General features: G+C 39.3%; 41 protein-coding genes and 1 long non-coding RNA gene across 66 annotated transcripts; 18 read left to right on the top strand and 24 right to left on the bottom strand.

Annotated features, from left to right (window-relative positions):
- Positions 1 to 4,824: 4,824 nt before the first annotated feature.
- On the top strand, positions 4,825 to 18,103 carry LOC6560470 (feline leukemia virus subgroup C receptor-related protein 2). 4 transcript variants are annotated; one of them, XM_032734776.1, is made up of 11 exons: positions 4,825 to 4,917; positions 7,384 to 7,664; positions 9,212 to 9,323; positions 9,509 to 9,611; positions 9,714 to 9,842; positions 9,903 to 9,998; positions 15,985 to 16,126; positions 16,189 to 16,385; positions 16,468 to 16,592; positions 17,374 to 17,484; positions 17,544 to 18,103. In XM_032734776.1, exons 2-11 carry the CDS (start codon positions 7,538 to 7,540, stop codon positions 17,833 to 17,835), a joined length of 1,434 nt encoding a protein of 477 aa, XP_032590667.1. In that variant the 5' UTR covers positions 4,825 to 4,917; positions 7,384 to 7,537; the 3' UTR covers positions 17,836 to 18,103. The 4 variants fall into 4 exon arrangements, with proteins under 4 accessions (XP_032590667.1, XP_032590666.1, XP_001987352.1 ...); XM_032734775.1 differs by having other exon boundaries at positions 7,365 to 7,664; XM_001987316.2 differs by having other exon boundaries at positions 4,825 to 5,095.
- Positions 18,104 to 19,804: 1,701 nt separating this feature from the next.
- Positions 19,805 to 25,274, bottom strand: LOC6560920 (anillin). Its single transcript, XM_032735112.1, has 11 exons — positions 25,249 to 25,274; positions 24,812 to 25,150; positions 23,361 to 24,324; positions 22,964 to 23,305; positions 22,733 to 22,901; positions 22,365 to 22,545; positions 22,128 to 22,304; positions 21,680 to 21,919; positions 21,243 to 21,621; positions 20,872 to 21,170; positions 19,805 to 20,807 (listed from the first exon to the last, which is right to left on the bottom strand). Exons 1-11 carry the CDS (start codon positions 25,264 to 25,266, stop codon positions 20,088 to 20,090), a joined length of 3,828 nt encoding a protein of 1,275 aa, XP_032591003.1. The 5' UTR covers positions 25,267 to 25,274; the 3' UTR covers positions 19,805 to 20,087.
- Positions 25,275 to 25,794: 520 nt separating this feature from the next.
- On the top strand, positions 25,795 to 27,109 carry LOC6560919. The gene is made up of 4 exons (XM_001987314.3): positions 25,795 to 25,954; positions 26,076 to 26,185; positions 26,251 to 26,521; positions 26,589 to 27,109. Exons 2-4 carry the CDS (start codon positions 26,091 to 26,093, stop codon positions 27,072 to 27,074), a joined length of 852 nt encoding a protein of 283 aa, XP_001987350.1. The 5' UTR covers positions 25,795 to 25,954; positions 26,076 to 26,090; the 3' UTR covers positions 27,075 to 27,109.
- Positions 27,110 to 28,346: 1,237 nt separating this feature from the next.
- LOC6560990 lies at positions 28,347 to 36,145 on the top strand. Its single transcript, XM_032734150.2, has 5 exons — positions 28,347 to 28,604; positions 31,053 to 31,332; positions 33,850 to 33,975; positions 34,054 to 34,236; positions 34,337 to 36,145. Exons 2-5 carry the CDS (start codon positions 31,278 to 31,280, stop codon positions 35,980 to 35,982), a joined length of 2,010 nt encoding a protein of 669 aa, XP_032590041.1. The 5' UTR covers positions 28,347 to 28,604; positions 31,053 to 31,277; the 3' UTR covers positions 35,983 to 36,145.
- On the bottom strand, positions 36,107 to 52,480 carry LOC6560989 (vacuolar protein sorting-associated protein 13). Its single transcript, XM_001987312.3, has 30 exons — positions 52,433 to 52,480; positions 51,705 to 52,021; positions 48,390 to 48,476; positions 48,121 to 48,318; positions 47,696 to 48,055; positions 47,408 to 47,629; positions 47,200 to 47,336; positions 46,897 to 47,131; positions 45,290 to 46,838; positions 44,603 to 45,224; positions 44,389 to 44,544; positions 43,965 to 44,307; positions 43,745 to 43,890; positions 43,438 to 43,684; positions 43,102 to 43,368; positions 42,866 to 43,033; positions 42,680 to 42,795; positions 42,011 to 42,598; positions 41,379 to 41,939; positions 41,150 to 41,308; positions 40,478 to 41,080; positions 40,276 to 40,403; positions 39,342 to 40,184; positions 38,909 to 39,281; positions 38,015 to 38,836; positions 37,847 to 37,947; positions 37,640 to 37,778; positions 37,283 to 37,566; positions 36,666 to 36,804; positions 36,107 to 36,589 (listed from the first exon to the last, which is right to left on the bottom strand). Exons 2-30 carry the CDS (start codon positions 51,802 to 51,804, stop codon positions 36,350 to 36,352), a joined length of 9,933 nt encoding a protein of 3,310 aa, XP_001987348.1. The 5' UTR covers positions 51,805 to 52,021; positions 52,433 to 52,480; the 3' UTR covers positions 36,107 to 36,349.
- A 232-nt stretch (positions 52,481 to 52,712) lies between these two features.
- Positions 52,713 to 53,600, top strand: LOC6560988 (LDLR chaperone boca). The gene is made up of 2 exons (XM_043216421.1): positions 52,713 to 53,059; positions 53,122 to 53,600. The coding sequence occupies exons 1-2, from the start codon at positions 52,910 to 52,912 to the stop codon at positions 53,509 to 53,511; spliced, it is 540 nt and encodes a 179-aa protein (XP_043072356.1). The 5' UTR covers positions 52,713 to 52,909; the 3' UTR covers positions 53,512 to 53,600.
- A 49-nt stretch (positions 53,601 to 53,649) lies between these two features.
- LOC6559851 (ribulose-phosphate 3-epimerase) lies at positions 53,650 to 54,737 on the top strand. The gene is made up of 3 exons (XM_001987310.3): positions 53,650 to 53,981; positions 54,048 to 54,230; positions 54,306 to 54,737. The coding sequence occupies exons 1-3, from the start codon at positions 53,796 to 53,798 to the stop codon at positions 54,600 to 54,602; spliced, it is 666 nt and encodes a 221-aa protein (XP_001987346.1). The 5' UTR covers positions 53,650 to 53,795; the 3' UTR covers positions 54,603 to 54,737.
- A 3,958-nt stretch (positions 54,738 to 58,695) lies between these two features.
- LOC6559850 lies at positions 58,696 to 91,399 on the bottom strand. Of its 2 annotated transcripts, none has more exons than XM_032734627.1 (13): positions 91,201 to 91,399; positions 66,172 to 66,285; positions 65,882 to 66,107; positions 62,556 to 64,175; positions 61,503 to 61,832; positions 61,349 to 61,446; positions 60,864 to 61,264; positions 60,207 to 60,533; positions 59,955 to 60,138; positions 59,738 to 59,897; positions 59,542 to 59,668; positions 59,335 to 59,480; positions 58,696 to 59,261 (listed from the first exon to the last, which is right to left on the bottom strand). In XM_032734627.1, the coding sequence occupies exons 2-13, from the start codon at positions 66,252 to 66,254 to the stop codon at positions 58,926 to 58,928; spliced, it is 4,038 nt and encodes a 1,345-aa protein (XP_032590518.1). In that variant the 5' UTR covers positions 66,255 to 66,285; positions 91,201 to 91,399; the 3' UTR covers positions 58,696 to 58,925. The 2 variants fall into 2 exon arrangements, with proteins under 2 accessions (XP_032590518.1, XP_001987345.1); XM_001987309.2 differs by lacking the exon at positions 91,201 to 91,399 and adding an exon at positions 82,611 to 82,774.
- LOC6559849 (mitotic spindle assembly checkpoint protein MAD1) lies at positions 87,697 to 91,145 on the top strand. The gene is made up of 4 exons (XM_001987308.2): positions 87,697 to 87,883; positions 87,954 to 89,590; positions 89,661 to 89,938; positions 90,839 to 91,145. The coding sequence occupies exons 1-4, from the start codon at positions 87,757 to 87,759 to the stop codon at positions 91,044 to 91,046; spliced, it is 2,250 nt and encodes a 749-aa protein (XP_001987344.1). The 5' UTR covers positions 87,697 to 87,756; the 3' UTR covers positions 91,047 to 91,145.
- A 1,348-nt stretch (positions 91,400 to 92,747) lies between the features above and the next one.
- LOC6559037 (conserved oligomeric Golgi complex subunit 6) lies at positions 92,748 to 95,303 on the bottom strand. The gene is made up of 2 exons (XM_001987307.2): positions 94,312 to 95,303; positions 92,748 to 94,254 (listed from the first exon to the last, which is right to left on the bottom strand). The coding sequence occupies exons 1-2, from the start codon at positions 95,243 to 95,245 to the stop codon at positions 93,311 to 93,313; spliced, it is 1,878 nt and encodes a 625-aa protein (XP_001987343.1). The 5' UTR covers positions 95,246 to 95,303; the 3' UTR covers positions 92,748 to 93,310.
- Positions 95,304 to 95,555: 252 nt separating this feature from the next.
- On the top strand, positions 95,556 to 96,820 carry LOC6559036 (SAP30-binding protein). Its single transcript, XM_001987306.3, has 3 exons — positions 95,556 to 95,773; positions 95,832 to 96,580; positions 96,656 to 96,820. Exons 1-3 carry the CDS (start codon positions 95,675 to 95,677, stop codon positions 96,777 to 96,779), a joined length of 972 nt encoding a protein of 323 aa, XP_001987342.1. The 5' UTR covers positions 95,556 to 95,674; the 3' UTR covers positions 96,780 to 96,820.
- Positions 96,821 to 98,819: 1,999 nt separating this feature from the next.
- LOC6560622 (serine/threonine-protein kinase N) lies at positions 98,820 to 141,386 on the top strand. 13 transcript variants are annotated; one of them, XM_032735327.2, is made up of 12 exons: positions 98,820 to 98,892; positions 114,752 to 114,784; positions 120,854 to 121,175; positions 123,953 to 124,515; positions 132,320 to 133,645; positions 135,383 to 136,003; positions 137,793 to 137,978; positions 138,114 to 138,737; positions 138,807 to 139,178; positions 139,236 to 139,343; positions 139,423 to 139,563; positions 139,637 to 141,380. In XM_032735327.2, the coding sequence occupies exons 1-12, from the start codon at positions 98,872 to 98,874 to the stop codon at positions 139,778 to 139,780; spliced, it is 4,461 nt and encodes a 1,486-aa protein (XP_032591218.1). In that variant the 5' UTR covers positions 98,820 to 98,871; the 3' UTR covers positions 139,781 to 141,380. The 13 variants fall into 13 exon arrangements, with proteins under 13 accessions (XP_032591218.1, XP_032591217.1, XP_032591220.1 ...); XM_032735326.2 differs by lacking the exon at positions 98,820 to 98,892 and having other exon boundaries at positions 114,562 to 114,784; XM_032735324.2 differs by lacking the exons at positions 98,820 to 98,892; positions 114,752 to 114,784 and adding an exon at positions 120,360 to 120,746 and having other exon boundaries at positions 139,637 to 141,386.
- On the top strand, positions 127,509 to 131,509 carry LOC116805118 (protein bunched, class 2/F/G isoform). Its single transcript, XM_032735337.1, has 3 exons — positions 127,509 to 127,976; positions 128,840 to 129,286; positions 129,354 to 131,509. Exons 1-3 carry the CDS (start codon positions 127,758 to 127,760, stop codon positions 131,043 to 131,045), a joined length of 2,358 nt encoding a protein of 785 aa, XP_032591228.1. The 5' UTR covers positions 127,509 to 127,757; the 3' UTR covers positions 131,046 to 131,509.
- Positions 141,387 to 141,933: 547 nt separating the features above from the next.
- On the bottom strand, positions 141,934 to 142,483 carry LOC6560621. The gene is made up of 3 exons (XM_001987303.2): positions 142,416 to 142,483; positions 142,278 to 142,356; positions 141,934 to 142,204 (listed from the first exon to the last, which is right to left on the bottom strand). The coding sequence occupies exons 1-3, from the start codon at positions 142,416 to 142,418 to the stop codon at positions 141,960 to 141,962; spliced, it is 327 nt and encodes a 108-aa protein (XP_001987339.2). The 5' UTR covers positions 142,419 to 142,483; the 3' UTR covers positions 141,934 to 141,959.
- Positions 142,484 to 149,082: 6,599 nt separating this feature from the next.
- On the top strand, positions 149,083 to 177,402 carry LOC6560320 (locomotion-related protein Hikaru genki). 2 transcript variants are annotated; one of them, XM_001987301.2, is made up of 9 exons: positions 149,083 to 151,059; positions 167,662 to 168,795; positions 170,726 to 170,950; positions 171,676 to 171,773; positions 172,354 to 172,428; positions 173,848 to 174,184; positions 174,817 to 175,305; positions 176,159 to 176,341; positions 176,651 to 177,402. In XM_001987301.2, the coding sequence occupies exons 1-9, from the start codon at positions 150,924 to 150,926 to the stop codon at positions 176,875 to 176,877; spliced, it is 2,904 nt and encodes a 967-aa protein (XP_001987337.1). In that variant the 5' UTR covers positions 149,083 to 150,923; the 3' UTR covers positions 176,878 to 177,402. The 2 variants fall into 2 exon arrangements, with proteins under 2 accessions (XP_001987337.1, XP_032590250.1); XM_032734359.2 differs by lacking the exon at positions 172,354 to 172,428 and having other exon boundaries at positions 150,353 to 151,059.
- On the bottom strand, positions 154,718 to 162,167 carry LOC6560620. Its single transcript, XM_043214257.1, has 17 exons — positions 161,929 to 162,167; positions 161,663 to 161,863; positions 161,516 to 161,597; positions 161,355 to 161,455; positions 161,031 to 161,301; positions 160,746 to 160,966; positions 160,377 to 160,691; positions 160,167 to 160,319; positions 156,861 to 156,877; positions 156,525 to 156,738; positions 156,264 to 156,464; positions 156,129 to 156,210; positions 155,968 to 156,068; positions 155,644 to 155,914; positions 155,359 to 155,579; positions 154,988 to 155,302; positions 154,718 to 154,930 (listed from the first exon to the last, which is right to left on the bottom strand). The coding sequence occupies exons 1-17, from the start codon at positions 162,128 to 162,130 to the stop codon at positions 154,770 to 154,772; spliced, it is 3,129 nt and encodes a 1,042-aa protein (XP_043070192.1). The 5' UTR covers positions 162,131 to 162,167; the 3' UTR covers positions 154,718 to 154,769.
- On the bottom strand, positions 163,522 to 165,823 carry LOC116804986 (cytochrome P450 4p1-like). Its single transcript, XM_032734361.1, has 8 exons — positions 165,590 to 165,823; positions 165,324 to 165,524; positions 165,182 to 165,263; positions 165,021 to 165,121; positions 164,697 to 164,967; positions 164,412 to 164,632; positions 164,041 to 164,355; positions 163,522 to 163,983 (listed from the first exon to the last, which is right to left on the bottom strand). The coding sequence occupies exons 1-8, from the start codon at positions 165,789 to 165,791 to the stop codon at positions 163,826 to 163,828; spliced, it is 1,551 nt and encodes a 516-aa protein (XP_032590252.1). The 5' UTR covers positions 165,792 to 165,823; the 3' UTR covers positions 163,522 to 163,825.
- A 16,950-nt stretch (positions 177,403 to 194,352) lies between the features above and the next one.
- LOC6560319 lies at positions 194,353 to 194,845 on the bottom strand. The gene has a single exon (XM_001987300.2). It carries the CDS (start codon positions 194,843 to 194,845, stop codon positions 194,372 to 194,374), a length of 474 nt encoding a protein of 157 aa, XP_001987336.1. The 3' UTR covers positions 194,353 to 194,371.
- Positions 194,846 to 195,680: 835 nt separating this feature from the next.
- On the bottom strand, positions 195,681 to 196,151 carry LOC6560318. Its single transcript, XM_001987299.2, has one exon. The coding sequence runs from the start codon at positions 196,143 to 196,145 to the stop codon at positions 195,681 to 195,683; it is 465 nt and encodes a 154-aa protein (XP_001987335.1). The 5' UTR covers positions 196,146 to 196,151.
- Positions 196,152 to 205,571: 9,420 nt separating this feature from the next.
- LOC6560317 (V-type proton ATPase subunit S1) lies at positions 205,572 to 208,366 on the bottom strand. Its single transcript, XM_001987298.3, has 5 exons — positions 208,233 to 208,366; positions 208,037 to 208,151; positions 207,866 to 207,968; positions 207,469 to 207,733; positions 205,572 to 207,032 (listed from the first exon to the last, which is right to left on the bottom strand). The coding sequence occupies exons 2-5, from the start codon at positions 208,120 to 208,122 to the stop codon at positions 206,338 to 206,340; spliced, it is 1,149 nt and encodes a 382-aa protein (XP_001987334.1). The 5' UTR covers positions 208,123 to 208,151; positions 208,233 to 208,366; the 3' UTR covers positions 205,572 to 206,337.
- A 333-nt stretch (positions 208,367 to 208,699) lies between these two features.
- LOC6560760 (N-acetylglucosamine-1-phosphotransferase subunits alpha/beta) lies at positions 208,700 to 211,130 on the top strand. Its single transcript, XM_001987297.2, has 2 exons — positions 208,700 to 210,325; positions 210,388 to 211,130. The coding sequence occupies exons 1-2, from the start codon at positions 208,790 to 208,792 to the stop codon at positions 210,874 to 210,876; spliced, it is 2,025 nt and encodes a 674-aa protein (XP_001987333.1). The 5' UTR covers positions 208,700 to 208,789; the 3' UTR covers positions 210,877 to 211,130.
- A 27-nt stretch (positions 211,131 to 211,157) lies between these two features.
- Positions 211,158 to 215,103, bottom strand: LOC6560759 (glucose-6-phosphate exchanger SLC37A2). 3 transcript variants are annotated; one of them, XM_032734272.1, is made up of 8 exons: positions 214,503 to 215,103; positions 214,312 to 214,436; positions 213,631 to 213,788; positions 212,961 to 213,538; positions 212,816 to 212,851; positions 212,418 to 212,628; positions 212,006 to 212,154; positions 211,158 to 211,943 (listed from the first exon to the last, which is right to left on the bottom strand). In XM_032734272.1, exons 2-8 carry the CDS (start codon positions 214,434 to 214,436, stop codon positions 211,572 to 211,574), a joined length of 1,629 nt encoding a protein of 542 aa, XP_032590163.1. In that variant the 5' UTR covers positions 214,503 to 215,103; the 3' UTR covers positions 211,158 to 211,571. The 3 variants fall into 3 exon arrangements, with proteins under 3 accessions (XP_032590163.1, XP_032590164.1, XP_001987332.1); XM_032734273.2 differs by having other exon boundaries at positions 211,159 to 211,943; positions 214,492 to 215,102; XM_001987296.3 differs by lacking the exon at positions 212,816 to 212,851 and having other exon boundaries at positions 211,159 to 211,943; positions 214,492 to 215,099.
- Positions 215,104 to 216,031: 928 nt separating this feature from the next.
- LOC6560758 lies at positions 216,032 to 217,153 on the top strand. The gene is made up of 2 exons (XM_032734660.2): positions 216,032 to 216,122; positions 216,180 to 217,153. Exons 1-2 carry the CDS (start codon positions 216,108 to 216,110, stop codon positions 216,501 to 216,503), a joined length of 339 nt encoding a protein of 112 aa, XP_032590551.1. The 5' UTR covers positions 216,032 to 216,107; the 3' UTR covers positions 216,504 to 217,153.
- Positions 217,154 to 217,350: 197 nt separating this feature from the next.
- On the bottom strand, positions 217,351 to 252,820 carry LOC6560529 (GTP-binding protein RAD). Of its 2 annotated transcripts, XM_032734659.1 has the most exons (10): positions 252,572 to 252,820; positions 237,057 to 237,477; positions 229,821 to 229,965; positions 228,520 to 228,636; positions 223,425 to 223,739; positions 223,251 to 223,339; positions 219,367 to 219,547; positions 219,157 to 219,290; positions 218,753 to 218,875; positions 217,351 to 217,899 (listed from the first exon to the last, which is right to left on the bottom strand). In XM_032734659.1, the coding sequence occupies exons 2-10, from the start codon at positions 237,261 to 237,263 to the stop codon at positions 217,753 to 217,755; spliced, it is 1,458 nt and encodes a 485-aa protein (XP_032590550.1). In that variant the 5' UTR covers positions 237,264 to 237,477; positions 252,572 to 252,820; the 3' UTR covers positions 217,351 to 217,752. The 2 variants fall into 2 exon arrangements, with proteins under 2 accessions (XP_032590550.1, XP_001987330.2); XM_001987294.2 differs by lacking the exon at positions 218,753 to 218,875.
- LOC6560527 lies at positions 231,498 to 235,403 on the top strand. The gene is made up of 2 exons (XM_001987292.3): positions 231,498 to 231,528; positions 234,263 to 235,403. Exons 1-2 carry the CDS (start codon positions 231,513 to 231,515, stop codon positions 235,270 to 235,272), a joined length of 1,026 nt encoding a protein of 341 aa, XP_001987328.3. The 5' UTR covers positions 231,498 to 231,512; the 3' UTR covers positions 235,273 to 235,403.
- Positions 252,821 to 280,664: 27,844 nt separating the features above from the next.
- On the top strand, positions 280,665 to 304,732 carry LOC6559524 (apoptosis-stimulating of p53 protein 2). The gene is made up of 9 exons (XM_032734611.1): positions 280,665 to 280,861; positions 296,663 to 297,030; positions 298,275 to 298,542; positions 299,649 to 299,869; positions 300,705 to 300,943; positions 301,031 to 302,977; positions 303,041 to 303,258; positions 303,420 to 303,622; positions 303,691 to 304,732. The coding sequence occupies exons 2-9, from the start codon at positions 296,848 to 296,850 to the stop codon at positions 303,733 to 303,735; spliced, it is 3,324 nt and encodes a 1,107-aa protein (XP_032590502.1). The 5' UTR covers positions 280,665 to 280,861; positions 296,663 to 296,847; the 3' UTR covers positions 303,736 to 304,732.
- A 1,364-nt stretch (positions 304,733 to 306,096) lies between these two features.
- LOC116806428 (UDP-glycosyltransferase UGT4) lies at positions 306,097 to 308,363 on the top strand. The gene is made up of 6 exons (XM_043214355.1): positions 306,097 to 306,316; positions 306,373 to 306,531; positions 306,588 to 307,049; positions 307,115 to 307,318; positions 307,394 to 307,668; positions 307,727 to 308,363. Exons 1-6 carry the CDS (start codon positions 306,208 to 306,210, stop codon positions 308,114 to 308,116), a joined length of 1,599 nt encoding a protein of 532 aa, XP_043070290.1. The 5' UTR covers positions 306,097 to 306,207; the 3' UTR covers positions 308,117 to 308,363.
- A 1,146-nt stretch (positions 308,364 to 309,509) lies between these two features.
- LOC122322373 (UDP-glycosyltransferase UGT5-like) lies at positions 309,510 to 311,948 on the top strand (the record flags this gene model as incomplete). The annotated part of the gene is made up of 3 exons (XM_043214275.1): positions 309,510 to 309,780; positions 309,841 to 310,506; positions 310,563 to 311,948. Coding segments are annotated over 3 exons (1,602 nt in total), but the record flags the coding sequence as incomplete, so codon positions are not given.
- Positions 311,445 to 313,829, top strand: LOC6559522 (UDP-glycosyltransferase UGT5). The gene is made up of 4 exons (XM_001987288.3): positions 311,445 to 311,500; positions 312,030 to 312,288; positions 312,353 to 313,018; positions 313,075 to 313,829. Exons 1-4 carry the CDS (start codon positions 311,498 to 311,500, stop codon positions 313,737 to 313,739), a joined length of 1,593 nt encoding a protein of 530 aa, XP_001987324.2. The 5' UTR covers positions 311,445 to 311,497; the 3' UTR covers positions 313,740 to 313,829.
- A 24-nt stretch (positions 313,830 to 313,853) lies between these two features.
- On the bottom strand, positions 313,854 to 315,712 carry LOC116804951. Of its 2 annotated transcripts, XR_004364952.2 has the most exons (4): positions 315,425 to 315,705; positions 315,173 to 315,366; positions 314,660 to 315,108; positions 313,854 to 314,602 (listed from the first exon to the last, which is right to left on the bottom strand). It is a non-coding gene; the product is annotated as an uncharacterized LOC116804951 (long non-coding RNA). The 2 variants fall into 2 exon arrangements; XR_004364951.1 differs by having other exon boundaries at positions 315,173 to 315,712.
- Positions 315,713 to 317,050: 1,338 nt separating this feature from the next.
- On the top strand, positions 317,051 to 319,696 carry LOC6559521 (UDP-glycosyltransferase UGT5). Its single transcript, XM_032734057.1, has 4 exons — positions 317,051 to 317,068; positions 317,904 to 318,162; positions 318,223 to 318,888; positions 318,945 to 319,696. Exons 1-4 carry the CDS (start codon positions 317,066 to 317,068, stop codon positions 319,607 to 319,609), a joined length of 1,593 nt encoding a protein of 530 aa, XP_032589948.1. The 5' UTR covers positions 317,051 to 317,065; the 3' UTR covers positions 319,610 to 319,696.
- Positions 319,628 to 333,647, bottom strand: LOC6559196. Of its 2 annotated transcripts, XM_032734059.2 has the most exons (3): positions 333,368 to 333,647; positions 320,148 to 321,374; positions 319,628 to 320,080 (listed from the first exon to the last, which is right to left on the bottom strand). In XM_032734059.2, the coding sequence occupies exons 1-3, from the start codon at positions 333,372 to 333,374 to the stop codon at positions 320,013 to 320,015; spliced, it is 1,302 nt and encodes a 433-aa protein (XP_032589950.1). In that variant the 5' UTR covers positions 333,375 to 333,647; the 3' UTR covers positions 319,628 to 320,012. The 2 variants fall into 2 exon arrangements, with proteins under 2 accessions (XP_032589950.1, XP_043070291.1); XM_043214356.1 differs by lacking the exon at positions 333,368 to 333,647 and having other exon boundaries at positions 320,148 to 321,913.
- Positions 323,335 to 329,987, bottom strand: LOC6559195 (glycogenin-1). Of its 2 annotated transcripts, XM_043214357.1 has the most exons (6): positions 329,973 to 329,987; positions 328,017 to 328,327; positions 327,661 to 327,950; positions 326,846 to 327,026; positions 325,011 to 325,619; positions 323,335 to 323,880 (listed from the first exon to the last, which is right to left on the bottom strand). In XM_043214357.1, exons 2-6 carry the CDS (start codon positions 328,221 to 328,223, stop codon positions 323,662 to 323,664), a joined length of 1,506 nt encoding a protein of 501 aa, XP_043070292.1. In that variant the 5' UTR covers positions 328,224 to 328,327; positions 329,973 to 329,987; the 3' UTR covers positions 323,335 to 323,661. The 2 variants fall into 2 exon arrangements, with proteins under 2 accessions (XP_043070292.1, XP_043070293.1); XM_043214358.1 differs by lacking the exons at positions 325,011 to 325,619; positions 329,973 to 329,987.
- A 1,141-nt stretch (positions 333,648 to 334,788) lies between the features above and the next one.
- On the bottom strand, positions 334,789 to 343,429 carry LOC6560378 (leucine-rich repeat-containing protein 4B). Its single transcript, XM_001987284.3, has 7 exons — positions 343,116 to 343,429; positions 337,423 to 337,609; positions 336,198 to 336,341; positions 335,904 to 336,114; positions 335,647 to 335,832; positions 335,392 to 335,547; positions 334,789 to 335,325 (listed from the first exon to the last, which is right to left on the bottom strand). The coding sequence occupies exons 2-7, from the start codon at positions 337,606 to 337,608 to the stop codon at positions 335,168 to 335,170; spliced, it is 1,041 nt and encodes a 346-aa protein (XP_001987320.1). The 5' UTR covers position 337,609; positions 343,116 to 343,429; the 3' UTR covers positions 334,789 to 335,167.
- Positions 343,430 to 344,298: 869 nt separating this feature from the next.
- LOC6560377 (maternal protein tudor) lies at positions 344,299 to 356,146 on the bottom strand. The gene is made up of 9 exons (XM_032734413.1): positions 355,533 to 356,146; positions 354,480 to 354,899; positions 353,819 to 354,394; positions 352,252 to 353,157; positions 351,096 to 352,186; positions 349,715 to 350,598; positions 349,413 to 349,644; positions 349,144 to 349,343; positions 344,299 to 349,024 (listed from the first exon to the last, which is right to left on the bottom strand). The coding sequence occupies exons 2-9, from the start codon at positions 354,879 to 354,881 to the stop codon at positions 345,393 to 345,395; spliced, it is 7,923 nt and encodes a 2,640-aa protein (XP_032590304.1). The 5' UTR covers positions 354,882 to 354,899; positions 355,533 to 356,146; the 3' UTR covers positions 344,299 to 345,392.
- A 394-nt stretch (positions 356,147 to 356,540) lies between these two features.
- LOC6560376 (protein N-terminal asparagine amidohydrolase) lies at positions 356,541 to 382,314 on the bottom strand. 2 transcript variants are annotated; one of them, XM_032734736.1, is made up of 7 exons: positions 382,156 to 382,314; positions 358,189 to 358,600; positions 357,902 to 358,084; positions 357,611 to 357,819; positions 357,374 to 357,535; positions 357,192 to 357,305; positions 356,541 to 356,719 (listed from the first exon to the last, which is right to left on the bottom strand). In XM_032734736.1, exons 2-7 carry the CDS (start codon positions 358,439 to 358,441, stop codon positions 356,708 to 356,710), a joined length of 933 nt encoding a protein of 310 aa, XP_032590627.1. In that variant the 5' UTR covers positions 358,442 to 358,600; positions 382,156 to 382,314; the 3' UTR covers positions 356,541 to 356,707. The 2 variants fall into 2 exon arrangements, with proteins under 2 accessions (XP_032590627.1, XP_001987318.2); XM_001987282.2 differs by lacking the exon at positions 382,156 to 382,314 and adding an exon at positions 374,513 to 374,824 and having other exon boundaries at positions 356,581 to 356,719.
- A 300-nt stretch (positions 382,315 to 382,614) lies between these two features.
- Positions 382,615 to 384,223, bottom strand: LOC6560375 (UBX domain-containing protein 6). Its single transcript, XM_032734712.2, has 4 exons — positions 384,162 to 384,223; positions 383,083 to 384,102; positions 382,870 to 383,018; positions 382,615 to 382,803 (listed from the first exon to the last, which is right to left on the bottom strand). The coding sequence occupies exons 1-4, from the start codon at positions 384,213 to 384,215 to the stop codon at positions 382,692 to 382,694; spliced, it is 1,335 nt and encodes a 444-aa protein (XP_032590603.1). The 5' UTR covers positions 384,216 to 384,223; the 3' UTR covers positions 382,615 to 382,691.
- On the bottom strand, positions 384,218 to 384,718 carry LOC116805029. The gene is made up of 2 exons (XM_032734713.2): positions 384,369 to 384,718; positions 384,218 to 384,297 (listed from the first exon to the last, which is right to left on the bottom strand). The coding sequence occupies exons 1-2, from the start codon at positions 384,649 to 384,651 to the stop codon at positions 384,218 to 384,220; spliced, it is 363 nt and encodes a 120-aa protein (XP_032590604.1). The 5' UTR covers positions 384,652 to 384,718.
- A 9,894-nt stretch (positions 384,719 to 394,612) lies between these two features.
- Positions 394,613 to 404,080, bottom strand: LOC6560333 (ETS homologous factor). Its single transcript, XM_001987280.2, has 2 exons — positions 403,195 to 404,080; positions 394,613 to 395,462 (listed from the first exon to the last, which is right to left on the bottom strand). Exon 2 carries the CDS (start codon positions 395,436 to 395,438, stop codon positions 394,929 to 394,931), a length of 510 nt encoding a protein of 169 aa, XP_001987316.1. The 5' UTR covers positions 395,439 to 395,462; positions 403,195 to 404,080; the 3' UTR covers positions 394,613 to 394,928.
- Positions 404,081 to 412,091: 8,011 nt separating this feature from the next.
- LOC6560332 (putative uncharacterized protein DDB_G0282133) lies at positions 412,092 to 415,539 on the bottom strand. The gene is made up of 6 exons (XM_032735193.1): positions 414,032 to 415,539; positions 413,879 to 413,971; positions 413,674 to 413,819; positions 413,536 to 413,598; positions 413,364 to 413,474; positions 412,092 to 413,261 (listed from the first exon to the last, which is right to left on the bottom strand). The coding sequence occupies exons 1-6, from the start codon at positions 414,655 to 414,657 to the stop codon at positions 412,291 to 412,293; spliced, it is 2,010 nt and encodes a 669-aa protein (XP_032591084.1). The 5' UTR covers positions 414,658 to 415,539; the 3' UTR covers positions 412,092 to 412,290.
- LOC122322383 (serine/arginine repetitive matrix protein 1-like) lies at positions 414,756 to 418,542 on the bottom strand. The gene is made up of 4 exons (XM_043214330.1): positions 416,961 to 418,542; positions 416,841 to 416,903; positions 415,836 to 415,892; positions 414,756 to 415,775 (listed from the first exon to the last, which is right to left on the bottom strand). The coding sequence occupies exons 1-4, from the start codon at positions 418,485 to 418,487 to the stop codon at positions 414,756 to 414,758; spliced, it is 2,667 nt and encodes an 888-aa protein (XP_043070265.1). The 5' UTR covers positions 418,488 to 418,542.
- Positions 418,543 to 418,958: 416 nt separating this feature from the next.
- Positions 418,959 to 420,584, bottom strand: LOC6560331 (putative uncharacterized protein DDB_G0271606). Its single transcript, XM_001987278.1, has one exon. The coding sequence runs from the start codon at positions 420,582 to 420,584 to the stop codon at positions 418,959 to 418,961; it is 1,626 nt and encodes a 541-aa protein (XP_001987314.1).
- Between the last annotated feature and the right edge of the window lie 4,312 nt (positions 420,585 to 424,896).

The raw sequence follows: 424,896 nt of genomic DNA, 5'->3' as shown, positions 1-424,896 counted from the left end.
CACCCACCCACATACACCTCCTGAATCCACCCCTCCACCCCCCTAGGGCCATTAATGAGGCGTCTCATTCACAAGTGTGCGAAGATGAGAGAGACGAGGTGTCTGCCTGGCCTTGTAAACTAATGCCCTCGAAGAAACTCAAAGAAGCCAAAGTCAAAAGTGTTTGCTTGATTCAAATGCAAAACCCTATAAGCATAGGCAAAGCTACAAAATTATTTAATTTCAGATTGAGTCTGCTTATTTTGGAAGAAGCCAACTGGTATCAAGTATATTTACCTCCTACTTTTTAGGTTCTTTGAAACAACTCAATTCATATACGATTTGTATGATGAATATGCATTGCTTAAGAAAAACTAAAGCAAAAATTAGAGCACACAGATTATTTACTCTTGTGTTATTTATATTATTATTAAACATTATTTTCTTAACATTTTTCGTTTATATTTGATGCAGTTCTTAAATTTATATATCTTAGACAGCAGTTAAACTCTAGCATACAAGTAAAGAAAGCAATTTTTATTATCATTACTTTGTGAATTTCGGGAATTTTAATTTTTGTAAAAAGAATGGTTTGAATTTCTATTTTTTAAAAAATATTTTCTTTTATAAAAAATAGATAACTGAATAATTTTAAAAATCCTTTCTAATCTTAAGAATTTGTGTTCGTATTTTTAGAAATTCTAGTTTTCACTTTTGGGCGATTTTCGAAAGTTCAAACTGATTTTCTTCTGTGTTGATGTTGTGCAGAGATTATAAGGATCGAGGATGTCTCCTTCTGCTTACTTCTCTTTTAGCCACAGGGTATACAAAAAAAAAAAGAAGCAACATATAGCGTTCCACATTTATATATAAGAAATATATTTATATCTATATGAACGTCCTGTTCGGTTTTTTCATTTAATGGCGCCATAAAATATTCATTTAACTTTTGGCCCAAGGCGCCGGCTGAAACGTGGTTTGATTTAATACGCAGCTAAGAGTTGTAGAAGTAATACTTGTGATGGGCTTTTAGCCAAATGATTAAATGGCCACAAGCATGTAAAGAATGAGGTGGCAAGAGCCATTTTATAAATTGTTTGCAATAATATCTGAGCTGCAGTTTAATTCCTTTGGGCAGCACCAGCTGCTGATTTTGGCTACTGGCGAGTCCTGCTTAATTGGACGCATACTATTCCAAAGGATAATCCTCGTCCGAGTGCGAGTCCTCATCTGTGTCCAAATACTCGTGAATAATTGCCTGGCAGGCATTCGCAGTGACAAATTGCATTTGGAATTCATGTGAAACTTAAAGCAAGACAATGCGCTGCAAACTCTCGACAATTGGCAACTGCCGAGCAGAAAGTGGCAACTGCATGAGAAATGCGGCAATCAGGAATCGGGCTGTGTTTGGCTCCTTAGCACGCCTAACGAGCTTTGTTGCATGCACACATTCAAAGGACCAAACTATAATTGCCACACATTACACAAGTCCCTTAGGGACACTGCCAATAAACCGCATCAATAACTGATTAGACTTTCCAACTGAGAACTGTTAAATATGATTGCTTTTGAATATTGGTTAAGTGTTCAAAACATGTGGTTGTAGAATATTTTGGGGCATCTCAAAATTTCATAAATGCAGTATTCATTTAGACCATGATAAAACAAAATATGTCACTTTGAAATCGATTTAGGTTATGGCATTGAAAAGTTTTTACTAAGATGTGGCTGTTGAATGTTTTAAGCCAATCTTCATTACGACTGATGGATTCTATAATTTGGGAACCGCATATATCGAATATATACCCAATCTGTCAGGCAGACATTTTTAGAAAAGTGAAAATCTGATTATAATAGTCTGAATTCTTTTAACTAACCTCATTATTCAGAAAGTAAATTTCTCAAAAAGGTTGTGTCTTTCAAAAAACCAGAGTTTTTCTTTTCTTACTTCCAGAGTACATTCTTCTAAAATGTAGAGAAAAATATGCGTAATTTCCAGGCGATTTTTTATTATATGTCCACACAGGACTCTGGCGTTAGCTTTTTAGTTACTTATATTATTATTAAATATTGCTATTTTAAGATTTCATGTATTCTGACATTTTAGACAAATTAATAATTTTATTTAACGTTTTAGAAAATTAGAAATAAGAAATCTCGAAAATCGTCGAGAAAAACACTCGACTTAATCGGATAATTCTCTGGCTTCTCAGCCATAGTCAGATAGACTAACGAACATTTACGATATTAACTTTGCGCGACGTGCCGAATAAGGCCAAAATTACTTCTAACTGTTAGACACGTTTTCACATTATTTGCAACAACAGCACACGTTTGCACCATATCAGAGATTAGTCTTAAAGTTGTTATTTACACACGGAATACTTCTACACATGTAACAAAAGTTTGCCTTTCATTTTCAACCGTTTGCGACAGAGTCTAAAAATAAGTTATAGAAGACTTAGTATAAATGCTAATTTCTATAATTCCCCTTGCAAGCCGAGGTGCAACTCTTTGTGTCGTTCAATAATAGCTGAAACCTATGGCAAAATCTATATGCATAAGCGATTTGCATGCCAATTGCCCTTTCACTGGTTGGGATAATTATGGGATTATTGCTTGACAGGTTAAGGTAGTTATCTTTTAATTAGGGGCGAGAACAGGTGAATTATAATGTGTGTATTTTATTTAAATGCCCATATGCTTTTAGCAAACGTGATTGATTTAAGTGGAATCGCTGATGGAGGGGATTTACGCTTGCCTGGCTACTAATAATGCGATACTTATACTAATAAAGTAATACACGTCTGTCACATCGATGATGATGTCGCAAATAGTTGGCAAGTCGTATGTTATGGGGCTAATCAGTACTCGAACAGCGATTTTATTATCTTTTGAGAGAGAAATATTCGCATGTCGTCGATTAGCCTCTCTTGGGTTGATAAGCATGCCAAACTCAATGCTGTCGGAAGGGGAAAGGGGAAAGGCAGACGAGATAAGCAACATACCATCATAGTATACATATATAGTACAATGTAGTGAAAGATACCTTTAGCTCCCGCGACGTCTCTGTCAATATTTATATTACAAGTAATACTAAAAAAAATAAATAATAATTCGCCTTAATCGAATAATGACCCCCCACACGAAAAATACTCACACTTTGGACTTGAAACCTTGTGTCTGGGTACTCGGTACGATTCCCGAATCAACGCAACACAACGAGGAAGTTCCCGCCGGCAAATTATTCAATAAAACAAAATGACGAGAAAGCAGACCGTATGCAAATTGATGATTGTGTTTAGCGACGGAGAAGCGATGTGAAATGCATAAGGAGAGGAGAGGAGAGGAGAGGAGAGGAGAGGAGAGGAGAGGAGAGAAGAGAAGAGGAGAAAAGAGGAGAGAAGAGCTCGTAGCGAGCGAAGAGAGGCTCAAAACAAAAATGGTGGTGAAGTTGTTGATAAAGAAAACGAGCGATGAATTTGGCTTTATAGTACTGAGAACGGAAAGAATTACAAATGTGTGACTAAACTGATGTTTTTATATTGGAGTGTGAATCAGCCGGACATATGTGGGATACAGTGAGCACTCGTTTGTGATGGATTCTGGTATACTGTTTCACTGTACGGTGTATTCACTGTGGGCGCAAATAAGAACGTGTTTTTGACGGGGGTTCCAACAGTTAAACCACATTTAACATGCACATCTACATCTGTATATATAAATATATATTATAAGTACATATGTATACAAGTGGCCAAGTGGCCAAGTGCATATATTGTTGTACGGTGTGTGCAAAAAGTATGCGGGCAACCTGTATGCCGTAAAATTGTGTAAATGAGCACGTTGCACGTCGCAACATTTAATATATTGTTGGTGTGCAATTGATTGCACTTGAAGCTCACCAAATTGAATACCCTCCGAGGTGCTGTAAAGCGAGCTTTAAGCTTTAGTTGTTATTAATTGTCTTGTTTATTGCAGCCTTAAAGCTTCAATAAATTTCTCTTTGCAGTCAATATCATTAATAGCGTAAGCAGAGACTTAAGACTTATTAATTGTGTTGTTTATTAAAGCTAAAAGTTTGAAAAACTGTCAAGCTTTCAGCATTAAGTGCAATCAATTACCTTGCAATAAAAATGCACTTTTCCGAGTTGTCAGACGAACTAATTTTCTCTTAAATGGTTAATTTCTGTATCCTCAAAGAAATTCTATATTGCTAAAATAAAATGAAATAAACAAAAGTAATTTGCTTCATTGCAACTCTGTAAATTAACTCAACGTCCGAAAAAGAAGAAATGTTAAGCAAAATAATATTCTTTATCTGCACGAAAAATAACATTAAGGAATTCTAGTAATGAAATCAAGATAAAAAGTGTTCAAACAGAAGTTGAGTCCTTTCGGTATGCTCAAAGAATTGCTGTTGGTAAATAAAATGAAAATAAACAAATTTAATTGGCTTAATTGCTTATCTGTTATTTAAATCAACTTATCAAAGAATTTGTAAGCAAAATATTATTCTTAATCTGCACGATAAATAACTTTAATGAATTCTAGTAATGAAATCAACATAAAAAGTTGTTTTGAAGTTTTAATTAGTTGTTTACCTTGTTGACTGTGCCCACTGTGAAATCAAGTGTACGAGTGTGTGTGTACGAGTGTGTGTGTCTGTGTAGTTAGTATGCCTGCTCAAAGAATCAGCTGCTTACAACAATAATAATAATAATAATAACAATAATAACAACAACAACGACCAGTGCACATTTTGCAAAGTTGATTTTATGTCAGGCGCTGAGCGACGTTTTTCGGATTTAGTTTCAGTTTCAGTTCGCCCGTCGGCGCTCTCAAAACGTCACCGATTTCGCTCGTTCTCGAGAATTTCGCGAATGTGTTCCATTTGGAATCGATAGGCGCGTTTTGGATGTTTTGGTCTACCTTAAGGTTTTTTTATTACATTTTATTTTGGGTTTTTTAACTCGCGACTCAACCCCGAACTGAAATAAAATACGTGCGTTGCTCTCACAATGAGACGAAAAACAACTTCTTGATGAGTTTTTAGCTGGCAGCAGACAGAACTCCCCCACATAGTAAAAATAAAATCTACCAAGTCGCGCGCGTGGTGAGTGCTGGTCTTGTGTACAACATATAAATACATATGTATGCCTTATATTTTTTGATTATTGTTGGGAAAGCGTGCTGCCGATGTGATATTTTGGTTGTTCTTTGCCTCTGGCTGTTATCGCTCGTTTGCCTCAACGACTGCTTGTTGCTTTGTGCCGTCTTCTTTGTCTCTTGCTTGCTCTCTGTTTATTTTCGTGTATTAATCATCTACATTCAGCCGTCTTACTTCAGACACAGACAGCTGTTTAACACTTTATCTGCGTGCTTAACAAAAATGATGCCAGACAGCGTGTTATGGGAGTTATTTCAATGATAATATAGTATCTCTAAATGGTAGTTAGCCCCCCAATTCCCCAATTCAAATCACAATCAAATTGCTGGCATGCATAAGCAAACAATGCTGCAACATTTCCACCTCATTAGAGGCGATTTACGCAGCCCACAAAAAAAATAAAAATAAATTGTGCATTTTGGCAGGCAAATTGATTTAAGTGCAGTCATTAACAAAGTTAAATCAATTAGGGACTGCGGCGGTTTTCATTTGGCACGCGACTTTGCCAGCGATTTAATTGCGCTTTAGGGTGAAGCTGAAACAAAACTTGTGGGCACTTTATGCAGTTCCATGCAATTTTTCACATAGCTAAAATGATGCGATGAACAACATTGATTCGACTCTGACGAATCCGTTCCCAGAGGCACTCGAGCTGAAATTTGTGTGGCTCATAAAAGTCAGGCAGTTGATTGTTTTTTGGGCGCAACAAGTATGCATGCTGTATCCCAAAATCCCCCAATCCCATCTCTACCCCCACCCTTCCCATATTCCCTACAAACATATTTGGAATGCCAATTCTATTGCAATCGCAGTCGCAAATCCCCAGCCAAATCCCTGGCTCTGATTTGATTCAATGAGTTCATTTATGTTGCCTGCGCTCGCAATTTCAATGTCAAAGTACGTAAGACCACAAGAACAACGGTGAATGATTGTTTGTTTAAATGTGAATTTAAGCACGAATGCAAATGAATACTTTACTGTAATAGCTTAATGAATGTGCACAAAACCAAACAAAACAAATACCGGGCTTAATCAATCTTTGTAAATCATTTCGTATGCAAAAGCATTTTTTGTAATGGCTAAAACTATTACAATCACACATTGAATTATTAAAGGGAGAGCGGGAAAATTATGCTTGACTATTATATGTCCTGCAATATTTTGATTTATTGATTGGATGTTATTGGGGATAACTGTAACTAAGAGCAGTATAATTTCATAGGTTTGGTTTGTCATTCTTGAGAGTATTTCAAATTTGCAACTCATTGAAAGAGAATAAATGGAGTATATATGTTCATTATCAGCATCACTAGTCAAGTCTAGATTGCTATGTCCATCTATCAGTTTTAAATATCCTTTTTAAATATCCGTCTTTTTGCTGAAGACAGTACATAGTTTGAAGATAACTAGATTGGATACACTGGTAACAATGAATTGATAGATGATATTTAGGTGACATCTACACCATTTATTAAAAAAGAACTGTTACCTCAGACACGCCGTGGAATAAATACCCTTTCAGGTCGGAGTTAATATGCTGACAGCAAAATTTATGATGAGAATTCTTTCTTGTTTAGATTTTAGTTTCAACTAAAATTGACATTGAAATAATAATCACTAGTATAGGAATAATGAATTATCAATTCGATATCGCTTGAATAAAAACCGTGTGTATAAATTCTTAAGTGACTCAAGACTATCTGTACAAGGGTTTAAGTCAACAGAATTTGCTGCCTCCTAATTGGAATTAATTATCTAAGCGCAATATATCTTTCCAGCTCAAGGCATATAAAGCCAAACAATAATTTTATATATATAGTTAGAAAAGAACGGCGGCTAAATAATCCACCAGCAGCTGTGGTTTCAAGGGGGTGTGGTTGGGAGCATGCCATAATGTCTGCTTGTATTATGTTGGCTTTTGTGGGCATACAAGAAATGTTTATGCCAGTTGTTAAAACCATCGTATACGAGTACGAGCACGTATGTGCCTGGATACATATGTACATATATATATATATATAAATGTACATATATATAAATACGAGTGTGTGTGTTTATTGCTGTTACAAAGTTTTTACAATTTCAAAACCACAAAGCCTTATCAAATACGCAGCAGTTGAAAGTAATATGTAAAAAATGTGTTGCCTATTTTTAGGCGGCGCCATTAAATAACTGAACTGATTTGTGTCTGCATGTTCTTTTATCTATTTGACAGCAATTTTTAACAATTTCAGCTACCAAATAAACTGCCCAACTCAAGTACAGTAAATAAACAACGACACCACCGAAGCAACAGCGAGCCAAAGCACACACACAACCGCCCATAAAAAGAGAATATAAACGAAGTGAATTTATATATAATAACAAATATTTATATATATTTAGTAAATGGATCTGAAACATAGCGCCACCAGCGTCGTTGAGAGCGCCGATTCGTATATAGCAACGAGTAAATCAACAGACATGATCACGCACAAGGACAAGGAGAGCAAAGCGCCCAATGCTCCACCCGAAGGTTAGTCTTATAAATAATAGCTCAAATTGTAATCGGATATTTATTTAGGCTTTATCCGCACAGTTAACATGCATGTCACATGACACACAAATCTTTTAGGCATTAGCTATGCTCAATAGATGTATGCTCATATGTTCATGTGTAACTAAACATTTGCATGCAAAACACTTTAAGTACACACTCACACACTGACACACTCCCACACACACGCACGCTCACACTCACACATACGCACGGACACAAAGCGGCCATTTTGACTTAACTGCACCTCAAGGTATGCAATAGTTTTGTTTGCTTTCAGTGATTTGCGTGCACCGCATCACAAATGTACTTTCGCAGCTGTATGTGTGTATACATATATATACACATGTGTGTGTGTGTGTCAACTAAAAATAACAAATATCAAAGCTGTCCTTCTGCATTTTCAATGCCATGCAACTAAACTAAAATAAACTAAACTAAACTAGGAAAACGTGAAAAAATTGCTTAAGTTGGAATTATACGAAGAGAAGTTATCCTGTACAGAGTTTTAAACACATTTAACCAGTGCTTAATAATTAATTAATAAATAAATAAATAATGTTGTTTATTGCACTCGCGAATAGGCACTTGTGTTTATAACTAATATTAAATAATTAATAAACTCGGTTGTTTAATAGACTCTTTTACTCTGCCATAGTGTTTATAAATATTATTTCTTAGTTAAAGAACTAAAGATAAGATATACAATTGCATAATAAATATGATTGAATTATAAAGATAGGGTATACGCGATTGCTTACAAAACGCGCTGATTGCAGCATTTGAGACTGACTTTAAGTGGATATTAAGAATACTATTTTAATATATACTAGAGCATATGATAAAACATGCCAGACATACTAATTAAATGCCGTCGGAACTATAATACTCCACTCTATTTACTGGCTACAGAGTATACAAATATAAGCTGTTGTCTAGCATAGTGACGAGGATTTTCAATTGAAACAAGAGCTGTAATAGAAATGGTTAAAATTAAAACAAAAAGAATAGTTTGCCGCAGATTGAATGCCCTTATAATACTGTCTAAAATATGTCGGCTGCACTCAGAAAATGTTAAGCTATATTCTAGAATAAATAAAGGGACTAATTTCCTTTTGATTGTAAGTGATTTCATAGTATTTTGTAAGCAAGTTAGCATAACATCCTCGGGATATTTGAGCTTTCAGTCAGAGTGAGCAATCAGACAAAAGGATTTCAAATGCACAATGCATATACATATATATATATATATATATATATATACACACAAATCTGATATGCCAGTCAGATTTGCAAGTAACCTGGCCACTAGTACAGTTAATCTGATGCGTCTGCTTCTGGCTGTAGCCTTGTAAGTGCAACAACTAAAAACCCATTCAGTTGCACATCAAGTGGCTTTTACCTGTATTAATATATAGCTGGATGTGTGTGTGCGTGTGCGTCTGTGTGTGTGTGTGTGTGTGTGTGTGTTGAGTGTATGTATGTTGAGTGTATGTAATATGTCTAGTTTGTTGTATTTTTTTCAGGGTATAAGGTCTATGCAAGACGCTGGGCGGTGCTCATACTCTTTGTATTCTATTCAGCATCCAATGCCATGCAATGGATACAATACACCATTATCAACAATATAATAACACGGTAAGTGGTTACTGTGGTGCAGGTGGTGCTATACAATTCACCGAGCTTTGGGGACTTGATTTAAAATCAACGTTTCGGCACATTCAATTAAAACTTTCCTCCAAGCTCATTAAAGTGGAGCACAGTGGGGCACAAAGTTGAAACTGCAACTGTCAGAAAGTTTATTTTGATGTTGTTTGTTGCAGTTACTATGGCATCAGTGACAAGTGGGTCGACTGGACGTCTATGATTTATATGATATTGTATATACCGCTCATATTTCCAGGCAGTTGGTTTCTCGACAAAGTGGTGAGTGATGCATGCAGCTTAACAATTGTTTTGCGTTTTCCTTTTTTTTTTATGGTTTATTGTTAGTGGGATTGATTGGGTTTCTGGTTGATTTTCCATCAGGGATTGCGCATTACGGCGCTGGTTGGCATTGTGGGCACTTGTTTGGGCGCTTGGATCAAGGTCTTCTCGGTGGACCCATCTTTGTTCTATGTCAGCTTCATTGGACAGGCAATTGTCGCGCTTGCACAGGTAATCCCGTTAACCCTCATCTCTTAATTTAAGCCCACTTTCAGCTGCATTTCTCATCAGGTCTGCATTTTGTCGCTGCCCGCACGTCTGGCAGCCGTTTGGTTTGGACCCGATCAGGTATCCTCGGCCACCAGTGTTGGCGTCTTTGGCAATCAGGTAAGCAAAAGCTGCAACAGGAATTTAAATTAAAAGGCGTAAATTACGCATTCGTCCCGCTGTTCTGGATTAAGTTTTTTTGTAAGCGCTTTTCATTACATAACTTTTCGAGGATGTTCGGCTAAAATTTGCATAGACAAGAAAAGGGTTGAACTGCAGCAGTGTTTTGGCCAGATTGATGCGAAAGGCTTAGCTGACATGCCAAAATGACATTGCAGCGTTTTTTGCGCTAACTATTTTACATCTTGTGTGGGGCAGACCCATTTCCGGCCAGCGGAAATGGCTATTTGCAGCCCCATTTCTCTCACTTCTGTATTACATGATGCGACCATTTACCAAAATTGCCAAGCCCCAAGAAAAAAAGAAAAATAGTTAGGATTAACGACTAAGAGATTTCCTTTAAATGAGAAATAATCGAGCATAAATTATATAATAATCGAGCATAAATTAGAAAAGACAAAAATGGAAACGGAAGTCCTTTGTCAAAAACGAAAAAGAAATGGAAAAGGAAATCACTATTTAAATGTTTTGAATATATTCTTCATTTTATGTTGCTCACTGATCGGAGTTGTATTTTTTAGCTATTACATTTGCACACAAAAACTCCTTTGACCCATTTAAGAGGGCTGCAAGGGTTGCCAAACGGCAACTCGAGATTGATACAGAAATGACTTGAACAAAACTAAGCAAACTGATTGCACAGCTCATTGCATCAGACACGAATGCAAATAGGGCTGGCAGGTAAAGCAAAAAATAAAGTCTTTGCAGAGCATTTTCAATTTATTCGACTGTGAAAACAAACGAATGGAATTGACCTATTCAGAGTGTCAGAGTTCCAGAGTGTCAGAGTGGCAGAGCGTCAGAGTGTGTGCTGTCCACAAATGAAAATGTCACTTAAAGGTTGCAACTGGCAATCCTTAACTCGTGCAACTGCATAACTTAATTGAGACGACGCCTTGAGCTGACCACTGTTGAGGATTCATTTTGAAACCGGAACTCAGTGGGACATGCCTCAGTTAATTGTGGTACGCAAGTGTTGTCGGACTAAAATGCAATTAGATTTTGGCTTAAATGCTAAAAGCCATTTAATGCCAACACTCTTGCAGCTGCAGCATACGCCTAATTACATCAATAATGAATGCAACAAACTTGCAACCAATTAACGCAACACTTTGTGGCGCAGTTAACACTTTAACGTTAGCGAAATAAAATTTAAGCACACTTTGAAGTGCACTTTTTGCAGACAGCTTTTCTTATAAGTGAAATTTTTCCATATTCTACTTGAATTATTTCTTAAAGTCTTTAAACGAAATGATTCATGTATTTTATAGGTGAGAATTATACTTTCATTATTTTTTCAATTAATTGTAATAATATTTTGTGATCAAATAGTTCTATATATACTATAAAATGCATAAGCCTATCTTGATCCCAAAACTCATCTTTCGACGGATTGTTTTAATGAAGATTTGTAGTTTCAAAACTGAGGGGAAAGATGGACGGAAATGGTTAAATTGACTCAGCTTTTGATGCTGATAAAGAATAAGCAGATATACTCGTATATATATATATACTTTATGGGATTGGATACCATATCCTTCAATGCTTTACAAGCTTCACGACAAAATTTAAAATTCTCTGCATTGGTATAAAAAAGATGCAGAAAAACGCAGACCTCTAAATAAAAGATATAGTTGATATAGATTATATAAATAATCAATAGTTTACGAACTCTGATATCATGTTCCACCCAGTTCTCAAAAAGTTTTTCGACAGTTCTTTTCGAAGATAAGATACTTGAATATTTAACAAAATATTAGCTACGGCATCTGTTATGACTTTCGACATTTTGCTGTTGCTTTGCTTGTTGCAAATGTCAAACTACAAAACATTACATATTTTTTTAATGCACACAGAAAAAAAATCGCTATACTTTTTGCACCAAGGACAACTCCCTTTATAATTCCGAAAGTATATTTCTAAAAGGGAAAGTTGAGCTTTTCTAAAAACCAGGGCTTGTTTTTCTCAAGTTCAGGGAAAATTGTTTTAAAACTTAGAAGAATAATGTATAATTTCCAGGGTATTGTTTTTATATGTGTACATATAACTTTACATAAACTTTTTTATTATTTATATTATTATTATAAGCAAAGCAAAGAAAATTTCATTATTATTTTCTGAATATCATAGATGATTTTTTATAAAAATAAGAATTGGCATTTCTACTTTTTAGAAATATTTTGTATTATTCAGAAATATACTTCTAAAAAAGATTTAAAAAAGCTCTTCCACTTTGAGGAAATTAATTCTAAAAACAAGAGCAAGTTTTTTTAGTTTTCAAGTCTATTATCACAATGTCTGCTCAATTTTTTCTGAGTGTTTTCACAAACCTTCGCTGCTTACCCCTTTGTAGTCATAACTTTTCCAATGTTTTTGCTAACCTTTGCGCAATGATACGGCTACTTTGATATTTTGGCATTTATTCCCTGACATTTGGCTGATTAACAATCCTCCTGACAGGATATGAACGCATTACAAAGCAAAACAATTAGTGCAGCTTGCATTTGCCATTAGGCTGTAAGGCTAAATGGTGATTAAGGGTTCGGGAGAAGGGGATTCAGCATTAATGGTGACTTACGAGCAAATAATGTACTCACTTGCAACGTGTTGCAGCTGTGCCATAATGAGGACAGCAAGACCAGCTTACCTGCTTGGATGAACTTGCAAATAAGCAGCACAAACATTGAAATAGTTGACTGACATGCTGACTCACATACATGGCTAAATGCGTGTTTGCTTGTGTGTATGTGTGAGCCTGTCTGTCTGTCTGTCTGTCTGTCTGTGTGTGTGCACTGTCATATTTACCATACGCTTCAGCGCCACTGAAAAGGCTTATAATTTCCGCTTGTTGTTCAGACCCGACTCGCCTCGGCAGGAAGTCTCAATGGGATGTTCATGTCACAATATGAGGTCGCCTCTCATTGTATTATGTGTGTGTCTGTGTGGGTGTTTTCACTGTACACTGCCGTCGAACGTCATCGTCAACATCAACACTCCACCTGCTTGTCGCTGCATTGGTTGAGGTCAAGTAGCTGCTCAATGGATAAAGCCAAAATGCAAATGTTGCCTTTAAAAAGTCGTCGCAAGTCGAACTTGTGCCCCAAAGGCGCTGAGTGCCAAAGAGCATACAAAATTCAAATAAGCAACCCGAGCTACGACTGCGTAATATTCTGTTCTCAGATAAGCAGATGGACAAGATTGGACCACCTGATTATGAAGCTAAAGCAGTGATTTATGTCAATTAAAAGACACAAGCTTTGGGGATAATAAACTCTAGCTGTGAGTCTGTTGGAAATTGTTCTGTATACTTGGAAAATATATTTAGAAAAATACAATTAGTACAATATATATCCCTGAGCTTAGTAAATAGAAAGAACTAATTTGTATTTTTTAAAAGTAGGGATCCCATTTCTAATTTATATTGTGGAAAAAGTCCTATAAAAATTGAACTTTTACTCTTTAGATATGCTTCTCAAAAATATAAATTAATTCTAACAAATTTAAATATGTAATATTTATTTTAAAGAAAAACGTTTCTAGCTGTATTATTACATTACTTATTTTGCCAACGTGGAAATTATTTAAATAAATAAAAAATTCTCTCCCATTTCCAAGAATAAATCTGGTGTGCAGTAAACCAAAATATATTCACATTTTCATATCTAAAAAATATTGCCCACATCCGGACAGCAACACGGATATTGCAAAAAATCCATATACTCTAAAAAAAAAATAATAATCAAAAGTAAAAATTCAAATAGCGGGCGGCACTTGTTAGTTGCATAGTTTGGCATTGAACGCCAGTGAACACGCGTGGCCAGGGTTGTCAGCGTTTCAGGGTTTGGCGCCTTATCTGGCAAGGACAACGCCATGGGCGCACTTGCCACTTTCTACCGAAAGCCGACAAGCGGATTTTGCCAGTGGAACAAGCTTTGAGCATGGGTTTTGGTTTTAGATATAGCCACAGCTATGTCTTTGGCTTTTTGCCTCGTGACGCTTTGCCCAAGTGCTGAACAAACCTAGTTTTTCCTTTTCTTGATTTTTTGTTTTTTTTGTTGTTTTTTTTTGGTATTTTTGTTAGCTGTTAGAACAACAACAGCAACAAGAGCAAGCTGTGTTGGCTCATACGCATTTGTAAACATGCCAGGAAACGAATTCCTCTGCATTCAGCTGCCTGATGCTCCCCGTTTCCGCCCCACATCCTTGTGCTCATCGCTAACATCCTGTGTTTGTCTTTTTTATTGCTGTGAACCCCCAATCGCTGTTAAAATGCTCTCTAGTGGGCATTACTATACATTTCTCTAGTTGAGCACAGCGCTCAATTGGGGCTGCATTTTCAATTTGCTGGCTGGCATTCTCAAGCTGCTGCTCAGGCTCATATGTGTACTTTGGATGCGAGTGCACCTTGCGAACCACACACCCACACCACGCACCCACACCCACAAACACACCCAACCACTTACCCTTAGGCAACTTATTCAAATGCTGCTCTTAATATAATTTATGTAAATTGTTGCATTGACAATACCCAGGAATATTGAGAGGGCATTTGCATGGCATAAATCTAAAATGGCAAATTTAATGCAGTGGGCCCAAGTTCGTCGAAGTTTTTGTTCGTTTGATTTTCTTTTGACATAGCGAAAGAAGTCCCAAGGCAATAGTCGATTAACCTTACTGAACATTAGATTAGTTTTGGCTTGTTTTGGTTGTTGCCATAAGGCAAAGAGAAATAAATTGAATTTATTATTATATTTTACTATTAAATTCTCGTTGCCTTAAGCCTTAGGCTTTGACCAAAACAAACTAAAACCTATTTAATATAAGAATGCTGCCGTTAAGCCAAATCGAATTAAATAAAAATAAATTTAAGGCAGCCATAAATTTATTAAATTCTCTTACACTCAAACTAGATTGGCTCAGTTAAATGACTTTGATAAAATGTATTTAACTTAGTAGTGTAAATAAGAAATGACTTTCAAGAAATGGAAGTTAACAATAAAATTGTAATCGCATTGATATAATAAATAATTAAAATTCAATTTAAATTGCACTCAGTTTGCAATCGGCCGTCAAAGTTATTTGCCTTAATCGCTAAATACGATTTATAGGCTAAATTCAATTTCCCATAAACAACAGAAAGCTGAATACCAAACAACTATGCTCCGCTTCTAACTGATTGACTAGTAGATACCCTGTTCTTGGCCCTTAAAGTGTTGAAGATTGTTATTGTTGTTATTAAGAAGATAACTGAGGACAAAGCAAAATCAACTGGACGATACAGTTTATAAATAAGGAATATATTTAATTTAATAAGACAGGAAAAGTAAAGTGTCTCTTAAGCAGAAAAACAATTTCCTTCTGAAAAAGGACGGGGGATTCCAGCTTTAATTTGGTTATAATTAATCTACATAGATTATATAACTTTTCTAATCTAAAATTCCTTTTCCAAAAAATGGCCCAATATGAAAATCGTCTCTTGGTCGTAACAATTTTGACCGCTTCATAATACCCTTCTATTTGGCCACTTTCGAAGGGCACAGCGCATAAATAAGAAATAAAGAGAAACTCTGCACACAACACTCAAAATTGCGAAACTGAAAATAAAAGGAAAAATGGGGCAGAAATGGGGCATGTGGGCAAGTTTTGCCACAGCACAGCTGCGGCTAGTGAAATGTTTTTTAGCCCTGAAATGTTATTTGCCATGAAATTGCGGGGCAAACTTTGACGAAAAAGAAAAGTGCAACAACAGCAGTGGCGGCAACTGTCATGTGGCAGGGCAGGGCACACACACATAAATCAATTTTATAAACGACTAACGCCAACATAAATAAGACACGACACCGAACGGACACAACAGCCGGAAACGGATGCGCTTCTACCATCCAAAGCTCTAATGCAAATAACAAATGATGAAATACTTTTACAGCTGGGCGTGGCTGTTGGATTTGTGTTGCCACCGATGCTGGTGCCCAACTCGGATGATCTGAATCAAGTGGGCAGCGATCTGCAATTGATGTTCTATCTGGTCGCCGGACTCACCAGCATACTGCTCGTCCTCATGGCCATTTGTAAGCGGCATCCTTAAAGAATTCAATTTCAGTTATACGATTAACTGTTATTCACTTGATAGTCTTCCAGGATAAGCCGCCGACGCCACCATCGGCTGCCCAGGAAGCTGCACAGCGTCTGGAGGGCATTGCCGAGGAGCAGGTCAGCTTTTTCCAATCGCTCAAGAATCTGATGACCAATCGCAATTTCATCTTTCTGCTGCTCTCCTATGGCATCAACGTGGGCGTTTTCTATGCCATCTCGACGCTACTCAATCCGGTACAGTGCAGCCTCACTTCTGCTGACTCACTAGCTAACGCAGCTTCTCTTTTTTCTTCATTTTTCTCTATTTTTGTTGCAGGTGGTGCTTAAGTATTATCCAGGTCATGAGGTCGACACGGGTCGCATTGGTCTGAGCATTGTGCTGGCCGGCATGCTGGGCTCGGTTGTATCCGGCATTGTTCTGGATAAGACGCACAAGTTCAAGTAAGTGCCAAGCAATTTGTTTCAACGAGTCCCTGATTACACATACGCCGTGTACGCCATGCAAACGTACGCAAATGCAAAAACTTTAAGTGCATTTTAAATGCCCTTGCTGTGAGTATATGCATTTTTGTGACTGGGAGACATTCAGAAATGAATTGAGATTAATGATGTTGTTTTGAACAGCTTAAGATGAGTCTATATTTGTGTCTGTAACTCCTAGTTGTCAAGTTGTCCTCATAAAGTGGGTCAAAGAGTTACCTAAAATCAGAGTACGATAAGAATACTACAAGTGTAACTCACGTGTCTATCCAAAAAACAGGGTTTTTTTAATTCCGGGTTAAATTTGTCTAAAATGTAGAAGAAAAAAAATAATTTCCAGGGTATTTTTTTTACATGTGCATGAGTTTTATTACCTTTTGCGTAGCTTCCGAATGAATAATTTCTAAAAAAAAATAAAACAACCGTTTCAATTTCTACTTTTATTACAGTTATGAAATTGTTTTCTATATTTAGAAATAATTTAATTTAGTAATTTAATTTCGTTTATTGTTTGAGGACCTCTTTTTCATAATTGAAATATGTTCTCTAAAATAAAAGAACAGTTGAGCTGAAGACAGTGAAAACCATATTTTTAGAAATTATTGCTAGAAAGTAGAAAGACTCATTTTAAAGCAATTTTCTAAAAGTTAGTGTGATTTTGTGCATTTGCATGCGAGTAACTAACCCGAAAAAGACTTCTCACTCCTTAACTAAAATGAGCTGCATGTTTGTGTTGTTGCAGGGAGACAACGCTAGCCGTGTATGCGCTCTCCATGGTGGGCATGTGGATATTCACCTTTACACTGGACACTGGACATATCGCAGTCGTCTATCTGACGGCCTCGCTCCTTGGGTAAGTTGGTGGCAGGCAATAAATTATCGCTTTAAGCACTCAGACTAACAGGAATGCAGTTTTTTCATGACTGGCTATCTGCCGGTGGGCTTTGAATTTGGCGCGGAGTTAACGTTTCCCGAGCCGGAGGGAACTTCATCGGGGCTGCTGAATGCCTCGGCGCAGACCTTTGGCATTTGCTTTACACTCTTCTACTCGGAGCTCTTCTACTCGTACGGAGATGTGCCCGCCAACGTGGCGATGGCTGTGATGCTGATTGTCGGCACTGCGATCACGGCGGCCACCAGATCCGATTTGCGGCGACAGAATGCTCAAGTGGTGCAACCCAGTGGTCAAGCTGTTAATCCGTAAACAAACCAATACACACACACATACAGACACACCACAAAAACGGATACACCCACACCCACACACACACACATACACACACACAGGGTCGCCCTTTACAAATTTGATGATAGTATTTGTAATGCATATCGATTTAAAATTATTGTTTTTTAATTTATTGCATTTGTTTGTTAAACGTGCTCGTTTGTGTTGGTAGCTTTAAGTGAAATGTGTTGAATTTTACAATTGTTTATTAAAAATTGCATAGCAACATTTGAAACACAAAAACACACACATACATTTTTATATACATATAAATACGTACATATATTTGTGAGGTTAGCTTAGGCAATTATTTTTTCATATTTTTATATATATTGGCCAAGCAAACTTTTGTGGTTTAGTGCGTAAGTTAATGGAATATTTGAATAATTGCAATATCAAAAGACTTGTGATGAAAATTTAGCTTTATCTCTATTCTTTCGCGACTTCAACAACTAAAACAAAAAAACAACAATAACAAAACAACAAAAGAACAAAAGAACCCTAACACTTGTCAAGCAAAAATATATATGTTTAAGTAGTTGAACTTTGCTTAAGCCCCATATTGTTGGGGGGCATATTGTATAATCCTCAAATGTTATAGCCAACCATATAATATGTGTATGTTTATATAGCCAATTGTTATAAAGCACAATGCGTCTTCATTTCCATTAACAAACTGAGTTCTACCCGCAATTTGCAAGCCCAGTTCAATTTTCTGAGTGTCTAATATTTACTAAATTTAACACTAAAAAAAATAAAACATTCCAGTAACAGTTAACACAGTCGAGCTACTCTGCAACGATCTGAAATAGATATAGGAAAGATTTTTTTAAGACAAAAGTTTTGGTTCCTTAAAACGTTGATTAATTAAGGAAAAGGTACGCAAAGTGTTTAAGCATCAACCAAGAAACCGAAAAGATACGAAAAGAAACAGAAATTGAGAGTTTGTGGAATATTTCTATGAGCTATAGGAGAAAAAATATTCATGAAAGCATTTTAGAGAAGTTCGACTGGACTGCCAATAATAAACGACGAGTTTGAGTCAGCAAACAGACGGGGGAAACAGTTGGACGCTTTATGAATGCCCAGTTTAAACTACATTCCAGTTATACAATAGCTAACAAAACAATATCTAAACATAAATATACTAAATATTTGCTCAAATAACATAGAAACTCAAATATACAGATAAATGTGTATATTTCGAACACAATTTAGAACTAACCAACTGTATCCTGTTCACAGCCTGTTCCAATTTGTATATATACACTTATATACACACACCTTTACACACACACACCCACACACACACACAAAGGCAGTTAAATACTTGCAAATCATATCGGAGGTGTGTTAACGTTGATTTTGAAGTATTTACAATTAAAGTCAAAGTCAAATCTAAATGATATACATTTGTTGTGACATAGATGAATTAACTAACATTAAATGCAAGTAAATAAAATTGCACACTTTTAAATGCAGTACATAAATTGTATTCAATTTTGTAGATAGCCTTTAGGCCAATTGCCAGTATTATACATATATACAGATACATATATATATATATATATATATATACCTAATACCTAATCGTATAACTCATAAAACTAGAGTCAATTGTTTAGATACTACCTAACAAAATATATATATATATATATATAAAACATACAACAAAAACAACAACCACCTAACAAATTCAGGACACAAATAAAATATTAAAAAAAAAGTATATAACACTTGTTGGTAGTAAAAGTAAACAATATGTGGTGTGCATAACGGTATCCCTTCACACACACACCACACAAACACACACACACATAGTCAAAATATATAAAATTCAAAAGAGAACAAAATATATATATATGTGTATAGTGAAAATGTATTCAATAAAAACTTAATCAACGGAAGAAAAACATGTTTGAATTGGGTTTTTTGCTTTACATATATTTTGTGAGACTGGTTTAAATGTATTTTAAGTATAAATATGTTTAGAAAACGGAATTTCAACAATACTTTTCACAATACTTATTCCATCTGAACATTCATCAGAACATTACAGTTACACGGTACTAGATATAAATGCTAACATAAAGCACCGCGAAGCAAAAAAAGAAGCGCAAATATAAAGATCAACTAAAATATATATAAGAATGAAAACATAAAAAAACGCTCAGGATAATCCCGACCCAAATTGCCGCTGCTGCTGCTGCTGTTTCTTTTCCGTGTCCTTATTAATGCGTTGTACCCCAAGCGCGCAGCAGCGTCAGCGCCTTATTCAGATAGGCAGACCATTCCTCGCGCTCCTCCTTCGTATCAGCGGAGAGCAGATGACGCACTGTTGTGGTGCGTCCATTGGGCACAATAATCAACGATTCCTGATCGGTGTCCAGCGCCGGTCGCTGGCACTCCAGCAGCATGGTGTTCAACCGGGCGCAGATGTCACGCGGCGCTGTGCTGACTTTTTGGGAGCAGCATGCATTCAGATCGATGCTGCCCATGGGCGCCTTCTTCTTCTCATCGTCGGGATACTTCCAGTAGCTGAGCACCGAGCCATTTAGATGGCACCAGCGACGATGCCAGGCACCAAAGCCAGAGATGTCCTCGAACATGGTGAGGAAACCCTTGTACTCCACGCTCACCGACAGCTCACAGTTGACCTTCATGTGAACGGTGCCATCGAGCGGACTGACGCCCAGCACTTGCGTCAGCGTCCAACTGGTGCGCTGAATCTCACGCAGCGAGAAGATGGCAAAACCATATTGCACAAGCTGAGGCGTTCGCACCACATGTGGTCCAGCCGGACTCTGGACGGGCGGCATGACCAAACGATTCTCGCCGCCCTTCTTCTTGGGCGTCTTAATGCCGCCCTTCTTGTTCACATTGATGTGATACTTGAGCTCGTGCGGCAGCTGATCCCGCTGAGCCAGCATGCCATAAATCTCCAGTGTAATCTGCAAATCGAATACAATTGAAAACAAATGCTCAAAGAAGATAATAACCGGATTATCGACTTACGCGAAAATCAGCATAGACATTATTCAGTTGCAGCACATCGGGAAATTTGACAGAGAGCAATCCGGGCATCGTTGGCACCGTTTTAGTGGCCAGCACGTGCTCATTGTACTTGAGCAGGCAGACCAAATGATGACCATTGATGTTGCCCGTGGCCATTTTACGCACATACTCCTGCCGCAACGGTATTGTGATATCCTTGACGGTCAGCAGACCCTTCTCCTTGGGTGCGCCGACGGGACGAACGCTGTTCTCCACGCGCAGCCGCTGCACCTCATCCAAGCACGCCTGCCGACGATGCGCTGTGTAATTAATATTAAATTATATTATTAATTATTATATTATATATATAAGTTTAGACATTTGCCACTTACTGGCTAGCAACAAATAGCGTTCGCCCTCAACGGATTCGGTGGAGCCGGAGAACTCAACGGTGGCAGCGCACAGATTGAGCGCCTGACTGGCCTGGCCAATCACCTGCTGCTGTTTGCACACCTCACTGAGCAGCTTCTTAATCTTGTCCTGCGCCTGAGACGACTCATTTGAAACGCGTGCATTCTGCAGCTCCTCGTCATCCTCCTCGCTGCAGTCATCAATGCTGACCGGCGCAGCACTGGCAGCAGCTGCAGCCATTTCGCCATGCTGCGGTGAATCATATTCCAGCTTGTGCTTGGCATGGCAATCGCTGGCGAGCGCTGAGCGCATAACTTGCTGCTCCCGACATATCTTGCGCACAGGCGTCGAGTTGGAGCTCTACGGAAAATGGTTTACGATTAGATTTGTTTTGCTTCAGCAATAGTTAATTTCTTACATTGGCGCTCTGCTGGCGACGATAGAAGCTGACGGTGTGCACCAGCGTCACCAAATTGTCATTGTCCTGATTGACGCTCAGCTCGGACTTGACGGGCTGTGCCCCATTCGGCAATGGCGTCTGCACATCCATGGCCTCGTCATGCTGCTCCTCAATGGTCCGACAGGCAGCAGACTCGGCGGCAACAGCAGCCGGAGTCTTGCGATACGAGAAACTGTTGGATGCAGTGGTGCCCTTGCTCTGTAAATGTTTAAAATACTGTTCGATTTAGATCGGGTTGATATTGGACTGAGGAAATAAACATTGGAATGCTTTCGTTTTAGAGGTGCAAATGCATCTAATTAAATAAAAAGGGAATCTTGGAAAAGAAAAAGGTTAAAAGGATGCAACTAGTATGCCACATTTTGAGGCAACTACTTTACTTTCAGCTACCCATTGCAATACTCACGCCGAGCGACAGATGACTGGCATTGTTCTCATCCTCGCTGTCGTCCTCCTGGGTGCTGCCATAGTCGCCGACCAGCGCCTCGTCCAGATAATCATCAATGCCCGTTGAGATTTGTGAAGAGTTCATTGAGCTGTCGCCATCATGGCTGAAATAATGATCCTGCTCGGCATAGTGTACCTGAATAATGAGAGCTCTTTTAACCACCCGCTGTGCATTGAATTTGCTACCTGAACTCACCTTTTTGCCCAATTGTTGTTGTTGTTGCCTTTGTTTCTGTTGCATTGCGGCCTCGTTGCGTTGCACGGTGTTCAAAATCTCGCGACCCAGGCTGCCATTGCACATGCCAGCGCTGCTGTCCTCAGTCTGTGACTGATCCTCTGCCTCCGCCTCGTTCAAGGACTCTTCATCATCCATGCAACTACAGAATCAAAGAGCACAGAGATTAGCGATTAGTTGTGTATATATGTATATATTTATTTATGATTTGTTAAAGCTATGAGTGTCTAGTGTCTACTCTAAAATGGGTCAGTCTCTAAATTGGTAAATTGGGCTGCTACTCAATGCAGAGCAGGAATAGCAGGCAGGAGTAGCATTTGTCGGCGCACCTGTCAATCTCCTCCTCCTCATCCTCCTCGGTCTCATCATTGATCGAGGCCGTTGCCGTTGCACAGCAATTGTCACCGCTGGAGTCAAGATCCGATAAGGCGGGATACAAGCGATCCGCATTCGCTTTGCGTGCCCGCTTCGATTCCTCGTCAATGACAGCATCGCCAGCTGTGAATGCAAAGAGTGAAATTGAAGAGTTTGCGGCTAGTTTATGTTCCGTCGAGTCTTACGTGAACGCCGCTTGCTGCTGGCATTTGCCATGGGTGGAGGTGGTGGCGGCGGCATCGGACGCACCACTTTGCCAGGAGCAGCATCCGCAGCAGCGGGAGTTGTAGTTGCTGATGCTGCTACTGCTGTCGAAATGATTTCCTTTTGCTTGTTAAAGCGATTCGCGATAATTTGCATGTCCTCTTGCCGCTGACGATCAATGTCTTTGATGCGATTCTCGGCACTGGTCTGAGCCGAGGCCACCAAGGCGGCCACCTTGTCGCGCAGCTTGCTCTCTGGCTTCGGTTGCGGCTTGGACGGTGGTTGAGCGGCTGCTGTTACCGGATGCACGGCCACCGAGTGTGCTGCATGAGGACAGAGTGTTAGTATTGACTGCGAGTGCTTAGAGCTACGGATTACCTTTTGGTTCGTCTGCGCGTATCTGACTGATGCTGGGCGCTGTGCCAATGGGCGCCTTGGGCAGCATAGCCTTGGAGTTGCCCGTCTCGAAGAGTTTCATGCGCTCCTTCAGCGACAGCTCGCAGGGATCTTTTTGATTACGCAGTGCCGCCTGCGACAGGACGCCACCGCTGGCCTTTTCGAAGATTGCAGCACGGCCAGAGACCAAACCCGCTTTGACAGTTGCTGCAGGCGCTGGAGCGGCTTTGGCGGGAGCGGGTGCGGGCGGTGCTGCTGCAGTCGCCTTTGCAAATGTTTTGGCCACTTGGCTGACCGTCGTCGATTTCTGTGGCAAAGGCGGCTTTGGAGCTGTCGTCGCAGCCGCCGCAGCAGCCGTTTCTTCCGGCTTGGCATAGTCATAGGTATGCTTAATTGTGGACGATTCGCGTCGCTGGAAACCCTGAGCCTCTAAAGAGCTCAACACCTTGGCATCCCATTTCAATTGTTTGGTTTTGCTGCCCTCATCCACCGCATCACATGTAGGTGGTGGAGGCGCCCTGGCTTTGGCTTTGGCGGCCTTGTCGCGACTGGGCAAATCCGGTTTCGGCGGCGGCACTGCATCCAGCAGCGGTCGATGGATCTCATGATGCGACACGTCATCCTCCCACTGATTTATCGTGTCCGCCAGTGCAGCCAGCTTGCCCAGCCGCTGTTTACCCCGACGCGGACTGCGCCGGTTTTCGTTTTCATCATCATCGCCGGCATGGAACTGCGCCTCGGTGCGATGTATTGGCGAGGACAGATCATCCGCATTCGAATAGAGTGCGCCCATGCGCTGCAGTCGATTGCGAGAGGTATCCCGTAGTCGAGCCAGGGGCTGATTGACCGGCGCCGTTGCAGCACTTGAAATTAGAGCTGTTTGCTCCTCGTCCCCTTCCCCATCCTCGTCACTGGTCATATCCTGCTCCTGAATCTCAACTTGCACCTAAGCAACAAAAAAATGTTAGCACAAGCGAAGCAGAAACAACAAAAATGAAGACAGACAAGAATGCAAAAGAAAATGAAACAAAATAGATAAACGAAAGATTAGTCAACGTTTAAATACCCTTGCATTTGACGGCTTTTTGGTGTTTAATCGAAGTACATTGTTATGGGAGCTGTGTTATATAGTAGTCTGATAATTAGACATTTCAGTCATATTTTTAATAATATATTTTAAAAGTAATAATTATTTTGTATATTTATTAAGCTAGGAAATTTGTTGATTAAATAAAGTCGAATTATTTGTAGTTATATATATATATATATTTTTTTTTTTTCTTTACACATTTCATAAGAAAATGCATCTACCCGCAGCAAGCGTATAAAAACACCACAAAAAAGCAGCAAAAGTAAAAAGCGGAAAATACAAATGCAAAAACAAAGCGTCATGCATAAAAAAGGGAAGTAAGAAGAAGCGGGCGAAAACTTACCCCAATTGGCTGTGCGGTGGTAATATTTATCTCGATGCCCATTTCCATGTTCTCCTTGTTGACGGCGGCATAATGACGCAGCGGCTTTGTGGGCGATGCCTCCAGCGTTGCCTTCTCGAGGATAACAATTTTTCCAGAGTTGCTGCTGTTGCTTGTAGCAGGCGTCGATGCAGATGCAGATGCTGACGCTGTTGTCGCTTTGCTGACGACGGCTGACGTTGTCTCAGCTGCTGCTGTTGCTGCTGCTGGCGTCGCCAGAGTGCATTCGGCTAGTGGAAATTTGCTGGCATTGGTTATGCCGAGGGCGCGACTGCGCTGTTCGGCCTTTTCGAGCATGCGCTGCAACAAATTACAAATTACACAAAATTATAGATTGTATTCGCAAATTGCAGTTAGACAATGCATTTTCAGTTTGCTTTTTCTTAGTAATCTTGTACCTGAGTGAAGGGGTCCATTGTTGTTTTTGTTGTTGTTGCAAATGCTTGTGAAAAATGCAAATTGCGCGCACACTGCTTATATTTATATTTTGTAACACTTGCACTTGTGTTTAATATTTGTTTTAGTTGGCTACTATTTAGTTGTATTCACTTTATAAACGATTTCTTATTTTTTTTTTGCATTAATGCTCGTCATTCGAAATAAAGCGCGTCGCTTCTTTTTCTCGCTTGTTCGCGACGTTGAAATTTTAAATGGGCAAGCGTCGGTATGCCTCTACCATCGATAGAGTTGCCATAGCGCACAAAGTCAGCAGTTATCGATCAGTTTATGTTAACATTTGTATAACTTAACATTTTGCTGAATTGTTATTAACAGTGTGTGCTGAAATATTATTAAAAAATTATTATCTCGTTTGAATAACTGTGCAAGTATTTAAGAGTGTCACCATCTGGCTTCTAGTCTGTGAGCAAACTTTTAACAGAGATTCAATTTTAAATTTAACAGTAATAATTAACAGCGCCAACATTATTAGGAACTATCGATACATTTAAACCAGCTACATCCGATAATTTTCAGGTGGCATCACCAATCTGGCAGCACCAAAACAAACAGCCGTCAATGTGAGGGCATCAAAAGAATGTGCAATTCAAATAAAAACTGAATAATAATAAAAGTAAACAGCAAAGAGCTAATTGGGCTAAGGAAGTATGTAAACATGACTTAGATGTTGCTTATGTGTTATGTTCAACGTTAGCTTTTAATAGTGCTGTCAGTTTTATTTTCAATGTGTGTCATAAATAGCTAAAGGAGTATTTATTATTTTCAGAGGTCCTCGATTATAATGTCTGAAGAGAAGACAGTAAATCTGCTGTGGAACTGCGCCAAAGAGCTGACCACTCAAACACACGCCGAACGCCTGCTAAAATCCTACTACATGTGAGAATAACAGAATAACACAATGAGTATTGTTTTTTTTATATAATCCTCTGTGCATTGTTTAGAAATACGTGTCGCAAGGTGGCCAGGCACAATGTTCAACTGCCCGAGGAGATCGTTGGCCCGGCTCGCATGTGCGCCCGTTGCGGCAATCAGTGGTGCGACGGCAACTATCGACTCCAGCTGCGACCCCAGCGCCTGGCGAACAATGCGAAGAGGCGTCGGCAGATCGCCCAACTGGATGCGGCCAATGCCAAGCGTGAGGAGAGGGGCACACTGAGCAGGGGGGCGCGCAAACGGGCCAAATGGCTGAAGAAGCGCATGGTCAGCAATATGGTAAGCGGCTTATAGACAGATTTTTATTATTTTTTGTTTTATTTATCTATTTGTGTTGTTTTTATAGGCACTGAACTGTGAGTTTTGCGGGCATAAAACAATGTTGCCGTTGGAAAAGCCTAAAATACGCGCCAAAAACGATAGCACACAAAAAACAATGGCAGCAGCACATACAACAACAATAACAATAGCTAAAGCAGCGCCAGCGACGAGCAAGCGCAAAAAAAAGAATAAAAATAAAGACATCAATGCTGGGCTCAAACTACAACAACAAGAACAACAAAGTAAAAAAGCGCCGACAGCGCCCACAAAAAATACAGCAACAACAACAAAGACGTCGCAAACACAAAGCAACAAACAAAAGAAGCAGAAATCGAAAGCAGCGACGCCAACGCCCGCTGCGAGCAGCAAGGCAACCGCATCCAGCAAAAAAATGCAATCGAAAACACAAAAGCAAAACGCGCTGCTTCAGCTGGCAGCTCAGCTGAAAACGCACGCGTCGAAAAACGCCAGCAAAACGGCACAGAATCGCCTGCAAGCGTTTCTCAAGTAAAAATAATAAAGTAACATTTGTTTGTTTAACTTAAATTAAATGACTTGTTGTTCTTGCACCATAATTAAGCAAAGCACAAAGACCTCCACACAAAGCAGCCATTTGGCGGCCCATGAATCAGCATCATTGATCATTGTGGCAAACGTGCTAAAAATATGCTCCGCTTTTGCTCTTGCCTGATAAAAACGCACGCTGCGCGAACCTGTTGGCCCCGTTGGTTTTTTCTCTTTTTGCCCAGTGCACGCAGAGGTAGTCACGCAATGGCTGAGTGTTTAGTTATCACGCTGGAGCTTCAGCTCCAGCTCCAAGCTCAAGGTTACCAAGGTTCCACTGTGCACTGTGCACAGTGAACTGAATTCTTAATTTATTTCAGCGTAGCGCAACATTCAATTAAAATTGAGCTGTTTGCTGTGCAACCAGCCAGCACGTCCTTCAACCCAAAAAAAAAAAGCAAACTGACTCTCTACCTTTATACCCTGTATTTATGATAAATTGTTATGTTGAGTGCATACAAATTTATGCAGCAGGCAGCAAAAGGGCGTTTGATATTTAATAGACAATGCTGCGTACAGGTTATCTTTTAGTCGTTCTCCTCTCACCTAAATTACGCTCGTTTATATGTATGTGTGTGTATGTGTGTATGTGTGTATGTGTGTATGTGTGTATGTGTGTGTGTGTTAGCTTATCTACAGCTAAAAAAAAAGAGCACACGCAACAGTTGCTTATGTGTCTGTGGAGGGAGACAGGAGCTGGACAGACATCGCCTGAGGAATTGAGTTTTAAACAAGGCTCGGATTTCTAAGTTGCAGCAACATCTGCCACTATTGTGTTGTTGCTGTGTGTCTCTCTTCTGCTGCCGGCAACTTTCTTGCTGACTGAGTGCTGCGCAGATTAGAAGATTTCTGGTTTCTGTTTTGGTTTTGGCTTATTGCGAGTTGGCGAGCCTGTTTTAACCCAAATTGGCAAAGACGTCTAACGACTGCCACAAATTGTATTGCCAAAAGCTTGCATTTTAAATTTACATTTTCGTATTTCGCATTTTCGGTTTTATGCAATGTTGTTTCCCCAAAAACAAATTAACGTTCTGCAAAGAAAGCCAACTGCTTCGTGTCTTCATTTGCCTGTCTGCGCCTGCCTTCGTGCATGCGTGCTCGGCTTCGACTTCGGCTTCGGCTCCCCCACGAACATGGGAAGCCAACAGACAGCGGCTGCGGCTGTTCTAGTCTCTGGCTGAGACCATTGCTGCCTTGTCAGTTGCGTTCGTGTGATTCACGGTCGCGCACATAAAGTCGCGCTTAAAAAAAATCGCTCAGTGCGCGCGTACTCTCTCTCCCTCTCTCTCGCTCTCAGTAGCTCGGTAGCTCTCTTCGGCTTCGTATTCGCAATGAAAAGCGTCTGCGTCTGCGTTCGCATTGGTTCTTTAGAGGAGAGCGCAGTAACTGAAAAGCTGTCGTTAAGCTTAAGCAGAAAAGGTGTCAACGTCAACGCAAACAACAACAACAATAATAGCAACAGCAACGAACGCAAAGTGTATGAGTAAAAACAAAGGCAAACACACACACAAAGTGGCAAAGAAAGAGGTGAAAAACCGGATGCAAAATTAAAAGCATAAATAAAAAAAATAACATACAAAAAAAGAATTCAATTGAATCGAATGTTTAAGTTTCGAGACTCGCTGCGTCGCAGGAAATCGTTGTGTTTGAAAATGACCGGAAATGCACACAGATAGAAAATGCAGACAGACGGGCAGACTGAGAGACAGACAGACAGACAGACACGCCTGCGCTTTGGAAATACACCGTTCAAAATCGAATGAAAATGCTGTGCAAAGCGATAACAAAGCTGCACAACATATGTTCACTTAAAATATCTTTAACACAGAACTGGCCAAGTGCAATAAACAGAAATTTGATATGTGCTAATTGTGAATAGATATTGTTTATTTTATTTTTTATTATTTTTTTTTATAGAAAAAAAAGAAACACATTTAACGTCGCCAGCGATGCGAATTACATTTCTCGTTTTGCACTCTTTTTCTTTTTATGTGCCAGCGATAAAAAGTAAAAGTTCTATAAGCCAACTTCCCTCTCTGTCTCTCTTTCTCTTTGTTAAGCTGCCCCCAAAGCGTAGTGATTTTCATTTTTATATTTCTTTACCATTTGATTTGCATGAGCCGCAGTTTTTTATGGCCAATGACACGCGTCGCCTTTTGCCGGATGACTCACAATCAAAAAGGCTTGGCAAGAGGCCAGCTCCAGCTCCAGCTCCAGCTCCAAAAACATTGCTAGGGCTTGCTTAGCAGCAGTCACTAGCCCCAACTTCCATATAGGTGTGGGTGTGTGTGTGTGTGTGTGTGTGTTTGAGTGTGTGTTTTTTAACCACACAAAAAAAAACGAGGCAAACAAATAAACCGCAAATGCGACAGAACTGACAAACAGACAGACAAGCTTAGAGGCTGCCGCACATAAGCAAACAAACACATTTATTTGTATATATATATATATATATATCTATATTATATATACATATATCTATAGAGAGATTTTCTGCAACCCCAAAACAGGCCCCAGAGCCAGACAAGTGCAAAGCGGGCGCTGCATAAACTAAGTATCGCATTATGAAAATCGGCTCCAAAGCCATTTCGTAATCACACTTAATGACACATACATAAGTGCATAAGTGTACATAGCTTATACATACACACACACACACACATACATACACACACACTTGTTGCATACACATGTACCTGTGTATGTTAACTGCAAGAGAGTAGTACATAAATAATACATGTTAAATCGTATATAGCGAATGATGAACAGTAACAGCAAAAGCAACAACAAGCATAACGTCATCAACGACGCCGCCGATTTTCCATGAGCGCCAAACGAAGCGTGCAACCAAATAAACAGCAATAGCAGCGGCAACAACAACAACAAAACAGACAAAATAAAATTCAAAAATTTCAGCATGCTGCAAGCGAGCATTTGCAGCCAACAGATATCCACTAAAGAACGCTCTGGCAACGATATGAAATATGAAATATGATATGAAAAAATTTAAGAAATGCTTAAAATTTAATATAGTTTATAATGATAGCAGTTATCAGATTGGCCTTTGGCATTTCCGGCTTTCCTCAAGTAGGGACTTTCAGTCTAAACCAACCTCAGTCATTAGCTTGAAATATTTGTTACTCTTATTACAAAGTTGCTCATCTTTTTTCATTTTTTACACTGATTAAATGTAATTCAAATATCAGAAACTAATTTCGAAGTTAATAATTGAAATTCTATGCTTTGTTCTTTATTGTTCTGAATTATTTCTCGATATTATTTTTAAAATAGACTTTCAATTGTGTCCATAAAAGCAAAAGTTATACAACCGATTGATTTCCGATTTATGTTTTACTGAGGAAGTACTTAGTACTTAGTTTTCATCAATAATTGTTAAAGTCATTGAACCTCATGTGCTGGATATTCAAATGTTTGTTTAAAAATCAGTAGGCATAGATACAGTAAACCACATATGGTAAGAAGCGCTTCCATTGTCTTGAGCAATGAATGAATCTTACATAAAGCATATACAATTTGTGTGTGTAGATCCCCCATAATCGCCACTGCTTATGAACGAGGTATTGATTTGAAGCCAGAATTGAGCACAATACGAATTTAGTATTGTATTTCGACTGCGTATCTACAGTTCTAATAACAACAGCGGCGGCAGCAACACCAACTCAAATTCATCTATTAATAATCACTACTTTAAACAGACCATGGCGCGGATTGATTTCGGTCTGGTTTCGTTTTCGGCTCGCTCTGTGGGAGAGAAATGTTTTCCATTTTCTTCGGGTGTCTTTAGCAGAAAGTAGTTGTATTTTTTCCACATTGTTGCCTTGTCGTTGACCAATTGTAACGAGTGTATAATGTGCCACAAATGGTTTATAATATTACGGCTAAGTTTTATTTACTGCATTTATAGTCAGCAGCGAAGTGCATGTGATATTATTATAGAATGTGCTACTTTATTTTGACACTCAGCTGCTAATTGCCAGCAATAACATTGTGTGCGACTAAATCATGTCAGCAGCAACAAAAACAAAATACAATAATCGCAAATAGCAAATAAATCGAAAAGCAAAGCGATCTACAAAAAGCCATATAAATAAACACTAGCACTGAAAGCTTCAAATTAACGCTTTTTAACATGGATATGGACATTAAGGTGCCTAAACGCTCCGAAATTGAACAATTTCTATTGGGTAAGTTAACAGCAACTACACAAAAAAATAAACTATATTGTAATTATTAACAAGTGTTACTTAGCAACAGTGCTCCGCCCTTAGATACCCTGTAAACTGAACTCAAGAGATAAATTACTCAGTTGTGGTCGGTATGAGGAATGATTCATTTAAATTCACAATAAATGGACATATTTTCCTGGAAAGAAAAAAACTGAAAAATGTGCAATTGAAATATGCGTAATAAATGAGTTCATTATTAGGGACAAGATATGGCTCACTTGAAATAATAATTCAATTATGAATCTTGAAAATGTGTGAGCTCAGAAGTTGAGTAAATTTATGAAGAATTTAAAACAGTTTGATGAATAAAACAAGAGTTTATATTCGTTTGAAGAATGCTCGTTTACTTAAGAAACTAAAAGTATGTTAATTCTTATTTATGGTTTCGTCTTTTTTATACACACTTAATAATTTACTGGGTAAATGAATAAAAAGCAAAACCAACAGCATTAAACAATTAAGTTCGCAGCCAAAACAGAAATTAAAGTAGCTACGCATCTGTGAGTATGTATTTAGATAATTTAAAAGGCATTGTTCACTTAACCTGCAGATTGAGCAACTGTTAGCACAATCATTATTAAAAAAGAAAAACATATATACATATATATATATACATATATATATATACATATATATATATATATATATATATTTACAAACAAACTACTTGTATAAATTCATGGTGCCTGGTTGGCCTGCGGGTGTATAATTTTCCCTTGTACAGCAACATTAATAACCACAGACACAATATATTATTGACTCATGCGATCTGAAGCTGAAGCTGAAGCTAAGGTTCAAGCCGTGCCTGAAACCGCCAAGTTAACTTGGCTGACTTTAATGCGCTTTGTTCTTCTCATTCTCGTGTATATGGTATATGTTATATGGTGTACATTTTATTGAATCCATTTTTCAGGTTTTCGTCTCTTTGTTTTTGTTTTGGCCAACGTTGCTACATGTGTTTTGTTTTTATTTTTATTTTTATTTTCTTGGCGCATATAGTATAGACGATTGGACATGCCGCCAAAATATGGCCAAAACGCTTGTCTTAACCCCTTCTCTTAAAACGTCGGCATTGAAGCTTTCAATCAGTCGAAAGAGTATTACTCTTGAGGCAAACAATTTGTTTTCATTCAGTTAAGATATCGATTTATTATTTAATTATATACAATTTGTTTTTGCTATTAAATTGGAGATATATTTAATAAGTTTTCATCTAGGTTAGCCACTTTTGCTTGTCTAAATTTAGTTTTTCCTTTTCAAAATAAAATTTTATTTCGGCAACATTTTTAAAAATGTGTTGGTGGAAGTTGTGGAGTAGTAATTAATAAATATACATATTTATTGATAGTGTGCCAAAGAGTATTTCGAGTTCGTTGCAGTTGTGTTTCTCCAGTTTCTTGTACTAATTACGTAGTGGTCAAATAATTGTCTGGAAAGCGCTCTGCGTGTTGAAATTTTAACAAGATTTCTTGCAAATTTCTGTGGCTTTACTTTTGTAATGCCTTACATTTTTATTGCGTTTGTGTTTGTGTTTGTGCTTGTTCGTATTTACAGTTAAATCTACTAAAACAGCCGGAAGACGGAGAGAGGGTCTGTGGCAGTGGCAGTGGCAGTGGCTGGGGCCAACTGAAAACTGGACTGTTTTGCTGCTCAGTGAAATTGCTTTTAATTGCTGCGGTCAATTTGCAGTTGACTCTTGCGAGTTCTTTTTATGAGGTCATAAGTAGTTCGGTGGCTGGCTGCCTGACTGGCATACTAACTAAAATGACAGTCCAATGACTCATCCGAGTCCAGTGAAGACAGAAAACAGAGAAACAGAGCACAGTGTCAGCCAATTGCCCACTCCTCATTATTCATCTCTATCTCTCTCTCTCTCTATCTCACTCTGCCTATATGCCTCTCTTTCTCTCGCCCTCGGGGCAGTTATGGAAATTGCTCAACAGACAGCATAGCCTGGAGCCATTAAGTCCAATGAGGCGTTTCAAAATTAATGGGCAATAGACTTAAACAACGCTGCTGTTCTCCATATTTAGCCATAAGTGCACATTAGAATTGCTGCTTAAACTTACACTGAAAAGAACCAATTAATTAATAATTATAGAAACCAGAAACAATCCTGTAATTATTAAATGTAGTATTTATTAAGCCTTACCTTAAGCATGCCACTTAAATTATTGCACATAAAATAGGTTTGGTTCTACTCTCATATTTTACTTCGCACTTGTTCTTAATTCTACTTGAATAACTGATGTTTTTGGCTGAGTTTTAGAATTGTTCGAATTTATAAGTTGACGTTTTTCTTATTAGTTTTATTAGACTTTTGCACTTGATACGTTTTTCATATCTCTTATAAATTAAAATTTAAATAGTATTTGAATTTCTAAAATATTACTTCTGTTTTTTACTTATTTGAAGTTAGAAATTTTTGGCCGTGTACTATATGACTTGTATTGCTTGCTCCTCCTCTATTTGTAGATGTGCGTGCGCATTTTCGAGAATCGCTGACGACATCGGAGTATGAGAACACTTCGAATCTGTTTCACGTCACCGCCGCCGAGCAAACACAGGCGCTTCTCGAGCGTTGCGATCTGCTGCTGGCTGGCTATGCAGACGATAAGGCGGCAAAAACAACAGCAGCAGCAACTGGAACAGCAGCCGCTGTAGCAACAGCAACAGCAGCAGCAGCAGCAACAACAGATAGTGTTGGCCAAGTTGCAGTCATTAAATTGAATGGCTGCATCAAAAGCAACAACAGCAGCAGCAGCAGCGACTGCTTCGATAGCAAAGTGGGCGCCGAGACCGGTTGCTATCTGGAGATGCTGTCCTCGTCAGCAGCGACATCTTCGTCGTCGAGGAACTCGCGTGAGTCGCCAGAGCCTGGCCAATACATGCATACATGCATATTTGTATTTATGTATGCTGGTTATTTAGAGAGGCATGTAGTAATTGTCTTTAATTGCAGTGTCCGCCTCGCGGGAGTATATCGATCTGAGCAGCAATCCAGCGCTGAATGTTGATAAAGCCCCGCAACAGCCAGAGCCAGTGGAGCTGCCCGAGTCCGAGCAGCAGCTCTATGACATTTGCCAGCATCAAGCGGAGGATGAGACGCAGCAGGTTTTCGCACACGAGCTGTTTATCAATTGCCCCTATGCTGATCTGCCGGCTGGTCATTTGGCGCTGCAGCGTTCCACCAAATACGGCCAGTTGCAGCGCATCGAAAAGCGTTTGTTTTTCGATCAGAGCAAGAAATGCTATTGCGGCATACTGAACGATTGGATGCTCTGCTATGCGGATGGTCCCACCTCCTGTCGGCCGAGCAGCAGTCTCTATCTGAAGAGCTCGGCAATTGAGATCGAGCACTTTGGCGAGGGTAAACGTCGTGAGATTTGCTTTCAAATCACCACCGCCGATCCGGGCAAGAAGTTCGTGTATCAGGCAAACAATGAGGTCGATGCCAAAGAGTGGATCCATGCCATTGAGGCGGCCATACGCGGCGATGCCATTGCGCAGGCAACGTTGAAAACGCTACGCAAACTGCCCACGCCGCCGACGGTGAGGAAGTGCAGCTATTTGCCAACGCCAACAAATTGCGATAGCATCTACGAGGAGCCCTCACCCATCTACAACTTTGGGGAGGCTGTGACGCCACCACGCCTGCCCGACAAAGCCAACAGTCCGAGTGCGCTGGCCAGACGTTTCGAATATGATATACCAAAGTGTCCACCACAGCCGCTATCCGCCGAGGATGAGCCCAGCCCTGGCGATGTGGAAACTGCTGAGCTGCTCAATGGTGTTGGTAGTAGTGGTGGTGGTGCTGCTGCTGCTACTATTGTTGAGCTGAAGCCACAGCCGCAAGCATCCAGTTTGCACGGCCACCTAACGCTTGACTTTCAGGCCAAAGTGAAGACGGTGCACAGTGAGCTCTCTAGTCAGCTGACGAGTCCGGAGCGCCTGAAGAAGGCCGTGAAGAAGAGCTACTCGTGCGGCAACAGTGAACCGGAAATGCTCTCACTTACCAATTCGCCGCCAGCTCCAGCCACACTCAAAGAGCAGAAGAAACAGCGCAAATCGCAAACACCGCAAACGAGTCCACAGAAGACGCCCAGCAAAGATTGTGATAAGCTGGCACGCAATTGGTTTCTCAGTCGCCTCAACAAATCCAGCACCGGTCAGAGCACACGTTCAACTGGCAGCGGCAGCGGCAGCGGGACCAGCAGCAGCATTAGCGGCAACAGCAGCATTATTAGCAGCGGCAATGCGACAGGCACGCCAACCAATGCAAAGTGCAAACAGAGCGAAAAAGAGAATCTGCTCAATGGACTCGATCTCTGCGATGGCAACTACGATCCGACGCTGAACGAACAACAGCCGAGCAGTAATCCCACATCGCCGTGCCTGAAGGGTGGCGACTCCAACAAGAGCAAAGTGAACATGATTATCAATCAGTTTGAGAGCAGCGGCCATCTATCCACCATGTTCAGCGTGGAGGCATTGGCCGCCAATGCACTCGCCTCGCTCACCTCCTTCTGTGAGAGCGACAATTGCAACAACTATGAGCCCATCATGCCACTTGCAACTCCGCCGACCAGCTTTCTCAAAAAGGTGTAGAGCTGCTATTTCTCTCTCTCTCTCTCTCTGTCTCTCCCACTATCTCACTATCTCTATTTAACCTATATACCTATACATATATGCATAGTTTTTAGGCTAGTGACAAATTCGCACACACATTTTTTTCATGTTTATCCTCAACATTGACATAAAATTTTTAATATCAAAACATAGTTTGTTAATAATATACATGAGTGGGGTGGGGTGTGAGAGTTGTCTGTGTGTAGTGTGTGTATGCTTGAAACGCTTGAGAGATTGATTACGAGCGAGGTAGTTTTTGCCATGCTGTTGTGTAAGCGTTGCGTAAGCACTGCGATTATGATATAGGGGATTATTAATATTATACACTTATTGTCTACAGATTCATTTATGAGTAACGTAAACCGGGTAAACGGCATATGGAACTATCCTTCCGTTGAGATTCCATTATTTCCACGAGTGCATTGCGTTTACGCTCATCGGCCAGTACCACCAACTTGCATGGTGATTCTTTTGAGGAGAATAGGCCCAGGACACGTTTGCCCTCGGGGCGTTTTACCATAAATTGCACGCCACGCGCCGTGGCGGCAATATTATGAATCTCATCCCATTGATAGGACCACATGGACTAAAAAACAAAAATAAGACACATTTAATTGAAGAAGAGTTTGCGCTGATGCAATGAGGCAAATTAAGCCACTTACCACCCAAATGCCAAACATATCGTTGCGCTGTGCGTAGAGTAGGCGGTGATTGGTGACTATCAGATACTCTGCCTTTTGCACAATCTCCTCGCAATGTAAAAAGCTGTCGGTGCTCGCAAATTTACCCTTGTCCAGCTCCCTGCAAAAGCAAAAAGTAATTATTAATCATATTATACGTGGATATTGTGGGTTAAGTTTTTTCCCCTTATCACAGTTGTAAATTTCAAACAAGCGGATAGCGCCCAACTGATAACATTAAAGGTTTATCGATATGTAAAAGGCCAGCAGCTGATTGGCGACAGCTGTCTTCTTTTGATGTTATGTAAGCCAGTAAATAATAATACTAAAAACATATAAAATTGAAACATAGGGGCCGCTAGGCGAACAAACTTAAGACTTTCACGCATGGTAAAAATGTGATATTTCAATTTGTGGACTCACTGGTCAGCAGTGTTGCCAATAGTGCTCAACTTCTAACTGGTGGATCGTTAAATAGACATCGCGAAAATCAAAATATTAAACAATGCCTTGTAGTTTATGTGTTGTTAGTAATATATATATATAAGCTATTTAATAAGTAAGTATGTGCAGTGGAGTATTTGTTTTTGGACACCTACTTTAGCATCTTGTTGCCGAGGGCCTCGCTTTGGCAATAGGGTCGCAGCACATTGTCGTAATGCTGGAAGCGTGGCGGACGTAATCGTTTCTCATCTTCGCTGCCTTCGGTGGCACGTTTGACAGCCTCAAAGCTGCCGCTGGCAAAGTCGACAACACCGGCAGTGGGGCGTGCCACCAGACCAATGGCGCCCTTGCCCAGACCCTTGAAAAAGCCCTCAAAGCCCTCCTCGCGAGCGCCACTCACGGGCTTGGTAACAACGCCCGTGACGCCATCCACAAAGCCCTGCGTAAATGTTGAGTATGAATACTGGGTACTAAGCGATGTTGGATTAGAAGCAGCCCACTGCTGTACTTACCATGACCAGACCCTTGCCACTGCGCGCGATACCTTCGTGGAAGTTCTTTGGCTTGTTGTGAATGCCCTGGCGGCGCTTTCGCTGATAATCATCGTCAAAGGTCAAAGCAGCCAGGCCCTTGCCCATGGCGCCAGTGATTCTAATGAAAGAAACAATGACAATTTAATTCAGCTTGCTTTCATTTCCAAGAGTTCAAAAAAAACTTACTTGGACATGGCGCCAGCAGCGCCGCCCACAGTGTGGCCAAAGAGCGACTTGACGCCGAGCACGAGACCCTCAGCAAATTCGCCAGGTCCTTGAATGGCGCCCTGTGTTAAGCAACAAATAATACAGTTTATAATGCAGGAAGAGTGGCTGTTTTGACTGACAACTTACCTGGAATGGTTCGTAGAACAAATCCTCGACGCCCTTCTTAAGGCCCACCACCAGGCCATACGGATTGCCGAGCACATCGAGACCCAAAGCTAGCACATATAGCTGCTTGAGCGCCTGGCCCGTGTAGTGTGATTGGACCTCATTGATGAGCTGCTGCTGAGTAAAGAACTGATACTCGCGCTCGAAGAAGGCCAAACGAAAGACGACATCGTTAACATCGGTTAGCGTAACGCCAACGCCTTGGACAAGGGAACCAAGGAAGCCAGGCAGCGCTGTCGTATCGGATCCTGCCATCGAGAAGCTAACATGTATCTTCAGTGGGCCCAAATGCAGTTTATCATAGAAATTCTTTTGCTCCTGTTGCGAGTGCTGCTCGAAGAAAGCGGACAGAGGCAGTTGAATGGACTCCACATCGCCGCGGAACAATTTGGCCGCCTGTTCATCGTCCACTTCATTGGCGAACATCTCCGCAATGGCGGTTAGGAACAGTATGTCCACCTTAAAGTGGAACTCCTGTATCAGTATTGTCGCATACTTATACTGCTTCACATCCGAATTGGGCATGACGCGCTGCACCATGCTGCATTCGATGAAGGGCTTCAGCGTTGTGGAACTGGCCACGCTCTTCGGCGGTGCTATTGGGGCCAATACAACGGGGAATATGGGATCGGGGCATTGATTGTCCACCTGTATACGATTAATTTTCACATGCAGTTGATTTTGGAACGGTGATGAATTCATCGACACCCAAATAGCCGGATTGAAGCTACGCTGTATACGTCGATCCACATTCTTTGTCAGCGTCATTGTATCAAAGTTTATCTGCAAGCAATTAATAAAAAATGAATGTATATTTATATATATAAATAAATCAAAGAATCGCTATGCACTTACCGGATATTTGTTATTCAGAGTATAGGTTTGCACATCTTTGATCGCTTTGTGTGCAAGATAGCGTTGATATTCAGCCTCAAGGAGCTCCGAGTCCTGTATAGTCATTTCCTTGAAGCGCTTCTTGGTCGGCTTACGCCCCTCCCATATAACGCCCGAACTGGTGATGCCCACATAGAGTATATCTAGGGCCGTCTCATTGTTTACCACAGAGATACCGATGCCATGTATATGCAGATCAATGCTACGAGTGATCGTCTGCAGCCCGGCAGTGCTCTCTGTGCGCTCGGCAATCGATTTGATTTCGGTGAAGAGCAGCACACGCTGTGGACCATCCAGGAAGGATACCCAGTAGGCTGTGCTGCCATTATCCAAGCTGTACAAATCAATTATCATTAACATTAACAATTATCTGCAATATTCACTTAAGACTCACATAAGATTATCGATCTGATCGCGTTTCAGATCGGTTTCCTGCTTATTCTTGCCGAAGACCAAAAGCTTTGGACCCGTTGGATCGCACCAGGCATAGAGAATGCTATGCTTGGGCTTCAAAACATGCTCGATTTTCGTGTTCTTCTCGTAGTAGACAATGTCCCTGCTGGTGTGATTGATTAACAGTCCAGGCGCTGCCGATGGCTGGTACTCGGTGAAGATGATATAAACGCCGCCCTCAGTGGTCTGCACTTCCACATTGACGCCGCCGTAACGAATGTCGTCCAGCTTTAGCAGTGTACACGTAACCTCCGTGTAATCAAATGCCGGCGTTATTTTGTTCTCCACACGCACGATCAGTTTGTGTGCGGAATCGTTTTTGGGCCAGAGTGGTTGGTACTCCTGCGGCTCGAGTGCTAGCCAGTGATCACCAGGACGATTCTGCTCCTGCAGTTCGATCTTGAAGTTACACTTGTTATGCACTATGTAGAAGGGTATGAATGTGATCTGTTTGGTCAGCGAATTCTGCGTCAAATGATTGTGCACGCCAATCTGATAGCTCTGATCGTTCGAATTGCAGGTGACGGCACCAATCGAACCGGCCACATCGAGTGGGATCTTCTCGCTCCACTCGCCACTGTCGACGCGAATGGAGGCCTTCTTCTTGTCGAAGAACATTTTGTCGCGGAAGGTGAACAGTATGGGGCCGGAGTACTCGGGCGGATGATATAGCACCTCTACGGATGACATATCCGTTTTGTAGGTGAGCATCAGACCCGTCTTGTTAATCATCCAGAAGGGGCTGAAGAGCGTCAGCATAGTGCTGCCATAGCGATTATCGGTCCTGTGAATTCAAATCGGAATTGTCAGAGTTTAATATAAGATTTTCCAATTAATCTCGTCTAATTATTTTTCAGAACAAAACTGAATCTTACCGCACATAAAGATCCATGTCCATTTTTATTTCAGAATCATATGAGGAAAACTTCCAGATGGAAACTTCGCTATCGCCATCGGAAATCTCTGTGGTATAGGACCAATCCTTCTCCAGATATTGTATTAGCTGGACATGAGTAGAGCACGCAGAGTATAAGTTTACAAATTGAGATTAATAATAGGGATTTTTGTTCAACTTACGCGCACGACAAGCACACTTCTCGATTCATTGCCTTTTTGGAACATACGCACTGTGGGCAGATGCAGCACATGACCGGGATTAACTTCCTTTTCGCCATAGTCGAGGAAGTCCTCTTTCTGGTATCGCTCTACCCCTAACCCATCCGGTGACGTGCGCTTTTCAGGATCCATCTGGCTTTCATGGCCCGAGCAGCCAGCCACCGAGACCTTAATATCAATGGGCAACGAATTGCGCAGATAGAGCGGTGGTCGGAGGTGAATGGTGTAGAAGGCGCTCTGCAGCCGATACTTGTTGCTATTCTCAAAGTAAATCTCATGCTTGCGACGTCTGATGTTGATATAGAGCGCTTCAAATGTATCGATTGGATCACATTGCAGCTGCTGTGAATAGTTCAAATCGGATGGACTCGTATTCCAGCAGATGCCCTGAACCGATGTATTGTAACCCTTGAGCGAAAAGTAGAGATCTTTGCACTCTGCATAGATGGCGTGCAGGGGCACATGGAAAATTTCACCAGGTTGCGCGTACCCAACAAGTATATCGCTGTTATCGGCCAGCCTGCGACGATGCACACGGATGGGTGTCGTGAAATGATTGGTAATCTGTGAGCGAAACAACAGCAAATTAGAGAAGATGGAACAAATCAAACATACAATTTATATGTTACGTACGCTAAGAACGCCATGAATGTTAATTTTGGTTGTGCCATATTCCTGTTTGACCTCGGATACAATAGCCCACTGCTCCTGCTGGGCAATGCGCGTTAGCGGGAAGTAGCGCGTATCAGCCTTGCTGACGGGCAGGACGACCTCATCGTTAATGCCACTTATCTGAAAATATGTGCACCACTTCAGAACTCGAAAACTCGAAGAAATGGTAAATGCGAGGGGAATGAACTACCTTCACATAGAGATTGTAATCCTCGGCCTGTTCCTCTGAGATTGTGCTCATATCCTTGGTTTGCAGGTAGGCGCGTCCGCCTGCCGAAATAGTGCAGTCCTGTATGTCGTCGGGATTGACCAGTTGCTCATCTTGCTGGGAGTGCATCACAATGGAACTGTTGATCGCACTGCCGCCGCGATGCACTTCGTGGAGCGTGAAGATGCCACTGCGCAGATTCAGTGTGATGTCGAAGCCCGTGTCGTTCTCCACGACGTAGGGGGCGACAACATCTGGTTTGGCGAGGCCCTTGCTATCGATGGCCTGCGAGAAGGCCTCGCCCAGTTCGCCGAGCAGTTTGACGCACGTTTTGCTCAAGGTTATCTCCAGATTCTCCTTGGAATGTATGCGTATATTCATTTTTTGATCCTCGGCTTGTTCATCGAAATCGCTTTGCACTTTCTCCAGCTCCAGATCGAACTGCAGCTCCCAGGGTATATATTCGTTGCCACCATTGCGGCCGACCACCTCGTTTAGTTCAATGATGGGTTCCCACTCGGCCAGGAATTGATTGTAGTAGTTCTGTAAGAATCAATATTAGCAAACCATTTAATTCACATTCAGAGAGAGTGTTGAGAATGTGGTGAGCCTACCATGTTGAGCGTAAGGGAACCGTGTGCGCTGAGATTGCCGCTCCAGTTGTTAAAGACCGCCGTCATGCGTGTGTCCATCGAGATGAGCGGCTTTGTGTAGTACCCCACGCCCGACTCAATGACAACTGTTATGTTTGGCACCTCAATGACGCACTTTTCCGTCTTAGTACTGCGTACTACCGGATGTTCCGGAGCAAGCACATCGACGGCCGTATCCACTTTGGTGAACCAATAGGTGCGTGAATTGAACGATTTTGAATGCCAGATTTTTGTATAATCCACTGGCTCCTTTCCGATGGCCGCTTTCTCAGCAGCACCGGCAGTAACACTCATCAATGCCTTGTTCAGCAGCTCAATTGTGGCCGGCGACACATTGATGATAATATCACTGAGTTTCAAGCTGATGTGCATGCCCTCCTCCTCGGGCGTGGAGCCTTGCAGACTGATAACAGACGGATGTAGGATATAGTGACGGGTCGATTCGCGACGCTCGGGCAAAAAGGCACACATAAATATCTTCAGCGCATCAATTTCGCCATTGATAATTTGCTTCTCCCCAATCGAGCGATAATTAAGATGTGCTTGGGCCTGAAAATACAAACAACAAATATAAATAGATTTTGAAGAACTGCTGAGCAATCAGAGCGATGAATGGCAAAGAGGTCTTACATTGAAGATAATGGCATTGGTATTCAGATCATCCAGACTTTCAACCAATATAATGTCCGGCTGATCAATGTGGAGTATCAAATTCATTTTATTATTTGTTTCTACTGCGCCTTGAACTGCAACAATAATTGTGAAAGTTAAATTAGTTGTCGTCACAGAAACACAACTGAATCAATTAATGCTTACCTGAAACACGATCCGTAAAATGTCCGGGTTCGCGTGCAGCTGATTCCACTACTGGGGCAACCTTTGGCACCTCTTTGGGATCAGTTTCGGGCAGTGACAGGAACATTGTCAGCTTAAGCAGAAAATCAATGCACACAATCAAATCGAAGCTACGCACATGCACCTCAGCTGAAATTTGTAAAATATATATTCATATTCAATATAAATCACGACAATTTCCGACTTATTCACATTACCAAAGATATCATTCGGTTTTACAATGGCCGTCACTTCAACCATAAAGTTGGTGTCCTTGCGACATGCATCGAGGACTGTATCCTTTGATTGCTCCTCCCAATTTTTGCAGCTGAGATACTGACGGATTTTGCTATTATTCGATGGGCGCGTGTCATCCAATTGAATGTTGCAGAGGACAATGGAAACGCTCAGGGTGCCGTTGTTCAGCTGGGTGCCCTTCACAGACAGAAAGTAAATGCCAAAGCAAGCCAAACCGCTTTTCTCGCCTAATTGGTATGATAATTAATGTTAGTATTAGAATTTAATGATTAACTTTAATGGAGTTCAAGACTTACCCTCCATGAGATTGATGATGACGCCATCGAATTGAACATTAAACTTGAGCGACTCGTAAATCTTTTCAGTCGGCAAAACTGTAGTAGTGGGACTGGTTCGTGTGCGTCGTTGCTCCGAGACTGCAGGCTGTGAAGGCTTTGCGGGTTGTGGGGCGGCGGGTGGCGGTGGAAACTCTTTCTGGCCTTCGCTCAGATTACGATTCAAGATGGACATAACCAGTGCATAGTCATCCATAAACAGTGTTAGCTGCAATCATAATTTCAATAAATTACAATTTGTCACAACAACTGGAACTCCACGCATTACCTCAACGGACTTCAGGTGACCCGACAGATTGAGCTCTGGTACATGCTTACACCAACTGCTCGATAAATTGCGTGTAACGGAGAGCGTAAAACTGATCGGATTCATCATATTCAGCGTGGACTTCATTCCAAAGACCGCATCCACTTCTAAACAACAAATAATAAGAAGATACAATTGTATTCGTGGTGACAAAACACTCCAATTGGAACAGCTTGCTCACCATCGAAAGACGTCTCGTTGCCATCTAGAATGGTCACCTTGGTGATCTTGACATCGTTTAGCTGCAGCTTGATCTCATCAATGATGGCTTTCTCGTCCCTGTCTGGCACTGACAGCTCACTGGTGTTGTTTGTCATCTCCAGCAAACCCAAATCAATGGCCAGAGCATTTCTGCTCTGCGAATCCACAGGCACAACTATAATGGGCGCCTTGATGCGCACATTTAGCTTCATGCGTGTCGCTTTCTCATATGCCTCCAATGTGGCCTGACGAGCGGATTCAGCGGCAGCTGCACTGGCATTACTTAGCGCCTGCTGAGCTGCCTGGAAGTTGTTCAGGAAGTTCTGCAAAAAAAAAGAAATATATATATATATAGTGAAACAATATAAATCACTGCAGACTGGCAGTTGGAGAGTGAAACGTACGAGAACTCCGGTGACAAACCAGTTAAGGAATATAATCTTCATGCAGCCAATGTCGACAGTTATTTTCATATCATCCGAGTTGTAGTCGTGTGTGTACTCCTTGTTGAAGAGCACCAACTGGCAATTAAAAGCATCCTGGCCAACCATGCTTAAAATCTGCAATGTCGGTTTTTAAATTATTCCAAACTGGACAGCAAAATATTTAAATACTTACATTACTGTGTATTGTTTCGGTATTTAGATCGTTAACCATAATGTCCTTGAGGCAAACGTTCACCTCGGTGTAGGAGCTCTTCAGCGTAACATTTGCCACAAAGTCCTTCATGTGCATGGACGCCAGGGGTCGACGCTTTGTGGATAGCTTGAGACTAATCTCATTCACATTTGCAACCATTCGCATTTTCACGCTCTCCACGACGGTGTTCCGAGGTTGGAATTTGGTGTTATTCTGTGAAATTGGTTTGCTGATTATGGTTTCGGCATCCTCCATAATGACGTGCAGCTTATGCTTGAGTCCATCTCCGTCGCCGGCATAATTATAGTGATCGCGTGGCTTTAAATTGCTCAATATCACGTCGAGACGGCGCTGAAAATCGTTGGACGTATTCAGCAGACGCAGTAGACACTCCTGATGCAGCACAATGTCCAGAATCTCAAAATTGGCCACCACCAGCTGCTCGGTAGAGTTGTATTTGGTGTTGAATTCCGGTGATGTTTTGTCAGCCAGCGTATAATTAACTGTCAGCAGATATTTCGAATCCTTGGCATAGCTGGGCGTATCAATGATGTCCAGCACATGCTCCCCTTCAGTGTCTTTAATATTAATGCTGCCCAATCTGGAATAGAGACAGTAATTGATTACTTTTAGCTAACAGAAAAATGAACTCCAAAAGCAACTCACTTGACGGAGGCGACGGTTTCGTAGGTGCGCTGTGCCATGTACGCCTCCAGCTGCAGTATCTGCAGGGAGAGTATATGCTTGGAGGCTCTAGATAAATCGCTCAGCAGCACGTCACTATTCAATCCACTGCTATCCATTGCTGTGGATGATTCTTGCGCGATAGACATATTTTCCTGCTCAGGTGTTACGAACGGCGTTTCCGCGCCAGAAGCTGCATCTGTCCCGGTGATATTGCTCGACGACTGGTACAGTGTAATCGAGAGTTGGTTGAGCGAGAAGTTCACCTCGACATTGGTGTACTGAATGAGCTCCTCGTCGAGCACCGTCCTGGCGGACGATGTGTTGGTGCGCCTCTTGAGTTCGCGATTAATTAAATTCGATATGGAGCTGCGTGATCGTGTCAAAATAGGTTGCTGTGCTTCGAGAGGGCTGTTGCTTTCTGGCAGCGGTATGCTGGTGACAACTCCGATTGCTTCCAGCACACGATCCTCGGTGATGTTCACCTGCACTGCTGGCAGCATGATATCCACCTTAATCTTGGGCAAGCGGGGATCGTTATCGAACACACAGAGTGCGGCAGTTAGTCGCAGTGATGTCGGCCGCAGCACATGCATATCTGTGGAGATGGCCATGTTGAGGGCACGATGCCATTCTTCGTGTGGACGGACCACCAGCATTTGTATATCGTTTATGCTGACAACGAACTTATCGTACGCATTCCCCATAACTGTTTTCAATATGTCGTCGTGCTCCTGGCCCTTACTGACAAGCGTTTGAATCTGATCTGTGGAGCGCTGGTGCGGCGTGGTTGTCACATGCACCTGACCCAAGCTAATCACAATCAGCGATTTCATATCCTCGACAAAGAGTCCGCCGTGGGGCACCACTATAATGTTGGGCATTAGCAGTATGTCGGCATCTAGCACCGATTTCTGATCAATCACATACTGCATGCCGGTGGCGGAGCGCTCTTTGATGCCAACAAGCTTGGTGGCAGCCGTTTCCTCGATTTTCGATAAATTCACATCGGTCGGCGGTTGGAAGATCTTGAGGAGACTCAGTATGGTCTCAGCATCGTATACGATTTGCAATGGTCGAGCGACGACTTTGACACGCTGATTGCATAACTTGTCAATGGGATTCGTTTCGAAGAATATGTCCAGCAAATTGAATTCATCGGTGATTATCGATTCGATCAGCATGGGAGTGTAATCCTCCCGCGTTTGACCCGTCATCTTTAGCGATTTCATGCCAGCTGTTATGCTAATGGCCTCGGCAGCAGGTCGTTGGGTTATCGCCGCCGTGGCCATAGAGAAACTCAACAGCATTATTGATGGCAGACCGGAAATTTCGTTGGTGATGCTGGCATTCGATCGTTCATTGTTCAGCTCTTGGTACAGGCCAACTTCGAGAGCGATCAGTTTGAAATTCATGATAATTGCCACATAGGTTTCGGGCACATCCTGCGGCTTGACGTTCTCCTCATAGCCAATGGCTTTGTACAGCTTGGCCTTCTCCTCCGGCGTCATTGCAGCCTCAAATTTGCGCACTGCAACAAAAGATTGGTTAACAAATCAAACGCAACACGTTTGAGAGCAATCTATTACCAATATTATCATCGGTCTCGGCAGCTGATCGTTGGGTGTTAGAACCACCGCCCCACCAACCACTAAACCAGCCTCCACTCTGTGCCGGCTCCGCTTCACGCGATTTGGCTATCTCCATGTTAACGCGTTGTCGTATTAGCAGCAAATTGAAGACATCCAGCTCCTGCTCCAACATATTACACGTCTCTACGAGCATTTGAGGCGGCTTCTTACTCTGCTCGCGCTCCTTGTATTTCTGTGTTCGAATTCATATTGGAGGAATATTAATTTGCTTAACCGATCTGTTTGCTGTAGAAACCTTACCTCTGCATAGGTATTGCAGCGTTCACGATGCTGTTTGATATACTCCCAGTTCCAAGTGCGACGCGAACGACGTACATCAACCTCGAGCACAGAAGTTATCGCAAAGTGCCACCACTCTCGGTAGTGACCCTTGTAAGCTGTGTGGTAAAGTAGATAACAAAAATATTGAATTATAATCAATATACGACTTTTTAGCTGAGACACTTACGTATATTGAAGGGTCTATATTGGCGATAGGGTAGACCCAGTTGCATGCGATTCATGGAATCGCCCAGTTGCATGATATTTTGGAACTGTGTGTTAGTTAAACCGACGTTTAGCGTTTCCATTTCCAAACACAAATCAATCTTTGGCTTTTCATAAGCCGGTATATCCAGTTCCGGATTCATGTTTAGCTTCAGCTTGGCATTACACGAAATGGGACCCAGAACTGAAACAGGCAAACACAATATTAGATACAGAATTTTATGCAAAATCTTTCATCTCAGCCATTTACCATAGCAATACTTTGAAGGTCTGAAGTCCTTGCGTGCTATATTAGACTTGAACAGTTCGGGAAGTGTGCTGGGATCCTTCTGCGCAAAGAGGGTTGCCTTGCAGTTCATGTAGGCCGACAGGCACGAGAGATTCGCAATTTTAAAGACCTGCGGCGCACGCTCCGTCATATAGCACTTGTCCCAGTTGTTGTCCGTCGTGTAGAGCTCCAGCTCGTGCAGGGTTATGCCAAAGGCAAACGGACTCCCTGTCGTTGTGCTATCCTCGTATCGCAAGTGAACATTGCCGATTTTCACCTGCAAATTGTTGACGATTTGGACGGTGAGCTTCTCGGCGAAACCAGCATCTACTTGGGCCGTCGCTGCAAGAAAGAAAAACGACACTTTTAATATTGACTATGTGACTATAATCGAAATAGGTGTTTACCCTTCTCAAGCTCCTTTTTGCGCGCTGCCTCCAGAGCATCGAGAGCTGCCATTTTAGCTGCACTCGCATATTTGGCCTCCTTTTCGGCATTGTAGACCACATTGTTGTTGGGCGTGACAAGCGCATAGAGATCCTCAATATCAACAATAACAGGCTGGCTGTACAAATTCTTCCAGGGTATTTTCAGCACCAGTTTATCTACAATTTCAAAGTTTAATTAGTTAAAGTTGTTGCGTGTATCGTGTTTTTTAGATAGGTTTCCAACTCACCCAAGTAGCCATAGACAAGTTGCACGGGCAGATCCAAATCATCTAGCGCATTGCCACGTATCTTGAGGTTCTTCAAAACGACATCGCCTTATTTAATAGTAAAACATACATTAACATTAATTAACAATTATGTACAGTATTCATTTATGCAATTAGCGAATTGATTAATTACGACAAAATGCGTGGAGAATTTTGCGTGCAAGCAAACGCCGGTAAAATTTAGCGGTAAAAATATAAGAAATGAATATCTATAAACGTATGTATGTATATCTATAAATGTGAGTCTTATGCGAACACAGATGGCTTTTAAAGGCTACCATTTGGGCGTGTCTGGCATTCCAAATGTTTGTTATGCCTGGCATGCCAAAAAAAAATAAATAAAATAAGATTTGATATGCGGAGCTAACCCCAAGCAGTGAATATTTATTGATTTACTTATATAGGTCAATTTGTTTAACGATCAACAAAGCTACCCCTCTATAAATCAACGGCAATCGATTGCTTAGACTCAATTGAATTACTTCGTATTATCAGTGACATAATTGCGCCGACAAGGCAGAGGGTAGAGGTGAAGATTCCATTTGAAACTATTAACTGATTGCAAAATAATTTGATATTCATTTTGTACATTCGATTTAAAGTTCAGATATCTAAGTGGGAGCTTTAGTTGTCAAATTCAAATAGCCTAATTTAGTTAATAATACATTTTCTTGAGGCCAAAATATATGTGGGATGAAGTAGAGTAATCATTATACACTGCTAAAGATAATCATTTAATACAAAAATCAATAATAATATACTAAAATTAACTACAAAAGTTCTCTAGTCTTATGAGGCACAATTATGATGAGTGTTTTTCTTTGAAATCTTTTGAACTGGTTTCGCCAGCGATTGGCGCTTATCAGTTAACCACCTAAATATTTACAGATTCCCACAATGGCGTTATGAATCAGAATCAGTATATATACATATACATACATATGTATACATATACAGGGTATATGTATGTGTTTATACAGCGCCGCTAAACTGAATAAATTTAAGCAATTATCTTTGTATTATGTTATATATACCAGAATATGTTGTACTTTGGCTTGGTTTTTAGGCACCGCAAATAAAATATTAATGTATTTTTGAAACTTATATTCGCTGAAAGTCCATTTATTGCTCATCTGATTAGATTTCTTATGATGGAACGAGGTTAGTTCTTTTACTATTTCTCAATCAAAATAATTACCGTAGTTTTTTATTGTTTTGTTTTAGGGATCGCTGATAGTCATTGAACGACTTTGGTCTAAGCCAGAGCGAAATCGTTGATTAAATGCAATTTTTAAAGAGAATGCACTTAAATGCCATGAAAAATTAATACAAATAAATACAACCTCTCAATTTTGCCTGTTAAGCTACAATGCGAGGAACGATGAGTGTCTTTCAATGGATTTAATTATTACAAAAATAATTTGTAAATGAAGAAATGTTATTTAACTTGCCGCCACACTTGTACATATGATGTAATGATGAGATTCGTTTCATCAAAAATTAATTTGAATGTATAGAAAAATGTACTCCAATAAACTTTTTTTTTCAGATATTTTTGGACGAATTCCATGTAAATTGCAGGCAGTAAAACAGTGGACCAAATTGTGCTCAAGCAGTCGCCATACTCCCCGGAATTATATATTATTAAAAACGTTTGGTGACTGTTGTCCCGTTAAATTGATAAGGAAGGTAGGCAATTTAAAGATTTTAAGACCCTGATTGACTCCATATTGACTCTATTATCGCTGGTAATCAATGAAATATATGGCATGCCCTTGCAAAACCGAATTCAGAAATTAATTTTATTTATATTATTCTACTATAAACTTAACGTAATTATTATAAACCTAACCATACCTACTACTATAAACCTAACCTACTAATATAAGTGCAACTCAAGTACTTATGCCATATTTATTTATTATTATTTTTTCAGTTACATGTATAAGTGTGTATATGTGTACATATTTGCACGAACATTCACATCTGGATTTGATCATCATGGATTTGATCATCGTAAAGTGATTCCCCGGCAAATGTTAATAAAAAATAAATTAATTTAAAAACTATAAATTATTCTTCGAAGATGTGGGCGTTTCTTCTAAGAGAAGCACTTAACAAATTTCAAATGTCAAAATTGTTGTGCATTAAGCATGCCCTTCGACCAGACCAGAACAAACTTGCTTACAGTGCGTACTAAAAGTAAATTGATGCTACAAGCTGAACACGAATACAACAGCTCTGAATATATTTATTCTTATGCTTTTTTTTCGGGCATTTTCATATAATAAAGAGCTGTTTTCGACAAAGAAATTATTCATGACAAACGTATTATGTCATCAAGTTCAAGTTCAAAATAGGCTTGGTTTTCATTGGAACTTGTAGAGACGAAACAAACCAGTTTATTTGTTATATACATGTCACATGGCCTTTTTAATAACTTACAATTTTTGGATGGTTCAAAAGGTGGCTCAAAATGTGCTCGACTATGTTAAATGTTTGTTTGGAGTACACAATCTTTACCTACAATCTGTACTTATACCTATTTGGAGAATGTTCGAAAATGCGTTTCACGAAAGTGTCAACGTTCCAGTTGTATATGGTGTAATTTGCGCAACTTGCTGATAAATATTCTGTTTTGCAATATAAATATATTTATATGCGTATGCATGCATGTGTGTGTGTGTGCATGTGTGTGTGTGTGCATGTGTGTGTGTGTGCATGTGTGTGTGTGTGCATGTGTGTGTGCATGTGTGTGTGCATGTGTGTGTGCATGTGTTTGTGTGTGTGTGCATGTGTGTGTGTGTGCATGTGTGTGTGTGTAGTCAAGAGTAATACAACACTGCTGCAGATAATAAGAAATAAAATATAACCGCAAAGAGCTGAAGCCACTTCTGTTGTTGTTGTTATTGTTCTTGCTCTTCAGATGCCACAATCGCAACATTTGTTGGGATAAGGGAAGGGGTGAGGCTGGTCGGTGTACACAAAAACATTTGCGGCGGAAGCAACAGTTCAACAGAGACGCATTCACACAGTCTCAAACGGACATGGGAGAGTGATTTGTGATGCGACTCTCTGCCTCCCAAGCGAATTTAATTTGCCACTCTTTCGGAATTGGGTCACTGTGCAAAAAAGCACAAAATGTTTTGAAGGATAAGGCCAGACGAACGAACAAAATGTGATGCGTGCTGGGAATTGGCACAAATTGCGTGCCATTTGTAATTGTGTCATTTTGATACGTATACGAAAAGAATGGAATTAGGGTTGAACACTCACCTCCCCAGATGCCAATTTTCAGTTGCTTGTGATCTAAATTCTCAATGTAATCGCCCAGCACCTTGTTGAGGACATCGGCCACCACGGCCTCGAATACCATCCTGGAGCCGTCGTCGTCGCCGTCGTCTTCGCTTTTGCCGGCGTTGTACTTGTGCCGTTCTCAAATGTCCCAAAAAAAAAACCAGCTGTTGGCAGCCAAAAGACGGCTGCTTATTGATTTTTAATTCTTCGTTGTTTATTACTGCTTAACCTTGCTTGTGTGTGGATTATGGTGGTCGTTTTATTAAACACTCTCGTTGTAGGAATTTAGCCGATTTCTAAACATTTGAACAAAATGAAATTGGAATTGAGAGACAGAATTTACCTCAGTGCTGATGATGATGATGATGTCATCGCCATCAGCCATCAGTGGAAACAACTAAAAACATTCTAACAGAATAGGCAGACAATGTTATTCAGTGTTTCGTCAAGCATTTTAGCAACACAAAAAAATTCACGCAGATCACTTTGTTTATAAATATTTTGTTAATTCATAACAAGCAGTTTCCATATGTGGGTGTGTGTTTGTGTGTATTACGTGTTTGTGTGGATATAAGACTGTATTCAACCATGAATTATTCCGTATTCTTTCACACTTCAGCTATTCACATAGCCATTCAATTGCCATGTATATGCAAACTTTATCTTAATTACACACAGTAGTAGTAAACACAACAGCAAAAAATTACCTTGCCAACTATGGCATTTTCAATGCGCAATTAGAAGAACACGCGCGCCACTGAAGAGCTCTCGGTAAAAACTGAATTCTCATTGGCAACAGCTGTGCCGTGTGCCGTTCCCATGAGAATGTCACGAGAGTTGCCCAATAAGTACAACACCCAGTGAGCAGTGCTCTCCATCCCTTATGCTCACTCACCTTCTCTCTATTTATTTTTCGTTGATATTACAAACAAATTTCAGTCAGCGCTCTGAGCGGATGTAGTGTTTTTTTACCTTCGTTTTCTTTGTGTACAACACTTATCTACTATATTATGGTATTTGAAAAATAGGGGCACACTTAAATATAAGCAAATTCTTTGTTTTGTTCGCGCTTGCCAGCGAATGTCATATTTTTTTTGCGACAACGCGTTGTGAATACCAATTTGTCGGCGAGCCAGAAAACTGCCAAAGCTGACGTGTAGACTGTAAAGAAAATTGCATTTAACATGAAACAAACAATAATATTGCTTATGTTGGCCCTTGTGCCCGTTGTACTATCCAAGAAATACAAGGACGGAGATAAACCGGATTGGGCAAAGAAGGATATACGCGATTACAGCGAAGCGGACTTGGAGCGACTGCTGGACCAGTGGGATGTCTGTTAAAATTAAAATTAACTAATAATAAATAATAAACAATGATAAATTGACTTTGGCAGGAAGATGAGGAGCCGCTTGAGCCCGATGAGCTGCCTGAACATTTGCGACCACAGCCTAAGATAGATCTTTCCAATTTGGACAGTAAGAATCCTGAAGATCTGCTCAAAGTGTCGAAAAAAGGTCGCACTTTGATGACATTTGTGTCGGTCAGCGGAAATCCGACTCGCGATGAAGGCGACTCTATAACGAAACTCTGGCAGACCAGTTTGTGGAATAATCATATACAGGCTGAACGCTATATGGTCGACGATAATCGTGCAATATTCCTCTTCAAGGATGGTGCACAGGCCTGGGAGGCAAAAGACTTTCTGGTTGAACAACAGCGCTGCAAGGGTGTTACCATCGAGAACAAGGAATATCCAGGCGAATATGCCAGAGACGAACTATAGTTGTATTAATAGAAACTAAGCACTCTTATCTACATTCTCATGTAACGTTTTTATAAGCGAAAAACAAAAATGAACAAATTGAAGTCGGAGCTGAAATGTACAATTGCTTGGCCATTCGCGTGTTAACGTTTCCAGATTTGTGCTGCCCTCGTTTGACTTGTTTACGTTCTAAACCGTCAAAATATCAAGACGCCGCTCCCCTCAATTTGACCTTAGCCAAATTAGACACAACGGCTTTGCCCAACTGCCAAACGACGCGCTGCGTCTGTAAAAACTCTGGCAACATGTCGATTCAAGCGAAAATCGGTCCGTCTATACTTAATGCCGATCTAGCCAATTTGGCAGAGGAGTCACAAAAGCTGCTGGACAATGGTGCCGATTATTTACATCTGGATGTGATGGACGGCACTTTTGTGCCGAATCTAACTTTTGGACATCCCATGGTCAAGTGTTTGCGTAACAAAATCAAGGTGAGCTTGTGGCTTAAGGTGATACTACCATAAGTGTATTAATAAATACTCTTGATTAATATATAGGAAGCGTTCTTTGAAACGCACATGATGGTGCAGAATCCGGAGCAATGGATAGCACCCATGTCGGATGCAGGCGTCAATCTGTACACATTTCATATTGAGCCCGTCGAGGATGTGTGCAAGGTCACCCGACTGATACAGGAGGCTGGCATGAAAGTGGGCCTAGCCATTAAGCCGGGCACAAGTGTAAGTTGAGGTTAGGTCTGAATGCACGCTGAGAAACTAATAACGAAGAAACACATGTTTTGTAAATTTTCTCAGGTGAAAGACATTGAGAAATATGTAGAGCTGGCGGATCTGGTGCTGGTCATGACAGTGGAGCCTGGCTTTGGTGGTCAATCGTTCATGGCCGACATGATGCCAAAAGTTGAGTGGCTGCGCAACAACTACCCAAATCTGGATATTGAAGTCGACGGTGGCGTCGGTCCAAAAACCATTGACTGCTGTGCCAAGGCGGGCGCCAACTGGATTGTCTCCGGCACAGCTGTAGTCGGTGCAGCCGATCAGCGCCAGGTCATCGGTGATATGCGCAATGTTGTAAAGAGTTACCTCAAATGAAAAATGTGAATTTTTCATAGAATTTATTCATTAAGTCTAAAGTTTTAAAAGACAAACACTATGCGAAACAAAATTACCTGTTAAAAAAATAAAACCCTCTTTTTCTACGATTTATAAAGACAAATAGATAAATAACAGCAGTGTTTGCATTTTTATAGTTTTATACATTTATTTTTCAACATTTATATATGTAAGTATATAGTATGTATATATGTATGACATTTTGCTTATAGCATTTAGTTGGTTATAAGAGTGTATTTCTTTTCATTGTGTATGTGTGTAATTTAATTGGTTTATGCACATTCTTAGTTATTGTATGGCATTTGCCTTTTCATCTCTTGCCAAAAAAAGAAGTCAACAATTTTCCGCTGCATATTCTCTATTCAACAAATTCAAATGTAAAACGTTTCATAAATTCTCAATGTCATTTCTGAACAGCTGACGAAAAAAAGAACATAAAAAATCAGTTGCAATTTTATTGTCAAGGTTTCATTTCTATATGTATGTAAATTCTTTAAAAAGTTCTCGTATTTTTCATTCTGTGCATAATTAACAAGTGCGTTTCACCAACATGATCATCCTTAACCATATACATATGTATATGTATGCATGTATATTCTGATATCATATGTAAATTCAACTAGTTTTTTAGTCAGCTTCTGGTTGTTAGTTTTATGTTTTTTTTTGTCTTCATTTTGCATTTTTGCTACATTTACATTTAACATTTCGCTACATTATTATATTGTCTCTGTTTGCTCTTTGGTTTTTTTTTTACTTCTTTTGTTTGTTAATATTTTATTATTTTTTTAGTATTTACGTTCTCAAGCACATTGAAATTGAACATCTGGCTAGGCCCATTTCATTTTTAAGCATAGCAATTTATTAACTAGTATATGGTATTTACGGTTCATGCAGTTGTTATATGTGTGTGCGTGTGTGTGTGTGAGTGTTCAGACCAATTGTCTATATAGTTATATGTACGCAGGTGTGTCTGTGTGTTTGTGTTTTATCTCAATAATCGTAGGCTAATGTAAGTATACTTCTTGAGTTTCACATATGTATGTATGTTTTATGTATATAACTTATTTCACTTGCCAATGCTAAGCATTATTACATCTATATATATATACATATATATGTGTGTATATATATATATATATATATTTATTTATTTATATATATGTATTTGTTTTAGACTAAATATACATAAAGCTAAGCGTTGGTTTTTGATAGTAGCCTGGAGCATAGGTATAAAAATAGCTCACCCTTAACATGATTATAAATGCACAAAGAAATCGGGAAATAAGTGTGTCAAACTCAACTGAAAACCCAATGAAAATGGAAAACTTGTCAAAGGCAACAACAGGAAATGAAAAGCTCTCTGTAAGTAGAGTCACATGCAGACATACATAAATAGCTACGTAGAATGCGTTAATATGTATATATAAATGTCATTGTCCTTCTATATATGTTTGTATGTTGTTAATATGTGTACCGCGCGATATATTGAACATAGCATTTGTCATTTTTTAACACAAGCATAATTATGTTTTGTATTGTATTGTCCTGTCCTGTCCTGTCTAGTCCTGTCCAGTCCAATGAGTCTAATATAATTAGGCGTCCCCCAAGTTGTAATTCTGCACGACGGCTGGTTCATGAACTTATAGAAATGTATAGAAACAGCCCACTGTTTCACACATATGTATATATATGCATGTATATGTATATATACTCCATGTATTTATGTACTTATGTACTCATATATGTATAAACACTTGATTTTGTCACTTGAATATGCATGTATAAATTTAGACACCATCACATCTGCTTAAAGCTACAGCTACTTGATATATACTATATATTGTATATGTATATTCTTTCGATATATGTATATTTCTTGTATATTTCACGTACATCGTTTTTATACTCTTTTTTTATATTTAATTTTTATTTAATTTTATTTTTTTTTTGCCTTAAGCTTACACTAATAAAATGTTTTGTCGTGTGCCTTGTGTAATATGCGCTTCATTTGTCGCTTACAAATAAAATGTATACACATACATATAGTATACGTATTTATATAATAATATATAAGACTAATAATACATTAATCCACTTGCTTTTTTTTGGGTTTTTGTAAACTGATTGTACAAAACATGTATATACTGAAAGTATATATGTACCAGCTAATGCTAATTGTTATAGATTATACACATACACACATCATTTGTTTTTTTTTTTTTTTTGTTTGTCTGTAGGTATTTATTTTACTTGAATATACGTATATATACTCGTAATATTCGTAATACTCATCTAAAGCATTTCAACAAGTTTAGCTAGAAACGATAGAAAACGTAAATCATATTTAAAGATGTTTTTTATTTGTTTTTTTTTTTTATTTTTACACATTCTTCTTTAGTGTTTGGTTTTCTTCTTCTTCGTTTTTTTTTTTGTTAAGCCTGAAACAACCAATTTTGAGTCTTTAGTTACGCAATTTCTTCATTAACTTCGCTTTTTTGTTTTTGTTTTTGTTTTTATTTGCAAAATAGTTGTAAAAATTGTAGCACTCTAGCAGTAGATGGCCCTAGTATATACTAGTTGGCATAGGCATAGGTAAGTGCGGAATGTACTGGATCAGCGCCTAAGCGAAACATATATAAACATAATATTGTAAATGTATGACTTGATTTTAGTCGAGCATAACTAAAAACTGGTAACTATTTGTATTTTATTTACTATTATTTAGTTGTTGGCGTCCAGTCTAATGCGCATGCTAAACAAGTACATAACTTTAGTTGTATATAGCTATAAATATTAGTTATCGTTACATTTAAAAAGCATGTATACAATTTAATTATCATTGGTTGACTCCATTTTGTAAATAGTACATCAATTTAGCCTCAATATATGCATGTATAATACATATATGTACGTTATTATTTTACGCTACATTTTCTGTACGTTTTCCATGTTCAAGTTTTTGTTTTTTTTATTTAAAGCTGAAACCCACGCATTGTAGTTAAGTATTTTCATGACTTTGCTATAACTAAATTTGTTTGCCTTAAAAAGACATTATTGTTTTTTTTCTTTTCTTTTTTTTAAATAACAGCTACAATTTCACTTAGATTTTATTTTATTTATTTATTTATTTTTTCATTTTTTTTGGAAAAATTGTTGTGCATATTTATTGTCAGTTGCACGTTTCATTTGAGTTGCAAAATCAGTTATGTTTTCATTATTTGTGAAATTTCTGCGATATTGAAATATGTACTCATCAAATGCTTTAGATCAGCAATTTTTTCCGTTTTTCTTTCATTTTTTTTCTTAGACTTTTATTATTGTCTATAAATGTTTGCTTTTTCTAATTTCTAGTTGCATACACAGTTTAACACATAATAGTTTATAACTATAAATACTTTTTTCTTTTAAATTACGTTTGCTATTTAGTTTTTTAGTTGTGCTCAGTTTTATACTGATTTTATTTAGCGGTAATTTGTATTTATTTTTTGGATTTTTTTTTTATTTTTTTATTTTGTTGGCGGCAATCATACATTTTTGTCTTAAGTTCATCTTTATAGTCACATATACAGACACCAAGCTATTTAGTGTTGATTCTTTTAAGTTTCTTTTACATTTATCTTATTCTCTATGTGTTGTGATTTTCGGGATTTTTTCTGTATTTTTTTGTCTAACAAAAAATTTCGCTTGTTATTGTCCACGTTTCACGATAAATATTTATTTTGGGTTTAGACACAGGGATTATGTATGGCTTTCTATATGTATATATATATTTGTTGTGTTTTTTTTTCGTTTGATACGTATACAATACTATATATATGAATGTATGCACATTGTTTATGCAATATATATTGACATTAGGTTTTGATTTTGTGGTTTCGGTTCATAGAAATCTCTTTGTAAAAAAATTGACAAATAAATTCGGCAAATTGACATACGATTATGTTGCCCAGATTTTGTTTGTTTTATTTTATTTTTATTTTTTGGTGTGTGTGTTTTGTACTGGCTCAAAACCAGCAATATCCCAAGTTCAGTAGCAAAATATATACATAAATATATATTTATATATATCGTATATTATTATCAATGGTTGTGTGTGTGTGTGTTTCTTGTGTGTATTGAGTACAACAACAGTATTGCTTTGTACTTTGTGCAAACGTTTCAAGGATATGCTGTATTCAAATTTGATCATTCGTCATTTGTTCACTATATAAGCTAGTTATACATACATACATCTGAATCTGTATGTAGGATTACATTTACGGGGAGGGGATGGAGGAGTGCCTGGCCTATATAGACGGCAGCTTACTTACGCTCCTCACTGTCGTAGAAGTCAATGCCCTTGGGCTTGCCATTATGATAATTATAGGGCTTACGCTTTCTCACCGGTCCGGCGGACATTTTCGATAGTATATCGGGCCCGCCCGGATGTAGATCGTATTTGGGCACTGGTTCCTCGTAAGCGGGTCGCGAATGTTTTTGGATTTGCTCATGGATCCAGGGCACATACTTGATGACATTGGCATAGACACCAGGCAGCTTGGGATGAGCGCACATAATGCCCCACGAGACAATGCCGCCGACAAACCAACGATCCTTCTCGCCCGGATACGGACAGAGCAAAGGTCCACCCGAATCGCCCTGCAAAAAATAACAAATCCTTAAGTAGTGGACAGATATACTATCTATGTATGTATATATGTGGTGCACCTACCTGACAGGCATCCTTGCCGCCATCGTCGAAGCCCGCACAGACCATGCCCTCGGATATAGTCAAGTTTTCCAGCCATTGGTCACATTGGCTTCGTGTTATAATCGGCACCTGCACCTCATTCACGATAAACTCATACGGTGTTCTGGCTATAAATTGAACTTATATATAATGCCTAGGATATCTTGATGAATTGTGGAGATCACTTACGATCCTTATTCTCGCGCTTGCCCCAGCCAATGACAGTGCAGAGCTGCTCGGCTCGCAGACTCTTGATGCTCGGCGGTGGCAGACATACGGGCAGCAGATGCTCGTGGAATGCAACACGCTGGGCAAGCTACAAGTATAAAAATAGATTACGATTCTAATATCGTGTTTTAAGAAGTAGACCTAGCAGAATACCTACCTGAAAGAGTGCTATATCATTGTCGTGCGCAATGGCCGTATTATATTGGGCATGTGGAATGACCGTCTTGACTTTGACCTTCTGACCCGAATAGGTAAACGAATTGCGACGCGTAACACCCAGTTGTATGGTCCAATCCTCCAGATTGATAATCGTATGACTGTATAGAGTATCATATAAGTAAGTGGATTGGGAAAATAGTTCAGCGGCAACTTACTTGCCCACACAGTGGGAGGCGGTGAGTACCCATTGATCGGATATTAGAACACCAGCACAATAGAATATCTTCTCGGGTCCACCTAAGATCGCTGCCAGGAATGGCCAATTGCCGGGATTTGCCTGAGAGCCGCCAATGATGCGTCTGGAGGGCTTGTGCCGGCCACGCTTCACCTTGCCGCACTCTAAGCAAATCAAGTTGGGATTGAGTTAATCATTAAGGCAAGTCACAATTGGCAGGTTTAGAGCTCACCGAAATTGGAGCAGGTTAGCTCCGCAATGGGATAATCCTCCGACTGCCTACAATTGGCGAACTCCTGCATCAGCGTGGATCGTCGCTTTGCATATAACTTCCAAATATCTGTGGAGACATTAACCGATGCGAGCAGTGGACGATGTGTGCGCTGAGTAACCACACTGGTGGCATTCACCGCCGAGTAACCCAGAATGGAACAAACGGCACTGGGCGAAACGGCACGATCCCAATTCTTCACACAGGCGGGCATCCATTGATGCTTATTGATGCGATACACTTCCAAGACACCAGAGCCAACATCGCCATTGCGTTCGCTTAGACGCACTGCAGCAAACCAATACAAAATTGTTAAAGACATGTTTAGATAAGTGAAAGTGATCTAGTTGAGTTTAAAAATAAATTGGATCGGTGTAGATATCCCAAAAATGCATTTGAAGTTGTATTTGGTAAAGGAAATCATTCATTTTATATTCTAAACCTCGATTCTCTTATTAATTTCAAGATATGCTCAAGTAGTACGATACATAAACAGATAAATTTATACCATGAACCATTCAAACATAGGTGAAATGGGTATAATGGTTTTGTGCATAAGTATGTAACAGGCAGAAGAAAGCATGTCCAACACCAAATATCTATAAAATGGACACTTACAACAATTGCGCTCATCCTGGCCGTAGGGGCAATCGATGACACCATCGCAGGCGCGTTCGTTGCTAAAGCAACGATCGTCGCCACAGTAAATCTCGCCCTCCTGGCAGCGTGGACAGTTGAGCTCGTCCTTGTGATCTATGCAATCCAAATGGCCATCGCAGACATATTCTCTGGGGAGGCAGCGATTCGTGTCGCATTGGAAGCCATCGCATTTGGGATTCGCCGATGAAATCATGACATCACGCACCTCATCCAAACCCACACAGTCCTCGGCGCTGGCAGAGTCCTGGAAGAGCTTGCAGTTCAAATACTCGGGCAGACTCAAGCCAAAAACATCAAAGAAGAAGCCACAACGACGCATCGTCTCCGTGCAGAGCGTTTTACAGGGCGGTATCGAATGGCTGCAAATCGGTCGATTATATGGCGTGAAAGGTGAATAATTAAATCAAATGACTGACTTTATATACTGAAAATCAATTACTCACCCAGTTTTACTGCACTTCGGCACAAAGAGCGAGCAAAGGAAGAGTGAGACTAGCTCATAGCAGCGTACTTCCACCAGTGCCTCAAAGGGTTCGAGATCCTGTCAATGGGAATGTGTTAATGCACTTAAATTGCAGCTTGTCTTCTGATATTTACCACTTGCACATCCTGCTGCCGAAAGTGCCCAATGTAGGTGGGCACTGTCGTATAGTTGTAGGGTATCTGCGGCCCTTGGCATAACTTGACAATGATGGGCAGACAGTTGCCCGGTGACGGATTCTTGCCATCGCTCGATGTATCCTCCACATGGATGGTATTGATAATTGTCTTGTTCACATACTTAACGGTCGGATAGGCATTAAAATACGCAGCCAAGCCGCCAGCAATGGCCAGCAAGGCAAACGCATTGATCAGTATCTGAAACAGTCGAAACTTCAAGCGGCCATTGGTAATGTACGGATTGGAGCTCTTGCGACGATTGATGTTCTGTGTGGAGGAGAAAGCACATAATGCGATTAAAAACCACTCAAAATTCAGCGAAATCCGTAGAAGATATATACGCCCTGACACACCAAAATCTCCGCGCTCAGATTTAAGGTTATTGAGTTAAACAGCTCGAATTTGTAACATTAAAAAATGTGATATAGTAATTAAATGTTGATAATTTTAGAGGAAAACTTCGTATTTTGCATAAGGGAACTCCATGGGTGGTAAAATGACAAGCTTTTGCTTGAATAGATAAAGATAAACGGACATATAGGAATATATTTATGTTATGTACTCTGGGGTTATCTTCTATTCCTTATAGTGTAAAGTACATAAAAAGTATAATTTTAACATGAATAACTAGACAGAATTTCAACTTTCGATGTAGTAATATTATAGAGGTGAATAATAATATAATTAATTATAATTAATTAATAATTAAAAAGCCATGATTATTTGAAATTTCAATCACTTTTGACAAAGTTACGGCTGTGGAAGTGTGAACCGATCCTGGAAGCACTTTTTGAGAGTATAAATTTAACATGAAAATCAAGCGTGGCCAACTTTGAATATAGCATTAAACTAGAGGTCAAACCATAACCGAAAAGCCCTGATTTGAAAATCGGCTCAGTTTTAACAAATTGCTGTGGAATATGTTTAGACATGGCTATAAAACTTGTAGCAGAAGAAGCAAAGATAGTTTTGATGGGATTAGTAGCTTACCTGATGCTGCAAGTACATGGTGTGTGGTGCTCCATTCTGGAAGCGCACAATTGTTTGTAGGCTGCTGGGCGTGGCACTTGAGCACTTGTTCATCGGCGACAGCGTCGGCGTCGGTTCCAGTTCCTCGATAGGCTCTGGGAGCACACCCTGCCGACAGACAATCGGCGCTGGAGCGCTGCACAGCCGCTTGGCGGACAATGCGGGCAGCAGAGGTGCTTCCATCAGCTTAGAATTGTAGCCGGGACTGGAGGTCTGACTGAAGCTATCGCTGGATATGTTCGAGTCCTGGCGAAAGTTCAACTTGCTGCGCAACGGCATCGCCTGATTACCGCCAAATCTCTGCGGTGCCAAGTCCATCAATGGCTGCCGCTGCTGCACCACCACGCTGGATGACTGGGTCTTGCGTGTGGCTTGCGTGGATGCCAAAAGCGGTGTCTCCATCAGCTTGGAATTGTAGCCAGGACTGGAACTGATGGAGTAGCTATCGCTGGATAGGGTCGAATCCTGACGTTGCTGCAACTTGGGATAGACAATGGGCGGCGGCTTGTTGCGTTGCAACTTATTGCGCACGGTCAACGGTGGTGGCAGTGGTGCAGCTGCCACTGTGCTATGCACCTTGGCCACATTGTCCATGCACTCAAACGAGCTGAGTTGATTGCGCATTGGCGGCTCTGGCGGTCCTGGACGTTTCAGCGATGTCGAACTGGATGAGATGATGGCACTGGAAATGGTGCTCGAGCCACTATCAGCCGACGATGTGGAAGCGGAGGCAGAGACACTGCTGCTGCTGCTTGGCTCCTTGCTACTCTCGCTGGAATTGGACGAGTTGCTTTTGGTTGGCGGCGGCAGCTTCGATGGCACCGTGGGCAACTTGCGTGCCGGCACCGTGGGCAATTTATTGTTATTATTGTTGTGTATGTTGATGTTGTTGTTGGTGCTGGCATAGAGATTGTTATTTAGCTTGTGCATTACATCGTTCAAGGCCGCACGCTCCAATCGGCAATTGTCCTTCGGGGAATCAATGGAGCTGCCGAGCAGAGGTTTATCGTCCAGCGATGATTGTGTGTCCACCGAGGAGAAGCGACTGCGAAAATCAACACTGGTCGAGCTGCTGCTGGCAAAGCGTTCGCTATGCCCGCCACTGTAGTATGCCGAGTCTACGGTGCTGTTGGAGGAGCGCTGGGCACGCTTGGCCACCTGGCCAGCCATGGCATAGCGGGCGGCGGCGGCAGCGGCGCTGGCGACCTTGACGGGCGTCGAGGTCAGTGACTCATCGAAAACGGAATTCTCCAAACTCATGCGGTCGTCATCCGATATGCCATCGGCATCCGCATATGTGGAACGTGCAGCCAAATCAACAAGCAGCGCCGATTGGCCCCCATGATTGACCTCCATGCTCAGGGTGGTGCTGCCCGGTTGCGGATAAACAAACACACTGCCAGAGACGACACCCTCGTGACCCATGATGTCTGGACTATTCTGCCAGGCGCGATTAGTCCGCATCAGGCGACGTGGTATTGGTGGCGGTGGCGTCACTGGCGTGTCCACACGCACCAGCTGCGGATGCTTGGCTCCCGACAGTGCACCTGACTTGCAATATTTCTGATCCGCCATGTTTACCTGTCATAACACACACACAAACACACGAAGAAGAAATAAACAAATCAAAATCACAAGGCTAAACACGTTGAATGCGCATTTAAAACGACTGCGCCATACCCTGTTATTAGAGCTGTGAAAACTATTGGAAAACAGACTTTTTGATTATAATGCGAGTGTTATTTAAAACTGTTGTGGAAGTCGTTTTTAACTTGATTTTGTAGGAGTTTATTATTTGTCTACCTTCAAAATATTCTTGAGATAATTGCCCTAAAATTATTGCAGTTTTTTCAGTTACAAAATATATATAAGTTTCCTAGAAATTAACTCAAAACTTTTTCTATAATTAAAATGGCTTACGATTAACCCAAAATTATCTGATGTTAACCATTAAACAGTTGACACGAAACACTTTCTAGCGAAGTGCTGTACATGCCCCAAAAGAAACCTGCATTCTACTTATTTTTGGGAAATGCTTTAATATAGGAGCAAACAAATAAACTGCTAGATATTCGCTTTATATATATATGTATGTATATACCCTTTATTTTTGTTTGAAAACAGAGTATAAAACCACATAAAAATGGAAAGCCAAAAGTAGAAAGTCAAATGGCAATTCGGTCGGGCAAAGAGTCAGTTAAAGCCGCCGTTAAGCTCTACTGCAAAATCTGACATAGCTCTCGCTCTCTCGCTCTCTCTCTCTCTTTCTCTGTATATGACTTTTTATGTCTATCTCTCTCTAGCACCGAGTGAAATAAAGTTCCAAAATACCTGCGAGTGCTGGGGCCTGAAAGCCGTTTGCCAGCAGAATTTGCGAGCGTGGCACACAAAATATTTTTCATGCTGATGCGGCCTGCGTTTAAGCCACAGAATGTTGGTTAGTATTGTTCAATGTCGGTTAGGGCAGGAGTCGCAGCAAAGAGAGGCGTACAGTTATGTACAGTTATGCACAGCCAACAAAATAGTACAAATACTGATCTACCGATATCACAAAGAAATCGCCCTTAAAATTCGTCTAACTCTTAGAGCCAAGGATAACTCCCTTGCCTTTCGGTGTTTGTGTCTTTCTGAGATTCATAATTTTAATTTGCTCAATTCCAGGGTACATTTTCTAAAATTTAAAAATTTTTGTTTGTACCTAGGGTTTTATACATGTTTATTGAACTTTTACATTCTATTTTTAAGAAATAAATATCTTAAAAATTAAAAAAAAAAGTCTTTTTTTATTAAAATTTCATTTTTTTTAATATCTAAAAATGATTTCTGAGAACAGGTATTTGTGGCAATTTTCATTTATATTTTCTGAATGTGGGCTGAATAGGTAAATATTGCTTGACAACATGAAAAGCCTATAGGTCTATAAAAAGAATATATAAATTGAAAACAGATATAGCTAAAGTACCCCAAGTTAACGACCTATCTATAAGCTTAAGCTTTTTTAAGGAAAAAATTTAATAAATAAATTAAATACATAATGCTGCTTACATATATTAGAATAAACTATAAAGAAACCATTTTTACTATTCTAAAAGGCTCTACTCAAGTAAATCAACTGGAAACAATAAGGTTTTAGATAAAATACGAAGCCTTAAACTATAATTTAAAAAAACTCTCGCTGGAATACAGCAATTCAAGTCTCTTCACAACATACCATTATTCAAGAAGATTTTCAACTTGACTTTGATTTCAACAGGTTGTCAACGTAGAGTTTGAACGAGTTTACTTACCAGCAATTCGGTTGCAACTTGTTGGGGCAACTGTGTTGGCTTCTGCTTATCCTCGAGCATGGGATAATAGTGGGATGAGTGACGACGCACAATGCTGCTGGGGCTGCTGCTGCTGTTGCAACTGGGCAGGGGCAGCAAAGTAACCGATTTGCATTGCTCCTGTTGCTTGTCGTAAAAGTCTAGCAGTGAGTTGAGTGGCAGAGCCAAACTAGAGGCACGTTCCGAGCTACAGGGCACTCAAATAAACTTACAGTTAAGTGGAGAGGTCGAAGGGCTCAAACTAAACTTACCGTGTTCGATTGCGCAGGGCATCGCTCGAGTGCGGATCCTGTGAGACGCTCAGAAATTGCTTATTCATATCGAGTGCGTTCATGTTTTAATCAGCGTCATTAAGCGAAATCGAACTGCAAATAAGTATGTGGGGAAAAACTTGCTTAGAAAAGTTATAAGTTGAAAAAATAAAATAAAAAAAAAACTTTTGGCAACATTTTATACACTTATCACACGCACACACCACTCAAGCGCTGCGCATGCTGTGCATAACAAATTTGAACTATGACCCACACACAGTAAGACACATGCAAATCGCTGTGGGCCACATGAATAAAAATCAATTATGCAATGGATCACACTTTGCCTGAAGCGTGACAATAGCAGTGACGACCAGCCAGAAGTGCAGAAATTACTCAACACATACACTTACACCAAGCTAATGTATGTGTGTGTGTGTGTGAGTGCTAGGATGCCATTGAACGGCAAACGGAAACGTTGCCATGCCACGCAATTTGGCCTTTTGTGTCTAATGGATATGCCATTAGCCGGGCACATAACAAAACACAGCACAGACAATGACATTGGCCTCTGTTGGTTGGTTGAGCGGGTGGAATGGCTGGGAGAGACCAATATTTTGATATTGGCATTGGTATTATTACTATGAAAATGGTTAAAGAGATGTGCACATGTCGTGACACAATCATTGACAGTTACCAGCAAGGAAATCTTTATATTACATGTTATATGTCATTTTGTTTAATGATTTTTCTGTTTGAGAACACAAGTGCACCAGAAAATACTATAAGGAAATCTGCATTTTTACATTGGAATGGACCTTTTTTTTCCAAATTTATGCAATAATTACAACTAATTTATGTATTATATTTATATTTTCATTTTGTTCAAAATAATTTTTAACACATTTATTTTACTATTATGTTTGTTTGGGCTTATTCAATTTTCGTTGTTGTTTTTGTATGTAAGAATTCTTTTAATATACGTAAATCTGAATTCAGAAAAAAAAACGAAAGGTTGTGTCTCACTACAGGACCTTGGAATTATCCAGATAGAAGATAAAAAGAGGTTTCCAGTATGTTTCTATTTGTGTACACAGAGTTCTTAGAAAAGTTACTTATATGGTTATTGAACTTTAATAATTTCAGGCTTCACATATTCGAACAGTGAATAATTTATTAATGCATATAATGTTTTTAAAGTTTTTTAATTCACTTCCCACTGAGCCTTTAAAGCGAGAGCTCAAAATTTCTTTACTATTTTCCGAAATATATTTCAGAAACATATAAAAAAACGCCTTTCTAAAGTTAAGAAAATGATTTCTGTGTATTTAAAAGTTATTTTCACAAATCGTAACATTTTTTTAGTCTTCAGGGAGTTTGTCATTTTAGGGCGAGTTTTTCAGGGAATAAAAAGAAGATGTTTCCAGGAGTCTCACTTTCAAAACGTGTCTGATATAATTAATAATTAGTAAATATTAATTAATAATTAATAATAGCAAATATTGATTAATTATTAATTAATAATATCGCCATTTCATGAACACACGAAATCCACACATTGTTAACATGAATCATTCGCTTACAAAAAAACTATTATACACATGTTAAAAAGTTAAATTGTAATTTTTAAGTCAGCAACTCTACTTACTGTCTGTGGAGGGCACACGGCAAATTAAACACGGAAAACCCCAAGCTTTTAGTGGAACCGAAGTTTCACTGAGATCTGAGCTGAGATTGTCACGTGCGCATCGCGTGCTAAATATGCGAGTAGGTCAGGCCTGGGTGTCGCATAGTTTTAGTTCATTATTGCAATATTCTGTATGTGTGTGTGCATGTGTGTGTGTGTGTGTGTGTATGTGCTGGTAAGTATCTGTGCTTTATTGTCAGCCACTTTCATATTGCCCAATATTCATTTGTTGACACTTTCGTCCAGCCCCCGCCAAAACCCGCCCGCACACAATTTGCGGCCTACGGAAAAACTGTGTCAGCAGCTGGGCCTTAAAGCTGTCAGCATATAATACACAATATTATGATGGCTCCATTTGCCTTTGACATTGCTGACTAAAGCCGCTTTAAGTTATTGTTGGTGTTGTGGCTGCTGTTGTTGCTGCTGTTGTTTGGCAGATGGCAGCGCAAAATAACTGAACAATTTATGACTTACGCGCAATGAAGATGATTGAGCAGCAGCAGAAGGAGGCCTTGAAGGCTGCACATCAATAAAAGACGCGAGTCAATAAACCTGATAATCTTACAGTATATATATAAATATATATATGTTTTACAAATATATATATTGCCGTGGAGTAATTACCTCTTGTGCACTTACTGTCAAAAGCATATTTCTGCCTCAGTTGAGTTTCTGAGTACTTCTTGTGAAGCCATCAAATTACATTCATGATAAATAAAACTTCCACAAAGAAACCCATTTATACCACTCGATTTAATAAAAAAAAAACAAGAGAGAACTTTCCAGTCGAGCGAAGCCAACTGCAAAATGCTCTGATACCAATAAGTCAAACCATCTGATAACAGGTGCCACAGAACAAGGTGAGTGTAGCCAAGAAATACGGATCTTTGAAGGGGGTTCCTTGCCTTTAAAATAGCGGTAAATTTAGACTTTTGTGAATTTTGGGGACGGGCTGAAAAAATATGCTCTAGGAGCTTCCTTCCAAGGTTTGGTAACTGTAGCTCTTAAATTACGAGTGAAATGGGCTTTTGGGAAAAATAATATTAGAGGAGGTTCCTAGTAACCTTCCTTCCAAATTTTGTAATTGTAGCTATTAAATTCCGGGAGATATCGCCATTTGAGAAGTTTGAGGGCGTGATTTTATTTCCGTATCTTAGAAGGTTGTTACTAACAATATACCTTTAAAATTTGGTGACGGTAGCCTTAAAATTGTGGGCGATATGAGGCTTTATCGATCTGCGATTATTAATGTTATCGAATTTTTACACTTAGACGCGACCACAGACCAATATATGTTCCAAGTTTCAAGTCTCTGTCTCTAAGGGTGTCGAAGAACGTTGCGTTCTTACAGATGGACTGACAGCAAGACGGACCTTGCACAAAATCAATATACTCAGATATCGAAGGTATAATAAAAATTAAATGTAAGCAACAATTTTAAAAAACATATTTTTTTATTAAAAAAAATGAAAGTCTACTAATATTGTAATACTTATAAGTTCCTTTCAATTCCTTTCATGCCCGAATTAAACTCTATGCCTTTAAATACCTTTTGAAAGAAGTGAAAGCAAAAGTGAAGCACTTGAGTAAGAAAATATCAGAATATCTGAATATCAATATTTTTGTCAAAAGCATATTTCTGCGTTAGTTAAATTAATACGTTATTTATTTACCTTTTATTAAAATTCACTCATTCTTTCTGTGATTTTCTAAAGTTCAAACCGATTTTTATTCTGAGTCTAAGCGTAAATTTAAAAAAAAAAATTTTTTTTTTTCTAATACTCAAGTCAGAAAATCATTAGCAGCTGATGCTTGTGCTGAATTAAACGCGATGACTTTAATTAACTTTGGAGGGAAGTGAAAGCAAAAGTGAAGCACTTGAATCAAAGAAAATCAGAGCAACTGTGTAATAAATAAAGCCCCAATGACGACCCAGATAAAGCACTGAGCTATTGCACAGTTTTCCAGGTCTACACATTCCCAATGTAATGCATGACACAACCCATACCATTGCGAGGCAGGTGCAACAGGTGAAAGTGAAATGCATTGTCCACGAGGAAGGGAGGAAACCAGGACAATGCGTACACCCACACAGACAGCAAAACCAGCCCACTCCCCTCCAATCCCCCCTCAGACACAGCGAGAGTGCAAAGAGGAAAAAGAAAGCATGGCTGCTCTCTAACATGTCAAGGACGAAGATTGACACTAATAGGATTCAATCAACTTTGACAAGTGCACACAACAACATAATGCATATATATATATATATGTGTCTGTCTTTCTGTGTGTGTGTGTGTACAAATTTGTGTTGAAATTCCAGGAATTTCAGTTTAAATTTCTAAACTGCATGAATTGTTTGAGTTGCTCAAAAGCATTCTAACTTTTATTGTCGAAAATTGGACTGTACACTTTGCACTTTGTTAAACGATAAGTCAGCAAATGGATTCGTTAGCATAATTACCAAAAATGTTGTTGCTACGTCCTTGGAAACGAGTAACCATAGTTTAAAGTCAAATAGATGAAGGATGTACGTATTAAAAGGGATTTAAAGCATCAGAATAATGCAAATAGCTAACAAACATATTATAAGCTTTTATGATTGGGGAGCATTTGAATTTAAAGCTGCGAAGTCTGCCATATTCTCTACTCAGCTTATAGTCTTATAATTTGTATAATATTTTCAGTGAAAAAATCTCGAAATGCGTTCTATTTATAATCTCTTAATTTCATTGCATTTAACATGTTTTTCTTATATTAATTTGATTCCGAAAAAACAATCGTTTTATTTAAGAAATCGATTTTTCGTCTTCTTCTTTGATTTGAACTACCTGTTTACTTTTAAATCAGGAATAAATTGTAGATTTAATATTTATTTTTTTTATCAGTGGATACCTTAATTATTATTGTTATTGGGAAGGCCTATGACATTTTTTTTTATGCAAACTTACGCCTGTCTTCAAGGGAATAGACTTCATTATTTTCTTTTAACATTATTTCATCTATTTGGAAGAAAAACATTCAGAGCATTTTATCATTGGCAAATATTTATGGACAACAGTTTGGAGTAAAGGCCCGCATTTCGTTGTTGAGCACACAAATAACTTGCTGATTAACTTGAAATTCCGTTTGCCATTTCCATATCCCGAATGTAATTTACTGCGCTAACTTTGTGCAAATATTTTTGCACAATAGCCGAAGCAGAAGGAAGAAGCTACAGCAGCAGTATCATTTACAGCTAGAGGTATACTTAATATTGTTTGCTAAAGCAATCAGACAGCAAGTTTGCTTGGAATTTAAGCCTTTTCAATCTCAACTTGGCAACAATTTGTATTTTGTCTGCGTGTGTGAGGGTGTGTGCTCTGTGTGATTTGTAATTTGCAATTTGTTTTGCATTGGATAAGTTTTGAGAAATTGACACTTGTCACATGCGAGACACAAAGAAATGGGACGATGACCTCAGTAGAACTGCAAGTTCAGATTGGGGCCAGCAGTAGAGACATAAGTATTTATCCTCTGTTTATCTTGGACTGTTGGAACAGATACTGTTTCAGTAGCTGAGACTCGTAATACAATTTGAAGTTTCACACACCTCCACCCCCAAGCCCCACTTAACAAACTCGTTTTGGCCACATGAGAGCAACTCTTGAGGCCACACCAACAAATGCAAACAGTTTATGGTTCATATGAGCTTGGAATTGGCATTAAGCATACAAATGGCAAGCAAATATAATTAGGGTGTGTGTATTTTGAGAGTGTACACACATTCATAGGAAATTTCCCTTGCATTTTTAATACTAATTTGCTTAAGAGAGACAGGAAGCGAGTATGTACCTAGGAAATGGAAGGCAAAATAAACTTTAGATTATCAGTTATATACGAGAACGCTTACTAGTAAGTGAAAAAAACTTAGTATACTCAGAAAATAAGTATGCTAAAAATACGCATTTCCAGATATACTCATTATAAATATTTTCTATTATTAATTTAGTTAAGACACCAGTGAGCATTCTAATTCCCATGGATATTACTTAATAATTGGGGAACATAAATTAGTAGATTAAAAAGATAAATTATGAGGAATTTTATATAAATATAAATAAAATGCAATACTAATCTAAAAGCCAAAACATAAGGTAATTGGCGTTGCTTAAAAAGAAACCAAAAATTTATTTTTAATAGTTGCTCAGTTGACAAATCCAACATTATCGAATAAACGATGACAGACGAGGATAGTCCAAAATGCAATGTCGAGTTACGTAGACGCCGCATCATTAAAATGCCAACACATGAGTTTTTTTTTGGTATTATTTATTTGTATTTTTTATTGTTTGTGAGTTATGCAAGGCGGGCAGAGTTGGGCCAATTACGAAAATGCCCTGTCAAATTGCTTTGGGCTATTGCTTAATTTGTCTTGGCAGCATCCTGCTGGCAGTTAGTTGGACCGTTGCCGGGACAGCTGGACAAGGCCTGGGGCCAAGGCCATAGCATCAGCAATCACTGCCTGACATGGGTGCGACTTCAACGGACGTGTGTCCTAATAATGTTAGCCATATGGGTTGCTCAGTTCAAACAAAACAACAACAACAAAAAAGCCCTAACCTCACTCCTTTTATGCATGCAGGATCACCGTGCAAATTCAAGTTATGTAAGTATGTGTATGTGTGTTTTATTTTTATTTTTTTCTCATATATGCTTGTGGTCCGAGTTTCTTGGAATTTCATTACACTCAGCTACGCCTGTTTGCCTGTCAGCCCCTGTGTACGTCCCTCCCTTTGAACATGGGCGTACACGTGGACACGGCGCTGGCCAAGGCAGACAAACAGAAAGGAATAAATCAAAAAAAAAAATATATATATATATAACTAGAAATAGAGAGGGAGAGATACAGAGAGAAAGAGAGAGTAAGAGAATAAGAGAATCATGAAAAATTTGAACAACGTGTGCGAGTGCCAGTCGCAGTCTCCAGTGTGAGTGTGTCCCAATGTGAGTGCAGTTATGCGAAAAATTTCAAGCTCAACATTTTTTTTCCCCCTATTTTGCACGCACTTTTTATTTGCTTTTCAAGTGCTGACCTCGGAGAGCTAGCAAAATTTGAATTTATGACCCGCTGTTAGTTATATATTATATTTTTTTCTAATTTCTTTTGCCCATAAATTATGTCTGCGCATCTAATTAGTTTGTGCAACAAAACAGGCGACAGGTAAATTGCAATCAAAATTTGTGGGATTGGACGCTGTCGGCAGGATTAGATGTACATAAGCTAACACTCAGGGAAAAGATCGCCCTTTTTTTATACTTCACAAAAATATTTTTTAACAAAATAAAATATTTATAAAAAGGGAGATAATACAAATATATAATTCAAATTCTTATTGTTAGATAAATCCCTTTTGAAATAAATTTATAAAGTCACTAAACAAATTAAATTATGTTAATTTATGAACTAACTGAAATACTAAAGTTCGTTAAATAATTATGTTTAATAATTAATAATTTAATAATATCAGTTGTAAAAAAAACAAGAGAACATTGCAGTTGGGCGTAACTGTCTGCGAAACCAATCTAATTTGGTGACTGTAGCCCTACTTGAGGCAGATATGTGTCTTTATCGATTTGCGATGATTGATTTAATCGATATCTTAGCCACCTAGTGGACGTAGCACTTCAATTTTTACACCCTATCTGAAGCGGGATACCTTCGATATCAGAGTATGAAAATGTTAACAAAAAAAACCCAAGTTGTTAGAAAGATACAACATTCCGTTTTAGAAATATACTTTCTGTGTTGCCCTTAGAACCAAATTTACTAAAATTGAGGTAAATGTGATACTATTTCATTAAACATTATAAATTCAAACATCAAGCAGAAAGCACTGTAATAATTTCTGGGATATTTTAATATTACAGATATAGTAATATAAATGTAGATATAGATAAAGATATAGAGAGATTGAGAGATCGATAGCATATAAATGGAAAACTTATAGAGAAATCGAGTGCGTATGTGAAGTGTAAAGTGAGAAATATGAAGAGTGTGACGGTCAGTTATGTCAGAGAGAAAGAGAGAGGGGGGAGAGAGAGAGGGAGAGAGAGAAAGAGAAAATATAGTTGATATGGTATAAGCTGCAGTTGAGACTACTCTTTAATCTTTTAAGCAAAACTATATTCATTACCAAGAATTTATATTTAAGCCTTTCAGTGAAGCATTTGTGGATATGTGAGTTTCCCAGGAAAAATGTACTAGTTTATGGCATGTGTAGTTCATTTTCTTGCTACTACTCCATTTTTTTACTTTCAGATGAAAAGACTACCGAGCAGGCTCACTGCTGCAAGCAATTCCAAGAACTTGCGCTTTCAATGCAAGCTCTGACAATAAGTGCCCACTTGCGAGGGAAAAGTAAAAGTTTAAGAAAAAATGCTGTTAATCTGTGAGTGATATCAGCAGCAATAAAAAGTTGCACTTAGAAAAGTTCAAAATATGCTTACGAGCATCTGCAAATGTAGATTCAGCTACATGTACCAACACTGCTAGAGTTTTACGTAACCAATAAATACACACACACACACACACACACACACGCGCATACGCACACATACAGCAGCACACCCACAATGGGTACCCCCATGCAATTAACAAACAAAATATTGGGTAAACTCAACAACAATGCCTCCGATTCCATTGTAAGCAATTGTGCAATCAGGATTCCGCTGGTGTGCGACATAATGTGATTGTATGATTGTGTGGCCCCCAAGCACCCAACCTGTAAGCCTGATTGTCTATTATACATACACTCAGCATAAAAGGAAAATCGCCATTATATTGGCGCCTTTTTTTTTGGTAACTCACCCAATTATTCAGTATATTTCTAGAACGTTAGCTTTAGTCTTTTTAAAATACATGTTTCTTTTTCATTTATTATTCCCAAGTATATTTGTATTAAATTGAGAAAAACATGTCTAATTTTCAGGATTTATTGTTACTTACGTTAGTATTAAAAATTAGTATTTTAAAATTCCACATCTAGCAAATTTGATTACACTTTTCTGAACTTTAAAAAGTATTTTTTTTTTTTTTTTAAATAACATTTTGCATTTATATTTTTTAGAAATGTTTTCTGCTTTTTTTTTCGAATGTACACACATATACGTATGTGTGTTATACAAATGTGCTTGTGTGAGTGTCTTTCTTTGCCGCTCTCCTTCTGCTACCAGCTCATTTTTATTTTGCGCGTGTGCTACAAATGTCGCCAATGAAAATTTAACTATGCTGAACTCGGCTCGCTTTCAAATCTCAGGCAAATTGTTAAAAATTCTCAAAAATATTATACTTGTCTGCATGAGAGTGTGAGTGTGTGTGCCAGGAATGGTATTATTTGGTTTTTACAGGTGTGGGTGACACCCGCAGCTGGCCACTTTAACATTTATTGTACACAAAATTCAATGTTGCCTACATCCGTTGGATGATTTGATTATACCCTCGAAGTAGCACAGCTGTAATTGGGTACATTACCACGTATCTTGGACAAGTATTGAAAAGTTTAAGTTCATGGGAAAGAAAAATATCAATAAATAAAAATAAAATCAAGAATGTTTTAACAGTTTTTCTTCTCAAACAACTGAAAAAATGAAAAGCTTCTCCGTATTCAACTTATTGCTGAAAATGTATATAATATCTTAAATAAATAATAACAATAATAATAATGTGAATAATCTCAAAATAAAATGTCCAATTAAAAGCAAAGAGTTTTAAAAAAGTCATTCACTTTCAGCAATTATTATTTAATAAATTATTAAAATAAGTTATTGATTTATTGTATTTTTAAACTGGTTATTTACTAAAGTATTAATAATCAGAGTATAAGGTATTTTAATATGCGTATGATATTCAAAGAATGTAAATATCTTCAAGAAAAATATTCCCATGAAAACCAAAAAGTTTTTCTTCGAAAGTTGAAACAAAATATCAAATTAGTTATTTTCAACATGGCTAACTGCTATAGTACTCTCATAATAAAAAAGGGTATCGGAAAATTCGCATACACTATCCACAATTCGCAGCAATTCAACTTGTTTTCATTTTCATTTTACAGTCAATAGGCGTGTCAATGAGTGACAATCATCGTCATTGTCATCATCATCATCATCAATAACAGCCACCAGTCACCAGTTTAAGCCAACAACACACAACTTTTTATTTTTATTTTTGGGCCGCACTTTCATTTTGTCTCATTTCCGTCGACTGCAATCGGTAACAGAGATGTATGTCTGTGTGTGTGTGTGTATGTGAGCTTATGAAATTGAATGCCGTTAAATGGTCTGCCCCGACTCTCTGACTAAGGTTCTGACTCTGACTATGGTCCTGGTTCTAGTCGTGGTCCTGGTCCTGGTCCTGCTTCCCATACTGCCAATGTTTGTCTGCCACTCAGCTGTCATGTTTGATTTGCACATGAGTGAAATGCAGAAAATTGTTCGCACAAATGGGCGGCAATTGGGCGTTACTGAGTTGCCACACAGTTTGTACACAGAAAAAAATAACAACTAGGATGAATGAAAGTTCTTTATTACAATGTTTTCAAAGTGGTTCATATACAAAAAAAAAAAAAAACGAATAAGATAAATGTAAATTATTTGTTACTCTTGTGTAAAAGTCGATCTTTCAAGCTACAAGTTTTATTTATTTCAGATTTTTATTAACAGAAAAAAGTCATTGATGCGAGCATCGTTTCATAATTTTAATTAAGTGCCAAACAAAAGTCTTAAAAGCTTCAGGTGCGATTCATTCCAAACTTTTATTAAAATAAGTATATAATTTTGAAACCAGTAAAAACTAATTGATTCGAATATGAAATCATAGTTTTATTTAAGTGACAAACAAAAAGTTAATGTATGGAAGCTTTAATGAAGTATTGGTTCATTATAACAAATTTTAATTCTTTTTAAAAAGCTTTAAGTACGATTAATTATACATATATTTATATAGAAAGATTCATTCTAGATTTTTGTTGATAGTAGTTTAAAATCACGAAAAAGTGATTAATTCCAGCATAAATTAATATTTTAAAGTTTTGAAACTGCAATGAAGTAAAAAATCTTTCTGTCAAAGACAGCCTTTTAATATTTAGTCCTCTTTACTATTTATACTTAATATTTTGTCTAAAGTAAGCTAACATCGTCGATATAGACTTAAGACAAACTTGCAAATTTACGCATTGAATTTATAATTTAAGCTTGATAATAACGCATTTCAATTAAATTTTACTCTGATTTTCAGATTATTCTAATTTTATTTCTAACTCCGCTAGGCACCTAGTTTTGCACAGATTTCATGGTTTTTGATTACAGTGTACATTCTCATGCACACATTAATAACACTGGCTTCATGGGATGCCTGTATTTGGCCAACTTTATCCGCATGTGAATTGTACTTTGTCTACTTGGGGGGTAAATAGTGGCCGTTGTTCAAATCCGCCAGGATTTTTGCATTGTCATGTCCTAGTTATGTGTCTACATATATATGTGTGTGTTGTATGTGTGTGTGTGTTGTATGTGTGATTGTTGATAGTCTTGAGCCTTTGATGGCAAGTTTAGAGAGCAAGTTTCAGGCCATCAACAATTGCCACAAAATGTTAGTGCGGATTAGGACATCAATGCTTTGGCTCAATCCAAATCAGTCTGATAAGCCCAAATGTTCATAACCTTGAATATGGCCAATATAACCAAAAATTGAGGTAGGAGGGAAAGGCTTAAGGGACTATTTAGAGGAGAAATATAAAAATACGATCGTTGATACAAATCATCGATAAGTGTCGTTATATTTATCGATCATTTTGAGCACTGTTATTCCAATCTGTAACACAGATGTTGATTTGATTTTTTAACTAAGTCAAGTTGAAAACTCTGAACTTGAACTAAGTTGTTGTTTTTACACAACTTTTGTTTTAATCTAATGGATAAATATACACAGAAGCCCTATTACTGTAGGCTACATACTGTTGATAAAATTGAACTTTGTTCATTTGATTGATTTGGCCACTAAATGTCCTTCATTCTCAAAAACAAAAACGGGAGTAAACAAGCAAAAAAAAATCTATACAAATCCGCTACACACAGAAAAAAACATTGCACTGAATTAAAAAAAAATCGCTATCTTTTGGCGAAACTTATCTTGTGTTTGAGAAAATATATTTCTAAGAAAGGTTGGGTTTTTCTTAAAACCAGGGTTCTTCTTTTCTTAATTTACTTTGAATAATAGAAAAAAGCCTTAATAATTGGAAGACATTTCTTTTCGCATATTTATTATTACTTCTAAGAAAAGCATTTCCCTTATTTTCTGGGTGATTTTCATTTTACGGCGATTTCCTAATTTCGAGTGATTTTTTCCTCAGCTTATAAATTTCAAAATTAAATTGTTTTTGATGGGCTTTAATTTATAACGCGACAAGTTCATTTTTGTTTTTATAAACTTAGTTAGGTATCCTTCGCTTGTTGATTTAGTAGCCAATTTGCTGGGCACATGGGGCTATGCGTAGTTACTGTCAACAGTCAACAACATTTTAATTCTCATCATTTCGTGAGCGTTATCTTGTCGTGCTTAGTTTACATTTTGATCAGCAGAGCGAGGAGCAGGACCGGCAAAAGATGTTGACAATGACAGCGATGGCATTTCATTAGTCAAGGCGGCGATGACTAACTGACTACATGACCGAATGACGGACGAATGGGCAAACTGAACACAACTGATGTTGATGTTGATGCTGATGTTGAAGCTGCTGCTTTGTTTCTGACATTGTCGAGGCTCATTTGTGTGCCGCACGTGGCAGCGGTTTATGATGCCTGAACGAGCAATGAATCTAACTGTGTGTGTGTGTGTATGTGTGTGTGCGCGTGCGAGTGTGCGAGTGTATGTGTGTGTGAAGCGATAGGAGCAGAGAACAAGACAGGATGTCGAAATGTGCTGATAGATGTGGCTCTAGGCAAGTCGCGTGCTCGTCAGCTACACTGAGAAAAATATAGCTATAAATATATATGGACATATATAGACAGCTCTAGTTTCTTTCAAAAACTTTAAGGTCGACTTCCATAATATTTCCGTGTTATGTATAAGTCCATAAGATATAATTACTTTTAAAAAATACGTCAGTTTCTTAAAAAAATATTTTATAAGACATAAAGTTTTTATGAAATTGTTAACTCAACTTTTGTACTTTCGAAAAATATACTTTGTTTTAAACTATAAGAAATTCTGAATTGTTTGAGTGTTTAATGAAATTTGAAGTGTGTAATAAGACATTATTATTATTGTTAATTAAGTTTTGTAACTTTCAAAAGATCGACTTTGTAAATTTCAATATTATTTACTTGACTTTCTTAATATTTTCCAACTTTCATGCTATTTTATATTTACATTTAATAATATGGAAACTAATTAAGCAAAATGTCAAAGAAAAATAAACTATTTTTGGAATAGTTAACTCAAATAATCTACTTTATCAACTTTAATTTTTTTCTAGACTTTAAAAATTCTCAAACTCTTCTGGTATTTTAATTATAAGAAATATGAACTTTTAAAGAAATGGAAAGTTTTTAGATAAATGACAAGGCAGAAGGTATTTCTCAAATAATAAATTTTTAAAATTGTTTACTCAACTTTTCTACGTTCAAAAAGTGTATTTAATAAACTTTAATATGTTTTCTAGGCTTTGCTTTATTTCACTGTGTACGAGTTGATGGTCTGAATATCCCAAAAGAGATACTTTAACACGAGGCGTGTGCGCTGACCCGTTGACAGTCGGTTTGACAGTCCGTCAGGGAGTCAGTGAGCTAGTGAGTTCGAGTGAGTCTATTGTTTGGTCGCATGGCAGCCGGGACTGGTTACCCAGTTACATTTATCAGTTAGTCGCACAGACATGCAGCAAACCATTAAGCGCTTGTATTTCACTTTGCCACATTTCAATTTCATTCAGTTTGTGTTTTTAGCCCACCCATTCCCTTTGCAGCAACTACTGTTTTAACGGAAATTGATTTTTGTACTTGAACGCTTTTGCCACTTGTGCGCAGTCCTCGTAACATTCCTGTCCTGTCCTGTCCGTCCGTTTGTCTCTCTGTCTGTCTGGCTCGCAGACAGCGGCGTAATTTATTTGCTGCCAAGTTGGACCATAAATTTTGAGCTGGCGCGCATTTCAATTGCACCTCAGATTTTAATTAGATTTCAATTTGCACAATCGCCAATCGCATTTCAATGCAGGCTCCTTCATATATATAAATATATATATATATGTACAGATGTATACATTTTTTTTCATTGTGTCTGAGCTTATGAGCTCTCTCAGCTGGCCAAGTTGTGCCAAGGACATTTTTACTTATTGTGCTGCAGTCTGCGAGCCGAAAGCCAGCCACATTTTAATGCGGCTGCAGTAGACTGAAAATGTTGATGCTTTTTGTATGGCAGTGCGCAACTTACTGGCATTAAATTGTCTTGTTGTTCAGCCATTGTGTGTCTTTCTTTTCATTTAGTTAGCGTGTGTTCTCTGCTCTGACTTATCGCTGTGCTGCACACAAAGCGACCGGCGTTTTGCCTGTTGCCCTTGGTTGAAAATTCATTAAAATCGTATTAAAAGCATTTGCAAACTGAATTAAATCCAAGATTGCCAAGCAACACTCTACCCTAGTTACTAATGAGCTGCGTACAATATTCATTTGCATCAAACAACCATCAAAACTGTGCTTCTTTCAATTAAAGCAATCAACAGCCTGCTGTTAAAAAGCGTTGCTAACTAATGTGTATATTAAATCTGCTTAGATTTGATTGAATTTCAACTATAGTCACTTATTAGTTCATTTAGTTTGCTTTAAATACTTTCAACATAATTTCATCGCAAAACGTGTTATTAAACTGCTGTGAAAAGCAGTCATGCTAAAGCATATTTAATATGTTTCACACCCAAAAAGTGTAAGTTTATAAAAAGGGGTTCATTGAAATCAAATATACCCCGATTCAATAAAAAGTTCATGCACTTTGTACTTGAGATTCTGGGAATTTGTGTCTGGCGCAAAGCAGACACACTTAATTGATTTGGCATTAGAAAAGAAGCAAGACAACGAAAAAAGAGAAATAAATATAAACATAATTTAACAGCAATTAGTTGTTTAAACTATGCAAATTTCATGAAAAGGCCGGACTTAAATGCATGTTTTACCCTGATAAGGTCTGTGTGTGTACAATTGAAAGGGTTTGTGTGTGTGTGTGAGAAAAATGCAGAAATCGGCTTATAAATACGTTGTTGTTGCCTGATTGCTGAAATACACAAAAAGTGTACCAGCGGGCAATGGGAGTCTTTATGGCAGTTATTTTGTTTTTGCTACAGCATCACACAATCGATTTTCTTCTTGGTTATATTATGTAGCTGTGTAGCTCTGTGTGTGTGTGTGTGTGTATTTGTTGTGCTTTTGCCTGTCTGCGATGACGCTCGATAGCAGCCTAAATGCCAAATTGAGTTTACGGCGTCCGAGCAGCCAGCGCAAGTTGATAAAACTTGCGACCGTTTCAACGTTCAACGTGGCGTATAAGTGTTTTTCCTTGTAAGTCACAAGAACACATACACACACAGCGCACAGCGGCGTGTGTATTTGTTTTTATATTTATATTTGAATTTGTGTCTGTGTCTGTGTCTGTGTGTGTGTGAGTATCTTCCCTGTTTGTTTGCCACTTCATCTCCACGTCAGGGTTTACAGATTCTGTGTTGTCTTTCTCTGGCCCTCTCTGTATCTGTGTCTGTGTAGGTGTGTGTGTGTGTGTATTTGATAGGCTTAGCATTTCTTCCGCTCCTAAGTCAAATAATGCGCCAACACATCATTTCACACTTAAATGCTGTAAAAATATGCATAAGGCTTTTTCGCTCGAGAACCATTTTCATTTCCGGCCCTTTTTCTTCTTCAGAGTTATTCAACTCTTTTTAACAAACATGGTTAAAATTCCTTCGTTCCCGTAAATTGCAAATGACTTTCCGTAAAAAATTACAGCCCACAAAAGTATGCTAAATTACAAATTTATAAACTGAATTTTGCTGTTTAAAGAGACATCTATATAAAAAATAGCAGTTGTAAAATAAACGTGAGCAAATCACTTGTTTTAATTTATTTGCATTCACATCAATGTTTTAAAAGGGGTTTTGTAACGCAAAAAAAAACAATCTCGTAAGTACAACAAATTACAACAGAACATTTTCAAAAGCTTTTGCAGCTTGTAAACGTTTTTAATTATATCTACACACTTTTAACACTCTATTCGTAAAAATGTTCAGTTAAGAAATATTATAGCTGCAGCCGGAGGGTGTCTTTAAAGCATTTCCCTGTCTAAAAATATAAATAATATATGTAACAAAACGACAACAGTCATTTTTCTTTTGCCACATGCGAATGGGACGTTATTTTTGGCAGTCCACAAAAGTAGGCTCTACACATTTTTGTCATGCTCGAGAGCCATTTTTCTTGCCATCAAATCGACTGCAAATAAATATACCAAAAGAGTAGTACAAACGGAATTGTAGTTAAGCGACGCCCAAAATAAGTATGCTATAGAAAAAGTATTGGTGTGAATTTCTCTGTTGTTGTTGCCTACAGAATATGTCTCTTTTTCCCCCTTTACTTGTTGTATATATATATATATATATATATATATATATATATATATATATATATATGTGTGTGAGTGTGTGTGTGTATAAACATATTTTAATTTTTTTGTGTTACTTACATATCTCAATTGCTGTTTGAAAGGCGCTCGGCGGTTGTCGTTAGTTGTTGTTGTTGTTTTTGTTTCTTGGGTTTTTGTTGACTGGCAGCATCAATCTCTGTTCAGTTGAAGCGTTCTGAAGCATCTTACAGAGGCGACGTCTGTTTGCTTTATTCCTGTCGCGCCTCGTCTCCAAATACACCTTACTGGTTGTTGTTGTATATTCATATATATATATATAAATATATATATATTTATTTCGGTCCTTGCTCACAATATCCAAGCAGCAGACCCAGCAACAACAACTCCGCAAAGGGGCATCCTCCAAAAAGTATGAAGCGCACAATATATTTTTAGTTGACACACGTACACGTTTGTTTAGCAGCTGCGTGTGTGAGTGTGTGTGTGTGTGTGTGTGTGTGTGTGAGTGTGGTTGTGTGTATGTATTTGGTTTGATATTTTAAGTATCCTGTTTGCGTTTTGTGGGCTTCTTCGGCTAGCGTTTGCTGTTGTTGCTTCCTCCGTTTGTTATTCTTTATTCTTTGTTTAGTATTATTTGCGTAAATGGCATTTACGCTTTTCTCTTCTTTTCCCACAACTTTGTTGGCTTTACATTCCAATTCGATTTACCGAAAATGTCTGCATATGTATATATATAAATATATATATTTATATATAATTATAAATGAGATTAATTTTGATTTCACACTTAGTATTATTAAGTTATTGTCGCTGTTGCTTATTGTCAACGTTGTGAAAAAGTCATTTATTAGCTTAGTTTTAGCCAGGTGCAAATAACAATGTGCAAATTTGTTTGGTTCCTTAAGCTAATTTTATTGTCACACACACATTTTTAATACTGTCACATTTGTGGCTTAAAAAGTGTTATCTCAAATTTGTATTGTCTTCAAGTTTTTACATTGGCCTAAAATGCTTTTCGTTAATTGTTTCATTTAAAAACTCTAATCAAAATTGTGCCGTTTCATTTCCATATTCTGTATACTCTCTCTATTTAAGTGTCATCTTATTTTTCTCATTTGCTTTGCTTATCATTCTTCTTGCTATATTTGTTGTTGTTGTTTTTGTTGTTACTTCAGGTTTCAGCTGCTCCTTCTGCTGCTGCTGCGGTCGTTTGTCTGTGTTGTTGTTGTTACTGCTGCTGCTGCTGCCTGCTGGTGGAGGTGATGGTGGTGGATGGTGGCACCGTTGCACGCGCCGCACTCGTAGCACGTGCTATGGCCACGACGTCAGTCTACGACAACCGCCTACGCACTGCAAGCACGCCGTCGCGTCGCGGCCATTTCAATTACAAATTCATGGAAGAGCGCGCAGACTATCAAAGTAAATCCTTACTCAACATCTATCTCAACACACAACAAATCGACCATAATCACGAGTCGATAGACATCGTTTTTAAAAGCAAGCATTGAAAGAATGTTTGAAATATTTGGTTCTTATGCTTGTTTCTTATAAATATGCTTTACTTTTTAAATCGCATTCATGTCTTTTATTATCAAACATAATTCATTTAAAGATATTGTTTAAGTTTAGTTACGAAATCATCTTTACAAACAACCGCCAAAACAATCAGCCATGTATCGATTCAAACGATGATTTCAGGTACAGTCTATCGATAGGTGTGCTTAACGCTCTCTTAAGGTGGTGAGTTTCTAACCTTTTGGGCGCCTGTTGGCATGCACTGAGTTTTATACAGCAGGAACAGCACCTGCCGGGGCCGGCAATGGTAATTTGTATTGAAAGTGTGCCCAGAGAGAGCGTAGCACGCGTTGCTCTCTCGCAACGAAACTCACCATACTGGCTCACTCTTCAGGCTAGCAGCAGCCTCTTTGCTGCTAGCTTAAAAGTGAAAGCAAGATTCCTTTATTCTTTGCCCCGTAAAGATGTCTTTAAGGGTAGAATAACTGGCAGCAAAAAAGCAACATGGCTTTAATAATACGCTATTAAGTAATTATCAGCAATGTGTTTAATATACTTGCCAACGTAAATATATCTGCTTACGTGGAACGCCTGGAAGCGGAACACTGTTGTTCTTTGACAAGCCAAACAGAGAACAGGGTATGCACTAGTCGTGCTTTCAGCTAGTAATCAATAGGTCAAAGAGACACTCGGAAACTTGTCTAATGCATAATGCGCTTTATCTACGTGTGACTTTGTGTCTGTGTGTGTGTGCTTGCTTGTGTTTGTTTTGCTTGTGTAAAATGCTGTGCTTACAATTAGCTATTGTTGATTTTATTTATTGCTTGCACACACACACACACATACAGGATGTATGAGTGTCCTTGTACTTGGCTGCATAACACTTCTGGCACGCGTGCATCTAAAATGCAGCTTCCTCTTTGTGCCTCGGCGGCTATCGTTTTCCAGTGTTGAGCAAAAACAAAAGCCAAATGCAACGCAAGCTGCAGACAATGGCAACGGACAAGGATGTGTGGCAATGGAGGATCTGTGTGGCACTAGTTCCGTGCCTTGCGACAAACAAGGAAGTCATAAATTTTCCAAATGGTTAACAGGTGCATTTGAAGTGACCTCGCGCGAGGCAGAGAGAGCGAGAAGGATAGAGCTATCATATGTGTGTGTGTGTGAATTAGTGTAGTTTAGCTTTATACCGAGAATTTAAGATGGGCGCTATAACTGATTCACTATCTATATATGGATGCAGTGCAGCAGTGCCATAAGAATGGAAATCAATCATGATGTCAGCTGCTGTTGACCATCATCAGTCAACCAAATAGAGCTGCTCACTCTGCGTGTATTTGGCGTGACACGAATAAGCACGATTAATCAAGCAAGCACAAATTAAAATCAAATTAATGTTAGATAGTTTTAATAAATAATAAAAATAAAAACAGTCTTCATATTAGATCTGCAACTTTTTTCCATTTTAATTTTAGGCTTGTGGAAAAACTCACACAAAAATCTGCGATCACTTACCGCTACTTGAAGAAGAAGAAGAAGTTGATGTTGTTGAAGTGCTGCGAGTGCTGCGACTAAAGCGAACTGCAACAGCAAGAGAAATGAAATGGCTGCCAGCCAAACAGACAGCTAGAAGCCTGTGTGTGTGTGTTTGTAAGGACTTTTTTGCGGCGTTGCTCATGAAAATTCCATCAACTTGAAGTTGCCATCAAATTTTATGCAGATTTGTGGCCAACAGCGTTTGTGAGTCAGCGGAAATTCTACGAAGCGAACAACAAACCCCTCCAAAGAAAAAACTCAACTCACAAACGCCTGTTGCATGGCAATGCGTGTTTCTATATACACGTACACATACATATATTTGTAGCTATGTATAAGTGTGTATGCGCGCACGTACTTGTATTTCAAGGGGGGCACTCGAGCAATGTGGCGTTAATAAGTGCAATTTATGCGGAAAAAACCTCAACTGCCACACGCAAATAGAGTGTGACAAACAGGTAGACTCGTGGCGGGCTTATTCTTATGCTCAATTACCAATTGTTGAATTGAAAATTAAACTGTTTATATATATTTTTAACGATTAAAGTGCAATTTTAATGAAAATGTTAATCACAACTAGTACATTGCACAGCATATTTAACGGATAACAGTGCAGTTAAGCTTGGCTTACTGCTCAACTGAAATGTTAATTAGCATTAGCACAAGAAATAGCTTTGTGACATAATTAAACATAATATTGACATAATGATTAGTTTACAATAATTGATTACATTGCAATAATTGATTACAGAGGAACACTTCTGCACATTAAAATGGTAAATAGTCAAAAGTGCGAACTGCCGACGGCAGCAAGAAGCGCACTTAATACAAGTTTGCCACAGAGGGAGAGCAGGAGAGTGACACCTAATCGGCTTTAATTTAATTAGCTGCTCTTCTCAAAGGTAATAGACCAAGTGGCAAGCACTAAGCTGCAGCGGTGACATTCAAGTATACTCCACACAGTGGACAGACGACACGGATCGCAGCAGCAGTAACAAACAGCTGCCGATGAAAAAAAAAAATAAAAAAAAACAAAGCAAATGTCGAGAATAAAAAGCACTTTTATTACAAACACACACACACACATACATTGAAAAGAGTGCGTGTTTATCTCCTGTGCGTATGTTAAAAGAGAGAGAGAGAGAGAGAGTGAAGAAAAAAAAGAGAGAAAAGGCCGCATCTTTCATGGCAAATTGTCAGGTGCTAAGCTCTGATAAAGTGCTCAACGGGCAAAAAAGTTAAGACCACGCACCGCACACACTACACACCCACACACACACATACACGCCACATAAACTGCGCACTGAGTTGTTAGGAAACAAAACGAAGACACAAACATATTTATTCAATGTGCGCCTCAACTTTTGCTTTGTTTACACTTCGTTCGCTGCTGCGTTGCCACAGGTCAATTTGGGTTTTCTCTGCTTCTCGTTTGCAAGTTTCAATATGGAAAATTTGTTTTTGTTTTTTGTTTTTGGTGTAGGCGCAGGTAAGTGTAAAAGAGAAGCCTGTCGCCGATTTGAGGCATTTCATACATACATACACATACACATGTGTGTGTGTGTGTATGTGTGGGGTATTTTGTTTATGGAAAGTGTTATTGTTTGAGTTTGAACTTTGGCACTTGTTTGTCGTCCGTGCGTAAGTGGGAGAGAGAGAGTGAGGGAGGGAGGGAGAAGGAGCAGGAGCAATGAGTGTGTGTGCCTTGGACCAAAGTTGATGACAGGCCCTAACAATATCATAAAACTTAATGCGCTCGTTTTTCATGGGTTAACAGGGGCACACACACACGCCCAAGTCAAATAAATCATAAGCGCACAATTTTATTACTTAATTTTTGCTGCACGCTTATTTAGAATGATTGAAATGCAGCGTTTAGCAAAGGATTTGCCCAAAATTAATGTTACCCTGCTTTTATAAAGGCTGTTCGCAAGTATGCCAAATACTATATCAAAGTTTATATCAAGCATAGTAATGGGGTTTGTTTAAAGTTGCCGCCACATGTTACAGCAGTGCTGCCACTCTGCTAAGTCCGCTCGCTTTCCAACACTGCTTGCAGTTGTGATTACAATGACGCATCGCTACTGCTTATCGAATATTCGTCGAGCTACCACCACTAATACTGTCGGTCTTTACAAATTGTCAGGGAAATATTTACGGACGCAAAAGAAAATATTGATAAAAAAAAAGTATAATGGACGACATACGCAGCAGCTTAGACAACATCATGGAGCGCTTCAACGATAGCATAACACACTCGGCGCCAAAGAAGCTCAGCTTCGACCGGCTCTCCATGTCCTTCACCGAAGACTCCGTCAGAGGTAAGCCAAATAATAATAAGAAGAAAACACAATTTGCAAATTAGTAAAACTAAAATTGTATACCGAATAGTGCCCAAGAAGCGACGCATCGACAACAGCCTGGACAATAGTTCGCACAATGTCAGCTTCAATTTGAGTTGCACATCGCAGAACAACTCGTTCAATGATCCAATGGGTCCTTGGCAGACGCGCAAATTGCGCGCCGAATTAATTGAGACAAATGCGATAATTTCGCAGCTGCAGGAGCAACTCGGTCAGCAAACCAAGGAGCAACGTGCTCAGCTCGAGCTGGCCGAGAGTAAATCTGAGGCGTTGAAAAGACAATGCGATTACACAAGTGCCCGTCTGCTGGAGATGGAGCAGCAGCTGAAGGTGCTGCACAAGCGGGAACATACCGCCCGGCAGGAGGCGAATACTGCCTGTGCTGAGCTCGCCCAGCAGCGCACCAAATACGAGACGGCGCTGAACCGTGCGGAGCAGGAGAAACTGCAGCGCGAGGAGGATGCACGCCAAGTGCAGCATTGCATCAGCAACGAGCTGGGCGAATACAAGCGGATCAGCGAACGTGCCGAACTCCAATTGCAGGCCACCCAAACCGAACTGGAACGCATACGTGTGCGTCACGATGAGTACAAGGCGAGTGCCGCCAAATACGAACAACTCCACGCGGATTATCAGTTGCAGGAGCAGAGTCTCAGTACTGCAAATGCCCGCATCAAGGAGCTGGAATATGAAATCGAATCCTATGCCGACTGGAAAGAGGTAACCAAAACGTCGCAAGCTCGCCTGCTTAGCGTGCCCGAACTACAAGCGGAGGTGGATCGCCTGCGTACGCACAACAAGCACCTGAACACGCTGATTGGGGAAAAGCTGCTGCTCGAGGAGCAGGTGCACGACTACAAGACGCGGCTGGATCGAGAGGAGGGCGCCCGAGCCGAGGCGGCGGCGTTGCAGGTGAAGCTGACGCATGTGGAGCAAGAGCTCAAGGAGTGGGTGAAAGTCGCCCAGGATCATTGCCTGGCCAATACGCTGGTCAGCCCCATGGCGCTGCGCACACGCATCGAGCAACTGCTCCAGGCGGACATAATACGCGCCGCCGAAAAAGGCCACTCAGAATCGGAGGCAAAACAGCTGCAGTCGAAGCTGCGCGAGCTGGAGCAAAAGTGTGCCGTTTATCTGAAGAACTTTGATGACATGAACATCGTGCTGAAGCGCCACAAGAGTCTGCGGGAGCGTTTGCAGCGCAAGCTGATGATTGTCTGCAAGGAGCGTGATTTCTACAAACAGCTGCTGGAGAACTTTGACAAGGATCTGACGAATTCGACAAATGCCACGCACACAGCGGACATGACAAACGATATGCAGATACGCTATCGTGTTGAGGTGCTCGAGCGCACCCTGACCGGCTACAAGGAGATGTGCTCCACTCTGGAGCGTGAGATGCAAGCGATGCGTCAGCATGAATCGCTCAGCGATCCGACGCCGGGTGAGTTTGGCTACGAGAGCGTTAAAAAGGAGCTGGACACGCTGCGCATGGAGAACGAACGTTTGCGACGACGCAAGGATGAGCTCGAATTGGAGCTGGAGCATCGTTGTCTGCGCGGCGACTTCAACATGGGCAACTACAAGGTGCTGCATCTCACTGAGAATCCAGCGGCCGATGCATACGAGGCCACCAAGAACATTGTCGAGAAACTTCAAGCAGAGGTGAGCAAAATGAATGACTCCCTTACACAGGAGAGAAGTTTTTTAAATTGTTTTGGCGATCGTTTTACAGATTGAGCGATTGAAGCGTCGCAATCGGAAACTGGAGGAGGAGAGCAACGAGCAGACGCAGTCACGTTTCAATGAGACATGCAGCTCGGGTGGCGCCGGCGGTGGCATGACCATGAACTTCAAGGAGTTCAATCAGCTGCGCGCCGAACTGGAATCGGCCAATGGAAAAATGAAGAAGATGAAGGAGTGCTTCAAGGCGGCCAGCAAGGAGTTTCGCGATGTCTGCTATATGCTGCTCGGCTATAGAATCGATCGTGTCGGCCCCAACAGTCATTATCGGTGCGTATTTTAAACGGTGTATATATATATATAGATATATATATTATATGTAATCGCTTGTGGATATTAATTGCAAATTGCATTTAACCAGACAGCATTTTAAGATTACAAATATTATTTGAAATTGAAGGTTTGCATTTAAAACAATTCCTATTTCGGAGAACTGTTGCCAAAATTGTGAATATTAATTGCTGAAAGTTCTATTTTACTTGTCGTCATTTTAAGATTGCTTCTTATTTTAAGTTTAATACTTGCTAAAGATCTCATTTAATACAGTTTCCATTTTCTGAAACCTGTTTTGAATAATAATTGCTAGAAATTCTATTTTACACATATTTCAAATTTCATGTTTGCCAAAGAAAACTTTTGTATATAGTAGATATTAACTGCTGGAATTTTGATTTTAATGTTTAATTTCAATCAATCAATTTAAGACAATACCTTTTTCTAAATTTAGAACAGTTCAGTCACAAATTTTTATATTTTCAGGCAGTTTTAAATCGTTGAAATTAATTTTTAGTTTAAGCAATTTGTTGATTGAATGAAGAATGGAAACTGTAATATGCAAGCTAGAACTTTATATATCTATGAATAGTTAAGAATTTAGAACACTTTCAGAAATTCTTTCAAACACTTTAAAGATTCTGTAAAAAATCTATTAAACTGTACAATTCGTAGATTGAATAATAATTTCTATAATGATTTTGTGTAAAATGTTTTAAATTGCTGTTCACTTCACATTTCTGCAAACTTTAATATCCAAGCGAGCATTTTATCATATTATATATTTAATTTATATATATATATATATATATTCGTTATATATTTCGGGTATATTTAATTGTTTTTTTTTTGTGAGTCACCAAACTAATTGCGCATTGTATGTCTATAAATAAACAGGATTTCCAGCATGTATGCGGAGAGTCCCGATGACTATCTATCGATCAGTGTGAATGAGTCCAACTGTTTGGCTCTGTTGGAGTCGCCGTATTCGCAGACCCTCAAACCGGCCATCGATCAGCAGCTGGCAGCCAATAACTCATTTCCCGCTTTCTTTGCCGCACTCACATTGGAGCTCTTCCAGCGTGCCACAGTCACAATTACCTAAAAAAGCAGCAGCAACATTCACACACAAACACACTCAAGCATATTGTATACTTAATATTAATTTTCACACTTAGCTTATAGACACATAAATACATAGAAATAGCATTTAAATGATTTATTTATTTCTATATATTATGCTTTATATCTGAACTCACAGCTTCCGTACGTAGCGCGATAAGAAGACTTTGGCCGGCAGAATTCTTTGTGCCTCTCGAGACGCGAGACGGGAGGAGAGAGATAGAGAGAGAGAGAGAGGACCGTCTAGGACTTTGGCCAGTCGAGGGCGCACTGTCAGCGTTTTGGCCACAACATTTCTAATTACCAATTACTTTCGGCCGTTCCGATAAACGACGACGAAAAATTCTTTGACTAATGAAGTGCGCTCAAAAGATTTGCGTTATTTGTTGCTGGTTTTTTGTTGGTGTTAAATCGTCGCGATAAACACGAAAACCGCCCACACTTTTGTCATTTTACCGATGAGGTTTTATTTTTGTCGATTTTTGACTTTGTCTTTGGCTTTCTTTTATATTTAATTATTTTTAGGTTGGTTTGGCGTTTTGCTTTGTGTGATAAGCGCGCGATTTGCACAATTGGCGAGCCGCTCAAAAGGCAAACGAAGCGTTCTTCTATATAGAAGAAGAAGCAGGTTACTATATACTACTATATATTCATATATGTAGCACATAGCATATATATGTATGTGCGACTTAAAAAGCTATTGTGCATTTTGAATGGGCGCGAAAAATAAACAAACAACAGAATAATAAGTCGGGAATGGAAACTCAGCTGAAAGCGAAACATAAATACACTGGAAAAATAGACGAGCATCTGAAGTAGAGCTATGTAGTAAATGCTAGCAAGTATTTAAGCTGAACTGTAATTAGTAATAGTAAATTATTAGTATTATTAGTATATTCTTGCTAGCGTCAACTGTTCTTAATTTTATTTGAAAACTTTTGAAAATAACTAAAATAAAATCTAAAAGATTTACTTGATCTGCACTTAAACAATGTTTAATTATTAATCATTTCAGACATTTTAAATTATATATAGTAGCAACAACTCAAATAAAATATACTATATAACTTGAATCCAAGAATTGTTTATACAAGACTCAATCGATATTAATTAATTAAATAGAGTTAAGCAACAAGGAGTACATATTCATACTTTGTTTGAGTATGGCAAATTTATATTATTTTAACTTTAGGATGGTTTTTATAAGAGCACTGCATTGAGTGTCCACTGTACTTGTGCTGCTCAATTTCACAGTCAAATAAAGCTAATGCCACAGCTCAAACGCTTGCTAATGCGAACAGTGGATAATATCAGTTTTCAGAACATGGTATTATATATATAGGTTGGGTTAGGATGGGATAGGTTAGATTATATTGGGTTACGCATAAAAACCTACTCATTTACTCTCGTATTCGGATTCTAATTTCAGCAGAATGGAAAAGTTTACCCAGGAGCCGAAGAAGTGTTTTGAACATTCTTCTTCTTTGAGTCTATATTTCTACAGCATAGGAAATAAATGAAATCCAAATCGTATTTTTATATAACACTTATTTATTATTATAAATGTAACTCTTCTATATTTTCATATGAAAATTGCAATTTACTTTAAAATTCTTCTTAAAAATAAAAAGCTTTTTAGTTTTTGTAAATCTGAGCCTGCTTTGAAAATGAAATCGAAAAACTCTTTCGATCTTGCAAAATGTGTATTCAAAGCAAAAACCATTTTTTCTGCAAATTCTGGAGAAATCTTTTATGTAAGCATTCAGAGTATGCTTAACTTAATACATTTTTGTTTATTAATTATAAATAGTACTCTATTCAAATAAATATTACCAAACACTACACTTAAGCGCAAGAATTGTTTATATTAGACTCAAACAATTTTAGATAAACAGACCAATATAAGGAAATATGCAACATTTAAATGGTATCTATGTAATGAATATGTACTGTACTAACAGTAGTATCGAAAGATTGAGTACTGCTTATACTAAAGTTTGAAAATAATCAAAAAAGAAAACTGTTTTTGAATTTGACTTTAGTGCAAAAAGTTAGCATTTGGTTTTCATTAGACGACTGTATTGAATGCCCACTGTACTTGTACTTGTCTGCTTAATTTCACATTCAAAGAGAAGAGAAGAAATCCATACAACAATAAATTAAACAGATACATTTATATTGCATAGAAGATATATATATAGATATATTGGAATACGTATATTAAGCTGATGGATGTCCCGCTTCCAATTAGTTGGCCAAGATGCGAGCAACCTGATCGGGCGTCTTGTGGAGCAACGCCTCGGGCTGCTCAAAACCATTTGCGGGATCATGGACACGCTCATAGATCTGCTTGTAGATGGCCACGATGACATTGAAGGAGCGGCGCTGAACTGTGCTGCGATGCGAGCTGGACATGATCAGCTGGACCTGCGGCAGGAGCAGCACATCGGGCAGCTGTAGAAACGCATCCATTTTCGACATGAATATCTTCAACAGATTCGTCTCAATTTTGGTCTGATTGCTCTGCAATATGGTGTAGATCGGTCCCAGATTCAGATTGGCCACCAGCGAGGATGCCTGCTCGGAGGTGAGCGTGTCCAGCTGTGCATCCGACTGGGCCTGCAAGCGCTCCACCCGCTCATCCATATACTCAAAGACAGCCAGCGTGCTCTGCATGTGATAGAGACAATTGAGCAAATAGACAGCCATATCCACTGTGGGTAGGTGGGCGGCGCTCTCCTGCACCGACTGCAGCAGCGGATCAATCACGCACGTCACAATCTTCGTAATGTCCGCCTGGCGACCATCCACCATTGTTGCCACCGACAGGATCTCCTTGAGAATGTTGAGGAGTCGTGCCACACTCGGCGGCGGCACCAAATCACGTTGTGGCGGCTCCAGCGCCAGACTGCTGCCCGCTGGTCGCTGGAGGACGCTGCGCACCTGGCTGGCCAAGGCATTTAGATAGATCTGCTCACTGCTCTGCTGCAGCTCGATGAGGCACTGCTCGAGGCTGCCGCCTTGCACCACCTGTTTCATGATCTGCTGATAGAAGCGCAACAGATTCGAAATGGTGAACAATACGATGGTATCCGGCTCCGAGCTCAGTATCGTCTCCACGCGCACCTTGAGCGGATGACAGACGCCATCGGCTATATAGCTGAGCGCCTTTTGCATTTGCTCCGATATATCTGAGAAGGAGATTAGGGATAACAATTGACTAGAAATCGCTGATAGCATTTACTTACCGTGCTTATCGCACTTCTTGAAGAGCAGCGTCAGATTCTCCTTCTCGTTGGGTATGCTCTGGTGCAGCCAGGCGAACATGTCGCCAATGTAACGCTTGGGATCGTGGGCGTGCAGCTCAATAGGCTTGGGATTCCCGCCGGGACCACCTTCGGTCAAGGCCTCAATAAACTGGCGCACGAGCACAGCACGGCGTGCAATCGCATACTCATCGATGACATACTTGAAGAGCACCGGTCTGTCCTGCAATCGACTCATGGCCTCCACGATCAGGGGGCCAATTTCATTGTTCTCCAGATTGCGGCAGTGGTTCTGGGTCCAGCGATAGAGGCGCTCCAGTGCGCCCTCCTGATGCAGCGTCATCTCCTCCATGATGTCCAGAGCGGCCGTCTGATAGCCGCACTGCATAAGCAGCCGGCAATCTGAATGAATCGACTGCACCCGATCCAATACCTTGAAGAACTCCGGCACAATGGGCGCATCCTTGGCGCTGCCATACAGCAATTGGTGCTCCGGCACGCTGAGCTGAAAGCGTGTTAGAAATGCCTGCGCAATTTGCTGATGAATCTCCAAACGTTCCCGCTCCTCCTGCATTTTGTTTGTCTGCTCGATGAGATCTTTGGTCAGCGCTTTCGATGTCTCCAGATCAGTTTTCATCATTTGCACCGATGTGGCCATCGTGTCCAGATCCGTGCAGACAGCATCCAGCGTCAACTTCACCTCCCGAAATGCCTTCAAAAAGTTCTCGTTGATGCCAACGGATCGTTGCTCGATTTGACTCCGCAAATTTCGGCGATTCTGCAGCGTATTCTCTGTGAAGAAGCTGGACAGGCCATTCAGGGCATCCAATGTGTCCTTGTCCGTTTCGAGGCGCGTCTCCAATATTTTATTGACACGCTTCTGTATGCGGTCCTGATCCTCTTGGACGGCGCTCATTTTTACCTCTCAAATTGGCGACGTCAACAAAACAATCTAGACTCTCACACGTTTATACGTCACTTAATCGACGACTTATGTCACGAAAACGAGATGATAAAAGAGTGCGTTACTGTTATTGTAATTATCTATAATAAGCAAGTGTCGGATGGTCTATATGTATTACATATGTACATAAATAGCTTTTAAATAAAATATAAAGATATTGCGATTTACATTAGTTTGTGATTTGCTTCTCATGTAAACTTTGCAACAGCTGATACACGCAGCGCTGCCAACTTAGCGCATACCATAAATATACACGCTTCGCAGTGAATGGCTAAGCTGGAAAGAAAAAAAAAGCAAAAACTGCGTAAAATAAACACAAAAATTGCAATATTTAAACCAATTTGCCATTTATTTAAGTACGGATAACAAATAACAACTGCAATGAGCCACTCTGCCCTGGCCAGCTTGACGGCACAGTACACGGACTCGGACAACGAGAGCGACTCCAGTCCAGATTCACAAAACTCAACAGCGTCTCAGGTGGGAAATTTAACTTAATTTCTGAAATTAATAATTATAAACTTAAATATGCCAATAGGTAATTATACCAAAGCAGGCAACTCCGACGCCTTTGACGCCCGCTAAGCCGGATGCGGAGCCCGCTAAAAAATCTAAGAAAAAGAAGCCGTCAAATAAATTGAGGCGTCTAGTGAGCTACCAGGATGACACCTTAATCTCCGACGAAGAGGAGGATCATGCGCACGAGTCCAGCGAGGAGGAGGAGGGGGAATCGTCCTCGTCTAGCGATACTGCCAACTCGGAGGCGGAGACGCAGCACGAGGAGAAGAGTCGCGCCAAGGGAGGCGAAGGCGGCGCCGAGGCTCGCGTGGAACGCATGCACGATGAGGCTTCCAATACCTACAACGCCGAGGAGCGTTCGGCGGAGAGTTACGAGAAGGATCCCAAATATGCCAAATACAAATTTCAATTGCCGCCAGAGCCGAAGGGGAATCCGCCGCCAGAATTGGTGGCAAAGATCACGAAAATGTATACGAAAATGCGGCAGACGAATATGGACATGAATCGTGTCATTCAGGATCGCAAGGAGTTCCGCAATCCCAGCATATACGACAAGCTCATCAGTTTCTGCGACATCAACGAGTTCGGAACGAATTATCCGCCAGAGATTTATGATCCGCTGCAGTGGGGCGAGGAGAGCTTCTATGAGGCATTGTCTGCGGTGCAGAAAACGGAGATGGTCAAGCGACAGAAGGATCGCAAGGACATGGACAAGGTGGAGCAGGCAACGGCCCTGGCCCGTAAAGTGGAGGAGGAGGCCAAAAAGCGGTAAATAAATCAACACAAATTAAATAAATTCAATTGTTTTCACATCTCTAATTTGGACTTGTTTTGCATTTGCAGCAAATCTAAGTGGGACCAGCCGGCACCAAAAGCAACCCTTCCTGCGTTGACCACCACGGTGACGGGCACCAAGGGCACCGTTATATCAGCTTTCGGCTCACTGCCCAAGAAACCAGCTGTCTAATTTTCAACAACACAACTTCCGAATAAAAACTACTCATAAAATGCTTTTGTATTTTGAACTGCGAGCAAATATTCGTGCCGATCTCTGTGATCTCAAACGTTTGCCATCTCTAGCGTGCACATCGATAACACTAATATGCCATATGAGCAGTTTGTAAAAAACATCTTATATATGCGTATACAAATGCTTATGAAATAAATGGATTTGTTTCAACTGTTTTCAATGTTGTAAGTCATTTACAAATATGTTAAAAAACCGCGCAGCAGCGTATCTTTAAAAACATGGTATTTTCATTTTGGTATTTTTGTGCAAGAGGTTCTTCGACATTTTAGCGCTGTGTCAAGTGCGGTCACACTGGTTATATGCTCGAACGTCGTGTCGTCGCCGTTTTCTGTTTTTAACCATTTCACATTTTTTCGTTTTAAAAAAGTCAACAAAGTGTAAATTTTATTGCATGCAACCATTTAAAATAATAAAGACAACTCCAATCGTTATGATTTGAATAAAAAGTGTGCGTGAGATAAATATTCCATTTGTTGTTTTCACATTCCTCCAAAATACACAACAAGAAAAGAAAACGAAGCGAAATGTCGACAACGCAGCAGCAGCAAACGCAGACGGCAAAGAATTTGATCTGAGCAGCGCAATTTGTATGCTTGTGTGTGTGTCTGTGCGTGTGTGTGAGAGTGAGCGAGAGCGAGATTACAATTAAAAATGTACGAATACGAGTGAAATTTGTATAAGATAAAGAAGATGAGGAAGATAACCAAATACACTCACACACAACACACACACACATATGTAGTACCTATAAACAGAAGTATTGAAATAATGAAAAAGTAAAGCGATTTAAAATTTAAGTGTTTATATGCGTTGTGCGATTTTTTGTTTAGGCAATCTTGGCCGTGTTATTATTTCAAGGTGCCTGCCTCATTATTTAGACGCCATTACAATGCAACCGGTATTAAACTGCGTGCCTGTTGCGGTCTGTCTTTCTGTGTGTGTGTGTGTGTGTGAGCGACTGCGAATAAGTGGAGTGGAGCGAGTGCGACAGAGAAGGGCGGCGCAATAGCATATTTCCATTTAGCTGCGCGAGTAGCTTTTTTTTTACCGCCACTCTTCTGCTGTTGTTGCTTCGTGCTGATTACGATTGGTTCTCCTCTGTCCACTGCAGTCGTCCGTCTCGTTTGTCCATCAACAGCCGGTGCTTATTTATAAATTGATGCCGCTGCTGCTTGTTATGTGACTTGCAGTAAAATATCAGCAGCACGGATAGAGACAGAGATAGCAGCAGCAGCATCACTAAAAAAAAAAAAAAAAATTTTTTCAATTAAATCCGCAAAATGCTCAATTGAAGCTAATTTCTATGAAAGTTCCCCACACAGATTGTGTTTCTATTGTGAATTTCTCCTAGCAATTTATGCATATTGAGTTTTGCATGTAACAACAACAAAAAGGAAATTCACCGCGTCCTCCATTTTATCCGCAACAATTGTTAAGCGTTATTTCAATCCCTCTCTCGCTCTTGCATTCTTCTCGCTTGCTCCTGCGCCACCTGTTTGCGTGTTTGCTTTGCATTGTCGTCACATTTCCAGTGTTACCATAACAACAACAACAATAATAACAACTATTCTATTCAATATCGATAGCAAATATAGCAGAAAGAGAGCGCTCACTATAAAAGCACAGTTATTTTGGCGTCAGGTGTTAAAGTGTGAACAACATATATAAATTATTTGAGCTAAAGTAAACAAACCAAAAAAAAACCCACGAAACCTAAACCTAACGAAACGAATAAAAGAAAAGAAGCGCAAAGTGCGTTTGCTCGTCGGTCTCTCTCCCTCTTTGTGTATCGGTGTGTGTGTGTATGCGTGTGCGTGCGTATGCCGTATGCAGGTGAGTGTATGTATGTGTGTGTGTGTTTCTCTCTTGGCGACAAAAACAATAACAGCAAACTGATATACTAAAAGAGGAGCAGCAGCAATAACAACAACAACACACAACGAGTGATTCAACGGAGACAACAACAACAACTAGAACAGCACCAAGAACAACAACAAAAGCAACAAGAACAACAACTACAAACTAAAACATGTCGGATTCATATTATCAGGTGAGTCGACGCCACAGATAGGCCGCATTACATGGTCACTTGTGTTTTTTGTATTTTTATTAAGTATTTTTTTTTTTTTATATACATATATATTTTTTATCAGCTAACATTTAGTCCCGGCACACACCTGTTGCCAGCTACACACACTTAGTTGTTTGTGTGTGCACGGAAGCCAGGAATTTCCGGCTCAGCTGACGCACAGCAACTTGTGGCATATCCTTAATATGCCACTTTACGTTACATTTTCCCTCTGCCCCCCATCCCTTTCCTGTGCGCAACGAACTAGCAATAAATTGTAGTTGCCTGCTCCCAAAACAAGGTGTTAAACAAAAGTTATTCTCTCGAATATATAAAAGCTCGAGCCGATTTTTATGCGCTTTGACACCTAAAATGTTAAATTTAGCTGTGTGTTATCGGGTATATGCTTCATGCTAGACAAAACTGTAGTGTTTACCGTGGCTTATGCTATTTGCCATTATCGAATATTGATTATGAATTCGATTTCTTATCTTATTATACTCTGGACTGAATCCATTGAAAATACGAGGAATGTGTATAATGAAGTTGTGCTTAATATGCAGCAGTATTATATATATATTTATACACATTAAGTATATACATTCCTGACCAGTGTCAACCCTCGAGTCAAAAATGGCCTCGGTTTTAGATACTTTATTTGGTTTGTAAGGTCTCGTTTATCATTAACGATATAAATCGATTTGCGATTGTGAGAAAAGTCTTTAAAAATTGAATCAAAATCACATTGAAAATACGTAAGTTTCTCAAAGTATTTTCATATTGAATAAACTGCTTTTAACAGATGCAGGTAATTTCTCTGTGGGGTTGTGCAAGCAGAGAGCAGCATGATAACTGAATTGAGGTCAAATACGTAAATACAATTATTCTGCAACTAACCGAGACTTATGCGAGGGACAAGAGAGCTCTGTTTTAATAAATGCAATATATTCAACATTTACGTAGTGGGTATCCCCTAGTCGATCCAACCCACAATATGAAAAGACAAACATTTTTGGGTTCTGTCCCTGTCGGGATAGGGGGATTTCCCGCTCATGCCACCAATCGCCGCAACCTAAACTAACCTAACCCAGTCTCCTAGTTGATCTTTCTCGACTAGAGTATTTTTACTTGTTTATTTTTTCTCAGAGAGATTATTTTACAAGCAAGACTTATGCCAATAATAATAAATAATTTTAAAAGCGAACACACTAAAAAATTCCCAAATTTCTATTTTGCTTTCAATAACACATCTAATGAACATTTTTATTTGCTAAGCGCTAAGAATGATTTGCATTAGCCCAATTACTTTTGGACTTTTTGCACATGCTGTTCATCTACATACACATAGCAAATAGTACAATGTTATTATTGTTATTGTGGAGCGTTAACAAACGACAAATGACATCATTGGAATTTTTGTTGGTCATTTTTTTCTCGCATGCTTAAAAAAAATAAAAAGTGTGTCTGTTGCTTGTGCATAAAATGTCAATTGGTTTAAGTGCGTGCCCCACTGAGTAAGCATGTTTATTAATAGCACATACACACACAGTTGCAAGTTGCAAGTGTGTTTGTGTGTGTGCGTCCGCGTAATTAGACTGGTGTCAATTAAAGAGGCTGCCTTATCAGAGCTAATGCGCTTATCAGTAAACAACGGCGGTTGCTTGAACGGGATTTACAGCACGTTCGCATCGTTAAAATTGCACTAATTCAAATTTACTACTGCTGCTGCAAGTCATTTATTTACAGTTAAACAGGCAAGCAAGCACACATTAAAAGGTGGCAAGAGGGTTATGGGCTGGCGGAGGCAAGCCTTATGTCATTGGCCGTGATTTTCAAGGTGAAAATTCATAAGTCACAAAACGTATTTTGTTTTTTGTTTTTTTTTTTTGATTGCAAATTACAAATGTGACTGAGAAGACTTGAAAGGAGAATAAAAATTAAGAAAACCAGATTGTCATTTGCAGTAGCTGTTGGCCAGCTTTTTTTTTGTTTTTGAAATTCCCATTTTAGCCATTTTGTGTGGCCCGCGTGATGCACCTGAAAGCAACTGCAAGTGCAAGTTGCAAGTTGCAAGTTTTGCCTGCTCTTCTTGTCTGGATAACCGGTTCGTCTCCAGGTTTTTATTTATTTATTCTTTTTTTTGTATTTTAGTGGTGCACCAGAACAGGGTCAGGCCATTTTGAATGGGCATCATCGGCCTGGCTATCCATTCCTGAGGAAGGCGAATGCCATATAAAATAGCCCCATTGAGTAGTACTTTGTGGTCCTTAATTGCTATAGTTATTGTCTGTGCAGTTGTTTTAAAAATAGTTTATTGAATGCAATTTCTAAAATTAGTCCCAAGCTTTTAGTCGTAATGCAAACAGCTTAATAAAAAATACAAAAACGTTAATGATAGACTATTAAATTTTTAAAGCTGATTTTAGTACAAGAAAATGTTCGAATTTCATTTAAGGGAGAAACTGCTTGGAGGTGCAGTTTATTAGTTTTTAAACAATAAGAAGATTTTTCATCGATTCAAGGACTCTTTGCAACCCAGAAGGTGGGATCTACAACCAATCTTTCCGAACTATCGAAAAACTATCGAATATATTCTCTTCAGTATTTAGGTCAAAGGTCTAAAAGCAGCCCTTTTTAGAGAAGCATGCACAACAGGGCCTTGAAACACATATTATTTAAATAAATATTTCAAATATGAATCATTTTGCTTTTGTTTTTTACATACAAATGTTATTCAAAGTTTCTGAAAATTGTTTAACATAATTTGACTTTACAGCGCTGTCTACAAAAGTATTTCAGCGCTTCAGCAGCGTAGTTCAACATGAAATACACTCTGTTGTTAACAGCGCTGAAATACTAACAGCACTTCATTAGTTGCTTAAATAACTAAATTCTGTGCACTTCAATTGGCGAACATGGGAAAAGCTTCCTTTTTATATATTTAACCTTCAAGGCACTGGCAACAAAGCAATCAAATATGGAAAACAGGAATTATTAAAATAACCTCCATATAAACCCAGTGAGAAAACAGCTGATATAATATTCATAACATGAGTTTTTTGTATTATTGATGCATAATATGATGTTGCTGAAATAAAACACTTATACATCTTAGTAAGAATAAATGCTTTTAAATCCCAATTATTAAACCGCATATAATGTTATTAAAATGCAATTTTCTTGCTACCTTCCACGTCGTCTAAACTTGGCTATTTGCAATGCAACTACTAACTTGGTCGTCGGTTCTTTGAAACGTTAGCCAGCAATGTTAATTTGCTTAAGAAATTTGCAAATGGAAAATGCCTAGACAAATACTTGACCACCCATTGCCACAGAAATGTTGGCAAGCAACAAAAAAAAAATAAATAAATAAAAACCAACACACAAACAAACTGAAACGAGTCGTCAAGTGTCGCGTGTCCTGACTGCCTACTGACTGTCTACCTGTCTGTATGTCCAACTGTTTGTCTGTCTGTCTGTCTGTGTGCCTACGTCTTGGCCACTGACAGCCCGTCAGTGTAAATAAAAGGGCCCAGGGGCTGTCATTGAAGAGTCTTATCAAGAATGCATGCGGCAAGTGGCAAGTGGCCTAATGCGTTTTGTTAACTTTTTACCTGGTCAAGTACCAAACATTGAGTATATCAATTAAAGTTTCGTTTGTAGCTCGCTAATAATTTCCTTCTCAATTTTCTACTGTGTGTATCTGTTATGATTGCCACGCGTTTATCTAACAGTTGCAGCTGTGTGTATCTCGTGGGTTGTGTCTTGCATCTAGCGCGCTGATTAAAGTGCGGCGTCTCTTTGTGCCAGTTATGTTTTTGTTTTTGTTTTTCTTCTTCCACTTTACTTTAATTTCCTTGATTTCTTGATTTCCGCGCAAAAAACTTGCAATGCTTTCAATCAAATTCAATTGTATCTATTTATTTGTTGTTGTCGGTTTGTTGTTGGTTTGTTGTTTTTGGACACTGATAAGGTATCACAACAACTAAACAACTTGGTTACAGCACAGGCAACAGCAACAGTAACCATAATAATCATCACGATTTGTGTATGGAAATTTTTAGCTGCGCAAATGATAAACCTGTGACCAGTGTCCAACTAAAAGATACCCTCTAGTCAGATTGTTGTGACTTAAACATTATCTGATGAAATCGTCGAAAATGATTTTTTTTTTACGATTTGCAGCTAATAATTTGAAAGTTTATAAAATTACAAAATGATTACTGATTTTTATGAATTGTTGTGAAGCTGAAGAAAGTAGTCGAACCCACAAGCAATCTGTAACGAATATATCTATATAACATTGTTATCCATAAGTCATTCTCTTGATCGAGAATATATAATAAAGTGGAGTAAGGTCACAATTCTACACTACCTTCTCAGCACGTTTTGGCTATAGGGTATATAGCTCAAAAGTTCGCCCAAACAAACAAATTATGCATCATTTGTTGCACTGCATTTGTAGATTACTCGTTAGTCTATTCACATTATATTATATTTTATATTAATATATATATATATATATACATATATATAAATATATAGTCGTCTTGCCGTTATCGTCTTTGTAGAACTTTCTACTTTGCCAGCATTGGCGTTTAAATTTAGCTTCAACTTTTATTTTTTATATTATATATACTTAACTATATAATTCCAGAGGTTCAGAGATTTGCAAATAATTTTTATTTCCAGTCTCACTTTTGTCTCGCTCTTTCTCTTACCCTTCTCAACGTTTTATTTTCCTTATTACTAATCGATAAACGTTTAATAATTGTTACGTTTAATAATAACATTTAATTTAATTGTTTTTTCCCCAAATCCTTCCAATAATTGTAGAATAATTTGAATTTTTGACTTTTTAGAATTATTACATCCGTTATTTTATTTTCATTAGTTTTTCATTTTAAATTTGAATATAATTATTCACTTTTAATTTTAAATTTAATTAAAACTTAACTTAGTTGACATGAAATAAATAATAACAAATTAATAAATATATATACTTATATATATTAATATAGACGTCCACAGATTGGACTCTTCTCTTTTTTATTTTATTTCTTACTCTTATTATTTTTTTTTTTTTAATTTGAGTGCTGTTTTTAGTCCACATGAAATAAGTAAATCAATAATAAATTGAGCAATCAAAATGTGTGCAACATTCACAGCAGCATCTTGTTAGTGAAATTACGGATTTGAGCCTGCTTCATCCTGCAGCTGACCGCAGTCTGTGATTGAAATTGCTGTGTTTCTCCCCTCTTAACGGAAACTCATTTACAATGCAATAGATTTGTTTTGTTTTCCCAGTTGAGGCATTGTTCCTCTGTATACTGCTGCTACTGCTGCTGGCTGGGGGCCAAAGAAAGTAACGCGAGGTCGTCAGACATTGAAAATCATTTAATTAACTTTGCCGTTGTTGTTGTTTATTGCTTGTTGCAGTTGTTGTTGTGGTCGGTGTTATATCACATTCATCTCGATGCTGCCGTGTTTTTACTGCTTTCTGTTGGTTAATTCAAAATAGCAGAGAGACAGACCGATTGTCAGACCGACAGACGACAGGCCGCCTTCTGCCTTGGGCACATTTAATTGCTGCAATTGATGAGTTCAATTGCGCAAATTGCTGCGCTGACTTTTGCCGCGCTAAGCAACAATAACAATAACGACAACAACACCAACAGCCGCTGAACAATGGACACTAAGCTCTGCTCTGCTCGCTGGTTAGGTTAGGTGGGTGTTCAGGTAGCCATCTGTCAAAAGTCAACTGTCAAGTTGCGAGTATTTTGAGTACTGCATTTCCAAATTGAATCGGTTACTGTTTCGCCAAACAATACTTAAATTCTCACAAAATTAAGTACATGTATCAAATTGTATATGAAACACAGAGTATAAGAGAAAGACAGAGAGACAGACAGAATATCAGAAAGAGAGAGAGAGAGATAGAGAGAGAGAAAGAGAGAAGGCAAAGAGAAATAGAAAGCCAGATAGAGAAAATTCAGCAGAGACAGTCTTATAATAAGAGATGAAGAAGGGTTATGAAAGAGAGAGAGTGGGAGATAAACTGCAGGGAGTATACGATTTTTATTAAAAAGGGTATTAGAGAGAGAGAAAGAGAGAAAGACAGAGTGAGTGGAGCAAACCAAAATATTTTAATGTAAATGGCAGAAAGGGTATGAGAGAATGACAGCAGGAAAGACTGAATGAGAGAGGGAGAAGTCTGCAAGAGAGAGGCAGAACTTTAAAAAAAAGAGAGGTAACTCGGGGAAAAGAGGGAATCGAAGAGAGTCGCGGAATCAGTGTGAGAGAGAGACGGAGAAGAAGTTTGAAAGAGAGAGGTGAAAGAAGTTTGACAGATTGAGGAGTGTAAGAGGTCTGGACAAGGGAGGTGTATGAGACAGTCTTAAGAACTCTGAAAAATAGAGATATTAAAGAGAGAAAAAGAGAAAGACAAAACAGACACATAAGAGAGAGAGAGAGGCTTAAGGAGAGGCACAAGAGATAAAGATATGAAGAGAGGCAGAAACATCAACATTATTATCGGAAGAATCGATCGAAAGATTAGATTTAACTTGTTACCTTGGATCGAGATAGCCGTCGGTGAACCCAAAATATGTATTTATATAATTGTTGCAAAAAATAAAATATACTTCGAACCTCGGACTAAACTTTAAATGTCAACTGATCAACTCCTCCAATTAAGATATCCATTCGTTCGTAATTTGATTGGCATTTGTTTATGCTTGGAATGTTAGCTACCATCTCTAACAAATTCGATGCTGCTGTAATAAAAATAGTTGAGAATCGCATTTGTGACACCAAATTCAAATCAGTGAGCCCGAAAATGCAATGCAACTTGCAATTGCGTAGCTGGAAAATTGCGTTCCATTTCGAATGGCATTCTCATTCCCAATTCCATTCTCATTGGCATTCTCATTCCCAGCAACAACAACAACAAGAGTTGAGCTAGTTGCTGCTGCTTCCTTTTCTCAAATTTTGTTGTTGCTGCTGGTGTAGCAACTAGTTTTTGAATTTGGCACATGCAGGTGTCCCCAATTATGTGGCAGTCACGAAAATTGGGACAACGTTAGCTGCCCGTTTGCCAGTTGGTGTTGCAAATTGAATATGGGTGCCACAGAAACGAGTTGCGAAAGTAGAACTTGTCTAAACTTGGAATGCGACAAAAGCAAAAAAATAAAGTGCTGTTGGCCCAAAGTCAAGTGCATGGGTGCCAGTTGCAGTTGCAGGTAGGGTTAGGGAGTCGGAAAACTAAATTTTCTCTAATTGTGGCATCGCGCAAACTTGCAACAGTTGCGCACGTGCAGCTGCCGCTATTTCAGAGATTGTTATTGCTTTGTTTGTATGTTTTTTTTCTTGTTGTTTTGTTTGTTGGCTAATCAAGTCGGGTGTCCACCTTTTTCGTAAATCATTGCTGCTGCTGCGTAACATTGATTTCTATATAATTTAGCAATTTTCACTTTCACTCGAGAGTTCAAAACGGCCAAATAACGTTTGCTGCTGCTGTTGCCTGCATTAAAGTGCAACAACAACAACGACGACGACAGCACCAAGGGGGCAGCGCCATAAAACATTTTTCAATCAAACGAACAGCATGTTAATAGCATAACAGCGACACCATACGACTGGTGTTAATGAGAGAGTGTCAGAGAGTGACAGAAGGAGCAGGCAGAGAGTGAGAGAGAGGAACAGCGGGCTGAGAAGCGTGCCAAGCAGCAGCGCTTGCAATTGTTTGCCAAACGTCACCTGCTAAACAACAACAATAACAACAGCTTTAACAGCGACGGCGGAGTAACAGCGCAGGCAGCAGAGTAGCAGCGCAGGCAATAAAGTAACAGCAGTAGCAGAGCATAAGCAGCAGCAGCAGTGGACTAATAGCAACAGCAACAGCACAGCTTCCGCTACCTCAGCCTCTGTTGCTGTCTCTGTCGCTGCCTTGCACTCTCTATTTCTCTGTTAAAGTTTTGCTGCTGATGCTGCTGTGAACACTGCAGCAAGTGTTGTTGACCGCTGTTTGCTGCTCTCAAAATGCCGTTGCACATTGATTGAATTGCAACAACTATGGCAACAACAGCAGCAGCATCTATTTGTCTATGTGTGTGTATTTGTTTTTGTGTCTATGCCTAATCACATTACGTGTGTATCTAGCTGATTCTGTGGGAATTGCTCTGATTTTTGCTTTTGTTTTGAGTGCTATTTTTGCCTAGGCTAAGCTTTTACAGCTTTTAATGCAATTAGTTTTTGCAGCAGCAGCAGCAGCGACTATTCCCAGCTGAGCTGAGCTGCTGCAACTGCTTGCTTTCCCATCATCAGCAGCAACTGCAGCAGCGTCTGTTTAACTGTAATTGTATATGTATACATACCTACATATATACCGTTAGCTTTTATAAATTAATTAATCAACGCTTTTGCTGGTGTTAACAGGGCGTGCTGCTGTTGTTGCTGTTGCTGCTTCTTCTTTTTCTTCTTTAGTGCGCTTTAAAACTTGATCAGTGCTGCCAACCCTATGCAATGAGAAATGTCTTAAAAATGCAGAGGCAGCCAGTTGGAACGAAGAGGGGAGCGTGGTTGCTGGAGATGGCAACTTCTGCTACAATATTCTGTTGCAGCAGCAGCCATTGTTGCCTTTTTGCCATTGCGCCTTTTCATCTGCCTTTGCATTTGCCGCCTTGTCATTGTTGCTGCAAGACGCTGACTTCCCACAGATTCACACACAACACTGAAGACACAAGAGTTTCCCTTTCGTTACGTGACAGCGAGCCCAACCAACAAACAACAACAGCAACTCCGCAATAAAAGTACAATCACACATTGCATTAACTGTAACAGAGATGATATGCATGTGTGTGAGTGAGAGAGAGAGAGAGAGAGAGAGATGCCAACACCCAAACATAAAAACAAGTCAAGCTAAAAAATCAGCATATCGCCGCCAGGCAGAAAGAGATCTTAACTCTTGTTCCGCCGCATTGTTCTTACCCCGTTGCCACATATATATATATATATATATATATATATATATATATATGTATGTATGTATATGGTATACCTATATTTATGCATAATTGACAGGCGCTCATTTTCCGGCCCAATGCGGCGGTTTTCCCAAAAAGCAACCATTTTTTCTTTTTTATATTTATGCAATTTTTTTATGTTTTTTTTACGTAGTATTTGCACTTTTCCTTTTTAGGTGTAATTATGATGGAACTGGTACTCGTAAGCCTTTTTATTATGTGTTTTTTTTTGGCTTATTGCGTGGCGACATCGAGTTTGTCAACCTCAAAAGAGACGCGTGGGTCTTGGCGGCTAGTTGCATGACGCATCTGTGCCGGAAAAGACAATAACAACAACAACAGCAACAGCAACTGAAAACCTAGTCAATCAACAAAAAAAAAATGAAGAAAATTTTTATATATTTGCTGCGCTTTTGGCTTTTTGGCTTATCAGCTGCTGCTGCTGCTGCACTTGGCATTGGACAATCGTTTGTGTCTTGTGTGGCACATGCGACATCCGGTTTCGCTGTTGTTGGCTGTTTTTTTTACGTTTTCGGTTTGGCTCGTTGGCGATTTCCGTTTATTGACTCGTAAAAGACGCAGTAAAGCTTGTTAAATGTCACAGAGTACCGTTTTCTTGCAATTTAGTTTCCTTTATGAAGTTTTCCGTCTGTGTGTAATAACGAACAGCTTTTGTGTGTCATGCAAAAATCATAATGTAGCAGCTCGAAAATTCTAACGGTTATTTTGCAGCCTTGCAGCCTGTTCTTGTTCTTATTCATGTTAATGCTTATGTTATTATGTTCGTAATTCTGTTAATATATTGTTGAATATTTACTTGCGTGCAAAAAAGATAAGCAGGAAATGAATCCAGCTGTTTTGGGCCAAAGATAAGGTCTCGTCATGTTATATAACAGTAATAAATTATAGATTAGATACCACAATGGGGCAATGCAGATTTCACAACCTAAACTTGAGTCTATACGAATAATAGCCTTAGTACTTAGCCAACACCACTGGCCGACATATCCCATGGGGTCAGCATATGCGTCAGGGCTTTTAGCCATATTAAGTGTGGGGTGATGAAGCACCCATATCCCATATCTAATTAGCCAGACACTCGTCATTGGCATTTATGTGGCTTCGAGACTGTTGCCTAACAACCCCTTTTTGTCTGTTTATTTTATTCGAAGAAGGGTGTTTTTTCTTTGGGTATTTTAGTCAGTTAGTCTTTGGTTTTTTTTTTTATTTTATTATTTTTGTTGGTTCATCAGGTGACAGAGAAAGTCACGCTTTACGGATTGCTTCTAATCGAAGCGGCGCCATGCTGAGCCTTTTTTCGGCTTTTCATTTCTAGCCCGTTATGGCCGCTTTTGTGCTTATGCAAATGCCATTTGGCTTATCTCATCCAATATGGATGTGATAATAAACAAAAAGTTGAATGTAGTTGAATGTTGAATGCTGCTTAAATGTGTGACAGTTTCATAATAGCACCCAAAAAAACAAAAAGTTGCAGTGAGAAATGTTAACCCAAAAAAGCGAGTCAAAGAAAACACCAGAAACAAAACCAAAAAAAAAAGAAAAAGAAAAAAGAACAAGCGACGCTGTTTAACAGCGACCAAGAAATGTTAATCAAACATAGCTGTACAATTCTAGGAACTGGCACAATAAAAGCCACTCAGCAACAGCAGCCAAAGCGCAGCTTAGAAGCAGCATGCAAAAGAAAAACCAAAGAAAAAAAAATGTTATTATAATAACAACAACAAGAACACTAGTACAGAGAAGCTGGCGCACGCGCAGGCCAATTAACAAAGGCGGCTGAGCTTTGCTATGCTGGTAGCATTGTCGACGTCGACGTCAACGTCCAGTCATTCATTGAAGCATGCAGAGGGAGCGCTTTGACTTTGCTTTCTTTGATGCAGTTGCGCTCGCTCCACTTTCGCCTGTGTTTGTGTGTGTGTGCAAGCCACGCTCTTCTCTTGCTCTCCAACCAAGTTATGTTGCTCTCTCAAGCCATGCTATCGTTGTGAATGTATGTGAGTCGCGCTCCCAATACGTCGTTGCGCTCGCGCATGCTCAGCTCGCTCAGCTACTGCTGCGGGCTGCTGCCTCTGCTGCTGTCGTTTCGGGCTTTGGAGTTTCGTTTGTGTGCTTGGCGCTCAGTTCGGTTTTAGACGCGTTTGAAGCCGGTCGTCGTCCGCACTCCACTCAAGCGTACTGTAATCATTTGTTATGGTTTTTTTTTGCGTAGAGTCGCGTCGTGAAAGTCTGACAGCAATTGCATAAATTTCGAGGTGTCTCCCCGAATGCGCGCCTCTTTTTCTCGGTGACGCATAAGCGCTCGCCGTGAGCCACGTTTAAAGTGTGCGTGTGTGTGTGTGTGTGTGTGTGTGTGGACAGTGTCAATGTCCTTTATTTGGTGGAACAACGCCCCAACATCTTGAAACCCTTTGGGATTAGCCGCACAACCATATCATCATCAAATATTTTGTTGCCGTTTATTTTTTTGTGAAACGTAAGTTGCTAAACGCTTCGACTCGATTTGGGCCATTTATTTTACATCTTCTTCTTTAATAATTAAGACAAAAGCGTACAACAAGAGCAACAACAACAAACAGTTACAAACTAAAAAATACCGCTTGGGTGAAATTCCATTTCTCTTTTAGTTTTGTTTGGTGTTTTTTTTTATTATTATTTCTTTACCATCTTTGAACGTTTATAAAAAGTGAAAATCAAGTGACAATCAATTAAAATTCGAGACCAGGCACCAAAATAAAATATAAAAAAAAATAGGAGAGAAGCAGACAACGAAGCCAAACGACCAACAACAAAAAATCGATTTTCAATTTCAGGCACTCGCTTCAGTTTCTGTTCTAATTTTGTCACCATTTTTTTTTAAATTTTGCTACGTTCGCTTGTTTTATTTTTGTTTTCTTACGTTTACGTTTTTTTTTTTTACGTATTTTTTAGGTACTTACGCTGTGAGGCTTAACCTAAATTCATTTGTTGCATGTGCTGAATAAGCAAAAACAAAAGAATATGTATATAAAATGACAGAAACTAAAAAAAACTTGCACAGAATCGAAGAAAACTAAAAAACTTTTCGATGTACTTGCGTCGCGTTGCCTTTCTATGGCTTTGCCTTAATGCAACATGACTGGGGGACTGTGGCGGACTAGGTCACGCCCAAGGCCTGTTGCACGACCCACTTTGCCACCTTTCCAGACGGAGACCCCCAGCCATCCCTCTTCACCTGTTTTGATGGGGGATCTCCACTCAAATTACAAATGCGTCGATGACAGCTCAGTCGTCACTAACTAAAATTAAATGAATTCATCAACTGACAAAGAATAGCAACAACAACAACAACAGCAGCAGCAGCAGCAATAACACCCCATAATAGTCTTTGCCCATGGTCGGTAGAATCGCATAATCGTAAATTGATTATAAACGCATGAAAAACTTATTCTCGGTCTATTGAGTTGGATGCTCAGCATTTGTAATGCAAAAATTCACATTTGGTTAACATCATAATGAAATATAAAACAAGATTTTAACACTTTTCTTTTTGTTTGATTACCTGTTGCCGAATATGGAATACACTTTGCAACAGGCTGAATTTTTGGTGGGCAGAAGTTGAAGAGAAATATATATATAAATATTTTGGTGGGCAGCGTTGAAAATAAATGTATATATATAATTATTTTTAGTTTTATTACTTAATTAACTTTATTACTTAAAGAATTATCCTTTGGTGATTTGCGATTAACAAATATCGAATCGTATTTCTATGAATTTCTTATATAATGATTTTACTTAAATTTATAAATATAAATACTTAAATGGCTTCAATGTTTCACCTGACGTTACCTTAACTGCCACAAACAAAAAAATTGTATATATATGTATATGTATATATATACTATGTTGTGAAAACAAATTGCACAGAAATCAACAAAGTGTTTGTTTAGGCGTATTTTTTTGTTCGAGCTGACCAAAAAACTGAACAGTTTATTGTTGTTTTTGCTGTTCATAAATGGTCAGTTGCTCTGCTTTTTGTTTTAAGTAACATTTTTTTATTTGTTTTTTCTTGTTTTCTACACAAACATCAGATATATATTCGATTTGTGTGTGTGTAAAGTGTGAAAAACAAATCGCTACATTTGGATTTAGCTGCACGTAGCTTTAGCTTAGCCTATACACTCAGAAAAATATTCCACTGATGTTTTGAAAGTGTTCATATTTTTGGTGCCAAGGGTAGCTCAAATTATTGCGCAGAAAGTATATTTCTAAAATGGAAGGATTTCCTAAAATCCAGGCGTTTTTCTTTTCTTTCCTGGGTAGATTTAGATAAAATTTATTAAAAAAAAGATGTCTAATTTTTAGAGCTTGTTTTTGTAGCATAAAGTAAATAAAATGGATAAAATTTGCTTTTTTGGTATTTATATTATTATTAAACATTAGTTTGTTTATAAATGCATGTCATTTAATATCATGAAAACTTACTAGTTGGGATCTTAGTCACACAACATCTAAATTCGAGAGACAGCAAATTCTGAATTTTATGTTCGATTTTATATCAACAAAGTATTTGCATTTCAACTCTTAATCTATCAAGGCCCATTTAAAGCAAAAAACTATGTAGCTTTTATGTTTAGTTAATTTGAACATAATATAAACTAAAAAAATATAAATAAATAAAATCGAAAGAATAGTAGAATATATTTGAGCAATATTTAAAAATAGTCTCTTTAGTTTAAAGAGTTTTTCTCTCTTTGTTTAGAAATTACTTCAGAAAGCCAGAAATGTTCATTAGTGGCCAAGGCGATTTTCATTATAGTGCGATCTGTTTTCTGAGTGTAGCTATAGCTGTTAAAAATCCCGCACAAACACTTGATGCGATAGAGTCGCCGCTGATGCGTGGGCTGCGCCTCGTCGTTGTCGTCTTAATGGCCAAGGGTAGCCCCTCGGCTCGGTTGTAGTTGTGGCTGATACTTATTTTTATAAAACAACAACGACCTTGTTTTGATTTAAGTTTCATGTGCGTGTGCTCGCTCGCCGTGTTCCTGTAGTGTGAAATGAATAATGCGGCCGTAACTTAACTTAAAATGTGTTGGGGGGCAAACTCGGGCAAATGACCGATTAGAAATCGCAACACTTTCATGTGTTTGTTTGTCTCGCTGCTGCTGCTGCTGTTATTGTCTGTCTGTGCACTGGCAACATCAAAGCGGTCGCTAGCAATTAGATATTGCTTGTTATTAATTGCCAGGAAAAAGTCCAGTAGCCATCTGTAGTCAGCATCTGAATATTAATCATATTTTTACGAGGGTCTTTGAACCAATTACTTGTTTATGTTTTTCCAACATTTACAACTCTTATTAACATTATGCAGCTGCTATTAAGTGTTGTTAACATTACATTGAGTAAGTGCTTAACAGAGTGATGAAATGTTACTGTCTGATTTAACATATGTATGTAGAAATATACACCGGAGGACAAAAGGAACTGTTATTCTCTCTGGATTTTTTTATATATGTTTTAAGCATCTACTTAAGAACACAGTTGTATTTGTAAGTTTTTTGTTTAATGTAGTTTAAATAACAATAATATAAAAAGCATTTTTTTTGTTTGAATTCTGAATAGTTGCTTCGATTCTATAAAGTTTAAAGATGAGTAATATATAATGTTTTAATATCAGTTTTTGCTTGTATCAATTCTGAGTATTTGCTTCGATTTGATTATTAATATTTTTTTTGTTTAATATCTATTAGATAACCCTTGCTCATTTCATGATTCATTTATTATATGGAAACGAATGTTGTGACACGAAGTAGACTGTCATTCATTCCTAATCGAATGATTGGCAATTGAAACACACACATTTCATGTACACCTACTCTTACAATTAAATACTTTCCATACGCGTGAAGCAACCCTCGCTGCATGACTTTGACACATTCAACTAATGTTTGTATTCTTCTCTTTTCTCTTGCAGGTAAATGACAAGAAGTGCAAAAGCAACTTGAACGATTTTTATTTTTAATGTTTCTGTTTCTATAAGCATTTTCCGAAAACGAAATTGCGGCGACAACAAATGCTTCCAGTTGCGAGCGAAAGACTCGTGTATCTAAAAGATACAAACGTATCTATGAGATAAACACCCAAGCAATTAATATGTATATGTAGCGGCAGCTGTAGCTGTATTTGTATCTGTATCTGCAGCTGTATTTGTATCTGTGTCTTTGTGTGCGAATGTATCTGCTCTCACTGCATACCAAAACAAATTCGGAAAAAAACATGCAGTGAAAATTATTTGTTTTTCCGTAATTTTTTTGTGCGCAAAAATGAAAAGCTTTCTAATCGCTTGGCTGCCTCAGCGTTTTCCATTGCAGTTTGCGCCCTGGCAGCGCCTTGACATTTTCCAATTTCAATTCGTTCGCATATATAAGCAAATACTACACATACATACATATTTATATGTATGTTTGGAAGTGTCTCATATACTTATGTATATATATATATTTATATATATATATATATTTATATATATATATATATTTATATATATATATATATAAATATATAAAATATCGCACATTTGGCAGTTTGTCGCCGTGATTTTTGCGTTGCGCATTTCGCGTTTCGGAAAATGAATACATAAAAATACAAAGACCGAAAGAAATTCGCATATTTCTGTAGAAAAACTGTCGCCATTCGATTGGGCTAGCCATGGCGCGACTCAATCGATTGTAGGGTATAAACCGAAGTGTGTGTGTGTGTGTGTATATGTATTAAACATTTAAAGCATGGCACTCACTATGAATATGGTCTTCCTCAAGGATCTGCGCTCACGTCTCAAAGGATATTTACACGTATGTACTTTAGAATATATATCAATCAATATATCACTGTGGGAGTGTTAATCGCATTCCACTCGCCATTATTGTTGGCTAAGCATTTTATGTGTATTTCAATATGAATATGAGAACATGAATCGCACATAGCTCGCACGATATTTGCTTACTTGAGTCATGTCGGTGTGAATACCCTTTGCTTGAAGTCATCAGCCGGGTATATTATATTGCTACTCGCAAAAACAAATATATAAAATATAAAAAATGTATTCACGCCAAAGGTGACATTTCTTACAAAGTAAGATTTCACCTGCTGTCCTGTTAGCTGACATACCCTACTAAGATACCCAACATTCCTTACATTCACATTCTTAACATTTCGCGATTCTATTATGAGTTTCCGTTGTTGATTTATTATTTTAATTTGACATTGCACAATGTATAATCAAACATTAAACTTCTTTGCAAATAACCAAATAAATAAAAAAATAAATATAAAAATTAAAGGGATTTCACATCTTTCGAAATACTCGAATTTCTTACATTCTCAGCATAGTTTACGAATATGGAATGGATAGAATATGTAGTCCCTTATGGGAAAATGTAGAGGCAACATACTTTACATACTGTAGGCATTCGAGAATGTAAGAAATGTTGAGTGTGAAACCCGGCAATAAATTTATAATCTGACAAAGTTGGTAAAAAGAAAAAAAATAAACTTTTTCTTTTGAGCTGCTAGTGATGTTGATAAAGAATATATATAACGAAGATGTCTCCTTCAAAGCGAAGTACTTGCAAGATTAGAACAGTTCTTTACCTTTATAAATAAAGAATTTTCTTTAATTTGTAGGGTATTCTTTAATTCTATAGGGTATCTCGAGCAGTGGTTAAGCTTTGCTGCAATCGTTGATTAATTAAACGTGGGCTGCTTTTCGCAGACTCTCCCCCTACTTGGCATACTCCTCTGTGCTCCTCTTTCGCTCTCGGTCATCAGCCCACACACACGGGCAGAGAGAGAGCGAGAGAGAGATAGCGACTGCGTCAAAAGAAAGCCACAAAACGTAGCCATTTACTGACGTCGCGACATCAGCGCCGTCTCCCATTTCCTCCCTCTCTCCCCATGCAACTAGCGACACTTTTTTTCTTCTGCCACAACGCCTCCATTTCCATTTCCGTTTCATCTGTTCATGGTTACCTATACCGCGCCTGCCCCTTCCGCTTTTAGCCAGTCTCAGTTCTCAAATGTGCCTGCAACTTTTGCAACTTTCTCAGACTGTCATCATCGTCATCATGACCGCCCTACCGACTGGAACTTGGTCTGGGACTGGTAATGGAACTTTGACTGGGAGCATGCTTATTACATATACTTGTGCTCATATCTCTTTGTCTCTTTGTTGCACATCGCATATCGCTAGGCCGCATATAATGCTGATTATTCAAGTATTCGTATCTGCAGTGTTGTGTCAGTTTCTCTTGTTTTTTTTTTTTTGTTTTTGTTTTGTTTTTGCAAGTATTAACTTTGGCTTTCTGCAATTGCATTATGCAATTCCCGGCGCGTCCCCATTATCATCAAGATGTGTGTGTTTTTGTTTTTATATTAAAGAATGCGCCGTGCCGTCAGCGCTGGCTGAGAGCCGCTATAATTTCACATACATCTCAGGGAAATATTTCCCAGGAGATTTTTTCTTTGCCTTCGCAATCGGAATAGCAAAAGCTGACAAATTAAAGTAAAGTCGGTTATTGTGAGCGATGAAGTTAAGAGCGTTGTAAATGACTCTCTAAATTAACCATGCTCCGTAATACACAAGTTCAAATTGCATTTCTTTAATTTGAGTGCGAACTCCACTTACTAATCATCATTTTGTAGGTTTTCAATAGATTAACTAATTAGTTAGTTGCAAAAACCTTAACAAACGATTTATATATGATCTTAGCATAACTATCATTAGCATAAACATCTAAAGATTTGCTTCAGATTTTGATTATAAGATATTTGATTACGTATTGGGACCTTGTTTTTTATGATACGCTATTGTTACGTTACCGGTACGTAATGGTACAATATAAAAGTTTGAAAAAATATGTGAGAGCTGACTGAGGACTACTCTGATAGCAGTAGAATATTAGCTGATTGCACCTGACAGAGAACTTTCTTCCATTTGAATATCAGCACTAATAAATAAATCAGGTTAATAAGATTGTAATGAAATTGTGATGTCAATAGGCGGAGTGAGGACTGCAAGAATATGTTATTTTTGGTATGTTAAAGAGCTGCTCTTTTTTATGTATCTTGAATTTATTAAAACAAAATTAAAAGTGTATAATGGGTTTGTAAAAAAGTATGTTATGAAAGGAAGCATCTCCGACGCCCACAATGTATAAATATTCTTGATCAGCTGCTGATTCGATCTACCCATAACTGTCAATGTGGTTGAGCTAGCGTATCAAAGAGGCTATAAGAGCTTTGAACATAACTCCTCGTACACCACCAGCTTACACATACATACATCAAAGTATCGACCATTATGATGTTCTGAGATGATGTTTTGATTCATTGATTACAGTCATCAATATTTACATATGTTGTGCTTAGGGGTGAAAACTGCAACTGGAGCTAGATGAGTGGTATAACTTGATGAGAAAATTGGCAAGCATATCTATAAATATGTCTATACAAATATATATAGGAATCATGAGCGACTATTTTTTCATTAGTATTTTAGAAGTCTGAAAAGGGGACGAATAATTTTTGAGCGAATAAAAGTGCTTTTTGGGTTATAATTAATATGTTTACTTAAGTGGAATTTTCAAATTATTATGTTTACGATTCTTTATGCTAAAATTTAACACAATTATTGAAGAAAAAGAATTGTTTAAAAATAACTTTAAGACAAGTTATAGAAGAACACACTGGAAAGACATGAAGACGAATAATTATTGGTCTGTGTGTATGTAATTTCAAGCTTGATAATAAACTGGGCAATTAATGTGCAATAACAAAGCCATTAGTACGAGTAGCAATTTCATAATCCGCCAGATAGTTAACTCATCCATTTCAAGGCATTAAGGTATTGCTAGATAATTGAACGATATATATATTTTTTTATGGCTGCCCAGCAATCGATGTAATTGACAATGCCATAATCAACGTCTGTTGCGATGCGGTCGGTCAGCTGGGTTTTGTTATCAAAAGAGAGCCGAAACCAGTTGTAACCATCGTGAGTCATTTTTATGAGTGTGTGTGTGTGACTGTATGTGTGTGTGTGTAAGCCGACTTCGTGATAAATCGGGTAACATCGCCCACCCACGAGGTGTGTGTGAGTATGTGGCTGGGTTTGGTTCGGGTTCGACTGGCACATTTATTACCCTGGAGCATTAGCTTAACTTCACTCGAAGTTCGATAGTTGCGGCGTGCAGCGGGTAGCGGAAAGAAAAGCGTTTGCGACAAGTTGTGTGATTAAGCCAAATTGTGAAATATAAGATAAATGAAAATATATTTAGCAATATAATATAAATAAATATATACAAACATAGTCTCTCTATCTATTATATATTGAGCAAAGGCTAAGCATGTGATTAAGCACAAAATATTTTGCATTTCTAACATATCTTGGCTACAGTTCAATGTGTGTGTGTATTTGTGTGTGTCTGTGTGGATAAACAAACGAGTTGCTTGGAAAACTTGTTGTTGTTGTTGTTGTTATTGTTAGACTTGTTGGCCAGTCTTATCGCATATACACGGCCACATAAAAAGTGCTGATAAGAAAAGGTTGCGCAGTCTTTGCCGTCCCTGGCTGGAAGTGCTTGTTTTAGAAGTTCCGAATTTACTATATAAAAGGCAAATTTTGTATTTTATTTTTATATTTATTTATTTTATTTTCTGGTCTTTTTGTTTACTTCTGCTGACTATCAATCAGGAGGCTAGTATTCAATGCGACTTTTGACTCTTTCTTTTGGCTCTTAACGTGCACAGTTCGTTTTCGCTTTCTACATTAGGTCCGGGCGCTGTCTGTCTGTCTGTTTGGAGAAATTCTTATGCATATTCATGGCTCACAAATATGGCCAACTGACAGCTGCTGTGCGCTGTTGCCACCTTATTGGGCTAATTGGCATGATTCAAGTTTAGTTTGCAAAACACAAACACACACACACACATACACAGTTGCCATCTCGTAATGCAAATTCACCAGCAGGCAACGTATTCTATGGAATTTGGTCTACACTTGATAATAATAATACATACATAGCAAAATAACAATTGGGTTCGTTTTGTAAGTTTGCTTCATAACAAAACCAGAGTAAACAATAGCTAAATACTAAGTTTCCTGTGCGTATATATTTATGGTCTTTTTTTTGCTGTTCTTTGCACATTATATATTTGCTTTATCAGATATGCGTATGTATTTATGTTAGCAGCTTGTGCTAACTGTTGCCGTCAAGTGTTTGTGGTATAAACAAAATAGTTTTCGATTAGATACATTTCAAATAAAACCCAGCGTCAAATTTCATTGACGTTGTTATTAAAGTTTATGCTTATTTAAATACTTGATTCAGATTTCATTCATTTCCTGAAGCATTATTTGTGATTCAGATGAAGGACTTTTTCCAATAAGATTCTTAGAATTATCGATCCATTGCTACCGCCTTTCCTTGGTCCTTTGTTTATTTGTGATTTAGATGAGGAAACACTGTCAATTGAGCTTTTATAAGAGTTACCGATTAGATCCTTAAATCTTGTTCACTAAATAAATTTAAAATAAAGCTTATTTGCATTGCTACGCGTTGTTATTAAAGTTTGTGCTTATGTGCAAACTTTTTATATGTTAGACACTAAACAAGATAATTAAGTTCTGCTTACAGGATATCACCCAGTCGAGCTTTTTTTTATAGTCTTCATGATTCAGATAAAGGGATAAAAGGCTTTTTCTTTGAAATATCAATTTATTGCTACAGAAAATTAAATTCAATTAATTAATTTTATCGTACAAGTAAAATCGCCTTTCTTTGATCCTTTAGTTGGTTGTGATTCAGATTCACGTAACACTTTCGCTTAATTTTAGTGCTGATTTATCGATTACTATCTTAAGGGAAGCTCAGTTTTCCATTAGTTTAAAAACTGTTTCACTTTTTCAATTACGAATCCAATAATTGTTCTCCTCCAGCTTCTATGAATTAAATCTTTCACAAACTATTTTCAATGGCAATCAAATGAATGCCGTGAAAGTTGTGATAGAAATTGTTTGCCACTTGAAATTGATTAGAACTTTTCATTTGCATCATAATAGTTGGCAGCTTGTATAGATATCAGATCGGAAATGTTTAGAAAAGAGCACAGAAATGGTTGCTTTTTTCTTTTCTTTTTTTTATTTATCAACTTTGTTAACTTTCTCATATCGCTGCAATGCGACAATGACATGACAATCTAGAACCCGTCGCAACTAACTTGTTCTGATTGTTGTCGCTGTTGTTGTTGTGTTGTTATTGTTGTTGTTGCTGTTGCTGTTGCTATTGTTGTTAGTTGTTGATGTTTCCTCTCTCTTTTGAACAATCTCTTGTACTTTTTCTTGATAACTCGTCGCAGCTGTCGTCGTGAGTCGTGTGAAAAGACTCGGGTCTTCTAATTACCATGAACTGGTCACAAAATTGAACAAACCAAAACACACAGGAAAAAGCAGAACATTCAACACATGTTAAAGACATATCGTAATCAAATTCAAATCCAAACGAAAAAAGTCCCCTGAAAATGTCTAGTTTTCTGAAGAGAATACGCAGCATGTTGAATCCTCAACCGAAACGCGAGATCTCTAACGAGGAGGTCAGCTCTCCACGAGATGCCAACTCGCGCAAATTTAATACATTGCCCCGCAACTATGCCACAAAGTCCAGTTCCATACGGCGACGAGCGAGTGCCTCAAGATTGTGGAATCGTCTCGTATCGCATACTGAGCCACCCACGGAGGGGCTATTTTATACAGATACGGTAAATGCTTCCAAGCATGCAGGCAATTATCAAATCAAAAACTAATCGCAAATCCCAATTAAGCAATTTTTTAATCCATTTTATTTGAACTCTTTTGTTTTTTCCAGGGCGAATACATCAAGCATCCCGTTCTGTATGAGCTCAGCCATAAATATGGCTTCACAGAGAATCTGCCCGAGAGCTGTATGTCCATACGGCTCGAGGAGATCAAAGAGGCCATCCGACGTGAGATACGCAAGGAGCTGAAGATCAAAGAGGGCGCCGAGAAGTTGCGCGAAGTGGCCAAGGATCGTCGATCGCTCAGCGATGTCGCCGTCCTCGTCAAGAAGAGCAAAAGCAAATTGGCCGAACTGAAATCGGAGCTGCAGGAACTGGAGAGTCAAATACTGCTCACATCCGCCAACACGGCGGTCAATAGCAATGGTCAAGGTAAGCACCATGTTTTATTACTCAACTTAAGTTTGCCATAGGCCAACTATTTCAACTTTTTACCATTACCCCAAAAAAAAAAATATCTTTTACGAGCGCTTGTCACGCAAACCTGCCAACTGTCTTGTTATCCATCTATATCTATAGATAAATTTGTAACTATGCCTCTCTTTGCGTGTTCTTCAACATTAAAAGGCGCGAAATACTTGTGCGTTTATCTTTTATCGTTCACTCTCGTATCGCGTCACAAAACACTTGCCTTGTGCCAAGTTTTTACTTTGTATTTACAAATGAATGCCTATACACAGGGTATACCAAGAGCTTCTAAGAAAATATAGGCTTCGCCCTAAAAGGTTTAGGTTTTCTTGATATGGTTAAAGGCTGCTTAATCGGACTATCTCAGAGTGCCTTTGGGTTGGAGTAGCGTACTTTGAATTATGCATTTTTGTTGAAAATATACACAGATTGCTGTTATTATTGTTTTTTTTTTGCTATGTTCTCCAATAAACCTTAACCTTTGTATCTTTTCTTTGAAATCTGCTTGATACAACCAGCTTATCGTGTCTTTGACTTAGAGTAACTTGCTTTCAATTAAGTTAAATATTCGCAGAATATATTTTATTTATATGATGTTTATTTTTGCTATGCAATCCAATAAACCACAAAAATATATATTTGAAAGTGCAACATGCTATTAAAGAGTAGTTTAAATATATTCTATAAACTATCTACAGAGTATCTTCAAGTCGACCGCTTACAACGATAGAGTGAGAGAGAGACTTGTTTTGTTTTTTCTCTCAACTATTGACACAAGTGGCATGGAATATTTAGCTGAATGTGACTGCTCAACGTTTTAGGTATGTGCCACCGTTTCGTTATTCTATCTGCTTCCGTATTTGTTGCCACAGCGACCAGTTGCAGCCGTCAGCAACCATCTGACTGTTGATTCCGTCATCAACAACAACAACTACAACTCCATCATCATCATCATCAGCATGATGAAGATCTTCAGCATCTGCATTGTGTGCTGTGCTGAAAGCTTCACGAGCTCGTTCCCATGTGCTGAATTGATTGACATGTTTGGCAGCAGCTGCCAATGAAGTGCAACAAACATTTCATGACTGTTGTCTTTTTTCTATTTCGATAAAGTCTTATTCAAATTGTGTATATTCACTTGATAAATGGTGGTAAGCTCTGTGAACTGCTGCTAAGTTTTCTTGGCATTTTTCAAGTTTTATTTTTCCAGGTATAGTTTATTTCATAGACACGAGTTTTATTCAAAGAATACATGCACTAGGTAAAAAGATAAGCTCTGCGTACTTGTTTCTGAATTTTCTTGGGATTTTTCAAATTTGGTTTTTCAGTTGTCTCGATTTAATCACGTTTTACTTATGAATTTGATTAACCATCTGCTTACTCCAATTAATATAATCTTACTTTATGCGAAAAGAAACAAATGTACAAGCGTCTTAAGTTTTATTTCAAACTAGAAACAAATTTAATTCGGAATGGGATAATTGTATATTTTCTATGTAGAAAAATGTTGTATTTTATTTGTTATTCTTGATCTATATCTATATGTAGTCTATGCTTCTTTATTACATTTTACTTAATTAAATATAAAACGGATAAAATTCAATTTACAAGCAACAAGTTGTTGGCATAAATATGCATCATCATATAATCCAATAAAACTGCTCATCACAACTTGCCACAGCTGTTGCTTGATTGCAACCTCTAAATCAACCGCCCTTCACACAATTTGCTATAGTTAACTATGTGGGTGTGTGTGTGTGCTTGTGTGTTCAATCTGATTAAACTGTAAACAAAGCGTGTCAGAGGGCGGGCGTCACGTTGGTGTCAGCAGCTGTCGGCCAAGTGAAGCGACCTGTCGACGCTGGTCCGTGTTAATCACAATTATTATAGCCAGACTGACCCTTGACCTTTGACGGCAGGCGGCTAAATGTAGTTGCAGATTAAACCATGGGGTAGCACAAGTTAGCAGCTGTGTGAGCAGCTATTAAATGTAACTAAGTTCAGTGATTGCACTTAATTAGCAACAGTCAGTGCATGTCTAAGCAATAGGATACCCAGCAAAGTGGAAAGACAGGAAGTGTTATTTAACCCTCTACAGCCAGATAACTTCTTTAGACGGCCTAAATTTATTTTTGCACTTATTCACTCATCTTAATAATATCGTTAAAACTTTTTTTGCGCAACATAATTGTTTGGTCCGACTTTAACTAATTTTCAACCTTGCATGCGTGTGATAGCTAATGTTAGCATTAGGATATGTTGCAAACGACAGAAAATCCATTTTTAAGGTTACCCGATAACAAAAAAAGAAAAAAGAAAAAAAAAATGAGCTAAACGAAAATAAACTTGAGCCGTCTATAAAAGGTCTTGGACAAAATAGGTTTAAGCAATCACAAACTGGGATTTGTTTAAAAGGTCAATAATTTTTTCTATGGTTTCTTTTAGACTTTGTGCATGTGGAAACTTTGAAACCATTTCCAAGCGTAAAAGAATAGCGAATTTCGAATCAAAATACTATTTCCAAAATTTAAATGCAGTTTCATTCTAGATGCTAAACCAAGATACAAAAGTTATCAATGCCTTTGTAAATTGTTTTTAGCTTCGACGAAGTTATAGCAATGGGTATGCAATGTAAATTTGTTCCCAAGTTAATTTTTATCATTCTCTGTTGCACAAGCCAATCACAGGGTATACACTAGTCTATATGTGTGACGAAAACTAATTAGAAATTTTATTTACAGATTCGATTGCGTTCACCATTGATGGCAGCGGTGCTGCACAGTTCGCTGGCGGTTTGGGTGGCAACAATGCGATGGCTGGCGGTGGTGCACCGGCAACGCCCAATGATAAAGTGCTTGCCTCGCTGGAGAAGCAGCTGCAGATTGAGATGAAGGTGAAGGCGGGTGCCGAGAATATGATTCAATCGCTGGGCATTGGCTGCGACAAGAAGTTGCTCGCCGAGGCGCACCAGATGCTTGCGGACTCAAAGGCCAAAATCGAGTTTCTTCGCTTGCGCATCATCAAAGTCAAACAGAATCGCGAGCAGGCGGATCGCTTGAGGGCCGCCCGTCTCTTAACCGGCGATGAGCATGCTGTCCTCGGTGGCGTCGGCGGTGGCGGTGGTGTTGCAATTGGAGTGGGAGGTAACATGCAGCCGCAGAGCCTGGAGACGACGCTGGAGGAGCGCATTGAGGAGCTGCGTCATAGACTGCGCATCGAAGCCGCTGTTGTGGATGGTGCCAAGAATGTTATACGCACGTTGCAGACGGCGAATCGTGCGCCAGACAAAAAGGCGCTGCAAGAGGTGAGTTTTTCCGTCTCTTGTTTTTTATAATTTTGTTTACCTACTGCTACTTGGCGTTAATTAGATTAGCCTACTTACTTAGATCTGGCCGGTGGCCAGGTAAGCAAAAAACCGCGCGCGGGGGCGGGCCAAATCGCTTGGCCTGCCTCAAAAGAGAAAAAGAGAGAGCGAGAGAGCAAAAGAAAGAGTCGCCAGCAGCTTTTGCTGCTGCTGCTGCTGTTGCTGTTGCTTTGTGGCGTGTGCCACACGGCGTATGAATCATGTGCACATGCGTTGCGTTGAGTATACGCCACGTTCGCGTTGTGGCCAAGTGGCATACAAAACGAGGCCAATTACACGGCTGTTCAAAAATATTTCAATTTTATTTTGTGTCTTTTAAGTGCTAACTGTCGCCTCATTAATTTACTGGCGACTTCTTGCTAAAGATACTCGAAATATGCATAGTATTTCGAAATGGCTTTAGCCCGAAACAAAGCCCTATAATTGTGTATATTACAACAGGGTATATGCATTGTTGCAGTCTGTGTGATAAGGGCAACAAATTATGGACTTAAACGAAATTATTTAGATCGTGGAAGACTCGTGATATGAATGTAGTTGCTTAAATTTATTATATATTCCATTGATAACAATTCATTACTATTTTTATTGTTGTGTCAAAAGAATATTAAATTCAATTTATTTGATTCCTTCATCAATAAAATTGCTGATATAGTGTTATCTTTATTTTTGACTTGCTTTTTATTTATTGATTGTTAATATACTTTAGATAAAAATCTATGACTAGTTTGATTTGTTGTGTTTAAAGAATATTAAATTGAATTTATTTATGTTCTGAAAAAAGGTTTAATATAACTCTGCATTTAGTCATGAATACCACCTTATTTTTTATGTTATTAGTTTTTATTATTATTTATTTATTTTTAAAGAATTTAACTATTGAAAGTAGCTGCGACAACTTAAAAAATGCCTATTCGTTATTTCTACAATTTAAATGAGATCAATTTGTTAAAAATATGCTGTTTATTCAATTTAATATTCATAATTAACAGAATTTCGAGCGTATTCAAAGTGCAACCTGACATATCTCACTCGACTTCCTGTCACATGGGCAGACGATTGCCTTGTGATTTATATGTTCAACTGATGCCGCGGTTTATATTTCTCATATTTTCTTAAAAACAGTGCAAGGTGGGTCTCTGCATATGGAGTATAGTCATGGAGCCCGTCTCCTGTTCTATTACTGGACATATTTATTTGTTTAAAATACCACAGCCTGAATTTGGTGGTGGTTGTGGAGAAATGCTTTGCTGTTGTGCAGTTTTTCTTTCTTTACTTTTCTTTTCTATTTGTTTTTGACATAAACATATGCAGGCGACCAGCAGTCAACAGATGTTGTTATTTTAATGTTTTGGATTGGCTCAGTTGGTTTTTATTGGGCGATAAACAAAGGCAACAGCCAAATGCCCTTTGCTCATTTGTGTTTGCTAAACATTAATAGAACTATGCTGAGCAGCACGTACATATCCACATCTAGAGTTTCTACATCGATATATATATATATATATATATATTTATTTGTACATTTTGAGAAAGAGAGAGAGAGCAGCCAAATTTCTGCCTGCCTGCTTTTTGAAAACGGAAAATTGTTTCTCTAGCAAATTTTCACGCATTTCAGTTTGAGTTCTGTTGCCGTTTGGGCTACGTGCGCGCTTTATTTCCCCCGGGGGTTTTCTTTCGTTTAGTTTGCCGTGTGCCTTTTTTTTGTTTTGCTTAAATGAATTAATTTCTAGTTGAAATTTTTAATTATTTTTGTTGGTCTGCGGCGGTTTTTGTGTAATTTTTTGTTTTGTTTTTGGGGCTTAAACTTTATGCATACGTAATTAAAAGAGACATTCACACACGTACACACAAACACACACACACACCCATAAGCACAAACGACATCAGTTAAATCCCAGGCATAAAAAAACATTACGCATACGCAGCGTGTCTGCAGTTTTAGTTTTCTCTTCTTTTTAATACTTAGTTACAAAAAGAAAAAAAAAATTGCGTAATTTTGTATTTCATTTTAATATTTTTGTCTTGCTAGTTTTCGAGCTGCATTTTATTTTCGTGCGTGGTTTACTTGAATTGGCTTTTGGGGTCATCTTGCGATTTTTGAGTATTTTACAACAACAACAACCAGCAACAACAAAAAGTAGCAGCAACAATAAACGTCAAGAGAACTTAAAAATAAATGCACATAAAATTAGAAACACCATTTTACATGCCAAGTGAATAGAAAACTAAAAACGAAAGTGTTTTTGTGCGTGGCTGAATAAAGCTAAAAATACTATAAAAAAAGAAATAAATAATGGAAGATAGAAAAAAAAAAACAAAAAAATTATTAAGATTGAAACGAAAAGTATCAAAAGCCAACAAACCACCAAATAAATCGACCATCTAACGAGGGCGGCTTCAGAAAATATATTCAGTGCCTGCAATAGAAACTTATTTTGAATTAGTGATCAGTATTCGTAACGAATTGCAAAATCAATCATTTCAAATGGTTTCCTCAATTAATTTTGTTCCATTTTCTCTGTCATATTTTTCATTTATAATTAGCATATTTTTGGTGATTCAGATAAGAATACGTACGTCAGATTGAAGATTATTAGAAACGATATTTTATATTTGAAGTCACTTATGTAATTTATTTTTAGCCTTTGTCTGCACGTATTTTGGCTATAGATTTTAATTTGTGATCATAAATTAGCAAATAATTGCCTCATTTGATCATTGTACAAACAAATCGAGGGCTTCTTATAGACAGACGGTTCAATTTGTCAATTTCATTATTTTTCTTGGGGATTCTTTTGATCTTTTTGGTTTTTTTGGAAAAGTGGAACACTCGAGTATTGATTTATCAGTAAAAATGAAAGCTAATTAATTCGATGCAAATTAATTTGAAATGGTTTTATGGATTTCAAAATGCTCTCTACGATTTTAATTTCAAGCGCTGGAACATTTCTAGCTGCCCTCGCAATGTTTTTGTGTGTACGTTTGTGATTGCCAAACTAGTATCAAGAGCAACGTTTTGTGTGTGTGATATTTTTAGCATATAAAAACTATATGCCGCGTATCTGTGCAGATCGTGTGTTGTATATAAAAGCTATAAGATCGACGCCCACCCATCAAAGGCGGCACCTTGGGCAATCAACATGTGTGCCTAGAAAGGCAGCCGCATTCTCAGTCGCGTCATGAGCAGCAGCGGTAACAATAAGAAACCCACGGAGGCGGAACAAGTGCCGTTGCCTCATGAGCTGACCGCCGAGTGGACAGTGCGTGCCCAGCTGACATTCGCACGCGCCGGAGAGCCAGTGCAGCGTGAGTTTAGTGCACGGGAGCCACTGCATCCGGTGCGTGTGGTGTACAAATGGTGCACGCCCACAGAGGACCATGAAATAGAACCAGAGAAGGTAAGTGGCCAATGGCAAAAGTTCGTTTTCTCAATGACCACTTAAAGTTAACAACAACTGAAATGCATATATAAAGTGTAATTATATATATCTGCATATAAATATGTATATATAATATATATATATATATACATTCCCCCAAGGCTCAAGTTCTAAATATTCATTCTTATTGTGAATTCATACGTTCAAAGACTCAGAAAAAAGTCCACCTCAATTTAGGAAAATGCCCAGTTTTGGCGCCAAGTGTAACTTATCTTATTATTATTATTAATTATAGAATATTTCTAAAACGGAAGGTAGGGAAGAACTAAAGGTTTTTTTTCTCAAATATAGGAAAAACTTATTTAATTTCTTGGGTGTTTTATTTTGTATGTTTACACAGAACTCTTTGATTATCTTTTGTGTTTCGTATATAAATATTAAACATTTGTTTTTTCCAGTTTTCACATATGCAAGCATTTTAGATAGTTTATAAATTCATAGAATGCAGACAGCATTTAAAATTCTATAAAGCAGTCAATAGACCAAATTCCATTACTAATTCTGAATTGCAGAATGGATTCTTTCTAAAAATTAATCATTGCATTTCGACTTTTTCGAAATAAGTTCTAATATAAAGAAATATATTTTTGAAAAATAGGAAAGAGCCTTTCTAATTTCAAATATAAGAAAATTGTTCTACTTTTCAAAGCGATTTCCAAAATTCCGAAGCAACTTTTTCTGAGTGTATTTACGTTTGTAATTTCAAGATCACTAAAACTGGTCGCAAAAATTTAAAAAAAATGGAAGCATTGAGAAAACGATACTAAGGCAAATACATATCAAAAAGAGCAGCATACTTAAATTTAAAGCGTTTTCCACAGGCAACGGGTGCTACGAGTTTTCGCAGCACCAACTCGTCGGCAACTACCAATGCGGATTCCGCGTTTGGCAGTCCGCAAGCTTCACGGCATACACAACCAGGAGCAGTGGCTGGGGCAACGATAGCAACTGGTGAGACTGCAACTGCTGGCGGCGTTAGTGCTCAGCAATGCGGCACACGTTGCCGCAGCACCTGCAATATTGTTGTCTCTGCCGTTGCCGACTTTCTGCCCCAGCAGCAGCAGCAGCAGGAGTCAGTCAATGAGCCCTTTGTCTACCACAGCAAGGTGAGAGCGCAACAGCTGCGCGATGCCTGCTCGCAGACAAGCGATACGGAGGAGCGACAGAGACAGAGTCGTCGGCCCGCCTACGAGCATCGCCGGGCGACGACCGAGGCGCTCATGAGTTTTGCCAGCAGGCGGCAAGCGGAGGAGGCGAACAACTATGTGGTAAGTGACTCACTATATGATGGCATCTAAAAACCTTGACTAACTATGATTATTTATTTGTTTACAGCCCCCCTATTCGCCCACGCTGTCAGCGACCACGCCCATTACGCCCTCGTCCACATTTAAATCGGCATCGCTGCCGCGAATACCACCATTGTCCAACACTGGATCATCTCCTCGACTGCTGCCCAATCTGGGCGAGAAGAAGCCGCGCACCGTCCACATTGATGTCTATTGCACCGGCTCCGAGGGCGATGAACAGGATGAGCAGGCAGATGCGGAGGCCAGCAGCAGTAGCAGCAGCAGCAGCCACGATTCGGACAATAGCCATGAGCCGCAGTATCACTATGAGCTCGACTCGAATTCGACGCCACAAACGGTTCTTGACAATGAGCAGATGCTGTTGCGTCATCAGCGTATCTCGGGCGCCGCCTTGCCGCGCCGATTGGCAAACAAATCCCCGCAGCAACAGAAGCAGCAGCAACAGCATCAGCAGCAGCACCAACAACATCAGCAGCAGCAGCAGCATCAGTCGCAGAAGCTCAACTTGGGGCATGGCATCACCAAGTGCAGCACGGCCGAGGAGGTCAACGAGTCCAAGCAGCTGCTCTTTCGCAAACATATTGGCGATCAGCGTGCCGCCAAATTGGCCAATCTCCGCCAGAAATACATGCGACAGCCGAGCGATGAGACGCAGAGCAGCAGTGCATATCCAAATTCCTCACGCTCGACAATGCCACACGATGCGACGTGCAGCAGCATCTCCAGTGCCATAGCTGGCGATTGTGTGGACTCCTCGTGGAAGGATACGGATGAGCTGGATACGCCCAGCTTTGCACCATATGCACCGTTGACCAAATCCGATAGTTTTGACTATGAGAACTCGCTGGATCGTGTGCGCATTCGACAAATGGAGCGACTCTGGTCACGTCAGCACTCCACGGGTCAAATGCATCAGCATCATCTTCAGCAGCAGCCGCAGTATTCTTTGCCTGCTGCTGCCTCGACGTCGCCGAATCCACCACTGACAACCATAACGGAGGTGCAGTCGCAGCGCGGCTCTTTCCAACGCAGTGATACGCTGCCTTCCGAATCGGATGGTTTGTCCGAGTACAATGTGGGCTATAATACATATCCAGGACGTCAGTTGCAGCAGCAACACACGGTGGCACGCAATCGTCCGGGGTTTTTGCACTTTTTTGGTCCGTCCGCCAGTCCAGAGCCGCCACAATCAGCACCAGTTGTAACGGCTGTGTCTGGTGCCATCGGCGATCCCTTCAAGCGTCTGCACGCCGGCTATCGCTGGAAGAGTGAGGCTCGCGACAATCTCAGCGTACAGGCAGCGTCGGGTACACCCTCCTCGGAGCGCAGTTCGCCGGCTCTGCTCTCGGCGACCGGCACTGTGGTGCGCTGCGGCAGCGAGGCACCGCCCAGCACCACCTCGGCAACCACATTTGGCACAACGGTGACAGCGTCCTCTCCGTTGCCCGTGCGTCGCTTCGAAATATCGCGCGACAGTCCCAGTCTGGCCAGTGAGACGTCGACGATCGTTTCGGGCTACACGCTGGAGCATCTGGAGAAGGCGCGACGCTTTGGCAGTGTGGTTGCCATGCGAAAACCGGGCCATCATGTCGGACCCACCAAGAATCCCAACTGCCTCTGCGAGAGCTGCCAGCGCTGGATGGCCGAGCGTTTCCAGCTGCGCGGACGCGCCTTCTCTCTCGGCGAGCGTCCCGTGCTGCGACGACAGCTGCCTTAGTTGGTTTCTAGTTATAGGCTTGAGAATAATACACAACTACCAAAAATGCCATTGCAGACAGAGAAAGAGAGAGTTAGAGAGAGGGAGAATTAAGTTAATGTCCGTCTGTTTGCGTTTACTTCTCTCATTACATGTAAGAAAAGTAGTTTTATAATTTCAAATAGTTAAATAACAAAGTTGCAGATCAGACAAGTCAGATGAGGTCTAGTTTCTGAGACCGCATTTAGATGGGCTAAGTTTATTTTGCGTTCGGTATAAAGTATTCATTTCAAAATATTTTAAAAAATTTGAAATTGATCGAAATGAATATTATTGTCATGATGATTGCCAAAAAAAAAAATAAATTTTTGATGCACAAATAACTAGCGACAGACTTTCCTAAAGGCAAATATAGAGACTTAGTGAGAAGCGTACCATATAATATATTTTTAGGAATATGATTCTGGTCAGGCTCTCTTGATATTGATGATTATATTGATTTAATTTATTTGTATTATATATTATTATTTATTATTTTGTATTATTCTTTATTATTATTATTTTGTATTATTCTTTATTATTATTATTTACCAAATTCTCAAAATGAATTGCCATCAGAAATATAACAGTTTGTTTGTTGTTTCCCTTAAGCGCAAATTCCCTAAGTGTTGCAATTACATTAATACAATAATTAAATAATGTTTAAAAAAATAAAGTTAGGAGTTTTTATAGGCTTTCATTCGGTGTTTCTTTAAGTGAAAGTTTATCTTTTTAAAGTTTACGAATGTTTAGTTAATTCTCCAACATATTCCCACATGAATCATACTCTGCTAGTTCCTTTCATCCAATACTTATAAATGCCTAATAATTTTATTATAAATAAGCCTCTGACTCTGCAATGGTCTTTAAAGTTCGTTAATTAGCGAATTTAGTACTATCATGATTAGTTTCATAGGTCTGCATTTAACACTCTGCGTAAGTTGACACACCGATTAACCACCCAATATCCCAGTCTCAATCCTAATCCCAATCCTAATCCAATCGACCTCCCCTTACCCGTAGCTGTGCCCTGAACTACACGCATAAGTTTAAATATTGTTCTCAATGTTCCTCACACCAAATGTGCGCTGAATCAGTTTAATATTTAATAAACATGTAATAAACTTGTAATATTAATAAAGTAGCCTGTAAAACAAAACAAAACAAAACAACAGAAACAACTTGTTTTCATACTCAATAATTCTTAATTGAAAACATTTAATTATAATTTAACATTCTATGGGTTTTCTTTTTAGGCACACGGCCGTTTGTCGGAATCATCGCGTAAATTAGATCTCTTGCGCTACTCCTTGGAGCTGCGCCGCCAGGAGCTGCCCGCCGACTCGCCCACTGCCCAGCTGTTGAAGCAGGAGTTGCAAATAGTGCAGCAATCCACATCGCCGGCACCGGTTCATTACACATCGCTACAGAGCGGACCGGGTGGGCTGCTGGGTGGAAAGTCGTATCAATCAGTATCGTCGATGGGTCGTTGCGCCAGTGTCACCGGCAAGCTGGAGGTGCGTCTGATGGGCTGTCAGGATCTGTTGGAGGATGTGCCCGGACGTTCGCGTCGCGACAAGGACAACAGCTCCAGTCCCGGTGATTTGCGCAGCTTTGTCAAAGGCGTCACCTCGCGCAGCAGCTCCAAGAGTTATTCGGTTAAGGATGAGACCTCCATTGAGATTATGGCTGCCATTAAGCTGGACAACATTACGGTGGGCCAAACGTCGTGGAAGCCATGCTCACAGCAGGCCTGGGATCAGCGCTTCTCCATCGATCTAGATCGCTCTCGTGAGCTGGAGATTGGCGTCTATTGGCGCGACTGGCGCTCCCTGTGCGCCGTCAAGGTGCTCCGGCTCGAGGAGTTCATCGATGATGTGCGTCATGGTATGGCGCTACAGCTGGAGCCGCAGGGTCTGCTCTTTGCCGAGGTCAAGTTCTTCAATCCGATGATCTCGCAGAAGCCACGGCTGCGACGCCAGCGCATGATCTTTAATCGGCAGCAGGCCAAGAATATACCGCGTGCCAAACAGATGAACATCAATGTGGCGACCTGGGGTCGTCTGCTCAAGCGCAATGCACGCAATCATGTGCACCTGGGCGGCAACGGCAGCAATAATGCCACAACAGTTGCTGGTGCCACTGCCATGGGACGCGCCTCTTCACCACTGCCCAGCAGCGCCGCCTCCCGTGGCTCCGAGTCGCCCATTTCGCGAACACCCTCGTCAGATGCGCTGGCCATCGAACCGGAGCCGTATTCACCCGGCGAACAGGCCCAAAATATGGAATTCGATCCGGAGGCTGGACTGCATGATCATGTTGAGACGCCCGGCGAGTATGCCGATCCCGGCTCGAGCGGCTTGAGCGGTCTGCGTCCGCTCTCCCTGCATATGCAGGGTATCAGTGTGCTGCCACCGGAGACACCACCGCCGGCAAGCAGCGTTCAGCCCAGCGCGGCCAGACCAAATTCGCTCAGTCTGCAGATGGCTGGCAAGACGACAGTTGGACGCACTGCAGCACCAACCACAGCGCCGCCACCGCCGCCTGTGCTCAAGGCCGTGACGCCTATCCTGGATCAAGAGGTAAGCAAATTATCATATTCTACGCCTGGCAACTGTATAGCAACACACACTACTCTACCCTATACATAAATAAAAACTCCTCTCTAAATATATATACATATATATATATTATATATAAATCTATATAGCTGTATTCTCTGTAGCTGACTTGATCGTTGTGCCTCTGCCAGAGCTGCTCATTCTGTATCTCAATATATATATATATTTATTCACTCATCCCATTCTACAATATAGTCTGTATAGTCACACTTTACGCTTTGGTGTTGGTATTTTTTTTTGTTTTGGAACTGTAAATATTTTCATATATTGATTTGGTCATTTGAATAGCTACCCAAAACTCCATACAGAACAAACTCGACGTTGAGTGCTCCATTTGACTACTGCTATTTTCAAAATTGGTCAAAATACTGTTTTCGATTTGTATTGTGCATTTCATTATCTACTTGAAAGGTTTGCTCAGAAACACTCTGCAATATTACGGCGAACTAGTTGTTAAATACATTTAGCATTAGTAACATTTTGTTAGCTTTTTTAAAATCAGTTTTATTTATTGGTTGGCATAACTGCAATATTTTTGAGGAATACAATGGGTTTAAAGTACTTTCTACTACAGTTAGTTCAGCTGAATATATCTAAATATTCCATTCCTATGGCCTTACGAACATCCCTAGCCAATATTTTGATTATTTGTGGCTATAAGCGTAATTTTTTTTTTGGTCGGAGTTATTTTTTTTTTTTAATGAACTAAAATATCATTAGTTAAATTGATGCGTGCTATCAAGAAACCCTTCCGAAAATCAATTTATTTTTTAAACTTAATGTTATATTTGGAATGTTAATGATATTAGCTCGGAAATGCATACAAACCCTCAACCAGAAAAAATATTTGAATTCGTGCAAGAGGTCGGAAGGAGTACTATACAATTAAAAATAGTCTTAGGTGATAGTTAGTTTAGTAAGTATAATTATTAAAAATTTTATCAAAAGAGCAGAGTTCTAAAAACCAAACCTTTATTCAAGCCTGGCTAGGTTCAATTCGTGGTTCCTTATATCTGATTACTTAGTGAGCATTACAAAGAAAGAACGTCATAATTCTTAAAGCATATTTGTATATTCCGTCTGCTTAGCTCTCTATCTTCCTCTTCCTTCTCTTTCACTCTCTCGAGAGGCGTGTGTTCTTTACATTATATCACATTCATGTCTTCAACTCTTGACCTCATTTCTACTTTCGACTCTCATATGCATTCTCTCTTTGCTCTCTCAGTTTGCCTCTCTATCTTTCTCTACTCTTTCCCTCTATTTTCTCTCGAAATTCTCTGAAATCACGCGCATCTCTTCATTTCTACTCTCTATTTGCCCTCTCTCTCATTTGCCCTCTCTCTGAGATCTCTCTTTCTTTTTCTCTCTCTCTCTGTCTCTCTCTGAGATCTCTTTTTCTCTTTCTCCCTCTCTCTCTCTCTGAGATCTCTCTTTCTCTCTCTCTTTCTCTCACTCTCTTCACCTGTTCACATCCTCTGGAATATCTGTCGCCTTCATTGCACGCTTAAACTTCTTATCAACAGTTGTGTGCTTATCTCCCCCCATTTTTTCGTCTCTGTTCTCCTCTCTTCCACACTCTCCAATCTTCCCCCCTGCCTGCTGTTTGCTTTATGCTTTGTGTGTGCGGGTGTGGTGTGTGTGTGTGTGTATGTGCGTATCGTATGCGTGTTTTGTGATGATGCCGTTAAACGTCGACAGTTGCAGGATGCGTTGCATGAATTTGACTTCCTCTCCGAAATGGAGTCACATCCAAACACGCTGCGCCGCATGCTGCACACACAGCAGTCACCCGGCTGGTCCATGGAGCAGTTGCAACTGGAGCAGGAGCTGCTAGCGACACTGCAGCAGGAGCAACAGCAGCAAACGGATCAACAGCAGATGCAGCAGAACACCGCAAATCGAATGGCAGCGCTGCACGTAATGCAGATAGAGACCATTATGCCCTTGCAAGAATCGCCAGCAACGCCGACCCCTGAACCGCAACCTGAACTAACCAAGAGTCGCCAGCAAACTGATCAAAACCACCAGCACAGGCAACAAAGCGCTAGCGAGCTCACCTTATCAATACGCAACCCGTTTCAGTTCCAGCTGCCCCCAAGGCCAACGACATTGCCACCCCCAGTGCCCACATCGGCTGTGGAACAGCAGCTGCATCGTCCAGTGTTAACGCTGCCTCCGGTGGTGATCCTGGGTGGTGATCCTGACGAGCCGAAGCCAGCGTCGCCACTGGTTGAGTATCCCGAGGATGATGATGAGTATGTGTACAGCGGTGGTCTGCAGTCCAGTCACAGTTCCAGTGCCGATCGTTTCTGTGTGGAGGTTAGGAGGTTTTTTCTTTCATTTGATTATCTCTTTTTGTTAATTTGTTTTGTCGGGCAATGGTTTGGTTTTATTTGTCCTTTAATTGCGTTTGGACTGCCGTTTGCAGCCATTTATGTGTTTTTATCCTATTGGTGTTTTACTTATTGTTATTCAATGTCAATGTTATTGTTACATGATCCGCTTGGCTTCAGCCTTTAAGCTGTTGTTATATTTCCTGAATTCCTACTCCAAATTCCTTGTATGCTAACCATTAACTGTTAACAGTATGTACATAGAAGCAACTCACACACGCACACATATAGACACTCACTTTTACACTCTGTAAAATAACATAACAGCAAGAGCAACAGCAACCGCGCATTAACAGCACACGTAGTTCAGCTAACAGCCCGTGTTATTAACAGCATCACAATATGCACCTGTAGTTTACCTAACAGCAACTGTTATTTAAATGTTACAAGAAAGTATTGCCACTAATTAGGCGCCAGTTGAAGAGCGCAGCTTTAACTGTATAAATTTGTTAACTCTAGTTTATATTTCTTATATAAGTATTAGAACCAAACGAAAGCTCTGAATATTGTACATATTGCGAAATATTTACATTCTCACATTTCATTTAATAAATATGAAATGATGAAGTGATGAAGTAGATGTCAAGAGTTGAAGTGTTAACCCAATTGAATACGAGACTAGCAGATACCCTCTAGTCACTCTTTCACTTTCCCATTCACTTCATACAATCGCCAAAGTTTTCTAATGTCTGTTAATAGAATTTGTAATTTATACAAAGTTAAACTCATTTTTTTCATAGCAAAACATGCTTAATTTGACTTTGTAGTCAAAATCACTCACTTCGCTAATATGGTCTGCTCTTAAGCACTGGCATATATCAAAGTTTATGTCGTAAATATAAATTTTGACAATTTAAAAGCAACTACCGCGGCGACACTTCAAGCTAAATAACGTGGTCAAAATGAAATGCTTAATGAGACGATTTGAGTGCTCGAAATAGACAAGTTTATATTGAAGCAGAGGCAGGCCAACAGCAACAAAAATCACTTCACGTGCCAGCAATAATGGTCTTTTCATTCGATGTGCCACGAGTCACCCTGTATATGTACTATGTGTGTGTTTCACTCTCTCTTTCTCTCATTCTCCACATTCTGTTGCTCTCTCTCTCTCTATCGCTCTCTGTCCTGCCCCCGCACACGTTGCATCCAAGCGAAACGTCAGCGTTTTTGTCTGTTTTTGTTTTGTTTTCCTTTTTAATGCGATTTAACGTTGTTTAAATATATATATAGTGGCCATATATATATATATATATTTGAGCTAAGTACATTTGCGCTTTACGAGTGGATTCTTTTTTAGCCTACATTTTCTTGGCAATTTTTAGACCTCTTGGCCTTTTGGTCATGACTTTGTCAATTGGACGCCTTCAGTTGTTTTTAGCCAATCGATCTATTGGCAATGGTTTGTTAGCGCCATGCTATTGCCAACATTTCAGACATTTGCGCAGCTAGTGCGTCAAATCTGTGCGTTGCAACAGCAACATCAACAGCAACAACAACATCAGCAGCAACATTTTCATCCATTATTGGCCTTGGCCAGTCCCATGCAACAACTGTTGCTGCCAGCAACAGCAACAGCAACAGCAACGGTAACAGGAACAACATCAACCACTGCACCTGTATGTGTTTTGTGTGTGTATATTTCTATGTGTGATTCACAAACTAGTTGAAGCTGCCCCCCCAACCGCATTTTAAAGTACAAATAGAAACTCTTGCAGGCTAGAATCAATCTTGTACACATTACCATCGAACCCATTGAGACAACAACACCAACAAACAGCAGTCGCAGCAACAGCAACATCAGCAGCAGCAGCTGCATTGTTATTGAGGATTCTGCCAAGGAGACAATAGCTATTGAAAGTGTTTTCATAGAAACGGTTGAGTGCGTTAAACCACTCGATGAGGTAAACGACGAGCAACAAGAACAATTCAACAAATTCAGAGCTTTCCAGTTGCACACCAAAACAAACAAAACTAACACATCCCTTTTACAAACTGGGGTATTTATATTAATCTGAATCTTTACATTTTGCTATCAGGTCATACCGCAGCTGGGTAAGCTTTATGTGAGCACACAGCAGCAGCAACAGCAGCAACAGCAACAACAGCAGCAGCAACAATTGCCCTATGTGCAGTCCTCGCCCATCATCCAGGAGCCGGCCACACCTACCATTTATGGCAATAGCGCTGCTGCCGGCGCACCACAATTTCCGCAGCCCACACAGCGACAGGACAAGCCACAACAACAGCAACAACCCATATATGCCAATCAATACGAGCTGAATGTGGCCAAGGCCACGGCAGCTGGTACAGCAGCTGCGGCTGCCTCCACTAGCGGACGTCGGAATGTGGCACGTGGCTTGCAGTATCGCGAACCCGGCTACGATTCGCAGCGTGCTGGTCAAGCACCATCCAATGCCGGCATGCTGTCCATGGACAATTTCCGGCTATTGAGCGTGCTGGGACGCGGGCACTTTGGCAAAGTGATATTGTCGCAGCTGCGCAGCAACAATCAATACTATGCCATCAAGGCGCTCAAGAAGGGCGACATCATTGCGCGCGACGAGGTCGAATCGCTGCTCAGCGAGAAGCGCATCTTTGAGGTGGCCAATGCCATGCGTCATCCGTTCTTAGTCAATTTGTATTCGTGCTTCCAAACAGACGTGAGTAGTCTCGTAACTAAATTACTCAACTTGGATTATATAACCCAACTTATTGTTTGTTTAATTTAGCAACATGTCTGCTTTGTGATGGAATATGCTGCCGGCGGTGATCTGATGATGCACATCCACACCGATGTCTTCTTGGAGCCACGCGCTGTCTTCTATGCGGCGTGTGTGGTCCTGGGTCTGCAGTATCTGCACGAGAACAAGATCATCTATCGCGATTTGAAGCTGGACAACTTACTGCTCGATACGGATGGTTATGTGAAGATCGCCGATTTTGGTCTGTGCAAGGAGGGCATGGGCTTTGGCGATCGCACCGGCACCTTCTGCGGCACACCCGAATTCCTCGCGCCCGAGGTGCTAACCGAGACATCGTACACACGTGCCGTTGACTGGTGGGGACTCGGTGTGCTCATCTTTGAGATGCTCGTCGGCGAGGTAAGTGAATGATTGACTGCTGCATGAATTGCATGCTAATTGCCATGAGTTTTGCAGTCACCCTTTCCTGGCGACGATGAGGAGGAAGTCTTTGATTCAATTGTTAACGATGAGGTGCGCTATCCGCGTTTCCTCTCACTGGAGGCCATAGCCGTTATGCGTCGGGTAAGTTATTGGAATAAACAATTGAATTAATCCTAATTGAATTAATTAATATTTGTGGTTATTTTTCAATCACGTGCAGCTGCTGCGTAAGAATCCGGAGCGACGTCTGGGCTCATCGGAGCGCGATGCGGAGGATGTTAAGAAACAGGCATTCTTCCGTTCCATCGTTTGGGATGACCTGTTGCTGCGCAAGGTCAAGCCACCATTTGTACCCACAATTGTAAGTCTTGCAACCGACAGCTACAACAAATATAATTTATGGTAGCTAAACTCGTTTGATTTGCGTTTTGCAGAACCATTTGGAGGATGTCTCGAACTTTGATGAGGAGTTCACGTCGGAGAAGGCGCATCTGACGCCGCCAAAGGAGCCGCGACACCTGTCCGACGACGAACAGTTGCTCTTCCAGGACTTTTCATACACGGCCGAGTGGTGTTAATCCCGCTCATTATTCTTAATGGATCCCAGGGCCCTGGGCCTAGCTCAGTTAAATAAGTTGTATAATGCTTTTACACATGTGCAGCGATTTGTTTAGCCACATGAATCGAAGGATATACCCCGATACATATATACTATATATATTTGCAAACCGTGTGCATGTTTTGCTCAGAAGCATTAACCAAATTGCCTAGAATATTCTACATTCATGTAAAACTTGGATCATCAATCATACATACATCATATACAGTCAGTCATCATCGATTTTCCAGAGCTGCTAAAATTGATATATAGTACACACATTATCTCATTATCATTATCATTATCATTGTACAGCATATGAACATTTAAGAAAGTAGTATTTTATTTCGATTGCTTTATCCTAAATCAAATATTGAATAGTCTGACGAACCTTTGGAAAGCCTTAAACATAAATGTTGTAGATTTTTTGGACAGATTTTTTTCAGAAGCCCGGTTCTATATTTTATAGATGATTGTTGAAATATTGAAGAAAAAAGATAAGAACCATATTTATACACAGCTATTTTACAAGCGCCAGTAGATGAGTTTAAGGGCAATAACAGAAACATACATAAACAGAATAACAAATAGAAAAACACTTGCATATTTTCATATTAAACATACAAATCACATTCAAAATGTTGAGAGAACAAATGAAAAAAGTCATAATATTGTATGCACTCTAATAAATTATAGGTAGATACATATAGACATACATAAAATACATATAAGAACGATTAAACGAGCTCATACATACATACATTTATACATAACACACATACAATAACAACAACAACAAAAACAATAACAACAACAAAATATTTACAATTTTAAAACTGTATATTTTTTTCAAGTTCAGTCAACTCCTCAGCCCATTGCCCGAGTTGAAATATTATATTAGTTATAAATGCTTATACATTTGTTATTTATTATTGTACTTTAAAACAAAAACGAAAAGAAAACACAAACATAAAAACTGTATTGCTTTGAGCATTTTTTGAATTTTTTTAAACATTTTAATTCAATTTCTTATTGAAAATGATTGTTTGTATGCGGCGCACGCTTTAAAAAAAAAACAAAAACAAAACAAGAAAGAAAACATGAACCTCTGACAGGAGAAATGTATGAGAAATGCCCAACAAGAAAATTTATTAGTGGTATTCTCATCAATTGCATGCAATCAGATTGTTAATACACTTAAGATATATATTGTATATTTAGTGTTATTTTTAATTTTGTAGCTAAGTTATAGTATTCGATAATTGAAATTTAGGTATAAGTTACACAATAATGTCATGATAATTATATTACGATTATTGATTACAACTATGATTATAAATATGAATATGATTACGATTATAATTATGATTACGCACGCGCCCAATGCAGCGAGTTCTATTGTCATTTATTATGTGCATAGTCCTCAGGCAACACTTAGGATCGTTTGAAATTGTAGTTGATGAACATCGAGCAGCTAATTTGCCAACATGCTAAAGCATTGATTTGCCCAGCCTATGGGGCTATGCACATAATTGTTATTTATGCAACTATGATATGATTTTTTAATAAATGTATCTATCGCTATTAAATGAGTGGTGTTTTAATTAGTTTGGATTTTTTAAAAATGTTTTCTAGAGTTGCTTTGCTTACATTTATTTGTTTATTCAGTCATTGAATTTACTTCTTCATAGCAGTAAGAGCAATGACCGGCTATTTATTTAAATTTAAATGAAAAATAAAAATAAGAAATATAAGATTTCTGGGGGCAATGCAAAGTCGTTCAACATTTGTTGACTGGATTGGGTAAACCAGAAAAATAAAAATCAGACCAAAAAAAATTAGTATGAATTGGTAAAACCCCACAAGAAATGCATGAGACTTATTGCTACAGCTACGCGATCCTTAACTGAGCAAAACTAGAGTCAATAGCACAATAATGAAAAAATTCTCTTTCGCTCTGCTTTGCTCTCTCATTTGCAATAGCAATATCAATTAGTAGTATTGTCCTCTCTGTAGTATCAATAGCAGAAAGAACTGCTATTGCTATAGCAATCGCATATTCGTGTTGATCTTTTGTAGCAGTAGCAATAGCAAAGCGCAAAACAACAAAGTTTTGTAGCAATTTTAATCATTGCTTTATTCTATTTATTTTTTAAAAATTATTTTTCACAAAATCCTTCTGTTATTTGGTAGTACAATATATTGCCTGTATTATCAATAATTGCCACATAGATATGGCTGGGTCTCAGTTGCTGTTGCATCGTCTTAACCAGCTCAAAGTCGATGTCCTTGGAGTGTGGCAAGGGTATAAAAGCCACCGGCTGATCCTTGGCCTTTTGCGCGCTCAAATAAAGCACGCCGCAATTGTTCTCAAACTGTGGCTGAATGTTGCTGAGACGCTCATCTATTAAAATATAGATCACTTATAATTTCAGCATACATTTAAGATTTTTTATAATTATTTTTAGTTTATTTACCTTTTGATAAATCCTTGTAAACTAAATTGGCCACAGCGGTTGTCAAAGCACTCAAATTAGGGCAAATAGTTTCCAAATTCTGCAAATATTCCACAATTTCTGAGCATACTGTTTGAAAGCAACTGCCTTATGACTTACCATAGCTGCAAAACTTTGAACGTTGTTAAAGTTTTGCTAACATTCATGTTAGTTACAAATTTGTGTATAATTGACAAATATTTGTTGCATTTCGTACACAAAAAAGCCGCATCAGCTGAGCACAGAAGCAAATGAACAGCTGTTTTATGCGCTGTAGACGTCACAATTGACTAAACAACGTCAGTGTCAGTGCTGTATAACATTTAAGCTTTGCGGCATTTTCAAATCTTGAGTTTAGTCTTGTGGACTTTGAGATTTTAATTAGTCATAGCCATCGTATTCTGACGTAGATTAAAATTATATGCTCAAATATTATTTATTACTAAGCTAAATTATTGACCGATGGTTTTTATAGGAGCTATAAGACATAGTGCCAAACATATTACTATATAGAACATAGTCTTGTCGCATAGAAAATAAAATACCAAAGCGAAAATTGCTAAAACTTTATGTCGAATAAATATTTGATAGACATCGGATAGTGCTATAACTTTAAAACTGCTTAAAGCATTTCAATGGGGCAAATAAATTTCAATTGCTGTCTATAAAAAAGTTGAAAAACCAGACATAGTCTTTGTCTCAACTAACTGCGCATCTTGGCCACTTGACACTTGACTGCCCGCCTCCCACTCAAGGTAAAGGAAAAGCAACGCAGACGTTGCAGACAACAACAGCAACACGAAGAGGCAGCAGACAAGACAACAAATTATGCTAAATAGATGCAGTTAGCTCGAGAGAGAATGGGCCACGATATGCATGCAAAGCAGTTATGCCAAAGACAAAAAAAAAGAAGCAAAACCGAAGAAGAAGAAGAAGAAGAAAAGGACTGCCTTGATGTCCTTGTGTGTGTCCCGGGAGCTTGTGCATGTGATAAGGGTTTGGCAGCCAGCGATTTGCACATGTGCCCCAGCAGCATATTAATCTGAGTACGATGCGCGGGGGGTGGGGGGCGTCTCCGCCTTATCTGCACTTGTGTGTGACGATAAGTAAGTTTGTGGCACAGACAGGCAGACAGACAGGCAGGCTGGCAGGCAAGAATGCAAAGTCTATGCAGATTAGGGCTTCGAAGCTCACAACTGTCATAGAGTTAATGTGTCAGTGTAGCTGCAGCGTGCCGTGTTCCAGCTGGGAAGCTATTCAATTAGGCGCTCGACTACCTGCAACTGAAATTGAAACTAAAAGCCGGACCAAGACAAGGGACCAGGGCTAACTAAACCAAATGTTGCGGTCGATGGCCATTATTGAGCTTGTCAATAGCAGTGCAAGGAATTGGAGTCGAAGTGGTATTGGTCTCGGCAGTGGGAGTAGCGGGCACAGTCTGGCCAATTACTGTGGCAAACATGGCTGGCTTACGACAAACGATATAGAACAACAGTTATTACAATTACTCACACACACACAGCAGACCAGAGCAGAGCAGAGCAGAGAGTGCGTACGTGCGGTTACTTAATGCTGTTTGGCCAAGCAAGGCTGCTGCGTGTTGTCCTTAGTCGCTTCCTGAGCACATAACTGAGAGTAAGAGTCGAGAGCTGAGTCCGGTTCCTGGGCCGGGGACATGTGCGTGCGTGCAGTTAAGCATATTATTATTTGCACTTGCTGCTCGCTTATCCAACCACGCAGATACATATATATATATATATATATATATATATATACATATATATACACTGTATATAAGCACACACATAGCAAATTTGTGTTGGTCAGTTGGATGAACTCGTCGTCATAACCATTTCAGAAGCCAAAATGTGAACGTTTATGACTCTCTGTTGATTGTATGTGACTGTGTGTGTGTGTGTGTGTGCGTGTGTGTGTGTGTGTGTGTGTGTGTGTGTGTGTGTGTGTGTGTGTGTGTGTGTGCATGTGTGTGTGTGTGTGTGTGCGTGTTTGTGTGTGTCTGCAACATTCAATTACGTGGCAATGATACGAGCTGAAAGGCACAGACTAAGAGTGGAGTTGGCAAACGAAAAGCAAAAACTATTTGAAAGCTCTAAAAGTACATTAAAGCTTTTTAATTTGCACTTGTGAAAGAATCAATCACTTTGAGCTGCTAAAAACCTAAAGCTCATGTTTTATAATTATTCTTTCTCTATACGCTCTTAACTATTGTATTTTTGTTAATTGAAAATATTTCTATTTCCTTATTTATAAAATAGACGGTTAATAAGAAAATTTGAAAATTGCTAGTGCTAAATTATAAGAGCAAATTGAAATGTATTACTCTGTGCAAGGTGTAAATTGGAATTATTTGAGTAAATGCTATTTTAAGGGTATTGATCGAATTTAAGTTAAAATCATTGCTGAAGCTAAAGCTTTCAATGTTCTCAAAAACTAACAATTAAGTTCCAAGAATTCAAATAGTTTAAATCAGCTTTCAACGCCAGCTGCACACATAAATTAAATTAGAGTAACTAACTTAAAGCAACTGCAGCTATTAAAATTGATTCAATAAAGCTAACTCTATGCAAAACTGTAGCTAAGTGCGCCTAAAGCTACAAAAAATTGTACAATAAAAAAAAATGCAAATTTATATTACTCTACTTCTAAACGGACTTTCGACTCGTATCATTAGCATATTGTTTTCGTTTTTATGGATTTTTCTTTAATTAAAAATGCAGTGACTCAATAAACTTTAATGGCACGCTAATAACTGTGCTACACTTTTTGCCAGCGCCGCAATTCCACCTGTGCGAGCAAAGACAATAAGGGTCATTTGGCTGGTTAACTGTCTGCTGCTCCCATTGGAGCACATGGCACACATGGCCACTTAGCATATTTGCAGCCATTTGCCTCTCACACAAATAGTGGAATATTTGTATGTGTGTGTGTGTGTGTTGGTCTGTTGGTGGGTGAACAGTTGCAAGCTGACACGTGGTTTTGTTTTGGACACTGTGAGGCATGCCGCGGGGAGACTTTTAATTGAACTTTTTGCAACAACACCGCGGGGATCAATTGAGATTTATTGGCAGAACGTGTCACTGTGGCTCGGTTCCCATACCCTTCCAAGGGATCCTACAATTTTGTCATCAAGTTTGCAAGCGCATTGAAGGAGGCGTGTTCGACAAAACAATGTAAATATATTCTAGATCGGCATTACCAATCGCGTCGATATAGCCATCTGACCTGTGTCTATTTGTGTATAATTTATTTCATCAGTTTCACATTTATGTTGATAAAACTTGGAATATATCCGTCCTGTTTCTTATCGGTTCACAGCTTCCTCAGTAACAAACTCTAAAATATATGATTCAGAGATAAAAAGTCTTTTTTAGCAAGGTTTTCAGACCCAACTCACTTTATTCTTTTCTTGCAATTATTGTTTATAGTTTAAAACGCCCAGCTTTATTTATTTTTAATTTTTTTTATTAATTATTTATTTTTACATTATTTACTTTGAACTTTCATAATAAATATAGTCTTAAATTTGTATTTTTATAAACATTTTTAAACCTATTTTTAGTCCACATTAAATAAAATAAAAAATAAAACAAAAAATATTGAAATATGATTGTTATTAATTATTTGCTCTTATTGTTAAGTCCACAGGCGACCTGTAAGAGTATGTCGTCTTCGGTGTGCCCAGGATAGTTGTCCTTTCTTGATTTATTTTTATTTTTGCGCAGTGGCTGTGACTCCGAATGTGGTTCGCTGGCAAATTACGAGCAGTAAGCAAGCAATTAATGTTTTATTTAATTTACACACAACGACAGAACTTGACTGCGAACTCGTTAAGCATATGGCTAACACACACACACAAACACACACACAACTGTCTGAAAAATATAGCTTGCAAAATGTTTTAATGTCATTTGCAATTTAGAATTGCCTAATTTCGCCACAGCAGCTGCAGAAACTTTTTGCTGGCATATTTTGCGCTTGACTTGATGTGGCTGCTGCATTTAATGTGCCACACATTTGTATCGAGAGAAAGTTATTCAATTTGTACAACTAACGGCAGCAGCTCATGAAATTCCATTTCTACAACTTTAATGACAATTTAAGCGCCTCTAATGACTTAATGGCTTTTGGCTTTCGTCCTTGCCCGTTATCCGTTGTCCGTTGTCCTTTGTCCGTTGTCTGGCTGAGCGTCAAAATGATTTTGCCGCATCATTGGCAATGCAATTAACTATTCCACCAAGAGCTAGTCCAGTCGTCCTGGGTAATTAGAAGCCACCAGCAAGCCATTGACTCAGTTACTTGGCGGTTTCGACTTACGCGTTTTTGTCTACCTCCCATTTTTCAGTTGCTTTTGCGTTTAATGGATTTGTATGACTGTGCGCGAAATTTCATTAAAACTCGATAATTGCATGACACGACAGGATTTTTGGTGCCACATGCAACTTTTGCTTATCGAACTGTCAGTCAGTCAGTCAGACCCACAGTCAGACATTGTCTTTTGTCTCCCTTCAGTTGGGCGGATGAAGTCTGCAATTGATTTAATTATACGATTCCTCCCATTGCAAGTGATTTTAGTCGATTTCATTTCGGTTCGTTTCGATGCGTTTCAAATCGGCCCCAAGCAATTTATTTGGCTGCCAATGCCATTTTAATTACATTGCAAATGCGTTTCATTTTGAACCGAGTATTAATTATTATGTGATTATTTTGAGTTACTTGAGTGATGTAGAATGAAAACTTTATTGACTTTAAGTAACCAAATTTATGAACTGGAATGTTATTAAAAACTCATTGAAGATTTGTAAGATTCTTTTAATTGTAAGTGAATATATATTTTCTTTAATTTTGTTTTTTTTTTTTGTTTTTCATTAAAATTTTCTTAGATGGTGAAAAATTAAATGTGAGTAAATTGAAATATAAGATAGAAAACAATAAAAACAATATAAGAATGGATTGAATATGTATTTGTTATATTATATATTTGTTATCGGCCTTATTCAAAGTTAAAAATGAAATATATAAAATGCCATTTGAAATTTATTTACAGACAAGTTGCCAAAACATAATAAATTTAGCATTTTGTATTAAGCGATGGACATGAAATTTAATTAAGCATGTTTGACCATTTTTGTTGATTAAAGCAAATGTCATGCATATAATATGCATTTCTATGGAAAGTTGAGCTAATCCTTCAGAATTTTCACATTCATCCGTTTCAAAGAGATAATTCAGCTGAGTAATTGGATTGATTGTCATAATGTAAATGATTTCTACAGCAGATGCATCAGTTTTGTTTATTTGCAAAAGGCAAGTATAAATTGAAATGTGTATTTTGGGAAGATGCTATAATTATTAGCCTTATTGGTTTATTGACATTGCGCACTTTCGGCACCAAATCCTTGCAAATTGAATTTGTGTGTTGTGGCAAACATGTATAAACATGTTCATGTCCACGTGAATGCATGTGTGTGTGTGTGTGTGAGTGTGTGAGTGTCTGAGAAAATATTCAGCTTGAGTGCGTTGAAGCAAGCGACAGGAAAATGTATTCGTAGCAACAACAGCTGACAACAAAAATGTGGAGTATGCAACAAATTATACAGATAATGCGGCACAATTGAATTTACAGTATTTCAACGTTGCACAAATGCACAAGGCAAGCAGCGATAGCAGCATCAGCAGCAGCAGCAGCAGCAACAGTAACAACTATTGTCAATTGTAATAACAACAACACCGGCTTTCATTTTCCACTTGACTAGAGTTGAGCGCCCCTGTTTCAGCTGCACGTTTCGCATTTCAGCAAGTAGCAAGTAGCAAGTAGAAACAAGCAAGTAGAAACAAGCAAGTGGAAAGTGGAAGTGGCAAGTGGCAGACAAGAACTCAGCCAGACAGCATTATGTGTGCGGCATTCAATTGTTGTGTCCTGGGTGCCCGAATGTGTCCAGTGCAAAGCAAAAATTTATCAGGCACCCGGAAATGGTGCACGAAGCAGCCACAAGGCACGAGGGCTGCTGCCACTTGCCACAGAATTCATTTACGTAATTAGTGGCCAAGGATGTCAGGCCAAAGCCACCGGCGCTCGTTTATGTGGTGACCGCAATGCAAGTGCTCAAATCACCGCAATGCCTCTGCTGCTTCATCCTCATCCCCTCGTCCATTTTCTATTCCTGCACAATTTATTGCCTGCTTCTTGGGGCGCTGCGTCGAATGCAATACAGATTGATGCGGCTGCTTATGTAGCGCCACAATGACAGTGATCGAAATTGCAAACATATTTTGGCTTAATATCCTGCAGCTAATGTGAGCGAGAGAAGGATAGCTTCGAGCTTTTAATACCAAAGTATCTCGAGTGTTTTTTAATTATTTTTTAAAGTGAACAAAAAACCAAAAAAGGTTTTAAAAATATGTATTAATTAAAGTTACAAATCAAATTAAAATGTGAACAGAAAAATATAATAAAAATGGAAGCAAAAATCCCCGAAGGAAAGTAAAATCTTAAGGAATGGGAGAGACAACGAAACAGAGAAATATATATCTCACTTTCTCTATATAGAAAGAGTTATAGAGAAAATAATTAAAAATTGGCAAAATCTTTGAACCTGTGGCGTAAGATTTCCGGAAATGTTTTTTGCAACTGTTTGATGGATACGTTGTAGCAGGCCACTAGTGTAGTAAGTCTAAGACTGTAACATAACATCTGTAAATTAACTGCAACTTTGTATTTAACATAAAATATCGATATCGATCGATATCATTTGTCTGAAAGAAATATAGTTTAGTTTTGACTGCTACAATATGAAAAACAATAATTTACTTCTTCAATGGTAGATAAGATTGCACTTAAAACTGCTTAAAGTATTTTCTTACTGCCAAAAATAACAAATACAATTTTAATCTTTTTGAACTGTTTTGTAAGTCAACTAAAATTGGCAATGTATGCGAAAAAATACTTGTCTATAATTAGTATTAACATTTACTAACCAATCACTTTTTGACTGCGACTATATATGAAATTGGTGACTTTTAAGATCTATTTTTATCGTGTCGTATATTTTTTTATGGTTTACTGTATTGTGTATGCTGCAATTTGTTATTTGATTATGCTTAATATTAACAATTGCTAAACGATCAATCTTAGACTTTAACTATAAATGGACATTAAGCTTTAAAAGCGGCTTGTAATTTCTAAAATCTACTTTTACAGTTTCTCATGTATTAAATTTTATATTATTATATTTTATATTAAACTTAATGTTATTATTTTATTTCCGGCTAATGTCACTGTGGCTGCAACTGATTTGTATAAATAGGTTGTACATTATTCAGTCTTGTAATTTATTGATTAACTTGTTAAGTGCAATTTTGTGTTGTTTGCCTTGACTGCCGCAGATGTTGAGAAGATAACGTTGCATTGTCTAAGGATTCATTACACACGAACTGCACAAACATGCGTGGCTGTGAGTGATTGTGTACGTGTGTGTGTTCGTTTGTGTGTGTGCGTACGTGTGTGTGTGTGTTTATTGCGTAGCTGATCAAATGTGGCAGCCGCAAGCAAAGCAAACTTCATTTGTTGCGTTTGCCAAGAGGGAAAAACGAAATGCGCGCAATTTTGAGCGCTGCTACGTGCAAGCTACAAGGTTATGACACACACACACACACACACATACACAGGCACGCGCGCGCACACACACACACACAGAGGCATGGCGAAAAGCGAAAGCAGCAGCCAGCAGGAAAAACGCAGAAGCAAATCAAAACAAAAACACACGCGATTTACCGGCAAAATGCACGTGACAGCAGCAGCAGCAGAAGCAGAATCAGAAGCAGCAGCAGCAGGACCAGCATTAGGCAGACAGACAGATGGCCAGGGGAGCAGAGGGGCAGAGGAGCAGACACAGGCAGGCGACGAGCATCGTCAGAGCTCGTGTAATCACTTCGTTCAGTTGCCGATCTGCTGCGCCGAATCCAACGATGCTGGTCAAAGGACTATAAAAGGACGCATCGCATACGTAGCGACGCATTTTGTCAGCAGCCTCAGTTTCAAGCAGCAGTGGGAAAAATAAAACTCTTGAGCATTACACGAGCGAAAAATCTAAAGTGAAAACAAAAGTGGAAAACTTAAAGCACAAAGTGACTTGGCATATTGCCTAAAAATTCAGATACACAGATACACACGTGTGTGTGTGTGTGTGTGTGCTGCTGCAGTTGGCCATTGTGGATTTCTATTTTTGCGCCATTGTAGACAGCGTGTGAAGTGTTTGTCGTTGTGGTAATAAAATCACCATTACTGTTGTTGCTGTTATTGTTGCACGTAACTGTAGCTGGCATTGAGCGACGGCAACAACAGCGCAGCAAAACTTTAAACTGCAGCCTGTGTGTGGCTTAAAGTCGAAACCAGAAAACCAAAGCAAATATCGAGAAACGAAAAAATTAAACCAAACAAGTCCTTGCCACGAAGCACACGAAAGTTTCGAGTGTTTTTTGGCTCAATGTCAGTGAATTGATTGGCACACATTGATCGTGTTGTGCACGAGAGTGTGAGTGTGTGAGTGTGTTGGCTTATAACAAATAGTTAACAACATTGACACTTTTTTTTATCTTTTGGGGACCAACATGTGGTCCTTGCTACGTATGCGCCATAAGCCACTGTGGGCTTTAATATCCTTGACGATATTACTGCTGGTGTTGGATAAGAGCCAGGCCAACACAGAACCGCCAGCCGTCGAGACCACAACAACAACGGAGCCAGGTAAGTTAACAACTTGCATGACCTTCATTTGCTCAGGCTCAGCGGCGATGTTGTGCCATAATAAATATGGCCCAAAATGGCACTCGGCCCTTATGGCCTGTTAGAATGATAGCCGCGCTGGCTCAGTTATTGATGCTGAAGCGGAGCCGTCCACTTTGCTAAATGACTTTCGTGCTCTAAACCGATAATCACTCGCTCACACACACGCACACACACACACATACACACACACAGAGTAATAAACTTGCAATCACGCAATTCAATATAAAAAATGATCTTTTGTACATAACGAAGTCTAAATATCCTTATTGAATTGCAAACTTAATTTGTTTTATACAATATACTTATCAAATTTGGGATATATTTTCATTAGGTTGGCATCCGCATCAGTTAAAAGTTAAAGTTAAAAGGATATACGAAATAAATCTTTTATCTTTTTATCTTTTCTTATCGAAACGTTGGGTGGTCCTCCTGGTATCTGAATTCATATTAAACTATTTTTTCTGATCGGAATTTTGTTATTGACTTTATATCACCTTTGCTATAAATAGTAACCATTTTGATAAGAAAATTATTTCATATGTATTGTACATTGTACTTATTCACGAATGTTGAGAATTCCTCCTGCTATCCAGCATGTGAATTCATATAAAATTATTTTTTCTTATCAGAATTTTGTTATTGACTTTATATCACTTTTGCTATGGTTAGTATTTTGATAAGAAAATTATTTTATATGTATTGTGCATTGTACTTATTCAGATTGTAGTTCAGTTTATCAACAGTCTGATATAGTATTTTATTGTAGAGAGATTAGTGATTTTATTGTAGAAAGCTACGTAATATTTTGATTTTCTTTAATACCCACCAGGTCGATCCATTTAAACTTCCACATAACATACCAAACTAGACTGCACTATAAAGATTACTTGAAATTGAAAAAATGTATAGCACAAAGGACTTACTACTAAAAGCAAACTAACAAATTGAAAATACATTCTCTTATACAACGATTTTTTATTGCCAGCAAACTTTTGCGATTTTGTGCTACAAATATATTGACAAAGTAAAAATACCTGAAGCTTAATACAGTTAACCGAGTTATTTGAAAACAAAGCGAATGGAAACCAATGGCAAAGCGTTCAGCAAATAACTCGCAGTAAATGAAATATTTCACGTTATCAGCGTTGACTGTAGCTAACCACCCACTCAATACTCAATACACACACCCACCACACCCCAGCACACACACACACACTCACCTTCTCAATCACAGCAGCACAACGTTATGGCGCAAGGGCAATCAAAACGAGGCCTGCTGGCCAAACCTTAATCCCAATCAGAGTCAACACACAACACACAACACACACTCACAACGCAACAGCAAAAATAGAGAGAAAAAAGGTAGCGAGATTGAATGAAAGCATTTAATGAAGTATGGCAGCGACTGAGGGCTGCTTAATAGATATTAATAGCAGGCTGGGGTTGGTATAAACGCCAAATAAGGGGTTCAAGCTCTTTGAATGGTTTGAGTGCCAAAAATGCTCGGCATTGCGACTGCTGTCGCACGCAATTTGTTACGCAAAACCAGATGCGCATAAAGTAATTAATTTTTTACCCTGTTTTACCCACTCGAAATGGCTAAGACGGGCATGTTGAAGCTGTGCCAATGCCAATGTGTGCACACACACTGGAAAAAGGGGATACTTGACAAACAAATAAGCAGAGACAAAAGGAGATTTCTTTGACACCATTTGGCCATTTATAAGATAATCTGACACGTTATGAGATCTACAAAAATAATCTTTTGAGAGTCATCAAAATAAATACGAATGTTCTTAATCTCTCTATCTAATCACTTTTGGGATAACTTCTAGCACTCTCTGAACCGCTTGAATGCTGAGGGATAACAAATTTATTCTGAAGGAAAAATCTCGAGGAAAAATTGAGATGATGACTTGTAAAATAAAATTTGGTTAACCATCTGAACTGATCGCAGAGAAAAAATGCCTTCTGGAAGAAAATTAGAAATGTTTTATACTACTAACGAAAATGTTAGCTTAAGCAACGAAATTTTAAATCAGGATTATGATTTTAAAAATTTAATTGAATATCTTTATTTATTCTGGAGTCAATTGTATCTGGAAGGTTATCTGCTCCACTCTGTTTATTAATATTTATCTCTGTGTATTTGAAACAACGAATGCATGCTGTGGCTTGCTAATGGATATCTCCTAGTTGGTCACTCACGCGCACGAGCTCCCTTGTCTGTGTTTTTTTTCCTATCTGATGAGCTTGCCGAATGCTGTCGTTGATGATCTCATTCCCAAAAAAAAAAAGAAAAAAAAGATTGCGACGCAGTTGATTTTCGTTACGACGTAACGCGAAGCGGTCAATTGCGCAGTCTGTGCGATGCCATAAAATTGAGTTGAGTGTACATAGTTCTTTTTTGGCTGCATGTTGATACAGGTGTTGTTGCTGGGTTAGTTGACTTTTTGTGGCGGCAGCAGCTGCAGCAGTTGCAGCCAGCACTTTCCCTTTCGCCCATCCAAAGTATTTGTCCATCACAAATACAAGCGCCAATGCACACACATTGCAGTAGCAACTGGAATTTAATTTGCATGAAGGGCGCCCAACTCGAATCACATTGCCAAATGGCATTTTTGCCCCAGGGAGTCGGGAAAATGAAAGAAAAGCGCAGCTAGCTGGAATCTGCAATAAGCCAAATGGCAACTAAAAATGTCGTTCAATTTCTGTGCCATAAATCTTAAAGCAATTTTTGTTGTTGCCGCTTCCCCGTTGATGACGAAGAGGAGCATGTTGATAATCATAATGATGACGATGATGATGATGACAATGATGCTGTGTATTACATGCAGTGAAATCCAGCTGGTCTGCTTCTGGTCCTGCTGCCATCCTATTCCTGGCTGCCATGCATTACGCATGCAAGTGGTATAGCCGAGTAACGAACTGTCAAAATCAAAAGCGACAAATGCACAAAAAAAAAAATGAATAAATGGCTAAAAGTCGTCCAAGACAGAAAACCACCACTTCCCGCAAGCATCCTGCTGCTCAGTCCCTAGATTCTAAAGCCCGGCGTCAGTCCCTGGCATATTATGTGCAATGTATGCGTTAAAAGATAAAGATGACTACAATCCCTGCAGCGACTTGGCTTCAGTTCTCTATTTCCCTATTCCAGCTTCGACTCTGGCGTATTCGTGTTTTGCATAAAGACAGTGCCAGACTTGTTCATTGTGGCAAAACTGCTTTTGCTTCGCTGTGCATGAATGATTTATAGAACAACTGTGCTGCTCCCCAGCAGTGGGCCATTGCCAGCGTTTATCAGCCTAAAGTACTTTGTGCTGACTACAGACTGTTTAAAAGTTCTTCATCATACTGCCAACCTAAATATATACTGCCTTGAAATTTAACAAATTATTGTTAGATTTTCATAGAGTTACTATATCGAAGTCTGAGGTCTTTATACTCACACAAAATTTAATATTTGGAAGATGTAGCTTTTGACCTTGGAAATTCGAAACGGGAAATAGCCCGGAAATACCTTAGACTACACAGAACCAAATTAACTTTTGGAGCAAAGCAGACGGTAATTTACACGAAAACACAAAAAAAAAAAAAAAAAAAAAAAACCTTATTGTTCATTGGATGATTTGCAAAAATGTACTAAATTAATAAACTCAATTTAGTGACTAATTACGCTTAACTAGTTTCACTTTTATGTCGTTGCGAGAACGCAATGTGATGCCCACGTTGAAACCCAAATCCTTTGGATCGACAAGTGGCAATACTTTGAACTGCTTGAGGATCACAATCAGCAGTGTCTTCATTTCCAGCATGGCATACTTTTGACCTATAGATGATGTAAAATAAGTTAAAGTTGTCCAAATGATATGTTCGTAAACTTTACCTATGCAATTGCGTTGTCCAGCGCTGAAGGGAACATAGGCAAAGGGGTGACGATCCTTGCTGTTTTCGGGCAGAAATCGTTCGGGTTGAAACTCTTCGGGTGAAGTCCAGTATTTGGGATTACGATGCAGCGCAAAGATATGAACAGTGATGTTACAGCCAGCTGGTAGTATTAAGCCATTAGCCAGCTCCGTTTCCCGAACTGCTTTACGACTTATTATGGGAACCGAGGGAAACATGCGTAAAGTTTCCTTCACAAAGCACTCCAAATACTTCAGTTTCGATAGCTGATTAATATCCAAGTTGCTGAAGTCATCTGGAGAAATATAGGGTTTATATTGGTGGAAAGCTTTTGTCAATGATGACTCTTACCAGCTATATGTTCGTTTATCTCCTGATAGCAGAGCTCCTGTTTGTCCGCATATAAGGACATGTTCATAAGTCCGAATTTAAGACCGATGGATGTGGTATCGAATCCTGCAAACATGAGAGTGTCCACTTCCTCGCAAATGCCCTCATGGTCAATTAATCCATCTTTTTCTGCCAAGATGAGCGTATCCAGCATGGCAAAGCGTTGCTTCTTCTTAATGTAACTGAAGTTGAGCAGTTAATTTAGCTATCCATTCAGATATATAGTTTCTTATCAGTTTTACTTACATATCATCATCAGCATCTTGAACGTTTTTATTGTCCTTGAGCAGCTCTTCTAGCATTATACGGCGCTTGGCTATAATCTCACTAGAGAATTCATGCACTCCGTCGAGGAAGGGCGCATCCTTCCTGGCCCCAAACAGATTATAAAGCGTATCACTCCAAAAAATGGGATTACTCAGACGCCTGACAAATGTTTTCTCAATCATGCTAAAATTTACGCGATACGTATCACCTTTGGCAGCCATATCATCCAGTTTAACGCCCATGGCAGTCTCTGAGGGTTGATAAATTCAAGTTTACAGTCAACTCACAGTCTGACAGACTTACCACAAATACTGTTCAATGTGAATCTGGGAATGAGCTCACTTAGAGAGATAGAAATCTCAGATTGACCCTCAAACTGCTTCACAAACTTTAGACTTTCCACTCTATTAAACGAAGATAATTGAAATCTGTTTACATTTAATGTTAAAATATGAGCAACTCACTTGAAAATCTCTTCAAATTGTCCCAAGATATTAAAATGGAAAGTGGGCGTTAACATCTTGCGTCTCGTATGCCATATCTTATCTGTTATTTCAAAGTTATTTTTTTTTATATTTTTTATATATAGATCGATTTACCTGTCGATATCAACAGTCCAGTGCGTAAAGCTGGTTTTAGAAACTCATAGACCAGACCTTTGGTTATTAGATTCTGATCAGTTAAAATCAGTTCAGCGCTCTCCGCATCGATAATATTGTATGCGGCGATACCCATGGCATATTCCAAATAACTGCGTCCGATTTGTTTATTCTTGGCGAGCAATACATCAAATACATCAGCTATAGGAATACAATTTTACATTAAGTTATTTTTAGGAATAATAATTCGCTTTTACCCACCAATGCCTTTGCCATACATATCAAAGCTGTTTCCAAATATTGTGCGTCCCTTGGAAACCGCAGCAATGCTCTCTATGGGACGACCATCATTGGTGCGTATTCGCTTTGCAAAGAATGCCAAGACATAGTAATCCTTGTTGATTCTATATAGCCAGAAGATTAATGTGCCCAGACCGATTAACAGCAACAAACACAATCCCATTTTACGACCGCTCTATTCAACTGCTACTCAGAGACTAACCTATGAAATTATTATACAATTATTGGAGCGTATTTAGACTTTAACTGTAGCCATTATCAGAGACAAAAGATAAGATAGTACATGCGTGAGTATACTCTGCGTTGAAACCAGTCTAACAGAGATAAGCATTTATAAAATTATTTTGTTTATTTTTAAAAACTGTTGCTAATTAGATGTATTGATTGTTTAATTAACTGTTTATTATTTTTATTGTTCATTATTTTTTCACTTATGTTTCGTGAGTTAGTTTAGATTATACATCTTTTTATATTATTTTGAAAGTTGGCTTTATTTTAAATGATTTGTTGAAAAAAAGCAACGAAAAAATATATTTAAACAATTTATGAAAGCAGGTTGCAGGTTTCATGCGCAATTTTGAGTGTTGACCTCATTCGGATTTTATAGTCGGTCGGATAGTCGGACTAGGAGAAACGACTTGAGTACAGCCTGTAAAGCCACCAAAAAACGGCTGAAAGTTGTGGTGTAGCGCAGATGAATCAATTTGTCTCAAGAGTATGTCAGACGATTTGAAGAAATAATTTATCTGCAGAAATCCGCTCGAAACTGGGAGGGCAGTCGACAAATGCAGCAGTCTTTGAAATGTCGCGTGGTCTGCTAGGATCTTTGCTTTTTTTTTATTTATTTATTGTTATTTAATTAATTCATTATTTTATTTGCTTTTGATGAATGGTATTTCTTAATTTGTAGAATTAAATTTAGAAAAACGAACAATTAAACGCAGTTTCTGATTTTGGACTATCTTTATTATGCACGGGTGTGTCTTTACTTTGTTGCATTTGCAGACATATCGATAGGCAATTATCGTATACCACCACCAAAAGTGAAATTTAAAGGGCCACATTGCTGAAAAGGGGAAGCAAGTTGGCAGAGTCAGCAAGATCAGCGTTGCATGTAGCGGCATTTTTCGCAAGGTGGCGTGTTGTGGGTTATGGAGAATGAACACATGTGAAAAAAACGCAGTGAGGGCAGGTCATGTTCCGTAGCGCGTAGATTTTTATGCCGTGCAAGCAAAGGTTGAAGTACCTTTAGGAGTGCACTAACCCTCCGTTATTCTTTAGGCTTTGTGGAATCAAATTCGGCGTGGGCAAATCCACCATCTTCTAATATTGGCAGCGCGCATGCGCACTGACGGCGTATCTCTTCAGCTAGCGAGTGCGTTCCAGTATGGAATTAGTGCCATCAGGATAGGAAAAGCCTTCAGTAACGAAAGTCGCGTAGTTCGAGCGCAGTAAACTTAATCGAACCCAGAATTTATACTAAAACACAAAGTAAAAAAAGAAAAGAGAAACATATGTCAAAAAAATCAAATCCACGCCCTGTCGAGTGCAAGTCGACTGCGCGCATGTGATCAGTGCCAAACCCAAAATCAGCGCCCAGGGCGCAGTGCTCCAGCGCATCCATTCCTCCTTCAGTATATTTATGTAAATGTTGAATGTAGGCAATTATCTATGTATTTGAATGTTATGTTAAGCAAAATTGAAAAGCTATTCGTTATTTATGTTCATATATTTATCTATTCACGTATCTATTATTAATTTAAATTTCTAAGTACCGTGTTTTTCAACAAAATCCGGCGTCCGGATTTTTGCCAAATTGGGGAAACAATTTTTGCACGAAGCCCCCATACACCGAATACTTATATTGGAGCTCTAATAGGGTAGGATAGGGATTGAGGGCAAGATTCCCGATTTAAATTCAAAATTGAATAGCCGTTGCAGCATGCAACGCTACCTAGCGGCGTATTTTGTAATTACTATATTATACCATATAATGTTTGTTAATAAATTGTAAGGAAATAACGATGATCTGTGAGTAAGTTAAATAGAGGGGAGAATCGCCGGGAGCATGGAATAAATTAGTCGTCAACTCCAATTTAAGGGCGATGGGCAAAAAATGGCAGCGGCCCATTGCAGGAAGGGCGGGTCGCCTTTAGGAGGGGCGGGTACGTCGTGGCCATAAACACCAGGCCCGTCAGCTGTTTCGTTTGTTTTGTGTGTGCATGTAGGTCTTTATGTAGTGTTGTGTAGGTCGAGTTTTTTTTTGGAGTCTGTACCGTCCACGGACAGGTTTGGAGTTACCCACCTCTGGGAATAACTGAGCTAGCCGAGGTTGCCCACTGAAACACTGGATGTGTTACAACTTGTTGGAGAATTGAGAGTAACTTTTCTGAACTTAGGAAAATACAACGCAGAAACGTGTGACCAGATCTATACTAATCGATTTTTTAATTTTATTTAAAAATTATTTTTTTTTTTTTTATTTTAAATTTTTTTTTTTTTTTTTTTTAAATATTAATTTTTTAAAAAAAAAAAAAAAAAAAAAAATATTTTTTAAAAAAATATTTTTTTTTTTTTTTTTTTTTTTTTTTTTTTTTTTTTATTTTAAATTTGAAGTTTTTTTTTTAATCCCCGACTTGGTTTTCCTGGCCGGGGTTCGTGGTTGGTTTGGTTTTCCCCCCCCCTTCTTCTTCCCCTTTTTCGGTGGTTTGTAGGTTGTAGGGGGCCTCGCGCCCCCCCCGGCGGGGGTTACCCCTCCGGGGGTTTTGTTGTTCTTCTCCCGGGGGGGCCCCCTCCCTACGCTGCTGGGGGGGTCCCTCAACTCTGCAACGTAGTCGTCTTTGCCAATTTCTAATTTAATAATTATTTAACTGGGTGACTGCAAAAATTTTCTTTTATGGAATTTTTTTATAAACATTTTTTTGAGTTATTAAAATTTACGTTCTGCAATGTCAAGCAAAAAAAGAAAATCAATGTCAGTGGGATTAGCGCACAATGCAATTCATATTTTTTTTTTAAGACAGTAACAGAATCAAATAGACGGTAGGAAAACCCAAAGCGGAAACGCCCAAGAAAATAAACTTTCTTATAACTTGACTCATAGAGGACGTTGGCCAAAGCTCAGCTTCATCTAAAAAAAAAAAATAGCAAAGCTTATGGCATATAAATGCATTATTTTATTGGGTCAATCGCATTACATTAGATAACAGCAATTTGGTTTGTTATTGCTGTAATTATTTATGGAGTATGCTTTACATTGTATTTAATATGCAATAAAGTGCTGAATGACTAAAAATATACTCGTTGGCTTTGAAAACAGTCTCTGCCAGTAGACAAAACCTGTTCCCACTGCAGTTAATAGATCATTTACCTTATACTATAACTTATTAAAAATGGATCCGTCTGTCCCTCTGTCCATATGTATGAGCAAGTCGATCTCAGAGAACAAGTTACAGACCAATAACTATTCTCATATTGACAATCGTACTATCAGCATGAGCAAGCATTCTCTATTTATATAAATATGTATGTGCATATGTGAGAGTCGACATGAGCGAAAATATTTTTAAGTAGTTTCTTTTTTTCGATTTAGTGTCTATTTACGCTTAACTAATTTCACTTTAATATTGTTTTTGCAACTAAGTGTGATGCCGACGCTAAAAGCAAATTCCTTTTTATCGACAAGTGGCAATACTTTATACAGCTTGAGGATCACAATCAGCAGTGTCTTCATTTCCAGCATGGCATACTTTTGACCTATAGATAATGTAAAATAAGTTAAAGTTGTCCAAACGATATGTTCGTAAACTTTACCTATGCAATTGCGTTGTCCAGCGCTGAAGGGAACATAGGCAAAGGTGTGACGATCCTTGCTGTTTTCGGGAAGAAATCGTTCGGGTTGAAACTCTTCGGGTGAAGCCCAGTATTTGGGATTACGATGCAGCGCGAAGACATGAATCGTGATGTTGCAGCCAGCTGGTAGTATTAAGCCATTAGCCAGCTCCGTTTCTCGAATTGCTCTACGACCCATGAAGGGAACCGAGGGAAACATGCGTAAAGTTTCCTTCACAAAGCACTCCAAATACTTAAGTTTCGATAGCTGATTAATATCCAAGTTGCTGAAGTCATCTGGGGATATAGGGTTTATATTGGTAGAAAGCTTTTGTCAATGACGACTCTTACCAGCTATATGTTCGTTTATCTCCTGATAGCAGAGCTCCTGTTTGTCCGCATATAAGGACATGTTCATAAGTCCGAATATAAGACCGATGGATGTGGTATCGAAGCCCTCAAACATGAGAGTGTCCACTTCCTCGCAAATGCCCTCATGGTCAATTAATCCATCTTTTTCTGCCAAGATGAGCGTATCCAGCATGGCAAAGCGTTGCTTCTTCTTAATGTAACTGAAGTTGAGCAGTTAATTTAGTTATCCATTCAGATATATAGTTTCTTATCAGTTTCACTTACATATCATCATCAGCATTTTGAACGTTTTTATTGTCCTTGAGCAGCTCTTCTAGCATTATACGGCGCTTGGCTATAATCTCACTAGAGAATTCATGCACTCCGTCGAGGAAGGGCACATCCTTCCTGGCCCCAAACAGATTATAAAGCGTATTATTCCAAAAAATGGGATTGCTCAGACGCCTGACAAATGTTTTCTCAATCATGCTAATATTCACGCGATACGTATCACCTTTGGCAGCCATATCATCCAGTTTAACGCCCATGGCAGTCTCTGAGGGTTGATAAATTCAAGTTTACAGTCAACTCACAGTCTGACAGACTTACCACAAATACTGTTCAATGTGAATCTGGGAATGAGCTCACTTAGAGAGATAGAAATCTCAGCTTGACCCTCAAACTGCTTCACAAACTTTAGACTTTCCACTCTATTAAACGAAGATAATTGAAATCTGTTTACATTTAATGTTAAAATATGAGCAACTCACTTGAAAATCTCTTCAAATTGCGTCAAGATATTAAAATGGAAAGTGGGCGTTAACATCTTGCGTCTCGTATGCCATTTCTTATCTGCGATTCATAAACTCAATTTTAATATTATTTTTTCTTAAATTTTTATATACAGAACGTTTTACCTGTTGATGTTAGTAGACCAGTGCGTACAGCTGGATGTAAAAATTCATAGACCAGACTTTTGGATATTAGACTCGGATCATTTAAAATTAGTTCGACGTTCTCCGCATCGATAATGTTATATACGGTTACACCCATGGCATATGCCAGATAACTGCGACCTATTTGCTTAGCCCTATTGCTCATTACCTCAAATACCTCAGCTACAGGAAGAAAATTTAATATTTAGTTGTGTCTCTTTAACTGAAATTGATGCGATTTTACCCACCATCGCTTTTGCCAGACAGATCAAAGCTGTTCCCAAATATTGTGCGTCCCTTGGCAACCGGAGCAATGCTCTCTAAGGGACGACCATCATTGGTGCGTACTCGCCTTGCGAAGAATGCCAAGACATAGTAATCCTTGTTGATTCTATATAGCCAGAAGATTAATGTGCCCAGACCGATTAACAGCAACAAACACAATCCCATTTTACGACCGCTCTATTCAACGGCTCCTCAGAGACTGACCTATGAAATTATTATAAAATTATTGGAGCGTACTTAGAACTTAACACTTGACATTATCAGAAACAAACGAAACGATTGTACTCTGCGTTGCATCCAGTCTAACAGAGAGATAAGAATTTATAAAATTATAATCTCTCTATTTTTATAAACTGTGGCTTATTTGTTTTTTTAATTAACTGTTAATTATTTTTATTGTTCATTATTTTTTCACTTATTGTTCGCGGCTTTGCATAACACTGGTGGAACTTATTCACTTATGTTAACAATACTTGTAATTTAGTAAAACATCGATAGTTCACTATCGAATTAGCCCAAGTTGTAATAAGAACTAGAACAAGTAACGCGCGCGCCTTTGTGTAAGAAAAATAAAGTGTTAATTAAAATAGTTAAATACCGCCCAGACTTGAAACTTGGTTTTATTTTAAATGATTTGTTGGAAAAAAAGCAACGCAAAAATATATTTAAACAATTTATGAAAGCAGGTTGCTGGTTTCATGCGCAATTTTCAGTGTTGACCTCATTCGGATTTTATAGTCGGTCGGATAGTCGGATTAGGAGAAACGACTTGAGTGCAACCTGTAAGTTGCGGTGTAGTGGAGATGAATCAATTTGTCTCTGTTTATCATTTTATTTTTTTTATTTAATTAATTTATTATTTTAGTTGTTGCTGATGACTGGTTTATCGTATTTTGTAGAATTAATTGAATTAATAATTATTTAATTGGGTTGCTGCAAAATTTTCCTCTATGGAAAAACATTCTTTTTTTTTTTTTTGGAAATTTTTGTACATATTAAAATTGAAGTTCTCCATTCGTGCCACGAGGTCAAGCAAAAGAAAACAAAATCAATGTCAATGGGATTAGCGCAAAATGCAATTTTTTTTAAGACCTTGACTCATAGAGGACGTTGGCCAAAGCTCGGCGTTATCTAAAAAAAAAATAGCAAAGCTTGTGGCATATAAATAAATTAATTTATTGGGTCAATCGCATTACATTAGATAACAGCAATTTGGTTTGTTATTGCTGTAATTATTTATGGAGTATGCTTTACATATTATTTAATATGAAATAAAGTGCTGAAATACTAAGAAATATACTCGTTGGCTTTGAAAACAGTATCTGCCAGTAGACAAAACCTGTTCCCACCGCAGTTAATAGATCAGTTACCTTATACTATAACTTATTAAAAATGAATCTGTCTGTCCCTCTGTCCATATGTTTGAGCAAATCGATCTCAGAGAACAAGTTACAGTCCAATAAACATTCTCATATTGAGAATCGTACTATCAGCATGACCAAGCATTCTCTATTTATATAAATATGTGTATATGTGGGAGTCGAAGTGAGCGTAAGTATTTTTAAATATATATTTTTACTCTTCAAGACCTGTTTACAATTTAAATGCGTTTATAAAGATAAGTTTGGCAATAAAGATCACATATGTTTTAATCACTTTAATATACTTAACCCCTAGATTCAGACTAACTGGCTATAAGCTGTAATAAATTCCAAAACTATTTCTTAATAATTTATGTTTAAAAACATAAGCTTTACATTCACACACTTAGTATTAAGGCAACCTAATAGAGAACAATCGAGTTTGTTCCTAAGATTCCAAATTACTAACTTTGAGTTGCTGTTTTTATGGATTTATTGTCTAACGCTTAACTAGTTTCACTTTAATGTTGTTTTGACAACGCAATGTGATGCCCACGTTAAAGACCAAATCCTTTGGATCGACAAGTGGCAATACTTTATACAGCTTGAGGATCACAATCAGCAGTGTCTTCATTTCCAGCATGGCATACTTTTGACCTATAGATAATGTAAAATAAGTTAAAGTTGTCCAAACGATATGTTCGTAAACTTTACCTATGCAATTGCGTTGTCCAGCGCTGAAGGGAACATAGGCAAAGATGTGACGATCCTTGCTGTTTTCGGGCAGAAATCGTTCGGGTTGAAACTCTTCGGGTGAAGTCCAGTATTTGGGGTTGCGATGCAGATCAAAGATACGAAGAGTGATGTTGCAGCCAGCTGGCAGTATTAAGCCATTAGCCAGCTCCGTTTCTCGAACTGCTGTACGACCTATGGAGGGAACCGAGGGAAACATGCGTAAAGTTTCCTTCACAAAGCACTCCAAATACTTAAGTTTCGATATCTGATTACTATCCAAGTTGCTAAAGTCATCTGGAGAAATATAGGGTTTATATTGGTGGAAAGTTTTGGTTAATGATGACTCTTACCAGCTATATGTTCGTTTATCTCCTGATAGCAGAGCTCCTGTTTGTCCGCATATAAGGACATGTTCATAAGTCCGAATATAAGACCGATGGATGTGGTATCGAATCCTGCAAACATGAGAGAGTCCACTTCCTCGCAAATGCCCTCATGGTCAATTAATCCATCTTTTTCTGCCAAGATAAGCGTATCCAGCATGGCAAAGCGTTGCTTCTTCTTAATGTAACTGAAGTTGAGCAGTTAATTTAGTTATCCATTCAGATATATAGTTTCTTATCAGTTTCACTTACATATCATCATCAGCATCTTGAACGTTTTTATTGTCCTTGAGCAGCTCTTCTAGCATTATACGGCGCTTGGCTATAATCTCACTAGAGAATTCATGCACTCCGTCGAGGAAGGGCGCATCCTTCCTGGCCCCAAACAGATTGTAAAGCGTATTATTCCAAAAAATGGGATTACTCATACGCCTGATAAATGCTTTCTCAATCATGCTAAAATTTATGCGATACGTATCACCTTTGGCAGCCATATCATCCAGTTTAACGCCCATGGCAGTCTCTGAGGGTTGATAAATTCAAGTTTACAGTCAACTCTCTGTCTGACAGACTTACCACAAATACTGTTCAATGTGAATCTGGGAATGAGCTCACTTAGAGAGATAGAAATCTCAGATTGACCCTCAAACTGCTTCACAAACTTTAGACTTTCCACTCTATTAAAGGAAGATAATTGAAATCTGTTTACATTTAATGTTAAAATATGAGCAACTCACTTGAAAATCTCTTCAAATTGTCCCAAGATATTAAAATGGAAAGTGGGCGTTAACATCTTGCGTCTCGTATGCCATTTCTTATCTGCGATTCATAAACTCAATTTGAATTTTAGTTTTTCTTAAATTTTTAAATGCGGTTTACCTGTCGATGTCAGTAGACCAGTGCGTAAAGCTGGATGTACAAGCTCATAGACCAGACTTTTGGATATTAGACTGTGATCATTTAAAATCAGTTCAACGTTCTCCGCATCGATAATATTGTATATGGCCGTACCCATGAAATATGCCAGATAACTGCGACCTATTTGCTTAGCCCTATTGCTCATTACCTCAAATACCTCAGCTACAGGAAGAAAATTGAATATTTAGTTGTGTGTCTTTAACTGAAACTGATGCGATTTTACCCACCATCGCTTTTGCCATACAGATCAAAGCTGTTCCCAAATATTGTGCGTCCCTTGGCAACCGGAACAATGCTCTCTAAGGGACGACCATCATTGGTGCGTACTCGCCTTGCGAAGAATGCCAAGACATAGTAATCCTTGTTGATTCTATATAGCCAGAAGATTAATGTGCCCAGACCGATTAACAGCAACAAACACAATCCCATTTCACGACCGCTCTATTCAACTGCTACTCAGAGACTGGTCTATGAAATTATTACAGGATTCTTACGGCGCACTCATGGACTTTAGATCAAAATTTATATACCATATTAAGCAGGTTTTGTTGCACTCATAATAAAGTAGATTAGATATGTAATTACCGTACAGGGCAATTGCTTATACTATATACGTTGTAATATGAGCTGCAGTGCTGAAATATTACTAAAAAATCTGTAGCTTGTAAAACGCAATCTACAATCAGTTAGCAAATCTTATCGCGAAGTCGCTTTTTTACTTTGACTTCTTACATTTAAAATGTTTTATTGCGAAATAAAAGAAACATGCTCTCTAAGTTAATATTTTGTTCTATTTATCAGAACTTATAATCATGGGTATTTAATTTTCAAAATTTTTTTTAGCAGCAATAATAATACTCAGAAGAATAAGCAATATCAAATATCAATAAGTGATTCTGATTCGCTTGTCGCTTATCATTTATAAAGCGCAATTTAAGTTGCTGTATTTAATTTGAATAATTTTTTGTTTTATTTTATTACTACGCAGACTAGCTATTATTAAAAGCATTACAGTCATGTCTAATTAAGTGAGCTGCATTTAAGGGTTCGCACTTTGAGAGACTGTTGCTGACAACACTTTGCTTTGTTCTGCTTTGCGTTTGCATTTGCTTCTGGCTAATTGGCAATTGAATTACATAAATTAAGAGCGTCGAATGCAATTTATCCTCTTTACATTATAGTTGACCCACTTTTGTTAGTCTCGGACAGCGGAAAATAAATAAAGCCCTATAAAAAAACCAAATAATAATGATATAGTCGTGTATACTCGACTACGAGATACCCTGAACCCAGCTGTAGCTGTAAATTTTATAGTTTCATCCTTTTAAAAAGATTTGCACACTCAAATGTAAGCATGCGTGGAAGTACTCTCATTTCTTATGGTACTGAAGTGTAAGAAGAAACTAAGGCAACTAACTTAATCTAAGCGTGGTAAATGAGAACTTATATTCTAAATTTGAAGTCGCTAAACTGCAATTGGTAGTGTTTCACCTGCATTTTCCATATTGGCTGAGTAGATTAATAAGATAGTGATTACTATGCACTAGTTTATAAGTACGCTGTCGGATTAGAGCCTTAGAATCCTATGAATATGTCTATGTTTTATACATGTAGTGGTTTATAAGAAAATGCACATTCAATTTTATTTCCTGTATCATCTGGCATCAGGCAAGAGGTGCACATTGATAGTCTTTGCACTTTCAACTAGTATCATGAAATAATCACAAATGTCAACTGCAGAACTTAATTAGCCCAATTTTAGCACATTTCTCTGAGAGTCGGGTATACAAATATGCTTAAAGGGAAAATACTTTAATGCAGAGGAAGGCAATAATGTCACTTGGTGTAGTTGTTTCAACCTTCAACTCGACTTCTATAAAATGGGAAATGGAAAATAGAAAATGGAAAATGCTTACATGACTTTGCTCATTGAAAATTGCAAACTTGTGCGCTCGTGTGTGTTGTGTGTAATGTTGGTGTATGCGTGTGTGTGTGTGTGTGTGTGTGTGTGAATGTGAGTGTTTGTATGTGTGAGCACGCTATGCTTTGCGGAAATGCCAAATGCCAATGGATATTGGAAATTTGCAATTTCGATTGCACTTCAAAGTCAGTCAAAGTTGCCAAGTTATTAAATTAGATCATATATGAAATATTTATGGCAAAAGTTCCAGCTACTTCAAAAACACACTCTAACCCCCTCTTCTCCCCCCCTCTCTCGCTTTTTCTCTCTATCTCTTCCGGTCTATTAGTCACTTCTGACTCACTCTTTCTCGTTTGCTTTCTCATTTTTGTCGTGCAGATGCATCGCCTGGTTGCCGGGCGCCGGATGTTCGCTTCACCATTGTCAAACCGGAAATGACAACGGAGCAGCCGTATGCGAAGTTTGAGACAACACAGGTCTATCTACCGGAGGACTTTACCACCGCCGATGTGGAGTTTGTCGATAAAATGCATGCGGCCAAGGAGAATCATGCGGCCATTGTAAATCCCTATTCGGTTGACTTTGGCGATGATGACACCCATCATGGCCATGATCTGCATGCCGGAGATGCGGCTGCAAGTCTAGTGGACGACACAGATATTGATGATGAGCAGGACGAGCTGCATGGCGCCGAATTAGATGATGCAGCCCGCAAGCGTCTCAATGCCAATCGCAAACAGGGCAGAAAGCATCGCACCGGCTCCGGCCGTCGTCGTCGCCTGGAGAATGAGAATGGCCAGACAGGACGTGGGCGTGGCAGTCGCTATAAGCGTCATGCTATACTGCACGATGTGGATGCCTCCCCGGACACGGATCGCTGGGCTGGCAGCAAATTGGCCGCCGAGGGAGATGTTTACTATGTGCACATTGCGGACATACTGAAATCGAGGGAACCGAATCGCCAGCTGCGCGCCAAGCTGCATCGGCTGAAGCAGAAGGCACGCCTGAGCAAATGCCTTGTGGATGGCAGCAGCGAGAAGTGCATTAAGCTTTTGGCTAAGCTCAAGGCCAAGCAGGCGGAGCAGCAACATTTGGATAAGCAGCCAGCGCAGCATCTGGATGAGCAGCCAGAGAAGAAACTGGATATGGATTTGGAAGTGGAAGTGGAGCAGCAGCAGCAGCAGGATCATCATCGTCGACGCGGTGACAGTCACGCTGCTGAGCTCGACCAGCGTGACTTGGAACCGCGTCCCTGGCATCGACGTCGTCGCAGCAGCAGCAGCAGCAGCAATAACAGCAGCAGCAGCAGCAGCAACATTAGCATCAGCAACATCGATGCCAAAGGCGATGATGGCCAGCTTGAGGTGGATGCCAAAGTTGGCAATCAGTCGAGCAGTGCAGCAGTGGCCCTGCAACGTGTAAAGCGCAAGTCGGGCAAGACCACGGGTGCACTGAGCCGTCCAAAGGGTGGCGGCGATTCCAGCTCTAAGACCACCAGCCGCAAGGATAAGGGTAAGCATTTCAAGCATTTACATAGCGGCCAGACACTGGCATCGCCACAGTGCCCATGACAAATTATTGTATTGAATTGAAAGCCGCTGTCGCTGTCTCGTTGTCTGTCTGTCCGTCTGTGTTATGCTCTTCCACACACCCACAAAAGCAGACAAACACACACACACACACATACACACATACACACAAGACACCTGGAGTGTTGAGAGTGGAGTACACAGCAAAAGAAAAAAGAAAAAAAAAGGAGAAGAAAAAAAAAAAAGAAATACATAGTTGCATACATAAATCGTTAAAAGCTAATCACAGTGTGAAGTCCCATGGCTTCAACCTGGAGTCAGCCATAAATCGCCTCAATTCGCCCTCATGTTCAGCTCTCATTAACATGCTTCATGCTGGCACATCTATTGCTCTATCTTAACTCAAAACAGCACCACTGCATCACATTTCTCTCTACTACTCTAAAAAAAAAAACATCGTTCTTTGTCGTGGCTTGCTCTGTCCTCTGTTGGTTCCTGCCACTTTGGATAATATGATTTATTTGTTTCCCTTTTTATACCCTTGCAGAGGGCCTTACGCATTTCTTAAGAATTAAACTTGATCACCATTTACTACTAATACTAACTTCTTTTTATTTTTGTTCCGATTAGGTTTGTTCTGTGCTTGCCACACTCCATGCAACAAATGTCGGACACCCAGAAATCTTATAAAGTCTTCTTTTGTTTTTAATTGATATTTAAATATTAATGTTTTATTTGTTGCTTAGTAAATATAAATTTAAAAATAAATTTATGTTTATGTTTGAATATGTTTTCCAAAATGTTTCCTAATTTTTATTAATTTCTCATTACGTGCCTAGAATATATATAAACAAAATTTATATTTACATGCAAGGGAATTAAAACTTCGATAACACTCAGAAAGTGGCTTTCTTGTTTTTTATGCCTTTTCATTTCTTTATTTTTTTCTGCCTTTACTTTTTTTTTTTGGCGGACTGCTTCCTCTTTGTGCCGTCCTTTTGTTTACTTTGGTTCAGCTATTTTTGTCCGTTTGCGTTTTTCTATTAGCCTGGATGCTTGGGATCGGGGTCTGGGCACCGGACTCTGGGTTCTGGATTCAGGGTTCTGGCTTTGGTTACTTGGGCACTTGGGTCTATCACCGAGCTCGACTTGTGCTCGCATAATATTATCTTTCATGTTATCTTTTGCCTTTACACTTTGGTTTTTTTCTTGGTTATTTTTTTTTTGACGCCTCGTTCAGAAATGAAGTTGTATCCTGTTAAGTGGCCACCATCACCACCACTTGCCTATCCCTTACATATCTCTGTCTCCCTGTCTATCTGTGCTTGTCCCACTCCATTTCCGTGGTGCTTTTAATGCATATCTAACAACCTTAAGTTGGCCCATTGAAGTTCTAGCTGGCAGCACTTTTCGCACGTTTCGTGCGGCTCTGCGGTTTAATGTGTGTGCTCAAGAGTTGATGCTGCTTCTACGTCGTCGTCTTCTTCTTAGCCATCTTTTGCGGGACAGCTTTTAACGCACTGGCAGTTTTCTAAAGGCTTTGCCAAGATGTTGGCCACTTCAGCATTGAAAGCTCTTGGCATCTGATAACAGCAAGAAGTGGGTGGTTGTGGGGGTCCATAACTCGTTGACTCGTTGAGCATTCAAAGCTCATATACACGCGCATTCATTCATTCATTCACCTGTCTCTCGTCTCGTTCCTCAAATCGGTCATCACAACAACAGCTCATTAGTTGCTTGCTCTACTTGCTCTCTCTCTCTCTCTCTCTCTCTCTTTCACTATTCTCCCGTCTATCTCTCTCTCTCTCTCTCTCTATCTCACAGTCAAATCCCCTTTTCCTTTTTCTTAGCATTTTACATTTGCCCATTTCATAACGCCCTCACCTATTCTGTTCCGATTTCGCCCCAATTAGGCATCTATGATGAGGAGACCGGCTACTCACCAATGCACACCGACGACTCCGAATTCGACGAGGATGAGGAGGAGGATGAGGAGATTGATATATTGCAGCAGTTTACCGAAGTATCAGAGATACGTTTCCCAGGTGAAATTGGACCCATGGGCGATCGGCGACTCTGCAAGATACGTTGTGTCAAGGGCAAGTGGGTGGGGCCGCTGTGTGCCACCAATGAGGAGGGTAAGTGAGCCACCCTCGCAACATACAAGCAAACACCTACACAAATACACACACACACACATACACACACACACATCAATACGCACACAATGGAATGTTAATTATACAATAGCAATACGAATACAATATACGAATACGTAACATGTCATTACAGTAGAGACTCGTATAATAAAGACAACACAATCAGCACACTAAAATAGCAGCACCAGCAACAATCCAGTTGTTTCATTTCAACATCTTTCTCTCTTTCTTTTGGTATAACTATATGTGTGTCTATTACTGCGTTTATGCCACAGAATTCATGAAATCATTTTGCAGCATTAATAAATAATACAAACATTTAGAAATATACGCTAAATAATCTTTCATAATTAATTGCGAATTGCGAACAAATTAAATATTATTGTATTAAATTCAAAATGTTTCAAAATTGTTAAAGCGAGAAAATTCCCCAAAAGTACTCACAAAGTGTTTATTTTCTATTCACTGATTTAAATTATTCAAATCAATATTTTGTGCCACGCAGAAGCAAACAAGACGAGTTGTGCCGAAATTTAAGAATTTGTTCATTGAGTTTAAATAAAATGCATAAATTGCTTAAAATGGTGTTTCATGAATTAATTGTTGCAAAGATTTGTGCAAGCATAAATGCAGTATATGCCATGAAATGTAACATTTATCTGAGTGTGTAACAATGCTGATCTCTGTGACATCTTTATCTGTAGATGACAACGGCAACGTGAAGTTTCAGCCACTCTACAAGAGCTGCCATGTCAATCGCATTCCGACTCATCTGCTGCTCAGCTATCGCAACATCTCCGTGGTAAGTGATGACAGGCAGCAAAAGCCGTCAGCCGTGCCAGGAGCTGAAAACCACCACCACTACATGCAGCACCACACAGCGCGCACACACACACACAGCCCGCAAAAACACACAGCACACATACAAGGCACCCACTTAATACTCACCAACACTGGCACACACAGATATATACACACACACACACACGAACACACACAGCAATAACTCCATGCAAGCTATTGAAGGCATTGCCCTTGGCATAGCCAAATGTGAGTCCAACTCAATTTCGACTGCGTCCTGTCTCTGTCTCTCTTTCCCTGTCTCTCGCTCTCGCTCTTGCTCTATCTCTCTCTCTCTCTCTCTATATATATATATATATATGTATAAGTCTCTTGTCTCGCTCAATTTCTCCATCATCTTTTGTATCGATATCAGCCGCACAAACAACAACAATTTGCCCAGCGTCATCCTAGCAAAAAATAAAAATAAATAAATCAAATAAAAATAAAAATAAAACCAACTTTGCATCCTGCATCCGCATCTGCTCTGTGCAGCACAAGACTCTGTATTTTTGGTACTCTTTGATCTCTCTCTCTTGCAGACACCGATACCACCAAATCGCGGCTGGCGTAAAACGCGCTTATCCAAATCGACACTTGTCTCAAACACAGAAATTGTGAGTGGTCATCCTTGACGCTACGTAATCGTCATCGTCGTCGTCATACATATATACTTGTACCTCGTATCCGTATCTATGCATATTGCTCACATATGTAGTCAAACACAACATCTAGTCGAACAAAAGCACGCACACACACATACACACACACCACACTCAGAAAAATAATGAGTGTAATTTTATTGATAATATTATATCGTAGCAATCAAATAATATTAAATGAAAATTAATGACAAACTAGAAAAATGTTCAGGTCGTTAGAAAAATTTTCTAAATATACGGAAAATCTTTCTGCAAAGCCATTATTTTCAGAAAAAGGTTTATCTAGAATTCATAAATAAATTATAAATATTAATCTCTCGTTAGCAATGTTGAATTTTAAAACACTAAATGTTTAGAAAAATGTAACCTTTAAGAAAGGAACAAATTTGGTTTGTAGAAAGACACAGTTTTCTGTTGCATTATTTACTAAAATTCAAGGCGATTTACTTGCTGAGTGTAGCATATGAGTACTCATAACGAATCTCAATCCAGATCCCAAATATTTGTAAAGTGTTATATATATATACAGATTGAGTATTGTGTCTATCAGGAGATGTAGGTGGTCATTAAGGATACAAGATTGAGAAACCCAAAGAACACTTTGCTTTCTTGTAGAAAATTAGGTTGACAAACAAGCTTAATTTGGCTGTTAAGGAAGTACGAAAGATACAACAGAAACAATAATATTAGTAAGATTAATGTCCAACTACTTTTACTCAGCGTAAATACACGTAAGCACACACACGCACACAGTCACACCCACACACCCCCACACACACACACACACTTACAAAGTAGTTTCGGCCCAAGTAGTGGGTCAAATTATCGCTTTTCACAATGACAATTTTCTATGCACGACTTTAGCATTGACCACTGAGCAGCGTCAACGACACAAACAAACAAACACACATACGTACACACACACACACACACACAGACACACACACACACCTGCACGCATACACACACCGAATCGAAGGATACATTTACAGCTAATTACACCGATAACACCACAGACACTATGGAAACTGCACGTCCAGCACGCCCAGGCCACGCCCACGAGCAGAGAGTGCGCCTCGAACTTGTGTTAACAGCTTGTAATTAAGTCTAAACCGAATCTCTTTTGTACTTTCTCTCTCTCTCTCTCTCTCTCTCTCTCTCTCTTTAACCAACTTTATTTTGGTATTTCTCACGCACTGCACGCAAAAATAAAAATAAAAAATAAATAATACTTTAACTTCATTTCCAATGCCTGAAACTTTGCCACTCGCCTGTTACCCGTGGCCCTTTGCCCATTGCCCATTGCCTCATTGGCCCCAATCCAAAACACATTCCACATATTTCCACATTACTGCTGCCTGCTGCCTGCTGCAGAACGTCGGCTGGGATCTGCCGCATGGCCACTCGCTGCAGGCACGCTGCCAGGAGCTGGGCATCTACAAGCTGCTGGGTGAGTCGCGTGTACTATGCTCCAATGGCCTCTGGGCGCCACGCATGCCCAGCTGTGTGCCAACCACCGTGCTGACCAATTACTCGGAGGACAGTGCACCCTCCATACGCGTCAAGATCTTCAACGGTTCGCACTCCTTCGAGCCATCCGGCGTGATGGCTGTGCCGCCGCACAGCACTGTTCAAATGGATTGCATGTATCCGCGTGTCCGTGGCACTCCCGAATGGAGCTGGACCAGCTGGTATATGCAGTATACGACAGGTGAGATTCTTTTTCTTATATATGAAAGAAGGTGTCGAACTTTCAAGTTTGCATGTAGTATTAATATAGATGCCAGGAACTTGAAATTGGGCCAAACGTCGTCCAGACTCTGGCAATAAAGTAGATTCAGCTTAAAGCAGTCAAAAGACTAATTGGGACTTTCCTATTTAGTTTAAGCAGTATTCTACTTATTTATTACTATACTCTTGAAGTGGATGTTACAATTTAGTTTTGAAGTTTGCAATTGACGGAGATATGTCCAACCCCACAAAGTATATATGTTCTTGATCAGCATCACTTGACGAGTCGATATAGCCATATCAATCGGTCCAAACTTTGTAGTCTTCTCCCACAGTTTAAAAGCTATTTCGATGAATCTTGATATATATCCGTATTTTTGCTTATAAAACGAATATGAGAAAAAGAACATTTGTTTAAAACAAAAAGTCATATTCAACTTTAAAAGGTATGCAATTTTCGGTGTGCCTAAGACAGCCGTTCTATTATTTCTTTTTGTACTTATAAAGTAACTTTTTACTTCTAACAAGGAAAGCTAGTAGGACCATTTAAGTGGCTTAAGGAATAAATGTAAATTGTTTCTAACCATTTTCGTTTAACCTTTTCGCTTGCAGGATGGTCGCCTGCCGGCGAGGAGAAGGCTGTAAGATATCGCTTGAGCATCAAGAATATTGAGAACAATGATTCGGGCACCTTTACATGTACTTCGCCGCGCGGTTTGACGAACAGCATTGCAGTGGTGGTGGCCACTTCGACGTGCCCGCAGCTAACGGAACCGATGGCGCCGCTCAGGCTGCGGCTCGAGGGCAATAAGTTGGGCCAGCGAGCGCACTATGAGTGCCCCGAGGGCTTTAGGTTGGATGGCGCATGGAATGCCACCTGCCTGGCCTCCGGCAATTGGTCATCGCCGTCGCCAACATGCCATCCCATTCAGTGCCCACGACTCATTCTCGACGATCCGCATCTCAGTCTCATTGAGCTCAATACATCGGCATGGGGGCGGGCGGTGTTCAAATGCCAATGGGGCTTCAAGCTGACCGGACCGGCGCTGCTCGACTGTGAGCCGACGGGCGTCTGGAGTGGCCCAGTGCCACGCTGCAAAGGTGAGTGCCACAGAACAGAGAGCCACACAATTGCATCTAGCCAATAGCCATGGTTAATTGGCTAATTACACCTGAGTACCTCACTTGAGCCTTCCCGCAATACATTTCATTAATTCAACTCACAAGCTTATCAAGTCAAGTAGTATTTTAAAATAATTTATTATAAGTTATGCGGTCGCAAATTCTTATTCGACAAATTAAACGAATTAGTCGTTTAATTCGTTTCATTTCTTATTATTATTTTTAATGCAATTTGCAAAATGCAAAACATTATTAGAGTCAATTAATATACTAATAACATAGGGGATTTGTTGCAGTCATCTGAAAGAACATAAATTAGGTTAGCTAATTATTTTATTATTAAATTCTCTCTTGTGGCTGGACTTTTTAGGTATTCACCTCGAAGCAAGGCTTTTAGTTGGATATTTGGAAGACTAGTTGCACTTATCTTGTCTTATTATAAATATTTAATAATTATTTTGCTTGTCATTAATCTAGAGGCAACTTCTGTGGGCAACCAAATCATTCAAAACGCAAAACACAGTTATGATTTCAAGATATTCATTCTTAATTACACTTACACATATGCAAATACATAAATATTTTGACATATTTGAGTCTATTAATATATCTGAGTACGTTATTTCATTGAATACATTTATTATGATTACATTCAAGCCTGACGTATTCCACTTGAAGTTACTTCTACTGCCTATTTGTATATCTCATTACTTATTGAACTAGCTTGTTTATTCAACATGTGCTCAATTAAATCACGTTTATTCATCTTCTCTAAAAATAAAACATATAAATAAAATCACGTTTATTCATTTTCTCTGCGGATGTTTTCCAGTCATTCAGTGCGTGATGCCAGTGGCGCCACTAAATGGACGCGTTGGGGGTACCAGTTTGAGCCAGAGGCGTCTGACTGTTGGCGCTTTGGTCACATTTAGCTGCAACGATGGTCACACTCTGGTCGGCGAGTCGAGCATCATATGCACGGAGAACGGGTTCTGGTCGCACTCGCCACCATTTTGTAAGTAGACAACTGATAAATGCACATATAATGCACATGTACGCGGCGATTCCTTGCGTACTCTTCTCCAAAGTGGGCCCACTCACAATACCAATGAATTAATGTACTAACTTGTGTTGTATTTCCGCTGTATAACGATATAACGATCGAAAAAAAACGATACCGATACCGATACCCGATACCGAAACCGATACCCGATCATCACGATTCATCATCATCATGTACGATCATCTGCACATCATCTGCGATAACCTTGCATGCATCCAAATGATCCATCCATATGCATCAATGCTCCATCTCGCATCTCAGGCAAATCGCAGTGCCCCTATCCAGGCGACCCGCCCAACGGTCTGATCGCCCCGCTCAAATTCAACTACGATGCGGGCGACTATCTGAGCGTCCAGTGCCGGCCCGGCTTCATACAGATCCAGACGAACGAGGATCATACTACGGGGCCGCCCGAGCGGCCAAAATGCCAGCCAGATGGCAAGTGGTCAGGACCGTTACCCAAGTGCCGCAGCTACGAGGAGGTGTAGCTTGCCAACCGGTATTAAATCTAATTGGAATTGGATTTCGAGGCGGCAGTCCAGTTTGTCGTCTTTTCGACTTTTGCTCGAGTTGGCAGGCCGACATATAGTATTATGTATACAATTTTGAGGTAGAACCAAAAATTCCAAATTCAACAAGATAATATAAAAATGAACATGAACAAGAACAACAACCCGAGTGATATTTAGATTAACTTAGTGAGAGGTATCAAAATTAATTACCATAATTATTAAATAATTTTTCAAATATTGGCCCCAATTGAACTTGACTTTAAATCACTCGCTATCAACTCTTATCTTAACTTGAATATGAATACTTTACAGTTCTTTCTTTTTTATAATGCATCCAAACGCTCTTCTAGGCCCACTTAAATCTATATCAAGTATTTCATGAGAGAGATGTTAAGTGCTTAAGTGCTAAATGAAAGATATTACCCCAAAAAACATGACAAACCTGAGCAACTTTATGAAATGAATATGTAACATACAAAAATATAAACGTTAAAATGTTAATGAAAAAAATTGAAAAACTTATTCATTTTTTTTCTGATTTTCTAAAAAAAATCTTTATAAATAATATTCAAATTTTATGCTTGCATTTTATAAAAAGAAAATGTCAAAATCTAATAATCTATAATCAACAGTTAAATACAGGTATTCAAAACTTACCAACCGAATACATAGTTAAACTTCTTATAAACACATATAGTACATATATACTTGTATGTATAGCTTAATGGTATATAAGAGAGGTTGGCACAGTTATAAAAGTTGATTGATTGATTGAATAATTGATTGGTTAGTTAGTTAGGTGCGCGCAATTGCTGTGTGGAAACGAAAAGTCATATCCCTCTAATGAAATGCAAGTTAAGCAAGTAATACCTAAAATGTAACGAGTATATGTACGAGTCTGTAAGCAAGCTGCAAAGTGAGGTAACTAATTTTTAAATAAAAGGATATATAAATTATGTATATGTACAACTCAACGTATGATTGTTTTACTTTCGCTTCCCCCTTTCCTCTCACCAGGTACAGCTACACCTCGCAATCTGGCCAAAAGCGAGCAACTGAACGTTGGCCTTAATATTCGCCACCAAACTCAGTCGCGTCTCTTTCGCAGACTCAATTGCGAACACAAGCAATTTTGGATAACACACAAATGTGTGCCAAGGAAAAGCATATTTCATTTCCCAAAGCCAACAGTAATTTGAGTTTGGGCACCAAACATGCTTCAAACGCGGTGCAAAATGCCAACGAGCAGGCGGAAATAAGTTTGCAATGGGTAGCAGCAACCCACACTAAGAAAAAAAGTCGCTCTGAGTTTTAGATAATTGACATAGATGGCCAGGGTGACTCGTCTTATTATTCAGAAGGTATATTTCTAAATCTAATTTAGATTGTTTAATAAATCATCACTCAGCGACGTAATGGCTCAAGTAGACAGCAGCTAAACTCTAACAGATCAGTTGAGAGAAAAGTCTACTTGAAGTGTAGAAAATATTTATTTCTTAAAATAGCGTTTTGCATTTCTGCTTTTTAGAAATATTTTCCATTATTATACTCTGAAAAATCACATTTCAACAAATTGGTTTGCGTATATTTAGAAATTACTTTCTTGCTTTCTCTCTTTCTAGTTTTCAGGGCGATTTTCTTTTAAGGCGTTATTCAACATTTTGTGGTGATTTTTTTTTGTGTATACAAAATCAATTGTAACCGAAACTTGGGACTCAGCGAAGGAATTGCTTATTTTTGATTCAAATTGATGTTTCGCATTATATTCATTTACTGATTATAATATTTTATTTACATTTTTAGAATTTTTTGAGGTAATGATAATGATAAATAAAATTAACAAATGGACTTCTTTATGAGTTACTTAAGAAAAACATTTAGTATTAATGCCTATAGATTACTATTAGTAGAACGGTTTTGAACTAATGATTTGATTTAAAGACAATCAATGACAAAAAATCATCTATCAATATAAATTAATATTTTTATATCTAATAAATTCCTTTGAAGAGAAATTGAATTATTATTATCCATCGACTTTCTTCTTTGAAACAAGCACTGCTAACTTAAATCTGTCTAATCTCTTAAATATTGTAGTAGACTGCTTATGGCAAGACATCATTATGCATGCAAGCACGAGTCTTTTTCTAGATGCATTTGCAGTCTTTATGAAACTACTGGAATAAGCCCTGAAGGTCTGCAACAAACCATTTGCTTACACGCATCTGTGCACTCTGCCCAAGTCTGCGTTTGTGTGTGTTGTGCTGAGTGCGTAGCAATTGTGCTTCAGGCTTTGGCTATGTACATACTCATAAGCCCACGACACCTGTATAAATATATACACACACACATACACCCATTTACACATAGATATGGTCACACACCTGCGCAAAATTAATTTGTTTTGTTCTTTTACCTTTCGGCTGCCAGAAGCACTGCGCTTTAAATGAAACGATTGACGGTACCAGCTGCTCATTCATATATGGCAAACACACACACACGCACACACACACACACGCACACACACACACACGCACACACACACACTCGCATACACAAAGACACATGGCCACAAAAGCCATTGTCGTTTATTCATTTTGGCACTGGCACGCCCTTTTTGCCACATTTAATGGCAATTTTGTGCACAAGTGTGAGAGTGCGAGTGGTGTGTATTGTGTTTGGCCAGGGGTGTGGCAGAGGCGGTGTGGCGGGTGTGTGTGCCTCACAAAAAGGTGTCTAAATTGAGACGCCGTGTCGCAACATTAACTGCCATGTGCGTAATTAAAATTAACTGCCAGAGCAGAGATGCTGTTGGCACAGCTACCGTTACTGCTGTTGCAAATTGGTTTTGCTTGTTACAAACAAACAAAATCCCAAAAAATTAATACTCAAGCAGAGTTGTGCAACATAAAAAGCACATTTGGAAGCCGCACGCTGTAATTGCCTTAAAGTACTGCCAAAATGTTCACAGCACAACTAACTAATTAACCCAGCTCCTGTTAGGATTTTAAATAAATGAGAGTGTAAAGGTGGCCAGGTGGCCACGCCCACACACACAAACTCAACAAAGGATTTAGTATTGGAATGCATTTGCGTGGCTGAAGTCTAAGTTGCATCGCGTGATTTTCGCAAAAGTTGCGCAATATTCATTAGCACCTCAAAGCTTTGCACTTGCGACTGTGTTAAATGCGCAGGAATTAGCCACGCCCCCTCCACTACTGTTCTGCTAACTAAACCTTGCAGGTTAAGCATATCACAACTGCAATATTTTCTGGCCAATGCTCAGGCCAGGACCAATGAGCTATGCATGTCACGTAGCAGCGAATGCCGCTCAAAGCATCCACACACAAAAGCTAAACGCTCACATATATAAAATATGTATATATATATATATATATACATATGTATAACAAAGCAAAGCAATAGCTTTGAAGTTAAATGCAACCGACTGCGTGATATTCTGTTGCCTGTCTTAAAGCAGCTGAACGCTTTTGAAGTTCAGTTAATTCCACAATTAGGAAGAAAATCACCCTGCGCCCGTCTGGCGACAAGCATAACTCACATTCTTTGGAGAGCATATTTCTGAAAGCATTTTTGCTTTTCTTTTCTCAATTTCAAAGAACATTTTTCTAACTTTCAAGAGTTTTTTTTTACACGGAACGTTTTTATTACTTATATTATATTTTTATATATATAAATCATTTTTAATAGATTTTATTTACAGTTTTTTTCATATTCATCAAACAATTTAGATAGTTTGTAAATTCATTTGATTTAATTTGAAAAAAAGTATGGTCTTATGGCGATTCGAATCTGAGACCCTTCAATCGCGAGTTAAATGAGTTCCCACTTTTTTCTGCATTTTAGAGAGAATATTTCTTCGAATATCTAGAAACTATTTCGAAAACAAGAAAAACTTTCTAGTATTCAAAGCGATTTCATGTTATCTTTGAGAGTTTTCTGAGTGTATTGGATGTAAATTATTTTGAGCACTGTGATACCAGATAAGCAAGCACAGTAATCTTAAATTTTTTCATCACTTTCCTTTGAAGTAACGTTGATACATTTTTCATAACTTAGGTAATTTACTTACAATCAATCCCAAAGCATGTGCAACACAAGCGATTTATGTGTACACTGTAAATGGGCGCCATCAATTACGATGTCAACCAAAAAAAGAAGATCTGTGGATTGGTTTAAAACTGGTGATATGGCTCGCCCAGCATTCTCGATTTTTCCTTTGGCATCAGGGTACAAAATGGTAAGCTGCAATGGCATCACGAGTTTGGCCTGTGCCCCTGCGTCCAGGCACCCTTGCAGCTGATGTTAAATGCATGCCAAAGCCGAAGGCTAACTTCATCTGCCCCCTTGCAACGACCTCCACTTTTTCATTGTGTGTGTGTGTGTGTGTGTGTGTGTGTGTGCGTCATGCCAGTCTGATGGGTTAGACAAAGTGCAAAGTTAGCCATAAAGTTATCTATGGCATTTATTCGCACAATTCGCTTGCTTTAAAGTCGTGCGCATTATTCTAGACGCATAGTTGACAAATTTCCGTAGGCGACTTTATTGTGCATGTCATACATATATGTATATATAAATATGCATATATGGAATAGCACACCCATATTATTGCCGTGCACACAGTCAAAATTTGAGACATATGAATATGGTGTACGCGTGTAAATAACTAACTGCAACTAAATTGAAATTTGATGCCTGGGGACAATGTTGAGAAATGATGTGACGAGCGGTTTTATTATTGGAATTGGGTTTGAAAAATTTATAAAATGCGTAAACACCACTTAATAGATACTCTTTAAGAGTACAAATGTATGATATTCAAAATATAATGCTAGCCAGCTAAAGACGAATTAAAATGTATGATTTTAAGTGAGCAAAGAGTCATTTGAATGAGGATTATATTCTTTTATAAAGGCATTAATAACAATTCCAAGAATTTATTTCATCCTTTAAACTCATAAAGATAATAATTGATGTCCCAAAAATGTTTATCCCTACATTCAAAATAGCTCCAGCTTCAGTTAATGTTTTTAACCAACATCTTTGTCTCAACTACTTAAGTCAGTCATAAGGCAATTATATCCTTAATTTGCTAAGCTGACTCTATAACTAGCTAAAACACCCTTTTCCAACAATTCTAAAAGAAGTATATGGGGATTAAAATGGGGTGACAATTTTTTATGTGTACGCCAAACTCCAGAAACAATTACTCACTGAAATCGGTCGACCATTTGACACTTTCTGAATATTTTGCCATTGGCATTTCGTTGGAGTTGGTATCATCAATCAGTCTTGATACATATAAACAACAGCTGTAAACCGGAGTCATGCAGTTGCGTACCTTTTGGCCGAATTGTTCAATTGTTGAATTTCTATCAATAGTTTAGTACGGGGTTAAATAAAACATGACACGTCGAGAACCAATTATTAATGATACCGACTGGCGTTTCATATTTGATTAATGTGCCAAATGCTGCCTGGAGGCGTGCTCTCCTGATCATTCATGTTTAACATGCCCGAGCTTAACAGGCTCTAAAAGCAGGCAAATAAACTGTGCAACATGACGACGGCTGCACTTTATATCCTTAATACCTACATGGAAGGGTGCATGCCTGAATATCCTGTCTGCCTGCCTGCTTGCCTGTTCTGTTCTGTTCTGTTTGCTATTCGTTAGCGCAACTGCAAATGAAATTCGATGCAAGCTTTTGCCAATTTATTTCAATTTGTTGGTTCAAAGATTGGGCCCCAAAGAGAAACGCATTGCGAATGATCGCTTTAATTACGACTTATGAGCCATAAATGCAAAGTGCTTGACTGCCCACCACCACCATGTCATGTTGTCTGCCAGCTCATAATTGTTAAACTGATTGGTTGCTGATTGTCCTACCTACTATTGATGCAACACTGCGTATGCTTTATGCTTTAATATTTCATTGGCTGGAAGCGAGACTTTGTTGATTTAAAAATACTTACAACATTTGTGCATTTTATCTGTTGCTGCTTGTCGAAATACATAAATGTCTAAACTCAGCAAAATAGTTTAATATTTGGTGACCTCTTTTTACAATTAAAATATGTTTCCGCTGGCTCCGTGCCAAGCTTAATATTTTTTTTTATATATACTTCAATATATTTTAAGGGAGAACATTGCAGTCGGGCGTAAGCGACTGAAAATGTATATGTCGATCTTTGAAAAAGGTTACCAGCAAGTAACCTTTCACGTTTGGTGACTCTATCTTTAATATTGTGAGTGCTGGTGTGGGCGTGACTAAACATTTGTATCGATTCTTAAAGGCTTACTTATCAAATTTGAAGGTTCTAAGTCAAAAACTGCGGAAGATATAACCATTTAAAATTTGTAAGGGCGGGAGCCTTGGAATGACTGAGGTGCGCACGGCATATGCCGATCTTAGAAGGACATCGCTAGAAAACCTACCAACCAAAGCCTTAAAATTGTGGGAGATATGCGGATTTATCGATTTGAAATGATCGATTTTATCGATTTCCTAGCCTCCTTATGTTGCAGCAATCTCTATCTCTAAGGGTGTCGAGAAAAGTTGCATTCCTACAGACGGACAGACAGCACGATGGATATTGAACCAAAGCAATATACTATGATACATTATTAAAAAAATAAAACTTGAACAAGAGCCAGCGGAAAACATATTCAAGCTCTGCATAAATATATAAATTATGCTTATTATTTGATTTTGTGGTACTAAACGATTTCTAGGTTTCAGATTGATTTTAAATTGAAAATGATTTTTTATTTTTCCAGTGTATATTTTGTTATGTGTTTACTTAAAGCTGTCAAAGTTCAAGTTAACTCGCACCACAGAAGCTCTTGAACTTTAGCTGGCAATCGCTCCCCAAGGAGTATTTTGTTACGCAGCTCTACAATTAATTCACACACACACACACACACACATCTACATTCATATACAGGGCGAGAGCAAACGAATTCAATTTGTGGCATTACGCATACGCCACGTTTGCCGCCTGCGCTGCTTAACTGATTCATTTTGTGCGAATTAACATTTAGATTAAAACGCCACACTCGCACCAAAAAATTCAAAATGAAAGAAAGAAAATATATATGTATTTATGTATACATAAATGTATGTATGTATATTAAATAATTTTTCATAAATATTTATTGAAAGCGAAGGCTTGGAGACTTCAGCAACAGTTTCAACTGCAGCAATCTAACTTCTTATTTCTGACTGTGACCAGTAGAAACAGACAAAGAACTTTGCCATGAACCAAAACCCATCTATTGCCAAGTATTTTGCATTTTTGCACAATGTAATAAGAGATGAAAGCCAACAATAGCAGCAGCAGCAGCAGCAGCAGCAGCAGCAGCTAAAGAACGACTGTAAGCAGAAGCAGGAAGGACACCAACTGGCAACCGGACACATTTCTGGCACGCTGAGAATTCAAATGAAGAATAAAAAGAAAGGGGAGCAGCAGCTGCTTGAAGGAACACAATGTTATTATTGATATCAGTATGCACGAATAAGATTGCAGTATAAATGTTTAAGAAATTGGATACTGTACTGGACGACAGAGGTAAAGAGTTTGGAGGGCAGTGAAGCAATTATGAATAATAATCCAAGTCCGCAAGCTACTCATAAATAAATACGCAGCAATTTAATTTCACTAACTATTTTAGCAAAGGAATCTTCTGCTTTTAATTAATATTTGACATATAATAAAATATAGTTAAATTATCTTACATCAAAACCAATGCTTCTCCTTTCAGATCCCAACAGCCGTATTTTAAACATTATCTGAGATTCATTACTAAATAAAATAAGATACGTCAATCATGTATATTTTTAACATTTTAAATTGATGATTAAATTGAACACTCAACGAGATTAAGGTTAGCTTTGTAAAATAAATAGGTATATGAATAAATTGGATTTCAGCACCTGTGAGCCTAGCCAACAGCTGACCTTAAAGCTACATGCCGTAAGCAGTAAGAGATTGCGATTGCAGTAAGAAATAATAATGTGCGAGGATATTTTCATACACATAATTACAGTGAACACGAGTTTTAATGACAGCGCCAAAAATGTGATTCTTTTGCACATATTATATGTATGTCATGTCGCATACATGAATGAATAACCATATTTTATAAGCCAGCAGCGCATTGATATGCAAATTGTGCGTCTGTGTTGTTTTTCCTTAAAGTTGTATGCTGTATGTTTATTTATTTTCGCATGGCAAGTTAATTTAATTTGCAAAACTTGCAGCTGGTGAAATGTTTTCGTTGCACGTATTTGCATGCAAACATATGTGAGATAGGTGCTTACATCTATGTTTGCCGTAAATTTGCCATACGTTTCTTGCTCACCGCTCACTGAGTTTGAACAATAAAAAAAAAAATGAGACAACATGAAGAGCAAATAAATTGTAAAACTCGCAGTGCGCACTTCATAAAGTGGCAGCAGGCAAATCAAATTCCTTTACACCTTCGCCTGTAGCTCCTGCTGTGCCCGAGTAATATAAATAATAAGCATAACAGCAGGCGCAACAGCAACAACAGCAACGGAAACAACAACAATAGCAACAACATCTACAGCAAGAAAAGCAATAAAATCATAACAACTGCAGGGACCCAAAGACAAAGGCAAAGATAAAGGCGGCAAAAAAAAAAGTACAAACACAAATGACAATTGACACGACTTGCCAGCTTGGCAGAAGGCAAACAGCGGACTGTCACTGCAGGGGGGTGGGGGTGGGGGTTGGTGTAAGGGGAGAGAGCCAGGACTATAACTTTTGTTGGCACTTTGCGCAATTTATTTTATTGTTGTTTGGCAAACAAGTTTCATAAGTTTCCAGCTGTTCAACAAACGCCACTCAATTTCGGTCGCTATTTGAAAGAAAGTTGTCAACTTGAATTTGCCACGATTATTAGTCGGCTCAAGGGAGAGAGAGGTGAGCTTAGGTGAGCTTAGGTGAGGTGAGGTGGGGAGGGGGGTAGCATTGTTAGTACTTGCCAGGTTGCAAGATAAAATGTAAATTTGACATGCGTTGCCAATTTGCATGGCAAATCAGCTGACTTAAATGCATTAATTACGCACCATTCACTATTGCTGTGTGTGTGCTTTAGGGGTTGCATACGTTAAGTGAATCAATTCAAAGCCAAAAAGTCAATCAAATTGTCGAAATAAACGCAACTGCAACAACAGCACCAACAGCAACAACATCAACAACAAAAAAGACAAACCAGCAAACAAAACTGTGGCTCAAATCGTGGCCAAAAACAGCAGCCAAATGCTGCCGCCTGTAAAATCGCTGTCCATTTGCTGTGCGGTTGTCAGTGGTGTATGCTTGTGTATGTGTGTGTGTGTGTGTGTGTGCGTTAGTGTGTGTCGAACAATAAATAAAGTCTAGCCGACGGACCCTTGAAAAAACAATTATGCCTGCCAGCAGGATTCATTCGAACTGCAGCAGCAGCAGTTGCAGCAGCAATCGCCCATTTTTTGATGTTTGGGTGGGGATTTCAAATTGGTTAACCGACTGGCAAAAAAAAGTTTATACACTTGTTCATATATATAACAAATACGATTGTGTGAAAATAAAAAAGGCAAATGTTCTTGTTGTTGACATAAATAACATGCAAGACTGCAGCTGCGGTCAGTGAACGACTGAAGTCTACCTGGTATGGCACTGATTTATGGTGTGGTAACACTTTCTGTTCTTGTTTCTTACTCAAAGTGAGGATGAGTCGGGTGAGTAGGATGAGTGAGCCTCGGAGCCACAACACTCAAATATCCCAGAAAGCATTGGATATATAATACTCACAAATTAATTATTTTGGATTTAATGTTAAATCTATGTGTTTAGATTGATATTGAATTGATACAAACGAATCGAGGTTTTTTTGTTTTCTTAATTTTATTTCTTAAAATACTATTCTTATATGACTAACAGTATTCACTTATTCACATGATCTACGTTAGGGATGATTTTAGTGTATTAGCCTTCTTTTTTTTTAAATATGTACCATATGTTTCATCTCAAGAGGTATGTTGCAAGCAGTACCTGTTGAGGTTTCTTTGACATATAGCTAGGATATTTCAATACAAACAATTGTATTCATCCTTTAACATTGTTATATTGGCTGTGCCAACAGCTTTTTGCAATCTTGACTTTCATATTTAATTATTTTGTTTACTGTTAACTCATGCTCGAATAACTTTTTAAGTACTCAAAGTCAAAAAAAATCACAATTTGTAATTATTCTCTAGCTGTCACCAGAAAACACTGCGAGACTTTAAGCTACCCTTCCAATTTCTGGCTACAGAGTATTGCCTGAAAAATATAGCACGAAATTCTGACAAACGGAAGTGGAAGTGGAAGTGGCTGTGTATTTCCATGTTCCTGTGTGTGTGTGTGTGTGTGTGTCTGTGGGAGCCTTTCGGTCGAAAAACAATGGCAGTTCAGTGCTGTGCATAATTGTTAGCAACTGTTCATGGTGTTCGCTTGTTATTGGCAAGGCAAACATAAAATGGGCAAAAGGCAAGTGAAAAACATTAACCTAATCAAGCAGCTTACAAATAAAAAAGATAACAAATTAACAAGAGCAGCATAAAAGCTGTCAACAAGCTGCTTGCTAATGTCTCAAATGCTTGGAGTAGAGAGTCTTTTTTGGGGTAACGCGTGAATTAGTATAACCAAACAGCGCAGAGACTTTTGAATTTCGGCTTGTTTGTGAAATCAGATTCGAAACACATTTGCCTCAAAGCCAATTAAGGTTGCCTCGAAACGCCGTTGCTCACAAAAAAGGTTTCGCGCGCGTTATTTCTGCATAGGGGTTCAGGGGCGTCACAGGGGCTGTGGCAACGGTGCTTGGCAGCTGCCAGAGGACAATTCGCATCAGTGGAGTCTGGTGGGGAGGCGTGTGTGAATATGGTATTACTGTTTACCCCCTGCTTGGCTGCCACGAGCAACATACTGTCAATTTGCCCACAATTTAAAGTGCTTAGCTGTCGTTGCGGCAACTTAAATTCTATTGCCAATTGCAGTCGCTTGCGACATATGCAATTACCTCCGACTCCCCACCCTCCACAACTCTCTTCAATCACAAGCCATCCACTGCTGCAAATACGTCTCAGCTCTCCCTCTCTCCCTCATTTTTCTCTTTCTCTTTTTCTCGTTCTCGTTTACTCTGTGCATTCGCTATTTGGTATTGCGCTCGTAAATTGCCAGAGTGATATTAAATTACGTGTGACTTTTTACTTCCGCTGCTATGTAATCCATTTCCGGTTCGTTGGCTGGGTTACATTTACCGTTAATCTCGTGCTAAGCGCCTCAAATAAATTATTCGCAGACCCGTGAACCAACCTTTCACTCTTTGCCCGGCAAAATTTGCAATTAAAATGCATGCATCGTTGGTTAGACTTTGGTTGCCATTACGATTGCTTGCCCCGTTTTGCGGCTGCCGCTTGACCCACATTCACAGCATAAAACTTAAACAGCACTCGGTCAGCCTGCCCCATTGTAGCAGTAGCACCACCAGCAGCAGAAAGCGCAGTCCTTGGCATTTCCAGCCAACGCTTGTGTGTGGCAAGCGCGAAAACCATAGAAAAATAGAAAAAAAAAATAGATCTAGAGTATATATCCGAATTTCGTTTGGGTTTTGTGGCCAAATTTTGCTCTTGTCGCTGCGGCTCGTCTGGCGGTTTATCTTGCTAAACGCACCTAATGGATTAGCTAAACGACTCAGCGGCGCACTGGTTAACTGCATTTGCATTTCGGTTTTCCACTGCTGATACACCTCAAATGGCATTTAATTGCATTAAGTGCCGAAATGTATGCTTTGAAAATTGCACACCCACACACCCAATGCGTTGCATACACTGTGTTCCATAGCCATTTGGCAAATACGAGTTGTGGTGCAGCAATGAACATGGCACAGTGCAAAGTTTCCTAATAGATTTGAATGGGTTTTTTAGTTGTACGTTTGTATACAAATATTGCAGTGATATTTAAAAAGTTAATAAACTGAGGTGCTTACATTTTCTACTCGCTGTGTGTTCCTCCTGTTACCTTAATGTTTTTCTTGTTTTTACAATTAATTCCTAAGCGTAAAAACAACATTTAAAAATAAGAAATTCTTTTTTTATTTTGCGTGAGTATATCGATATCCATTTTTAACTCAATTTCTTTGATGTTTACAACCTCTCTTTCTCTTTTTTGGCACCTTTCTCTTTCCATCTAATATTATACTATTTACTTACCATAAAAAACACATAATACTGTTTGCAATTTGTGATATACTTGTAGAATTGAGATAATCGGTGAAAGTCGATCTAGACTAGCATCTTTCGAAGTATCTGCCGTTGGTTGTGATGTGGTGCACATCAAAGCCAAATGCACTTTATTGAGAGGCTGGCTAGCCTGGTTAGCTGGCCAGACAAAGAGCTGTCGGCAAGCTACGCATGGATACATATATTGTGTGGACTGGACACTTGGAGAGTCGTAAATCGCTCATCCATTAGCTCAATTATACAACCTCTCACCTCAATTAAATGATTAAATTTACCCCAAAAAAGAAAATAAGATGAAACCCTTGAGAGCCTTCTCATTTAGCTTAAATGTGTGTCATTTTGTGGCAAGGTCTGCGTTGGTCTGTTTTGGTTGGATTGCGTCCCAAGTGAGTTCATTGCATGTGCTCAGACTTTTTCAAGTGGCCTCAAATTGCCATCCAGCGTGGCTGCTGCAGCTCCTGCCGCTTCGGCAGGCACTCATATCCGCAACTATGTGGCTGTCGCCTGCTGCTGATTAACGCTGCTGAAATGTGAACATTTTTGCACTTTTATCGCTTTAATTGTTGCCAGTTGCTTCGTGCTCGTTATAGTTGCAGTTGCAGTTGCAGTTGCAGTCGCCATCTGACAACGTCGTTTCCTGTGCCACAGTTTTGCATCCGGTTTCCGGTTTGTGCTGCATGCTGACAACGCTACCGGGCAACGCCTACTCGAACAGACTGACAGCAAAGCAGGTCACTGAACACACACACACACACACACCCACACAAGCAAACAAACCAATACACACACACACACACACACACCGGCTCATCAATTATATTACGCATACGCAATGGCAACAAACAGAAGACATTGATTTCTGATCACAATAGTGTTGGTCCTGTTTAACTTACCTGGCTGGTAACCGTGAATTTAATTATGGTCCTTAATGCAACAAGGAACTGGAAACTGGAAACTGTTAACAAGAAACGACCACAACCATTAATTAAAAATGCCACTCTCATGCAGCTTTAAACATTGTAATTAATAGCGCTTATTAAATGTGAAAATTAATATTCTTCAGCATATAGCTTTGAGTGCATATTGGCTTATGTTAATCGAACTGATGCGACAGCGGACAATTTCTCCTCATCTGATACGTGACATGTTTGAATAATGCACAATTAAAATGTATATATTGCGTATATATACGTATGTATCCTCGCTTTAGTAATATGGAGTATCGAATTTCAAATTGTACGCTTCGATAAATGTGTAAGCAAAAAAACACAGTTCCGATTGTGCATTGATGAATTTCATATATGCAATCCAAACATTTTCGATATGCAATAAAAACAAAGCAAACTTATCTTTTGGCTATTGATTTATTAAATTTTATTTGACAACTCTCTTTTCAACTTAATAAACTTTAATTCAGTGTAACTTCTGAGTAGTCTGCCTACTATTACAGATTAAACTAACAAGCTTGTTGTTTTATCAATTATTTATTTATTAGAAAGATTTTTGTGAATATTGAATATTGATAATATATACATATTATCTCTCAGGCCAAATAATAGAGTTTTAGTTATACAATTCAATTTGCAGTTAAATTTAAAAGCTTGACCAATCCATTGCCATTTACAATTTTTCAGCCCTTAAAGCTAAATCCGGTCCAAAGAATGTAATCAAATGATACGCAGTGCCAACCACAAATTGTCTTTTAATGCATTCAAGCAATGCACATATGTAGATATATGCACATAAACAAATGCATATACATATGAAACGTAGACGCATTTGTTATGGAATGCTATTATTGGCTTACGCATTGCCTTGTCTCAGCTGCTCGATGGCTTTACAGTTAACTGTTAAACACTCTTATGGCCATAAATATGGCGTCGAGTAGTTTGGCTTGTAAATCACATTGCACATATGCCGCGTGGACTGTCTGCTCTTCTGTTCATGTGCATTAGCTTGAGCTGCATTTTAATACACACAGCGCTAATAATTCACACAATAAGCTGAAAGGCAGGCAGGCAGGCAATGCCAATGCCCATTATTCATGGGGCAGCCAAATAAGCAAAGAGCCGCAAGCAGCTTGCTGGGGAGTTTTGAAACCAAAAACACATGTCCCTGCGATACAAACCAGGTGGAAAACAATATTTGAGAGGATGGCACCAAAAATATGGCCAACTTTGGTGCGATAGAAAGCAGTGAGGAATAATGTATGGCAGGGGTAAGTGTTGGTTTTGGGGTACGAGCGGATTCAAAATGGGAGAGAGAGACATCCACAAAGACACAAAGACAGACAGACAGACACACCGACAGAAAGGGAGCTACATGTTTATAGCATTTGCGAATGCTACACTTGGAGTGCGCTTTTCACTTTTATTGTTCCACCTGCTGACATTGCACTGTGGAGCTGCTGCCCGTAAAAACGTTGCAACTATAAAAACATGATTGGTTTAAATGACTAAGAGATATAGCATATAAAATGGTCAAAAGTTGTTTATTTGTGGTACATCTATAAGGAACTTTATCCCCATTCAATTGTTGTCATTCACAATTGACTCTTCTTCACATTTTCAATATCAATATACGATATGTATCTCCTTTACGATAGAACATTTATCTTAGTCCACATTTTCAGAGATTATTATTGAATAACCTCCGATTTATTCCATCTTTTATTTTTATTATTTACATTTTTAATTTGAGTATTCTTTTAATTTGATTTAATTGCATTTGTAATTTTAATTTTATTTTTATTTAATTTAAAAATATTATTTTAAACAAATTGTGTGACGTTCTTTGACACTGAAGTGAAATATTCCCACTCTAAACAGGTATTTTAATATTAAACTATGTATTTATTTATATTAAGGAACTAATGTCTTATATGTAATAAATATATATTATGAAAATTTGTGAAGCTTCTGAATAGCAAATTTTAGTAAAATTAAATATTTGTAGAGTAATGATAAAAAGTATGTTTGATTTGTAAAAAATAAAATTGAATCTTAGAATCTTACTGACTCCCTAACTAATATACTTGCATTCGTTTAAGGACTATCTAAATTACTTATTCAATTAATAATATTTTTAGCATCTTAATTGGCCTAAAGCTTACCAAATTTGCAACGATAAAAGTTTGTTGAGCCCACTGTGCATTACTGTTGCTGCCACCTGATTGTTGGCAAAGTGTTTTGTACTTGTTGTAGCCTAACTATATATCTGTCTGGGCTCTTTGGCTGTTGGCAAACATGAGCTGCAGGTGCAGCAGCAGCTCCTTACATTTATGCGCTTTGGTTAACTGAGTTCTTCCAGTTTCCAGAGAGTTGCCTTTTGCTATAAGCATCTTTTTTTATGACAGCTTGTTTTGTTTTGAGCGCCAGGTTACAACATGTGTTTTCTGCTCGCCACATACACACTCACATAATTCAAATTGTATCTTCTTGTTTGAAGTTGCCGCTGGCTTTAGGGATTTTGTTTTTGCTTGCTGTCAAATCAATTAATTATGAGCAATTGCATTACAATTTGGGATCATCAACAATTGGCTGACCACACAATTTGGGCAACCAAAATAAAATGCCAATGAAATTTGCGACAGACAAATTTCGTTCGTTTGTGCTGAAATTTGTTTATTGTCAAAAACACACAAAAACAAATATGTATATCTATTTATTGTGTTTGTTTGACTGTGTGTGCATTTTGTTTGGTATTTTTCGATTTTATTGCTCAATGAATACAGTGACCGCAATCATGGGAAGCAAGGGGAGCAGACTTTTATAAATCCAGCCTGGATTGCATTTAAATGCCTTGCGACCACAAAACAAACCCAAAGCCAAAAAAAGGGACAGTCTGTATTTGCATGAAAAATCACAGAACATACACAGACACAAACACATTGGCAAAACAACATGAGTAGAGAGTAGAGCAGTTTGCACGACTCAAATATACCCACACCCTCTTAAAATTTAACTAATTTTTCACCAACAATTATTCCATTTTTAAGCTGGATTTATTATTATATTGTTTATAATTGAAGCATGCAATCAACTAAATTTATAGATACAATAAATATGACAGGATTAATTCTACTTCAGTGCGTCGACCAGTACAATAAAATTGTATATGTTACTAACTACTTTTAAACAGCTGCATGGCATTTATCCGTTCTAGCCAAGGACTTCGCTATATGGCAATAATTTATTTTCGAGGCTGATTTGATAGAATCTGTTTAGAATCTGAGCTCACTTTGCCATCAATTGCTGCCTTAGTTGTCTTAACAACAATTCAACGTTTTGCGTAATTATATTATTGTGAAGCTTTTAGTGTAGATATCTTGCCATATTTGCTCAGCTTTAACAGCAATATATTTAGACTATATTCCATCAGACCACACAAGCCCACTTCAGACATGGTAAAATGGATTAACTGTAGTTTCACTAAGTTGCTTATAAACTATTTGCATGACTTGTTATGGAAGAACTTTTTCATTTTATTAGCTAATTAGAGTGCTTAACATAAAAATAGGAAAACTACGTCAGATTTCATGCTCTAATTGACTTTGTTGCTAAATTTAATTTTTCATATTCAACTTTTAATCCAAACACTTAAAGTCAGTTACAAAGTCTGCTTAAAATACTCTGCTGGCCGTCGAGTGCGGGTATTGCAGTCAGTTTGAGTCAGAAATGGGAGCCAGGACCAGAGCAGGACCTAAGCAGATACATTTTGTTCACAATTCTGCTGCTGTTGGATACAGGCCCAAAAGCTGACGACAAACAACGCACAATTCTCATTGTTTGGCTTTTGTTGGCAGCAACTAAGCCCCAGCTTCATGTGTGTACATGTAAATGTGTGTATGTGTGTGTATGTGTGTGTGTGTGTGTGTGTGCTTCTCTAATGCATGTACTGTGAAATTTTGTGATTTATGACATTAAATGCACAAAAATGGGATTTTATACGAATTTAATGGGTTTTTAGTGGCTTTTAATGTGATCCATTTGCAAAATGTTGCAGATTTTCAAGTATTTGCCAACAACAAAAAAAACATTTACAACAAATGTGTTTTGAAGCTTTGATACATTGTATGCATATTTGTAATATTTGAAATTCGACAAATTTTATAGCCAATTCAAGTTAAATAATTCAATAGGGCTGGGATCTAGTGTAGTTAAGATTTACAAGGGTTGGCGTTCTGCATTGATGGATAATCGAAAGCCGCCCACCAATTTGTGATGTCTATAGAAACGCATGGTGCCCCGGAGTCCACCAATAGGCATTATATCCGGCCAGTTATCGGTGTTCATCAACATGTTCTTCACATAGTACGTGCCCTGCTCCAATGGACACTGTTGAGCCGTAAATGGTAGATTGGTATTTTCACCGTTTCGCAATGTTGGATTACCATAGGTTCTCACAAACATTCGCATTGCTGTGCAGACGTCCATCATGGGTATGGAGTTCAACATATTTCTCCATTGATTATTCCTCTTGGAATCGTGTTGAAAATGTACAGACATTTGAAAATTTTTGGCATCCATGTCCTCAAGAATTTGAGCAGTTCCATTAAGTGAGCGTTCTTTACCAACAACATGAATGTCACGGAAATCAATATAGAGCTTCTCCACGGTATCCAATGGCTCGAATCTCATAATTCTTGCAGTGAAGTTATAAGCAATCTTTTGGAATAAATAAGAAATAAATAATAGTTGATATTTAGTGTTCTTTAATACTTGCACCACTCCTTGCTAAGTTGGCTTTAAGCAGGATAACAACAAGAATAAGTGCAGCTGTCAATTTCATATTGCAATTTGTCAATTAAAATGGTTAAGTCTGTCTATTTATATTGCTATCCATTAAAAAGTGTTCATGTTCTGTTCATTATCTGATTCCATCATTTAAATGCTTAATTTGGGCAATTTTGTATTCACACGCAAACCCATTGCAATTTTATACTAATTAATAAGCCTAAGTGGTGCCAGTTTATCAAACTTGCTATTTCAATTGCAAATCTGTGGCATGAGTAATTAAATTGTTCTTTCTGCAACAACTTTGGGAACTGCCAAACTCTATAACTCCGTTATGTGGCTTTTATTTCAGACATTTCAATAGGAATTAAGAGTAGTTTCATTGCTCTAAATCGACTGTAATTTATATATTTAATGTATCGATGCATTAGTGACTTCATTTAATGTTAATTCTGTTTCATTGTGGTAATTAAATGTACCTCGTGACAAATAAATAATTGACTACTTATCGATTACATTGCTATTATTCATTTCAGCTTATGCCAGAAGCAATTTTTAAATGTGTTTTTTTTTCTGGCAATAAATTCGCAAAAATAAGATTAAGCGAGTATTTTCCATGCGATTTATGTGCAGAATTTTATGTATTTATAGAGCAGAAACTATTATTATTATTATTTATTTAAGCAGAAAAGAAAGTATGGGATTTTGGCAATAGTAGTTTATTGAAATCATATATTTATTAATGTTTCTTCTCAATATCGAGAATAAAACTTATTCCGCCTGCAAACTTGTAATTCTTGTAATATCGAAAATTAGCCTTTAGGGCACCATAGGGTATTATATCGGGCCACGAATCAGTGTTCACTAACAGATTCTTAACAAAGTACGAGCCCTTAGGCAGCGGACAAGTTTTACCATCCAATGGCAGATTTGTATTGACACCCAGTTGAATCGTCGATTTGCCATATTTTCCAATAAATAATCGTGTTACATGACAGATGTCCATGACGGGCACGCCGAACAGCATTTCCTTCCACTGACGATTGTTGTTGGGATCATTGTGAAAATCGATGGACATTTGATGTATTTTCGTATCCAAATCCTCAAGTAGAGAAACAGTGCCGTTAATTGAACGCTCACGTCCAATAATGCGAAGGTCGCGAAAATCAATAAGTAAATCCACCTCCGGTCTCAAAATTTCCATTTGCAAAATTTGAACGGTGTACGTATAGAAACGCTTAAAAAGTTTAATAAATGAGTTTGTTTTTTTATTGAGTTGATTTTCATTTCAGAGTTACCCAACATCTTGTTTGATAAATTATAAGCAGCAGCAACTGCAGGAGAAGTGCAGCGGACAACTTCATGTTGCAGTGTGGGCAATTGAATTGTTCAGTCTGGCATATTTATATTCTAATTAATTATACAGTTATGCGTATCTGATCGCAGAATTTAAAAGCTTAATTTGTGCAATATGGCAACTAATTGCAATTTGTTACAGCCTAAATGTTATTAGCTTATCTATAGAGTTATTAATAATGTAATGGTTGTGTTTCGGTGACTATCGAGAGAGAAATCATTAAATCATGCAAGTCATGTACACTCTTTAGACAACGTATATGTAACATATAACGTATACGCGAGCGTGGCCAGAGCGCACAACAGCCATATGCACTACCAATTTATGGCTTCAATAAACATAAAGTTCATAAACTCCCAAGGCGTCGTTGCTCATCATTTGCAGCGGATTGTCAGGGGTAACAGCAGCAACAGCAGCACCAGCAACAGCAGCAACAGCAACAGCAGCAGCAGCAGCAACGTTCTTCGGTCAAATAAATAATGAAAAAGAAAAGTGATGTCATAAAAATTTTATCTCTTAACTGGAATTGAGCAGCATGAACAAGCACAAGGAGCAGCAGCAACTGATGCACATCAGGAACAGCAGCAGCATTACACAACCATAGGGTTGAGCAAAATTGTTACTTCGCAGTCACAGTGACATATATCAGTAACTATAAATATTCCACCATGTTTAAAAAAGCGATAGTAACAAATCGACTTGTTAATTAATGAGCCTCATTCTAATAAACAAAATTGGTTGGACCAGAGGAAAAATGTAGTTGGTAATAGTATTAAGCCGTATAATCATTTATATATATTTAATTTATTCTTCTTTTATTGGGAAAAGTCGAAGTTGCGAAGTCACGCATATAAGAGAGAATATTTAAATACCTTAAAATAATAGATTTATCTATAAATATTGATAATCGGTCCCAGCTGTTGCCTGACATTTGTTACTCAGAGCTACAAAGCTGCTGCTCAGCTCTGCTCTACACACACACTCGAGCCCGAATATGATGCTTGGTCATTTTCATATAAAAATTGACAATGGCGTTGGCCATTTTACCTCGCTGTCTTATGTATGTGAGTGTATCTGTGTGTTGTATTGTTTGTAAGCAAGTGGAAAATGCGACAAAAGTGAGGCAGATACGGCGCAATAAGAGAAGCGAGTGCGACAGCAAAATTCACATGGCATTCGCTATACCAACCAAAGCCATATAATAACTGAGTGCAACAACATCAACAACAACAACAATACAATAGTCAAGAGTACTCGATTACGATATACCCTGAACCCAGCTGTAAACTACATATATTATTCTATCTGTATTGCCAAATTTCCATTTAAAAAGCTTTGTACACTCGTATGACACGAAGGCTATAAGAAACTAATGCAGCGTTTCACTTTCACTCTCAAGCCCGAACTGAAATCATCGTCTTGCAGTAAACGAGTGCATATTTATACATATCTATGTATTTACAGACACGAATAGAATGGTATCCATTTCTCACATGTACACAGGAAATCCAGGCGTCTATTGATGGGAATCAGTTCAATATGATACAATTTTGATGCAATTTTTAAAGTCTCTCAATAAAATGTCAAGTTAATTTTAAATATTTTTCGATTATATTAAAAAAAACTTGATCTGCGCGTGTTGTACAAGAATTTCTAAATTCAAAGCTCTTTTAGTATCTGAATATATATAGTTTATAAGTTCGGCGAGGCTTCATTCCACCTGTTACATACTTTTGCACAACTTCATTATACCCTTTATACCCATTTTTGTGGGTTCGGAATATAACAACATCTTTGTACAAAGCTGCCAGTGCAGTTGAGCTGCGATTTCTTTAGTCGCTTATACTGCTTTTGTTCTTGCTGCTATTTTTTTATTTCTAGAAATATTTGCAATATGTAACTCGATAGCAAAATACTAACACAAACTTCTTAGTTACGAGCACGAAAACGTCTTCAAAGCTTTCACCAAAATTATATACAAAATGCTGTAGCTGAAGCGCCAAAGATATTTACTTAAAATGATTTTTTTTTTTTTTAATTTTAGTTGTGACTATAAGATTTACTAATTTACTACTCTTCTTCATAATTCAAGTTATCGAACTTAAGGAAGTTTCTACAAAGCATGTCAGCATACTCTAAGAGAGCAAAAAGTTGGAAGGTAATAGCGATACCCATTTTGCTTGAATCTGCTAGAATGTTCATTGTTCTTAACGACTTTAATAATTCATAAATACCTCAAAGCCTCGCCAACTGTATTCAAAAATTTGAATACCTTCTTGCAGGGTGTACAAAAGAGAGTTTTTCAATGCATTTTCATAAGGCTCTTTTGTCAGATTTATGCACAATTTGGCCAGCAGTTGTTCAGCTTTGTATTCGGCTTTTCAACATGTAACCTATATAACTGTACAACTGTTTTTCCCATGAAAATTTCTAGCCTGCTGAAAGTCAAACAAGTGGAACCATGGATAAAATGAACCATAGTGCAAAATGCGGCCATTTTTGGATGGAGAGCAGTGTTCCGACAGGCAGCTATTTAAAATTTGTCTTATTTATATTATACTAAAAGGGAAAAATTTGTTAAAAGGCCATGCACTATGCAACTCTCACCTTTGGGCTCTTTCACCTTAGCAAAATGAGTAAAAATGAGAGGAACATTGAAGATTGTAAGAAAATGCGTGTGCCAGAACCCATTTCACAATTTGCTGGCATGAAACGCTTTTAATGTGAAAACTTTGCCCCCAAAACAATATTGTGTGCAGAAACAGGAAGGTGCCGGCTGTTGCCAGTTCCCAACAACAGATGGCTCTGGCACGTGGCGGCCTGGCTGGACGACAGTGTTACCAGTTTCACCACCCAACCTCTCCCTCCTCTGTACACTCCTCTTACGATGATTAAGTTGCAAAAGTTGGGGCAAATTTTTGGCAAACAACGCGCGCACATCTCTAAAAACAAGCAAAGTTTAAGTTTGGTAGGGCAAATGCAATCAAATGTAAGTACAACAACTGCAACAAGGTTCAAAGGGGGTGAAAAGAGCCGTGTACTAGGATTCTGTACACTGCGAAAATATAGCTGAGTCTATCACTATATCAAAAGCTGACATATTTTTAAAGTAAAATTTATAACTCATGCGTTTCGAAATGAAAACGAATATTTTACTAACAGTTAATAAGTACGAATCATCTTGTGCATCCAATTCTGGAATACGAATATTGTGAGTGGTCTCCACAATATCCGATTCACCAAAGCAGATTCGAAATCAATGCAAACAAATTCTTACCTTTTGCTCTTCGTCACTTTGACTGGGTTGTAATAGCTTCATACATCAAAAGATATCTTTGTATTTAGCTTCCCTTCATACCTTCCTGTTACTTCTATCCACTTTCTCTTAAACATTGTACAATTAATTATTCTTTGCATGAAGTTGGGCTACTCTGTAATCAATTCAGAGTCCTCTATTTCAATCCATCTTAAAAGTCTTTTCCCGGAAATAACATTTTGTGGTTGGGGCATCTTAACTAATTTATCCAAACTCTTTTTAATTTTGGATCAGATTGGATTTCTTCTGCCATATTAACAATCTATGTAAACAAATGTTGAACCAAATTTGCTATTAAATAAAGTTTAATATTAATTTGTTTATTAATTTAATTTATATCTTAATTCTAGTATTTTTCTGCAACAACCGATATTAGTCGACATTAACTAAATAAATAAAAACTGAAAACTGAAAATATAAATGTAATTTTCTCAGTGTAGAGTCGGCCGTGTGCGTCCGTAACAGACAAAATATTGAATATGATTTGCAAACACATGTGCCTTCTGCTTCAGTTCCTGTGTTTTTTGGCTCAATCTCAATCAATAACACATGACTGGTTGGAAGGGCTGGAGGGGGGATATGTTCGGTGTAGGCAGTCAAGCCACAGTTACAAGCATGTTTTCTGGTTTTGGGCTTGATAGCGACGTGATGTGGATGTCTCCATCTGTGCGAGTCTGTCAAGCCGTAAATGGAAAATGAAAAGCGAAAACAGGCAACGCGGAATCGAAAGGCAAAAGTCCTTAAATAGCATTCAGTGCCAGGACACAGAGCGACACAGTTGGGCACCCCAAAAACCAGGCTATGCAAATATGCTTGGTGTCGACTTTTTACGCATTTTCACTTTGCTCATACATACTTGTATATTTATATGTGTATGTGTATGTTTATGTGTGTATATGTAAATGGAGAGATACTTGCTATATTTACATAAAAATGCACTCGATCTGCCTGTGTGCCCGCATGTGTGTCAATATAAATATATGTATTTACATTACACACACACACACACACACACATGTCTCTATTTAGCCAAAGCAAGGCGATTTATTTGCACATTTGGCTTCACAATGTTTGCTCCACTCTCTCTCTCTCTCTTTCTAACTATCTGTGTCTCTATCTCTCTCCCTCGCTTGTTCTTACACTTCACACTTGTCTTGTCATACATGCTTAGCGGCTAATCGGCTTTTGGCTTGCTATTTTCGCTTTTTTGGTTTTTTTGGTTTTTCGTCTACTCAAACTTGCCATAAATTTCGGGTTTTAGCTTAATGCACTCAATGGCAAATATGCCACATCAAATACTTTGCCAGCTTAACAGACTCTCTTACTCTTACCACTCTATCTCTCTCTCTCTCTCTCTCTCTCTCTCTCTCTCTCCCTCACAGACTTTCAATTAGCTATGCAAGAAAGCCATTCTTGGCATTTACACTTATTTGGCCCGCAGCTCTGGCGTTGACAGCCTTTCATATGCAACTCCACATTACTTCGAGCTTATTATGCTGTTGTAAAGTCACTTTCAAGCCTCTTAACTAATTGACTCTCGTTGCCGCTGGCCATTCAACGCCTTGGCTTAGTTCACCCACTAATCCTGGGCTTTGTTTTCCCATTACCAAGAGCTTTTAATTTGCTTAGCTGTTGCCCGGCAACCTACGTAAATGCAAGTAATTGTGCAAATCCTTGTTCAGAATTACTCGTATTCAATGCTGAATGCAATGGTGAAATGCTTAACTGCCTTTATGGAAATCATAAAGCACATCAAAGGTTGTCATTAGATAAATACACTTAAAAATTCAGTCTTTAAGTTCGAATGTCAAACGATGACAAAAAAGGACTTGCAGTTGAAAATCTGATCAATTTGGTTAAAGCTATGTCTGTGGAAAATGTTCACGTATTTTACACGTGATTTTGTAGTTTTTTGCATTTGGGTTCGAGTTTTAAGCATTTAGAACCGATCCAATCCAGTGTACAAAGATTAGCGAATCTCGCGGCATTTGATACCCGTGAGAGTGAAGATGAGGTGCGTGGAAGGCGGACTGATTTCAGTTGGGACGCTGTATCGTATACGCAATCCGACTAATTGTCGGTAACTTTGACACAACATTCATTTGTACACATTTAGCTGGAGGCCAAGTAAAAAAGGAGAAGCAGGAAGAGGATGAGGTGAAAAGGGAGCAGAACAGCATCAATAATAAATGGCATTTGGCAAAAGTTGTAAACCTTTTTCGGCACTTATCTGTCACACGTCACACAGCGCCAACATCATTTGTCAGACTCTGCTGCTGCTTCTGCTGCACAACTCTCTGTTGCCAGGACACCATATCCAGAGCCTTGTGTGCCTTGTCACGCTCAATTGTTAAAAATGACAACTAATTAATTTATGTCCGCCTGAGCTGACCAATGTGCATGTAGATAGAGCAGCGATAGAGCGAGAGAGAGAGAGAGAGAGAGTAAACGACTCGGACTTGCCCTTTGGCTTAGTGGTTTGGGCCGCACTTTGAGCAGGGTTTGGCAACTTTTTGACCGTAGTGTGTACTACATTTTGAAAATCTGATAAAGCCAAATTTTGCAAAAAAAATAAATAAGATAGGCAAAAATTACAAGTCAACCAGAAGAGCCCATTTCACATTTCTCTCACGCTGGCAAAAAGCAATTTTAAATGAGTACTTGGAATAGCAAGCAATTTAATATCAGAAATATTACTATTGCCAGACTTTAATACTATTTGCAGAATACTTAGAATACATTCAATAACACATGACCAACAAATATTGAATTTCAAATTGATGAAATCTCTTTTGGAAAAAATAAAAATGGTCAGGTTGAAAAAAAATAAAAAAAGGTACAATTGAACTTTACTTTAGCTGCAAATTTAATTTTAATTAAATTTAACTAATCAATTTAGGAACTCAACCATATAGTAACATTCTTATACCCTTTTAGGGGGTATTTTAATTTGGTTTCCACTTTCAACGTGACACGACTTCGCACCCATAATGTATATATAAAACTGATCAGCTTCACAAAGCGATTTCAGCTTAAAAGCAATCTTAATGAAGCTGGATATATATCCATTGAAGGAAATAAAATATATAAAAATATGATAAAATAACAAACAAATTCGGCACATTAGCTCCGAAATAGAAGGGTAACTGACCTTCGGCGTCTGTAAAATATTCGATCTCTTCTCTCCTGTTTTTTTTTAAATAATTTTTTTCTATAATGTGAATCATTTTTCCTCCACGCTGCAAACATTTCAATCCACACAGGAAGCGGACTTAGGCTTAGTCCTAAGCACAAATGACTTCATTAGGCCACTGCCACGCCCACAACCACGCCCACTCGAACTTGCACTCGAACTCTATCTGTATCTGTGTATATTAGTTAAATATGGCGCGCATCCAAAGTCGGCCACAACCACTTAGCGCAGATAAGCAGCGCAGCTCTCAGCTGAGTGGTCTGCCATGCAGTGGGGCCTGGAGTGCAGCCACAATCAGGATTACGCTATAACAGAGATAGAATAACAGAGAGAGAGAGAGAGAGCGAGAGAGAAAAAGAAAGAGAGAAGAAGAGAGATAGAGGGAGAGAGTTGCGAGGCGCCTGCTGCACACAAATGCCATCATTAACTGAAGCTGCCTGCCGGCGATTTCACTGTTTAACTTTAGCTTTGGCAGTGCTAATGATTTGCCTTTGAATCCCCGTCCAATCCACCCCTTGACAGCAAGTCGGGCATGTGGTCAACTTAATGACAATTTGCAGCTCGCAAAAAGTTTTTTTTTTTTGGGAAACTGCATTTAGGTGCATTAAGCGCCAGTCGCATAAAACACATGTTCCGAACTGTTGACTTTTAGTTCGCAGTCCTCCTTCTGTCCTCCTCATCCCTGCTCAGAGTTCGCATTTCTAATGCTGCAATTTGTTGCCACGCTGTGCTTATTACCAGCCTGTGGCTGCGGCACAGCAGGTCATTTGTGGCAAGCTGCTTCAACTGTTATGCTGGTTACTTATGCGACGCATTCAAACAGTGCACACTCGCTAATTAAAACCTTGCTTATATAGCCTTTATTTCTATTATAAAGCAGACCACATTTAAAACTATAGTAAATATTTTGGTTTAATAAATGAAAACATTTATAAATATGTTTACTGGATTTGACCGTCAACCGTTGAGCGCCTTAATTATACAATTTTAAACTGATTTAGACGCGGATATTTAAGACTTTATATATGCAAAATATCAAAACTTTAGCCTTAAATGCTGAATAAATAAATCAGAATTTGAAATGAAATTATGTAAATGTAAAACTAATGCATAGACAATGACGACTCTAATTTCGAGAAGTTCTAATTTCGGAGCGGCCACTGTCTACATAGGTATATATATATATATATATATACATATATATATATATTTATATCTACATACTTACATAGTTTGCCAGTTGGCTTCTCTTTGGCTGGTGGCAAAACTTCGTAGCAAGTTTTCCTATTTTATTTTTTTTTTTCTTTGTATTTGCTGGCGATTTTGCAGTTGGTGACGTTTTCGGCAACCAAAAACTTTTGAACTTGGCGCGTAATGAAGCAACTGGATTTTGGGGCAGCTGCGTGCTGGGAGGGCAGAGTGCTCGTTTGGCTTTGAGTGGAGTTCATTACGAATGCCGCGATGCTGCGCCGCGTGTTGACTTATGCATAATTACTGTTTTTCATAGCCCAAGCATCCGGCAGCTGAAACTGAAGGAGTGCCCCAACTGAACTTTTGTTTGGGTGTCGCAAGTTCCTCGCACAAGTTGTTTTTGCTATCCAGCCAACTAACCAAGCCATATCCCAGCATGTCACAAGAGGAGAGGGTGACGCGTGCGGGTTTCATATGCTCATTTGGTGTGCATGACGCACTGACCTATTTCAACTGCAACAAACAAAAGGAAAAAAAAAAAACTATGGCTAAGCGGCAGTCGCTCGGTGCACTCAGGACAGGCACGAAGTGAACTGACGCAGTTGCAGCATACTTTTAAGCTTCCGTTGCACAGACGCTGAGCTCCAAATACCCAGCACATGTGGGGTATGCAAACATTATGCAAATTCATATATGCGGCAAACAGACGTTCTATGCGATATGGCCATACTATAACCACACTTGACAGAATATGTTACTTTCATGGGGATTGAAGATTAAATATTTACCAGTCTAGCGCATTACTGTTAAGTTTACCATATGAATGAAAAAGCGCTTAACAACAGCTCTGACATAAAACCTCAATATTTTAGTGTCTATAGCCCTGATTTGCAGTTTATATAATTTGTTAACAGTTTTAATTTTGAAGTTAAGCCAACTGCTTGTTGTTTTAAGCTTGAAGTGGCCTTTTGGACTTATTTACAAATACAGAAAACAATTCTTAAGGATAATTTCCCTATAACTTAATAGTATTGCTTTCTAGGGATATTAGGGCATCCTGCAGTCTGTCATTGTCTGCCGGCAATTCAAGGCAAACCGAAGCCTTGACCGGTGAGTGGGCGGCCACTTTGCTGACACTGGGCGTAAAGTCAAGCGGATAAACAAGAGATTAAAATGTCATAAACAATGCTTTTGGAGCATCCTGCTAAACAACTTAATGAAAGGCTGCAGGTCCAAAATAAATGAAACGCTCCACGGAGAAGAAGCCAAGCGTAAAGTGTTTCGTAAAACTATTTTGGAGTTGAAAGTTTTTGCAAACAATCAAAGCACCAATATATATATATATATATATATATATATATATATATATATATATGAATATATATTGCTATATAGTACATGCCATTTATATCTTTAATCCTTACGTGATGCAGAGGGAGCCGTAGCAGCCATGTATGTGGTATGCGGCAAGTGGCAACTCAATAAATTTTCATAAAACTTTTGATTTGTATTTATGAGTTTTTGGGCATGCTGGCAAGAGTGGAAATTCAATTAAGTCGTTACGATGGTGTTGTTATTATTGTTGTTGGTATGTTTGTAAAACAATTGAAAAACTTTATTGGGGAGTTTGAGTTTCGAACATACATTTCGAATACAGTGGGTTGTTGTACATAAATGATATATTATCATACAAGGGCATAAATTATATTTTCGCATACTGACAAATAAAAAACACTTAGAATTAAATATTTGCATATAAACACATTCAATCACACACACATCTACACACAAAACTTACACACACACACATACACAATGCTCAACAATTTTCACTGTGTCTTTAATATGTAGTTGTTTGTGCATACCTTCAATTTACAACTTTAACTTAAACAAAATACTGCATCCAAGATTACATAATGCAGTGGCAGACCAGCTAAAAAAGTCGTTTCAAGCAAAAAAAAAAAATGCGAAAAAAGAAAATTAAAATTATTAATCAATTTAACGGCTACAAAGGTGAGTGAGGGGGCGGGGACGGATTCACGTGTGTTGAGTGGTGGTAAGAATTTGATGCTGAACATGAACGCCGCCCCGCACTGCACTTCACCTTTGTGGGCTTAAATTGTTCATAGTATGACTTATAAATTGTGAGCGCTAATTTCCAGCATTTTTTTTTTTTTGTTTTCTTTTAGTAGTTAACATTATTTTCGTAAGTATTTTTGTGTTGATTACAATATTATGTATAGGCTGACGGTAGGAATGAATATTGAAATAATGTGCATTAGCCGATGCTGAAATTTAAACAGAAAACAGTGATTTAATGCAATGCCTAATGTGACTGCTTATTCAACGCTGGCATTGATCGTAATTGTCTTGCCCTTAGGATCGTCAAAGCGGTCCATTGTCTTTATATCCATCATCCAGCACAGGCCCAGGAAGACGATAACCAGCAGAATGACAACGACAAACAGACCCATTAGAATGCCAGGCGTAACGAAGCCAACACAATCCCACGAATCACCAAAGATAAAGTTGTCCGCTGTTTGCGCACTGAATGGTGCCTGCAGCTGCAACGAGCTGAACGTCAGCTTGTCGACCATATTGGTGGCGGTAGGTTTCGAAGACCAGGTCGCATTGCCGCAGGCATAGGAGAATGTAGTCGGTGCATTTACGCCAGGTGTGCGGAGAGCCTGACCGCCATATGCAGCATTGCTTAGCGTATAGTAACCATCGTAGGTGCCCAAGCTAATATCGAAGGTGATTGCCTTACTGTCTTTAGTGGCCAGGCTGACGCTGAACTTGATGTTGGAGCTATTACTGATGGAGATACCAGTGACCTCAACCTTGACACCATTGTACTTAACCTCCGTGAAAGTAATCTGAAACTGATTGCCCGAGACGAATCTGTAGCCTGTCATCTCCGATGCAGTCCAGCGACGCACGCGACGCTGTACAGTGGGCGCAGTAGTTGGCGCAGCCATATACAGATAAGCCACCTTGCAGTCCAACTGCTTGCTAACAGCAGCAATAGCCGAATCTATTATAAAAGATACATTTTTATCAAATTATTAAAAATACAGGTCAAAAGTGCTCAAGTCGATAGTGTCCGACTAGCTCAACATTGTCCGAAGTTATATAAATAATATGTATATAGAGGCATACATATTACTTATTCATAGGGAAAAAAAATTGTTCTGTTTGTGTTTACATATTTGTGAGCAAGCGGCGAAGTTGTGGATAAGCATTTGAAGCATTTCCGATATATCCACAAAAAGTATCACCGAGAAATTTGCATTTATAGAAACTGAAGGAGCTATTAAAAATCCCAAACTTACTGACCACATATCAAATTCCCAAGTATTCTGGGAAAGAATCTCCATGACGGACAGACAAACGGATGAGTGAAATATCTCCTCTGTCAAAGCATCAGAACTGCATTTTCAGTCAATTTATAATAGTTACTCATTGCTTACCATGTGACTTCAGAGTGTCAGCACGTGTCTCGGCCTCCGCCTCTTCAAAGGAGACAAAGAGTGCCGTGCCCGCTTCACATTTGACGGGATTCACCAACTGCCCGGTGGCATCGACGCTGTTGTGTTCACGCTTCTGGGCCGCCGCACGCAGCGCCTCGGTGGGGTTCTCAACGCTGGTGAAGTAGGTTTTGGGGCTAACGGATTGCAACTGGGCGTAACACGACTGCGCCTCGTTATTTGAACACAAGAAATCCTTGTTGCTTAGCTGGAGAAAGAATAACAATAGTTGATTAGCAACTTGGCATTTTTTGCATCATTTGAATTATTTGCCTATGATTGGATTGAAATCTGTTACGAGTGATCACTGTATTTTGTACTATTGGTTTATCGTACTTACGCCATTTTCCTCGAAGGCCACAACCATGTGATCTTTGAGCAAAGTCGCCAGATGTTGTTGAAACTCCGCTTGCTTCACTGTGAGCAGCGACGGCTTCTGGGGGCTAATGGGGGGTGGTACACGCGTTATTAGGTTGCAACTTGTTGTACGTAAAAGGAAAAAGAGACCCACCTGTTGGCGCCCCATAGAAAAACGGGCGTCTGCTCGGCCAAGGCGACTCCAATGACGCACAACGCAATCAGCGATTTCCACAACATTTTGTTGCTCTGATCGCTTCGTGGACGCACTGCGTTGATCAAATAAAAACGAAATGAAAGTAAAATCAACAATTGAACATAATTGAACACAAGTATTGAGTTGAACCAACCAAAAATTAACAAAAACTACAAACGAAAAATGTGTAAAAAGTTTTCGATTTGCACGGCCCGATGTCGATTTGCGCTGTCAGAGTGAAAAAGTTTTCATATGACATGTCATGTGATGGCCGACCAGCTGACCGATAGCGAGTTTGACTAGTCGATATCGAGCCAGCCAGTCACAGCGAATTTTAAATTACTTAAGCGGTCACACTATGCAACGGCTATACTATCGATATAAAATTAATGATAGCGAAACAAGTTTCGGCGTTAATTTGATAGATTAAAATTAAAGTGTTAATTATACGATTAATTACAAAGTATACAATACATAATACATGTATTAAGAAATTTGTTACTGTGATTTAATCTGTGCGCAAGGATTGCAATCGAAAGATGCATATCGATATCGTGGAAACATCTTATCACATGTGGATCATACCGTCACTAATTATTGGTCAACTTAAAATAAATCTTCTTCTGTTATTAGTAAGTTTAAGCCGTTAGTGTGTATAATTATTACAATGCACGAAAAGTGTGGAAATGTAGAACTATAAAAGAATACGAAATGCGTCTGCGACGCCGCTGGCATCGGCGGATGCGGCGTACAATTGAGAAAATCTATCGGCTCAAGATGCAGTCGCGTCGCAAATTTGCCATTTTTGCGGTCTTTGGAGCGCTCTGTGTGATTATCTGGCTGGGCGGGCAGCAACTGCTGGCTGCGACGACAGATGACCAGCACTTCCATGGGGACACTCGCTGTGCTCCAATCGATGCGGTCTACACGTGGGTCAATGGCTCCGATCCGGATTTCATCGAGTCCATTCGACGCTACGATCCAAGCTATGATCCATCCCGCTTCGACGACAAGAATGAGCTGAAGTACTCGCTGCGCTCGCTAGAGAAGCATGCCAACTGGATACGACACGTGTATATCGTGACAAATGGCCAGTTGCCCAGCTGGCTGGATCTCAACTACGAACGGGTGACGGTTGTGCCGCACGAGCTCCTCGCACCAGATGCCCAACAGCTGCCGACGTTTTCGAGTGCAGCGATTGAGACATTTCTGCATCGCATACCAAAGCTATCCAAGCGATTCCTCTATCTGAATGATGATATATTTCTGGGTGCGCCGCTCTATCCGGAGGATCTGTATACGGAGGCGGAGGGTGTGCGCGTCTATCAGGCGTGGATGGTGCCAGACTGCGCCCTCGACTGCCCATGGACGTATATAGGCGATGGTGCCTGTGATCGTCACTGCAACATCGATGCCTGCCAGTTCGATGGCGGCGATTGCAGCGAAGCCGGCACAGCTGATTTTCTCCACGACGAGCTGCATGAGGTAGCCGAGCAACCAGCGCCGCCTCCTCCTTTTCCAGTGGGTCGCGGGGCCGTTCATAAGTTTCCCAATATGGGATTGCGCAAGTTGTTCAAGAGTAGCTCCAGCAATTTCAAGGATCTGATGCGGCACAAAAATGTCTCCACTCTGCTTGAGTTGCGACGCATTGTGGAGCGTTTCAACAAGGACAAATTGAAATCACTGAATCCCGAGCTGGACGCCAGCAGCGCATTGCTTAGCAGCACCCGATCCAGCCAGCAGCTTTTGCACAAGGAGGACTTTAAATCCTCCACAGACATTTACTCGCATTCGCTAATTGCCACCAATATGCTGCTGAATCGCGTCTATGGCTTCAAGGCGCGTCATGTGCTAGCCCATGTGGGCTTCCTCATCCAGCGAGACATTGTGGCCGCGATGCAGGAGCGCTTCCAGCAACAGGTGCTGCAGACGGCCCACCAACGTTTCCGCTCCTCCACCGATCTGCAATTCGCCTTTGCCTACTACTCCTTTCTGATGAGCGAAACTCAGCAATTGGGCGTGGAGCAGATCTTCGATGAATTCGATACGGATGGGTCCGGAACCTGGTCGGATCGCGAGGTGCGCACCTGCCTCACACGCATCTATCCACCGCCGCTGGACTGGTCGGCGATGCGTTACTTTGAGGAAGTCGTCCAGAATTGTACACGTGACCTCGACCACGACGAGAGCGTCAATAAAATTGTGCACTCCACGCTTGTCTACGAACGCTACGAGGACTCCAATTTGGTATGTAAACCCCCTGGGAATCCAAAGTTAAGCTCTTTTCATTTGTGAAATTCCCTTTCTAGCCAACAATCTCACGAGAGCTCGTCTATCGCTGTCCTCTGCTCGCAGAGGCTTTGACTGCCAATTTTGGTGCGCGGCCCAAGTATCGCTATCATGTGAGTCCGAAGCGGGCATCGCACAGCAATTTCATGATGCTCACCTCGAATCTGACGGAGGTGGTGGAAGCGTTGGATCGCATGCGTCGCAATCCGCGCAAATTCAATTGCATCAACGATAATCTGGATGCGAAGCGGGGCGAGGATAATGAGCTGGTGCGCCATCTGCTCGAGGATTTCTACTTGTCGTTCTTTCCGCGTCGCAGCAAATTCGAATTGCCGCCACAGTTTCGCAATCGTTATGTGTCCTGGAGCGACTACCAGCGTTGGCGGCGTCGCAAACGTGCCGTGCTCTATGTGGGCTACGGTGTCAGTCTGCTGCTCATCATCTTCTTGCTACGGCTGCTCTGCCAGCACAAGGCGAAGATTGTGCGGCGCTGTGTGCAGCGTCTGTAGAGCTTATAATACTATTATTGTGGTTGTCTGACTTACATTTGATCCAATCCATGTCGTGTGGCAAACTAAGTTTTTGATACTTGTGACCATTTTAGCGTCATTTTAAAAAGGTGGAATCTAGTTATAAAAAATACGTATAGAATTAGTCTCTCATTAAGCGCACTCACGAGGCTTATGTTAAGCAAGTTAAGCAAGAGTAATATTCCTTCGAATCGAAATTAAACATATTAATAAATAGAATTTTGAGAAAAAGACTTAGCTGGGTTTTTGTTCAAACAACCCACTTTGAATGCGTCATTGTTTTATTTTATTGGTACGAAAAGTGTACGAAAATTGTATTTACATAGCAGTGTAAATGTGTGCTATAATAATTCTAGACTATATTGGGTTTCGGCACTTAAAACGAGGAGACTCTAATGTACACACACAACGGCATATAAAATAGATGTATGGTATCGATTTGGTCATCTAGTGCGGTACATGTTAAGTATTTATAGCTATAAAAACCAGATAAAACTAATTGTTTAGTTTAAAACAAGTGATATGGTCTCACACACATAGAATTACAGTAACATTCAAATAGTTAATGCGAATAATACACACTCATACGGATGTGCGATGTGTGAGTGTGTATTATAATGCGCTATGTACATGTAATATTACATTCAGATAAAAGCAAATCAAACTGCTTGCTGCTATTCGATGCGAATGCGGGTCGTTGAGCGACGCAACGTGGCGCATTCCTTAATCACCAGACGCATGAGCAGCACCATCGCAATAATGTCGGCCACGATCAGCATATAGAAGACATCCTGCCAACTGTGGCTGGAGATGAAACCAGCCAGCAGCGGACCCACAGCAGCCCCTATGGACCCGGTGCCATCGATGATGGCAGTAACAGTGGCCAGCGCATTTGAATTGCCCTCCAACGAGCTGTGCTGACCCAGCTCCGCGCTCACTGAGGTCGTTATTAGCGCATACGGTCCATTCACAAAGATGCCCACAATGATGAGCAGCAGTATGCTAATTGACACCGACAATGCTCCATATTGTTGATACATTAACAGCTGTAAATAGGTATTATAACAATCAATTATCATATATAGAGACATACAATTTGAACACTTACAATGGGCGAAGCGAAGAATAACATAACTGTACAGACAGTGGCCGACATGCCAGTTAGATCCGATATATAGCCAGCGGCAATGGCGCCCAAAATGCCACCAACATCGAATAGTATGGAGAGATCAGCGGACAGCGTTGGTCCCAATGTGCCTATAAAATTATGAATTACATTTATAAAAGATAAAATATGTTAGTTATCAAATATAGTCATTGCTCGCAACTTAGAATGTTTCTCAGTTAAAACAAAATCTTTGTTGGTTTATCTTTAAGCAATTTTCTCTTTAATATTTATCAGCTACACTCCATTGACCGCAAGCAGACAATGGGGCGTATAGCTAGCTGGACAGACAGATTAAATAAATGAAATCTGAATCCATTCACAATTGCGACACTAAAATGACGGCTTCACTCACTGGATGACTGTATGTAGAGGGGCAGCCAGTACATGAACGTATAGCTGACCAGTTTTGTGAAGAACAGGCAGAGCGAGAACTCCACAACTCCGGGTATATGGAGGGCATCGGCCAGGCTGATGGGTCGCCCAGCCGCATGACGTTCCCTGGACGCTTGACGTGTCAGGATGGGGGTGCGCTCAGTGGGCAAGGGTCTATAGCTGACTTGATCCTGCAGTTAGAAATATACAATTAATATAAGTAACTAGGTCAATATTAAATGGATATACATATATATTAATATTTGTAGAAAAGAGAACTGTCTAGGATACCACACAACACAAATAGAGAGAGAGAGAAAGAGAGAGGAGAGCGTATAACACACGGGAAAAAGCAATTTGCTGGATGCATGCACTTACGGTTTGATATTCAGCATAACCGGAATGGCTAAAAAACTGCGCGAGCATACGCCAAATTTTGGTTTGAATGAGTATTGTGTGTTTAATTTAGTTGAAGAAATCAAAAATGCAAAACTGGATTGGGTAAATGAGTAGAAATACTCACGGCTTCGCTGTGGCGCGCCTGTTCCTCATCATCATCATCACCGTTTTCCGCATCGGATTCATTGGCCACGCGACGCTCCTGTGCGGCATGCTGCGGATAACAACCCACAATCTCGGGCTGATCGACGAGAAACAGAAAGAGCAGAAATCCCACAGCGCCAATTATAATGCCAGGCACCACAAACGAAAGAGCCCAATCGCTTTCCACATAGTGCGCCGCTATTAGAGTGCCCAGAATGTTGCCAATTGACGTATGACTATTCCAGATGCCAAAGATTAGACCGCGCTTTTCCTTGCCAAACCAGCGACCCACCAACGTGACGACGCCCGGCCAGCCTGTGGTCTGGAATATGCCGGCAAACACTTGCACCAATATGAAATACCAGAGGCTGTGTATATTGGAGGTGCGGGCCAGGCCAAATAGATAGGTAAACACGCCCGTCATTATCATGCCAAGCGAGAGGAAGTAGCGCAGCGAGACGCGCTCTGCTATAAATCCAGATATAAACATGGCTATCGCATAGGAGAAGAGAAACGCCGAGTCCAGCATGCCGAACAGCGTCTTTGAATCGGGGCCATCTGTAATAACAAATTATCTTTTGTTAGTTAATCACAAACATTGCATACTCCAATACTCCAGTACTCCATACAAACCAACGAAATCAACTTACCAAACGGCGCATAACCGCAATCGCCGGCTGTGTGCTGTATTCCAAGCGTATTTGAGCAATTGCCGTGCAGCACGGATTTGACCACAGAGATTGGTTTGCGCGACATGTGATAGCAGGCGTAGGCGAGGAATGTCAGCAGAAATATCGACATTTTGAAGCTGCAAATGAAGGTAAATGCATCATTTAATTATTTATTTAATGCCATTTGACACAATAGAAAATACAAAAAGGAGAAAATAGATTAAAATATATTAAAAATCAAATATAATATTAAATTTAAACTTAATAAATATTAAATATTTATGTAAATGGATTTCATAAAATAAAGTATTAACAATTACGTAAAAATAGTAAATACTATTTTTTTTCTACTAATTTTGATTAAAATTTAGAAATACAAATTTATCTTTCAGCGAGTTCTGTTTTGCCATACAAAAATGAAACAATTATTGTTTTTTATCAGGCGTGAAAGCAAATGCGGAAACGGAAGATATCTGTTATAAACGGAAACAGACCAGTTTTGCGTAAATTGGAGCACGTCTAAATTTAATAATTTTGTAGGTTTAAGTGGATTTCAAAGACTAGATTAAAGGGTATTTGAAAATGTTATATCTAAAATACAGTATTTTACTGCTATTGTTGCTGCTTAAAAGGAGGGAGATAGAGAGATAATGTTCTTACCACAGCTCCTTCCGTGCGTGGAAACGAGGACATTGTCGCGAGAGGCTCTGCAGGACACGTATGCCGATGGGTATATCGTTGTAATTGTTACTCATTTTGCGCGTTCTTGAAGCTGGCGGTCTCATCTACTGGCACAGGCACGTTAATAACTGTAAATCAGCGTTCCGCTCGTATAGCTACCTATTCAATACCTAATTCCGATGTTGCGCTGGAAAAAAGATCACGAACCGAACCGAAAGCAGGTGACGAATGATACGTGTACATCAACAGGTAGCGATGACTGTATTGCTGATGCGGCAAAGACGAAAGATACTCTCTGCAGTGTTTGGCTATCTTCTACTTCGCCTTTATCTCACTTATTTTAGCGGACACATATGCAAGTTTTTACACACACACACACACATACACGCACACACATACACGCACACACATATATATACACACTCTATACACAAACAAACATCTGTTGTCACTCGAGTTTCACGGCAAGTCAAAATGTCCAAAATAACTGAATCATCACCGGCGGCGATATTCGATATCGCAAATTGTTATATACAATTTTTGTTGAGAATTCGCAAACTGCAAAGTTGCTGTTTGTTTTATGATAGTAAAGCCTTTGTTTATTGTTAGCTTGACGTTTGCCTGCTGCGGTTAGTCTTTTTGCATATTATGTGGGCAAAGTGTCAGCGTCTCTAGCGCAACGCTTGCAAACTGACTTTTTGAATCAATTACCACTTTATTATTTACCGTACCGTTAAACAAAAACTAAGTAAATAAACAAAAGATCGTAACACATTTATAGCTGAATCGTATCGCTCGTGATTTGCTGAACCGAACGACTAACAATACTGAGTGAACGAACAGCGGAGTCGCCAGTTGAGTGTGCTGTTAAACTCAAAATGGCATGGTTCATACCAGTTCCGCTCAGCTGTTAGCATCGATAACGATAGCTAACTGTTCTTTCGTAACATAGCTATCGGTGAGGAGTAAAATCTATATTTAAAGTTTTATTATTAAATTCATTCCCCAGGATATTGGCGGATAGAACTTTTTAAGTTTACACAAAATTGTAGCCATATCAGAAATAACATAAATTTAAATCAACTAAAAAAGGGGTAACAGACTGATAAAAAGATAACGGCTTTTGTGCTTCTGTTAATATATTAATCGATAATCGACTGCAATTTACCAGGGAGTCAGATATATTTGTAATATTTCCCATTCGCGCTTAAATTAAAAATTGAAACGGGCTTCTTAACAAAATATTTAGTTAATCAGTTGTATTGATTTATTGCATTATAAGCACCTGCACCTGACAATTTGTTTAATTTGACAGTTTGGTAATAAAAGTTCCCACTAGTAGATGGGATCATGCGCTAATTACGAGGCGGACACACAACCGGTAGAAGAAAAACGAATAACTATAAATATTAGTCAGCTGAGTTTGCTGTGACACTAATTTAAATTGATAATATACGATTGTAGTTCACATGACTCGGCTTCCCTAGCCTCAACAACCATTGAAAATACTTTGCTTTTTCAACTGTACGAAAACACTAAGCACATGCTAATTCCAGAAAAAAAATTGCAATAGTTTTCACGTGTGAAAAACAATATGAGCAATTAGAACGAAACAAGTTGCTAATTGAACCGAACTGCAGCTCTGCAAAGCAATTTCCCCATTGTATAAAAACAATGTGGCCTGCCTCTAGAGTCACACTTATCATTTTGCAGTTCAGCAGCTAACATATATTACAAAGAAACCCTATTGTCAAATAAAAAAATACAAAAACACAATGCAGTTAAATAAGGTGGGTAATTAAATAAGAATCACGTATACTCTAATAGCATTTTAAATTTGTCTACAGCAAATTTGGCAATTACTTGCGTGTATTTTTGCTTTGAAATTGATTTGCGCCTATCCCCACACAAGTTCTGAGCAGCATAATCGAAGACTGAGTGCAGAGACTGCACTGAATATAGAGTATCCATTGTCGGAACAGCACCAGTTTGAGAATCTGTATAGACTTGAGCGCACATTGGGCAGATTGCGACGTGCTGTGGAGCAGTTGGAGTATGACGAGCCAGCTGATGATTTGGAGTTAGCGGAAGTTCATTTGTTTCGGCCACTCTTTCGCTATCGCGCTGAAGTTTCCAGACAGGTGAAGAATCAACAGCGACGTCAGTTTTAGTTTACTTTAGTTTAGTTTACTTAACTCATCAGTTTCTACTTCACTTCACTTTTCATACCAAAAAACTTAGCCAATAAGGTTTTCAATTGAAATAATTTATATTTAAAACAGAATGTAAACGCCATTTGATTTGATTATTCAACATTTAAATACGTAGTTTATTAATGTTTTTTATACATATTTCATGCTAGAACTGTAGTTTTTTTTTTTTTGAAAATATCCACACGTGATTAAGCTTATATACACACACATACATACATAGATTCAATTCTAAATGGGTAGATTTTAATATACATACATATTATTGTTTGTGCTCTTATCCACATTGTGCTTATCGCTGTGGATGGCACTCAAATTCCTTACATTGCAATGGATTTCAATTTTGAATTATATAGTATATACAAAAAACGGAAGACACAAAGAATTTAAACACAAACTCTCTCAATCAAATTGTAAGGAAACTATTTTTAAAGAATACGATGTAAGCTATATTTCTGACAATTCATAAATATAGTTAAGTCTCTAACTAACATGATTTATTATATCTTAAGTCGCAAGTCCCGTATGAAATCTCTCACGGTTTTTTTTTGTTCAGAGTTTACACTTTTTTTTGAGCTATACATATAAATCTTATAAAAAAAACTCTTTAATTTTCTGTTTTATTCATACATATAAAGAGCAACTTGCGTATTTTGTAAATAGTTTAATCTCTGCTAGACAGTTTATGCTAGTTTATTTTTGCTCAAGGCTTTGAAAAGTTTGTAACCAAATTAAATATGTATTTTTTTTTGTTTTTGTTTTTTGTTATTTTAGTATAGTTTTGTTGCATTTGCTTGGATCCCTTAAATATTGTTTTTGTGTTTTTTTTTTTTTCATTAAATTTGATTTAATTTTTGATTATCAGGCTTTTATAATGCAAATTGTTGGACATTGCTGCTTACACAAACAGACGATTAGCGATCAATCGATTTATAATAGGTTATCGAAACATCGAAACCTGTTTACGTTTTAAGGTTATATTTTAATTTGTTGGTTCTGTTTTGCGGCTCTAGAAAATATTCACATACTATTTTGATCATCGAGTTACAAATACAATTACAATTACATTTAATTTATTTATTATTTTTTTATGCATAGATTACTTACATACACTCGTATAATTTTAGGCATTTTTTGTTAAGGTTTATTTGAATTTTGGTGTTTTACTTATTTGCCGTTGAGCTTTTGAGCTTGCTTATACAGTTCATCTTTAGAGCACCTGCAGATTCTCACAGTGCTTGAACTTAGAGTCCTCCTTTCCCAGTATCCATGTGAGCATCTGTCGCGCCTTCATGCTGGCCAGCATTACGCTCCTACTCTTGTACCAATGCGCCGGCGAGCTGCCGTCCCTGGGACCCTGAAATTGATTGCATATTTTAAAAGATGTCTTCTCAATGTGCAGCAAGGATGTGGCACTTTATATACATTTATAATATACAGACATTGTGGCTCGTTAAACGACTTGAGTTTTCGCCAATGTCGATGGGGCGGCAGGTGGTGGGGGTTGGGGTTGTTGGGTTAGTATACACCATGTAAAAATAGCAACAATATGGACAGAGAATAACAAATAATAGAAAATAGCAACAAACAAACGCATGTGCTAAACTGTGAATAAATTTTTGTACTCTTGACACATTTCCGCTTTTGGCAATCCTATAAAATGGGTACACTATGTGGAATATGCATTTCTGCGTGCCTTGGCAAGAGATCAAAGAAGTTTCAAGACTTGGTAAACAAGTGGGCATAATTAAAGTAGTTGCTTCAAAGTTCAAGATTTATTTATTCATTTCAGAGCTGATTTTAATTTCAAAATAAGCACAGGAAGTTTTGTTTCACTTTTTCCAATTTAATTTATTTTGTTAAGTTCATATAAATAATTTGTAGATTAAATAAATTTCTGACTGTTGTCTAAAAATAAAAACCTGAATTTCTTTGAAAGGGATATCAAACATAATAATTTTAGAATCCGTTTGGTCTATTAATTAAAGTCTTTTATTTTTAGACAATTTACATTTTTTATGATTTCAGCATCCAAAAGGAACAGTTAAAAATGATCTTACCAGGAAATCGGAAAGTTGTAGATAATTAAATGGATTGTTTTAAATCAGCATGCAAGTAAGGGTACATCGAATATAACCAGTGGGTAGAAACAGGGTATACAGAGGAGTATAACTTTTTTTGATTTTTAGCTTTGAGACTGTATTACTTACCGCTACCGCATCGTCGGCCTTAAGATCAGTCAATGTCAGACATTTATCAGTTTCTACAGTCTCTACGTGCTTGTCTTTGCTATCTTTAAATTTAGATTTGTCTTTCGACTTTTTCGGATTCAGCTGCGAAAGCGATTACATACAAAAAATGGTACATATAAAAATGAAAAACAGTATGAAAAGCGCTCACAGACAGAGACAGAGAGAAAAAGAGAGAGATAGAGAGAGAGAGACAGAGATGGCAAACAAGATGTATGATGTCATAGAAGAATGAAGAAGGTTAATCCCATCAAACAACCAACATCAACTAACTGGAACTGGACGCTCGTTACATCTATGCACGTTTGTGGTCTACCATCAAGTCTAAAAGAAACACACACACTCAATTAAAGCAGCCAACCCACCTGCAATAGATTGTGATCCTTCTTCAGGCGTATCTGGGTCAAAGTGCCGGCGAGCAGTTCATCACAGTTATGGTTAATGCCCACGGATACCTCAATGAACTTGGCCCCAAAGGTGCACGCCACGCACTTGCCATCTGCAATTGGATTTCAACATTATGGTCAGAAGTCACGCAATGCAGTTTTTTGGTGTTTTTTTTTTTTTGTTATTACCCTGCGCTGAGACAGCGCGTGATCTGGCCAAATCAATTTTGTTGGCCACTAGAATGGTGGGTCGATGGCGCAGCAGGTCCATGTCCTGTAAGCGCGATAAGATTTGTTTGGCTCGCGTAAATGACTCCTTGTCTATGCAGGAATAGACGACCAGAAATGCATCCGCCTGTTCCAGTTCCTCCTGTTAATAAATACATTGAATACAAGTTTCACATCGATTCAACAAGTTTGAAAACTCTCAAATGGCTTAAATACTATTAATTAAAAGTTGTCCAACTGTATGCAATGCCAATAAGTGCCACCTGTCACAGTGCCTCTTGTGCTTATTCTTAATGGCCATAAAAATGAAAATGATTGCTACATTGGCAAAATAACGATGCAACAAAGTTGCATCCGTATTGCTTTCTGTGACCCTTATACCGATTCTGTATCAAACAAGTTGGCTTGCTGCGTTTAGCGCAACTTTTAAAGTTACTCCAACATCCTGTTCATTTTCGATTTTTATAGCGTAAAAATTAACTGCTTCTATGTACATTTGACAGCTTCTTGTGGCTCTTGAGTGCAATGAAAAGTCAAGTTGGGAAAACCAAGTGCTTGACTTTCACTACTGAGTTTGTCTGTGCTGCATTTGAAAACTGAAATACGGAAAACATTCTTGCTATAAGTGAATCTTTAAGGATTTCAATACTTATACCTAGCGATAGATAGATATATAGATTTATAGTAGTATAAAACTAAGAGTGCAATGCGATAGCTCAATATATGATAAAGTTAGTCAGTTTATCACAATATAAATAAAAATGTCATGGCTTATCCGATAACTTATAGCTTATCGATAACCGCACATGGAATATGTGCTGTAATATGTAACTACAACTTCCCAATGGGAAACTTTAGCTAAACTATCACAAGATAATAAAAATGCAGCAGCATTCCGACAACTTATCGAGTACTACACAGCTCCCAATTAACATGTCCAAGTCAGCTGCAGTTCACATATATTATCATGGCAGATAATCGATAACTTATCGATAACTGTTCTCATTCCAACTAGCATGTCTAACGTAGCTTCATTGCACATACATTGTCGTGACAGACTCTGATTTGATACCAGATTAAAGTCAGTTCAACAACTTGTATATGCTTTGAGGCGCTCAGACAGGCGTTGCATGTGGGTGTGTCGGAAGTGACTCTGCATTTTTCAGTGTTGGCCACGTTATTATTATTTTTTACTCTGCTGGCTGAAGGCAACCATAAAGCAACGCCAGGCACATCCGGCATTTTGGCAAGAATTTACGATTGCCCCAGCACATTATGCCTGCGAGTGTATCTAACACTGTGTGCGAGTGTGTGTGTATATATGTGTGTGTGTGTGTGTGTGTGAGTGTGAGTGTGAGTGTGTGTGAGTGTGTGTGTGCGAGTGTGTGTGTGTGTGTGCGATTGTGTGTATCAAAGGTGTTTATGATTGACGGTCACGCTCGTGTGCATTCACCTTAAAAAAGTTTAGCCAACAATTTTCACTGGTTATTATTTGTTCTTTCAACTTTCAACTTGTGGTTGAGCGTGACACTTTTGTACGATTTGCGTTGCTGCGCTTTCTTTGTGTCCCGAATGTATAAATTGCTGCCATTTCCGTTTGTTTGTCAAGGCTGCAAGCTCTCCCTACCACCCACTCTTCCATCCCTAGTCAGTCGTCGCCGCCTTAATCGTCGCCATTATTGTTTGCGCCAACATCTCGCGTCGTCCTACAAATCCGTTCTCCTTTACGCCCAGCTGCCTTAGGATACATTTTCACTGCCGTCCTTCAGAGACCCTCCCCCTGCTTCCATATAGCAAACAAATACAGTGTCATAGCTTGCCCGGTGCCCCTTTAGACAGCTTGCTGGTCATTTGGCAGTTGGCCAGCAATTTGGCATTTCGATTGCATGTTTATCGTCGCTATGCTTGTTCGTATTGTAGTTATTGCAAAAATTGCTTAGCGTCTGTTAGTTTTCTAAATTTTTTTCGTTTTCTTTCTGTTTTTTTTTTTTTTTTTTAATAATCGCACACCCGCTAAAGACCCGCCTGAAGAAACTCTTCTATGTATTTCATAATTGCATATTGCGGTCCATTGCACAAGTCATAAAAACTTTGAGTGATCTGGTCAGTTTACAAGACTTGACTACTTTATGGTTACACAATTTCAACATCTCCTATTTCTATCAGGAAAAGAAGAACTAACAAAATAATTTCATAAATATAATTTGTTTAGTCGGTTTTCAAAGATTTCTTAATAGAAGTAATATGCACACTTTTAATGCAGTCTGTTGTATTTTTGGCTGCAATAATCAAGTTGCAATTTTAGTCATTGTAAAAAGTCATCCGGCTACAGCAGATTTCCTAAGATAAAAACTAAAAACCTCTTATTCTGAGTAGTTGCTTCAACTGTGTTTCAAACTTTTAAGTTCTGTTAAAATGACCTAATAGAAAAAACCACAAGGTAGAATAGTTATTTTAGGCACGCCGAAGATTAAATACCCTTGTTCCCGGAGATTATCTGCTGATATATTGTGAAATATTATTATATTCTGACCGTTTTATGTGCATTTAATTTTTAAATGTCCTGCTTAACGTCTTGCTGCGAATTCAACATACATTTTGTCTTGTTAAAAACTATTAAGAAATATTTCGAGCTTCGATCAGAAAATTAGATGCCAGCAGATCAACTCTGATCTAAAAAACGAATACCTTTTCCTTTGTATGCCTATAATGATTTCTACAATATTCTTTTTAGTCAGTTCCCAACTCTTCTTCACTTTTCAATAAAAAAAAAAATTTCTTCACTCTATAATGAATACAAATTTCTTTGTATACTTATAATGATTCACCCTATATTAGTAGTAAGTTTTCCTTTTTCTTTTGCGCTTTTCAATGAAAAGTCTTTTGCAGATTAGTTCTCTTTAGAGTGGTCTTCTGGTCTCTCTCCTTCAGTTCATATTCCACAACAGCTTGGTGCAGGTATATTGTAGTGAGTTATTATATAAACTTATTATTTTATGCTGTGTCTACTTAGCCTTTGCGTGCAGCTGACAAGTTTACCCAGAATACCTGAAGATAGCATAACGAAACCACCAGCAGCCAGCAGCCAGCAGCCAGCTGCCACGGCAGGGAGAAACTCCCTCTCGTAATTAACGGCACTTAAGTATGCAGGCAACGTAGAAGGGAGTTGAATGCCACAGCATCCAAACTTATAGCGGCAACCTTTACTACGTTATTGCCACTCTTTGTGCAACTTTGGTGTGCAGTGTTTTGGTAATGTTCTTAGCCATTGTTGGTAGCGGCCCTTAAAATTTTGACTAATTCAGAAATTCGCTCTTGTGAAGTTAAAATTTCGTGGCCTAATTAGTGGCCAAAAACTTTGTATTACTGTTGTCGCACTCATTCCTTCATTACCAACTTCCTACTTTGTACACTGTAAGTTGCACTTAGTTTGCATTTGCAATTTATTCAGTTGGCCCGAACCAAATGGCAAATGGCTTTTGGTCAAGTTAAAGCTTTGTGGCCCTGTGGCAAATCTCATCATTTGTCTTGTTAGTGGCGGTCATTTGTGTGGACAGCCTCCAAGTTGATATTGAAATATTCAACAACAATTACGCACAAGGAAGCAAATAAATATGCTGTTTACTTGCTGCCTGCCGTACACACAACAATTACCAATGGTATGTGTACACTGAGAAAACCCAGCGAGTAGTTGGTATTTGGTTTTGGAATCTCTTTCATAGTTTGTGGGGGTGCCTAATCTTGATGAAGACATTGTTAAAAGCTAAAATGTTCTTGAATATAGTATTTTCGCAGAGTATACACTGTTGTGCTGCGTTGACAAATGGGCCATTTGTTCTTTTTACCTTGCTGTCCGGATTGCCAGTGAGAAACTTTAGCTCCGACTCGGTGCCGTTCAAAATAATTGAAACATTCTGCTCAGCCTCGTCGCACTCTGTTGCAGGATGAAGAGTCAGGTGATTACTCTATTTAAGTATATCGGAGAGAGAGAGACGGAGAGAAAGAGAGATAGCACTTACCTGGCCCGTCATACGCATTGATGCAATCGGAGGTGCGAAACTGTGAGACTAGCGCCTGTTTGCCCACACCCTGGGAGCCGAGCATCTCCACGCGATAGAATTCCACCGGCTGATGATTGTCCTGGGCGGAGCTCTCGGCGAAGCCATTGGTGCTGCCGCCGCCATTGTAGTTGCTGCCCAGGCCCAAACTGCTGCCCCCGCCACCGCCACCATTTAATGCGGCCATCGCATTACGCGGATGCATTGGACTGACCGGTGCAAGGCTGCTGCTGCGCGAGCGACGCCTGCGAAACGAGTCGCCGCGATTGATGATGCCTGCAAAACAGAGAGGGAGTTAACCGTCAGTTGCATGCTCCAAATCAGGCATTGCAACAATGATGAAAGTGACAATGTTGCAGTCAAACCTAATCAATTGCATAATGCTCTTTTCACTGTCTAATACACATTGCCGTTAAGGAGCAAACTTTCTATTTGATGAAGAGAAAACGCTTCAGCTGTTACCTGTTTCAAAACTAAAAACATTTTCTACTTCAAAGAAAGGAAGAGAAAAATCTTGATTTTATAAAGACACGACTTCCCGTTTCTGAATAAAAAAGTTATAAATTCTGAATTCAGACCGATATTTTAGATCGAAGTGTAAGGAAACTTTTACTTTTAGTGAAGTAAACAAAAATAAATTTTAAAATTTTGTGAGTATATTTTATATATATCATAAATATCAAAAATATACAATTTATTTATAATGAAGTTTCGATTTAAGTTTCGAAAAAAAAAAAACCAAAAACATTTTAATACATATACCAGAAGATGTAGTTTAGCAGCTTAAATTCATCGTATATATATATATGTATATTCATTTTGTGAATCAGTGTATACATATTTAAAATGTAATGCGGACTACGTGTTTTAGGTAGTGATGGGTTAACGCAATGTATGCGCAATCATTCACCATGTGTTGCTCATACGCCATGTTGTGCATGGCGAAAATTGCTGTTGGCAGCCGTAGGCAGCAAAATGCAGCTCACAAACAAAAGCTACAAAACAATGCTTAATCTGTCTTTTGTGTAAAATTCACCCTCTGCACCTCTTAACGCCCTGTTTGCTGCTGTAATATAGAAAACATGCCGCCCATTTTACAATCCGTCGTTTTGTATCTTTTTGTGGTCTAGTTGAAATGGTTTTTGTGCAGCTGCCAACAACGGCAGACAGGAAGATTGGTTTGACGCTTTAAATTTAAAAATTCATTAGCTGAAATTTATTTTAAACCTTATCTGTACATTTTGCCCCAAACATATTGAGGTAGGCATTCGAAATACAAATTTTCTATCTCAATTGCTTTGGTGCAAGACAAATTAAATGTCAAATCCTATGTTAGAAATGCTCTATAAATATATTGGATGTGAAGAGCATGCATAACACGTCAATTATTTTAGGACTTAAAAGAACATTTGTTCAGCAACGTGAATTTAAATAATATATCAAATGCAACAAAATAAATAACAAAAACATTAAATTTAGTTATCGAAACATGCATTGAATTGCATTGGAATTGAAATTAAGCCAAGGGATTAACCCAAAAAAGCAAGAAGAAAAATTTGGCAGATGCCCGATTTGAATGTTTACATGATTTTTATTTTGTTTACATTTAATAGTCATAAATAAATTAATAGCCTGGTTTATTGCATTTTTGGTCGATGTTTGACGTTATTTTTGAATTCGCTGCGGTCATTAATTGTGTAATTTGAATTAATTGCAAAAATTGCTATAAACATCTAAAAGTGCAGAGGAAGGGCCAAATAGGGAAGGAGGTGTTCAGTGTACGGCCATCGGCATTGGAAAGCAATAAAAATGCCTGGCTGGGTGGCATTTAATAGAAATTCACAATTGCGAGCTGCAATAATTCAAATTTCAATTTTCTTCAATTGTGTGTGCTGCCTGGAAACAAAAGGTGAAAACTGCCAGCAATATAATTTAAAACTTGAAGCAATGTTTTTCTTTCTTTGTTGTATTGTTTTATTTTGTTTTGCTTCATTACAATAAATATTTGCACAAGTGCCGAATGTTTAATTTTAGCCCCGTTTCGCACAGGCTATCGGCAAGTGTTGTTTGTGCCTGATATGATTCAAGTTTATGGGCAAATTTATGTTTAGCATTTAGCTAAATGATCTTGGAAATATAGTTAAAAATACGTGAATTCTGTTTAACTAATAACGAAGCAGTCTAAACAAAAAGCCTTTCAAGAATTCATCGCTTTCCATTTTATTGGCTTTTCTTTTAACTTATCTCCTTGAACACAACATTTGTTTTACACGCTTCTTTGCTTTTTGATGTCTCATTGAATTTCTATTTCTTGATTTTCTCGCATCGCCAAATTCACCTTGTTTTTCGAATTTTTTAATAATGAATAACTGTTTAAGAAAATAAATTTCTGCTTTTATTTGTCGATTGATTTAAAGATTGCCGAGTGTTACACGAGATCTTGCACATGTTTTTTTTTGCTCAAGTATTTTTGGATTTGAAGTGGCTGAGAATATTTCAACTATGCTGGCATTTGTGCTATTTTTATATTTTGTAACTATTAGCTAAACTTTATAAACTTTAAGGAGATCAAATGAATAAAATATTCAATATTTTGTACAGTATATATGGACACACGGATAATATTTAAGGTGCGAAATAATGCAACAAGGAAAAAATAGATTAAGAGCGTGTATTTTTTGAAATATAAAAATGTATATAAATCGAATGAGATTGGAAAAGAAAATCATTTTTTCTGTCTACAGCTGAACATGTGCAAAATAAAAACCTGTCTATTTTCATTATTGTTTTTATAAATAGAATTTGCTGAGATAAAGCCAATTGAGTTGTGCCAGCTGCAAGGCCAGCAACTGATCTAACTCACATCCGACTGTTTTGGATATACATTCAGCCACACACCCCAAACCAGACCCCCACACACTCATACCCCACACACCCTCAGCCGGGCATCCAAACACACAGACACACCCTCTTTATTGTCCATAGTCAACGGAGAACGAATTGTGCGTGGACATTACTCGGTTATAATTCAATTTAACCAGGCACACTGTTGCATCCAGTTTATATTCCATTTCAATCACATACACACACACACACACACACACACACACACACACACACACACACTGGAACGCATTGTGACGGCTTTTGGCCAGCTTTTCATTTCACTTTTCATTGGCTGACGCTGATGACCAACATACGTCGGCGTTTCAATTAATCACTTTGCCTGTCAAATTTTCTGCCCCCTTTTCGCACACTTTAACACTTGATTGAAATATTCTTAGCTCTTTTCCCTTGTTTTTTTTTTTTGTTTTTTACCAACAATTTTTCAATTTTTGTTTAAATTCAAACTGTGAACATAATTGATGGGATTTGGCTTGCGTTACGCTTCTGACGACTCGTGCCTGAATCGACTGCGTATTAAGTTTAATTAAATTTGTGCACATGACGCACCCAATATAACCGCAAGGATTTCACACAAATATATATATATATATATATATATATGTACACATCTAGATGGAGAGATAACCACTTGCACATGCAGACATTTACTTGTATTTGAAAGCAATCTAGTTGAGTAAACGCTAGAATTTCATTGAATTTTAATATGCAGCTCGTTTCATATACCATTTGAATCAGGTCCCCCGCAAGTCTGCACTTCGTGGTGCCTTGCTGGGCTGGGTTGGTTGACAATTTAACGTACTCAACTCAAATTGTGTGAGCATGTAAAGAGCAGACGACAGACACAGCCAGTTACAAAGTCTCAAGTTGAGTCTGCTAACGTAAACTGAATACCCTTTCAAACAATTTGCCATAAGAAGAAAATGTGTTTGCATCAATATACTTAAATTGATCTCATGTTCGGCTGCATAAAGTTGGAGTTGTTCGGATATTATAGTCGGAACTATTATTTAGCAATGCGGATGACGCAGAAACTTAACTCAAAAAATATATACTCAGAAAATATATATACTTGAAGTTAGATATGGTTTAAATAAATGAAGGAAATAATAAATAACTAATTCGTTCAATGATCGTTTAAGGTAAAGTGATTTTTACTTTAAATAATTTAGTTTATAAAATAAGAAATTATTTTCAATAACCAATAAATGATTTTTTAGTGTTTTTCAGGTAGTTTAATTCAATGGGATATTCTAAATCTGTTAAAGAGTATTTTTGAACTTCCATCTCTAATTAAGGAAATAAAATAGAGATGATATTACTCACCTAACAGACAGCAGAAGCTATAATTTAAATATGAAATCACTGAGTACTCTTAAATTGGTACACTTAAGCTGCATGCTGCTTGGTAAATTATTAATGCCTGTTGTTAGGGCAAATAAATAACTTGGTGTCAAGTCTAGTAATATGTGTGTGTGTGTGTGTGTGTGTGTGTGTGTGTGTGTGTGTGTGTGTGTGTGTGTGTGTGTGTGTGTGTGTGTGTGTGCAAGTGTGCTGCTGATTGAGCTTAAACACGTACTTAAAGTCTACATGCATTTATGCATGTAAAGATACATCCACAATCACACACACACACACACACACACACAGCTCACACAGACTCAGACAATGGCATGCTAAAGTTTTCGTTTGGGTTTAGGTTTCGTTTGTGCCACGTTGCGTATGTGTAACAATAACGTGACACAAATATATAAATGGCATTTAGTTGGAGCTGATATATAAAGTGTTGTATGCCTATCTTAAGTGGCACTCAAAAGGACACTGATATCCTTTTTGCGCAAGGAGCAGCAACCTTTTAAGGTTTCAATAAGTTCTCCAGACAGTGGCAAAATAATAATTTCATGCCAAATGATCTGACACAGCTGCTCGACTCCTTCAGAATCCTTCTGTGGCGACACAGACACACATTGTAAAAGCTAATCCCTGACATCTTGTCCTGTCGACTCTTCGGTTAGTTTTCAATTTAAAAATTAATAAATGCGGCTAAGAAGCCTTTTGTACTTGTTATTTATGCCACACTGCGTCTCTTTTCCTTCCCTTCTCTCCCACTCTCTTTTTGTGTTACGTGTGTTTTTCCGGCTTTGTCACTTACCTCCTTTGGATGCACTAAATGTGCGCAGGCGATCCACATCCTCGTCGTCATCGTTCACTCTCAGGTGATGCATGTTCATTGTGGGCACGTCCAGAAAGGCGTTCGATTTTCTATGCCCTGCAAAATCGTGAAATTAAATTAATGTCTCTCAATTCAATTGCATTACAATCAACGATTGCGAAGCAGTTTTTTTATATCATTACTGAGTGGAATATAACCTTTTTTTTTACAAAATGTGGAGTACAAAACAGGGGAAAAAATGTTTGAAAAACCCTGTTGGAAATTAAAAGCTGAGTCAGCATTTTGTAATTATAATGCTAAAGTCGAATGAAATTCAATGTTGATTAAAGTTTTTATGCCGGCATTAGTTGCAAATGGTGCTGTTTTATACACAAATTATCCATTAATGTGATTAATGTGATTATTTTCGGATAGCATAAGCAAACTTCTGAGTATACAGCTTTGAAAAATGTGGAATTAATATATTTATATCCTCAAAGTTAGGTGCGATACGAAAGAATAACAAAAATACACATAAATTCAATTAAATCGCTTCTAGACCTGATTAAATGCTCTTTCAATTAGTTAATATAGGTGGTTGATTGCCATGTATGATTCTATATTCTATATATAGTGTGATAATTGGCCTAATGGACAATTTAATTATTATTTTATCTGCTAGGGTATTTATTATTCGGGAATTCAATAAAGTTAACAGCTCTTTCTGGTTATTCACTGCCCATAATTGTTAAGTTTTTTTCTTCTTTCTTTCTTTGTATTTTACCCCTTTTGTAGGCGGTTTTTGTTTTTGTTGTCTGCTGCCTGGCACAGATTTACACAAAATGTGGGTGCGCCTACGGGGAGCGGGTGGAAGGGGGTGTACATACTATAAGTACATTTTGTGCTTTATTTGGATTTCTGTGCGCATCGGAAGTGGGTCAATGGTTAATTTCAACGTTTTACCCGAGTGAAAGCCTTAATTAAATCAACTTTATAGCAATATCTATTATCGCTGCTATGGATATATAAGACAATAATGGAACAGAGAACCTTTTAAAGTGACTTCAATGCTTTAAATGATTGATCTTTATAAATAGTCTGTCATCACTAAGACATTTGACTGTTATAATAATTATAGTCAACTTTTAATTGGGCTGCCTGCTGCTCAATTGAACAAATATTTTAAGCTGTCATTAACTTTGGCTAATTTGTTGGTGCCACAGTATTTGATTGTCCCGTGCCTCATTAAAAGGAGCTTACACACACACACACACACAGACCGCACACACTCACGTACTTACCGTGTGGCTGCGGCCGGCGTTGGGAGAGCTTACGTCGCTGCGGTGGCGTCTCTGTTTCACTGAGGCGCGGCTCGCTGGTGCAATAGGAGCGTGTGTCCTGCAGCGGTTGCTGCTGCTGCTGCTGCGCCTGGGTGCGTCGTCGTACCTGTAAAAAGATGGAGCAGTGAAATGGACGCTTAAGGACAAGTAACAATTGCTCAGCTTAATGCCAAGTGGTGTATACTTAATCTGGGCTTTAAGCCATCACCGATGGCATCATCAATCAGCTGCTAGCTGAGGGACACAGATAGAAAGAGCAGGGCTATTGGGGCTATAAGGTTATCTGTCTTTGATTTATGCGCTGATGCAGCAAAGAACTCAAATTGCAAAATGTCAAACCCACAAATCAAATGGTATTTGTATCCCTCAGCATCGAGGGACTTGGCACAGCATTGAGGCGACGTTTCAGGCTGATTAGCACGAAAACAGTCGCACGTTGGGTGTAAAATGTCAAGGCTAACTACTAAGAGTACTCGAATATGAAGAGTGCACAATGAGATACCCTATAAGTAGCCCTAATACAAACACACACACAATAACTACAAGGTTGGACACTCAAACATACTCAAGTTGATGCTCTTCTTATCAATAAGACATGTTTAGGAAACAGAGCTGGAAATATGTATATTAAATATGGCTACTTTTTTCAACCGAGTAAATTATTCACAAATGATGTAAGTTTGTTCTGCAATTGATATTTGTAAACATCAGAAACATATACATTTCAGCGACGAGGAGAACAAATATTTGCGAAAAGTAAATATGCAAATACAAAACATCTTAAAATACTAATGTTTACATGTTTACTAATAATACAAAGACCAAAGCAATTTACGTTATTACACTTCTGTGTAGATATAAAATGAAATACATTTGAAATGATATATATTCACTCCAAGTTTCAAAAAATTATACCCTTGAGTTTAGAAAGAGGCAAACTTTTCTTTCAGAAATATGCTTTCTGAATAATAAGGTGAGTTACCCATGAAATCATTTCGACTTTCTACAATTCAGAGTATTTCTTTTTTTTTGAGTGTAGGAAGCAGTTGGAAATGTATTTATTTATGGATACATTTTTCATCCGGATAAGTTATTCAAAACTGATGTAAGCTTGTTCTGCAAGTGATATTCGTATGTAAATATACATTCAAAATGTCAGCTCGATAGACATGTATATAAATATATTTATATTTGGCTTCGGAGACGTCTCCATCTGCTCGGTAAATACACTTTAACATGTAATGCTGATGGTAACAAAAACGCACCACATAAATCAGCAAAGTGTTTTCTGTTTTCTTTGTGTGTCACTCAATTGGCAATCAGTGTTGCGATTGTTTTAAATGCACGTCTCGATTCAAGTAAATCCTTTTCAGCAGCCATCGTTGACAACGCAATGAAATCATATTTAAGCAGCAGCTGTCTCCCTCTTGGCACCTGTTCCGCTTCATCCAGCGAGGCTAGGCTAAAACTCAAGCGACGTGTGAATGCCGAGCTGAGAATTTTGTTAGCAGCTTCCTGGCAGTTGTAGACGAGCTCACTTTGTGGCTTTCACACGAGCTGAGCTGGCCGGAAGCGTTGCTTACGTGCTGCCATCAGTCGTCAAGTGTCTGACGGAATTGGGCCACGCTGAGAGTCGTCCAAGTGGATGGCTGGATGGCTGGATGGCTGGGTGAGTGAGTGAGTGGACGTTGATGGCGGTGGCGTCGGCGTCAGCGTCAGCGGCCATTAGCCAAGTTCTGTCTGTTTATTTAGTGGCCCACTGTCCAGAGCCCAGCACCTTTTTTTATGAGCCCTCAGCAGGCAGCTCAACAGCAGCTCAGCGGCAACAGCTCGCGTGACCCGTAATTGCTGTTCTTGTGCCATATTTGCGTGGCTTCCTTTTTGGACTTAATCAAATATTGTTGCACATACATACATACATACATACATACATACGTAGAATATATATTGAGTAGTTTTTTCTTTGGTGTCATCACCGGATGCAGCATGTCTTCACTTAGTTGAACTTTCTGGCACAAAATTAATTACATCCGGCTTTTGTGCGTTTGATCCGGGCCAACTTTCGTCGTCGTCGTCGTCGTCGTCTTAGCCAGGCCGTGTCCTCTTTGCTTGTCTTCAATTTGTATCTGCTTAATTCCCAATTAGTCCGTGGGGCATTGGGCCCATTCTTTGTCGGCCCCCCACACACACACATAGTGTGTCTAGCTGTTAATTTATTTCATTTGTGGTTCATATGTCTATATGAGTGTATAAATATTGAGACACTAAAAAGTTGATTCCTATGCACAAATCACTGTTAAGCTGACCAATTCAATTCCAAGTCCACCACGTAAAACCAAATTAATTAATGTATAATCACAATACAGGTTCTTGTTATTTACTTGAGATAGCGATACTTATCTTGTGTGCTCATCGAATACCGATAATTATTATTAATATGAACACCTTTCAAGTATTAGAAAGGCATTTAATATGAGTTTTTAAATAGGGAAATTGGATAAAATTTCGTATCTCTGATTTTTCCCCCTTTTCAGGGGTATGCAAATAAAATTTGTGGTTGGCATTGCTACTGAAATGTGTTTTCTTTGTTGGAATTGCTTCAGTTTGCATCTTGTTATTATTCGGTTTTGCAGTTCAACTTCTATACCAATCTGGGAGTGCGACGTCTTTTAAATTGTCACCACCCTGTCTCAACAACCGCTTTCCCCACTGCATCTTCGTCTCTTGTCCCACATGTTCGTCGGAGGACGTCTCATGTTCGTCTGAGGACCCATTCCACAATCTCGTAAAACTTTTGCTGTGAACTTATTAAAACATCGTGTGAGCTGAAAGTTAGACTCAAGCAAGAAACAAAAACTCATTACATTCCATTTGCGAGCTGATACTCTCCTCTATGGTGATGAGTGCCACGCCCACCAACCAGTGCCAACCAAGTGCAGCATGTGTGCTTTACAGCAAAGCGCAAACTTCTTTGTTTGCTACATAGTTGAAATGTCGCCACTTGCAGCGCATCGTTGACATTTTTAGCTGTAACTCTGCTGCACATTCCGCTGGTGTTGCTTTGAAATATCTATTAACATTTACAAATTGCATTTAAAGCTTTGGGATATTTCTCTAAATTTCATAATGAAGTTTCTAATCGCTCTAAAGACTTGTCTTAGTCTCTTAAGGAAAAGCGTTTCTAACTTTAAAATTAAAAATTATTTCCAAAAAGTAAAGATAATTTTTGTGCTGTTTTCTAAAGGAGTTTGGGTCTTAGTGAGTCAACACGCATACGCCATGTGGGACGCGTTCTTTGACACGTGATGTTGCCCTTGTGCGGCATCGCATCAAAAATTGAATTTACCCCAGCACATAATTCAATTCGCAGACACGCATACACACAGACTGGCACACACAGGAGCTCAATCAAAATGCAGATGGAGCTGATAACGGAGTCATTGTGGGGTCGCAGAGACGCAGCTTAAACGACACAAAAGTGTCCCCATTTGGGGACATGCAAAGATCTTAAATGGCACGTGGCATGCTTTACTAGATTGTCAGCACTGTCGCCTTTAGCTGTGGCACGATTTGATTCCATATCGGGTTTTTGTTATGATGTGAAACTCAATGCCTGCTGTCTCCTGTCTGATATCTGTCGCCTGCTTGCCGCAGGCAAACTGTCAAACTGTTGTCCTGCCAATTGGCCATATACACACACCAACACACACACACACACACACACACTATATCCGGAACACTTACACGTCACACATCCCTCGGGCGTTGTTCCGATTTCATTATCAAGCGGCAACAAAAATAAACTCGCCGTGGGGATTTGCGTCCAAATCGATTAATATTGTGAAATGATTTCAATGCAAATCTCCAAACCAACAACATTTTGGTTTAAACTACTTTCCATTAATATCTATATTTGTGTTTATCCCTCGAGAGGAAAATATTGTCTTAAATATTGGTATATATATATACGAGTATATATGTATATATACATACTGGCAATAGCTGAACTTTTGCAAAATAATAGAAAATGTATGGTTCTAAAATTAGTTTAGTGAAATCTGTATTCGATATTATACTCATATATTGGATGTGGCTGAAGAAGTGAGCTGTTTATTGAAATGCGTATTTAAATGTATTAGAACTTATTCATAAAATACCAAATTCTTTGAATATTGTTGTATATACCTAAATTCTGGACATATCAAGGGATTAAGTGTAATTTAATACATACAAAGCTGCTTATAATTTATTCTAAAACAAGTAGATTCTCTTTGACTTGAACAAACATTGATCAAGTTAGAACTGTTAGTCAGATGTGCTCTGAAAAAAAAATTCCATATATATATAAAGAAATATAATATTTGTTGACTCTTCTATTTTGTATATTTAAATGAAAATTCTAGACTGTGAAATGATCGAACCGCGGCTGACAACTTATTTGATGAATCCCAGCATCTATTCAATACATGAGAAGAATGCATTGGCTCCGGTGCTGAGCATGATCCAACGGAAGCATGAGGGCATTGAGGTAACTGTGCTGAGGGAGCTGCTGCATCTGGACGAGGCGTACAGGACCTACTACAGGGAGTGGCTCAAGGAGCTTGGACTGCAGCGCATCGCTGCCGAGACGCTACATCCACTGAATCAAGAGCTTCTCTTACGATCAGACTCACACTGCCGGAGGCCGGCAGCAATCAACGCTGAAGGCGATGATGCTATGATCAAAAAATATCAGTTGCACTATCAGATCATACTCGGCTCCAATCAATCCTTGAATCGTGGCATTAAAAACATGCGCTCAAATCTCATCGCCTTTCGGCGGGCGTTCAACAAGTTGGATTTGAATGATGAAACTCCGCTCATATTGGGCGATGCATTCCACAAGCCAGTCAAGTTCTTCATTGGTCTGGTCAAGGAGCTATTCAACTATTTCTATAGTCACTTTCTGAAACTGGACTGCGGTGCAAATATGCTCGATCCGGCGGATATCAATGCGCTCGAGAGCTATCAGAAATTGTTGACGCCGTCCGAGGAGTTCGAGGAGTATCTGCTGCACAATCTTGGCTATTGCCACTGCCTTCGCCCCCCGCAGCCCTGCCCCGAGAGGCCAACAGTTACGCCCATGCCTGGGGAAAATAAGGAAAATAAAAGAAGGGCACAGCTGAGTCGATGCAATCGGCGTGTCATAAAGATGTCGATGTTAAGGGAAGAGTCGCACAGTGAGTTAGATCACAACCATTCCACATATGTCAATGCTTCAGATTTGGAGAATGAGTTGCGCATGAATCAGCTGAGTTCCCGAATTGCCCTTCTCCGCGATGGCGCCTACAGCAGACAGGCGGGACGTGAGCGTGGACTCGTCCATCAAATGATCTATGCACTAAGTCCCTCACTGGTTGCGTCAAATTATTGATGATCCAGCTATATACATAGATAAAGTAACTCTGTAGTTTCAAGTGGGGCGCCTCGGCAACCAATAAGTTTCCGCTGACAATCGCTTAATACTGTGTGTCGAGCAATTCATAAATGGCAAACTATAAATTATCGCACATGTGTTTGTATTCGCGAGAAGACATTTCGAAGAAACTTGCATTTAAATGAAAACGACGAGCTTGCCACTTTGTTGTGGCACGCAAGAGGCATTTGGTGGTTAACAGTTCAACTCTGAACTAACTACTGAATGGTTGCAACATTTGAACTGCCACAGGCGTATTGCAAACATAAATCCGATTAGCAGCCAAGCAACACGAATGGGTCCAATGAACTAGCAGCTGCCACAGCAATAAAGCCAACAGTTAAAAGGTTTGGTGGAGAGTAGTTTTTACTCTGGAGTTTCTCAATTTTCACTTTGGCCCACTCGTGCTGTGCAGTTATTTATAAAGCAATTACGGCAAATTGCAAAAGCAACAACTTGGCAACACAGTCAGGACAAACTGGAAATAATCGCATGATAAAGTAGCTAAAATATACTTTGTCAAGTACTACAAAATGTGACAGACGACAACGAAGATATTTTAGGCAGTATATTATTATTATTTCGCCATTGGTTTCAGAGTGTGGTAAATAGCTATATTAGAAATGTTTTTCCTTAAACCAAAAAATACAAACATTTAATAAGCTAAACTAACTTCATTTACAAATTCCATTAATCATATTTCCAGAATGCATAAATTTCCAATTATATTTTATACTCTCTGATAGATGGATAAATAGATGTTCTTTAAGTCTTAAACCGCTTGCACAAATTAGTATAAGTTACTTACAAAGTTGTAATTTAACAATATTATTATTTTATTAAGCATAATATTGACTTTACTATAAATTAAGTACAGAGATGAAGGCCCTAATAGCCATATCATTCCCAACGAGCTCTGAAGTTTTAAGCTCTGTAAATAAATAAATAAATAAATAACAAAAGGTTTTCACCACCACTTTTCACACTTATGTGAAGAATTTTTCAAAAATTACGCATAATGTACTCTCCCATAACATAAAGTTGCTGTGTATAAATAAATAAGCTCTTAGTTCATTCAGAAAAATAATCTTCCTAAAATTAAACTCATCATAAAAACTAGCCATTTTCATGGTTCCTAAAAACTGCTATATTAGTCCATTGTCTGCCTCAGATATCGAGTAGCTCGGTGGGAAGTCACTCACCAAATTAAATTATATGAATTTATAAACTATCTAACAACAAAATAGCTAATGTAATAATTCTGTATGACGCATATGAGAACAGCCTAAAAATTTGGCATCTTTTTTAAAACTTTAGCTAGCTTTTAGCAAAATGGCTACGAATCATAAGGTGAGCTACCCTTCAGGTTGATTATTTTCCTGCCTGTACTTAAAAAAGGTTTTCTCCCTTTTTCCAGCTCCCACAGCTTTCCCCGCTCTTTATGTTTTATGGATTATTAAGTATGCTTAAAATATATTGAGATATTTATGTGTACCTTAATGTACTTACGTAGTCTGCTCATCTTTTTTCTTTTACGATGTAATTTGAAAATTATATTTAAATATGTGTTTTATTACGTAAGTTAAATATCGCTAATGATTTATGGACTCACGAAAACAGCACTAAATTCTAGCTACAAAATGTGCGCAAAAACTGAATTGAGCAGGCAAGCATTTCATTCGATAAGCAGCCAACTAATTAATAATTAAAACAGTGTGTCCCAAAAGTTATGTGCTACTCACCGATCTGGCGCCCGAGGTGATGCGTGCACTTTGGGAGCGTGTGGCTGGGCGGCGACGTCTGTAGCCGGGTGTGCCGCCCTCGGGCGTGGCACTGCCCGAGGGCATGTTGTGGATGACTGTCTCGATGCTTGCCCCAGTGGCACAAATCGAGGCGCTGCGCGTCTTTTTTTGCATACGATGATGCATGGGCGAAATGTCGTCCACCATTTTGTTAGCTGAGTTTTTCCTGGTTCTGGTTTCACCCGACTTATCTGTGGCTTTATATTAGCTGTGCTTGTTGTTGGCTGTTTTGTACTCGTGCTTCGATTTCTAAGTAAATGACTGCAAAATGCTATTTGTGTGCTGTTGGTGGTTTATTGTGGTGGTGGTGCTGCTGCTGCTGTGGTTGCACTTTTGAGTGCATAACTGAGTTTGCGGTGCTCTGCAAATAAATACAAGATAAGCGAAATATAAAGCAAATGAAAAACACTTAAAATTGCCAAATTTAAATAAAAAATACAAATTTCTTAAATATTTGCAGGTATTTAGAAAATGTTTTCTCGGCCATGTTTTAAAAATAAACAACGCAACTGAAAGCAAAGCTGAATAATGCGAAAATTCAAATTTGTCGGTGACTTAAAAACTAAATCTAAATGTATAACAACATGCAACATAATTTGCTGTGTGATTTTTCATTTCACTTTTCGGCATTAAACATAGAATAGAATTGCGTCTCTTATGTTTTTCCACCCAGTCCCCTTTTCATTTCCCTTCGACCACTCGCATTTTATTTTTAACCTGTTTCGCTTTTCACAAGTCCCCCAAAACTGGGTCAAAGTCCGAGCAACGCACGGCATCGAATAGTAGCCACAAAAATGGCGTGTAAAATCACGCATCCAGAAGGGGCAGGCTGAGGGGCAGGGACTGAGACAGGTAATGCGTTGCGGGGTGTTGGACGCCATGGGCGGTAAAAGTGGCTGCGATACTATTTAATATACCATTTTTTGCTGGCAACGAAATTGGTAAATCAATAAATTATGTTTTACATAATTGAGAAATTTGTTGCAAAAATTCTACATGCAATGCTGAGTTTTAATTACCTAATAAAATTCAATTATACAGCTCTAAATAATTAAGTATTTAGCTCAGGCAAATTATTCAGTTTATAAATCACATGAGTAATAATATCATCTGCATATGATTAAACTAGTTGGTTATTTAAATTAATATCAATTGTTTTTGCTACTTTATTGTCTATCAGCATCTTTATTCAGATACATGTGATGCTATCCATTCTAAGAACTACTTATTTCTAAGCAGCTTCATATTGTATCCCAACAAATTCTAAATTTATGCGTTATTTTGGCACACAATTAAAACTTTACAAGTTGAAATTTCCCAAAAGAATTTCTTGTGAATGGAATTCTTTGTGCTGTTCGCTTATGAGTTTTCTTTACCAATACCAAAAATGTTCTTGTTTCACGAATTCCACATTTCTTGTATTTCTTGTGATTATCGTAACAATATCACAACTCCAATTATTCACGGACTTTAACTTTGTTCAGCGTAACTTGGATTGCGTCACTAACTCTTTCGCCTCCCTAATCGAATTTGAGTGCCGCTGTCTGAACTCTTGAGAACTCAATACACACCGTCTGATGTGTGTGTGTGTGTGTGTGTGTGTGTGAGTGTGTGTGTGTGTGTGTGTGTATTATGTGGTTCGTTGTGAGAGTGCTTAAGTGTGTCCGTTTGTTTAATCACGTATATTTTCTGCTTTTCTATTTCTAAAAATACATTTTTCTTTGGATATGTTTCGCTTTCTTTTGCCATGTGTTAGTTTATTCTTGCATCATGCGTAAAGCGTGGCCGACACAAGGAAACTTTCTTGTTTCTCTAAACATTTCACAATTAACGTTGTCAGTAAGCGAGACGCAGAGATTGCGCGCGTTAATCTAGAATGCCTCAAGTGGCAGCCGCAGTGTTGCAACTGAAACAATGAAAAATGAATGGCGAGAGCGAACGATGGAGCATGAGGTGGGGCAGAGTTCTTTGCAGTTCATTACGGCAAACTCATCCTGGTCCTGGGAGAGTCGTGCAGTTTAATTGACACTAATTGACATTTGCAAGCGAAACGAAACAAAATCGAAGTTTCTCAGGCATCTTTAAGCCAATTGCTTAGTATCTAAGCAATGTCAAAACAAAATTGAATTAACGAGCCCACACACACTGGAACTATGGTAATAATGATGATGGCTTGCGATGATTGCCATGGAGTCTTGAGCATTATGAGAATCAAAACATATTTGTAATCTATTTAGGCTCATGCCACACTGTTTGGACGTGCATCATCAGCTGCCGACAATGTATCCATGTCCATGCTCAGCAGCAGCACCTCTCTGCCTCTTTCTCGGCTCGCTTCCTGCTCCTCCTCTCTCTCTCCCCCTCTTTCCCTCTGACCTGCTTTTTACTCCTGCATAATCGAATTACGCTTCAAAGTCGTTTAGCCCCTCAGACTCAAAATTCCACGAGCACCGCGCCTGTTAGTTGTTGTCAGTTTCCTGTTCCTCTCCCTAAGTGCAATTCGGTGCGTGCCCCCACAGCTGCAAGATGCTGTCCCCTGAATCTGCTGTCAAACACTTTAACGAACTGCCGGCTGCCCAAGTTATGAATAGCTCCTCTTCGAAGGCATGTCGATATTTAAGGTACAGTTAGTCCTTACAGCAGCAACATCTTAATCTTGCTGGATAATTCCAAGGCATGGTTGGACTTTGCTAAAGAGAAAAAATATGTGTGGAATGCTCTCGCTTATTTAGAGTTGATTAAGTCTTGCACATTTATATACCAAAGCGAAAATATATGCTTTACAAATTTATGCAATATTTTAATCTCTTAATCAATTTAAATCCTGTAGCCATCCAGCTCAAGAATGTTTTTAAATTTGTATGCATGTGAACTTCTGCATAAATATTTTTTCCTTATCCCACCAACAAGAATCCTTGAAAATGATACCTGCATATATTTAGTTGAGTTTTAAGCCCAACATTCTGTGAAACTGACCTAACTTATGCAAAAAAAAAAAAGAAGACTTTTATATAATAAATTCTTACATGTTGTGCACAGGTCGGCTTAAGGTGCTGAGCCACTTCTCAAGGAGTTCAAAGTCAAGCAGCTTGTTGTTTAACTTTTGCTGTAATTTCTTTCTTTTCTGTTTCCTGCGCCGTTTTATAGCAATTAACTTTTTTTCAATGATTAAAACGTAAATAATTAGGAAAACGCGTTATTTGCGTTGACTTTCTTACATCTGGCAGCACTTGTTGGGGGGACAAGTCGCCCTTTAAAGCTGCTTAACGTTAGCAGCAGCTCACGAGATACACACACACACATATATATATATATATATATATATATATATAGGCACAATATGCAAACACACACGCATAAACTCACACTAATACATCCATACACCAAGCACAAGTGGGTAAATAATGCAAAAAAGTTTATGCGCGGCGCACGCTGCGTATGCTTTATAAAATACAAAAGAAAACCCTTTAAGCTCGGCCCCGAAAAACTTGGGCCTGACGATAAGCAGACAAAAAGGGTCTTATTCTCCTCAGGCATTGTCATCTTGTGACTTTACGCTTGATTTGCCATGTTGCGAAAATTCAGCGATGCATTGCAAGCAACAGCAGCCAGAAAGAAAGAAACTGGGAAAGCCGAAGTTCATTTACTCTTTTGCTGAAATTTAAATTAAAATAATGCCAATGAAAATATTTTAAGAGTAAATAAAAATTCCTCACTCGTTTGATTATACGAGATTTATTGTTAAATACAAAAAGAAGAATTGCTTGCACACAGAAAGAAAATCGAAAAATTCACTATATTGTTCCGAAAGTATATTTTTAAAATGTTCATTTCTTAATTTCATGGTACATTTCGACTGGAAAATGGATTTTATATTTATACTTCTCTACTTTTATTTACGCCATTCTAATTTAGTATTTGGAAATTATTTATAAAAATAAGAAAAACATTATTTTCTAAATTTCAGGTCGATTTATTTCTGAATGTAGACTGCTTCATATATGGCCTAAGCCCAATGAATTAAGGTAAATAGCTTTACAATGAAATACTAAGAATAGATAGTCAAACTCTTCTACATCGACTTGACTACTGATGGCGATCAAGAATATATTTATCTTATGGATGCAGTGATCAGTCCACTTTCGCTGCTTTACACATTGCACTACAAAGTGCTAATGTGCTTTTGCAAGAGTATAATAAGGGATACAATGGCCCTCAGCTTCTGACCCACTCAGTCGTGCATGAAACTGTTGCAGATGAAGTCGCCAGCGGCAGCTGGCTTGTTTGCATTCGAATCATGCCACAGGCCTAACAACAATAAAAATAACAGAAAGAAAGACGGGATATTTCTGACATACCGAAAACTACATACCCTTGTAGAATGAAGTTCAGCTGCAGAAAGTAAACTTCCCCGAACGATTGTTTTAATGGTAGTCATATGATATTGATTGAGTTTAGGCTGGATATCTTAGCAATTATTTAAATTAAATTGCTTAACTATGGTTAACTTATCTCACTTCAGAGGTTCAGAGACTTCTCTTTCACTTTATCTTACTATCATTAATACTGATGCTTAACAATTTTCCTTATCTCCATTCCTTGTAATACATTTTGGACCATTTCGCATTTTAATACTCCCAGATTTATTACATCCCTTATTTTATTATTATTCTTTCATTTGAAAACTGAGTTGAATTATTAACTTTTAATTTTAAATCATATAAATTGTAACTTTAATTTTGTGGACTGTTTTTTGGTCAATACCCTCTGCAAGGGTAGCAAAACGGTCAGCAGCTGAGCTGACGATGCCTCTAATTGACCGACAATGGCTGCTGCAAGGCATTGACTCGACTTGATTGGCCCCGGGAGAGGGGAGAGGAAGGAGTGGAAGGCACATGTGTGTCGGCCTTGATGGAGCTTTTTAGCTTGTCTTTCAATACAGTCTCATGTGGACTTATTTCGGTCGCTTTATGGCGCCACATGGTGCATTGGGTTCTTTTATTTTTGTTTTTTTTTTTTTGTTTTTTTTTGCTGTTTGCGATTATTATGAAACTTTCGGGACACATTTATCACAGACAAAAATCGACAACGACCAACAGCAAATTGTGTGGCGGTCTATTAACATAAATTTAATGCCAACTCCAATATTTGGCCACATATTGGTTAATCAGCCCACCTATCGGATGGAAGAAGCAGCAGCAGCAGCAGCTCATTGAAGCGGCAGCTGCCACAAGAGCCATACTCACACAGACACACTCACACAAATACACCACATTCACATCGTTGCACATCGTTGACAGCTGTGCCCGATTCCAGGCAACTTAAGTTATCAGCGATACACACACACACACACACAAACACACACACTCAGAAACATTCTCTCACAAACTGTGTGGGAGGCCACTTTTTTATCATTGTTAATGCCGCAGATAAAGCTGACAAAAGCCGATAAGTGTCGCCCGATATCGAGTGGTCTTCCCCTGCCAACTGGCTTGGCCAACAGAGCATTGCCGTTTGTCGACCGAGCTCGGTGAGCAGAGCTTGTGACACCTGTCCACCTGTCCACCTGTTGTCCTGTTGTCCTGTTTTTAAACGAATGTCAAAACCATGACCGCAATCTGCAGCAGAGCGCGATTTACGTAATTTTCTATGCTAATCTAGAGCTGTGATGAAAAGCAAGAAAAAGAATTATATATGCAGTATTAATCTTGAAGACAAGCAATAACCAAAACTGGATTTTAAAAATCTAGCACACTTTTCGCATCAAGGGTAATTCATCATTCATATTATTCAGAAAGTGTATTTTAAGATTAGGGAAGGCTGTGACTTTCTTAAAACCAGACTCTACATATTTTCATTTAAATTTAAAAATATATATCTCAAACTTTTCAGATTGTTGGGAAAATATGGAAAATTTGGGATAGAGCTTCAGAATTTTCAAGTCATAATATAGGAATTATATAACTATTAAAAGAAGTCGGAGAACAAGTTTTTAAAGGCAATTTTAATCAAGCTTAAATAGAGTTGTTAAATGTTTTTAATACAACTTAAACAAAGTCACATCGAGAAGTGTCTGATTAAGTTTAGCGCTATTCGGCAGCCTTAAAATTCAGGAACAATAAGAAAGTTGAACACAAACAGTTTTGTTTCGAGTTCCATCAACTTAAAGTTCATGTTATTTTCTCAATATTCTTGCATTATCATGTTAACAATATATTACATTTTCTTAACAGCTTTAGCCAAAGAGACAGTTTTGTGTTTGTTGTTGTTTCTCAGCTTGCTTTTGTTGTTGTGGATGAGATGCGTGTGTGCTTCGTACATGTCTGTTCATGTTATGTTCAATGTTCTTACTGCCACTACTGTTGCTATTGTTGCTGCTGCTGTTGAAGGGCGTTTGTCGTTTGTTTTCATGGCCACACACAGGTACACACACACACACACGCTCACACACACGCTCACACACACACGCACACACACACACACACTCACACACCTGGACTCATACACCTGTTGCATGCTGACGATAAAATTAATTCCAATGGCTAGCGAAAAGGGGGTCAACTGAGACACGCCCACAGGCATTGTCACAAAGGTCAGAACGCTACTTTGTTGCCTTTTCCGCCACTCATTGCTACCCCCTCTCCCCTCCCCTCCCCAACCCCCCTCTCCAGCCCACGGGGATTGTGTCTATTGTTGTGCTTTTGTTCTTGCCTCATTTTTCTTTCTTTCTCTACGATATTCTTCCTTTAACATGCTTATCATCATTAACATTAGCATTATCATAGCGGCTGTTCGTTAGCGGTTTGGTTAGAGCATCTGTGGCAGCAAAACAATTTTTTATTACACATACGCAGCGTAGACAGACATAAGTTATTTGTGGGGCTATTTGCTGTGGCTGTGGCTGCGGCTGCGGCTGCTCCTCTTCTTTATTTGCTCTTTATATGCTTTTGGTTTTCTGTTTGCTTTTTTCTTTTTCTTTTATTTATTTATTTTTTTTTTTTGTTGTCATCGGTAATAATATTATCATATTTTTGTTTAGGACGCGAAAACAAATTTTGATGCCTGTATAAATTTTCAAGCATTTAGTTTTGACAAGCCGCGCGGCGTTTGACAATTTTAATTGCAAACGAAAATATTTAGAAATTCATATACTCAAAAATACACATAGACAAATAAAAAACACACTTTGCAAACCGAACCCAATGGCACGCGGCATTTGCTCATATGTATCTGCTATATATATATATATATATTCAAGATTTGTTGATCGCGTCTGTGAAATAGTCACATGTTTTTTTTATGTGCTAAGCATTAGAAATGGTGTAGAATTTATGTTAACATTTGTCTCATAATATATGTGGGTGCAGAGATGATTCACTTTCAAATAGAAGCCAACATAGCCAAATATTATTAACACTACTTGGTGTGCTTTTCCAACATAGGTCATTTAATGGCGGCATAAATTCCTCGTTTCTATTAGATGGTCTTAACTTTTCTATTCCTAGTAGACTTACTACAAACTTTGTCTACAACCCCCATAAGCTAACCTAGCCTATTTCCTTCACGCACAACTGATGAAGCTTTCGACAATCCTGTTCGTCTATTCTGTAAATGCCCCATTTCACATATTCTCAGTGGAACTCTGTCTTCTTTTAATCAAATTTTCGAAACTAGCATGTCTAAGTGTGCTTAACTGTCTTCAAGTTATATTACTCTGCAAGTTCAGAGATTTGCTGAAACCTTTTAAAATTTGTGGACTGTGTTTAGTGCATATTAAATAAATAAAATGAAAAGAAACCTGCATTTTACGCAATTTATTGTGCTCATTATTATTTATGCTTGCGAAGAATGCTGTTATTTAATGTTGTCATGGAATATTTAAGGCTGCTCCAACGCACAAAAATGTATGATTTCAAGTCAGGGAATATGATTATACTGATGAGCATAATATATATATATATTTATATTCTTCTGTCTAAGCATATTATTAATAAGCTAAAAATAGAAAAACAAAATCTCAAAAAATAAGCTCAATTTGTTTTATTTATACTTATGCTTCATTAAGCATTTTCGTTTGTCAATTAACAAGGTGTCTGCCGAAAGGAATCTCATTTGCCTTCATTAAACCAATATCCCCTCATAAAAACCAAAAACCTATCTCAAGTTGCAGCTTTATTCCGCTCGTAAATGCTAAATAAATCGATGGGGCGAATGCCTGGCTAAATGTTATTTTTGTCAAAGATTTTCCAAAACGATGCACAAATCGAACAAGGCAACAGCAAAAACAGCAACAACAAAAACGGGGCTCAAATTGGCGTCTGCTTAGTTTAAACTTAACGTCTTTTATGTTGATTATGACACATGTGGGTGGGTGTCTGTCTCTCTCCCTCTCTCTCTCTCTCTCTCTCTCTCTCTCACTCTCTCTCACTCTCTATCTCCCTCGGCTTCTGTGTGTCCTGTTTACTTGCTGTGCATATTCTGAGCAGCATACTTTAAGGCGCACACAAACCGTCGACGGCTCTTGTTTTATTTTCAATTTGGCCAACTCAATGCCAGCGGGCCCAGATGTTTACACAAAAATTCACTTCATTTAGTTTTCTGGCAGTTTCCCCTCGCGCTTCGTCTACGTCTCCCTCTCCATCTCCCTCTCCGCCTCCTTCCCACCCAGAGACCTACAGTCTCTCATCGCAAATATCCTTTGTGAAATCTGTGTTAATGTGCGTATGTCATAATTAACTTGAGCACAAAATAAATTGGAAAATTTTTGCCATTTTTTTTCGCGGTACACTCATTGCCCTCCAATTGTGTGTGTGTGTGCGTGTGTGTGTTTGTGTGTGTGTGACGGTGTGAGGGCGTGTCTGTACTTGACAGGTTGTTTAGACGAGTGTGTGTTTATCTGTCTTCCTTATGTTGGAGCATTCCTTAGCCTTGTGGAGCATATGCTGAGAGTCTTTTGCTGCGTTTGATTTCACACACTTCTCGGCGCACTTTTGTGTACAGAAAACTCGGCTTTTGTTTGTTTGTTTTGCTTTATGCGCTCCTTAGAAACCTACTGTTACTTTTTCCATTCAGAATTGATCAAATTCTTTGAATTTACTTGAACAGAGTTCAATTTATTTTTGATGTTGGAATTTTTGTTCCAATCATATTAGTTAAGGCTTAGTGAAGTTAAGGCCTTAGTGCTTATAGAAGCTGAACTGGTAAAATAATCTTCTGAAGCGATTTTTATAAACTCAAGTTTTGCTTGGAATTTATATAGTTTTGGTATACTGCATAAGACAATATCTATTTTATAAACGCTCAATTCATATTTGCAATTAATGAATAAAAAACTTTGTCTAAATATATTTAAACAAAATGCGTATTAAATTCCATTAAAAAAAAATACACATATATATATGGATCAAAATTGGCTATTTATAAGCAGGTAAAGTCCCCTTCTCATACGATTTTTATATATCTATGTTTACTATTCAATTTGTATAACTTTGATATATTTAATTAGTTCATGTGTATTTTTTAAGCGTTCAAGTCATACTCTAAAGCTTAAATTAATATTTTACAATGTTAAATAGAGAACTTTCTACATAAATGTCTGCATATTATTAGTCAAAATTAATGTTAAGTTGTCGTTGTCTGTTCCATAGTTTCCATCCACAAAAATTGAATTTATAAATTGAAGAAAATTAGTTAATTTCTTGTATTCGCATATAATAAAATTGTTTTAGTATATATTTGGCATATTTATATCTCTACTCCTTTATTAAATTTAAATCATATTCATTTTACAATTTTTGCAACCCTTTTCTAAATGTGTTCTGTTTTTAGTTCACATTCCTAAATTCCTAAATATTTTTCTTGATTTGCATTCACATTTAATATTATACAATGAGAAATATTGCAGACAACTGTCTGAGATTGATGATCAAGACGAGGAGCAAGGATTCGTTTTCCAAATTGCATTTGTTGCTCCCACAGCGTGGAAAGCTGGACGCCTAAGTGGTTTATCGATTAAATGGATAAGCCCTTGTCACTTTGTGTATAATATTTCATTTTGCATAGTATTTGTTTTCCCTTCTGTTTTTTATGGTTAACTGCTAAGCCACGCGGGAACTGGCAACGCTTTCCATTTATGCATTTGCTGCCAACTTCTGACTTAGCCGCAAAACTAATGGGAAACTGGAAAACGAGCGAGAAATAAAGGCGTCTATTGGGCGCCTAAGAAAAAAATACTTTAAGCAAATGCAAAACAAAATTAAACATTAAATGGCAACCGGCCAGAAAGTGTAGTTTATAGTTGGACATATGTATGTATAAGGTATGTGTCTCAACTTTTGATTTTTTGCTTTTAGTTTCTTTTTGCGTTATTTGTGCCAATTTATTCGGAATTGCTTTTGCGGGAGACTGCAGGAATTTGTAGGATTTTTGTGAGAGTGTGCGAGTGTGTGTGTGTGTGTATGTGTGTGTGTGCTTGGCAACGGTTCTTGCATTTTTGCCATGCGGACCTTTACAGTGATGCGAATATCCCTTGTATCCTGGCCTCCTGCTGTTCTCCGCCGCCTACGTTTGCCCGAACATTTAGTTGTTTTTTGGGGCTGTGCAACTGAAATTGTTGTCTATGCCACAGTCACGTACCACGTTGATACTTGAATCACACACACACACACACACACACACAGGCAGGCAAACACATACAGGCACCGCAAACATAGTTCAAAGTGAAGCTGCGGAACTTGTCATACACAAAATGTAATGCACGCCCAGGCTAGCAAAGCTCTCGAGATGGTCAAACAACAGGAGGGGAAGATGGGGAAGGGAGGATTATGGACGATGTCAACTACAAAGGCAACAACAACACAACATGTAATGCTGCTGCAGTTGTAAATTGACGACCAATAGATACCCTATGTTGCCTATCTGTCATATCAGACTGCCAATCACTTGAAAATGGGTCTAGAATTTTTTAACGATTCATTTAATTATTTTCCTAAATGTTTTTATTACCGCACTTAACAGATAAAAGAGACACTAATTTATCGTTATCAATTTATATTAAATTGTGCTGCGTTTATGCTGAATGAGAATCTATATCGCTTGCGGTAGTCTCCACATTTTGAGTATAAAAACAAACACTATAAAAACAGATATTCATTTTAAATACAAATAAAAATATTAAAAATAAATATTAAATACAAATAAAAATATTAAAAATACATATGTGCTTATTTAACTCAACCGTATAATTTTAATGGAACCAGAATCATATTGTGGTATAGGAAAACACACAATGCAACGATTAAAGACACAGACGACAATCGAACTGGGCAGCGGCAACATATCTGAGACAGGCCAAATCTCTTTTAGGCAGCTATAATCAGACACAATTGAATCAAATAATATCCAAGGGAACTTAGAATACTCATCGATCTGTTGACACAGTGTATACTAAGAAATCACCTAACTAAACTCGATAAAATCAGTAGCGGAGTCTGACGATGTGGAGGAATCCTCAAAGCAGACCTTACCAGAAAGTGAAGTCTTATCCGGAATAAAAAGCAGTTTTCTAGGGAAAGTTCTTCAGTTGGGTAAATATTGCTCTCATTCTAAAGAAATATTCTTACAAGAATCCGGCTTGAAGGAGGCGCTATAGGCTTAGAACGGAACACAATAGATCTAACTGAATGAAACGCAAAATAATAATTAAATTCAATTAATTATTTATGATTTTGATACTATAAATATACAGTTTCTAGAATCTTAAGATTATTTGCATGTCTGCCAGTATTTGATTGATTATATATTGATTTTGACTTTAGGCGAGCTATTAATAAAAAAAAACCCGTTCAACAATTATTCTTAACTTTTGTTTATTTATAATTTATTTAAATAAGAAGGTATTTTTCTATTTGTCACTGCAAAAAAAAACATATTTAAAATATAATAAGAACTCACAAGACAATAAACCATTTTCAGACATATATTTCACAAATTATAGAAAAGTATACCCTGAAAAAATCTACAAAATCTGCTAGTTAGACGCAAACTACCGTTTTAGAAATATACTTTCTAAAAATAAGGTGCTTCTTCTAAAATTAGTATTTGTTGTTGTTGTTGTTTTTTGAGTGAATATTGACTTTATATATTCGTAAAAGTGTGCTACTCCCGCGTGATTTCGTAATACCCATTTTATTTTTGGAATGCGTATAGGGTATGGAGTAAACCACTGTTGGAGGCGGTATCTGCATTTTGGCAACACTGTAACGGGAATCGACTACCGGGCAGGAGTTCCGACAGATCCCGTAACGCAGCCCAGTTCATCCGCATCCTCACCCCTCTCTCTCTCTCTCTCTCTCTCTCTCTCTCTCTCTCTCTCTCTCTCTCTCCCTCTTTACCTATCTCTCTCATTTAGCTGGCTGTCAGTGGCAAGGCTTTTAGTTGCCCCAGGCAGTTGCGTTGTGTGCTTGTTTTGTGTAACCCGTTTTGTGGCCAATGCAGGTTTTAATTGAATTTGGAATTTTGGGCCTGGCGCTGAAGCGAGCCTCAAAGCAAGTGCATACAAATTTCATTATGGCTGACAATTATTTGTGGCTCAATTGGCGGCCAACAGCCCAAACGGAATTAGCTGGCAAATTTGATTTTGGCTTTAAAAGCCAAAGCCAACGGAACACCGCTAGCTACTTGCCACAAAATCGACCACCGTAAAGTCAGTCGGTCAGTCAGTTGTGCAGCACGCCTCGTTTAGTGTGTGGGCGTATGGGCGTATGGGCGTGGTTGCGGTTGTTGTGGCCATGTCCGAGTCGCGTGACGATTACCATTTTAGTTTAATTGCCAACGAGTTCGCAAATGCGCCTCAAATGACGCAGTGCAGCAGTTCTTTTATTTGTCCGCAGTTGTTGTTAGGATTGGTAATTGTGGTGTCAACATGCGGAAATCTGAGTGGTTGATGGACTGCCTTTGATTAAACTTTGTTTCTTTATTCACTTTTTGATACTGATAGCTGCAATATCCTTTTGTTTAACATTATCTTTATTTGTTTGATATCGTCTCTTTACTCAGAATTTATGAAGTTTTTATTGTTTTTAGAAATAATTTCTAGATTCACGAGAAAAGTATTCTAAAAATTGGAAAGTCTTTTTTTTATTTTTCACAAATAAATTTCTTAAAAACAGAATATATTTCTAAAAGTTTGCGGTTAAGCTAATTTTTGAACTCTGTGTACACCTGTATATTATTCAATACTTTTTAAAAATTGTATAAAAACATGCACTCGAATTTCGAAAGAAATATAAATGAAAATCGAACAGCTGCGAATTATGAAAGTCGACATAAATCAAAACAAAATTAGTTTTTGAAAGTCATTATTGGTTTCTGCTTGGAGCAGCTTGCAGGCCACTAAACATCGATCGATAATGCATCTCATGGTTTCATCAGTTCTCTGTAGTGTTATTAAAATGAGAGCTCAAAAGCCCATTTGGCTGTTTATACATCTGAGCGAAAATGTTAATGTTAAATTGTACATAGCGAGACAGTGATAAAGGATGAAGAGAGAAGAGAAGTGAACTCAACAACCTCGCGTAGTTCTCATAAAATGGTCTGGTGCCTTTGGCAAGATTGGAATTCAAGCCACTTTATAGCCAGAGATAACGTTGCTGTTTAAATATTGACATCGTTACGGGGGAAATTTGTCATTTAAGGCGGACAAAGTATGAGAAACAAAAAGCAAGAAGCCAAACGATTTGATTGCTGCAAACTCGTCTGCAGGAAAGCGTACAAGAATCATAGTTTAAAACAAAACAAAATAGCAGATAACATAACAGAGTTGATCTCTGCAGCTAACAGGATAATGTTTACAGCAGGGCTTAACAATAACAGTGAGAGGAAGAGTTACAAGGAGATAACTGCTGTTAATTGACAGTTGCACAATTGTATTCCATAAGCAAAACATTTCAATAATGTGTTAAAAAAACCGTTGGAAAAATTAAAATGGCAGCAAAGTACATATCAACAGAACATAATTTATTGACTTTAAATAATAATTGTTTTAAGGTTAACAAGTCATGACAGAATTTGCTGTTACTTTTTCGTGACACGTATGTTAAGCTTACACCTCGACTGCTGTTAAGTGACATAATGAATCAATGTACAAATGTTATTAATACAAAAAATGTTGAATGAAAAGTAGCTGAAACTAGCAGAAATTATACTATACATCAAAACATCATTTATTGAGTTCTGTCAAAGCTAGCATGACAAATAGCAACAATAATGGTAGATATCATAACATAATTTATCATTTGAGAGAGTGAGAGAGAGAGAGGGAGTTAGTAGGAGCTAAGCTTACATTCAGACCGCTGTTAAGTGACATATTACACAATTGTAGGCCATAAAGCAGAAACGTTAATAAAGCAAATAGTGTCAAATTAACAGTTAGCAGTTATAACTTATTGAGTTTAAATTATATTTCTCTTAATGCAAAATCGTGATCGTGATTAAATAGAGAGAGATTCAAGAGGAGCTAAACTTACATTCCGACTGCTGTTAACATAATACACAATTGTGTGCAATAAAATAGAAATATCAATAATACAAATAGTGCAGTTAAAGTTCGCAATAATACTCTTATTCAATCGACATGAAAATCCACTTCAATTTATTATACCCAAATTTCTGGGCAATGTTTGATTAGATCAGCCCACACCCAAAACCTTCTTGCTTTTTGAGCTTTAAGTATGTATTAAAATTGATTGCAATTGAGGCCGACTTTTTTCCTCTTTTTCACTTGGTTCTCTCTCCAAGTTGGTGCCGGGAGCTGTCAAGTGGTTTATGGCACCCGAAGGAATGTGAGACGCTTTACAACAGAAATAATCATTGCAAAATGTATTTATTTACTTGGCATTTGGTCGGGCGTAAAACAAACGACAGCGACTCAGTTGCTTTCAAACATTGCAATAAACTCGGCTGCCAATGTCCTGGAATATTTAATGCTCCCGTCTTTGGGCCCCAACTTTCCCAGTGGGCAAAAAAAAAAAACGAAAGTAAAAAGCGAAAAAAGGGAAAAGTGGAAGGGGGCCAACGTTGCGTATGAGCGATTCTTTCAGTTCTTTGGTTATATATATATTTTTTTTTTTGGTAGTGTTACGCCTTACGATAAGTAATCGTATTCGTCTTCGTATTCGTATTCAGACTTGAGGGTCTGATTATCCCAAATCAGCAAATGAATTTAGGCGGAAAAATGGGAAGGCGTGCAAAGCGTGCCACAGGGAAAAGCGTGTTAAAAAACGCAAACAAATCAAAGGGCTGCAGCCAAAAGAAACAGTAAGGAAAACAATCGCATTTACAAAGTAAATAAACACAACAAAAAATAAATCACAATGCTTAAACCAATTCCTTATTTATTATATGTTCTCTTTGGTGACATTTCCCAAAACTTATTGAACTAAGCAAAGAAAACCAACCTGTTTTTTAGCCTGCTGTTTTTGGCGGGTTTCGAGCGGCTGCCTCAGTTAATAAACGTTGCCGTTTGTTGGTCAATTTCCATAGGAAACAAAAGAACAACAATTACAACAAGAATAAAAAAAATAAATAGGAAGAAGTTAATGGGCCCGCGGGTCCGGGAAATTGCCTTTTGTATTTGGTCGATAATTGGTATTAACGCACACCAACACACACTCACACACACGCACACACACACACACACACACTGAACACTTGTTTTTTTATGCACTTGTTGTATTTTATTTATATTTAACCAAATTTTAGCAGCTTGCTTTTTTTTATTTATTATTTTTCAGACACAAATTAACAAACTTAAGACACAATAAAATAGTTTTTGTGTTTGTTAAATGAGGAGCATTTGATTTTTATCGGCAATGCAATTTTCATATATATTTTCAAATATTTGCGGCCGTCGCGTTTGGCGCGAAAGGCCAATGTCCGTTTTTTTTTTTTTTTTTTTTTTTTGCTGAACGTTCCGATTTCCGCGTTCGCGTCCGTTTTGTGCAAGCGCCGTCGAGTGTTTGACTCCGTCTGACGACTGCGTGCGAGTCTCAGTCGCATTGCAACATGTTCGCTGCTCGATGACGACAACGAAAAGCTTTTTTCTGCTGTTACCCAGCCAGCACGTCATCGTTAAAAGCTAAAGCTTTTGCGCTCGTTTGTTTTTGCGTCTTGTTTGTCTTTGCACTTTGCCCTTTGTTTTCTTTTTTTTCCCCTCTATCTTTTGTCTGTCTGTTTGCCTTATTGCTGCTGCTGCTGCTGCTGTTGCTGCTGCTAATGCTAAGACTGCAGTTATTTCTATTGCTGTTCTGTTTGTTGTTGTAGTTGTTGGTGTTAGTCTTTTGTGTGATGTTGACGACAACAACGATTGCAACTGTTACAGCTGCTTGGGCCATTTGTATATTTGTTCGTCGAGCAGCTTTTGATTTTTATTTCATTTTTCTTTTCGCTATTGGCCTGTTTATGAGCCAAAAACGCTGACAGCTATTTATTATTCATACACATTCACATACATAAATACATAAATACATAAATACATATGTACTTTTGTTCGCATTCTTTTCACATTTATTAGTTGCTGCTCTTTGGCACTCTGGGATTAACCATTGCTCATTCATTTTCATTCGTTTGATAGCTAAATATTTCTGTGTGTTTTTTATAAATTTCGCAATACGTTGTAAATTTGAAGGTAAACATTTGCATCTATTTACTCATGCATTGTTTATAGAGCATTACTCATACGCCAGGTAATCACTGACCAAAATCTAAAAATCTGCATTTGCTTCTGTTCTTTAGTCGTTGTTAACCATGCCTTTTAATTGTGGCCAAGCACGAATTCGCTAACGGTCATTTTCGTAATGCAGTTAATGACAGCTGAAATACACTTTTCAAATCAAATACTAAAAGTGACTACACTCAGAAAAATATTCGATTTTAAATTTAAGAGGAAAATCATTTATTTGTTTCTTGAAATATTTTCTTAATATTGAAATAAAGAATATTCTTAGCAGCGGAAAAACTTATTTTCAATTTTCTTTTAGATAATGGCAAATATTTTTCAAAATTTGAAATGCAACATTTTTAAAAAAAAAAAACTTTTTAAAAAACTAAAAATTAGTAATGAAAATAGCATTCTTGGCGGCTAATTGTTAAATTGTTGTTTATCTGAAATCTTCAAACACGAATAATAATATTTGTAGCAAATAGTTAATATATGAGTTCCGTGTACACTCAAACACATAAGAAAAACTATTGGAAATTACACATATTTTTGTAAATTTTAGAAAAATGTACCCTGAAATTCAGAAGAGAAAATCCCTGGAAAAGACACAGTTTTCCGTTTTAGAAATATACTTTCTGAATATAAAGAAAGTAATTCAAATGTCTGCGATTTTCTAAAATTCAGGGGGACTTTTTTCTGATTTTTTTAAATTCAATAAAAAAATTAATTCAATATAATAATTATAATTTTCTAGTCAAAAAACAAACCAAAATTAAATCCCTTTGTTACATAATAAATTAAACTGATGACTGAATTCTATTTATTTAATAAATTTCAGCGTTATTTTAAATCTCCCGAAACCGATTTAGCATGCTTCAAGGCCTTTGTGTATTTGAATTGTAAACATTAAAATAATAAGATTTACTATGCTTGAAATCTTAAGACAAAATCTGTGGTTTTTGTAGCCACAACAAATTGCAATTTAAATGGCCAAAAACTCATTTGCCAAATGCAACAGAAGCAGACGTTTGCAAACTTGATTAATGATTACAAAGTGTTTGAGTTGCGTATACGCCACGTGGTGCGGCGAACAGCAGCATGCATACAATATGCCAACTTGTATTATGATTGAGCATGCGATGTGGCGGATTGTGTGGCCTGTAAACAAACCAAAACTTGACAATAAGTCAAATGCTGTCAGAAGGTCGCCCGAGCTGCGATTGCCGTCCGTTCAGTGAAAGGGGAAGTGCTGTGAAGGGCTGTGGATGGAGGAAGAGATGGAAGGCATGGAAGGGATGGCAAACGCACGTGTGGAAATGCCTGACGCATATCTTATCAAAATGTTTGCTATGCCGAGTAGTTCTAGGTGTGCTTGTGTGTGTGTTGAGTGTGTGGCACATTATCACAGGCCATGATTTATTTATAGGCCAAGCCAGGTGCTGGCCTTTGCCAGACAGGAGAGACCCTTAGTGGACAGAGCTGTACCCTGTACGTAATTCAAGCGAACAAAAGAGGTTGCTTGATAGTCTTATGCAACTGGCAGCAAGAGTTAAATGCGTCTTTATTATTAAATTATACATTTACTTAAATACAGATATCAAAATAATAATATTGCTACTCTTCACAACATTTGCTCTTTTATATAATTTGTAGCATTATATCTCAGTAACTATTAGTCCTGTTGGATCTCCAAAGAATGCTCTATTCCAGTTAATTTTTATTTTTTAGTTCTGTTTGGACCAAAATAATAGTAGTAATTTCGAAATACACAAATAAATGGTTACAGTGGATAATATTTACTGTTTCCCATCAATTTAAATAAGTTTTTGATCGGTTCAAGCATATTCTTATGAGTCGCAATTTCGCTTAATTTAGTTTAAGATAAATCATTCATTTTCAATTTAAGACATTTCTAATAATACTAACTATGACAAACTATTATTATAATAATTGTAAATATATGTAGCTGTCTATGTTTAGTTAGCTCTAGAAGAGCAGATCAACTCGGTTGATGATGCTGATCAAGAAAATGTATAAATATATATATATTTATACTTTATGGGGTCGGACATGCTATATTTTGTTTGTTACGTAGTTTTGCGCATGGCTTTTGAAAACCATTTCAGCTTTGACGAAGGGGAACATTTGGAATCGACCGAATCAGATATTTTGGAATAGAATTTTGACTATGAATCGGACATCTATATTAAAAGGCAGCATGGAACTTATTCAAAGGGTATTAAATAAGTAATCAAAGGACTGACTGTAGGGCACTTGCCTAGTCGATCAGTCTGCGTGTACATTGCCCGTATTTGTTTTGCTGTCATTGTTGTTATTGTGGCTTGACAAGTTGGAAAAACTGTCAATTGATTTACTTGACCCACATCGCAGACGTCTCAGATATCCGCTTACGGCTTTCAGCCGCTTTTCCTTCACTTTTTTCGGCTACTTCCGTTTTGGGACGTTGCCAAATGCGATCAATATTTGGCAGTTATAAGCGAAGCATTAGCATGATTTTTGGGGCAGGTGAAGAGGCATATTTTTTGTGCTGACTTCTTGACCTTCTTTCGCCGTCTGTTCAATTGTGGCCAATGGCCACTTGATGGCATTCAATTTGAGCGCAAAATTAAATTTATGTTAATGTTGCATAAACTTTTTAATTAAGCGGTGGCAAGTTGCTGCTCTGCGCTGAACAGGTTGCCCAAAATCCACAGCTATCTTTTAATCTATGCAAATGTAATACGCACCTGTTGGCAAACAGAAGCAGGCTCCACCCGCCCCTCTCGCCTCACGCCACTCGCCACGCGTCCCTACTCTCTACCGCAACACCCTCCACACAACCACAAGCGAAATTAATTGAAAGACAAGTCAGAGACGACGGCTCAGCGCCAACTTTAATGAGAAGCGAAAGAGAATCGCATAAGACATGAAACAAATGAGAAATGAATGAGAAACGAATGTCTCTGCAGCTGAAAATGTGGCCACTTTGCTTTATACCCCGATCACATTAAAGTTGCACGAAGAGGTCCCTTGGTATTCCTGATCAGCACCAACAGGTTAGAAAGCTATAAGTGCTAGATACTTCAAATTAGAAATATAAGTTCTCATCTACCACACACAGAACAAGTTTTTTTAATATCGATAAGTTTCTTCATTTTTGCGGAGTTATCGATGAGAAAAACTGAAATTTTAAAAATATATTTGTCGTATTAATATGTAACATACGCAGATATATTATTGATTAGCTGTAAAAATTCTAAGAAGCTTAGAAAAAATATCCTTAAAATTGGAAATAGCTTATTTTATATTTTCCAGAAATATCTATTTCTTAATAATCGAAAAAATTTCAAAGAATTAAAATTTACATTCTGAAAAATTATCAAATTTACTTTCTCGACTGCTATGTTTATATTTTTTCTAATTTTAATTTTACTTTCTGAGTAATAAGGTGAGTTAGCGCCAAAAGTAAAGCGATTTTCTAAATGTTGTCTGACTCTATTGACATTCATGATCAACAAAAGGTAAGTCAATATAGCCATTTCTGTCCATAAAAGCTAGAGACTTATATTCTTTTCATCGATCATTTTTTGTTTGTTTCTGGGATAAAAAAAAAATCGATTACCGATTGAAATTAATTTATTTGCTTAGTGTGGACTGTAATATATTATTGTATAAAAAATGAAAATAAAAATTATATTGAATTATACTAATAATAAAATATAATATTTATTAATTTTAAATTAAAACATACAAATAAAAAATGCCAAAAATTATACTAATAATAAAATGGAATATTAATTCATTTTAAATTAAAAATAAAAAATGCTATAAAATAAGGGAGATCATTTAATTATAGCTTATTTCACATATCATTTCATTTCATTTGTCACAGATCATTCTTGATATAATTTCATCAAGTTCTGCGAAGAATGTTTCTGTATAAATGTGCAGAAATATACATACATATATACCTTATTAAATACTTGCAAATATTTCTAAATAAATATATAATATATATATATATATATATATATTAGTAAGAAGTTAAATATATAAAGACTTGTGTTTAGGGTATCTACCAGTCGAGCTGTCTCCAATAAAGCATTCGCACTTGTTCTTGCCTGATTTCTTTCCCTGATTTAATTTGCCAGGGGTGGGCTGGAAATGTGCGGGAAGAGGGATGGTGGATGGGGGTTGGAATTGTACAAATGCGTAAGTTTTTCATGTTGCGGTCGACCACAGCGTCTAATTGCAGCCGCAAGGCACTCGAAAATATAATGACGAAAATTAAGCGAAAATCAAGGAAATTCTGCTTATTTCCCTGGGAAATACACACACATCTATGTATATAAATATATATATTAAGGCAGGCCCATCGTGACATCATGAATAAATGACAATAGCTCCACAGTTGGTTTCTGCGCCGGATATTCATGACGAATGTGGAAATCTGGGTGGGGGAGGATAAGGCTTACCACAAAACCTATCTAAATGCAAATGGCGGCGCTTCAATCTCTGAGGCATGGGGCAAAGCATGTGTTGCGAATCCTGGCAAAGTTAATCGGAATCGGTTATCGTATATGCTAAATGCTAAAATATAATGGGTCATTATCGGAAGTGAGCTTAGGCATATCAAAATTGAATCACCTCAATGAATTGCCAGGCAAATAAAGCACAAGAAACCTGCATTAAAATATATTTAAGCACGATAAATCTCTGAAGATGCTTTTAAGGCATAGTAAGCCTTAAAACATCAATCCTTACATTTGGTTATTGTAATAAACTTACATAAGCTCTATGCTAAAACTTTTGAGCCTAAAATAATATTAGAAATATGGAAAGCAAATTTGAGGTTTAAGCGATATTAAAAGAAAGCATATTTGCGCCTAAAACAATATTACATATATTCAGTAAAAACAAGAAAAGAACTCGATTCAATCGGATAAAATGAATATAGGAAATAGCCCTAAAAGCTTTTGACGGATTCAATGAAAAGGCATATTTCTCTTGGGCTAAAAAAAAGGTAATTTAATGTTTTAAAATGCATACTTTTTGAAAGCTCAGAAAACACAAAAAAAAAACGTAAAAGCTTCTTGCATTAATAATTGTAATTTAGTTTATTTTTCATTATGTATTACATATTTAAATGTGATAATCTCTGAAAGCGCCTGAAAGCGTAATGCTAACTTAAATTAAACGTATTCTCAGCTTAAAATGGAAATTATTAACTAACAATATTATTTATAAACACAAAAGCTTTTTTGCGGCTTAAGCATATCATGTAAATTCATTTTATGCAATTTCCAAGCTCTAAGCTCAGTTTCCGCTCACTTGAACCCGTTATATTTGCTTCCAGCTTTTTATTGTCTGCTCGTGCTAAAGGAAGCGAGAGGGAGATAGAGCTATTCACAGCATAGGCATTAAACACACATATACATACATAAATCACACATCAACAGGTTAGCACTTCACACCCTCTCTCTCTATCTCATTTACTCCTTCTGGCAATCTCTCTCTCTCTCTCTCCCGCTCACTCTCACTCTTTCTGTCTATTTTGAGTTTTAGATGCCGTTAAAAGCCGCTGCGCTGATTGAATAAAAATTTCATTAAACGCACATTTATTATGGCCGCTGAAGCAGCTCAGCCACTCGAGACTGCTGATTGGAGCAGGGGGGGTGGGGGGTAAGGCCCTGGAGAGCCTCAGGCCTGCAACTGACGAAGGGTCCTCAGAGAGTGTGAGAGAGCGAGAGAGTTGCTAGTCCCGTTAGAGCTGTCTGCTTGTGGCGGCATCTTTGCTGCCGTTTATTTTAATTGGCGGCATTAGCCGCCTGCTGATGGACCATAAAACCGCTTGTGGGGGAAGGACGGGGTGGGGGGAAGTTAGAAAGCTTTTCGTTGAGTTTCATTTTTTGTTGTTGCTTTTGTTTTTTCGTCTTCTTTTTGTTTTACGCATCGGCTTCATTTCCGTTTTGCCCGATTAGGAGAGGGGGTGTGGGGGTGGGGTGGGGTTGGGGAAGAGTTGAAGGGGAGATTGGGCGGGAAAACCGCAATTGCCTTTCAGATTTTTGTGGTTTGTTTATTCGGTTGTTAAATCGCTTTTATGACGAAATTCGCTGACTATATATTTGCCAGACATATGTTCCCATGAGTAAGTGTGTGTGTGTGTGAGTGTGTGTGTATTGTGGTAATTTGGCAGATTTATGCACCTTTCTGACAGGCATAAAGCAAGTCATTGCCGCAGTTTAAGAGCCACTGGCTTAGCCATGTAATTTCGTTTTAAGACCATTTAACGACATTTGCCAGCGCTATAAAAAAGGTATGCAAATAAAAACAAAATTTAGGTGTAATTAGAATTTTATTACACAGCCCCCACCAAAATTAATCGAATCTTATTAATAGCTAAAAGAGGCTGTAAATACAGTTCCTCCTCAACTGTATACACACTTTAGCATGCACACAGTGGCTCAAAAGAACTCAGCTACACCCAAACTGTAAATGGTTGTGGGCATTGCTAAACAGCCTAGCGCCATCTGGCGGCATTGCAGGCAGTCGTTTCCGTTTGATATCCAAAATAACACAGTATTTATAGTTTGTAATAAGCATGTATGCATTTCTGCGTCAATGCACTTTAAGTCATATAATCACTGCATTAAGTGAGCAAATATAGTGCTTAACAACTTAATGTCAATATAAGCACGCTATACAGCCCCCTCTGTTGGCAAGACTACAACTAAGTTGTGTGCAAACAATAACACCCACACGCACAGAGACAGAGTCATAAACAGCCACACACACACACACAAGGCAATAGGCTGTGTGTGAGAGCACTCAGCTAATTTCCAGGCGCTCAAACCAGATAACGGCAGGTAAACACACACACACAAGCACACACACATAAGCACAACACAGCGAGAGAGCGCGAGAGTGAGAGAGCGAGAGAGAGGAGCAAGCAGTGCGACGCTTCACAGGTAAAATTCAAAAACATTCTTGGCCGTAACGAACTTTTGCCGATCACCGTTGAGTGCGCAAGTGCACGCGTGCGAGCGAGACAACGATCGCGAAGAGAGAGATGACCGCATGTCAGCAGCGACGCAAGCCGAAACCAGAGCTGGAGTTGCTGTCAGCCAGCCAGAAAGAGAGAGAGAGAGACAGAGAGAGAGAGAGAGGGGAAGAGAGAACAGTTCGAACTCAAAAGCCACCATTGAGGCAAGCGAGCGTCAGTTGCTCAGCGAATTTACCTGTCTGCGGACGTGTTTTCCCCCAGCGAACAAACTGTCGAATGTTCCCCGTCTCTGTGTGTGTGTGAGTGTTTAAGTGCCTGTGTTTGTGTGTGTGTGTATTGAATTAATTACAAAAGCAAAAGAAGGCAGCAATTGAAATGTGAAAAGAATGAAAATATAAATAAATATATATAAATAAATAACTAGCTGCGTGATGAAGCAAAAGTGAATAAGCTACAAGTAAATAAAATTAAATAAAAACACAAAAACAACAACAACAACAGCAGCAGCAGCAGCGCAAGGTGCGCAGAAAAGGTGAGCAAAAAATGAGCGTCGAACTTGAAAGCAGCGCAGCAAACATACACACACACACACACATGCGTATACGTATACAAAAAATTCGACAGCGAAAATATTTAATGAGCGTCGCCTGCTGTGTCTGTGTGTGTGTGCGAAAGAAACAGCAACAATGAAAATTGCACTTGAAAAAAGAACAAGGCAAAGAGCATAGAGGAATAAGAAGAAGCAGCAACAGCAGCAGCAGCAGCATAGAAAAAACTCAGTTTACAAAACGGTATAAACGTGATTCTTTTTCCACACGCCATCTCACCATAATTATATTTTGCCCCAACTCTTTTCACCTCTTTCGCCACTCCTCCTCCTCATCTTCTTCTGCTTGAGTGCAGTAACAGCAGCAGTAGCAGAAATAACAGCAAATTCCAATGCTCATGTCGCCAATTGGCGGCGGCGACTGCAAAACTGTACGACAAAAAATATGCTTTGCTTTCCAACATTGGAAGCCAAGCCCCAAATAGCGCAAGAAATGAAGCGTGGCGCAGTCGCAGCAGCATCAGCAGCAGCGCAGCAGCAGCAACAGCACCAACAAAAAACGCAAGTCTGGCGCAATTCAACGCGAATGCCACAAACCAGAAAAACAAGCAACAACAACAGCGACAGCGACAAGCGACGACAATTCTCTGCCGCTGTCGCTGCCTCTGCCTCTGCTACCGCCTCTGCTGCTGCATAGATTGCCGGCCAGTGGCTTCCAGTTACGACCACAACAACAACAACAACAGCAACGCTTTCGTCGTCAATGTTTTCACTGAATGAGCCACATTCCGGTTTGGCTTCCACACAATCCACAAAAGCATCCCCAAAACCCACACACTCAACAACACTCACACGCACGCGCAGCTTCACGACGCAGCGGCAGCAGCGCTCAAAAACATGTTTCAAGCCACGCTTTGAGCAGCAACAAAAACCACAAAAACAACAACAAAAAAGCTTTAAAAAGTTACAGGGCCAGTTTTGATTTTTTTTTCGTGCGACGCTGCGACTGCGCCGACGACTATGACGACGTCGACGCTACATTCCAATTACAGCGTCGACGTCAACAGGAATGCTAGGCCCAGCAATAACAAGAACAACAACAACATCAACTGTTGCTGTATGTTTTATGTGTATTTTATGAAATACCAGCGCATGGGCAGCGCAGTCGGCGTGGGTAAAACGAAAACGAAAAGTGCGAAAAGTGAAGTGTTAAAAACGAACTTTGGCCAGACACAAAGCTTGATTAGAAGCTTTATGCTGCTGCCAGTTACTCATACCCCCTCCACCCCTCTCCATTCCACTCTCACACACACACACACCCACGATTAACTACAGCTGAAATTTTTTGTTAACTTTTTTCGCTCCCACAATTTCTTTACCAAAAAAAATATTAAAAAAAACTTGATGAACCTGCACGTTTTCAGTTGCTTTTTTCGCTGCATGTAATGTGAGGTCAGTAACTTTGTTGTTGTTGCCCCGAAACATTCATCACGCTCCGTTTGAGCTGAGTTCGAGTTTACCGTGAGAATCATTTGCCGTTTATGACGTCACAGTGTTTGATCTGCGGTTTAATGAACTTCCATTTTGGCTTCTTTTTTTTTCCTTTTTTTTGACTGCAATTCATGATTGAGCAAAAGAGAAAGAGGGGCAGAAGGAAAGAGACAGAGAGTGCGATTTGCTCTTGCAAATATCCGGTGTGTGTTTGTCTTTCCTTGTCTCTCATTAAAATTCTTTTGAGCAACTTTTTTCAGCTTTTTCGCTGATGATCTTCATGCAAATTGCTTTATTCGTGTGAAATTTCAATTTTAGCTTTGTTTCCTCGCTTGCGAAACGTAAAAAAGAAATATATTCAAAGCAATACAATAAGAAGGAAATGTAAAGTACCCTTTTAAAGTAACTGTTTCTCTATGGAACTGGGTTGAATTTTGTATATTTATATATATACTATATATACTATAAATACGGTATGGTTACTATCGCTTGTGAATAGCATAAAAAGAAACTTAACTTTATATTTGAATTATATTTTCATTTCGAACCTAATCGAAACAAATGCAAGTTGAAACATTTCTTTTAAACTAGAAGCCTCCGTCTAGGAGTATATTTAAGTTCCATTTAGGCCCAAACTGACTCAATTGGCTTATAAACAAAAAAGTAGACACCACAAAATGGGCAACAACAAAAAAATAAAATAAAAATAAGTAAAAATATAAAGTCGCATGCTGTGAATTCTAATGAGGACTGGCCGAGAGAAAAGTTCGTTGGAACTGAAACTGAAACTGGAATTGTTACCAAAAACTAAAAGTTAAAGTCAGCCTCAAATCGGGGTGTGGCACTGTCGTGCTACGCCCACAATTTGAATTTGCGCCAAAAAAGAAATTGCTGGCAAAAAATATGCCACAGAGTTTGACAGTCCATTTTAATCCAGTTTTTTCTTTCTTTTTTATTTAGTGAAAGTACGAAGGGGGCCGGGAAGGGGGAGGGAGAGGGGTTGTATGATTTAAGGTAGGTGGCGACAATTCGCTTTTTGGCCATGTTTAAGCGAAGCGTTTTATGCTTTACGTTTTGTACATGTGTATAAACTGGGCCCAGAACACAGAACAGCCACAACTAGTTGCGCGTGACTCTTGCCATATGCAGCCGCGCCCAATTGCACCACTCCCCCTCTCCACACCCCTTTTTGATAAGTCACATTCCCGGGCGTTTCAATTGTCCGCATGCAAAAAAAGAAAAAAGCAAAATAAAAAAAGTTTTTGGTTTGTTGATTTTGCTTAGTTTACTGGCCCCGCAAACTTTTGCCATATGTGCGAGGCACTTATGGTTACTGAGGCCAGGCCGGGCGGAATGGGCGTTGGGGACCACTGCCGGTTAGTTACGGGGAGGCCACATGTACTTACACATGTAAGTACAATCATAATGCGAACGCCCAGCCCCATATAAATATATATATGTATAAATATAATATGCGCTTGCCGAAGGACACGCTGCCTCCCACAAAAAAAAAAACACAGGATGCTCGTTTAAATACCCTACTATAAGGCACTTAGATTTTATCATGTCATTTGTATATATTTAATGTTAACTAAAATCAGTCGACACAACAAAAAAATAAACTAAAGTAACAATTTGAATTAAATTATATTAAAAATTGTATTTTAATTACAAAATAATATATATATATAAGATTTCTGCATACATAAATATAACACAAATACAAAGTAAATAATTATTTAATAATATGCCTTACTTTTTGGGCTATTTGCTTTTTTCTAGGGCTCCCCAGAAGATAATTTTATATTTCAACATTTTATCTTTTTATTTTTTCATTTTAAAGTTGAGTTTTAATCTTCACGCTTATTTTTATTTCCTAAAATTTGTAACCTTAAATTATTATAAATTATTTAAAATATTATTATTTTTATTTCCGTTTTTAGTTCAGATTAAATAAGTAATATTAGATTGGGATTTTTTAAGTTTCCTCATCCTTTGTCATAAGTGTCGCAGTTTTTTACATTTTAATTTTCCCAGATTTATTATATCCTTTATTTGATTTATGTTTCATTTTAAAATTAAATTTAAATTTCAGTTTTCTTTTTAATATTGGGTTTTAATTTTTTTTTTTTAATTCCTGTTTAAGAATTTGTGGGTTGTTCTCAGCTTAAATTTAATTAACAATTTTGATTTTAAAAAGTTTTTTCAAGCTTTCACTGTTTTTAGTCCACATTAAATAAGTTAATAATAATAATAATAAAGGGTATTTAAACTTTGCTGTGCCGAATTTAGTTAGTCTCTCTTGTTGTTATTGTTGCAACAGTGCCACACACTCACACGCACACATACTCAGCTAGTGTGTGTGTGTGTGTGTGTATGTGTGTGTACTATGGGCGACAGCGTTTGGTTTTTATGTCTTTTGTGAAATTTTATTTAATTTTTGAATCTTTTATGAAAAGTTTAATATTTGTTTTTCATGCTTGCGATTTGCATAATTCAAAAATATACTCGCATCGAAGAGGAGCCGGAAGAGGAGCGGCAACGCTTTGGGACACACATTTGGCCTCCATTTCTTGCTAGCAATACCTGCAGGGGTGAGGGGGGTGTATGTGTGTGTGTGTGGAAAGCGGGGCAGCGTCTGCTTTGACTGCGATATATTTTATGAATGCAAATCCCTGTTCATTCGGATTTGGTTTACCTACTTGCGGGCGGCTTACAGACACATTGTACACACACCCACACACGCACACACACACACGTATACAGAGTGCAATGTGGGTATTTTCCAGGTTTTCATATATTCATTTTCATTCATATCGCAGTTTCATTCAGGCACACACAAAAAGCAAGCGACCAAAAAGTGAATCTCAAACTGAACTGAATATTTATTATTATTATGTCTGTGCACCCCACATAAACCCACCCCCACCCAACCCATGCCTCCCCTCTCTCTCTCTCTCTTTCTCACACTACTTGCTAAAGTTCGTCTTTTGTATGGTTGTTGGCCCAGTTTGCTGGTTCTTCCTTTATTTATTTTTTTTTGTGTATTTATCTTTATTGTGTGGCGCGGACTTAAATGCGCTTTGCAAATATTTATGCCTGCCAACTGCTTAAACAGGCCACCAAAACATGTTTATTTGCCAACAAACACACACACTTACACACTCATACACACACCTCCACCTCCCATTCTCCCTCTCCCGCCTATTTCGCACCAGAAGCGTCTCTTTAAAGTATATAAATTTCCACATCATCTGTTTGCCCCATTTTCCGCGTTTCTTTATTTTAATTTTATTTTTCACAGACATCGAATCAAAGTTTAGTGTGTAGTGGATTAAACAGCGTCAAAAGAGTTAGATTACCGCCACGCCCACCGAGCTCCGCCCACTGGCCACTATATGCATACGTTGCGGGTAAAATATTTTAGTGGTTTAGGAATTTATTTTTGCTGACTGCGCAATTTTAGTTTTCTCTCTGTGTTCTCGCCTTTTTTTAGTTTCGTGCCCCACTTCTATCAATATTGTTATTTTATCTTGTGGCCACACACCCCACACCCCACCCCCGTCCAATTTGCCTCTTTGACAAAGCCAGCAAAAATTAGAAATATTTTTTTTAGCCACACAGAAATTTGATTGAAAACCACTATTTTAATCAATTGTGCGTTAAATCTCGTTTGTTTTGTTTTAATTATAAAAATGTCATCATAGTTGAGATTACTAAACCAAAACTATGTAAATATTAGCATATTGTTTTTTTTTTTTATAATTGGACTTACCAACTTGTACTCAAATTGAAAATATTATTATTACGAACCAATTATTGAGCTTAAAAATTCCAGAGTTTTTCATCGTAGCTCTACACTCAGAAATTGCAGCAGAAAACTCTCGCTGATATTTAGAAAATCGGCGCCAAAAATCGACATGAAAGTTGAATAAATGTTGTCGTAAAATTAAATAAATAAAACAATTTTCAGATTTCTTAATTACAAAAACTACGTCTTGCAAATCTCATATAGAATTCAGATTCGGTTTATCAACTTCAATGTTAAATTATTAGAATTTATAAACTATCTAAAATATATGCTTATGTCAAATCTGAGAATGCTAATGTTTATTAACAATATAAGTAACAAAAAAGCCAATTTAAGAGTTCTGGAAATTAAATTTTTTTTCTATATTCACTGACTTACAAAGTGCAAATTTAACGAGCCAATTATTGAGGTTAAAGACTCCACGCCGTTTCTTCCATTCTCAAGTGAAAGTTGAATTATATATTATAGAATTGTTATGAATTATAGAATAAGTAATCGTCGATCATATGCTTGAGCTGGCATGCATAATCATCAACAGATTATTAGCACGCCCATCAATGCCAACGTGAAAATTTAATTGCAATTTAAAATGAAAATCCGCAACTCCCATTTGACCTGCATTTGCACAGACTGAGATATTTAGCCATAACGATTATGCTTATGTACACATATCTCACTCCCTTTGTGTGTGTGTGTTGTTGTGTGCGGGGAATTGTGTTGTGTGTGGTGTATGCGTGTGTGCGATATGGAATCTGCAGCACAATTCTCAACCGGCAATTGCCTCAAATCCTTCACGCTTCATCAATTCGCATTATTGTTGCCATTGTTGTTGACTGTTGTTGGGTGTCTGCCTGGGCAAGGGGTGGGAGTGTGTGGGTAGGGGTCGGGGTAGGTGTGTGTGTGGGTAGGGGTTGGGGTGGTGTACGAGCACCCACATTGAATTGCAAATGTGTGTGGCGCATGTGGGGGGCTTTTTATTTTATTTATTTATTTATATACTTTTTTCTGGCGGAACACTAACGACAACAACAATGGCGACCGCGAAAATCGAAACGGAGCCGACAGAAAGTGTGAGAGACGGGGTGGAAAAGGGAAGTGGGAGGGGGAGATAGAGAGGAGGGGAGTGAAAGTGAGAGGGAAGGGGGAGAGAGACAAGCTGCGTACTTAAGCGAATTGCGTATTTATGTGTGTAATCGCAACTCATCATTTGTCTGCACCTGCCCTGCCGTGCGTACTGCTCTCCTTCTCCCTCTCTCTCTCTTTCTCTCTCTCTGATGTGGCTCGTGGTCCAAACTGATGTATTTCACAGTTACCTTTTCGCATTACGCGAATGTCGCGCTCTTCTCGGCTCTGCTTGTCAAATGTCGACTGCGATTTATTTGCCAGCCATTTACATACACACATACACACACACACATATATATATATTTTACTGTCTGCTAATGGAACTGTATCTTTAACCTCTGCATGGGTAGGCGCTGTTAGCCGAGGGGGGATGGGTGGGGGGTGTGGGGTTGCAGGCGACATCGTTTGGAATTTGCCATCTGTTCTGCTGGCTATCAACTAGTATTTTTAGTGTGCCATGTTTGTGACAGCATTACCACAAAGCGATAATTTACTAGATTGCCATTGAGTAGGGTTGCCAACACACGAACTGGGTTGCCTCGCGCGGCAACTACAGTGTGGGGCGACAGTGAGTGTTATTTATCGCTGCTACTTGACTCAAATCAGCGTTAAACAGCGTTAGCAAAAACTAACCATTAGCCAGTATATAGCCAAGTTGAAAATAAGTATTTGGAGACTTGCTACTATTTATTATGTATGGTAAAAGTCTCATTTTATCTCCATTGCCATCAATTATTTATTTAATGTCACCTGTCTGTTGACATGGAAAAATGAAATTTTAAAAAGGAAAAATAAATTAAATAAAATTTTAAATTTATACACTTTAAATTGAAATAGAATTTCTGAGTATTTAGTTGCAAAATTTATCATAGCGAAATTATAAAGTAGTTAATATGAATTAGTTAAGTTGCAAAAATATTATTCCTAAGACTAGAAGTTTAAAATTCATGATAGAAATAGTAGGCGCTTTATTGATAACATGATAAAGTCTATTGGAATAATCACAGAGTACTCGAAAAGCTTAAGAGAGGGTGGAAAGAAGTGAGGTCTAGACTCTAGAGGGAACACAGAAATTAATTCGGCTCATCAACGCCGCAGATTCAATTTCACCATTTAGTAATTTAATGACAAACAAATGGGAAGGTCAAGCAGTCGGAAGGAGGGAAGTAAGTTCGAATTTCGTTTGCACCGATTCCAATCTGATTTGCTGAATCGGATATTGTGGAGACACAAGATACGTTTACTAGAATTGGAAGCACAAGACATTCTATAATACAAATATTTATGGGTTTACTGACGCCGCATTTAAATCCATTTTCAATTATGTGCACCAGGAAAACAGGAAGTGGAAATCAACCAGTTCCTGCCACACATCGCCTCTTATCTGACATTGCCGATCCGAAGAAATGCTCCGAACAATTATGAAAACTCAATAACTGTTATTGGCTGATAGCAATTCGTGCAACTTGATTTCTGCAGAAGTTGCCGTGATGGAAGAATAATCGGTCCAGCACCTCCTCTGTACACAAAGATGTCGAACCTCCCAGATCTCCCTACCAGGCAACAGGCTATGTTCATCCAAGTCTACGGATGGAATAGATTGTCTCAAGTTTGGCAATTGCAGTCCAACTTGCCTCGTTTCTCATCCAGCCGAAAAACCGCAATAACTTAACCTAATCTACTTGGCTCAACAAAAACCAAATAATTGATTATCATACTTTTTTAACTGCTGTAATTTGAGTAGCTCAAGTTTATAGTATGCTAAATATAAAAGAGTTTTATCGCTTGCGTATTTATCTTAAATGATAAGGGCTGCTACCGCTAATGTCTGACTTATTGCCTCAGCTCTTTTCTCCGCTTATTTGCTTATGTCACTTCCTCTCCCTCTCTCTCTCTCTCTCTCTCTCTCTGGCTGTTGCTTCCGCTGTTTTGTTCCAAACAACTTGGAGCGGCCAAAATTCATTATATAATTTCATTTGCAAAACAATTTGCATTATTATTTGAACATGGCCAACATTGTTGGCCAAGCTAACAATTCAACTAGCCGCCGCAGAGTGTGGGCGAAGTAGGGAAGGGGTGGTGGAAGACTAAAAGCCAAACAACAAGAAGGTTTTTTTTTTTTTAATTAAATTGAAAACGTTTTTTTCTGGGTCTAAAAATGTCGAATGATAGGCGCGCCTGACAATTGCTGTGCAGCATTAGCCAGGGGAGCAAAGGGCGGCTGCAGGGGGAGTGGGAGGTAGGGGGATTGTGGATGGAGCGTGGCTCTAGATTTTATTTTATTTTACTCTTGTTTGTTTTTTTTTGTTGTCGTTTTTTCCTATTTTAATAAAGCAAATCGAAGCCAGCGCTTGAGTAATTTGTTCAAATTGCCGCACACACCGAAAATTTTTGGGCAAATTTTCTGTTCGAAAAGCTTTGGCGAATCATGAAAAGTGGCAGCGTGGAAAATGCTTTTCATTTTGACAGCTCGCTGAAACAGCAGCTAATGCAGCCAGCCAGCCAGCCAGCCAACAACAGCAACAACAGCAACAAAAACAACAATATTCTATTGTGCTTGCCACTTATTGATGACCTTCAAAGAGGAGGCGGAGGCAATCCAAGCGTATCGAATCGAGGGGGCTGTTTGGGTGGGTGGCCATCTCCTTTTTTGGGGAACGCGTCTTAAGACTTTGCTTCAGCGAGTCCGCTTGCTCATTTTGTGTTTGTGTGTTTGTGTGTGTGCATTCATATTGCCATTGACAAAGCTGTCAGTGGCTCTATTGATTTATGGCGCACAAAGTTGTGCCATTTTCTCGCTTCGTCTGCTTCTTCTGCGTCTTCTTGTTGTTCTTGCCACTTCTCTCCACCGGAAACAACTCATTCATCCGCCATAATTTGTGGCACACTCTACACAGGCAACACTCGCTAATGACACACAACGCCGAGCATTGTTCGTGTGTGGTGTGCTCCAAACAAACAAATGACTTTTGCCTGCCCCCAGTTCAATGATTCTAATTATATAGTAGCTGCAGCTGTAGCTGTATCTATATAGCTTTGTATCTGTATCTTTGGCTCTATATCTCTTTCGTGTGTGTGTGTGTGTGTGTGTGTCTGTCTTTTGGCATTAAGCTGCTGAGTGCGCATTTGTTGTGTTAACCGCACATGACTAACACGCAAATAATTGAGTTGGCCAAACCCCCCTCCCTCTCCCTACAACCTTTGCCGCACTGCTGCTGTTACCTTTTGGCAGCGAACAATGCCAATTGTTGTTTGCTGAAGCGTGTGCATGTTGCCTGCCAAACACACTCAGATACAACAGATACAAATGCATACAGATACAAATGCAGATACAGCTACACATCTATCTGCTGCTATTGATGTATCAGCAAATGCATCAATACTGATAATTTGTTACAGCAATGCCATGGAACGTGTTGTAGCCCACATTACATTCATACATGCATTCATGTGTATACATATTTAGACCTACATCGAGCTGTTGTTGTTGTGTTGTTTTCAATGTTGCCGCAGCTATTTTAATTAGTTTTGTTACCGCTACAGTCATGCAACAACAGCAGGTGTTAAATTCACGCTCATGTTTAGTTGCTGTTGCTCTTCACTCGCTATGCATTTGACATGTGCACTAAGCCCACACACACACACACACACAGTAAACACACACACTGTTACACTCACACACACACAGACACACACACAACCAGTTACGCATTTTGGGCCGTTGGCATTTGCCAAAATGCAAACAACCAAAAGGCACACAATTTTGCGGCCTGTCATTTGCCGCACCCGAGTCCGCAACCCGCTCCAGTCTACGGTTTGCAAAAAGGCGTAGGCGCATCTCACGATACCTTGACAACGTATCGCAATTACGGCGTTTTTGCAGAAGTTCCAAATTGCCTTTTACTTTATTTATTTTTGGCTTATGTGGCTTGAACCAGCTTAAGATATATACACTTTTAAGAGATTCTTAATAATTATTTAAATTTTCGATGCCGAATCAATCAAAATTGAAACAATTTAGAACGTTACACAATTTAGAATTTATTAGCAATCATTAAAAACCAAAGTTAATTAATTTTGAAATTAAAAAAAATTAATTTATTAATATTATTATTAAATACAGCAAAATTGTAGTTATAAACTAAATAATCGAGCTTAATTAGGGGGATATCAGGAAATTATTTGAGTTCATTTCGATGAAGCAATCTATAATATTGACAGCAGTCTTAACTGAATCTAGTTTATAGTTTTTAGCTTCAATAGAGTAAAAAATGCTCATCAGACTCTAATTCCAATATTGTGTTTGAGAATATTAAATGTAGTGTCAGGCATTTATCGTTCAGCATACCCCGTTGTTGTTGTGGCATAAATTCTAAATTGTATTCATATTGTTTTTGAAATATTTGGATATTAAATATTTATAGTCATTAAAATTGAATTCAATTGTGTGTTGTTTGTTTAATTTATGTGGAACGCGGGAACGGAAATGCAAATTTGATATGCTGAATGCGCATTTTGGGCTGTTTCTCAATTGCACTGCTCCCCTCCCCTCCCCCCTCCCCCCTCCCATGCCTATCACACTCTTGCACCGCTTGCTTTTATAATACTGCAATAATAAACAGTTATCTATCGGATAATGTTCGAATCGAGTCAAAGCTAAAACCAACAAAAGCCTAGACTGAATAATAATTTTGTCGGTCACATTTGTTTGTTATTATTATTATTATTGTTAGCGTAGTTGTTGCCGTACTTGTTGTTGTTGTTGTCTTTTATAGAGCTCCTTCGCCGAATGAAATCTGTGCATTTGTACAATTCAATTGCTGTTTATATTTGTGCTCCTGCTATTCAAACTCCTGTTAGTTAAGGATGTGTGCACTGTGAAATTTTCTCTATGGTAACGACCTCCCCCTCCTTCTCCCCCCTTTGCCAGTTTCATTGAATTTTCTAGTGTATTTCAAGCTTATGCAGATTTCCCATGCGCATCGCTTACTATACAATTTTTTTCTTTTCGCAATGGTATACCGTTTATCTGTCTTATGTAAGAGCATATCAAGCTGAACTGCTCTCTGCATATTAAAAAATATGCATAAAAAAAATAGAAAACAGTCTTAAAGACTTTTTTTTTTTTTGTATATTTGATATTTATTTTTAATATTCAGGTGATTGTAATTTATGAGCGATTTTCTAAATTGCAGGGTGATTTATTTCTGCGTATAGAGTTCGTCAGCTTGAACTCCGTGAATTTTATGCAGTTTTTATCTTTTTTTCTATTTATACGCTACTACAAATATTTGTGTCACTCGTAATTAGAACTGTCATTTAATTGGTAACAGAGTATTGCTTGGTCAATAGATTTTTTGCACAGCTTAGTTTTAGTTTTGCTTTTAACTCTTTCAAACATTTTTTGCACTATGTGAATTTTTGATTTTATGGATTTGACACGTTTGGCATTGCGGCAGATGCTAGTTTTTTTTTTTGTGCCCCCCCATTTCTATTTGGATTGCATTGAGCATTGGGCATTGAGATACGAAACGTGCCGCACGAATTTTCAGCTGACGCAATTCGTCTTTGTGGCACAGTTGAATGCGAGTAAATAACGCATACGCCATGAAATCACACGCAAGTCGGCAGCCTTAGGGGCTTATTGAGTTGATTAACTTGTTTCGCCATTAAAAGTAGACCCCCCAAAAAAAAGTTTTTGCCCAATAAACGGAGCAGAAAAAATACTCCAAGGAGCAACAAAAAAGAAAACCAAAAAAAAAAAACGAAAACTGCGGGCGACCGCACAATTTGCATGCGAGTATTTGATATACGCAAATCCACATTGATCTACTTTGTCAAACTGTTGTTACTTATTGTTGTTGTTGTTGTTGTTGCTGTTTTTGTTTGTTTTGTTGATCACAATCTCTCCAGGGGCAACGAAGAAGAAGAAGAAGCAGCAGCAGCAGCAGCAACAGCATCAGTAACAACCAATTTCCTTTCGAGTCTCAAGTGAATTTTCAACTTTATTGTTTAGTTGTTTGGCAGCACACTTCTCACATGTGTATATCCATAAATGCACAGATACACTCATCCACACACACACACACACACACACAGAAACAGCCTTCTAACCCAAACTGGCCGCACTTTAAGCCATGCAGAAAACTTTTCTTTCAGTTTACAAAAAGGCAACAAAAAATTATAACAAAATACAGTAGAACGAAAAAAAAGAGAGTAGAAAATGCTGACAGGAAACTTCCAATCAGAAATGAATTACTTTGAACTTCTAGGGCAACTGCTAGTGAGAGAGGGGAGGTGAGGGTGAGGTTGGGGACGACCGCAGTGTCAAGTTTAAGAAGCCATGAAATAACATTAATTTGTTGCAAATTCGCTTGCCAAGTTTTAAGTTGAATTAATTTGATTAGCTTATCGCTCGTTCGAAGTTGAGACTTCGTCAGCAGCATTTCGAGAGCGCCCCCAAAAATGGGCCAAGTGGGCGATGAGTGGGCGTGGCTGTGCTGTTCACTCATTCAGAGTGTATCTGTGTGTGTGTCCTCGATGACAAGGGCCCTGGACTTGCAATTGTGCATTGAATTGAAGGAGATGAGTGCGTGTGTGTGTGTGTGTGTGTGTGATAGAGAGAGAGTGTGTGTTTGACATTTACGACAACGACAATTCAAATTTTATTAGATTACATGAAATTTATGTGGCAATCAATTTAAAAAAATAAACCTTGTCTAGCAGACGCAGGAGCAGCAGCAGCACCAGCTGCAAAATTGAAAGAGGGAATTTTCTAAGCAGACGACGAGGAGAAAGGTAGGAGAAAGTTGATGGGGGCATAGCAGATAGGGACAATGACTGAAATGCAAATGACAAAGGACTTCGGCCAACATTTTAATAAGGCAATTTTTTTATGTTGGCTGAATTTTAAGTAAATAAGTCAAATAAAACAGTCCGAGTGTGGGGGATGAAGAGGGTCCTAGGGCGAATGGGGTGGATGGAGTAGAGAAGAGTAGAGGGCAACTGTCATATATGAACCCAAAAGGAGCGACTACAAAAAAATGCTTTTAATATGTATGTTTTTTAAATGCGGCAAGTGCTTGAAATTGATAAGGCAGTTAGGTCACATGCATATGTATGTATATATGTATGTGTGTGTGTGTGTTTTTCCTGAATTGTTAGCAGCCACAAGCCAATTCAACACTCATACAAACTCACACACACAGACAGACAGACAGGCAGACAGACAGACAGTAAGGAAAGTAACAAGTAACAAAGCACACAGCAGCAGCGAACCAAAATGGAAATACAAATTTAAATTGTGTGGTCTTGTTATATATATTTGCAATGCAAACACACACACAATGAGCTGAAACCTGTGCTGCCAACCATTTCGTATATCTAATGATTGTTTGTTTGTTTATTATACCCTAACAATCGGTTTGTATTACTATATCAGCTAATATGTAAGCCAATGAGAACGAGAATGAGTTTTGAGACCAAATATGCTTTTTAAAGATGATCTTCCCTGATTTCCATTTTCTTTTCACTTGAATTGAATATTTCATAAGTTGCATTTTTCTTTCTAACTAATTATAATAATTTAAATTTATTTAAGTTTTTTTGATCAAGGTTTCTCTCTTAACATTTTTCCAAAAGTTTCAAACAATGATGTATATGTCTTAATATATAATTGTATTAATATTAGTTTATGTATTTATATTTTGGTTTCACATTTTATATAGCTTATAACTTGATCAAATTTCAGTATTATATTCATTATTCATTCAACAAATTCTCTTTCTTTTGTCATTTGTAGATTGGCTGAATCTCTAACGTCATGGTATGAAGGAGCCGGCGAACACTTTGGATGAAATTGTAAGTGCTATGTAGTTCATATCTCAACTTAATTGTGCCACACATACAAACTGACAAACTGACAAACAGACAAACAGACAGTCAAAAGTGACAGACAGACATAGATTGAGGCCACAACAAAACAAAGGACATTAAACGATGGCGTGTCAGCTGTTGAAGCAATTCAGGAGACTGCAACGGACACAATACGATGAAGGGTGCGAGGGGGAAGAGAGAGTGTCAGTTGAAACTGAAAGCAATCTAAAAGAGAATGGCATTGTGATGACGCCGCCAGGTGGCGCCAGTCCACCACAAAAGGGTTACCAAAAATTGCTCTAGGTAGCCAAACACAAACCAACGCAACATGTGACTCCAAACAAAAAAACTAAGCCAGTGGCTCTTTTTTTTCAGAGGGAGGGAGGTGCGTTGTCAGTTTTGAAAAGGTTTTGCAACGTTTTGGGTAATTGTTATGTAAATGAGTTTTACAATTTTTTGGCTTAACGCAAAAGGTCGAAGCGAGCGTGCGACAAGGGACACAAAACGCACACAGGACACACGTTGCAAAACCAAAAAAACAAGAAACACCTCAAACACAAAACTGTCAGCCCTCAACTTGAGGCAGTCAGCATATTTTGTGGCTGTCATTGACGGTGATGATGATGATGATGAGGAGGAGCAGCACAAACACTAACACAAACACAAAGGACGCACACACACACACACACACACACACACACACACCGCAAATACCTGAGCTTGTTGCTGTTATTGTTTTTGGCTGGTGTTGCATGCCTCTGCATGGTAATCCTCTGACTGCTTTTTGGGCGCAACTTCTTTATAAAATTGCAAATCAGTTTGAAAGGCAACGACAGGTTGTTTTACTTGCTACCAAAAACATGCGAGATGCCCGGCAAAACACAACACCCACAAGAACACACACACACACACACACACACGCAAACACACACGAGCACAGCACGGACAAGCAGGCAAGTTTCATCCACAGAGAAGACCACAAGCGCCGGAGTTTTGCGTCACGTTCCGTGGTGTAAACATACGAATTTATATGACTGTATTTAGTAATAAAGTTGCCTGTCATTGTTGCTGCTTTTGCTTTTGCTGTTGCTGTTGCTGTTGTTGCAGTGGTTTTCCGCAGTGTGGGCAAAGTTTTTCGCATGTGGCGACACATACGAAAGTTAATAACCGTTTAGCAAGTAAGCAAAAGTTGCGCCCACTCTACATCCCCCCCCCCCCACCCCCCTCCGCGCACACTTTGAAATTTCTTAGCGGGGATTACAGTCAAATTTTACGATTATGTTTTGCTAGCAGTCCGTTTCTTTTGGGGGCAGCAACCAATTTCAGACAAGACTACAACATAGAACATAATGCGCTCTGGGATTATCAAATTGATTTATTTTATGGTCTGCTGCATACTTTTGCGGGCAGCTAAACTTAATTCAAGACACAGATACACACACATATAAACTACTTGCAAATTGCACAGTAATAGTATGTGAACTATGCTTTTAAATTGTCTGTTAAACTTGGTCTCTCAATGTGCTGGTGGGTAAATTCCAAAAATTAATTAAATATCTCTACGAAACTTGCAAAGTGTATTTGAAATTGTTAAATACTTTATATATTTCTGCTCCTTTGACTACATGTTAATAGCATGCACACTTTCTCGTCCACTTACCATAACAAGTTTTCTTTGAAATTGAATAGTTTTGCAAATAACCAAAATACACTTTAAACTGACTTTGGTTTGTTAGCAATTGCTGTGTGGAATAAAAAAACAAAAATTCTTTATAAGGGCCACAATTAATTTAATTGGTGTATATCAAGCAGTATTTTTAATTAATCAACATAATGAAGCGGAGCAAGTGAGAAGCAAACAAAAAAAGTGTGACAGAGACGGAAAGAAGCGCCATATGCAAGCATATACAGTTTCAGGTTCAGGTTGGTAATGACAATAGGTGGAGCAGGCTGTTTGCTTAACTCTTCAGGTTTGCCATCCAATTTTCTAGCAGTTCACTAATTGCAACTCATGCTGCATGCAACTGGCCAAATGTGTGTGTGTGTGGCGCTGGGAGGAGGGGGGAGAAGGAGGAGGACGTAGAAGTTGCAAAATTAGTCAACAACAGTTATGACATTTGTAGTTACGCATACGCAACGTGTTTCTGCAACTTGCAACGATTTGACATTTCAACTGTCTACCGATGTTAGCTGAACCAAGTAGTGCTTAACCTGCTAATGACAGAGAGAGGGTGATAGAGAGAGAGGGGGAAGGGTGTGGGGCATAGCTTATTTCCTTAAGTGCAACATCAGCTTGTGTGTTGTGCTGCCGCTGTTGGCCAAATAAGTGCTAAAGCATGGCAAAAGACAAACATAAACGGAGACATGCATACATACATACATCTATGCACACATCTATGCATACAGAAGCAGCCATTGCTACGAAAGCAGTTACAGTTATGGGGTCACGCACACACACACACACACACATACACACAACACACACACATACAGAAGACAATTGTTAGGCATGCAGATGTGACTGCGACTGGTGGAAGAGGCACTTGAAATTTTAATGCAAGGCACAGCCACTCTCAACGGCATATTTACATTTTAGCTCAATGTCAATTGTGTTTATAAATTAATTTGCAAAACGACATATGTACAACACACACAGCCTACACACACGCACACACACACACACACACACACACAGGCACACACATACAATGAGCACCCCAATGACATTGGCAGCGAGTCCCCGAGCAGTAAAAAAAAGTATAAAGTATATGAAAAGAGTCGGATATTTTTACATTAAGATACCCTGTACTTCGCTCAAATAAATATATGCTTTATCAAGAATAAGCTGCATCAATTTTTTAATATATATCTTATATATATATATATATATATCTATATGTATATATGTAGATATAGGATAAGAAAATTATAGCATTTGTGCTCATAACCTTTAATCAACAACTTGCCTCTAATAAAGCTTCTTTTCTCAAGTGTTGAGCACTCGTATCGATTAGAGATATACCAAAATATTATTGAACTGTGTACATATTATGCGAATATATATTTTTTATGGGGCATTGAGGCTTTGGAGCGAAGTTATTCCAAAACATTATTGTTCGCTGCTTATAGGCATTAATTTTACAGTTTATGAGAATTACGAATATATATATAAATATTTTTTATAGGGATTTTATAGATGTCTCTATATGGCTGTTAGCCACAGCTGCAGGGTATGCAAGCAAAAAACGAAAACAACAAAAAATCGCGAGCTGAACAAGTTTGTCTTTTGTTTAGAGGCTATAAACAGCAGTATGAGAAGAAGCCGGCAACTGCAGATGGGGACTAACAGACACATCTATGGAGTGGCACTGTGTATGTGTATATATGTGTGGGTGTTTTGGTGTGTTGGTGTGCTGGTGTTGTGCGTGTGTTGGACTTCGCCTCTGTTGACCTGACGACGAGCTAATGTCACATTGTGTATACTTTTCAGCTGTGTTGTTTTTTCGATGTTGTGTTGTCGCTGTCGCTGTGACAGGTTGTTGTCGCCGTCTTTGTCTCTGTCTCTGGCTGCTGCAGCGGCCTCGGGAGGCCGCAGTAATAGAAGCAGCAGAAGCAGCAGCTGCCACTCAACTGTCGTTGGTTGACTTTGCTTTAAATGTGTGCGCACAAAAGTCGGCAATGATTTGGTGCAACTAACTTGGCAGCAGCAGGCGCAAGCAGCCACTTGCATTGCAGTTTTATGGCAACACCAACACACACCAACACACACTAATACACACAGCTCAGCAGTTATGCTGCAAAAATGACAAACGGCCAAACTGCCAACTAATTTGAGCCAGTGAAATGAATGACAGCCCGGCACAGTGGCACCCAATTAAAGTACGCAAGAAAAAACCGTTGGCAGATTCCATCTTTAACTTTGTTGCTCTTCAATTTTCATGCTTGACCTAGCGAAATGCCAAAGTAAACTTGATTAGTTATGCCTCCGGCTGCAAATAGATGCCACAGTAGTCTAAGTGTAGCAATGGACTGCAACTTGTTCAACTTTAAACAGTATTTTATCATCTCTTACCATCTTTTAAATTCAAAAGCTTATTAAACTTTTGTAAATATAAAAGTAACTATAGAAGTTGACGAGTTTCGCCGTTTTACCCTTTGTTGGCAACCCGAATAGGATTATCTGCATAATTGCAGTCTGTAATCTGGTAATTACATTATATAATGCCGTAATGCAATCCCTTCGCCACTTACAAAAGATCAATTTGAACTTAAGCTTCTTAATTGAGAAGCTTGGTAAAGTTTTGGAAACGAAACAATCTTATAATGTAATCATTTTTAAACTGTTTAGAATTACAAGCGTAAATGGTTGCACTTCTATAAGTATATTATCTATTAGAGGATGAATGCAGTATTACATTTGAAATATTAAGACAGACATTTTCCAAAGTTCACTAATTCACATTACTATGTAATCAATTTTTTCAATAAAAAATTTATATTCAAAGTCAAACTTTATTAAATTAATTATAGCTCATGGTTAGCATTGAAAGCTTATTTTTAATTTCTACAACTCCGATCAGCGACTTGGATTATATAATAGAGCCACTAAAAAAAATGTTACCAGCTTATACAAGCATCTATTTTGCACCACTGTGCAATGTTGGCGGAAGTGCGTTCCATGCCTTTTGTCGCCTTCTTTGCATTTGGCAATGCAAGTGAGCAAAAGCCAGGCAAAGCCCACCACACCCCCAATACCAACCAACCCATCGTCATTCAATGCGTGTGCTGCTAAACAGCTGCAGTCTTTCGGGCGTTGCGCTTCGGCTGTCGGCACACGAATCGTCGTGTGCCGCTGCTGCTGTTAGCGTTCGGTTCAAGTTCGGCTGGCAGCCATTGGGCCAAAGCGTAAGCGCTTAAAGCAGCAGCAGTCGCCGACGCGTTCAGTTCTGTTTTTCTGCTATTCCGCTTTCAGTTTCAGTTTCAGTTGTGCATTGTTTGGCGCCGACGACACTACACACAACGCGGTACGCAGCGCTGTACGCAAGCCAACGACGTATCGGGAACGTAACGTAACAGCAACGTAACGGCACGCGAAACGTAACGGAAACGCAGCGTGTCGTGAAATTCGTGGCCGCATTTTGTGAGTTATTAAAATGCGATAAAAGCCAGTGAATCGGTAATAAAGCGCTTATCTTTGCTCGCAATTACGGCGAGGAATGCGAAAAGCCGGCGGTAGCAGGGTGCTGGGCTGTGTTTTCTTTTTTGATTTTGGGGGCGCGAGCGAGTGACAAAGCGACTGCCAGCAGGCCTTCTACAATCAGTATATATATACTATATATATATTTGTATATAGATGTGCACATATCTGAGTAATATCACAGCATTTTGCTGTGCGTGGCGCCCAATTACCACAGGCACTGAACTCCCTCCCCCCCCTCGCCGCAAGCCCCCATTGTTCCCCTTGCCCCAATGCCCGATGATGGCGGAGTGTGGAGTCAATTGTGTGGCTGGGCACCCGCATCTGTTACAAATGACAAGGAAGCTCAGTTGTTGCCTGCTGTTATTTTTCTTTTTTTTTTTGGTGTTTTTTTCCGACTGTTGCTCTGCTTCTTCTTTTTGCTGATATTTACGATCCCGTCTGGACTCAGTCGGTGTCTCCGTCTCAGACTCCGGCTCAGTTTCAGTTTCAGTTTCATTTACGGTTTTTTGGTCAGCCCACAAAATGTTTGCTGTCATTTGTGTCTCGCTCCATTTTAGTTAATAGTTGGCTACGTGTGTGGCATATTACACACATTAGTGTGACACACACCCACACACACACACACACACATACACACATGCACACATACAGAGACGGGTGCACACCTTGTTGACAACGTGCCGGCCTGTTTGTTTTTCTTCGCCTTCTTGACTTGGCTTCCGCTTCGTGTATCTCTAAAAACATTCAAAGTATCTTTCGGATGTTCCACTTGCCGTGTGTGCCTCTGTGCCTCTGGGTGTGTGCGTGTGTGTGTGTGCGTTTATGTACGTGCTACTTTTGGGTGTTTATGACATTTAAATCAATATTGTAACACGTCGTCAGCCAACCCACTCACCCCTAAAAATCAACTGCCTATAGGCTGCAATTTGCGCAGATTTCTTGCTTGCTTTTCAAGTGTCGCGAGCACTCTCTCTCTCGGTGCAATCATAGAAAAGCAAAACCGTGCAACACCCCCAATCCCCGATCCCCAAAGCCCGACCACCACAACGCCCACTCCCCCCGCGTTTGGCCTGAATTATGGCTTAATGAGCACAATTTTCAATTGCAGCTTCACTCGCCACAGACGACACCCAAACCGCCCAACGCACTTATTTAGTGTACAGCACAGCCCTGCCCACTTACCCACCCAAACAAAACCTGGCCAGCAACTTTTGGCTTGCATTGCATAGACAAACAAATCAAATGGGGGTTAGCAAGGCTGAGCTTAGACTTTTAGCTGCTTGCTCGCCTTTGTTTATTGCTGTGCAGGAAGCTGCGATAAGGTCATGCGCTGACCTAATCCTTTCTTTCTCCTTTCTCATACCCCCAACCTCCACCGCCCCAACCTCCTGTCAGCTGCAACTGCATAAATTATGTTTTTTTTTTGTTTGTAGACATTTTGCTTGAAAGTCACATAAGTTGCAAGGCGCAGGCTGGAGCAACTACGCACTTCACCTGATCACCACAACCTTGGTCATTTGCAGCGTCTGCTTTTCACGCTCACTTGACTGCCTCAGTGTGCGAATGCACCATGAGGAACCATGAGGAAAACAGACACCCACACACACACACTTTTGTTGCCAGTAAAGTCATTTATGAAAAGTTCTCAAGATAAACAGATTAAAAATTCAACGAACTGCAATGTTGCCTAGCAGAAACTAGCTGAAAATAAACTGAATCGATTAAGATAACAGAAAATTTCCTTCACAAAAAAGAGTTGATGGTATAAATTATGAGTTTATTATCCGGTATCATATCTTTTAAACTTTCGTTGTCACATGCCAAAATGTCTAAGACATATTTGTCAACTGAGTTGTAGTTTGTTGTTTTAAATGTCATAATAACTATGCATTTTTGCTTCGGCGCCATGTGGCGCCACATTGCAAAAGTTGCGGCATTTTAATTTGTTAAGTGTGCCACGTTCGTGTCCAATTGGGCCACTGGGCAAGTCCAGCAGGTAGCTTCAAGTTAAGCTCCAAAGCTGCCGCAATTCTATTTACATTTGTGCATTTGTTGTCTCTTGCTGCTGTTGCAAGAGCAGGCGGCAACGGGGCACCGCAAGCAATCAAAAGTAGGCAAACTATTTACAAAATTGTTGCCATATTCTCGTTCGCTCTCCCTACGTATCTCTCTCTCTCTCTCTCTCTCTCTCTCTCTGTCTCTTTCTACTTTTCTCTCTCTCTCTCCAGCTATCTCTTTCTCTCTCTAGTTCCATTCCATTCCATTCACTTTTTACAATTTGTTGTACTTTGGCGAATTACAGTTTACAGTTTACAGTTTACAGTTTACAGTTTGCAGTTAACAACATACAACTTTTTTTTGCCAACTTTAAGTGTTGGCCATTAGCAGCCGTACATCACATCCACATTCTGGACACGCCAATGAATTTCTTAATTAAGCTTAATGTGCAATTTTCGGACTCAAAACTGAAGGAATGCCAGCTCTCAACTTTCAGCATCCGCCCAGAAAAGTGGCCAAGTGGACACGTTGTTCATTTCATTTGAATTTTCTCGGTTAAGCCAAGTTAACTTAAATTAAAAAAACACAAACAGCTGTCTGAAATTACGTTAAATGACACTCCACAACATTCACATGCGCTCTCCTCTCTCCCTCTCCCTCCCCCTCTCTTCACACTCTCTCTCTCTCTCCTTTTCTCTCTTTCTTGCTTGCTCTCGCTGTCTGGTTTTTGTACTTTCGAATACGGCCCAAGTAGCTGGTAGCAAAAGGAAAACCTATCTACGCATATATATGTGCACAATATTCTCGTATCTTTGGCTCATAAATTTTAACCATTTTCCAGTTTCCAGTTTGCTTGGGCAGCCCGTCCCAAAAAGTCTCGTAATGAAAAAAGTTTCAAGGTAGCCAGTTAATTACACATTTAGTAGGCCTTTGTACCTACGAGGCTGCAGTTCATTAGTATTACAGCTTATTGTTATCGAAATGGATTTGTCAAATTTCAAACTAGGTTATTCATGTTCATTTTAAATTATCGACAAATGTAATTGAAATTATGGATTGGATTTGATTTTTAGTCTTCCTTTGTTATCGAAATCGATTATTCACTTTTCGAAGAACTGTCTCAAAAAAATCTGATTCATAGTATCGATAGTACGTCTATACAGCTTTTATTTTATTTGATTTGGTCTTACAGCCTATGTTTATATTATCGATTAGGAACTTTCCATATGCCAAATTGAATTTCTGATTTGAAGCTTTAATCGAGTGTGATTTCAGACCTATCGATTTTTATTGAAAATCAAATCAGTTTGGAGTGAGTTTATTTTATTATTAAATCTCAATTCTATGTTAAGCTCAATGCTTTTAATAGTTGTTATATTGAAATAAAAACAAATCATGTCCTTTACTCAAATTCTTGAGGCTCACATTAACAAAGGTTACCGATTACCAATTCCGATCAGGGTTGCCATTGATTACATAATAATCGACTGTTGTTGTTGACACTGAACACCCAACACTCACACACACACACATCACACATACACACACACACAATCACCTCTTACGCACTTAAGAAGTCCCAATTACAATACGCTCAGCGCATTAGCAGTCTGATCTGCTCTTTGGAGCAGCTACCGTTAGTTTTGGGTCTGTATATATGTATATGTATATGTATATATTGGGGTCCCAAACACATTTGAACTCTTAGCACTTCACTAATCTGTCCATTGTGAGGCATTCCGTTCCAAGTGGGGCGAAATGCTCGCTTCATAACTGTTTTTCTTGTGTGGTTGTGTTAGTGCTGTGAGTGTTGGGTGTGTTGAGTGTGTGTGAGTGTGGGCTGAGTGTGTGTGAGTGTGGGCTGAGTGTGTGCGTTGAGTGTGCCAAGTGAATTTACGACCAGTGGACAGACAACTTTTGGTCACTCATGGTCACTTGGCAATGTTCATGGTCACTTGGCATTGGGCAACTTGGTATCTTGGCAACTTGGGCGACCGGCTGCGGACGGGTTCATGAACTTCAGTGCACAGGTTAGCGCCAGTTAGCCTGAATCCGAATACACACCCAACGTATTACACACCAGAGAGCATCCTTCACGATTACTTAATATTAATGACTCCTGGCTTGAACTACCAGCTAACAGCTCCCAGCTACCAGTGGCCACTGGCCAGCGACCAGCTTCAGCTTCATCTACAGCTCCATCTAGGGCTTCGGCATCGGGTTCATCTGCTGCTCCTGCTGCTGCTGCTTCTGCTGCTGCTGCTTCAGTTTTATGTCGCAAATCTGTCGTCGTCGATGGAAAAAAGTTTTTGCGCTTGCCTCACTGTTGTTGTCTATGTAATGAATGCCTTTTGTGTGAGCCTTTTGACTTGCTTTACTTCTGGGAGCAGGGTGCCAGAGAGAAAGAGAGAGAGAGAGAGAGAGAGTGAGAGAGAGGGAGATGGAGAGGTGGACGCGGAGGGGGAGGCGTAGAGAGCTGTGGAAACGGGCTTGGAGGCCAGCATTTTATCTCTTTGCATTGTGTGTTGAATGGCCTCAACAGGGCAGCTGGAAATATTTGCTTAAGCAGATTTAACAACATTAACTTAATTAAATAGGCACTAAGCACAAGAAAGACAGAGACAAACGCTAAGACAGTGAGTAGGTGAAGGGAAGGGGGTATGTGTGTGTGTGTGTGTGCGTATGACTTTGTAAGCAGACATGGCGTATGCGTGATATTGATTGATTTCAAATTACATAGAATAAATGCCGTTGCCAGTCGCAACTTGTACTCGTTCATCTTACTGTTGTTGCTGCTGCTGTTGTTATTTGTAGCTGCTGTTGTTGTTATTTGTTGCTGTTATTCTTGTTGTTATTGTTATGGTTATTGCCTGAAGCTGCACAAAAGAGTTCAATTGATGTTTGCAAGTGGGTGGTCCATTGAATGAATCCGTGTGGATTCGTACACTATAAAACACCTCCTTCTCCTCCCTCCCTCTCCTGCCGATCCCATCAATGAACTCCTTCTCAATCTCTACTCTCGTACTCGTTTGCAATCTGCCTCGTTCTGTTCCTTTTCAGTTGCCCTGCAGCTGTTTGCTTGGCTTTGGGTTTGTTCTGTTCATTGTTCTTTGGATTGTTGCTTAAATGTTGTTTTAATCAAGCGGCAGGCTAAACATTTGAGCTGTTGTTGTGGTTGTTCACTTGCTCTAAATGTATCCTGCATACACACACACACACACACACAAACACACTCAGCCCAAACCATTGAAATGGGTATATTAAGTCGATGTGTTTGTGCTGCAAAGCGTTGTGCACACCAAACTTTTCAATGGGTTACACATTAGTTGTATTAGCAACCAATCGAAAGCCATTAAAGTTCTTAAGCAAACGTTTAACACATTTAATCGACATTCACATAATTCACAGGTTGCGACATCATGAAGCGGCACTTAAGCTTTTACTATTAACACTGATTGTAGGTTAAGATTATAGAAAGTTTGACAATTGAATCATTATACACATTTATAGCCTAACTTCAAATCAGATAAGCCCAGGAAGAAACTCTGAAACAATCTAAAGATCTTTAGGTTTCTATGGGTTCCATGTCAAGTCGCATTATTAAACTTTATAAGGAGTCTGTTAACTTCGCAAGCGAACTTAACTCTTTTCTATGAAGCGAATTAAATTGATTCGAAATTGAAATTGAAGCTTTTTGTTTGGCATTTGCTACTGCTACAAACTTTAACACAGCATTTGCAGAGTCATAATTTATTATTATTATAGAAGTATAGACTGTGCACGGCGATCCCCTATGGCTATTGTGCCTACTCCTTGTAAATGAGTCATAATTATTGATCAAGCCTCATTTAAGTATTAATAATGCAACTCCATGGCTGAGAGAGTCTTAGACTGCATATTGCCAGGCAATCTTCCAGAGTGGTATCTGGAGTCAATAGCAGAAATTAAATTAATGCTATTTCGCACTGATCTCTGAAATCTGCAAGAGCATTAGCAGTAGCAAGAGCAAACCCAATTGTTTATTTTAGGAATAGTAGAAAGAACGAGAGCGGAGCTGCTACCTAAGCTGCTAAAACTATTCCGATGGATTTTATGTATGCTTTTGAGGAGCATTCATTTCAGTTTTGTACTATTCATCCTGCTATTGTTCTGCTAAATTTCGTAGCAGAGCAATATATCTATTACTCTTGCTGCTACAGAGAAGTCAATTTAAACACTGACTTTGACCTCAAGATCAGCAACAATTTATTTAAGTAGTTAGCCAAAGAGGATTAAATATAATTATTTTTCTGTTCTATTAAATTCTCTTTGCTTGTTCCTCATTCATGAAGCATACAGTTGTTTATTATTTTAGAAACTAAATACCCTTCAACTGCACCCTTGTAGCTTTAAAGAGCATCTCGTAGTTGAGCAATGTGGAAAGAGGGATTTGATTGTTCGTTTAATGGCTCAAACATTACATAAGGATTGGCTGGCACCGTACAGATTGTAGCCAAGTGCATAATTAGCATTTGACTTGGTCGTAAATAAAGCTATGAATTTGAATGCATCTAACTTCAATGGCACCATAAATTGATAGTTGTTGTCTGTTGGCCGACTAAAGTGTCAGTCAGTCAAGGTTAAGTTAATGGCTGGTGCAGACAGCACTTAAGGAGCATACTCAAATGGCTCTTGTCTCCATTATGGTGCCAGACATTTCTGTTTTGTGTTTTACCATTACAATTATTTTGCATAAGTCCTTGAATGTGCACTGTCCGGCACAAACTGTCCGAAACAATGACAACCGACAATGGTCATTGTAATACAAACGGAACACACAAATAGAAGTATAAATATATATCCGAATAGAAATACAAATTAGAATAGAAGATTGCATTCAAAATACCAAAAATTGCGTTTTGGTCAACTTTTATTATCTCTTTTCGAATGCAGCAATGCGGAAATATTTGCTAGTAGTTGCTGGCCAAAACGAATTGCGGAACTGGCTAATTCGATGCAATCTCATCAGAGTGCAATTCAAACTCGAGTTGCGATAAGAATTTTTCAGTTGTCAAATAATGTGGCAGTTGTGAAATGCCCAAAGCTGTGATTTATATTAGCATATCTTTACTGTCTTACTCAGACAGACATAATAACCACAAATATGCATTACGCATTTATGTATATATATATATATATATATATATATGTATATATACATTGTATTTTAAAGCTGTACATTTAAAAGCTTTTCGTATAAATTATGTGGCCTTAAATTACCCTAAGGGCATTTATTATACACTATAGTCTATGGAAAAATTACCATTTGCTATCGACCCAAGCAATGGGACACGTACAAAGATATCACAACGAGGACTGGACATTTAAATAATTGTCATATGGAGACAGAGACACCAAGTGAAACACAGAGAGAGAGAGAGAGAGAGAGAGTGAGAGAGATAGAGAGCAAGAGCTGTCACATTTGTAGCCCATGTGGTCTGAGGCACTGTTCTAATTTTAATTCATTTCATGCTGATTCGGGGCGGGTTTAGTTCTTCATACTCGGCTCTCTCTGCACAAATGAACAACTGCTTAAATGTGGGCGTTTGCCAAGTTAATAATAAACCAGAAATGCTCGAGTTGATAATGCTTGACTTGAATATGCTCTGCATTTACCAGTTAGAAACAAGTTTAAAATCTAAAGATCTCAGTTTGTTTAGTGCTTTTGTCAAGTAAATAATTAATAAAAATATTCTAGAGATGGGATTGTTCGACTTGCAGATGTTTTGTACTTATCAACTATGGAAAAAGGAAAAGGGTATTCTGATTTTCACAGTTTAAAAAAATTGATGTATATATATATGTATCTGACATATGGTAAAAGATCTTAATTGGGTTCTCTTTGATGACTGTTAACCTTCATTTAATTTTGTATTATCTTTCGGGTTGCTCAGAACTTTAAAGGATATTGCCTGTGAAATTTGTTTTGCTCATGGAAAATTTAATTTATGATTTCAATAAGCAGGTCAAAGTATCTGAAATATATATATATATTTTTTTTTGCATTGTTTGCTTGTAGTTATGCTAAAAATAATACGACTTTAAATACAATTTAAGACAACCAAAATTCATTCGGTGCTGAAAGGGTTAAATGTTAATATATGTTTAACTTCTGTTAAAACATCTCGCTTTGATTGTTTTGATTATTAAGTGAGAACTTTGCCTTTTAGTATTTTATATGTGACTGCAATTTTATTGATATTTATCCAAATATTATTAATACTAATATCGAAATCGAATGTGTGATTTTAAGTTCATATAGTAATTAACAACTGTAGTCTATCAGTCAGCCAACAAAGGGTATACACTTAATAATGAAATAGTCATTTTTTACACACCATGTTTAAACAACTAATGGCCACAGGGTGCTTAAAAAATGGACAGTCAGTCGGAGAGGCGGACTTACACAAGGCAGCCAGTGCTGAAGGACTTGCCAAGGCAATAACCTGCAGGCCAAGGACCTCCAGCCTCTATCCACTTTCAGCAGCAGCAACAACGACAACAACAGCAACAAAAACAACAGAAGCAACAACAAGACTCCCAAACGGCCGTGTCTGTTTACCAAATTGCTCTTCATTTATTTATAATAATTACAACTGCAAAAAGTTTGAACAGTCATTTGGCTGAAACCAGCACAGCTGACGACGAGAATGGTAGGAAAGGGGGGCGCTCGGAGCGGTCGCAATCAGTGAAGTTAGCAACTCAAATATGCAGGCTAATATTGCGCACTTTTGTCTGAAATTGGAACTATTATTTGTCAGCAATCAGTGCAAAAAGAAAGAATGAAGCCACCAACTTATATATTCAACTTTTCACGTTTGAATAATTGTCTGTCATTGTTGAGAGCCCATTTTCGGCCTTGTTTTCAACTTGATTTTTTTTCTGTCTGTTTAGTTTTTATTATTTTGCTTTTTTTTTGGACTTGTTTACATAATCAGTGTCCGACGAAAATAAAAACCAGACACATTAATTTTTAATGCGCATACGCCACATGCAACAGCAACAACAACAACAGAATGCGCAGTTTCGTGTTCGCATTCAATCAAATTGCTCTCAACGAATATTTTATTTTGATTATTATATTTGGGTCAATTATTTAGCCAACAAATAACGAGAACTCGGTAAGATTGCCGGCAATTGCAAAAGAGCACAAAATTAAATTTGCGAATAAATAATTAAAAATCGCTGAACAATTTAATTGACAAATAAAGTCGGCAAAAAATATGCCGACTCACTTAATTAACGCCAATCGTTTGCAAAACTAATCTGCATTCATAAATATACTTTTTTTTTTTTAATTTGTTATTCATTATCCCTGATGGGCAAACGGGCAGTTAAAAATTGATTTGTTACTGAAAATTCGTATGAATGTTTCAGAGCAACATATGCTATACTATCAGATTAAAGAGATTACTAAAACAAATGTATAAATATGTTACAAAAATCATTTATTGAATATAGTTTAGGTTGTAGCTTAGACATTCATTCCACCAAATATACCAATTATTTTTATAATTTTACTTCTATAATTATATATTTATATTTGCTTACTTTACTGGGCTCTCTAGAATTTATATCTTATTCATTCCCAGAAATGTAGAAAATATTAATTGAAAATGTTTCAATGTTGTTGTTTAGTCAATAAGTTCCACTCCTTCTGCTACAGCTTATTTGAAGTGTTATAATTGAAGAACCAGAAGTTTTCAATATAGTCGTGTTTATTTTCTTTTTACTGTTCGCATGACTTGCATTTAGACTGAACCATCAATAAGTCGAAGTGAAAAGCGTATCATCATCATTTATATTGAGCTGTAGCTCATCTGAAGTGTAATTAATCTACAATGCGAGAGAGAAGTAGAGAGCTCGAGAGAGCGAGAGCGAGAGCGAGAGAGAGAGAGAAACAGAGAGACAGAGAGAGGGAATTTCATTTGGTGTTTTAATTGCCGTTTGAAATTCAATTGTACTTGAGGTCGGGGCATTTTAATTCGCTTATAAACAAGCGCTGACCTGGCACCGTTCACGTGTTAACAAACACCAGCCTACCGCCATCCCCAAACCCCCCTTAACCATCTGCCTGCCTGACCTCTTAACCATTCCAGAGTCGCTGCGCTTTAATTACTCTTGCGGAAAATTGCTTCAGCTCGCAACTTTGTGGAGTGTTAAGCGTTTGGCACGAAATCGGCTGACCCAAAAGAAACGAAAATACCACCAGAAAAAAAATAAGAAAATGAAAAAAAAACTTAGTAAGCGCAAAAAAAAAAAAAGAAAAGAAAGAAACGTCAATGAAAATCGCCGACAGAAGCTTCAGTGAAATTGCGACACGTCCTGTTCCTAAATATAAATACGAACACTGAACCTAAAAAACTCAGACCTCAAGCAGAAACCGAAACCTAAACCGTAGAGCAAACCGCAGCCGCAGTTTACTTCCCCCAGTCCCTTTTATGCCCCAACCTGTGCCCAAGCAATGCTGCAGACATCAACAAAACATCGAGCATTTCAAACTGGCCCTTAAATGAGGGAATGCTTGGTGAGCGACGACTTAAGTCCCAAGTCCAAGTTGGCGCACCACCCAATCAACCCGCCCGTGTGCAAAACTTTTGCACAGCGAAAGCCACTCACAACTGAAACCACTTGGAACAAGCCATTTTTCGCACAGGATAAGAAGCAGCCCAAGGGAAGGGGCACGCATTGAAAGTTTGACTGACGTATGCATGTGTGTGTGTGTGTGTGTGCGTATGTGTGTGTGTGTGACCCACAAACTAAGTGAACTGTGTATCCGTGTATCGCAATGTTGCTGCAGCACCACCACCACCATCAGCAGTTGACATTCACTCAGCATTCGACTCGCATTGTTGCACACAAATTGCACAAGTTGCGGCTGTTCTCCATGTTGGATCTTCGATGACATGCAAAACTACACAATGCAACACCAGGGGAATGATTATACTAACCTCATTCCAACATCGTCCCTGCCACACCTGCAACACTAGTGCTGCTCACTTCGTGGCCAGCTGCAACTTGCTAATCGCCTCAGCCAATGTGAGCTGATTGCTATCGAGTGTCTGCTATCTTCAGTGCTGTTTGCTCCTTGCTGCTGTCCTGCTGTTTGCCACCTCTTCGCTCGCTGATGAAAACACACTTCCGCACTGCATATCCGGTTTGTAATCGATTTCGAAGTGTGCAGCTGGAACGTGACTGCAACAGCAACAGCATCAGCAACTTTGAAAACTTCACAGCGCCACATTTCAAGTGGAATGAGCAACACACAACAGCAGACGACGTTCGAATGCTCTTTTCAAGAACTAAATAAATTAAATTTACTGGTTTTAGTTCGATGTTTCCAATGATAAAGATGAATGTTTAGATTTTTTTAAACTATTTAGCTTGTGTTTCTTAATATTAATTACTGTGAATAACACCAGATTGGAGAAGGATTCCACACCTCCCCAGTTTGTCATTACAAAAATATATTAGTTTTATCTGCTCGGGACCTAATCACAACATTTTATCTCTATGTTGATTTCAGTTTGATATTTCGTATAATAAAATATCCTTTCGAATACTATATAGATTTCGTTTCCTTATATTAGTTCTCGAGATTCTCTAAATTATTTCTAAGCATTTAATGAGAACAAAACCAGTTTCTATTCTAGTCTATTTGATATTATATTGGTTTTATCTTCTCAATAGCAATCAGTTCTCAATCAAAAACTTTTAACATAACATTCAGTTTCATAGGATTATCGAAGCTCAAATCCTTGATTTCAGCTTTATCTACTCAATATTAAACAGTTTTCAATCAAAAACTTTAAAATCACATTAAGTTTCATTGGATTATAAAAACTCCGATCCTTGACTTCATATCGATTCAACTTTAAGTCCCTTGCAGCACTAAAACGATTAGCTTCAGAAGTAGTCAAATTTCGACTGCCATAGAAACAGACATACAACGTGTAAACAAAAATAAAACTCAACTTATTTAATTGCATGGCAAATATTTAAATATGACAGAATACAGTTAATACCTGCAGCAAGCATATGCCAAAGGAAAAGCAAAAACCGGGAAACGATAGAAACGACAAAAAATGCGCTGGCAAAAGTACAACAAAAAAAATTAGCAATAAACGTGCGCGCACGCGATGCCTGCCCCGGGGTCTGGAAGTGAGCCCCACTGCCCCGCCCCTCCCATTTACTCCTGTCCTGTGTCTCTCTCTCCCTCTCACACACACACACTACATAGTCCTGGCTGGCGGGTGTTGCTAAAAGGGCTAAAATCAATAAAATGCTTGTTGCTCAAGCACCAGCAACAACTACAACTACAACAACCACACAATGCCAATGACGACAGCAGAAACAACGGCGCAGTGGACGTCTTTCAATGTACAATTATATTGGCTGTGCCACTCCCCCTAGCCACTCCGCCCCTGACCCGTCTAGTTCCCCCTCTCATCTTTATTATTCCAATGCCACTTACGACACTGTGCAACATAAATAGTTGCGTTTTTTTAATACCCTGTACCCATTAAACATATGTGCAAAGGATATAATAAGCTTTTGCTAGTAAACTATATATAAATTCCAAATTGCAATCAACCGCGACGATCTAGTAATAAAGAATTCACTGGAAAATCGCCTTGAAAACTAAACAAGTGCTTCTGCTTTTAGAAATAATTTCTAAATATACGAAGAAAAAAATCTTAAAAATATAAATTCTCTTTTCTATTTTTAATAAAAGTATTTGTAAATATTAGAAAATATTTGTATATTGAAGAAATGAACAGTATCCTTATTAGGAAAATCCTTATATAAAATCCTTATTTATAACTGTCTATTTTAAATCATTGCACATACGAATTCTTAAAATAATAATGTTAAAGGATGAGAAAAGTAACATAAATGCTAATGTAGGAATTCCATGTACACATGACTAAAAACAATATCCTGAAAATTGGATTTATTTTTGTTTTATTTTTAAAAAATGCGCCGTAGTTTTTAGAAAAAGACAACCTTTAATTTTTAAAATATACATTCTTAAAAATAACGAAAACTGCGATTTTTACTGGATTATATTAACTGTAAGGTACACCTATAAGAGGTGTGGGCAGAGTATCTTATCGTTGGGCATACTATACAAGAACACTTTCGCTTATATTTTTTTTTTTGTGGCACTGCGCCAACGAAAATGTTTGAAATTCCTTGGCTAAAGTTTTTCTTAACTTACCCGTCAGCCCCCGGCGGCGACCACGCCCCGCTCCACCAGCTTTGGCAAGACATAAATGGCTGCAGGAATGTTTGAGGCACATTCCATGCTGCATGATCGAAATGCCACCGAGTTATTATGACAAACTTTGTTAATTGGAAAATATGCGCAGCCAAATATTTTCTTTCTCTGCAACCGACAAAAAACTGTCATCAAAGTTTACTTTCGGTTTACTTAGGTCCTCGATTGGATTATGTTAGTTGACAGATGAAATTGTGGGAAACTTGTGTACATAATTCCAATCAAATGTGACTGCAATGCTCTGGCCATGAATCAATCACTCAAATTGGCACAAAATCAAAATCGAAGGACTCCTTTCGATCCCTGCGCTTTTGAGTTGATTTGTAGCTGCACTCTGCGAACATTGATGTATTAGACTTTTTATTAGACATAAAAGCGCCATAAATTGAGGCGCCTTTTTGGGCTACCTGCGAGATGCCTTATAAAATGCAATTTCGGTTGCTGCCATTGATCAGTTTCCCCTCAGTCTCTCCCTCTCTCGCTCTCGTTCAATGGTTGACATGCTGTATTCGTTTTTGTTGGCATTGAGTGCGACCCATCAATATGCGGCTGGTGTATGTGCTGGTGTGACCAAAGCCAATTGTGCAGCCCCGAAATGTCAACAGCAACAGCAGACATTGAAGTCAGCAACCATAACAGCCCCAAACCCCTCATTCCAACCCCAGCCCAAGCGGGGACACCCTAACCCGCTCCTATTGTTGGTCGCAGTCGCATTTGGTTTCCGTTTGCCGACAACACATGACGACATTTTGTTGTTTGCTCGGTGTTTAGTTGCCCCCTGTGTATGTGAGTGTGTGTATGTGTGTGTGTGACTGTCTGTTTGTGTGTGTGTGTGTGTGGGTGTGTGTTCACATCCATTCCATTTCCATTCTATTATTTTTTTTTATGTTAAGCTACGTTTTTAGTGGACCGTCGCTTGACTATTTGACTTGCATTAACCAGTATTTGGCCCACTCTTTGTGCAAGTGCGAGTGATTATGTACACGCAACTGTGCCGTTAACTTAACTGCCCTTGTTATAGATATGCCCTATATAGAAGTCGGAGCTAAAACTTAGCATAGCAGCAACAAAAGAGCAGTTACAAACAAAATACAGCGACAGAGAGACAATGTGAGAGCGGAAGTTCCAAGTAGTGTTTGGGGTGTTGTTAAATTTATGCAGGCTGCCTTATGAATTGGTGAGTATCCTTTAGTTGCTGCAGGAACTAACGACTAAAAGAGAGAAAAAGAGAGAGACGTGGAGAGAAAGAGACAGAGAGAGAGAAAGAGAGAGAGAAAGAGAGAGAGAAAAAGGAGTGCATGCAATATTGTAATTTATACTGCATACTTTTAGGTTAATTAATATTTTAATAGTTTTAAATGCTTGTATTTTTAATGAAACTTTTGTAAAGCTTTGCAAATTGGGCCACAAATTAAATATGGATGCTTGCTTACCATATATAATTACATTAGTTTAATAATCATTACAATACTTTAAGTTTTGCTTGAATTGTTCATAGAGTCGGACTAGGCGTACCTAAATTTAAAGCACTCACGAAGGAAAACAACTAGTTTTTCAGTGTTTCATAATACGTATTTTAGATTGATAATAAATATATATATACATATATAAATATATATATAAATAAACATCGCTGGCAAGCTTTATTGCTGCAAAATGTTCGCTGATAAATTGATTGACTCTTGATTGGGATGGCCTTAATTTAAAGCAACACTTTTTACAATGCTTTAGGCTGAGCGGAGTATTCTGTTTTGAGTATTTGCAAATTGTGACACGGCTTACTTTTGGGCTGGTTTAATTGACCGCTGCTGTGACCAATATTTACTGGGTATATATATATATATATATATATATATATATATCTTTATATCAAGCCTACAAATTCCGGAGCAGTCTTAATTGTTATGGTTGTCGTGCTGTGAGGCGTTGACTGCGAGCGCCTGTTGTTGTCACGTCTGTTGACGCTGCCCGTTGCCAATGGCAACCAATACTCGCATGACAAACACTAGTACTACTACTATACACACAAACACACCACACACACACCACATACACACCACACACTCAACACACACACGCACAACAAAGCTACTGTGTGCACAAAGTATGCTTTCAATCAGGAACTGAATTGAAAATCCATTAACGAGTACACAGCGAAGGCAGCTGGTCGCAGACTGCGGGCGTTTCGCTGCAGGCTGTGCAACAACGTTGAGGGGCAAAGGCGCTGCTTCTGCGAAAGTGGCGTGGTTGGCGATGTATATGGGCTGCAGTTTACTTTCAAGTCACGGCTACGTTCGTTATATTTTCTGCAAGAATAAAAACAAATTTGCTGCTGCAGCAGCAGCTTGCACCACCAACAACAGTTCTTGCAAAATAAATTAAATAAATATATAGTCGCAATAACGAAAAGTCTCAGAACGTACAACACGTGCCGTATGCCACACATGTAAATATTGCAGTTGCCGTTGCATTTTAAAGTAATGCAAGTGTAAACTTCAACAAAATCAACACCACAAAAGTGAATAACGAAAATACGCTTAAAAAAAATAAAGAAGAGAAAAACGTTAAAAATCGAAATCGCCGCTAACGAAATCAAAGTCAATAACTGAAAAAGATAAATCGAAAGAGTTAAGCCTTATTGACGATGCTAACCTGCGTGTGTCGGCCCGTGTCGGGCAATCTGCCCAAAATGCCGCCCGCCTCACTGATGCCCGCCTCGAGAGCGTCACTCAACCGTAGCAGCGGGGGCAACGGCAGCGGGGGCAGCGGGAGCGCCACCGGTTCCCATAGTCCCACACGAGTGGTGACATCCGAACCCAAGCTGAACGTAAGTAAAACGGCAGACCATCAATTACACTGCGCGATTTGAATGCAACACAAGTCATCGATTATGTTCTCCCTTCCATTAAATTTGTCTATAATTTCATAATTTTCCATTCTTATGCTTTATGTTAACTCGCCTCAAAGTTAAAACCTGACAACTTAAATAATACACTCAAGTAAGCCGCAAGAAGCTATATATGGTAAAGTGTCTTAGGCATTACATATTTTAGGCATATTATGAACGTAGAATATGGAACATTAATCACTTGTTCAACTCACGTTTGAGTTGTGTATTGGATCGAAAGTAATTTCGATGAGGGAATCAAAGTAAATCAAATTTTTATGTGAGTTTTAATCGGTTAATTCCGAATCCAAGTTAAGGCATTGGGGAATATTAAATTTCGACTGAGGTTCTGAAATTCGATATGTTAATTTCGTCCAACGCTTCCGGTTCCGGTTTGATCTCCAGACTTACACATAACTTACTATCACGATTTTCAAGAGCTTTTATTTTTCTTTAGTATTCAATAATTGAAATAAATCGGAAACTTTGCTCAGTGTACGATTAAGTAGCGTCAAATCAGCACACAGATAGACAGACACACAGACCCAGGTCGCTATGGGAAGAACTTTAATCTATTTATGCGAACGTTTCTTTTTGTCATTCAGAGCTGTAAATTTTGTTGTTGTTGCTTACGGCTTTTCCGCTAGGCCTCAAATAAAAAGGTAGCAAATTAGCTTTCATTTTTCACACACATAAACATAACTTGATTTATGGCAACAAACGGAGGGGCGGGCTGCCAACGGGCCGTGACCGTGACCACGACCACGACCAGGAATAGTAGAAGATGTTGACAACTTGACTCCACTCGACTCAACTCGAGTCGAGTCGAGTCGAGTCGACTCGCCTTGTCCTGACGTGAGTTGAGTTGAAAGTAACGATTGCAGATAACGTTTATAAATTGTGGAAATTTCATTTTCACTTTGACGCCATTGACGCCACTGAGTGGTGGCATGGGTTTGTTGGGATGACGATGACGATGGCGATGACGACGACACCTTGGAGCAGCTTATCTCACAGCTGAATCTCTAACGATCTGTACACACACACATTTACACTCACACCCTACTCTAGTCTATGTCCATATATATTTATATATATATATATATATATTTAGTATAATCCAGTAATCCCACCCACTTACACACATCGTTCTTCCTTTTTTTTCGTCCCTCTCATATATGCAGGTGCCCAGCAGGCTGACGTCAGCCGAACTGAGGGCGATGGCACTGCGACAGCAGCAGCAAATCGACAGCCAGCACCAGCTGCTGGCCACAAAGGAACAACGGCTGCGCTTCCTCAAATCGCAGGAGGTGCGCAGTGCGGTGGCCAGCGCCGAGGGTGAACGGCTGCGCCGACTGAGGGAGCGTGTCGAGGCGCAGGAGTCCAAACTGCGACGCTTACGCGCGCTGCGGGGTCAAGTGGATCTGCAGAAGACCTACAATGTAACGCTGAGTGAGTATGGGATGTGTATGGCTTTAGGTGGGCGAAGGTTGGATGCGTTGGAGGGGAGGGGTTAACAAGTGCAGGCCAACTACAGAGTGAAGATGAGTCCAATTGAGTTAAGCACCGCATGCAGCAAGGCGAGCGCATTTACTATGTGTTGGTGTGTGTGAGTGTGTATGTGTGTATGTGTGTGTGTGTGTGGTGTGTGTTTTTGGGTGCCCAAGAGAGCAGGGACTGCTGCCCGGGATTAACATGTGTTAAAATCGTGTTGAGTGGCGCTACCTTAGTGCGTGTGTGTCTGTGTCTGTGTTTGTGTGACTTTAATTTATGTATGTGTGGCACTTTGTTGTCCTTTATGATTGCCAGTGGGTGGCTCTTGAGTTCGCCTGCCAAAGATGTTATCCATGTTGATGTCCTTGTTCGTGTCCGCATTGGCGATTTATGCCAACGCACACACACACACACACACACACACACACACATACGCTTACATATCTCAACCTGCTGGCTAGGATGCTATGTTAATGAGGTTTCATTTGCGTCTTGTTAGATGATAATTAGTTCAGGCAGCAGGCCACCATTTAGTTGGCCCTTCGGCATGTGTGACCAGTCGCCGGAAATGCCAACTGGTGTTGATGAGCAAATTTACAGAAATATGCCAACGCTTAAAACAGATGTACAAATATGTAAAAGGGTTCAACGTGAAATAAACATTTGAGCAGCTGCAAAACCGATAAACATTAGAATAGTAAAGGGTTTCATCATCATTTCCATACCCTTGTCGTGGATACTACAAGTTTGTAACGAATTAAAGGTGACTCTAAATCAGTAATTGCTGTTCTTTCCGGATCTCTTTTTGGGCATGAATGTGTCCAAGTTTTTTACTACCACAAAACTATTGGAAAAAAAAAACTATGCACTTTCCTCTTATGATTTTCTCTTACTTAAAAGTGTATTTGAGCAGCGACTCTTAAAAGAAAAAACCTGTGTCCAACCGCCTTCAATTAGCTGGCAAGTGCGCTAACTTCATTAGCGGTTCGTTTGGGATTGGGCCAGTGGGTGTTTTGGCGTATCCTTGAGTTATGGCAGCTAATCCGTTTAACTTTTGTGCTTAGGCAATGACTTGGACTCGATTCGTGCTCTGTTCAGTGAAAAGGAGAAGGAGCTTAGCCTGGCGGTGGCCAAGGTGGAGGCGCTCACCCGCCAACTGGAGGAGCTGCGACGTGACAGACGATGTCCGGTCAATTTGTTGGCCGCAACGGGACAAGCGGGCGCGACTCAAGCGTTGCCGCCGCAGGCATCACGGGAACTGGAGAAGCTGAGGCGTGAATTAATGGTAAGTAAAAGGTCTTCTACTATGCACTGAAAATAAACTGAAAACTGAAAAAAATACCTAAATTGTCTGTAGAATGAATGAATGCAGAATGTAGGAATAATTAATAGCAGTCATTTTCAGTGTACACATAAATCGCTTGTGTGGCGTGTTCTTTAATGGTGACGCTAAGTGAAATACTTTAATATTGTGAGATTGAAATTAATGTCATTTAAGAGAAAGTGATTTGATAGTGTTAAATCAGTGTAACACGAGCAGCTTGTTCAACTGGAGAATGGCTATAAATACTTTCGAGTGCCCTTAGTGCTTAAGGTAGTTTGAATACTTTGGTTGTCCTGGGTCTGGGTGAAAACAATTAAGCCATCTTCAAGCATGTGTGTGCAATGTTTCGGCAAAGAAGAGCTGCTTAAAATTTAATTAGCTGTTTTCATGCGTGAATTCATGTAAATTTCTCAATATATAAATGTGTTGCAAACTAATGGAGGGATTCCTGCCATAAGTCCGATTATAACACCGAGTTCTAGTCGTACTCTATTAACGTGAGATTGTGTGGAATTATTATTATTTTTGTTTTAATTTTAAGCTTAGCTTAGTTTTATGAGAGTCTTAATCGGGCAATCTAAATTAAGGCAATGTTATTTTTGTTGTGTATTTGTTATTCGTTTAGCTCTCGTCTGTGGGAGCTTTAAAAGTCAGAGACTTGCCAAGAATAAGCCCGAAGTATTTGTAAAAATGCTTGCGTTGGGTATTAAAAGCGTACGTGATACTTGTTTGTTTGGTCTGTTTCTTCGGAGTAATTAATATTTACTCTCAACATTTCTTTAATGGTGTCTTCTAGTATCGCAATCAGTTATCCTTGCAACAAGATGCACGCTTACACATGCAACGCGAGGCACTGCAGCAACGGCAGGCGGAGCTGCGTTCGGTGGATCAGCGCATTTATGAATTGCAGACACGTCTGCAGCGCAAGAAGCAGGCAAACACACACCACCAACAGCAGCAGCAGCAGCAGCAGCAGCAACAGCAACAACAGCAGCAGCAGCAACAACAACAGCAGCAGCATCAGCAAAAGCAGCAGCTGCAACAAAAACAAAAACAGCAACAACAACAACAACTGCAACAGCAACAGCAACAGCAACAACATCAACAACAGCAATCAGCTGCACAGCAGCAACAGTTGCACGTACAATCAGCTCAGTTGCTGGCAGCAACAGCTGCTGCCGCCCAGCAACAACAGCAGCAGCAGCAGCAGCAACGCAAGTCCGCGCCGCCCGCCTCCAACCTGTCGAAACATGGCGGCGTCGCTGCCTTGAAGCAGCAACTGTTGCAGAAGCAGGTCAATCAGCTGGCAGCGGCGGCTGCTGCTGCTGCCGCTGGACGGGCCGCGGAACGTTCAATTGTGCGCGGCAGCAGCGGCGTCAACGTTGCCGCCGTCGAGCCCTTCATACACACGCCACAGAAGTCAACGATAACGTCGACGGCCAGCTATCTGAGTGCGGGCAATATGCTGAAACATGCGGCAGCAACGGCCAACACCAATCAGCAGAATCAGCTCATCCAGGATCTGAGCCACAGCAGTCACGTGAAACTGGCCCCAGGACAGAGTTACTATCCCAGTGGCAGCAATGCAACGCCAGCAAGTAGCAGCGAGAGCGACGAGTCCAAGTTGGCCAAGAAGCTGCTCACAGCAGCTGCTGCTGCTGCTGCTGCTGCGGCGGCGGCGACGGCAACGACAACAACACCTGTCTCCAAAACCAAATCGGATGCGGAGCAACTGCGCAAGCAGGCGCAAACAGAGGCCATGGATAGCACCACACACATTTATGCCGAGGTGGGACCCAAAAAGCGGGACAGAGAAGCGGCTGCAGCAGCAGCAGCAGCAGCGGCAGCGGCAGCAGCAGCTGCGGCAGCGGCAACTGTTGCTGAAACCACTACAACAACAGCAACAACAGCTGCAGCAACAGCATCGATAGCAACCACCTCGCCCGCAGCAGCTGCCAGCAAAATACCCAAATGCATATCCATCACCAGCAGCAGCAGCAGCAGCAGTTCTGCGACGGCTCTCATCAACAAGCTCAACCAGCAGGTCGTCAAGGACACACAGGAGTCCGCGAAGAAGAATGAGATTGCGGTGACAAGCGAGACGCTATCGGAGCGCAATACGCAACAGCAGCTAACTGTGCACAGCATGCCACTCGGGGCAGTTAGCAAATCTGTAGCCATTGCCGTATCCAATTTGGCAGTCAGCAAGCAACAAGTAGCAGTGCCTCCACGAAAGCCGATCAGCAGCGTGGCGCCCACTTCAATGAGCAACAGCAACAGCAGCAGCAGCAACAACAGCAGCAGCAGCGGCAGCGCCATACCCAAAATGATAACATACAGCCCAAAAGTGAATCGTGTGGCGCCCAATGTGATCAACGCTGCTGATCCGAGACCCGCACTGCCGCCCAAGCCGAGCAAAATGTCGCCAACAGAGAGCGAAAACAGCAGCAGCAGCTGCGCAACAGCAACAACAACCGTTGCAACTTCAACGACGGCCACTTTTGGCCTGCAATCGCTAAACATCAACGACAACTTGCCCATCAAGGCCAAACCGCTGACAATACGCAAGCAGCCCATCTTTGAGCAGCCGCCGCGTTTGAAGGCAACGCCAAGTGTCTCCCTCTCCAAGCCTGGCCCACAGCAGCAACAGCAACAACAGCAGCAACAGTTGCCACGCAAGTCGGAGGCACCGAAACAAGCTGAGACAAGAAACGATTCACCGCAGCACTCGCCCACCACTAATTCACAGAGTGGCTCCAGTGTGGATGAGCCAGATCGCATCAGCAATCAACCAGAAAACAACAACAACAACAACACCAGCATCAACAGCAACAGCAACAGCAAATGCAACAGTGGCAGCAATCTCAAGGAACGCACTGCAAGCAAACCGAAGCTGGCACGCCGAGTGAGCTTTGATCCGTTGGCACTGCTTCTGGATGCCAGCCTGGAAGGTGAACTGGAGCTGGTGAAGAAGACGGCAATGCAGGTGGCCAATCCCAGTGCTGCCAACGATGAAGGCATCACAGCACTGCATAATGCCATCTGTGCCGGACACTTTGACATAGTCAAGTGAGTTGCTTAACTGAGCCCATGGAAATGGTTCTCTTCATTACTTTCTCAAATCCCTTGCAGATTCCTTGTACAGTTTGGCTGCGATGTGAATGCCCAGGATTCGGATGGCTGGACGCCGCTGCATTGTGCCGCCAGCTGCAATAATCTCAATATGGTCAAATTTCTTGTGGAGAGCGGCGCCTGTTTGTTTGCCTCAACGCTGTCTGATCATGAGACGCCCGCGGAGAAGTGCGAGGAGGATGAGGAGGGCTTCGATGGCTGCTCCGAGTACCTGTACAGTAAGTACACAAATGACAGCTCAGTTATTTTACAGATGTAATCAACGAATCAAACTTTAATTAAAAACTACAAGTGCTAAACTGTCTGATTGCTCAGTAAACCAACAAAGGATTACTTTTTAGGAGGAACTCTATTCTGATGTTGAATCTCTTATTTGCAGGCATACAAGAGAAGCTGGGTATTCTGCACAATGGCGACGTCTATGCCGTGTTCTCCTACGAGGCGCAGAACAGCGACGAGCTGAGCTTCCATGTGAACGAGCCACTGATCGTGTTGCGCAAGGGTGATGACTCCGAGAACGAGTGGTGGTGGGCACGCAATGCCACCGGCGACGAGGGCTACGTGCCACGGAATCTACTCGGAGTAAGTTGCCACATGCCACAGTAAAAGTTATCAGCTAATCATTTCTCCCCCTCTCCGTCTGACTTCAGCTCTATCCACGCGTGCCGCCGCAATCGCCACATTTCGGCGATTAGCAGTTAATACGCTTTACTATATTGAAGCGCAAGGCTGGGCGGCTTGTGCAGAAGCGCTATATATCCAAGTATATCTGAACAGCGGATTCCGAGCACGTGCACGGACAGCAGCGACACTGCAGCACCAAATGGGCATTTTAGTTATGAGCTGGCATTACTTATCACGGCAGCCTCATGTTTTTCTTTCCTGTTCACTTTTTGTTTTGTTCGAAAAAGCCACATGAAGGAAACCAGGCGCACTCAATAAAATATATGTATATTATTATATATGCACACACACACATATATACACACTTGCTATATGGCGCAACATACGGCAAGTTGTGTATGATTGTGTGTCTGTTAGTTGCACGAGAGGCAAGCCATGTTGAAATGTGCAACATTTGCCAACTTCAGCTAAAGCGCCAGCGGCACCAGCAATTTATCACAGAGGGACATTAGCCAGCACTAGCCATAATTAGCTAGTGTCCTGGCATCCTGGCATCCTTGCAGCCTGCCACAATAAATTGGATTTCACTTAAGCCCCGAGACCAACCCCTAGATTAAGGCATAGACTAATAACTTAAGCAATACACATCCCACTTCCCACATCCCACATCACCCAAAACTGAACCTAATTCCACATCCAGCCCCAACAGCGCACCACAAATTGCTTCAACTTTGTGCATAAATGAAAAGTGTTGCAAATTGAAAACGAAATTTTAGATTAAAATTCAATGCAATATGCTATGTACTTTGTGGTTGGAAAACCAGCTGTTAATTGCCAGCAAAAATGTAAGTTGCTACAAATTATATATTTAATTCGATAATTGCATTAATTTACACACATTTTACACACACAAAAACAAATCGAATGTGATTTTTGTATTGTATAAAGCGAAATGAAAAAAAAAGAAGAAAAACTTAATATTTAATAATCGTTAATATTGCATAATGTACAGTACTTACTACCTATGTATGACTAAAAAGCTGCTTCGTTATCAAATTACAATTCTTAATACAATAAAATTTAGTTTAGAAATAAATAATACTTTATATATATTATATATATTATATATAAATGCCTAATGCCTACCACCTACCACCTACTTCTAGCATTAACAAAAAAAAAAAAAAAATATACAAATCAAACCACAATAAATTAAATTGGAAATGCAAAAATAGACTTCAAGTTGGGTGTTTATTGTAGCTTGAAAATACAAGGGGTTTCACGAGTGCTTGCAAGCCATGACTCGCCCATATCCTTAAGGATCTCAGAAGGTCACATATTGTCCCAGGAAAAACGAATTAATGGACTCAAAAAATGTATCCAAGCATTAAAGAAACACGGGGAAAATTGAATAATCCGACGTAACTAAAACTGATAGCTTTGCCATAGCCGAGGCAAAATTATTTTTGTCTGGATCAGGGCTACCAACTCGCTAAAGGACATTCAAATCGTCCGTGAGGTTTCTGAGGAAACACTGATTTGATGGTTTTTTTAATCATTTTCGGTGGCTACGTCAAATTTTTACAAGTGTTTGGGTTCTTAGATAACCCCATAATCCTTGGACGTAGTTCAGATGAGATCGATCCTAGCTTTTCTAATGTATCCTAATGTGTCCTTTGACAATCCCTAAACATTTAGTTGAAGCTCTTTTTCTGAAAAGCAATTGACACACACATTTTGCCCGCCCTAAAAATATGCATTAATTATCGACATTTTCTGAGACTAGTAAGACAAATTAATTTTATTGTTCATCCTTATAATATGCTACGTAATTCTTATTTGGCCTTGACTTTTGAGAACAATTTGAATTGCCGAAATACCAAAATATTCGCATGTGTAAACCAATTATAAACAATTTTAATTTCTTTATTTAATTTTAATTGATTGTTCCACTCACCAGTCCTCCTTGTACGCCCCTTTTCGGATCTAATATAAGATTTTAATGAATGTAGCGTAGAAGATTAGTATACAATTTAACTGCCACTAGAAATGCGTAAAAAACTTGATTCGAAACCAGTTTGGATTTCGTCGAGTCACTGTATTTTTCGAAATTAGCTATTGCATTCGGGTAAGCCAGCGTAAAATTACCCTGTAGGTCTAATATTCATGTTTGATTCGTAAATTACTCTTACCTTGTTAGTCCATCATTTGAATATTTTCCACTTAGACTTAGGAAAGCTCACAAGTCACTTCAAGTTTGATTAAGAGAATCATTGTTTTAGCTTAAATGTTATAGTTTGAACAGAAGTGTTTTAGACTTTTAGCAGTACAATCGATCATTTGAGAGAATACAGGGTATATACGATTTGTACGCAAACAACTTGAAACAATCATTCATTGTTATATGATGAAAGCCCTTCGGGTAGCGCCTCAGTCATCTGTGAACCCTAGCACGTATCAATTGCTTAGGAAATATTCGTCGTTCAGTCACTATATATAGTGAGTATATTTATTTATTTATTAGTTCTCATTGAATTTCCGCAATGCACCTGCAAGCGTTGAGGCTTGCCTTGCTGTGCTCTGTACTGGGAGCTCTGACGCAGGTGCGGCCGGTGGATGGGGCTAAGATATTAGCTGTGTATGCGTTTCCAGGTAAGCAGGCTTCACTGTACGAGAACAGAAGAATGTACAGATTATGCTGAATGCAGGTAAAAGTCATTACATGATGCACACGGCGCTGATAAGGGAGCTTATCGAGAGCGGACATCAAGTCACGATGATTGCTGCATTTTCACTCGAATCTCAGCAGTTGGGCAGCAACTACACAGAACTACTGATAGAGCCTGTCTATGATTTCTGGCATGATGGTGAGCAATATTGTTTGAGGCCTATCAGACAACTGATATCTCTACGGTTACCACAGTGAAGCTGAACTTTGGCGTACAGCATCTGTTTGATTTGACGCGCATGAAGAACTATGATTTTCTCAAAATGCTCGAAATTATTGGATTAAAGACAACGGAACATGCGCTGCTGCAGCCCAAAGTTCAGTCATTGATCCATGCTACTGAGACGGAGGGAGTTTTCGATCTGCTGCTCGCAGAGCAATTCTATCAGGAGGCCTTCCTGGCTCTGGCTTACAAGTACAATATACCGATTGTTACCACCAGCACCTTGGGCTATGAGAATCACATGAGCCAAATGATGGGCCTGATAACACCCTGGTCTTTTGTGCCGCACGGCTTTATGCCTTTCACCGATCGCATGTCCTTTTTGGAGCGCTTGAGAAACACATATGTTTCACTGTACGAGGACTTGGATCGCCTGTACAATTACTTTCCCAAAATGGATAACCTTGCCAAGCAGCACTTTGGAAATGTATTGGGTGAGTGCGAACACTTTGCTATCCTTGAAAAGGGTATTAAATATATTTCATCCTTGCGGTCGCAGCTGATGTGCCCAAAGTCAGGCAAATGGAGAAACAAATCTCGGTAATGCTGCTAAATAGTCACGCACCGCTGACAACGGCACGTCCCACTGTGGATGCGATGGTCCCAGTGGCTGGCATGCATATCTATCCGCCCAAGCAGTTGCCCGCAGATATGCAAAGTTTTCTCGATGCGGCAACAGATGGTGCCATCTTCTTCAGCCTGGGTAAGGAGGGTGCAGCTACAGATTGAGGTTATCTCAACTCCCAGCTCAACTTTCTCTCACTCTCTCTCAATGCAGGCAGTAATGTGCAGAGCAAGGAGATGCCGGCGGACATGTTGCGTCTGTTCCTGCGTGTCTTTGGGTCCCTCAAGCAGCGCGTGCTCTGGAAATTTGAGGATGATTCGATTGGTCAGCTGCCGGAGAATGTGATGATACGCAAGTGGTTGCCACAGGTGGACATCTTGGCTCATCCGAATGTCAAAGTGTTTATCACACATGGCGGTCTATTTGGCACACAGGAGGGTGTCCATTATGCTGTGCCCATGCTGGGCATACCCTTCTACTGTGATCAGGTAAAGGTATTCAGTTTGCTTAATGAATAATATTATAGAAATGATCTGTCTCTTGCAGCACCTGAACATGAACAAAGCTGTGCTGGGTGGCTATGCGATCAGTTTGCACTTTCAATCGATTACAGATGACCTTCTGCGGAATTCGCTGTTGCAGCTCATCCACAATTCTAGCTACCAGGAGCAGGTGCAGCGCGTCTCCCGCATCTTCCGCGATCGTCCAATACAGCCACGCAAGAGCGCCGTTTACTGGATCGAGTATGTGATCAAGCACAAGGGTGCACCACACATGCGTTCCGCGGGGCTCGATCTCGAGTGGTATCAGTTCTATCTGCTCGATGTGATTGCCTTTGTGACAGTCATCGCCTTGGCTTGTGTTCTGCTCCCGCTGTTGGCCATTCGCCTGTTGAGGAAGAGCGACAAACAGCATATGAAAATCAAAGGAAATTAAATTACTGAATTAGTAATTAATATTGCTATATTAACAAATCAAATGCAATTAACATTTATTAACATTAATCAATTTAAGTATGCACTTTAATTGTTTAATTTGTGCCTGTTTTAGGTGATAACATTTGCTTCCATATATTTCTAACACACTTGCAAAACTATTGACTCATCAGCCAAGGACAGATAATCACTTCTAATTTTGACTTAAGTAGTTTACTCAATAAACATCCAATTAATTACCAAAAATATATGTAATCTAATATCTGCCAACTGCCCATTGAAGATGAAATTCACTATAGATTTCCGACTGATTTATTTATATTAAGCCGGACAGTACACATACATACATACTTGTGATTTTCCCAAGTTGATAAGTTGGCTCAACTTACACATTATATATGTATATAAGATAGTGCCGATGCGAGTGGTTCCTCAGTCGATTGGGAATCGCGAAGCGAGTCGGTCACTCGATAACCGTAGTAGTGTGAGCTGAACATGGTGCGTGCATCAACAATAATCAAGTTCAATTAAGGTTTCAAATAAATTGAATTAAAATGCAAACTACAAATAATATCAAAGTGACAAAGACAAACAACAGCTAGAGACTTAAAATTTGGAATATTGGTTCTCGTATACCCGACGCACATCAAGTTTACTTTATTTTATCGATAACTGCCTCGATACATTTCGAATTCCGTTAGCAATAAATACTATTATGCTTTTAAAGGCCTCAGTTTATCTTATTCTGTCGTATGCACTTGCATTTGCTTACCTGCTCACATTTGGGTGAAAAACTTTAAAAGGGATATTTGCCAATAAAACTACTGGGTCCAGTGTATATCATAGTCGAGCCCACTCGACTACAGTATTCTTACTTGTTTCATTTTAAACGTTTGCGCTTAAAATGTTTGCAAACGTTTAAAATGAAACAAGTAAGAATACTGTAGTCGAGTGGGCTCGACTATGATATACACTGGACCCAGTAGTCGTAAACGTTTGCGCTTAAAATGTTTGCAAACGTTTAAAATGATGTTCAACAAATGAAGTTTATAAATAGAAGAACAGACATGCTTACTTATATGTTTACTGATTAGAATCACTATCTATAATTTGAATTATTTGATTAAGACGTGCGCTGTAATGTATATATATATATATATATATCTTATATACAGAGCACGTCTTAATCAATTAATTCAAATTATAGATAATGATTCTAATCACGCAAGCGATACAACGAGCAATTCAAGCAAGCAGTCTAGCCGATAGATAAGAAAAGTGTTTACAAATATTTAAGCAATTGGTAACAAGTGAGCAACTATTTATACACGCATAGATTTCTCGTGGCATAGATCACGTATTTCACAATATTACTATTTTAATTATCTTATCAATTTGACCCACAGCAACCGAAGAATGTTTTAAAATTCCTGTTGCTGGGCTTTGTGGCGCTTCAGCACTTTGAGATTGGAGCTGGATCCCGAATACTGGCTGCATTTTTCTTTCCCGGCAAAAGTCATTTCATGATGACAAATGCCATTATAAGGGAGTTGGTGCAGCGAGGACATGAGGTGACCTTCATCACACCATTCACATTGGCCAATGAGAATCTGGGTTCAAACTATACCGAGGTGCTATTGCCCCAATTCAATATTTGGCGCACAAGTAAGTAACGCAATATCCAGAGGCTTTATAAACAACTTAAGAGTTATAATACATAAATAGTTCTGGAAATGTCCAAGGGAAAGTCAGTGCTGGACATGACGGATATGGACACGTTGACCTTCATTAAGATGGCCATGGTCATGGGCTCGGAGACCACGAACTTTGCATTCGAACAGAAGGAAGTGTTGAATTTAATTAATGCCAAGGACAAGGTTGGCAAATTTGATTTACTATTGGCTGAGCAATTCTTCAATGAGGGTGCCCTCCTGCTTGGACATCTCTATCAAATTCCAATCATTACCATGTCTACCTTTGGCTTTGCCAATTATTTGAGTCCCCTGGTGGGCATTGTCACGCCCTGGTCATACGTCTCCCACGGATGGAAGCCCTATTCAGATCGTATGTCCCTCTCGGAACGCATTGACAATGTTTACTCCTCATTGATGGAAGATATAATTCGCCAGTTCTGGTATTATCCAGCACAGAATGAGATTCTGCAGAGACACTTCTCCAAGCAGTTCAAGGATTTGCCAACTATCAAGCAACTAGAGAGCAATATATCTGTCATTTTGCTAAATGCACATATGCCATTGGAGCCACCTAGGCCTCTTTCATTCAATATGATCCCCGTGGGAGGACTTCATATAAAGCCAGCTCAACCATTGCCCACTGAAATGCAAAAGTTCTTGGATGAAGCTGAGCATGGAGCCATCTACTTTAGTCTGGGTAAGTTTCAACTATAATTTTCTAATCTCGGCCTTGTTTAACAAGTTTCCCCATAGGATCACAAGTGAAAAGTGCTGATTTGCCACCTGAGAAGCTGAAGATATTCCTCGATGTTTTCAGAAGCTTGAAACAGCGCATCCTGTGGAAATTTGAAGATGACAAATTGCCGAATAAGCCAGCTAATGTGATGGTGCAGAAGTGGATGCCTCAAAGTGATATTCTGGCCCATCCCAATGTCAAGGTTTTCATCTCCCATGGAGGACTTTTCGGTACTCAGGAAGCAGTATATCATGGCGTTCCAGTTCTTGGAATGCCTGTCTATGCCGATCAGTATCTTAACATAAATAAGGGCAAGGTTGCTGGATATGCCCTTGGTGTGGATTACCGAACAGTTACAGAGGAGGAGCTGCGCTATTCCCTCACTGAACTGTTGGAGAATCCCAAGTACAGGGATACAATGAGGCGTGCCTCTCGCATCTTCCGGGATCGACCACTAAGTGCGATGGATACGGCTATGTTCTGGATCGATTATGTTATTGAGCATCGTGGAGCACCGCATATGGTATCGGAGGGTATTAATCTACCCTGGTATAAATTCTATCTACTGGATATCATTGGAATCGCCTTGGCCATTGTGCTTTTGCCTATTCTCGGACTGTTCCTCATTTGTCGCAGTTTTAAATCAAATAAGAAGCAAAAACCAAAGTCCAAACGACACTAGTAAAGTTTCCATTTGTAGTTAATAGCACATGGTTCTTTTTAAATTCGAAAGATTTCTCCCATCATTTTAATTAGTTTGAATATTGTGAAATAGGTTTTTAAATAGTGGAACATTTATTGAAGTAAGTTTCCATTGACATCGTAATCTTTTCACAGCACGCTTATAAATTTGATAAGCTGCTAGCTGAAATGCTTGCTGGATTCTCAGTCGTCTCTGAATCTCCGATTGAATCGGTTGTTCGATTTGCGAAGTGCGCGAAGAGAATCGAAAATGGTGTGTTTACGAATTAATTAAACTAAACGAATTAATTAAACTAAATTGAATGTACAGTAACACGCTCTCAGCCACTTATCAGTGAAGCGAATAAAAATTGTTGACTAATGCTGAAATTTCAATTAGCAAGAGCAAACTTAATTGGAGTGTTTTTGTAACAAATCTCTTTTAGAGATCTTTGAGTAATTCTCTTTAATAAGAAAACAATGGCTTTTCCAGCGCCAACACTTTAAATTACATAAAAATCAAATATTATGTAAAATTATTTCTAACATATCAGTAAATATCAGCAACACCTCTAATCTAATTAAAGCAATAGATATTTATAGTAGCACTTAACACTCAACGGATAATAACTGTACATAATAAAAATAAATATATTAAAGACATTAAACATTTAAGCAGTTGGCACTGAAATGGAAAATATTAATATAGTCAATGAAAAGATGTGAACTACACAGCAGAGTTTGACTTTTAGTTACCTAGATTAAGTGAACTGCTTTATTGATATTATTAACTTGACCCACAGCAACCGAAGAGTGCTTTAAAATGCCTGTTGCTGGGCCTTGTGGCGCTTCAGCACTTTGAGATTGGAGCTGGATCTCGAATACTGGCTGCATTTTTCTTTCCCGGCAGGAGTCATTTCATGATGACAAATGCCATTATAAGGGAGTTGGTGCAGCGAGGACATGAGGTGACCTTCATCACACCATTCACATTGGCCAATGAGAATCTGGGATCAAATTATACTGAGGTTCTAATTCCGCAATACAACTTTTGGCCAACTGGTAAGTGCGCAAAATAGCTAAAACATTCATCATTCATCATATTAATGAATAATACATTGTGCAGTTTTGGAGACGACCAAGATCAACACGGTGGTGGAACTTACCAATGTTCCCACGCTAAAGCTCCTGAAATTGTTTTATATTATGGGCTTAGAGAGCACGAACTTTGCTTTCGAGCAGCAGGAAGTGTTGAAGCTAATTCATGCCAAGGATAAAGATGACAAATACGATTTACTGTTAGTGGAGCAGTTCTTCAATGAGGGCGCCCTCTTTCTGGGCCATTTGTACCAAATACCTGTGATAGACATATTCACCTTCACTTTTGCCAACTATATGAGTTCCTTGGTGGGCGTAGTGACTCCTTGGTCTTATGTGGCACACGGATGGAAACCATACACAGATCGGATGTCGCTTTTGGAACGCATTGATAATGTTTACTGCTCGCTGACTGAAGAGCTTATGCGCCAATTCTGGTACTATCCTGCCCAGGATGAACTTCTGAACAGACACTTTTCCAAGCACTTCGATAAGTTGCCCACTATCAAGCAACTAGAGCGCAACATATCTGTCATTTTGCTGAATACATATATGCCTCTGGAGGCTCCTAGGCCTCTTTCATTCAATATGATCCCCGTGGGAGGACTTCATATAAAGCCAGCTCAACCATTGCCCACTGAAATGCAAAAGTTCTTGGATGAAGCTGAGCATGGAGCCGTCTACTTTAGTCTGGGTAAGTTTCAACCATAGTTTTCTAATCTTGGCCTTGTTTAACAAGTTTCCCCATAGGATCACAAGTGAAAAGTTCTGAATTTCCCCCTGAGAAGCTGAAGATATTCCTCGATGTTTTCAGAAGCTTGAAACAGCGCATCCTGTGGAAATTTGAAGATGACAAATTGCCGAATAAGCCAGCTAATGTGATGGTGCAGAAGTGGATGCCTCAAAGTGATATTCTGGCCCATCCCAATGTCAAGGTTTTCATCTCCCATGGAGGACTTTTCGGTACTCAGGAAGCAGTATATCATGGCGTTCCAGTTCTTGGAATGCCTGTCTATGCCGATCAGTATCTTAACATAAATAAGGGCAAGGTTGCTGGATATGCCCTTGGTGTGGATTACCGAACAGTTACAGAGGAGGAGCTGCGCTATTCCCTCACTGAACTGTTGGAGAATCCCAAGTACAGGGATACAATGAGGCGTACCTCTCGCATCTTCCGGGATCGACCACTAAGTGCGATGGATACGGCTATGTTCTGGATCGATTATGTTATTGAGCATCGTGGAGCACCGCATATGGTATCGGAGGGTATTAATCTACCCTGGTATAAATTCTATCTGCTGGATATCATTGGAATTGCCTTGGTTATTATTATTATGCCCATTTTGGGACTTTTGCTGATATGTCGCAGATTTCAAAATGCCAAGAAGTCAAAAACAAAGTCTAAACGGAATTAGATATAAGTTTAATTTGAATTTGATTGGCTCAAAGCCTTTTATTTAAAATCAAGAGTGTGCTCTTAATAAAGAATTAATTAATTTCAATACAATTAAAATCTTTTTTAAGTCCCTAAAACAATTTAACTGTATATATAATTTTACAAATGACACTATCTCAATTCGCTGCAAATAATTGAAACATGTAACGAACACGTTGAAGTGTGCAGCATACTGGAGGCGTACTCTGCCTACAGGGTCGACAGTGCTCAGGGAAAATGGGTCAGCTGCCAGAGTGCTAAAGAAACGGAAAAAAAACAACCAGACAGAATAGCTAACAAATCCACTAATAATATATTAAGATCGAAGAACAGAGATGTTGATGTTCTTCTTCTTTTACCCGTCCAACCTGTAGTATTCGGTCTCTTTACCATATTAAAGATGCAAAACCATATTTAGCTCAGGAGGAACTATTTTAATCCATAATGGATTCCTTATATACTTCAATTATGGTTTTAGTTCCATTATTTTTAACATTAATTTTAGGAGTTTTACTTAATTACTAGTTTTCAAGTTTCATGTTTGGGAGGGATTCATTCAATTTCGCTTTCTTCAATTTGGATCGAATAATATTCCATAATAAAGTTATCCTACAAAGGCCCTTGGCTGTATATATATATATATATGTATGTAATTTGAGTTAACTAAATCAGACAGGTATTTACATATATCTTTTTATGCCACATCTGTTATATGGTCACTATTAGTTGGTTATTTTCTTCATAGCTCACAATCTCTGAGTGCGGTTACGCCGTACTTACAGCACCAAAACAGCTGTGTTAGTAGTTCATCATAGTCGACAGGCCTGAAGACGGATGACGTTGCTGTGTGAAGTTCAAAGCGGATTAGACAATATAACAACTGATATCACATATACATACCATGCCAAGTTTAGTTAATGCATTATAAAATTAAATATTAATTCCTCACAAATTCATTCTACGTTCATTTAAAATAAAGTTTAATTTAAGTTGTGTAGCCCTGTAGAGTTCAGTCCTAAATAATCGAAGTTTAGCAGTGTGGTCACTATTTCTTCAGGATGATTCGGTCAACCGCCGCTCACATATGATCCGATACTTGCACCAGCTGGCGCACTTTATACCAATCAGATGTTAGATTTGCGTCCGAGACTTCGGTACCGCTGCACGTCAGCACCCAACAGATTAACAGCAAGTAAATTGTCAACGGCAGCAAGACGCTGGTCGCGCTCGAACTGGCCAACTATGCAGCTTCAAGTACAGAAAGGGCACTGGCACACTGTAAGTGATCACAGTTTGAAGCCGCCCTGGCACAATTTGCTTATGGTAACCGCCACGTTTCGGGAAGACGCCTATACTCGTACACCAAAAAATCTTTTAAATAATATCCTACGCCGATTTTTATGATATATTTACACAATTTCCATCCAATATTGGTGGGGACGCACTTTTCACCGTTTTTATTATCGGTTTCTTTCAATTAATATCAATAAAACGAGCTTGAATATGACGATGCCGCCAGGTTCTTTTTCAAGAAGAATATTGTTGCACACGTCGTCAATTGCAGAAAGGAAATGCATTGGCCGGAACTAGCTGTATGGGCGTCGCTACTAATTAGGTCACCGATTAGAGTTGCTAATTAGGTCACAAAGGGCTGCGAATGCTTACAGGCTGATCGTTGTTACAGTCGCGTCCCAAAAAGCGTTAACAGTGCGAATTTTTCTCTTTTTTTTTTTTTTGTTTATATTAATGTGCATATAGATACACCACTACAAGCATTTAGTATTAAAGGATGATATCCCATCTTCTAGGCGAAATACAAATACACTTTCTCCTCCTCGTACACGGATTCGAGATGCTAATCGTCTTGCCAGACTCAAACTAGATCGAGTAGGTGTACTGCGGGACTCTATCTCAAATGGTATCAGTTCTATCTGCTCGTGGAGATTGCGTTTGTGACAGTCATTACTGCTGTCTACCCGTCTCTTTAGAAAAAGCGACAAGCATCACATGAAAGTCAACGGGCAATAAATTATTAGATCAGATTAGCAAATGTATTAATTAAATCTATACAAGTACGTAATTCATTTGTTTAAATCTGAATCTGTTCTAGGTGATAACATTTGCACATTTTCAAAAATGACGAGTCATCGATCAAGCACGGCAACACAATACAAATGTTATGTTAAGTAGAGTACTCAACCACTAAATACCCTATGCAAATTGTTGTTTTGACAAATATCAATCAAAACTCTTTTAATTCGTTTTTAAAGCAAACTGATCTACTCGGAAATGATCAGTAAAATTTATGCTCAAGTGAATACTTAATGTTATATCTGACGAATACATATTGAATATGCAAATGCAATGAATATGCATGTCTGCTTGAAATATTTTTATACTTTACCAGGAAATCGATAAAACCGACATTCGCAAATCGATAAAGCCAGATATGTCCCCAAATTTTGTTAGTAGGTTGTTGGCGATGTCCGTCCCACCTTCCACAATTTGTAAGCAGAGTCACCAAATCTTAAATGTATCTTACTGGTAACTCTCCTAAGAGATCGATAAGAAATTGGATGGCCAGGCCCACTTCGCCTCCCTGAACCGATACACTTGTTAGTGTAAATCAATAAGACCATATATCTCACACAATTTGAAAGGTAGGGTCACAAAATCTGAAAGGTATATTGCTAGTAACATCATTCAAAAATCCGGAAAAAATTTGGACTACGCCCACCCCCACCACCAAAAATGATAAAGGCCTATATCTCCCGCAATTTAAGAGCTACAGTTACCAAACATGGAAGGAAGATTATTCGAAACCTTCCCTAATAATTTGTTCGTCCAATCACACTCCCGCCCATCAATTTAAGAGCTACAATTACAAAACTTCGAAGGAACGTTACTAGTATCTATCGCAATTTGAAAGGCAAACTTGGACAGTATTTCTTGGCTACACCCACCATGTTATTTGTTACTTGTTATCTGCTTGAATGACTTATGGTATCAAAGTATTTCGCAGTCTGTTACACCCGACTGCAACGTTCTCTCTTGTTTTTCATTTCATCTAAGTAAGTCTATATTAATTATAAGCCAACCCTGTTACTCAACCTCTTTAATGTCGGTAGAATATACTTACATAAAGAAAACATGCTTGTGAATTTCATAATGGGATCGTTGCTTATAAGTTGTGTCAACTTACATATTAAGTATATATAAGGTAGTGCCGATGTCGGTAGTTCCACAGTCGATTGCTAATCGCGAATCAAATCGGTTCCTCGAGAAGGGATATAGTCTAAGCTGAATATGGTTCGTACATCCATTTTAATCAAACCGAATAAATGTGTAAAATAAACCGAATTAAAATATATAATATAAAAATATATAGTGCAAATGTGTGTAACAGGCAGAAGAAAGCATCTCCGACCCCATAAAGTGTAAATATTCTTGCTCAGCATTAACAGCCGAGTCGATATAGCCACGTCCATGTGTCCGTCCTTCCATCTACCCGTCCGTCCATCCGCACGTCCGTCTGTCTGTATCAACACGTGTATCTCTAGGACTGTATGAGAGACTTCACATTTGGAGTATAGACTCTAATATATCCGGCGCAGAGTAAGTTTGCTTTATTTTATCGATAACTGTCTCGATGCATTTCGATTTCCTATAGCAATAAATGCCACGAATTTAAAGGCCTTAATTTATTTGACTCTGCCATCTCTGCCGGCTTTAAGAAATGAGTGCACATGCAGACCTGCTCACATTTGGGTGTAAGACTTTTTAACGCGATATTTGCCAATAAAACTAGAATTTAATTAACAACTGTGTCCAGGGCATATCGTAGTCGAGCTCACCCGACTTTAGTATTCTTACTTGTTTAATTTTAAACGTTTGCAAACATTTGGTGTTTATAAATAGAAGAACCTATATGTTTACCTATCTATATATATATACAAGCTAAATTACAGCGCACGTCTTAATCAAATAATTCAAATTATAGAGATAGATAAGAAAAGTGTTTACAAAATATTTAAACAATTGGTAACAAGTGGGCAACTATTTATACACGCATAGATTTCTCGTGGCATAGATCAAGTATTTCACAATATTAATATTCCAATTATCTTATCAATTTGACCCACAGCAACCGAAGAATGTTTTAAAATTCCTGCTGCTGGGCCTTGTGGCGCTTCAGCACTTTGAGATTGGAGCTGGATCCCGAATACTGGCTGCATTTTTCTTTCCCGGCAAAAGTCATTTCATGATGACAAATGCCATTATAAGGGAGTTGGTGCAGCGAGGACATGAGGTGACCTTCATCACACCATTCACATTGGCCAATGAGAATCTGGGTTCAAACTATACCGAGGTGCTATTGCCCCAATTCAATATTTGGCGCTCAAGTAAGTAACGGAATATCCAGAGGCTTTATCAACAACTTAAGAGTTATAACACATAAATAGTTCTGGAAATGTGGAAGGTAAAGTCAGTGCTGGACATGAGGGATATAGACACGTTGACCTTCATTAAGATGGTCATGGTCATGGGCTCGGAGACCACGAACTTTGCATTCGAACAGAAGGAAGTGTTGAATTTAATCAATGCCAAGAACAAGGTTGGCAAATTTGATTTACTATTGGCTGAGCAATTCTTCAATGAGGGTGCCCTCCTGCTTGGACATCTCTATCAAATACCAATCATTACCATTTTTACCTTTGGCTTTGCCAATTATTTGAGTCCCCTGGTGGGCATTGTCACGCCCTGGTCATACGTCTCCCACGGATGGAAGCCCTATTCAGATCGTATGTCCCTCTCGGAACGCATTGACAATGTTTACTGCTCAGTGATGGAAGATATAATTCGCCAGTTCTGGTATTATCCAGAACAGAATGAGATTCTGCAGAGACACTTCTCCAAGCAGTTCAAGGATTTGCCAACTATCAAGCAACTAGAGAGCAATATATCTGTCATTTTGCTAAATGCACATATGCCATTGGAGCCACCTAGGCCTCTTTCATTCAATATGATCCCCGTGGGAGGACTTCATATAAAGCCAGCTCAACCATTGCCCACTGAAATGCAAAAGTTCTTGGATGAAGCTGAGCATGGAGCCGTCTACTTTAGTCTGGGTAAGTTTCAACCATAGTTTTCTAATCTTGGCCTTGTTTAACAAGTTTCCCCATAGGATCACAAGTGAAAAGTTCGGAATTTCCCCCTGAGAAGCTGAAGATATTCCTCGATGTTTTCAGAAGCTTGAAACAGCGCATCCTGTGGAAATTTGAAGATGACAAATTGCCGAATAAGCCAGCTAATGTGATGGTGCAGAAGTGGATGCCTCAAAGTGATATTCTGGCCCATCCCAATGTCAAGGTTTTCATCTCCCATGGAGGACTTTTCGGTACTCAGGAAGCAGTATATCATGGCGTTCCAGTTCTTGGAATGCCTGTCTATGCCGATCAGTATCTTAACATAAATAAGGGCAAGGTTGCTGGATATGCCCTTGGTGTGGATTACCGAACAGTTACAGAGGAGGAGCTGCGCTATTCCCTCACTGAACTGTTGGAGAATCCCAAGTACAGGGATACAATGAGGCGTGCCTCTCGCATCTTCAGGGATCGACCACTAAGTGCGATGGATACGGCTATGTTCTGGATCGATTATGTTATTGAGCATCGTGGAGCACCGCATATAGTATCGGAAGGTATTAATCTGCCCTGGTATAAATTTTATCTACTGGATATCATTGGAATTGCCTTGGCTATTATTCTTATGCCCATATTGGGACTTTTGCTGATATGTCGCAGATTTCAAAATGCCAAGAAGTCAAAAACAAAGGGTAAACGTAATTAGATATTAATTTACTTTAAATTTCGTTAACTCAAAACATTTTATTGATAAACAAAAGTGGGCTATTAATATAGTGTTAATTAATTTGAATACAATTATAGTTTTTTTTAATTTTTAATACAATTTTCAGTGTTGTGTAAACATTTTACAAATGATATTTTCTCAATTCGCTTCAGGGCAACAAATAGCTGCCAAAATAATTTAGAACAAAGCTTACAAGAAGCGTACAAACACCAGCGGCAGCTATTTGAACTGGGCGCTGAAATACACAGTATTAGGGGTACTCATGATATCCAATCTTCTAGGCCAAATACAAAAGCTAGCGTGTGTCAGAGTGTGTGTGTGAGAGTGTATGTTCTTTATTTGTGTGAGTGTGTGTGTGTGTGTTGGTTGTGCCGAGAGCTCTTTACTGGCTTATGACCATGGTCTTCTTTACCTTCTTCTCCTTCTTCTCATGGGTGATGGTCACTTCTTCTGCGCAAAGGATATAACAATTGTGTTAGGTTCAGATAGGGAATTGGAGATATATTTTATAGATTACCTTCGAACTTGTGGGGCAACTGCTTGACAGTCTCAATGGTCTTGACGGTCTTCTCCCCGGGCTCGATAATCTCCTCCTCGTACTCCTCGATAATCTCCTCCTCGTCGGTATCATCGGGATTCGAGCTGGGCACAGGGTCGAAAACAGTCTTCACTGCCTTCTTCACAATACCCTCGGAGGTCACTGTGGTATAGTGGTATTCGGTGCCTCCCTCGATCTTGATGGTCTCAACAGTGGTAACATCACCGGGATTCTCGGATGGGACGATCTTCTTGGTGCCAGACTCAGACTTGAGCTTCTTGGTGCTGGTCACGTTCTTGTGCTTCTCCGCGTCCTTCAGTGTCTTCTTATACTGCTTGATCTCCTCCTCGGTCAGCTCCACTTCCTCCTCCTCGTAGACGGTCTTCGAGGTGGTAATCGTCTTGCCCGACTCCAATTGCGTCGAGTAAGTGTATTCATTGCCACCGGGCACACGCTTTGCTGACACAGTGGTGGTGTCGTTTTGGACAAAGTCCGCTGGTGGAGGAGGTGCCGATGACTTTGGCTTCTTCTTCTTCTTGCCGCCATCGGTGATGCTCTGAGTCTTCGAGCTCTGCTCCTGGAGTGAATTCTTGCGCACAGTACGATTATTCTCGGTGATCTCAATGTTCTGCCTAACGCTACGCGTCTCCTCGACGGTGGTGTCCTCGCGATAGTTGGACTGCTTATCGTTAACATTCTGGATGACGTTCTTCTGCACCTTCTGGACCATGCGACGCGAGGTTGACTCCGTGGAGTCAGTGGAGTCCACCGATGACTTGCGCGTCACATTCTTCTTGATCTTGTTGACAGCGGTGTTGGTGTTCTCATTGATTTCCGTTGGCACCGAATCGAAGAAGGTCTTGGTGCGCATGCTGCGCGTACCATCGTCATTGATGGTGGTGTAGACCTCCTCGTAGCCACCCTCGATGGCTCGGGTCAGCATGGTGGTCTTCGAATCGATGCGTATCTCCTTGCCCAGACGCTGCTTGATGATCTTCTTGTTCGCCTGCTCCTTGGCCATATCAGCCTCGCTGACGGGCTTTGGATCCCAGAAAGTTTTCACCTGAGTCTTGACCGTACCATTCGGTTGGGGCGACGTGATGATCATCTCGTAGCCACCCTCGATCAGCTTGTACTTGGTGCTCGCACCGGTCGCCTTATCGAACTCAACTTTGCCATCCTCAATGTCAGCGGAAGTCAGGAGCTCTTCAGGGAAGAAGTGGCACATGGAGTTTTGGTTTTGTGTAATTGTGTTTTGTTTAAATTGTGTATAAGTAAATTCGTTGTCGAGACCAGATCTCTCTCTCTCTACGTGTGTGAGTGTGTGTTTTTTTTCAGCAAGCACTTTAATTTATATTAAAAATTCCTAGACTAAGATATTGCAAATTAGTTTCATCTAAGGCGCATTTTGGTAAATAATTTACATAAACCCTTTGAAGCAATTTTTTACAGCATTTTGTACTTTTTTCTTAGTATTAAATTGTGTTGGTATTGTTGTAGTTGGATTTGTACTTAGGCTTAGACATGCACGGGTTCCGGCTCGGATTCGTTGTCCAGTTGCAGGGTCAGTCGGAGCAGGGTTGGCCTCATCTTTGCTGACCTGGTCGCCAGTTGCGGCAGGCAGCTGTAGTGCAACAGCAGCTGCAGTAATTGTTATTTAAATTTACGCGACGCCTTCTGGCGGCTCGGCTTTGTGGGCGTGGCATTCGGTTGCAGGATATGTTGCGGTTGCGTCGATTGTGCCGACTGCGTTGACATTGGCGGCACCCGTTGTGATTTCGTTGTGGTTGCTGCGGCTATTGTCGTCGGTTGCTGCTCAGCAGCATTGCCAGCGACGATTTTCTGTGCATTAGTTGGAAGTTTGTTAATTGCATCGGCTGCTGCGGGGCTGTCCTTAACCTCCGCTACGCCAGATGCCTGGTTAGTGGCAAGGCTTGAACTGGAGCTTGTGCTTGGATTGGAAGTGCGTGCCGACCGGGAGGACGCTGCGGCTGTTAGTTGCGGTTTTGCTTCATGGTTCAGCTTGATAGCGGTTTTAGTTAGCAATTGGTTATAGCCTATTGTATTATCGTTATCTGCAAAATGCGGTTAGGGTAGTTGGTTTTTAGCTGGCATGTCAATTGCTTAGCATCAAATGAGTGCTGATTGATGCCACAAGTTGCTGATTGATGATTGATGATTGACGATGATTGAATTCCAGAAAATTGATATTTAATGCTAATTGAAAATGAAGCCAGGTGATAAATTCGTGATTTCAATTAATGATTGAAGCTAATTGTGTGAAAAAGACCCCCATTGGCGAAACTTATCCAAAAATTGAGATGACTTGGGTCTTATGTGACGTTTTTGAGAACTTAAAATTAAACAACTGAAAACAATAGAAAAGTTATGGTTCAAACTCACAATAATAAATAATAAATTGAAGTACAACATACGCAAGTCTTACACTAGAATAAAAATGCACATTTTAAACAATTTGTGGATAAACGAAGAGTTTTGTTTTGTGTTGTGTTCTTGAATAAATATTTTGTAGACAATATTTCAATGTAAATTACAACATAAAGGTATAAGAAAGAATCTTGCTGTGAAAAATGTTGACGTTCAACTCGTTTTGTTGGGAAATTTACACACACATAACACAAACACACGCACGCAACATTTTCAAGTTATTTTTTTTTATAAATATATTTATGTATTTGTTTTTTTTTTTTATTATTATTATTATTATCATTATTTCAATATTCTTTATACACACATTTTTCATTAGGGGAAAAAAAAGAAAATAATATTATGGATGAGGGGTGTTTAGGAGTTGAGTTTGGGGTCTTATGCAGATGAGCTGAAAAGTGAATGCCACAAATCAGTTAAGACTCAAGTGGGCAAAAAGTACAACAATTTTCAATTAAAATATAATGAAATTTGAAAGTTTTGTGGCTGAGCCAAGTGGTTGTGCCAAGTGTTGTATGAGTGTGAGTGTATAAAATTGAAAGCAAAATGCCAAGTGTGTCGTATGCACATGCACACACACACACACACACTTACTGACAACCACACATGTGTGTGGCAGAGCAGCGAGGTCGACGAGTGTAAAAAGTTTAATTTGAAAACTTAATTAAAATTTCTGCGCGTGTATATATACACAAATATATATATCTAATTTCTTTTGCATTTCATGATATGAGCCACTGCTGCTAACAAGGCCACTGCATGTGTGTGTGTGTGTGTGTGTATGTGTGTGGCAGTGGGTGTGCCTGTGTACAAGTGTGCAGCAATTAAATATGACACTTGACAACACTTGGATATAATTTTGTATTTCAACCGGCTAAAGTGTCAAAGTCTGTGCACAGGTGTGTGCCTGAGTGTGTGTGTGTGTGTGTGCTTGTGTGTTTGTGTGTTGTGCTAGTGTGTTTAAGGGGTTTAGGGGATTGGTCAATGGGCACAGCAAAACGATGAACGATTTGTTCTTCTGTTCACTACATATAGTATTTTGTATCTATGAACTACCAGTTTGGTCAGCCTCCGTCGGCTTCTCGGGCTTCGCTTCCAGCGTCTTCGTGATCTTCTTCCAGATGTTGTCGAACGCATCGGCGCCCGAATAGTCAACCTGTCCCGATTCCCAACACTGGCGACGCATCAGATTCTCGTACTGCTCCTGTTCGGGGGTGCGCTCTACGCCAATGCGTAGCTGCGACAATGCGCCAGCGAGACCAGCCTGAAAGTAGGCAACACAAGTGTTAAAAAAGTGCCATAAATGATAGCCAGCAATAAAAACATTAAAACAGTGCTACGAATATTTACAGTCAACATATTGATTAGCCTTGTTTGCTCCATTTACAGCCAAGTTTCTTCTTCAGAAGTTTGTAAATAACTTAACTGCATGTTGAGAAAACAAGCTTAATGGGTACAACAGTTAAGTATACAGGTGCATGCTAATTACAATAATTACATTAATTAGTATTTATAGTTCATACATTTTAGCGACATTCAAATGTTAGTTGAGTTCTATGGTTAATGTGACACAATACAAAATTGCTAGTCAAATGTTGCTGCAAACTGCTGGCTGGCAACAGACAGACAAATATAACCGCATGTCCGCATAGAAAACCCCTCTGGCTGTTTACCATAAAGATGAAGTGTGCTCTGTGTGTGTGTGTGTGTGTATGTGTATGAAGAGATGTGTTTGAGTGTAATGAATGATTTTTAAATGCAAATGCAATTGCAATTGCAACTGCCAAGGAGCAGCTAATGACAAACACAGACAACCTGAAATGGGTGTAATAATGCTAAATGCCTGCAACACTATCAATAGATCATTAAATGCACGTAAATCAGGCAGGCAGGCAGCAGCAGCTGCAACGATAGCAAATGCAGTAGCAGCAACAGCAACAACAGCAGCAGCATCAGCCGCAGCAATGACAACTGACAAAGCAGGAAGTGAAAACATAATGTTGATAATGCTAATGAGCACAAAAGTGGACAATGATAATACCGTGTGATAATAGACATGCAAATGGACAAAGAGTGTGCCAACTAAACTAGACACCAGATAGACAGACGCAGGACAAGAAACGAGCTACGAAGGACAACAAACTAGAGACGCAGGACGAGAAACACGACGCGACATTGTGCAGGAGTTGTGTATGAAAGACGAGAGACAGAGAGAGAGAGAGAAAGACAGATATGACACAATGTGACCAAACCAATGAGCGTGACATTAAACCAGATTATCAGTGGGTGGTGGAGCAGTGGAGGGGGTTGGGGTGTGGTGTGGTTGTGGTTGTGGATTTTGAATTGTGGTGCATATTGAGATTCGCCCGCGTATCATTCGTATTTGGTTTTTACCTCAGCAGCAACGGCAACATCTTCAATTTGAGGTTGATGACTTAAAGTGGCTTGTGTCGCATTCTGTTCGATTGTACTATGCACTGGGTGGTGCTCGTGATGTTGGTGGTGGTGGTGGTTTTGATGGTGATGTTGTTGTTCTGGTTGGTGTTCTTGGTGGGTGGGTGATTGCTCAGTTTCGCATGTGTTGCTATTTACATCTATTGCTTTGGGTTCTTCATTGGCAGTGGTTGGTTTATGTGCTGGTGGTGGTTGTTCTTGTTGTTCTTGTGGCTGTAATGATGATGTGGGTCTGCATGCTTCACTGTGGCTCCATCTTCTCCTCTGAGCGTCAAGCACCTGCGTTTCACATGAGTTCTCAATCGCATTTTCATTGGGGGATTCGTAGACGGATTCGGATACGGATTCAGGTTGAGGTTCAGGTTCAGGTTCAGGCTGATTTTGATGTCGCTCCACTTGCTCATAGTAATCTGCCCAAGGATCTCGATATTCACGAACATGCGGCACATATTGCTGTCTTTGTTGTTCTTGTTGCCGATTGTAATAGCTGTCCGCATCGTAATTACTATCAGTGTTGCTCGGCGAATGCGTTATGTTTAAGCAAAGATACTGATTTTTCATATTTTTTTAGCGATAGTTTGCGGTTTGTTATTTGTGATAGTATTTTTTTATTTTTTTATTTTTGTGAACAGAAAGCGCAAAGCAAGAATTGAAAATCAAATAATAAATTTAAAAAAAAACTTAAAAGCATAAAATCATAAAACTAAAAGATACAAAAATAAAATGGAACAACGAACACATAAGGGGATGGGAACAACAACACTACAACTACAACTAACAAGTTTGAATGACCAATTTTCGGGTAAACTATTCGCTCAGTGTAGTAAGACTTGAAATCAATTTTGATATTATATATCGTTGACTTGGTTGCTTTGCCTAATTATTTTGAAGAAAAGAACGCCTCAGTAAATTGGCAATCTCAATTTGCATGCCATTTGGATCATTTCAATTTATTGACGTCGCTAACAAAACATTCCGTTGGCACCTGGCCAAATCGATGCCAATTCGAGGAACACAAAAAAACACAGACAGACACACACACAACACAACAGAATGCAACAACAACAAAATCACACACACACACAGACACACCATTGATAGACGTAGAAGAAGGAAAACAAAAAAAAAAATAAAGACTCCACTCTGCGAAATGTCTGACTGCGAAGCCGAAAGAGAAAAATGGAGGCCAATTGGGGATTGGGTAGAGCCAAAGTAAATTTTAAAATAAGACTAAACTGAAGAAATGCTGCTAAAAAGAAAACAAAAGTGCAACAGAAGAAAATAAACTAAAACGAGGGCGTCAAAGCTAAATAAATCGATGCAACAATTTCTCTTGTTATTTACAATTGGTGTTTCGAAATGAATATAATAAGCATCGCATAAATATCGTACAGACCGAATGTGTATACAATGTGCGCAAGTATGAATAATTGGATAAATATAGACAATATTTGGAGTGACCCTCGCCGTAACTACAGTGGTGCGTTCTATTTGTGCGCTGGTTCTGGATCAGCTTACCTCTGGTTGAACGCTAGCAATATCGGTATTATCCATCGTTTTATGCTTTGTTACCAAATAGCAATTGCACAGCAGCAAAATCGGGGTTAAGATTCAGACAGATTTTGGTTAGGTTTTTTAGTTGTTGATTTGTTTTTATTTTTTTTTTTATTATTTTGTTGGACGTATCAGAAACGAAACGAAACTCTCAAGAAAATACAACTTGAAAACTGAAAATTGTGTGTGAGTTGAAAGGCGGTTTTATAAAGATCACTTACCATATTGTCGCTGAGAGACTCATGCACACTGTCACAGAAGATGGTCCACCAGTGCTGGATGAGGTCCTGTGCATGTGCGTAATCGGTGGGCGTGTCAGCGGTTTTTGTTGCCGTATTGAAGTGAATCAACCAAGGCTTCAGTTTGCCAGCAAAATGCAAAATCTTAATTTTATCTCTGAACCTAATGACATAGAAAAATGCATGCAAATTAATATTAGTATATAAAATGCAAAATGGTATGTTTTGACACGCTGGCAGCGCAGCCAGAGATCAATCTTAGAATACGTATTTGCACACATTGGCAATGTTGTTTACACTATCTGGTAACTCCAAATTTTTTTCATTATTTCTGCTTAAAATGAGTCTACTTCTAGCTAAGAACAAACAAAATTAAGAGAAGAAGTCAATGGCATGAAAATGGATTGCTCCGACAAATGATATGGGTTTTATGCAACTTAGTTTTAAGAATTCTGGGCTCTAAGATCCAAAACTAATAAATTAAAATAACAAGCATATGCATATATATACATATACATGTTTTATATATATTAATATGTATATAAATATGTGTATTAATATAAATAATATACAAATATGTACATTAATGACAAAGTTAAGATATGTATACATATACAGGCATTTAATACAGATTATATACATTCTTTTATTTCGTTCTTATTTGGCTAAATCTGTATTTTCTGTTGCATACACACAGCACCTTGTATCTTGTATCTGGCAAGGCACCTGGTGTCAAATGTTCGTCGCCAAAGTTGCCAGCGTGTGTAAACGCACATAAAGTCATAGTTGATACTCACTGTTTGAATGCGGGCAAGTAACAGTAGGAAGCATAGGCTGTCACGTTGTAGATGAAAGGCAAATGCTTCTTGATATCAGCGGTCGCCCAATCGGCAAAGTACTGATTCAGCAGACCCTGATCGCCGCCATCGAAGCTGCCATGCTGCACGGCAAACTCTGTGATCTTGTTAAAGGTGTCCACGCTGGGTGTGTAGACAAAGACGCCCGAGTTGAAGCAATCGGGCCAGCTGACATCTGGAGCAGCAGACAGTTCCTCACGCTCGAACAACTCATCGCAATTTTTCAGCACCTGTCAAAAGGAAAAGAAGTTGATCAATCTCTTATGGTTGGATAAACTGCATTTTTATGTATTTACCAGTGTGTCCGCATCGAGGAAGACACACTTCTCGAACTGGACGAGACGCCAGCAGTGGAGCTTTGTGAAGGTGACACCCAGTTCGGGGCGGGCGAGCAGCGCCAGATTGGCGGCATCATGTGAGTCCATCACATTTACCTCCTGTACAACATTGTACACCTCCTTCAGTCTGTCACGCATCGCCTCCGATACGGTGGGCGTCACCATCACTGCCAGCTGATGGGCGGTGCCGGCTCGCTTTAGCGAATTTGCCAGCACCAGGGCGCCCAGCGAGTACGTATCATTTGTGGTCAAAGTAACCCAAGCGAACTCTGCAGAATACATGCGAGAAACATCCAAAATGCATTAGTCAAAGAATATCTATATATCTATATATATATGTCTAAAAATATACATATACATTTTCAGTTAAGTGCTAGAAACATTCAAGTGAGCTACACATACACATAGAAATACACAAGTACAAGTACAGTTACAACAATGGAGCTTGGCCATAGCGACAAGCTTTTCATAATTTTCCATTTTCATTTTCCATTTTATTAATTTTTTTTTTATTATTAGTTTGGCATTTCGAAAATTCGCAGCGTGGCAGCGGGCAATTTATGAATTATAAATAAACGAGTAGCAGGAGTATATATATAGTTTATATATAAATATATATAGATACACGATCTACCAGCTGTATGTGTGTGTGTGAGTGTATGTGTGTATATATATGCGTTTTCGTTGAGCATCTGCGTCAACATCTTTAGTGGGCGGGGCATGCGGCAATCGCATGCAGCGTTTTTGGCAAAGTGTCGATTATTTGGGTTATATGCGCCCCATTTAGGCTATTTTGTTTGGTTTGCAAAAAAAGAAACAAAACTAAAAACGAAAGAAAATTTGCACAAAAAAAAGAAGAATTGTAAAACATTTATCAGGCGCATCTGCTTGGATAGCAAATAAAATTCTGCGTTGTTGGCATTTAGTTGCCTATATACACACTACATATATATATACACCATACAGAATCCATTTAGTTGGATATATGCATAGTATATATATTTATATATATATGTGCCGTAAACATCCAATATCAAAATAATATTTAATTTTTCGCACTATAAGCATTAGTGCTCGCCTTGAATAATTATGAGCTATGGCAAATAATATGGATTAGATATTTTAACATCCACTTTGATGTTCTTAAGAATTCCATTAACTTAGTATATAAAAATTTGCAATATTCGACTCAAGCCTAAGATGGCTTAAAATATACTTTTAATGGAGAAAACTGAGTGGAATTAGAAAAACAATAATTTACAATTTTCTGATTTACTTTTAACCAGTTGGTTTAACCAGAAAAAGTTTTTGTTTTAATCTTTTGGCTCTTTAGTTTTTTAACAAATATTATCTCGAAAGCAATAAATCAATTAAAATATAATATTTCATACATTTTTTAACAAAAATTGTTTTTAATAATTTGCTGAAATGTATGCTTTCATTTAAATATTCAATCAGCCCCAAATCAAAATTTTTAAAAAAAAATTTTAAAATAAATTTAATCTTAAATAAAATATATTACACATTATTTAAATATCGTATATATAAATAACCATGCATTTATTGTTGTAAAAAAGAAAAGTAGAACAGAAAATAATTAAAATAAAATTCATCATTAGAGTTATAATGGAAAATTAAAAATTTATTTTCAATTTGATTATAAACAAGTATGTGTTGGATAATAAGTGCTACGATCAAAGATTTTTTGTACATTTTGCTGCAACTAAATTTAGTTGTGTTAAATTCATGATTAGTTCATTTTGTTGGGTTTGTTTTTGGTTGTTTTTTTTCGGTTTAGCTAAATAATCTGTATGGTTTATTTAGCATTAGAAAGCGCACCGGATTGGTATTTGAGAAGCGTTTAGATGTAGAATACAACAAAAACAGAAGATGAATTTCAACAACAACAACTACCTTCTGTACTACGCATTCGTATACGGATGGAAACGGAGGCACTGCGAGTTAAACAGCAGCTGAATGCATTGGTGACAGCCAATGCCACCGTCCGGCAGGTGGCGCTCACATATACAAAATGTATTTGACGGATTTAATGAGTGTGTGTGGGTGCAAAATAATGCGACTTCGGGGTGTTGTTTTTCTTTTTGTTTGTCTTTTTTTATCTTTTCTTTAGATGTTATTTATTTGTTATATGTGCAATGAGCTGTTGTGCCTAAAATAAAAATGAAATCATTTACTTGGCGAAACTAGAATGGTTTTAAAAACTTTATGACTTACCGGATACGAAACAAAAAATCATGTGTCACAACAATATATAAAAAATCAAAAAGAATTTGAATAAAAAACAAGAAACGGCGTCATAAATTTCGATTTAGATTAAATAAACAACACTTGTGCGTCTATATTTAAAAGACAACTGTCGAAATTGTACAAATGTCAAGACGGCATCAACAGATTACATACGTATATGTGAATAAACGAACCGACAATATTCTTAAAATACTTATATCTACTTAACTAAATATTAAAAGCAAAAACTAATTTAGTCACTAGACTGACAACTGTTTGGCAGTTCAGGCAAATGAGCATGGAAAACCCCACTCGAAATACTGCGCAGTGTAACAAAAGCTCGCTCAGCCACTCGAGCTCAGCCAATCGAGTCACAGCTCAAGCAAAGCTCTCTTTGCAGCTGCATGCAGACTGAAGCCGAAAGCTCTATGCTCTTGCAACTCTCCCCTCAAACTCATCCACAATTTCTCTTTATCAGCTGTCGGTGGCGAAAGAAAGCTGATGATAAACTTGCAGCACAAAAAAATACCAAATGCCCGGAAAGCTGACAACAAAAACGGTAATTGCTCAATGAGGCGTAGCTTTTTTGATATGACCCTGTGGGTGCGTTTGGACTGAGCTGAATGAGAGAAGCTTATGAATGGAATGTTGTAGATAATTGCATTGGAAGGGCAATGAAATTGCGAGAGTTGGGCCACAAGCGGAAACCAGTTTCTGCACCGCTGCCAATGGCAAACAGTGAATGCCACATTAGTTGCAGCCGGCGTATGCAGGCGAATGGTGGCACTAAAAAGCAATGGACGACTGGCAACCGGCTGCCGGCAAAAATGCGCGATTGCAATGCCAACATCCAAAACGAGTTGCGGCAATCTGAAAAAGCGCATATGTATCTGGCAGACACATATATATATATATATATATATATATATATATATATATACAGTTGCGAAAAAAATAATAGCGCCACTCTCAGAAATGTTTTTTGGATTTGTAAGTTTATGAGATATATGAATACGTGTTTTAGAAGTGGAAGAAGAATCTTTAAATAAAAGTTGGAAAGAAAAAACCGTAAAAAATTTGAATTGTATCAAAAAAAAAGAAAATAAAATAATAATAGCACCATTTTTAAAATTTTCACTTATAATTATGAAAATTAGAAATAAACCATTTCTATGAAGTCCGTGGATGGCGTTTATTATTTTTTCGATTCTTTCTTACACTTTCCTCCAAATAAAAAAAAAATAATATTAGAATGATATATATTTATATGGAAAACAATTCCAGGGGCAATACTAACTAAAATATATATATATAAGTAATAAATTATAAATGAACATTTGCAAAAATTTCAATACCAATGGTTTGTGTCGTAGTGGCGCTATTAATATTTTCGCAACTGTATGTATATGTATCTGATGTATGTATATATGCGTAGTGTGTATCGCACTAAGGAACAGGCCACTAAAAATAGCCAGAAAATGTGAAATAAAATTGTAGCGCGACAAGAAAACGCTGCTGTTTTGGCTGCTTCGGCTGCTGTTGCATGCAGCGCACAGATACAGATTCAGATACATTTTTCGAAATTCAATCACAGATCGCAGCAAGGGAGCTGTTCGACTGGAGAAGCATCAGCCAACTTATTTTATGTGTCTCATGATTTATGCGGGCAGAAGGTACAGAAACACACACACAGATACAAAAGTATATACATGGATACTTATATTTATATATGTATATTGTATCTTTGTCATTTCCTTAGTTTACTGCCAAACATTCTGGGCGCATGTGGGCAGCAAGCAGCTGTGGAAAAGTTCTTTCTCGAAATTTGTGAAATACCCACTGAGTATTGTTAACGCCTGTCGTCGGCCATAATTTCTGTTTGCTATATATGTGCACGCGTATAAATGATGTCTAAAAATAGCAGATCATCTACAGATAAATATAAATATATATATTCTAAATGGTGAATAGAATATGAATATATATATATATATATATTTTTTTTTTGTTCAGTCGATTCATGCATTTCAAAAATGACGACGGGCTTGTAAAAATGCCAAGGCAAATACAGATTTAATGGCCAATGATGAATGATGATCGCCCCTATAATCTGGATTCGAATGCGGAAATTGTAATCAGGCTGAAGATAAGCGCTTGATTGCCTGGCGCTAACTAAGCGGGAGAGATGCTAGTTTCTCTGTGGGTCTATTAATAGGTCACCGCTTGCACTAATCAATGGCAAGTGTGACAACACTGTCAATAATACTGGCACTGACCTTCACCACGCGCTCTCTCGCTCAATATGCCGTTAACTTTTGCAAATACACACTTGAGCACAGAGTGAGAGAGAGAGAGTCAAAACCTTAAGCTCTTTGAGACTTTAAGCCTCACTCTCTCGCTGAAGCGCTCACGTAACTAGTGTGAACGTTATCAGTGTGTGTCCAAAGGCAAATTCGCGCATAATTTGTATAAACAAACAACTGACGTTGTTGAAAATGTGTATTTTTTTCGTATTGCTTTTTCTTATTCTTGTTCTTATTCTTTTACCAGTTATGTGCGCGAAATGCTCTGCATGCACACACACAGACGCACTCATACACACACGCATACACACACACACATGCACACAGAGACGCACAGGCAGGCAGCGGCTAGGCAAATGCTATTGAAGGTCAGTAAAGGTCGTCGCCGCAATTTTGCGAGCCCCCCTCTTAAAAATAAGGAAAATAAGTAAAAAAAAAAAAATAGTCAACAATAAAACAGGTACACATGAAACATTATCTACATGTTTACAATGTATGCGGCCCCCGTGCGTTATGAAACATGAGAATGCAATTTATTTGCGGCTTTTTTTTAAATATTAATTGCGATTAAAGAAAGAAAGAAAGAGAAGAGCTGCAGTCGCCTCAACTCAATAACGTGGACCAGCAGACATGCATAAGACGCACACACACTCACACACACACACTCACACAGATTCTCATTGATTTTATATTTTTTATTTTTTTTTTATCTGTGATAACTTCATTTTTTTGGCGTCTGTTGTTGTTGGATAAACTTACTGCTCATTTTGATTTTGAAATTTTTTGTTTTGTGTGTTAGTTAAAATAGTTGAATATACACTGCGAAAAACTCGCGGAGTGAGTCCTTCGCGGGGGATGATGTTCGGTGTTGATGGCGGTGGGTGGGGCGGGCCCGTTGAGCTTTCACACACACTGTAAAGTGACGAGAGCGAGTCGGTTGTCTGAATTGCTTTGCGGAGGGTTCTGCGTTTGGCTGTTCTGCCTACCACGAGCGACGACGAGAAACTGAACTGAACTAAGCGCTTTCGACGTGTCGAGTAAATGAAAAGTGCGCACGACGACGACGACGCTGGCGACGTCGATGCCGTATGCAAGATACGTACGTATTTACGTACGTGGGGGCTGCTGTTGGCGTCGCAGTCGACGTTGTCGCCGGGTGTCAGGCGGCAACCACAAAATGGTTACGGTAGACGAGGGCATCGGCAAGTCGACGAGGAAGGCGCCAAAAGTGAATTTTGCATATTATGCTCACTTGACTTTCATTTCTGTTTCTCCCATTTTCTTCTGTTTCGACTACGTTTGCCGGCAATCACTTTGCACCGGTGAGCGAGAGAACGAGAGAGAGAAAGAGATTGAGAGCATGATAAAGGTGCGAATACATGAATTGGCAAACCATACATTTTGATTAAAACCGCTCTCTCTCTCTCTATCTTTACTTATGAAGAGCGACAGCTTTTTAAGAGCGTGCTCCTCACGGGTAAAGGCAAACACTGCATACCAATTTATATGTGGACTTGTTGCATTTGTTAAGGTATTCAAAATAACGAATAAATAATTATAGCGAATGAATATTTATAGTTAATTTATCGATTGGTTTAATCAAACAATGTTATTATTTAGATAATATCCAACTGTTATCAATGCAACTGCAACTAATAATAAAAGACTTTTTCACTGTAATGATAACCTGCTCTATGCCAGACATGATTATTCATGTTCACACCAAATCTCTGTTCGCTATACACCCAAATAAAATAATGGGTTACAGAAAAAAGTACAACTTAGGTAAACACGAACAGAAGCCGATCAGATTAAGGCTACAATGGGTCGGAAATTTGCCACAGCGGCAGAAATTCTTACTTATGCATTTTAATTATTTATTTCTGACGCAAATTGACTGCATTGTTTTAGGCGGCACTGTGATGAAATATTCACGTCGCCTAAAAGTATGCCACGCAATTTTAACAGAAATTAATACACCAAAGTAGTCGAAAAAACATAAATAACAAATATATCACACGCCAAATAAATCAATATCGTCTTTGGTAACAATATTAACTCAAAAGCATCTTTAGCAATACTGCTACGTTATGGACAAATGCGAGAATTATCATTTTCTAAGAACCAAGCTTGAAATCCCATTTTATGAGTTCTTATCATATTAAGTATCAATAGACATATTTAAAAAAATTTTGGCAGTTGTTTATTAAAAACGTTTATCATCTTTGCATACAATTTATTGGAGGGTTTACTCGCTTACGGCTAAGTCACCTTTTCGATTTGCTCCAGTCGAAAGCAATATGTACAAACTATGACTATATTAGCAGAATTATTCTTTGCGGCCCAAATTATGTACTTGAGCAAGCCACTTTTTTTTTTGGTACTCGTACTTGTATATGGCAATTCGATAGGTAGTCTGTTGATATGCTAGATATATATTAGATAAGTAAAGCTACACATTAAGTAGAGGAACTAGAACTAGGCTAATAAATTACTGGCAACTAAATAATACTTAGAAATATGTACTATTCTAATTATACGATATGTTTAATATTATTGTCATGCTGAGGCAGTATCACAGTGCAGGGGCTGATCCTCCAATCGATTATTGATCGCATTTCGCGGCGATATCACAAATCGTTTGCGATTCTCAATCGATTGGCTGAGTCGACGATTGGTACGCTTCTTGCGCCACCTGTACACGCAGTAGCAGAACACTGTAGGGGGTTAAACAGTTGCTAAATTAATAATTAATTAACAATAACTCATAATTGATCACTTACCCAGTAAAACAAGTGCGACGCCGCCGCAGCAGCCAGCGGCAAATAGCCAAAAGCTGCGCGTCTCGGCCAACTCGGCACTGGCCAAACAACTGCTGAATGTTGACGAGTCCACTGTGCGATTGTAGGGCAGTGGACACACATCGCTGTCTATTGCCCCTGCCATATGGAATTAGAAACTTGGTCAAATGCCAAAATACAAAAACAGCAAACAGATGCAGCTGTCGCCAGCTGCAAAACTTCGTTGACTTTACTCACCCATGCAAACGGGCACATATTTTGGATTGGCGCCCATTGTCATTAGATGATTCGTCACTTGGTGGCAGTCGCAGGTGCTGATCTGTGTTCTCGTCAGATCGATGACACTTAAATGGCACAGATTTGCCAATTTGTCAATGCTGAACTCCTTCAGTGGATTCATCGAGGCATTCAGCTGCCACAGATCTGCCACACAAAACACAATCATTAGTTGATTATCCTATCCTATAAGCAACTGGGCAACTTCATTCACTTACTTGGCAGTGTGCCCAGATCGGGTATGTCGTCCAGCTCACAGTTGGCCACATTGAGATATTCGAGTGGTGCTCGAATGGGCTTCTCCAGCGTCTGGAGCTCTTGATGCAGACCCTTCAGCTCGTTGCTGTCCACGTAGAGATTCCGCAGTCTGGGCATCGAAAACAACTCCACGGGAATCGAGGTGAGTCCATTACTCGATAGATCAATTTCCTGTGGATCGATCAATGCAATGAGTTAATTGCTTAGTTATTAACTAATTGCTGACAGTAATTGGATTTTGGTTGACTGCTCACCTGGAGGGAGGTGAGGGGTGCAAACGTTCCCGGCTCCACCGATAAGATCATGTTCTCATACAGCATTAAAAACTTAATATCCGAATACCTCTGGAACGAGCCACTTTTGAGCTTCTTAATGCGATTGAACGATAAATCCAGTACCTGAAAAAAAAAAACGATGACTTTAATTCTCGCTTTATATTTGTCCAAAACAGTCTAGTCATGCACTGCAACGCTTCCTATAGCATCTGCTTAGCTGCACCTGATTTAATTGGAGAATATATGCAAGCACAGTGGGCACACTTGATAAATAAATACATTCTCTTTCTAAATTTTAATGCATTATTAATCTATACTCAGAAAAAAAATCAACCAAAAATATTCAGATTTTCTGGTTTTTATAAATATTTTTTCAATATAAAATGAAAAAATCCTTAGTGTTAAAAAGGAGATATCATAAAAAATCTTTAAAGTGAAATCACAAAATACTAAATTCTTGACTCATAATAATATAACTAACAATAAAACTAATGTAACAGTTCTCTGAACACATACGAAAAAACAAATCTAAGAATTAGACATATTTTTCAAAATTGTAAAAGCAAATGTAACTTAAAATTAAGAAAGAAAAATCGCGGTTTTTAGAAAGACAGAACCATCAGTGTTCTTTTGAAAATGAGTCAGTTTACGAAGATTATTTCTCTGATTATAGTAATATAGTATATAACTCAGTTCCAGCGAAGTTATGTCATTTGGCGTGTTGGATCCCAATTGGATTTTCATTGGATAGAATGCTAACATAAATTGAAAGTTTGCAAAATTTGAACAATTTTGAAAATGTACTTAAAACTCGCATAACTTAATTCAAGAATTTTGTTAAATTGAGCATAATTGTGTTCTAGATAGTGTGTGTCTTAAATGGCCGAGATCTCACGCAAATATATGTATATATTCAAATACATGTTCACATTCATATTCATGTTGCTTCTGTAGTCGCATATTCATGCCGTGCAACAAGTCAACTTCTTTATGCTTCAATTAAGCTCAATTGAGTGTCTGTGTGTGTGTGTGTGTTTGGGGTTGTTGTGTGCGACTGTGGCATGGGTATGGTTACTGTCCACTGGGGATATGATCAGACGTGAATTAAGTTTGGGTCATGAGATTTTTATTGGCACAAATTGACCTCTTGTGCCAGGTCGGAATCTGTCACTAATCTGATAATTGATGAGTCAGTTTCACTCACCTCGACCGATGTTTTCAGGTTTTGTGGCACCTCCTTGAGGTCCATTTTGTGGCAGCGTATACGCGTCAGTTTCTCAATGCGTCCATACGAGCAGCGGCGATCATCCTGGCTGGTTGTGCCAAAGGCCAGCATAGCATTCACAACGGATATGAAGACGATATTTAGTAGCAGGCAACGCAGCTCCATGCTGTGAACAGGCAGATAAATATAAATTCGTTTAAATATATATATATATATATAAAAGCATCAGTTGTGTGCCTATCACTTCATTTCTTTTCTTCTAATTTGGGTGTTTATTTACCTGACGGACTATCAAAATAATAAATAAAACTAAATGTACGCAGTGCCGCCGCACCTGACCCAAAAAACAATTATTTTCGAATTAACAAATTACAAGATCAATGCCGCGCCATTGAGGATCAGCCCCCAAGTTGGGTCAGTGTTGGATGTTGTCAGTTGTTGCTGTTGTTTTTCATTGTGCCCACTCTCAAAACATTCAATCAAGCGCAACTGTGATGCGCAGGGGCGGGTGCTGAGCGGGCGTGGCAACAAATTGAATTAGTTGTGAACTATGCACAATAATACAAGCCAAACAAAATTCACGAAATGCACCAAACGTAGCTCAACGCGGCGTATGAGTGATGTTCGCGTTGTGCTCTTGTCTCGCATATTACGTATACGTCACGTTATTGCTGCTGTTATTGTTATGCTTTCACGCACACGAAATCAACAAATAATGCACACAGATACCCTGTAATACCCTGTAATACTCGAAATACCCAATACTCACTAGTTTGTATATACTTCCTTTGTTTTATTTATTCAATATGCGAACTGTAAGAAACTTTTGTAACAATTGGATGATAAGCTCAAGCAAATATATATGAAATGGATTTGGGTTATAAAATCGCTGATTAACAGCTGCGGGATGAGTCTGTCAAATGTTATTTTTTTCTTTTATTGTTCCGCGTCGGGCCGGAACTTGCAATTCTGTTCAAGTGTTGTTCGTCAATGAAGATTAAAAGGGGGAATAAAAAGACCCACCTGCTAATTATCTGAGGCAAGACTGAGTCATTCGAATTAGACAAGTCTTAGTTATTTTACTTTATTGCAAGTTGCCATTGTCGGTTATCTTATCGTTTCGCCCGAAAATTTATTATATATCTCTTGATACAACATCAAACAGACAACGAGCTGCGCATTTCGCGCTATAAATCATATTCCAGATATAGACAGATACGGCAAGGCATTCTTCTTTTATGGATCGTGTCAAAACACGAAAAGCACTTTGCAAAACAAAAAGAAAAAGAAATCATTGAAGATCAAACTGTAAATTGATTTATTGCCAATCCGAATTCTGTGGCTGCCAATTGATAATCTGATGCCATATTTACGTACGTATGTCGGCAAAAATGTATTGATATCAAAATAGAAGATCGAAAATTGGTATAGTTTGCACTTTTCAGAATTGTTTGTGCTACTATCACGACCCGTTGCAATGCAATTGGTAAAGTCATGCGATCAAAAAGTGCTTTACTCTGTTCGGATTCGGTTTCGGTTTTGGTTTCGGTTTCGATTACGTTTTTCATTTGGAAAATGCATGTGCCAATTTGGAGTTTTGTTACAAAGCAGTTGCGTGATTGCAAATGCTTTGTTGACGACTAATTTGCTGTCTTTACATCTATTTACCTATTTCACAAAAAAAAACAAAACAAAAATGATATATCAGATATACAATGTTTTGGAGTACTCATATATATTTTTTGTGACATTCATTATAATTACATTGTATTTGTATAATATTTTGTTTAATCTCAAGTTTAGTTTATATAATTAAGCAAAGAATGCATTGCAAAAAAAATGCATTGTTTATACTCTATAAAGAAAACTCCTATAAGGTATAATGCAACAGTTGTAAAATATACCTGAATATTTATAGAATATCTTAGAGTCGGCCAACAACACAAGTTTTGATAAATGGCCTTAAGAAATGTTGACTTATGGCCAAAAGACTCAATCCACTTACAAAATGGCGTACGTTGGCCTATTTGCCCAGAACTTAACGGGGCTAAATGATGGATGTGGCGTCTGAGTGTGTTGGTCTTCTATCTATCTATATTTCTATATCCGATTTGAGCGCAATAAGACATATGCCAAGCCATTTCAAGTCGCAAACAATAATGCATGGCTTTAATGTCGCCCTATAAACGATAAGAGACAAGGCAACAAAAGCGCCTTTAGTCAATCAATAATAAAATGTTGAAATGTATATATCACAACCTTTCCGAGTATTGGCCAACTGATATATAAAATGACGCATTTTGGCCAATAATAGCTGAGACAGCAAAACACCGAGTAATTTGATTTCCTTGTAAATATTGCGTAGGTGGGGTGAGTTGGAGGGGAAGCAGATGAAGTAGCCGATATACATTTTTGGAATATGCCCAGAAATTCACTTGCTCCAATTGACAATATGTGTTGAGGAATATGTGCACTCAAAGTGCTAGCTAAAAGTATGCTGATCTTGATGCCAGAACTCTTGAATAAATAAAACTACGAACTTATTAGAAAATAAGTTTTTCAAAAACTTTCTGCGCTTAAATAAATTATCTTTATAATTTTTGTAGTTCTAAAAGGATCATAAATTCTCTTTCAAGTATTTGACTCATAAATAATAAAATATTGGAGGGAAAGCCTTATCTGTAGATCACACATCAAATCCCTTTCAACGACGATCGATACTGTTTATAACTAATATTGTTGATATATGGGCAATTATAAAGATTAATGACAATTTATTACAAAAAAAAAAATAATAATAAAAAATAATAATGTATAAGCTGTGTAAAGCACAAAACACGACTTTAAGTAAACAAATAATAATAATAATAATGATAAGCAAATCATATTTAAGCGATACACTAACTTCTGTCGCTCACTGTTTGTGTGTACCTCTGTCATTAGAGAAGTCTGCAGAATCGGCGAAAAAAAAAGAAGCAGCAACAAAAAAATAAAATTAAAGTGATTTCCACACATTTCGACACAGAGAGCGACCGCAACAATGAGCTCTGGCTATAAATACTTACTTATATATGCCATATACATGTTTTTTGTTCAAAAAATTTAAATTAAATTTGAAAATTTGTAAGGCAGGAGAAACAGAAGACAAGAGTCGACTGCAAAACTTATGGCATACAAAAAAACAAAAAAAAAAAAACAATTTTCATTCATTTCGGCTTAAAATACCAATTCAAAATTTTGATTTTTTTTTTTGTTGTGTTTAATATCTTTGGGGTATGGCGGACATTTGTTGAACTTAAATTCAATAGAATTGGCAATAAAAAGGGCTAATGCTCAACAGCGACAGCTCGATGCGGCGGAAAATGGAAAATTCTATAGCCATAAAAACAGATCAGACACAGCCGCTCCAGCCGCCCTCCAAATGGGCCAAATACGTTCGCGCCTTTTACATTAGAGTGGCGGGGTGAAATTCATTTATTGAAATCAGAACTCGAATCTATGCCCACTTCCACTTTGGCCGCATTTGTATAATATTTATTTATGTGTACATATGAGCCTCAATCATGAGGCCAAAAGCAATAACAAAAACAAATACACAAAATACAATACTCGACAATCCCCAAACATTAATAGCACGAGAAATTCATATTGGGCCCGGAGTAGATGTGTCAGCCAATGGATTACGGCCTGGCTAATGATAAATATATATGGAATATTATTTATCTACACAGATCGGAGGCAGATGTTAAGCAAGCGATTATGGGATCAGTGAAAAAAAAAGACTATAAAAAACCCAATATAAAAAATTAAAAAAAAAAACAAGAAACTTTAAATTAGTTTCAAATATTTTAATAACATTCTAAACATTTGTGAATGAATTTATGTGCTCTTATGATTTCCCGTGTCACACTTTGTGGGCGTTACGAGATGTTATATATGTGTGTATCTTCGTTTGCCCATGTATACCTCATCCCCTCCACACCCCACCCGCCTCAACAGGTGGGGGCCCCGTCCCCCCTTTAAAAGATTTATTTTCATTTTTCCTCAGCAGTGTGCGTTTGATAAAGATTTATTTGTTTAGACTTTATGTGTTGAAACAATACTAGAGCACACAAGAGGGGAGGATGCATACTCGCCTCTAGCAACCCACATTTTATATGTTTTTAACCGCTGCAACACTTCAGCGTAACTGAATCTTATCGGAGTACGTCAAGTACACCAGATGTCTGTACAAAAAGCAAAGTACTCTGCCAGTTGCTTCTTATCAGAGTAATTAAATATTTCTGTTCCGATGGCAAGTGTTTGGTTTTTGGGCCGTTATAATTCGAAGACGAATATATCGTCAAAGTCGAAGTGTAGGCAACATGAAATTAATTGATTGCAACAAACAACAACAACGGTAATAAAAACGTTGCCCATTTATTTCAATTAAACACAATCAAGAATACATTCCCCCAGCGACGCTGAAAAGACGATGAATTTCCAAGTACGAAAACCAAACAAAAAACGAGCTGCTTCAGCAGAAAAACTGACCATTGTCGAGAATGCCAATTGCCAATTGGGCTAATTAAAGAACTAACTATCGAAAGAAAATATGCATATATATGAATACATATTTTATAGATAAAGTTTACAGAGAACAGTTGAAAAATATTACATAAATACTTTAAGAAATATTTCAAGTATATTTTAAAAAATAAACCATTCTGAAACTTTATGTGTTATTTTTAAATAAAAAAAAATTCTGCGATCATACGCGACACAGAAATTCCAAGATATATAACTCTCTTATCTTAGTATTTGATTATTTTAGTCATAGATAATAAAATACTGAAAGTTAAAAAGAAGAAGAGAAAAAATTCTTTAGTCCCCATTGTTTGATCTTAACTCACGTTCACCAACGCTCCAGAACATGTACAGCTTATATAGCTGACTTATGGGTAATTACAAAGATTAGGCACCAATGGACGATAAGGCATGTGCCAGGTTTTATGAGAGGTAATTGCACTACAAGTTTCGGGCTCTGCATCACCTGCTAGGTGAGTTCTATAGCAGATTCATGTCATTTAACCGGCACTGAGTAAAAGTGAAACTTGTAAACACAAAATTGTTGAATGTTTGTCCATTAAAACGAACCTTTAGATAGCGATACACATGCCTTACCTTAAACCTTTTTAAAAGTAACCAAATAAAACGACTTATCTAGTTTTTCTTGGTCTCCAACCGCTGAATGTTTTTCAACTAAAATTTCTAATCAACTTGTAAATGAAATCTTTTGTGGCATTTATCTTTTGAATATTTTCCATTTGACATAAAATGCATTGTTGTGTTTTAAGAACCACCCTGGCAGACGAGTGTTTATAATCCCGCCTCAACTTTCAAGTTCCAGAAATTCTCGCAGTGTTCTCCGTCTCTACTTTCAATTGAAATCAATTTAGCTGTTTTATGTCATTATGCTGTGCAGAGAACTGCATTTTGTGTCAAACCGAGCATGACTAACTAAAAACCTAGAATAAACGACAGCTCAATGTTAAGTTTGTTGATTAGAATAAGAAAAGTACTAAAACATTCGGCACAATATTCCGTTAATCTACAACATTTTAATAACGATAACCCTCAACAACCCCGATTAAGGCTTTGAACGTCGAAATTTGTTCGCTTTGAAAACTTACCTCTTAGGTAATCCAATAAATATTATATATTCCCATTTAACAAGCGTTATCCTTTGGAATTTTAATTGTCCGGAAACACATTTTAAGCATTTGCATTTCCTTTCACTATGCTTTCTAATTTCCAGTAAATTGCACCCTGAATGATCGAGTAGACACTACACCAAAAAATACGTATATATCTCCGATTCACAGAAATTTCAGTCGTATTTCAATTAACACGAATTTGTTTTTCGTTGTGTTGTGTTTTTTGTTGTCCAAAGACGGAACCGATCGCGAACACCGGAACCGACCCGTTCAATCCAACCGCAAACTTGGAATTGAAGCAACGAACCAGCGACGAACTGCGTTCGCTCGGCGATCGGCTCCCTTTCGGGTGTCAGAGCCGACCACGTTGATAAAGTACCGAGGCGACGATAATGCAGCCCGGCCCGATGAGGGTGTTGTTCTGGATTGCGTTGTAATTTTTCGTTGGTGAAAATGAAAATTTCACGAGAAAATCTCACTCGCACTGTGCACTCATCTCGCTCTCTCTCTCTCTCGCTGTCCCACTCTCTCAGTGCAGTGGCAGGCAGGGTGATAACAATGAAAAGTGATATACAAATGTGTTTGCAGCCCACTGTGCTTAGAATTGAATTAAATCGCTCGGTTTTTGCCTCCGATTTCGACAGCTTTATTACTTGGTTTTTGTTGTCTGCAGCAGTTTCGGATTCAATTAGCCATCAAGTGCTAATAAATCGATACAATATTGATGACGATGTCAACCAGCAGCATTTTCAATATAATGAATCCATCACGACTCGAGCTTCCGACTCATTGCGAGACTCATTCATATTACAGCTAAAAAGAAGGCACATATTACGTCTGTGATAAGGCTGGAACGTCAGCTTATGCAATCAAAATTCTTATCAACAATGTTCCAATTTGTGAAGACCTTAAAAACTCTTCTGAACTGACAGTTGCCAAACAAAATGCACAATTCAGTTTGACTGACGGTTCTTTTGGGTATTTATCGGAAGACATTTTGAAGAAGACTGTCGATAATAAATACCCTTTCAAAACAGTAGCAATCTGCTGTTATTTTACCCATTATGTTAACCGGGAAAAGATCTCGAACAAATATCTACCTGTGGTCAGGTAAAATGATGCTGTTGATGCTATCCTCAGGTAGATTGAAAACAAAACATTTGCCCTTTCGTGGTTTTCTCTTTATTTGCATTTATTTTGTTTACAACATGAAAAAGAAATGGTAGAAAAATATGACATTGTGTTTTTGTTTTTGCAAGGTTTTTAATATAACAAACCCCATATTCCATTAATTTTTAGTCTTTGCTTCGTATTTGTTTTTGATTTTTTTTTGTTGGTTTTTTCTGCTTTTTTTTTTGTTTGAAAAATGTTTTTTTTTTTTTAATATTAGTAATTTGAATGTAAAGTATGTAATATAAATGATAGAAAATGTGTGTTTTTCACTTCTTCAGTTGAATTAATTGAGCAAACAAAAGTCATAAACATTGAAAATTAGCGAAATAAGTAAAAAAAAAAGAAGTGAGTAATTGTAAAACAAAAGAATCATAATAAATTAACCCACCCAAAATTGTTTCAGCACACAAACCTCCATTGGTAGTTTTGATTATATAAAATTGCTTTAAAAGTGTGTGTTATAATTGAGCAATTACGCTTTCCTTGCCATTTTCATTCAACAACTTTTCGTTGGTTAGATTTGCATCTAAATATTTTTCACAATTTTATTTTTTTTTTTAGTTGCACTTTTTCGATTTGTTTTATGCAACGTGTGTTTTTTTTTTTAAATGTTTTTCGTTTTTTTTGTTCGATTTTTTCTTATACAATTGTATTCGTTTTTTTTTTTTTGTTGATTATGTTTTTTTTTTTTGTTTTTCATTAATTAATAAGAAATTAGAAATGAGCTTTCATTTTGGTTTTCCATGAAAAATCAATGAAGCTGCCGGCTATATATATATAGCAAAATCATGAGCTTTTACAATCCTCTGTTTATCGCAGAATAAGTTTAACTTGTTCCAACTAAATTAGGTAATACAACAGATATACTTTAGCCAAAAATTAATCACAATCTTTTGCATTCATATTGCAAATATGCTTGAGTGTGTGTGTGTGTGTAAAAGGTGTGTGTGTGTGTTTGTGTGTGTGTGTCAGAATGCTTGAAGCATCAGAGCTCTGCATTCGTGCATGCCTCTCAACGCCTTTTGTTTGGCGGATGGATTAATGTTCAGGCTAATGGATGCCTCGTGAGGAATCTCCTCTCTAAGATTGTTTCTGGAGACGCAGCTGCTCGGCAATGCTGGTGTTCTGATAGAAAAGACGCACCACATGCGTGTCGCTCTCATCCATTTTGGTGAGTATCTCCAGCTGGAACGTCTCCGAGAAGCGAGTGTTGATGAACACGCCCAAGGCGGCCACGTCGCACTTGGTAATCAGGGCGCTCTCCAGTTCACAGTGCTTGCTGTAGCGCGCCGGCTTTGCCAGATCCTCGGGCAGCTGGCGGAACTGATCGGTGATGGCATTGTTGCCAAAATCTATAAAGTGCACTTCACACTTGCCCTCATCGAGGAGCTTGACTATCTCGGCCCGATAGAAGACCTCATCTTCGGGGAATTTGGCCACACAGATTGCACCCACGGCCAGCTGGGTGAAGGGTTCAAAATTTTGATCGGCATCGAGCATTTTATCGGTCATCTGTTCCAGCGCGGGCACATCCTGTTCCATTTGCACATAGAAGGACTTGGGATTGTCGTACTGCACCACAAAGCAATTGTGCAGCACCACCTCGAGCGGTCGCTGCACACCAGCCACAATGCTGGCCAATTCCTCTGCGAAATCCTTGTAGTTAATGCGCAATTGCACTGCCTGCTGGGTTGTCTCCTCCTCCTCCTCCTGCTTGAGTTCACTGACCAGCTCGTAGACCTCACCGAAATGCTGCTCCAGCAGCGCGGCAAATGCCGTCTCCAGCTGCTCATCCGACACATCCTGGGGTATTTCATTCAGCTTGCAGTGGAGCGCCAGTGGCGGTATTTGACATAGCTGCTCGGGCAGCGTGTACACCTGCTGGGTGACCACAGTGCCGCCGTAATCCATGAGGAACACCTCACAGCCCTTCTCATCAGGCAACACTTGCCGGATGCAGCAGCGATAATAGCAATCATCCTCATAGCATATCCCGTTCACTTTCGGGGCAGGACTCGACACCTTCTCGAGGTGTTCGGCTGTCAGGGACTGCAGTGTTTTCACAATCAGATCCAGTTCGGCCGAGTTCTTCTTGAGCTGCACATAGAAACTCTTGGGTGAGTTGCCATGTGAAATGATGCACTCCTTGTTATTATTATCCTGCTTCAGCAGCGCTGCAGCATCGAGCAGCTTCTGCAGCTGCTCATGTATGTTGAGTGCATTTTTGTCCATCGTCTTTAGACGGACCAAAGGCGGCTCCGCCGTCTTGTTGACAAACTCGACGGCCACCTCCCCATTGCAACTGTCGATGAGGGCGTCGAGCGCTTCCCGGGATTCCTTGGGGTATTTCAGAAAGTTCACGCACGATTCGAGAGCATGCAGCTCGGCCAGTGGCTTCACTTGAGCCAGCTCCGACGGCAGCTCAAATAATTTATCCACCAGCGCCTGATTGCCGTAGTCAATGAACAAGACGCGATATTGCAGCGACTGCTTGGCGGGCAACTGCTCCAAGATGCGTGCTCGATAAAACTCATTGTCATCGGCAAATTGGGCGACGCACAGCTCAGCCAGCTGAGCAACGCCCTGCTTAGGCTGCAGACTGGCGTTCTCCGAGTTCAGCTGCTCGCTGGTGTTGTCCACGAGTTGATTGTCCGACTCGAACTGCAGATAGAAGCTGGTGGGACTATTCACGTGGGTCACAATGGCCAAACGGCTAGCCGAGGAGTCAGCACTTGACTCCCCGTTGGACGGGGCGGCAGCAACTGGTTGTTGCACCACCTCCGGCTTGGGCTGCTTACGCGTGCAAAGTGGCAACAATTGATCCAACACATTCTCCTCATCCAACAGCAGATGGATGAGGACATGCTTCAGTCCCGGCTGCAGCAGTTGTGTGGTAAAAACCAATTCACCCTCGCCGGTAAGCTCGGCAAATTTGAGCTCCGCCTGCTGAGACCAATCAACATAATCCTCAGGCAGCTGCAACGAGCAGCGCTTCGACAAACTGGGGACCGTTGCTATCTGCTCGGAGAGCAGCAAACACTTGGCCGTCGTCGATTTGTTGCCGTAGTCAATGAAACGCACCTCGTAACGCGAATCGGGCATCTGACGCAGTAGCTCGGCCCGATAGAAGAGTCCATCGTCATCGAAGAGGGCGGCCACAATGCTGCCCTTTTCGAAACGCTGCAGCGGCTGCAGCTGCTGCTCCGCATCGCCCAGATACATTTCGATCAGTTCGAGCGCCTTCGAGTCGCTCTCCAGCTGCAGATAGAAGTCAGAGATGCTATTCACATGCGATATGTAACAGCTGCTGCCACTATTCACGTAATCCAGGGGCTTGGCATAGCCATCGGCAATCAGTTTCTTGGCCACATCGACGCCCTCAATGTAGAGATTGACATAGCTGCGCTTTTGGCAATCGCCGCGCGACAAATACTCATAGTGGAGCAGCTTCTCGTACGAATCATTGAAGATGCCATTGGCAGCGTCTGCCCACTCCAACGTGCCATTGGGCGCAATGGGCAGGGCGAAGGGCAGACACAGTGGCTCCGTTTGGCTGCCCAGGCTCTGCTTGATCTCCTTGGCGTCCGAGACGCAATCGGTGTTGCCATAATCGATGAACTGGAGCACCATTAGCTCCGCATCGAGTATTTTGGCACGATACCAACACTTGTCCATCGAATACATTGAGATGCATTCGGCGCCATTGACAACATCCATCAGCTGTGGCAGCGATGGCGACACAATCATTAGATTCTCGGTGAGACGCTTGAGCTTGGGCAGCGCATCCATGGTGTGCACATAGAAGTGTGCGGGATTATCGCAGTGGCTCAGCACAGCGGTCTCCATGTCCTTGTACGGATCCGGTGGTGGTGGCACAGCGACAGCTGTCTGGCTGGGCGTGGGTGAGACTACAGGAGTAACAATTGTTTCAATCTCGGGAACGGGTAGCGGCTCAGGCACAACTTCAACAGGTACTGGCACCACTTGCTCCACTGGCTTCGTTTCAGCCTTGGGAGCAGCAGCTACTGGCTCTATTGGCGCCGCCGTTGTTGGCGCCACCTGTTCCGGCTGTTTGTTGTTGTTGCGCTGTTGTTTGGGCTCCTTGGCTTCCTTCGGTTCCTTTGCTTCCTTTGCCTCCTGCTGTGACTTCTTGGTCTTGGGTGAGCTGTTTGTCGAGTTTGATTTGCCTGCCTTGCGCTGCTGCTGGTGCTCCTCATCATCATCGATGGTCAGGTCGACGCATTCAATATACTCGTATATGTGGGGCTTCTCCTTGTCCAGCTGCTTGCGCATATAATCAATATCCCTGCCCGCAATGAGCTTCTCTGCCTTCAGCTTGTCCAGCAGGTTATCTTTTCCATTGGACAGGAGCACATCGGCAATGAGATGATTGCGTCGTGTTTCAATGGGCTTTACTGTGACCACCGTCTCCAAGAGGCTGGCGAGGCGTGTCTTTAATTTCTCATCGTTCTGGATGCGACCAATTGGTAAATTGATCTCAACCGCATAGCAGCTTCGATTCACATAGAACTTCTCCTCCAGCTGCTTGAGCTTTTCGCGCGACAACTGCTCCGAGTTGCCATAGTCAATGTACAGCACATCCAGGCGTGCGCCCTTGTTATCCTTTGACAGGATGCGTGCACGATACCAATTGCCATCGGCGCTCAATGCCGCACAAACTTGATCCTTCTCAATTTTTCGCAGCTGTTTGCCTGGAAGGAAGAAACAGCTTAATACAAGTGGCTTAAAGTAGACCAAGATTTAGAATTGGACATTTTGTGTACCAACAAACTCCATTCGGACAAATCCAACTGTTTTGTCTTTGACTCACCTTTCTTGGAGTAGTACTCAAACATATCGTCCAGCAGCTGCTTCATGGATTCCTGCACATCGCTGGGCTGGACCAAAATACGATAAGACTTGGCCGTATAGACGACGAGTGCCTTAAAACTATTAACCAATACGGGATAACCGCAAATAAAGGGATTGCGCTCCTCCTTGAGCAGCGGCATAACAGGTCGCAAGTGAATGCTGCCCAAATCAAGAGGAATACATTAGTTGAATGGTTTGGTTAACGCTGAGAGCTGCTCTCTCACTCACATGTTGTTCTCGCACACATGCTTTATATTTAGGGCATACGATTTACCCTCGTAGTACTGCTTGAAGGCCTTGGCCATCTCCTGGTCGGACTTGACAAATTTAACGTCATCGTAGCTGCACAAGAAGTTCACATCGCTGCAGCTCTCGAGTTGTATCTTAAAGTTGGTCATATCTCGAATTGAGGTGAATTTGCCACGCACCTGCTGACCAGCCAACAGACTAACTCGCACCTCTGAAAAAGTATGAGATCAAGATTAGATTTGTGGCTACTCATTGAACATATATCTTGTTGTTGGACTCACGCTCTGAGACCTCGGTAAGGAACTTTGCACTGATTAGAGTATCTCGAAGAGAGGCGCCATTCACCAGCATTTTAACTATGTATGTGTTGCCAATGCTATTATTATTGTTATTGTTGTTGTTGTTCTGGTTGTATTGCAGTTGCAGCTGTTTCGATTTGAACTCGCATTCGACTTTTGCATTTGCTGGCACAAATTTCTCCATGCGATCAACGATATACAAATGATCATAATTGGTCACCACTCGGTCGAAGCTGCAGCGTTGCGCCAGACACGGCGGCTCTGCAAATCGCTGCTCCAGCTGCCAGACATCCTCCGAGGAGACAGTCAACATATTGCCAGCGTCGACGCAGAAGATGCGATATTTGCGCACCATCTGATTGGAGGCAACAACGGTGCCCCGCATTATGGCATTGTCCTTGCGCTGACGCACAACCACACTGGAGCCGACCTTCAGCTGGAGCTGCTGATGGGGCTTCTGGCGATAGAACTGCCGCATCTCGCGCAACAGACTCTCGTATTTGGTGGCAAGGGATTTTGGCACTACGTAAAATTGGAATGGCGATACCCACCACGAGAGACTAGCCGCCTCCTTGGTGGGCGTTTTTATATCCTGCACTGCAAACGCTTTGTCCAGCGGCACATATTTCTCCGGCTCGGGCATGGGCACCGCCTTAGCTGCTGTTGTCTCCGCATTAGATGTGGCATCACTTTCCACACCACTCGATCGCTTCGAACTGCCGCCATCCAGCGTGGACTTTTGACGTTGTGGCTTCTGTGCGAAGCCCTGCGGTGCATTCTGTGAGCGCTGGTTGGGCGAATTCCGCTGCGACTGCTGCTGCTGCTGCGCTTGATCTTTGCGTGGCGACTGATTATTGGCAAAGCGACTGCGAAGAGAAAGTAGAAATAGAAAGTAATTCAAGACTGTAAATTACGTATCCTTGCAGCTGACAGATATATCTGACCCAATCTAAGCAAAAGCTATGAAATGGTTTGCCATTAAGAAAATAGTTATTTAAAAAGGGAATTCGCGTTTGACATCAATATGCATTTATCACAATTAAGATTTAATAAATATAATTCAAATCTTTTTGAAGGCTTTGATCAGAAAAGGAGTTTGTGGATGGCAGGCAAAGTTTTACATCTTCGACATACATCAGCACCCGGGAGTGACTATTAACAGGCAGAAGATCAATTATGATTAACTTTGGAGTAATTGAGTTGACTAAGAGTTGAATATTTTGAGATCCAATTAATTAAGTTATTTGGAAATTCAAGCAGATTTAGATTAATGATGAACTAACAAAAAATGATTTATAAAGTCAAAAGTCAAGTGTCTACTGATGATTGGGGCCACTTCCAATCCCAACTTCTCAATACTCACGTATTTTTGTTGGCTTCCGGTTTGCAGACGCCATTTTGCAGTCGCGGCGAATCCGTGCGATTGCGTCCATTTTGGCGGTTGCCCTTGCGCGGGGAGCTCATGCCGCTGGTGTAGCTGCTGGTGCTGTGACTCTCAAAGCTGGTGTCGATGCGCGTATCTCGACTGCGTCGAACCAAATTGCCATCGACGCCACCATTGCGTTCGGGTCGTGCCGGATGCTGTTGCACCGGACGCTTGGCGCCGCTCTGCTGCGATTGGGTATCCTTCGAACTGGCAGATGCTGAGCTGTGCTTGTCCCATTCGTTGTTGGCATTCCTTTTCTGCTTCTGCTGCAGCTGCATGCGATCCTCACTCTCGACGGTCGTCGAGTTGAGCACCTGACCCTTCTCCAGCTGCTGAGGCGCTGCCTCTGAAGTTATAGACTCGGCACGCGTCACATTCGCATTGAATTGACCCTTCTCCAGGGTGAGATACTGCTCAAATGGCATGGACAGCTTGTAGAGCTTCTTCATCACGTTCAGATTCTTGGCCAGCAGATTGACGACATTGAGGCCATCGGGTTCAATGCGAAAGACACGAACGCTGAACGCGCGACGACTGACGTTCGACTCCTCGGCAAGCATCTCGAACTGAACGGTGATCTTATCCTCTCTCAGCTCGCTGTTCTCGAAACCCTTCAGGCAGCACTTGATCGCCTGGCGCGGCATCTTCAGATGCTTCTCGGCAATGATGCCGATCAAATGCTTTTGCACTGCCTCCTCATAGCCAAAGTCCACGTGACGCACAATAGTTGTGGAGGAGTCATCCACGCGCAGCAGCTCGGCACGATACCATTCACCCTCGCATTTGACGACACAGGGTGCGCCAAGGACGAGCTGATCGGGCACCATCTGATTGATGTTGTAGTAGGCAAACATTTCATCCATCAGCTGCTCGAATTGCTTCACGTTGTTCACCTTCTGCACGTAAAAGTTGTTCGGCGAATCGATGTAACGTATCTCGACGATATCATCATTTTGCAGTGGCTCCGCTTTGGTATACGCCTGACGCGAATTCTTCTGCATCTTTAGCTCCTCCAGCTTGCTGTTGCCCTGTGAGAGATGAGTGGTTTTTGTTTTAAATATGTCGGAATCCTATAATTAAATGTATCACTTACATTGCGCATCAGCTGGCAGGTTTGCATGGAGCCCACACTCTCAGCCGCCTGCACTGTCAATTGGAAGTTTTTATATATCACTGAACTTTGAAAGATGCGTTTCATGCTCTCATCGAGGGCGCCCAACTCCTTGGCGCCCGCGAGTGCGAAGCGAAAGGCAAACGGTTTGATCTGCAACAGTTCCTGAGGTATCTGATAGAGATCTGTCAGCGTGACCATCTCGGCGTTGCCATAATCCACATAGACAACACGGATACGCTTGCCGTAGACGGCGCTGACTAAGGCACGATAGCAATTGCCATCCTCGGAGAAGCGTGCCACACATGCAGTGCCCACGCCCGGATATTGAATGAGTGTCTGCATACGCATACGCTCGATCTGGCCCATCATGGCGTTCAGATCGTTCTCCGCGCTCTTCAGCTGCACCCAGAACAGATGTGGTCCGTTCTCCACGAAGCTCACGTAAACATCGTAGGTCAGACCCACTGTGAGGCTGGTGGTCCGAAATGCCGGAATAATGGGTTGCAGCACTTGTTGCTTCTTCTGTGCAGCTGCTGCAGCCGCTGGCGGTGGTTGCGATAGTGTATATCGTGGTGCGTGAGCATAGCTCAGCGCTGGCTGCTTGGGCAACTGCATCAGTGGCATCTGCTGCGGCTGCACCTGCTGCGGCTGCATGGGATTATTGAGGCGCACATTATAATACATATTCAGTGGCCTGGGACTAGTTTTGGGCGTGTAAACATTGTGCGTGGGCAACAGCCCCGACGATGGCTCGGAAGTTGAAGAATAATTGGCACGTTGTGTATTGTATGCTAGATGATTGGCCGTGGCAAATGGCGCCGCCTTCTGTACATTGGCCAGATGTACGCCGGGTGCCGCCTGAATGCTGCTTGGCAAAACATTTGTCTGCAAATTCAATTGAAATGAAAATAACATTAGAGACTTGATTAAGAAAGCTATTAAATAATTAAGAAGATTTTAGTAAATTATTTCCATGACGCTTGGTTAAAAAACAGAGTTTTACACAACTTTTATCAACAAGATTGTCTTTAATCTTAAAGAAACAGAAAGAAAGAATGTCTTTCTTCGGCACCATAAAGATAAAATTCCCTTTTAGAACAGTGTCAAATTGCCGACATTTAAAGTTCACTATATATTTATTGATATGGTAAGCTGAAACCGATGATATTTGGTTGGTAAATAGAAGCAGCATAATAATATGCATACTGAGCAAATTTGGTTCAGATACCTTGGCAAACAAAAAAGTTATTTCTATGGCGCCATAGGATAGTCCAAATATACAGTGCAGTACATATAGACATCCGATCCGCCTGCAGCTAAAAGACCGATGAGGAACTAGTTGACAGAGAAACAGACGGACAAGGCTGGTGATGCTGATCAAGAATGTATACGCTTTATGTTATGGGAGACGTCTCCGTTAATGCGTTACAAGCTGCACGATAAAATCATAATAGCCTCAACAAAGTTATGAAAATGCCTCAGCTGAGTCAACACAAAACGCTGCATAGATATATATATATATATATTTGGATTATCAAAAGCATACCAAATTGGCCAAGGGCGTAGGCATCACCATTTGGGGAGGCGGCTGCACCACCTGCTGCTGCTGCAGCTGCTTGGCAGGTGGTATATACTCGTTTGTCGCTGCGGTTTTTAGCGGTCTGGTTGGCGTTGTGGCTAGCGTGCGATGCACGTCGAGGCGAGCGGCAAGCGAATAGCGTGCCGCAATTTGTTCGCGCGCCAAGTCTGTGGGCGTCTTGGAGGAGTTGTTCGTGTGCTGGATGCTATTGTTGTTGTACTCGATAAGGTTGGTCTGTGGTGAGGCCGCCTTCCACAGATTCTTGCAGTGGTCCATGATCAGCTCTTTGGCAATGGGTGCACCGATTTGCTTCTGCTCCACAAGGAACTCATTGAGCTCGAAATCCTTCCAGCGTACGCTGGCAAATTTCTGGCCACATATCTGGTCGGGATCCACCTCGATGCTGACGACATGATTTGCCATCAATTGATTCACCGCATCCAGTTCGCTTTGATTCCACTCTGAGCATATGCCCAGCACAATATATTGCGAGCAGAGAACTGGAATATTCTGCAGCAGTTGCGGCTGTTTTGAGAATAGCAGCTGTATGCATAAAAGAACAAAACAATATCAGTTTACATTTGATAACTGCGGAATTTGATTTCATGTGTAAAATTCACCGACTCACATCATGACTGCTCACGTTACGCTTGTAGCCGTAATCAAGAAACTCAATCTCGACGCGCATTTGGCTGCGAGTGTTGCCCGTGTGGTGTTTGCTGTCATTGATGCCAGCGCTGAGAACACGGGTTCGCATATATTCCACGTCGCCGGGAGCGGCGCCATTTCTTCGCTTGAGCACACAGCATGTGCCGGGCGTGAGAAGCGCCTGTTGGCGCTCAATTGACCAACTCGGGTCTATGGCAAAGCATGTCGGAAGCAATTTCTCGATGCGCTGACTAACCATCAGGGCCGCATCCAGATTGGCCTGACCGTACACCTTCAGATAGGGGCCAACATGATCCAGATGCGTGACGTACAAATCAACGCTGGTTGCTCCGCCACCATTCAATGGCGCCTTGCCGTTCATATTACTATTCTTTTATCGCTGCAACAAGATGCAAAATATTCAAATCAGTATCGAAAAACTATGCAAAATGCAAGGTATCATTTGACATTTGAGTTTTCAATCAATATATTCAAATGCTCACGCACACACACAAAATAATTATATATATACATATACATATGTAAATCAAGACTTTTAAGTGTCACTGCATTGTTCTAAGATGACGTTAACTGCCTATCACACACACACACACTTATACAAATTAATCGTCATGGTGTAAAATAATCAATTTATATGCAGCGCACAATTCCTTTTTTCTTCCGATTGTCACCAAATATATTTAGCAAAGCTTCAATTTCGATTTCACCCACACACACATGCTACTTATGCTTGTATGCAAAGCGAACAGATAACCGTTAATGCAAGACGAGTGCGTTGTCAATTTTTCGTTGATGTGTACTTTGACAACCCCACGTCGAAATGCATGAGAAATAGCTGTAAACATGGCATGCCTACTGCCAAAATCCTATTTTCTGAGGTGGAATATGCGTGTGTTGTGTGTGTGTGTCTTATCGTTGTTGCCACACACACATAATTCTCGTTCTAGTTTTGTCTACTTTAAAAAGAGAGAGAGAAAAAAAGACAGTAATTAACAAATTCCAAGCAACTTACGTTGTCGTCGTCGTTGTCCACAGCGAAACTCGGAAAAAACGCCCCTGCCTCTCTCTCCGCACGTCCCCTGTGTGCATCAATATTCCTCAACAGTCACTCACAAGCGCCCAGCCGATTGAATTCTTTTTGCGCTGATCCGCTTTGCTGTTCTGTATTATTGCGAATTCTTGTTTGTTTGTTTTTATGCTGATTTCTGATTCCGCCGTGTGGCTTAGAAAATGGGCGACAGACAGGCGGGCGGGCGGGTGGCTGGATTTGGCACACTTTTTATGTGTGATATGAGCTGTGAGCTGCGAGTTGTTGAGCGTTTTTCCTCTTTCGGGCTGGCTGGCTGTCCGTCAGTCAGTCAGAAGTGTGATGTTATTTCGTAGATGTAATTGTAGTTGTAATTGTGTAGTAGAAAGAAAGTCTTCGAGTGTGATTAGAAATCGTTTGCGTTTGCGTTTCAGTCTTTTCAGTTTTCTTTTTGTCGTCCTTCAAAAGTGCTTGCGTCGCAAGCGCAACCCAATTTGAACGTGTTGCAGTAGTTTGTAGTTATATCATAAAGCAATTAATCAATGCGAAATAAGTTTTAATTCGAAATTTGTTGTTTCACTTGCCCACCCAAGTAACTCAGCCCGAGACAACGACGACACGACTGTCGATATGTTGATCGATAACCAACGGAACAGTGTGACCGTGATGTATGCAAGTAAAAATACTGTGCGAGAGGAGCAACTCTGTTAGTGTAACAGGAGTCTAACAGTGCGTTAGCAGTGCATAACAGCTATAACTTCGAGTTGACTCCAAATTTATTGACAATTTAAAAAATATGCATTAAAACCCAATAATAAAGTATATTTTATGGTATGTATTTACGAATAGCCAAGCCATTTTTAATTTCTTTAAGTTTTGATTACAGTTTACAGTTTACAAACTAAAATGATTGCATTTAAATGTTCGTTTACATGTGTATAATATATATATATTTTTATATAGATTAATATATTTTGCTAAGAATTTCTATTCTTTTCTCTTCTTTTCATTTTTCTTCATATTTCTCTTCAATTGTTTTAATTAGAATTGCATACAAGTATAAATACATATATGCATACATCGTAATAGTAAATTGTTTTACTTTCAGATCCATTAATAAGGCGCATTCCAAAGTTGTTCTGTATATAATATATCCGAACTCAATCTAGAATCTAGGCAATTAAAGAGAATATTTATATTTGATATTTGAGATATGCAATACAAGACTCGATACGCAGCAGGCTGAATACAAATACAAAAGCACATTGAATTATTGCTAATCGAGTTTATCAATTACAGCCAAAAACAATTAAACTCAACAATTAAATTGCAAAATATATTGTAAGCAGAAGCAACGATTATATAGTAATAGAAATTACAGATTATAAAATAATTGGGCAAACATAGCAGGAGCAGGAGGAGGAGGACGAGGAGGAGGAAAGGAACAATAATTAACACATGCACCAATTTACAACTGTTCTTTTTTTGTTTTTGCAACAGCAGTACTTATGTGATGATGTACGGTTGATGTACGGTACAGATTGATAGATGTATGGGTAGAGTGGTGTTATTGAAAAGAATGTTTTCACTACAACTCCTTTTGCGTAACAACTAAACAAACTAAATTAAGCTTTAATATCTAACCGAAACCCAGCAGCCCGTGGCATCGTCGCGTCTATAATAACGGGGCCGATTATCCCTGAAGACGGTGACAGCGGGAAACTGGTTCTCCTGTATGAATCTAATTGTGGCACGCATCTAATCAAAATCACACAATTAGTTATAGCTCTCTCTTGGGGGAAAATATTTTTGGATTTTATACGAACATGGGGCGCAAAATGCGGCGGCTCCACATCGGGACTGGAGGACAAATGTTGCAGCAGAAACTCATCTGTCTGTGACAGCCACAAGTCCGCACCTCGCAACGGATCATAGTTGAACGGTCCAATGCGCAGCATGCCCAGCGTCGAATCATAAACGTCCAACACCTGTTTTTCAAACAGAGAGAGAAAGCAAATAGTTAATGACACCCCAATTGAGATAAACTTGAAAAAAACACTCACCGATTGGGCGCCCATAAAGATGCGCGCGTCACGCAACTGTCGATCGGGTCCCCTGTCCGGAAACGAGGCTGGAAAGATCTCGCCAGTTTTGATATTGACACCGACACCATAAATGATGGGGCAATTGATCTCGCCGCGCAGCATTGTGTTCAGCTCGCCGACGCAGGCCTGCGTCAAATCAATCTCGAGATGATGCTTGTGGAATGATTCTGCAAGCGTTTACATATTGGTTAATATTTGCATCAAATGTTGCCGGGGATGTTTGTTTTTTTTTTTTTTTGTGATACTCACGCATAATGCTGTAGAAAACATCCTCACCATAGCCCTGCGAGTCCCGATAGCCGCCAATGAGCTGCAATTCAATGCGTCCTTCGGGATAGCCAAGTGCTAATTCCTGGACACGCGACACCATTGTGCAGACGGCCTCATCGACGCCGCTGCCATCGAAGTGCGCCAGAGCCACTGCGCCCGATCCTGAATGGAGAAGTGAAACAACAGAGAAACATGAGGTTAGCATTTTAACGAGCCAAACGAAGCCAATTTACGAGACAACAACAACAAGAGTAACAACAACTCACCCGAGTGGCGGACAACAATTATAATACAGGTGGTGGCATCGTCTGCACCAATGATGTTGATGTTCTTGTCATGAGGCGCAGCAGCGGCCAACTCCCGCTGTCCCACATACAGCAGTCCAACGGGTCCAACACTTTTCGCCTGAATGGAATGCAGCTGCTGTGCGTAATCTCTGTAGACGGGATGCTGCAGGAACAGGGTGTTTGTGTCCATCGGACAATCGTCCTGCAGCACACCATTCAGCACTAGAACCATCCTGTGGTCGAGTCGAGTCGGGTCGGGTCGGACTTGGGCTCTGGGTCTGGTCTAGTTACGCAAACGCTTGCCTCCTCCTTCGATTTCAATTACGTCCAGTTGTATTTGTTGTTGTTGTTGCCCCTTAAGACGAGTAGCAGCAGCAGCAGCAGCACCCAGCTGAAAAAGAGTTGCAAGTTGCGAGAGGTTTCCATTATTTGACTTGGCCACAATCTTTTCCTTGGTTTTTTTTCATTCTTTTTTTTTTTTTTTTTGTTTGCCAGACAACAGAAGCATAAAAATCAATTTACGATGCAAGTCCGCCACGAAGATGGCAGCCACAGATTTGCATGCTTGATAATCATTTTTAAAGGCGGGTGTACAATAAAAAAAAATAAAAAATCAAGTATGAAGAAGGCTTCTTGCTGGTCTCGCATATAAGATACCCTAGGCTGATATATGAGATATATGTTTATTTTTGCGATCTTTGCCGAAAAGGAATTTTGTTTCTCAATAAATTTAGTAAAATTAAAGAACCTTTGACCTGGTTCCAACGAAATTATATTTAAATAAATTTGATTAGCTAAACATATATGATAAGAAGATTGGTGAGAGTCTTGAAAGAGATTTTTGAGAATTTGTACAGGAATTCAATTTTTATACGATTATTCCTAGATATTAATATATATATATATGAAAGAGTTTATGCTAATAGTTGGATGATAATCTGACTTATAATGAAAGAGGTTAAAAAACCAACCAAAAATACAATCCCAAAATACGTTTTAAAAAATAGTATAAAATAAAATTGAAAATAGTTTTACTGCCGAAAGGGTTTAAAATGCTGATCTAATTTATCTTTCTCTCTTTTCACTTCTCTTTCTCTCTCTCACTCTCCATCTCTATCTATCTCATATTACTGAGCTTCTAACGCTTAACCAGTTTTACTCTGCTTGGTTTTTGCTAAGAGTTTTCGCAATATTTGGATTCTTTTTAACATATTTATTATTTCAATTATTGTAATTGTTTACTTTTTATCATTTTAAATTTAAATATAATTATGCACTTTAAATTATATATCATTCAAATTGTAACTTTCATTTTAAATCTAAAATGAAAATTCAAATATTTATTATTTAAACCCTGTTTTAAAGATTGAGGACTGCTTTTAGTGCACATTAGATAAATAAAAAATATTCCGGGATACTTTGTACCTCTACAGCTCCATATCAGGTTTCAGCAAAGAAGTTTACCAATTGAATGACTAATTAAAATATGACTAAAAAATATATATAAACAAACTCATCTGTAAATAATCATTTGCATCTATTAAAATAATCTTTTACAAGGGCATACGAAATTCGGTTAGCCAGTGTCAGTGAGGAAGAGAGCTGGTTGGGGCGTGTCGATTCGATTCCAATTCGCTTAGAATTGCCAACTCGGTGTTGTCTCAGTTGCTGGCTTACATTGGTCGCCGCTTGACCAGGCTCGTAAATTTTTGGAGGCCCTTTCGCGAAATGCGAAATAAAAATGTCATAGCCGTGGCTGCAGGCGAAATTATATTGTACTCGTATATTATTCAGAAATAAATACTTTATGATCGAAATTGGGTTCCCAGCAGGGGGGTGAACAGGGGGTGGGGGGTGTGTGTGGCACGCCCACAATTGACAGCTGTGGCGCATTTGGCGCTGGCCACCGGTTGCCGAGTTGCCGGGCAAGTTGCAATAAATCTAATAAATACAATTTCCGAGGCCGCCTTTGGGTCAACAATTAGCTGCGACGCCTTATAGAGTTATGTGTATGTGTGTGCGTGTGTGTGTTTGTGCGTCAATTGATGCCACACCAAAAGTCACAAATGTCACACGAAAGTTAATAACAATTAAGTGGCGAACTGTCGACAATAGGCGACGCCACAAGCCGCAAGCCGCAAGCCTACAAATATCAAATTAACCAGGCAGCGAACGCGACTCTTGCGGTAATTGAATGAAAATGTCATTTACAACCACTTTATAAAACAGCAGCATTGCACCAGCATCTGGGAAAAGATCTTAGAAGAGCAGTAGAACAACTCTAAAATATGTTTTACGAAACTCTTTCCTTCCTTAGAAAGCAAACGCCTTCAACTCACAGAAATCAAATGAATTTTACAAGATACATTTCTCGATGTTCTCACTTTAAAAAGTATCTAAATCAAGTTATCGAACCGAAACGAAGTTAGTTTCCGATTCTGGTATGTAATGTATAAAAATTCCCGTAAATATTCTGGTATTTTTCCAAACTTTTTAGCTACAGTCGGAATATTTTGATGCTGGTGTGAGATCATCCGATTACAGGTGGCAAGGAACCGCTTTGCATTTTGGCTACAAATTAACAACATCGAACAAACATATCATAAAGCTTGGTTGGTTGTTTAAATGTGTAATTAAATTGAGGTGTCAGCAGGTGGACGTGCCTAAAACTGGACTGTTTGTGATAAAAATGTTCTGAATTTGGTTACCGATTCAGAATTGCAATCGGTATCGGTAGCAAGTGGTTCCGACTTTGATATATTTCCATTTCAAAATTTCAATTTAAGTAAGTGCTAAATATTTGTGCACAAAAAGAACAACGATAGAAAATTGAATATAAAATAAAGAAAATAAATCAACGCCAAGAGTACTCAACTAGTTGCAACACATAAAGTAGCAGAGATCAAACATTAGTTGCTGCTTGCAACCTGAACTTGGAGCACCCTGTGCGCAACAATTGGCAGCAATGCATTTGCGAGTCATGTCAAGTAGCAGCGGCAATTGACTCTGGTCATCAACATTGTGGCGCGCATTGTGTGTAATTGAGTTACATATCTACCTAAAGCCACTGTCTAGTTTCAATTAAGCAAAATAAAAATGAGTTAAAGTTCAAGTACACACACACACACACACACAGAGACTTACACACACACACACACACACATATACAGATTATGAGTGTGCAATAAAAACAACATCAAGTCATAATCATTACAAGCAAGTAAATGCAAACAGATTCATTTGATTCATTTCATTCGCAACAATTGTCAGAGCTAATTCCTATGCCTGCAGCAGCATAAGCAAAATCCAACTGGTCCAAGAACAAAAGAAAGAAAAAATTAAAATAAATAAAGGAAAACAGCTAGAAATTGGCCAACAATAACAACACTATTAACTGCACCAAGAAAAACACAATGCTATAAGAAAATAGTTGAAAAAAAAAAACAAAAACAAAACAAAAAAACAAAAATAAAATAAAACAGGCAAACCGAAAGGCAGCGTCTGACTTTTTGGGGGCATGTTGCCGGTGCGCTGTTGCACGTTCCTGAGCTCAGCTAGTTGCATTATACATTGTTGCTGGTGGCTGTTGCTATTGCTATTGCTATTGCTATTGCTGTTGTTGTCGTTGTTGCTGTGTTATGTGTCTTGCCTGGAAGCAATTTAGCCGCGATCATGCATGAATCTTGATTAGATATTCAACGAGAAATAATTTGAAAATGATGACAGTTCAAGATATGCGCGTGTAGACAACTAAAAACAAAATAAAAAATAATGCAAAAAAAAGAAAACACAGAAACGGAACGGAACGGAAAGGATTTGACTGGAGTCGACAAGGAGAAGTGCAGTTATGCATATTGCATATTTTGGTTAGTGGAACTATTGTATAATTCCCCTGATCCTGTAAATTCAATCTGCCCTATGACAATGCCCCAGGCGCAGCTATTGTAGCTGATAGATAGATAGAAGCCAGCCAAAAGACTCAAAAGCCAAAACTCAAAGCCGAAAATCGAAAATCGAAGAGCTATTGGCAGACAGCAGTCAACAGTCAACAGTCAATAGTCAGTTGGAGCTGGGCGGGCGGTCGCCTGCTCTGGTCTGGTCTGGTCTGTTGCGGACTGGTGTGGCACTCAATTCGTGCCGCAGCTTTCAACTGTTTCGAGATTCATTTCGTTTGATATGGCAGTGTATCCAAAACGTCGCCCAAATGAGAGATGAGCCAAATGGTGACTTGTTGTCATCGCTGCTAGACAACTAAGCACCATAAGCCAGTCACGGGAAACTTTGGAATGCGATCTGAGTTGCACCTTAACTTATTATTTTTTGATTTTCTTTCTTAATTTTGTACTGTTTGTTTTTTTTAATATTATTTTAGTTTTTACTTATAAGCTGTTCAAATTTAAAAGAATTTTCTCTGACAAAAATACGTTTTTTTCCTTCTTTCATAAACATTCACATGATATTGAAACATTCAGTTTCATTAACATTTACTAACCTAAATTTTGATAGAAAATAGTTCAAGATTGTTCGAAAAATGATTCAGAAAGATTGAACAAATCAAAAGTTCAGCATCACCAAAAGCCGACGGAAATTCTTTTAAGCTATATTTTGAAATTGGCTACCAAAGAAGCAAATCTGACTTTTATATAGTCATATTTTATATAGTCATATTATAAGTTTAGCTCACAATAAAATATGAGATTTTCGACTTTACTTCTTCTCTATTTTCAGTGATTAAACCTGTATAATGAATTTAAGTAAAGAACAGCTTTTTATTGCTGCTTTCTGTCTGATCTACTATTCAGGGAAAACTATAATTTATAAGTTTAAAAGCAGATATAGGTCTAAGCATATTTAAGGCTATTATTGGCCATATCTTGTGTTTTTAACTAATTGCTAAGCTAGTGCATTTCCTCTATCAATTGAACTATTTAGTTTTCAGTTGGACTTCTAATCACAAGATTGATGTTCAAACTGGCTACAAAGAAGTCGCTAGCGCTTCCTGTTTAATTAAAACGAGTAGCTAACCATCAGTGAGACAGTCGACAAATCATAAAGACACAGTATTCTGCTCCTCACAGCAATCACAGTTAGTGAATTGAAAGCGTGGCCTGTCAACGCTTTTCGCTCTGGGCATAAAAAATTGAAAATCAACCAAGGAGCAGGAAGAATCGCACAGACTCAGGCACAGACACAAGCACAGACACAGACACATAGACAATGGCCCACTTGAAGTTCTGAGAAGCCAAAAGAGATATAGATTCTCCATAGCAAAGCAGAGCCAAAGCCAAAGCCAAAGTATCAAAGCCGAAATTCAGCTGAAGCGCACTGTTAAAATGATCGATGACAGACAACGTTCAACTAGCTGCTGCTGCTGCTTTAACTGCACAACAGCAACAACAACAACAGCAACAACAACAGCAACAGCATCAACAACAACAACAACAACAACATTCATAATGCTCAGAAACGTTTCAATTCATTACGCGTGCGACGAGTCTATTACCAAGTCGGAGACGAAGACTGGGAGGCTCTCTGATTGACTGGTTGGTTGGTTGGTTGGATTGCAGCTTGGCTGGAGTCAGTTTGGTTCGGCTCGAGTCAAGATTGGCCTGTTCGACTTTATAACAATCACAAATTATGGGTTATGTAGCGCTGAGAAAATGATCTTGTAGATTTAACACGGATAGCAAAAGTATTGTACAACAACAGCAACAACAACAACAACAAGAATAAGAACAACAACACCAACAATCAACTATGGCACTGCAACGGCGACCAATCCGAACAGGTTCCATTTTAGTTGGCCGCCACTTGGCCACATGATTGATTGCCGCCTTGACGACTCCACGACTGCCAACCTGCCACTCTGGCACTCTGCCACACTGCCTAACAGCCAGCCAACCTGGCCAATCTGGCCAACTTGGCCAACTGGCTGAGTGGAACGTCTTTGTTGTTGTTGTGCTGGTTGTTTGTGCTAAAGTAATTTACACCAGAGTCGGACATACAATGCGGCTGCCGTTGGCCAAACGTCATGTTGTGCAGCTCTCTGCCCCCTCTTTCCAACTCTTCCTCACTCTCTCTCTCTCTCTCTCTCTCTGTGTGTTGCACGCCCCAAGCTATTCGGCTGGTTGTCCATTGTCCAGCTAACATGATCACTGCACATTTCAAATTCTTTATGGGCCCTTACACGACAATTGTCAACAAGCGCGAACAAATTTTTGCAGCGACCGGTTCTCTGCTTTTGGGAGTACCTTCTAACTCCTACCTTCTACCACTCATCTCTCATCTCCCACCTCCCACCTCCTACCTGCTGCTGCTGCTTCTTCTTCTTGTTCTTCCCTGATCTTCAGCGGAAATTTCGCCTTGCGGTGTCGGTGGGCGGTTGTTTTTGGTCGAAAATAAAGAAATTGAACACAAGAAAAGCAACAGCAACAACAAACATGTAATATCCCAAGCAGAGGGAGATGAAATAACGAGGGTTGCCATATAGGAAGATTATTATAAATGGTTATACCTGAAGATACCTGAAGATGCTACAACTGAGAGAGCAAGCAAATTTCTTGAGAATAATAAGAATTTGGATGGATAAGAATAATAAATTAAATAGAGACTGGAAATTATACTGGCGAAAACTAAGAGAGTATGAGGAGAGAGTCCAGCTTCATAGATACTTATATAGGCACAAAAATAAAGAAGAGCGATAAGTGTGACTAGGAAAATATTCAGAGAATCTCAAGCAGATCTATAGTTTAGCCACTATAAAAGTGTACTATATGAACGGCTCCTTATAAGAGGAGTAGAGCTAAGCGAAGCAAAGAGCCAGAGAGAAAGAGATAGAGAGATGCGAAACAGAGTAAGGTAAAGGCTGCTTCCGGGTTCGTGATTTTGCTTTTGTCCTCCGTCGCTTGCAGTTGTCAGTTGTTGCTGTTGCTGCTGCTGCTGCTGCTGTTGTCAGTTGCAGTTGTTGTTGCGGCAGTTGTCGTTGTCATTGTTTTGTACACATTTCATGGCCATAAAATTGTGCGGGTTTTTTTGTTTTGGTTGGTTGTTTGGAAAATTTTGGCAAATGCCGAGGTAAGCAAAACCGTAAGCGTTTCCAAAAGCATTTCATTGCTTGTTCATCTCAAAGGAAAAATGCTCCTTAAACCTTTTTGTTTTTTGTTTGCCCCCCGACGACGACGACGACTAACAATTTAATTTGACCAGAGTGCCACAGTTGCCCGCCTATGGAACCGAATACTGCTGAGGCTGCCTCTTGGGCACTTCTTCGGCGAAGGAGTTAAACGTGACTACCAATTGACTTCCATTCAATTTCGCCAAGGCACGCAAATATCGTGAGTCTTTTGCTGGATTTCTTCTACCTGGCTACCTTTCTGCCAGCTTATTTCTTATTTGAACAAGACTTCAAAATAACAACAACCACAACAACAACAACAACAGCAGATGAAAAACGAAAGTTGCGGATTCGTGTTCGACTTTACAAAAATGTGTTTTATTATAAGTAAAAAAACAAAAAAAAAAACATTTTAGTTGACATTTCTGGCCATGTTATTTTTAGTTGTTGTTGTCATCTTTTGGCCATTTTATGCAGAAGTTGCCACAATCCAAGCAGACAATTAAAACTGGTTTAAAAGTCTGGCTTATTGAATAGCTCTAATTAGAATTGGCGTGATCTTCAGAGGGAACTGAGCGGGACGGGCCAACTAATGCTCACCCGCAGCTCGATGAGTCCAATTCAACCAATTCTTCCAACCAGCGGACAACGCCCGATGATTAATGATGTGCGATGCGGAACGTGAAGTATTCATCATCCCTGTCATCACCAGATACAATTGTGCGAAATGAACGCGAGTTGAGTTGACTTGAGTTGGGTTGGAAGTGGAGTGGAGGCGGAGGGGTGATTGGTATGGATAACTGGAATAGCTCCATCTGTACAAATGGGAACATATTTTTGGCAACAACTAATGCAAAGTAAAACATTAGCATTAATCTAGCATCTGGTATAGATAGAAAATAATAATATCTTATGGGGTTTTATGGCTATAGTTTCTAAATATTTATCATATTTGAGATGCTTCTTTTAAATCTTTCTTGTTGAAACTTGCGAAAAATCCGAAATTGTCGACTGCCAATCGATCGAAAGATAGGTTATAAATTGTGCGATCGAGATAGGGTCAGACATACCTATCATCCTATAGCCAGTTGTGAAGTTCAAAATACATAAATAATAAAAATTGTATAAGTTACAAAAAAAAACATAATAATATTTCAAATTCCAAGCCAAAATTGATCAATTATCTCGTGATTTCAGGTTCGAGTAAACTATAATTGAAAATAATATTATTCCATGGGAATTATAATAACTAAGTCCAAGTGCAATAATTAATTAGATTAGCACGCGCTAGCCGGGAATAAACAACAAAAAGCCAATACTTTGTCGCTTAAATGCTTTAATGAGTTCGATAATCAAATCTCGATTGTTTGCTTAAACAAAGTAGTTAATTAATTCTAGTAAAATGTAAATTGAGAAGACAATACATACTTTGTTTATATGAACTTATGACTTTAGGCTCTCTACAGAAAGAAAGCTGTGATTTCAGATATAAATGAGCAAAAGCCACTGTTTGTAGCTTTTCAATGTAATACAGGCGACACTATTACAGGCACTTAAATGTTTAAGTGCCATTTAAAGTGAGCTTCGAAAGCTTCCTGCTAAATAAGGAAATGTGCTTTTACAGTGCGACTTTAGCGGAGACTCACACACACACACACACACACATATATATATACACGTGCACACGCGCAGTCAAACATAAATAAACATATGCACAAATACGCAGAAAAGCAAAGGTTTTGCGTACACACATACAGTAACACAAAGAAGAGCGCCAAGTACACAGCGTACACACATACACACACACACACATACATACATACATACATATCTTTTCATAACACTGCGATCGCTAGCTTATTGCTGTTGTTGTTGTTGCTGCTACTGCTGTTAAGTTTATGGCTGCTTATGCAAATGTAAATGCGACGGCTTGCGACTCTTGTGTGGAGTGTGCGTAAAAACGTTTTGCGCCTTTTGTTCACATGGTCTGTCCATGTTGTTTTTACTGCTGCTGCTGCTGCTGTTGTTGTTGTTGTTGCTATTGCCTTTGGCTGTTGTTGCTGTTGTTGTTGCTGCTGCTGTTGATTCCAAAAGGCGTTCGCGCTGCCGTCATGTCCAGTAATTAGCATAGCACAGAGTCGCATTTGTAGTCGCTGCTGCTGCTGCTGCTGTTGTTGCTTTTGCCTGCCTGTCTGCCTGTTGGTTGACAACTGCGGCGCTTTGTTTGTCTGTCCCGTCATTTGCTTCTCCTCGCTTCATCGCCGTCGCCGTCGCCATCGACATCGCGTGGGTTGCTGCTGCAGTTGCTGGCTGCACTCATCAAATAATGTCGCGAGCTGCCTGCCATTAATATGACAAAGTCCACAAAGTCCAGTTCGCTGTTAAGTCCAAACAACCTATTCTGCCCAAAATGTGACACCCTAAACGACAATCGAATTAAACGAAATTTGACTGAGTAGCTACAAAATCTCATTTTATAGAAAAACAAGTCAACAGCTTCTAAGATTGTGTGCCTAATTAAAGAATAATCATAATTAAATAACATCTTTAGTATCTTTGTATTAGAGAAACCCAAAAGAGATGATCAAGTATATCCAAATTATTTGAAATATAATCTCCTAAAAATGTACCGTTTTAGTGCCAACTAGAAGTATTTCCTAACAGTAATTAAGATCTATTAATCTATATAATTTATCTATACTAAAAACCAAAGAACCCTTAAAACACATTCGAAGCAGCTGAAATTTCTACTTTGTTACAATTTTGTTTTATTAAAAATAATCATGAAAAACACACACATTTCTCTGAGAGTTCACTTGTTTTTTTATACAGATTTCGCCATGCGATTTGTTGTTGGTTTTGGCAGAGTTTTGGTTGTCTGATGCGCCGCCAGCCAGCAAATGAAAATGCGCCATGTTAAACGTGGGCTCATTTCTGTTTTTTATGGCCAAGACAGCACACACACACACACATCGACGACAACATGCACATCCACCAAGATCGGCTGGCATTTACAACATGCCTACAACGTGGTAATGGCAGCCCCACAGCAGCCTCAGCCTCAGTTTCAGTCTTAGTCTCCATCTCAGTTGGCAGTGTGTGGCGTCTTGGAATACCAAATTTTATAGCGGTACACTGTAAAATATTTACCAGGCCAAGGCAAAGGCAACCAGAGGGAGAGAGGGAGAGAGAGAGATACAGAGAGAGAGATATATAGATATAGAGAGCAAGGGAGAGGAGGGACAGTTTGTATTACGTGCGGGGGCGGCAGGTTTGTTTTTATAGCCGCCCAAGTTTCACTATATAGTGTCCGCCTCAGAGCCATAACCATGCCGCATGCGGCACTATAATTTATAACAACTGAACAACAGCTAAAGGCGCTCCACGAAACTTCGAAGTTGAAGTTGCACAAACAGCAGAAAACTTGAAAACGGAAAAACTGCGAATTGCGAACTGCCAACTGCGAGCTGAGAGCTGCAAACTGAGAGCTCCAAACTGCGATCTGTTCCTCTGGGCCCAATACGCGCTGCTGCTGCTGCTGCTGCGTTCATCCTTTGTGGCTAAAATTGCAGCGCATTGTTTGATTTTCTGCTTTTGTATACTCTAATCAAAGGAATGCCATCACTTCGTCCACACGATTGAGAACAGTTGGAGTTGCAGAACGAGATGCTGAAGAATGTTTCTAGATATTTCATACAAATAATGATTGGTTGCTGCTACCTATCTGTAGCAGCACCGAGCACAAACTATCTTTACGATTAACGGGGACACACATTTTAAGAATGCAATTTACTACACATCAAATCTATGCTGCATATTTACTATATGCAAATCTCGGATAGTAACTAGACTCAGTTAAAATTTAGAAGTTGCCCTTTAATGAAAATCGCACTGAACACTAGAACATTTTACTTATTTTTTTTTTAAATAATTTTCAAAAATAACGACCAAAATGGCCTTTAAAATTAGAAACATTTACTTTTCATATTTCAAAAATATATTTCTTAATATTCGAAAATATATCTTATTTTTAGAAAAAATCCTTTCCAATATTTAGAAAGTATGGAGAAATTACTCAATTTCCAACAGAAAGTTTCCGAGTTAAGATCTATATAAAGTTGTAAAATTAAAAAATAAATTATATGAATTTATAAAATGTTTTTTTTTTAAATACTATAAGTAACAAAAAAGCTAATTTTAGAGTTCTGTGTATACATATAATATAAATATATAAAGCCTCAATTATGAGTAAGATACAAGTCTCCGTTTTACAAACATACATTTTAAATAATAATATGATTTATTCGTTGCACGATTACGATTTTCTAAGTCTGATTGTTTTTCTGAGTGCTTATATACACTTATAAGTCTTATACTGAAAACGACATTTAAATATATTTTGCAAACACACTAAGCTAAGTCAGTTTGTTAAGGACATCTATTTCGTATAAGGGATTATTACTGATCTACGTCAAACTATTTTTGAAAAGGCCTGTCAAAACTGCGAATGTATCTGCTAGTTAACGAATCTATTCGAAATCATAAGTAAAAGTAGATAAAAAAAAAAACAGATATTTATATTCAAGCCGTATATGATTTTCTATATATGCCATCTACATCCCAAGTTTATTCGTATCATGAGCTCTATAAAGAGTATTCGCAATTCCGTTATGTGCCGCAGGGAATCGTAGTCTTTGTGGCTGCCCTTCCCCACTGCTGCACAGAGAGCTCTGTGTGGGGGGCGGGAGTGGAGTGGCAGGCACGCCTCTATCTGCAATGTGCGATCTATTGCGACGGCCGCTTTCCTTTGAGCGGTACGTAGCTATCTAATGTAGAGGTCGGTGAGGGGTACAAAGGGGGTGGGGGGTTATATCATTGCATAGAAGGCAACGCTAAAAACGCTGGCTTCGTTTCACCTGAGATTGATAGCAGTTGACGTCTGTGGCTTTGGATTTGGGGTGCACTGACAAAGAGACTGAATACTGAATACGGAAAACTGTATGCTGAATACTGTGTGCTGAATACTTTTATGATTCGCCAGGTGAAATATGGCAAAAGGGAACGCTGCTCCATTTGATCTGAATAGGGTCTCACACAACAGGTTTAACCAGAGACGTGGCTCTTGATTTATACGAAGCGATTGTGCGTTTTGCAAATTACGACAACGATGTCGGCAAAACTCGAGTGTATGTGTGTGTGTTTGAGTGAGTTTGAGTACACGTTATTATTATTAATAATAGCTGAATGCAACGTCATCATCGTCGTCATGATGAAGGGGCAGCCATGGCTCACCTGGTCGGCTTCGCTTTATTGAATCTTTTATGTGTATGGATTTAGAAGCAGAGCGTCGAAATTAAATATTTATTAAATTGTCGACAGCACACAATGGCATATAAATCAGCTTAAAAACTATTCAATGAATATTCCAATCAATGACCAAACAGTTTGTCTGTGGCTCCTACACACGTTACAGGAGATGCCACAGTGGGCGGTGCGGGGGTGCCAGGGTATCGTGTGCTCGTTTGGAAGCTGAGCTGAGCCCAACTGAACTGAACTGATGAGCTTTTATACAACATCTGACCTCTTTTATACATGTGCAGGAAATTAAATTTCAGTTGAGCTTGTTGCGAATAAAAGTAATCAGAATGCTGCAAAGTGTTTTATGTGAAAAATGCCCTGTAAATGTACTAATAACTGATACTCTGCACTACGTTCAACATTGGTTTGGAATAACTTATGTATTTAACAATCGATTGAAATGTTCGGAATATGATTATCAACAAGAACAGGAAAGAACAGCTTTCTGGGGCACACAGAAAATTAAATACACTTTTTAACCGGAGTCAAACTTTTGTCTTATAAATTTAAAAATCAACCTATGATATCTAATTGATATAGCAATCTGATCTTAAAAAGTTGTTGCCAACATGTTTTTGGAGCACAATAATAAGCATAAGTATTGAATTTGGTTAGGATAATATTTTTATCAAGGGAGATATAGTATATAAATATCAGTTCTCCAAGACTTTTAGTCCAAATGTCAAAGTCATAATATTGGGTAAATTGAGTTCCGATATCTTATTAAACAAAAGCATTTTTGCAAGTTTTATGTTATAGTAACCTGATTTAGCCTGCTACGACATATGTACTGGGTGAGGCAGGAATTAGACATATGGCAAGTTGCATCAAGATAGCTTAAAAACAGAAGGACCAGTTTAGAATAGAAATACCGCCAAAATACTTGATATAGATAGAGCATATTTATACATAGAGATTATTATATATATATATTTCTTAAGGGTTGTCTTACTAATTCGATTAGCTAAGCATTTAGCAAAAGCGTTTCAATTATTTCAATTGAATGAATTGATCAAAAGAAATGTAAGCATTTCTATAGTTTCATTGGGTTGAGCAAAACAATATGTTACACTCAAAATCCATCTCAAAGTTAACAAGAATAGCCAGAAGACAATGTCTCAGCTTTTGTAAAATATGTGATGGGTGATTATGTCCTTTCTGCTTTAAATGTGGCCTAAGGACAACTGACGAGTGACCGCTCGCCTGGGGGGCAGGAGGGCAGTCCAGGGCCTCAGGTTACATTTGACCAAAATTCAAACTGAGAAGTCGGATTTCGCTTTTGAAAAGTACAAATTGAGGTGCAGGCTACACACAAGTGTGCATATGTGTGTGTGTGTGTGGGAGTCTGTGTATGTGTGAGCATTGGCTGTTAACTTGAATGGGGTTGCAAGTTAGTTTAATTAATTCGACATCGAAGCCTGTTAACATGGCCCGACAACAATCTCCACTTTGACAGTTTACCTGAAAGAGGTGTAGGCACTTGTCGTCAGTCAGTCGGACAGGACAGTTAGATAGACCCCTAACTCTGCCCCCCCCCCCTCCCCTCTTTCCACTCACACACTCTTACAACTTTAACAAAAAGAAAAGGCTATAAACAAAGCACACAAAAGCAAAGAACTTTGACTGCTTTGACCCGCGTTTCAAGCCAGAGACTAGGAGACAAGATGCTTCAATTAGCACTTTGGACACAGATATTAGTTGGAAATATATAAAACACAGTTACTCGTTGCTTTAATAGCATTTCCCTTGGTGTTTGTGTGTGTGTGTGTGTTAAAACGCGAGAAAACACACGAAGATTAGGTCTCTCTACTGAGGGCACCTGTACCATAAAACATCTCTGAAATATGTAGACTAAAATACAAAACTAATTACGCGAGTCATAAAAATTCTTGGCTAACAAAGTGCGAGCCAAATGAGTTGTTTCTTTTTTTTTCAGCGTTTAAGCAAGTCTTAATTTATACAAATATATACATATATATTTAATATACAAACTGACTCATCAATAGAAGATTCCAATTATACTTGTACATAGAGATTATAAGATTATTGCCCATTGTCAATCATATATACAAAATATTCCATATATTCACATATGTATTTATTATAATATTGCAATGAAGTCCCCACTTTCACGACTGATAAGCACTAAAGATTCTATGTATGTGTATTATAAACAATTGTATTGAATAACACAGGTCCAATAAATAACAATACTGATTACAACTTTTAATTAATCAATGTGTTTTTTAAACAGATGACAGTTTTTTTGGGTATGCATAGATTTTTTCTGTCTTTAATGTTTAGCACAAAGAAAATTACTTAAATTCAGTTAGATAGTTCATATTCGTAAGTCACTATTTAAACATATAAATTATATTATAATAAGACGGTCTCTTCATGTCGTAAAAATATTTAAAGCGATATTAAAATATAATTTTTTTTTTCCGATATTTAAAGAACTTGCAATTGGTTAATATATTTTTATATTTGGATTACTTTAATGAATATCAAAATGTAAATAGAAACCTAAATGAATAAGAAAATTAAGTATAAATGTGAATAGAAGAATAGTAATAAAAATCTGAATTTTTATTTGAATATGTCTGTTTAAAATTCAATGTGAGATTTATAGTTATTATGATTGCACAATCTGCTGAATCCACAAATTATACATCGATCAATTGCTATTTTCGTTATATATATAGAATATATGAAACGCCCTACCACTGATCAACTCAATTCAAATTTCATGAGAAATATTATACATATATAGATGATAGCTCACTTTAAATCTTTCCCATGATTTATATTTGTATGAGCATCTCAAGATTCTGCCTGCCTTGGCTTCATATACGAAGTGCAGACGGTAGACTGTCCACTGGTAAGTAGATAAAGATAAGGCATTTTGTATTATTTTTAGCTAGCTAATATTGATTATGGCCAGAGCAGCATTTGGCTACAAGTGAAGCTTACTCCGCTTGATTGATCGCCGCTGATGCTCATCGATTTGGATGGGATCGGGCCATTTGGGCATGCGAAATAAATTGTTGCTACACGTATAAGACATCGTGTACGACAAGTTCAGACAACGATCTGTGCGCCTCTGCGCGCCCAGTTAGTGTGGAAGATCGCCTCTCCAGCATCATGCGGCGCAGAACAGGAACACCACACAGCCCGTGGAAGAGCAGGAGGAAGAGCTGGAGAGCTGGAGAGCAAGAGCAGGAATAAACAGATGGATAGATACGAGGAGACTTGGCGACTCGACGACTCGACGACTCATCGACTCTGGGGTCTTGTGTGCTGTGCGTGGACATTATTGCGCAGTGTCTATATCATTAATTAATTTAATCACTTGTACATGATTTCGTTGTCCGCTGCCAGGCCTTGTGGCAAGCAATATTCATTTTACGAGACTAACGCACAGGCAAATAATGCATTGGGAATGCCCCAAACTAAACAAATTCAATACTCCGCCAGCTCGGCATCTCGGCAGCTCGCCATCCTCAAAAATACACCAAAAATATCTTTCAAAGCTGGGCGCAGCTAATCAGCGAAGCGTCGAACATGAAATTTTATTATCAGTGCCGACGCCAGATTCTATAGAAATATATATACAAATTTTGATCTTTGCATGTGTGTGTGTGTGTTGTTGTTGTGTGTGTTTGCGATAAGAAGTATTTTGAGCCTGGAAATCAGATCGGAATATGCGACTCGAGCTCACTTTCATTTTATTTTATTTTTTATTTAGAGGGGGTAGTGGAGCTGTCTTATCTGCTCACTATTAAAAAATAAACAAAATATGTCGATCACATTTTTGTGTTGTTAACTTACGTTCAATTCTCGTTCAGCTTTCGGGCACTTTAAATTATATATTTTGTGTTATTTAGCGACATCTGCTTTTAGTTTCTTCTCGTATTTTTTTTGTTTTTCTGAATCGCACACAAATTTCACTTGAGAGCCGTCGGCTATTTAATTTTTCGCATGCACAGTGACGCACTCTGATATTTATGGGTAATGGGATTTGTCAGGCAGCAGCTAGCAGCCAGCAGCAGAAGCAAGACATTAACAAATAAACAACAACGACAACAATTAATGCAGCAAGCAAGCAAATGCAATCCGCGATTCGCGCTCAACGTTCGGCTCCAAAACCGGACTGAGCTCTGTAAACGACTGCGGCTGTGACTGAGGTGGCGACTGAGCATTGAGCACAACTGAAGCTCAAGTCCAAGTCGAGTCGGCGTCGGCGTCGTCGCTGCTGGCTGCTACAAAAAAGCCAACGTCAGCGCCAACGCCGCCTGCGCCCCAGTCAACACTGGTCAGACAGAGAGCGCATGCTTGCTGCTGCCGGCAAATATAATGAGTAGGCAACTCCACAAGGCGCACAAATGGCGCTCTCCCACTTACAAACTCTCTCACTAATGCCCACTCGCTCTGGCCAGTTGGAATGCGTATGTCTGTCGCGCACGCACACACACAGTCCGGTCAGGCTGACAGTGTTGACTAAATTGATACTCGACTCACAAATATAAATAAGATCAAAAATAAATACGAGGTAAATAAAAAATAATAATTATAAATTAAATAAAATTAACTTTCGATTATTTTTTAGTACATATAGTACATTATTTTAATGTTCAATAAATGACTATTAAAAAGAAGTTGCTTACGAAGAGTTAACTCAAAAATGCAGTTGGAATAGATTAATCTTTTTGAGGAGAACAAGTCTCGAGTCATCTGGGGAGCCTTAGGTTGCTGGACGAAATCTTAATGCACTGCACTCTGCATGCACGTGCGAAAGAGATGGCAGCATGCAGCAACACGTGCTATTATCAGTTGAGTGAGATTAACTGAGTGGAAGTCAGGAAATCAGGCAGCTGATAGCACACAAGTTGAGCTCATTGAGTTCGTTGAGTGGCGCTGCAATTGAGTTGAGTTGAGTTGAGTTGCTTTGCCTTCGTTGCTGCGGCTTATTATTATTTTATTTTTCAATATTTTACTAAATGTTATTAGATGCTGGTGCAGTGTTACTTTTACTGTTGTTGCTGCTGTTTTGCGGTCATTCGTTTAGGTATATTCTGTGCGCTGTGCTCGCCCTGCGTCCAGCTTTGGGGTTGCATTTGGCCAGCCAGTCGATGAGCTCTAATTGGTCAGCAGCAAACATTTTATGTACCACGAAGCACACAACTAAATGCCAGCGAGGGCCACTTAAAACTCTCGAGCCCCTATTTCGGGAGTTATGAGGCAAGCCACGACGAGAGGGGCAAATAAATTATATATATTCAATCGATATTAGATGACCATCGAGTGGGTTGCGGATTAACTCCAAAGTTGGCAGCACTGTGTGGAGGAATAATGCATTAAAAATGCCATCTATTACTTAATTATAGATAAGCAAAAGCTTACTTAAAACTTTTGGCTTAGTCTTGCAACTATATTTTAAATTCTTATATCAATTTACAATATAATATATACAATAGTTTATAGTCTGTAACAGGAAGGAATTACTTACATTTTCTATGAGTAACAAATAACAATTGAGTGATTCAACATCTCAATTGAAACTTGAACTGTTTGAGAATTATTCTGAAAGCTTACGTTTTGTTTAGTCTGTTTTCTGAGAAATATAAGAATTTCTTTCTTGTATATCATTTCAATCAAATTGGGTTTTATTGATTATTTATCTTAAGTCAAAGAGATAAGAAAATGTGTGGCTAGCACACAGGAAGGGGGAGTTAAAAACACCTCCTCTTTCCTGAAACCTAATGACTATTTAAATATTTCGTGATATGAAACTAATTTGTGTAATTAGTTAATGTTTATCTCAAACTTGTAAACAAAATGAATAGAATTGCAACTTTAATGAGCCCCGTAAAATTCTCTTAAATATTATAAAGAGAACCACAAATAATAAAATTTTGAATAAGTACTTCAATTTGAGCTTAAAAATAAATGGCCAACTAATTAACCTAATGAAATCCACTTCGAATTAACAAACAAAAACAACAAGTTATAGTTAATTTGTAATGTTTATAATAATAATATAATAAGTAACAAAAAATCGAATTTAAGTTTTGTGAATACATCTAAAAAACACCCTGGGAATTAGACATATTTTACCTAATTTTAGAAAAAAAAATACCCAGAATTAGGATAAGAAAAACCGTGATTAGAAAATCACAACCTGCGGGTTTAGAAATAAAACAAAATAGCAAAATTATTGCGATTTTCTAAAATTAATCAACATAAAAATGTTCCCAAAGGCTACTACCATTTTTATTTCAGCAAACTAATCAAAATTTAAGCACATTTTCAGCAAGCTGCCACCTGAACAATTGCCAACTTTATTGGCCAAAAACTAACCAGAAGAGTGAGATAGAGATAGAGATAGAGAGAGAGAGAGGGAGAACCACAAATTGTGGACCCCAACTGACCAAAGCCATTACGCACCGCTGTGAGATTGTAATCTAAGATCTCTCGTTATTGGAGCAGGGATTTAATTAGACAAATGTGCGCAATTTGTAATGTCATTTTTCAACTGACGACCAACTTGGAGAAAAGCCAATTGTAAACTTTTTCTTCTTATTTTTCACTTTTTTCTTTCGTTTTTGGTGTTGAAAATGCAAATAGTGTGAGGACGGAGAGAGGGAGTGAGCTGTAGATGGAGATAAAGATAAAATAGGTAAGGAAAATCAGGAAAATGGGCAAAATATGTGCAAATGTGCACCATGTGGACACTGGTCATTATTTTCGTTTGGGGCAGGTACCAGTTACGACTATTTGGTAACCAGCATTGGGTGTGTGTGTGTGTGTGTGTGTGTGTGTGTATCAGCAGGCGGTCCATGTCGTGTCCATGTCGGCAGCGACAAAAAATGAGATTTGCTGACCAATGGTCATTAAAGCACATTTACAATGGCCAAAAGCCAGCTACAGCAGTTTCTTCTTGGCCAACAACCAAATGAGACACCACACTCGCTGCCTGGGTGTGTGTGCGAGTGTGTGTTTGTGTGTGTGTGCGTGTGTGTGCATGCAAAATGGCCAGGAGACAAGCGATCAAATCGATGCCAAAATTAATTTATCTGCTTGCTACCAAATTTGACAAATTACAAATGTATTTGAAATTGACTGCTGCAACTTAAAGTGGCAAGCGGGGAGAGGAGATGCAAAAAACAAAAAAGGAAGGCGCAACTATTGATGCCATCAATTAATCTTATCAAGCTGTGAACTTTTGCGTAGATTTTTTATTTTTATTTTTTATTCCATGAGGCTGAGTAATTGTCTAGGCGGGAGCGGGGGTGCGGACGGGGACGGGGGAGTGCACCCCACACCCCATGCAGTGGGGATTTACAGCACTTGGTGGCATCCACTTGATTGCGCTAATTGGGCGCGAATGATGTGGCGCAGCGCGTGATACGACAAACAAACAGAGATGGGGCAAGTGGGGGATGGGTTGGGCGGGAGGACAACGATGCCATGCGATGACAAGATTTTCATTCATTCATAAAATGAAAACAGCATTTAATTCGTTCAATGAGGCAAATGATAAAAAAAAAAACAAAAACGACATCAGCAATAATTGTTGACCGGAAGTTGTTCTTCTTGATTACAAATTGCTCATCTTTTGCCTTTTCTTTTAGCGATGGGTGTGTGTGTGTAGACTGCCTTATAAGACAATCAAAAGAAGCAAAAAGTTTGCTTAGAAGTTAAGACTTACTTAAATTGCTCTAAATTTCTTAGAATAAAGATAAGCGGGAAAGGAGTAACTTGAAGACTTGGAAAGAGAACAAGTGGAGAGATCAGTGTTTCTTATTAGTTTAGTCAAACAAGGCTTTTTACAAAGAGTTTTACATTGACTTCGTGTAAATCGCATAGACAGAAGATATACGACCAATTAGGGATAATGTAATAGCTGGACATATAAAAGGCCAATATACACATTGTTTACTAATCAGGATGTCGAGCCGAGTGTAAAGTGTTAAGATTCCGGTTAATGCTACGATTTTTTTTATATATTTTTTATAAATATATTCACACTGAAATCCGAAACATATCAGCAGATTAACTCCGGTCAATGAAGTTATATATATTCCTCGGCTTGCCGAAAATAATCTTATTTTCTTATTTTAAATTATCTTTGATATTCAGATCTGCACTTTTACCGGTTCAAGATAAAAGTTTGAAAACACTATAAACAAGTAAGAATGACAGCAATAGTAGCGACCTATGCAGGTTTTGTGAAAGAGAGGAGGAATCCTCGATACACATCCTGGCAGAGTGTGTCGCCTTAGCTAGAAGAAGAAGCAGCCTTCTAGGGGCGCATGTTTTGAAATGCAAAGACATAGAAGACCTCAACCCAACAAAGATCCTCGTATTCGTGCGGGAGTTGGGGCTGATGGAAGAGCTATAAGCTCAGAAGGGGGCACAATAGATCTAATAGGTCGCGGTGCAGTTTTTCCCCCCTAGTAATAATAATAAGAATGACAACAACTTAAGCAGTTATATTTTATGATTCATAAAAAATGTTGAATCATTTGAAAAATGTCAGTTTCGCTTCTGAATTTAGATCGTTTAAATAAAGTTTGACACCTTTTTACAAACTAAATAAATGCTGTTTTTTCAGACATAATTGTATAATAACAATTATATGAATATTTGCGACCATTTTCAATTCGTAGTTAGATTTGTAAATTATATATTATGAAATTCACTATTTTCAAGCACTTTTTAAAGTCATCAAAGCACTCATCGCTATTGTGTGTGCTTTGTGAGTGTTGTCAAGTTCAAAAGTGCTAATTGAAGCAAAGGGTTTCTCTGTGACAGACCGCCGAGTATTTCCGTTTTTTTTTTTTTGGTTTTGAAGCTGACGCAGCTGCTGCGGCTGCCGCTGCTGCTGTTTGAAATGTTGCAAGTTACGGAACTCGTAGCTGCTGCTGTTGTTGCATTCACTCAGCTCGGGAGGGGGGGTCAGGAGTTCAAATGCAGGCAGAAATATGTAAATGCAGGGCGCTTGCGTGTCGGGTCTATGGGGTTTGGGTTTTGGGTTTTGGCTTTGGTTTTGGTTCTAACCGATTTAACCATTACATAGCAACGGCAACATCAATTTCGGGGCACTGGGAACGGGTCACGAGGTGGCTGCCACGAGCAGAAGGTGGATGGGGGAGTGGAGGGCCGGATGGGAGCAGGCGCAGGCGCGCACACTAAACGCTTGTTAAAGGGCGCGCTCGAAATTGCGGCTCTTATTTGCCACTACTCTTTTTGTTGTTGTAGCTGTATGTATGTGTGTGTGTTTTTTATTTCTTCTGTTTGTGGCAAACAACCGCAAAAACAAATCAAGGCGTCAGGCGTCAGAGCTGAGAGAGCTGGCTGTCGGCTGTCGGTTGTCGGTGAATTCGATTTGCAATTTGGCAAGGCGCTTTTTGTAGTTGTGTAAACAATTTTCAATGAATTGAGGGCAGGGGTAGGTGGTAGTTGGTAGGTGGTAGTAGCAGCGAGAGGCAGCTCGCCGTGTGTATAGTTGATTTGCAATTTCATGGCAGCAACAATTTGCACCTCATCATCTTTGGCATGGGCAGCGGCTCAGCGCACAGGTGATGATCTTTTTTGGCCGAATCGTTCAATCAGCGCTCCAGCGATACGCCACTGGGCCAAAAGGTTGCCATCTGCATTACTGTGGCACGTGCAACAGCAACAGCAACAACAACAACAACATATGTCCTAAATAGTAAAGGCTCAATTTCTATATCTAGCCAAGAAGATGCTTAACAAGCTGGAATCTGGCAGTGGCATGTTAAAGACTTTCCCATACGCTGTTTTTGAGTCTCGAATAACAGGTGGAAAGGTACTTTATCTATTATGTGTCTAGTGGCTCTAAAACTGTAAGCAAAGAATCATTACCATGAAACTGTAAGATGTGGCAAGTTAATAGTCAAATATACTTTTTTATTTCCCTATTTATTTGTTAATGAGAAATAACGAAAGTCTACAGAGGAAAAAAAACAAAGCTAAAAGCGAAATTAAGTTGAAAATAAAATGTTTTATTATTATTAGTGGCTTTATATAGCTCTTACATCCACCCCAAATTTAAAAACTTTTATGGAATTGATTGTTTCTATGCCATGTTTGCTGATAATACCTGGTTGAGCTCTTAGTCTACGTTATTAATTAATTAATTATAGATAAAGTATAATATTTATGCATTAAATTAAAGGAAAACAAAATAATTTAATAACGCAATAAGTCAAAAATAGCCATTACAAATGCATAATACAACCGATATTACTAATTTTAGATACACATATAGACTCTGTAAACTTTAACTACATTTCAAATTGCCGGAATTATAAAGTTTCTATCGATGTAAGCGATTTTAACTGCGAGATATTACGAGATTCCATTAGGATAATGCAGTTTTAATACGCAGTTTCTTACATGCCGCCTTAGCTTCGTGAGTATAGCATTAAGAATGCCACAGCTGCCGACGTTGCCAGGGACCAGGAAGTGGAGAGTAGAAGCTGCTGCTGATGCTACTGCTGCAGCAGAAATAAGTAACATTTTTTTAGTTAGATAAATAATGCATATCTCACGCACTCGAACCCCGAACTGAACCCACTATCTCCTCATCCCGATCCCCCTCCTATATCTCTCTCCCTCTTTAATCTATCTATGCACCTCTGGTCAAGGCCCAGATCCCATGGCCATAATAAGTAGCGTTAACAATGGGCCAGGCAAACAGGCATCCAACCAGCCAGGCAAGCACAAACAAAAAAACATTGGTTCAGGCCAATTTATGCGATGGCCAAGAAGCCTAGCTGCGTGTCTAAACTTTTTTCTTACCAAATTTTCGATTTGGCCGTCGATTGTGGGTCGCCGTTCGATTTAATTTAGCTGGCAATGCAGCCGCAAAAGATTCATTAAGTTTAGTTGGATTTTCGCTATTTACTTTTCCCAAGATCAACTTGCTTGCGGCCTGAAAGATTTGCGCCAAATTGCCGAACTGCCTGCTTGGAATGAGCAGCGATTGAAGGCTTCTTTTACCGTTGCTTTCATGCAAGCAAGCGCGGCGAAATGGATTCATGAAATACAAATGCATCTAACTCTATGCATGTATGTGTGTGTTTGTGTGTGTGTGCTGGTGTCATTTGGTGGCCCACATTTAGAAAGGGAGATTGCTGCCTAGTTAACGGTAATAAAGGGCGCCCTTTTGCCTTAATTAACAACGCATTACAAATTACAGCTCTTTTGTTTACCCCCAATAAATTTGGTAATGAGCGATCACTGATGCTGCTGCTGCACGCAACCAACTCGAAAGCAGCCATTAATTATGCACACCCACGCACTTCACATGCCAGCATTATTTATTGGAAAATTATCAATTTGAAGAGCCTTTTTCTTGCACTCACACATGCGTCATAAAATTGCATTGAAAACAAAGCATTGATGGTTTGTTATTGTTTGGTTTATTGAGCGTTGGGACCTACCTGCGTTTTTGCATATCATTAATAAATTCGTATATATTCACGTACACCTTTTTTGTAGCACCAATTATACTTTAGATTTGAAGCTCATAGCCACTCTTAATTTATCTAATTTTTATTTGTTAGTTGCAATATCACGTTAAACAGTTCAGTGCGGCGTTGTGTGACCACATTACTAAACAGCTGTTGCTGTTAACAAACTGTGGCGGTCAGTCGATTTCAACTAAACGACTGTCAGCTTAGTGTGGTGCAGCCAACTTCATGCGGCTCAAATTGCGTTAACAGCTGGAGCATGATATCTAACAGTGCTGCTAAATATTTCACAAGACCAGCCAATCCTATACCCTTTAAGAGAGTATTGCTGTTTTTTAACAGAATATGTAACATTTGTTGTAGTTTCGAATCAGGTGATTTTATTTCATTCGAATACATAGCAATAAATAATAACAACACATTTTCAACTTAAATCGGGTGGACATAGTGCGCCGCCTTTATGCTTTATCGTCTGTTGAATAGAAAAACGATTATATAAGGGATCTCTACATGGACTGGACCAGCATCAGCAAATCCTCCTTCAAGAAATTTACATCAACTGCGCCCGAAGATGGAATCGCTGGAACAGCAAAAATTAGTAGAACATTTGGAATGAGTCTGCAAAAGATTACAAATATTAAATAAATATATATAAAACAAAGTGAATAAATTTTCAAAACTGACTTGCAGTCGTATAAGGTCTTTTCCATGTCCTCCTCGTTAAATTTGCCTTCGCTGCTGGCGATCAGATTAAATTCAAGCGTTTCATCCGCCAGACAAGATTGCACAAATTCAAATACATCGGCGATCTTCTCGTAAACGTTGAAGGTGCCCTGGATATTATTAAGAATATATACTAAATGTTTTGACCATTTTAAAATAGATCCGTTGACTCACCTGTATAAGGAGACCATTGGGGAACTTGACCCGGACCAGGGAGTAGCGATACATGCGTAAATTACGTTGCTCCTCGCGCTCTCGCATCGCCTTGGTCTTCAGCATTTGGGAGCTCTCGATGGCCTCGGCGCGCAGCTGTTGCTCCCGTTTAATCTCCTCCGGCGAGATGCGATAGAAATCATCGGGCAGCACGACGCGACGCGCCTGCGATGGCAACAACACTTTAATATTGCGATCCAGCTCCAGATGTATGGGCTCGGAGTTCTTAAGTGCGTCCACCAATGTGGCCAAGTCGAGACCCTCTTCCATTTGCTCACTGCTCCACAAGAGGAAGGGTTCATCATCGATTTGCACTTCACTGAAGCCAGCGGCATGGAGCACATCCAAGGCACCATCAACGTAGCGCACCTTGTCGCTAAAGATCTTATTGGTCATGCGTATCTTGCAGAACTTCTCCTCCTCAGGATTCTTAATGATGTTCTCCAGATACTTGGTCAATGTAGCAGTGCAATCGTCTGCCCGCTCCTTAACATTACAGTTCTGGATGATCAAACAGGCGGTCAGGCCACGTTCGGCCTCCAGCTGCTGGTAGAGAAACTCCTTGATTTTAATCTTCCACTCCTTCTTGGGCAGCACCTCCTCGCCGATAAGCGGACACCGAAAAAAGACGCCCCGACAGGCGAGATTCTTGTTCTCGCCACTGCTGCCACCTGTTGAAGAGCTGGCAGACGTCGAACCACTTGCACTGGAGAGCAGTTCCTCCTTCTGGCGGCGTTCCGCTTCCAGTTCGCGTTTCGCCTGCGCCTTGATCGCTGCCAGCGACGTGTTGAACTCTCGCGAATCCTTGCGATCGATGCGCGACAAGGCGGCAGCTGCAGCGGCACGCGCCTCGTTGCTCAACTCATTTCGCTTGGGCGGCACATATGCCTCAAATTTGCTCTGCCTCGAGCCGCTTGTCGATGCCTCCGACTTGGGTGCATTCAGCTTATGCCCCTCGCCCATGCCACGCCCGATTCTTAACTACAAATAACACTAGGTTTTACATCGGATGGTTTACTATTAAATGGTAAAACTCTCACCTTAAAGGCGGCCTCCTCCTTCTTTTTGGAAAAGTAACGCTTGATTTTCGACATGCTTAGATTCGGGGTGAATGCTCCTTGGGCAGCTTCAATTTGGCCACAGATAATTTAAGCTCCTCAATTTCCTTCAAAGTGCCTAAAACCCGACGCAATAATTAGTCGTTGAGCATATCCTTTCAAAGAATATTTTGATCAATTTCTATTTACTTGGCCTGACAAACTTCTCGGTGATCACTTGACCGTAGACGCTCCACGACCAGGCAATCAGCACACCCGTGCCCAGCAGCAGCACCAGCAAAACCTTCAGCAGCGTTGCCTGCAATGCCGTAAATTCAACGGGACTCTGCCACTGCAAGTCACCAGTTAGGGTATCGAATTCGGTGCGAAAATGAACGACGGATTGCAGAGCGACGCCAGTGAAGTATTGGACTTGTTCGGCGAAAGTCTGTAGGGTCGTGTTGAGGGAGTGCAGATATGACTCGATACTCATTGGCTCGAAATTGTGTTGACGTGTTTTTGTTTGTTTTGCTTTGTTTTAATTGCGTCTTGTTTACGTTGTACGCATTTTTTCTGAGAAAAATTGTCTCGCAGCTGTCTCAGTTCGGTTCAATAACTAGTCGATATATTCGATAGAACGATAAGCATTTTTAAATGTTAATTTAACAGCCCGCTGTTAAGCTGAATAATGCTGATGTTATAGCTGCCACTAAAATTAGTCGATAAATAGGCGCAATTTGTGCTGCGCAATTTAAATTAGCATATACAGCTTATATTTTTGGTTAAACGGCCTAGGGGCGTGACCCCATTTGCTTATACTGATTTTTAGGGCACCGACAGCAGAACGACTGCTTTGCATACCCTCATAAATAAGCAACTGGCTGACCTTAAGCAACAACAAGTGCTTCAGCGTTTTAATCCCAAACTGCTTGCGTAATTGTTACCAATGCACACGCCCCTTATTGATGCAGCTGTGGATTCTGACAGCAAATCCTTGTTGTTGTAGTTGTTACTGTTGTTGATGTTGCTGCGGCTGCGACTGCTGCTGTGGTTGCCAGTGGCGTGTACAAAACATAATTGAATGATTTTCGGCAAGTGCTCTCATTCTCTGTGTGCCCCTTTCGCTTCCTGCAATTTTGGGTGATTTGCACGCATCAAGAATTCATAATTTTTGCAGCTGGCTGATTGATTTGGCTACTTTTTGCATCCTTGAGCATGTTGCTGATCAATTCATTTTCACTGCGCATTCCAGATGCGACCCATAACAGGGCCGACCACCTTTTGCGCACGCTCGAGCGCCTTTCCGCCATGGGTTCAACAGCCCAGCGCACAAAATGCCGAAACATGAGCAGAGAAATCTTCCAGACGATGGTCGTCCAAGAGCAGCAACATCAACAACATCAGCAGCAACAACCAGCAAACAGTGTGCAGCTTATGGCTTCCGTATGGCTTGCTCGCTCCACTGACTGCGACCAAACACCCAAGACCCCAAGTCTGTGTTGTTCTTTCTATCCATTTACCCATTAAAAATGTGTGAAGCAGGGTATTGTGAAATACTCCTAATGACACGCAGACGAATGTAACTTTTGCTCCATAAATATATTAAAAAAATATAAAAGCGGCAATCTCAAAGACAAATCAGTTTTATATGTGAGTTGTTAAATTGCACAGCCGGCACAAGACCAAAGAAAATTGATCAATTTCGATTTACGACTACTATTTTATGAACATATTTTGAAAGTTTGAAGAAAGTAAGTTTGAAAGCTGGAAGAACTTTAATACTTTCAGTTACCTTTTTCTTAAAGAAAGTCCGAGCAACTTTAATTCTTTCAGCAACATTTTTCTCTACATTTTCTACCAACATTTTCCATAACTTTCATGGAAGACTTAGCTGTTTTTTTTAACTTTATTTTCCGTCATTATGCATTTTGATATCTTTGCGACTTTGGCTATAATCCAGAGTTTTATGTGATAACCTCTAATTTTTAGGATTTTTGATTTTGGTCATGCCAATTTTATTATGCAAAACAACTTTTTGAATTAAATTTCTTTGATCCCCGCTAATCGGAGAATATAGAAAGATTACTACGAAAGAGTTTCGACTGCTGTCTCTTTGATTTGCGATAAATTCCAAAATTGTATTATGTGTTTAAGAAGATGAAGTACTTCAATCTAAAGCTCTACTTGTATAGGGTAACTGCGCGTCGGGTCATTCAGAAACAGAACACTTTTGTTCTTCTTGCAATAAAGAACAACAGACACGCAAAAACATACACAGATACAGCAACAACTAAAGATACAGATACAGATACAAACTCTAATTCTATTTTGTTGGCAGCTTCTAGCATTTGTGCTGGCTCATTTTGCACGCAAGAAGTGCAAGAATGTCGACGACTTATAATACGAGCAGCGTGTACGATTTGTGCTCTGCTGATGGCTTTGTTTATTTAAACCCCCCACCAACGCCCAACCCAGGGAACACTGTCTACGCTTACAGGCAGTGCCGAGGCAGGCAGCGAGCCGCGGCGAAACACAGCTCATAATTATGGTATCATATATACTGAGACACCCATCTTTGTTGCCATTATATTCATCACAATCACGCGATATGTTCTCACTGTGTTGTGGCACTTCTTCTACCATTTTTCTCTCCCCTACTTTTTTGCGCAATTAACATTCCTTAAATGTCTCGCAAGTCTCGCGAGTCTCGCGAGTCTCCAGTCGCCAAGTTGCGCATGCGCCGCCAGCAATTGCAATTGTTGTTATCACAGAGAATCCGTCTCTGTCGTAGTCGTCGTCGTCGTCGTCGGCGTCGTTTTGGTTGTTGCTGGCCATGCGCCGAACCAGAAAAACTAGTTTCGATTGCAATTTTGTTGCATACCCTGGCAGGGGGTATTACAAAGTTGTTGTGCAGTGTTTAATACACATCTAAAGGGGACATCTTCGATCTCATAAGCCCTACTCTCAAATAATAATAAAGAAAATGTAATCTCAATCGTCAACTTTGAAAATAAACTCATATTTATTCTCACATTTAAAGCTCTATTTCGAATAATAAAGTAAAGTATACATTAATAAATACAGTAATAGTTAATTTATATTTTAATAAGTACAGTTAATAAGTAAAGTAATTCAATTTGAACTTGTTTACACATACAACTTCTTAGGAATATTAGATAAGATAAATACAAATTATGAATTTGAATATTCATTGTAAGCAACAAAATTAATCTCATTATAGCTAATTATATTTGATTGTTTTTATGCGAAGTAGTCACTCGGCTGTAAGGCTTCATCTTGATGAAACTGGGAATTCCTCTTTATGCTTTGAACGGAGTCATTAGAGTCGGATAGGAACTAGAATTTCTTAATACTAGAAAACATTTCAAAAAGTATAAGTGGAAATCCTATAATCAGAATGCAAACTCACTCAATACGCAAATAAATTGCCGTAAAATCGATGGTTTTTTCAATTTAAAATATGTAAAAATGTTAAAACTTAAGATATTTAATACTAAAAGAAGTAAGAAAAAAGTTAACGTGTACATATAAAAAATACAACTTTAAATTAGACATATTTTTAATACATTTTAGAAAAATGTATCCTTGCTCTTAGTAAGAGAACCTACCGTTTTAGAAATATACTTTCTCAATAATAACCTGAGCTAACCTTGGCTCCAAAAGTACGACGATTTTCTATAGTTAAGTTTGATTTTTTTGCAAGTGTAGAGTATGTAAACTTCGAGGTGCCCAGGCTAGGTAGATAATTTCTTGTTTTTCTATTGTCCGTTTTAAGTTTTTCGCATATCTGTGAATTTAACGCTCGGGAAAGCAAGTAAATGCCGCATCCAAAAATGCATTTTGTGTGTAAGTTGTTTTTTTTTGATGTGCCTTTCGCCGTTGCCTTTGTCGTTGCTTTTCCTCATTCAGTTTTCACCTGCGTTGGCGAAAACTGGTTGGCTGGTTGGTTGGCTGCTGCTTATTTATTGGCCAACATTTGCCGTGACTTTGTTGCCCAAAGTCAAGGCTGGCCTACCGCCTGTTTTATTGTATTTATTTTTCATTTATTCATTCTGGTTTTTTTTTTTTTTTTGCTCACTTATTTCAATTGATATTTCGTCGGTCGTTCCTGGCTCATTAAAATTTATGCGCAGGAAACGGAAGCCTCGCAGACGTCGACGTTTGGCAGACAAGTCGCAGACAAAAGTCAGAAAAGCAGCTCTGCGCACTCCCTTCTAGCCAACTATATATTCCTAGCCACAATTCGATTTGGCTATGCTGGCGGCAAACAGCAAACAGCAAACAGGGAGCAAACTGCAGGCAACGTGCAACGCGTCGAGTGTCAGTCAAATTGAATGCCACAACACGACTCGAGTCGGCCACAAAAAAATTGAAAGTGATGATACGCCCACACAGCGATCGTTGTTAACATTGTGGTATCTTCATTCCTTATACGATTATTTATTTATATATTTATAAATGCATGCCTGTCCATCAGCATAAAGGCTTATTTATGCCTCAAGAGTCGACATGTATCCGCAATCTCAAGCATAATGGATAAAGGAAAACCCCAACTGTGTACTTGATGTAGAAAAAGATACTCGCAAAAGAAGGATCAGTAATGTAATCAGTACAGATAAATCCATGTGCTTTTGACAAAGGCAGTGGCTAGCTTGAAACCGTAAACAATATGGATTTTTTTGAGTTAGAATTTCAACAGGAATTTCTCTATTGAAATGCAGTATTAATATAGATTACAAAGCCTTGCTTTTATCTATGAATCTATGCAGTTTTGATAAAGTTATGTAGACCACATAAGCAGAGCTTACTTTTCTATATACCAAAAATAAAAAATAGAACTAGATCTTATGATTGCTATAAGATATATGATAATATAATACTCCAATCCTGGCAACACATCCTACTTCTCGCTTATCATAGCTTCAGCTAGTCTATCATATAATACGACAAAAAACTTATGCCTGATTTCAACACATTGTGGATTCAACTAAAGCTGCTCTCCATAAAATCCTGTGTCACTTTAACCACAAATCTCTAATGTCAAAAAGAACAAAAAAACGCACTCATTTCACACACATGTTATATTATATTACAGGCATTATTTATTATATGCTTAGCGCTGTGCTCTGCACTTGTGCCCTCAACAAGACAAAAAAAAAAAACAACAAGAAAAAAACGAAACAATGAAGCTGAAGATGGATGAGGATGAAGTTGATGTAGCCGGGCAGCGAGGGGGAGACGGAGTGAAGGAAAGGGAGAAGGGAGAAGGCGTTGGGTTCTTTACACTTGACTACATTAAAACGCCGAGTTTTTGTTCCCATGAACTTGTCGTGTTCTGTGTAGCAATCAGTTCATTCTACTATATGCATAATGCTCTCTTCTCTCCCACTTGTTTTCTCTGAGTGACAGTTTCAGTTGTTGCCCAGTGTTTCCCACTCTCTCTCTCTCTCTCTCTCTCTCTCTCTCTCTCTCTCTCTCTCTCTCTCGACCGTCTCTCTTCGTCTTAGTCGCATTCTGCCTCGCGTTTTCTTGAACACATTTCACACAGCTTTTGACTTTTCCCTTCTCATGGCAATCTGGCCAGAGCGCAGCGTGGGCGTGAGAAACCCACTGAACTTCAAGTGCTCATTGGAATCCATTATTTTTGGGGCCAAGTGTGAGCTGCACTCTAAACATTTTATTGCCTCCATCTAATGCGGGCCGGAAGTTGGCAATGCCGTCTATTGCCTCATACACTGAACGGGTGGTCCACAGCAAGCCCCCAGTCCCCAGAATCGAAATGAAATAATCAATTCCCTAGTCTGTTGTAGTCTTGTATAAGTAGAACGCCCGCAGAGCAGCCCCCCGAAGTTATCCAGCATTTGAAATGGAAATTGTGTATCGTTAATCGCTAATCGACGGTGCGACGAACTTGAGTTGAGTTGAAGCTTGGGCCGTGCTAATGATATGCCTTACAAATCGTGTCTCGGCCAGAGTTGTCATTATTTATGGCATCCGCTGCACAACTGATTCAACAAATGGAAGTGTCGTGCCGTCTAAAAGATGTACCCACTGATGGGTTTTTATCGTGGCGTGGGTTGGCACAATCTTTCCTCTGTTGCCATGGCTAACTGCAGGCGACATTCTCCAATGACCAATCTAAATGTTAATACCTCAGCGATTTCCCTAAACTTCACATAAACAAATACAAATACATGAATCAACAACGCGGCCCGTTAAACAAGTGGCCCATCTTTGGGGCAGCTTCCAAGCGGGCAGCCGCTCTTTGTGTGTGGCTCCACAGCGGGGCAGAGTTGAGTTTTTCACATTACAATTGCTGTTTCTGTTTCATAAAAATACCCTGTACATATTAGCAAGTGTGTAGCATATATATATACAAAATAAATAATATATACATACTTATATTCAAGACATTGGACAGATGAAGGATCAATCTCTCTCTCTCTCTCTCTCTCTCTGCTTTGCAATTTCTCCATAGCTCTCTATTTTTGTACTCTTTCAGTTTCAGTTCATTTTGTTAACACTCCCTCTTCCTCCTTTAATACATATATATATATATATATATATATATGTATATCTTTCAGAAGAACTTCCTGTCTTTCCTTTCGTCCTTCTCTGGCTCTACAATTTTTTATTTACTTACCTCACTTTGTATGCTTAGCTTGTTCTATATATCTATGACCCTCTGAGTACATTTAGCCCCCTTTTTAGATCTATCTATCTATCACTATACTTCGCTTTTCGCTTCTTTATGTACCTTTTATATAGGGTATCTGTTAGTCGCATTCCCCCAATTGTAGCACCCCTTTTACATGTTTTCATATTTGTTGATTCATTTCATTTGTTTACCCCGTCGATTTCAGAGTTCGTGGGAAATATCGCGCCCATTCCGCTGCTGCTGCCAATGAACTAATTAAAAAGCCGGCTGCCCCAAGACTCTCAATTGCACAATACCAGCTCCACCGCTGCCCCCGCCACTCCTCTCCCCAACCCACATACAATGTTTGTGTTTCGTTTAGCGTCTGCTTTTTTTTCTTTTTTTGTGTGTGTGTGTCTATGTGGATAGTTGTGTCAGAATGCCAGCCAGCTCAACCACTTGAGCCACCGAATTGATGTGGCTCACAATTTAGTTAAGTCATTTCCTATAAGAATTTCGGGCACACAAATGGTAAAAAGATTCTAGGCCGGAAAAACGGGAGAAAAACTATTTCAAACGAATTGGCAAAAATCTGTTGCAGCGCTCGAGTCCAGTGGCACCGAATGATGGCGATCATGATGATGATGATGATGAAGATGATGATGATGATGATGATGATGATGATGATGACAATTGTACGGAACCGTCACTCGCTTCCACTTCCGTTCGGCTTTTATTGTTTTCGCACCTCGCCTTCCGTTCGTTTGGCGCTCGGGTCGCGATCGGTCGACGCCATCGATGCCGGCGGATATTCTACTTTACATAAGCGGCATTTCCTACAGTATATTTTCCGGCCATCCGACGATTTATTCACGTTAGCCGCTTTTGTTTTGCTAAGCGCATTCGCAGCGTCAAACTTGAGATTACAAAATTAATTGATTGATTGATGGAAAAATCGACATTTCTATATTTGAAAGCCGATTGATTGTTGGTCACTGAGTTAAGAGTCCATTTCCGATCACCCGGAAATATTCTCGTTCTATCTATCTGTCGATGTCATCTCCTTGGCGTGCATTCAAATAGCAGATTTTGATTTAAAACATTTAACATATTATACAGAGAAAAATCAAATTTAATATTCACTCATTGAAAAAAGTATTAAATGTTTAAATACAATTTTAACTTATTTCGTAGCTTGTTAACTTGTCTTGAGTCAGTGCTTGGGATGTAATTTTAATTATTTGATTACTGTTTTTTTAGGTCTAATTTAAAGGTAACAACTCATTTAAAGTATTTTTCTTTCAAATATATATAAAACTCCCGATATCTATAAAAATCTCTTTTAAAATGGACTGTTGGCAACACGTCCATTGCAGCAACTTCTAACTCAATCGATAGTTAAAACTAAGTTATACAAATGTTTTCTTTCAGCTATTGCAACACTAAATTGAGCAGAGAGCATTGCATGCAAAGAATTTTCCGCATTTCCACAGATCTGTGTGCCACAAGACGTCTGTTTGATAGCTTACACTTGTGTCAATATGTTGCTTCTTTGCTTATTGAGTAAATTTGTGTGCGGCAAACGGTGTCAGCTGTTGCTGCCGCTTGGCACATGCGGCATGTGGCATGTGGCAGGTCGACTAACTGCCTGGCTGGTCTTTTGAATTGAGTTCTGTGGCCACGACATCTGTTTCATATTACAAGGTAGCTGTGAAAGGTACAAACAAAGTACTTGCCATGTTGTTGTTGCTGATTATTGTTGCTGGCTGTTGTTGCTGGCTGTTGTTGCTGGCTGTTGTTGCTGTTGTTGTTGTTGCTGCTGCTGCCACTGCTGGCCCATTTGTCTCACTTCCTTTACCTTTTGGGCCGGCGCTGTTTGTGTGTGCACAAACAACATCCCGGATGCTCAACTAAAGAGAGAATTAAAAACAGAAAACAGACAAATTTATAAAACTGCACTAAATGCAAAGTTCCAAAGTTACAACAGCAGCAGCAGCAGCAGCAACAGCAGCCGCGGCAGCAACAGCAGCAGCAGCAGCAACAGCAGCGACAATGAGCTAAAGGGAGTGTGGAGGCAGGCGGGGTAGGCGGGGTAGGCATACAGGAAGAGACAACGCACAGTGTTTTGTATCTGTATCTGTAGCTGTAGCAGTAGCTGTTCATTCATAGAAAAAAGTAAAAAAAAAGAGCCAAACGAGCGGATGCACGGGCGGATGAAGCGCTTGAATCAGCATCTATCTCGCAACCTCTCTCGCACCCACCCCCTTCATCTATCTCTATCTCTCTTTCTAATGCCCTATCTCTGTCCAAGCATGGGTTCTATTTGGCTACCGCTACTGATTATCATTACCTCGTCATTGTTGTCATAATTGTTCAACTGTTGTTTGCAAAATAAATATATATGAAAAACAAAGGAAGATCTATAAAAAAAAAACAAGCTGAGCAACCCTTTTTTAGTGTTCATTTCGGGTTATCTAACCTTTTTTGCCAGCTGGCTGCAAATTGCCAAATATTATTTACTACACAATTAACAAACTGCTATGAACTGTATCTCTCCCCCCCCCCCCCACACTCGTCCCTTCCCCTTCAACTGGTAGACATAAATCACGCCTCTCTCTAAAAATAAACATCATGGGTGATCTATCGACGAACTTAAACAAATGTTAACATTAACTTCTCCTTTGCCAACAATAACAAAGAGTTTATTGCACTTCCATTGAGTTTTTCTTGTTGTTGAGGGGATGGGAAAAGGGTAGAGGAGGGGTGAGGACGGAGAGAAGTCGGCAGCGCCATAGTCTGAGAGCATTTCTCGTTTAACCTTAATGATGTGCTAATTGGGCAACCATATTCAACATGTCAATGCGTCGCTTTGTGGTTCTCTTATATACATATACATATATATATATCTACATATATGTGCTGTATGTGTGTGTGTGTGTGTGTGGCTCACACATAAACAGCACATTAAACACAAACTAAAGACGAGTCAGCTTGTGCCCATTCATTTCGAAATTGCTTAGAAAGTGGCCCCAGAATATGCACTCAAAAAAAAGAGAAGAGAAATAAAAATTTAGTACAGCTGCTTAGGTTAATTATTTAAGAAATATGAATTGTAATCCATAATTTCAGAAAAGTGCGCAGTATAATCTGCTCTATATAATAGTCATTTTTATACTCTCTCATTTCAGCAGAGTGCTTAGTTTAATCTGCTCTAAATAATTGCATGCATCAGCTGTTAATCTTTATATTCAGTTTACTTTAATCAATGAGTTTAAGCCGGAACTGAAGAATTTCATTAGCTCTGCATTTTGCAGACTTTTTTTTATCAACATATTGAACATTCCCGTTGGATTTGATAACAGATATCTAAGCTATTCGTCTACAGTCCGTAGATTAATATTGTCTACAATTCAGCTCACAAAGCTGACTCAGTCTTAAGATCTGCAGCAATAAATACTTGCCAAATGTTTATCTGGCCTTAGTTCTTATCTATGTTCCAGCTCATTATTTTATCTATTTAAAGTTTAATTCATTAAGTTCTTTTAAGATCAGTTCTCGAGTTGTTTGCAATACTTTATACAAATATTATTCTTTTAAATCATGCGTAAAACTTTACAGAAACATTTCTTTTGAATATAGCTTAAAAACCCAAATATCTTTTATCCATAATCAATACCCTGTCAAAATGTTGTCTAGCAATAGTTCAAGCTCTTTATCTTATATAACATTCATTATATCTTTATAATCCCCAGATCTCACATTCCATTTCAGTTAATAGAAAACAGCACATTTTCAATTCATTTGATAAAATTTCATTTTATATTTTCATTAGATGCAACTTAAATAACTAATAGGACAGTATTTGAAGTGTGCCCCGCCCCCACACGTTTATTTTGGATGGGGGGGCGGGGCAAGCTCCGATTACTTAAGCGATTAAACAAATTCATTATAACTAAAACTTACGACAAATGCTTAGCGCTAGGTTAGCTATAGGTGCTATATATATATATATATGTATGTATATACTATGTATATGTACAACCTGATTAGGTAATTCACTCAGAGAGAGAGTTGAGACTTCTTCGCCCCCCACAACACTCCGCTGCCGTCAACTAGGAGAGCAGCGCCATGGCGCGAGCGAGTCGCACACGAAAATCACGATAGAGCATCTTGCCACCAACGGGCACCCGGCACAGATACATGTCCAGGCTCATGAGGCACAACGCCTTGCCGTTCATGGGGAACTTTTGTGGGAGTTCTGGCGTCACTTCGAGACCCTCAGACACAGCCATGTTGATTAACCATTTCCAGACATCGGCTCGGGTCCAATCGCGCGGATCGAGTGGCAGTCCATCGGAGCCCATGGGATGTAGCAGGTTGGTGTGACTATTCGGGCCAGTGGCAAGGCCTGTGTTATTGTTATTATCATCGCTGAGGAGGGCAACGGCGCCGCCACGACACTTGTCCAGCATCTGGTAGGGATGATGGCGTTTCATCGCAACGGCCGCGTTGCTGGCCCACAGCTGTTGCAGCTGCAGTTGATCCTGGCCGGCATTGACCTGCGACAGATCGAGCGGTGGCACGCGTCCGGCGTATTTCGGGTAACTGGCCTCCACTTGCATCGCTCAGCGCTCAACGACAATCAGCTGCAAAATGGAAGATAGTAAATGGCGCTGATTAATGGAAGTGACTCATTAGCTGATGAGGGAGGGGCGGCGTTGCATGTATCTATATATATAGTATATGTGTGTGTTTGTGTGTGTGCATGGAGCAGAAGTCAAGTGGCGGAAATGCTTTCACAACCAGACAATTGTTTAATCGCGTCAACGGCAACAATAATACGCATACGCCGCATTGTACAACGTGCAATTTGATTTGTGTTTTTTTAATCAGACAATGAGCATTATAACTTAGTCATTCCACTCGCCGGAGACTCTAAATGTTCAGCTCGAGGAGTCGCTATACAAATATAATAAACTAAAACTTAATAAAGCCAAGTTAATGTAGCTTGGCCCTTTTGCATAACTTGTCAGTTAGGGTATTCAAAATTCGCTGTGCTGCAATGTTTTTTCTTTTAGCGCAAAATTAAATCTGACCTTGTTGCCATCGAAAAATGGGACGTTCGCATGTGCGGAAAGCGTGGCGGTGCGGCGAGGGGCGTGGCGTGGCGGTGCTGATCGCACACGAAAGGAAGCGCTGAATAATCACTAAGCAGCTGTCATATCGATAACAACAACAACAAAAGCAGCAGCAGCAGCAGAAGCAGCAGCAGTGTAAGCCATGGCTACATTTAAATAAATGGCCCACATTTGTATTTGCTGACTGTGTGGCGCGGCGGCTTGGTCAATGGCTAATGGCTGATGACTGTTGACGGCTGGCTGTTGTTGGCTGAGGGCTGACATAGAAACGCCAAGTGGCAAACCGGAATATGGCATCGATTACGATAACAATCAAAAAGCAATGCGGCGAGCGGAAACAATTAGCACAAACGGGTGGCGACGGCGAATTGGCAGCAGCGAATGTGACGAGCACAACAAAAGGCGAAAGAACGCAAAGACAGGCGGCAAACACTCACACACAGCACTGCGAATACGATAGCGAATGCGAATGTGAATGTGAATGTGAATGCGAATACGATTGCGAATGTGAATGTGAATGAACATGGAAATGAAAATGGCAATGACAAGCAAAACATCCGCTGGCAAACCCAAAACCCAAAGCTAAACTTTAAAGTTTTGCGGCAAAGCAACGGAAACCGTCGCTGCGGGGGGGGTTTATGTGTTTGTGTGTGTAGAACAACCACCAACTGAGATTTTATTTCACACACACACACACATAAACACTCGCACAGCAGCGAGTGAGTAGCGAAAAAGGGGAAGCCAAAGTTACGAGAACCCTTGAGTTGTGTTAGCCCATTTGTCATTTGGCGGCGTTAATAGTTTTCCGGAACTCGTTTCAAGTGCTTCCGTCAAAGGAAGTGCGTAGAAGCCCAGCGCAGGAATCGCAGTTGGCAGCATTCTTCTTCTTTTCTTTTTTTAATTATACATACATATATAGAAGGGATTTTTAGTGGCAGTTGAACGCAATAATTCCCACGAACTTCCACGAATTTCAACAGGCGTAAACAAATGCGATGAATCAACAAATATGAAAAGCTGAAAACCCCTTCACTATTCTCGCTCTTGTCTGCTTGCTGGCCCCGTCCAGGAAGCCAGCCACACACAATGCATAACATTGGGATGCTGCCGCAAGTGCCACTTGTTGTTGAACTATGCGTGTCTGTTTATTTATTTGTGTAGCGTCCGTGAATTGATGCTGAAAGACAGCAGCGAGTAACTGAGTTATTAACATATCAATTGGGCACCAAAAAGCCATGGCCAGAACAGGTTATACAAAATTCGAGCCAACGCCACACAATAAAAACCTATCAATCTGTCCAATCAGCCGGATGCCATAAACATTATCGGAGCGCTCGTCTAAGGCGATGTGTGTTGCGATTGGGGGGCATGTCATTAACGCAAAGGTTCGATTCGTAGGCAGGCTTAACGCTGAAAACATTTCGATAAGCGATAAACATTTGCATTTCAAATGTGGCCGAACCGATCAGACCAAAATCAAAGGCATCAATTATTGGAGACCACCCAACGGGCAAATTTATTACAAAATGTTACAGAAAGATAAAGCTGTCAGCGAGCTTAAGCACTGAGCACGTTAAACATGGCACGAGCATCACAACTCAGACATCAATTCCCAGAAAAACAAAAAAAAACAAAAAACACCCTGCATAAATGTATGTGATTTTGTCTGCTGCGCTTCCGTTTGAGCATTTTTGAACAGCTGAAATTATTAAGCGACTCAAACTACAGCAAACAGGCTCTGCCTGTCAGTCCAACTAAATGTCTGATTGATTTTTGTATTTTGTCAACATTGGCATTGGCATTGGCATTCGTTTCGGTTTACAACAACATACATAAACCGCGTGCTGAGCACGCGCCCCTAACTCCAGGTCTGGTCTGGTCTGGTCTGGCCTGGCCTGGGTCTTGGTCTGGGTCTGAGTCTTGGTCTGGGTCTGAGTCTTCGTCTGGGTCTTTGTGTGAGTCGCTTGGTCTGTGGCTGTGTAGGAAATGGTTTTCTGTTACTAGTCAGAGTCAATGACAGGAAGTCTGTGCAATGTGCGCATATCCGCCTACGCCCGCGCACAGGATGCACAAAAGGAAACTCTGACACACACACACACACACACCAACACACACACAGATAAATGACGACAACTTGCTGAGCAGATACAGCTACAACAACAAATGCAATTGTGCCAGTTTTAATTACGTTGACGTCTGCACTTTGCACTGTCGCTTGTTGTTGCTGTTGCTACTTAGTGGCAGCTACTATATAAACACTGACACACACTCACACACACACACACACACACAGACACAGCCAACAACAACAAGAGCAGCAGCAGCAGCAGCAGCAGCAGCAGCAACGAAAACGACGAAACGTAAAATCGTAATTTGAAGTTCGAAAAAATGACGCGTTTCCTGTCATTTGGCGAGCACTTTAAGTGCGTAATTTGCTCCCCACACACACACACACACACACCCATCCACACACTCACACACACACACACACACACACAGTTAAGACTTGCGCTGTGTTTGTGTCTGTTGACGCCTCCCATCTTTATCTGCAGGTCGCTTCCGTTTTTGAAGAACTCATCTACCGCGAACTTTGCCAAGCATCTCAAATTCTGCTCAATTTCGCATTCAGATTTTGTATACCCTGTAAGCAAATTTGTGGCAGATATGCATGGCCAGAAAGTCAAGTGGTTTGCTCTGCGGATTTTAATCTGTACTCTTTTTCTCTTTATTTTCCAAGCAATTAAACTTAAGTATAGATAAATTATATTAGTATTTAATTTTATTTATCAAATTCCGAGAAAGACCATTGCTTGACGACTATCTGCATTTTATTTGGCACTTACTTGAATACACTCAGAAAAAAAATGCGCTGGACACTAGAAAGCTTTGTTGTTTTCCATAAGATTAGAAAGGATTTTTGCTAGAAGTACATTTGCAAATAAAAGATTTATAAACATTTCGAAAAAGTAGAAATGCAAACCATTTATTTTAGTTAGATGGTAATGAAACTGGCACTGTTGGGGCACCGTTGGGGCATCTCCGGGACGAAGATAGCGTGTGGCATATTCGTGACTAGCAGATTTAGTTGGTTTACATATCAAATGACTGACAAATGGAAAACACAGTGACTATGTAAATTTGCGAGCTGCCATTAATTTGATTACAGTTTGAAACCGTTCTGTCTGTTCTTGCACACGCGAATATAGTATCTGAGAGCGAATGTATCTCGTAGATACTTGTGCACGGCATGCTAAATTATGCGCTTCCTCCTAAATCAATTTGCAGTCTCTGCTGAGAATTTAGTTAAAATTTTCAGCAGAAAAGTTTCATCAGAGAAATTGTTTTGTTCTTCCCTGTGGAAAAGTGACTAGAAAAAAAAACCAGCTGCTTAATTAAGTTAAAAAGTTCAGCAGAAGAGTTTCATCGTTGAGATGTGGAAAAGTGACTAGAAACAAGCTGCTGCGACTAGTCAACTATTCAATAAATTTGTTGGAAAAAAATGCGAATGATGCCAAAAAAAAAAACAGAAGAGAAGCCAGAGTAAAAGTTAAGGTTAAAGGTTGTTCGATTTCACATGTTTTTTGTATTCATTAAATACAACAAGGTTTCTTGGGTTTCGTCTTCTCTTTTTGTTTTTGACTACAATTCAAGGCAAATAAACGTGTTCAGTCAAAAACAAATATTTAACAGATTGCATGCTACAACAACAACAACAAGTGCAACAACAGACAACGTCAGACGACAGATGATAATCCGCTGAATATTGTTTAAAAATAAACATTTTTGCCAGTCAAGCAACAACAAACCGGATTCCCACATGCCTCGTTGCTCTCCGGTATTTCTACACATATGTCTACATATATGCATATATATATAAATATATATATGTTTGCTGATATTACAAATCATGTAACGCTGTCGCGACGTCTGCCTGACGTCTGCAAAAGCGCAAGCTGGCGAGGGTGGCTGAGGGGTGGTTGCTGCGGGTAGCGGCGAGTTGGGGGAGAGGTGGAGGAGGAGGAGGAGGAGGCGTTGAATGTTGGAACTGCCGCTGAGAACACAGCCATTCATCATTTTCATGGAGGGGCACAGTTGATGGACGGATGTGTGACGACTTTTCCTCGTTATAAAAATAAAGCAAATGGCGCCAAATGCATTTCAGAGGCTGCTGTAAATATTTAGTTGGAAATTAAATAAAAACTGCTGCAAATGCTTTGATGATGTCGCCGTCTGCTGTCATTTCACGCCCCACACGTGTCGCGGTCAATGAAGCATATTGCAGATGCTGCCGCTGCTACTGCTGTTGCTGCCACAAAGACGCGCCACGCGTCATGCAGCAGACGCACAACTTGACAAGCAGCAGGAAAAGAACTTCACTCGACAACTCAGGTGTGTTTCACTCACGCAGCAGGAAACGGACGTGCGACGTGCCCAACTGTCCAAATGCTTATCAAAACTCTCCACAGTTGATAGCGAGCCCCTCCCCCAAACTGGGTACTATTATCTATGAAATGCATTTGAAGACGCTGTGTCATGAGTTTGTTATTTCCTTTAGTGGGTCAACATCATGCTGAATCAGCACAGCAAGAAACAACCAAGTAAGCAATTAGCGACTTGTGTTAGCCGACTGCATTATACTCTATACGCAAAACAAAACTAAAAACAGAGAATCACTTTTGGAATATTAAAGCAGGCTAATCGGTAATTTACCTACTCAATTCAATTGTTTTCTATAAAATAATTTGGAAATTAATTTTATATTGTTTAGTTTGCAACTTCAATTTTAAATTATTATGTCTTAAGACCTTTTTAAAAAAATGTGTACTGTGTTAGTCACAACATTTGATGATTCATTTCTGAAAATTGTGGCAAATATAGAATACTAAGTTTTATCGCTATGCCAACCCAACTCGCTGATAGACATTTGTATGCATATGAGTACTTACTGAACTTGAATAGCATCGTTGAATATATCGTCTATATATAATGATGTAACGAAGAGAGACAAAGGAACTAAGTCTAGGACAAACCAGATGATTTGTAGACAGCTATAATTAGACACGAATTTAGAGAGTAATATTCAAGAGGCCCCCAACTAATAATAATAAAGATGAAATTTTAAATCGCTCTTAATTCTCGAAATGAATACAAATTTCATATTAAGTTTGAAATATTTTGAAAATATTTAATCGCAAAATAAGATTTTCTTTGAACTTAATCTCGTATGAAACCAAATTGAATTTATAAAAATATATATTTAATGCTGAACTTTTAACTTATATACTGTTTTACCCATCAAGAGCAGTGTATGCGTGCAAGAAGGACGGAGAGTGTTAGAGACTACAACAGAATTTAATTAAGAACTGTTTTTATTGTTGTTCTGTGTGTGTGTGTGTGTGTGGTATGTGTGGCCAGGTGCGTTTTTATACATATGTGGCAGCAGCAGCAGCAGCAGCTGCAAAGAGATTACGAAGACCCGCTGCTGTTGCAGCACAACAGTTCCAGATCCACGCCGACTTGGCCACATCCTTTGCGCATGCGCGCGCATTTACAATATGCGGGCCACAAACAAAAAAAAAAAACAATATAATAAAATGGGAAACAAAGCGCCCAAAATGCATTTAATGCCGTTCTATCTACCTCTCTCTCTCTCTCTTCTCTCTCTTCTCTCTCTGTCTCTCTCTGTCTTTATATTCGCTTGACTGGCTCAACTGCTGCACTCTTCTGCTCCTGCTTCTGCTTCTGTTGCTGTTTGGGTTTTTTTGCAGCTGCCGCCGTCTTTGGCATTTTGAGTGTCGCTTTGTTTTGTGGTTTTCGGTTTGTTCTCTCAGCCTCAACTGTTGCCAGCTCCTACAATATTCTCTTGACAATTCTGTTGTTAGGCATTTCATAACTCTTGCCAGCCAGCTACCACAAAGATGAATTTGGTCACGGCAAACTGCACATTGAGTCTAAGCCGAGCTGTGCCACAGGGGCTGGCCACAAAACTGTATAAAGCGATTGTAGATCTTGATCGGATTTTATCTACATATATGTTTGACTTTCAGTTACCCACTCTTTTCTTTATCTGCCAGTTCAAACTTAAGAGCTGCTTGTCTACAGTTAAAACAATTAGCATGCCACTTATCTGATCATAACAAAAGAACCCTTGAAATTCTTACGGACAACTAAAGCGTGACTTTAAGGCTAAAACACGACAACTTATATAGAGTATATAGCATATGATTACTGCATAAATTACTATTTACTGATTTGCTGATTTAAGTGTAGCTGTAATCCAAAACTATTTCATTCCAGCCGTTTTCCAGCCATCATTTACTAACTGATTATTTTTAACGACTTTAAAAACGGAATTTTTCTTTTATGTTTAATCGGAAGTGAGTTGATTTATAAGAAACGTTGTCACTTCAAGCTGATACAAAAAAAAAAGATTATAAAATACGACTGATATTCGGGTACGGGGTTTCCATTCATGAACAGCTGATATGAGCAAAAATAATCTAGTGGATTGCAGTAATTCCCCGAGTTGCATTCGTCATTTGTAATAGTTAACTGTATATCTTATCTTATATACCCCCTCACTGCTGGCTGCTAATAAAGAGTACAAGTAACCCAAACTTTGTGCAACCAAATAAGTTTGCTCTTGAAAGCACACGAAGCTCTAAACTCACGATCCTAACTCAAGGCAATGTTAATTGTAATTTTGTTAGCTGACCTCTTGGCCAAGTCAGTGGTATATGGTAGTATCGTAGTATACATGTTGGTTGTACACATTTATATCGCTGTCACTTTCAGTTTTTGAAAGTGTGTCTTCTGTTTTGAGTTACGGGTTTCGTTTATGTTAATTTAAATGATCTTTCAGTTTTATACATGTATACATAAATACAAACATATGTGTAGAAAATTACGAAGCACCTTTTAGAGGTCAATTAGCAGATCTCAATACAAAATAAAAATAATATTAAAAAAACGAAACGAAACGAAACCGAGTACAAGGCAAACCGACAACAAAATTGTGAGATTGACAGCACATTCTTCGATATGGCAAACAAGCCGCTTAAACTTTAAACAACAACGATGGCCATAATAGTTAACTTGGCCGAAATGGTTGTCGCTGTTAATGTTGTTAATGAAACCTACATTGGGTCTCTTAATGAGCGCCACATTTGTTAATCGATCGAACTGCCGAACTGACGAACTACTTTTGGCATTATTTTTTTTGGTAATATCATCTACTTACCTAGTTAATGAAAGTTAATCCAAAAATTGCCTCTACACTGTTTTTGCTGCGCAACGTTGTTGTTGTTCTTGTTGTTGTTGTTGTGTATTTGGTATATTGGTATATTTTTAAGACGACGACATCCGCTGTTCAAATATATATATCTTTCAAATATATATTTATATATATATATATATGTATTGATATGTACGTGCTCGGTTATTTGTAATTTGTTTATGAATTTCTTTTGTTTATGGAACTTCCTGCACGGAATTGCCAATGCAATTTGAGTTGTTGTCGTTGAATTTATAATATATGTGCATACATATAAAATGTTGTTCTCTTTTCTTTTTTTGTTAGCTGTTTTCTTGTTGTTTTTCGCGAAAATAGAAATTGCACTCGCTTTCGCTTGGCTTTTGTCTGTTTTCTCCAGCTGTATGTGTATCTCTCTCTCGCTCTGTATCTGTCTCTCTCGCTCGCTCTTTCGCTTTGTATCTATGTATGTTTTCACTAGTGCACAACAGGGTATGGGGGGGGGACTCTATCACACTTTTCAGATATTTGCAGATTTCACAATTTGCAAAAATGTATCTCGCAGTTGCAAACAGCTGGCGCTTAAGTATTTCGCGCTCTGAACTACTTTTCTATGTGCTTGGCTCGGGTTTCGAAAGTTTTGTTGTTGTTGCTGTTGTTTCTGTTGCTGTTTCAAATTGTTGCAGCGTTTTCAACTTCAAGTTTCTTTAGTTTTTGCTTTTTCACTTAACACAAAATTCCAGTTTGCAGCTGCATTGGATTTTCTTGCTGTTATTGTTGTTGTTATTGCGTACGAGCGTATCTGCGTAATTCAGCGCTACGTTTGTATTTTGTATGTTGTACAGTTTGACAGTGTTATTGCGTTCTGTGCACGCGCACTTCACGTTCTCAACTGATTGCGATCGTCGCCGTGCATCGGGTTTTGTTGCCTCAGCCAGTCACGCTCTCTCGCACGCTCTCTCCACCACCAGCACGCTCTCTCTCGCTCTCGCTCTCTTTCTCTCCCTCTCATGCACAATCAGCTAGCCGCTCTTTAACGCTCTCGTTGTGATAGTGACTATCGCTCTCAGTTACACTCGCCTAAATTGGGGTGGCAATTTAAATTTTTTTCATTTATATGTTATTTGTTATAAGCGATTCAATCAATTATTTTTTTAAAAACTATTTTAAAGTTAAATAAGGTGCTGCAATATATTCTTTTAAATATGTAAATATGTATGCATATATCATATATATATTATATATATGTATATATAGTTTAATTTAATTTAGAATTTAATTACTTATTTTTGACTTGTTAAGTTTTTTATTTAAACTAATTTGTAATATATTTTTTTAATTTATTGTATAAATTCTCATAATTCTCACTTTATTTAATAAATTCTCATAATAATCCTTTTTGTTGGCAAATGATTGCTCACAGTGCACAGCAGTTAATACGCTGAGCTGACAGCAGTGGACACATATTTAGATCTTATTGTTAGAGAAGGGCACAAAAACTAATCGCTGGTTTTTCATTCATTGAATGCAGAGCCCGCATTGTTGGAACTTAAAACGCTTAGGTCATGTGAAAATGGTGAATCGATTTTTGTTTGTTTGTTGCGAACTCAAAACTCCAAAACTCTTGATTGAGATACAAATCGAACTAATGGCCAATGGACAGCTGGCTTTCAGCAGTAATTATGACTTAGATGTGATATGCATAACTCCAGGTATTTTCCGGCTTTAGGTTGTAGCTTAAATTGAAAGCAAACTTCCATATGGATAGTTTCAGCTTACATCTTTCTTTTCAATTTGTCATTTTCTTAGAATATAATTAGTATAAATTACTTAGATTTTCCATCATTCCATAAGACCCACTTCTGATTCTCTGCACACATTGCTTAAATATGTATTTGTCTATTCGAACTCTGAACCTTTCTGAATTGTCAAATTTGGCCTACACCTAAAGTGACATTATTCGAATTTCATATTAATCTTCACTTGCCTTTTTCCCTTTCCATTTCCATTTCCTCAGACGTTGACAGTCGACAATTTATCAACTCGCACTTAACTTTCATTGAAATATCTTTTGTACATATTAATAAACGATTCAAGAAGCAATGCCAACAATTTCAGTAGCCATCACGTGCCGATGTGGGGGCAATTGCTTGTGTATATATATATATATATATATGTATATATATATGTTTGTGTGTTGACTAATTATGCCGCCTAGACGACGAGTGTAATTACAGGAAATCCCTTTTCCTTTGGCTGCTCGCATATTTGAATGCGCGACTTCCTTTTCAAAGTGACAGGCAAAGGATCATTTATTTGACTAGCTGGGCATTGTCTGCTTGAGGTTTTCTGATCCTGCAGCATATGTTGAGGCATACATACACACATATGTATATCAGCTAGCTAAGTGCCAGAATCCTTTCATCAAACATTTATAGACAAGCGTGAAGTGCAATACTCGAATTACGCAGCCTTTTTGGATTGTTGTAGTTTCAGTGGAATACACAAAATAAAAATAAAAATGAAATAAAATAAAATGTAAAAGAAACCGAGTCGCGCCCTCTGAAGCTGCCCCTTGACGGTGGTTGCACAAGGCACGAGGCAGCCACAGGACGCGCGTCCTGTGTTCATGCAGTTCAAATTGCAGCAGCTGCTGCATTTCCAATGAAATGATCTAAGCAGGCAGCAGCTACGCAATTATTGCTATTGGTTTTTCACTTAAGATTGCACCTTTGTCTCTCTCTTTCTCTCTCTCGCGCTCTCTCTGTCTATCTCTTTGTATCTGTATCTGTATCTGTAACTCCATCTGTAGCTGTATCTAATGTCTGGTTCTTGGCTCGTCCTGTCGCCGTCTGCTTTGAAGTCTGCTCGCCTTTCGAGTGAAAGAGCAGTTTTTTTTTTGGCTGTTGTGTGGGCCAGCAACTAATGGCTTGTTTATCGGTCACATCGATCGCGGGCCAAATAAATTAAGTGCTTTAATTGGCTGCCTAATTGATACGCGGCGTCTCTCAGCCTAATGCTTATAGACGATGCGTGACCAGATCCTAGCGACCTGATTCCCAACTATTCGAAATCTGTGGGCCAATTGTTTTGTGAGCCGATTTGGTTTGATCCTCATCACACACACACACACATCCTGCCGCTTAACTAGTTACAGTTAATCCTGCTCGCCTGTCATCCTGTCCACACACGCACACACATTCCAGCTGCCGTGCCTCCAATTGCATTTTTGCTATTGTTTCGCACACAACAATAAAATATAATACAATACATGTAAAAATGCCAGCATTCTTCTGGCTCACACATGATAAGCATCGACAGGAAGCCGGGCCAGCGGCATTGGCCAAAAAGGATGTTTGCTTAGGCGCAGCAAGTAATTTTCAATTCCAAATTCTTTTGACTGTCCTCTGGTACGTGACTTTGTGTAGCTTGTGCGTTAATATTCAGCATTTCAATTTACAATATTTGTCGTCTCCATGGACTATTTGCTTAGCGTGTTTATTTTCAATTACGGCCAACTGTGCTGACGCATAATTCGATAACTGTGTTCGAGCAAAGGAAGTGAACGCTTGACACGATCCCGATATTAAAAATTATATATAAGAACGTGGCAGCTCACAAGAAAAGAGCAGAGAACCTTCGTAGACATGACCATGGTCAACCTATGAATGAGACTCTTTCGAAGAGAATAAGAAAAAATCTAAAATTTAAAATTCCAAAAAGTCTTGACTCATCATTTTTCAAAGCAGAATTGATTAGATTAAATTAATAATTTAATCAATCTCTAATGATTTAGAGTAAAATTCCAAACTCAATGTATCTAGATTAAACAATTGCTTTAACAGCAGAAAATTATTTTCATTTTGTGAGCAGTATATAAAAATTATACATTTTCTTTTACACTCAGAAAAAATCTAGATGTAATATCGAAAATAGCTCTACAGCTCGAAAAATGTTCTGCTTTTTTCAGATAATTTATAAATTTATAAAAATAAAAATAAAACATAAAAAGAGAATGGGTTTTCTTATATTTATCTGAAATATATATCTTAATGATAAAACAAGTAGAACAAATCTTTTCTGATATGCTGATATAAAATCACGGGCTCAAACCGACGTAAAATCAACATTTTTTTCTAAATTAAATTATATGATTGTTTATGTGAAATTTTCGCATTAATGTTCAATACTAATATAGATAAGAAAAAAGTTAAGTTTAAAGTTCGAGTTTTGTAAGCATATAAAAAACTCCTTGGAAATGAAATGAAATTTTAAAATATTAGAAAAATATGTCCTGAACAAAACTTTTTTTTTTTGGAAAGCTAAACCTTCCGTTTAAGAAATATTTTTTTAACATTAAAGGGAGTTACCCTTGACGCCAAATATATGGCGATTTCCTGCTGAGTGTAGGCGCTTGTCAGGCAGCGATATATATTGCAGCTGGCAATCGAAATAGGGGCGTGTGCCGCCCATTTATCAAATTCCAAATATAGTTCGAGCACCAGTCAAACATTTTAGGGATGCCCGCCCAATCAAATGTTATCATAAGTACCAAAAATCATTTTGTTTGTGCATGTGTGTGTTTGTTTGTATGTGTGTGTTGGTCTATGTGTGTGTGTGTGTGTTGGTGTGTGTGTGTCTTCCTATATATAGTTATAGTTGCAGACTGTAGCCACCCTCGCCTAAACGATTTATGGCTTAAAGTAAATTTCATATACTACTGTGCCTGCTCGAGTCATTAAAAATGCACCAAAAATATACATTAAAATGAATTTTATGCTCTTGTCTCGCTGTGCTTAGAGGGGGAAGAATGAATTCCTGGCTAGTCAACGTATAGCCAGCTAGCTAGCTAATCCTAGGCAGGGCTGTGGACTCAGTTTTATTGGCACTTTCCCGGACTATAAATCAATAAACAGATGTGTCATAAAGTTTTCAGCGTTTTTCCACGCAACGCGTGTTACAATCGGGAAGGCGGAGTCTGTGGGATGGAGGGGCTGGGATAGTGGGTTGTTAGTTCCTGTTTGGCTGGGAATACTTTTTAAAAACTTGCGGTAATTTGTTGGCTCATCATAAATACATACGAACATAATCGTCTGTCATTTAATGTTGGCAGCTGGGCTCATAAAAGCAATATATATTTATATATATATATAAGAAAAAACGGCCATTAACACCAATTCTTGTGGACCTGCCCCAGCTCAATAGAGATCTCACTCTCCCCCCACTAAAGCCGGGGACAGTAGCAGCAAAAACGTAAAAATCAATCGCTCCACAAGCGAAACGAACTAACCGTAAAAAAGCTGAACAAAAAAAACGCTCGCTCGTAAAAAGAAACCAAAACAACAACAAAATTCACAAGACATTCAAATGCCACACAAAACGTAAACGGAGAAACCCCTGCCAGAGATCTGATAAAAAAAAAGAAAGAAGACTGAGCGAGAGAGAGAGAGGAGCGATAGATAGAGAGAGAGAGAGAGAGAGAGATAGAGAGAGATAGAGAGAGATAGGGCTGTGAGTAGTGGGCACAATGGGAAACAAGCCGCACAGACTTCCGCTTTTATTTCATAAATTCGGATTAAGGCATTTTCAAATGATAACAATGAAAATAAATACAAAAAAAAAAACAACAACAACAAAAAAAACAGAACCCAATCTGGAAATGCGCCGTGAATCTGATTAACGGCAACTACACAAAACAACAACAACAACAACAATAAGAAGAACACTAAAGCTGGCCACGACTCGGAAATGTGTCACGTAAATGGTTTGTTTCCAAAGTAAACCCACAACATGCCCAAGAACAATCACAAGCAACAACAACAGCAACAGCAGCAGCAACAACAGCAGCAGCAACAGCAAAGCTCACAAATTGCTGTAAAGATGAGGCATTTAAGAACTGAAGATTCATTGTGTGGCAATTGTGGTGCCACACGGTAGCCCATGTAAAGATAAATACATTTGTTCAAATAGAAAACAGCTGATAAAACTGCGTTGCCAAAGTTTATCGTCTTTCGAAATTGTGCAATCTTTTCAACGCTGCGGAAGTGTCTGTCATCAGATAACTGTAAAGATATTTGATCAAGTTGTGTAAAATTAGATCACTTTGATATTATAATTGTGTCGTGCATATAATAAATATATATATTCCTAATCAGCAGCACAAGCCGAGTTGATATAGCCATGTTTGTCTGCCTGTTGCTATGCAAATTAGTTCCTCACTATAGCACTATATATTATATAGCTGTCATAGAAAGGATCGGCCAAGAGATGAGTTCTTTTGCACAAAAGTATTTTATTTAGTAATATATCTGAACTAAACTTATTTAATACACCTACTCTTATGCACCTCATATTTAGCTAAACAATTAACATGATCGGATTACTATATCCTATAGTTCCCACAGGAACAGTACAAACCCTTTTTTAGGTACAATTTTAACATGAAAATCCAGCCAGAATCGCTTTTTGGTAGACATCAAACTCTAATTAAAAAGCCCTGGATTTTGATATATAATATATAATTTGAACACATCAATCGGATAAATTTTAAGAAAGGTGCTTGATTCTTACCTAAAAACACTTTTTGAAGGTATAATTTTAACACCAAAATCGAGAATCGAGCTTTTAACTTTAATTGGAGTATTTATCTGCAGATCGAACCACGATTAAAATTATCTATTTTTTTAAAATCAGATCACTTAATTAGTTATTATATAGAAAAGTTATAGTTCAACTCGGATGCTGTTTTTATCTCATTCCAGTCTAAAAATTCCAACTCCTTAAGAAGCATCCTCGGCAAATAGATTTACATGAATTTTTTAGGCTTACGAACACGTTTCGCAAACATTTGCTCAAAATCGAGGCAAACATGAACAATTGCACTTCCTGCACAAACGCATCCTGTATTATTTACAGCACATGGGCTTAAGCCAGGACACGATAGAACAGGACAGGTCGGGGTCGGGGTCGGGGGGCACATCATCTGTTGCTGCATGGCCCAAAAATATCGAGACCGTAAAATTTACGAATGATGAGCGGAAACGCAGCAAAGGCGCGTTCTCTGTATACAAACAGAGAATCGAATAACCGAGAGAGGGAGAAAGAGAAGAGAGACAGAGAGAGAGAGAGACAGAGAGAGAGGGCTGATTGTAAAAACAAATGTTGGTAAACAACAAAAACAAGGAAAAAGGATGTCCTGCTGCATGTCCGCAGCAGTTAAGGGGCATCAGCGAGTGTGGAAAAGTGCGTGTTGTGCCGGTTGCAACATTAACATTTTCCTTGCGCAGCAGGACATGTGGCCAGTGGGCAATTAGATGCTCGTCCACAGTGTGAAAATGCACAAGCAGCAGCAGCAGCAGCTACGCAGGAAGCAGCTCAACGCGCCCATTGTGCGATCACGTCGAGCCACTGCCAATGCCAATGCCAACACAGGTACACATATACAACATGCCGCACAGTTCCTGCCTGCTTGCAACGGGCATTGTGTGCAACGCGCTGCCCAAAAATATTGCTGGTGATTAGTGACTTTGCGCCTGGGCGAAATGGTGATGAGGAAACGCCTGTGGCGTTAATTGTTGAAGGCCGTTTGATTTGCGCCGCTAAGAAGTTAATCTGGGCCAACGGAAGCGGAAGCGGAAATACCAAATGCAAAATCCTTTAGCCGTACATAGTTCGAATATCCTTAACTAGAGAAAACAAGTGAGAATGGTCTAGTCGAGAGAGTGCGCGACTTGAAGATACCCTGAAGCCAGTTTTTAACTCACATAGCAGCCAATTAAATGAAAGAAGTTCTTATTAAATTATATTATTAATAAAAAAGAAAAGTTCTTATTAAAATATATTATTAATAAAAAATATTATTTATGTGGCGCCTGATGATTGTGTAATATGATCAATATGAAAACATATTGTGGGTCTATGCTTGGGTGATTTTCCTCCGAACTTGTTTAAGATTATTTTGATTTTAATTCATCAATAATTCAGTTGGTCAATAATATGTTATAGTTCTGCCTTTAAAATAGTATTTTTACCGCTTTCGGAAATCGATATGTATCAATAATAATAATAATTCTAATAATAGCAACAATAATAAATAGAATAATAATAATAATAAAACAGTTATAGATAAAATGAAATAAATTCGTTGTAAACAAGAACTTATATTCCAAAATGGCTCTTATAGTCGGACAGGTGATCAAGAATATATGTTCCTTATCGGGCCGAAGGTAACTTTATATGTAACTTTTTTACAGAGCCATCTTAGCGATCTTAACCATTTCCAATGTGTTCAATACAATAAGGAATAATATTTATACTTTTACAAATATTTCCTACTACTAAGAAATATATTTCTGAATATAATTTTAATTAATTTTAATTTTAAGAAAGATTTTTCGTATACTTAGAAAATATTTCTTAAAACCAGAACATATTTTAGCTTTTAGGACGATTCCAAATTTCAGATCGATTTTTTATTTCTAAATGTACAAATTTAAATTATTTTTATTATTAACTTTATTATTAGTATTAGTATTATTATAAATAAATATAATTTACTCTAGTTTAATAATATAGTTTAATAATAGTAATACATTTGGAATAGTTTTGATTAGTACTTACCATTTATCGGTTGCATTGTGATATCATTACAATCCCAGGGAGTCTGTCTTTGTCCCGCAGGAATAGGATAATAATTATTTTTATAGCCTTCCCAAACACTACTTATAGAAGTAAATCTCACAATGCTTCCAACTTATACTTACGCTTATTCTGTTGAATTTAACGTTAAATTTATTCAAGCTATGCGATAATAATAATTTTATTTATTACAAACTATTTTATATATATTTTCAAGATTATATTTAACAGGAATTGAAAGAGTTGAATTTTTGCTTTACCGGTTTTATTATACTATTCGAATTTTGGATTATAGCTAAATTGTATTTTTGCGGAAAATTTGTTTCAAAAATTATGAACCACTACGCGATTGCCCAAAATTAAGCAATATATGTTCGCATACGATAACTGTAACTCATAAGTAGTCAGATACTATATCCGATCTATATATTGCGTAATTTTGTGCACTCACTGCCCAAACTGAAAACTGGAAGTACATCCAAAGCAATGCGTTGAAGTATGTGGATTATGCATCGCATCCTTGCTGAGCACATTCTCATGGAGCGTTGCTCCCGCTGCTGTCCGGACGAGGCTGCGCCGTACGAATTCCCCATTGGAGAGGAGCCTATACTTGAATGGAAGTTGCTGCGTGCCGGGTTTGAAGTGCGCCACAGTGTTGCATCCCTTGTTGCAGCTGCTTGCGCCCAACCTGTTTGCCTGCGAACGAGGTGTGGAATCACCGCCACCCATGCGACCCAGCTGCCTGAAGCAGGGGCAGCCACTGGCAGGTGACTTGGAGCTGGCAACAGCTCTGCTATCATTATTATTATTATTATTATTATCGTTAGCAGCAGCAGCAGACTGCCTGGATTGAGCACACTTGTTGGAGCATGGACAGCGAGCTCCATTGTTGACTGGCTGCGTGCAGCGATTAGCTGGGTTTCTATTGAGGCAATCATTCAAATTCGACTTGCCACAGGCACCCTGAGAGTTCTTGCTCATCGAGTGGCCAGATCCTGTCGATACGTCGGGCAGAAAGAATTTCTGTTTATTTGCCTGGTATGTTTCGGACCTGGGTTTTCCTTTGGGCCATTCCGTTGCCTGAGCCATGGATTTTCCCATGGCCTTTTCCTTGTACTGAGCTGGAACTCGCAAAGATGAGGCACGTGTATCTGAAGCATTTTTCCAGGCTTTTCCTGAGGTGAAGGTAGCTGTGGAATTATTCGCATTGCAACTCTTCTTGGACTTCTTGTGCTTTTCAGTGAATGAATCCATTTGCCTATTGTTTAGAAACAGTTCTAAAGCCTGAGTAATGAGTAGCAAAAGCTTATCGTTCGACTCCTGACACTTCCAGCAGTGGCCACAGTTACTGCTACTGCTGACAGTTGGTTCACACTTGAAACGCTGATCATTGACTACAGTTTGTCGCTCCGGGTAATCTACAGCACAGTCCACAGTTAAGAGGAATTACTTATTTTTATTTATACTGTTGATTGCCACAAACATTTAATACACTTGGAATAGTTTTGATTAGTACTTACCATTTATCGGTTGCATTGTATTTTCATTACAATCCCGGGGAGTCTGTCTTTGTCCCGCAGGAATAGGATAATAATTAGTTTCATAACCTTCCCAAACACTATTTCCTGGTCCTTCATGTAATAAAATATACTTATAGCAATAAATCTCACAATGCTTTCAATTTATACTTACGCTTATTCTGTTGAATAGAATCATCATTGTATCCATGGCCTGTCTGACCATTCTGTCCAGGACCTAGAGACAAATTTATATTTGAAAAACATATAATTTTCGTTTTCTAAATATGTTTTCGAAGGCATTCAGACTTACAACTATACTGTTCCTCTCCATAGTTGTAGATGCGGTTTTGAGTATGGTCATATTGCACTTGTCCCACAGTCGTTGGAGAATTGGGATTCATGGCCTGTTGATTGGTTGTGATTGATCCGGCACTATTTGTGCTATTCCGCGGAGCTCTTGGGGAGAAAGCTCCTGGATCTTATTAAACATTAATTGATTTCTAGATTATGCCTACCTATAACCGTGAAAATCTGAAGAATCATCGTGATTGCTATCATAGGTGTTGTTGGTATGGTTAGCTGGTTGCCCACTGCTACTCTCCGATGCTCTAATTGGAGAAGGCTCTTGGATCATATTAAACATTAATTGATTGTAGTATTATGCTCACCTCAAGTCATTTATATAATCATTGTGGTTGCAGTCATAGCTGTTGTTGGTATGGTTAATTGGTTGCCCATTGCGCTGGAGACAGGTAAGCTCCAAGGCTGAAGTCAGCTGATCTATTAAGAGCCTACTCTCAGAGTCATGCAGCACAATAATTTTGAAGGGTGTCGGTTCATAAGAGATGTTAATGGAATCCGAGTTGGGCTGACTCTGGCAGTCGCCGAGTGCAGTTAGGATCTTGTCATTGCACCTGCCACAAATCCAGTTTTGACCATCGGGTGGCAGGTCAATGGGAATCTCATACTGACCGCACAACGGGCACAACTCACAAGAGTTGCCACCCAAGTGGCGCACCAGAGGATTCAAGGTCATCCTCGAAGAAACGCTGCTACCGTTCACCTTGCCAAGCACAAACTGAGTCCTGACGATGGGATTTATGGGTGCTCGGCTGTGGGTAGGGAGCTCTTCGCTGACTCTTGGTCGCATTTCTCGCTTATCGCTTGGGGCTTCAGTGTAATCCGAGTTGCAGTCTGCAGCCGGCTTCTTGCATTTGGATTTGTTGTGATTCATTCCAGACTCAATCGAGCTTGTGCAGTGGCTTAACATTTTTTTGATTCCAAAACGTTTCATATTTGTACAAATTTCGATTAGGTTTTTGACAGCATTGGCTATGCACCCATTGTCCACGTCTTGGCATTGAGTAAGCAATTGGAACACAATCGCAATCGCTATTTATCGACCTGTCCGAAACTTACAGTGCGTCTATCGGGCGTAAGACCCTTTAATTTTTTCATACACTGCCATTTGTTGGGCACCACAAAAGCCGAGTCCTTTGGTATCGAACTCTTTTGCACAATGGGTCTCAGCATATTCTTGGCAATTGTGATCAGTGAAACGTGACTTGGATCTTCAGTCTGACTATGCCTACTATGCGGTGTGGTGCGCACTGTCAGAAAGCTGCCCCGGTAGGATTGGAGTTTATTTTTGCTCGAACCAACATCGGATTGTGGATTTGGAAAATATTGCGGCCGCTTTGTTGTGAACATTTTCTGGGGCAATCTGTGTCTAGTTCCACCAGCTGCACTAGTTATCCGAGCGGTTTCTTCACTTCTTTCTGCCGATGCTTCCCTGGCTTCGAGTGTTCCTTGCTCTTTATACTCATATTCTTCGGTATTTGTTTTGCTTGTTTCAGATCCTCCTGGTTCGGAAGTGTATTCGCGTAGATTTTGGTGCAGCTCAGTTGAGACTCTACTGCCTGCTGTTCTGCTGAGCTTAGCTGTGTTTACCCGTTGATTTGCAACTGGCATTTTGGAGGACCGGATCGATTGCAGCCTATTCTCAGCAGTACCTCCTTTGTGATTCGACGCGTGTAGAGACCTGGAGCGGACGTGTCTTCCAGTTTGTGGCACGACATCGCGTCGTACTGCTGATGCTGCAGTTTTCCTCAGTTTTCCTGGCTGTGAGAGCTGCCCGGTAACATTTTGTGCCTCCTGCCTGGAACGTGTGGAATTCCGGGCTTGGGTTTGATTACTCCTTCTTTCGCGACCAGCGGCTATCTGTGGACTTTTTGTGGCACGACTGCCACCATCCCTAACCATTTTAACCCTGACGTTTCTGGTACCTTGCGAACCTTTGGCCAATGGTGTTAATTTGCCGCCAGTACAGCGATATCCATTCGATTCTTCGAGCCTATTTGTGGGAATTCTTAGTCCACAGGGATTCGCCTTGGGTATGCGATGTAGCCTCAACTAAGGGAAATTCAATTACCTATTTATACCAACGAAGTAATTAATTGTTTAGTTGCTTACACTACTACCCGAAATCGTGCTTAGCTTCAGCGATCCTCTTCGGCTCTCTTGTGAAAGCTAATGAAAAGTTAAAACATATAATTGTTATTGTTTAGTAAGTCAGTACCGTAACCGACTGCGAAATACTCTGTTATCATTGCTAATACCATCTGATAAGAGGTTTCGCAGAACATTGTGGGTGTATCCAATAATTATCGATATTTTTATGGAGAATCCTAGTAATCTTCCCTACAAGTTTAGCTGTTGATAAAAGCTTTGTGCATTTTATTAATTTTATGGCGGAACTGGGAGGAGTTTCATAGTTTCCTAGTTCGGTAACCTTAGCTCTTAAATTGCAAGAGATATAAGCATTTGGGAATTTTGGGTGCGGGAATGGACGTATAAGAAATAAATATTAGAGAAGGTTCCTAGTAATCTCCCTTCCACGTTTGTGGGCGGGGAAACAATAATTGGAGGATGATTTTCTTAATCTACCTTTCAGGTTTGCTAACTATAGCTCTTAAATTGCTTACGTGCTCTGGAAGTCACCAGTTAGCCACCTCCTAAATTTTGAGACTGTATCCTCAAAACAATTTATACTTTTAGAAATATTGCTTTTGACGATCATGGAAGCAGGTGTGGCTACATTTTTTATCGATACTTAAAGGTGGTTGGCGGGATTTGATGACTCTAGTTCAAGAACTGCGAAAGATATAGCCATTTCCCATTATCAGGAGCGAGGGGCGAGGTAGGCGTGGCTTTTGCCAATCTTTACAGGACATCGCCAACAATCTACCAACTAAATTTGACGACTGTAGCTTCAAAATTGTGGGGAATATGTGGACCTATCGATTTTATATTATCGATCTTATCGATTTCCTAGCCTATTGGTCTATAGGCATAGACCAGTACGTGTTCCAAGTTTTAAGATGGAGGGACAGCAGGACGGACATTGCACAAAACCGATATACTCTAAATACCGTCGATAACAGAGTATAAAAATGGAATTTTTGGTTGACTACTCACATAACTGCTGGGATAGGCTCGGAAATGACTTGGGTTGCTTCTGGACATGTGACCCATCCGCTCCTGTGCAACAAAGTTCAATTGAAACGAGAGCAGAAGATTGGTAAATGTTAAACTTACAACTGGTACTGAGTCGGAGCCTGCGCCGGAGCCTGCGCCGGAGCCTGCGCCGGATCTGCCATGTCTTTTGGGGCTTGACATGTTCCTCACTGATGGACGAAGTGAATTTAAGTACGAATGTGGCACAAAATTTGAGCGCTGATTGGTATTGGTGAACCGTGGCAAGCCGTAGGCTGGGCACAATCTTGGTTGTTCCTTCCGTCGATCGTTGCGACGGCTCTGCGTAGCCTGCTGAGATTTGGACGAGGGTTGCGTCCTGCTACAATTGGGGCATTTACTCGGCTGCTGCTGAGCGTAGTCCGATTTCCGAGGGGTCCTTTGACGAATGGGTTGACTTGATTCGGGTGTTAGGCACTCACAGTCAGGCTTAGGGCTCTTTACGCGCTTTTTGCATCCACCCGGGCTGGGCGACTGCCTAAGGCAACCACGGGACTTGACCACCAACGGATTGCGATGCGACATGGCCTTAAAGTCCTTGTACTTTACATAATTTGATGTCTCCGTTGTTGCCACTGGCAGCCGATTGGAGCGAGACTCGGGAGACTCGTAGCAGACGGGGCAGCGAGCAGGTGGCGCTTTACGCTTCATCGAAGGCGGCTCACAAAATAATTCGTCTTGTGGTTCGTCGATGTGTGGTGCATTGCGTGCTTCGTTGCATGGTGCTTGGCATGGTTCCCTACGTGGTTCGCTGCGTGGTTCGCTGCGAGGTTCGCTGCGTGGTTCGCTGCGTGGTTCGCTGCGTGGTTCGTTGTATGATTGCCTGCGTGGTTCGTTACGAGATTCGATGAATGGTTGCCTGCGTGGTTCGTTACGAGATTCGTTACGTGGTTCGCTGCGTGATTCTTCATGGTAAGCTTCATAGCGCTGTTGGGGCTGCAGTTCCTCTCGCGGCTTGGCCAGAGACAGCTGGTAGCAGTGTTCGCACATTAATTGGGATTTTTTTGGACGTGGTTTTCCCGGTGCCTCGAAATAGGATTCGCAGCGAAATTCAGGCGGTCCTTGCGGGTATGCTGCAGACTTGCGCTTGTCACAGCAAGATTGGTAAGCCGGAGAATAGGTCCGCGCTGACTGCTCGTGGCGAACATCTCGAGAACCCGATTGAGGTGCTTCGGTTAAGGAACTTAATTCGGAGCAGTAGTCATTGCGAGTCCCGGAGCGAATTCCGGCATGCGGTTCAGCGTGTGTCCTGGAGCGTGTTTCGGCTTGCTGCTGGCAGCGACACTCGTAATGCGGTTCACTATTAAACTCGCGACGTGGTTGACGAGTCGCGTCTGACTTCATACGAGATTTGGGTGCAGATGTGGGGCGAGTGGTGCTGACAAAATTTCTCTGGTTGGCCGCACCACCACCCATTTCTCGACGCAACTCCAATAATCTGGACTGGCCACTAAGCGACTCACCACTACCAACGTTAGTCGAACCCAAGTGCAGCTTCAGGTGCGGTTGCTTCTGCTTTTGAGTTGTGTATTCGACCGGACAGATTCCAGCGATGCCAAGCTGGTAGGGCAGCGCCCTGGTATCAGCCATTTGGAGTGCAGTATTAATCCTGATTAAGCTTAAGGCTTACAGGCTTATCTGCCCTATCCTAATTCTTAGCCAGATAAAACTTTCAATTTAACAAACACTTTGACGGAGACGAATTAAACAAGGCAGCTGCGATCTTCAAACTAACATTTAATTTTGGATTCATCTGATATAGGAAAGCTATCTAGATAAACCCCTATATATCAACTGAAAATAAGATGAGAAAGCCATCTACAAATATATATATCAAATGAAAGTAACCATTGCCAACTTTAATGCACTGAGACTTTATTTCCACATAATATTCAACAAGTAGTTTTCAAATTTTATATTAGATATTCTAATTATTAAGCATGGATCGCAAATAAGTGCAAATCATAGTTGAAGATCAAGAAGCTATCTAATCTGTCCATGTCTTAACTATGCTGTGCCATTATCAAGGATCCGTGCAATAAGGACTTATGGCAACTGCATTTAGCTGAAGCTCAACTCTGTGGCACGGTTGTTTGGCAGTGGTTGCTGAAGATAGTGCCGATAGTGTCCAGTTTTGGGATTAGTTACAATCGCTGTTTGTTGGGTTAGCCAACTGTTGCCACCCAGGGAACGTCGGGAACGCGTTCGACTTGAATTGCGACTGGGCAGCCTGTTCCTCCTCTGGCCTTGATCCGGAATCTTGATAGCCTGTTGCTTGGGCCAGTGGAGCGGTCGTCGTGTTGCAGCTGCCAGGCATTGGCAGATGGGCAGCTCAATGTGCCGATGCCAACCGGAGGAGGTGCGTCTTCTGCGCCGAGGCTTTCGCAGTTGTTGCAACTGCGGTAGAGGATTGCACTCCGTTTCGTCCTCCTCGTCGGAGGTAACCATCAGATAGACGGAGTATTGCTTTTGAGACCCGGCACTTAAGCGTGCATCGTCGCTTAGCTTCTTGCTTTCGCACATTTGTGCCACAAGTTGCATGAGGGAGTGCCACAGCGGATCCGAGTCGGTGCCCCGCAACTTGTTCTCCTCGATCAGTTTATTCAGGTTTAATTGGCATTTGTTGCTGTTCGACTTCCTGCGACTTGTGTTGCTTGTGGCAGTTGCTGCTTGTGCGCGCTGTGGCAACTCTAAGTTAACTGCGCTTTCGTACTCTTGTAGTGCTGCCAGACTGTTGGACTGTTGCAGTGCTGCCAGACTGCTGGACTGTTGCAGTGCTGCCAGACTGCTTAACTGTGTAGCCTTATGCTGTGCTGCCAAACTCTCCAAAATGTTATGTTTACTCTGCTGCAGTCTGTTTAAATTCGGCGCTGTCAGCTGTGTTAACTTTGCGGCACAGTGTGGCAACTCTGTGCCAAGGATTTTGTGTAAATTCTGCAAATTGCTATCGATATCGGCAGCCAGGCAATTCAACTCCTGCTCCGTTGTGCTCAACGCGAGCTGAGCCGCAATTTGTGATTGGCTGCTGCTGTTGCTGCCACAATTTGCGAGTTGTCTGGCCTCGAGGCACATTTGCTTGGCCAGCTGCACATAGTTGAAATCAGCTGTTGGAATTTGCTGCTGCTGCTTTTGATTGGCTGGCTGAGCAACGGATCCTGTTGCGTTTCTCGCCTTAACCTCAAAATTGATCAAACTGCTGGCACATTTGCCAAAATTAAAGGGCATAAAAAAGCTTTTTGGTTTTGGTTTTTCTTGTGGTTGCCTTTGTGGCTTATGTTGCATGTGTTGCATGCGTAGCTGTTGTTGTTGTTGTTGCTGTCGCTTGATTTGATGCAGTTGTTCCAATTGTATGGCAATATCGCTTCTTGCTTTCCTCTGACGATTCTCAAAAGCTCGAATTGCCGATCGCTGCTGCTGCTGCTGCTGCTGCTGCCCACTGGAACGACACCACATGGGCAGCATAACGGCATTTGGCTGCGTTGGGAATTTCATTAAATTGCGCTGCAGTCGCTGCAATCGGGCGCTGTTGACTTCCAGCGGCGAGCGTGGAGCAGCGCTGCCCGCCATTTTGTTGTACATGGGTAGCAACGGCAACTGGAGACGGGAAGGCGGCATCAGCTGCTGGCAGGCGGTCATCGATTGCTGATTGGTCAAACCACCCAGAACAGCAGCTCGGCGTCGCACCATTTTCAACTAATTTGAGTGGGTTTCTTTTCTCGTTGCAGACTTCACTTGAAATTTATACGCTTTTGTAGACATTAAAAATTTCAAATACACAAGCTGTGGAGACATTTTTTTGCTCTTGTTTTTTTTTGTTTTTGTTTTTGCTTTGCTTTTGCGTTGACGCGCTAAGCAAAGGTCGCCGCACATCCAGCATCCAGTTGAAAGCTTTTCAGCATCCATTCAATGCGACGCAGAGCTTTCACAGCTGACGTCACGCATGCTTTTTTCGTGTTTTTTGTTTTTGTTAGTTTTTGCGTCATTTGCCGGTTCTGTGGAAGCAAATTCATTCATTGCTGTTTCACTTCCAGCGGAACTTCCAACTTCGAATGGAAGTGCGTTCGGCACTCACTCTCACTCTCTCCTTCACGCTCTCCCACTCACACAATGTTGAGAGTTGCACTGGAAGCAAATGTTATTTGCAGTTTTCAAGTTGATTTTTGTACTGCTTTTTTTTAGCATAAAGTAGGCGCGCAATTCAAACTGCTTCATTCGAGAAGCAACTATGAATGTTCATCTCATTTGACTTTTTTTCTCATAGAGCACCGAGCAAATTTCTTTTTTATTACTTGTTTGGTTACTAGATAGACAGAATTACATAAAAACGATAAAAACACGAAATTCCGTAAAAGATTTTTTACACACTGACCAAAATTATATTTAAACAAAAAATGGTGAGTGTTGGGTGTGTCGCAAGATTGTTGAGCCACCTGCAACTGGGCAACGGTTACTGGGTAAAGCGAGTGAATCCCTATTGGTACGAGGCGCGAGAAGTGCCGAAAACGCTGCTGAGCGAAAAAGAGATCCAAGAAACGCAAATAGATGACAAAAAAATGGCTAGAAAATGCCGCAAAGCGTATCCGTCGCCGCTATCAAGACAAGTGGCCCGCATGTTGTAGCATCAAAAATTAAACAGTATATATGCAAGAACTTCCTATTGAAATTTCGAGTGACTTTAATTAATTTAACTATATATTTTTAGGTGGTTTATTGCTTGTGGGTCTATGGTAAATTTAAGTTCAAATAACGCGCCATGGCTTAAGCTGGGCTGCCAACTTGGTGGATGAAATGCGTAACAGACGGCTCCACTGGTTAACAGAAAAACTCCTCCCATTAACATTTAAGCGTCATCGATCAAAATGTAAACTCAACACTGCTATGCCGAGTCTTGCTCTCTCCATCTCTCTCTGTGGCCAGTGTGCGAAAACAAGAGAGAAAAAGAAAGAGCGCAATGGCAAAATCAGTTGGTGCCGAGTTTTTGCTTCGTGAGCAGGTGGGCCGCGGAACGCTATATTGTCGTCGTCTAAGAATCGCCACTTAAACAACATGAAAAAAATTCCAATAGCAGCAGGGAAAAGGCACTCTTGATAATATAAATCGCCCACGCGTTCAACTTCATTGCATGCGACGAGGCAGCAAAAAAACAACCAACAACAGCAACGCGCACCAAGTGATAAGAGCAAGAATTAATACATATATATAAATATATATATATAAATTCATATATATAACAGAAATTCAACGTGAAAAGAAATAATATATAAAATAATAATATATATATATAAAAGAAAGCCAACGTAATTTGTAAGCATATAGCAAAAACACCCAATGAAATCAGACAAAGATTAAACAAAGTGTTTTCTTATTTGAATAGCATTTGTTATTGTTGCTGCGGCTGCTTTTGCTTTTGATTTGGCTGTGAGCTAGAGCAGGAGAGCTGCATTTACAGCGGCAACGAAGTTAAATTACATACACACATACACATGCACATACGTATTGTATGTATGTAGTTGTATGTAATTGCTCACATGATTTCTGCAACTGCGTGTGTGTGCATGGGTGTGTGTGTGAGTGTGTGGTGACATGCGGAAGCAAAAACATTCATGAATGGCAATTATGCTGCTGTTGCGGGCAACGTATTTTTTTCTTTTATTTTGCAGCCAAAATGACGGCAAAAACAACGTACGCTTTTCCACTTGGAAGTCGTGACGTTTTTCTGATTGCATACCTATATATATATGTATACATGTGTGTTGGTGTGTTGGTACGCGTGAGCGTGGCTGCGAGCGTGTGTGTATGTGTGTGTGTGTGTCACTGCGAACGTCATAGCAACTCCAGTAATACGCAAATAAGAAAAAGCTAATTGCTGTTGAGTGGTCTAATTGGACACCTTGCGCTTGACTTTTTTCTCTTCTGCTTCTTCTGCCACTACTTTGCACCGTTATCAATTGGTGTGCTTGCTCGCTCTCTCTCTCTCTCTCTGTCTTTGCATTTGCATGTGTGTGTGTGTGTATATGTATATGTTATTCGACCTCGACAAGTTTCGTTTTTGCTTTGTTGTGTATGTGTGTGTTTGTAACTGTCATCAGGCTGCTTGAAATTGTAATTTCTGCTGTTGTTGTGCAAATTTCCTTGACTCCTTCAACCTACACAAACACACGCACGTATACATATATATACTATATATATTTATATTACATACAAGCTCTCACTCACACACACACGCACACAGCAACCTGTCTGCCCCTTAACTGTTGCTGCGCCCCCGCCGACTACACACACATGCATATGCACTGCTGTTGCTTTTGCTTTTGCTCTTTCATTTTTGTATTTGCCTTCTGCTTGGCGCTTCTGGGCTGTTAGTGCTGCTGATGTTGTTGCTGTTACTGTTGTTGTTTGTCTGGCTTGGCTGCTGTGTAAGTCGACGTCGCAGTCGAAGTTGCGTTCGTTCTCCTAGCTTTTGTTTTTTCTGCTCATTTACTTTACTTGTATGTATGCTGTTTTATTTCTCTGTTTTTTTTTGTGCCCGCGCGACTTTTATTGTTGCTCGTTTTTTTGTTTTTCTTTTGTTATGCTGTTGGGTTTTTTAATCATTTCGCTTTTTGCCTTTTCTGATTTTGCTGTCGTTTTTGTTGGTTCAAGAAGCAGACAGCAGCAGCAACAAAAACAATGGGACAACTATTGCTTGCCTTAGTTATCAGCAGAAGCCAACAGATATGACACACATACATATATGTATATGTATGTGTATGTGTGTTTACATATGTTGTGTGTGTACTTACAGTGCTTGACATCAGTTTAACATCGGGCAGTCTTTAAGTGGCCGCTATGTTAACTGATCTCCGCCAATGTAATTGATATATTTTTAAACATTTTATTTGTGTATTTAACATGAATAAATTAATACAACATTATTATTAGTCCCGTTGCGGCCGTCTAGCCACCCACTTGCTCATTCTGAAGTGAGCAGCGCACATTGCTCGTATTAGTTTCGCTGCTGCCGTGTGACGTCTTTACAACTGGCTTCATTCGCCTCTCCTTCTCTGTCTCTATCTCCACATCTCTCCGTCTTTCGCTCAGCTTGCGTGCGTGCGTGCGTTGGAATATGTCAAGCATTTGCGCCCAGCTTCAAAAATCGCTTCCAATTTGGGAAGTTCATTCAGCTTTGATTCGATGATGCTTCCTTCCAGGCACAAGCACAGGTCGTCACCATTGCCGCAGCCGCATCCATTAGCTGCTGGGCAGTCGCAGTCTGTTGATTTTTGTACATTGACTTTGAATTGAGTGAGCGCTTCGCCTTCGCCTTCACATCAAATTCCTCCTCTTTTGCTTTCTGCAACTGTTTTGTGTCTTTTGTTTGATAAATAAATAAACAAAAGAAAACAAAAACAAAACAAAAAAAATTAACAAAAAATGCAAAAGTATATTCAATTGGTATTTAATAATTTCGTTCGTTTTTTTTTTAAATGTGAAAATGTGCAAATTAAATGGCTAAGGAAAAGCACTTAAAAATCGCTTCTGCATTGTTTGTTGTTGGCCGCAACAACAACAGCTGCTGTTGCTCTTTCGCACCCACAAATTGTTTACAATTTATACGTAATTTGTACGTGTTGTGTGTGTGTGCGTATGTATGTGCGTATGTATGTGCGTACATGTTCGTTATGCTGTTATACTCTGTAACGTCATCGCACAAAAAGGGCATTTACAGTTCGTTGAAATGTGAGTAATAACAGAAGGCTGTACGAATAAAGTGGAGAATGAAGAAAACAAAATGTGCAGAGCAATGAGAATTTTTCTGTGCTGCGCCCAATGGCCTTGAGACTTTTCTATTATTCGAGAAGGCTATTTTTTTAAAGTGCGTTTTAGTTTAGGTTTGCGTTGCTGTAAATTAAAATTAATATTAATATAAATGTACATAATATAAACACTCGAAAAAATGTTAAGCTTAGCATTTGTTCATAATACTGGAATTGGAAGTACATATATATAAATATATATA

The sequence above is a fragment of the Drosophila grimshawi genome, unplaced genomic scaffold, assembly GCF_018153295.1.
Source record: "Drosophila grimshawi isolate 15287-2541.00 unplaced genomic scaffold, ASM1815329v1 contig_1369, whole genome shotgun sequence".
Taxonomy (NCBI): domain Eukaryota; kingdom Metazoa; phylum Arthropoda; class Insecta; order Diptera; family Drosophilidae; genus Drosophila; species Drosophila grimshawi.
This window is presented reverse-complemented; position numbering and strand designations above follow the sequence as displayed.

Bases quoted from the DNA above. Each gene is read 5' to 3' on its own strand.
- LOC6560317 (XM_001987298.3), bottom strand. From the start codon at position 208,122: ATGTTGTGGAAATCGCTGATTGCGTTGTGCGTCATTGGAGTCGCCTTG. The intron at 207,969-208,036 runs GTGGGTCTCTTT...ACCCCCCATTAG, and splicing joins TTTCTATGGGGCGCCAACAG to CCCCCAGAAGCCGTCGCTGC. The intron at 207,033-207,468 runs GTAAGCAATGAG...CTTTTATAATAG, and splicing joins TGACACTCTGAAGTCACATG to ATTCGGCTATTGCTGCTGTT.
- LOC6560759 (XM_032734272.1), bottom strand. From the start codon at position 214,436: ATGAGACCGCCAGCTTCAAGAACGCGCAAAATGAGTAACAATTACAAC. The intron at 212,629-212,815 runs GTAAGTGCATGC...TTCTAACTGCAG, and splicing joins GTTATGCTGAATATCAAACC to GATCAAGTCAGCTATAGACC. The intron at 211,944-212,005 runs GTAAGTGTTCAA...ACCTATTTACAG, and splicing joins TATTCTTCGCTTCGCCCATT to CTGTTAATGTATCAACAATA.
- LOC6560621 (XM_001987303.2), bottom strand. The intron at 142,205-142,277 runs GTAAATAAACTA...ATATTTTAATAG, and splicing joins TTACAAGGATTTATCAAAAG to ATGAGCGTCTCAGCAACATT.
- LOC6559850 (XM_032734627.1), bottom strand. From the start codon at position 66,254: ATGAACGCACTCGATATGAATAAGCAATTTCTGAGCGTCTCACAGGAT. The intron at 64,176-65,881 runs GTAAGTAAACTC...GTGTTATGACAG, and splicing joins AAGTTGCAACCGAATTGCTG to GTAAACATGGCGGATCAGAA. The intron at 60,534-60,863 runs GTAAGTGTCCAT...GGTTTGCTGCAG, and splicing joins CCAGGATGAGCGCAATTGTT to TGCGTCTAAGCGAACGCAAT.
- LOC116806428 (XM_043214355.1), top strand. From the start codon at position 306,208: ATGCACCTGCAAGCGTTGAGGCTTGCCTTGCTGTGCTCTGTACTGGGA. The intron at 307,050-307,114 runs GTGAGTGCGAAC...TTGCGGTCGCAG, and splicing joins GCACTTTGGAAATGTATTGG to CTGATGTGCCCAAAGTCAGG. The intron at 307,669-307,726 runs GTAAAGGTATTC...TGTCTCTTGCAG, and splicing joins TACCCTTCTACTGTGATCAG to CACCTGAACATGAACAAAGC.
- LOC6560378 (XM_001987284.3), bottom strand. From the start codon at position 337,608: ATGGAGCTGCGTTGCCTGCTACTAAATATCGTCTTCATATCCGTTGTG. The intron at 336,115-336,197 runs GTGAGCAGTCAA...ATCGATCCACAG, and splicing joins CACCCCTCACCTCCCTCCAG to GAAATTGATCTATCGAGTAA. The intron at 335,833-335,903 runs GTAAGTGAATGA...TTTGTGTGGCAG, and splicing joins CGATCTGGGCACACTGCCAA to ATCTGTGGCAGCTGAATGCC.
- LOC6560319 (XM_001987300.2), bottom strand. From the start codon at position 194,845: ATGAGATTCGAGCCATTGGATACCGTGGAGAAGCTCTATATTGATTTC.
- LOC6560332 (XM_032735193.1), bottom strand. From the start codon at position 414,657: ATGAAACGTTTTGGAATCAAAAAAATGTTAAGCCACTGCACAAGCTCG. The intron at 413,599-413,673 runs GTAAGTCTGAAT...ATTTGTCTCTAG, and splicing joins TGGAGAGGAACAGTATAGTT to GTCCTGGACAGAATGGTCAG. The intron at 413,262-413,363 runs GTAAGTACTAAT...ACTGTGCTGTAG, and splicing joins TACAATGCAACCGATAAATG to ATTACCCGGAGCGACAAACT.
- LOC6560990 (XM_032734150.2), top strand. From the start codon at position 31,278: ATGGATATGGACATTAAGGTGCCTAAACGCTCCGAAATTGAACAATTT. The intron at 31,333-33,849 runs GTAAGTTAACAG...CTCTATTTGTAG, and splicing joins AATTGAACAATTTCTATTGG to ATGTGCGTGCGCATTTTCGA. The intron at 33,976-34,053 runs GCTATGCAGACG...CAGCAACAGCAG, and splicing joins TTGCGATCTGCTGCTGGCTG to CAGCAGCAGCAACAACAGAT.
- LOC6560331 (XM_001987278.1), bottom strand. From the start codon at position 420,584: ATGGTGCGACGCCGAGCTGCTGTTCTGGGTGGTTTGACCAATCAGCAA.
- LOC116804986 (XM_032734361.1), bottom strand. From the start codon at position 165,791: ATGGGATTGTGTTTGTTGCTGTTAATCGGTCTGGGCACATTAATCTTC. The intron at 165,525-165,589 runs GTGGGTAAAATC...TTCTTCCTGTAG, and splicing joins TCTGTATGGCAAAAGCGATG to CTGAGGTATTTGAGGTAATG. The intron at 164,633-164,696 runs GTAAGTGAAACT...GCTCAACTTCAG, and splicing joins CAAGATGCTGATGATGATAT to TTACATTAAGAAGAAGCAAC.
- LOC6560920 (XM_032735112.1), bottom strand. The intron at 22,305-22,364 runs GTGAGTTCAGGT...CTCATTATTCAG, and splicing joins AACAACAATTGGGCAAAAAG to GTACACTATGCCGAGCAGGA. The intron at 21,920-22,127 runs GTGAGTATTGCA...AAACATTTACAG, and splicing joins CCAGTCATCTGTCGCTCGGC to AGCAAGGGCACCACTGCATC.
- LOC6559195 (XM_043214357.1), bottom strand. From the start codon at position 328,223: ATGGTGACGCCCACCGTATCGGAGGCGATGCGTGACAGACTGAAGGAG. The intron at 327,951-328,016 runs GTAAATACATAA...TCCTTTTGACAG, and splicing joins TCCTCGATGCGGACACACTG to GTGCTGAAAAATTGCGATGA. The intron at 327,027-327,660 runs GTGAGTATCAAC...CTATGTCATTAG, and splicing joins TACTTGCCCGCATTCAAACA to GTTCAGAGATAAAATTAAGA.
- LOC6560919 (XM_001987314.3), top strand. From the start codon at position 26,091: ATGTCTGAAGAGAAGACAGTAAATCTGCTGTGGAACTGCGCCAAAGAG. The intron at 26,186-26,250 runs GTGAGAATAACA...TGCATTGTTTAG, and splicing joins CTGCTAAAATCCTACTACAT to AAATACGTGTCGCAAGGTGG. The intron at 26,522-26,588 runs GTAAGCGGCTTA...TTGTTTTTATAG, and splicing joins AGCGCATGGTCAGCAATATG to GCACTGAACTGTGAGTTTTG.
- LOC6560620 (XM_043214257.1), bottom strand. From the start codon at position 162,130: ATGGGATTGTGTTTGTTGCTGTTAATCGGTCTGGGCACATTAATCTTC. The intron at 161,598-161,662 runs GTAAAACGTTCT...TATGAATCGCAG, and splicing joins TGGTCTACTAACATCAACAG to ATAAGAAATGGCATACGAGA. The intron at 160,967-161,030 runs GTAAGTGAAACT...GCTCAACTTCAG, and splicing joins CAAAATGCTGATGATGATAT to TTACATTAAGAAGAAGCAAC.
- LOC6560622 (XM_032735324.2), top strand. From the start codon at position 120,510: ATGTCTAGTTTTCTGAAGAGAATACGCAGCATGTTGAATCCTCAACCG. The intron at 124,516-132,319 runs GTGAGTTTTTCC...TTTTCTTTTTAG, and splicing joins ACAAAAAGGCGCTGCAAGAG to GCACACGGCCGTTTGTCGGA. The intron at 139,344-139,422 runs GTAAGTTATTGG...AATCACGTGCAG, and splicing joins CCATAGCCGTTATGCGTCGG to CTGCTGCGTAAGAATCCGGA.
- LOC6559849 (XM_001987308.2), top strand. From the start codon at position 87,757: ATGGACGACATACGCAGCAGCTTAGACAACATCATGGAGCGCTTCAAC. The intron at 89,591-89,660 runs GTGAGCAAAATG...ATCGTTTTACAG, and splicing joins TCGAGAAACTTCAAGCAGAG to ATTGAGCGATTGAAGCGTCG. The intron at 89,939-90,838 runs GTGCGTATTTTA...ATAAATAAACAG, and splicing joins GGCCCCAACAGTCATTATCG to GATTTCCAGCATGTATGCGG.
- LOC6559524 (XM_032734611.1), top strand. From the start codon at position 296,848: ATGCTAACCTGCGTGTGTCGGCCCGTGTCGGGCAATCTGCCCAAAATG. The intron at 300,944-301,030 runs GCTGCAACAAAA...GCAATCAGCTGC, and splicing joins CAGCATCAGCAAAAGCAGCA to ACAGCAGCAACAGTTGCACG. The intron at 303,259-303,419 runs GTAAGTACACAA...TCTTATTTGCAG, and splicing joins CTGCTCCGAGTACCTGTACA to GCATACAAGAGAAGCTGGGT.
- LOC6560375 (XM_032734712.2), bottom strand. From the start codon at position 384,215: ATGTCGAAAATCAAGCGTTACTTTTCCAAAAAGAAGGAGGAGGCCGCC. The intron at 384,103-384,161 runs GTGAGAGTTTTA...TGTTATTTGTAG, and splicing joins AGGAGGAGGCCGCCTTTAAG to TTAAGAATCGGGCGTGGCAT. The intron at 382,804-382,869 runs GTCAGTTTTGAA...AATCTTTTGCAG, and splicing joins AAGACCTTATACGACTGCAA to ACTCATTCCAAATGTTCTAC.
- LOC6560377 (XM_032734413.1), bottom strand. From the start codon at position 354,881: ATGAACGGCAAGGCGCCATTGAATGGTGGCGGAGCAACCAGCGTTGAT. The intron at 349,645-349,714 runs GTGAGTCCAACA...ATACTTTTTCAG, and splicing joins CCTTACCGAGGTCTCAGAGC to AGGTGCGAGTTAGTCTGTTG. The intron at 349,025-349,143 runs GTGAGTCAAAGA...TCTTCCTTCCAG, and splicing joins TGAGTACTACTCCAAGAAAG to GCAAACAGCTGCGAAAAATT.
- LOC6560320 (XM_001987301.2), top strand. From the start codon at position 150,924: ATGTGGTCCTTGCTACGTATGCGCCATAAGCCACTGTGGGCTTTAATA. The intron at 151,060-167,661 runs GTAAGTTAACAA...TTTGTCGTGCAG, and splicing joins CACAACAACAACGGAGCCAG to ATGCATCGCCTGGTTGCCGG. The intron at 171,774-172,353 runs GTAAGTGATGAC...TCTCTCTTGCAG, and splicing joins GCTATCGCAACATCTCCGTG to ACACCGATACCACCAAATCG.
- LOC6560988 (XM_043216421.1), top strand. From the start codon at position 52,910: ATGAAACAAACAATAATATTGCTTATGTTGGCCCTTGTGCCCGTTGTA. The intron at 53,060-53,121 runs GTCTGTTAAAAT...TGACTTTGGCAG, and splicing joins GACTGCTGGACCAGTGGGAT to GAAGATGAGGAGCCGCTTGA.
- LOC6559036 (XM_001987306.3), top strand. From the start codon at position 95,675: ATGAGCCACTCTGCCCTGGCCAGCTTGACGGCACAGTACACGGACTCG. The intron at 95,774-95,831 runs GTGGGAAATTTA...ATATGCCAATAG, and splicing joins AAAACTCAACAGCGTCTCAG to GTAATTATACCAAAGCAGGC. The intron at 96,581-96,655 runs GTAAATAAATCA...TTGCATTTGCAG, and splicing joins GAGGAGGAGGCCAAAAAGCG to CAAATCTAAGTGGGACCAGC.
- LOC116805118 (XM_032735337.1), top strand. From the start codon at position 127,758: ATGAGCAGCAGCGGTAACAATAAGAAACCCACGGAGGCGGAACAAGTG. The intron at 127,977-128,839 runs GTAAGTGGCCAA...CGTTTTCCACAG, and splicing joins ATGAAATAGAACCAGAGAAG to GCAACGGGTGCTACGAGTTT. The intron at 129,287-129,353 runs GTAAGTGACTCA...ATTTGTTTACAG, and splicing joins AGGAGGCGAACAACTATGTG to CCCCCCTATTCGCCCACGCT.
- LOC6560529 (XM_032734659.1), bottom strand. From the start codon at position 237,263: ATGGTGGACGACATTTCGCCCATGCATCATCGTATGCAAAAAAAGACG. The intron at 229,966-237,056 runs GTGAGTAGCACA...ATCTTTTTACAG, and splicing joins TCACCTCGGGCGCCAGATCG to GTACGACGACGCACCCAGGC. The intron at 219,291-219,366 runs GTAATAACAAAA...ATCCAATTGCAG, and splicing joins ACGCGCTGTCTCAGCGCAGG to ATGGCAAGTGCGTGGCGTGC.
- LOC6560318 (XM_001987299.2), bottom strand. From the start codon at position 196,145: ATGGAAATTTTGAGACCGGAGGTGGATTTACTTATTGATTTTCGCGAC.
- LOC6559521 (XM_032734057.1), top strand. The intron at 318,163-318,222 runs GTAAGTAACGGA...ACACATAAATAG, and splicing joins ATTCAATATTTGGCGCTCAA to TTCTGGAAATGTGGAAGGTA. The intron at 318,889-318,944 runs GTAAGTTTCAAC...GTTTCCCCATAG, and splicing joins AGCCGTCTACTTTAGTCTGG to GATCACAAGTGAAAAGTTCG.
- LOC6560989 (XM_001987312.3), bottom strand. From the start codon at position 51,804: ATGGTATTCGAGGCCGTGGTGGCCGATGTCCTCAACAAGGTGCTGGGC. The intron at 46,839-46,896 runs GTAATAGATTGC...CTTTTGTTGCAG, and splicing joins CGAGACCGATGATAATATTG to TGCGCAAATTTGAGGCTGCA. The intron at 41,081-41,149 runs GTACGTAACATA...TTTCGCTCACAG, and splicing joins ACATTCATGGCGTTCTTAGC to ATTACCAATCATTTCACGAC.
- LOC116805029 (XM_032734713.2), bottom strand. From the start codon at position 384,651: ATGAGTATCGAGTCATATCTGCACTCCCTCAACACGACCCTACAGACT. The intron at 384,298-384,368 runs GTAAATAGAAAT...GTCGGGTTTTAG, and splicing joins CGAGAAGTTTGTCAGGCCAA to GCACTTTGAAGGAAATTGAG.
- LOC122322383 (XM_043214330.1), bottom strand. From the start codon at position 418,487: ATGGCTGATACCAGGGCGCTGCCCTACCAGCTTGGCATCGCTGGAATC. The intron at 416,904-416,960 runs GTAAGTTTAACA...TTTGTTGCACAG, and splicing joins GCTCCGACTCAGTACCAGTT to GAGCGGATGGGTCACATGTC. The intron at 415,893-416,840 runs GTGAGTAGTCAA...ACTTTTCATTAG, and splicing joins GAGCCTATCCCAGCAGTTAT to CTTTCACAAGAGAGCCGAAG.
- LOC6559037 (XM_001987307.2), bottom strand. From the start codon at position 95,245: ATGAGCGCCGTCCAAGAGGATCAGGACCGCATACAGAAGCGTGTCAAT. The intron at 94,255-94,311 runs GTAAGTAAATGC...TCTCCTTCTCAG, and splicing joins CAAGAAGTGCGATAAGCACG to ATATATCGGAGCAAATGCAA.
- LOC6559851 (XM_001987310.3), top strand. From the start codon at position 53,796: ATGTCGATTCAAGCGAAAATCGGTCCGTCTATACTTAATGCCGATCTA. The intron at 53,982-54,047 runs GTGAGCTTGTGG...ATTAATATATAG, and splicing joins GTTTGCGTAACAAAATCAAG to GAAGCGTTCTTTGAAACGCA. The intron at 54,231-54,305 runs GTAAGTTGAGGT...AAATTTTCTCAG, and splicing joins CCATTAAGCCGGGCACAAGT to GTGAAAGACATTGAGAAATA.
- LOC6560333 (XM_001987280.2), bottom strand. From the start codon at position 395,438: ATGCAAGTGGAGGCCAGTTACCCGAAATACGCCGGACGCGTGCCACCG.
- LOC6560760 (XM_001987297.2), top strand. From the start codon at position 208,790: ATGCGTCTGCGACGCCGCTGGCATCGGCGGATGCGGCGTACAATTGAG. The intron at 210,326-210,387 runs GTATGTAAACCC...TTCCCTTTCTAG, and splicing joins GCTACGAGGACTCCAATTTG to CCAACAATCTCACGAGAGCT.
- LOC6559522 (XM_001987288.3), top strand. The intron at 312,289-312,352 runs GTAAGTGCGCAA...TACATTGTGCAG, and splicing joins ATACAACTTTTGGCCAACTG to TTTTGGAGACGACCAAGATC. The intron at 313,019-313,074 runs GTAAGTTTCAAC...GTTTCCCCATAG, and splicing joins AGCCGTCTACTTTAGTCTGG to GATCACAAGTGAAAAGTTCT.
- LOC6560376 (XM_032734736.1), bottom strand. From the start codon at position 358,441: ATGGTTCTAGTGCTGAATGGTGTGCTGCAGGACGATTGTCCGATGGAC. The intron at 358,085-358,188 runs GTGAGTTGTTGT...TTCTCCATTCAG, and splicing joins AATTGTTGTCCGCCACTCGG to GATCGGGCGCAGTGGCTCTG. The intron at 357,820-357,901 runs GTGAGTATCACA...AAACGCTTGCAG, and splicing joins TGTTTTCTACAGCATTATGC to AATCATTCCACAAGCATCAT.
- LOC6559196 (XM_043214356.1), bottom strand. From the start codon at position 321,396: ATGTGCCACTTCTTCCCTGAAGAGCTCCTGACTTCCGCTGACATTGAG. The intron at 320,081-320,147 runs GTAATCTATAAA...TCCTTTGCGCAG, and splicing joins GTTGCCCCACAAGTTCGAAG to AAGAAGTGACCATCACCCAT.
- LOC6560470 (XM_032734776.1), top strand. From the start codon at position 7,538: ATGGATCTGAAACATAGCGCCACCAGCGTCGTTGAGAGCGCCGATTCG. The intron at 7,665-9,211 runs GTTAGTCTTATA...TATTTTTTTCAG, and splicing joins GCCCAATGCTCCACCCGAAG to GGTATAAGGTCTATGCAAGA. The intron at 9,612-9,713 runs GTGAGTGATGCA...ATTTTCCATCAG, and splicing joins GTTGGTTTCTCGACAAAGTG to GGATTGCGCATTACGGCGCT.